The 464,832-nt window shown below is 37.7% G+C and overlaps 23 protein-coding genes and 1 long non-coding RNA gene across 34 annotated transcripts; 9 read left to right on the forward strand and 15 right to left on the reverse strand.

Moving 5' to 3' along the window:
• Positions 1-7,446: 7,446 nt before the first annotated feature.
• LOC115437671 (uncharacterized) lies at positions 7,447-18,219 on the forward strand. Of its 2 annotated transcripts, XR_003937965.1 has the most exons (3): positions 7,447-7,601; positions 8,249-8,430; positions 14,569-18,219. It is a non-coding gene; the product is annotated as an uncharacterized LOC115437671 (long non-coding RNA). The 2 variants fall into 2 exon arrangements; XR_003937966.1 differs by lacking the exon at positions 8,249-8,430.
• Positions 18,220-20,199: 1,980 nt separating this feature from the next.
• On the reverse strand, positions 20,200-22,202 carry ccl20a.3 (chemokine (C-C motif) ligand 20a, duplicate 3). Its single transcript, XM_030159664.1, has 4 exons — positions 21,934-22,202; positions 21,698-21,806; positions 20,819-20,896; positions 20,200-20,722 (listed from the first exon to the last, which is right to left on the reverse strand). The coding sequence occupies exons 1-4, from the start codon at positions 22,007-22,009 to the stop codon at positions 20,680-20,682; spliced, it is 306 nt and encodes a 101-aa protein (XP_030015524.1). The 5' UTR covers positions 22,010-22,202; the 3' UTR covers positions 20,200-20,679.
• Positions 22,203-23,521: 1,319 nt separating this feature from the next.
• LOC115436744 (C-C motif chemokine 20-like) lies at positions 23,522-24,464 on the reverse strand. The gene is made up of 4 exons (XM_030159663.1): positions 24,316-24,464; positions 24,050-24,158; positions 23,862-23,939; positions 23,522-23,755 (listed from the first exon to the last, which is right to left on the reverse strand). The coding sequence occupies exons 1-4, from the start codon at positions 24,446-24,448 to the stop codon at positions 23,713-23,715; spliced, it is 363 nt and encodes a 120-aa protein (XP_030015523.1). The 5' UTR covers positions 24,449-24,464; the 3' UTR covers positions 23,522-23,712.
• A 3,393-nt stretch (positions 24,465-27,857) lies between these two features.
• Positions 27,858-28,713, forward strand: ccl20a.4 (chemokine (C-C motif) ligand 20a, duplicate 4). Its single transcript, XM_030161274.1, has 4 exons — positions 27,858-28,069; positions 28,228-28,339; positions 28,438-28,518; positions 28,609-28,713. Exons 1-4 carry the CDS (start codon positions 28,006-28,008, stop codon positions 28,613-28,615), a joined length of 264 nt encoding a protein of 87 aa, XP_030017134.1. The 5' UTR covers positions 27,858-28,005; the 3' UTR covers positions 28,616-28,713.
• A 704-nt stretch (positions 28,714-29,417) lies between these two features.
• capn10 (calpain 10) lies at positions 29,418-38,711 on the forward strand. Of its 2 annotated transcripts, none has more exons than XM_030160329.1 (13): positions 29,418-29,504; positions 30,756-30,995; positions 31,548-31,679; positions 31,845-32,041; positions 32,601-32,830; positions 32,909-33,050; positions 33,867-34,033; positions 34,131-34,387; positions 34,483-34,685; positions 35,312-35,567; positions 36,602-36,795; positions 36,918-36,963; positions 37,615-38,711. In XM_030160329.1, the coding sequence occupies exons 2-13, from the start codon at positions 30,852-30,854 to the stop codon at positions 37,642-37,644; spliced, it is 1,998 nt and encodes a 665-aa protein (XP_030016189.1). In that variant the 5' UTR covers positions 29,418-29,504; positions 30,756-30,851; the 3' UTR covers positions 37,645-38,711. The 2 variants fall into 2 exon arrangements, with proteins under 2 accessions (XP_030016189.1, XP_030016188.1); XM_030160328.1 differs by having other exon boundaries at positions 29,433-29,721.
• Positions 38,712-38,857: 146 nt separating this feature from the next.
• Positions 38,858-42,553, forward strand: eif4e2 (eukaryotic translation initiation factor 4E family member 2). Of its 3 annotated transcripts, none has more exons than XM_030160335.1 (9): positions 38,911-38,968; positions 40,056-40,093; positions 40,193-40,304; positions 40,383-40,517; positions 40,682-40,786; positions 40,863-41,015; positions 41,111-41,251; positions 41,963-42,036; positions 42,141-42,553. In XM_030160335.1, exons 2-8 carry the CDS (start codon positions 40,071-40,073, stop codon positions 41,996-41,998), a joined length of 705 nt encoding a protein of 234 aa, XP_030016195.1. In that variant the 5' UTR covers positions 38,911-38,968; positions 40,056-40,070; the 3' UTR covers positions 41,999-42,036; positions 42,141-42,553. The 3 variants fall into 3 exon arrangements, with proteins under 3 accessions (XP_030016194.1, XP_030016195.1, XP_030016192.1); XM_030160332.1 differs by having other exon boundaries at positions 38,912-38,968; positions 41,111-41,247; XM_030160334.1 differs by lacking the exon at positions 40,056-40,093 and having other exon boundaries at positions 38,858-38,968; positions 41,111-41,247.
• Positions 42,554-42,592: 39 nt separating this feature from the next.
• LOC115437170 (phospholipid scramblase 2) lies at positions 42,593-50,308 on the reverse strand. Of its 2 annotated transcripts, XM_030160330.1 has the most exons (9): positions 50,279-50,308; positions 48,384-48,409; positions 47,951-48,293; positions 46,966-47,043; positions 46,683-46,875; positions 44,129-44,240; positions 43,863-43,962; positions 43,539-43,597; positions 42,593-43,440 (listed from the first exon to the last, which is right to left on the reverse strand). In XM_030160330.1, the coding sequence occupies exons 3-9, from the start codon at positions 48,282-48,284 to the stop codon at positions 43,414-43,416; spliced, it is 903 nt and encodes a 300-aa protein (XP_030016190.1). In that variant the 5' UTR covers positions 48,285-48,293; positions 48,384-48,409; positions 50,279-50,308; the 3' UTR covers positions 42,593-43,413. The 2 variants fall into 2 exon arrangements, with proteins under 2 accessions (XP_030016190.1, XP_030016191.1); XM_030160331.1 differs by lacking the exons at positions 48,384-48,409; positions 50,279-50,308 and having other exon boundaries at positions 47,951-48,298.
• A 361-nt stretch (positions 50,309-50,669) lies between these two features.
• Positions 50,670-62,206, reverse strand: chrng (cholinergic receptor, nicotinic, gamma). The gene is made up of 12 exons (XM_030160855.1): positions 62,043-62,206; positions 59,561-59,697; positions 59,440-59,484; positions 59,238-59,362; positions 55,968-56,123; positions 54,855-54,952; positions 54,570-54,770; positions 54,359-54,473; positions 54,139-54,253; positions 53,746-54,013; positions 51,669-51,802; positions 50,670-51,569 (listed from the first exon to the last, which is right to left on the reverse strand). Exons 1-12 carry the CDS (start codon positions 62,104-62,106, stop codon positions 51,348-51,350), a joined length of 1,680 nt encoding a protein of 559 aa, XP_030016715.1. The 5' UTR covers positions 62,107-62,206; the 3' UTR covers positions 50,670-51,347.
• A 1,107-nt stretch (positions 62,207-63,313) lies between these two features.
• Positions 63,314-70,095, reverse strand: prss56 (serine protease 56). The gene is made up of 14 exons (XM_030160142.1): positions 69,748-70,095; positions 68,185-68,343; positions 67,844-68,098; positions 67,528-67,717; positions 67,279-67,387; positions 67,012-67,168; positions 66,329-66,471; positions 65,928-66,087; positions 65,628-65,816; positions 65,308-65,499; positions 64,941-65,140; positions 64,275-64,827; positions 64,075-64,181; positions 63,314-63,957 (listed from the first exon to the last, which is right to left on the reverse strand). Exons 1-14 carry the CDS (start codon positions 69,842-69,844, stop codon positions 63,784-63,786), a joined length of 2,685 nt encoding a protein of 894 aa, XP_030016002.1. The 5' UTR covers positions 69,845-70,095; the 3' UTR covers positions 63,314-63,783.
• A 7,018-nt stretch (positions 70,096-77,113) lies between these two features.
• vwa5b2 (von Willebrand factor A domain containing 5B2) lies at positions 77,114-99,457 on the forward strand. 2 transcript variants are annotated; one of them, XM_030160140.1, is made up of 22 exons: positions 77,114-77,200; positions 78,550-78,761; positions 79,722-79,937; positions 81,549-81,774; positions 81,856-82,013; positions 83,139-83,270; positions 83,350-83,474; positions 84,204-84,380; positions 84,967-85,077; positions 85,710-85,912; positions 89,306-89,420; positions 89,674-89,859; positions 89,944-90,160; positions 90,256-90,590; positions 92,278-92,512; positions 93,744-94,073; positions 94,165-94,302; positions 95,568-95,696; positions 95,774-95,824; positions 96,159-96,264; positions 98,085-98,208; positions 98,289-99,457. In XM_030160140.1, the coding sequence occupies exons 2-22, from the start codon at positions 78,623-78,625 to the stop codon at positions 99,048-99,050; spliced, it is 4,215 nt and encodes a 1,404-aa protein (XP_030016000.1). In that variant the 5' UTR covers positions 77,114-77,200; positions 78,550-78,622; the 3' UTR covers positions 99,051-99,457. The 2 variants fall into 2 exon arrangements, with proteins under 2 accessions (XP_030016000.1, XP_030016001.1); XM_030160141.1 differs by having other exon boundaries at positions 77,122-77,200; positions 78,592-78,761.
• A 79-nt stretch (positions 99,458-99,536) lies between these two features.
• Positions 99,537-103,495, reverse strand: alg3 (ALG3 alpha-1,3- mannosyltransferase). The gene is given in 10 exon segments (XM_030160143.1): positions 99,537-100,309; positions 100,311-100,430; positions 100,534-100,678; positions 100,880-100,956; positions 101,527-101,732; positions 101,829-101,949; positions 102,105-102,265; positions 102,393-102,540; positions 102,626-102,725; positions 103,267-103,495. Coding segments are annotated over 10 exon segments (1,602 nt in total). The 5' UTR covers positions 103,481-103,495; the 3' UTR covers positions 99,537-99,999.
• On the forward strand, positions 103,496-108,145 carry mul2 (mitochondrial E3 ubiquitin protein ligase 2). Its single transcript, XM_030160144.1, has 6 exons — positions 103,496-103,584; positions 104,226-104,379; positions 105,450-105,537; positions 105,624-105,744; positions 106,455-106,686; positions 107,170-108,145. The coding sequence occupies exons 2-6, from the start codon at positions 104,263-104,265 to the stop codon at positions 107,683-107,685; spliced, it is 1,074 nt and encodes a 357-aa protein (XP_030016004.1). The 5' UTR covers positions 103,496-103,584; positions 104,226-104,262; the 3' UTR covers positions 107,686-108,145.
• A 16,042-nt stretch (positions 108,146-124,187) lies between these two features.
• On the forward strand, positions 124,188-127,249 carry camk2n2a (calcium/calmodulin-dependent protein kinase II inhibitor 2a). The gene is made up of 2 exons (XM_030160928.1): positions 124,188-124,664; positions 125,370-127,249. Exons 1-2 carry the CDS (start codon positions 124,496-124,498, stop codon positions 125,438-125,440), a joined length of 240 nt encoding a protein of 79 aa, XP_030016788.1. The 5' UTR covers positions 124,188-124,495; the 3' UTR covers positions 125,441-127,249.
• Positions 127,250-145,117: 17,868 nt separating this feature from the next.
• ece2a (endothelin converting enzyme 2a) lies at positions 145,118-242,680 on the reverse strand. The gene is made up of 4 exons (XM_030160929.1): positions 242,636-242,680; positions 237,910-238,072; positions 196,655-196,938; positions 145,118-145,598 (listed from the first exon to the last, which is right to left on the reverse strand). The coding sequence occupies exons 2-4, from the start codon at positions 238,067-238,069 to the stop codon at positions 145,308-145,310; spliced, it is 735 nt and encodes a 244-aa protein (XP_030016789.1). The 5' UTR covers positions 238,070-238,072; positions 242,636-242,680; the 3' UTR covers positions 145,118-145,307.
• A 20,424-nt stretch (positions 242,681-263,104) lies between these two features.
• map6d1 (MAP6 domain containing 1) lies at positions 263,105-285,948 on the forward strand. The gene is made up of 3 exons (XM_030160058.1): positions 263,105-264,011; positions 267,001-267,295; positions 285,274-285,948. Exons 1-3 carry the CDS (start codon positions 263,479-263,481, stop codon positions 285,349-285,351), a joined length of 906 nt encoding a protein of 301 aa, XP_030015918.1. The 5' UTR covers positions 263,105-263,478; the 3' UTR covers positions 285,352-285,948.
• Positions 285,949-286,369: 421 nt separating this feature from the next.
• On the reverse strand, positions 286,370-315,140 carry yeats2 (YEATS domain containing 2). 2 transcript variants are annotated; one of them, XM_030160056.1, is made up of 30 exons: positions 314,988-315,140; positions 314,432-314,537; positions 314,218-314,315; positions 313,958-314,050; positions 313,631-313,864; positions 313,417-313,535; positions 310,268-310,429; positions 308,886-308,997; positions 308,262-308,306; positions 308,004-308,172; positions 307,311-307,553; positions 306,429-306,593; positions 305,299-305,390; positions 302,601-302,786; positions 301,193-301,424; positions 300,786-300,944; positions 299,753-299,880; positions 298,723-298,869; positions 298,159-298,344; positions 296,386-296,752; positions 296,141-296,275; positions 294,930-295,061; positions 294,568-294,709; positions 294,189-294,265; positions 293,973-294,052; positions 292,488-292,692; positions 291,698-291,933; positions 289,507-289,581; positions 289,221-289,294; positions 286,370-288,645 (listed from the first exon to the last, which is right to left on the reverse strand). In XM_030160056.1, exons 2-30 carry the CDS (start codon positions 314,529-314,531, stop codon positions 288,537-288,539), a joined length of 4,302 nt encoding a protein of 1,433 aa, XP_030015916.1. In that variant the 5' UTR covers positions 314,532-314,537; positions 314,988-315,140; the 3' UTR covers positions 286,370-288,536. The 2 variants fall into 2 exon arrangements, with proteins under 2 accessions (XP_030015916.1, XP_030015917.1); XM_030160057.1 differs by lacking the exon at positions 294,930-295,061.
• A 3,245-nt stretch (positions 315,141-318,385) lies between these two features.
• Positions 318,386-338,421, reverse strand: klhl24a (kelch-like family member 24a). Its single transcript, XM_030161099.1, has 8 exons — positions 338,179-338,421; positions 336,495-336,613; positions 335,555-336,399; positions 333,681-333,865; positions 330,064-330,182; positions 323,850-324,038; positions 322,008-322,196; positions 318,386-321,883 (listed from the first exon to the last, which is right to left on the reverse strand). The coding sequence occupies exons 2-8, from the start codon at positions 336,567-336,569 to the stop codon at positions 321,683-321,685; spliced, it is 1,803 nt and encodes a 600-aa protein (XP_030016959.1). The 5' UTR covers positions 336,570-336,613; positions 338,179-338,421; the 3' UTR covers positions 318,386-321,682.
• A 2,114-nt stretch (positions 338,422-340,535) lies between these two features.
• Positions 340,536-342,447, reverse strand: LOC115437914 (probable G-protein coupled receptor 148). The gene is made up of 2 exons (XM_030161303.1): positions 342,216-342,447; positions 340,536-341,567 (listed from the first exon to the last, which is right to left on the reverse strand). Exon 2 carries the CDS (start codon positions 341,493-341,495, stop codon positions 340,536-340,538), a length of 960 nt encoding a protein of 319 aa, XP_030017163.1. The 5' UTR covers positions 341,496-341,567; positions 342,216-342,447.
• Positions 342,448-342,517: 70 nt separating this feature from the next.
• Positions 342,518-345,203, reverse strand: LOC115437916 (transcription termination factor 4, mitochondrial-like). The gene is made up of 2 exons (XM_030161305.1): positions 344,985-345,203; positions 342,518-343,401 (listed from the first exon to the last, which is right to left on the reverse strand). Exon 2 carries the CDS (start codon positions 343,384-343,386, stop codon positions 343,024-343,026), a length of 363 nt encoding a protein of 120 aa, XP_030017165.1. The 5' UTR covers positions 343,387-343,401; positions 344,985-345,203; the 3' UTR covers positions 342,518-343,023.
• Positions 345,204-347,654: 2,451 nt separating this feature from the next.
• On the reverse strand, positions 347,655-349,536 carry LOC115437915 (probable G-protein coupled receptor 148). Its single transcript, XM_030161304.1, has 2 exons — positions 349,410-349,536; positions 347,655-348,761 (listed from the first exon to the last, which is right to left on the reverse strand). Exon 2 carries the CDS (start codon positions 348,685-348,687, stop codon positions 347,728-347,730), a length of 960 nt encoding a protein of 319 aa, XP_030017164.1. The 5' UTR covers positions 348,688-348,761; positions 349,410-349,536; the 3' UTR covers positions 347,655-347,727.
• A 94-nt stretch (positions 349,537-349,630) lies between these two features.
• On the reverse strand, positions 349,631-354,913 carry LOC115437913 (transcription termination factor 4, mitochondrial-like). The gene is made up of 4 exons (XM_030161302.1): positions 354,867-354,913; positions 354,155-354,590; positions 352,328-352,512; positions 349,631-350,540 (listed from the first exon to the last, which is right to left on the reverse strand). The coding sequence occupies exons 1-4, from the start codon at positions 354,891-354,893 to the stop codon at positions 350,163-350,165; spliced, it is 1,026 nt and encodes a 341-aa protein (XP_030017162.1). The 5' UTR covers positions 354,894-354,913; the 3' UTR covers positions 349,631-350,162.
• A 1,001-nt stretch (positions 354,914-355,914) lies between these two features.
• On the reverse strand, positions 355,915-367,602 carry pask (PAS domain containing serine/threonine kinase). Of its 3 annotated transcripts, none has more exons than XM_030160821.1 (21): positions 367,269-367,602; positions 366,870-367,084; positions 365,588-365,805; positions 365,312-365,482; positions 364,300-364,431; positions 363,782-363,916; positions 363,426-363,606; positions 362,708-362,889; positions 362,489-362,618; positions 362,147-362,318; positions 360,396-360,631; positions 360,061-360,193; positions 359,347-359,915; positions 359,110-359,252; positions 358,180-358,347; positions 357,933-358,058; positions 357,718-357,852; positions 357,411-357,610; positions 357,027-357,160; positions 356,754-356,903; positions 356,480-356,652 (listed from the first exon to the last, which is right to left on the reverse strand). In XM_030160821.1, exons 2-21 carry the CDS (start codon positions 367,078-367,080, stop codon positions 356,480-356,482), a joined length of 3,699 nt encoding a protein of 1,232 aa, XP_030016681.1. In that variant the 5' UTR covers positions 367,081-367,084; positions 367,269-367,602. The 3 variants fall into 3 exon arrangements, with proteins under 3 accessions (XP_030016679.1, XP_030016681.1, XP_030016680.1); XM_030160820.1 differs by having other exon boundaries at positions 366,870-367,087; XM_030160819.1 differs by having other exon boundaries at positions 355,915-356,652; positions 366,870-367,602.
• A 322-nt stretch (positions 367,603-367,924) lies between these two features.
• On the reverse strand, positions 367,925-418,254 carry kcnab1b (potassium voltage-gated channel subfamily A regulatory beta subunit 1b). 2 transcript variants are annotated; one of them, XM_030160824.1, is made up of 16 exons: positions 418,139-418,243; positions 417,804-417,879; positions 416,458-417,028; positions 401,196-401,239; positions 394,850-394,887; positions 392,102-392,181; positions 391,574-391,618; positions 386,657-386,701; positions 383,656-383,699; positions 377,374-377,460; positions 371,166-371,251; positions 370,708-370,828; positions 370,492-370,586; positions 370,285-370,405; positions 369,364-369,452; positions 367,925-369,266 (listed from the first exon to the last, which is right to left on the reverse strand). In XM_030160824.1, exons 3-16 carry the CDS (start codon positions 416,670-416,672, stop codon positions 369,177-369,179), a joined length of 1,200 nt encoding a protein of 399 aa, XP_030016684.1. In that variant the 5' UTR covers positions 416,673-417,028; positions 417,804-417,879; positions 418,139-418,243; the 3' UTR covers positions 367,925-369,176. The 2 variants fall into 2 exon arrangements, with proteins under 2 accessions (XP_030016684.1, XP_030016682.1); XM_030160822.1 differs by having other exon boundaries at positions 417,804-418,254.
• Positions 418,255-442,448: 24,194 nt separating this feature from the next.
• Positions 442,449-443,825, forward strand: LOC115437860 (complement C1q tumor necrosis factor-related protein 3-like). The gene is made up of 3 exons (XM_030161227.1): positions 442,449-442,543; positions 443,057-443,179; positions 443,269-443,825. Exons 1-3 carry the CDS (start codon positions 442,525-442,527, stop codon positions 443,556-443,558), a joined length of 432 nt encoding a protein of 143 aa, XP_030017087.1. The 5' UTR covers positions 442,449-442,524; the 3' UTR covers positions 443,559-443,825.
• Positions 443,826-464,832: the final 21,007 nt, after the last annotated feature.

Raw genomic sequence — 464,832 nt, forward strand, 5'->3', positions numbered from 1 at the left:
ATAGGTTGCTAATCTGCTCTAGTCATTTACATATGGCTTTTTATATTAGCGCAGCCATTTTTAATTTCCTGTGTTGTCAATATATTGCAGATGCCAGATTTAAGATTTTGAAATTTTAAATATTTGATATAGTTTGCTTGTATGTTTTCTCCTCCAAACACACAGAATATTTTATAGAGAAAAATTAAACTGATGACACATAGACTAATGTAAAGCAAATTATAAACTCTCGTTAAGTTGGTCTTTTGTTGTCTCCAGTTTTACTTCATGTTAGCATTATTATAAGGACAAGGAAAATGTATATTCTTTGTAATTTTACTCAAATCTACATACATTAACCTGCATCGCAGTCAGTGTGGGATATAAGTACATATATGTTATTTATTAATTTACTACAGTTTTAACATTGTTGTACATAGCTTGAGTATTTTCCATTCCATTTCCATTCCACTTTATACTTCCATTGCACCACATATCCAAAAGAAATACTGTAGTGTACTCTTTACTTCACTACAACACATTACATATTTAACATTAAAAAACCTGTTAAATGATTCATGACGTACAAGGATATGAGTACATCTGCCAATCCTCCAATGGAAAAAAGATTTATGAAGGGCTTAGGTGATGTGTTGACTTTTGTTTTATGGAAAAACTGCATTTTACATCATTTTGAACAGATATTATGATAATATAAATATATACAGGGTGGGGAAGCAAAATTTACAATGAACATTTAGTTGTTTTTTCTCAGCAGGCACTACGTCAATAATAATAATAATAATAATCATACTTAACACTATTATCCATACCTTTTCAGAAACTTTTGCCCATATGAGTAATCAGGAAAGCAAACGTCAAAGAGTGTGTGATTTGCTGAATGCACTCGTCACACCAAAGGAGATTTCAAAAATAGTTGGAGTGTCCATAAAGACTGTTTATAATGTAAAGAAGAGAATGACTATGAGCAAAACTATTACGAGAAAGTCTGGAAGATACTATTAAAGAAGAATGGGAGAAGTTGTCACCCGAATATTTGAGGAACACTTGCACAAGTTTCAGGAAGCGTGTGAAGGCAGTTATTGAGAAAGAAGGAGGACACATAGAATAAAAACATTTTCTGTTATGTAAATTTTCTTGTGGCAAATAAATTCTCATGACTTTCAATAAACTAATTGGTCATACACTGTCTTTCAATCCCTGCCTCAAAATATTGTAAATGTTGCTTCCCCACCCTGTATATACAATAAAGAAGCTCAAAGAACTGTAAAAACAATTTGCTTGGTGATGAAGTTAACAAACATTTCCTACAAATAATAGATGATCACGCTGTTGTCCAAGCCAACTGGTTAAGTCCTATAATGGTAGAGAAAACCCTGTGAAGATTCAATAAATGTGGAATAGCTGATACATTATACAATATGTCACTGCTTTCGTTTGAATACCAATTTAAGCACAACAACAAGCTGTGATTTTCTGCTGATTGTCAGATTATTTCTCTCACATGATAAAAAATCTTATTTCATAAAATATCAAATTATTCTTTCAGTGATCCAATAACATCATATAGTGAAAATCTATTGATGTTTTTCTGTGTGATACTGTATGATAAATATTTTATAACTTACTTTCCTGCATGTGGATCCTCTGTTTGTTGTTCTGTGTTAAACTGTGTGAAACAAATATACTCTTGTAGGATTAATAAATACAATGGATTTGAAATTACTTCATTCAGTATTTGGGTAAGAAAACCGAGAGAGCACAAAGCAGGCGAAAAAGAGAAGAGAGCAGTTAAATGGTTTAACAAATGAACAGAACAAAAAGAATAAATGGACCCAATCTGACTGCACTTGGCATTAAAATGGTTGCCCATCCAAAAACCCCTGCCCAATCTCCATGTCACTTTTGTCCATCTCCAAACCCTGCGGATGCTCTGCTTGTATAGCAGATGCACATAACCAAAGGATGTGAGGCATGAAAGCAATGGGAAATTCATTACATATTCCTACCCCCCTCCGTTCACCATAATCACCACAATTAGCAGACATCTGCAGTGACTCCAAAGCTGGGAGTGTATTCAGGCAATCAGAGCAGCTTCACCGACAGTACTGACTACAGCCCCCTCTGTGATGGGCCTCATCCTGAAGGGAAGGATTCCATTAGAAACTCAGTGATTAATTGAGACAGAGAATGTGCTTCTGGCATCGCACTGGAATGAAACCCAACAGGAGGCATCCATGATGGCAGAGTTGTGTGCAGTGCTGGTGGAGGTGGTCCGGACTTGGCAGGGGCTGTGCCATACTGTGGATGGTGTGAGATAAGGTGCGCACACTGCGGTTTGCAATTAACTGTATGAAAACAGTTAAAAGACAACAGCTATATGAAAGTTCTCTGACCCATCAAGTAAACAAAACCTGTGTGTGTCTAATTATTACACAGATTTTATTGCAGCATTTAGAGACAAAACAAAACAGTCATCGAAGGATTGGTATCGCTGCTTATTAACCCCTAGATTTAGTCTACATGTCTCTGCAGATAACTTTAACGTGAAGAAGAAAACAGATACTGAACCATCCCAGAAATGTTCCTTTATGAAGTGTTCAACTATCCTGTACTGTTAACACAAATGTTCCTGACTAGATAATTGTCAGAAGTGTTGAGTGGCCTACAATATGTACTCCATCTGTGGAAGATGACAGCATGTTGACAGCTCATTACTGAAGCAGTTGGAGATGTCACTCTAACCGAGCACAGTATGGTACAGCTATGGTTTAAGCCTCAGCCTAACACGTCGTCATGGAAATGTAGAGTCTTACATCGGACACTTTCCATTTGTGTTTAGTTTCGGGGCTGATTTGTGCAGCATAAAGTCATTAGAGTAAATCTCCCGTTGCTGATATCAGAGTGAGTTTATAGAGCAGTTATAAAGCTGTTGATGGATTCTCGGCGCCACTCTACACTGAAGCAGAAAGTGTTAAAGTATGTGGTTTTTGTTCATGTTTACAACCCACTAGTGTGTATATAATACATTTCCCCATATATTAGAGATTATATGTCCTTAAATGTAGTTTGTTAACTATTCCGTTACATTAGAACAAGTAGCATATATTAACTTTGGATTACCTCAACATAATCTGATGTTATTATTACATGTAACAGTATGAATGAATGAACGCTGCTATCCAAAGTGAACTGAAGCCAGAAGTCACTTAGTCGCTGAACAGATGTAAGGTATAAATATATGTAAACACAAAAGTATTGTACTGTTTTGTCAGGAAAAATTATGAAAATACAACCTTTATATATATATGTTGACAGAAAAATCAGTTACAATAGGACATTTTACACCAGGGGTCTCAAACATGCGGCCCAGGGGCCAAATGCGGCTCACCAAAGGTTCCAATGTGGCCCGTGGGATTGATTTGCAAAGTGCAAAAATTCCACAGTCAAGGGTGTCGAACTCATTTTAGTTTAAGGTTCCACATACAAACCAATATGATCTCAAGTTAAATAATAGCATAATAACCTACAAAAAAGAATGACTTCTTGGTTTGATGTGAAAAAAATAACATGACACTATGCCTATAAATAATGACAACATCAGATTTGTCTTCGTTTTAGTGCAAAAAATAACATTAAATTATGAAAATATTAATATTTACAAACTATCCCGTAACTATAAAATGTGAATAACCTGAACAAATATGAAGATCCTGAAATGTCTAAAGAAAATTAAGCACAATTTTAACAATTTTCTGCCTGCTACTAAGTGTTTAGTGTCTTTGTAGATCCGATCCATAATGCACATGTATAAATGATAAGTTGAGGCATAATATTGTTAAAATCGCACTTATTTTTGTTAAGAAACTTGAGTTTTTTTCAGGTTATTCACATCCTTTTTGTTTGGATAGTTCATAAAAGTAAGTATTTTCGTAATTTAATGGGTTTTTCTGCGCTAAAACAAAGGCAAAATTTGGAGTTGTCATTATTTAGAGGTTATTATGCTATTATTTTACTGGTCCGGCCCACTGGAGACCAAATCAGACTGAATGTGGCCCCTGAAAGAAAATAAGTTTGAGATCCCTGTTTTACACACTATTTATATAAAACTAAGCTCTGGCAGCAACCACTGGTCAAGTTTAGGGTTCTCAAGTAAAATTACTGACTTTGAGGGAAAATAATGACTCAAAACATCAAAAATACACCTTGAATCATGAAGATTAGTTAGATGATATTCATTTACAGATGCAGTGATTAATTACTTGATTTGTTTATACAGATATTTATTACGTTGAGTCAGATGTTCACGCCAACCGTTTCTAATAAGTCAGAAATACTACATTTCTAATTGTGTCAAATTTGGCAGTGATATTGAATGCACTTTTTTGCTGTTGGAACCTATCAACCTGTATTGGCCTTCATAAATCTACTACTGATGTGCCTCTTTTTATCTTTACTCCCCCCCAGTCAGCATATCCATGTGAGCCCCAGAAGGGTTACATTTGGGCTGCATATAAGGGTCCCATTTGGGTTTGTCCGCAGTTTCCATGGTGGCCCCACGTGTGTTTGCCCATATCAGAATCAGAGATCTGAATATATCATATTATTTATTCTTCACACTATTTATCCCATACTATTTATCTTTCATGTAATTTGCACTACTCCTCATGATTTTTGCACTACTTAAATTCTATGTTTTATAAATATCTTAGTTTGCAGTCCTTTTTATTTTTTAATATAAATAACTGCCTTTTACTGAATTTTGTTGTCTGTCTGTAAATTCTTGCACTGAACCTGAGCTCTACCTCAATTTCATTGTACTCGGTGCAATAATGATAAAGAGATTCTGATTCTGATTTCTGATTCTGATATGGGCAAACACATGTGGGGCCACCATGGTAACTGTGGACAAACCCACATGGGACCCTTACATGCAGCCCAGCTGTAACCCTTCTGGGGCCCACATGGACATGCTGGCTGAGCCATAGCTACAAGGTAGAGTAAAAATATCACTAAATAAAAATGAACATTATGTGAAATTACAGTTCTAAAGTATATATTGTTTTCCTCTTGTTGCCTTGCTAAGCTCTTTCATTTATATGGCATGAGAAAAGGCAGTTTTCAGCCTCTGTTTTTGCAAAAAATTGGTGAAAAATTCCAATCATGTAACTGATTAAATGAGCATTTAATTTTAGTGCACATTACCAACTCCATGCCATGTGTTGTGTGTAGACGGAGGCTACATTTATCACCTACTTATGGGAATTAGTGATAAAAAAAAAAAAAAGTAATCCCTTCAAGTGATTTAAGCACGTAGCTGTGCACTGATTACAACCCAACCTATTAAAGTTTTATGTAAGTACATAAGTAGCATGTGTTAAATTATTAATATGAAACCACTATGCATCCTACTCATCAACACTGTTAACACATAGGTGTGCAATTAAAAAGCTGCTATTCTCAATATCTTTGTATTAAAAATTGATTTAATTTTCTACTATGTGTATGTGAAAGTTGTTGTTTGTCGTGATGAACCTACAATTACCACCTGACTCTGCAGCTCTTCTCATCCCCATAGAGCACCGCAGTGCCTTTCAACTCATTGTTTGGGTTTTATGGCTCACAACTGTACTGTTTTAGTTCAGTCAGCTGAAGGATAAACCGCAGTCAAAAGGATTTTTCACAGTCTGGAAACCCAAAAGTTGGTTTCAACGACTGACGAATCAAGTAAAATTAAGTTAAGTAAGCTAAAACTTATAAGCCGTTTATAGAGGGTGCCATATCAGAGAGTGGGACCAAATTCTTTAAACCCATTGAGGACCATATGCCCCTTCAGTTTAAGAAGAAACATGAATTGCACCAAATATGAAATTACAGGGTTTTCACGATAACAGTCACACACAAAAACACCCACACGGTTAGATTTGTGAAAGAGCTGTGATTGAGGCTGCAGCTAAATTAAGAGGAAAGAGAGATTAGAAGCTTAGGGGAAATCAAGCCAAGGCTGTTGCTCTCATTTGGCTGTTTGAAATTAGACTCAATACTGAATAAATCTAGGTACTACTTCTCAGAGCATCATTCCCACCAGTTATGCAAATTAGCCTTCAGATTCACACAATAATCAGATGATGTGCTGCTTTGTTGAGATTTGCTCCGCCGGGGAGTGTGCTATTTTATCGGTTTACTGGAGAAAAGAGTGGAGCATCTTCCAGAAAGAGCTAATTTGTGGTCGACGGCCTCTTGACTGTCGTAAAATTGTAGAGTCACAATGAAATGGGTGTGATCCTTCACTTGGAGCTTCCTTCCTTCCAGTCCAAGGGTCTGGCCCTAATAAAGGCCTGTGTGGTGCAGAACAGACAGACCGCCTCTCCGCTGTGTGGAGAAATGTGTTCAATCACCATGGCTACCGGTCAGAAGAGCCCCCGCTGTGATTATTAGGATTTCTCTGTCTGCTCACACATCAGCCCTGTATGCAGGTAAACAACTCACACACTGCATCATGCATGTGAATCTGTGTGCACTGATGAGGCCTGTGGGTCAGAGGTGATGTAGTACTGTAATTACGCCTCTACAAAAGACTATTGAGATCTTTAATTCAAAGCATCACCTCTTGACAGTGTCTAAAATGGACTGGCCTGCACTCTTATGGTAGCACACACAGCCTCCCAACAGTAGCACTGATGTGAGAAGGGGAACATGAGAAAGCTTTGAGCATTATTGATTCAGCCGAGTACTCTCAGAGCGAGTACCAGTGGATCTGAAGAGAGAATTATCCATGCACCATTTCCTTCCCTACTCCTGTGTGGAAAATTCTGCAGTTCCAGCTTTCTCATAGCCTACATACAGCAGAAACACACACACAAAAGGGAGCCCATGCACACTGTTATGCAGAAATATACATATGCACGCTGCAAAAAACAGAGTTGTTTCATTATTTATAATAGTCTGGAAAGCATGGTACTTTTAATTTTTGCCTTTAAAATGACAAAAACAAGTAGAAACTGTTTTTTTTTTTTTTTTTTCCCATTTTGCAATAAGTACCTTAATATTACAGGAGTATTACATTAATCCTACAGCCTATATTAAGCGCACAGAAGTCATATATTTATATAATTATTTGTACATTTGACAGTCAGTTTATATAAAGAGATTATCAGACGCCATAAATTGTAGCGGACATCCACCAATGAAATCTGAATTTCTGAGAGACACAGGGCATTGTCTGCATATGCCGCTTTGCCCCGAGTATCCACCCTCCTCCACTCCCCACCCGGTTTCTCCTGAATAATACACGACAAGGCCCCCTCCCCTGCCGCCCCGGTGTCCAATGGCAGAAGCCCATTTTATCAAGCTATCTCCTGTGAGCCAATCCCGGTCCTCCCGGTGATCCCAGTAAACCGGATGCCCTCCCTTCTGCCTCTCAAACAGACGTAATTCCGTGGATCACAGAGACGGGCGCACAGTCGGTGTGGAGTTGGTAACGGATGGCGGTGATGAGAGTTAAAATATTCACTGTGGACAAACTTGCATCGCATCATCAACACGACGTGACTGAGAATCCTACTGTTTTACAAGCAGGGGATGATGGGGAAAAAAAATATGTAAGTATACCATAATGTAAAATTCAGTAACTGTATATAAATATAGAGGCAGTGATGTTTAATCCAATGCGATCCGTGCGTAACGGTCGAAGAAATCAGGAATATGTGATATTTATTGAAAGAAATTCTTTATTTTTGTGTGTGTTTTCTATCCACATGGTTGGTTTTTAATGAATGAATGTGAAACTAAGAGAATATGTGCCGTAAAGGGATTTGCGTTGGCGCTCACTATCATTCGGCTTCACGTCTCCAAAATGAGCGCATGTAAATTTCTCCAACATGCCAGCGGTCCAAAAAAACCCTAGTCATTTCATAAGGACATCCGTGTGACCAGAGTAAAACGGGATTTGCCATGGATCGTGTAGGATGAAGGATTTTTTTTTTTTTTTTTTTTTGCACAATTCAACTTTTATGTCGCTGTACACAACCGCACCGGTGACTGGAACACAGTGTACAGATCCATGCTGTGTCCGTTGCTTTTGAAAGTTTTACCCATATGTTAAAACAGTCGGAGGAGCCTAAGGGGATCCAGGTAGACACCTCCCAAACAATATAACTTTGATTCATTTCAGTCACCAGACAGTCTCCTGTTCCTATTGGGCCTGAAAGTCGGCGAACACTGATAAATGGTGGCTATTATTTTTCAGCTGAACAATGCGCACCGGCTTTGTGTGGACCATCTGTCATTGTATCGACATTACAGCAGCCCTCCTACTCCAAAGAATCCGAGTGAGACACCTGAAGAGCAGAAAACAGGCACCGATCGTTCAGAGCCGCCACCCGTCTAACGTCAAGCCGTGACTCATGATGTGACCGTCTGTGTGGATGGGTGCGTAACGTAGCCACATAATAGGCACTTGAACAATATGGTGCAATTAAAATGTTTTATGTTACGTGAAGATATCCGGTGATCATAAGGCGTGCGTGGCTGTTGTCTGTTTTAAAGGTGAATGATAATAGTGAAAAGGAAACTACAAGCCCGGCTTTTACGCATCCTGAATTCTCGGAAACAGTCTTTGCGCATCTGACTTCCTCCCGCAACTGAGGCCTCCAGCACATGGCAAAAACCGCCAGACTGCCATTTTCAGGGTGGGCACTCTACTCTGAGAGGATACACACTGGCCAAATAAACTAATTTCATCTTGTACAATACAGATGTCGTTTTGGAGCGCAGTGACCTGATGTACGTGGCACTCAGATTTGACCCTCCATGTAGTTAAATGCAGCTGAGACAGGCTTTTTTAAAGGAGACTGGAGAAACTGCCATGCTTAGTTTCCCAGTGTGCAGTGCCAAGCACTAATATGCCTTAAGGTTAATGAGGCAGTCTCCATAAATTCTTCTGCCATCTGGATATAGTAGGTCTAGACGCTTAGTGCAGCATTACATTTTACTGGCTATGGATTGTACACAGGGTGCCTTAATGATAAACGAAATCTATGGCGTTTTATTGAAAAACAAACTTACCTAATGCTGACATGGTGTGTAAAAGTATTTAAGGGCTTGTTCTTTTCCTAAAGCTAGTGGGGAAAATTTTGTCTTAGAGTGATCTCACAGTAGAGATGCATAATGAATAAATAGCACTGATAGATACTGATGTGATCTGTTGTGATAGCTGGACTTGCATCCCTGTCAGGGCTGAGTTGCAGATAATTCACTTTGCATTTGTCCCTCGTGGAAGCAGCTCCCTCACAGGAAAGAGGAGTAAATGTCCGAGTAAAGGGCTTTAATTTGGTTTTGAGTTATCTGGGTAGAATGAGTGAAGCAAAGCCACTGTCTTCCAGACACTATAATGTGGGCAGAGGTGGCTGGATCTTATCTTCTGCTGGAACTATGATCATCATTCCTCTGTAGCTCATTATCATTATCATGTGATGAGTTTCATCAGCTGTAACCAGCAATTATGTAGAGAAGTAACCTGCTATCACGGCAGACAGGCTCTCAACAACAGATCCCTGTTGTTTTTCTTTTTTTTTTTTTTTTTTGTAAATTCACTTATCTGTTTTGTAACAGAGTTTTGCTTGAACAAATTAAATACAAAAAAAAAAACTTTTTTTAGTCTGTGAAAATGTGATGTCATTAGCATCAGGGAGTCTCATCACACTTCTCCCACTATCACAAGCCTCCCAGCAGACACACAGTTCTCTCCCTGCTGCCATCCATCACTGAACAAACAAATGAGAACGAAGAAAAATCCTTCTCCACTCACTTTGCCCTCATTCTTCGCAGTCATTACAATATGTGCAAACTTTTATCTTTAATTCATTATTTCTTAGTCATCTGGAAAACATTAAAGCCTAGATGCCCAGTGGATGCACTGGATAATGACCCACATTTACAGAAGAGGAGTAAGACATGATGTCAGTGTTGTTTTTGTCTTTCTTTACCGCAGACTTCAACTGTATAACTACGAACCCAAAGCAGTAATCTTACAGTATAACAACTGTCTAGCAGATTGACTTGGCCTCTGTTCATGTTTCATTCTATATGTAAATTAAGTTTAGGGTCGAATGAGATCATAATAGCAGCAGAAACCTGTATCCATATGTGTTTGTGCCTCCCTATGTGTGTGATGTTGCAGTGTTGGGTAAATGGAAAAGGTTAGCTAATGGACACCCCTGCACCCCGCCTCAGGCATCACTGCATACTGCCTGTCTCGATGAGTGAATGACCTCTGACCTCTTGTCTAGCCACAGGCTCAGGTCAAACCAGGTGCTTTTCAAAAGCCCATCGGCCCGTTTCGTAGCACATGACATTTAACCTCCTTTACTTTAGGTCTAAACGAGCTTTTTTGGTACGTCAAGAAACCCTTACGCTCTGTTCATGTGTGTAAAACATTCAGATAAATTATTTATGGTTGGTTGTCTTTGTTAGGCTTTAGGGAAACATTGCAGTTATTAGAAAGGCTCGTCAGGTCACTGCGGTTCACGACGAGGGCTCTTAACCACTCAACTACCAGTACTAATTTGATTTTAGCTGCCCTGCTTATTAAAGTCAGGTCTGCCTCGGGAGCTCCTTTTACCTTGAGGTTCACACTGCAATTTAGCAACATCCTAGATATGAGAAATAAATATTCCAGCGGGCTGCTTTTAGTCTTCATTCTCAACTCATTTATAGGACGGTGCAGCCTTTGTGGCCGCTTTAATCAGGAACCTTCATAGTAATGAGACAAAAACACTGCATTAGTCCAGATCTTGTCGCAGCTGAGAGAAACAGCCTGTCTCAATTCTGTCACAACATGCTATCTATTGTATAGCTGTGCAAGAAACTCCCCATGGAAATTTTGGAATCTTTCCCATTGTTCCTAAAGGAAAGGGGGCTTTCATATGGAAGTGGGGAACGCCAGGAAATGACAGGCATTCTTTGTGGACTATTTGAAAATAAACTTGTGGGTCCTCGCTTCCCTCTCAACAGCTAAGCAAAACTAGAAATGAGGAGAGGATTACGGTCTTAACAATCCCTCAATGGCATTTTCACTTTCTTATGTTTCCTACTGCAATTTGTCCCAAAAGTATATTTTCTTATTCAGTGTGCTGGAGACATGCCATCAGAGTTTGAGCTAAAGAGCTTTTGTTGAGGGCTTTTCACTCTTTTTCTACAGTTTCTTGAATGGCTGTATTCTTATTTTCTCCTTATTTGTCCTTATTTTGCCTTATCTTTCCCTCTAGCTTTAAACACAACCCTGCTGCTTGAGCTCTGCTTTATGAGGTGTGACAGTGAGGTCTGGCTGCCGAGGCAGGCCGTGTGGACTGGAATGTAAAGCTTTATATTCAGTCGGCTGCGGTTGGTTTGGGGAGGACTTAAACTCACTTCACCCCTATACAGTACTGCGTATACAGGAACTGCTTTCATTCTGCTGAGCTGGCATGAAAGTGCAAAATTGGAAGGACGAAAAAAAAACACTGGCTTCCTTAACTTCTTTAATTGCACACATGCAGTTGCTACCTTTAATAAGAAGGAAAGGTACTGATAGAAAGCTGAAGGAAAAGAAAAACAGGTGGTCATGCACTAAATATGGAAACTCAAATGTAACATGTCTTTCTATAATTTCACAAGTTATCACCTTACATATACTCTGGTACCAGGTGTTCATGGTATTCCGCAGCTTTGTGCAAATTCCTGCTCCTTCCTTTTGACATCTAATAACTGGTTTTATTTAAGCGGCTCTTCTGTCTCAGCTGGTCAGTCCCACCATACCTCAGATTCAAACTCGCACCTTATCCCCCCTCCTCCTCCTCCTTCTCCTCCTCCTCTTGTTGTTTTTCCCACCAGGCCAGTGGTAGTTCCCAGGTATTTGACCAGTGTAGCGTAGCCAGGAGGCTGGTTGTTCTGTCCTCTGTGAGACAAAGGCAGCGTGCCTCAAGGAGAGGGATGAAAGGAAACTGGGCTGTGCAGCCACTCCTTTTTACAATGGGAAACCTCCTCCATGAGGTTGTAGAGCAAATAACCACCTTCTCTTTTCCTTTTTTAACAAGCGCCGAGATTCAGTGGGTCTCTATCTTTTTGTAGTTGGCGGAGGTGTGCGGTTTATATATGTAGAGATGTGAGTTTGCATGTACATGAAAAGAAATATAAGTGCTCTTCAGTAGAATGTTTTTAGGCTTCTTCTCTTTACACCTGCTGGGTTTGAGCTGACAGATGGTGCGTCTGTTGTTAAATCCCTTTATCAAGGTTTGTTTTGGTTGAATTTGAACTGTAAAGAGAGGTTAGAAATCGAGGGGATAAAGTATAAAAGAAACCTTAGAGTGGAGTAAATGTGCAGTGAAGTTATACTAGTTGGGCTAAAGTAACTTTTTAGAAATGGTACTTTAGGTTTTTTGCCACTACAAATATTTCAGGAAAACGGAAATGTGTCTCTGTAAGTGCTTTTTCATAATCTTCAATGAGCAGGTGGCACATAGATACTCTGGAATATTTACCATAGTTGTTTAGTACATAAAATCTTATAATATAGTGTCTAATTTGTAATGATAGAGACTCAAGTAGTCCTACAAGTTGAAATGTTTACAAGAACCTCAAGGAGCCACTTCTATTTCCATTTTTAATCACACACTTAACGTTCACTGAAATATTTGCACTGAAATGCAGCACAACTAGCACTGACTGAATTATTACATGCAGTTCAGTTCAGTTATGCGCATATACTATTTTTTTCTGGGTCTGTGCCACATATCTGTCTGGTCTTACCCAGTGGCGCTCAGGGTAGTGTTATCATCTCGGGTGGTAGTCAGGGGGAGGGAGCAGAAGCCCCAGGAGTCTTTTATGGCTCCAGCTCCAGAGACAACCTGTTCTCAGGCACTTCTCTTCTGGCACTTTTTTATGACATCATAAATTCCTCCATTTCCTCTGACCAGCCCTAGGTGGGTATAAAGGACATACCTGGCCAGTAATTGTCTGTCTGGCCCTCTCATCTGTCAGTTTCCTTCTACTGCTGGTGACTTCCTCCCAAGCCAGACTCTCAGACTGCCTGAAGATACAGAAACCTCTTAGATCTGGACTGTGGACCAATAAAAACACTGGTTTATTTGATGAACGCAGGGACAAAAAAGGTTTCTGCAGAGTGTAGTTTTCCTAGATGACTTTTACTGCATCTTTGTTTGTCGTTTTGGTCAGACAGGACAGTCCGACTGGCACCCGTATAAGAGTTGTTTTTGTGTACACGTGCACTTCAGGCCAACAACAACAGTCCACTCTCAGACCTGTTGATACCTTTTGTTTGTTGAAGTCTAAGGATGAAGAGCAGAAAAGAAAGGATTAGGGGAAAAGAGAAGAGGTTTTGGGCATAAAGGAGAAACCCTTAGAAACATTCAGTGTTCACATACATCTGATGCTTGGCTGGGGCTCCTTAGGGAGGCTGGAACAATACACGCACCAGCATGACAACATTCCTTGGGGTTAGAAAGGCCAGAGGTCACCCAACGACCCCACCCTGTCAATCAGTCCCAAGGCACAAACTCTGCACCTTTGTTTTTGGTTTATGTCTTCGCACTTGTTGAACAGACTCTGCACCGTGTGTTACAATGTGCCCTTTGCTCTCTAATAGACTAGATTGGCAAGGAACACTATTACTATTTTTAATGTCCATTTAGTGAGCTTTGGTTGAATGTTGAGTAGAGTTATTATATTTTATGTCAGTGTTATAAAAACTGGCTCCAAAAAGAATATAGTGCAATGTTTTACAGCAGGATCTTAAAATAAGGAGGAGAAAAAGTAAATACATTTGCCAGGAGCTTCTAAAATAGTTAGATTTCTCAGACAGGTTTGCCTAGCAATAGTGTATTTTTAAAATAATGTGTGCGGCCTGTGTCACAGATATTATTGCAGCCAGATGTTTGGCAAGCCCAGATCTGAATCTGGTAGGAAAATCACCACAATGCAGCTAATGTGTAACTATTGTATATTTTTTTAGATGGCTTTTTTATATAACTGGCAAACAAAGCATTGAGGATTAACCTGATGTGAGCACTTTTACCCCTCAAAATCCCGTTTTTTTCCATATGAGCAATCTGGTTTAATTTTTTTTCTTTGTGAATACCACAGCACACTTCAAATAGAGTCTGAAGGCTGCCATTAAAGCAGAGCATATGCATGTGTAGGCATGGAGTGGCGTGTGAGGCCCCTACAGGCAGACTGCAGGTCTGTTAGTCATTATGAGTCTATGTACAGTATACACTGGAGTGGACATGAAGCTACATTAAAGACTCGCCCACGGCCACCAGACCACCCCAGAGACACACCACTGGCACTTCCTCCACCACTTCCATCACTCTGCCTCAGGGGAAGTGCATTTTGGGATTTCCGGAGGATGCACTAAACATTAATCTCGTCTTGATTAGGAAACTTTGCAGTGAACCCTTCGTTTATTTCAGATCCGCAGTAGATGTTCATATTCTTTTCTGTTTTTCTACTCTGAGTCTTTTGCCTCTAATCGTGTTGTCTTGTGTTTTTTTTTGTCTCCCTTTACTGTAGGTGCTTGACACTGATGTTTGTGCCTTTATGATGATGAGTCCATCAGGTACGCTGCATTTACATGTTAAATCGCATTCATAAATTACCAAATACGACCAGTCTAGTTCCTCTGTCACTGAACATTCACTGTGTGCCATATTGTTTTGTTGTGTTTCTTGGCGGAGTGGCATCACAGAAAGATGACTGCGAACCTCCTGAATTTTATCATGCACACTAAATCCGCTTACAGTAGAGGAAGGAGACATCGCTCTTTATTGGCCCACAGTTAGAAATGAAAGCCTATCTGCCTGCAGCTGTGGAGGAGCTCCAAAGATGGGGACATTTATTGTCAGGAACAAATAGAGCCTTTTTATTTTGTCTAGCAGCTGACGCCTCTCCCCACCCACTCCTCCAAAACCGCTTTTGTCAGTAATGTAGAGTGGCCTGCTCAGACAAGAGCGAGAGACCATGAGAGTTTCATAGCAGAAAAATAAAGTGTGGGGTTTGCTGTGATAGGCTCGGGGAGGAAAGGCCCGGCTGTTTGCCATATGGTGTAATTATCTGCTATTTCAAAAGATTATCTCCCTCCATCAATATAGTGTTTAAATGTGTATATGTGTAAATGTGTGTGTGCGTGTCTGTGTGATTTGATCTCTGGTTTGTACCCCTGCTGTAATGTTGAGACTCTATGACCTGCAACTTGGCCCCCCATTTAAGCTGGGTTAGCTATGATCCCCCGCCCCAACCTCAGTCCTCCCCCCTCCGTGATCCCTCCCTCAACATACACGCACACATACACATAAACGCAGAGTCTCAACACAAAAGAAATATTCAGCTGTAGAGAGGGGGTCCCTCAGAGGGCGCGACATTGAACTGGGGGGGGGATTAAGAAGAAATGGCTGGCTGACACTGGGGTTGCCATGGCAAAGCCTTCTTTTCTCCTCTCCCTCGACCCTCCGCCTATTTTTCATTTTAGGCCTCATTGTGGGGTGAGGTGTAAGTGTGTATATGTGTGTGTGTGTTGTTTTGGAGGGGGGGGCAGTTTCGTGATAAAGTTTAGCTTATTCACTAAGAGGCTTTAAATATTTTACTTCAACATCAGAGTTTATTTGTCCTCCTACATTAATTTTTCAATCATCATACCAGTTAATTTGTGTATTTCTGCATATCTATAGAGGACTGCATACCATAAGAGGATACAAAGGCAATAAAACAGCTCAAGACAAAACCTCTGCTTGTTTTATGAGTTTGGGAATTGTAGCCGCGTTAATATGACGCATTACTCATCTATTGTGTTATCGTGGTCGCCTGACATCGGCTTCCCACCCCAGCAGGGTAATGGATGCAGGTCTAGCCTCCTCAATGACATCAGCACCCACAGCCGATGAAACACAGCGTGAATGACCATAGATCAGCGTCTACCATCCTGACGTCAGCCGCGGTCTGTGCTGCTGCGTAGTGACACTGTCCGTAGTTGTTCCCCAGCTATGGCCTGTCTATGACAATGGGAGCTCTCAGCCTGTGGCCGGGTGATGGCTGTGTAGAAAAAGCTTAGCTGCACAGTAGGACATCACAGTATTGTTCTCCGGGTTTCAAGCATAAGAGAACTGTGGCAGAATCGACGATAGTCCTGTCGTATTGTTCTGAGCGCTGTCACAACAAAGACAGTTTATCTGCAGACCTTTAAAGCAATATACATTTAATTTAAACAGTGCTTTTAGTTAAAAAAAATATTCATGTATTTTAATATTTACCTTTTGTATTGCAGATTATTTTGTGAACTCTGAAATTTCCACTTCTGTCAATGTGAATGTGATGGTTTTGTTGTGGTACTGCTGTGCTAAGGTGAAGGCAGACTCCTATATAAAAGTAAATGGATAAAAAAAACATCATGGTTACATACCACTAGACTTTTGTTGCAAAAAAAAAAAAAAGTAAATAAAGCCTTTTATTTTCTGAAGCATTGAGTCTCATGATGCTTTACAAAACACTATAAATAACAATGCTAATAACTTCACCTGTTTCGGATGCTGTTATGTGTGTTTTGAAGTGAAGATGAAAAGGCTCTAGTTTCTGCTTTAATCAAGAGGTGGTAATGCAACAAAGCAGCCTCTCTCAATTTCCTCTCTAGCTTAAATACACTTGAAAATATAAAAATAGTTTTTATGTAACACAGGCGTCTTTGCCCTGTGGACAGTGGACTCATTCTGCCACTGTCCTGTGTCATTCTGTTCCTCTGCTGAGTGACCTAACCTCTGAGGTTTGAGCTGCATCTTCAGCTCTGTCCCTGTCCTCTGTGTGTCTGACCATCCGTCCTCCCTCTTTTACACCCTGCCTCGTCTGTCAGTTCAGCTCACAGTTACAGCCGCTGTCTGTCCCGCCCGCCCGCCTGCCCGTCTCCCTGCCTGCCTCGGTGAACATTCAACGCTGTCGGTGAGTTTAGTATGGATCACATAAAAACCATCGACCGTTGACTGTGCCCCGTGGTGGGCTCCGACCACATCAGACATGAACAAAAATGCAGAGTGTGATGGACAAAAGGACAAGTGGGTGCAGAGAAGAAGACGTGCACACATACATACACAAAAGTGACACTCTGTTTCCACTGTACCCAAAGACCAAAGGTCACAATCAACATTCATTGCTGTCGCTGGGTTGGACTGTGTAGAAAAGCTCACTGAACAATGAGTGCAACTGTGGCCCAGATCTGCCTGACTTGCGTCTCAGCCAATCAGCCGACCGGATGTGAAACACTCTGATTTCTTTATTTATATAGTTCTTGTTTTTCACTTCTATTTTCTCCTCTCTTCCTCCCTCCCCGGTGCTGGGAGTCTTCAGGGGAAGAAAGAAAGAGAGATAGAGACACAAATAGACTACTGGCTGCTTGCTTGTCCTCATCCTCCTCTCCTCTCCTCTAATTGGTGGTTATGTGTGCAGCAAGGGGGAAGGAAGTGGAGTGAATGTGTAATCATTTGGAGTCTCTTCTCCTTTAGATGTTTCATCCCTCTCTTTTTTGTTTGTCTAATTATATACTGTGTTCAGTTAACTCTGTGTTAACTGTGTCTGTGTGTTGGCAAGAATGAATGAGTGACAAGAAGAAGGAGAACAAGGGAAACAAAAACAAAAAAGATTGGAAGATTAGAGCACCCATAAAATTATTACCTAGTTATTAGTGTATTTTGTATGATATTCCTGTTGGTGCAGCTGCAAATGTGTCAGGACAAAAGCCAATTGCAAATGCGGGAGTATTGTTTTCACCTTTCTGACTGAGTCTCATTATTTGTGTTTGAGTTTCATGAGCGTCTGTCTTGTTTCCTGCCTGTGTCTAAGTGTGTGTTTGTGTGCACGTATACCATGATAGAGGACCTGTCTGCTGATCTCAAAGTGCAATGTGTTATTGCCTTCTATACTAAAGTCTGCTCCCTCGTGGGAGAACGTGGTCTATAACCTTGTCTTCTTTCAGACAGTCTGGGACCGGCCACGCGGCTGCCATTTCTCATTGCGCCCTTCTGTAACAACTCTCCAACATTGTGTCCTGTAAGAATAATTCATGTAAACACACAGGTCCCACAGCTGATACATTTAGAAGAATGTGTATTGTTTCCTCATGAAGTAAGTACTCATTTGCTGCAGTTGTTTGAAGGATTAATTCAATAAAGTTTCAAATCCACTGCATTAGTGTCAAGTGTAATTATTCGGTGTGTGAAATACCGATCTGTTGGACTGATAGTCAATCATCTGTCTTTGAACTCCATCACCCTGTTTCATCACAGTATGTACTCCCTCTGCCGTTTAGTAACCAAACCTCCTGTCATGTCCCTTTCTCCCCAGTCTCTCTGTATTATTCATAGAAAAGCACTCTGTTCACTGGTGCAGAACAGTGGAGGTGATGTAATAGTGGCTGGGAGCGTGGCTCTGGACTGCCATTTGGGACAGATTCATGTGACGGGAGAAAAGCCTCAGTTTGTTCAGCTCCGTTGGTGTTGACGACAACTAACTGGACATCTAACACATCTGTGATATAATTTGGAAAAACTTACTATAAGAAAGACCCCAAAATGACCTGTGATGCAGCTCAGTGAGCACACATTCAGGGAATAAAAGACAAAGCGTGGAGGTGCATCTTAATTCCATTTGATTAAGCAACATATCCAGCACTGAACATTTCCAAACTGGTAAAAACATTTTTTTTCTTGCCACTAAATTCAGTAAACAGAAGAAATTATGGCAATTTCCACACTTCTTCAAAATGGTACTATCTCCATCTAGTGTTGGGAGAGTTTTTTTTTTTTTTTTTTAATCAAGGTTGAGCTGTGAGTTCTGCGATCAACCTGGGAAAATGAAGGTATAGTTTGAAGAAGACAATTTTCAGAGGAGGCCGTATAACATCTGGAAAGAGATTACAGATCAAATGAACATCTGGTTAACTACTAATTTTTTTTTTTTTTTTTTTTAAATTGAAAAAGGTGACAAAATATCTCCAACATTACCATTCATACAGATGTTATGTATTAAATCCCTTTTCGTATTTCCTATTTTATACATACAAAAGTGCAAAAAAAACCCCAAACATATGACCTAGATGCTTACAATTTTGGTATTTGTCACTTAAAAACAATCAGTGTTACAATACCTCTGGATTTTTATAAACATTATACATGTTTATGCAGAAAAACTTAAAACAAAGAATAAATACAGGGAAAATATTTAAAAGAGGACATTTTTAGAGGAGTGATACAAATTCTGGGTGGCTAGAGGACACAAATTTGATCCATTTGTCCCAAATATGATAAAATTTATCCCTCTGGATTCTAATAGAGTAAGTCAATTTTTCCATTTTGAATATTTGCAAGATAATCTCATACCAATCTTTCATTGTTGGTGGAGTTGGGTTTAACCACCTTCTTGTAATAGATTACTTGCTGGCTGCTAAAAGCACCTGTAATAATTTTGTATCCTCTGTCCGTTCTAGACTACTAAATTTATAGAAATACCAGTATGCATTAATCTAGTCTCTCACTGTAAATAAATAGTGCTTAAAAATGAAACAAATTATTTTACTACTACTTCTATCATTGATGTTAAGTTTTGTTTCTTGTTTTTTTTTTTAATATTTAGTTTTCATTATTTTGTTGCAAAAGCAAACATGTTGTATTTATGAGTATGGATAGTCCCAGTAGTGATAACTCACAAAAATCTAAATAAATATAAGTAAAATATTTATATAGTGTTTTTCTAAGTATTTTAAAACAGTTTTAATTTAATTACATGGCATTTTAGTTCATCATTGTCATGCTACTTCGTTTACACTACACCTTGCAGCAGATTCATTATAATTGTAGAACAGAATAGAATAAGGACTTTCATCTCATTACAGTTCACTACATTCAGAGTTTATGTCAATGTAGAAATGAATGTGACCCACATAAATAATAAGTTCACTTGCTATCTTGGTGTTAAACTATCTGATCGGTTAAGATTAGGAGACGAAACAACCACAGAAGGAAGTTGTATGAATATAAACAGGGAAATATAGAAGTGAATGGTGTCAGAGTGTAAATGAGATCATTGTGTGACTAATTACTGTGTAAAGTACAAAAAGGGAAGAGCTATACTGTTATCATACATTTATTACTCTGAAGTCACAAAATCCAGAACTCACGCAAAATATTTTTATTCAGTTTAATGTTTCCTACTCACAACTTTTCTTATATATAAAGAAAACAATATTCTATGATTTATTGTGTGAACTGCTTCAAATGAGTTCACACCTTCAGTGTTGAAAAGTCAATCACAAATTGTTTCAATAATATCTGATATGGGTGCAGTTTTATGCCTGTGGGGTCTTCAGGAGAACATTTTGTGTGTTACTTCTGCAAAAAGCATGATCTTATTTAATGATTTATTTACACAATAAGACTTTTGGTCAATTATAGAGTAACAATATTTGACTTTAAACGGCTCACATAGTCCATCACCCAGCAAAAAGAAGGACTGGCACATAATAGTTTACCCTTCCTTGTGTAGAATCATTGTTGGTTACTAAATAACAGACAAAACTGAGATAGAAACTGTTTGTTCACTGCAGCTGGTCTCCTCTTCCGCCTCAAAAAACACAAAAAGATGACATCTCTATGCTTTTGAAGTATTCCGGTGAACCCTTTGAGCCATAGTGCTGCAAAAAAGATGGACTTAGTTATTTTTTTTGTCTTGAAATTTTGATAATTGATATCATAACCTGCACATTTAACTGTTTTCGACAATTTCTTACCTCAAACGATTCACAGATTCCATCACCCAGGACAAAGCAGGGTTGACACATACTAGTTTACCCTTCCTTGTGTAGAAACTAAAGAAACAAAAAAGAAAAAGAAGCATTATATCTACACTGTAAAAAAAAAGTCCTGTTGTTTTTACGGAAAAAAACTGGCAGGTGTGGTTTCCAGAACAATACTGTAAAAAACACGTCCAACTGTAAACATATTTACGGAGTAACATGTAGATTTAAAATTTTAAACATGTAGATTTAACTGGTAAATTGACTGCACTTATTTAGCACATTTTCTACACCTTCATGGTGTCCAAAGCCACCAGGTCAATTTAGGGTTCAGTGTCTTCCATGAACACTTTGACATATGGACAGTCAGAGCCAGGATTTGAACCACCAACCCTTTGGTTATTGGACCAGCTGCTCTACCAACTCTACCAACCCATTAATTGACAAATTTAAAAAGATAAATTGTTAAATGTTTACTTTTTTATTAAAAAAAAAAACCAAAAAACAAAAAAAACAAACAAAAAAAAAAGCAAATACGCCGTTATTTCAACATTATGGTCTTGCAATTTAAACGGCACCACATTGTTTTTCAATTTACAGTTTTATTTTCTAAAAGCAATAGAAATACATCATTTCTACAAACAAATCTGATTTTGTTCACATACTCTTCCTGCAAAAACTACAGCTATATTTGATTCAATTGTTAACACAAAAATCTTTTCAAATAAACAACTTTGCATTGTATTGTCACTTACAGTTTTTTTATGTTGCAATTTTACAACTTTTTGGTGTTAATTCTACAGTCATTTTTTACAGTGTAATGTATTATTAAATCTATGGAGCAGGAGAAAAAATATTCACAGTGATACTCACATGATGGCATTTATTCGACATGCGCTTGAAGCAGTCTGAGTTAAATATCCCTTGATTGCATTAAATGGTAATTTGTGTTTTGTGTATCGACGACAACATGCACGGTGGGCTGCAAATAAGAGAAAATATCAGTCGTTAGTATAGAAAAAGACAGGGTCAAATGTCCCTTGGAATGGACCCAAACAAGTTTTATAACAATGAAGAAGAAAGTGATGAAGAGGAGACTCAGGACATACCCTCAGATGTGTTTGGTGTCATCAAACAAATGACAGCGAAAACCAGGACTATCACTGTAACTCTGACTGACACCATGATCCGTCTGTTTGTTGAAGGCAGTGACTCTGAATGGAGCTGAAGTCTCGTCTGTTCACAGGTGGCGATAACGCTGCATGTGAGAAGCTTCTGATCAGGGCAGACATATATATCTCAGCAAAGAAGGAAGTAAAAATACTGTGACTTCTCCTTGTTGTTGTTTAACATATTGTCATGATAAAAAATGTTTAAAGGTCAGTTTCTCACTGGTTCATTACTTGTGTTTTAAAATGACTATCTATGGTCAGAAAGTGACAAGTAATAATGATGATAATAATAATAATTGAGCTAAACAAAGTAAAAAAACAAACTCTGGAGCATGTTATAAGTGTTTTAGATGACAGTTTAAACAAAATTAACCCTAAAAAATAAAATATGAATTGCAAAAAAGAAAAAAGAATCACATTATGCCATGATGTGTATTATTGGCCTTTATTAACAAACATTTAAATTCACTGTGTCCTAATACTTTAATCCAAAATAATGTATCAAGATCTGCCCATTTCACCACTACATCAATTCCATAATAATTATTATTATTATACAGCCACAGATTCCGTCCAACTGAAACTATGACACATGTATGTGATGGTGTCATGGCAAACAGGGGTGTAGTCTTAAATAGAGATCAAATTTAAGAGGAGGAAAAATATGTGGAATAACTGGTGTTATCGTTTGTAAAATATGAAGTCACTATTAACTGTTTCATAATACACTATAACTACTATACATAATGGGTACACAGGGTATAACAGTATTGAACTGAATATAAAACAACGTACAAAACACATGGCCAAGTTAGTTATTACATGTACTTTGATACATCAAAGAGCTATGAGTCCACAAAGCAAAGGTGTGACTGATATCTCCAACTCTGGGGATTTTAACTTTAATTATAGAGCAAACCAGTCTCGATCAAATGATTTTATTAAAAAAGGTTTTCTTTGGCCATGATTCATACACAGTAGCCTTAATAGCACCTTTGAAAAACTATTGCAAGGGGTCAAGATTGTGAGAGGCTATGTCAAAACACATTCAATTGATCATTTATTTCATTGTTTTCTTTTATAAAAGATGCATTCACTTTGCAACACAATAGAATATGTTAAATTAAACTCAGCCTTATGCAGCATTCAACTTCCATGTCAATGTGGAAATACCAGTTGTTCTACTTCCCGCATAATAAAAAAACCAACTGTACTTCCTCCTGGTAATGTCACCAGACTTTGTGTTTACCTTTTAGATTATAAATCGCAGTTTAGAAAATTTCCAGAGCTGGAATTTCTCACCATGAGGACATAAATGAGGAAGTTTTAAATACTGAATGGTGCCAGAGTTACTACTGATCACTGACATCATTGATTTGCTATCGCATTCTTTACTCTTAGGTCACAAATGCAGTACTTGAAAAAAATAGTCTTTTTGAAATCAGTTGAATATGTTTTTATTGCAACCTGTACAAAAAAACCCACAATATTCTGCAAAAAAAATATTTTACAAAGCTCTTACAACGGAGCAGACACCATCACTGTGTAACTACACTTTTTTTTTTTTTTTTTACTACATCAGAAAAGTGTTCACAAACTTACTAAGCTGTGAAACATTATTAGTTATTGAGTAACAGACAAAGCTGAGATAGAAACTGTTTGTTCACTGCAGCCGGTCTCCTCTTCCTCCTCAAAAAGCACAAAATCATGACGTCTCTATGCTTTCGAAGGATTCTGGTGAACCCGTTGAGCTTTAGTCCTGCAATAAAGATGGACTTAGTTATTATTTTGTCTTTTTGATGTCTCGAAATTTTGATAATTGATATCATAATCTGCACATTTAACTGTTTTCGACAATTTCTTACCTCAAACGATTCACATAGTCCATCACCCAGGACAAAGCAGGGTTGGTGCATGGGTGTTTACCCTTTTTTGTGTGGAAACTAAAGAAATAAAAGAGAAATAAAATCAATATTTGTACAGGTGATTGTCGCATCTCATGTACTCATAAATAATTGGAGCAGGAGGCAAATATACTTGCAGTAATACTCACATGATGGCGTCTATTGGGCACCCTTCTGTAACAGTCTGAAGTGAATATCCCTCGATGACTTCAAATGGTAACTTGAAGGACAAGTATCTATGACAGCATCGTCGATATGCTGTGAAAAAGAGAAAATATTTAATGAAGTTGCCATAAACGAAAGGGGAAAAAAGCAAAATGAGGTAAAAATGCCTTATTGGGGATGTTGAATTGTAATTAAATGAAATAAATAACAATAAAAGAAGAAAATGATGGAGACTGGATGCAGAGCATACCTGCAGATGTGTTTGCCGCCAGCAGACAAATGGTAAAGAACACGAACACAATCACTGGAGCTTTGACTGACACCATGATCCCTCTCTGGAGCTGTTGTCTTGTGTGTCCACAGGTGGAGTTAATGCTGTACATGAGACACCTCAGATCAGGGCACCCTTTTATATGATTCAAAGAAGCAGGAAACTTCCAGTTCTGCCCACATCAGCAGCATTTCATCACCACAGAAACTCCCCTCTTTTTCCCCCGTGTGAAGAACGTGGAACACACATGTAAAAAAAATGTCCCACACAGTAGTAACATTGTCAATAACCTGAGGCAATAACCTGTGTTCAGACATAAATATTAACCCTCAAAGATTTAAATAGCAGCGCCTACTGATCTAAAAGGTTTGATAACTTTTTAACCTCTTATCTCATATCAACACATGCAAATAAACCAGGGAAAATGCCATTTCAGTGACATCAGATGTGTCTTTTTTTGGATGTTCGGAGGCTCTGTCGTTACAGTGGAAACACCATTATCTTCTTCAACATTGACTGACCATTAAAACCCATGTAGTTTGACAAATAGCAGTGGTTCTAGATGCTTTTTCTTTTTGTCCAGTTAATGATATCCAGGTATTTTGCTGAAAAGTCACTTTTTTTTTCAGTTTTAACTGTTTTGATATCACACACATTGAATTTAACCCTGACCTTTTATGAACATCTACATGATCAGTAAATCAAATATGGGAAAATATAATCTTTTTCACCAAAGAATGCAAAATGCAGAGGATAATATTATAATAAATGAGAGTGAAACACCGAGGAAAGGTCACCACAAAAATGATCGATCTGTCTGTCTGCCTGTCTGTCTATGTACAGTCGTGGAAAAAAAATTATTAGACCACTGTTGTTTTCTTCAATTTCTTGTTCAGTTTAATGCCTGGTACAACTAAAGGTACATTTGTCTGGACAAATATAATGATAACAACAAAAATAACTCATATGAGTTTCATTTCAGAGCTGATAACTAGCTATTTTCAATGCTTTTCTTGATAATAACCAAAATCACTTAAGTTGTCACATCAATATCTGTGGAATTGTACTGCCAAAAACAGTGCTTTTAGGTATTCCATGTTTTCTTTTCTGTTTTAGTCACATGATACACACAGGAGTTAGTACTTGACTACAAAACCATTGTTTGTGATGAATTTTGATGGTCTAATATTTTTTTCCACGACTAATTAACTAACTAACTAACTAACTAACTAACTAACTGATTGTCTGTCTGTCTGTCTGTCTGTCTATCTATCTATAGTTCTCTGTGACTACACATGCAATACTATTAAAGCAGGCAGAATTAATTTGATGCAAAAACTATTTGACATTTTGAAGCAAGTTGTGAAACAATTCACAGTAGACCTCGACGATGTGGGCTGCTCTACATGGAGGCATTGATGTTCTTTTCTAGGTCAGAGGAACACCATAGCATGTCTTGAAAATACCATGCACTAAAGGAAGATAATGCAAAATGTGCATTAAAATAGGTCATGATACATTTAGCATCTATCTAAATCTTCATCTTGAACTTTCCACCAAAACCACATGATGTTTGAAGTAGATCAAATGTCTTCCAACGTACTTTTTGTAGTATGACAATGTCTATGTATAACATTCCAATCAATTGTTGTCTCTGCTACACAACATTAAAGAGACTGTTATATTAAATGTGTGAAGGCTTTTTTAAATACTATTTTACAGTAAGGGCACCCTTGGAATATAAACATTTTAACTTTAAACATTATTTTTCCCATCTATTACAATCAGAATCAGAAAAACTTTATTATCCATTGCAAGAGCAGTGGAAATTTGTCGTTGCATGTATCCCAAACCTACATGGAATAAAATCAAAATTTAAAAAAGAAAGAAGGAAAAAGGAAAGACCAAGTTAAAAACATAGACCATAGTATCTGGCACACATAGAGGTATTATTTATTAACACTACTGAGTGAATTTTAAATATTTATCAACAATGTTCATGGTAGATGACATGAATTATTCTTTTCACTATATTTGTCCTTGCCTTGTCCTTGAGGAGCTCCATAAGCAACTATAAAGTCTATAAATTAAAATCTATAAATTAACATATTTTCTAACTCAGTTTTTTTCAGTGTGATTTGAAAGATGGATTGCGGTTTTTCTCGTCAATGCTAATAAGATACATTTATACATTAGCAAAGGTACATTTTCGTCTTGCCCACATTAATATTGAAGAAAATCCCTTCCTAGTAGTGCAGCTTCACTACCCAGAGTTAGTCAGACTGAATTGTCCAAATCTGTGATGACTGTATCAGAGCATCTAAACCACAAAGGATCCAATCTGGCCTGTAGGATGACTTTGTGAAATGCAAAAATGACACTGAAGACATTAGCAATCAAGGATGTCAAAATCATTTTAGTTCAGGTTCCACATACCAACCAAGATGATCTAAAGTGGGTCAGACCAGTAAAATACTATCATAATAATCTATCAGTAATGATAATTCCAAATTTTTGTCTTTGTTTTAGTATAAAAAAGTAAAATTACAAGAAAATGTTTACATTTAAAAATAATCCTTTTACAAAAAGTGTGACCTATCTCAACAAGTATGAACAACCTGAAATGTCTCAAGAGAAGTGTATGTAATTTTACCAATGTTCTGCCTCTTTCTAAATGTTTTGTGTATTTGTAGATCTGTAGATAAAGGTTTACATATTTCACATGCCTGATTCAGTGTAGGTTCTCCTTTAGCTGATAAAACACTCTGACTCGAGGCCTGGACTGAAGATGTGGTATCTGTAGAGAAGTCCTGTAAGTAGCAACGCAGAGAATCAATGGACTGGATTTGCTTGTCCAGCAGATTCCACAGATGCTCGATTGGACTCAGACAAGACGATCCTTCCTTCAACCACTTTTGTTTGGAATAAATTATTATAGTGATGAATTATAAACATAGATCTGTCATTTTAGAGATGCTCTCACCCAAATTCGCCCTGATCAGATCCTTATGCTGTCCATTTTGCTGGATCCAACACATCACTTCTGAGGTCTAGATGTTAAATTTGTTGCTTAATATATTCCACCCACTCAAAGGTATGACAATAATATAATGAGGTGGTTAATGTTATGACTGATCGGTGTACAGATAATCATACATTGCATATTTAAGTTTTACTGACAGATCTAATCTGAATGGTTTGTGGTTAGGAATACCAAATGTTTTCTCTATATTGTGTAATAATGTCACGAGTATGCAGCATTGAGGTTAACAGGATGTTATGTTTTCAGATGTTCACTTTTTTTTTTTCATGTTAAGTTCGCTGTGCTGTTTACGCAATAATAGTAGTATTCAATGGGATTTTTTTTTTTTTTATAGCACAAAATTTATATGTGATGCCATTTGCCACTGATATTTACCATAATGCCAAGACAATAAAAAACATGCTCAGATTAGGGGTTTTTATACCACCACTTAAAAGCACACACTTCCCGCTCAACCCACTTTCACTGATGCATGCTTTCCAGCCACTTCCTCGGCCTGCGGTGGGACATTACGTTCCACAGTCCATCACACAGTATTTAAAGAGTCAGACAACCTTCACGAGTCCATCCCATCTAAGAATCCAGATCAGAAAACGCACCCACGGCTGAAGAGAAGCTGAGTCAGGATGGCAAACCTCGCTGTACGTGTGTCCATAGTACTGGTCCTGCTGGTGGCACTGGCTGATAGCAGTGAGTATAACTACATGTACAATATCTGTGTGTGATTTCCACTACATTTACTAAGCATACTGTTTAGGGGGAACTGTATTATTGTTTGTATCATGATGAAATTTCTTAGGTTTGTTTTACTGAACTATATATTTTGGCTCTATTTGATTTCTTTGAAGGTCCGGTGAAACTTTGCTGCACACAATACCATGAAAGTCCAATCCCAGTAAAAGCTCTGAAACTCGGCACAGTCCAGGAGATCACAGGTTTCTGCAACATCAAGGCAGTGATGTAAGAAATGAGGCAATACACTTCTTTAAAGTACATAATAATCATGTGCTCTGATGTTGGATTATTGTCTCAAATTCCAAATTCCTCTCTTATTACAGCTTTAAAACAGTGAAGAACAAACTGGTCTGCACCAACCCTGACAGCGAGTGGGTGAAGGCGGCCATGGAGACTGTACCAATGTAAGATGACTTCTCACTTCAACTCATATTTGTACTGAAACGCTAAAACAGTGGAGGCAGTTTTAAGATTATGTTTTCTTGTCTTCTCAGGGTCTAGATCAGTGGAGGAAATCGACTTGAAGACACAAAGACGCACCAGACTGATTCAATTTATTTTGTTTACAATAATAAATCAAATATTTTTGTACAATTTGCTGTTTCTGTGGTAATTTCTCATTGATTTATGGATCATTTTAGAGAGATATTAGTTCTCTAAATACCTACAAATTTATTTTTAGGGACACTCAGTTTCCTTTTTAACAGAAACATACAGAATAGAATAGAATAGAATAGAATAGAATAGAATAGAATAGAATAGAATAGAATAGAATAGAATAGAATAGAATGCCATTATGTGGTAAGGCACAGTAAAATTTTGGGAGATCCCTGCAGTAGTACAAACCTAAAAGCAGAATGAAAAACTATACTTTAATTGTACCAAATACACGATAGATATTTTTATTTTTTTTAAAAGAGAGAGAAAAAAATAGAAATAAAAATTTAAATTTAAAAAGTAAAACACCCTTTTAAGTTGGAAAAAAAAAACAGTTAAGCAGTGTAGTGATATTTGAAGTTTAAGTTGTAGTATAACTTGTAGTAAATTCATACTAATTAAACCAAGCCTTGATAAGTTTACCTGTATTGCAAAAAGAAAAACTACAACAAATAAAACAAAAATAACCATAAATACTCAAAAAGCCATTTCACACCATGATTGATATGATGAACATACAGTAAACAGTAAGTGCTAAATTTGATGATAAAATAGAATATATGCTTGTGTTTGGTACAGTGTAGGCTACTGATATAAAAATGCAATGTACAAAGAATGTAATTCCTGCTGTGAACTGTAGGGGGCAGCAGTGGTCAACAGCACAGGAAGGATTCACCCAATGAATGAACATGTCCGAGCGGAAGAGCTTTTATGTGTTTTCTTACTCAGCAAGGTGATGCTTCTGCTGCAGCATTAATGCCCAAGAATGCTTCTGTTGTTTTGGATTAAAACGCTAACATATTCCAATGACAACAGCTGTCAAACCATGATAAAGTGAAGCGATATGGAGATACAGAATCTATGCATTACTAGCTAACATAAGCTAACGGTTAGCTAACGTTGTTATGATGAACAGCATCGAGGAGAAAGATGCTTAAAACAGGCGAAAGGTAAGACATAGGAAGACACTAGACAGGTTCCAATATGTCAACCTTTCAGTCTTTATTTTTAAGGTCAATTCATATAGTTTCTATACATAATTTCCTGCTATAACTGTTGTTGTGCTAGTACATTGCTAAATTCATTGTTTTTTTTTTTTGTCCTGGCAAATAAACACAAAATGTGACGTACTTCCGCCTTAAATTCACTTGGTTATGTGTATTTTCATATATATTACCCATATTGTTAATTGAATATATGTAGATTAAAAGACTGTGAACAGTTATGTCAGACTGTATCAACACAAAACTTAAATTAATCTTCCTCCATTGAGATGTAAGATGCCTTCTTAGACATAAATGCCTACTATTGTAGTTAGATTTGTTTTTTTGCATTGTAATGTTATTGGTGAATTCTTGTTTTATGTACACAAACTATATGTTTTGATGATGATGTATGACTACTGTTTGTAAAAGTCATCCTAAATGTATTAGTCAGGGGATCCCCCTTGGTTTTGTTGTTTAGGTTCTGTAATTTTTTATTCATTAGGTGAGGAATTGCTTGATTGGAGAATATGGAAATCCACAACAAGACTACAAATTTTTCTGTTGAAAATTTTAGAATCGTTTTGATCAATTTTAGTATTGTGTTTACAACTACAAAAAAATTACAAAAGCATCCATCGTATCCCAAAAAACTAAAATTGCTTAATGTGCACTGGGGGACCAACTGCAATCTCAAGTTCATAAATTTAGTTTAAGGGGTGTCCAAAACAGCTGCACTTAAACTTCATAATGTTACACCCTGAGTAGACACTCAGGAAGCTTGTCTTTTGATACTAAATAAATGGGTAAATAAAGGCTAAAAAATAAATATAAATGAATTAAGATTAAAATACACAAAATAAAATAGACTTGTCCAGGGTATACTCCACCTTTGCCCATAGGTAACTGGAATAGGGTCCAGCACCGCCTGTGACCCTAGTTATGATAAAGCAGGTTCAGAAGGTGAATGAATGAAATTAAAATATTTGTATTGTCTTTAGGTGCCACTCAGGAGTGTCATGTACATGGAGATGGTCACGGCTGGCTGAAGTTCACTCACTGACCCAGGTGTCATTCAGGTTCAAAGAACAGGAGCCATGAAAGAAGACGGGAGAGCAGTGTGTGGAGGCGAGGCTCTGTTTGTAGACCTGGACTTTCCCACTGACGACAGAGCCCTGTTCGCTGATGGCTCCACCCCCATTGCTAGACTGCGAGGAGAGATTACCTGGCGACGCCCACAGGTGTGGGAAATGCAGCAGAAATTTCCCTTGTTTTTCTTTGTCAGACTTAGAACATTTTTATAATGTTGCTGAGATCATGTAAAATTTTTATACAGGGAATTTCTTGGCCCATTGTATTTAGTCAGATGCTGGTATGTATAATGCATTTCCCATTTTACATTGATAGGTACAAGGTTAATCAGGTAGAATTGCTGGTTCAACCCTCTATAATTAGTTGTCAAATCATTCTTATTATTATTAGTTCTACAATCGTCATTTCATCTTTTTAGTTTCCTCTGTTGTACAATTCCGATTACAGAATTTGTTCAATCACTGGTTTATTTTGTAATTTAATATTTATGTTTTTTGGTACGTCGTTTTATTTGTTTGTGTTTGAAATGTGTTTTTTAGACTAATTCATACTTTACTGGGGATTGCTATGTGCATATAACTTCAATAAAGAGGATATTTAAAAAGGGGAAGAAAAGAATTAGGCTTTGTGCATAATTTTCTGTTCACTGTTATTCTTTCTTTGAGTCTCACCTGTACTGTATTTTAATTTCTCGCCTCCAGGAGATCTGCCAGTCACCAGTTCTGTTCCCTGAAAACATCAGCCTGGGTTATGCTAAACAAGGATTACTAGGAGACTGCTGGTTTCTCTGTGCCTGCACCGTTTTGCTTAAGAACAAACATTTACTAAACAAGGTAGAGCCACAGCTGCATCTTTAACTTCTATTTAAGCTTTGCGTTGAATGTGTGAAGCTTAATTATGGGCAGTAGAAAGGCCCATTGTTCAAACTGACTTGTCAGCGTTTTTTCTGTTTTCTCGTTGCACCTCTCTGACTTGACTTTGTCTTTAATCCTGTGTAGGTGATTCCTCCAGACCAGCCTCAGTGGAGCGACAGCAGGTTCAGGGGTTCCTTTCAGTTTTGCTTTTGGCAGCAGGGACATTGGACTAATGTGACCATTGATGACTGCCTTCCCTGTATTAATTCCACTCTGTGCTTCTCACGCTGTCACTCCCCCACTGCATTTTGGGTAGCTCTGTTGGAGAAAGCCTATGCTAAGTGAGTAGACTGTACTGTTTCTTTCTTATCTGTCACTTTAACTAAGTGATGAAACAGTCTCAGAACAGGATTACAGTGAGCTTTATGTCAACAATGCCATAAGCTCTGGACATTTTAAGGTGATATGGATAGATCTAACAGCCTATAAACACACATAAAAAATGAATGCAACAGCCATAAAGCACCACATTTCCCATTTGGTAAATAAATCTCAGGAGACTGTGCAACACATTGGTACTCCCATAATAATTACACAGAACATGTATACATGAGGCCTAGACATGTATAACAACATGTAACGAATGTAAAAAAAATTTGAAGTTAAGCAAGTGAACCTTTTTTCTTCAGTTTTGAGGCATGATCAGGATACTGACCATTTAACAGGATGAGCAATATCACCTTATATTAGTGTTCACTGCTAAAAAAAAAAATCCTAATCATGTTTTTCCATATTGTCCCACCTTACTATGAGTTTCAGTGTGTGTTTTTCCTTTTCAAAGCCATGCCTTTAGTGCAAATAGATAATTCTGTATATCGCTGTCCGCACCATCTTCTTTAGGCTTCATGGGTCATATGAAAAACTGTGGGCAGGTCAGGTATCCGAGGCCCTTGTCGACTTAACTGGTGGCCTGGCTGAGCGCTGGAGCCTGGGGGTCTTTGGGTCAGAGGAGGAGCAGAAAACAGAGCTGGATAGTGACCAGGTCAGGAGGAGAAGGCTGGACCTGAACCTGCTGAACTCGGTGAAAGACGACTGCACGCTTAGCTGCTCCACTCACAGCAGTCCAGGAGGTCAGGAGGATGTTGGACTTCAAAACATATGATTTTGCTTATGTGTTCAGTCACCTGATGAGGATTTTCCTGTTGCAGGTGCCAGTGAACTCGGTCAGTACCATGCTCTGAATGTCATGGAGTGGCTGGGTGTGAGCACGGTGTCAGGGGGCGAAGTAAGGCTGCTCAGGATCAGAAACCCCTGGGGAAGATGCTTTTGGGGAGGGGACTGGACTGGGAGGTAAGCACCTCAGTCTGTCGGTGCCAAACTGTAAAAAGTGTGATTTCAGTGCAAAGAACTGCATGATTCACCACCATCTTACTCAGAGACGAAGCTGATAAAAAACATCTTGGAGCTGTCAGATTCTTCATTTATGTGACAACTATTTCAATGTGAACTGTTTTGACAGAAATGGACAGAAATGTAGATTGATTTGCAGATTTTTAAAACGTTCCTAATATGTAAATAAATGATAATGATTGATTAAGGTAACTTAATTATCTCTAAATTACAGACTTTCATACAGATGTCTGAAAAACACATTTAACCAAGTAAATACTAATCTAAATCAAAACTGTAAAAATATATTAGAGGATTTTTATAGTCATCTTTATACTCTTTTTTTTTTTTTTTTAGATCTTGAATAGTTTTACATTTAAGGACTGTAATCTACTATTTATTCATACTAATCTGACATATGTAGAATTAATGTCCATGCTAAATTCATGATTAGTCTTTCACAATAGACTCTAATGTTACATATGCTTCAATAGGCCAGGATAATGTTAAATAATGTTGAGACTCTAGGCCATCGTCAAACATGTGCTTATGTGATGTCACACACTAATATTACAATATAGTGATCTACAAGATAATTTCTTTCATGTGGGTGGTAATACCAATCAGTTTTCTGTGGCTTGAAGCAGTTTGAGATCTAGTCCTTAGTGACATGGCGGCATTGATATTGTAACATAAAACAAGATAACATTATGTTTCTCTGTCTATGTGAGAAACTTAAAGGGGTCTACTTTTGCAACTTGTGTCTTATGTTTGCAGTGGAGCAGGTTGGAGTTCTATTGATCCCGTCTGTGCTATGGACTTAAAGGCGAGAATTGCCGAAGGTGAATTTTGGTTTGATGAGACTGAATTCATGTCCCAGTTTGATGATGTCACAATAGGGTACCCAATTAGTGAGGATGGACACCTTAAGAGCATTTATACCGGTAACTGTCATATTCTACTGAAGAGCACTTTAAACCCAGTATTTCAGTGTGACCTGCCCTCTACCTGTTTTTGCCTGACTGTTCTGCTGTTTGACAGGAAATGTGTTGACTCACAGACATCAGCTGTCTGGCCGCTGGATTAAAAGCCACTCTGCTGGCGGTAGCCGAAACAACAGCAGCTACGGCAACAACCCAAAGTTCTGGCTCAAAGTGTTTGAAAAAGGAGAGGTGCTGGTATCGCTGCTGCAGCATAGAAAGTGGAGGAGCACGGAAAAGCACGCACAAATGCCACTTGAAGATAGTAACATCACAAAGCACCAGCATTACCAAGCGATCGCTCTGCACATGTGGAAGGTTTGTACTGTGATTCATACTAAAGCAAGCATCAGTCTACATGGGGTGTCTTTCCTAAAAAATATTTACTCTGCATTTACACACACTGTCACCAGGTGGAGAAGAAGCGTTTTAATCTGAGCCGAATGTTAAACAAACCTCTGTATGCTTCTACTCACTGCCACGCCTATGAGAGAGAGGTGATTCTCCACAAAGAGCTGGAGCCTGGATACTATTTACTGATTCCCAGCACCTACCAGCAAGGAGCTGAGGCCCGCTTTCTCATTAGGGTCTTTTCTTCTTCTCCTACATCCCTCAGGTAATGACAAGAAGAAAGGGAAATGCTAAACTCCATCAGACCAAACTCCATGATTAAAAAGACAACTGTTCTAATTGGTCCTTAAAAATTCTAATATCTGATAAGCTTAATTTTAGTCCTTGAAGTCCCATATGAACTATATTGACTGTAGTTGTGCAATATATTGCTTTGTTGAAGCCTGATGTAAATAGCCAATTTGAATCCTGCTGCTCCTTGTACAAAAACACTCAGATTTAGGGTTAAAAGCCATTGGAGTGAAATGGGAAGTCAAAAAAGCAAAAAGCAGCTCTGAAGCATCACACCCTCACACCTCTGCCCAGTGAGATGTGAAATGGGTCTTAAATTGCATTGGTAATGGTCTTAAAAGGTCCTAAATGTAACTAGCGGAAACCTGCTGAAACTCATGTCTCTTTAATATCATCATTCAACATAAACTTGTAAGGCCACATATAGAAATTTATGAGACCTTATGTCCTATCAGAAGGATCAAGAAATAGTGACACCTGCTGGTCAGCTGTAAAAACAACTCTAAAAGTAAAAACTCTCACAGCTTTACTTCTGTTTTTAACCCAGTCTGATATGTTTTTTACTCAAGATAAATAAAACACTGTTGGTGTCATCCTCAGTGTCCTGAAAAGCCCAGCACCTTCACTGCCATTAACAACAGACGGGGAGTGGGAGACCAGTTACTTCCGGGGAGCCTGGGTGGAGGGAAGCACTGCAGGAGGAAGCAGGAACTTCCTGTCTCACTGGCAGAACCCCTGCTTCCCCTTTTCTGTATGTGATGACCCTGCAGGGACATCAGGCGTTAATGTCAGGATTACCCTACACCAGAACCGCCCTGAAAATGACCTACATCCAATCGGCTTCCACATCTATAAGGTCAGTCAAACACAGAGGGGAAGTGTCATTAATATCAACCAGTGCTAGAGTGTGATGACTCATGTTTGACAGACAGTATGAATTTGATGAGACACTTTATACATGTTTGTCCATCTTGTCTTATTTTAATATGTGTAAGATTTGTTAAATTAATTTGGGGAGCTGACATGAGAATTTATGGTCAGTAAAAAGATAGGGTAAGGGGGCGGGAGCATATAAATTGAACTTCATTCGGCTTCTTTTTATGTATGTTTTCTTTTTTATGTTGATTTTTCTTGTTGTATCGATTTTAAATGTTGATATTTGAAATAAACAATCGATCAATGTAAAGTGTTTACACTCTCATATTGTACAGCATTAGGTGGTCTGAGATTAACAAGTGGTGATGCTTTATGAATATTTGGATCAACCAGGATTTAGTTAATGTGTTAGAACTGGTTTAGCAGCAAAGAAAAACAGATAGAGCTCATTTAGAAACACAGGTATCAAAAACATGTTGCTTTTTTGCAGTGTGGTTTGAGCACAATGAGTGAGCAACTCAATGTTATTAAGTAGTTAACATGCTACTTTATACTTTATGTAGTATAGATCAGTGTTTCTCAATCTTTTTTGAACGAAGCCCCACTAACGGCATCACGAACTTCCTGCCGCCCCCCATGCCTGAAAAAATTTGAGACGGGGATGGGTACGTTATTCTAAAAGTAACACGACGAACCTGTATGTGGACGACGTGGTGGGTTATAGACCTGTGTAGATAAAGCCTCCTCACCTCATGTCCCACCTGCCGCCCCCTGAAAATTTGCGATCTCCTTTGTACTAATAGCCAGTGAGTCCGCGATTTTTCATAATTTTTTTTTCCTCTCATCCTGTTCTCGTGCCCCCTCGGTTGGAAACCACTGGTATAGACGCCTTGAATTATGTTATTTGTGTCGCCACCAAAGAAAATATCCATATTGTAGAATGCTTTTAAAACCTAGCTAATGATCTAGGAGCATTGTAATTTTTAATGATTATTTTTTTAATATTATATCCAGGCCCCAGAGGGAGTATCTGAGCTAACGCCTCACAAAGACGAGGATCTTGTAGCGAGTTGCATCCCTCACTGCTACACACAGGATGTGAGTCTGGAATGCAGTCTCCCTCCTGGATCTTACACCATAGTGCCCTCCACTTACCAGCCTGACTGCACGGGCAACTTCACCCTCAGCCTGGCTCGCAGAGTACACCGGTTAGCACTGGTTCTTTGTTCTTTGTGGTCTATTTATTAATATTTGTAGCACACACAGGTGTTACTGTAACCATAGTTTCATTGTAATAACACTTAAACAATAATGGATGTGTGTCTTTCAGGAAGGTGGTCAAAAGTCAGGAGAGGCTTGGGAGAGCAATTCAAGAGGTCGGTTAATGTCATTTAAGAAGTAAATATGACACATCATTTAGTGTTACATCTAGCAGGCTTTTCCCAATAAATATTTACACTGTGAATTAACCTTGTGTAAGTTTTGTTCCATTTTTTAGACAAATCAATAGAAGTTTTATACATTTCTTCCAGGGTTGTGTAATATGACAAATATAATGTCTGATAATGATACATTCATGATGATCGACGAATAGTAAAATGACAAAATTGGAAAGCTTTTCTCTTATTGATTTTAAATTGTAAACTCAACAAATAAAAGATAACTATTCATATTTGATCATTTCTCTTAGGGCAGTCTGAGTATATTGTGTCAACTGTCTGTGGTATATGTAGAGCCTTGTAGACCCTGACCTGTTAGATCTGTACTATGGAAAAGCACAAAAGTGTCATCCAAATGATGATTTTCCAACGCATAGCATAATCCATATTCAGTCATAATACTACTAAAAACTTATTTACAGATTAGTAAAAGGTTGTATTTAGGATCTGGGCCACAGTGCAGCAGCCTGAGCACAAGTGTCTCCTTAGCGGCAAAAAGAGTAAAGTTAGGTTTACCACTATGTTTGGAGTCAGAAGATGGCAGCATTCAATAATCCCTCTGTCTTGCTTTGTCTCTCTGGGCGGCAGGTCTCTCACATCTCTGTGATGCGGCGCTAGTTCTCTGGGACTGTTGCTGCTCCACTGATGTCGGCTCACCTCCCTGTGCCTCTTGGCCCACGATGAAAGAACCATTTCTGCCATCCACGCTCGCCATGGAGGCTGTGTGTGTGCATGTATGTGTATGAATGTGTACCATGAGTGGTTGAGAAGGCAGGCAGAGACTTAGTGGGAATGTGTGTGTCGGGACTCCTAGAAACCCCTTTATCCTGAACCGCTGAGGCTCAGGGCTGATGGGCAGCCACACACTCATCAGCGATTAGGACATCAGAGGTTGTCGGTGGGCTGGGCTGCTAATGAAGTATGACGGGACTGGCTGGTGTAAACAAACAGCCGCCATTGAAGAAGGCCGCCAGTGCTCTTGCTCATTCACTCACTGGTGCGCCTGCCGGCCCAGAACAAAGAGCCCTCTCATGAAGGTCCTCACAGAGGCACAGGGGGCAAGGGGCGAGGGGATGGTCTCAAACAGCAGAGCCAACCAAACCACACCACACCATAACGTGCCATACCATGCCAGAGCTTTCCTCCCATCCTTCATCCCCCAACACTTCTAATCTAGCTTGCATTGTTTAACTCAATACAGACACTGGTTTCCTCTAACCCACATGTCCAAACCCTCTAACCATTCTTAGTAACCCTGAAGTCAGACTGGACCTATAGACGACCCGGTGTCTGACTCCATTAAGTTCCCTTTTTGTTCCCTCAGACTCGGTCCACAGTTATGCCTGGACCTGACCAGAAGGACACTTTGAAGTTGCCGTGAAAACAGATGACAAGTGGAGGGTTGGATTAGAGGGGATGAAACAAGGGATGCGGCACATCAGAGGATGGCGGTTCATATGAAGAAGCCGCCAGTCCTTTTTGTGGTCAAGCTGTGTATGTGTGGTGGTGTGTGTCTGCCTGTACCATGTCTGTTTGTGCTAAAGTCACAGGGTGGCTGATTATTGCTGCACTGGAGCCAGTGTTAACAGAGACTTTAAATGGCTGTAATTAACAGATTATGATGGTACTGTGTTATGTATTTATTATGTTTGTCTGCAAGAGAAAGAATAAAGGGTTTAAATATAGTGTGGTGATGATGTCTGATATTTATGTGTACTTTTTGTTGTGATGTTTTTGCGTTTGCATCACACTTAAGTTGCTTTAAGTTTGGTAAAAACTGAGGAACTTAAGTTATCAGCCCTGATCTTTCAACACTCATCACCACGACCAGCACACGTGCGCGTACACGACGTGCGCGCTGCCGTTCCTGCGGAATTCAGGAGGCTGTGGTCGGACTCCGAAATTCTCCCACCTAGAAAATAATGAACAACAAATTTGACGCGTGAGTAATCAAACCTTTGTGTGGAATATCTGCTAGAGTATGGGCTTCTTATCGTGACTGTAAAACCACCACGGAGCCTAAAATTAGTGGAAGCTGGCTCGTTGCGTGTACAGAGAGGTGTGTCAGCTTTTAAATGCATGGTCCTGCATGCTATGTGTGTGCTTTTACACACATTTTAGACTGAGGTCAGCACACACGACAATTAAATTAGAATTAATCTAAAATTGCGTGATACGAAGTATTTTTCCATGTGGAGTCTGCAGTGTTATTAGCTGTAGCTTAGCTTAGCGGAAGGCGGCTAGGCCCTGAAGCCTCGGCATGGTCGTTGTTAAAGGGCGGAGAAACGTGCGCACAGCCTCGGCTGGAACTGCACTCCCACGGCCCTAAGATGGAAGCACAGTTAGCAGCGTGCTGTGGGCTGTAAACGGGATACAGTAGTTGACGTGGATAGTGCACAGCATTGCGTATTTGTAGTTTGTTGAATAAAAATAAGCCTGTCCATTATGTACACATGCCAAAATAATGAAATACTACAACGTTTATGCCGGAAACCTTGACTTAAAGAAAGCTATAACGTTGCTAGTGCTTATTGAAACTGTTCAGACATTTGTGAGAAGCATAGCTAAATTATTAAACTTAGATTAAATGTTAGGCACAATCCTCGGTGCGTCGTTGTTCTGTTTGATTGTTTTTTTTAGACAAAAAGAAATCCACGAAACTGAGTAAAGAAAATAATTATTAAAAGGGTGTTATGTTGGATAACACTGTAGAATTGAATAAAATTCATGTATTTAATATAAATGAAGTTATTGACGTTGTAGAGTATAAAAACTGTCATACACAGACTTTTCAACTATTGATAGTTTTCACTTCTTGTCCTAGTTGGATGTTCTCGTATAGTTTAGTACAAACATAATCCAAATGTACAATCAATAAAACAAAAATGAACCTCAAATACAGATGTTCATACATACGTACATACAACATATGTATGTTTTAAAACCCAGGGATGCACTAGTTGCAACTTTATTTGCAGATAAGATACCAATATTTCTGTGTTTTTGTTTTTTTTTTCCACCAATATCAGCAAATATTGGCAGGTATGGCTGTCTGGCTGATATGCTGGTGCGTCCCCAATAAAAACTTATATAGGAAGGTGGTAGCGGAGTATTAAGGTTTTCCTCAAATTAATTTTACCTGTCTTTTGGCTGTTTCCAAATCCAGTCTGAAAGATGATGACAGTGGAGATCACGACCAGGACCAAGGCTCACCGAAAGACAGTGAGAAGGAAAAAATTGAAGAAGATGACAAGGAACAGAACACCTCAAAGAAAAAGGTGCGCTTGCTGTAGAGTGACTCATTTGAGTTTGCAGCTTCAGAACATGTAGTTAACACAATTTTTCTTTAATTGTAGATGGTGGTTCCAGGGGCAGGAGAGCATCCCCTCCAATACAACTACACCTTCTGGTACTCCAGACGCACCCCAGGGAGACCAGCCAGCACCCAGAGCTATGAACAGAACATCAAACAGATTGGCAGCTTTGCCTCGGTCTGTTGGTAACAATTTCTAAAGATAGAGAGCAGAGTTGGGAAGGGCACATACCATGTTTTTGTTAACTTTCAAGCCACACAGAACCCAAATCTATTAATACATACTTAAATAATGCAATCTTGTTTAGAAATTAATGCAAAATATATCTTCTCTTTACAAAGGTGGAGCAGTTTTGGCGTTTTTACAGTCACATGATCCGACCAGGTGACCTTACAGGCCATAGTGACTTCCACCTCTTTAAGGAAGGCATTAAACCTATGTGGGAGGTGAGTACTCTTTTCCTGCAGCATTTGGTTATTTAATGTCCCCATTTGGCTTCTCTGAAATTCTGTTTGTATTTAGGATGATGCCAATAAGATGGGAGGAAAGTGGATCATCCGTCTGAGGAAAGGTCTGGCATCTCGGTGCTGGGAGAACCTGATCCTGGCCATGCTGGGAGAGCAGTTTATGGTCGGAGAGGAGATCTGTGGGGCTGTGGTGTCTGTACGCTTCCAGGTACTCCCACAAACTCACACTTGTTGCATACACCTCTCAATACCTGCTTGAATATAAACTCATTCATGCCTGTTATGTTTTTTACTCTACCCCAGGAGGACATAATTTCAATCTGGAACAAAACAGCTAGTGATCAGGCGACCACTGCCCGCATCAGAGACACCTTGCGCAGAGTCCTGAACCTCCCTCCCAACACCATCATGGAGTACAAGACACATACAGACAGCATTAAGTATGTATGTCTCTTCGTTTTTTATTATTTCTCTCTCACACCTCTCTCTTTCCAGAATGAAAAAGCATGCATTATAAAACATTGAATTTTCTCACCCAGTAGGCATTGTGGATCACAGTTAAACTGTTTGCATTAGTGTTTCTGATGCTGTAAATCGTTTATGATATTTTAAACAAACTGATCAGATGTGGTTAGTTCAGTGAAGTGATGACAGTGTGCAAATATTGCAGCTTGGTACTCTCCCTGTTCAGTGTTTATTAAATGACTGTTAAAAGTTTCAAAAAGTATATTTTTACGTAGCTGTGTGGAGTGCATTGCTGACAAACCTAAGTTTAATTGTGTTTTGAGAAAATGTCAATCTGTGTTAAAATAATTTGATAATGATGAGCTAAAAGCTATTTTTGACAAACAGTTGTGTGATCACATTATGTATCAAGCTTGGTTTAATTTGTTTGCAGGACTGGGAGGCTATAATGGACATTTTTTAGATGATCTACAAGCTAAACAGTTATTTTTATAAATTAATGATGGTGATAATACTATAAGAACTGTCCGAAATGTCATCAGTATTTGCTGTTGTACTGCTATGAATGCAAATGTGCCATGATCTTTTTGATGAAACTGTGTACCTCTCTTTTGAAAATGCATTCATTTTTCAATAAAATGAATGTGAGTGATCTGGTCTTTTACCTTCCACATATGCCTTCATTTGTAGAGCATGGGAAGACTTCCATGGTCTGGTGAATGCTAGCGGCGGACGCTAGCCCCTCACACAGAGCTGCCGCAAGGGTAAGACATTGCTTTTTTTCCAGATAATTTAGGATTATACAAACACATTTTCAGTGCATCTCACGCTAATGATGTTTTGTGTGTTTGTCTCCTTTGGTGTGTAGATGTGTGCTTATGTGATGTGTTGGGGGAAGATGAGTCCAGGGAAGGATGCCTCTGTATGGATTGGCACTGTGTACTATGGAGACAGAGCAAAAGTCAGGAACAGAGGCAAGAAGACCATTCCTTCTTTGTGTCAAATTGGAAATGAACAGAAAACCCTTTCAGCTGAACACTGAATCCAGCTGACGACAGAGGCTTTATTTTTAATCAACTAGAGAACAATGAAGCCTTGTCAACTGTTGTCATCTTATAAAGCAAGTTATAACATATTTTAACTTGCCACCAGAGGGAGGCCATGTGACCTCTGTTTGCTGAGCTGGTCAATATGTGTTGACTAAGTGTACTTGACAAAAAAAAAAAACCCAACAAAACCAATCAGTTAAAATACTACTTTTCATTTTATTGTTTAACATAACATCACATTTCTATGTGAAGTCTGTATTAATTTGTTATATTGGGACTCAAACAGGGTTGCAGGTACAAGTTATTTTATTACAGTGTTGTATTTTAACTACAGTTCCTTTGTTCATTTCATGCCAGAATTATTGCTATCATTGTACAATATACTGTATTCATAAATACAGTCCACTTCAAAGATGGTTTAATTGAATCAGCAATTATTCTCTGTCTTTGACCTGGAAGTTGAATCCCAAAGGATGAGGACCATCCTGTGTCCGGGCAGAAGGTTGTATAAATGGACTGCCAAGCTGCCTCAATCACTGTGCCTGGCCTCGAGCCTGACCCGAACCAGGTTCCCTCTGTCAGTTTTGTCTTTACCATGCCTTTAAAGAATTCAAGGGATGGGGTCCGCTTTAAGGGATGTGTACAGGAGTCCTGACACACTGACCTTCACTCCCTTTCCATTTTGTAGTGAATGGGCCCAGCGTCTGTTACAGTTTTTATCAATCCTCCGGGAGCATTTTTCAGATCCATGTCAAGAACGCGCTTATAGTTTGTTGAAAAACTAATGCGGCCCAGGGTGGGTGGTGTGGCGATGGGAGCAGGTGTGTGTCAAACGTGAACAAAAAACACTGTTGGATGTACACCTGATTGATTATAGCAATAAATGTCAAATATGCATCTGCTGCTAAAAAGGACGTGTGTGTCACTTATTTCATAAATGGCTTTTATAGAATAATAGTCATAATATACAATATCAGGTATTTTTTATGGCATTTTGACATTTTGCTTTCTTAAAGAAATTCAGCTCAGAAGCAGTTTATTGTACTATAAAAAATGGGAGCTTTGTGAAATCACAATTTTGGTTGCTCCTCTTCAGCTCATCTCGAAGAACATGTGAGACTGTAGAGAAATACCAACAAAAGGTGTGTTAATTTATTCATACTCCAAGCTGACAGTGTAATCTGTACATATGATTGATAATAAATATGTTTGATTACTAGTAAGAAGGTGGCTGCCAGAAGCAAGAGTTTAGTGTGTGATTCCATACTGGGAGGCACTGAAAGGTTTTAAAAAATAGACAAATAGCAAAATTGTTAAATTAACATGGAAAGTTAGGGAGAAGAATAAAAGTCTGCACTTTGAAATTTCAGTTAAGACTGTCATGATTTTAAAAAAAAAAGCTATTGAGACTCACTTTGGCAAGGTTTTAAGTCAAAACAACACTTTAGGTACAACCTTTAAAAACCTTTAAAAAGGAAGAAGAAACTAGGTGTGGATATTGGTATGATACATTTGTAATTGCTGTTTCCGGCAGAACTCACCATCCAATCCAAAGTATTCATGGTCCATGTTATGTTCTTCATTGAATCCAGGCCATCTCTTCCATATTGTGCCAATGTTCTCACCAATGTTGGACACAATCTGTTATGCATTTACAACATAAAATATGATATGAACTTATGACTTCATGTTGAAGTCATCCATTCAAGACTGGATCAAAAATCATTTTAAGGTGATGCAGATGTGGGTGGATTGGCCAGGAAAGGTCAAGACATGGCTTGTTGTGAACTGGGTCACTATGATATACCTGAAACTGCTGGTTGGATAAGCAGCGGCAGGGACAGCAGGAACCTTGAATCCTGATGGCAGACACTCCATTAGAGTCGCACACTTCCAGAAGAGGGGTGAACATGCTCCACCTGAAAACAGTCAATACAAAGCAACCTGATACAGTTCCTTACATAAGCCAGCAATAAGCAACTTGGCACACACGGGCAGCCACTTCACACACTGGCACAGTCCAGCCTAGATGCTTGGTTGATCACATTTTCAGCTGTCATGATTCTGCAGCCCCAAAACCATTGTTTGCTTGATGTTAAAAGAGTTCAAACTAGGGCAGCTTTATTCAAGCCCAACTGAGAGTATATTTATACCAAGTAGATCTGTAATTTGTAACCTCTGCCAGGTCATTCTTAATTGGCGATAATCAGTCAACTCTAAATTAAAAACACAGAAGCCCAGCTGACCCTGGAGTCAGATAAAGGCCACTTGAAGATGGAACTGACTACAAGAGGCCGATGCTGCCATTCCTCCCATTAGCCAGCATTCCCAATTGGAAGGATGCCGCATTCCTTCCCTTCCACTCCAGTGCAGCTCTGTCAGTATGGCTGTGTTCAGACAGCTGTTTTTGTGTATTCACCCTCCCAGGTTTAGACTACACCCCATTTGTGTGGAACACTAAAGGCTCTTGGTGCTATTTACAGACAGGCCTGGGCATCTACAGTGGGCTCAGAGTGGCCGGAGGCTGGGAGTGACATGGAAAAAGGCTCACATGACAGGTTGTGCAGACTGAGAATGTAAGGTATTAGAGTCACTGGTATAAAGCTTGAAACTGAGTTAAAAGTATTTATCCACACATCGCAGGGAGGTGTGAGGCTTTCAAAAAAACATGAATGACTGCGCTCTTTGTTTTCTTTGTCTCTCCAAGTAATTTTATTGAAGTAAATTAATTACATCTGGAGTTTTGTCACCTGCGCTCAGAGCTGTCGACCTGCTGATGCACATGCTGTAATTATAATCTGAGCATAGATCATAACATTGTGATTAATTAAAAATAATGGTTCATAGCAAGTGTACACGTGTTCACCATGAACCTGCAAGCCAACAACACGTTGTCTGATATACAGGGGTTGGACAAAATAATGGAAACACCTTCACCTCAAGATGATAATGCCCCAATCCATACAGCTAGAATTGTTAAAGAATGGCATGAGGAACATTCTAATGAAGTTGAGCATCTCGTATGGCCGGCACAGTCCCCAGACCTCAACATTATTGAGCATTTATGGTCAGTTTTAGAGATTCAAGTAAGACGTCGATTTCCACCGCCATTGTCTCTAAAAGAGTTGGAGGGTATTCTAACTGAAGAATGGCTTAAAATTCCTTTGGAAACAATTCACAAGTTGTATGAATCAATACCTCGGAGAATTGAGGCTGTAATTGCCGCAAAAGGCGGACCTACACCATATTAAATTATATTTTGTTGATTTTTTAAGGTGTTTCCATTATTTTGTCCAACCCCTGTACTGTATAACATGACATACTTAAGTTAGTCGTAGTATCAAGAACTAGAAATGAGTGCAAACCTCGAGGTTGATCAATATTATCAAGCAACAAACACATTCCAAACTACGATGTATCCTTTCCTGCTTTTGGTGCAACTGGTTAGTTTTTTTTTTTTTTTTTTCACTGACCTTAAAACCTTTCTAAACCAGATTGAAAAAGAGAACATTTTAAGGGGTTTATTCTTGGCCCACGACCCTTCCAGACTGTTAAACCAATAATATCTAGACTATATGGGTAGAATATATGGGAATATTCAGAACTCATTTGCCATTTTAAAACATGATGGATAAATAATCAAAATAAAATTAAAGCACTAGCAGCAAATGTATTTAAGTATTGAACTAAAAGTCGTAGTTTGGTCCCTCTGATTGATGTACAATCGTGGAAAAAATTATTCGACCACCCTTGTTTTCTTCAATTTCTTGTTCATTTTAATGCTTGGTACAACTAAAGGTACATTTGTTTGGACAAATATAATGATAACAACAAAAATAGTTAATAAGAGTTTAATTTAAAAGCTGATATCTAGCCATTTTCCATGTTTTCTTGATTAAAACCAAAATCACTTAAGTTTTTACATCAATAGCTATGGCATTATACTGACAAAAACAGTGCTTTTAGGCATTCCATGTTTTCTTTTCTGTCTGTTTTAGTCATATGATACACACAGGAATTAGTACTTGATTGCATAACCATTGTTTCTGATGACTTTTGATGGTCTAATAATCTGTATTATTATATATGACACACAGTAAAGTCAGTGTTGGAGTAGCATGTTATTGTTGTAGCTGCAGGAGAAGCTTGTTTGAAGCATTTTCTATCAACTATCCAGTTTTACTCAAGCAAGATTCATGCAAAAATCTCATCATTTCAGCACAGGAGAATAAAACAGGTGTGAGAATGGATCTTAATAGAAGCATGATAGAGCAAGTTTGGAGAAAAATGCAGAGCTGAGCATGCTAACATAGAATACTTCGGTTAGATTTGGCCCCTGTTACTATCAAGACATGGTCTACCTTTGGCAAATAGAGCCAATGAGATGTTTCTGAGGTGTGTAGACCCTCATCTCCATCAGACAGCAGCCGAAACAGCAGGCGTCCATCCTGAGTGGCCTTTCCAAATAAAAAACCTGGCGGCCCTTGCAGTTGAAGCCTTGCAATGAGCAGGCCCGAGCTGGTCCACAACACTGGAGACACACACAGGAACTCTCTAACCAGAGGAACAGATCCAAAATAAAAACTGTTACTGAATATGTTTGAACACAGACAGGTTGGATGCCAATGAAACCATGTTTGGTACCTTCCACAGCTACAAATAATGGCAGGTCGGTGCCTTCAGAGGTGATGTTGTAGATCCTCCTGGGAACACACTGTGGACCTACAATGAGCATATTACAATAAAATGAGGCAAATGTCTGCACCACAGGAGTTTTCTACGTGTAAAATACATAGATGATATACTCTAACTCAGTGTTTCCCAACCAGTGGGCCGTGGCACCTAAGTGTGCCGTGAGAAATCATTAGGTGTGCCGTCGAAGATTATCCAATTTCACCTGATTGGTACTTGGAGCAGCGTGATATAGATACACTACAAACAAAAAGTTAAGGATATTTTTATTTTAGGCTATTTTTTTCAGTTGGGATTCTTGCACAGCGCTTTTTACTTTTTTTGTGTAAATTGAATTAAAACACATTTTTTAAATGACCAGATACAGTTTTATTTACAAATGGCAAAAATGACCAAAAAAAGTGACCAAAAAAAAAGAAATATCCTTAACTTTTTGTTTGAAGTGTACATACGACAGCGCGCACCAATGATCCACTCTGCAACAACAGTTTCCCTTTGCAAAGTGAAAATGAAAGTGAACTGGCCCCGATGCGGTGCGTTCTGTTAATAAAGCCCCCCTCCTCACAAGTGATGTGTGGATCAGCAGGTTACCCGTGGGACCCGTGCTTCAGGTTGGGGCGGGGGGATATGCCTTTATTATACGAATATCAATCCATTAGCTGGGAAATCCATCCCAAGGGGTCGCTGATGCACCCCTCTCAGCTTTCTCATTCCAAATCTCCCGCGTCTTTCTTCAATTCCTGCAAGAATATCAGCTTTGTGAAACCTAAACATGCCCAGGTTTCACACTGAGGAAGTAAATTGAGACTAGATTTGGATTATATTTCAATAAATATACCTTTTGTGACATTTTTATTCAGTGGTGTGCCCTGTGATTTTTCTGATGTAAAATATGTGCCGCGGCTCAAAAAGGTTGGGAAACACTGCTTTAACTGACCCTGTAGCTCTGGTCTGGCAGTTATGTGAATCTGACTGATTGTATCCAACACAGATAAATTGTCGGTTCCTCTGGGCTCCTCCGGTCCTGATGTCTTCAGTCCACCCATCTGCTGTATGTTGCTGTTCAGTGTCTTCCTCCCAGGAGCCAAACCAGAAGGCAGCTCATCAGAGTCCTGGTGAGGAGATGTTTCATGAGGTGTGGGTCTAGATGACTGAGTGTTGCAGTCACATGAAGGTCCACACCTGTTCTGGAAAGCTCTGAAAATCATCTCTATGTGCTTTTCTCGCTCCAGACGACCAAAGGGAAGAGGCTGATTGGTAACAGCAGACATGGTGCAATACTGAAATGTAAATAAAAAAAACAAACAGTTAGATCATAATGACAAATTGAAACAGAGGATCTCATTTTTACTTATAATTTTCAGTCTTACCTGAATAAGCTACACAATGTGAAAATCTAAAGTGCATTAGAAGAAAAAAAAGTGAGAAATCCAGGCACTCAGGAGAGGCAAATATTTAACTCAAGGAAAGAAATACAAAAAGAACTTTATTTATATAGCTAAATCATTCTAAAAAGTCTGAAAAAAACTGACCCTCCTGAAGACCATTTGGATTTTCTGCATTGTTTTGAATATTTCTTCTCTACAATGCCAAGATATCGCCCCTGTTTTTTTTTTCATAAGCTACACATTCTCCAAGAGCAGCCAAAAAACCGATATTCTATGACTTATTAAAAAAAGTAACCATCCTCCTTTGCTTTTTTGTGTAGAAAGAAATGCTGCTCTCAAAGAAGAATTCAGACCTTGTACTTGAGTAAAAGTGCAGGTACAGCAATATTAAAAATACTCCATTACAAATAAAAGTCCTGCATGAAAAATTATAATTAAGTAAATACATATTAGCATCAAATGTAGTTAAAATATTGGGTATGTGTTTCTTCCTTAGATTATTATTACTGACACATCAGTGTGAATGTCCACGTTACTGTTGTATATAGTTTTATTTACAGGGACTACAAGTAAATCTGAAAGATAATCACCTGAATACTGGAGGATAAATAAGAAAAAAACAAAATTCCAATGCACAAATCTATTTTCAGTCTTTTTTTGTAGCATTTTAATTTTAATAAGATACTAGATGATTGAAGCATTTGCTGAAAATGAATCAGATAATAAGTTTACAGGGTGGGGAAGCAAAATTTACAATGAACATTTAGTTGTTTTTTCTCAGCAGGCACTACGTCAGTTGTTTTGAAACCAAACATATATTGATGTCAGAATCATACCTAACACTATTATCCATACCTTTTCAGAAACTTTTGCCCATATGAGTAATCAGGAAAGCAAACGTGAAAGAGTGTGTGATTTGCTGAAAGCACTCGTCACACCAAAGGAGATTTCAAAAATAGTTGGAGTGTCCATAAAGACGGTTTATAATGTAAAGAAGAGAATGACTATGAGCAAAACTATTACGAGAAAGTCTGGAAGTGGAGGAAGCAACAAAAAACGTACCACAACTTTTATTAAAGCTCTCAAATCCAAAATCCTAAAGGATCCAACCAAATCCATGAGAAAAATGGCAACTGAACTTGAGGTCGACAACAAGACCGTTAGAAATGCAGTAAAATATGATTTGAAGTTCAAATCTTACACAAGAACACCAAAACACTTGTTGACAAAAGCAACAAATCCAACTTTAGCAATTTTTGGGAATCATGTTTATGGCCGCCTTCTAGCCCAGATCTAAACCCTCTGGATTCTGCTATTTGGGGCGTTTTAGAACATGCTACCAATAGAACATCACACAGCAATGTCGACTTTCTTAAAGATACTATTAAAGAAGAATGGGAGAAGTTGTCACCCGAATATTTGAGGAACACTTGCGCAAGTTTCAGGAAGCGTGTGAAGGCAGTTATTGAGAAAGAAGGAGGACACATAGAATAAAAACATTTTCTATTATGTAAATTTTCTTGTGGCAAATAAATTCTCATGACTTTCAACAAACTAATTGGTCATACACTGTCTTTCAATCCCTGCCTCAAAATATTGTAAATTTTGCTTCCCCACCCTGTAGAGGGAAAAATCTCAGTCTTAAATGTGATCTGACTACTATACTTTTTATAGTAATGACATCAGACACCAAAAACAGTTGTAATGATGCTTGTATTTTAACAGTTTTTTACCCATTGTGTAAAATCTTCATATTAACAACTGATGAGAAAAGCTGCCTGACATAGTAGTTTTGTAAAAAGTCATATATTTGTCATTTTACTGTAATGATCTGAAACAGGAAAGAAAAAAAAGGTATCGAAGGTTCTCAAACTTACCATCTGTGGTCGACCTCCAGACGTCTATAGTCGAGGAAGAAATAAACGCTAACCTTCTTTATCCACCTGTGTGTGAATATTCACGTAGCAATGTTTGGTTTTGTGAGTTTGTGTCTGAAGATCTCCCTCCCCTCTTGTCCCTGGCTCTGTCTCAGCCCTGACTCTGTTTCCATCCCAACCAGCCGGATCTGCCTTTTGTTGAGGTAGAAAGGCAGCACTCAGCCGTGTAATTGAAATCCTGCTTCCAGAGGTGGGGGGCTGTGTAGCGGATCTATGAAGCCTTGGGGGTTTCAGGGTTTTTTTTTTAAAGTGTTGCAGAGGAGGCATCAAACACAAGAATGAGAAGTTTCTGAGACGATAACAAGATTAAAGAAGTACTTTTATTGATAAACTCATCATTTGGTTGTAAATTCACTGAACTGTATCCATGTGTGTTCAACACCATGTTCCATCTACTGTCTCTTAACTCTTTAAAACCTGACGTGTCATCGCTGACACACCCTGCGCATATGCAGTTTGGATGGCTGTAACTCTTTCACTGTTGGTGCAATTGGAAAAATTCCATCAGTTTCTTAAACCTGAGATGTTGTGCTTTATAGACTTTATTGTGTTGATATTAATTTCAGTCATGGCTCTACTAGAAACTGGAGAAGAAGCTGTTTTGGCCGTAATATAACATGCAGTGAATTGTAAATAACTGCTAGATTTTGACAGATTTAAGTACTCCAGAAAAATGGGCAAAAGGACTCACTCATATCATATTTTCTAACCTTTTTATAGTCAAAATAATAATAATAAAAAAAGTCCAGATGGACCATTTTAGGCTTTGGGTTTAAAGGGTTAATGGCCTTACTCATAAAATCCAAAAAGTGACTAACAAACACAGCCTGGGTAATCATTTACAGCTGAATCCCAGTCATCAGGGTTACTCAGTCCTTGCGTTACATCACAAACCCACAGTGCAGACGATCCATAAATTTGGATCTTCTTCCTCCTGTGTGTCAGTCATTGCTGAAGATCACTGACGGATCCTGTTAGAATTAATCAGATGATGTGAAACGAAACGGTTTCACCCCAGGACGTCCACACCTGACGCTTTCTCTGTTAAATCAGTGACGTTGTTTACTGGAGGGAGGTACATTTTCGGATCCCCAAAAAAAGGCGAGGAGGGAGGTTGATTAAAATGGCCCATCAGAAAAATCCCAATAGTGCCAATAAAAAACACCAGCGCTATGACAATAAAGCAGACTCTGTCGATCACCCGGGCAACAAGGAACCATTCTTCATTCTCCTGGAGTTTAGAAGAGAGGGAGAATTTCATCTTTTTGCTCATTTGTCCACTCAGAGCTACATTACATTACATCACACATTAGACATCATCTCTACTTACATTTTGGAAGTTGCTCTGCTGTTTGGCTGTTTCAGCTATGTGTTTGCAGGAGGCGACACACTGTTTCAGCTCAGGAGAAGCCCTGGCCAGGCTGACACTGAGCTGCTCAGCTGAACCCCCATCCAGACCATCACCTAGACCAGGGGTGTCAAACTCATTTTAGTTCAGGGTCCACATTCAGCCTAATATGATATAAACTGGGCTGGACCAGTAAAATAATATAAATGATAGGATAAGAACTTTTGAGTAAAAAAATTAAATTCCATAATGAAAATGTTTACGTCTATGAATTGTACTTGAACATAACATGAACAAATATGAACAATCTGAAAATTCGTTAGAAAAGTAAGTGCAATGTTAACAGTATTACGGATCAGTTTATCATTTATACATGTGAATCACAACTTAGAGATCACAGTGGATCTACTAATACACAAAACATTAAATAACAGGTAGAATATTATTTATAACATTATAAATTCCACATACTTCTCTTTAGACATTTCAGATATTCACATTTTTTGTAAAAGGCTAGTCTGTAAATGTCAAAATTTTTATGTAATTTTCTAGTTTTTTATTCTAAAACAAAGACAAATTTACAGTTTTCATTATTATAGGTTATTATGATAATCTTTTACTGGTCTGATCCACTTTAGACTGAAATGACCTAAACTGATTTTAACATCCTTGACTGTTAATATCTTCAGTGTAATTTTTGCAATTCACAGATTCATCCCAGGGGCCAGACTGAACCCTTTGGCGGGCTGGATTTGGCCCCCGGGCCGCATGTTTGACACCTGTGACCTAGACAATATAAATCCTCACTGTAAATAATATATACATAAACATGTATTTTTTAATAGACCGGATCTCTGTACACATCCACTCACTGTATAAAAACTCCAATTTGCACTCTGTACATATTACAATATAAATCCACTGTAAATAATATATACATAAACATGTATTTTAATAGACTGGACCTCTGTACACATCTACCCAGTTATTCATGCTTATCATATACTATTCTCAACCCATTGTTGTCCTTGTCTCTAGTCGAATGTTTGTTTAGTTTAGGTCTATGTTTAAGTGTGTTTGGATTTATGTTGAAATTATACATCATGAGCTAAGAAAAACCGAAACCAGATTCCTTGTATGTGTTCACATACTTGGCCAATAAAGCTGATTCTGATTCTGATTCTAGATGCAAATAGGATATTTCTGTGGTCACCAGGTCAGTTTATGATCTGATGTGGACTTTAACACAGTGCAAAAACAGCACCTACTCAAAATACCGAAATATTGACAAATCCAAAATGTCTTGTATTAAGAAAAAATATCTGCTAATTTTTCTCGGCTAGATTAAATCATTTTCAATTGTCATACATTTCATCGCCCATACACTTTCTCTGTTTAGTTGTATGTAAGTATAGAAGTGAATGTATAGGCTAATGCCCCTTGGATCATTCTATGTCTATTTGTTTTTTGTTTATTTGTTTGTTTGTTTTGATGATGCCTATGTCATCATTATTTGTATTTTTATTGTTTTTTTTAATTTATAGTGAATGAGTGATGTACTGATGTTGGCTGTTTTATGTCTTGTTTCTGTCATCTGCCTAGGGATTGCAGATGAAAAGTAGTTGTTTTTACTAAGTCTGGCATATTTACATTGGTGTATTTTTAATACAGCAATGTTCATAAATGTGCATGGTCCCTATTAAATAAACCAATAAAATTAAAAAAATATATATAAAAATAAAAACTATAATAAAAGTCTTATGAAGCCAGATTAAAGCAATTTATTAAAAGCAACAAAAAATGTTTAGAGTAATATTCTTCAGTTGTAATGAGGAGAAAAGTTTGCTTCATTTGCTGGGATACAATTCACATTTCTTATAGCTTGTTGCAGTTTTAATCTGACTTTATATGTTATTAAGCCAAAGTTAGTTTTTTTTCTTATAATGTGATGACTTTGATACTTTTATTTTTCATTTTAGCACAACACAACAAGACTTCTTCTTGTTCCTGAAGTTCTTTTTTCCAGTATATACCTTGAAGTTATCTATTAAATACTCACGTAGTTTCTCTAATACAGACTTCATCAGTCCGTTCCTCTCTTTTAGTCTGGTGAACATGAGTTCAGACCGGGCCGTTCTCAGGGCGTACTCCTCTGCCTTACTGATGAGGGTCATGGAGCTGCGACGCCTGCAGGGGATCAGAAACACTCCATTCCTGTCTGTAAACTTAGTCTCACCGTTTCTGACAGTTTCTGAGGTTTTGCCTTTGTTTGGTGTCCAGGGCCGCATTTGCATCCTCAACAGCCGAGGCAGGATGTTGAGAAGGATCTGAAAAGGACAAAGGGGTAAAAGGGTGGTAAATACAACCATGTGGTGTTCCCGTGGATGTCCACTGAAGAGATAATTAAAGGAAATTCCACTTACAAAATGGCTTGGTTTGACAACAGTCTCACCTTTCGAAGTTTGTCTGTCATTATGTGAGTGTTTGGGGTTCTGAGGGATACATTAAGGACTATCACACAGTTCATCACTACCATGGTGGTCACTGACATCACAAACATCAGATACCTGCAATTAAAGGTATACTGTAGAAATCATACACACCTTTGAATCAATAATCGAAACAATCATGACATAAAGTAGAATAATCTGAAGTCTGATGTGAAATCTTACTTTCCAATAAGAGGCACTGCTTTTGAAGTCTCAGGAACTTTTTTAGCAATGAGAAAGAGGAACACAGTCTGGCCCAGAAGAGTAGCGATAGACATGGTGCACTTCTGACCACCAGCTGCAAAACCAGAACCAAAAATTAATATTCAGTCAGAGAAGTGAGGTTCAGTGTTAATGACGACAGACGAATAGAGGTGGAATAAAAAACACAGACCTTTGGCGGGTAAATAGTACACGAGCAGGCATAGGGAGGAGAAGAGCACACAAGGAGCGATGATGTTGATGATGTAGAAGAGAGGCTTTCTCTGGATGATGAGGAAGAAGACCACCTCCTGGTACTCCAGTTCATCCTTAGTGTACTGAGTGTTGATCACCTTCTTGGCCGGTCTGTGTTTGATGACCCACTCTCCGTTCTCTAAAAACACCAATGTTATTCTCCTTTTATTGAAGAGGAGAGTTGATTCTGCATTTTATAGGGGGTTGTATGTCACTGTTATACCTGTGAAAGCTTCCGGATCGATATCAACCCACTCCAACGTGTGGTTATCCTCCTCCTTGAGAACAAGCTCGATCTCATTGGCGCTGTAGGTCTGAGAACTGTACACAGAAATACAACAAATATATGGTTCCTCACCATCACCATCACCATCACCATCATCATCATCTACCCATTTACACAAGACAGCGAGGTAAAACGATAACAAGACAAAAGGAGACATTGTTCCCAGTTTGGCTTGATGGGAGTTTTTTTATTTTGTTTTTGTTTTTCTTTCTCTTCTTTGGAGTCATGTACTGTAAACAAGCTTATGAAAATCTTTGTTCTTAACTGACAATACAACTCTACACCTTTTGAGGAGTTGTTTAGTTGTGTACAATGGTATTATGTCACTAATCTAATTCTAATTTACAGTTAGTAATGCATAATTTTTTTTTTATCATTGCATTGTATATGTAGAATATACAGGTGCATCTAAAAATATAGATCGTAGAAAGGTTAATTTTTTCCTCATAATTTAATTCATACTATTAAACTTTTGTGTATTTTATACTCATTATCACTTTTTTACTTTAATGCTTATACCTCATAAAAATAAAAAATCCAGTAGTTCAAATTATGCAACATTTCCTAATATTCCTAAAAAGAAAAGTATTAATAACACAAAAATAGTAAGTTTCACTTTCAGAAATAAATAATAAAAAATATTTTTTCTGAGCTGCACCTAAAGTTTTCCTTTTCTGCTGTCAGTTTGCAGTTTTGAACCTACACAGTTATAACATGTTATAACTTCAATCTTAATTAAATCTATACTGAATATTTGTCAAAAGTATTACAATGTTTGCTTTAGGTTGTGGGAATTTTTCACACTTAGTATGTGATGCTTTATTTAAAAATCAATCAAAACTCAATCAATTACTAATATGCAGTAATTACAATAATTATATTACTTTCTACATTTGTAATTTCAGTTGTATTTGTACTTTCCACTGTGCACTTTTGTAAAATAAACTCCCCAGAATGAAAAGGATAAAGACGACCAGCGTTTGGGTAGAAATGTGATTCCATAGGGTGTTTCCATTTCTTGTACCATTATCTGACCATATTTCTACTCACCGAAATACCAAGGTGCAGTTCTGCCAGTCAAAAGGAAAGTAGTTGACAGTGATGCTGCAGGCGCTGCGGTAGATGGCCGGAGGCAGCCAGTACACACAGCCGTTAGGAGACACAAGAGCATTGCAGTAAAGCGCTACCTCAAACCGTCCATCCACACTGCAAAGAAATCACAGCAGAAGGAAAAGGTCGTTGATGCACTGTATTTGTATTATATATATTGTATTTGTGTACATGGTATAATGCACCTGGGAGATGTATTCAGATCCTTAAATAAAACTACAAATGCCTACTGTAAAAATACACCACAACAAGTAAGTTTAGGTTAAAATAGTTGTTATGCATTAAAATAGTCCCCGTCAGTATTTAACTATAATATATGATGATAATGTTTTTGATGCATTCATGTATATCTTACTTATTACTGCTGTAGATGGACTAGTTTATATACTGCTGGAGTGTTTAATCTACAGCAGTGTATCATAGATAAAATCAACATATATTTGTCTTTTCACAGCGTATTTATTTGTTGTGTGTGAGATCCATTTATTTCCAAAAAGCTAACTTCTAACCCTTTATAGGGCACTCATAGAAATACTCTGAAACTCAAAATTTCAACCTTAGTGTGTTATTTGGGGACATAACTAGAATGTATTGCTTTTGTGAAATTTAAAAAAAAATGTTATGTTGAAAATAAAGGTCAGTGAAGTTACCATATTTGGTTCTTTACCCATAAGTGGCAAAACAAACAAACAAACAAAAAAAGCCAGTATATATACAAAATACAAGAAACACACATGTAAGGTAAAAAGAACATCACTTTTTGAGTATTACAACAACATAAATGCTGATCCAGACACCTGCCAACATATACATTATCAGTTTAAACATCATTCTTTACATTAGTACCATTACTTCATAGTACCTATAAGCAGGTACACTCACTGTTCATGCAGAGGTGGACCTTACAGACCCTGTAGACCACATTAGACCTGAGATTATTGTGTCACTGTCCTCACTGTAACTGTTGCATTCACTGTCTTGGAATGTGTGTGTAAATTACCAAAAATAGTCACTTGCCCTAGCCCCAGTTCTGAAATCAGCCTAGTTTCTCTCTGTTATATTTTTTAACCAAACCAGGACAGTTTTGAATAGTTACCATCAAATATGAATTTATCATATATGTAAAAAATCCGCACATTTCGAGATTTGTTGTTTTTATTGATTAGATTAGATTAGATTACATTAGACTTTATTGATCCCACAACGGGGAAATTCAATTGTCAAGGCAGGAAGAGAATAAAGTGCAAGAAAAAGTGTGCACGCATAAAGATAGTGCAAAAAACAAAATAGTGCAAGAAAAACAAACTATAAAATTAAAAAAGAAATAATAGTAATAAAAACTAAAAACTACACAGACTATGCACATATATGGACCTGGCCAAGGAAAGCAACATAGTGAGAAAGCACTGTGCAGCAATACTAATCATTCCATATCTGTTTTTAAAAATTTATTTAGCAGCAACCATAATGACTCAAATTGTAGGTCTAAGCAAGTACTTTAACATGCCATTAAGGAATAATAACCAAATATTTAATAAAAACATGAATTTATCATCACTGACAAAGTAACAGAGTGAGGAAATATATACAGCAGTTATTCAAGGTTTGGAAAAAATAAAAGTGCTGTTCCTCAAGGAAAGTGCAAATATTTAGCAGACCACACTTTCTTCATATATGAGAGTACATTATATCCAAAAATGAAACTGATATCATTTTTATTTTAGTTTTAAAAGACATTAATTCATGGTAACAGAGTGAGAATCCAAAAAAGTAAGAGTGAGGTGTGTGTGATGCGCCACAATAACAATCAAAGCTTTTATTGGAATACTGACAAAATTATCAGTCTTTGGTGACATATGTTTCATTACTATATTCAATACACATCTTTCTACTGTTTTTTTTTTTTTTTAAATAATAATTAACATTCAAAATCATTATAGTATTTGATTATTATGAAATATAAGATTAGACACAGGCATACTGTATATATTGAACATATTTATTTACATTCTGAGTTTGTGCTGTATACATTCATTTACAACCTTTACTGTTCTAAATTTACACCGTATTCTCATATATTTTCTTATTTACCCAGTTGTAATTCAGGCACAAATTAAATAAACACAGTTTTAGAAACAAGAAATATATGTCTTTCATGCTGAGTAATCAAAATATTGTTTTAGAGAAAAAAGAAACTGACCCTGATGTTCACTTTCACTTGTCCAGGCCCGTATACAACAGTGTAATTGTAAAAAGTCAGACAGTACAGATGAGATGGAGTACAGATGAGGTTACACAGGTTACACTGGTGGAGGTTACACTATTGTGTTGCTGATCAGTAAATGAACTGTGATCTGAAAAAACTGTCAGACAAATGTAATGGATTAAAAAGCACAAGGTTTACCTCTGTGTTGTAGTTAGAGGAAGTGTAAAAGTGTATTAAATGGAAATACTTGGCACTGCTTATTTAACATTTGCAGTCCCTGCCACTATCAGTATACTGCAGTGTTTTTCAACCTTGGGGTTAGGACCCTACATGGGGTCACCTGGAATTCAAATGGGGTATCCTGAAATTTCTAGTAGTTGATTAAAACAAAACAAAACAAAACAAAACAAAACTCACTAATAAAAAATATACGGTGAGTTGAGAGAGACAATCCCAATACATAAAAGACATGACAAACTGAAGTTGAAACTGAAGCACTGTGGTACTGTTTATCTGTCAAATGTTCATTGTGTTTAAGATGCTGCAGCTCTTTCATAATTTATAGTTTGAGTTCTTGTTTGTTCAGTATTAATTTGCAGCCTTGTAAATACAAGCTGGACTGACTGTACATATCCTGACCAAGGAAAATAAAATTCTCACTTTGTGCAGTAATCTACACCTGGCTTTTCTGCCTCCATCCAGAATAATATACAATATATAGACTAAATGTTATCTAAAATTCATGTTTATTTGCAACATAACATAGCAAACTATTACAGGATCAAAAACAAATTAATTTTATCAAAAAAAAAAAGTCTCAATTTTGAATGTCAGGGGTTGCCAGAAATTTGTGACGTTAAAATGGGGTTATGAGCCAAAAAAGGTTGGGAACCACTGGTATATTGTTTGTTTATGTTGTTTTAGATTATGTACTTTATGTTCTATTTCTCACCATGAATCAGCTTCATTTGTAAAGATGTGGAGGTGGATGGAAGGACACTCACTTGTTCTCCAGGATTACATCAGGCAGCCAAATGCTTTTGGATGGGACACGTAGCTCAGAGGTGATGTTCCCATACAGAGCTGACCTCGGTGGTTGGTCCCACCTGAGTCTGTAGTCACACCAGTTCTACAAACACAAACAGCTCATATTTGTACCACATCTATCAAATACCATCAAAACACATATGTTATGTGTTAGGTTACCATTTCTATCCAGACACTGGTCGTCAGAGCTTCCTCCTTTTCATTCTATGGAAAGATGGTGATTGATTTTAGAACTTGTTTTTTCATATATCAGTCATAAACTCAGAGGTCAGATACACACCAGAGAGATCAGGTTGGTGAGGGTCATCTTGATGTAGACCTGGGTTATGTCCCCACTCTTCTCCATGGGCCGCACATTCTTGTTGTAGCCTTTCATCAAATCTTTAAAAAGTTCACCTTCGAGGTTGACTGCTGAGGCTGCAAATGAGCCACAAAAAAAGATGAAAAAAAAAAGGCAGCATGATTATTTACTTACAGAATGAGAAAACTGAGAAAAAACATATTTATACATACTACAGGCAAACTTGATTGGAAAAAAAAAAAAAAAAGAAATGAAAAAAGAAATATTTTTTCATGTTTTACTTCTCCATAATGTGTAGCAACAGGGTCTGATAGTGGTTGTAATGAAATTATTTAAATATTAAAAAATTCAAAAAGTTCCTATTGGTCAGGTCCCACTATTACGGAACTTACAGTTTTTCAGGCTCCTGTTTGATTTCCTGATGAAGGCTTGAAGCCGAAACGCGTAGAAGTGTTTTTTAGGTCTAGATTTGACCATGTCATGGTAATAAGGGCATTTTAATGTTTAAAGAGAGTGCCTTAGAGTTTTTCTTCCAGTTTGGTATCTACTTATAATTCAAATATTATAGAAGTTTTGTATTTTAGTCCAACATTTAGAAGAAAACATGATTTCCATCACACCACAAAAAAAAAGTGTTTTTCAGACAAAATTCCCAACATAAGTCATATTTCCCATATCTATAGATACTCACTCTTTTTGTAGGATGGAGTTTGTTTCCATTAAAAATAAATAATTCATTCTTTGCGTTCATTATTTTTTAAGCAATTACTCGTGACAGAAATAACAGACCAAGCTAACAATTTGTTTATTTAGTAATTTACTGTAGAAATGGTGGATATGTTTAACTAGCGTCTAAAATTAGTTATAGCACAGTTTTACTGGAGACAAGATCAAACACATAATAATAAAATGTGAAACAGGAATCAACATTAATTCAGAAGTTTTCAGCCTGATATTTGTGAATAACAGTAGAACAGACACAGCCTAAAAGCAGAAGTCTGGCCTAACGGATCCAATATATTCAAGTTTATTGGGAGTATTAATTCCATGTATAGCTGTAATCAGAAGTTACTTAGATGGTCAAACTGACATAGAGAAGGAGTTGGGCCTGGACATATCTTTATTCTTTATTTAAGGATCCCCATTAGTGTCTACCAAAGTAGAGACTATTCTTCCTGGGGTCCATTCCCAGTATTAAAGTATTGCAATTTATACATTTACAAAACACATAGACAGACAGAACAAACATGGTTACATTGATTTAGCATTGTTTCATTATTGATAAAAGATTTGTTTTACAAACACCATGATTACTTCCCAATATAAAGATATTACAATTGGTCTGAGGATGTTTGAGATTAAATTTATAAATTCAAGATCCTGGTGAGAGTTCTGATTGAGGAGTATAATAAAATACATTGTGACCCTTAAGATAATTCATAGGGTTTTCAGGGACAGAATCAGTGCTGGTGTGGAGGAAGAATGGCTGAGAGTTGTCATATAATCTGGGTTTGTTTTACTACACATTGATGGAAATAAGGAACATTTTTTGACTACAATAATTGGACATGGTATAGACAACCCCCCCCCCCCCCATTAAAAGAGGGCTGGATTATAGTTGTTATACAATACAAGTTTGGAGAAACTGACAAGCCTGTATTTACCATATACTGTCAACTGTACTAGATACTATACTGGAAGAAATGGATTATACACAATATGACTAAACTCCATACATGCTCATGAAATGTAACCTGAAAAACTAGAAATCCTAGTGAGTGGCCTGTACTAACATTTACATTAACTTGTTAATGTATAAAGGAAAAAAAAATCTAATACATGTTACTTCAATTATGTGGATAAAACAGTTACAACATTCTGTAATTATTTAACATGGTCTGCAACTTATGCCATTGAAAGTAAAGTAAAAAAATAAAAATTACAGAATTGTGGAATCAAAATGTTGGTGTACATCCAAATATACTCTTTCTTTCTTTCTTTCTTTCTTTCTTTCTTTCTTTCTTTCTTATAAAAAATGTAATATAATTATATATAATTTTTGACCCCATCATAGTTTGTTGTTTTGTTTTGTTTAAAACCACAACACTCCAGGTGTAATTCAAGTCAAATTCAAGATATGTTTGATAAAAGTTTAACTGTAATCATCTTATCTACTGTTTTTGGGTTTACGATGCCTGGTTGAGTTTAAATTTAGTGTTTTTCAACTTTATAGTCCAGTTTAACACACAAATAATAAATAAAGAAGTTAAAGTTGCATTACTCATTACATTTTTAAATAATTATTTTTACATTACACTTTAATTATCAAAGCTGCCTTCTTCACACAGTCCAAGAGTCACAACTGAAACTGCCACAGTTCAGTCAACTTATTTTACCACTTTAAACCCAACATGCCAACACTGTACCAACATGACAGTGAGTTTTAAGACAGCTATCCTACCTGTTGCAGAAATCATCAACAGCCTGATGAAGACTGACAGAGGGAATGGACGTCCAGAATCCATTGGCGTGCGTTTGAGCTGCAGTCTGAGACAGAGCTATGATCTCTAATCTGACGCACACAGACACTTATTGTCTGGTCACTAGCAGTCAGTCAGTGTGTGTGTCACCATGTGTGTGTTTCCTAGCAGAAGTTAGGGCATGGCCTGATGGGACTGAGGTTTAGGAGAAGGGTTGAGGGGGGGGGGGGTAGATAATTGTTTGGGTTAAATACAAGAGTGTATTTCCAGAACGGCATTGCCAGCTGTCACAACAACACATACACATTCACATATATATACACACACTGGGCAACATGACTCACGACACACATTGTAGCTGCTCACCAGTGTTAAGGTACACCAGCAATCACACACTGTGCCGTAATTCTGTTCAGAGCAGCTGGTATTGTCATTCAAGCCTCAATGTGGACAAAATAAAACAAGTCATGGACGCTTCATGGCGATATTTAGCACAAGCGTGATCTATAAAAAGCTAGTTAAAAGCTTTTTCCATTAGAAGTACCTCACTCTGTGGGTATTGTGTTCTTTACAATGGAAAGACTACAGTGAGATTAATAGGGAGACAGCAGCAGCAAAAATCTGTGTGTGTCTGCAAGCAGGAATAAAAAAAGATGCACAGTAGACAAGGAAACAGGTGATGAGGGTTGTCCATTTACAGCACCCCTCTGTGATGACTGACCGGACCCTGTTAGCAGCAGTTTAAGTGCTACTTCAAACTTGTTACTGCCACAGTTTGGCACACCTCCCGCATAATCCAGGAACAGGAATGTAGTAAATATGTTACATAAGAAATATGTGTGTTTATTCAGCTGTTACACTATACAATATACACCCTATTTAGCATGGATTATAAAAACTACCAATGAGTAAGGGGCTATCAGGAAATGACTTTGTTCACTCATGTTTGGGGTCTTGTTACAATTCCCCATCCTGGAATAAGACAGAAGAAGGCAAGGAGGTAGGACACGGAGCAGCTGCTGTGTTGATGGGAAAGCTTGCACAGAAAGGGTCAGAGGACCCAGGTCAATCTGAGGCCACAGGGGGAATAATCAGCAAGTCTGGAGCATATGCTTGTGTCAGAAAAACTGCTCTGCTGTGAATACTGCAGGATTAACAGCATAGCTGTCAGCTAATTTGGATGTCTCACATCATATGTACAGTATGGAATACATAAGTACAGATTATCACAACAACCAATACCCCATATAATATAGCATTCATAGCAATTTTATTTATATATATTATTTATTTATTTTTTTTACAAAAATACAAATGTTCTCTCTATACAAATAAATATAGTATGAATAAAGATAACATGAATAATATATACAGACTGTGATTCACAAGAGGCTCAACCTTTGCAAAAGGCAATATGACGACATGAATAACTTATCATTTTGTACAGATTTATAAGTTAGACGAGGCTGCATCTCCAACCACATAAAAAGTGTGGGGTGTGAAAGACGGTCAGAAGTTGGACTGATACATTCATAGTTATTATTGATCCAAAGTCAGATGGGGAGAATGCTTCAAACAAATGCCTTTCACAGGAGACGACAGCAGAGTAAAGTTTTTGTGTGTGTGCGTTTAATGTGCGTCTCTCTGTTTTGACATATCCAGTTCTGATGACGGTTTTTCTGATGATCTTCAAACTTATCATCTGTTATTGTACAAAAAGGGCTAAGTCTTAAGGGCCTCCAGTGCCAAAGCAATTATCCTTGGTGCACTGCGGTAGAACGACTCATTCTCCAGGCCCACCAGACTGTAGAAGGTTAAAGGCCGTCCTCCTACTACTGCTCTCACCCGGGCCTGGTAGAGTCCTCGCTCATTCTTGGAACTCAAATCAACCAACACCTGAAGAAAAGACCAAAGAAGATCAGAATATCATCAGAAAGGAAAATTCTAAGAATTGATCATTTTATATAACTGAACATGTGGTTCCATTTTTCTCCACAGTTAAAGTTTATTTACCTCTTGGAAGGTCATGCGTAAATTCCTGTTAGGGATGTTTAAGACCCACTGGTAAGAGTCTCTGACTTGGCTGACCTGCTGTGCAGACTCTCTTACTCCAGGACAAACTAAAAAACAGAAAACACATTTATAAAAATACTTGCAACATTTTAAAATGGCAAAATGTTCATTGAAATCTCTATTATAGGTGTGAGACATACCTTTACCACTGGTCGCAGGTGTCTGCCTCTTGCGTAGAAGGCTTCTGTACTTTCTGTGAAGACTCAACGGCTTGACTGCTTGCACAGTTTGTTTGGCTTCAGTATTCAACTCTGTGTGAGAATCGTCAGAGACAGGCTGGACCACAGTCGTTACTGGAGAAGATGATACTGATGAATCTTCTGTGCTTTCAGCAAAAGTAAAATCCTCTGATGTTTCACTCCACATTACATCAGGTGACTCCTCTTGGCTGGAGTCATTTTGTGAGTCATCTTCTGTGATACTATTGTCTTGTGTTATTTTCTCCATTTCATTCATCAGAGCTGCTACAAGTGACCAAGGCTGTTGGGGCTCCTGGGGGGAGGATGGACTGCTGTCGACATCTGCTCCACTGGAAGACGTTGGAAAAGTGGATGTGTCAGGAGACTCCTCCTTTAGGTAAGACACGTCCAAGTGCATGATGGGAGGGGCAGCTTTGGACTTTAGTTTGGAGCGCAGAGCTACGATAACAGATTCATATTGTCTCTCCAGCTTATGAACCAAGGAATCCTGTACCTGTAGATGTTACGTGAAAGCACAGTAAACATTAGGTTCATATGACAGTACAGAATGAGTATAGAAGGGGATATACTGCAATTCAGTGTTCTCTGTCTTCTCTGTAGACGTACCTGTAAGAACAGAGCTTTCTCTCTCTGTAATGTGGCTGAAGTGTGTGTGGGTGTTTCACTGTGTTGTTCGTCCACGTCCTCAGCCATGCTACGCAGGTATTTCTCCCAGTCCTCCACTGAGGGGCCCACCTCTCTGAAAAAGGAGGGACGAGCTGGTGTAGGATCCTGATCATCTGGCTCCACAGCTCCACCTAGCTGTTCTGAAAGTAATAAATCACCTGTTATAAATACCAACAGAAAAACAGTCTAATCCATTACACATTAACACATTATTTCAAATGATTTCATGGGAATTTTTGTGGATGAGAAATTTACATATCTGCTGCTCTGACAGAAGATTGAATAATACCATGTCCTAGGTGTGTACCTGTAATCTTTGTGAGATCATAGCTTGAACTCAGATCCCTCCTTTCTCTGGTGTGAATGAAAGCTGTATTGTAGATGTGCTCGACCAGCTGAGGCAGAGTTTGGGTAAAGAAGGTCAAGTCAACTTTGTCCCTGATGTAGTCCTCAGCCCTCTGAAGTAAATCCAACAGAGTTTGCAGGAAGGAACGCAGCTCTGTAGGGCAGAAGAAATCCGCATAAGTAGGAAACATGTACTGTATATTTGACTTCTAAAGTTGAATTTAAGGTTTTGCTCTATTTGCATGAGGTTAATAGGGCCAAAATTTGAAAAGCTGTACTTACGACATTTCTTAAAGCGAGTAAGGCACTTGTCCTCAGCTATTCTGCTGCAGGCGCTGGCAGACTGACCAGGAGGACACGTCAGGGTGTAGAAGTGACAAAGTGAGCTGAACTCTGCCTTTTGCTCATCTTCAGTCATTTCTGTTGTCTTCAAAAGCTCTGAACATGTTGGCTCCCGGCTCCCAAATGACTCTTAAAAAAGATCAGCACAAATATTTATAATATATGACTTGTGAATCATTGGAATATTTAACATCAAAGTTGCTCCAAAAAGCTACTGTTTTAATGTTGTTTGAAACTCACTCTGTATCTCTGCCTGAATCCAGTCAGAGAAAGCAGAGACCCGGGTGTAGACTCCGGGTTTGCCTTTCTCTCCACAGCCATCGCCCCAGGAGGTGATGCCGTAGAGCTGAAACCTGCCCGAGATTCTGTCTTGATAGATCAGGGGTCCTCCGGAATCACCCTACAGTAGGCAGAAAGACAAAATATAATCTCATTTAAAAAATACTTCATTGTCATCAGTGTTCCAAAAAGTGTCAGAAACAAAGTAAAGTACCTATTTTTTTTCTTTTTTTTCATATATGTAAAATAAATGAATAAATAAATAAATAGTAAGTAAGGAGGATGCTGATAATGCATGCTGACTCAGTGATAAGTGTTCATCACGTACAACTATCATTTAGTTATTTATGTGTTCTACTCACCTGACAGGAGTCAATGCCTCCAGAGAGATACCCAGCACACAGCATAGTGTTGGTCACCTCTTCTTTGCCGAAGGCACTTTTACAAGTACTCTGAGGCAGTAGTGGCACTTTGGCTTCCATTACTACATCAGCAGATGGGCCATCTGCACAGAAAACACACAGGAATATAAACATTTAAACTCAACGAGGTTTTGGTATCATCGCATTATATAAATATTTAGATAAAAACCAAATTTCAGATTTTTCTCTTTACATTTTTTCATTTTCACTCATGTGGTTTTTCTATCTTTCTTTCTCTCTGTGATTGCTTGTTATATGTTGCTGCAGTTAACTGTGAAATTTCCCCATGGGGGGGGGGATAAATAAAGTCTTATCTTATCTTATCTTATCTTATCTTATCTTATCTTATCTTATCTTATCTTATCTTATCTTATCTTATCTTATCTCATCTTAAAGAACAGAACAGTGATAGAAATCCAGTCAATAATAGGGCAGCAAAATGTCAAGCAAAGATGCATTTTTTTGCCAATTCGAGATCTGTGTGTCAGCTAACCATTTAAGCTTGCTTATGAATTTTATATTACATCTAAACACCTTATATTATACCTTACATATTATACACCTTATAATATACCAACAAACTAAAAACAGGAAACTAAATTGTGTGCATGTCTTCAACTCACTCTCATAGAGGGTGCCCCAGCCTGCAACCAGACATGGGCTGCCAGTGGGGGGTTCCATGCCAGAAGGAAGACACACAGGGGTGACGTGTTCAGAAAGGACCACTGGAGATGTCAGCTCCACCAGAGCTATGTCATTATTAAATGTCTTTGGATTGAACTGTGGGAAAAGAAGTGAGATGGTGACTGACTGAGACATCATGTGACAGGTAAAGTATTGTAAGGCAAGGGTTTGTGAAGCACACTGGACAATAGTTAATAGTAAAATACCTTAGGATGAGGGATGATGCGATTGACTTTGAGAACCTGCTCATCAGGATCAGTCTTGGTGATGTCAAACTCCCCCACTACAGCCGTCCAATAACTTTCACTACGGCTCCTACAAAAACGTAATCAGAGGCAATTTTGTGTGAGAGAAAACTATTAAATGATGACAAATTATGTGCAGTAACCACATAATAGACAACACAAGGACTTAGTTACATTTATTATTAATAGTAGAATACAATGATCATTTACCCAGCAAAACAATGGGCAGCTGTGACCACCCAGGAGCTGTCCACTAAGACCCCTCCACACATCAGGCCACCGTCGAGCTTCAGATTCACCAGCCAGGGCCAGCTGCCTGGAGGGGCAGGTGAGCCACCCACAATCCTGAAGCGAGGCTGCGTGACATTTTCTACTGTAGATGACCTCTGACCACACACTGCTGCTGGGACAAACACTGTATCAGTAATGCAATGCATTGTTTTTCTTTTGTTTTTTTGTCAAAATCATACATTTCTTATGGATTTCCACAAATGTTATTGTCAGTAAACTGTATTTACCAGCTCACCTTGTGCATGTGTTTGTGTAACAGGTTCCAGGTTCTGCATTGTGTTTAGCAGGCTGCACTGAAGGACACGGGCACTGCAGCTCTCACCCATGATCCTGATGCAGCCCTTCTTATCCACATCCAGAGGCTGGCAGCGATGCTGGTAGTACGCACAGGCCTGACTGAGAGCCCAACTGCGCTCTGCTTCATTCTGAAGTTTCTGGGCCTTACTGATCACATCACAGCTAGGCTCTGTTAAAGCACTGCCAGGAGATGCTGTTGAGGAAAAATAGGAGATCTAAGACTTCAGGATGTAGTAAAAAAGCATAGTGTTAAAGTGTTGAGAGTGTTACTGTACTTACAGCAGGACCCTGACTGTTGACCACAGTCCTGAAACAGACAGGGAACACAGCCCCTGCAGCCAGCTTCAGCCCGACTCCTGTCAGAAGATGCACGATCTAGAGCAGAAAGGGCACTAGTCATGGCTGCCTCTAGAACCACAGTGCCACGATCAGACAAAGCTGCAGAGGAGAACAGCAAAAAGAAAGAACAAAACACATTTTAAATTAATGGGAGATGAACTATGGAAAAAGAAGAGGTGCCATGCAGAGGAAGACACAACTTCATAAAGTCAAGTATCTGTACCAGCCAGTGCTGATAGGACTTTGCTGAATATCACAAAAATACACTTTAAACACTATAACACCATATAAATGTGCCCAATAGTAAGGACATGGAAGTCTTTGTACAGTGGTAGGTATGAACTAAAGATGCTTTTTGGTACATGTGTGAGTAGCCCACTTTTTCTCATGCTGTTCTTTCAGCTCATTGGCAGTGTGTTAGGGAGGCTAACTCACGCTCAGGGTGCTGGTGAGGCTTCTACAGACATACTTCAATAGTGCCGCCAGCCCTACAGCCCCCCTCTGTGCCGCACAACATCACAGGATAGGCCACTAACAACAACAATGCTGATTGAAGACTTAATTAGAAGGCCAGGGCTGAGCGGGCAAAGGCTGGGGAGCAGGGACAGGCCCTAGGGGCACGGGCTGGCAGCCCTGGGGCGGCTGGGACCCCGAGTCCCTTGTTCTGAACACTCCAAACACACACCGCCATCACCACTGCTTGTATGAAGGCTCTGCTGTAATAAGTACTTCAACCAGAGAAGGCCGGAGGTCCCTCATCAGTGTGCTCTACAATTGCGGCAGGACTGAATCAATGGACACGTTCTGCCATTCAGAAAAATGCTGTATTCAACTAACCATGAGAAGTAGTCTGGACTAGCACCTCAACACATTTTTGGTACTTACAATGAATCAGCGTCACTGATGTGTGTAAAAAAAAAACTCAAATGGGTCTCAGAGTATTACCAGATATTTTGTTTTCTTAACTCCAAACAAGTTTTTTAGCACATGAAGCACCACAGCATCAACACGTATGTTAGATTGCAAATGTGCAAATTAATAATTATTGTCATTGACTTAATGTCTATAATTCAGGTCACAGTTCAACGTTAATGTTAAGTGCAGCACATTTTCCTTTTGTATTAGAAAGATATCAGAAACATCCATGATTGACAACATGATGTGTCAAGTGCAAAATCATAGTGAAATCATCAAAACAACTGTATAGACTCTTTTATTTACTCAAATCTATTACATATATTTTTATTCTATTATTGTTGTTTTTACCCCATTATAGGGCATTATAGCTTTTTAACTACTGTTATTTTACACCCCTGTTTTTGAACGGAATCTCACTTCTCAAGTAATTCATATAATTTTACTGAGTGAATTCTACCAAGCAAAAATAAACATCTAGAGTCTTGAAAAAAAGATGTTGTGACAAGGTGTCATATATTTCATACTACAGCCTCTGACAGGTGCTGGTCTAAATATGGATTATCAAAATATATGAGCAAGCCTTACCTTTAAGTGCACTCTGGGGCATCTTGTAGACCTCTCTACCAGTTGGTGCTCCCAACAAAAAGTCGAGCCCTGTAAGCAGCAGTGATAGCAGCAGCATGGTGTCAGAACATTAGACCTCCACTCCTCTGTGACAACAGGTGGGCAGGTAGGAGACACACGGGGGGACCAAGGAGGATGCACAGGTGCTAGAGATGAGTCTATCCTCTGTTGCCCTCTCTGTGTCCACGTCCTTGTTGTCTGGTGGTTCTCTGCGATCGGTAACTGTCTCCCTCCTCCTGACTCTCTGGGCTCTCTCCCACACTGTGGTGCAGGGCATCTGTCTGTAAGTTTACTTAGAGGAACAATAGGTCTCTGGAGTGGTCCCTGGTATATATAGAGTCCCCAGGGGAAGACCAGTAGGAGGGGGGAGAACAGGAAAGAGAGAGGGACAGGGAGGGAGGAGGGAGAAATGCTCCCATGGCCAATACACAAACAGATGAATTCATTAAGACTGTGACAGCAAATCGGGCACAACTTGCCAAGGCTGGACATCACAAAGAGGTTTGGTTCTATGAAAGGAGACAGAGGGAGGGAGAGAGAGATGCACAGTGAGGGAGGGGGGGAAAGGGGAGGATGCAGCGATTGGCTAGACGGCAGGGAAAGGGGTGTTGTTTGAATTAATTAATATGAGAGGAAGAGGGAGAAAGTTATGCAGATAAGGATATAGGCTGATGTGACACTGGGGTAGAGGAATGTTGAGCGAGGGAGATGTCGACGGGCGTCTGAACCCAAGAGTCACAGCGTGTGGAGAGAGATCCGAACACGGAGCGAGGATGAGTGACAGAGTGTGAGAGAGCGAGAGAGGGAGAGGGAAGTGTCTGCCGTTTTCCATGCCCTTCAAAGAGGGCATTGTCCCCGGCATCCCTCTGAGGATGCCCACATCAAAGCTGTCCCCCGGGCATCACTTGGCCGCCGCCTCCATTGATCACTTACAGTCTTTTATCCCCCCCATTAAAATATTGTCAGTTCACATCACTTTTGTCTTTCTCTGCTGAACTCTGTTTTTGTTACATAAAGATACAGTAAAAGAGTGCTTAGCAACATATGTAATGACTCACATGACAAACTAAAACTTCTTTTTCTTGTATTTAATGTTTGGATATATCCTCTGATGACACCTATTGAGACTCATTTTTCTTCTTGCAGTTATTCCATTTAATGATTCAGACTCAGACATGACTTTATGAGTCCCAAACCATACAAAACCACATGATCAAGTAATGATATGTCAGATGCAACAGATGATGATCTGCAGTAAATGACTTCATATCTTAAAATATCAGGGCGTCTATAAGGTCGCTTGAAAACATAGTTCTAGCTACATCTCCTACTCAACACTGTATTAAATATGCTCATGTTGTGTATGAAGACTAACTACTGCTGCAAATATGTGCATAAACTAGTGTCATTGTCAAATTTAGAAATGCGTGAAATTGCATCACCAAAAGTAAAAAAAAATACATAATATTTACTGTGTGACCATCATATTCATTCATTATTTTCATGTGTTGAAAATGTACAATTAAATGCATGTTCAAAATGCAGTACAAACTGCAATTATTCAGTAAATTGCCACCAAATTTTCACATCAAGATGTTCTTTTAATTCATGTGCAAAGGAAAGGCATGCAATCCCAATCTATATGAATGTATACAAAGTTGATTTTCACTGGTAACACAAAGTAGGAGCATAAATTGGAATCACCCTTGAACCAACCATCTTAACAATAAAAAAAGCATCAAACAGAACTGTTTACTGCTGCCACAAGTCAGTCCTGAAAGCAGAGTTCACACCAACAACATAAAGTACGTGTGATGAAGTGTGTGATTGTGTCTTCATGTTTCAGTCACAGCTTCTGCAGCCAGATTTGTTAAATTCAAATACTTTGATGCTCAAAAAGTGCAGTAAAGTGACTGGATGGATGTGATTCTGAGAGGCAACAAAGCAACAAACAAAGCAGACTTTAGAGACAGAAGATGAGACAAGCCGGAAAAGTTGTATGTCTTAGTTTTCAAGCCTGTATTCAGACAGTTGTTATTGTATGTTTGTATGTTTTGTTGTGTGCCGTGTGCCCCAGCCCCCTCCATGCACCCGTGCGGCACAATGGCCCAGAGATCTGAGAGCAGGCGCAGGCAGAGCGGAGCGGGAACGGCATGGGACAAACGGGCGGCTCTCTTTCATTTCTTCCCTCCCTCTATCCGTTTGTCTTTGATGTGCTTTGATTAATTTGCCTTCTGCCCACTCTTCCTTCATTTATCCACTAAGCATGGAACACTCTGCATCTCTTTCTTCCTCCGCCAACCTGTCTCTATTTCTATTATGCCTTTACCGTATCTGCACTTTTTCACTGGAGGCTTTGTTGTGCGCACACACAAGTTTGCAGTTTGCACACACCGACGTCTAAAAAAATCCTTATACATGACTTTAACCCCTGAGGCATTAGTGAATAGATAAATATTTGTGCATCTTTTTGTTCAGAAATAGTTCAGAATACTGAAGCGCACAACATATACCAAATAGGTTAGGATGCCATTAACTGATGTTTTCAATGTACCACACTTTAATGAAGAGATTATGCTCGTCATTAACCCATAAAGATCCAGTGCTACTTTTGTGACAGTTCACAAAAGATTTTTTTCTCTATATTTAACCTTTCTGAATTGATTAATCACTATTTATTGGAATATTATCTTCTGTGTTTTGATTTTTTTTTCACTGAAAACCTGGTATTTTTTCGATATTTAACTTGCTGATCATGTAGATGCTCAGATTAAAAGCTCAGATTAAAGTTGAGGGTTGTTAAATCAAAAACAGAGAAAACTGAAGAAAAAGTGACTTTTAAAGCAAAATCTGTCATTAACTGAACATAAACCAAGTGTCTTCATCCACTGTCTTTGATCCAACTCCATGGGTGTTACTGGTGAATCAACGTTGTAGAAGATGACAATATTTTCACGTTCACTACGGAGCCTCTGAATGTCCAAGTGGATCACATCTGATGACCATGAACAGATGGCAAGCTGTATTTTACCTCGTGTATTGATATGATTAGTGGATCAACAGGTATTAAACAGTTTACATCAGTAAATGGTTTTGATCAACTGTGGATGTTTGGGTCTGAGATGACATGATGAGAGGTAATTACTACTCCCTGAAAAGTAAAACATTCTTAGAACCCAACTATACCAACAAAATGCATCTAAAACTCAGGAGAAATAACTTAAAATATCTTAAAAGAGAACATTGATTAAGACACAGGTAATTTCCTGTTTGTCAGTTTTACATAGTTGTCTTGTGTTAAATGGTTATAACTTGGAGAGGGGCTGTATGTACAGTTTGTTGAAAAATTCATATTTCAACTATTGGGGCAGTACTGCAAACTGCAGCTGTGATTTAAGTTTACAATTTGGTTTTCAATAAAAATTCATGGATTAGTGATTATTTAGACTGAATCCAACTAAAAAAACCCAAAAAACTAAACTAAACAGCACATCCAAAAACTATCATTATGTAATTGTGCAAGCTGACATTGTGATTGTGGTATTACTAACAGTGCAGCTCTAAAATGGAGTTGTATTATTTATTCAGAATGAGGTGACACCTGTATAAATTACAATGTGTTTAATGGAAATTTATGGTCAGTTAACATATTTTTTAAAACTGCAGCTGTGAGAACCATGTAATCTACTTTTACTTGAAACAGCATGAACTGATGTGAGTCCATGATCGTCTATGAGGGTTTTACCATGAGCTGAACGTGCTCTTTACTGGATACAGGTTACATAAAGAAAACAGACAATGCTCAGCAAAAATCACACCACAATGAGAATCTTAACAACAATCGTGTTGAATAACACCCAGGTATTGTGTTCAGTTATGAAACCATTTCTCCTATTGTCTCAGCTAGAAAACAATTGAAATCTAGGTCAGTGGGGTACGCAAGGGAGAAGAGGTTCCCAACATTTCAACACAGACAGACACTTGAACCCCTGACAATAGTCAAGCCGAAGCAGCTCGTCTGCACAGGCCTGTATTGGGTCATTGTTAGACATGTTGTTAATTAGATCTATTATGACCTCGACCATCACATTAACTGCCATTAAATGCACATTAACCACCAACTGTTCAATGATGAAACATCCAATTTACCCAAATGAAGTGAAATACATATGATTTGTTGAAATTGAATCAGATTCATGATTTTTTTTTCTTAATGATCCTAAAAGTATATAACAATAAAAATAATATTTGAGCTTAAAAATGTATGGTTTCAAGAGTTATCAAAATTAAAGGGGGAGTTTCTGATTGTGATTCATTGTTAGGGATTAAAAATAAAGGCTGTCAATCACCCTTCTAACTCAGGATTTCATACAACTCCTTATGCTCTTTCAGGTAAAAGTACACATCTTTATTGGACCTATTCTAGATCTGATGCTGGCATTGTCTCTTCCCACCTCTGGGATGTTTTGTTTCCTCTTCCTCCAGTCAAAATGCACTTACTGAACATCCAAGCTGGTCTGTCCGTGGTTACACAAGAGACTCTTTGATGGAAAAAATAGAAATGAACAGGTCATCAATTTATAGTATAACAATTATAATGTATAGTACTATGTGAGAGAGACAGACACACACACACACACACACACACACACACACACACACACACACACACACACACACACACACACAGATAGAAAGTAGTGTATACAGTTGTACCTTTATGGCCTGGCTGTCAATGAAATGTCTCTGAAAACTGTAAAAACAAGCAAACACACTGTATTGTAACACCAGAAGACACAAGAATATGTTTAACATGCTTAGTTGCTTAAGCTGAAACTATCAGTTCAGTTTGGTCCACTGGAGACCAAAAAGACAAATAAGGAAGAAACCATTAATTGTAAGAGTGAAGGAGCGAGTGATTCAATCCACCACTTACTCACTACAAATGACTTTAAAACCCTGACATCTAGTGTCAAAATACTGAAACTACAGACAATATGTATTGGTCATTTGCATCCTCCTGCAGTGTTTTGTCCATTTGCCTTTATATTAAAGCTGATGGACTCATGCTGCAAAATTGTATGATGTGCTATTGCAACCATATGACGCTAACAAAACAGATGCTTCTGTTGTTATTGCTTCCAGCAGATTGAGGGGTTTAATGCCAAGCAATTTGTGGCTAAAGATTGGTTTAAACACTGGCGAGTTTTCTCCTGATTATTTTTGGGTGTGAGGGAAAAAAAAGTAATTGTAAGAATAATATTGTTATTTTATTTTATTTTATTTTATTTTATTAACTCATCTAAGCTTCGTTGTCCACAATTTACGAAAACCACAGCATACACAAATGCTGAGTATTTCCAGTTCATTTTTGTTGCCTTTTCATTGGTATTTGTTATAATGCAACTTAATTCTTACATGTTGAATGATGTGCTTATCCATCTTTTTTTATATTGAAAAAATATTTTTCAAAAACAAGGTATGTAACCATGACCAAATGATAAGAATTAAAAGCATGAACGCATCAACAAGAAATCTGCTTGGCTGCCTTATCATGTGCCTGTACCGGTGATGAGTAAAATTATCACATATTTATTCTGAATGTCTTACTGCCGGTTGAATATTATTAAGAAATGTACATTACATTTTTGAAGAAAGTACATTTTGAAAAGGTCGCCTCGATGCATTATGGGACAGGTTGAGTTGAAGTTTTTTTGTTGTAGACCCACAAAGATCTTGTTCTCAAATAAACCTGAATTTCAAACTGCACAAAATTAACAACATGAATGCCACAACAAACAATAAAGTGCCCTGCATAAAGCATATTTTGCTGCCCCCTTTCTCATCTACCCAGCAGCCTCACATAAATATCTGTCAATTCCGAGTCAGATAATAATTGTAGCATTTGGGAAAACAAATGTGTTCCCCTAACTTTTTATCAATGTTATTGCTTCAACTTAATTTCAAACCAATGTACAATGATGCTAAAAAATAAGGGATGAAACTTACACATTAACATGGGGTGTAAGGAAAACATAAAATACCTTGTACCTATCATTAACTTACTGTATATTTAATTCTAAATATTGTTTGGTTGTACTTCTGCAAACAAACAATCATTTCATCACACAGTAATAATGATGACATTAACCCTTAAAGACTTGGAACTATTTTTGTGGTGTTATTTTTCTCACATCTAACTTTTCCTAAGTGATTTATCATTATTAATTATAATATTATCCTCTATAATTTGCATTTTTCCAATTGAAATCAGATATTTTCCTATATGTAATTTACTGATCATGTAAATGCTCATAAAAGCTCAGAGCTAATTCAAATCTTATTATATCAAAACAGAGAAAACTGAAGAAAAAGTCACTTTTTCAACATGATGTATCATTAACGTAATTTAAAACGAAGCATCTACAGCCATGTGATTTGTCACACTACATGGGTTTTACTAGTGAGTCAATGTTGCAGAAGATGATGGTGTTCTCATGTTCACTAGGAGCCTCTTAACGTCCAAATGGATCATATGAAAAACTGAGAGGTTGCATTTGGCCTGACTTATTCACATGTATAAATAGGATTAGTGGTTCACAAGTTTTTAAACATTTTACATCAGTTGATCCTTTTGGTTTGATTGCATACCAGTTCATGTACACATACTGTGTTCTTTTCTCTCACTGACCCACTCCTGCTGCTGGTGTCTGACTGACCTGTTGGGAGATGCAACACATCTCCCCCTCCTTTCTCTGGCCAAGCCATTAGCCATGAATTATGGTGCTGCTACCATCACAGCCAATTGTCTGGATGAAAAGCAGGCTCAGCCTCACTTACCGTAGGGTTATTAGCTTGTGCCTGAAGAGCAGGTTCAGGATCATAGTTTCTGATCAGCTGCATGGTTTAGGTTAGAGCAGACAAACAGTAATCAGCGGAAAATGTAGGTTAGTGTAGCTCAGCATGTTGTTGATTGACTGCAGCAGTGAGATTTCTGTCTCTTTAAAAGAATACTTTACATTGTACACATGCAGATTCAGACATATTTGAAGTAGTTTACTCTTTAATATTATTTCATGTAGTTGGAGAGGTTTCACAGCAAGCTTTACTGTATGTTTGCATACACAGTAGTCAAGTGGATAAATGCAGAGTCATTTATCTGAATATATGACTCTTTAATTTCCTTATAGGGCAACTGGTGGATTTGGAGAGAGAGAGAGAGAGAGAGAGAAAGAGAGAGAGAGAGAGAGAGAGAGCGAGAGAGAGAGAGAGAGAGAGAGATGCAGAGAGAGGAGAGAGCTGTATCTATCCTCTGTCGATGTTTCACCGGGAAACCCATGAGCAGATGTGATGCTGGAGTGATGCAGAGACTGGACACAGAAGCAGATTATCTGACACTGCCCTGAACAGTACAGTAAGTGTTCCTGGACAGTTATTTTGCTTATTATCTAAGGATTGTAACTGACACAGAGGACTGCAGTGTTACCCAGAGCTAACTCTTAGTCAGCTAAGCTACAGTAAACATTCTGATATTTATGTTAAAATCACAGAGGAAATGCATAATTTTATCATTACCCTATTTTTTGTACTTAAACAGCTGTTTTAACAACTTTGCCATTTGCAAAAATATGTCAGTAAGAGGGATTTTTTTTTTTTAATTTGTAAGTATCTGCATTTAGGATATTGACAAAACTTTCCAAGATCGGTTTGTGCATTTGTACATTTACATCATTTATGCTACACAAACTGTCAGTATATTGTAATTCAAAGAGTGGCTGCAGATATACATGCGCACCCAAGTCATAATGTTTAAGGAGTTATTATCTATGCAGTACACACATCTCCTTTCTCACTGAAAAAGATTATTAGTCAAGCTTGTTCATCAGCTTTGCCAGGAGGTGGAGTCATTGGAGGGGTGTTATGTTGTACTTTTCCTAGTGTGTGTGTTTTGCTTTAGCTTTGTTTTAACAAACCAGGTATTTATTTACCTGTTATGAGCTGAGAGCACGGTAGCCAGATGGAGACTGTTGATCTTGTTAGAAACATAGATGTGAAAAGACCATTACCGGGATCACAGCAAACACACACAGATTCATTGGCACACATTCATGCATGTGTGCATATGCAAACACACATTTGTACATAAATGCACAGTTTTTGTGCAGTCTCCCGGTCAGTAGGTTGCACACAGGTCTCTGCACCTGCTGCAATTTATTTTATGAAGCAGTGAGAGTTATGAAGGATTATTGAATGGAGCTTTATTAAACTTTAATTAGCTCATGGCTTGTTTTGACGTTTCTGTTTTCCTAACTGATAATATGTATGCGTAGTTAGATTGTACACTACACTATTCAGTTAGATAAGGATGAGACACTAGTTGTAAGTCAGTGTTTATTTGCATTGATGAGTTTAACTACTGATGGCATATACAAGGCATAATGCATGGAGTAATAAGTGCTGAACTGCAGTGTTAATGATTGACCAACTCTCCTGGACTCAGACTATCACAACTGGTTGCTAAGAGCCTGAGGAGAGGAGATAGCTTGGTTACCCGACTGATATGTACATATAAATAGGTTACTGGCAGTCATATATACAGTTAAAATGCAAATTCAAGGAATATTTTAGATATAAATAATATACAAGGATCAACTTCGCAGATTTAGCACAATATCTGATGTGTCAAGATCATAGTGATAGAGCACAGAATGGAAAATGAGAGAATTTAAATGCATACTCACATTGTTTTTCCTGTTGGCTCAGACCATTTAACAGGTCTGTCTGCCTTTGACTACATGCAATCAGCAGAGCAGACAGCTCCTGGAACCCAGAAAACATGGTGGGACTGAGAAACCGCTCTACATGGGAACCACTGCTACTCAAGGCGTCCTGTATCAAGTCCTGCGCCAACGGCTGCTCCCTGGGCATCACTGCACATCTTACCTATGCCAACGCTGATGTAGAGTCCGTCGAAGGTGAGTTGTGGGTGCACAGGGGTGACACCGCACGCTCTAAACTTGAGACATTCAAATACACATTGAAATTAACTCAGATGTCTAAAGCAAAATTTGTTGCAAAAGATATGACAGGCAAAAATTCATAGAAATTTCTGAAAGTGTCATAAATTGAAACAAAAAAAGTCTCAAAGACTGATCATGGCTAAAATACACAGTTTTCTTAAATATATGTGTTGAATCTCTTTGGTTTTTTTGGGTTTTTTTTTTGTTTTTTAAGTCAGTTTATATGCAGTTTCTTAGATTTCCATGGGTGCCACATTCAGAGCCTCAGTATTAAAAGTATAGAATTCAGGACAGTTTTCACCATTTATTGCACAATTTGTTTTTTGTGGCTCATGTTTATTGATAACATATTTATTTTTCTACATAAATACCGAACCTCTGGAAATCAGAAAAAAAAATGCACTTAACCTGAGTTGTCTAAAACGTAGAGGTTCAACACTTATATATTTCAGAAAACTGGGTATTTTCCCCATAATCAGTGAAATATAACTGAATATGCCTGTTTTTTTAACCAAAAAAGAGCACTGACAGAAGAGAAAAGGCAGCAAAAAATTTATTTGGAGGTAGAAAAAATCAAACCAGAGCTTTTGTCATTAAAAAATAAATGTATTTGGTTATGTCAGAGTTCACAGTAAAAAACAAACTCCACATTAAATTCCAAAATTAATGTTTTCACAAAAATAGAAACTGACATTTGGACTTTAAATGACCCTGACTGAAACCTCTGGTATTTATGAATCAGACAATTGTCGCACTTGATTCTGACTGATACAAAATTTGCAAAAACTAAATAAATCCAGGGGCAAGATATCAAACTGACATTACTTCTTAGGCAACTCAAGAGAAATATTAGGATGTTTTCTCAGCCCATTTAGACCATTTGAAAAATGTATGTTTTTGCTACCCTCTACCTAGGTGTATTCGTATACCCACTGGGGGAAAAGGAGGTTGTGGTGGGCTTTGAGGCGGTGATTGCAGGGCGGCTGGTGGGGGTCCAGATCCAGAGCCGAGGGAAGCTGAAGGACTGTTGTTTGGATTGCTGTTCAGGATCTGGTCTTGATGGCCACTGTGGGAATGGCAGAGAGTGGGGCTGCTGTGGGAGCTCTAACCTTGACATGCAATGCACCAACGGTCAGCAGTCATTTTTTTTTTTAACCCTCAGTATTATATGCACACAATGATATACACATCCTAGATTTAAAAAAAAAATCCCAGGACTAAGGATTCCCTCAGACTTGGTGAACGATAACTTTGGTGTAGTATAGTGTATATCCTCATGAAATGTTGATAGTACATCTTATTATTTATGCCTGCTTGCCTTAAGGCAGTTACTATAAGGAGCCACAGTTACTTTGCATATTTATAATAATCTGTGTCTCCGTTCACCTGCATTAAAAGAACAGGATGAAACTTGTGTTACATCATCATTATCCCATCCCCACTTTTAACCCAAGACATACGAAAACAATCTGTCTGGAGCTCCAAAAACATATATATCCTTCTCTACATACATTATTTGGTTCCTTAACTTTTTTTTTTTTTTTTATAAAATTCTACAACTATAATATGAATGAATGGATGAATAAATGAATGAATGAATGAATGCATGAGTGAAATCTTTATTTCGAACATTTAGACAGTTAAATTAAAACAAAATATAAGTACTGGTACATAAATGATTGATAAGCAAACAAACAACAACAACAACAACATAAATAAATAAATAAATAAATAAATAAATAAATAAAAAAACAAATGAAATGAAATTATACATGCTCGAAAAGGAGTAGGAAGAAGTAAAAACTTATGTACTCTTACCCCCAATTTCTATTCCTTATGATCACTATATTGCAATTATTATTTTGTATGAATATCAATATATAAGAAAGATAACAATTGAGATTTTTTGTATTTTTATAGGGGCATGATTGCCAAAACACTGTGTAATGGAGAGAAAAATCAATTGATATGTGTAGCCAAATGAAGAAATTCAAAGTGAGTTGTTTAAAATAGGCTGCACATTTGTACAGATGGAAAATGTAAGAATGGCTTTAGCCTGACATCAACAATGACAAAATGTTCAGAACTAATTATTCATTTCCATATGGTCATTATGTTTTTTGGGCCAAACTGCATGGAGCCACAGGAGAGAGGTCAAAAAGCCACATGTGGCCCTGGGGCTGTGGGTTGCAGACCCCTGCTCCGGGTGTTACTGTTTGTGCATAAGGAAGCTCATTAGGGTTATGCACAAGTCATATACTCAAATTAATCACAATTAAAAACTATTATTGTGACAGCCATACAGACAGTTAGTTAGAAAATAATCCCATGTGAGACACTCAGATTTGTTCTGTACAGTAGAGGAAGTGCAAATCATTTCAGTCACTGGGGAATGTTGTGGGCTGTTGAAATGGTCTGGTCTCTGCATGAATACAAATAGAGCTACAGTAAGTCCCGTCTCTGGCCAGTGAATAGAAAGGACAGACCACGAGGCAACTAGACTTGGCTGCCTGCCTAATGGTGAAATGCATTTACTTACACCAAACATATATCATCTTGAAGTCTACAGTATTTTTTTTTTTTTTTCAAGATGAAGCTATCATGAGCATGGATACATTTCTCTTCATTCCAGCAATATTCCAGCTTTTGGTTATTTTCCTTTTATGGCAACTTAGATTTAATTTTATTTTGCTTGTTTCATGAAATACAGAAGGTAACTAACTAGGTAAATTTTGTCTTCAGGACATCTCATCCTGGACGAGGACCTCGAAAGAACCACCTTCATCGTGGGCATAGGTGTAATTGGCCCCATGGATATTGTGTCAGTTATAATAAGCACCACACTAGAACTCCCCACATTAGAAAATGGAGCAATACACATCATCTACCCTACGTTACTTACCCCTGTTGTCACGGGCCAGATGTCTTCAAGCAAGAGTGAAAATGGGGGGAAACCAAATGAAACTGGGTACACCACTCATTTACTATATCTGTTGTATTGAGCCAATGTGTGCATCTCCTCTCAAATCGATTGTTTTCATCCCCCCAGAGCCACCAGCTGTTTTGGTGCCACCTCAGGAAAACAAGACCAGGTCCTAGATTCTGAGCAGCAGTGCGCCCATGCCATCTTCACCAGCCCAGCTGCTAATCTGGCACCGTATGAACTCAACTTCCAGCTGCTGGTCAGAGGAGCCTGCTTACTGGCAGGTATTGAATGTGACTCAAACAAAGTCAAAAACTGGAAATAAATCATACAAGGGGCAATTTAATCAAAAAAAAGGCTAGAAACACTAACATGATAAAGTAAAAATCTCTACTGTAAATGTGTGGTTATTTTTAATTTGTGTAATTCTGATGACTGAAAGATGTACAACGCAATATGTTTTTATGTCTTGGAGCGATTATTACTCTGAAATAATATCTTGGCGCAGTGATGCAGTACATTATTTTACTGATTTAAAATGATTTCATGGTTTTTGTTATAAATACGTAGTCTGATTCTCCAGTCAAACCTGTGCTGTCTCCTATACAGACATTAACCCTTTCATGCATGAATTATGACACCCTCAATCAAGATTTTTTTTCCTGTGCGTTTTTAATTCCTCTTTAGGCATGAATAAAGCATGCCTAAAAAAACTTTTCTTATGAACTTATTTTTCATGGAGCTGCAAAAATGTCCACTCAGCTGGAAACCATGCATTTAATATTTGGAGCAAATAAACATGTATTTACTGATATATTGTGTGAAAACAATGAAATAATTTTTTTTAATGCTTATTATAGGTAATTCATTTCTCAGACAGGAGTAGTTTGTTTACTTGCTTTAATAGTTTGTCTGATAAATGAATTACCTACAATAATTACATATGGAAGACAGTATGAACCTTTATCAGACATGTTTAGTGCTGTTAATCTGATGTTTTCTCACATTTTAACACTCTAATACCAGTTATTACTCACTTCATGACGATAATATGCAAAAAAAACCAAAACAAACTTTTTGCAAAAACTGTTAAATACAGACTAATAACAACAATTGATTTACACTTAAACATGTTACTCTAGATCAGGTTTATCAAGAACAGTAAAGTTACAGTAATGGTATGAATGCCAGTGTATGAGATGATGCATGAGTGTCCACTGTGTTGGCTGATATGGAACTAAAACACAAAATCCATGAAAATACAAGAGAACAGCTGTAGAATAACTGTCCACTGTAGTGACCACTATGCATGAAAAGGTTAAAGACCATAAAATGCCATTTTAACCAATCAGGATCTAAAAGAATATAAAGCATATACACCTTTACACGACTTCTGAACTGGTTCTCAGGACTGGAAAGTCCCACTCACGCTCTGAGAGCAGACGCTGACCCCAGTGCCCAAAGTGCCTCTGCCACCTACATCACATTGGCACAGGAGCATCCATATGACAGACATATCGAGATCATTCTGCACCTCAGTGGTGAGTCCCAAAAATCTTCCTCCATCCTTCTGTTTTCTCATTATAAAGTATACCTTTAATTCACCAACTTCTCCTCCAGAACCTCACAGCCCGTTGGTCATATTAGAGAAAGGCAGGCTGTCCTTCAGCCAGTATGAACAGCACATCAGTTCCCGCCGTGATTTCATTCGTTGCTCTCGGAAAGACTCTGAAATTGAGAGGAAGGTTGGTAGATCTTCACACCACACTTTATTAAACACTATGAAACACTCATACACTACTTACAGAGTAGCTCTATGTAGCATAGAGTCGTTGTATGCAGAGTAAACTGAAACTAACACTATCTTCCACCAAGGTTATTATTGTTAACGAAAACTAACGAAATAACGAAAACTAGAATTGTAAAAACATTTTTGTTGACTGAAATAAATAAAAACTATAATTAAAAGAAAAAAATGATAACTAACTGAAACTGTATTGTGTGTTTACAAAACTAACCAAAACGTATAAAAATTATGGATAAAATTCCCTTTGTTTTCATCTTTGTCAAAATTGGATTGATATGAAATCGATTTATTTCCTTCAAGCCAATTTAGCTGCTGCCACCATATGATATTTAACAGTCCGTCAGTTCTCGTCACTTATTGTTTAGTCGTCTTCTGATCACCACTCTACCTGGAAACACGGAGACTAAAGTTGGGAGAAAGCAGCAGAGTCCTGTTTAAGATTTATGGGAATACGACGGTGAAGAAGATAAAAGATATTAAAAAAAACTAAAACTAAACTAAAACTAAGCATTTAGAAAATAACGAAAACTAATAAAAACTAGCAAACCTGCTCTAAAAATGAATTAAAACTAACTGAATTAGAGAAAAAAAAGTCAAAACTAAACAAAACTAAACTATAATGAAAAATCCAAAACCATTATAACCTTGTCTTCCACTTGTCCTGCAGCTTGAGTTTGTGAGAAAGCGCTATCATAAGGATATTCTGAGCAGCCCTGTCTTGATGCTCAACTTCTGTCCTGACTTGTTGTGTGAGCCACTGGAGCTGCACAAAGCCACCAGAGAGCTGCTGTTCCTTGTTGATCGTAGTGGCAGCATGAGTGGGACCAACATCCACCGTGTAAAGGTGAGCATCAGTTGGGCAAACATATGAAAACACCACCATGCATGTACAGTCGTAGAAAAAATTAGCATCATATCATCATTATCATCAAAAACAATGGTTATGCAATCAAGTACTAACTCCTGTGTGTATCATGTGACTAAAACAGACTGAAAAAATGCCTAAAATGCCTAAAAGCACTGTTTTTCAAAGTGTAATGCCATAGATATTGATGTAAGAACTGCAGTGATTTTGGTTATTATCAAGAAAACATGGAAAATGGCTAGATATCAGCTCTTAAATTAAACTCTTATGAGCTATTTTTGTTGTTATCATTATATTTGTCCAAATAAATGTACCTTTAGTTTTACCAGGCATTAAAATGAACAAGAAATTGAAGAAAACAAGGGTGGTTTAATAATTTTTTCCGCCACTCTACATCAGTTATTATTGGCCTGCAGCTGGCTGATCAGCAAATTCAGCCTTTAGTGTTGTATTATGGGTGGTTTCACATTTTTTCTAAATATGTTAACTGAAGGAAACTGCATGTAATGGTTTTCTGTCATGTGCTGATATGGCTTGATCCAATCTATCCCTTCTATTTCTACAGGAAGGCATGTTGGTGGCCTTGAAGAGTCTCCCCTCTGGCACCATGCTCAACATTGTGGGCTTCGGCACCACTATCAAACCCCTGTTCACCTCCAGCAGACTCTGCACTGATGTTAGTGTTTGCATTATAACCTAAATGAGACAAGGAAATGTATGTTATTTTTGAGATACTGCAAAAAAAAAGTCACGGTAATAGTAACCGTATATTCATTGTAGGATCATGTTTCTTGAAAGCATGTTTTTTAACCACATAAGACTGGGTGTTCTATTTGCTCTGTTTTCTGATCCCCACTAATCAGTCGATAGGTCAGTTCTTTGTGTTGCCTTAGTAGCAGAGTATCAGGTTTTAGGCAGAACAGTGGCCACCAAGGACAAAGAGTCTTTGCACATACTCCTGACCATATGGTGACCTTTCATGCATTTTAACTACAGCAGGACATGTGCTTCCATCTCCTCCTGTCAGGCATGTTTGTTCACGGTGTGATTTGCGGTAGTTTTAAAGCAGGTGCTAATGTGTGTATATTTGCTCTCTCTTTATTAGAGAAGTACTGATTAAATTCTTTTCCGCCCTCACAGGGTAATTAGAGCATCTGATATCAAACAGTGAATTTATCTTGACAACATTGATGATATTTGCGTATGCAGCAGCGTCATGCAGTTAGACAGGTGTTGTTGGATGCTTGTTTCTCCCACTGTGAATCTGATAGCTGCTTTTGTCTTGTTGTCTTTATGTAAACACTGCAGGTCACTCTAATGCAAGCATATGAGTATGTGCAAAGGATGAGAGCGGACATGCGGGGCACCAACCTGCTGGGGGCGCTGTCCTGGGTGTATCAACAGCCTACACAGCGGTCTTATCCTCGCCAGGTCTTTATCGTAACAGATGGAACTATCACCAATGTGGCCAAAGTACTGGAGCTGGTCCGCAGAAACACATGCGCTGGCAGGTACGGAAATCCAACACTAAACTGCCAATTAGGTTATTTATTATTGATCAGGGGTCTCAAACATGCAGCCCGGGGGCCAAATGCGGCCCACCAAAGGTTCCAATCTGGCCCATGGCATGAATTTGCACTCATTTTCGTACAGGTTCCACATACAGACCAATATGACCTACAGTAAAATAAGAACATAATAACCTACAAGAAATAATGACTCCATATTTTCTCCTCGGTTACATTATGTCTATAAATAATGACAACTTCACATTTTTGTCTTTGTTTTAGTGCAAAAAATAACATTAAATTATGAAAATATTTACATTTACAAACTATCCTGTAACAATAAAATGTGAATAACCTGAACAAATATGAACAACCTGAAATGTCAAAAGAAAATTAAGCACAATTTTAACAATTTTCTGCCTGTTACGAAGTATTTATTGTCTTTGTAGTTCAGTTCCATAATACACATGTATAAATGGTAAGTTGAGGAATAATATTGTTAAAATTGCACTTATTTATATTAAGAAATTTCAGTTTTTTCAGGTTATTCACATCTTTTTTGTTTGAATAGTTTATAAAAGTAAGTATTTTCATAATTTAATGCGGGTTTTTTGGCCCTAAAACAAAGGCAAAAATTTGGAGTTGTCCATATTTATAGGTTATTATGCTATTATTTTACTGGTCCGGCCCACTTTAGATCAAATCGGGCTGAATGTGGCCCCTGAAAGAAAATGAGTTTGAGACCTCTGTTATAGATTATTTAACCCAGGGAAACTGCGTCATCTGAAACTAAACTGTCAACTAGATATTTGACCCAGGGTTTGTGAGGAATATGCAGATTAGTAACATGAGGAAAAGCATGAAGAATAAACGTTAACCCTTTACTGGGCAAGTGACTATTTTTGGTCATTTCCACATCACAAGACAGTGATAGCAACAGCTAAAGTGAGAACAATCTCAGGTCAAATGTGGTCTGCAGGGTCTGCAAGGTCCACCTCTGCATGAAAAGTGAGTGTAACTGCTTTGAAGTAATGTAAGTAATAGTAATGTAAGTAATGATGTTCAAAGGTATAATGTGGATGTTGACAGGTGTCTGGATCAGCACTTATTTTGTTGTAATGCCCTAAAATGGATGTTTGTTTTCTTTTCTTTTTTTTTAAACTTTATTTCTATTGTTTATTTTATGTACATTACAAAACAAGACAAACATAAGGGACATATGGGATACACTGACTACAATAAAACCTTGTGACTAACTATTGTTTTTAGTGGTGTGACGCTGAAGTGAAAATTGTCCATTTCTTCCATTTATCATAACACTGTTCTTCTTGAGTCCTCAGTCTATGGGTCAGAATCTCCATCTCATATATTCCATTCACAGTTTGTATCCAGTCGTTAGTTGTAGGTGGTTCTAATCTGCACCATTTTATGTTAATAGCCTTTTTACAGGCTGCTAATAGTATTTTCAAGAAATATCTATCATTATTTCTTACATTATTACCAATAATACATCCAAAATACATCACCAGACATGTTTTAGGAATTGCATAATCCAATATCTTAACAATTGTTGAATAGACATTATCCCAGAATGATGTAAGTTTAGGACATAACCAAAAGACATGTGCATGATTTACATTGACATCTCCACATTCTCTCCAACAAGATTGAACTCTGGACATATATTTAGCTGTAATTTTAGGAGTTATGAAAAATTGAATTATATTTTTCCAGCAGTGTTCCCCCCATGTTCTTGAAGAAGTGGTTGACTGTTGAGTTCTCCAGATATTGATCCATTCCTCCTCTGAGACACATATTCCTAGTTATTTTTCCCATTTCTGCTTCACATCCAAAGTGTTCCAACCTCTCTTTCCTATTAAACGTTTGTAAAGAGATGATATAATTTTTTTTATTTTTTAGAATGATATATTGGATGTTTGTTTTCACCTTACATGTGTTTCAGATTTTTTTTTTTTTTTTTTTTTTTTGCCACCAATGGGTAAGGAACCAAATATGGTAACTTCACTGACCTTGATTTTCTACATAATGATAAAAATTTTTGAAAAATTTCACAAAAGTAATACTTTCTCATTATGTCCTCCAATAACACATCAAGGTTGAAATTTTGAATTTCAGAGTATTTCTATGAGTGTGCTATAAAGGGTTAATCCTAACAATTTATTTATAAACATTTATTCTATGGCTGGCATGTGATAGGACACTTCATCATTGTGGGTGACAAAGAAGCAGAGATGAATGCAGTAGAGTGAGTTCAGGCAGAATGAGGTGATGAATGTGACAGAAACATGGTGTGGGGGAGGAAGAGACAGAGAGGAAGAGAAGGACAAGTTGCTATGAAGAACTGAGGCCAGTGCAGTGTGGAAGAAAAGAAAGAAAGAGCTACGATATTTTACAGCCCCGCCCAGCAATCCCGTTAAGTGCTCTCCTCTGCAGTGAGAGACACGCCCCTCTGGTTTTCCCAAGGCCCTTCAGCAATGCACAATGACTCCATTTATACCTTATTAGTATTCCCCTGTTGGACTGATGTCCTGCAACTGTATTTTGGCTGCCACTGCAAAATGTGTACATGTTCTCTTTTCTACAAACGATCTATATCGTTAAAGGCCAAGTGCCAAATTAGATGTCTTTCAGATCCTCTGTTCTTGTATTCATGTTGTGACAGAACTTGTACTTTAAGAGACAGCATTCAAATCTCAGCCTTTTCAATTATTCTGTCCCCTGCTCTTTACAAAGTCTCAATTAGCCAAATGGCCTGCGATTCCTCTCAGTGTCCAAATAACAGTTCTGTCCATTTGACATATCCCAGTTTTCTATTTTAAGAGAAATGGAAGCCTATGAGGACAGGCTGAAAAGTTCACAGGCTGTCACTTCATAGCTTAAATGATTCTTAAATCAACCCTTTGGGAAAAATGTTTATAATATTTTTCCAGGTAAGATGATCGGTGATTGTAACTGGATGTAGCTTATTTTTGTAAAAATGGGCAAAATCAGTCCTCAAAAATCAGAAAATCAGGTTTATTTCCTATGAAGATTCATGATTATATGGTCTTAACATTAAAATGTGATGATGTAAAGAAATATTTCCAAGTAATAAATAAGTCATGTCAGCCATTATGTGAAAGAGATTCATGCACTACAGCAAAACTGGAAGTGTGTCAATGACCAAAAGCACTTTGATGAAAACTAATCCATATGTTGCCTATGAACTTTTCATCCATCATATCTGTGCCATTGTTTTCCATAAACAGAAGACAGAAATGAGTGAAAAGCACTGGTCAGATGAGACATATTTCCCACACAATAATTGTTTCATCTCATTTTGATTTTGTCACAGGATCTAATTTAAATAAATAAATGAACCTATAACTTCTGCAGATGCTTTGGCCTGGGTCTTGGTCCTCGAGCCTGCAGGAGACTCCTGCAGGGCGTTGCCAAACTGACAGGGGGGACCACAGAGTTCTTAGAAGATGAGGATCGACTCCAGCCAAAGGTTAGCTGCATCACAATACTGCCATCTATTGGACAAAGTATGAACTGCACAACAATTACAGCCCATTAAAGAGATCAAAATCTCAATCACTGGTACTTTTCAGTTGCCTTTCAGCATGTTCCTCTCCACTAGCCATTCATAAAAATATATTTAGAGCCATTAAATGTAAAAAAATAAAATAAAATAAAACAAAATGAAATAAAATATAAATATATGTATATATTGTGACTTATTGGTATGTGGACCTCCTTAGTTAATCAAGTCCTTGAAGAAGGCTTTTGAACCTGTGCTGACCGATGTGCGGATTGACTGGTACCTGCCTGAAAACATGGAGGCTCTTCTTTCACCCAATGAAATCCCTCCTCTCTATCCTGGGAATCGTCTCATTGGATACTGCACTCTTTATGACATGACAAATTTCAGACTAAAAAAACCAGAGGTACAGTACACATCACTGTGATTATGAAGAAAAACTCTCTTCATGTGCACAGTAAAATAGATCTATAACTGTATCATTTTACAGTTTCAAGGACAGGGCTACAAAGGTGCATATCGTAGCTCAACTGGCTCCGTATTCGGCCAATCAAACGATGAGCTTTCACCGCCTCCGGCCTCAGAGCTAATGCCAGTGGTGACATGTGCAGATGGCACAGATCTGGAGGAGGCACTGAGGGAGATCTCAAGAGAAATCTCCTCTGAATTCTCCTGTGCCAGAGATACAGATACCGGCACCAGCCCAGGTCAGATAATCACTTTAAACAACCTGCAGAGATAAAGGAAAAATGCCCACCCTGTATTTACCTACAGGCTGACCTCTGACTTTTGTCTACTCTAGGTGTGGAGCTAGACTGGTCCAGTGATGTCAGAAGGCGGATCCAAGAGAGTTCTTATATCCAGGAGCAGTATGTCCTCACTCGCTGCTCCCTCAGTAGCGAGCAGAGTCTTCAAACACAGTCCCACTCACACATTCAAGCCTCATCCAACTCTCACTCAGTGGGTGGGGACTTCCTGCCTGACCCTCACTCTGGTTCTGTAATGGATACAGGGTCTTTACCCCAAGGCCTGGAAAAGATGCCCCCTCCTGAACAGAGATCATCCTTGTCTCGCTGGGCAGAGTCAGCATGGCAACCAAACCTCTCAGTTGAAACCCCTGATAATGGAGGAGAAAAGGTAACATGACTAGTAACAGACTAACCCCTGAAACACTAGGTTACAAGGATTCATTTTTAAACCACACTGTAAACCCCAATAAGTTAATTTAACTCAAAAAAATAGTTGAAACTGATTACATTGAAATTTTTAAGTAATGTAACTCTAAACCCGTTGCCTTAAAAAAAATTATGTAATGAATAATGAAAACTTGAGTGTATTAAACTTAAATGCTTGATTTGAATTGAATTGCTATTTTAAGTCCAACACACTAAATGTCAAGTTAATTTAACTTAAAATTTGTTCCAATGTCAATTGCTTTGTAGAATCATTAGACTTAATATCATAAGTTCATTGTACTCAATTCCAAGTTGATTTAAAGTAAAGTCTTTTTCAATGTAAATTGCCTTGCATACTTATTAAACTTGATATATTGTAGCTTAGATGGAAATTAGGTAGGGAGATAGTTGAGTATAATGTACAAGTACAGGGGGCGCTTTTACTTTGGCAAGACATAGAGATCTACACAATCCAAACACAATGTAAAATGAACAGGAAATCCATTGTTGGGCCTATGGCTCACACTTGTCGTGCAGCTCCTCAAAAATACAAAAACAAACACAAAAAGGCCAATAAACATAGCCATACACACATTAAGTCAAAATTAACACTAACACCACAACCCCGCTGAACCCCTGCACATAAAAATAACACATTTTCAACAACATGCCCAATACCCACAATGCAATGCAGAGATAAGAAAAAGGTGTGGTCATGACTAAAACTTAGTGATCTAAATCTAGTCAACTTAATTTGTTTTTGTACTTTTGGCTATGTCTACAAATTAGTAGAATATTCTTAACATTTTACAGTAATGTAATAAACCTTAAATCATTTAAGTACGTTGTAATTAAAGCATTTTAGTAAATACAAAGTCCGGGCTTCTGGTGCATGGTTTGATTTAATATGATACTGCACTGAACTCAAAATATAGAAGCAAATTTAACTTTAACCCTCAAAGGTGTCAACAGCCACTGGTGACCAAAAGCATCTACTGATCTAGAATGTCTAATAGTTTTTGAACCACTGATTCTACAAATACATTTTAATAATTTAAGGAAAATCCAGCTTCTTAGCTTTTCAGTGTCATCAGATATGACCCATTTGGATTTTCAGAGGCTCTGTAGTGAATGTGGAAGCACTGTTATTTTCTGAAATATTGATCTGACAGTAAAACCATGTAGTTTTACAATTGATTGGTTATAGAGGCTTGTTTTTACATTCAATTAATGATATATTATGCTGGAAAAAAACCTTTTTCCTCAGTTTCTTCATAATAACTTTGAATTTACTCTGAGCTTTTAGGGTTAGAGTTAAGAGCTGAGAGGCGATTTGGGCCAACTGTCAAACAAGTGTGTGAAGAAAAGGCAGCTGTAACGCCATTGTACTGAACAGAAAATGAACATGTTTCCACCTGTATCTACTTTTGGTTTATTTGCTCTTTATACATGTATTAAAACCCAGTCTTAGTACTTTCCCACTGCTTAGTCATACAGCATGATGGCAGAACTTGGACATTATTTATTGACTTTTTTCAGCTATAATCCTGAATCCATTCCAGATAATGACAGTTGACAGTGAAAGTGTTGTATTTTGAGGATTTAGGAGTGACCTTAAACCGGTTCAATTTTCCATCTGAACAAACCAGGGGCATTTGGACGGAGGGGAGGAGTCTCGAAGGAGACAAAAAGCTCTGGCCCGTTCAACCATGGCGGCACGGAGCTTCTCGTCTCCTCAGGGTGAGCTGGAGATGCATCGCCTGAGGAGAGCTCTGGAGAGGGTTTCCTTTGACCAGACGCTGGGAGGAAGGTTGGATGAAAGTGATGGGGAGACGAAGCCCCCATCAAGAGGAGCCCTGTCCCACAGAAGCCTGACTGACTCCAGTAAGAAGTAGAGTTATTCTAGTTTGGAAATTTTCATTCTTTTTATTCTTACTTAATCTTACAGTTTTTGTAGCGTGGAAATTTTCTTTGTTTTTATGCTTTTTTTCTTCCCATTCTTTTTCACATGTGGAAATGACACCAAAATTGTATTAACCCTTTCATGCATGAATTATGAGAACCTTAGTGAAGATTATTTTCCTGAGTGTTTTTATTCCTCTTTAGGCATTAAAAAAACAAAGCAATCGAATTTTTTTATGAAGCTATTTTTCATGGAGTTGCAAAAATGTTCACCAAGCTGTGCACTATGTGTTTAATTTTTAAAGCAAAGAAACATGTATTTACAGGTATACTGTGTGAAAACTATGAAATAAAAACATTCTAATGCTGCTAATCTGATGTTTTCTCACATTTTAGCATACTCTTATACTGGTCATTATTCACTTCATGGAGATAATGTGCAAAAAAAAAAAAAAAAAAAAACTTTTTGTTGTTAATTACAATCTAATAACAATAACAAGCAATTGATTTATACTTAAACATGTTAGATCAGGTTTATCAAGAACAGCAAAGTTATAGTAATGTTATCAATTGCAGTGTATGGGATGATGCATGAGCGTCCAATGTGTTGGCTGATATGAAACTAAAACAACAAAATCCATGAATATACAAGCGAACAGCTTTCCACTGTAGTAGCCACTATGCATGAAAGGGTTATGTATTACTTTTCCATAATAGGATACATTTATTTTTTTGTTGTCTATTGTTGATAACTTGCTTCTGGCATTCACTATGTTTTTTATATGTCTGAAATAAAACAGTCATTCATTCATTCATTCATTGTTATTTAATCTTTCAGTTTGACTTTTACATTCACTTTAGTTTTACCTAGCTCCATATGTACATAAGTAGTTTTTATTTTACACAAGTTTTACTTAAGTTTTTATTTAGTGTTATTTTTCATTCAAGTATTATGAGAAAAGCCTTGACTTATACAGGCTGAAAGATTGAATAATATTGCATTTTGACATGAAGTTCTATTTAATTTTAAACTGAGTTCATTGTATTTCAATTTTAATGCATTTTTATTCATTTGTTTCTACTTCAGTTAAAATTATACATATTTTTTTGTTTTAGTCTGTTTTCAGGAAGTATAATATCTCTAGTAAGAAGTTGAACTGAATTCATTTTCCAACCCTCCATTTCCCATCCTCTGTCTGACTCTGACTCTCAGATGGACTCCTGTTCCCTGCCTCTCCTCTGGACTGGGATGGCTTCACAGATCCTGAGTGTCTCTTCACTGCTGCTCCGCCCGAGGATCCTCCTCCTGGACAATGCCGCTCCGTCATTCATGGTCTGCTGTGTGGGAAGCCTGTGTCCTGGGAGGTCACCGTGGACCTTGGGCACCTCTGGGCCCCTGAGGACCAGGAAGCAACAGGGCTTGATGGAGGAGCAGAAGAAGGAAGAGGAGAACCATGGGAGGAAATCATTCACCAACTGACTGCTCGGTCAGTGATTAGGGACTTTGAGAAAATGGCTGAAAAGGAGAATGATGCCGGACATGGTGAGGCTTACTATTTGACACACTGAAGGAATTTCACTTATCCTAAACAATACATGTGCTACTGTTGATGTGTTATTTTCATTTGTATCAGGTTCAGGAAAGCGATACCGTATGAAGGCTATTCAGACCAGTAAACACTGTAACATCATCTGCATGTACACAGCCTTCACCACTACGGACAGCAATACCAACAAAGGATTACCTGAAAGCATGGATATCCAAAACACAGGTGTGTCCTGAATTCACATTTGTAAAGAATATTTGTACATCACAGCAACCAAAGAACACACACTCAAAAGATAAGATAAGATAAGATAAGATAAGATAAGATAAGATAAGATAAGATAAGATAACATAACATAACATAACATAACATAACATAACATAACAACATTTATTCTATTCTATTCTATTCATTTATTTGTTTTGAGCAGCAGAAAAAAAAAGAAAAAAAATTGTGCACAAGGAACTAATATCTGAGCAAATACATTAATAAATGAAGATGATCAAAACAAAAATAGCAATTGCCATGTACACTAGTAATAACAAAATAAATTCAATATGTACTGCTCAAAAAGGAGTGGGAAGAAGAAAACTTATGAAATAAGACCCCCCCCCCTCACATTTATATAGCATAACACATTATTTTTGCTTCCTCAGTTATATACTAACATCTGTTTAGAGTCCTGATAATGTAAATAACAGATAGAAAACGGATTTGGAAAACTGATGTATATTACACTTAGTAACTATCTAAATGACAGTCTGCATAACTTATGATAGAATATATTTCAACAATAATCACATACCAACAATGGTAATGGAAGTGGAACACACCAACATGGTAAACAACAACAAGCACTTACCAACAAAGGTAAGAAAGAGCCATAACATAACATAACATAACATAACATAACATAACATAACATAACATAACATAACATAACATTACATTACATTACATTACATTACATTACATTACATTACATATGCTATTCCTTAATTACTTCCATGGTGAGGGATTTACAGTGGTACAGCAGTGAAGATTAAGACATTAATATTAAAGGATAGTTAAAATTGAAAAATACAAAGGCAATAATAATAGACCATTTATAAAATATAGGAATATTCTTCTTGCACAACAATATTGCACATCCAAAGATATGCACTGATGGGTTAATCGGTTAATGTAAATTGCCCATAGGTGTGAATGTGAGAGTGATTGTTTGTCTCCATATGTCAGCCCTGTGGTGAACTGGCAACTCGTACAGGGTATACCCCGCCTTCGCCCATAAGTATCTGGGATAGGCTCCAGCGACCCCCATGACCCAAGTGAAGATAAAGTGGGTTCAGAAAATGAATAAATGAATGAATGAACAATACTGCACTAGTGAATTTTTCACTTTCTATGGGATTTTGCATGGGACCAACCATATACCATACTATTCTATACTATACTTTTTTTTGTCTTTTTTATGTCTGTCCTGTGTGTAGGAAGTCACTTGGGAAACAGACGCAGTTCTCATTCAGGCAGTCGCAAACAGAAGGCATATTCTGTAGGTCTGGGCAGACGACGCACGAGTAGAGACAGCGAAGAGCTTGAAGACAACTGGAACTCTACAGGTAGGTACACAGAACAATCCCAGCACTCGTTTCTGTTGCCAAGACTTTAGGTCATCAACAATCTTTGTATCTCTCAGACAGAGATGACACTCCTGCCTCCCCCTGTAGCCTTACATCCTGGGATTCTAGTAAGTACTGCTGCCCACATCCTCAGTGAAAATACCACAGTGTCAGAGTAGGTCTCAAGTTGACAGTCTTCAGATCAGAAAGCCAGTTCAAACCTTACAGGTGAGTCTTGTTTATGGAAGGAGATGAACCAGAACCTCTTCTCCCAGACTCCACTCCAACAACCCCATGGCTCTCAAAGGGTCTGTTCAACCAAATTACAGAAAAAAGGAAAAAACATTATGAAAACAGGTTTTGGGGTTTCTCTTGTTAAGTTTTTTTTTAAGTGATCCGACCCTTTAAATTCACCACTTGAACCAATCTGAAGAGACAATACTGTGTAATGTTTTGCTGCAGGTGTAGGGCCCAGTTCCTACTCCGCTACAGGAATACCAGGCAGCTCATGCAGTCGTTCACAGCGATCCATAGAGAGCAAGTCAATGGAGAGCTTCTTTGGCAACAGGTGAAACTTCCTCATATTATCAAATGTCAGACACGATGACTGAATATTGTACTTTACTGTGCAAGGAAAAGAAAACATAAAGATTCTACACAGAAAATTACTTTTAAATGTAAGTATTTATATCACACAAAAGTTACAAGGAAAGGACATATAACACTATGGCACATTAAACTGTTAGACCAGTGGTGTCAAACATACACAGGATGAATGTGAAATGCAAAATTTACACTATCAGTAGTCTAAGGAGTCAAACTTATAATAGTTCAGTGGCCACAATGTAACCTAAATTAAAATAATAGCATTATAACCTATAAACTAGAAGCACTTGGAGAGCGCAGACCTCCGCCAAGGCTGATCAGTGGCCCCCCCCCGTGGGCCCCCCCACCCCCGATCACCACCAAAATTTAATCATTTCTTCCTTATCCCATTTCCAACAAACCCTGAAAATTTCATCCAAATCTGTCCATAACTTTTTGAGTTATGTTGCACACTAACGATCAGTGGCCCCCCCGTGGGCCCCCCCACCCCCGATCACCACCAAAATTTAATCATTTCTACCTTATCCCATTTCCAACAAACCCTGAAAATTTCATCCAAATCTGTCCATAACTTTTTGAGTTATGTTGCACACTAACGGACAGACAAACAAACAGACAGACAAACAGACAGACAGACAAACAAACAAACCCTGGCAAAAACATAACCTCCTTGGCGGAGGTAATAATGACAACTGCAAATGGCTCTTGGTTTAATGGTTTTAGTTGAATTATATTATGACACAGGTGTCAAACATGCGGCCTGGGAGCCAAATCCGGCCCACCAAAGTGTCTGATCTGGCTCCTGGGATGAATTAGTGAAATGCAAAACTTACACTAAGATATTAACAAACATTTTAGTTCAGGTTCCACATTCAGACCAATTCAGTCTCATAATAGCCTATAAACACTCACAACTCCAATTTTTCCTCTTTGTAAGTGTGAATGTTTTCATGTATTTAGACTAAAACAAAGTATAATTTTACAAAAACTCTGAATAACCTGAACAAATATGAACAACCTGAAATGTCTTCAGAGAAGTGCAGTTTTAATAATATTCCACCTGTTACTAAATATTTTGTGTATCTGTAGACCCACTGTGATCTGTAAATTATAATGTACATGTGGAAATAATAAACTGAGGCATAGTAGTGTCAAAATTATTTTTTTTTTCTATTTTTATGTTCATGTTATTCACATTGTTTGAAAGGATAATTTGTAGATGTAAACATTTTCATTATGTAGTTTTACTTTTTTCACTGTAAAACATAGAGAAAAGTGTGGAGTTGACATTATTTATATATTATTATGTTATTATTTTACTGGTTCGGTCCACTTCAGATCAAATTTAGCTGAATGTAGCCCCTGAACTAGAATGAGTTTGACACCCCTGTATGATGACAATACTAACATCCTTCCACAATAAAATATGAACAATTTTAAATATTTGTGTATTTGTAAACTCACTCTGAACTGTAATGTTAAATATAAATTGAGACATAATATTGTTAAAATTACACTTATTTTTCTTAACAAACTTCAGGTTGTGCATGGTTGTTTAGCTTATTCACATGTTCATAATGTAATTTTACTTTTTTCATACTAAAACAAAGATAGATTTTGGATTGTCTATTATACCTATTACCGTACTGGTCTGGCCCACTTGAGTTCATACTTAGTTTTATGGCCCCTGAACTAAAATGAGTTGTGTTATACCATGAACAACTTAAATTTTCCAGACTACCCACCATTTGTCTTTGTTTGAGTGATTATAATGTGTTCCAGATTTCCACTGGGCAGGCTCAGGTCTTCTGTTTCATCAGGAAAGCAGGTTCCTCTCAAGTCTCACTGTTTGTCTGCAGAGACTGAGAAACAACCTGAAACTGAAACTCCAGACTACCTGCCCCTGGTGAGTTTTACATAAAGTCACATCCATCATACTGAATTTAAAGATGTTTAGGTATTCACATGCTCATGGTGTTTCCTCAGGTGCGACTGCAGCTGGCATCAGGGGCTTTTCTTCTGACAGAGATCTACTCTGACTGTGTCCAGATCCCACTGGACCGCTTGAAGAGGGCCTCACCCTATAGCCTGCACCGCCGCAGCCTTAGTCCACCCTTCCGCTGTACATCTCCCAGTGCTCCATCTTTATCCTCCTCTGTCAAACCTCCTGGTGCTCCCACTACTCACCACGTTACCTTTTCTCCTTCTGCCTGCTCCCTCACCAAACCAGCTGCTCCTCCTTTCCACCACACTCCAGACGACACTCCGCTGATGCTGGAACCGAGGCTGAGGAGAAGACACTTGTCAGACAGAGACCCTGTGACCTCTCCTCCAGACCTCCCCAGCTCAGAAGAAGGTTCTCTGGAGTTATCTGTTGGGAATTCACAGAGTCACAACCACGGCCAGGTGGACAGTGGTCGCGGATCTGAGACGGATGTATGTGAGGGCTCACTGATGGAAACAGCTGAGCTTCATGGAAGCAGCCAGTTGGCTCTAGAGGACCTGGAGGGCTCAAGCTGGGCCACAGCGGTCGCTCTGGCCTGGCTCGAACACCGCTGCGCTGGTTACTTCATGGAGTGGGAGCTGGTGGCTGCGAAAGCTGACTTCTGGCTTCGCTGTCAGGAGCTGCCTGAGGGCGTGGACCTGGCAGGACTGAAGGGAGCCGCCAGACAGCTGTTCCTTCTGCTGCGCCACTGGGACGAGAACATCAAACTTAACATGCTGTGTTATAACCCTAACAATATGTGAGACAATCTGAGGAAACTGAGCCAAATCTACTGATAGACTTCATACTGACCTGATACTACGGAGGTGACTTTACAAAAACTTGTATTATTTCTTCTATAGGTAAAACTAATGCCATGTAACCCAGTGCCAAATACACTCTGAATATGAAGTAATAATATAATGACTAAGACTTTATATTTGTGACAAGAAAACCCTTTACATGACTTAGTCCAAGTGGCCTTTTATTATGAATATGCTTTATGCAATCACAATAATGCCTTGACCAACTGAATGAGCTTTAAAGTCTAGGTTTTAGTGAGTAGTTTATCTAAAGGGTAACTTTGCTAAATGTGCTGTTTAATCACAGAATGAATGAAAATGATTTTAATTATAATGATTTGATAAATTACTGGATGGTTTCTTTAAATGTTGAAATTCTTAAAAATAAAAAAACCTGGAATTTTACCATTTTGTTTTAATTTCACAATGGACACTCAACAATATTTAATGGCATCATCATGTTTATTATAAAATGTCACATTTTTCATCCTTCAGTCTACTGCAACGTCACATCTACACATCCTGTGAATGAACCGAAATGAGGCATTCACAAAAAGAATTTGAGTCAGTTACATAACAAATCGGACAGACAAACAACCATGATTGTCTACAGCTCTGTTTCACGCTCATGTGGAAAATGAAGTAGCTATGGAAAAAGAGGTTTACCCTTGTACTAGAGAATACTGCCACTACTGTGCCACGTAGAACTTAATCTAAAGTTTTGGAACCTTTTCTCAAATACTGTGATTACTTTTTGCACCAGTCAATTGCAGTGTCAAACACATCCCACAAGTACACATTAAGCTTTTGTAACATTTCTTTCGACAAAACATTCATAATTTCCTCAAACCACTAAACTCTTTCTAGCATGAATATTAAAAATTAAACCTGAGAATCCCTGTGTATCTTTTCACCTCTTCAACCGCAATGGACTACTACATGTTATGTCATCATGTAGGTGTACAGAACGAACCCACACATTAGCTTCCTTCACTTTAAGCAGTGAGCTGAGATGAGAAGCACCAGTTGGCTTCTTCCATTCACTGAAAACACCCCAGTCATCTCCCTCTGCACCGGTGATGTCTGAGTTACAGAGAGGAGGCTGGAGGCCGTTCAGCAGCTGAATAGACCAAATCTGATGTCCGGCCTGCTCAGGCTGTGGCTCACTGGCGTTTGTCCTTAACTGGTGTGTCTTCTTGTGTTTCTGGGTGTGAGGAAAGAGGAGGAGCTAACCACAGACAGAGGAGGATGATGAGATGACAAACATGAAGGGCCGCTGAGCTGCTGTTGGTAGAGGGATAGGTGTTCCACGACAGCTCGATCAGACCCAGGATGAGGACCCTGCACAGAATATAGCATTAACAAGGATGTAACATGTATCGATACACTGGGCTGTTTACTAAATACAAAAAGCTGTAGACTTTGTGAAGCTTTTTTTCAGTACCTGAGCAGGTGGGCCAGCTTCTTGACTCCTCCACTCCAGAGCAGATACGGTAGCGTGTGAAAGTACCACACATAAAACTGATAATGTAATGAACGGCTGAAGCACATACCAATAAAGTTAGATGTGAACAGAATCAGCACTACCTGTGAGGTTCTGTTAAGGCTTAAAATTAACACATCAGGAAAGTATTCAACAGATTTGAAAAAAAGAATAGTGATGCAAAGTAGCAGTAAATGTACAGAGCAGTAAGTGTACATATTGTGCATTGCAATCCGAAAATCAAGTGTCATAACATACAATGTACATAAATAATGTGCTCTAGGAATTGATTGGATGAAAAGGATATGATCCACAGAATTTTTCTGAGCAGGTATTTTCCTCTTGCTTGGGTCCTTCAGTAACTCCAGAACATTTTCTCCTGGCCTAATATAAGGAAAAAAGTTACTTAATTTGTGCAATTGATAGACTGCAACTAATTGCACGTTATTAGTTGAAAATATTATCCGAGGTGACTGCTTTTCATGAAGCACAAGCACTGATGTCATAATGTCTTAATGTAATGCAAAAATAACTATAACATAAAACTGATGTGGAAGTATAGTTCATTTGATAATATGTTTATAAGAATGAAAAGTACTGAAATTAATTTGAACAGAAACATGTACTTTAAAGAGCACACAACAAAATGTTTTATGATATTAAAAGAAAGGTTCTGTTATTTTTCTACACTGTGGAGATCTAACAATATAAGGCCATTTAAGAAGTTCTATCTGACAGTGCAGTTGGATGCACAATTGATACACCTTTAGTCTGTAAAGGATTAATAAATAAAACCATAAGGAAACTCTAGAGTACACCAGAGTCCGTGAAATCAACTAATTCCAGAGCCAACGCCTATGGTGTTGCAGAGCTAAACCTGGCACAAAGTTAACGCATGTTTTATTCCAACAATAATGCCAACACTGACCTTGGCACAGCCAAAGTTTCTCTCACCTTTTCCAACGGCGGAAGGCAAAGAGCAGCAGAATGAGCAGGTGGGAAACCAGCAGGAGCAGGTGGAAGTACCGATTCAAGAAGAGCCATTCTGGCAGAAAGCGCCAGTTGACTGTCCATTTAAACATGAACTGACGGCCAAGATCAAATGCTCGGCTTACATAACCAACAGGATTCTCCAAGAGGAAAGGCAGACCAAGCAGAATCTGCAGTAAAGAAAGAGATGGTGATTGGAAATGATAAACAATTTCTAAACATACTGCAGCAGAATATGTAAACAATAGCTCAAATAGGTCATTTACCTGTATGCCTGCACACAGAGACAATTTTGGGATTGTCCTCATTAGACCAAACTCTAATAAGAGGAGGAAAAGTAATCCAGGGGCAAAAAGAAGCACGTTCATTTTCACAGACACTGCTAAACTGTCAGAAGGAGAGAAAAACTGAGTTTAATTATACCATGTCACAGACAGAAAAACACAGTGATAAAGAAAAGAGGTAAAGTAGAGATCTAGATATTTGTAAGGGTATTCCTTATTAATGAAGCTGCAGTGTGCTGTTTTGGAGTCCACACTTGCCTGTAAATGCCACAGCCCAAAGTCCAATATCCGTCTATGAAAAGGTTGACAGCTGCAAACAGCAGCATCATGGCCACTGGGTCATTAAAGAGTCGCAGCACAAAGATCGAGTGGATTCGATAGGAAGCACAACAAACAAAGAAAAACACATATGGAGGAACCTAGAAGATTTCAGAAAACACCATTCAGAATATTAAGTGTAAGTTTCATCAAAGAGCATTATAACACAGTGCCTGATAGCACCTTTTTATGACTAGGATAATTTTCTTCACACAACCCCAGACTGACCTTTTTTGTGCGATAGTATATTCTGAAGACAAGCAGCAGTGTGATGAGGTAGAAAACAGCAAAAATGTACTGGCCCAGTCGAATATTTACACCATGGCTGGTGATGTAGTACAGAGCCATGAAGATATAGACAAAACCAGCCGGATACCTGCAACAAGGAGGTGTTGGGTTATTGTTCAGGACAAATAATTATAACTATAGGATGTGTATCATTGTATCCCTCTGAAACTCACACCAAGGGGCCCGTGTCTCCTTTCAGCTGGGTATAATCATAGGTACCATTGATGACCCCCTCAACTTCATCCATGTAAGCTTTCCAGTCTATCTCAGTATCTGATGTATAGGAAATATATCAAAGTCCAAGTTTATACATCACTTACAACGTGAAACGAGAATTACATGCAATGAAATGTAGTCTAATTTTTCTAAAATATATATGTATGATTATGTCTTGTTTTTAATGTTTATTTAAATCTCTATATCCATATTTTTAACTAATTACACAAACAAGTTAATCAAAGATGGTGAACATTAATATCGAGGTTTCTTTTTTATTTTTTTCATTTTTTAAGAAACTCTTTATCAGTGTTGTTTGTGAGTTATTAACATTAATAGACACTGCAACGGCGCAGAAGCTTGTTATTACGAATACATCCTTAGCAACACAAAGTCAGCCAATTGTTAAAAAATGTTAGTGTCATCCTACACTAGAGCAGAACAGACAATTCCGGGTGGTCATGTAGGGCTATAATTCACTTTGACAGGTGGCAGTGTTAAGTTAGGGGGTCTGCTAACGCTAGCAACTTAGCGTTGGGATACATTCACAAGAAGGGTAAGTCACCATAGCATGCTAACTAGCTACGCAGCTACTTACATGCCACTTTTCGTATAACCCACACATTGATCCCGATTTCCAGGCACCACAAAACCGAAACGACCAGTAAGGTGTATTCTGTCTTAAATAAGACCAAATGTTTGTCGTGCCATAATGTGTTAAGTTTCCCCCATAAAGGGGACGGGGAACCGGGAGACTTTCTTCGCACACCTCCTGCCATCTCTGCAACGTAGAAGGAGGACGCAATGGACATGCGCACCTCATCACGTGACAAACAAATTTGTGAAAACGTCACATCCGGCGAGTGTCAGTGACCAACCGAAAATGTCAATTTGGGAGACTTCTTTTCCCTGACAGGTAAACAATACAGCTGTAGTATCGATTGTGCGTAACTAATTTAGCCTTTTAAACGCAATTAATTGTAGGTCATAAGTTGACATAGGACATGCAGCTCGTCAGAAGTCACCACTGGTTTTATCGCTGCCCTACAACGTTAGCAGCTCTTGGCTAAGTACGTTAGCTTAATGTGACAGGTGGCTCACACATAACTGAGAATTTACTTTTAGCATATTTTATCTTTATGCACAGTTCTAACAAAGACGGAATTAAGCGGCGACTATTGCTTTATCAGGAGCTCATATTTAAAAGTCAATGTTTGAATGTTAAAATAAAGGTGTTTTCTATCTGTGTGTGGATAGGTTCATGGTCTGTTTGTACATTACTCTTTGGTTTTAACCTCTATGAACAGGCTGTCAAATGAAAAGCTACAAGTGGTAACATGTAAATACACTACATCACATACGTTTCATAGTATGATTTCTTCATTGCCAAGAGAGATGGAGAGGTTTAGTCATCCATTAGCTTATACACACAGGCAAAATAGAGAAGAATAACAAGCTAACACTACAGAAGTATTAATAGGAATAATAACTAATGCTTATAATATAAAATAGAGGTTTTTTGTTCTATGTATCATGTGTTTGCCCTCTATACCACAGGTCTGCTGCTACGGCAGAGACAGGACACCCAGAAAGGATGGATGAATTCCCTGTCAGTCTAAGTGAGGTGGTGTGTCTTGGAGCCAGTTTTGCCCTTTCAGGCATCTGCTACTATTTGTACAGGAAGAGCCGCACAACAGTGGACATGCTTCATGTATGATTAACATTGCCTCATATTCTAATTTTATATTTAATTCTGTTTAATAGGGCTCAGTGATTAAAACTATTCCAGTATTTTGACAGATATTGTGATTTCAATATCAGAAAAAAATGTAGCCTACTTTATCAATTTCATTTATAATATTAATAATATGATTAGAATGGTTTACCAAACACATTCCCTTACATCTGTGTAATATTACTTTGTAGTGTGGTTTAATAGCATATTACAACAAGTTTTACTGTTAAAAATGTCACCTGCTGTGATTTGGATGTACACTTGGCTGTATTCTCAATTGTATAAAACATTTAATGGAATGTAGCTACTGTAGTTGTGAACTCTGAAAACAACCTTCACCTTTACATACTGCTTGAAATCCTCTTACATAAATGCTGCACTAATGCCTCTGAACCATTTTGACAGCAGAGGCCAATAATCTAAGTTAGGCCTATGACTATTTGAGTCTCATGCAGCATGTAGTTTGTCTTTAAGCTGTGGACAGATCAACAAGAGTGATTTTCTCTCATCAGGTCATTTAGCTTGAACGATATTTACCATTCAGCCAACTTCTAGTCGAAGGGGTATTGTAGTCATTTTGTCACCTGTCTGTCTGGTCGGCTGTCTGTCTGTCCATTCAAGGACATTATCACATTATCTGAAGAATGCATTGAGATATCTGCACCAAAGTTATCCTGTGAATGTATCTTGGCATGGAGCAGAAACCTATTGAAAACAGGTCACCATGACCTACTTTTTCAAGGTCAAATGGCCTTGTGTCTTGTGCAGTTATAATATCTGAGTACTTTCAAATATAAATATATACGTAATAAGTTTTACACAAAGACAATCTAATCTAAATTATAGGCCAGTAACTTTCAACAGAATCTTGCACTATATTTGGCCAAAGGGTATTTAAAGTGCACAGCATGTTATGTTTATACCCAAGTGTACCAAAATTTAAAACAGGACGGGTACAAAAAGTCAACAGATTTTTGTGCACTAAAAATTCATTTTGTGCCTTTCTTTCATATTAGACCACATACATCTGTTTCTTGTGTTCTCAGGATGCGCCACACTTCAACATAGATGGGAAACTCAAAGACATTCTGAAAGTTACTCCAGGAGCATGTCTAAAATATGCTGTTATCGAAGGTAACCAGGTTTCACTGTTTGTAACACATATGTGTCCTGTTGTCAGCTCTTATTCTCTTTAATTTTCCACATACTTTTGTGTATAGGTTCTGTGCAACCCCTAGAGGAGCCTCTTATGAGTCACTACCAAAAAGAAAGTGTTGGAGTGTTGCAGAAATTCATGTTGAGAGAACACAGGCGGGTGTGGAATGGCTTGTCACGCACATGGTGAGGCAAAATGCAGTACAGAATTATTATGATGTGAATGTTAAAAAAAGTTGTTGAAAAAAGAATCTAGGCTTGACTGTTTAACATCCAATTCATCTAACAGAGGAGACGGTTTTGTTCTTAATTAAAACCCATCGTAACTGTAAGTGTGTGTGTGTTTGTATTTGGTACTGCTGCTTTCAGTTTCTGTTTTGAGATTTTCAAGGACAGGGGCAGGAGGAACAGATCTGTATTTAGGCCTGTCAAAATCTTACACTATAACCTTATTACAATTATTTGAATAACTGTCTCCACTCATCTGTATACTGGATGAAAGTAATATCATTTTCCACTATTCATTAATGGACACCCTTCAATGATCTCATTGTGGCATTCATTGTGAGACACTTTTTTTTATCAGTGCATGTCATTATCACCAATTTCTTTGTATATTTCAGTGATACCACAGGCTTTGTATATTTACTTATGTCAAATCTGTGCTGAGTGTTTACAAAGTGTGAAAGGTCAACAGAGGTGCAGTTTTAGTCTATGTGTTCAGTACTACCTTTTCATTAAGCATACTTATATATACATTACTGTTGCTAAGCTTATATACGCATGTGGCATTACATTATTCTTATTACAAGTAATCTGTATGTGTGCCTGTGTTTAGAAAACACAACTCAAAGAGATTAAAACCACCCCTTAAATTCATTTGTATCTGTTTGCAGGACTGACAGTGAACGAGTCTTGCATGAGAGAGTCAATATTGTGCCATTTGGGCTGGTGGGACCAGATGAGACCACAGTTGAAGTCCTGTGCCCTCTGCAGGCCTCTGGAGTCCACATGGAAATGACCCACCAGAAGTTCCATCAGGCCACCTCCAGTTTGGGGGACCTCTTAGGACAATACCTGAGTGGAGAGAAGCTCAAAGGGCAATTGGAGACTGAGGACATGCTCAAAGTCAGTCATTAAATAGAATATTTAACAGTACTAAGTATAGGCCTTTCTCTGGTATGACATAATCAGCTAATTGCAGTCATTTAAGATGACTACAGCTACTTCACATGTAAATGGTATATTCGTGTAACAGAGATGACATGTATCCATCAGTATTTTCACATCATTTTTCATTTTTTAAGACTATTGATACTCTTAAATGAGCCCATCGATTTATTGATGCCAGTGTTGAATGTCAGTAAATGGCTTACGTAGGTGGATTTTGTTTCATCTATTAATAAATATCATTAGGCTTGTACTAGATGACATAAAATGAGCAAAATAGCCACTAAATCATTAATTGTAATTATTGATATTACAATTAAGTGTCAATTGACAATTAAAGCTGCAGTAGTAATTCATTTATGTTCTGCTGACAAAGTATCAGTATCTTTTTGATAGCAACTGGGACATGAGCACTTAAAACATTTTTTTTTGTATTTTCAGGTGGGTACTATCCTTACAGGTGTAGGCGAGTTGGTGCTGGACACAGATGGCACCCTGAGTCTTCGACCGCCGTCTAACGGTGCAGATTACATTTTGAGTATCACAGATTTTGACACCTTGCTAGGAGAGCACAAGAGCACAGCATCTTGGTGGAAGACGTTAGCCATTGTTTTTGCTTTGGCGGGGGCAGCGGTCGTCCTCTGGGTCGGTCGGAGCTACTACAACCAACTAAAAGTCCGCTGGGAGCTGGAGCGGGAGAGGAGGCAGTTTGAGAGACTGCGGGATGAAGGACGGAGGGTCGAGGCAGCGGCGACGGGCCCCGACGCCCCTCAAGATGCAGCAGAGGAACGCATCGAGAACACCTGTGTGATCTGCCTCACTCAGCAACGGGACTGCATTCTATTAGACTGTGGACATGTGTGCTGCTGCTACCAGTGTTACCAGGCACTTCCACAACCCCGATGCCCCATATGCAGGCAGATGATCAACAGAGTGGTGCCTCTTTATCACATGTGAAGTGGTCTTTGCATATGGTCTTTACACCTCAAATTGTACTGTACTGGACTATATTGAATATACTGTCGAAATCTAAGTAATCAGGGAATAGTGCAAATACTTCATGACAATTTAAGTGAAATCCCTTAAATTGTCTGTGTAAAATGAAGTGATAAGAAAGTGATGTATTTCCTACATGTTTGTTCTGTGCCTTATTCAGGTCATTTCAATGGCTGCTGCTGTTTCACAATAATAGGATGTAACTAAATAGCTGTCTACTTTGTCAAAAGGGTCTACACATTACTTTCAAGCAGTGTCGACAAACTAATATCACATTTTGAGTTGCTTTAAACAACTAAACAAATACACATTTTTGCCAGCGAGCTTGAAAGAATTTCAGTCACCCTGATGTTAATGTGAAATAAATGCTCTGTGGACAGGTGAGTGTGAGCGAGACAATAAAACATTGTTCTTAGCAATATTTGTGCAGTGCATTTTACTTAACTTCTGGGTCATGTTTGAAGCACTGTGATACAAGTGGCTCCTACTGCAACTACATGAAGGTGGCAGATGCCAAGAGCCAAAAACTGATCAAGAGAGGAGCTCTGCAGGAGAGGAATCTGACACCATGAGAACTGTGACAGAGAGGAGAATATCATCCAGTCTCCTGTGTCTCCTGCTGGTAATGCTAATCACCAACTGCACTGCATTGTGGTCAAGACAGAAATGCATTTTTTCCTTAAATGTTTGATTGAAAGCAGAAAATTGTGTTGTCAAACTCTATACCTCCTCTCTTTATCATGTGCAGCTATACCATTATTACCACTTGTTCAGAATTTTACATGAGTGGGTTTTTTTAGCGGTTTTCTAGTTCTCCTTTTAGACGTAGTTTGACAAATGGAATAAGACATAAAACGACTTAGATCCATATCTGTGGGAGACTCAAATGTTTTACAGTTTTATACTCAGTTATGCACTGATCAGCCATAACATTATGACCATTATGACAGGTGAAGTGGTAATGATGTTAATGTGGTTACAAATGAACCTGTCAGGAGGCGGAATATATTAGGTGGCAAGTGAACATTTATTTCAAAGCTCTCTAAAAGCTGATGTACTGGAAATACACTGAACAAAAATATAAATGCCACACTTTTGGTTTTGCTCTCATTTTTCATGAGCTGAACTCAGCAATCTAAAACTTTTTCTATGAACACAAAAGGCCTATTTGTCTCAAATATTGTTCATAAATTTGTCTAAATCTGTGTTAGTGAGCACTTCTCCTTTGTCCTTTGCTGAGATAATCCATCCACCTCACAGGTGTGGCAAATCAAAATGCTGATTAGACAGCAGGATTGTTGCACAGGTGTGCCTTAGGCTGGCCACAATAAAAGGCCACTCTAAAATGTGCACTTTTACAGTATTGGGTGGTCCAGGGGGGTCAGAAAACCAGTTAGTATTTGGTGTGACTACCATTTTCCTCATGCAGTCTTCTTCATGAATTCTCTGAAACACCTTTGGAGATGGCTTATGGTAGAGAAATGAACATTCAATTCACAGGCAAAAGCTCTGCTGGACATTTCTGGTGTCAGCATGCCGATTGCATATTCCCTCAAAACTTATGACATCTGTGGCATTGTGCTGTGTGATAAAACTGCACATTTTACATCACAGGTGTCAAACATGCGGCCCAGGGGCCAAATCTGGCCCGCCAAAGGGTCCAATTCGGCCCCTGGGATGAATTTGTGAAATGTAAAAATTACACTGAAGAAATTAACAATCAAGGATGTTAAAATAATTTTAGCTCAATTCAATCTAAAGTGGATCAGACCAGTAAACACTATCATAATAACCTATAAATAATGAAAACTGCAAATTTTCCTGTTTGTTTCAGTGTAAAAAAAAAAAAAAGTCAAATTACACAAAAATGTTTACATTTACAGACTAGACTTTTACAAAAAATGTGAATAACCTGAACAAATAAGAACAACCTGGAATCTCTTAAGAGAAGTATGTGAAATTTCACCAATATTCTGTCTGTTATTAAATGTTTTGTGTATTTGTAGATTCACTGTGATCTGTAAGTTACAATGTACATGTATAAATGATAAACTGAGGTGTAATACTGTTAAAATTGCACTTATTTTTCTTAGGAATTTTCAGGTTGTTCATATTTGCTCATGTTGTGTTCAAGTACAGTTTTTAGAGGTAAACATTTTCATTATGGAATTTTACTTTTTTCACTCAAAAACGTAGAGAAAACTTTACAGATGACATTATTTCTATGTTCTTATCCTATTATTTATATTATTTTACTGGTCCGGCCCTCTTCATATCATTAGGCTGTATGTGGCCCCTGAACTAAAATGAGTTTGACACCCCTGTTTTAAGAGTGGCCTTTTATTGTGGCCAGCCCAAGGCACACCTGTGCAATAATCCTGCTGTCTAATCAGCATCTTGATATGCCACACCTGTGAGGTGGATGGATTATCTCAGCAAAGGAGAAGTGTTCACTAACACAAAGTTAGACAGATTTGTGAACAATATTTGAGAGAAATAAACCTTGTGTGTACACAGAAAAAGTTTGAGATCTATGAGTTCAGCTCATGAAAAATGGGAGCAAAAACAAAAGTGTTGCATTTATATTTTTGTTCAGTGTAGTCATTTTGGCAAGAATCAGGATCTGAGCAGCTTTGTCAAAGGCATAATTATGACAGTTATGTGACTGGGTCAGAGCATCTCCCAAAACAGCAAGGCCAGAACTAGAGAGTTATGCATGGGGTGTCAGGAGGGTGGCACGAAGACTTTACTGAGTAATAGAAATGTACACTTGTAATTGCAGAAAAAGAAGAGTTTAGCAACGCTTGCCCAAAAAATTCCCTCACAGATGAGCATACCCTACTTCAAAAACATTAAAATACTAAAGCTCAGTGGGAATAAGTAAAGGCAGCATTAGAAATCCAATGTTTTATTTCCAAATCGAATTGCAGTAATATTATTCATTGTGCATTTCCATTAATGTCCTTTTGCTGTTGTTGCCTATTCAGTCACTCATATTGTAATCTTGGTCCAGGAAAGTTTTGATTTGCTGCAATTTTTCAACTATATTGTCCAAAACTGGGGTGGCAGACATCGAGGCAAGGCATTTTTTGTGTTGCCACCCTATGTCCCGACTGTATATCTGACCCTTTACACTGGCCTGAAGTGGGTAATACCCCCCTAATAATGGTCTAATACAGGACAACCGGATCTCAACACAATCAAGCATCTATGTACACTCACAGTCAGTGAAAACTTTGAGACCATATTTTTCGACATAATTTTTATTTTGAAACCCTAAACTGGAATTTTTTCATATGAATCATTTGTTTAGGATATTGGCATACAGAAACAAAAATCTAAAGTTTCAAGAATCATTTCAAAACAAGAAACTTGCAAAAGAAAATGGCATCTGCCAAACACAAAGTCACAACAGTAGCAGTCCTGGTCAGGAGTTGTCACTCTCTCTTGCCCTGGTCTATGGTCAACAGAGCCTGTGATGTTGTGGCGTTCAACCAGGTTTCTGATTGTGGGTTTGGAACAGCCCATCCATAGGCCTGGCTATATCACTGTAGCTCAAACCGGCCTCCACCATACCCAGTGCCCGGAGACGTTGTTCACGTGATAGACGTGACATGATGCCGTTCACTGGACTAACAATGGTGGCCTTTTTCGGGCCTTTATATAGGCCTTCAAAACCAATGCTCAAATTGTTGAGTATTGCTCAATGTGTATTCGGTCCACTTTTGCAAAGAGACCAACCCATGTGCAATGAACCGTGACAACATGACAGCTCATCATTATCTCAACTACCTGAGCACTCAGTCATCAATAAATCTGCAATGAATAATTACAACCCCCCTACAAGTAGAAATATGCATGCATTTCTACCTCAAAGTTTCTATTGACTGTCAGTATACATGCAGATCTTACATAACGGAAGGTGTGTTTCTGCTTCTGCATCTTTGAGTGATCCCAGGAACAACCGCTTTTACATCAAACAGCTCTTAAACATGAGAAAAGTAGTTAAAGTCTGAATAGAGACATATGTGTCACAGGACTCTCAACATGATATGAATTTTTTTTTCTTTCTTTTTTATTCCAGGCACAAATGCTTGTTGACAGCACCTGGTGTCTGGAAAGACATGGGTGTTGTGAGTCATCAAGCCTTACTATTTCTGTCATTTTTAACAAGCTGTGCGAAGGTGTGGAGAAAGATGAAAAGCCACTTCCAGATTGTTTTTCATTTAATAGACTAGTGTGTGGAGTGGAGGCGCCGGGAAGGTGAAGAGTGGGGCATCAAGCCTGAGTGAGTGGGGGACAAAAAAAAGGAGCAGGTGGGGGACACAGGATGCCATAAATCTTTTTCAGCGGTCATAAAGGGCTCACTTTGACAAATTCTTCACAAGCTCCCTCAGCAGAACAACAGCTGGGGCTCTCGGAGACAACACTATTAATGCAGTACCCACAGACCTTTGTGGGCAAGGAGAAACCAAGTGTGACATTTGATTTGTTCTTCCCATTTAAAATGTATAATTGTGAGGATAAAAAGACATCTCTATGAAAACTCTATTTATATATTTACTGCAACACATAAATAAGCTCTAACATAAACTGTGCTTCTTTTTGTTGCAGTTATTTTTAGAGAAAAAGATCATTGTATGTAAGAAATGTAAGACCGGGTATTTTTCTGTATTTTGATATATCTGTATGACAATAAAGAATCGGACACTTAACCACTAGGTGTCCATCTTTCTACACTTGAGAGAGTGAAAAATATACTGTTGTGGCAGACAAGTGAGGGAGGACACGGTCTAAATGGACGCCTTCCAAGTCATGTGCAGTCAGTGTAGGCTGTGAGATTCTGTCTAATCTGTTCTGAGAGCTGACAAACACTTTGGGTGATATGATTATTCTCTAATTGGTCGCACTTCATGCATGCAGAGCGTGGTTTGTGATAATGAGGGTGTAGATGGTGGCGGTATGTTTAATGAAACCGCATGCATTAGTCGAGCTGTTTTTATTGATGCTATAATGAAGTGTCTTTTCTAAATGCAGTCTTACATTTTTAACTTTAAACCTTTTTCAGACTTTTGTAATTTTACTTACTAATCTCGTTTTTTTAAGTATGTGTTTGTTTTTGTGTGGTCTTCTGTAAACATAATGTTACCATGTACGCAGTTAATTGCTGCATTAGATATGAACTAAATATTACTTTTACTATTATTATTGAGAAAACTGCTAGTTTTCTCCAATACAGATTTACTGAAAATGCATAATATACACTCAGCAATATATGACAGCACATTCACTTTTAAGTGTTTTCCCATTTTAAAGTTTAGGAACCACAAAAATAACGTCAGAAGTATAATATATTGAGTATGGTACACAAGTTACACCATTCAGAATTAAGTAGATGCACAGCAACACATGACTACAGATGTAAATAAACAAAAATAAAAACAATAAAAGTGTATTAACCCTTTCATGCATGAATTATGCATGAAATCATGCATATAATTATTAATTACTATTTTTATTCTTCTTTAGGCATGAAAAAAACAAACAAACAATGTAATTGAAATATTTTTCTGAACCTATTTTTCATGAAATTACAAAAACGTCCACTCAGCTGGACACCATGTGTTTCATTTTTGAAGCGACATACTGTGTGAAAACTATGAAATAAAAACATTTTTAATGCTGCTAGTCTGATCTTTTCTCACATTTTAACATACTATAATACTATCTATTACACACTCAGATAATATGCACAAAAAAAACATTTTTGTTTAAAAAAAAAAAAAAAAAAGTTAATTGCAGTCTATTAACAATTAGCAGTTGATTTATACTCAAATATGTCACTGCAGATCAGGTTTATCAAGAACAGGAAAGTTACAGTAATGGGTTGAATTACAGTGTATGGGATAGTGCATAAGTGTCCACCGTGTTGGCTGATAAGGAAGTAAAACAACAAATACAAGAAAATACAAGAGAACAGCTGTGGTGTAACTGTCCACTGTAGTGACCACTATGCATGAAAGGGTTAATTAAAAATTAAATAGATCAAAATATTCAATAATGCCCAGATAAGTTCAGAGCTTATGAGTTTTCCTCCTACAGAATAGAACATTTTTATCAGGAATTCATCGAGATCCAATGTTCCCGTGCTGGGAAATCCTCAAATTTCCATTTTTACAAATACAAATTGTTGATATTATTTGTTATAGTACAGTCAAGCCACAGAAGATGGAGGCAGCGCTGTATTTAACAAACAATAAGGGTGTAATGAACAAATGGCAGAGTTCCAGTTCTGCAGAAGATGTTTGGATAAATGTGTGAAATCCTGACACTCCATGACCTTATGTGCTTGTGTTTCTGACACGGAGGGAGACAGGGGGTCTTATTTTAACTTTGGTGACCAGCCACGAGCAGACACTCCACAGCAGACAGAGAGGGAAACAATAAAGATGAGGTGTCTCAGGAGAGAGAGAGAGAGAGAGAGCCACCACAGCGGGCGATGGTCCCTGATGCCAATTACCGCTGTCACCCATCTGCTTTGGTCATGCAGTGAAACGTGGGATAAGTGACCTACTTTTTAACTGTAGTGTGACTGCAGCGCTTCTTCCCTCATCAACAAACCAAGCACTTTCTCCCTGAGGAAACAGAGACAGGGATGTATCAAAGGGAAATTCACCTTGGCCAGATATACAGATTTATTTGACATGTCAACTTGACATTTTGTTGAACTGATTAACAAAGTCTGTGTTCTCAGAACAAGGAGGACAAACCACCAACAGATCGAGGAAGAATTTTTGAACTCATCATAAATCAACTCAACAGGTGACCATTAAATAATTAACAGACATTTTCAGTCATCGGCCACAGATATACTTTTGATTCCACCCAGAGATTTCTCAATACACCTATCAGAAATGCTATTTTATTTGTTTAACCCATAAAGACCCAAATACCCACCAGTGACCAAAAGCATCTACTGATCTAAACTGTTTAATACCTGTTGATCCACTAATCATATCAATTCATGTAAATAACTGGTGTAAAATGCAGTTTGTCCTCTTTTCATGATCATCGCATATGACCCATTTGGACGTTCAGAGGCTCTGTAGTGAATGTGGAAACACCATCATCTTCTATAACATTGATTCACCAGTAAAATCCATGGAGTTGGATTAATGAGAGTGGACAGAGACACTTGATTTAAATTCAATTAATGACAGATTTTACTGGAAAAGTCACGTTTTATCTGTTTTTGATACAATAACATGATGGTTAAAGTACATGATCAGTAATTAAATTTAGGAAATTCTCCTGTTGTCACTGAAAAAACACAAAATAAAAAGGATAATATTTTGGTAAATAGTGATAAATCATTTAAGAAAGGTCAAGTATAGAGAAAAATTAATTTGGGAACTGACACAAAAGTAGCACTTGGTCTTTATGGGTTAAATATTAGTTTTAGTTTATTATTTTATTTTGTTGCAGGTATTTCAATGTATTTGACTAATGTCAGCATCAAATATGTCTGTGTTACTGTCTGTGGATAATTTCATCAAATCATTGAGGGTATTTGACTAAAACTGTTCACTGCTCATAGAGTGAAAAATTTTTTCTAATTGTATGTTTTTCATAATCACAAATGAAATTCTTTATTTACAGGACTGGCAGCAATAAAATCAACATTAAAATCTCAACACTGGCAAAAGTCCAGAAAGCTACTTGACCCTTTCATGCATAGTGGTCACTACAGTGGACAGTTATTCTGCAGCTGTTCTCTTGTATATTCATGGATTTTGTTGTTTTAATTCCATATCAGCTTATGCATCATCTCATACACTGCAATTGATACCATTACTGTAACTTTGCTGTTCTTGATAAACCTGATCGGCAGTAACACGTTTGACTGTAAATCATTTTGTAATTGCTATTAGACTGGGGGGGTTTTTTGTTTGTTTTTTGTTTGTTTGTTTGTTTGTTTTTGTTTTTGTTTTTTTAACTTTTTTTTGCATATTATCTCCATGATGTAAGTAGTAACTAGTATTAGAGTATGTTAAGATGTGAGAAAACATCAGATTAGCAGCATTAAACATGGTTTTCACTCAGTATATCAGTAAATACATGTTTCTTTGCTTCAAAAATTAAACACATGATGTCCAGCTAAGTGGACATTTTTGCAAGTCTATGAAAAATAGGTTCATAAAAAATTTCAATCGCATTGTTGTTGTTGTTTTTTTTTTTTTCATGCCTAAAGAGGAATAAAAACCCTCTGGAAAAAAATCTTGATTAAGGTTCTCATAATTCATGCATGAAAGGGTTAATATCCCTACAGCAGTGGGTTCTTAGTTTAGGATCAGTAAATCAGCTGAGATTGTTACTAAAAAAGAACAAAAAGATCCGATTACCAGTGATCAGAAGCCAAAAGTGCTTCGTATTAAGGCAGGGGTGTCAAACTCATTTTGGTTCAGGGGCCATATTTAGTCCAATTTGATCTCAAGCGGGCCAGACCAGTAAAATAATGACTTAATAACCCATAAATAATGACAAATCCAAGTTTTTCTTTTTGTTTTAGTACAAAAATCCCCCAATTAAATTATGAAAATATTTACATTTTACAAAAAAAACAAGTGAATTTCCTGAAAAAATAGAAATTTCATTTGAAAAATTAGTGCAATTTGAACAATATTATGCCTCGACTTATTATTTATACATGTACATTTACACACAGTGTTACATAAACATTTGGTAACGGGCAGAATATTGTTAAAATTGCACATTTCAGGTTGTTCATCTTTGTTTTTATTTATGTATTTATTTGCATTTTATTGTTGAAAAAATAGTTTTGTAAATGTAAATATTTTCACAGCATTATGTTATTTTTTTCACTTACATTTTTTCCACATAATTTTTCACAAAGAAAATTTGTAGTTGTCATTATTTAGGGGTTATTGTGTTGTTATTTTTACTGTAGCTCACATTGGTCTGTATGTGGAACCTGAACCAAAAGGATTTGGACAACCTTGACTGTTCAGGTTAATTTTTGCACTTTCATCCCGCGGGCCGGAATGGAGCCTTTGGCGGGCCAAATTTGGCCCCCGGGCCGCATGTTTGACACCTGTGTATTAAGGTTTCCCTGTCAAAAAAAAAAAAAAAAAAAGACTACAATTTTCCTCCTGCAGGTTAAGTGTTAAATATGTTTTGAGGGTAGTTACCAGTACTCTAACACTCCTCGTACCTGCTCTGCTTCATATACACTGTTGCCCATGAAGTTTGAATAAAGTATTTTTAGTTCTTATGAAATGATTGTGACGATGTGATTTATTCCTGATAAATAAAGTGTAACTGGGACTCAGTATGTCATCATTGTACCAGGTCAAAGGTGATTACTGATGTTTAGAAACTGGAATAAAAAGAGGAATGTGTCAGAACAAAATTATTTCAACTTCATGGGCAACAGTGCAAATACAGTTTTCCTTTGACTGATTGAGAACATATTGAGGACATACATCTGAAATCTTTAATATATCCCCTCTGGACTGAACCAGTCACCTTTCATCACTTTGGCTTTGTCCCCTGTGCATTAGGTGGGGGAGGCGGAGTGTGCAGCTGCCTCAGTTTGCTGTAGACTACAGCTGTGAATAATTCTATCTCAGCTGTGTGCTCACTGATCCAAGGGCAGGATCCCTGCCAATGTTCCCACAATCTATTGGAGGATGTTTATGCAGGAAAACAAACAGCATTAATCTTTATGGCGAGGAGAGGAAGGGGATATACACAGTGCTTTCATTTGGTCCATGGCTGCAGATGATTTGTGTCTTTTCTCTTTTCTCCTTGTCCTTTCTACTATATTTTTAGTTTGTCTGAAATGTACACCTGCTCAAACACACACACAAAACCTAAGAGCTGATTCTCAGGGAATTGATCCTGGCCCTGAGCTTCAGGCCTGTTATTGGTGTTTTTCCTCAGCTAGTGTTCCTCAAGGAGGAACATAGTGTGTGTTCTCAAAGTGTGTGTCTGTGTGTGTAAGTTCAGCAGCGTTTGGTCGACTCAAGGGGAGAGATGGATGGGGGGTGGGGGAGTGGGGGTGGGTGACTCAGCATGGTGATTCATTTGTAATTGGAGGCAGTGCTTCAAGAGCACACGCACATACGCATTTCTTAAGGGTGAGCGCCCTTGTCAGTGATGATGTGATTGACTGAGCGACCCTGATCATTAAGAAGCGTGTACTTGGTGAAGACACAAGGGGAGAAAAAGGGAAAGAAGCAGAAAGAGAGAGATGGGGCTAAAGGACAGAGACACTGAGCAAGATCGACCCAAACCTGGATGGACTAAAACACTGAGGTTTTTTTTCAAACATATAAAGGTTATTTAGGATTCTTTCATTTTCAGACCAAAAAGAAAAAAATGTACAGCGATATGTCAGTTGTTGGTCACATACTTATTGAACAGAAAGTAAAATGAGTTACTATATAGCTATTTTTTTCCTGTTTCTGATTATTGACATTTATGAAATATTGGATTAAGAAAGATTTTATATTAAATGAAAGGTAGAGGATTGAAACATAGAGCATATGCCTTAAGTCAGGGGTGTCAAACCCATTTTGGTTCAGGGGCCATATTTAGCCCAATTTGATCTCAAGCAGGCCAGACCAGTAAAATAATGACTTAATAACCTATAAATAATGAAAAATCCACGTTTTTGTTTTTGTTTTAGTACAAAAAAAAAACACCAATTAAATTATGAAAATATTTACATTTTACAAAACAGATGTGAATAACCTGAAAAAATAGAAATTCCATTTGAAAAATTAGTGCAATTTGAACAATATTATGCCTCGACTTATTATTTATACATGTACATTTACACACAATGTTACATAAACATTTGGTAACAGGCAGAATATTGTTAAAATTTTGGAGTTAGAACTAAAATTTGAACAATTTCTACAATATTACATCTCTTATCATTAACAGAACTACAGATCACAGTGGATCCATAAATGCACAAAACATTTAGTAACAGGAAGAATATTGTTCAAATTGTACATTTCGGGTTGTTCATCTTTGATTTTATTATATATTTATTTGCATTTTATTGTGAAAAAATAGTTTTGTAAATGTAAATATTTTCACAGTGTAATGTTATTTTTTTCACTTAAATTTTTTCCACATAATTTTCACAAAGAAAATTTGTAGTTGTCAGTATTTATGGGTTATTGTGTTGTTATTTTTACTGTAGATCACATTGGTCTGTATGTGGAACCTGAACCAAAATGACTTTGACAACCTTGACTGTTCAGGTTAAGTTTTGCTTTTTCATCCTGAGGGCCGGAATGGAACCTTTGGCGGGCCAGATTTGGCCCCCAGGCCGCATGTTTGACACCTGTGCCTTAAGTGACTGTAAGATTTATCCCTGAAAACCCACCAGGGAAAGAATAGGTTATTTCATTGTTTATTTTTCTTCAATAAATTTTAACATTTAGCTGAATTTAAGGACTCTGACTGCGAGTGTTTTTTTCATTTAGATCATTTGTTAAATCTCCTCCAAAATAGTGCTGGAAAAGTTTGTAAAAAAAAAAAAAAATAATAATAATAATGGAGAAGTGTTATGGTAATATCACTCCATAAATAGACTGAAGGTCATGGATAGAGTCTGCATGATATAGTGCAGTACAATCAGGTGAAATGAGACCCTTAATTATATATTCAGTAAAGGGTCTGCAGATCTTCAAACACTTGTGGTGGGCATCACAAGGACTATACTGAGTTTCTTAAGTTACAGAGAAAAAAATCATTCTACTTCATCAGTTTGAGTTAAACATTTAGTTAGACTGACGAATGATCAAGTCAATAATAGAGGTGCTATGGAAAAGAACGGTCCGGTTGGAATGGCACATGCATATCCAGATTATGTAGCACCTGTACGATCTAGGGCAGGAGGTTGAAGGTTTTCCCACAGTCCATTACTCTGTCGCTGACTGATGACATCATGTGAAGTCCCTGGCCCTTATCTGAACCCTCCTGCATGAATCAACTGCTTGGCTTGTTGACAGCTAGAGGCTGCCGTTTATTGGACAGGAGGAGCTTTGTGAGTCATCCCTGGGGAATTACATCGAGAGGGAGCGACTGATCTGATCTCTGATGCATTGTATAGAACCTTGAGGATGGTGAAAGTCCTTGCTAAAAGTATCTGGATGTCTTTGTTTATACTGGTTTGAAACAGGCTGCATACTAAGAATGGCCTCTGTGACTTTTTTCCAAGTAAACAAACATTTTATAGTTTCCACCTCTAACTATTTCGGCTGTATCTCTTCCCAGTAAAGTCATTAACAAGAACAGGGTTATGTGGGCCAAATTTCTGTGGGCAGCCACGTCTCACAGCCGGCCAGGAGGCAGGAGTTCATTCCGCCTCCACGTCTGATCCCAACAGGAAACCCAAGAGCCTTTCCAACACCGCTGATCTCAAGACTGTCAGCTGGTCATTTCACCGGTCAGCTATGCAGACTGGCATGAGTTGTGAAAACAGGTTTCATCCAATAATAGGCTTTCAATCACATTGTTATTTATGTCTTTTTTATGAGAGGACTTTGAGGACAGAGCTGTAATGAACACACATCTCTAAAGAAAGACGTCATTCAATAAGCACCGAATGTTTAAATGATACTGTCTCTGTCCGTGGTGCTGAAAATGCATTTGGTGCATTTATAGACTTAAAACCTGCCTCAGTTGAACCTAGCATCTACTATGTATTTCAATTATTTTGATCCTTAAATTCTCCTGTATATGGCGAATTGTTGAATACCTTACCTTATATTTATGAAAGACCAGAAACACATCATGAAAAGTGTTTTCAAGAAGTGACTAATACGTCATTTAATAATCATCAATGGATTTCCATGACTCATTTATAAGAGCTACCATACAAAATACCCACCTTTTTTTCTCTGTTTGATTTTAGACATCTTCATTGCTCACCAGGTTACTTATGTGTTCATAATGCACACAATGTGCCGATATCTGCATATAATTATGGATACTTTGTAACCTAAGCATTCATAACTATGTATGACTTTTTGGAATATTGTTTTATTTAACCTTTATTTAACAAGGGGAAAAAATTATTCATTGAGATTAAAAATTTCTTTTTTTTTTTTGTCTTTTTTTTTTTAACCCACCACCACCACCACCCCTCTTTGGGGGACAGCTTTATTTTTTAATTGCAGCTTGTGCTTAACAAGTGACCAGTAACAATTTCAGCTATACTATACTATATATATTATATTATATTATATTATATTATATTATATTATATTATATTATATTATATTATATTATATTATATTATATTATATATTGTCATCCATTCCTTGCTAGTACACATATACATAGAGGGAGGAGTTCATATAAACAAAAGTGCACAGGGACAGGACTTAACAAAGTGACAGACTGACACACGATGAGATTAAAAATTTCTTTTGCAAGAGTGTCCAGGCAAAGACAGCAGCAGCAGCAGCAGCAAAAGTATACAGAAGAATAGAAAATTCACCCTTACATTCACACTAAAATGTACATAAACACAAAATAAAACTCAGTAATAAAAATCAATAAATATTAATATATTTTGATTAACATAATGGGACTAAATAAGTGTTGTCTTCCTCCTACCAAATATGAATAAGAACTATAGTTTTTGTTCTGTATTTGTGTTAAATCTCTGTTTTCATTATTGATTGGTTGATCTATTGATTAAGTTTTTCTTCATACATGTTTTAAATAAATTACTAAATTACAAATGACAAATATGGGGTAGAATTTTGTACTTGTTTATGAGGAAACCATTCACAGAAGAACATATATAGATGTAGAAATACATCACCAGTTCATTTTGAATATTATTCTAATATTCAGTTTATTGGTACTGGTGTTATTAATGTTTAAAAAATGTTTAACCCATAAAGACCCAAAAATCTACCACAGACCAAAGCCATCTACTGATATAAAGTATTTAATAACTGTTGATCCACTAATCATATCAATACATCTAAATAATTGGTGTAAAATGCAGTTTATCATGTTTTCATGGTCATCAGATATGACCTATTTGTACGTTCAGAGGCTCCGTAGTTATCGTGGAAACACCGTCATCTTCTACAACATTGATTCACCAGTAAAACCCATGGAGTTTCATCAATGACAGTGGATGGAGACACGTTTTCATGTTCAGTTAATGATAGATTTTACTGAAAAAGTCACTTTTTCTTCAGTTTTCTCTGTTTATGATAAAATAACGTTTGAATTATGAACATCTACATAACCAGTTAATTAAATATGAAAAAAAAACAACCTGATTTTTACTGAAGAAACACAAAATAAGGAGGATAATGTTACAATAAATGATGATAAATCACTTAAGACAGGGTAAATATAGAGAAAAATTCATTTGCGAACCATCACAAAAGTAGCACTGGGTTTTCATGGGTTAATTTGGGTCCTTTTTTTGTCCAAGTTGTTAATACTGTATGATAACCAAGGAATAAGATGTAACTAAATGCATGACTTCACTTTCTTCAAATTTGGACAAATAACATCTTTTCTAACTCATTTCATCTTACATTGTTGTTCAAATACTGAACATTTAAGTCCATAGAATTATAGTTAAACTTACAAAAGCTATTTGTGTTATATGATTTTTTTTTTTATTTTTTTTTTATCAGTGACTCATAAACCCTCATGTTCACCAGTAATGACTTCAGTGTAAAACCACTCCTACTGCTTTTATAAAAGTGGGGCTGGTGACCCAATAATGCAGAAAAAGTAGAAAACAACAGGAAAAAATATAGATGTTCTAATAATAGTAAGTATCTGTTGGAGGATCTGAAGAAAATCTACGTCTCTAAGGGACTTCACTGTGAGGTCTAAAGCACAGGTGTCAAACATGCGGCCCGGGGGCCAAAACAGGCCCGCCAAAGGGTCCAATCCGGCCCGGGGGATGAATTTGTGAAATGCAAAATTATACTCAAGATATTAACAGTCAATTGTTTTACTTTAGGGACCATAAAAAGCCCTACTTTAGTCCCAAGTGGGTCAGATCAGTAAAATACTACCATAAAGACCTACAAATAATGACAATTCTACATTTTTTCTCTGTTTTAGTGTAAAAAAGTGGAATTACATGATCACAAAAAGTATGAAAAAATAGAAATGTGTTAAGAGAAGTAAGTGCAATTTTACTAATATTCTGCCATTTACTGAAATATTTTGTGTATTTGCAGATCCATTGTGATCTGTAAGTTGTAATGCACATTTACAAATGATAAGCAGTGGCAAAATATAGTTAAAATTGCACTTATTTTTCTTAGTAAATTTCAGTTTTTCCATGGTTTTTCATGTTATTCACATTTTTGAAAGGACAGTTTATAGATGTAAATGTTTCCATAATGTAATTTTACTTTTTTCACGATAAAACACATTGAAATGTTTTGAGTTGGCATTTTTTATATATTATTATGTTATTGATTTACTGGTCCGGCCCACTTCAAATCATATTGGGAGGATGTGTCCCCTGAACTAAAAAGAGTTTGACACCCCTGGTCTAAAGCAGGGGTGTCAAACATGTGGCCCGGGGACAAAATCCGGCCCGCCCAAGGATCTATTGCGGCCCGTGGGATGAATTTGTGAAATGCAAAAATTACATTGAAAATATTAATCATTTTAGTTCAGGTTCCACATTCAGACCAATTCAATCTCAAGTGGGTCAAACCAGTAAAATACGGTTATAATAACTTATAAGTAATGACAACACGAAAATTTTCTCTTTGTAAATGTAAACATTTTTATGTAATTTTACTGTATTTATACTAAAACAAACTATCATTTCTCATAAAAAAGAATAACCTGAACAAGTATGAACCTGAAATGTCTTAAGAAGTGCAATTTTACCAATATTCTGTCTGTTATTAAATGTTTTGTGTATTTGTAGATCCACTTTAATCTGTAAGTTATAATGTACATGTGTAAATGATAAACTGAAGCATAAAACTGTTAAAATTGCAGTTATTTTTCTTAAGCAATTTCAGTTTGTTTCTGTTATTCACATTGTTTAAAGGACAGTTTATAGATGTAAACATTTCCATAATGTAATTTTACTTTTTTCACTATAAAACACATTGAAATGTTTTAAGTTGGATTTTTTAAATATATATTATTATGTATTAATTTACTGGTCCGTTCCACTTCAGATCATACTGGGAGGATGTGGCCCCTGAACTAAAAAGAGTTTGACACCCCTGGTCTAAAGCTTGTCTTCTTCCACTGGAGCATTTCCCACTCAGGCCTGTTGGTGTCAGTGTTGTTCCTCTTCACTATGAGTCCCTGAACACACACACACACACACGAGCACGCGCTTCAAACCCGGATGGATGACTTCACCGTTCTGCCTGGGTTTCCTTTATGATCCCGGGATCTCCCACTTCCCTCACCAGACATCAGCCAGCAACACAGGCGAACACAGCTCAGCCACAGACTCTCATCCTGCAGCTGCACCGCATCCACACAGCACAGAGGGACCACACCAGCAGCCGGAGCGCATACACTGGCCCCTTCTTTACATCCACAAGCCAAGAATTAAAGCCCCTGAAAAGGACCCAACGGGAGAGAGCCCGACCACAGCGACTCCAACCAAAAGAGGATCTAAGGCTGTCTTGTGCGTAAAAGTCGCCGAGGAAGATTTTTGTCTACTTTTTACTCCCAGACCCTTCTTCTTCGTCGTGCCACAATGTCCGAGGTGCTGCCATACAACGAGGGGAAAATGAGCGGCTACGGAGCAGACAGCGAGGTCAGCCAGATGTCCTTTAGCTGCGGACTGCAGGACACAAACGCCTTTTTCGCTGCGTCGCAGGCGAAAAGACCCCCAAAGCTTGGACAGATCGGAAGAGCCAAGCGAGGTAAAGGACGGTCAAACTAAAAACTAACACTTAGTGAGACTGTCACTGTAGCTGACACACGACCATAATCAATTAATATGAAACTCAATCAAAAAAAACTGTAATTTTACATGCGTAAAATGCGCAAAAGGAACTTATTATCATTGATTTTCATTAACGAGTTCAGTTTTGGTCATAATTCATGCACTGCATTTCATTTACTGTCGTCTGTCCTACATCATTTCCATATTTACTGCTTTAAAATGCACCACAGGATGACACTTCTCGTTTGGCAAAGGTCTGTTGTTGTCGACGACTGTCAAAGTGTTTACATGCACTCATGAGAAATTATCTCCACGCAAGGACACACCCCACTATGCACCCATCAAACAATAGGTTTATATCTATTGTCAGACCTGGCGCCATTATCGGGAATGAGTTGTTTTCAGGAAAACAACTGTGCGGGGATTTGCAATGCTGTTTTTATTTATTTATTTTTATTCAGCTGCAATCCCACTACAACCACATTTCTCTCACTTTTTTTTACGTGCGCAACGCTGCCTTCCACTCTAGGCCATAAATAAGAACCAGGTAATAGGCTGCACATTATGGAAACAGACAAGTCGTGACCATAAAACCCAGTCAAGTCCCCGCATCACAAGTCTGGTCTGGTTTCTCAGCTGACATGGCTTTAGTAAACATCCTCCTGTCTTTTTCTGTCCACAGTGGTCATCGAGGACGACCGAATAGACGAGGTCCTGAAGGGGATGACAGACAAGTCTTCACCTGGCGTTTAAACATGAACGATGCCTTGCAGACTTTTTAATTTTGATCACCGATTTGAAGCACTTGTCGGCTGTGCATGTTCGAGGACTGCAGGAGAAAACGACGGCACGAAGCAAGGACGGGATGAGAAAAGAAAATGAAAAAGGCATAGAGGGGGAAACACGGAGAGGGATTAAGGAAGAGTAAGAAAGAAAGGGATGAAGGAAGAAAGAAAGAGAGAGTGAAAGAGAAAGAGAGAGAGAGACTCTGGAAAAGACTAAGATTTATCATGGGATTGCTGGCAATTCTCCAAACGAATCCCGAATTGATGATTTGAAGATGTTGAGATGGCGGACGCGCTCTGTATCTCAACCTCTGCTGACTTTAATGATGGATGAACTTGTCATTACTTCACGACCATCTCTTTTTCCTTTCCAAAAGCGCTGTAAGCAACAAAACCCTGCAACTGGAGGCTGAAGCTAAATCCCAGCCCTATTTCAATAAGTTGTACAGTAGGTAGGCTTAGCTCTCAGACACCCCCTCCATCCACCCCCCTACCCCCCTCATCCTCCTCTTCCTCCTCCTCCTCTTCCTCCCTCCTTTAGGCTTTGCTTTGTTGATTCAGCGACGGTGCATTCATTCAAGGGAGCTGTCCTTTCAGCACTGGTCCGATGCATTCCTGTTGCTGTTAACGCTTTTTAAAGAACAGACCAACCAAACTTTCAAGTCTACTAAATAGAGGAGACCCATTGTATGTAAAAACATATATCCGAGGATGGTGCAATGTTGATATTTCCTGTAGTAGAACCTTCTTTGTTTTGGCCCTACACCTTAAACAGCATTAGGCCACAGTTAACCTGAACTGCAGGCTACATTCTTCTTCTTCTTCTTCTTGCATTACCCATTAGTGGTCAAAGGTGCAGGTTGGCGCCTTCATGTAGCTGATTCACACCTGCACATATCTTTTTTTTTTCCTATTTTTCTTTTTTTGTTTTGCATTTTCAAAAGCGCAAATATCTATAGAGGCCAGCAGAGATGTGGAGATTATAGTAAATGTTAAAAATAAGAGTCATGAAATTGATGGAAAATATGTTTTCTATAATTTGGTTCTTTTAAGTTTTGCAAATATTCGTGTTTCGTCCTCTATGAATTTAAAGTCTACTTTTTTCTCCATCTCTTTGCATGAACTTTCACTCCGGTGCCAACACAGGTGCCACCACTCTTACCCTGGCACGCTTCTTTTTAACAAAATTCATATTTGTATTTTTATATCTAAATATTTGTTATTTAAATGATATGCTAGTCTATCGTCTTACAATTCATCAACAAGAATATTTCTATTTCAGAGAGGATATAAAGAATGAGACTAGGCTTCACACAGGAGAATATAAGATTTTAGTCGACTGGTCTCATTCTATATCAGAGGGTGGACATTTTTTAAAGACTAACTGAATGTGTCTGGGGTTTTTGCACACATCAATGTTAAACTATTATTAAGAAATCGTATACTGTGACTTGAGCTTCGTTGATGAATTTGTTAGAAAATGGCAGTTTTAGAGTATATTGCACTGTTTACGAGTATCCTCAAATAACACGTTGTTATTTGACCGATTTTGGACATTACAGTTTTGTTTTTTAATTTTGTTTATTTTGTACCATTATTTAAAGAAACTGGATATGGTTTGTTGTGCATGAAACCTTAATATTTTCAATAATGAAACATCGTTTTATGAAGCAAAAAAGCAACAAAAATGTCATGACATTCTAAGAATGAGTCATTGTATATTACGATGCCATTTTCACTGTATTTGGTGAATTAATAAATGGTGAAAGAAATGTAATTGTGATTCTCTGGTATGGCTTTTGTCCCTTCACGTCCTCAGTGAGTAGAAAACAACATCAACAGGAACATGACAAACAATGTTTTTGCACCAGTGTAACATTGGGTTTTCTCTGGGTGAACATTGAGAAACAAAACAAAAGACAAGATATACATGATATCTCCCAATAATTATAATGATTAACCTCCAAATCGTAAAGTAAAAGGAACATGTACATAGTTGCAGCTGTGCAAAAGGCCTCACATTTCCTTTGTCTTTAGAACCAGTGAGAAGCTGAACTCAACCTCAGTGACACTAAATACTGACCCTTAATTAAAGAGCAAAGAAGAAAAAGAGATCCATCTGTTAAGCTGTTAAACAGCTCTGTGCTGGTCTACACTAGTGAATCTATTAAACTGCAGAACCCTTGGGGAGCCATGACCAGCCACATGATCATCTATCAATGTCTGGCTCTACACTGTCTCATATCTCTCACACCAAGTCCACAACTAGTGTGTAAACACTCACTGCAGCTGGTGCCACAAAAACTGCATCTGCAACATGTTCTGTGCTTAATTACATCCACACATTTGCCAAATAAGGTGAAACCCAAGTAAAAGAAGATGTGAGGAATACTATACAACACTGTTTGCTAACACTGCCAATCAGACTTTCACCTGCAGCAAAAAAAGAAAAAAAAAAAATTGTTCCTGGAACCCACACAACAGGATTTTATTGGAAATTATACAAAAGACATTTTGGTTCTGATTTGTTTATTGTTTTGGAAAGCATCTGCAGTGTTAGGACACAATGAAATAATAAAATGCAACATGTCCTAACAATAACACATGGAGGGTATATTACTGTGAACTGCACTTCACTCTAAAAACAGAACATCAACAAAGCGTCATCCATGTGGCAGTCCACTTTCCCATCAGTGAGATTATTGACTGCCCTGATACCATCAGCGCTGCACTGAATGAACACATAGTGCTATCGATCATGTTGTTGTTGATGTCCAGGGTGTGTGTGTGTGTGTGTGTGTGTGTGTGTGTGTGTGTGTGTGTGTGTGTGTGTGTGTGTGTGTGTGTGTGTGTGTGTGTGTGTGTGTGTGTGTGTGTCTGAGGGCATGGACAATTACACTTTTCACAGTAATGGGTTCGCCAGAAAGGCCGGAACCGGAGGGCCATATATGGGCCGATCTTTTGTTGTATGTAATCATGTGCCTTTTGGATTCGGACTGACCATAAGTCTGCAACATGTTTTCCTTTATTAGTTATAGTTCTCCTAAATTTTAACTAAAAGATGCAAACACTGAACTGTTGAGAGGCTTTTAGGATAACACCGATGCTATTTAATCTTTTATTATTCAATTATTATCACCAGATCCATCACTAGACCATAACTAACACTAAATCCATTCTTCTAACAAGTGTTCTTTAAGGCACAAATCCACCGTCATCAACATGTGGGAATGGCAGTTGCAACTAAAGTAGAATAATATGTTGAACCTATAAAGTCAGAGATTATTTGACAATATTGCATATAAAAGAAACTTAATTCTCCCAAAATACTTAATTTTGCTGAAAGGATGGTCAGTCCTGCTAAACATGCTGATTTAATATGGTTTTGTGTTAAGATTTTCTATCTTGCTTTGACTATGGGTAATCCTTTTTAGCAGGATTAAATGGTGTTTGCATTTTAGAGGGATTTAATAACACTAAAAGGATCAGCTAAACCCAGGAACATCCAAAACAACAACTAATGAGCTACTGCCCTGATGAGACTTCAGTTCAGTTTATTGTTTCGATGGTCAATGGATCATTGGACTATGATCTGGACCCGGGATGGACCCAGGTCACATGGTAATGTCTGCCCTGAGGGTGTGTTACTGTTAGAATTAGATTTTCAGATGTTAAAGTTGCACAATAGAAGAATATTGCATGGTTATGTGTTTATGTGAAGTTAGTGTTGGTGTCTGTTTAGTGCAGGGAGCTGGTCCATTTGTTTACATCAGCTAATCACATTACTGAGCTAACAACATGATAAGAACCACTGTGGAGGTCATGGGTTGGGTTCTGTTCTTCTATAGCTGCAATGGTGTGCAACACTACATACTGTTTGGGTTAGAAATGCAGTCAGCTAATGTCACCAAATGCTCAGCTCCCAGCACAACATACAACACAACACAACACACAACACATAACAAATAGACTCCAACACAAAAATCATGCACTAGTTCATGAACATAAATCTTACACCTTTAGATAAAATGATGATAAAATATTTAGTGGATAATAAAAAAAGCTATATAAAACACAATTTATAAACCGGCTAAAATTTACTTAGGGGGTCAAATGAGTGGCCATTTTTGTCAAAAAAAAAGTTGTAAGAAATGCATAGAACTGTGTTGAAATAATGCTAATACATTTGTGCACAGACTACTGATATTATTTGACAGTGGAAGCTATATTTTCAGAAATATTGAATTTTGAATAGCACGTGTATGTGAAAACTTTTGCTGGTGGACGGACGTGACATTACCCATGATGATCTGGTCAGTACCAGTACTTTATTAGTAATAAACTTATATACTTACTATTGCTAACTCTCCTCTTATTCATAAATGTTAGTATTGTGGATCTAAAACAATAACAGCTGACACAAAAACACAAAATGTGGCAGTGGATGGATGTGACATGGTTGTTACAGATCCCATCATACTGATGCTCAGCAGCCATGTCACCGTTTCCATAAATGATCCCTGTGCAAAAACTAGTATCATAATTATTTATTGTATAGTTTATCATCATACTAAAGAGTAAATAACAATATAGACTGGTTGTTTCTTTATAAAATGCTTATTATTAGAAAACTGTTGATTTAAAAAGTGACGTGTGACATTCTTAATGTATGTATTGGCGTAACATAAGCAGGATGGATCAGCACCATACTCCATATTGCAACCTGTAAAAATAAAACATGTGATATGTAGGATAGAATCTTGTAAGAAAAATTGGGGAATCTAAAAGAATAGAATATTTGTTTTTCAGGTAAATTCAGTTAAAATATAACTTGGCCATTTGTGACATGAAAATATAGCATTAATTGTGATGAAATTGGACATTTTTGACCTGAAAACATAGTTCATATGACCATCAACACGTTGCAACAGAACTGAAATCCTGTAAATTTGCATAACTTGCATTTACCAACACACAGTTCCTTTGGGGATTCACTTACATTGATTTCTTATGCACAAAGACATAAATAAGACCTCTAAGCAAATTTTAGCCAAAACATAAGTTTTGGGTCAAAAATAGCAGGTCATACCTTTAAATATAATTAGAACAGTGTTAACTATACAAACCAAATATAACAGGAAAAGACTAATTGACATTTATGTTTGCTGAGAAGTGCTTATAATCAGTCTTCTATTGTTGTTTGTGTGTGTGTGTGTGTGTGTGTGTGTGTGTGTGTGTGTGTGTGTGTGTGTGTGTGTGTGTGGGTGTGTGTGTGTGTGTGGGGGGGGGGGTTCAGCTTTTCTTATATTGAGGTAGGGGAGCTCAATGGGAAAAGCTGCTGTTGAGCTGTAAAAATAGAATAGAATAGAATAGAATAGAATAGAATAGAATAGAATAGAATAGAATAGAATAGAATAGAATAGAATAGAATAGAATAGAATAGAATAGACTTTATTTGCCATTTGCACAGATACATAGCAGTATAGGCACATTGGAATTCTTGTGCATTTCCCTGAGTCAGAAAAGGGAGCTTGAAGAAAAAGTAAAGACAGACAGATACAAAACATAAACACAGCTAAAACATACAAAAAAACAGTTATTGCACATACAGCTCACATACACATTTGTAAAAAAAAAAAAAAAAAAGAGTATTATAAAAAAAGAGTAATAGTAATAATAATAAGAGTCCTAAGAGGTAACAAACAAGTTATTGCACATTTGAATTCAAAGTATTGTAATGTAACCTTGGGTTTTGCAGATTGTGACCTGGCAGATGGACTGTGAGTGCAGGCCATGCTCAGGTTAACACTGACATGTGTAGAGTCTGGTCACTGCGTATCACAGACTGGACAGAAATACAGACAAACACGCTGATAATCCAAAGTGTAAAACAAACAAAAGGCCAAAGCAGCAGCACAGACAGGTCACTGTAAACGCTTTACTGTCAGTCTTTATCTTTCACATACATGTAACACACACAGTTATGAGCACCAGAGCTCCAGGTTCATGGGCCAAACTGAGCGCGTGCAATGTGGACAGAGAGCTTTGATCTGATTCTTTTGCCTCATCCTGAGTGGATGTCCATTAATATTCCTCCTCCTGTTACATAAGCCTGCCATACAGTATATTATGCCATTATGCTGCCCCAAGGGAGATGGGCAGATATACAGCGCTGCTGAAAGCAGAGGCAGTGCTTTTCTTTAGTCCACACTGCATCGGATGCAGATTGGTTTTCACTGACAAGAAAAACTGACAGTTCTTCCATTATATCCACACTGGTCCAAAGCAACCGACCTCTCAGAAGAAAGTAAGGGAACATTTGGCTTTATTACAGGCTGGAGCATTTAAAGTTACTGTATACTGCACATACCAAAGCAAATACTGAGATTTAGGTAATCTTGGGGTCTGCATGGATGAAATAATCTAGTATTTAATATGAATGTAATAGAATTTCATTATTCATGTTACTCATGATTCATAATGCCCCGTCTTTGTGCACTATAATGCCCTTGTACCACTCCATGGATCTGGGTTGAAATTGTCCTAATTTCATTATGAGAATGTTGTTATTGTTGCCAGAATGCCCTGTTGTCCCTCTGCACAAACGATTAACAATGAGAACGATTAGGGGTTTCTGTCAGAGTTTATGCCATCTATTAATCTCTAGGGGGAAAATAGGTCACATGATTGCTGTGTGTACAGTTTATTATGCTTAAATCTGTTGATCCATACGGACTTGAGTGCAACTCATTTCTGTATTAATCTGACCCACATTCATATGTTCAGATTAAAGTGACCTGTGAGACAAGACAAATATGGTTTAAATTCAGTCCTATCTGGTTACTTTTCTTTCTGTTTTCTGAATCAGTGATGCAAACCTCTTGAAGCTAAAATGGAAAAATATGAACCTAACACATGATGAGTAATAAAAGGTGCACAGGTTATAACCAAGAGCTTAAATGCAGTGGACAGTTTGAGATTTGCCATACTTTAGGACAGGGGTGTCAAACTCATTTTGGTTCAGGGGCCATATTTAGTCCAATTTGATCTCAAGCGGGCCAGACCAGTAAAATAATGACTTAATAACCCATAAATAATGACAAATCCAAGTTTTTCTTTTTGTTTTAGTACAAAAATCCCCCAATTAAATTATGAAAATATTTACATTTTACAAAAAAAAACAAGTGAATTTCCTGAAAAAATAGAAATTTCATTTGAAAAATTAGTGCAATTTGAACAATATTATGCCTCGACTTATTATTTATACATGTACATTTACATACAGTGTTACATAAACATTTGGTAACAGGCAGAATATTGTTAAAATTGCACATTTCAGGTTGTTCATCTTTGTTTTTATTTATGTATTTATTTGCATTTTATTGTGGAAAAAATAGTTTTGTAAATGTATATATTTTCACAGCGTTATGTTATTTTTTTCACTTACATTTTTTTCCACATAATTTTTCACAAAGAAAATTTGTAGTTGTCATTATTTAGGGGTTATTGTGTTGTTATTTTTACTGGGGATCACATTGGTCTGTATGTGGAACCTGAACCAAAAGGATTTGGACAACCTTGACTGTTCAGGTTAATTTTCGCACTTTCATCCCGTGGGCTGGAATGGAACCTTTGGCGGGCCAAATTTGACCCCCGGGCCGCATGTTTGACACCTTTGCTTTAGGACTTGTCGTATTGTTGTCTGCCTTTGTATTTTTTTAGTAATGCTGTCAATTTCTCAGATTTTTATGAAGCATTTCACTTAGAAACGTTACAAAAAGCCCTACACCACTGCAGCGTAAGTCCCACAGTATAAAAGTGGTGCATTAAGTGTAGTTAAGTGGTGTTCAAATAGGCATTTCTGCTCTATCGCCATTTAGCTGAAACAGAAAAACAGATAATCAGGCAGCTAAAACCCAGAGTTACTTAGTTACAGCATGAAGTAGACCTTTTGATACGTATAGGCCCTCGCTTCACCCACACAACAACAGGATTCTGGGCCAGTCGATTCAGACAGAGTGCAGTGGTTGATGGTGAGAAGAACATTGACAGAGTAAAAGAGAGACAGAGAGGCAGAGAGAGAAGGGAAAGGCATTGAGCATGCAGTAGATTAGTGTTGTTGCTGCCCTTGGGCAACAGAGCATGGAGGACAATTAGCAGTAGGAGAGAAAGTTCTGCTCTACTATCTTGCATAAAAACACAAGCACTTTCCCTGAGACAGCTGGAAAGCACAGGTGATCAGCAGAGGATGCTAAAATCAGCCTAGAAGAAAAACAAAAAGGCTAAACCTCTTCTGCATGGGGTCTGGGCTTTGTTTTCCGCTTACATAACTTAAAAAGTCCAGTCAAGTTAAGTCTCGCTGTAGGGGTCTTAATTACCCCGCCCCCCCAAAGGGGAAGCAAGGGGGATGGTTTTTGGTTCGGTTTGTTTCTTTCTTTCTTTGTTTATTAACACAAGCAGCAAAACTACTGGTTAAATTCATTCAAAGTTTAAATTTTGTATGAATTTTTAAAATCTTTTTTCTTCTCCCATTTACTTATAATGGGCAAAATTTCAAATGTCTGTAGCAGCTAAACTATTAGTTGAATTCATACCAAATTGGGTTTATGGATTACCAGTGACCCAGAATAGATCGGATTACATTTTGGGAACTGTAGGTCAAAGTTGAAATTTTTTATGAATTTTTCAAATCTTTTTTTCCCCCATTTACCTATAATGAGCGAAATTTCAAATGTCTGAAGCAGCAAAACTAATGGTTGAATTAATACCAAATTTGGTTTATAGATTGCCAGTGACCCAAAATAAATGTCAGAACATTTTGGGGAAAATAGATCAAAGTTAAAAAAATTTTATGAATTTTTTATATCTTTTTTTCCCCCCATTGACTTAAAATGGGCGAAATTTCAATTGTCTGTAGCAGCAAAACTATTGGTTGAATTCATATCAGATTGGGTTTATAGATTGCCAGTGACCAAGAATAGATGGCATTGCATTTTGGGAGAAGAAGGTCAAAGTTCAAATTTTTTATGAATTTTTTTACAACTTTTTTTCTTCTACCATTTACTTATAATGGGCGAAATTTCACATGTCTATAAAAACATCAATTTTGTTTCAATTTACTTCAAAGGTGGCACATATATAGAGGTAATTCATATGCTGACATCATCACACGCACAGGACAAGGTTGAAACTTTGAGTATCATTATTGTGAAAAAAATATTGTGGAACTAGAAGCACTCGGAGAGCGCAGACCTCCACCAAGGCTGATCAGTGGCCCCCCCCGTGGGCCCCCCCAACCCTGATCACCACCAAAATTTAATTATTTCTTCCTTATCCCATTTCCAACAAACCCTGAAAATTTCATCCAAATCTGTCCATAACTTTTTGAGTTATGTTGCACACTAACGGACAGACAGACAAACAAACAAACAAACAAACAAACAAATAAACAAATAAACAAACAAACAAACCCTGGCAAAAACATAACCTCCTTGGTGGAGGTAATAAGTGTATACCTTTCATGCAGTGTCTTGTGTTGAATTTATTGGAAAAATTGTGTAGTTTCAGAATATAACATCAAAAAATGTGTATCACTTGTCCTTGTGTGACTTTTTGCATGTTTCCTGAAAAGTGGGCAAAAATTACCCTTTTTCAGTGACAAATAATTTGAAAACCCATGTTAATCCTGTTGCTGCTTGCAAATTTTCATTGAACTTGCTTATTTTGAACCTTAGAAGAAGAGCTTATGGTCTGCCCTTTTGAATGAGTACCAGTTTCAGTGATTTCAGTTCAAAGTCAATGACGTCATATCAGCCAGTTCCTCAGAAGACGTCCTGTGACAATTTTGTTTGGATTTTTTGGCTTCTAGGTAAGAATTTGACTTAGAATTCTTTATGTAGAGTTGACATTATCATAAATCTGTATGTATTATACACCATTCTCTTTCTTTTTCTGTTGTGAATAAAGCATTACCCAACAATTAAGTATATTCTAATATTAGATAAGTCAAATCATTACTTTTACTAACCCTAACCCCATCAGTTTTTAGTTTGTGAAAAAAATACATACCAGTGTAAAAAAAACTTGCATTCACTCAATTTTCAATATCTAGCCTCCAAAATTTAATCAATTATGTCCACCTACATGCACTACAGTTAGATTATATTATTTAAGACCATTTACTTTCCTAAAGTGAAATCAAGTTTTTTTACAACCAAATTTTGAAACTGCCCAAAAATTTGGTAGATTTTGGCTTGCTCTGTCAATGATGAAGCCAATTTAAGCAGCCAGAATCACTTTAGGAAGGCTTCTATAGATCAATTTATAGTTGAACTAATAAAACAACTCTTACACATGTTATGGAGTAATGCCTAATTGATATATATTTTTTTAAATTTCAGGACGAAAGCCATCCAGGGGTGGAGGAAGTACGGTGGCCCAGAGGTGCAACAGCCCAAAAAATTATCCACTAGCCCAAAAAATTATGCACTATAAGAAAAAAAAGACAACAGCCCAAAAAATTATCCACTGGTCCAAAAAATTACCCACTATCAGAAAAAAAGACAACAGCCCAAAAAAATTATCCAATATAAGAAAAAAAAGACAACAGCCCAAAAAATTATCCACTGGTCCAAAAAATTACCCACTAGCAGAAAAAAAGACAACAGCCCAAAAAAACTGTCCACTATAAGAAAAAAAAGACAACAGCCCAAAAAATTATCCACTATAAGAAAAAAAAGACAACAGCCCAAAAAATTATCCACTATATATTTTTAAAATAACTTTATTATTATTAGTGTACCGACCTCCACTTCCGGTGCGTTGCTTCATTAGCATTAGCCACATTAGCTGAAGGCCTTAAAAATTTTTAGCCTATGCTTTTATTTTTTGTGGTGGCCTTAATTTTAAAGCAAGAGACCTTTTGGGTAAACAGCGCCCCCTTAATTGAAAAGGTGGATGATGTTTTTGTTTTGTATTTTCTTATAGTGGATAATTTTTTTGGGCTGTTCTCTTTTTTTGTTACAGCGGATAATTTTTTGGGCTGTTCTCTTTTTTCTTATGGTGAATAATTTTTGGGCTTTTCTCTTGTTTTTTGTTACAGTGGATAATTTTTTTGGGCTGCTCTCTTTTTTTTCTTATAGTGGATAATTTTTTGGGCTGTTCTCTTTTTTTCCTTATAGTGGATAATTTTTTGGGCTGTTCTCTTTTTTTATTATAGTGGATAATTTTTTGGGCTGTTCTCTTTTTTTATTATAGTGGATAATTTTTTGGGCTTTTCTCTTTCTTTTCTTATAGTGGATAATTTTTTGGGCTGTTCTCTTTTTTTCTTATTGTGGATAATTTTTTGGGCTGTTCTCTTTTTTTTTAATAGTGGATAATTTTTTGGGCTGTTCTCTTTTTTTTCTTATAGTGGATAATTTTTTGGGCTGTTCTCTTTTTTTCTTTTAGTGGATAATTTTTGGGGCTGTTCTCTTTTTTTCTTATAGTGGATAATTTTTTGGGCTGTTGCACCTCTGGGCCACCGCAAGGAAGTCCTCCTGGGGAGTATTCAAAGCTCACAGATGAAGAAGAAAAAAGCATGTTATGTTTGATTTTTGACAGAAATTAAATGGTTAAATCAAGTAGTGCATAGGTGAAATTTCATGATTTTTTGTTTCAACCTTGTGTCAATAAAGGCTCAGTGATTTGAAAACCACAAAAGATTTTGCATAAATGATTTCAGATTCAGATTCCTGAGAAAATTTGACCCTAAACTGATATATTTTCAGTCCATAACCAAGAACTTGAATTTTTGCCCTTAACCCTTTCATGCACGAATTATGAGAACCTTAATCAAATATTTTTCCTAAGTGTTTTTATTCCTCTTTAGGCATGAAAAAAACAATGCGATTGAAAAAATTCTTCTTAAAAATAAATTAAAATAAAATAAAATAACATAAAAATTATTTTAAAAAATTAAAAAAAAATACATAAAAAAATAATAATGAAAAAAAAAAATTCTTATGAACCTATTTTTCATTAAGTTGCAAAAATGTCCACTCAGCTGGACGCCACACGTTTCATTTTTGATGCACAGAAACATGAATTTAGTGATAAATTGTATGAAAACTATGGGGAGGGCTTGTGATTCTGGGGGTTTATGCTCAGGAGAGATCTACATAATGTTACCAATTCATGTCAGAAAAGATATGTAGTGTCTTAAAACTTTAATAAAGATATGTGTTAAAAAAAAAAAACAACGAAAAGAACAACAAAATCCATGAATATACAAGAGAACAGCTGTCCACTGTAGTGACCAGTATGCATGAAAGGGTTAAAGTCACTAAAATGCAACTCAAACCTTGAACCTTGTCATAGACATGATGACATCAGCTGGATTGATGCCAAAATAAACTACAATACGTGCGAGGGGCGGGGTTTGTTGTGCCTGGAACCACTTGTTTATCAGCGCAACTGGGAGAGCTGAGAAGTAAATGCAAGGACATCTGAGCATTACTGACAGAAAACATAATAAAACATGTTCAGCAAAAAAGCAAAAAATGGGGAAAAACATTGCATTTTGAGGAGAAATTGAGAAAAGAGAGCGCCTTTTGAGTATTTTTTTCACGGATTCAGAGTTTCTATTGTCAATATCCAACTCACTGCCACTTAAGACTTACGTAAGAACCCTCCTGTAATTCATTGTGCCAAATCAAATAGGTGCAAGAGTATTTTTTATCTTCTTGTTTGGATGGAGAGGGTTTTTCAGGCAACGGTCACCATGGAAACCAGATAACGGCCGCAGAATTCAATTGGGGTTTACCCAGAGATGCTGCAGGAGTGTGAGGTGAGGTGGAGAGTGAGTAATACTGGGAAAAGTCACCGTCTGATAGTGACACATTCTAAAGGATAGGTTGACAAAAGCAACAATCAAAGTCTGACTCATATAGGATTTTATTTACGGTAAATATTGTTCTTGATATGGGATGTGAAAAAGAAAATCACAGTCAAAAAGCAGAGGTTGCAAAAGTAAACAGGTTCTCTACTCCAGCAGGAGAACAAATACTTGAATAAAAAAGACTGATGCACATTTTAACACAAGGAAAAGTATATAAAAAAGTACAAGCTCCTTTTTTTTAAAAAAAATCTTTCTATGGAAGTAAATCTGTGTCATCAGATTTTGAATTATAAAAGCTATTGAATTTCTAGCACTGAATTTTTTTTGCACTGAAACTAAGTATCTGAATTTTGTTTTTATACTGAAATTAAGTATCTGATTTTTTTTTTTTTTTTTTTTTTTTTGCAGTGAAATTAAGTATCTGATTTTTTCTTTTTTTTTTTTTTTTTTGCACTGAAATCAAGTACCTGATTTTTTTTTTTGCACTGAAATTAAGTATCTGAATTTTTTTTGCACTGAAATTAAGTATCTGAATTTTTTTTTTTTGCACTGAAATTAAGTATCTGAATTTTTTTTTTTTTTTTTGCACTGAAATGAAGTATCTGAATATTTTTTTGCACTAAAATTAAGTATCTGAATTTTTGTTTTGCACTGAAATTAAGTATCTGAATATTTTTTTTTTTTTGCACTGAAATTATGTATCTGAATTTTGTTTTGCACTGAAATTAAGTATCTGATTTTTTTTTTTTGCACTGAAATTAAGTATCTGAATTTTTTTTTGCACTGCAATCAAGTATCTGAAGTTTTTTGCACTGAAATTAAGTATCTGAATTTTTTTTTTTTTGCACTGAAATCAAGTATCTGATTTTTTTTTCTGCACTGAAATTAAGTATCTGAATTTTTTTTTGCACTGAAATTAAGTATCTGAATTTTTTTAGCACTGAAATTAAGTATCTGAATTTTTTTAGCACTGAAATTAAGTATCTGAATATTTTTTTGCACTGAAATTAAGTATCTGAATTTTTTTTTTGCACTGAAATTAAGTATCTGTTGTTTTTTTTTTTGCACTGAAATCAAGTATCTGAATATTTTTTTGCACTGAAATTAAGTATCTAAATTTTTTGCACTGAAATTAAGTATCTGATTTTTTTTTTTGGACTGAAATTAAGTATCTGAAGTTTTTTTTTTTTTGCACTGAAATTGAGTATCTGAATATTTTTTTGCACTGAAATTAAGTATCTGAATTGTTTGTCTCTGAATTCAACTGTGTTCATAAATTTAGAATTAAATAAACTCAGATGCAAACATTCAGATGCAAAATATTCAGATACTTAATTTCAGTCCAAAAAAAAAAAAAAATAGTACTACAAATTCAATGGCTTTTATTATTCAGAATCTGATGACACAGATTTACTTCCATACTTTCCTTCTATTTGAGTTCAGAAACAGTACATGAAGGTTGAAATGCATGAAAGTATTAAAGTAAAATAATTAAAAATGAAACAATTGCACATCATATCATATTCACAGAATGCAGAAATCTATTAAAATGATTCCACAAATAATATATTAACTACAATACCATGTGCATATCAGTTTTCAAGTCTTGTATGTGTTGTGTTGTCATGCATGGTATATTGTGTGTAATAACACTCCAATTAGGTTGAAATGGATCTTGATTTTGGCAATAAGTGATGCAAAATACAAATAACCAATAACCCTTTATAAAATCCATTAAAACTGAAGTAATAAACCTAATTTGAAAATGTATAGTGTAGAAAATAGAGATATTTGTTTTAAAATTTAGGAAATAAAAGTAGAAAGTTGTCAGAAAAATAAATACTCAAGTAAAAATCTGGAAACTTTCCTTAAGGGCAGTGATCAAGGATACCCGATGTAAGTTCATTACTGTTCAAGTGAAAAGCTGAGGTAAAATCATTTTCCAAAACTTCAGTTATTTCAATTCAAAGCCCGTCTCAATGTAGTAAAAGAATAGCAACACAAAGTGGAAATGTGGAACGAAAAACACTAAAAAAAATCATAGGATTCAGTAAAAATTAAGGATTTAAGCTTCATTTGTTTGAAGAGTGTTTTTTTTCCAGGTGTATCAGGTATTTGTTTTTTGTTTGTTTGTTTGTTTGTTTTTCTGTTTTTAAGTGTGCCTTTTTAACACCCATCCAAGAATAACTGATGATAATGAGCTTTGTTGTTTAACTCTGGCACAATTACAGTTCTTTACGGTTCTTCTGATTAATGAGCAATGTGAACATGTTCAACAAATCCATGAATGAAATCCCTTTTGTAGCTGTTTTGGAACATTTTGTAATATAACTGCAACTTTGTCAAACAGCTGGGAATCTGAAGTTACTAAATGGTTTGGTGTTTAACCAAATGGAAACAGAAAAATATCACTCCAACTGGTAATTTCCATCTGTTGTGATGCAATCAATGACGAAGCACCACAACAAAGTTAAAGTAAACCATACTACCATATTATGACATCAGAAAATTGTAGAAAGAAAGAGCCATCTGAAAAATCACACACCTTTTTTCATGTCTTAAAAATAGGCAGTAATTAGATCTCAGTGGAGAATTAAAAATAAATGATTTCTACTTTATTAATGTGGTCCCCCTGCAGTCACTAGTCTTCCTGCCTGTCTGCACGGCCGCCTCTCCTCTCCCTTTCTGGTCTATATTTAAGCAGCAGAGAGCACAGGACCCAAGACTCGTCTCATGTTACCTCAACAAATAACACGCTGGGTGAGCTTTTACTTGTTTGTACATGTGTATGCAGCCACAGGCGGGTTGCTGTGCTTGACGTGTGTCAAACACAGCATAACTCCATTAACAGCTTTTGTCTGGCATCTGAAGCAGACATGGGACACATGCAGACAGAGGCGTCGACTCTGACTGACATATTAATAGACTCCAACACTGACTTTACATGCAGGCCCATGCTGCTGTTGTGTCCTGTGTCTAGACATGCAAGTTTGTTTTGCAAATTATAGAACACTGACAGGCTTGAAAAATCACTGTTAAATCTTGCAGTTGCACAGGGAGACCATACATGCGGAGGCACTGGACGTAAAGTTGGTTAAAAGTGAACTAGACCTGAAACTGACTGCAGCACAAAAGGGCCTGGACAAGAAAAAGTCAACATCAGGGTCCATTTCTTTTTTCTTTAAAACAATATTTTGTTTAAATTATAAAATCCCGCAACACGATGGTGCAGTGGTTAGCACTCGTGCCTCACAGCAAGAAGGTCCTGGGTTCGATTCCAACACCAGTCGACTGGGGGGTGGGGCCTTTCTGTGTGGAGTTTACATGTTCTACCCGTGTCTGCGTGGGTTCTCTCCGGGTACTCCGGCTTCCTCCCACCATCCAAACACATGCACTAATAGGTTAATTGGTTAATGAAAATTGCCCATAGGTGTGAATGTGAGAGCGATTGTTTGTCTCTATATGTTCAGCCCTGCGATGAACTGGCGACTTGTCCAGGGTGTACCCCGCCTTCACCCCTATGTAGCTGGGATAGGCTCCAAGCGACCCCCATGACCCTAGTGAGGATAAAGCGGGTTCAGAAAATGAATGAATTATAAAATCCCAATGGACCCCCAGACTATCTACCTGGGTCTAATACCTGATGATGTAATTAAAAGAGAAGACACTTACTTATTTAAAATTTTAATTCTTGCCTGAAAAAAGGTTGTCACAAGGAACTGGTTAAAAAGTGATCCTATTAGACCACAACAATGGCTGGACATTATAGAGGAAATATATATCATGGAAAAATTAACATTTCATCTGAGGATTAAGATGGGAACTTTTAAGCGAAGATGGGAGAAATGGACCATATTCAAGGACACTAATTCTTGATTTCAGATCAGGTATGGAAAAGCAGTCAAATGTATCAGGAACAGCATCCCCCTTGTTGTATTATGTGTTTCCCCTTTTTTTTGTGTTCTTTTTGCACTGTAAAAGTGATTTCAAATATTAAAATAAAAAGTTAAAAAAAAACAAAAAAAACCCAATATTTTTGATTACTCAACATGAAAGACATATATTTCTAGTTTCTAAAATTGTGTTTATTAAATTTTTGCCTGAATTACAACTGGATATATAAGAAAATATATGAGAATACGGTGTAAATTAAGAACAGTAAAGGTTGTAAATGAATTTATACAGCATAAATTCAAAATGTAAATAGCAATGTGTAAATAAATATGATCAAAATACAGTGTATGCCTGTGTCTAATCTTATATTTCATAATAATCAAATATTATTATGATTTTGAACGTTATTTATTATTAAAAAACAGCAGAAAGATGTGTATTAAATATAGTAATGAAACATATGTGGCCAAAGGCTGATAATTTGATCAGTATCTTTGATTATTATTCTGGTGCATTACACTGAACAAACACCTCACTCTGTTACTTTTTTGGATTCTCACTCCATTACCATGAATTAATGTCTTTTAAAACTAAAATAAAAATGATATCAGTTTCATTTTTGGATATAATGTACTCTCACATGTGAAGAAAGTGTGGTCTGCTAAATATTTGCACTTTCCTTTAGGAACAGCAATTTTTGGTATTTTTTCCAAACCTTAAAAAACTGCTGGATATTTTTCCTCACTCTGTTACTTTGTCAATGATGATAAATTCATGTTTTTTATTAAATACTTGGTTATCATTCCTTAATGGCATGTTAAACTACTTGCTTAGATCTACATTTTGAGCTATTATGGTTGCTGCTAAATAAATTTTTAAAAACAGACATGGAATAATTAATATTGCTGCACAGTGCTTTCTCCCTCCGTTACTCGCTTGGCCAGGCCCAAAAGTGATGACACAGAATAGAGAGTATTTAGTCATAGTTTGCATGACTATAAATCACTACACTGCCAATCAGACAGTAAAGAGGCAATAATATAAACATTAAAGCGTTCACATGATAAAACAACATCTATGTAAAATGTCCAAGAAAAGATCAAGCAGAAAACTGATCTCAACATTATGTGGCTGCATTAAAACAAACAAACAAGGATGTTTTATACTAGAGCTGCAAGAATATTGTTACGTGATGTGTATCATGAAACAGGGGATGCTATTTAATATTTTGCAGTATGTTGTGAAACTGTAAGCAAGTCTCACCGTATGAAAAATGCTGAGGGTGGAAGCTTACAAACTATTGATTAAAAATCAATACAGAACTTTTAAGAATACATTTAGTATCACAAAACATCATGTTGTGTTGATATTTCCTTATAGAGGGTATGCACGTGACGTCACCGCTAGCGGAAGTCACCGCGATTCCGCCCACTGAGTGGCAGAAAGAGGGAGATGAGTAGCAGCGTTGACTTCAATACTGTCTAAACTGAAGAACAATATCTAATAAAAAATGGGGAAGACCTGTCATGTGATTGATTGTATGAACAGGTTTGAAAAGTAATCGGAGCTATCGTTTTACAGACACCGAAAGACAAAGAACAAAGAAGTAGATGGATCCAGAAAACCAAACCTAGATTTGTGGTTCCCGTTTCGTGTCAGGTAACTTTAATTTATGCTGTATTTTTGGGTAAAATCATACCTTAAATTACATATTGTTTTGGCTAATGTTACTTCTTAGTAAAGTAGATCTTTCATGGTTTTTGTCTTCATTTTGTGATTCTGAACCTTGTGCTCCTACATGATTAGTAAACTAACTTAAACTGAGGCTAACCTAGTTTTTCAAATACAGGGGAACTGGAGAATACAGCTATGACAGGGCCACATAAGAAAATAAAAACACTTGTCACTACGAGTATAAAGTCATAAAATATCGATATAAGACCTGTAATTTTATGATAAAGTCGAATACAAAAACAGTCACAATGTTACGAGAATAAAGTTGTAGTTATAAAAAAAAAATCATAATTTAACAAAAATGTAATTCGTTTATGAGATTAAAGTCATCATATTCCGACAATAAAACCATAATATTACAAAAATAATGTCATCATTTAAAAACAGGTGGGAAAAATATCATAATTTCCCAGAATCCAGTGGTCCCCTGCTGGTCCACAGCAGTAGTATCTGTGTTGTATAAAGTACTTGGTATTAACTAGACGTAAATCTCCTCAGTACCAGTAGATCATGCATATATTCACTGGGGTCAGTACACGGTCTACTGTAAATGCACTTTGGATCAGCTGGTTCTCTGCCTAGTTTTACCCCTGGTTGTCAGTAATGATGAAACCATGAAACCAGGATACATGATTTCTGTCCACGTCAATATTTGCGGACCACATGTTCTTTGGTAGCTCGTACAGATCCATGTCCAGTCCAATTGTCTTTAATTTGATTTTATATTCAACATTTTCCCGGTCTCGCTGTGTTTACTGCTATACTCCATCATGTTGAGCAGGTTGGTTTTTGCCACTCAGTCTGACTTAGAGGGGCTTGGCCCAGGGGGGAAGTGACATGTGCATACCCTCTATACCCCTACCCCTATAGTAATATTGTTTTTGTTGGATGTATGTATTCATGTGGTGAACTGTGGTTTGTCAGGTGTTCATCAGCTGCAGCAGACATGACCAACACCTGAGGCTGTGAAGGTTCCTGGTTGGTTTAACCAGCAGCTGCAAACTGTACATTCTCATAGAAAAATACTTTAAAAACAGGATCCTCCCTGGCACATGTTAATAAAAAAACAGCATTGTGCATTGTGTCCTGATCATTGAAGATACAGGAGTGATTATGGCTCTGTGAGGGATAAATCAAGTATTGAATGATTGATTCCCGTCTGGATATCCTATGTGATTTCTGCTAAAAAAAAAAAAATAAAATAAAATAACATAAAGAGCTGCTGAATGTTTCCAAAATAAGTATGATCATCAGGTGTCCCCAGACGTCATGTGCACACTTCTTAGCTTCATGCGCAAAGAAGTGTCTGGAGTATCTTCTCGATAAAATCCTATAAATTGATGGTAGACAGGAAGTCCTCCTTGTCATCCCTCTGCGTCGTGGTGATGCTAATAGGCGTGGCTTCATTATCTTCCAGTAGTTTTCTTTCTATGGCTGCGTCTTCTGGACTGAGCTCTTCTCCTTTGGTCAGTACATACACAAAATACTCAAAGCCATCTCCGTAGGTGTAGTGTTTGATCGACCAGTTGTATTCGGTGCAAGCGTAGAGTCGTTTCCTGAAGAAGGGCTGAGCAAAAGTCACCGAGACAAAACGTCCACCAGGCTTCAAGCAGCGGCTAATCTGGGAACAGAACAAACAAAAACAAAAAGAAGACATTTAGATGTGATGACTGAGTGCACAAACATACCCTCTATCAACACAACTTGCAACACCAGGATCATTTACACACATAACATGTAGCTACAGGAAGCTAACAGTGTACTACACATACACATGCACCAGAATAGAAAATGGTCCAACTAGTTATTTTTATGGGGGATGAACTTAAACAAAACTGTGAAAAAAGCAAAGTGTTTAACCCTTTAACCCCTGACATGTTCATGGTGAGCATTCTGAATATATGATTTATTTTAAATATTCATAAAAATTCAACCGTTTGCTCACTATGAAAAAAAAATTGATTATGCTAATAGAATAAACCCTTGTTCTTTCCACAGACATCTGAGCATGCTCAGTACACCCCCTAACACCTGTGGAATGGGGGGTAAAACACAGAGCAGTGAGTGAAACCGACCCACTATAAAAAATAAACGGTTTGGGCTTCTTCTTCTTTTTTTTTTTTTTTGGTTACACAGTTTTCCTTGTCGTTTATTTGTTTTGCCTGTTGTTTACAGTGTTGTGGAGATTTTCTTTCTTTCATTTATTTATTCATTCATTCATTCATTTATTTATTTTTACTGTGTTTTTACTGTTTTGACTATGTTACTGTTTTTTGGAGTTCAACTGGGTGCCAAAAAGCAGCTGGACTGATTTAGAAAAAAAGAGCCCCAAAATAAAAACTACAGGGCCAAAATTCAAATCTTTGTTGTTGTTCAGTGTGTTCCATTTCACAGTTCATGTTCGACATCCTAAATTTCTTGTTGATGTACATTCTGAGTGCCTTATTTTGTAAAAACCTGTCAAACTTCAACTCCTCTCTGTCTTTTTCTGTTATTCCACCCTGTTTTGACCCCAAAACACACAAGTAAAGCAAAATCACTGAAGAAAAGGAACACAAGCACATAGTCACAGCAGCTTTTATGAGACTGAAACAGACGCAAATTCACAGCAGCATGTTTACCTGGAATAATGTTTTAGGGGTTAAACGGTTAAAGAAATTAAGAAAGCTGTTAATAAATTGCAGAGGTAAACTATGGAAGGAAGATAAAGCCCGTCAAAAGTTTAGAAACACCTAGTCTTCCATTATTTTTGACATACACATGCATGGTCCTTTGTTTACAGTAAGAAACTGAACAGCATGAAGATTGATTTAGACCAAACAAATACATAAATGTACACTGTAAATGGTACAAAACCGCTTTCATTGATAAGTCCTCCCACAGCAGAAATAATAGTTTTACATAATCTAACCAGCATCTAGAGAATTAGTTTTTCCCAAACATTTACCTGAAATACTTTAATAAGTCTCTTGTAAAACTTACCAAAGGTGTTCTAGTGTCAAATTTGAGATTCAATTCATCCTGAACCAGTTCAATAGGGTTTAGGTCAGGTGACTGAGCAGGCCACTCCATTCAACTGTTTTCTCTCTAAATAACCCTTACAGAACCTGGAAATTTTTTTAGACCATCAAAAGTCATCAAAAACAATGGTTATGCAATCAAGTACTAAGTCCTGTGTGTATCATGTGACTAAAACAGACAGAAAAGAAAACATGTAATGTCTAAAAGCACTGTTTTTGGCAGTACAATGCCATAGCTATTGATGTAAGAACTGAAGTGATTTTAGTTATAATCAAGAAAACCATGAAAAATAGCTAGATATCAGCTCTGAAATTAAACTCTTATGAGCTATTTTTGTTATCATTATATTTGTCCAAACAAATGTACCTTTAGTTGTAGTTTGTTGTAAAATGAACAAGAAATTGAAGAAAACAAGGGTGGTCGAATAATTTTTTTTCACAACTGTAGGTTTCAGGTCATTGTCTTGTTGATGATGCAGGTTGGAACAGTAACTAAAACCTATACACTGACCTATTCATGCTTCAGTGGTCTCATTCATGGTCTACAGGGAATTTAACCAACATGTACTTGAGTTAGCATGTTTTCTATACCTGCTGTGAAATGGAACATAAGATAGATATATGTGTTTAATCCAAAATCAAAGGGGATGGTACAATGAATATTAATAACTGAGCACCAGTATCTGCACATTTATACATTTGTTTGGTCAAAATTAATTTGATAAATTGGTTGTTACATAGTTTGTTGTTCATAAACAATAGAAACATGCATGTGTCTCTCAAAAATAATACAAGACTAGTTGTTTCCAGGCTATAGTTAATATCTTACAGAATCTCAAGTGATGTCTCCTAAAACACTTACAAAAGGTTGAACTTACAAATTACAAAATTATGATCCATACACTTTTCGTGAGAAAATGGATGCTCTCGGCATCTTGTCTGCAAATGTTTATCATTTATCATAAGCTTGTAAATAGGATTATTGTCAGATGCTTGATTAAACACTACCATTCAGGAAAACATTAAATATGAGAATGCACAATTACTAATAAGACTCCACACCCCAGACTTGAGGTATGAAATAATGACTTTGTCTCACCTCCAATAAAGAAAGAAAAAAAATAAAAATAATAAAAAAAATTAGACATCTGTTGACTGATTCTATTCTTGACGTAATGGGACAACTGGGATAATGAAATGACAAAGCCAACCTTGAAGAAAGAGATCACAGATGTCTCACCTGAGCATAATAATACCATATATCATATTTTTTGTGATGGAAACACACTTAACAAGATGTGTTGTTTTAGAACACATCCAGGTTTACAGAAAGGGCACAAATGAAGGTTGAGCAACCTTAAAAATAGTCAATTCCAAGAGTTATTCCGCCTTAAACAAACTGCTTGTCAGGTCCATTTAGAACATACATGCCTGAAGTAGACTTTAAACACTGAGCTTTCTTGCCCACACCTGCTTAGCCACACAGTGCCATAACATGCAGTGACAGCATGAAAACTGTGAGGGTCCCTTCATATGAATAATTGTTGCTTTGGCTTCATTGTTATCCCTGTGTGCGGCTCCTTCGTGTGAGATACACGTGCTCACTGGGGCCCGGTAAGCTCCACAAGACTCTGCACAGTTAGTGATCAGACAAGCATGACACATACACACACACACACACACACAACATGAGGAACGATCTAAACACAGGCATGCTGAGACAGTCTTAGATAGAGTTTGGCAGGAAAGTTCTCCAGAGACAGAAGTATGTGTGGGAGTGGAGGGACAGGATCTGCAGTACACTGAGCACTAAGCAGCTTCTATTTGTCTTTAATACGACAAACCTGACATTCTATGTGATGCAAGGGAATGATTACAGGCAGGAGTTTGGGAACACAGGTGCCTAAATGTAATTTATTGCAACAAAACTTCCCATTTAGGTGATAGTTGTGCAATTATATCTAATCATGTGTCAACAATCATTTATACAGGTCATTAACTGGAAGGAATATTTACAGTGTCTGTATATATGATTTATTTACAGCCCAGATCCTTTTAACAACAGCAATCTCCCCGGCGCTGCATTTAGCACTTTACTACATTCAAATTACTGTAACTCCTGAACCGTCTGCGCTATCCACAAAATTCAAACGGCATTGGAGAGCTAAGAATCTGAGACACTATCTAACACTTTATGGACTCTATTGCAAGCAGAAAGGAACTGTTTCAGAGACTTCCACACAGGCTAAAAAAAACCCACCTGGAAACAACAAAAAATATGAAGCCATAATATGGATACTGAATGTTTAAGACAATAAAAGCATGTTTGAGCTGATGTAAAATGGTTAAAAGCTTAGCCTATTTCTGCAATCTCAAAAAGTTTCATTATGGACATTTCCGTTTGTTTCTGATAATACATATGCAAAAAACTTCAAGTCATATTTTTCTTTTTTACTAAAACACACTGTTTTAGGCATTTATTATTTATAACTAGAAGCACTCAGAGAGCGCAGACCTCCACCAAAGGAGATCAGTGTGCCCCTCACCCAGATTACCACCAAAATTTCATCATTTGTTCCTTGTGCCAGTATCAACATTTCCTGAAATTTTCATCCAAATCCGTCCATAACTGTTTGAGTTATCTTGCACACAGACAGACAGACAGACAGACAGACAAACCAACGCCAGCAAAAACAAAACCTCCTTGGTGGAGGTAATAATGATAATTAATGGTCAGATATTGAAAGCTGAGTTCTTCCTGAAAATAAAGGTGCAAAAAAATTGGTAAAAAAGACATTTTCTGACACTTCTATTGCAAAGAAAACATGAAGACACCTAGGTGGCATTACCATGGTAACACAGAGGGGGCAGCCGGGTTTAAGAGGCTACAGCTGAAAAAATGTGCGGCATATAAACTAATTTTCCTACAATGGATATACTTTCAATCAGATATATACACTTAATAATTGAACAACAAACTACCACCTTGTTTCTCATGTACTTCACATTATCATCCTCTTGGATTGTTTCTGAAGCCCTACTCATAACACAGTCCATCCAGTATGAGTGTCTAGTGAGAAGCTCTGTGATCGGCTTCTGCCTGGGCTTTGAAGGTGGAGAAGCTGAAGCAGCGCTCATGTGTGACTGTCATGAATGCTGGGATGGTAAAGTCATGCATCCAGGGTAGCTCTGGTCTGTACAGTGAAGCTGTGGCAGAGTTAAGTGTGCACCCAACACAAATAGCAGAGCCTCTGGAGAGAAGAGTTGCTCTGAGATGGGCACGTGTATCCTGCTCTTCTGACATGATTCATCTCCAACAGAAAGCAGCAGAATATGAATTATTCACTCTGTGCTGTGACACTGAGCAAAGTGAGAGGGATGGTGGAAGGGTCGGTGGATGTGGGGTAAAATGAGAAATTTAATGCAGAGGAGGACAAGAGTGGAAGCTAGGGCTTTTAAGTTTGGTTTCACACCTGTACTTTTTTTTAGGCTGCTGAAATCAAACTGGTTTGTTCGCCCTGGGGTGTGATGTGTTTGGGCAGGAATCACACTCAGATTAAAAAAAACAAAACAAACAAAAAACACACTGAGATGTTTGTAAAGAGCTGGTCTTGGTCAGGTCCCGAATTAAATCTAGAATTGTTTATTTGTGGTGGGAACATCATCAGACTTGAATCAGAATTTGAGCAAGAACTACTCCCGAATTTGATGATTTTGCTGCTTTAAAGGTTTTCTTCTTCTTTTCTAATTATTATCTAAGTTATTTATTGTTACCACTGCACATCTACCTGTATTATTTCTCTTTTTGTGTAAGTTCTGTCCTTATCCAAGTGTCTCATTTTGCTTTGTCTATCAAATCACTTGATAAAAACTATTGTTTCTAAAGGTATGTTATTATCATCAACATCAACATCATTTATTTATTTATTATGATCTGTCAGGCTGCAGAAAGTGTAGTAGCTTGCATTTTTGCAGTGTGAGTGTATCAGAGAAACTGGAGTAAACACCAGAACAGCCTTAATACAATTTCCTCCACAAATCTGACATAAAACAGTTCCCTGTCCAAACTGTCACTTTATACTTCATACAAGAACAAAAGAGCAAACAAATTTATATACTCCTTTTTCATAGCTGGTGATGTGTGCTTAAACTTGAATGAATCAGCACTTCTAGTCATCGCACACACAGGCAGAGTTACAAAAAGGTACATTGACTCCCTACAATACCTGATTTCTCAACACCAGGAATTGAAAGATGCGGTATTGATTGGTATGGTTGCACAGCATCCACTTGAACACCTATGGGAGTGTTGTGGTTTTATCATATGTGCTAGAGAGCAATATTTGGCTGGAAAGAACAGTCACCATTTCCTAGCTCAGCATCCTGTTCTAATAATACATCAATGAGGAGTAGTTGCGGCTCATTGTGAAAGTGCATATCAATGTTTTATCCAAAGAAATCCTGTATGCACTTGTTCAGAACTCAAGACCTTTACCTTGTATTTACTTTCTTGTTTCTACTACAGACACATCTGACCAATAAGTGGAGAAAAGGCTCTTAGTTTATAGTGATGCAGCTGATCTGCTTGGATTTTCCAGACACTAGTATGAAAAAAATTCATTTTTATATCATTTGATTTTTATTTTTTATTATTATTTTAATTATGTAGTATTTTTATTCTTTCTTTCTCTTTTGTGTGTTGTTTATTTCCGGGGAGGTATTTATATATAAGCCTTTTTGCCTTCTATCCTCTCCTCCACAATGGTGTTACTTGTATGATAATTTATTTTCATTTTTTTTTTCTTGTTTGTGATGTGCAAATAAATAAATACCAAATACTAATATATATAAAATATATATTATTTTAATTATGTAGTATTTTTATTCTTTCTTTCTCTTTTGTGTGTTGTTTATTTCCGGGGAGGTATTTATATATAAGCCTTTTTGCCTTCCATCCTCTCCTCCACAATGGTGTTACTTGTATGATAATTTATTTTCATTTTTTTTTTCTTGTTTGTGATGTGCAAATAAATAAATACCAAATACTAATACATACTAAATATCAGAGCAAACAAATTACAGATGTGACAATCACTAAGATTCATTATTTTGTTTAAATAGTATGAATTTGGTCCTGTATTTTGATTTTACTAAAGTTTTGGGTCGTGGACTAATGTTGGAAGACTGGTAATGTTGTCATTTTTAGCTCACCGCCCAATAGGAAATGAGCTGCTGTGAAGACGTCATGTCCAGTGTTGTCGTCATCTTCTTCATCATTGTCATTAACACTTTCTTCAAACATCTCATATGAGATTATTGCTCGGATTCATTTCAGATTTTATATGTGGCTTCTTTGGGACGATGTCTACAAAGATTTTTCACAGTTTTGGAAAATTTTGATTTTGAAATTCTTTTTTACAAATTTTTGGAAATATTAAACATTTGCCTCACTCAAGCAACACGTGAAGATCAATGGAAAAAGTAGACAATATACAAGATGAAAAGTGACAATATGCTCTAAATGTTTGTGTGGTAAAATTTTAAAAGTTAAACAATAAAATATTAAAAATTTAAAAAATGTAAAAAAAAAATAAAGCATTATTTGGGCCATATTTTGATGGCTTAAAACATGGAAATGGTTACAAATATCAATATATTTACTATTGAGCACTAATATGAAGTCATATATGGACTTTCATTAAATTTGTTGAGTTATCCTCCAGTGCAAGTACCACCCACTTCCATTGGGAGATAGATCTCCTGCATCAAGACCGCAGAACTCAAACACAGCACCAGAATCTGACAGCCTTGTAAATTCAACTTATTGCTGATTCTTGATAGAACATGTCAGTGAGCTACACAACCATTAGTCCTGTTTTTAAGTACTTTCATCCAGCCTTTTTTTTTCTTTAGCTTTTTTCTTTTTCTGCATAACCTCCTGCAACTGATGTGAAAGGCCAAACTATCCTAAACCTGAATTACATCATGTTTCTGTTAGATCTGGACTGAGACCACTTCTTATGGTCAGAACAAAGACTGAGTGTTTAGTCCGCATCATGGTCCGGGGGAGGCTTCACACAAACTGGACAATCTGCCAGTCCAGACCAAATGATGTAAGTGTGAAGGCACCCTTAGTAAGGTGTTGTTCCACCATGTCCACATTCAGTAGTCCTTGGCATGGATTGTAAAAGTCTGCGTGGAGGAAGGAGCACCATCCAAAAGATATTCCCTCTGTTAGTGTTTTGATTCGGAACTCCCTCCCTGACCACCTCAGAGCTCCTCAGTCACTGGACTCCTTCAAAAAGGGGCTAAAAACATTCCTGTTTAGACAGGCTTTTTATGGCCCACCATGATGCTTTGTTTTATTTGCTTAGTCTTTTATTCCTGATATAGTATTTTATTTTTTTACTGGACTGTCTTCCCTCTGTAGCACTTTGAGATTCCGCTGAATGAAAAGTGCTTTATAAATGCAAATTATTATCATTATTATTCATTATTACTATTTGATGATGCTGAAATAGAGCACTGTCTAACATACTCCAGCATCCCCCATAGGTGTTCAATCCAATTGTCTGGTAACAGTAGGTACAACCACAACAATCAATACTGAACCTCTATAGTCTTAAATTTTGTTTGTGTTAAGAAATCTGGTAATTTAAAGGAATCAATGTACCTTTTGTAACTATGTGTGTGTGTGTGTGTGTGTGTGTGTGCGTGTGTGTGAGAGGCAACAGAAGTGCTGATTCATTCATTTAAGCACACAACACCAGTGCAGAAAAAGGAGCAGACTGTATCGTCCACTGTTGTTGTATAAAGTATGTATAAAGTATATTATGACAGTTTGGACAGGGAGCTGTTTCGTGTCAGATTGCTGGAGTTGAAGGGGTGTCAGAGTGGAGGTGGAGACCTCCGGAGGGAATCAACAAGAAGCACCATGCTGACTTCACCCCCTCAGTCATTATTCATGACGTTGAGATGTATGGGTGCGCTCCTTGTACCACTGCTGTGTAACTCCAGACCCTTATGTCACAGGTGACTGGAGGACTGGCATCACTGCAACCCAAGACGACAACGAGCTATAGCAAGTCATTCAAGCACAAATCATGACGTCTGCTTTAGCTCTGGAGGTCTGCTTAAATGTTTGGTGTGCAATTCCTTTTCAACTCTGTGATGTTTTATCTTGTTTTATAAAATGACACATAGTCTCACATCACACTAATGTGTTTGCAGGATACATTACTGACCCAGATTCTCACACTCAGCATGGCACGTTTGTACACACTGCAAATCTTTGCAAGAAGGAAGAGGATGATGCATTGAGTGTGGTGACTCATGTATACACATTCTGTATGTATGTCAACACACAGCAACAACAACTCTGGCACTACAATATGTAAATCATCCGCCCACACATCAGAGCTGCAGTATTTTAATGATAATGGATCAACAGTGACAGGATAGTGCGAAAGTAATGTGCTCTGAACTGATTGGTACGACAGATGAATCAGATGTTTAACCTGCAGGAAAGAGAAGAGACATTTTTCAGATTCAACCAGTAGCAGCAGTAATTCTACTCCTGTCTAACTCCAATAGGGAGGAAAGAAAACTAATGGAGTCACTGCAACAAGTCTGGACCAAGATCAATATGAAGTATAGCTGCCGACCCTATATGTGTTACACCTAAACACTCAAAAACAGAAAGAGCATCTTCAAAACAGTGAGTCAGTTTCACTCCATCCACCTCGTCAGACATTGGGAAACACATCATACAAGAGCGTCTCCGAGAGGACAGAGGAAACCACTCTGAAAACACTTCACACACTCACACTCTGCTCAAATGACAGAGATGTCATATGCCAACTGAGGTAATTTCATACCCAAGAACAATCATATATCATATCATATATCGTGGCATAGCATATTCAGTGAATTATGTCGTCCAGTCTCTGAAACAAATCAAAGGTACTTGTTGATATTTGATTCTTTTTCACCTGTTTACAATTAACCCGTAAAGAGCCAGTGTTACTTTTGTCGGAGTTCCCAAATACATTTTTCTTTAGATTTCACCTTTCTCAAATGATTTATCACCATTCACCCTCTGTATTTTGTATTTTTTCAATAAAAATCATGTATTTTCCTGTATTTAATTTACTCATCATGCAGATGTTCATAGAACCTTAGATTAAATTTGAGGGTTATTATATCAGAAACAGAGAAAACTGAAGAAAAAGTGATTTTTTTCAGCAAAGATATCAATAACAGAATATAAAAACAAGTGTCTCCATCCACTGTCATTGATTGTCTATGGGTTTTACTGGTGAATCAATGTAATAGAATATGTCAGTGTTTCCATGGTAACTACAGAGCCTCTGAACGTCCAAATGGGTCATATCTGATGACCATGAAAGGATTACAAACTGCATTTTACACCATTTATTTATATGTATTGATAGGATTAATGGATCAACAGGTATTAAATATTTAGATCAGTAGACGGTTTTGGTCGCCAGTTGCTGTTTGGGTCTTTATGGGTTAAGGATGTCATAAACATACAGTAATTATCAATAAAGTACAGAGAGCTAACAAAGAAATAATGAGAGGCACAGGCTTTAACCCTTTCATCCATGAATTATGAGAACGTTAATCAAGATTTTTTTCCTGAGTGTTTTTATTCCTCTTTAGGCATGAAAAAAACAATGCAATTGAAAATTTTCTTATGTATATTTTCTTATATCTTATTCTTATTTTCTTATACCTATTTTTCATGGAGTTCCACTCAGCTGGACACCATGTGTTTAATTTTTGAAGCAAAGAAATATGTATTTACTGATATACTGTGTGAAAACTATGAAATAAAAAACATTTTTAATGCTGCTAAAAACTGATGTTTTCTCACATTTTAACATACTCTAATACTAGTTATTACTCACTTCATGGAGATAATATGCAAAAAAAAAAAAACCTTTTTATTAAAAAAAACCCCTGTTAATTACAGTCTAATAACAACAACAAGCAACTGATTTACACTCAAACATGTTACTGCAGATCAGGTTTATCAAAAACAGCAAAGTTACAGTAATTGTATGAATTGCAGTATATGAGATGGTGCATAACCGTTCACTGTGTTGGCTGATATGGAACTAAAACAACAAAACCCATGAATATACAAGAGAACAGCTGTAGAAAAACTGTCCACTGTAGTGACCACTATGCATGAAAGGGTTAAAAGGGAATATTATCTAATCCTATCCAACTTTATTTGTAAAGCACTTTAAAACAACCACAGTGGACTAAAGTGCTCTACTGAGGAAATAAATAAAAGCCAAAATAATAATAAAAACCAAAATAATATAATAATATACGTGTTTGATTCTGTCGTGGTGACTGTTCTGCAGTATAATTTGTACAGTAGGGTTTCCTGGTCCATGTCAGGCTTTAAACCACACTCAGCCGACATAAGTCTTGGCAGGTCGGCGTCCTCCGCCTGTTCAGAATTACCCCGTGCTGTCAGATTCAGTCACAGTAAACAGGTTTGTTTGCGCTGCCTTTGTGCAAGTTTCCTGCCTGCATCCATGGCACACGGGTGAATGAAAAGCGTCCAAATGACAAAATACGCTGCCATGAAGAGTATGATTTATGACACAAAGAAATAAACAACAAAGTGTCATGTGAAACAATAGACATTTTTCTGTCACCGCACAGCATAAACCAACATATGGCACATCCCGATGAAACAATCCTGCAACATGCACACTGCTTATGGACGTCATGGACACGCACGCACACACACACAAAGCATCACGGTCTCTTCTGAATTATTCAACATGGTGACGGAAACTAGTGTCTAAGTGACCTGACTGCAACAGAGAGGTAATATGATATCCAGGTTAAAAGTCCCCTGAAGGATCCTCCTGGGTAATTCCTCAGACATTTTCAGAACTTTAAAAATATTGTTAAAAAAAAAAAATTATATGAACTAAAATTACACTGCAAATCCCAGAAGGAAAATACCCTTGTTACTTTTCTGTCCTTGGGGCTGGTCAGCATTCAGTGTCCTGTTCCAAGACCCATCAGCTGCATGAATGCATCACTGCAGTGCCAGTAAAAGCTGAACCAAAGTCCTAGACATTAACGTTTTTTTACTGCATATGCACAGGTATCACTGGGAAATACTCTGAAAATAGAATAACTACTGCATCAGTTGTGAATCAAGTATCGGCTTACATTCATGTCTTTCCAGATGGCCTGTTAATAAGAATAAGCTGTATAAAGTCATCACCTTAATGACATATTTGATTTCAATTAAATATTTCCAGCTTCACTGTGTGGTACAGTGACAGTCATCTGAAACTCAGAGTCAGCAAAACCAATGAATGAACCTGTGATGGACTAGCAGAGGAACAGGAGGCACCCTGCCCTGTATGCACCCAAGATTAGTGCCACCAATTCAGTACATGATCAAATGTAAAATATGGTCACAATCTCTCCTTCTGTTCCTGAGATATGGTGAATAATGGCCAGAAAAACACAACTTTTATTTACAAGTAGTTATTATATCGTTCCAATGCAACATCATCAAGCAGCGACAAAATGGCTTTTCCACCATTTTATACTGAGAACAGAAACAAAGCAGCAACATGGTTTTGCCTTTTCCCTCCAGTCTTTTTTTATTAGTCGTTTTTCCATTGGACATATGCGCAAAATTTTACAGATATTTACTAAATGTTGAAAAAACGGAAGTGCATTTCCATTAAATCACAAATGCAATGATTTGTTTATTTATTATCACGAGATGACATGAGAAGTCATTCCATAAACATGGTGACGAACATAAATATTGTGTTGATTTACAGATATATTCATTATTATTATATATTACCCCTTTATCCTGTACTAAATTAAAAAATGATTCAGTTTCCTGGTGTGTTCCCACATATCGCGCCATGTTTCTCTTAAAACTGTTCTTTTTCGCTTGTTGTAATGTCTGTCAACATCCGTTTTTTTTATTCACCCGGACTCTTGTTGCAGAAAAAGGTCTTTCATTGCAGTTTTGCGTGACATACCAACTGTGCTACGCCTGAAAAACCACCTCTTGCCAGCGCAAAAAACTTTTAATTGAAAAACAAGAGTTTTTGCGAAACTGTTGTTTTTTCATTAGGTAAATTTTTATGCGCAAGTTATATTCGCACAATTTGAGGTTCAATGGAAAAGTGACTATTATCTATATTCTCCCTGTTGTAAAAGAACTTAAAAAGTGAAACTCGAGCAGCACAATGTGGCAAAAAAAAAAAAAAAACAACTTTTGTCGACATTGAACAAAAAAAAATTGCAGTGTGAACAATTTACAATTGTAATTGTTTTCTGCCTATAAGAACCAAAGACAAAACTTGATTAACAAATACTAAGTAGTAAAACTGTTTATGATATGTGACTAAAGAAGAACATTCACTGTTAATATGTTGCAAGAGAGGTGTCTAGAAGAATAATCTCATTTTTGCAATTATTTTTCACAATTGCCAGAAATTGAAACCTTAATCAAATTCATTCAACATTTTGCCCAGCTTTAAGTGAAACCTAATTTTCTGTTCCATTGTGTAGCACCACAGCTACAACCCTGGAACGCTGGACTTTCACCTTTGCTTTTATACAATTTTGTTATGAATAAAAATGTCCTTGTGTGGTAACAGTGACTCTGATCATCAACCACTAGTGTTTATTCAGTTCAACATAAGTCATGTGACTCTTTGAGTCAAAATATGACGAAATTCAAAAAAGGGGTTCCTGAGATATTGTGTACATGGGAATGGGTTGGATGGATGGACGACCCAAAAGCAGAATGATTTAGGTCACAGCTGCTACTGCTGCTGAAGCATAAGGACGTATAACATGTATTTCACACATGACAAACCAAAGTGATGATGTAACACCTTGACAAGTTAAAGTGTGATTTTTGCTTTGTAAATGCTGCTACTGCTGTGATCCCTCTGGTAATACTTAGTTTGGTATAAAGGGAAGAAACAGATGAAGTTCTCCAAACCTTTGAAATATTAACTTTGTATATGTCAGAAGTCCCTGCCTGACCTTCCCACATTAATCTGACAGAAGATAAGCTGTCGATCCAAGGAGAATGACATTTCATCTTCCTCTCTTTATACAGGTGTGTATCATCAAATTCTCACATTCACTGCTTTGTCTTCCTGTCCTTGCTGAGCCACAGTATTGCAGCTCATCCATTTTTACCTCCATTGGCTCCTCTGTGAGCTCTGTTTTGCGTACAGATACTGTAAACCTGATAACTGCAGATGAGGACAAGGTTGCGAGTGGTCACATCTTGGGCTCTTATTTCACTCCGAAGGACCTTTATGTGACATAATCTGGGTTCATCTCAGGCAGTAAAGGTAAGGCTGGGGCTTCTGTGGACCTGAGTGCACACGCTGTCATCCCTGCTGTCTTTCTTTTGTCAACAAACTTTCTCAAATCATTTGTGACAGCCGTCATGTCATGACATCTGAAATCTCAGACAAAAAATTTACGCAATAAAATCCTGTAAATGACAAATGTAAAATTGTTCGCACATCACTGATAATAATTAGCACTCTTCTTCATTTAAATCACTGTATCAAAATAATCAACAGCAACAATAAATTCATTTCATTTAGATTATTCTTAAAATAGATTCAATGGACCAGATTGCAGGAAAACATAAATAAGGCGTTTGTTGAATCTCATTCTGTACGAAACCACTGGACACAGTCATGGATCTGTGGTCTCATAGCCGCCATAGCATCATCAGATCGGAATTATGAACATTACAAAGTCCGTTGAGACAGAAAAAAGGTTGGGGCCCATGATTATATAATGAAACTATTATACAAAAAAAATATATATATATTTCATTATCATGTACATTAACTAGTGACCTGGAAAAACAGCACTATGCAATTCAGTCTTTCTTTTTATTTTCTTTGTTGATTTTACTCATAAAATGACAGAATAACAATTAACACTTGTAAAAAGAACCCAAACCACCCTGCCCATGGCACACATATCCTCAGCAAAACATGACATATACACAACACAAACCGAATCAATACACACATCTATGAAGCTTGTTAATTAGAGCGACCACAGGTGACTGTAGTGACAAACTGAGACAGAGTAAACACATTACATGACACCCGATACGCCAGTCTGGAATCACTGGAGAGACAATATTCTTCAAGGGCGATAATGGTAGTTTTGGTTTGGTTGGGGGGGTGGTGGTTCCAACTTACAACAAATTAGTCAAAAGGAAATAAGATGGACAATCTATTGGTTTCTTAGATATATGCACTGTCAACACCTGGATTTCATTCAGATTTGTTTCATCTGTAGCTTCTTATTTATTAAACAACCATCACTTTGATAAAGAACAAAAAACTGGACTGTGTTTCAATGGAAAAAGGTCATGATGGTTCTGATGAGTCCAGACTGCCCTTTTCCAGAGTGACAGGTGCATCAAGGTGAGAAGAAAGGCAAATGAAGTGATTACCCATCATGCCTAGCCAAAAAATGCCAGAATAAGTAGCACAAACTTTGGGGTTTGTTGACACCGGACGGAGACACCTCCTCAAATATTTTTACAAGTCAAGTGTTGGTGTAGTGGGCGCTTTGCAGAATCTGGCATTGAATAAAACATCCCACACATCACCTGGAATAACTTCCTCCAGATCAGCCTCTCAGATAGCTTTTATAGAGTCAAGAGAATCTGGGTAGAGTTTATGAAGTCGTCAGGGGATCTGGAGAGATCTGAGTTTAGTCCAAAATTGCAAGTTTGGAGTTATCTAATGACCCTGAAGATGAAAAAACTTGACCACCATTCACACCATCCACATTTGTAACATAGCCCCTACCAGAAAAAAAAACAGTAAGGTTTATTTATTAAGCCACTCTCAAAGGTTGCAGTACAAAGTAAGTGTTGAAACATTAAGTATAAAACAGAAAGTAATAAAATGATCAAAACTATACACAAGGCAGACAAACATTACAGTATAAAGCACAAAAAAGCTTCTTAAAACTCCCAACTCAAATCATATTTTTAAGGTTAAGAGAAAAGGATGGAGATACAATGAAGATACACTAAATACACTAAAGATATGGAAAAAATATCACTTGCTGTGAGTGGTGCTCAGGTGAGTGACTAAAAGCTAAGCTAAGTAATATCTAAAATGATAGGATGCAACACATTGTTCAATTAAAGATAAGTGGGCTGAGTTTGCCTCCATAGTCAACCAGTTTGGAGCCTCAAGGATGTCAACTTGAGCCACTAGTTCAAGTTTCGATCATTTGCTGAATTAATAAAGCCACGCCACCTGATCTATAGATCTCTGTGAAACTACTGACATAGTTTAGGTTATTTTTTGCCAAATAAATTCAAGAATGGGGGTATTTACTTCATAAATAGAAATATTATCATAGAAATATTCATTTTGATGGCATTAATTCTGGCAGCAATTATGGGTCACGTCATACCTAAATATCACTACTAATGAAGAAATTTCTTTCTGTACACATTATCAAGTATGTCTGCCACATATACACTGAAGTGAAACAAAAAGCAGTCATGTAGTGGGTCATAAGATTCACGTCATATGCAGAAACAAAAATATCTATACTAACCTAGGTCATGCCTCTAGATCACAGGTATCAAACATGTGGCCCGGGGGCCAAATCCAGCCCGCCAAAGGGTCCAGTTTGGCCCTAGGGATGAAGTTGTGAAATGCAAAAATTACACTGAAGATATTAACAATCCTTTTAGTTCAGGTTCCACATTTAGACCAATTCAATCTCAAGTGGGTCAGACCAGTAAAATACAATCATAATAACATATAAATACTCACAACTTCAAATTTCTCTCTTAGTAAATGTAAATATTTTCATGTATTTACACTAAAACAAAGATTAATTTCACAAAAAATGTGAATAACCTGAACAAATATGAACAACCTGAAATATTTTGAGAAGTAAAATTTTAACAATATTCTGCTTGATATTAAATGTTTTGTGTATCTGTAGATCCACTGTGATCTGTAAGTTATAATAAACATGTGGAAATGATAAAGTGAGGCATAATATTGCAAAAATTACACTTATTTTTTTTCAGTTTGTTCATGTTATTCACATTGTTTGAAAGGATAGTTGGTAGATGTAAACATTTTCATTGTTTAATTTTACTTTTTTCACTCTAAAACATAGAGAAAATTTTTAAGTTGACATTATTTCTATATTATGTTATTATTTTACCAGTTCGGCCCACTTTAGATCAAATTTAGCTGAATGTGGCCCATGAACTAAAATGAGTTTGACACCCTTGCCCTAGATGGACCTCAGGACTGATTAGCCTGTGTCTTTTTCTCAACCTGAAGATGGAGGTTGTGCTTCGGAGGTGGACCGGGAAAAGCAGAGGTGGATGCTTTGTATGTGCGTGCATGTTTGTGCGCATCCACATGACTCTGTGGGTGAGGTGGAGCCGATCAGTGGGATGTGAAACAACAGAGTTCTATCTCTGAACGGCAGACCAGTACGGACACCATCTTCCTCCTCCTCCTTTAGAGATACTGTACACCCACACATACACAACAAAATACACAACACCAAAAATGTAGACACATACCTGTGTTGTGTCTGTGTGGCCCTTAAATCTGCACAAACACACATTCTTGAACTGGGACAGAGGAAAAAGCAGGGAGGAGGTGCACTTTTTATTTAGGTCATATTTTCATATCATCTTTTATAAATTCCCTCCCTTCCTCTCCTTGGTTGTTTACTGGTCTCATGTAGCTCTGCAGACCCCCTCACTGCAGCTTCCCCCTCCCTGAAGGAATGTGCATTTCAACCGCCTCTCTTCCTTTCCATTTCACCTCACCCGTAGCCTGCAGCCAGGCATGTGGATGATAAAAACGTGTAAACGTCTTGAGGAGATGAAAAAAAGAAGAGGGAGTGAGTGAGAGGAAGAACAGGGAAGGAGGGGTGAAGAGAGAATAAAGATGCGAAGGAGGGATGAGGGAATGAGGTCTCAACAGCGGTCCTCCTAACAAAGCAGATCTGCTCTCGTACTCTCCCCTCCAGGGGTGCAACAGCCTGCTTTGTTTCGCTCATCCCTCCATCCCTCTCTCTGTCTTTTCCCCTTCCTCTCCCTCCAAGCTCCTGCCTTGAAGGGCCAAATGTGCAAATACTATAAGGCACCATCTGCCCTAAAAAAGCTTGAGTTGTGCTTGTACAAGTGCTAATTGCTGAAGTGGGCTGATGATACACAGACCGCAGTGCTTTTCTAAAAAAAAAAAAAAACTGATATGAATGAAAACACCCTCAGCTCTTGAAATAATAGAAACAAAAACTCATACTGCACATTGGAGGTGAGGGGATTTTTCCATGCAAAGATACATCAAGATGCAGACATCATACATGAACCAAACTGTGAGGTGAGTGACTAGTCCCACCTCTAAATGTAATCCACTGCAGAAGGGATTTAGGTCTTGTTTTTGCAATGATTATCATCACACTGATGCTGCAGCTCTGTATATTGACTGATGTATGTAGTTATTTTTTATATATTCAAGGAAAATCGGGTTTAAGAAATGTAGTGCATCCGTGTTATTAAGAGGTGAATCTTAATCTCATCAAACTGTGAGTAGAGGGAGGATTAACACCCCTAATAAATATGCATCATTTGATCCACACACATTCATTTATACAGAGCCACATTCCATATCGGAAGCCTTACAGTACTTGGCATAATGATGGATAACGGTGAAAACGTGAGGAGCAGTGTTGGGTTCCCTTTTGCCCATCTTCCTTTCTGTCCTCCCACTCCCTGCCTCCTCCATTCTACCCACCCACTTTCCTCCCTCCGAATTTCCTCTCTGCTACGCTCCTCACCCGACTCACACCCCATCTTCTCCGCCCACCCACTGCACTGATAAATTATACATCAGAGACTTTGTCTCCTTTCCTCTCTCACAACATCTATCCACCTTTGCCTTGCTGGATTTGTGTTTGTGTTTGTGTGTATGTTTGTGTGTGTGTGTGTGTCTACATACATATAGATTATGAACATCTTGGCTTTACTGCCTTCACACAGATCTTATCTGATAGAAATCTGAGTGCAACTTGTGTGGGCTTGTCAGTGGAGGCTTGAGCGACCGTAGGACGACAACAACATCCAGTTTTTCAAATAGGCGCATCCCTCTCTCTCTCTCTCTCTCTCTCTCTCTCAGATACTGCACGTTGCCATGGAGACAAAAGTTTAGTGTTGGTCATGGTAACATATTTAGGTCAGGATGGGACACCTCTCTAAACAAAAACACCAGGCAGCCGAGCAGTGCATCTCACGCCATCGTTAGGGGAAGGAAAACGCCAGAAAGTTTGGATAATGAGCAGCAGTGATATGAGAAACAGCTCGAACAACACAAAACTACACTGAATGTTTACATCTGAAATAGGCAACAACATTTCGCAGGGATTTGACTTTTTCCAGAGTGCAGACAAGCACAGTTGTCTTAGGAAAGTCTCTGTCAGCAGCCTAATTACAGGGTTGAGTTCAGGTGAGAGCAGGGATTCGAAATAAAGACGAGGCATTACTATTTTTGACAGTGAACATGACACTGAACTGGGTCAGCGGTGATGCATTTTACAAAGCACATTTTTAACATAGAAGAAATTTTCAAGCTTTGGTGCAGTAGTTGCTCTTAAGATAAGGGAAACTCCTGCCTTCAGGCAAATTTTCCAAAGTGTGCCCATGCTGTGAAATATTATGTTAACGTGTGTGTTACGCGCCTGTGCATGTGTGTGGACGCCTGTCTAACCGATCAACATCTTCATTTTCAGCCACTACATTCACCCCTCACGGCAATCCGGCACGCCAAGCTAAAATTAAAACCTTCTCTCTTTCCTTTTCATCAAAAATAACCATCTCTGGCTTTTATCTCTCCTTTCTTCTTTATCTCACCCTCTCCCTCTCGCTGCCTCCCTCACCCTTCCTGCCTTCTCTTTCCATTGGAGACCAGGGAAAGGTTCGGTTTAATTACTGAACTACTTTTCACACCGGCGGAGAAAGACAGAGACACACTTCAGACACCCACACCCGCCCACTGTCATGCTCCCAGCATCCCTGCACTGCCTTTCATGCCTGTGCTCTCCAACGCCTGTGCATGTGTTCAAGAAACAGAAAAAAAAAATTCCTTGTGTTTACTTCTGTGAAGATTCCTCTAAAATGATTCACAGCCGAATATGACTCTGGTCAAATATGCTACATTAATTAGGCAATGTTTGCTATTCTTGGTGCAGCATGATGAAAAACAGATGCAAACACTGTGAAGAAATTTTGGAGAGGAAGGCACAGAGTCAGCGAATGTGTAATTAATAAACTCATCTGCCTTTCAGAACAGTTCAAAAAAGATTTGCAAAACTCAGAGGAATTGGAGCTGCAGAGAAACTAGAGCAAAACGTGAGCACTGGTACAGTGACACGTTTGGCTTAGAAGCAGGAGGAGTAAAAAGAGGGAGGGAGTTTCCCTCCTTTTGGCTCACTCCCTTTTCTCCTGTGATGAATCTGTTTTCTCAGTCTGTAAATCTAACACTACCTTTTAAAGCCCGGGACACTTATTACTCTTATCAAACCTTCACTTGCACTTATATGTAATTATCCATTAAGTTTGTGTGGGTAGACTAGTATCAGCAGATGCTGGATAATTACTTATTGTCTCTATTTAGTAATACTTGGAGCTCCCTATCTAAACAGTAGCTAATACATGAGAAGTTAAGCACTGGTTTGAAAACAATCATTGTATTTTTTTTCTGTCAAATCCAGAAATCAGGTTAGAGATTAATTTTGTGGACTGTTCAATAAAGTCTTATAATTCAAACTGTCTTTTTTTAATGGCGTGCCAGAGATAAGAGTTTGGCAGCAACTGGAGGAGGGAGCTAGAGCTGAGTGAAGCAGAGGAGGAGGGAGGACGAAAAGGGAGAGGAAATGGGCCAGTGTGTCTGTCTGCTGAAGGGGTCTCCCCCGGGACAGGAAGGGGGACAGGATAGCCCGGTGGTGGTTCCAGCGGCACACACAGTCCATTCATTAGGCTAGTGGGCTACAGGGACTCAAAAAAATGTTGTATATCACAATACTGGCACTGGGGCCATGTTTTACAAAACTAATCTGAACAGCTGTTATCTTGACGGGTTAGGCAATTCAGAGGTTTTGATGCCTTTTAAAGCAATAGTAGGCATCACGTCTATAATAGAATATCAAAAAATTATTAGACCTCTGTTACACATCACATTATTGGTTTAAAAGTCAGAAAAATCCATAATTTCACTGGTGTCATATCCCCTTTAGGCAGAAATACCCAAAAAAACTCATTCAAAGCTGCAGAGTCTGTTAGTATTTTAGTGTCACTGGGCAAAAAAACTCCATGATGACCTTTCAGAATACTGAACCTGTCTCAGAGTACATTAGACTTGTACATCCACTCTTTGCCTGTGTCTTCAGGCTGTAGAAAATCAACACTGTGATGCAGATTTCTGGCTAATCACAGGTATTCTTAGACATGTGTGCTTTGTCTTTCAGTGTGGACTGAAAGAATAAAGCAGCAGAAGGAAGAACTGTACTTTCACATTCTGGCATTGCCCCCCTTCCCTGATGTCAATTCCTGCAGCTTTAACATTTCTAGCAGCTAATGGACCAACGTAACATGAATATACATCACGTCAAAATGTCAATAAAAGTTGAACACATTATCTCAAGTCGAACTGGCTCGATATTCATTGGCAATGGTGGTGAAAACAACATGTCCAGTGACCCTTCCTTAATTCATGGTCATATCGACTATTATGTCTTATGTCTTATTATTGTTTTGATCAACAGATATCTGTACATACTGTGCATTTAAAACATACCGTATCTACATATAAATAAAGCAAATATATTTTTATTTTAAAAGCACAACTTTATTTTTAAAATGCATCCATGTAAATTATGATCTTTGATCCCAATGACTTCCTACTTGAGTATTCCAGCTCTGCGCTACTTGTAAGTCAGTTTAATGTTCAATGAGCAATGTCAAAACTTTGCAGAGATAATCATTAAAATTATAACCCATTGCAGGACTTTTTTTTTTTTTTTTTCGGAAAGTAACCTTCTTCTCAGTTTCTATAATATTTCCTGGGTGCCTGGTAAGGCTCCTGTGGTGGAAACTGGCATTGTAGTTTAAGTGATGCATTAAACTAATGCGTCCCTGTTTTCCGTCTGCATTGGCCACATGAGTGCTGTTTGGTTTAAAAAATGTATCAGCCAACGTTCCTGGCTGAAGCTCAGAAGGACTCTTCCCCCATAGGTCTCAACCCACTGGAGACCTCGCAATGACTCATCCTACAAGAAAGCAGAAATGGGTCTTTGCTTTCCCTGTCTCGCTCGCCTAACAAGAAAATCTTGAGGCTTTTGATCTGGCCTGGCATTAGAGCGAGGCCCATTTACTCGTGAGTGCAGCAAGTAAATTGTGTTCACCTTTCTAAGAGGGAGAGAAGTAAAGCTTTACTCTGACCCAACAGGCCTGTTGAGGGAAACCAATTTATTTAAGACGGTGCTTGACGGAGAAATCACAGTAAAAGGTCAATTTATCATGTATGAAAAAACAATGTAGGCAGGACATTTTTGCAGTAACAGTAATACTGGATACTGCAATCTACAAACTGAATGATTATAGAGCAGTATAGAGGTGGGAAATTCTGCACACAGGACTGCTGCAAATGTAGGCAGGCTAGTTTCCATAACAACCTGAAAAAATATATATAAAAAAAACAACTTTAGCTAATTTATTCCTGAAGTTCTGGGAGTGTGAGAGAGCAAGCTGAGCCTCTCTTTGTGCTATTGATATGCCCCAGAAATATTTGCAAGTAGATGATTGATTCCTAAACCACAAATCTTGATGCTAATTTCTGCTGCCACATCAGTCCTGCTTAGAGTGACAGTTCCTCCATTCAGATGAAATGACACATCAGCTGTTTCGAAGGCGTTGTGCCAGCCTGTGATGGTCTGTTGCCCAACTAGAAACTATTTCACAACTGACATCAACTCTTATTGAGGATCAAATGTAAATATATCATTTGTATATAAGTCTTAAAAATAGGTCCAGGGAGATTAACAGATCATTAACATGCTTATAGCTACTAAATGGGCTGTCTTATCTAAGCCAATAAAGTCATACATTTTGTAATACACAAGCCATATTTTACCCAGCCTTCTCTCTTTCCTGTAATACAACCAGTCTGAATATAGAAGAACTGAGAATAAGACTGTTTTTTCACCTTGTGGCTCTGATAACATTACAGTGGTTGATGCTGTTTGCAGAATATAAACACGTCTGGCAAAGATTTTAGACAGAAAATCCAAAAACAGCCCCTGTACTGCAGAACATCTCTCTCTGGACCTGTTAGAAGACAGCAGCGCTCGTCCTTTTCTGTTAAAACTGGCACCGTTTACACACCTGGCTTATTCCAATGCTGGTAGTTCTTCACACAAACCCAACCAGTGCTAATTAAGTACTAGATCATAAAACTGTTCTTTAACTACGCCTCTGCTGTCTCATTATACACCAGGTATGTGCAAGAGCCTTCACAGCCTGGCGGTCCGAGCTCAGGGGAACAAGTGATGGGTTTGAGATCAGTGTAGTGTGACTGTACTGCATGAGAAAGAGGGAGGAGGCGCAACTGCACATTAAAGCAGTGATGAGAACAGAGACAGAGACAGAAAATGGTGGAAGTGTGGACTACACTGTGAGAAAAGTGAGATTTAACTAAGCACATAATTGAAAAAATCCAGGCTGACATGCATACGGTGCATATTAATTAATTAGTTTGTATTTATTGCTACTGTTTTCATTGTTTGATTTCTGAAAGCTGTTATTTTGACAGCACAAATTGTCACTGAATGCGTCATATTTATCAATCTCCTCATATGGAAGAGCATATACACTGTTTACCAAGCCTGTGTTGTTTATCTCTATGCATTCTAGCTGGCAGTAATCTTCTGGCCAGGCTTTGCTTTGAGTCTTCATCCACACATAATACAAATAATACTAGCAAATCTACACGTATCAAACAAGTGATTCAGTAGCAGATGCTGTCCTCATCACTTTGTTTTAGTTGCTGTAATTCTCACCCAATCTACTAAATGCTAAACTAAATGAATTTTTCATTATTTCAGGGAGATTTAGAGTTTAGTAACCCTATGTGATTTATAATGTGTTGGCACAGGCAGCATACATCATGTTTATACAAATCATTTACACAGTTCTTACGAGCATTTATAAATTTGACATTCCCGTGCAATCGTACTAAAACGAAAAAAATGACCAGTGACCCTGTAGTTCACTGGCATGTTCTTTCAAGAATCAATAACAACTTGAATTTGTGAGGTTGTCAGGTTCTGCCACTGTGTTAGCATCCTATGGTCTTGATGCGGGAGAAGTTAAATGAAACAAATTCAATTAAAGTCCATATATGACTCCCTATCAGTGCTCAATAGTAACTATATTGAGATCTCTAATAATTTCCATGTTATAAGCCATCAAAATATGGGCCATTATAAGTAAACGCAAATTTGTAATACTTCAAAAACTCCAAAATCATAATTTGTCAAAACAGTGAACAAACTTTGTTGACATATCCCAAGGAAGCTACAAATAAAACTTGAAATGAATCCGACCAGTAGTTTTGTAGTGTTTGAGGAAATTGCTAAAAAAATAAACAATGATGAAGACAACAATGAAAATGGCGGACACAGCACCTTTACAATAGCTCATTTGGACAGTGAGCTAAAAAGATAAGATGAAATCAAAACAGAAATTTTAAAATGATGCCCAGTGTATTGTGCATCAGCACTAATGATCTAAAATGTAAAAGCCTTTTAAATATATGGGTTGCACTCATTTGCTGTCGCTGGAGCAAACATGGCTAAGAGGCTATTAAAAGCAATTCACGTAGAAAAGACTATGTTAAGAGTTAAAGTCAGCCAGATTGAAAAAGAAAAAGTAAAGGAGTCACTTTTTGGTATCATGTCATACCTTGCAAACCCCCACTTTGCATCAGTCTCATCAAGATTCTAATAAATCCAGTAATTTAAAGCACATTTATATACAGTCGCGGAAAAAATTATTAGACCACCCTTATTTTCTTTAATTTCTTGTTCATTTTAATGCCTGGTACAACTAAAGGTACATTAGTTTGGACAAATATAATGATAGCAACAAAAAAAGTTCATAAGAGTTTAATTTAAGAGCTGATATCTAGCCATTTTCCATGGTTTTCTTGATAATAACCAAAATCCTTTAAAATCTTGCATCAGTAACTATGGCATTGCACTGACAAAAACAGTGCTTTTGGGCATTTCATTTTTTCTTTTCTGTCTGTTTTAGTCACATGATACACACAGGAGTCAATACTTGATTGCATAACCATTGTTTTTGATGACTTTTGATGGTCTAATAATTTCTTCCTCAACTGTATGTGAAAGGGGTTTAATATGTTGAATTTGTCTCTTGTCTGTTCTTCTGCACACCTCTGTCTGATTTTGGAGGACGTTTTGTTCAGTATTTGTGTGTATGTCCTCAAACATGTACCCATCTACTTTCATGCTAATTCACATGACGTACCGAGCAGCAGTTACATCACAAAAACCCAATAAAACCTTGTACCAAAGAACAGTTAAAAAATACTCTCTGTCAACTATGCTGTCTTAGTGAGATGTACTGCACCACTTGACATTTGGCACTGAGACAAAAACATTTAGTTCAAAATAGAGCTGGCTTCATCCTCATCCTGTTCCTGAGGGAATACCAAACTAACATGTTTTTATACCTCAGGATAGGATTGAGTGTTATGATGGTGTACACTACCCAAAGTAATAAGTCTACCTGTCAAGACTTGGCCGCAGCAGTTACACCATAATTTTGTGTTTTAATATTTGGGGAGAGCTACTGTATGTATTAAATCAGGGATGGATTTTCATGAGATCTTGTGAACCCCGCTGCCTTGCAAAGTGACGTGATCTGAACAGCAGGACTGTTCAGCGTGTTCTCACGTAATGTGACAGTGGCAGTTGGTGCTGGTAATGCTGGTTTGTACATCACTGCAGAAGAACAGAGTGCCTAGAAAAATATGAAGGAGCAGAACGAAAACCTTGAATACTTAAAAATGATTTTTAGCGTCTGAAACTACAGTAGTGGAAAAAAGCTTTTGGACACTTAAAATTTTACACAATCTCAAATATTATTGTGAAATATTTCTAGAAAAATCTTTTTTGTATTTCAAAAAGTGTGGCTGCATCAGACTAACACAAACAAATGCACATCATTTTTTTGTTTGTTTATTGTTAACCCTTTCATGCATGAATTATGAGAACCTTAATCATGATTGTTCTCCCCTGTTTTTATTCATCTTTAGGCATGAAAAAAAAATGCAATTGACAGCTTTTTATGAACCTATTTTTCATGGAGCTGCAAAAATATCCACTCAAATGGATACGATGCATTTAATTTTTGAAGCAAAGAAACATGTATTTACTGATATACAGTGAAAACTATGAAATATAAACACATTTCTACAACCTGTTTTAATTCCTTCTTAATTTGTTATGTTTTACAACTAGTTGCATCACAACATTTGCACATATGATGTCAAGATTCCCGATGAACATTTCTCAGAGTACACCATAATTGTTTGTCAGCAGCAGCGGTTGTAGTCCATACTGAAAATATGTCCAAACTTCGAGCCGTTTACCTAAAATGTTCAGTTGTTGGTTGTATTAACAAACACAAGTGGCTGGATGGGACAGAGCAGCACAGCCAACAATCTGGACGGGGTGGGGTCATTTGTACTTAAAGGGCCAGCGCTCAAAACAACCCTTCTCGTGTCATTACTCAGAAATAGGGTTGAAGATGGACCCATGGAGTTTAATTAATGAAGAATTCAGACCCAAGTATAGCATTTACAGTTTATGTAGACCACAGGGAAATGTTTTAAAATGCATAATTCCATTTAAAAAAGCAAAATATCACTCTTTTAAGAGTGATTCTAAGTGTAATATATCACAAAGGCATGGACTATCCAAAAACTTTTTATGCATAAAGCTGGAAATCATGCACTAGTTTGACTGTTCTGAGTCTTTTTTTCCAAATAAAAGAGAATAAGCATGTAGTGAATTACAGTGGTTACTTCAAACCATTTCTTAATTGAATTTACAGAACATTTGCCTTATTGTGACATAAAATGACATATATGATAGATAGGATAAAAGATTTTGTCCATTTCACCCACTCTAGGCTCTAAGCTCAGGAGACTGTGGGCTGCTTCTGTTTAACCACAAAGTGCTGGTGTCAGTGGCTGAAAGATGAGATCAATGGTAGAAGTAGGCTGAGTACTGAGAATAGAGAGCTCGTATGCCCACACAGATTGAGTGCCGGACTGCTGTGGCTTAAAGGTGTTTTCCCCCCTTCCACCTGGCTGGACTGGACTCCCATGGTGAGTGGAGTAGCACTCACTGTATGAGCTGATGTCAAAGTGAGTGGAGTGAGTCACTGCCGATGACTCTTAAATCCAAATTTAACAGCGGAGGAATTCCCGGACTGATGCACAGCAACATCAGGACTGACGGCCCATGAAGAATAATGACAAAAACACAAAGATGACTATACAAAAACACACACACACAGCCCAGTGCCTCCATGGATGTCCTCTGCAAACTTCAGAGATTTAAGATTTTATTATGATCAGATCTACAAGTACAGATACTGAACTCTGCAAAGACACATAAACTAGCAGTAAATAATAATCCAATGATGCATAATGTTCTTTCTGAACCCTGTGACACAAGTTTGCTATTGTCAAATTCTTCTGTCAAACTCACCAGTGCTATTTTAACTACCAACTTTGGGCCGGGTCCGGAGGTCGCGTTAACCGGAAATATTCCGTCATTGACAGATTTTTTTTTAAATGACGGAAAATTCTGAAGGCCGTCCGTCATTTTGACAGATTAAAATACTGAGGGTAATTGTTGTTTAGCTAACTTTAGCCAAAATTAGATGCTACTTTGCTAGCGCAAACTGTGAAGACAGCCGAGTCTCCTTAGTTCTTTTAAAAGTCCAGTAAATGTGATGGCACTGATAAACACGGTGAAAAAAGAGGGACTGATGTGGTTAAGGATGACAGACAAGCAAGTTATACGCCAGTTCTGATGGCATTTGGTGTGTTATATGTACGCATTTTCTACCTTTCATGCGTTATGGCACGTCAGTTTGTGTCCAGATCTGTGGTTCACAGAACCTGAACCCTGACCCTCAGTGCATGGGATTGACACTGCGTGAACAAACACAAGGAAAGCTTAGAATGTCTACAGATAACACACCAATTAAAAGTGGCGTATAGAATTATGCCAGTGGTCATATCAGGTTGGTTTATCAGCCAGCAGCAACTACAGCTGCTGCATCATTGAGATGTTTTTGAACATCAAATACTACTAAATATATCTCATTATCATTAAAAAATAAAAAATTTGAAATGACGGAAAATAATATGTTATGACGGAATTTTTACGACCCTGTCTGTCAAAATGATGGACTATAAAATGTCTAGTGCAACCTCTGGCCGGGTCTACGAAAGGTTCGCATGTATTAAAACGTGTGCAAACTCACTGCACACGCAAAAAAATGTACAGACTGATTTACTAACAGTGCGCACTAAGGGTTGTGTCTTTCAAAGGTGCAAAATAGCACGTCTGCATCCAGTTAGTACATTTGACACAATGAATATGCAGTATGGGTCATTTACTTATTGTGCGTGTGCTGGGAGGAGAAAATGTAAATATATTAATTTAGCACACACAAAGTGATTTATCAAACCCAAAAGCAATTTTGCTCATAGACACTGCATCTATATTCACTACGTCTCAAAAGGAGGTGCAAACAGTTTGGATGCGTAATTGCGCACACATGGAAGTGGTTAGGAGACATGGAAATGATGAAACAAGATGCAGAGAACGCATTTTTCACCCTTGTGTGAACATTTTTGGAGTGACGGAAGAAAAAAATAATTGAGACATATGCGCGCCACACACACACACACACACACACACACACGCACACATACACACACACACACTTTACCGTACTCTTTTCCACTCCTGATGATTGCAATTAAAAATATGCACCAACATTAGGCTACAGTGTGACAACATTATATGCATCTGACAGTCATTCAGTCCAACAATACCACCCCCCCCACACACACACACACACACACACGCACACACACACACACACACTTTACCGAACTTTTTTCCACTCCTGATGATTGCGATTAAAAATATGCACCAACATTAGGCTACAGTGTGACAACATTATATGCATCTGACAGTCATTCAGTCCAACAATACCACCCCCCCCCCCCCCACACACACACACACACACGCACACACATGCACATACTTTTAAAATGAAAAATGAATGAATGAAGTAGTCATGCAATACCTTCTATAACTCCACTCAACGTTACATTTCCTTACGTCTGGATCATTCAGTCACTGTTCCCATTTGTGCTGGCGGATCCCAGATCAGTTTTAACCGTGTATTCTCTCCAGTAGCGCACGCAAAACCCTCATTAAAATAGGGCAGTCTCCAAGACTTTGCACCTGTTGTAATTTGCGCCAGAAATCTTGGTAAATCACCCACAAACCGTGGTTCAACCCCACACGCAAAATTCTGGATTGCGCAAGCAAATTAGTACACGTAAATTGGGATCTTAGTAGATCCAGCCCTTTTTCTTCTTTTTCCTCATTTCAATCAAAAAATGTTTTTTTCTTTTTTGTGATTTTTGTCTAATGTCTTGGTTCTTGTCTATCGTAATCTTTTTTTTGTTTTTCCTTCGTGGCTATTGTCTTTTTTTTGCCTTGGTTTTGGCCTAATGCTTTTTTATTTCTGGTGCCTCGTAGTTTCTTGTTCTTGTTGTGATTTTGTAAGTAAAAATGAAAATGATTAATAAAAAAAAAAATAAAGTAATAAATAAAAGTATTTATATAGCACCAAATCATAAAAAAATTATCTCATGACACTTTACATATAGACCTGTTCGAAACCAGACTCTCAAGCTAATTTAAAGAACCCAACAGAATCCTCCAGGAGCAAACACTTGGTGACATATCAACTCTTCTTCTGTTTGGTGATGAATATGATCATAACACAAACACTGTCATGACTGTGTGGCACAAGCTAAATTCCAGAAAATAACTTATCTTTCTTGTTCAGGGCTTTCTCTTCTGCTGTAAGTCTTAAGTCAAGCTTTTTTTTTTTTTTTTTTTCGGAAACAGCTAGGTGAAATTAACCCATAAAGACCCATTGCTACTTTTGTGACTGTTTTTTTCTGTAGATTTTTTCTGTAGATTTAACCTTTCTAAAGTGATTTATCACCATTTATTATAGCATTATCCTTTGTATTTTGCATTTTTTTCTGTGAAAATCATATATTTTCCTATATTTAATTTACTGATCATGCAGATGTTCAAAAAAGCTCAGAGTAAATTCAAAGGTTATTAAATCAGAAACAGAGAAAGCTGAAGAAAAAAAGTTACTTTTTCAGCAAATGTGTCTTTAACTGAACATAAACCAAGTGTCTCCATCCACACATTTTTCAAACTCCATGGGTTTTACTGGTGAATCAATGTTATAGAAGATGATGATGTTTCCACGGTCATATCTGATGACCATGAAAAGATGACAAACTGCATTTTAAACCAATTATTTACATGTATTGATAGGATTAGTGGATCAGAAGTTATTAAACAATTTAGATCAGCAGATGCCAGTGGCTGTTTGGGTCTTTATGGGTTAATGTAAAATCAAAGTGGATAGCATCAAAACTAACTTAATAACTTTTTCAAGATTTAATATATAGGTGGTTTTAATATATAGATGGTTATAGTCCATCCTCCTTAAGCTTTTTGGGTTGTTCAATATCTGCCCTAGGTTTTTCCAGATTTATGTTCACAGATATGGTAATAATAACTGTAAATAAAGAACAGTCTTGTGGGATGACTCCTAATTTGTCCACCCTTACACTTTCCTCATGTAAAAATGCTGAAATGAGTATAAATACTTTTGAGTATGAGTATAAGAATCATTAAAACATTAATTTCCTTCACAAATATGGAATGAGTAATGGTTAATAACTTCTAAGCCCTCTGAAACTGGATGTAAAACTGCTGTTCCATGATAAAAAGCTGCATTTTATGATATTCACTGTAATCACCTTTCAATAAAAAGCTTAGTAACGGGTTAAACACATATTAACTACAGGTAACGGGATAAGAATTCTTTATATGAATACTATGTTGTTATATATAGTTTAGATATAGCTGACTACACATTTTCACAGTTGCAAGGTAGTTTAATTTCTATGGACATTAATGACAAACAACATCAAGAGTGCTTTTCCCAGAGCTAATCCCAAAGGGGAGAGAACAAATCCCTTTACATCTTGCCACCAGCATCAAAGCTGAAGAGAGTAACACTGCACATCAAAGCTAGAAACAACTCTAAAAATCATCAACAGCCGACAAGCTTAGTGCCTTGAAAAAATAAAATCCACTTCAATCTTTTTTTTTTTTTTTTTTCTACCATTTCTGAAACATCTACTGAATACCCATAGAAAACAATCAAATGCTCACTGCTGGGAGCTGCTTTGTCCAACCTTAAAATGTCACATCCAATTCAACAGACATTCTGTATTGCTCTGACTTGCGCAAAGTAGTGGTGAACTGTTGCTATTATTTGTGAGCTATTTTTGTGGCAGCAGTCGATCCTGCGGGCAGAATGTGCAGCTTGTAGACTGCTTCAGTGGCTTCTTATCACGTGCTGTAAATAAGGTCTGAAGTGGGCTGGAGATCACACACTGAGGGCCCCTCATCCTCTCTGTGTTATCACAAAAAGTACAGCTTTGTCTGGAGAAAAAGACGACACTGTACAAGCTAAACTGCTGTCCTTGTTGAATATGCAACTTTATAAATCTACAAGATAGTTTACCTAAATACAGCAACATAAAAAACTAGGATTTGGGTAGAAGCAGTCACTCACACCACTTCAGCAGCAGTGTAACAGTTGCTTCATCCCTCTGTCACACCTTCTGTGTATTTGTGAATGCATTGTTTGTTTTTTTCTGTGCTCCTCTCTGTCTCTCCATGCTTCTCTGTCTGATCAAGGACTGGATGAGCGCTTGGTTTCAGGGAGCTGTGATTGTTTTGTGAAAATTCTACGTGTCCCGAGGCTGTTGTTTTTCATAATTAAGTACTGGAGCAACAATCTGACTACACACAAAACCCCCACAGCAGACAGGGACATCCACACTGCCAGGCTGCCCAAAATATTCAGTATATTTATATCTGATATATCTAAATAAATAGGTCAAAAAACATACAAACTGACTGCACACAGTTTAACGGGCTTTAGAAAAATGCACTCGACACCCAGCGGTGTTTAAACTGTCTCAACAAAGCAAATATTCCCCACAGCCTTCCCTTTACATGAGCAGCTTTGTCTACTCAACGTCCTGCCGTTATCTCTTTCTTCTCGTCTATTTCTACATTTGAAACAACATAAAAGACACGTCCATTTTTTTTGTCCATTTCTGTATAATTGCATCATTTGGCAAGTGGTGCGGTTATTTCAAGCCCTTGGATTTCTCTGTGTACACAATGCAGAGGCTCAGAGGGACCTCACACTGAAGATTTTACAGAATGGGAGACAGAGGAGGAGGGAAAGCAGAACATCACAGACTGTGCATGGATGAGTTTCATTAAAATTTTTGGTGTTTTAAACAAAGATTGGAACAAGTACAAAAGTTGTTGTTTTTTTTTCAATAAGTATATGCGTTTTAATGAAAATTTGGGACACTTCAAAAATACAAAGGTAAACTGACTGATTTCAAAATATATTGGAAAAACTGCAGGAGTTTTTAGATTGTATATATGAACTATCACAGTCTATCTGAGTGTGTTGGCTGTGGGCTGTGTTTTTTTATGAACATCTCAGTTTAAAATAAATGTTAATGTTTCATCTTGTTTTTGGTAAATAGAAGATGGACTAAAAAAAAACTTTCCTCTTTTCGAACACCTCTCACTGGCGATGGGAGGACGGGATGCACTGCACTGTCACCTAGTTTCCATGGTAACCTGTTGCTATGGAAACAGGGCCTGGAAGATAGTCAGGAGTTTAGTGGTGGAGATGCCAAAGAGGCAGAGTGAAGTGAGTACAGAGAGGAGAGAAGCAAAACCAAGGGGGGCTAGAAAGAGAAGAAACAGCCCCGTGTTAAGGTTAGGCCTTTATTATTGTATTATTAACACGACTCACCCACAATTCACATGGAACTACATCTACCGGGCACGGCTGGAGGAAGGCGGAATTCTACTGCAGGATTTCAGGGAATTTGAGTGTTTAGTAATGATAGAGAGGAACAGCTTCATTGACATTCATCTTACTGATCTGATATTACATAATCACACTGACGGCTAAAACTACAGCCAGACAGAAGTCATACAGTCAGACTAGGTTTTTTTATTATCCTCCAAGACTTCTTATATCTTAAAATGCTTAGCAAAAAAAAAAAAAAAAAAAAAAAAAGAAGGAAAGAAAATTGACCCATTAGAAAGTCTACAAGTCGAAAAAACAGTTATTTGTTGTGAAAAAACAAACAGGACTGTGAGAGTTTGCATGCTTGTGTGCAAGTTTTTGAGGGATTAAATAAAAATTGAACTCTGAAAAAATGGATGAATGAGAGAGGAAAGTAGAAAACAGATTCATTTGTTTGTTTCTGAGGAAATAACAATGCGGCAGCACCAAGTGGCAGCTTAAAACACTCATTTGCAGATGTTCACACACACAAGAAAAGGCAGTTTCCCAGAAATTACAGAACAAGCGACCTTCTTCGGACTACATTTGATTTCCCATAATGTCTCCTTGTGCACCCCCCCCCCTCATCTCCATCTAAAGCTCTAATCTTTCTCTGGCTGAAGTTGGACTGCAGCCTGCTGGGTTAGTCTATTTAACTGCTGTCACATAGAGAGCCCTGCAGCATGTTGTGTACTACAGTCAGTGACAGACAATATGGGCAGCAACTGGCAGGGAGTACCAGAGGACAGATGGATGCACACATGCACGCGCTCCCACACAGTCTTCAGCTTATTCACTCAATCACTCAGAATAACTGCAACAGAAAGTTCAGCTGGACTTTCTATAATATGGTCATTAGACAAACACTAATCACTGAAATATAAACAAATGTGAACGCAAAGATGTGCAAATAAGAATGGGGCAATAGTTACAACAAATGAAGTGACACTGACCCGTAACTCATATTTTCATTGTCTTTGCAATATGAACATGCATCACAAGAAACTGCCTGAAATGCAACAAATAAGAAAAGCATAGATAGATGAATCAATTGGTGATTTGAGATAGTAACCAATTACTTCATGAGGCTGGTAATCAAAAAAGAAATGTAGACACATCTGCAGTGCAGGCAGCAAAGACTGTGGAAGACAGCCTTATCAGTATGGAGAAATGCTGGTGCCATTTTGAAAATTTTAAACAAAAGCACTGCAGACAAAGCACAGAATAGTGCTAAAGCAAACAGAGGAAACACACACATCACAGTGTTAAATAAATGTTCAAAAAGTTCAAAAGTTCAGCACTTTGTCACCCTGTTCTCTAACACAGAAAAAACAAGCGATTAGAGGAAAAACAGTGAACTGTGGTTCTCACTAAGAACAGCTTTGACTCCCAAATGCTATAAAAGTAGCTCTGTTGGATGGAATAACATATTAGTATTCAGGTCTTGATAATAATCTAATCATCAAATGATAAATTAGCATTAAAAGCCAAATACACAAAGAATAGTCCTGCTAATTGTGTAGGGAACTGCACAGGGTCTGTGCCCATAATCTCAGTTTTGTTCGCTTATTCACCAAAGATTTTAATGTTATGCTGGTGCAAACAGCATGCTTTGCATTGGTGGTTCTAGGGCTTGAGGTGTTTCTCTGCATTTGAATCACCAATTGGTTCAGCATTACAACTACAGAAACTGTAAAAAATTGTTCATCATTAGAAAAAAGGGATGTGCACACACAGAGTTCTACATAATTCCAACACGACTTCCATATTTCTATAGTATTTTACGTGCTTAATGATGCACAACAACCAAATGATGGTTATGTTATTCGTCAGTGAATATATGTGGGATTGTGTAGAAACATTAGTATTGATGTTCTGTTTGGTGTCACTGCAACTTTAAACTCAAACCTTTTGCTCACATTTAACACCAGCTGTCAGTATTTGCATCAGCTGAACTGCGAGTGACAATTTTCACCGGTCTTTGAATTAGACAGTTTTTGCAATAAGGCTTATTTGCTTAGAAAGGAGCTAATGTTGCATCAGATGAAATTATCATCCATTATGGTTAGTAATGATCAACTTAACTAACTAGTGGCACTAACAACAGTCATAGTTTATGGTTACTGTGGGTTTAATCATAATGTAAAGACAGAAGACAGGCTTTCGTAGAGTTCTCCTCTGAGGTACATTATTACCTCCGCCAAGGAGGTTATGTTTTTGCCAGGGTTTGTTTGTCTGTCTGTTTGTTTGTCTGTCCGTTAGTGTGCAACATAACTCAAAAAGTTATGGACAGATTTTGATGAAATTTTCAGGGTTTGTTGGAAATGGGATAAGGAAGAAATGATTAACTTTTGGGGGTGATCGGGGGTGGGGGGGCCCACGGGGGGGCCCACTGATCAGCCTTGGCGGAGGTCTGCACTCTCCGAGTGCTTCTAGTTCATTATAATATTGAATAATGTCAATTTTAGATTTAATGTTCAGGTCAATCATGAAGAAAAAGGATGAAAAACACTCTACCACAAAAAATATTGAGTTGAAATGTAGAAAAGTTTTCTGTGCAAGGACACAATCAAAACACAATCTAAGTTTATGAGTTAATGGAGCTTTAAAATCCAATTAAGTACTTTAAAATGTGCCGTTTATTTGTTTAATACCCAGTTTCATTTAATGGCAAATAAAACTCTACCAATTTTTCTTTCAAACATTTCCTCTAAAGGATTTTTTACAGCTGCAAGATGCCATATATTTGGACATCACTTGGACTTGATTTTATGTACTTCTTCATTATATCACTCTGCTGGCACACGGCAACTATAATGATATTTTTCAGACACAGAACAATAAAGGGCGTATGAAGTGCAGCGTCTGCCAAAAGCTTACCAACAGCCTGTGACAGCTCCTGTGTTGCGGATTCATAAGTCACTGTCACAGCATCATGGCTCCTCCAACACAGTAGGTGTCACTTAAATAAATGTATAATTATCCCGAGGTTGTCATGTGCAGTTTAGTGTGATGCTGCGCTACCTGACTCAAAGAGAACAAAAAACACTAGCTCCGCACATCTCAAAGTCATTTCAGTCCAAAATAAATGGAAAGTAAGGCGAGGATGTACTGCAAACAAGCTTGTCTGCACATCTGGAGTTAATCTGTGTCATCAGCGTGCTTAAACACACTTCTCTCATTCTGTTTCTTTAGTATGTGTCATTGAAAGTATGTGCATGCACGTCTAGGTCTCAGCAGTATAGCGGCCAGCTGTTCAGCAGGCGACCTGCACATCTGGCAGCTTACTGTGGCCCTGAAGTGAAGGGCATTTCTGGTGGGCAAAAAAAAAAAAAAAAGAAGATTAGAAGAGCTAGAACATGAGGAGAAATACAGTGAGTCCTGACATTTTTAATATATTCCTACAAAGAGGAAAAATGTCACTACAGATGTGATGAGATCAACTACTGTAGGTGGTGCCTTTAAGTGATCTGACCCAACATCTTGAATCTTTAAACACTGTTTACAGGGTTGTATTACAAGTTCGTTTTTGTGAGGACAGAAGAGCACCATTAAGTGACCAAAACATAAATAAATAAAATACAGAAAGCAGCTAAAGAGGTCAAAGGTAGACACTACTCTCAAACATGAACATACAGATGTTTCTCTTATTCTTGTTCAAATTGTATGGTCTTGGAGCGCACATTAATGCAGAGGCCATCTGTTGAGATTCATTAGTAGAGACTCTTTATGTGTGTCATAATTCCTGATCCTATAAACGTGTGCTATCCATGTGTAAGTACACCTTAGGGATTTCAGGTGTGTTAAAACACTTTGCACTTTAATTCCATTTCACAAACCAACCCGAACTGCCACTTTTGCCAGAAACTTTCCAACAGAAGAAACTAAATAAAATTATCGCAGCCCACATGTATATATAGTGTAGTTTAAATATCTTTAAAGTTGTTCTATTACACCTACTGAAAGTGATCTTGACGCCCTTGAGCGAAAACTGATCAAAATTAACTCCACCTCCACAGCACAACAAAACCTACAGGAACCATTTTTTAACTCCGTTTAGGAAAACAATGTGCTGTAATTTACAGCCTCTACCAATATGCGATATTTAAAACAGCGCTGACATTATCAGATCTTTACAAGGAAACCAGAGGGACATCTAAGAACTGAAACTGCAAAAAGAAAGATTAAGGAAGTAAAAAAAAAAAAAAAACGCCTTGTGTATGGACAAATGAGTTATTTCTAAATAAAAAAATAATCTTGTCAAGCATTTGAAAAATAATCTAATTTTAAAGAACTTTTATCTTTGTTTTTGTAACCAGCAGAGGCACAATTTTACTTTCCTTATTTTATAGGTGAGGAACTTCTCTATGTAAAAACAATTTAAGAATATTAAGCTGTTTTACATAACCCTATGTTTACTGCTTGTAATAAGAACAAATTATCCCTTTCCTTTTTTTTTTTTACTCAGTTTTTTCAGTGGCTTTGGTTTAATTTGAAATGTAATTAGGCAAAACATGCCTACTACCCTATCGGCAGATATTTATTGCCAAATCTGAAACAGTGTGGCTATATTTAAGGGTATTTGTGATTATTTGTAGGAATATTTGGCTTCTTCCTGGTAGGGCTGTTTTTTGCAGTGTAGACATTAGTTTCTTTCCCTTTCAGCAAAAGCATTTTACAATTAATGACTTATAAGATCTGTTTACACCTGCAGGAAATGGATCTATTTCTGGAGAAAGGATCAAGATGAGTCAAAACCGACATCCTTTAGTTTCATCCACTCATTTAAGCAGAAGATTGGTGTCACCTTAGACATGTGTTCTGTCCGTGCAAAAAAAGAGAAGGTCATTTTGGTCATTTGAGAGGAAACCAGAATCATGTTGTGGGAATCTGTGCCAGCTGAGAGAAAAAAAAAAAAGTTTCTTATGAGTCCTGTATCTGCTGTGGGACTGGAGTGTGGGCAGATCACGAGGCTCAGCCATCGACCCGGACTGGCTTTCAGTGGACAGTGAAAGGTCTGGGCAGAAAGAGAGAGAGAGAGAGAGAGAGAGAGAGAAAATAGAGTGCAGCAGAACGGAGAAAGTGACCCAACTGCAGGCTTGATTGATCTGCTGAGAGGAGAGAGGCAGTTTTCACAGTTTGCTGGGTTCTATCTATCCACAAACACTTCACAAACACACACACGAGTGCTTCTGCAAACACAATACTGACACATGTGCACACTAACAATACACACCAACTACATGTGCATCGCTGCCCTGCCTGTCAGATTCCCCAGATATCACACTCGACAATATAATGCGCAGATAAAAATGCAGGTCTGAGGTCGATCCCGTTATGTCACAGTAATGTTTTTCCTCACGTCAGATGAGTTTTCTCTGACCTCTCCAGCTTGCCGCCTCTACTATCCACTTTGCGGTAATTGCACTCTCATGAACTGAATCCTGCATGTTAGCTAATGTTCTCCATACACCTAGTCCTTGATCTGTTAATATGCAGCACAAGGCAGTAAAGGTTTATCATAACGCGCTACAGAAACAAACAATGTCAGTCATGAAGCAAATTAAACTGTTTGCAGGTTATTTTTAGAGGAGTGTGGACTTCCCTCAACTGCAATGATAAGTTCAATAGAAGGAGGAAACAGTTACAGATAAACAGAAGGCATCTCAGTCTAGCTCCCCCTACCCTCTCCCTGCTCTGACTTTGAAAGCCCTTAATGAGAGAAAAGTGTCTGTATCGATTCTCCCGCATTCTAACACTACGTGATCGAAGAACAAAAGAGAGGAAAGATACAAGCACAGGGAGGAGGGAGAGAAAGCAACCTATTGAAGAAGCATCCCAATACTGCAGGCAACTGAGGAACAAAACCCCCTATATAAATAAAATAACTAAACAAATTAAGAAGTTTACAGCGAAAACTGAGGTAGAAACTTCCATAAAACTGTGTGTTAATATGTTGTTATTATTACCACTGAGTCAGGATCGCTTTACAGACATGGTGGTTAGGCTGCAAATTAACATTAAAGAGGTAGCTTTAATTACCTCCAACATTCCTCTCATCTTTCAAATCATTGTTTCTGGTCTCAAAAAGTACACTTGTGGTTAAATGAACAGTACGACTTGAAAATAGCCTTCCAATTCAATTCTATTGTCTTTTTCACTTTACTGATAGTAAAAATACAGGTCAGGAAAATGGTATAAAAACATACTTGTAGTCACACACACTCCTGGGAGGTTTGTGTAGTCTACTAACCTTCTTCAAGGGCGGTTTTCCACTACACTTCAATGTGGCCTACATTGATTTTCCACACATCCTCTCTAAATATGGATTTCCCCCCCTTTTATTTTTTTACTCACCATCAGGTTGTGTTTATCTTATGTTGCCTGGAAAGCCAAACACATCCACGCATGAATGGGTCTGTGTATGTAGTACATGTATGGATTTTTGAGTTTTGTAACCACACTATAACAGATTGTAAACAATGCCACTTACAGTAACAATAGGAAAAACAAGCTACACAGCTAAATAATGCTGTAAAATATCCCTACGATGCTTTGTTTTTAGAGCCTTGGATTCTCTGACCACACTCCCTCGAGCTATACTCCCTCTTCCTCATTATCCTCTCTGTCCCCTTTCCTGTCCCTTGTCTCTCGTCGTCCTCATCCCTTTCTCATATATTCTCTTATTCCAATTAATGATCTTCCTCCTTTAGGCATCCGTTGTTTCCATAGGAACAGTGCTCTGTAGTCGATACTAGTCGTCTAGGCAACGGTGAGCTGAACAGGAGGCTGTTTGTGTGTTGTGTCTGCACAAATAAGTTTGCGTGCAAATGTCATATTCTTATCTGTCTGGCCTTACCCCTCTTAGTGGTGCAGGTAAAAAAAATATGTTCTGAATTGAGAGTTTTTGTGTTCCTTCTCTGACAGTTTAATTTTACCTAAGTTTTTTTCATATGATGTGATGAAAATATACAACAGGCTGCACAATCCAGTTCTGTTGTGAAGTGATTTCCATGTTCCTGCCGATTCTCCTTTATATTTTATCCCTTAATACAGCTCACATATGCACCATTATATTCTAAGTCTCTTACTCTCACACACAGACACACACTGCTGAAGAGCAGTCCCTTAAGATTTTAATCTCTGTCCTGAGAGCAGATTTGATGTATTGTATGTTTGTGAAAAGAGGCAGAAAATCTGTCTGCACTATTCACTAACAGTAATACAATGATCAGGTACAGCACAGATGACACAGAACTGTAGGATTGAGACTTATGCTGTGTGTATTAATGCATGAGTTGTGCGTATTAAAGCATGCTGTCACATTTGCGAGATTTAGCAGTGAGTCATATCCAAGACAGTTGCATGCGCCGACCAATGTCAGGACATCAGTGGACGCTTTATATCCAACACGAAACAGACCATGTGTCAAAGAGAGAGAGAGAGAGGGAGAGAGAGAGAGAGAGAGAGAGAGAGAGAGAGAGAGAGAGAGAGAGAGAGGGGTTGTGAAGAGCAGGGATAAAGGGGGTGGAGGGGTGTGTAAGAGGGAACAGAGGGATTGTGTCTGGCTCCAGGGGCTTCCCTACTCACAGCTGGGACAAAACCTTAACGCTGGATTAGATTAGAGTAGCCACAGAGGGACAAAGAAGCCATGAGGTGAACAGGGCAGACGGGGATGAAACCAGGCTAAAAGACAAAAGAGAACACGATAATATATATAGACAGAAACTAGAATCCTTTTTTGATTTTTATGACTCACAACATTCAAGATCAGCTGTCTTCACTAAAGGGTCACTAATGCATTCTTCAGCTAGGACACAGAATATCCTGCATGGAGTGTCTAGTTCTCTAAATGCCTCTACAACGTGCTTACCATGGCATACTATAAATCCATCACAAATGCATGTATGTCTTGTTTTGGCGGCGATGGTATGTGTGCGGTAGGCCATCTGTCAATGTGAGTGTTTAATGTATGGAAAACTGAGCACGTGTAGAGAATCATGCCTGAGCTGTGTGAAAATCTCTAGAGAGCTTGGAGGCATTGGTTCAGTGGTCTACCCCATAGCACACACACACACACACATATACAGATACACAACAATTACATGTCGGGATGTACTGTATATTATGTGGATTTATTTATACACTGACGCTTATAGAGGTGTATGCACGAGCACCAAAATAAACGAACACAATTAAAAAGCTAAAAAAGATGCAGTACAAGCATACACAAGAGCACTCAGCAACCTGTCTTTGATCCCATTCCCATCTCCACGCATGCGCAGTGTGAAGTGAAATCACCCACGCTCCCTCTCCGTCACGTGTGCTCCACTGCTCTACTTTCCCTCCACTGGAGCTGGAGAGAAGAGGGCTGATGGGGCACCCTCAAACATATACACACACATACACACACACACACACACACACATACACACAAATATGCCAAATATGCAGTTGGAGAAGCACACACAATTTCATATACATGAATATGCACGCATGCGCATAAAAGTCACAGATGCAAGATGAATAGATCCACAAGGTTTGTAGACACACAAAAACACAAGATGTAGGAAATTTCCTGCAGCTATCCAAATGCTTCAGATTTAACTGTCTTTATTGTTTGAGAATTATAAAACCTTGTAGTATTTTTTGGTACTTAAATTGTCCCGTTTAACATAAAAAAAAAACATTCTTGTGATGTCTTTATGATAGTATAATAAGGATTGTTAGAGAAAACAAAAATAAATATAAAATAAAAATTGCCTCAAAAACCTGTATTACAGATGATTAAGTTCAGCACTTGGCATCCACACATCACATATGCACTTGATGTCAATGAATGGATACTAAATTTAGGCATTAATAGTCTGAACTCTTCAAAATATCAACATTAAGAATGATAGTTGAGGAAAAGAATCATGAGTCATGAATTAGTAGGGTTTTTTTTTTTTTACATATAGAAGATGTCCTGCTTCTTCTATTTAACATCAAAAAAATGAATAGTGGTAAACTTTGAAAAACAAGTAATTTTTAAAATCCCTTTTGAACTATGCTACCATTTACACATATAATGTTGGTGTATTCAAAGTACAAAATTACAAGTCAAGACAGTTGCAGTTTATAGTAAAGATAGTAAAGCATCAGCGGACTGCATCTCTCGTCCCACGTGACAGATATCACATCACCTCGGGATATTTCACCTCGTTGTTCGAGAGGGAGGTGATAAAGTATTAAAGTCTGGTCATGTTGAAGCTACAAAGACATGTTCAGCAACTCTGAACAGATCACGAACAGAGAATCTTACCACAACATCACATCCATGACTTTGGGATATGAAATTGTTCTATTTACATGTGTTCACAATTTTAGAAAAAACTGCAAATTTTTTCAAGTTGTAAAATTATCTTTTATATTAATATATCATATGTATAAATGACAGCATAATTCAAATGATATAAAAAATATTACTTGTTTCTCATCACTGGCTGTAGTACAATTCTTTTTCCAAATAAAGTCCCATGTACAACCAGAAGGAGTATTCGTCTCGCTGTATCTATCTTTTTAGGCATTTAGCTTTAATAGTGACAGTGACAAGGGCGGGAGAAAAAGAGATGGGATGGCATCCAGTGAAGGACCCAGGCCAGAAATTAACCCGAGGATGGCAGTAAAGCCTTAGCCAATGTGGTTTGCACTCTTTAAGGTGAGCCAACAGAACGTCCATTACCCAGTCATTTATACTTGTGCTTTTTATGAGAACGTACTCTACAACGAGAGTGTGTGAATGTGTGAAAGAAGAGGGAGAGGGGAAGAGAGAATAAAGTGGATTGGTATAATCCATTTAACCTGGCACAAAGAGTTCCAAATGCAATAAAAAAATAAATAAATAAATAAAAAACCCACACACCTACATCAAGTCACAGAAAGTACAGTGAGAAACTCACACAAATAACATGTGAGGACACTTATTTATATACCATTAACCCCTGCAACAAAATATATAAAACTAAATCCACCACTAAAACCAAGTCAAACAGCCTTCTAAATGTCCATCTGGATGCAAAGACTGGTCAAAATGTCTTCAATTTGTGGGTCATGTCCTTCCCTCAGCGGTTAAAAATTAAAACTCTCACAACAAAATCACAAACACATACACACTGAGCATTAAGTGTGCACGACGGAACAGTATATCGCAAATTCTGAGAAAGAAGGCTTCAGGTTACTGTGGATGTGGATGACTGAAAACAGACAGCATGACTGTTCTTCCATTTACGTATGTGTTTGCATGTGTCCTAATATGAATGTTCCCCTCAGGCCATCTTCCCGGCAGGCGTCCAGGCTTCCCGGTAATGGAGCAGGGGAGAACTCTCCACAGCGGGAGCCAGGGACAACCAATCAATGTCAATGAATCTGTCTCACTCTCTCTGTGCACTGAAGCAGCTCTGGGTGATGTCATGACACGAGCTTCTTCACGGTGATGGGTGGGTGGGTACACAGTCCCGTGTTTACTGTTACATCAGCGAGGTGGAGGTGGGGATTCCTAATGGGTTGAATTATAATATGTCTCACACATAATGAAAAGGAAAACTCTAGGCATTCAAAATCTCAACTGTTTGGGTGCCTAAAAAATTAAGAGTGCCATAGTGAGAAGCTTGAGAAGAGGTGGTCCTGGTCTAGTCCCAAAAGAACTCTGGAGCAGGTTTGTTTATGGCAAGAATGTGATGTGACCTCCGTCCACCTCTTACAACTACCAGTTTTACTCCAGAAGTTTTAGCTCCTGTATCAAGGCGTGCATTGCATACTAAGGTGCAGCAGAGAACATAAACTGTAGCAGCTTGCACAGTAGAAGAAACAACTCCACGTTAAACTGCACAATAAAGCTTCTCTTTTACAGAATTAGACACTAGTTCAGAATTTATACTGCAAAAATCAAAACCTTACCAAGTATATTTTTCTCATTTATAGCCAAAATATCTCATCACACTTAAAATAAGACATAATCACCTAAAGAGTAACTTTTCAGTGAGATATAAGAACTTATTTTTGGACAATAGATCTTGAAAATCTTGTTTCAAGTAATCTTTCCAAGATAATTTTCACTTGTTCCATTGGCAGATTTTTTTTTTGCTTAACTCAAGCAAAAAAAATCTACCAATGGAACAAGTAACAATTATCTTGGTAAGATTTCTTGAAGTAAGATTTTCAAGATCTATTGTCCAAAAATAAGTTCTTAATGGCTGTGGCTCAGTTGGTAGAGCGGGTCGTCCAATGACCAAAGGGTCGGCGGGTCAAATTCTGACTCCGACTGTCCACATGTCGAAGTTGTCCTTGGGCAAGACACTGAACCCTAAATTGCTCCCAGTAGGGCCAGGCAGCGCCTTGCATGGCAGCAGCCACCCACTGGTGTATGAGTGTGTGTGAATGGGTGTATGTGAGGAATTGTAAAGCACTTTGGGCACCATGAAGATGTAGAAAAATGCACTATATAAGTTCAGTCCATTTACCATTTAAATCTCACTGAAAACGTACTCTTTAGGTGATGATGTCTTATTTTAAGTGTGATGAGATATTTTGACTAGAAATGTGAAAAATACACTTGGTAAGATTTAGATTTTTGTAGTGCAGGACCTTCTTCTTGAATTTACTTTCTTGCTCCCACATCAGACACATATGGCCAGAAAGTTGAGGGAATAACAAACAAGCATTCTCCCATGATTTATAGTAGTGCATCTTGGATCACATGGTTTTGGTTTAGTTTCGATGTGTGAAAACAAACAGAACCATAGGGAAAATGCTCCAAGTTTAGAAATCCATCAAAAAAGTTAGTGTGGAGCAAGTCAACTACAGGTGCGTTTGGTTTGTTTTACAAGTCCTCAACACACAGAATTACGTACACTGGTGGTCAAATCTCAGATTTCCCTCCTGCAAGTTCTTGTTTTTTTATTTGTCCCATCCCCTTGTCTGTTCTAGTAAGAAAGCAACTAGATATTGAAATTTGAGAGTCATGGAGTCCAACCGCTGATTATCTATGACCCTTTCCCTGTACCTGTGCATTTCAGCTGCAGTCCAGGTAACTCATACTGGTAAACACTGGGTCATGCATCATTGCCAACACTGATAAGAATAAGGAGAACCAGAGTGACCTTATCTGCATTTCATCTTTGAGACAGTTACAGTCATGGAAAAAATTATTAAACCATCAAAAGTCATCAAAAACAATGGTTATGTAATCAAGTACTAACTCCTGTGTGTATCATGTGACTAAAACTGAAAGAAAAGAAGACATGGAATGCCTAAAAGCACTGTTTTTGGCAGTACAATGCCATAGCTATTGATGTAAGAACTTAAGTGATTTTGGTTTTTATCAAGAAAACCATGGAAAATGGCTAGATATCAGCTCTTAAATTAAACTCTTATGAGCTATTTTTTTGTTATCATTATATTTGTCCAAATAAATGTGCCTTTAGCTGTACCGGGCATTAAAATGAACAAGAAATTGAAAAAAAAAAACAAGAGTGGTCCAATAATTTTTTTCCATGACTGTACACTAAGAAAGAGACTTGGTTCATGTTTTGGAAGGGATGTCAACCCATTAAAGGTCCAGTAAGTGTGTATTCACATTAAATCTGTGTTGGAGTGTGTGTTGTGCCATTTATGAGTTAATGGGAGCTGACATTGCACACTGTTGCCACTGTAGAGGAGAAGAGGAGAGCCACTGAAACCACCAGGAGAGACTGAGGATTAAAACAGAAAATTCACACGTTCTCTACACAGAAATCAGTGGATATGCTGTTCATGAGGGATAATGGTAACCAAGAGAGTTGATGAAGGTGATCCATTTTTTCCACATATCAGAAGCAGAAAAGTAATGTATGCATGTCAGTTTCTTTACGTCACATATTACTGCCTATTGTTACAGCTTCAAGAAGACGAGTGACTATGGACGCATCTCGTTTGTCTTAATCCTCATTTTTAACTCTCAAGGCAAAGTTATTCTTCCAAAAAAAAAAAAAAAAAAAACAACACACTTTCAATTTAGTTTCCTTCACTAATACACTAAGCAGAATTACCATACTTATCAATCTTGCTAATTTTCCAGACCTTGCATTATCAAGGTTCTCTACTTCAGTGCCCTTGAGCACAGAAACTGCATCCCTACAGCTCCAGGGACGCCGTTCTTCAGCTGACTCTGCACTTTGACCACCTAGCGCACGAGGTGAATTTCTGCATCTAAATACAAAAAGCATCACAATAAACCTCACTCCATAGTCAGCGCTTTCAGCAAGTCTGATAAACAAGCTTAAACATTTCAAGTCGTCTTTACATCTCTGAACGAGCCCAAGAACTAGTCCGTACCTCTTTAAACAGGACTAAAGGTTAGCAATTAAAAGTGTTAGTCTGAGATGATATTCAACGAAAGTGTCTCCATAGCAACAGTAAGAGTGATTCACAGAGCGTGTCAGGCTGTGAAATAAATTTCACAGCTCAGTGCACCACGGCCTCTGCTGTGAGATTTTGTTTGTGTGCATGTGCATGTTTGCATCTAAAATAAAACTGTATTTGTTGTTGCACCTATTGTACCATGATGCTATATTCAGGTTGTGTGTCCTTGATAGAGAACAGCAAGGAATATATGAGAATGTCTGTGGTTTAGTAGGTTTTGAGCAGGTTTACTGTGTACATTATTGTGTTTAAATACTTCAATATAATCTGTGTGGCATTAATTTTAAAAACAACATATATGTGATTTAATTTGGGAACAAAACTTCAATCTTTTCTCCTCACTGTACCTCTCTTATCCTTTTCTCAACTGTTTGATTGAATGTCGTAGGTGCATTCCAGTGTTTTTCTTCCTTTAGAAAATATTTTCAAAGCAGATTTTAGATTAAAGTCTGCTGCACTCGTTCCCTCCCTTCCTCTTTCTCGCTCTCCTTTCCTACCTCCATCCTTCGCTCTCACACTGGCGCACTGCTCATTAGCTTTCTGTCAGTCTCGGTTTCTGTCTCCCACTCCCTCACTTTTTTTCTCCTTCAGCAGCTCCCATGCTCTTATGTAGTTTCCCATTTTCTCACTTTTCATTTGTCTCACTTTTCCATTTTTTTCCTCTGCAATCCCTCTTTTGTTGTCTGTTAGTTTTACAAAAGCATCTTCTTCATCCACCCCTTCTTCAGTCAGGCCATTTTCCTGCTTCTCTGGAGATGCTCTTGCTTTTCTTTCCTTCTCACCTTCTTTCCTCCCTCTTATCTCTATCTGTCTGCCCCATTTTTATTTTGAGAGAGTGTTTCAGTTCGAAATGAAAGTGCTCTCTGAACTCACCTGCCACATTCCTGCCAAAGATACACACATACAGGAATCGTGACTGCTATACCCATGCAAACTACAGCGAAAGAGCAAAAATATAACAGAGGACTATCGACGTCTTCGTGATCACACACACACATACTGTACCAGTGTTTCTACACACACAAAAGAGATACACAACATAAGCATTCACACACAGAGCACGGCAGCACATAGACAACATTAGCACAGTCACACATTACCATTTCAACACAGCCTAGAGCGCAGAGCAGGTGAGAGAAACCAAAGTGGAAACGAGGGGAAAAGGGAGCGAGAAGAAGAGATGCTGCAAAGAGAAGAAGGTGATGACGAGCGGGAAGGCACTCGACTCTCTTGCTGTAATAATATCTGTCTAACAGGCCTGATTCGTGAGTTTAGCTTCGCTTCTTTTGAGAGGAATGCATATCCTCCCATCTGTCCCCCAAAAACACTCACTGATCCTTCGTTAATACTTCCTTCTGTCAGAGGAAAATACACAGGACACACTGCCTACTCTTTTGTATGTGTTTTTGGAGGGGTGTTTGTTACTTCTGTCAGATGCTGTCCTTAAATCTTGGCCCATATAATGCACAGTATACTCCTTTGTTTACTTACGGAATCAAGCTTGTCTCATGTTAAGCTTGCAGCATTAAAACCTGAGTCAATTTGGGGAGATTAAAAGACCCCTTAAATACCGTCAGTCTGATAACATTTTTTTAGAGCTCATCTTATCTCAGGGATGATGCACGCAATCCGATTACCTGCACAAGTTGTTTTTCAAAAAGGGACAGTCAGAAATTCACTCACTATATGGCTACAACCAAACTACTGAGTAATCTATTAATCTTCTGCTCCACAATTAACTTATATTGGCTCTACAATATAGTTAAATAGCAAAAAGAATGATTAGATTTTCTGTAGCCCAAGAATCTGTCTTAATTTGCTCAAACCCACAAACTAAAATGCAAAAAATGATTAAAACTAAAATGATGAAAATAATGATTTAATTGGCTGTTTCACTAATAGTATAAAAGCAGCTGACTTGGTCAGTATGACGTCACTAGCATTATCATTTGGAGGAGAGTGGAGCTGGGAAGTGTGAGGGATGATGGGTAAAAGTTGTCAAGTTAATGTTACCACCATCTTAATATGGCTTATTAGCGCACCAGCTCCATCAAAACTTTTCTTCTTTGCTAACATTTGCTATAAGTGTCTAATTTATCAGTGAAATTGTTATTTTACAATGCTACACTGACCTTCGGCATTAATTTGCTAACACAGGTTGCTTGCTTAGTTCCATCCATTTATAGCCGTACTAAATGGTCTGCCCAAACAAAAGGGTTGGGTTTAGTTCACATTAATTTGCAGAGTTTGTGTAATGGGTTGTTTAGCTGCTGCTGAAGTAATGACAAGGAAGAATCATCAAAAGTCAGTGAACAATGCGCCCTGCCTCTGACCTTTGATATCCAGTGAGTCTGATTTACACAGATACTTTAGTTATGCTAGAGTGAAAATGTTTTTGATTCATTATAAAATTCTGATGGGACAAATTAAGCTGCCACACTGTAGGCAATTAATATAGTCAAGTCTTGTCAATATTGCTGAAATAACATCGAAATGCAGATTTTTGAGACCAATAACAACAAAAAGTCACTATGTACAACTTATGTATCCAGAAACCAGAGAAAACACTGGGAAAACTTGCAGTTTTGTTGCATCTCCCCTACACTTTATAATAAAAGGAGAAAATTGTTATTCAGATTGTCGAACGTGATTCTACCTAGATGACCCACCCCTACCACTATGTTATTGTACCAACCATACTTGTAACTAGGAAATGTTGAGCCAAGTGGGCTTCATTAAGCTGCCTGTGTATAATAACAATAATGTACAACTCACAGAACCTAAAACATACAAATTAGCTTAAAGATGATAATGCAATTCCAAGTTAATGCATATTAGCATTAGTTAATGTCGCTACAGTTATACACCTGTTATCTTAACTAGGTAACAATAAGTTTCATGAAAAATTTGCAGAACAAACTCGTCTTCACTCTTGATAACTAACTACTTCACCACAAATACAATAGAAAAAAAAAAAAAAATCAATAACAGAGGCTCCAAATGATTTACAGATGTATACAATTTGTCAATCACATTTGTAAATCTAATCCCACTTGGAAAATATCAACAATGTCTGTTTGCCCTAAAATCTTATTCACAGAGGAGTAATTCCCACAAGGGCCAATGGCTGATACATTAGAGGATCAATGTAAAGTAAATGAGACCAGATGAAAAACTTTAACTTCAGAAATACCTCTATAGAGAATTTCAATGGAAGTAATTTGGTGTTTTTTTTGGACTGAGCCTCTAGTACCTACCAGTGACACTTCCACAATAATTTCAGTTTCAAGCCACACTTGCTGACCCTTTCAAAACGCCAAAACACCAGTGCAAAAGCTAAATTATAAAACTGTGCCAGTAGTCTACTGTTTGCCACATTTTTATTGTAATATTTATTGTAATATATGTAGAATGTTGAATTTTAATATGTTAAATAAAAGGCCATCATATGCTGTTCAATTCTGCATTAATACAAACACTTAGTCTGCTCGAGCAGCTTCCATTTTTTTCTGCTTCCATTTAAATGAGTCACACTTTCTCACCTTTACCACTGCTGCATTCATAATCATTGAGTATTGAAGTCAGTAAAATACCTAAACTACACCTATAATTACGAGCTTCACTTGGAATTATAACTCATTCATCAGCGCTCGAAATGCTGCAGTGAGTACATCAGGAGTAAGTTAATAGTTCTGTTCTCTTGTCTTAATGTGTCAAGGTCAAGCGTGGCTAATGGCCAAAACATTGTCATTGTCACATTGACACAGTGGTGGTTAGTGCCGCAGTCAGCAGCTGAAGGGCACTTGACGCTGGATAACTGATGGGCTGTGGAAATGCAGTGGAAATACAAAGTGCCTCTATTATGATTTCACCATCAGAAAGAAGTCATTTACAGATAAACTCCTATTCTACCGATGACAGGCAAAGAGAGCCAGTAAGATTGGACCAATTTATAATTCTAGTGTGTCTTGTATTATGGATATTACTGCAAAGTAAAAAAAAAAAAAACATCCCAGTGTTTCAGAGGTATCTTCCAACTCCTTGGTGATAAAAGTGATAAAGGTAATGGACGTTACTTTGGTATTATATGACACAGGTTAAACTTCAAGGTTGTCTCAAATACTGTTTATACACTTCATGTTTGGAGGACAATGATCACAAGACCTCTACAAGAAATTGAAACACACAGGGGGTAAAAATTCAGAAAATGAAATATGTCAAAATACTTATTTCAAATACAGATGTTGGAAATGGAACAAACTTGAGCCAAATTAACGGCAGGAATGGAAAAAGATCTCTTCAAGGTTCACACTGTACTGACAATCCCTCAAAACCACAACAACTAAACATATTCGGCCTGTGTAGTTTAGACGTGATAATTTCAAATGACTTCAAAATGACACCAAACAACTGAAAATTAGTAAGTTTTATATATATTCTAGCTTATATTAGATATCATATTATTGTTTATCTTTGTGGTGGCACAAAACATAATGTCGGTCCTGTTTTGTTTTTTGTTGTTTTTTTTATAATATCGTCAATCCCGCATGCTATGTCAGAGAAGGAAAAGAAGTTTAGAAAGAGGATCAGTTTTCTATAATGTTTTATGCACATTCTGTTGAAAGCTCTTCTGCAGTTGCTGAAGATTAAACATCTACATGACTAAGGCACTTGTTGAACCATTTCTTTTAGCTGATTTTTTTAGTTGCTGAACTGGAATTGTTTCAATAAAAATGGGATCTAAGAGTTTTAAAGTACCTCAGTGAGTGCCTTGTGAATGAAAGCGGTGGTCTGAGGTGACACCTTCCAAGGGGACTTCTCCTCCACCATGATGGCATCGAGTGTGGCCTTTTCCAGGATGACATCGAAGGATGCATCAGGGAAGGAGAGCTGGCGCACATCCATCTGGTGCCACGTCATCCCTGGGCAGTCGCTGTGCCTGGTACGCATGGTATTGATGCACACTGAGGAGTAATCTATATTAGTGATGGAGTGGTAGCCGGCTCTGTACATGTCACCACTCATGCTGCTGTTTCCACATCCTGGAAAAACAAACAAGAAATAAGTGGCAAAGAAAGGTGAAATGATAACAACAATAACCGTAATTTATGGGAGATACTCCGCTAGGATAACCCTGATGTTGGCTGACTATTTCCATTGGCATTCTTCTCTCCCCTTCTATTATCATGTTAGTGTTTTCAAAAGCCTGCTCAATACATCAGACAACAGAAGAAATATACAGTTAACCAATCCTACAAATCACACAACATATGTGTTTTACTGTAAACAAAGACTGTTGCAAAAAGTCAATAATAAATGTTCAAAAAATATAAGCAATGCAAAAAGTAACAGCCAGGAACAAAGTCCAAGGCAACATGACAGCAAAAACACTTACAGGGACAATGACAACACGTTTGGATCGTTTGGATACTTTTTATACAGATCTACATCATTACTTCAGGCCCTTATTTTTTATTTTTGACCCAGTATAGTACACAATACCAAGGTTTTCTCTTCTTCAGTACATGTTTTAGTGTTTCACGTGGCATTTTCCTTAGGATGGATTTGTAGATTGAAATGCCAGGGCTCATACACCCAAAATCAACAAAAGATCTCCCATCCCTGCTTGCTTCCACTTAGACATACTTCTCTAGGTTGCAGAGATAGCAGCATAAACAGGGATGTACTCCCCCTCATCTGCTGGGGGTACACTAGGGCATTCCCAAACCAGTCTATAAATGTTGTCCCTTTGGTATGTTCTATCTTCCCTGGGGCCTCCTTGTGGGGTTATTCCTGAAAACCTCACCAGGGACATGTCCTAACCCGATGATGAACCATCTCAACTGGATCCTCTTGATGAGGAGGAGCGAGTTCTCCCCTCTCCCTCACCTTAGCTTAGTGCCACCCCAGACAATTTCTATTTATTTAAAGAATTAAAACAATCCAGAGTTTGCCCTTACAGTAGAAAGTTAAAGGGTGCTTTGTCCAGCACTGACAAAGTGCTAAAAAGCTGAATCCCATGTTTGTCATGACTCAAACACTCCATATGTTTCCAAGTATGATTAAAAACTGGTGTGATCAATACAGCAACAACATGGGATGAAAGAGCCAGTTTAGCATGACAACAAACAGTAACTGCGAAAACCTCCTGTTATTTTTGAGACATAGACACACACATCCATAGAGTATATCTGACCAAGCTGCTGTTCAGTCATGAGCATCAAGCAAAGATGGAAACCTCCCACTCCAGAGGACCATATGGGCCTCCCATAAAGCGCTTCCAGGAGGCACAGCCTATTTTCTACATGTTAGACAGGCAATAAGGTTTCAACTTGCAGCTCATCACAGGACAACACAGCTGGTAGCCAAGGAGAAAAATAAAAGATGACAAAAGAAATGTGAAGATTGCCTTTCATGTAGCATGACAGGATGAAAATAATGTACTGAATGAAGCTGACTCATTTGACCCAAAAGGTGAAACATCTTTCTGATAAGATGAGTCATAGACTGTAAAGATGGAGGAGGTGTGGGTGGAAGAAAATGAGCCTGACAGGTAAAAGATGAAGAGGAAGAAGACTTGTGAAAGAAGGATACACACTCCACATGTACATATTTTGTTCTAGAGCTCTGAAGTATAACAATGCATAGTGTTGTTTTACTTTATGCTCTATTGTTTATTTTAGTGTGTTGTAAGTCACATTCTTTACAGACATATCAAAAAATACTAAATGAAATAAATAGTTGGACATGTTGGATATGGTTATATTAACTTACACTTTAAAGTCAATTTAAAAATGCACGTTTGTGTTTGAGACTATCCGCCTGGGGTGGGAGAGTGTGTGATGGGCGGGACTGTGACTTCAGGAAACACGTTGGCATTGACACCTCCGCTGCAAACGTGTGGCTGCTGCTGCTTGTTATCACCTTACTGCTTCTACTAATTACCAACCTGCAAAAGCTCTAAACATGTACATGAGTGTGGAAGACTGATTCAGTTAGCAGCCTCACACATAAAACAACACATTTTATCCTATTTTCATATGCTCATGTGTCAGTGTAATTTATGTAAAAACCTTATGTTTTGCAGTTAAAGCAAGCATTAATTTGGGCATGTACACATATGTACAGATAACTGGGATAAAGACAAAGGCAGTGGATGTGAGTTCAGACCAATAAAGAGTAAAAATGAGAAAAGACAGCACTGCAATAAAAACATTTACTGATCATAAAGATGTCAGCTTTAAAACAAGAGGGAAGTATAAGCAATAGATGGTAAGAGTTAAGGACATGGACAATGTTTAAGGACATGGACCATAGTCAAATTGCACAGGCTTAGATAACCTGATACAGTATTTCAAAGATATGTACCGCTACAAGGCTTAGGCACAGCAACCAAGCCATTTTGGGCAACATCTAAGCCAAATCAATGCAAAATCAATGGCAAGCATAAAAAAAGCTACAAATGACTTTTCCTGGATTTAATGGTTGTAATTGATCCTCAGTCGAGCTTTTAGCAAGTTTTGTTTTTTTCAGCTTTTGGATGTTGTTTGTTTTTTTACCTGCCTCAGCATTTCCCAGGTTTGGAAACATTGGTACAAAATGATTTGATACATCATTGAAAACTTTTCTTGCTGGACAACTCCTTAACACTTCACCAATGCACCTAAGGTTTTATGTGGAAATGAGTGCACAGTTTTTGGTCAAATAACATAAAAATGTCTTGGGGGAGGACCATCAAATCCCACAAACACATAACCCTGCACACATACCACGATGACAGCTCCAAAGATAGCCAGAAGCCTTTGGAAAACCCCACACACCCTGCTTGAAATTTTATAAATTACATGGTGTAATGAACTGTTGTTGTTGACAGTTGTCACCTGAAGTCAGCACAACATGCACTGGCAAAAGAACAAAATGTTAAAAGCAGCTGGTATTAGACAAGGGATCAGTTTTCTTGTAAGGATATAAGGGCATTTGCTGACTGCTTGGTCACACTGTTTACTCCAGAAGTGACCAACTTCCTAAATAAGGTATGAGAAGCATTAATGTTAAGGGAAATATGGAGCATCATTTCACAAAGAGGAGTCGGTTAACGGTAAAAGCGAGGTCTGTTGCCTTGATTCATGTCCAGGTTTGGTGCTCTGCAAAAGTGGGCTGTCTCTGCTGCGCTCCCCCCTGAAATCCTCACGCAATCCAGACATTGTTTCCAAAGGGTTCTCCCCGCTGACACAGCTATGTGTGTGTGTGGGTTTTCTTTTTCCATGTACTCCAAGGAAGGGGTGTCATATGACAGCTCATTCCTAGGGGTTGTCACGACAATTATAGTTGCCAGGCTGTCATCAAGGACACTTCTCTTATTTTATCTTTCTGACATCAGTTGGTGGCCCCCACAACCTTTGACCTTCATATACACACGCATGTTCATTAACACACCTGTACAGAGCTGCATTGTAAGCATTCCATGTTATAAACACAGAGGTTTGCCAGTGTCTATTGTCTGTCAGTCTGTGAATGTGCGATGGGGGGATCCTGGTGTATGTATCGTCTGTGTTTACAAGACACAAGCTTATTCGGGACGGCAGGCCAGACCAGCGTAAAGCCTGGAGTCTGTTTTTTGTCAGGAAGCTAAAACCTCCTGATAGCCAGAGAGTGCATCCTAACAGGATTATCCAGAGCAGCAGAGACAGAGACTAAAGTTAGAGGTGTCATATCACCTCTTTCCGCTGGCTGAGTGTGTGTGCATATGTGTGTGATGGAAAATTTGAGTCCTGGTCTTAAAAAGCATCATACCACTTAGAGCAAATGTGCAGAAACAAACTTTGGTTCACATCCTTCATCTATTTGTGACATTTGTAAACAGTTTGTTGATTGCAGTGTGCATGTTTGTCTCTCTGTGTCTGTTTATATTGGAAACTATGCACAAACAAGGTTTTAAAAAAGCAGAGGACCAGCTGTTGGAGCTGGGAGGACTGTTGGCCAAACATGGAGGTGGTTCCTTCCTGCAGTCTTGGAGAGATGCTTGATCTAACAATGGTGTCAGGTTGCTTGACTGACTTGATAAATCCTTTGATATTCCAGAAAAAGCTTAACATGTGACTCTCACAGCAGTGGATTTTTCTTGCACTACAGGAAAGGAAACCTCTGATAATCCACTGGAACATCATAGCGTGCATCTGCTGCTCCTGCTTTCAAAACACTAAGAAAGTTATTTTCCGGAATTATACTTTTGTTAAATATTAGTACAGCAAATGTGCAGATTTCTTAATTGACTATAAAGATTTTCCTAAAACAATTAGAAAGGATGGGATGGAATTGGAGAGTCTGCGTATTAAGTTTTATACCCACTGATGTTTTTGTCATCTCTCCTACCGTGTAGTACATGCAGTCTGACATATAGTATATTCAGAAAGCGCTGTTGTGAGATATTCATTAACACTTTAAAAGAATGAGCCAAGTGATGCAATAACACTATTGATTATTTTAATTGCAACAGTGGTCTGGTCCAGGCCAAAAAAATCATGGTAGGAGTTTGATTTATATTAGTTTCATTAGTTCACAGTCCAATTAATCGAATCTTACCCAACATCAACTGCAGCAGGTTTGACCTTTGAGCTATCAGATGACCTCCTTCCACATAAACAGCAACTCTCTGGAGTCTATCTATGGTCAGGAGGGGTGGTGGGTGGGGAACCCCTGCCAGTGAGCCAGCGGGGTGAAATATCAAAGCTGCTATCTCTGAGCTGAGCCGAGCGCAGCAGTGGAAACTCCATGATGTCAGAGGCATGTGGGATATTCATTCACATCCCAGATTGGTTTAGACACATTAAGAAAGCGGACCGTGGCCAGCTCTGATGAAAGGTGATGTCCACATGTGATCTAGCAACAACACGGAGCCCACCGCCCCCGCTGGTTTTGGGCTAGCCCGGGGTAAACTGATGCCATGGTGACGCTTTGCAAAGTTCAACTGCAACTACTGTAAATGTCAACAAATAAAAATTAGATGTGTGGATTCTGTTTGTGTACGCATGTCCCTGTGTTTTGTTTTGTTTTTTGCTATGGGAAATGCAAACCCATTAACACATCACATCTATTCTGGGTCACTGGCAATCTATAAACCCAATTAGGTATGAATTCAACCAATAGTTTTGCTGCTACAGACATGTGAAATTTCACCCATTATAAGTAAATGGGAAGGGAAAAAAAGATTTTAAAAATTTATAAAAATTTGAACTTTGACCTAATTTTCCCAAAATGTAATTCCATCTATTCTGGGTCACTGGCAATCGATAAACTCAATTTGGTATGAATTCAACCAGTAGTTTTGCTGCTACAGACATTTGAAATTTCGACTATTATAAGTAAATGGGGAAAAAAAAAAGATTTCAAAAATTCATAAAAAAAATTTGAACTTTGACCTACTGTTCCCAAAATGAAATCAGATCTATTCTGGGTCACTGGCAATCTATAAACCCAATTTGGTATGAATTCAACCAATAGTTTTGCAGCTAGATTGTTAACAAACAAGCAAACTGAACCAAAAATAACCCCAGGGTAATTAGTACAGTATAAGTCAATGTAATGTCCCTTAGATCCATGAAAACATGCTTGTGTGTGTACATGTACATTAATCACATATGTTTGTATTGTATTTCTTGTATTGATGAGACTGTGAATGTGGTGTGTTACGTTTCAAAAAGGACATCAGACACCAACACAGTTCAGTGCACAATGAGTGACGAGGATCAACATGAGTGGTCGCATTAGAACACGTGAAGTGCGCACATGCGTCTCAGTATGTGTGCAAACTATGACAATAATGACAGCAGACAGTGTCACACCAGGCCCTCTTTTAACCAATTATATCTTGTTAACTACTCTCTTAGTCTGGGCCCTGTTAGTTATCTGATTAATTAAGCACAATCCTTTATATAACAGGCATTTGTTGACATTTAGACACACACATACACGTGGGGGTACACTAAGATGTTCTGAACTCATATGATTAATTGTATTGCATATGGATCTAGGTTAAAAAATAAAGGAGGGGAAAATGTAGAATATGTTACAACCATCTACCCTCTCTCCTCCATGATGTTCCTTGGCGTACAGTTTTATGACAGTAAGAAAAATTTTAAAATTCCCTCTTCAAATGTTTGATTGTTAAGACCTGTGTTGACTGTAAAATGTTGCTCAGCCTCATCCTTAGATACAGATGGAGACTGACATAAGGATTAAGTAAACCAATTATCAGTAGGAATCTAAGATTTTGCTTAGATTACATCATTTGTTTTATCTGTATTATTGTTTAAAACTGTGCCATCTTGTTATCTTGTTTTGTTTCTGCAACTTTCCTTCTTGTAAATAGAGTAGGCATAAATAAGCTGTTCCTTCAGCCTACACCTTTTCACCCGTGTTTAATATAGAAATCCAAACTGTATGTATGTATATATCATGTTTTGTTAACTGGACGAATAAATTACTAATACTACAACTACTACAGCAGAAGAAGAGAAATCCCATTCTGTACAAGCACCTACTTAAAGTGACGAAGGGATGTTTCAATAAGCAAAAGGCTGTGCAATTCACAGTGCACAGTTCTGATTTGCACTGCATGATCTCACCTCATGCAAACCTCTTTGCCTCTGCACCAGATATAGATATTTTTAATTGTTATGTTTTTCAAGTGGTTTCAGATGCTACAGAGAAGTTGCATCAGCGGTGAGGCCAGATGAAATTCTCTCAAAAGCTTCGCTTTTCCGGCGAGTTCTCCTAACAAGTCTCATCTTCCATCAACTCACAAAGCAACCTCAGTTATGTAACCAGGCATATGAGTTAATTAGTGACTGAATAATTAAGCGTGTGCCTGTGACTGTGACTGTTTGATGGAGCGTACGCCTATGTATGTGTGTGTGTGTGTGTGTGTGCATGAGTGATGGAGGACTTTTGGAAGGACTCCATTGTATGAATCTGCCTCTCTGATGTGGCATCGAGCCGAAAGCTCCACTCGGATCCAAAAAACACCAACAGGCACCAGGAACGGAGCCTTAGTAAATGGCAGTGAGAAAAGAGAGCCATCTATTCTGCCTCTTTAGCCAGAACTAATAGTTAGTGAAAGGCACCCACCTCCATCTTTATATTACTATTTATGCCTTGTTACCCTCCCTGCCAAAATTCATACAATAACACGAGTCAAGCATTTGCTGCGCATGAAAATGTATGTATATGGAAACTAAAGTACTTTACACTTCAACCTCTGCTCAAAGAAAAACAGTAAAATGTGGAAGCTACAGAATTGCCACCTGCATTTAAACCCTCTCTGTCCTTAGCGGGGCCAAACAACAGGATAGAAGGCTGTACTGTTGTGAAAATGTAGTAATCAAGAACGACAGATAGAGCTCTTACATGAAGGGTGGGCAGCTGTCAGACAAAGTTGGTGAGCTGAGAGCAACAGGGGTGATGAAGAGTGGGAGTGAGAGAGAGAGAGAGAGAGAAAAGAGAGTGAGAGAGACAGAGGGGGTATGTGGTGAGGAGTCCAAATGATGCAATTTGATCTGCACTTGCTGCGTAACTAAAGAACTGGAGGGAACACAAACACACAACTACACACACCACAATGCATGAGTCAGGTGTGTCACTGCAGATCACATCCTTGTACGGGATGATGTTGTGACCTGGTACAGTTCCAGCAACAACAACAAGTGACCCTTGCTTAAAATGATGAATGACAAAACAAAAGAGAAAGCAGCTCAGTAGCCATGATGACAATAAACCATTTATACAGGATGTCTAGTAGCTGCTGTGTCCGTCTATTCTCCCTCAGTTCTCATCCCTCTGAAGAGGTGGCACAGAACTTTAATTAGATCCATCAATACCCCACCCATCGTGTCATAGTAAACTCATCATCACGTCACGGCATCTTTTGTCACAAATACTTCAGGATAATAAATTAAAGGAGATAGAATCAATCTTGGTGTCTTATCAAGTGTCCACACTCATGATTCATCTGTCATCATTTATCTCCATTCAGTCATCTGCCTTACCTACTCTGTCTATCTGTCCACCTCTGAACCACTACCCTGCGTCTAAGGTCCCCATTCTAGTTCAATCAGCTCCTCCTTTCTCCACGCAGTACATTCCAGTAGCACTAGATATGATATACTGGATGAACTGGTTTACTAGATTCAATTTTTAGCTGAAAAAAAAAAAAGAAAAGAAGTACAGAGCTCAGTGCAGTTACTGAGAGGTGACCCCCATTAACTGCGCCTGCCCTTCCTACTAAGTTATCGTTTTGTAATGCAAGAATGAATTTGCAGCATTACAAACAGTAACAATACACCTCTGCAAGCGCATAATGCTCTTACAGATTGTTGGCAAAAATATTTATGACTACAACTGTTCATGCATCCTGACAACTTCATTTATGTGGGGCAAGAATATTATATTAATCAAACTCTTAATTAAATGTGATGACATAAAGTCTTTCAACACTCTATGTATTCCCACATACTAAGGTCAAATTATTAAAAAACAGATGTACTGAAGGTAAGTCTTCAACCTTATGATTCTCCCTTATCACATTGTTGTTGAACCCTGTTTGAGTTGACAACTGCAGTAACTGATGATCCTGCTTGTCTTATTTTTTCTTGTATGCTCCCAACCTGGTTAGTTTACCTCACTGTGCACATTCCCTGCTGTCCAGAAATAATCCCCCCCTCCTGCTACTTTTCTGGTGTGCTTGCTGCACTGGCCATATCTTCAACTATTCTTACCTGGCGTATTTACAGCGTCCCAGTCCCTGTCCTGTGTCTGCTTTCTGCTCACTTGCTTGTCCAGCTCTCCAGAGTTCCTGTCTCCATCCCAGTCCGACAGCTCCACATATTTTTAAAGTAGAGCCTATTCTATATCTTACTTTGCCATTAGAGTCACTCACAACATCCATAACATGTATTTTGGTTGCTCTGATGGTGCTGAACAATGCTGTCTAAAATGATTTCAGTCCAGGTTCTCCCATACATGCTTAAGTAAATTGACATCTACAGACTCATTATATGTCATACTAGCTGCTCATTGAGTTAAATAAGCCGAAACAGAGTAAAGTGTGTGCTTTAGTGCTTTTCGTACACGTGTCTAGGCTGCTGTTGCTATGGAGAAGGAGTTAGAAGTGCAAGAGGAGCTGGAGTGAGTGAGTGGCCAAATGAGACCTGAATCAAAAGTGAAATAATTTAAAGGAGTGATATTATGCTTTTTTTAATGGAATTATGCATTTTAAAACATTTCCCTGTGGTCTACATAAACTATAAATGCTATGCTTGGGTCTGAATTCTTCATTAATTCAACTCCACAGGTCCATCTTCAACCCTATTTCTGAGTAATGACACCAGAAAGGTTGTTTTGAGCGCTGGCCCTTTAAATACACATGAGCCACTTCATGCCCCACCCCCTCCAGGCTGTTGGCTGTGCTGTTCTGTCCTGTTCAACCAACAACTGAAGATTTTAGGTAATCGGCTTGCAGTTTGGACATATTTTAACTATGGACTACAACCGCCACTGCTGACAAACACTCATGGCGTACTCAGAGAAATGTTCGTCGGAAGTCTTGATCTTATATGTGCAAATGTTGTGACGTAACTATTTGTAGACGTAACAAATTAAGCAGGAATTAAAACGGGTTGTAGAAATCCACTTGATTTTTGCCAAAATGAATATAAAGACAGCTTTGCAGCACCTGGAGGGTTCAAATTCAAACTTTTTTAACTATTAGGGTCCTCAAATACACAAATAAATGTACCAAAGACTAATAAAAGTGGATTTAGCAAAATATGACCCCTTTAAACTTTTGACTGAGTCAGGAATTATATGGGGAAATCTTTAAGGTTTCTGTTAACCATTACTGTCACATACAAGGAACTGTTAAGCGGAGAAGATCTTTTACGCTGATGTGCACCATTTAAGTTGTACTCATGCTTCACTCATGTTCTGTGCACCCTGGGATTTAAAGGTTGCAGCGTGTGATTGATTATGTTACATTATGTTTATGAGAGTAGATGTGGCTTCATCAGGGTACAGGAGGCAGGGCCATTTCAGTCCTTAGTCCAAAACTCCAAAGTTGCATTTATTTTTAACCAAGATCTTATATTGATGATGGGCCACTACAAAAGCACATGCCAAAGATCCTCAAAGGGGTTCAGGTCTGGACTCTGTGGTGGCCAATCCATGTCTCACACTTCCTGAACCACTCTTTCACAAGCCTGATGAACCTGTTGAATCCTGGTATTGTCCAATCTCAGTGTTTTATAGCAAATGTATGATTGTTATGGTTAAAAAAACTTGTTGCAGCTGAAACTATTGTTCACTGCTGTAATTATTCAATGGAAGGCTCTTCTCTAGCTATGAACTCGCAGTTTTTGTGTGATTATACACTACTGAGTACATAATTATGGATATTGTATTCCATTTCTGTAATTAGACCCTTGTAAATCCCCATAAATCTTACACACTGGACCTTTCAGCAAACAATCTCACATTTTCACAGCTATTCATGTTTGCTACCACTTTTACCAATGATAAAAAAAATACATACAAAAACAATCTGCATTTAACCCAATGAACAAACATTAAAGTAAGTTTCCGAGAATTCTGTCTCATCACAGGAGGTAAAAATTTATATATAATACTATCTACGTGACTTATAGTAGACAAGAGGCGCTTATCCAGGCCTGTTTGCTTACACAGTTGGGTTAACAGCTGTGTCTGTCAACAGCTTTCCCCTCTCACTCCCCTTGATATTCATTATAGCCGCGCTGAGTCATTTGCAGAGGTACCAATATTTATTTTTCCATCAGGCTGTTCTAGCAAGAAAATATGTGCCCGAGTGTGTGTATGTGTGTCTTTGTCGCACACTGCTCCTGCATGGCTTGTTCTGTTTGACTGACAGTGCTTTAATCTGTCAGTCAGTCAGTGGTATAGCAAAGAAGAAGGTCATGATTCAGCAAGAAAGTGTGAATGTGTGTGCAGCTGAGTCCACACAAGTTATTTCTTTCCTCAGTTTAATCTGGAATGAATCTTAACTGTAAGTTTAACCTATGCTACAAACTTCACGTCACATTAAGATATATTGAAAAGCAGATCATGTTTGTTCCATACCTTAAGTGTCATATGAAGCTACAAGCTGCAAGATTCAATAAGACATCACTGTCACTGTCAGGTAGTTTCTGCATCTTACCATAATTACGTGCAGGCTCCCACAGCAGGAAACAAAACACAGTGCAACAGTGATGATGAGGCATTCAGGGAGGAAACATTCACCTTGGTAGATAAACAGATGAACCAACAAACATTCCAAGAGATTCCATAGCTATAACACACCAGGCTGATGGTAAATGACACTGCCCAGATATAAAACATCAGAGAGAAAAACAACACAGGTCTAATTGGTCTTGTTTTCGAAATTTGTGTTGGGTTGGGTTTTAATGAGGCCAAAACTTGATGAATTCTCGGTGCGTATGAGAGTGTAAGGTTGGTAGAAAGCTTGACACATACTGTGAACAAGAACAGCAATACACATATGAAAACACACTAGTAGAAACACACACAAACACACAGGCCATTTTGTGTGAAAGAGAAGATAACAGCAGTATGGGCATTTTCAATTAACCACCTACTAAGACCACGTCTGTGACAAAATGAAATGGCCGAAAAAGCACAGGTATTCTCAAGTCTGAAGGACACGCACACAGTGATGTTTCCATCACCTTAGGGGACATTGAATTTAGTTACATTAAATTCCTTGAGACCTATCCTAACCAAAACTTTACATTAACCACAACTTTAAAATAACTATTAAAAAGAAATGTTGGGTTTTCTGTAACTCTACTAATAAAACTACAAGCCAGTGGAGTCCACATAACGGACTTTGTAAATCAGCTAAAATTTACTTAGGGGGTCAAATGAGTGGCCATTTTTGTCCAAAAAAAAAAAAAAGTTGTAAGAAATGCATAGAACTGTGTTGAAATAATGCTAATACATTTGTGCACAGACTACTGATATTATTTGACAGTGGAAGCTATATTTTCAGAAATATTGGATTTTGAATAGCACGTGCATGTGAAAACTTTTGCTGGTGGACGGACGTGACATTACCCATGATGATCTGGTCAGTACCAGTACTTTATTAGTAATAAACTTATATACTTACTATTGCTAATTATCCTCTTATTCATAAATGTTAGTATTGTGGATCTAAAACAATAACAGCTGACACAAAAACACAAAATGTGGCAGTGGACGGATGTGACATGGTTGTTACAGATCCCATCATACTGATGCTCGGCAGCCATGTCACCATTTCCACAAATGATCCCTGTGCAAAAACTAGTATCAGAATTATTTATTGTATAGTTTATCATCATACTAAAGAGTAAATAACAATACAGAATTGTTATTTCTTTATAAAAATGCTTATTATTAGAAAACTGTTGATTTAAAAAGTGACATGTGACATTCTTAATGTATGTGTTCGCGTAACATAAGCAGGATGGATCAGCACCATACTCCATATTGCAACCCGTAAAAATAAAACATGTCATATGTAGTATATAATCTTGTAAGAAAAATTGGGAAATCTAAAAGAATAGAATATTTGTTTTTCTGTTAAATTCAGTTAAAATGTAATTTGGCCATTTGTGACATGAAAATATAGCATTAATTGTGATGAAATTGGACATTTTTGACCTGAAAACATAGTTCATATGACCATCAACATGTTGAACAGAACTGAAATCCTGTAAATTTGCATAACTTGCATTTACCAACACAAAGTTCCTTTGGGGATTCACTTATATTGATTTCTTATGCACAAAGATGTAAATAAGACCTCTTAGCAAATTTTAGCCAAAATGCATTTATGTCTCAAAGCTCAAGTAATACTGGCCCACACACACATTTCTCAGCCGTCCTATACTCCCATCCCCTACACCTGAAAGCACACACTGTCAACTAACCCATGCACATTTAATGCAGACACACAGTGGCTCAAATCTGACTGGTTAATTTTCTGCCTGGTTGGCAGGTGAGTTTGTCAGTTCAAGGTGCTTGTGTCTGTATGTAAATGTCTCTGCTGACTGACCTTGGTGTGATTATGCAGTATGGATCAGGTTTTACAGATTAGGGCCAGCCCAGCATGCTTTATGGCTGACCAAGCATATTGATCCCAGCAAGAGGAAATAGCATGTCTCTCTGCGGTGTCATTGTGTCATAGTCTGATGAGGGGAGAATGTCCAAGCCCCCCTGGAAGCAGTTACTTTGGGACGCCTAAAATAATAATGATCATCATGGTCCAGATCATAGTCTTATCTGAGTAATTAAGGGTGATTTACGTTTAAAAATAATTTCCAATGCAGTTTTTCACCATTATTGGCATTATGTAGCAAACTTTAACGAATGGGTTCCTGTTTTGTTTGTAAGTCAATCTATGCTACATTTACTACTGACAAAAAAAGATGCAGCATAAGCAGTACACATTCCTCCAGTTCCTTCTTTTCTCTTGACCAATAGCTGACAGCATCGAACAAGTGAAGAAACAGCTCCAACAAAAAGTCAGCCTGCCAAGATTGATGGTCAATTACAATTTTGCTTTGTTTCATGGTTAACCAAAAACATATCTTCCTACCTTATTAGTCAGTAAACATCATTTTATCCTGTCCAGATGCATTATTTATAGCACTTATCCTTGGAAGGTTCGTGGGTTGCTGGAGCTGATCCCAGCTGAGACTGGGTGAGACATTGCAGCACTGACAGACTGAGAGGATAGCCATTCACACTTGGAAGACAATTTAGTCACCAATTATTTTATTAGACTACATGTCTTTGGATTGAGGGAGAGACTCAGGGAACGAGGATGCAATACATGCAGATATGGAGAGAATAAACAGCATCCAAAGGTTCTAGCACCCTGGTGGGTTCTTCTTGTTGTGAGGCAATAGTGTTAACCACCTTACTACTGCCACATTTTAACATGTATTTACACAGAAATATAAAATGATGCATGACGCATATTATAATACGGGAGATGCAAGAGTATAGTAAGCTAATACTTAAACTTTAAAATACCTTCCATCAGACCATACATTGGAAGAGCCAAGATGCTTCCTTCCTGTCATCATGCAAGTCAAAGTCAGCCTTTAATAGACTGACTTATCAGTTTACGTCAGTGAGTCTCAAAAGTGTGTAGTAAAAACATTTTTAGATTAAAATTTAAACTGCCAACTCCATTAAACATACCATTTTGCATTTATATAGGCTGGCTGTACATAAACTATGTCATTAAATGACATTCATTTATTGCCTGTTAACATCTGTGCAACGTCTTAATGGCTAACCCTGCTGCCTGCCTCAGTATTTAAATGGTGCAGGTGGTAATAATTTATGAGACATTAAAACACTTGTAATGCAGTATCATAACAAATGTAGATGTACTCTGGGTGGAACTTGCATCTTAGAGGTGTAGAGGCAAAATTTTGAAGTGGATCTAGTTTTATAACAGGTAGCTCAAAATCAATACAGTCATTCATGAAGTGAAAGCGAGGCTGCGGTCTGGTTTCGGGCCACTAGTGAGCAGCTGACAGCAGTGATGTTGTTAATGAAGAGTGAGTCAGCCACTAAGACAGGCTGGTGGATGAAGATGATGAATAATGCTCCATGCTTCATCCCCTCCTCTGGTCTACTGCTACATGCAATATGCCAAAGCCTGACTGTTACCCTCCGTCTCTCTCTGACACGCACACACTTTGATTCATGCAATGTTGGAGCTGTTAGTCTGATAACCTCAATGGGAAAGTCTGCCTCTGGTCTTTTGCAGTAGAAACAATTGCATATTTAAGATGAACCATAAGAGGCAAAGGTGGTTCATCTCCTGCCTTAATGACTGAAAACCTGTCAGGTCTGAACTATGCAGCAGGATGAACACATTGAGAAACATTCTGTTAGTCTGTTGTCACTGAGTCATGGCTACTTCCTGTTTGGCAGGAACTGTGTGTTCTCCATCTATGAGAAAAGTAAGAAACAAGAGGAGGAGGTGAGAAGGACACGAGGAAAAGTCGTCTGTGTGTACCATTTCGGATACATATTACGCTATGGACACATAAACCTGTTATGTGTTAGGGATGCACCAATCTGATACTGATATGAGATACTGGTCTGATTCTAACTACTGGATCAGGTATCAGTGACAATAGCTGTGTTATATAGGTCAGTCTATTCAACATTAGTGTTGCATAACTACTGGTGCATGATTATTTATTCATTTAAAAATAACCAATTGGCAAAATTTATATATGTATGTATGTGTTTTTGTTATACTTTATTCTACAAAGTACCAACGCCATATATAATAAAATGGAGTCTGATGTTGTTTTACATATAACACAATGGTCCAAGACTCTTCTTTGTTAGCTGTATTAAATTGGTACTTGGTATCAGCCAATACCAAGGTTAGGGAATCAGTGATTTAACTGAAAACGTCAGAGCAGTGCATCATCATTATGTACTGGAAATCATTTAATTTGACATTTGTGTTCATCTTTAGCAGGATGTGGTTTGGGTAAGTATCCAGGAAATTAATATGAGTCAATGTAATACCAAAGATGCTTGAAAAAAAGTTTCACTGGAGATGACTTCCTGTTTCACATGCATTTTTCCACTGTCCCACCCACTAAGGAGATCAGCAACAGATCCTGTTCTAATCATTCCAATGGAAGAAATGTTTGTCTCAAAAAACTGGTGAAGCCTTTGCTGTACCATCCTTGTAAGTCAAGGATCTTTTGTAAAATCCCTTCAACACATAGGGAACCCACTGTATGAGTCTCTGTGCAAGATGCGAATTGTGTTAGTTTCTCCCAACAGGCTTCAACACCATCCAATCTCCACCTTGGATGGTGCTGAGATACATGACCTTTCAGTGGTACTTCCTGCAACAATCAAGTCAGACTTGCTTCGTGATGTCACTCACTCAGCAATGAGGAAGTACTTATATGGTCACGAGAACAGGAACTACAGGAGAAGCGGGTACTGACAGTGTAGTAATACATATAAGTGATGCTCTGAGACTACCTGCAGGGTGAGGAGGGCTACTGAAACTCTCAACAGCTTTTTCCATATTTCAGGCTGCAGGGAATTGAGAGAGGTATGAATGACATTCAATTTGGTTGGAAACGGGAGAGTGAGAGATGTGAATGGCTGCAGCTATGAATGAAGATAAGAGCGAAGAAATTTAGGGAGGGTGGGGTAGAAGAGTGAAAGGGAAGAGATGCAGAAGAAGAGTGGGCTGAGATAGACAAGTATGAAAAGGAGTAATTGGCAAGTGCAATGATAAAAAGAAGAGAGCAGGGCTGGAAGTGAGCGGGTGGTATGACGTATTCAGTCTTTCTCTTGCTCTCTCCTCTCCCTCCTGCTTTCTCTATTAGGCATCTCTGCTGCAGCGTTGACTCCAACCGCATACTTGATGAGAGAGCCAGTACAGGTCCAAAGTCTCTACACATATACACACACACAAACCCTGTTGGATAAGATGGTGCCAGGCTAAGCGCTGAATCTGGCACCAATCCCGAACCTACTGCTGCCACTGCCTGACTTTCTTGCCCCCACATAAACATGCAAACAAACACAAAAACTGGTTTCAGTAGACACACACAAACACATGCCAGAGATGACATGTGGCAAGAGAGGCTCCATTACTTTTAGGTTGGGAAATATCTCTTTAATCAAGAGGTACTGATAAAAAGAGGCACAGTGGAATACAAAAAAAATACCCAAAAAAAGCAGGCCTGATAAGTACTAGTTCACGTCATCACAAAGAAAGAGTGGTGCAACAGAAACACACACACAGAAATCCTGCGGTTTCAGACCTGCAGTTAAAGGCTTAATAATAACAGTTACTGCTGCAGATAGGAAATTGGAAGTATGTTCTCTCAATACTATCATTTGTGTCATTTAAAGATTGTAGTAAAAAAACACCATGAGAGTATGTATTAAATGTGTCCAAATTAGTAAAGCTTATAGGTTAAAAAAAAAAAGCAGTACCAAAATCACTTTCACACTTAAACATAAGGTTAAAATGCAGTGTCAAGAGCTTCATCCATCGTTATGTCTGTTCCTCACAGAGACAGTTGTTACATTAGCAATGAAGTTATGTAATGCCACTAAACAACTGGCTGCCAGCACAAAATAGACTCAGGCACAAACTTCACCTAAGTACACAAGCATGCAGGAATAATCCACCATAAAACCTTTAACTGAGAGTATAACAAACTGCCCTTTAACTTTAAGACTGAATAATGTATTGTGTCATGTGCTGTGTCCCAAGTGTCATGGCTAAGATATTAACTGGCCAGCTACCCAAATGAATTTTTTGTACAAAAATATTGAATAATATAGACAGCAAAATCTGAAATATAAATAATGAACTGTGCACAGTTTTTCATGACTCTTCTTCACTGTGATTTATTACTATGGTTGGCTATAACTGTCAATTCAATTCAACAGCTAACTATGCAGCTCCACAGTATTAAATACCAGTATTTAATACAAGTAGTAGTTTTGACTCCACTATAAATAAGAAAACTGTGATATGTGATTCAAAAATAAAGGAAATAAATTAAATATTTGATGTTTTTTGAAGCACAAAGAGCAGACTCAGTGGATTAAACAGCTTTACTTTACGCTAACCAGTTCTTCAATAATACAAAACCAATAGCCCCTCCCCAGTGCTATCTCACACTACCTGCAATAAACTGTACCTCAGGAAATGCCCATGTGCAACCACATACAAATAAATAATACAAGGTTGGTTAGTGGATCAACAACTGAACAGTCTTGACATACTATTTCATGATTATGTTTGCAAAGACAATCAGATTCACCTCTAAAGGAGAAACCAGACCGGGGAGGTGATGTCATACTCCTGTGTCCCCACGTGGAGGTTAACACACAGCGTCCTCTGATGACATGGGACCTCATTTCCTGGCCCACGAGGCTGATCTATGACAATGCTAACACCTCTCTAGGGACTGTCTCAGGTTCAAGTTTCGACAGCTGGGGAGGTAGAATTTCAACAGCAACAGGGAGTGTGTTCCCCAAGGAATGTAGGTTTATTTGTGGCATGGAAGCAAATGAAAAAGTATGGAAAGTGCACTCCTGCAATATGCATTTCTTATGAAACTTAAATTATTTGTGCAGTATTTGTTCCCTGTGGACTAAATGGTGTCACTATCAAGCGTTATAGTTTGAACACAGAGCAAAAAAAAATGTCTTTAGTGGTCTCTCAATCAAAATAATAACAAAACATATCCTAGTGGATAATGTGAGGTAGTATAGGATCATGACGTGTTGTCACCATTATTGTTGATGAAAATCTATCTTACATCGTTCATACAGAAACCATACGTACGGCTATTTTAGTGGGTGCCATGGTGAGAATTTCACACAATACTATAACCATCTTATCACTGACCCTTGATCCAAAAATACACTGTGTAACTTTGGCAGATGAAAGATGGCAAAACAAAAAAGTCATGGTTCTTCATCAAATAGTGAAAGTTCAAAAGGTTGGAAGACAGGTATTGACCCAGTCTTGCAACATCAGACAGCCTTGGACAAAATCTCTTAGTCTGACTGCTGCTATGACCTACATCCGCTTACCAGACAATAGGGACATATGAAATAACACACTGATGAATTCAACAAGTATATTAAACCAAAACAACCAACTTCAATATATCTTTGCAAAATTGTCACCCCAGATTGGCTTTGTTTCCCAAGTCCTCAATCAGATCCACATTCCCATCCTTCCTCTTGAAACACTAAATAGGAAGTATGTAAGACATGAAAATATATAACAAATTCTTTTCATTTTACATATTTTCTGTGTGTAAACAATTGTATTGCTTTTTACTGAAATTTTATTACAATGTTTTAGGCAATCAATTGTACCTCTGATTTGATTTGTTATATGCCACTACTGCAGGATTCTTTAAATGTACTGTATGTCTTAAATTTGTGTTTACTATAAATATACAATTAAAATATTTTTATAAAACTGTGGTATAACAAATCTAGAATCTGGATCTGACTGTTCACAAACATAGAGCAGTCATTCCAAGCAGCAACAGCTGTGTGTAAATAATACTATTTTGGAGGAGAATGTCTGGAGAGGATCAAGCATTTTTCACCCAGTCTGGCTAATAATGAATTACCCATCATCCTTTTACTCATGCTCAACAGGAGCAGCATTCAGGTTCTATAGAGCTTCCCCGAGATGCTTTTTAAATCGTTACAGCCATAAAACTGGAGCACAAATCATCTGGGAAAAGTCTCTCTCCCCTCAATCTCATTTACCCCACCCCTCACCCCCACTGAGCTATTGCTGGTAAGTGCATTAGGAACAAGATTAAGACCCTAAAAACTGGCCAGAGAGTGAAGGCAGAGACTAAGAGGGGGGGCACAGAGAATAGAGAGCTTGGCGAGGTTAAAGTCTGCTGCCAAAAAGTTGTTACATCATCTCAGGTCAGCGAGGCAAAGTGTAATCATGACACAGATGAGATGATGTGGGGATGAGTGTGGGAGGAGGAAGAAGAGGAAGATGAGGGCAGCTGCACAGGATGGGCAGACCAGATGTCAGCTCCTGAAGATGAACATGAGCTAGACTAGCAGCAATGACTGCATGCTTATACAAACAGAGAGGTTTATGGAACAAATGTTAGTGAGGTCTAGATACCCAGTTATGAATACATATCAACAGATTAGCCAAAACACAAGACTGTGTCATGAGACATGCATTACTCTGACAGATGAAAACATCAGGATTCCTATTAAAAAAGGCAGACAATCTTCTTCCCCTCCTCCAACTCCTCTTCTGTACAGCCGCCTCACTCTGAGATATATATTATGTAACCTGCGCTACAGACACAAAAAGGCGAGGAGGGTGTCGGGGATGAAGAACAAAAACAATGAGTGCCAAAGGTAGCAACGGAGAGACAAAAGAATGGAGGCTTAGAAACGGACCAGGACATGCAGCGTGCACATGCTGAAGAAGGAGAAAGAGATGTAAAAAGTACAATATTCAGGATTGATGACAAAGAGTCATTAAGCTGTTCAAGGAGAAATCATAGTAACTGAACCTGCAAAGACAGTAAACATCCAGTAATGATTTAGGAAGAGAGACGTAAAGAGATATAAATAACAGCAAAAATGAGGTTTAAAAAATTCAACTGAGCTCTTGACAAAATCCGAGGAGACTCTCAGATCTTCTGTTCATCAAATAGTCATGAGCTGAGCACTCATCAGCCTATATGCAGCTTTATGAGCACCGTACTTTGACAGGAACTGCACTTGTCATCCAAGCATAATGCACAACACAGCAGGCAAATGGGACATGGGCTCTTTAAAGTAAGAGCTGTGTCTTGTTCCAGGGACTGTGGAAACCTCATTGGATGGGACAAGCATGGACACCCAGCCACCCGCAAACGACTGTCACAGCAAGCATCGTAACACGGCACAGCACAGCACAGAGCCAGATTCTGGTTTATGTGATGAGTGACATTGTTCAAATATGTGTATTTTTGGTGTGTGTGTTTGTGTCTGTTGGATTTAATCTGCACAAGAACATGAGGCCTGGACATGCTCCCAACAGTGGGATTTGTAAAAATCTCTCGCTCAACTCTCTCTTTTCCCCTAATCCTTCTTCCGCCCTGTATTTCCTTGTTCACTTTTTAACTAACCCAACTAAAGTATAAAGATAAATAGTGTTATGAAATGAACACAGATCTCACACGCCAAATGATATAGTTGCGATATGTGATGGCTCTCCTACTCATTAAGCACATGCTCAGAAAAACGAACACCTTCTTATTACAACAGAGGAATTAATGCATAACAATGTGTTTTTAAATAAATATAGTCTTAGGGAGAAGGTAGCCATGGAAACAAGCAGAGGAATTGACTCTACAATGGTGGCTTGAATTCGTCTCACTGTACGCTGTTACATTGTTTAATACTATAGGGATGAAGGGGATTGTCCTTGTAAAGTGTGTGGACTCAAGCCTCATGGGTCAGTTTCTCTCTGTCTAACTGCACTGAAAAAAAACTGTCTCACTCTTTGGATTTCTTTGTCTCACCTTCATTCGTGTGTTTTAGAGACGGCGGGGGGTTTGAGGGCTCCGGATCTCAAGTTAAGTGAACAGGGCATTACAAACCATGGCAGACCATCTGCTCTCTGACTCCCTGTGCAGGCTAATATAGGCCATGCATACACACAGTTGTTTGTTATGCTCTAATGGTGCTAGTTAATCCAAGCACCGCTGGACAAGATAAGCCTTTAAGTACCTTTTCACTCATCACTACTTTACCACTACAGTATCCTGAGCAAATGGAGCCACGGTGAAATTTAATGTCAGAGAATCAGAGAAATGAAAATAAACTTTAAATGTTAATCAGATATGATACACAGGACAATTTAGGCCGAAATGCTGATAGGTGGACAAAAAACAGCACAGCAATGTAAGTGGATTTTTCCATTTGTCGAGTAAATCTCAGAAGGCTCCCTTACTGGTAGGCACGGAAATATAGAAAAGCATTAAATAAAATTATGTTTTCTTTTTTGGTTTTATTTACAGGCACAATGCTTTTGGTTGTGTTGGAGTTTGACACACCCACAAGGACAGGGACATTAGGGTGCATTCAGTTGTACCTTGGAAACTCTAAAATCTACATTATTTTGCACAGCATCACGGCAATCCTCAAAGAACATTTGCAAAATCAGAATTTCTAGGAGGGATAAAATCTCCGTGAGAAAACCTGAATTCTGAGTTTGAAGTAGCTAGCTATTACGTATAATGCTGTTCAAAGTTATCCTCATCCGTTCTCCACTTCATCAGGTTCATTCCTTGACTATTGAAGAAAGCTGTTTTTCATTCTTTTTTCCCTGTGAATCAACTTTAGTAAGTATTGCTACCAACCAATATTCTAATTTCTGGTACCTGAATCACTATCAGACTATCAGAGTATTAAGTCATGTCTACATTAAACAGACTTTATGGAGTGCTGATGAAGTCATCTACTCCCTTCTTGTTGCACTTTGTACTTTTGGAAAAGGCAATTAATAATCCATGAAGAATAGGACCCAGTGCCATTTGATCATGTCCTGTGGTGGACAGTACAAGCAACATTCCCCGAGCCTTTTGATTATTATGTTACACACCTAATGGAGCTATCAATATTTTGATATCCAGTTACTGACTTTGTTTATGTGCTCTTTGACGTTCTGACATCTGATTAAAGGATCAAAACCTTTACATTTAGGCTGAAATAACCAACAATTTGTTTCTCACTTTTCTTAATAAAGTGTGAGACAATTATCAAAACAGCTGGTCGAGTTTTTTTTCTCACAAATTCATGTTTTTTTCAGCTCTGATTAAGCCATAAAGACCCAGAGCTACTTATGTGGCAGTTCCCAATCCCAAATGTATTGTTCTCTCTATTTTGACCTTTCTTAAGCAATTTATCACCATTTATTCAAATATTATCCTCTGTATTTTACCTTTTTTCCCGTGAAAATTAGTTTTTTTTCTTATATTTAATTCATTGATTATGTAGATGATCATAAAAAGCTCAAACTAAAGTGTGTCCATCCACTGTCATTGATCAAACTCCATGGGTTTTACAGGTGAATCAATGTTGTAGAAGATGACAGAGTATCCACATTCACTACGGAGCCTCTGAATGTCCAAATGGGTCATATCTGAAACTGCATTTTACACCAATTACTTCCATGTATTGACAGGATTAATTGATCAACAGGTATGAAATATTTTAGATCAGTAGATGGTTTTGGTCGTCAGCGGCTGTTTGGGTCTTGATGGTTAAAAACTTGTTTGCGGAAAAAGTATTGTCTACAGATAATGTGTTGCCATTTCTTCAGAAGAAATAAAAGCAGGCAACCAATCACATAGCAAAGCATATGACACCACCCTAACACGGTAAAAGTGAATTTGGTCACTGTGGACATTTTGGCATTTCATTAAGGCTATTATTATAGTTCAACAGTGAGGCAGATCATAACCTCAAAAATTAAATCTCAATTTATTTTCAGTGTTATGGATGATTTACAACTTTATTGTTTTTTTCTTTCAATATGAACTATAAGATGATAAAAAAAATAATTCAAAGCTGAGACTTTTTTTATTAACTCTAATAACGATATACGGTATCAGCAAGTAACAATAGCAACAAAATACACCAATTACAAGGACACCAATGTGTGTTATTTATTAAAAATGAAAGTAGTAAGTATTTTTGAATGAAAAAAGGCACCTCTAGCATAAGTAACTGCAAAATAAATTCTCAGCTCATGTGTTACAACAAATCTGCAGGTTGCATCTATTTTTCCACAATTAAACAAGATGATTAATTAAATTAACTTACTCAATAGCATTTCCAAGACACATTTTGCAGTTTCAGCATCATCAGGAAATTTGAACATTCATATTTTTAGGTTTCACTTGAATTTGTAAGTAAGGACAAGTGTGGTTGCTGCAAAATTAGGAGAAAACTGATTGGGGATAAGTGTAATCTAGAATTGTGCCTCTCTTTTGCATGTGTCTTCTCAAGGAGGTAGAGTACAATAGGAAATGGTGTGTTACGTAAGGACACTCTGACCGAGCTGAGAAAACGCTGTTACACATGAGAGATAGAGAGAAAAGATGTACCTAATTAGGAAATAAAGCAAAGTGGCACAAACTGAACAATGAGATAGACAAAGACTAAGTACATCTGTGAGTGCATAAAAAGAGATATACAATAATGTCCACAGATTCAAAGGAATGATGGTACATGTTTGAGCGTGCAATACAAAGTGGTTAAGTGATGGAAAGACAGACAAGCCCACAGTAACTCAGGCTGAAAGAGAAAGACGGACAGGAAGATGCAGAGGTCAAGGTGTAGTAAGTGTGTTAGTCTGTGCCTGCAGCATTACAAGCAGCATTATGTAATTGTGCTGGGCACTGCCTTACACAAAGCCAGCACTGTCTTACATGTCCCGATGGATACAGAAATACACAAAATATCAGCTTCTTTAATGCCAGCTCAGGTTATACAATATGTTTGTCTGTTATGATTGCTGCTGGGCACTGCAGTACAGTATCGAGCTGGATTAAGATTTGGACTGATTTCTTTCATGATTCTAAAATAGAGTTCTTTATTAAAACTACATGTTTTGATGTGCAAAAATCAATAATAATAAAAGAGCAGCACTTGCAATGGTGCCAATGTACATTATTTGTTACTGCTTTTGTTAAATCTGTTCATAGTGCTTCTTCAGGGTGAGCCGCTTTAATCTTCAGAGGTTTGTGTACATGTTTTTGGTCTGATGTAAATTCATGATAATGAAGTTTACATCTGATAGGAGTTAATAAATAAATGGAGATGTTGTTTGAACTCCTGCAGTAAATCTGGTTTTACACCAATGATTTGTTGATGCAACTGCACAAAACAAAAACTTTGATATTTTATTATTATGACAAATGGAAAGTACTACAGGGTGGGGAAGCAAAATTTACAATATTTTGAGGCAGGGATTGAAAGACAGTGTATGACCAATTAGTTTATTGAAAGTCATGAGAATTTATTTGCCACAAGAAAATTAAAAGAAAATGAAAAATAGAAAATGTTTTTATTCTATGTGTCCTCCTTCTTTCTCAATAACTGCCTTCACACGCTTCCTGAAACTTGTGCAAGTGTTCCTCAAATATTCGGGTGACAACTTCTCCCATTCTTCTTTAATAGTATCTTCCAGACTTTCTCGTAATAGTTTTGCTCATAGTCATTCACTTCTTTACATTATAAACAGTCTTTATGGACACTCCAACTATTTTTGAAATCTCCTTTGGTGTGACAAGTGCATTCAGCAAATCACACACTCTTTGATGTTTGCGTTCCTGATTACTCATATGGGCAAAAGTTTCTGAAAAGGTATGGATAATAGTGTTAGGTATGATTATGACATCAATATATGTTTGGTTTCAAAACAATTGACGTAGTGCCTGCTGAGAAAAAACAACTAAATGTTCATTGTAAATTTTGCTTCCCCACCCTGTAGGTTCTGTATTAATAAGATATAGATGTTAGCTAACCTGTTAACATATCCATTATCTTTATGTGGGATAATGGAAACTGTAAAACCATGCGTAGTCTTAAAGGACTGATATTTTGCTTTTTTTTTTTTTTTTTATGGAAACATGCATTTTAAAACATTTCCCTGTGGTCTACATAAACTGTAAATGCTATGCTTGGGTCTGAATTCTTCATTAATTCAACTCCACAAGCCCATCTTCAACCTTATTTCTGAGTAATAATACGAGAAAGGTCGTTTTGAGCGCTGGCCCTTTAAATGCACATGAGCCACTTCACGCCCTACCCCCTTCAGGTTGTTGGCTGTGCTGCTCTGCCACGTTCAGTCACTTGTGTTCGTTAACACAACCAACAACTCAAGATTTTAGGTAATCAGCTCGTAGTTTGGACATATTTTCAGTATGGACTACAACCGCTGCTGCTGACAAACAATTATGTCGTATTCGGAGAAATGTTCATCAGAAGTCTTGACCTTATATGTGCAAATGTCATGATGTAACTAGTTATAAACGTAACAAATTAAGAAGGAATTAAACTGGGTTGTAAAAATCCACTCTATTTTTGCCAAAATGAATATAAAGATAGCTTTGTAGCACCTGGAGGGTTCAAATTCAAACTCTTTTTGGAACTATTAGGTTCCAAATACACAAACAAATGCACCAAAGACTAATAAAAGTGGGTTTAACAAAATATGACCCCTTTAAACATCACAACAGTGTTGGGCTGATGTTCAAAGTACGGGCACCACATGATGGACATTTGAGCCTGTACCATACTTCTCCATAAGATTCAATTCATTCATTCATTGTTTTATTTTATTGAGCTGATTAAGAAACTGAATTACCCCCTGGGGATCAAGTTTGGGATAAAGTTCATCTGTATCTTTATCTGTAGGTGCCACAGCCTACAGAATTAATAGAAAGCACCGTACAGAGAACTCTTGGTGCTGGCAATGGACTCGATTTACTACCCAGGACTTCTGCCAAGGTAGCTGGAAGAGGCTCCTGCATCCCCGCAACCTTCTCAAGGATTAAGCGGTTCAGAAAATGGATGGATGGAATTTCTATCACATATTGAAACATAACTGGTATTGCTCTGTATCCCATGATAACAGACTTCAGAACTTCAGTAATTCAGTATCAATGGATGCAGGAGATGAACAGATTTTGTGAATTATTACTGATGATCCAAATTTAGTTTTTAATCATTTTTTATGTTGCAAAACATGTAAAACATTCAGTGATTCAAGGTAAAAATAAATATATTCAGGTCTTAAAAATAGAATTTATATTCAAATTCGAAATTCAAATCCAAATTATCCCATAGCCTAATGAGATAATAAGTCAAAGTAGTTTCTGAAGGTCTATACAGAAAGTGTTAATCAAATAAATTAGAATTGTGGTTCAAAATCCAAGTGCATACCCAGGCTTTAAATGCAGAAAATTCCAAATACAAATTCAATATTTGATCTTCAAATATTCAAATCTATATTCCATGAACACATTCCAAATTCAAAATATAAATGTGTAAGTCAAACTCCAATTCTAACATTTTTATAAATTTCAAAATGTAAAAATTCAAATTTAAACCTAATAATAAAATTCCAAATTCCAATTCAAATTTAACAATGACTTTCCAGATTCTGAAGGCATTCAATAACATAATGAAAAAATAATTCAGTTCAACAATTCAATGTGTAAAAGTGAATCAACTGCATTAGTATCGTGGTTCAACATCAAACATCAATTCAATTATTTTGAAACAACTAGAGGGTCTTTCATATCAGAACGACATCAGAACTAAAATGTTCATTATAATGCCTTAAAATTGCTTTCTATTTTAAACGTGCAAAATCCTGTCTCAGTCATATGATTATTATTTGAAAAAAGAAGATGATAAGGGGATTTGAGGACATGTGGAAGATATGACAATGCAAATGTTTGCCTGAGAAAATAGATCATCATTAAGCTACAATGAATGAGGTGGTTTCATGTACACTTGTATATTACACATTTCTATTAAATCAGCTTACAGTCATCTCCTCAGTCCATGTGGATATGTGCGTTAACTCCTGCATCAGAGAAAGTACCCAATACCACACCTACTGTATCTGCAGGTGACTGAAGTGCACAAATCTGCATTACCACAACAGCCTGACGGCAACAGTGCGTCACTGCAGAGAACCAAATGCTTTGGGACATCAGTGACGCACACACACACAGTGCCGTTACCTAGCTGACAGGGTTTTCCCTGCTCAGAGTGAGAAGCTCAATGACACCTTTCATACACAATACACAAACTGCTGAACTCTGATAGTGCTCTGTAGCACCCCCCCAACATATACCCTTCATCCCTGCATGATGAACACTTTACTCAGCCATAGACTCTATCCGACTAAGTGCAATTATCACAGTATTATGTGCAATATAGGCCAGTGACCAATCAGACTTCCTCCCCTCTGCATTGTAATTTGCTTACATAAATGTTTTTTATACATAGGTCTTTTTTTAATTATTATACATCTGTCTTTTTTTAATGTATATATTGTTAACTATATAGATTTTATTGGGCTAAATCTGGGACCTCAGGTACCAAATTGTGTGCCATCTCATGTGTAAATGGGTGCTGGTATGACAATAAAGTTCCTTGAATCCTTGAAATTGAAACAATCAAAGACTCCAGAATTTGACTTCTTGCACATACAAGCACAAAATAAGAGTACTAAGCAGATGCACAAGTGGAGGTTGAATACTACAACCTTACTGAGGCTGATTTTCCAATGTCTGTTTGACGCCTCACACAACTCAAAACCTTGTCTGAATTGAAGAAAACAGTGTTTCAGCCACTCATGCAAGCCTTGCCAACCACTAAAATTCAGTTCAGTTCCTCTGGGAATGCATTGTATCATTTTGATTTTGTCTAAATATAAGACTACAGAGCTATAAAACTTCTTTACATGTGGGCTAATGCTGTCTTGTGTGCTTTGCTGTTTCTACATTGTGCCCATCTGCATTGTTTAAGTTGACATTTGTTAAGCTGCCATAAAACTGGGTCATTGTCCACAGAGTCCTGCTTGGTATTTTACAGTCTCGCGTGCTGATTTGTGAGGACAGAGTCTGTCATTGGTAACACATATCTAACCGTCACTGACATTTTGTTCCGCGCCACACCGCCTTTGTCACAGCAGGGAGGCTTGTCTTTTGGTATTCATGACAAAAGACCAGTGTGACTTTGAATGCACTTCTATGACCCGTCTTTGATTTCAATGTCTTGTCTTTGAGAGAAGTGCACAGTGACTTACAGGATGACACTTCAGCTCTTGAGAGCCAACTTCAGCTGCAGATGCACCTCTCACAGCCACTCTTCCATCCTAACCCTCTGTGACAGGAGGGGGAGGGAGGCAGCTAGGGGACAGGGGGGCTGGAAGAAAAGGTGAGAGAGGAGAGGCAAGGAGCAAGGGTAATGGGATGCAGGAGTGTGTGATGTGGAATGAATGCCAATCACCTACTTATTCCCCAGCTGCATGCATGCAAACTTTTAAGGAACCAAGCCAATTAATTTTCACAAGATCATTTCCTCGTGAAATCCACTTCTCTCTTTCACACACACACTGTTCTGTGTTCTATTGCTGTGCTTTATTTTAAAGTAGCGAGAAGATGGACATGTAGGCACACCAACAGCAACACCTACTGATTATCAATAAACACACCTGCAGGCTCTGCCCAGCTGCAGTGCAAATGCGATGGCAGCGTGTGGACTGTAGTTGAGCAGAAAGGATGCTGTGCATTCACTAGTGAATCAAAGCTTTACTTTAGCCTTACAGCATTACTAGAATAGGTTTCACCCATTAAATGTCTCAGTTCAAAATCTCAAATGCAGTTATGTCAAAATATAAGCACAATAATACCAACCTGCATGAGTATACCCTATCTTTCTTATTTTACACAACCCTAGATTGACATTCATCTCAATTCTGCAGTGCCAGGCATCTCTGAGAAAAAAAAAAAAAAAAATCAGGCTGCCTTTCTCACTGTTACAGTTATCATCTGGCTTCCACCTCACATCAGCTTTAAAATGAAACTGTAGAAGCCATGCTTAGTAGCTTCCATGTTTGCTTCCCTAAGACTGTGTGCTGCATGTGACGTCTTTGTTATCATTGTACTGTGCAGGTGGGTCATTTCAGGACCATGACCAGTTCACACTGGAATCTGATAAAAAAGAGAAGAACTGAACACTAAGGCTGGTCTTCCTGATTATATGACTTGTTATCAAAGCAATGCCTCCATCTCCATCTCTAAATGATCTCTCCTTCTCCCTTACTGCCTTCATTATCAGCACATCTTTTTACATCTTTGTCTCACAATGCTTCTTTATTTCCACAACAAAAGCACTTGTAAAAACGTAATTGTATGCTGCATGCATCTAATCAAATCAAGTGGCCAGTTGTACTCATAGGTTAGATGTATAATTTGCACTCTGCATTGAAGTGAGTAACAGCCACACATATTCTCTCCTTCCAGCAGCTGTATTATTACTGTGAGTGAATGACTCAGGAGAGTGTGTGGTCACCTCCACAGTCTGCCTGCACAAGCCAAGGGCGTTCAGTGTCATTGAGAAGGCAGTCGTTCACTGAGAGAAAAAAAAAAAAAAATCAACCCTCTTAACCAACCCCTCAAGTGCTGTGACACATATGTATATGTGTGTGTGTGTGTGTGTGTGTGTGTGTGTGTGTCCGCCTACCCACAAACATGTAATCACAGGTGGCAAAAGATTTGATATTAAGATATCTTCTAATTGTCACAGAACAAAGGGACTGCAACATCAGAAACCCTGTGACACACAGACACACACAGACACACACACACACACACACATACACACAAGAGCTCTTGGTGTGTGCTCTGTTTATCAGGGCCAGGCCCATCGATCATCCTAGCCTGGTTGCCCGGGTAACCCCGTTATTATTCAAAGCACGGAGCACCAGCTTGCAGAGAAAGCTGTATGTGTGTACGTGTGTTAGTTGAGCAGTGGAGATTCCCATTGGCTCATAGGCAGCCAAGGCATCCTCCTTCCCAGCATCCTCCCTGATCTGCATACCTATGAGGGTGGACATTACTCCCCACACACACATATACAGTACATACACACACACACCAGTGAAGGGACACACTGACTGCAGCACTGCTCTCTCTTCGATAATATTTGAAATTCTCCTCATTTCGATCCCTCATGCCCACCTCCACCACTACCACCACCTACCCACTTCCCCTTCTTTGCTCCCTCCCACTTTGTGGTTTCCATTCAGTACTATTCCTCCATTTTCCTTGCTTGCTGCCTTTCATTCAGACTGCACTCCTATCTGCACTCTCCCTCACTTATTTTTCATTCACATTCTGCAGCATCGAGGCTCATTCATAAACACCACCACTTCTTACAGCAGCAAAAAAAAAAAAAAAGTTTGTAGGAAGGAAGGGAGGGGAGATGAAGGGGAGACGAAAGGGCGGGATGGAGGGAGGGTTGCCCCCACTGACTTACTGACTGCTGCATGGTGAGGGCTCCCTGAAAACTGAAAACAACCAATCAGGGCACTGAGACGAAGGGAGGGGATGGAAAAGAGGGAGTAACACGGAGAGGGGATAGGGGTATGGATCTATCTTCAACTACGCTCCCCTCCACCTTCCCTTTTCTTCAGTCTTTCATTCATTCACCCCTACAGCCATTCATTCATTCAAACCAGACTCCATTCACAGAGCACACCTCGCCTGCAGCAATCCACTGCAGATATTTCAGAAGAACTACGTAAAAGATACACGGTGCAGAGTTTTGTCAGCATGGACAGTATATAAATATATGTGTGCTTGAGCGAGGCCAGAGGACACTGCAGACAGAACAACCTCTACTGCCTTTGTTTAATAAGCAATAACCCTTTGTCACTGCATTACCCTACATCTGAAAAAAAAAATCACTTAAACCAAAGCAATATGAGACATTATTATTGCCTTATTTCTGCTCATTTGGGCTGTGACATGAGAACAATCTGAAACAACTCTGATGTAGGTAAATTTATATCGGTGCAATGGTGCTTTTCATGATACAGCATATTTTCTGCAAATTCACTATTAAATGATATAGTTTAAGTCTCAAAAACAGAATATCCCAGTATTGGTCAAATTAATGAAATACATGTGACAAAGGTCCATAGCCTGGAAGTCACAATGGTAGTATGATCAAAAACTTCTGCTGGTGTTTGCAATTTGTTTTGAGGTTCAAATACACAACAAATAAAAGGTATTAACATTTAAATATTTTAGTCCTCCTGTTATATGTTTAATTATTTGCTAAATTGAGTGAGTCGAGGAGTTTGTTGAACTCTCTCAATGAGCAGATTTGTGTCACACTTCTTTGAGCCATTTTCTATATAGTAAAGATCCAATTAAAGCTGCGGGAGTCAAAATTATGGGAAAGGGGTCCAAATAAAAAGACTAATAAATGAACTGATGTTATTTCATGAAGTTAATGAAAAGCAAAGCCACTTTTGAGCTTCAGAGTGACGTCCAAGATGGATCTGAATGAACTGGAACAGCAATTGGTAATTATAGCTGTCAATCATGTATTTAAACCTGCCCCATCTGTCTGAAAATACCTATCATTAATCAAAATCAAGGTATTCCAGAGTAGATTTTCTGCAGTCTGAAAACACAGACAAATAGCTAATGCTGGAGTCTCATGCCATCTCAGATCACTTACATAACAATATACTTAGCGTAATTATAGAATTTTTGCCCCATGACACTAACAAAAAAAAAAAAAAATCAACCACTGCTACTTTAACAGCAACAGCAAGATAAAGCCATAACAGCAAATAAGCGCTTCACAAACCTGGGGGAACAACAGACCTATAGTTCATGCCTCAGAGGTCATACAATCACAGCTGAATAAGGCCATAAAACCGATGTATTCCTTCAGTACTACTGTAAATAACCGCTATGGCCACTTCTACAACAAACAAATGGTGGTGACAGTGGAGGACAGGGCTGATACAAGCCTATCTGATCAAATGTGCACCGCCTCCAGCGCACCACAGGAAGGAAGGGCTGCAATCAATAAAAGGAAGGACAAGCATGAAGTAGCAGAGGCCTGCATCTCAGTTCTATTATTCCTCTGAACGCCGCCTGTTCCTCACAACCTCAGTGCTGTTGATAATCCAAAGTGCAGAACGGTGACGTGTACAAGCGTGTTCCTGTCTTGCCGGTCTGAAAATTGGACTTTCAAGTGTAAGACAGAGTGTGGGACAGGAAAGACAAAGAGGTAGTAAGTGCAGAGACAAGCCAAGCAGGAGGAGGCAGAAAGGTTATACAGAAAAATGTAGAAATGAGGACTGGGTGAGCTTTGAACGTCTCATGAGCAACACTAGATCTGATATCAGCTGGATGTTCTGACAGCTGCTGAGACATAACTCCTGCCAGTGACTTTCCATCCCATCAGCATTTTAGGCCTTTGCGTGTGTAACATTGCAGAAAAAAAGGATGTGAGAGGTTTGCCACCTCAGATCTCCCTGTTAACAGTGAAATGAAATCCTCCTGCTAGGGCCTATGTTTCCCTAGACAACACAGGCATACACCCAAACACTACACACTTATTTGACCTTACTTATGTAGTGTAAATTCTTTCCAGTGCACGGAGTAATCAGGACAAAACGCTGCATCTGTCCCAGGGCTTTAGTTAAATTCATTTTAAATGCAAATTATGACTAAATGTGTGAATCAAGGTTATAATAGTTTTTGATTTTTCATTATAGTTTAGTTTTATTTAGTTTTGACTTTTTTTTCTCTAATTCAGCTAGTTTTAATTAGTTTTTAGAGCAGGTTTGCTAGTTTTTATTAGTTTCCGTTATTTTCTAAAATGCATAGTTTTAGTTTTTTTATATCTTTTATCCTCTTCGCTGTCGTATTCAAATAAATCCCATACAGGACTCTGCTGCTTTCTCCCAACTTTAGTCTCCTTGTTTCCAGGTAGAGTGGGAATGAGAAGATGACTGTAAACGACAAGTGACGAGAAGTGACAGACTGTTAAATATCATATGGTGCCGGCAGCTAAAATTGCTCGAGGGAAATAAATCAATTTCCTATCAATCCAACATTGACAAAGACGAAAACAAAAGGAATTTTATCCATAATTTTTATAAGTTTTAGTTAGTTTTGTAAGCACACAATACAGTTTCAGTTAGTTATTGTTTTTTGCTTTTAATTATAGTTTTTATTTATTTCAGTTAAGGAAAATGTTTTTACAATTCTAGTTTTCGTAATTTCATTACTTTTTGATAACGATAACCTTGGTGTGAATTAATTCATTTAAAAAAAATTTTAAAAAAATTGCAACACAGTAGCTCTGATGGTTGACTTTAGCTAAATAAAAGTAAATTTAACATCACAATCATATCATATTTAAAATACACAAGCCCTAAAATTCAGACTAGGACCTGCATAAAAAAAAGTCAAGCCTAGAGATCCTTCCTGCATGCAAAAAAACTGTCTAAATCCGTGAAAATAATTCCATACATTATAAGTGAGTTCTAAGAAAGCTAAAACCACAACAGCGTCTATGAGCTAACCTAGAAACACGTATGTCTCCCTTGGGATGCCAGTTTTTGAATGAGACGTGCTCAACATAATAGACCACCAGGAGTTAGTTGAATTTTCCAATGAAAAGTGCAGCTCCCACAGTTCTCAGTTCTGTTGTAAACACCTCTGCTAACGCTATATATAGCAGGACTGGCTGTGTGCACAAAGGTGGACGTCTTTGATACCAAATACTGACAAGAAAGCAAAGGCGAGGGCAGGAGAAGAAAGGCAATGGTCGATGTGGGAAAAAGGAGGTGAATCAAGAGGAGGCAACAATGAAGGAAGGGAGAGAACATGAGGAGGTGATAGAAGAAAGGTGGGTGAGAAGGATGAATGAGAAAGATGGAGCGTGCAGGAGGCAGAAAGGCGATGGTTATAAGAGGTTACACTGTTGCAAGGTTACAATGTCGTAATGTGCTTCATAAAACTCATAATGTAATTGTTGTCAAGACGCTGGACCATACATAGCTATACAACAGCTGACCAACAGCCACACTGGGCCTTGACCCACACATCCTTCACTATTCTCCTGCCAATAAACACGACTTACATCATCCTCAGCAGCCCAGAAGTGACAGGCTGGTGCAGTCATTTACTAAAAAAAGTGGGCATTGTAGGCTATTTAGGGGAGGCAAAATATAAACTACTCATCTATTACATTGCACAGTATGGTCTGAAATGTCACACAAAGTGGAAGATGCAAATTTCACCCTCATCAGCATCCTCAAAATGTTAGTTTTGGATGATATCCAGGATCCCACTGTTTGTTGACAAAACAGTCTTGTCTCAATGTCCACTTCCTAGCTATTTCCAGCGTTGTAAATGTCATCTCAGTGTCTTCATTAGAAAGAGCCTCCAGGCTACCCACGGGACCTGAATTGTTATGTAAAATTGCAATTTCTGAGGTCAGTTAACACGAAACAATGTACAGACTCATCAAAATCAGAAGAATAAGAACAGTTATGTCTCAGTTGAGAAGCAGGAAATACAATATTTATAGCACTTTTGATTGTAAACTTATAAACCTTTAAAGACTTAGAACTATTTTGGTGGATTTCCAAATTAAGTTTTTTTTTTTTTTTTTTTTAAATCTAACCTCTCCTGGGTTCCTTTGCTTTTTCTGTGAAATTCAGGTATTTTCTTTTGTTTGATTTACTAACCATGTTGAGGTTTATAAAAGCTTAGAGTTCATTCATAACACAGAAAACTGAAGCTTTTTTTTTTTTTTCCAAACTGAATGAATGAATATAAGTGGATGTTAATAAAAACAAGTGTATAGAAGTTTTTACTGGTGAATAAATGTTGTAGAATGTGATGGTGTCGCCACAGCAAAGCTTCTGTACGTCCAAATAGGTCATATTTGGTGAAACACTAAGAAACTGCATTTTACCTGAATATTTTAACGTAATGACAGAAATAGTAGGCTAGTTAAAAACTTATTAAATATTTTAAATCAGTAGATGCTTTTGGTTGCCAGTGGCTGTTCAGGTCTTTGAAGTTTAAAGAAAAAATAGCTGCAGTTTACTTTCCTGTTTATAGTTTTAGCGCTAATGCACTACATGGAATACAGGGGTATGCTGTATATTAGAGCTAAATTAAGTTAAATATTGTAAACCGCATGAAATGTAAAAGCTCCAATTTTTTAAATAAAGTATAATATGTGTTGCAATATATCATAAATTGAAAAACACTATAATGCTACAGAGATTACCTCATATTCCAATTAGTGCAGATAAGAAAAACATCACCCTAATTATCAATTTCGAATTTTTTCAGTGAACAATGCAAAACTTGTGACTCAAAATCAGCCAAAATGGACACAAAAAATAACTTCATGATAATTTCACCTCTACTCCTCCTGTGTACTCTTGAAAGTTATTCATTCTTGGTCTGACTGTAGTGATATTATATTGTGCCCTTAAAGCCTGGTTGCCAACAAGGAGAGAACACAGTAGGCTGATAAGATACTCCCAGGACACCTCACACATCAAAACCCCACACACTGCAGGGGAACAAATCCATTACATCATCTCCCAGCGCCTTGGGGATCGAGGCTTGAGCGCTGACCACTGGGAGACGTGGGGTCATTACATCATTGGCAGCCGCCCGAAGGAGGCCATAAAAGAAGGAGCCGCGGCTGTGTGGCAGGAGGGAATTGGACCGTGTGAGAGCTGATCAGTGCTAATACGCGATAATGTTGCTAACACATATACAGGTCAGATGGAGGGTTAGGGACTGCTTGACGCAATGCTGTGACACAGACCACCCCAGGCCTCCAACTTACCATGCAACCAGCCCACTCAGTAATGAGCATAGTTATGTCACATAATGAGGCTGTGAAAAATAATATACCATCATGGTCGAGGCTGCAGTTTATGTTCCCTTTGAGAAGTGAAATGAGTGCCCATGGTATTTTTGTTCCTCACATCCTGTTATGTAACTGATATTTTAGAGTTAATAGCGACAAAAGTAAAGCAACAGTTTAGAAAATATAAATTAATAAGTCATCGGACCTCTATATTTATCTCCAAGTTCATATTTACTTCTCACTATTCTTATTGCTAGTCTTCCAAGAAATGTAACAGCTCCTTGTCTGTACCTGGGCAACATTCTACCTCATTTTAAGGTACACACTGACATATTGTCATCGTATTTGTAGTGGATGTCTGAGTAGTGCAACGTCTATACAGCATATAATGCTATGGAATATTCTGCTACCTTATTTATAACTACAGGCTGCTGGATCAACAGTGTAGGGAATAAATCTTCACAAAACTGCTCTTCCCACCAAGGAGGTTTATGTGTTTGTTACTGTTCGTCTATCACCAGGATTATGCATAAGCTAGTGCATTGATTTTTGAAGTTGAGTGGAATGGTAGGGCATGGACCAAGGATGAACCCAATATTTTCAAGCAGCAGAGGCGGCAGATTGTGGAAAAGTTGTTTCATGTCTTTTGTAACATTGCAAAACAGGGCGTCTGACTGAAGTACAGGATTGATGTGATTTGGTGGAGAACATTTTAGATTGGTATTTGACAGTTAACGCCGATTAATGCAGATTAGAATTCAGGTGGTCTGATGGGAAATAAGACTTCTGAACCGTTTTGAGCTTTCTCTCTCTCTTTCATTTTCTCTCCCTTTACCCTCTCGCTTTAACCCCATCTGGTCAAGGCAGACGGCCATCCTCCAGGAGTCTGGGTCTGTTCGAGGTTTCTGCCTGTTAAAAGGAAGTTTTTCCTCACCACTGTCACCAGTCACAAGTGTCTGCTCCCGGAGGATTCTGTTGGGTTCCGTAAATTGGCTTGATAGTCTGGTTTTGACCAGCTCTATATGTAAAGTGTCATGAGATAACTTTGTTAAGATTTGGCACTATATAAATAAAATTTAATTAATTAACTGATAGAAAATCTAGCCCTTCAAAGAAGATTTTCACCAATCCAAGGTTTGACTGCATAGAGATTACAGAGGTTGCCACTTTCATCAACTCTTAAGCCAGCTCCAGCTCTTAACAAAACCCCGATAGGGCGATTTTCATGGAAAGCTTTATTTTCTAACAAGTGTTGCAGGATTTGTACATTCAGGTCCATCATTACTCTGGGGTGGTTATGGAATGTTATTTGTGGCGTAGAAAGGAGGCTTTGAAATAGAAATGTCATCTACCAAAAGTGTAGACATAAATAAAACAAGCTAATAAGTAAATCTATAATCACTGTAACTGACATGTATTCACTGACTTTGCTCACTTGAAGAAGTATTTATTGGAAAAGTAAAACCACTTATCGTGCCATTTTCTTTGCTTATACAATTAGAACTCCTACAATATCTAGTTAGTACAACTGTTGAGTCAGTTGAAGGCATGCTACATATGATCAGAATATCTCATTTTGCCTCATTTTGAGGCTGGAAAAACCCTGCAATCACATATCAGGGGGACTTGATGGGATGATTGACAGCTGTCATGAACAATAACTGTTCAGACTAAACCAGACACATATCTACTGTGCAGACTCTGTGGCTAAACACAGAAAGAATGTGGCAGCATGAAAGATCATTTTTATTTTTATGTCTATACAGGGAGGACAGAGTTGCAAGAAGAGGATATGTATTTTCTTTTTCTCCCAGTTCCCAGCTTTAATGCAGTTTTCAGCTGATCTAAAATAAAGTCCATGGTAATGTTATCCCTGTGTACTACATCCTATTATTCCGGGGATCACAGTGACAATCATGGAGGTTCACATTACTGCAAATCCACTGTCAAACAATGACACTGAGGAGCTCTATTTTAGATGACAGAATAATGCCAAAAGGTAGAAGTAGGTTAGAGAGAAGGTGTGAAGTAAAAAATATTGACGGGAAGACCAGTCTCCCCAGATATTGTGTAAAAAGAGACAGGTTGAATGAACATAAGGACACTGATGAGATAGTGAGAGTGAGTTGCACATGTGGAACTGTACAGATACATAGTATAGAGACCAAAAAAACAAAGCATGATGCACGTGAAAACATTGAAAGGAGAAGACACAAAGTAAAACTGTCATCAGTATGCAGCAACGCTTCCCTCCCTCCCTCCCATCTTCTCTCTGTGCCGTACAGATTATCTTAATGGAAATGACCTCTATCTGAGACAGTGGAGTGGCCCAAACCTGATTAGTTATTTACCTTCCTTCCATCTCTCTTTCCTTTATCCCTTCATCTCACACACACACACACAGAGCAGTGTGGCACCTCAGCTCTTTCCTTACAAAATCTCCCACGTCTTCCCCGCTCTCCTCTCTCTGCCAAGTTATGCCCCGATCCCCCTATAGTGACGGTAATTTACTGTGTCATATTATACGAGCCAATAGTCTCCCTGGATTTACAGACTTGACAAGTGAAGTTAGCCGAGGAAATGTATGCAACCGTGGCAGGCATTTGTCCAAGCGTGACAATATTTAAGTGCTTTGAAGAGCTCTTCATGTCTATATAACACGTGAGGGGTCCTGCATCTTTACGGTAGGCTTCCCTATATAGCTCCTATGTGTGCATGCGTGTTGTTAAGGGAGACCACAACACGTGCTACTGACAGAAACGTGTATTTTCATGATTTAACAAGTAGACTGAGATGCTCTGTGAGATGAGAGCTCTGAAGCGGCATAATGGGTCTCCTTTGGGTCTGAATCAGTGTGCAGAAAGGGGTCTGCACTGGTGATGTCTGCTGCAGCGTTATGCAGGAGAGAGGAAAGAGAAGATATTTTATATATCAGACTCCAGAGCCCACTGACGCCTCTGCTGTAGGTGTGCTATGACGCACATTGAAAAACTAAAGCTGCATAGTATGTATCTGTTTAGAGCTGTCAGTCATGCATTTCAGATGCAGATGTGATTCAAATACACTTTTCTATCCAAATGCACACAATACATCACCATAAAAAAAATAAATTAAAAAAAAATTATAATAAAGTTGTCTACATAGTAGAACTCACTTGGTCTCACAGGAACAATACACAAGTTTTTTGTTGAGCAATGAAAATCCAACTTCTGACAAGCTTTCCACTTCCCCTCCCCTTCACCCACAGACACACTCGCAGCAGAAAGCCTGTCACCCCCTGACACAAATTTAACAAACCCCCTGACACACACATACGTGCACACGTGAATGCCACGATGCAGGCACCAGAGAATATGCACCACCATAGCCCTCTATGCCTCTGTAGAGGTATAACAGTCGAATAATAAAAGACTTTACAGTTGCTGTTTCTAAACACTAGCTTCTATATATACCACTAATATTAAAAAAAAAAAGCAACTGTTATTAATGTCATTTCTTTACAACCTTTTCATAACCCCAATCAATCTTGCCAGAAGTTATTAATTTATTTTGACAGCAAGGATGCTTCCCAAAGTCATTACCCTCATCAAAGTACAGTTCACTTTTCCATGTATTTTTTTCTACCAGAGGTCAAGTGCTTTAGTAGCATATTTCAGGAGCTGCAGGACCATTAAAATCAGGTACTGCAGGTAATGCTGAGTACGAGAAAGACTATTCTCAAGGAAACACTGACATCTTGTGGACAGTTGCAAATATACAACTACAGAAATGCAACAGGAATCAATTTGAATTCTTCTCAAATGGTTAGTTTCTTTCTATGCATCCAACCCGGAGCTCTTTATATACACACACCTTCTTTTTAGGATAAATTCTTAAATACATTATGTGACTGTATCATTCTACTCTTGCCATTACACATTTTAAACTTTATTTTGCCCCCTGCTCTTTTCTTTTACTTTGAACCACTCTGTAACTGTGTTAAGAAAAGCGCCGCATGAATTAAGCTTATTATTAAGGCCTTTCTGTCACATTGACCCCAAGGATCATTCCACACCAACGTCGTGAAGGATTAAACAACAGGATTAGTGATGATAATGACAGAGCTGACAACCGTGATGACGGCATTTGACAGTCACAGTGACAAATGGTGACAAGCATTTCCGCATTTATTTGACAGCAGATACCAGAGATAACAAGTGATGGAGCAGATGCAGGAGGCTTTGTATGTGACAAAATGTATTTATGTAGTCAAAGTCTCCAGTTCACCCATCACAAATAAACACAAACCTTCATTACAAAGAGTAGTTTAACATCATCTAAATCTTGTTAACAAGGGACAGATTAACTGACCGCCTGGCACTCAATATCCTAAAACTATTTACTCAGTTGCTACGATAATAATGTTCCTGAAATTTTTCAAAGGTTACATTGTGAATAGAAGTTAAAAAAAGTTGGATAAACAAAATATAGCGGCTAAAATTTACTTAGGGGGTCAAATGAGTGGCCATTTTTGTCAAAAAAAAAGTTGTAAGAAATGCATAGAACTGTGTTGAAATAATGCTAATACATTTGCACACAGACTACTGATATTATTTGACAGTGGAAGCTATATTTTCAGAAATATTGGATTTTGAATAGCACGTGTATGTGAAAACTTTTGCTGGAGGACGGACTTGACATTACCCATTATGATCTGGTCAGTACCAGTACTTTATTAGTAATAAACTTATATACTTACTATTACTAATTATCCTCTCAATCCTGTAAATTTGCATAACTTGCATTTACCAACACAAAGTTCCTTTGGGGATTCACTTATATTGATTTCTTATGCACAAAGACATAAATAAGACCTCTAAGCAAATTTTAGCCGATAGGTAAATTCAGAATAACAAAAAACTACGAACCAAGTATCAGAATTGTGTCTTCTTTTTTTACGTGGTCTCCCAAAAGATGCTCAAATTTGGAGAAGTTGCCCAGCCAGTCATAGCACTGCTCCGTCTTGTATCTTTCATCCCAGTAGTCGACATCTTTGTACCTGGAGTTGTCATCTGGTAGGTGGGCCATATTCTGTGTCACATGTAAGCATGAAACAAAACATGGTTTATAAGAAAAAAGAATAAAAAAAATATTTCATTACAGGTTTTACAAATGATAATTAAGAACTGTCATTGTACAAATTCTGTTTCACTGACTCTTCAAAAATTATTAGAACATTTAAGCCCAGCCCCAGTGCCCACCCTAACAGACTTTGAAGCATGTTGTGGGAACTCACTGAGACCTTGAGGCTGTCCCACTGTCAAATCATGAAGTTAACAAGGGTGCAGTTGCAGACATTTTGGGCGTTTTATGGCCGCTTTCCTCAAGTCGACACCCTGTGGTGACTTTAGCTGAAGGATTTACCCACAATTCATAGTGTTATGACATTAAACACAGTCTAACTATGGGATGCCTTGAAAGATTAAAATTTACTGAGCTACACTACATTAACAGGGATTTATGGTGATTCATCAAACCAGAGCAAAACAAGGGTCTGACGTGTCCATTCATCATTTCTTTTTTCCTGTTTTTACAGACGTAAACTGATAATTTCATTATTAAAAACTAACCCATAAAGGTATGAAACACTACAATCACTACTGTTGTTAGCTCAAAAATCTTTTCGTCTCATCAGCATGCTTATGTTTCCTTCTGAGAAATTTGCTATTGTGTTATTTCTGCTTTCTGTGCATCCAGAATGAATTGCAATTTTTAAAAAAATGTTGTATATGCTGTATGCATACCACATACAGTTGTCAGGATTTTATGAGCAGACTGCCTTCACTTATTTTTACACAGGGTAGAATTACATCTTCTGTTCTTAATCCACCTGAAATTTAATTCCAATGACATAAATACTCTAATACATTTATTCAAGCATCAATGACTTATTGTTGCTTGGGTATTTCCATTTTATGCAATTAATACTCGTCCATTTTTTAAGTGATAATATTTGGCCGACAGTTTTAGTTACATGATAGATTATACATTTCTTCTGTCCAATGGAATCCAAACATCCTTAAATATATTGATTTTTAATGTCTGTTTTAAGTCAAGTGTTTCTTTACAGTTTAAGAGAAGTTTCCTTTAACTAAATCAAGCCCTTAATAGCCTTAGCTAGAAATTTATTGTCACAAAGCTGAAAACAGGGCTGATGTTCTGAGCTCAAGACATACTGACTTAACACATTTGATGATCTTATAGGACATGATACACTACTGCAGATTAATGTATCCCAGAGTATACACCAATCAGCCATGATATTATGACAACTAACTGGTGAACTGGTAGTAATGTTGAATATTTTGTAGCAAAGGGGCCTGTCAGTGTGTGAGATATATTAAACAGCAAGTGCATGCTTAGTCCTTGAGGTTCATGGGTTGGATCTATGCATTTCTCACAAGGTCCAATTTTTGATGGCTAGACAACTGGCCAACTCAGAGCAACCCCAAACATGCAGATGGTTAGGACAGTTCCAAAAGTGGTTTAAGGGAGGACTACCCTGGTCTCAGTCCAGTAAAGGGTCTGTGGGATATGGAGGACAAACAAACCCAATGTACTCACCACAGGATTTCTGTTTTGATGAAAAAGAAGGCGTACCTAGACAATATTATGTGGGTGATAATACTGTTATATTCCCTCAGATGCTTGATTAGGTTGAGGTCTGGCTGTCCTTCCTCGGACCGCTTTTTAGACTGGGATCACCCAACAATACCTGTAATTTTAAAGAAGCTCTGACCTGCTCATTTGGCAGTTTGGTCCTTATCAATGTCACTCAGAGCCTTGTACTGCACAATTTGGTGCTTCCAACATATTGGCTAAAATTTGCTTAGAGGTCTTATTTATGGCTATGTGCATAAGAAATCAATATAAGTGAATCCCCAAAGGAACTTTGTGTTGGTAAATGCAAGTTATGCAAATTTACAGGATTTCAGTTCTGTTGCAACATGTTGATAGTCATATGAACTATGTTTTCAGGTCAAAAATGTCCAGTTTCACCACAATTAATGCTATATTTTCATGTCACAAATGGCCAAGTTATATTTTCACTGAATTTACCTGAAAAACAAATATTCTATTCTTTTGGATTCCCCAATTTTTCTTACAAGATTATATACTACATATCACGTTTTATTTTTACAGGTTGCAATATGGAGTATGGTGCTGATCCATCCTGCTTATGTTACGTGAATACATACATTAAGAATGTCACACGTCACTTTTTAAATCAACAGTTTTCTATTAATAAGCATTTTTATAAAGAAATAACAATTCTATATTGTTATTTACTCTTTAGTATGATGATAAACTATACAATAAATAATTATGATACTAGTTTTTGCACAGGATCATTTCTGGAAACGGTGACATTGCTGCCGAGCATCAGTATGATGGGATCCGTAACAACCATGTCACATCCGTCCACTGCCACATTTTGTGTTTTTGTTAAACTGTTATTGTTTTAGATCCACAATACTAACATTGATGAATGAGAGGATAATTAGTAATAGTAAGTATATAAGTTTATTACTAATAAAGTACTGGTACTGACCAGATCATAATGGGTAATGTCACGTCCGTCCACCAGCAAAAGTTTTCACATACACGTGCTTTTCAAAATTCAATATTTCTGAAAATATAGCTTCCACTGTCAAATAATATCAGTAGTCTGTGCACACATGTATTAGCATTATTTCAACACAGTTCTATGCATTTCTTACAACTTTTTTTTTTTTTTTTGACAAAAATGGCCACTCATTTGACCTCCTAAGTAAATTTTAGTCATATTGTATTAACTATTTATAAATTACAACCATTTTAAAGATGACCCCTCCAATTAGCCAAACTAAGATCATTATAAATGTGAAGACTGTTTTAATACTTAAATGAAAATCAATGACTGCCTCTACTGGATTTAGATCAGTATCACTGTAATGAGATGATCAACATTATTACCACTTTCCTATCAGTGGTCATAATATCATGGGTGATCAGTGTAGCTATATTAACATCCTGAAACATAACTGAAACTAAAATACAGATCAATTTTATTGATCTTCAGGGGCAATTCATTTTTTTTAATCAGCTCAATACAATAAAAAGAAAAAAAAAAGAATATACAAAGAAAAATAAAATACAGTATACTCAGGAAAACATCTAGCCTTATAACATCAATCCTAAAATTTCATTCAATAGCACAGCAGGATAGGGGTCATTTTACAGCCCATGTACATTATCCATTCGTATTTTAGGACCATTTTCCTGATAAAATGAATAAAGTTCACTTCCTGTGAACTATGTTAACTGTGTATGACTAGTATTAGCTAGTACACAGGTGTCAGACATGTGGCCCGGGGGCCAAATCCAGCCTGCCAAAGGCTCTAGGATGAATTTGTGAAATGCAAAAATTACACTGAAGATATTAACAATCAGTGGTGTCAAAATCATTTTAATTCAGGTTCCTCCACATACAGACACAGTCCAATTAGATTTCAAGTGGGTCAGACCAGTAAAATATTATCATAATAACATATAAATAATGACAACCCCAAATTCTCTCTTTGTTTTTGTGATGTAAAAAAAGTAAAATGACATGAAAATGTTTACATTACCAAACTATACTTAAAAAAAAAAAAACTATACTTAAAAAAAAAAAAAAAAAAAAAAAAAAAAAAATGAACAAAAGGAAATGTGTTAAGAAAAGTAAATGCAATTTTACCAATATTCTGCCTGTTACTAAATGTTTTGTGCGATTGTAATGCACATGTGTAAATGATAAACTGATAAACCGAGGCAGAATATTGTTAAAATTGCACTTGTTATTCTTAAGACAATTCAAATGTTCATGTTATTCAGATTTTTAAGGAAACTCTGCAGATGTAAACCTGATTATAACATAATTTTACTTTTTTCACTGTTGTTATTTTACTGGTTCGGCCCACTTGAGATCAAATTGGGCTGAATGTGGCCCCTGAACTAAAATGAGTTTGACACCCCTGGGCTAGTATATGACAACATGATCTGAATACTTCTTTATTCAGTGTTTAATTCTCTATTTTATGCAGTTATTTAAGTAAACGGTTAAAGTTTGACTATTTTTGACGGTGGCCGGAAGTTGTCTGTTATATTTGGTTGCCGTTGAAGCTAGCATTTAGCATACTCTTATGGGAAAGGGTGCATTTTGTTAGCTACCTCACAAATACCACACATAGGTTGGTTTGTTTTTAGTCTGAAATTGACATGACATGGACGTGTTCTTCCTCTCCTGAGACGCGTTCCCATTCTTACACACGACCCCTTAAACAGAAAGCCAAACGCCTGGAACGGACTGCTGACCAGAGCATATGCTAATTAGCCATGTAGCTAAAAACCAAAACATCAACAGAACATCAAGACGTAGTATTTAATCATAATGTTTGGTTTCTGACTCGTGTATCTGTGTCAAAAGCTCATACCCGGGTCTGATACATCGTATGGAGGACTGTGGGGGTGATGTGAAGCCCAAATTTCAGCCGTTTCACTCAATAAATATAGTTTTATGTAGCCAATCATATCTTATATAATATTCTCTGTTCATTTCTCTTAATTACTCACCCTTTGCTACTTAATGGTCTGCTCGTTAACGCCAACTCTGTCAGCCCGGTTGTAAACGTGAATAAATCCACGTGTTGTAGTTTTACAGAATTAAAGCTACAGTGACCCGATAATTGTTAATAAACATACATGGATTGAATTAAATCAAAATTTACTTGAATGAGAATGTAATTTATTCAATATTTAAAGTCCATGGTCCCTAAAACAGAATTTGTATGAAGAAATATGTTCACTGCAGAATTAGAACATGTGCTTACCTACTGGCTTTACTGGTTTTTGAACGCAGCACGTGTTGGTGCTTTCAGGAACATCCGTGAATTCAACTTTAAAACGAATAAATTGATAGAGACTGTTTTGTTTGTTTGTTTGTTTGTTTTTAATTTGATTAAATCATAGTCAATTATATCTTCTATTTAAAAAGATGCTGATTGATTTTGAAGAGTTTTGATTAATGTTTCACAATTCACTGTGATTGACTCTTGATGTCTTGATGAATCACAAGATGATTTAAATAAAAATAAATGTAATGTAAGCTACTTCCATCATTTAATTTAACAGCCAAAACAAACTAGAAGCTTTCATATCAAGTTCTTTTGATCAAGGTATAACTTATAACCCTGTATCCTCGTAAACTGAAGCAATGAAAATTAAGTTCAACAATGATCAATGGATTTGTACAAGAAACTGTTATTACCATAAGAGCTGTTGAAAAGCTGATTAACATTTAATACCTAAACAAATCAGCTCTTCTTTTTGCTTAAAAAGATACAAGTGAAACCAAACAAAAGAGTAAGAGATCTGTAGAAATGAAATACTTCAATAATATACCTAAAGAAGCAAAATGTGAATCTTCTAAATGTAAAAGAAAATTAAAGACATTTCTATTATCCAAATCACATCCATCAATTATAAGCATAAAGTTGGTCAATTTGATGAGCAGTTCACAGGCGAATATCCCAGCAGCTAGAACAACTTGAACTGTGAACAGTATGGTCAGGTCACATCACAATACTATGGATGTGAAGGGAATTAAATTTTTTCTTTAATTTTGCATCATTGTCCAGCTTCCGAATATCAACACTGATTTTTTTATGTATTGGATGATAACACATCAAAGGACTTTCCTTTGGTGTTTGCATTAGTGTATATCATGTATGATAAACAGAACAAGATGAAAACAGCATGGAACATGTAACAAGACAAAAGAGACAAAAACAGGAGACAAGACCACAAAGAAAATTTATCGTGTTTTATTTTAACCCATAAAAACCCAAACATCCATCGTTGACCAAAAGCATCTACTGATCTAAACTGTTGATCCACTAATCCTATCAATACATGTAAATAATTGGTGTAAAAATGCAGTTTGTCATCTTTTCATGGTCATCAGTTATGACCCATTTGGATGTTCAGAGGCTCCGTAGTGAACATTAAAACACTGTCATCTTCTACAACATTGATTCACCAGTTAAAACCCCTGAAGTTGGATTAATGACAGTGGATGGAGACACTTGGTTTATGTCCAGTTAATGCTATATTTTACTGAAAAAGTCACATTTTCTTTAGTTTTTTCTGTTTTGATACAATAACCTTTGACTTTACTCTGAGCTTTTATGAACATCCTCATGATCAGTCAATTAAATATAGGAAATAGATAATTTTCACTGGAAAAAATGCAAAATTCAGAGGACAATATTATAATAAATGGTGATAAATCACTTAGGAAAGGTTAAATAGAGAGAAAAAATTATTTGGGAACTGCCACAAAAGTCACACTTGGTCTTTATGGGTTAATGTAAGTATGGTTTAACAATAAGGTCCTCTTTCTACTTTTATACTTTCAGTATACTAGAGAGCCTCCTTCTTCACTTTTACTTGAGGAAAGAAATGAATCAGTTCTTCTGATTCTGCTCAGTCTTTCTTTAGGTAGGTGTTTGTATTTCTGTTTGAGTAAACCATGCATGTACTTTTGCCACCTCTGTTGTTTACTGTACATACAACAAAGAGAAAGAGTAAAAATTGAGAATATCACAGTGAGGTGATGTGACCTCTCAAAAATTAACAAGTTTAAAATTCATTACTGCAGCCGACATGACAAAACAGCCATAGAAACATCAGGAATATGAACTTATAGCCATTTGGCTTTTTATATCAATTCTACTGTTCGGCTGAAGAATACAGTGACTCTTATTCAAAATTGCAGCCTGGGGCTTAAGCTCAATCACTGAACAGATCAAGCAGGATTCTGCTGCTCCAAATGCCTACCTCCATAGACAGACCATAAACTGCTGCGAACCACCATCCTGGTCCATGAATCCCATTCCTCTAGTCTAGGAAAACCCATGATCAGCCTGTGAAGCAGAATGTAAAAGGTTATCCAAGTGTAAAAATACCTTGTGTTGTACTTTTATTGTTCTATTTGTATGTTTTAATTGTGATATTTTTTGTTTCCTGCCTTGGGACGACGGATGCAACTTAGTATTTTTCCTATAATACGACATATTTCCATCTGATGTTGTTCAATACAGATGCTCATGAATGTGCACTGTCCCTAATAAATAAATAAATATATGGTGCCTGCTCAAAAGCTTGGGAGGATGTGTTTTCAGTTCTGTTATGAAGCACAGGTTTCAAAAATAATAACTTTCTAAACAGAGAAAAGTCACCATCCCACATTGTCTTATGTAAGCCCATCCAGTGGATGTAAATATCTAGTGTCCATCCAGAAGTGACTATGAGACAACATGTGCTGCTGCAGATCCACTGTGGTTTAAAATAAATAGGTGTTGAGTGACACTTCTGCTTCACCAGAAACTGCATGTAGATGATACTTTCTCTACTCTTTTAAATGGCTGTGTGAAGCAGGGCTTAATAATGTGTTTTTAAAAAAATATGATACTACTTTATTAAAACTATGACTTATTTTGTAAATGTGGTTACTGAATGTAAATATTTTCATTAATTAAGTTATGTCAGGGGTGTCCAATCCTGGCCCTCGAGAGCTACTATCCTGCATGCTTTAGATGTATCCCTCTTCCAACACACCTGATTCAAATAATAATCCTATCATCAAGTTCTGCAGAAGCCTGATGACGACCATCAGGTGTGTTGGAAATTTAAGAGATTGTTCCGGCTGTAGCTGAATATGACAAAACTGGTGAAGTGAGTAAAGGCCAAAGATTGGGTCACAGCTACTACAGTGTCCTGAGAATGTACCAAAAAATATTGATGTTCCCTTCTCATCTTTACTGATTTAATGATTGTATGAGTGACAAGATAGAACTATTTGGTTGTGAAGGATAGCAGGCGTATTTAAACTGCAATGAATGGTAGCTACTTTATCTCACTGTTGTTGTTGGGTTTGTTTTTTTTTTGTTTTTTTCATTGTTGGGTTATACACATTTTGAAGAATCTGCCTGTGTAATCTTCAAATGTCTCTACAGTATCCTTTCCCCATCATAAAGAGGGCATGGGAGCTCGGTCTGGTCAACAGTCACATTCCAGAGGACTGCGGTGTGTTTCCTACTTCATGGCTATGTTCAGTATTATCTTGGTTCCTCACTAGTCTTGGATTATCTACATTCTGATAAGGCTCTTCTCATGTCCATGTGTAGACATTTGTGTGCCATCACTGAGCATCATTTCTGTTATGTATAATATTTACAAATGAGAGTAGATACATATACATATATACATCTACACATGTGCACACATAACATACACTACTCTACATATATTAGCTCAAAAAGCAGTGGGAAGAAATACAACACATGTATACCCATCCCCACTCCATAGGTATATCTTGCTTCGCATTTTTTGTTCATTTGCTTCTGACTACGTTAATAACGGTGAAATAAACATCAGGAAATGAGATCTAACAGGAAGTTAACATATATGTCCTTCATACACATTAAGAGCTTGAAGACAGTTTTATCACTTTTGCTCATCATGTGACTTTCAGCCAAAAGTCACATGACATTTTCTTTATTTTTATACTTACACACGTTTCTGAAGAATATCTCCCAAAATATTGATCCTATCAACTTACCACACACATAAGGAAGCGTATTCCATTCACATGGAAAAATAAAAATCAGCTCTGTTTTTCTGAATTAATGAGATAATTATCTTGTAAAAAATCTAGTAATTGTGAGATAAATCTCTCGTCAATTCAGAAAAACAGAGCTGATTTTTATATTTTCATAGTCTGTATGATCACATTGTGTTTGTTCTGTGAGGTGTAACACTTTTTAATATGAACATGGAATTTCCTACATTTACTGTCAACAACACTACTCATTTTTGGAAGAGGCCATGGATTATTTTGCTGCTGAATTAATGAGATAATTATCTCATAATTAGGAGAAATGGCTTTATGAAAAAATATAAAATCCGCTCTGTTTTTATGAGATAACAGTCCCTTGCCCTCCACCTCTGGCCCCCAGATGACAACTGTCAGTCAGGAGTGGGGCGACAGCCCACTGTCCTCCACCTTCGGCACCTGGGTACCGCCCCAGGAGTGGGGCGTGGAGTGGGGCGACAGTCCTTTGCCCTCCACCCTCGACACCCAGGTGCCCCTTGACAATCAGAAGAGGAGTGACAGTCCCCTGCCCTCCACCTCCAGCCCCCAGGTGCCCCTTGATGGACAGGAGACAAGTGGCAGACTCCTGCTCTCCAGGAGACAGAAACACAGGCGCGGACGCATGTCCTCCACCTCCGGCCCCCAGCTGCACCCTGACAAGCAGGAGAGGAGCGACTTTCCCCTGCCCTCCACCTCCAGCCCCGAGGTGCCCCCTAACAGTAAGGAGCAGAGTGGCAGCTCCATGCCCACCAGGAGGGAGAGATGCTGGCACAGATTTCGTTCTGTGCTCTACGGTTTGTTGGGGTGGTGATGGTTTGTTTCCCTCGGCCTCACCATCATGGAGACATGGACCCCTGAGTCGTGTTTCCTCATTTTTTTCTTATTTCTGTTCATTGTTCATCTGTTCATTGTTCATTTGTTCATTTTATAGACAATCATTTTAACCCTAATATTTTGTTGAGATCTGTTGTGTTCCAGTATGTTTTCCCAGGACAGACCATCACATGACCCAGGACAGAACATGAGATGACCCAGGACAGACCAGGTAAATGCTTTGCAACACCAACAGTCAGGAGACACATTTAATTGGTTCATTTGGAAATTGTGGTTCATTTTATTGAGTATCTTGCTCATCACTGTGTATTTTTGTTGATAATTTTCTTCATTTTTGGGTCATTTGTTTATTTTGTTCATAATTTTTGTTGCAGACCAGGAGAGAGAGACCAGCAGAGAAGGACCAGTCCAGAGATGGAGACCGGTCCCAGGTGTCATGTCTAGTCAGGACATGGCAGTAGGGCTCGGGACCCACAACAGGTCCAGGTCATGTATTCAATTGGTTTTAATATTTTTTAATATTGTCACAGCCCAAGGGCAAAGGGATTTAATCTACAACTTTCTTGTTCCTTTTCTTTTCAGCAGCAGGACGACGAAATGTTGAGTCAAGTGAGGAGACAAAATGGACTTTGGATCAGCAATAGCAGAAAGACATCATCTCTAAATGTAAGTCAATGTGTTGATCTCAAGATGCATGTTTCTGCTTCTGTGATAATGTCCACCGCAGATATACATTTGTCTTGGTCTTATTTTGACTGTTTCAGGAAGGACAACAGTGTTGCAGATCCACTGTGAAGGAGGACACCTGTCTGATGGAGTCGTACATCCATCGGTGGTCATTTTCCTTCAGAACCAGTAAATCCAGAGGTCAGTACAAATCCACTTCCTGTCTCCTCAGGACCCACATTTACAAAAACACATAGTGAAATCACTCTTCTACATCTACACATGATTCTGTCTTAATGTTTCTAGATGTGGGTGTAGACGACATCAAAGGAGACCCCAGGACGAGATAAGGACCAGACCCCAGACCAGACCATCCCACAAAAAGCCAGAATGACCCATCTGAAACCTGTAACTAACTGCAATAAACTACATGCACTTCATCATTTGTTACTGTTTTTGTATATGTACACTTATTTATTTATTTATTTATTTATAAATAGAACATGCCATTTCAAGAGTGGATTGTACCTCACTTATCTAGTGGTTCGTAATGAAAGATAGTGTTAAGGGTCTGAGCCTGTTTTGGCTCTTTGAATACTTCTGATTTGCCTTTATATAACACATGAAAAAATGTTTACCATTACAGTATTTCCATATTTTTTCAGCACTATTTCATCTATATGATCTGATCACTCTTTTACACTTTGTCTTACTTTATTAACATAATGGACACAAAAATAATAGAATACAATTTGAAAAAAATATACTATTTATTACAATGAAATCCACAATCATGGTCAATGAAATTTGGAAGTTGGAAGTGATGATACTCTAAAATACATTTTCCAGAGCCACCTCTTGTTAGCGTCAAAAGATACTCTACCCTCCAGGATAAACTGGTCCACAGCTACCAACCCCCTGTTTCCAAAAGGACATGGCTTGGATCCAGAGTGATAGGCTCCCATAAGTGCAACAACTGTAACCATTGCAACAATATTTGTCAGACTACAACATTTATGGGTTATCATTCAAACAAAGAGTACACCATAAATTCTTTTAAAAGGTTTACATAACTAAGATATTCACAGTTGCAGTAAATGACAAAAATATCATTTACAGTACTAATTCTTAGTAGTCTACACATTTTTACATGTTAAAGTAGGCCTATAACTGCACTAAAGCATCATTACAGTGCACAATTGCTATTTAACTTAGTTTGTTAAAGAAATAGATTTCGATCATTTTTAAAAGTAAGGTTAACTAATTAGAATTTAGGGCAGTCAGTTGCACTCAGGACCAGTTTCCACCTGATGTTAGGTTATATAATACCCAGCCAGTCCAAACAAGGAGCAGGACTCAGTACTGATTCTAATGAAGCCATTCTGCGTGGATGTGAACAGCAGCTGGTTTTGTAGATAACTGCCTGCAGTTGGCACAAGAAAGCAGCCTGCAGACCAAACAGCAAATACAAGTACATTAAACGGACTAATTAATGCAAAGAGGAACTGGATATGAATAAGACAGTGTTTAATTTTGTTAACGGTGCAGACTGAACTCAGACTCAGAGCAGGCATGAAGTCTGTACACAACATATTAACCCTCAGAGACCTAAACAATCAAAAGCAACCATCAGCATCTACTGACTTTAAATGTTTAATAACTTTTGAATCACTAATAGTATCAATACATGGATAATATGTGTATAATAACAAAAACAATTCAGATAAATTGCAGTTTCTCAGCTTTTCACTGTAATCAGATATAACCCACACTCTAAAAAATTATAACTTGGCTCAACATAAAAAATTGAGGGAACAATTCCCATTAATCTTTGTAAGTTATTTCAACTTGGCAAATTGCTTAAATGCCACAAGACTTCTCTAGTTAGGTAAACTCTATTACTTTAGTACAAACAACATGATTTGCCTTTTACTCTACAAGCTTAATTAAGTTGAACCAACTTAATTTTAATTGTGTAAAAACTACTTCATTTAGTTATACTGACTTATTGTTTTACTTTTATTCGACTCATAAATGTCCATATAAGTGTTCCTTTAATTTTTTGAGTTGGCCTAACTTATTACTGCACATCAGAACAAATTCCGCATAGAAATTAGTGATGTGACATTCACGAACAAATCGAATCTTTTGAACGGCTCATTGAAATGAACGATGGGAACCAAGTCCTTGTAAAGAGCCGTTCATTTTTATGTTTTTTTTAATTAATAACAGTGATTAATCACTGTTGTGTTTTGTGCAATTTTTTCTATATGTTTACCAACATACTGTTCTTGTTCTGAGAATTGCACTATAGTTCAGGTATTTAAGTAACTGCAGTGATTTATCACTGCTGTGCTTTGTGCAGTCTTTCCGTAAGTTTACCCACATTTATTGTTCTTGTTTTGAAGAGAATAAAACGTTATTTCACAAGAAAATGTTTTATTTTCTTCTTCATTTTTAGGCTACAGACCAGTCCACATAATGTACCGTGATGTTTTTTGTCAAATTCCAGCATTTGCCTAATGTCACCTCTCATGTCATGTATTTAGCCCACACATTTTAACTGAATATTCTTTTTTACGGTAAGATAATATTTACTGCCGCGCCAATTAAACACCTTTAAAATGTAATGTCAATCATCACATGTAGCCTATTTAGTCAATAAAACATTGGTGTTTCAAAATAATGCAAAAAACATAAAAGAGCCAGTCTTTTGAACGGCTCTTTTCAGTGAACGGCTCCTGAGTGAACGGCTCCCTTCAAAGAGCCAAAAGTCCCATCACTAGAAGAAATTCCACAAAGAAGTTAATTCTGCTTGCTTCTCTATGCAGAGTAATTACTGGATCTGTCTGCATATTAATGTCTCAGTTATCCGCAATGCTGTAATCCCATGCCTTTCCAAATGGAAAATCACGTATGCCAACTAGTGTGAATTTAAATAATATTACACAGCTTCTTATGAATAAACAGAAAAGGCATGGTTTGGCCTATGGCTCTGTCTCATGGTGCAGTTCTATAAAAATACAATAATAAACACAAAAATGCCAATAAACATTAGCATGCACACATTAACTCCAAATTAACACCAACACCACAACCCTGCTGAACCTCTGCACATAAAATAATAGATTTTCAACAATATACCCAATACCCACAATGCAATGCGGCAAACACGCCACAATATATACTACAATTTTAAATTAGAAAGGAGCAAAATGTGTATTATTCAGTCCTTGAATAATTAAAACTACTGTTGCAGCAACACAGCTAAATTTGATCAAGCCTTAAAGTTTGGTAAAGTTCTGTGTAAAATTGTGTTTCTCCCTTTTCTTTCTGTGCTTCCCTCCATTTCTTGTGGTGGGCGTGGTCTGTCAGTAAAACACGTCCAGGCTCATCAGCTTTGTACTCAGCTTTTAGAGGAAGCTTACAAGATTTTTAATTTGTACTAACTTAATATACTAAGTTACTGAGTTAAGACTATTTCCCTTATTTTTCATTTAGACCAACTTTATAAATTAACTTATCAGCTGATTACAATGTGTACATGTAATGCCAAATGCATAAACATGTAACAAACTTAATTTTTTAAGCACAAAAAGCTCTTGATTTTAAGCATAACTTACTAACCCCATGAATCATTTCTTAGTGTGCAGACACATCAGATTTGTACTCAGCTTTTAAAGGAAGCTTACAAGATTTTTAAGTTGTACTAACTTAATATACTTCTTTGTTAAGTTACAGGAAGAAATGTCTGTTCAAAATCGATATGTTATTAAGTTAAGACCGTTTCCCTCATTCTTCATTTAGACCAACTTAATAAAATAACTTATCAATTGATTTAAATGTGTACATGTAACAAACTTATATTTTTAAGCAGAGAAGGCTCTTGATTTTAAGCATAATAACCCCATGAATTATTTTTTAGAGTGCATTTGGACATTTAGAGGCTCCATAGTGAACATGTAACTACTATTACCATCTGCATTATTTAGTCACCAATAATACCAATGCAGTTTCACAAATGACAGTGGCTGTAGACACTTGTTTTTATGCCCAGTTAATGATTTATTTTGTTGAAAAAGTGACTTTTTCTTCATTTTTTTTTAATATCACTTCTACATGATCAGTGTATTGAAACTGTAGCAAAATAGATGATTTTCACTGATTAAAAAAAATACAGAGGATAATATTAGAATAAATGGTGATGAATCACTTAAGAAAGGTGAAATGTAGAGAAAAATTACTTTGGAGATAGCCACAAAATATGTACGGTAGCATGTCAAATTAAACTGACTGATGTGAAAATATGAAGCTGTAAATACATGTGAATTATTATAGGCCTATTATATATTAGTTATACATTATTATGAACTTGAGAAAGTCTGGTTTTAAGTGACCAAAAGGTACAGAGTTGAAGGTTATGTACTATTATAAAAAGCAATGACAAATAGTCAGAGTTTTCAAACTGTCACTCATAAAAATCCATACTATTCTGTTTCTGCATTCTGAGATCACAATGGTTCAACTTCTTTCAACTTATAGCAATAGCTTCCTTTGTGACTACCCACTCCAGGACTAATAATGCAGAAGCTACTTTTGTCTCTTATCTGAATTATACACTTTTCACCAGCAGAGAATTAACACATCACTCAACTAGAAGCACTTGGAGAGCGCAGACCTCCGCCAAGGCTGATCAGTGGCCCCCCCCGTGGGCCCCCGTGGGCCCCCCCTCCCCCAATCACCACCAAAATTTAATCATTTCTTCCTTATCCCATTTCCAACAAACCCTGAAAATTTCATCAAAATCTGTCCATAACTTTTTGAGTTATGTTGCACACTAACGGACAGACAAACAAACAAACAGACAGACAGACAGACAGACAGACAGACAGACAGACAGACAGACAGACAAACAAACCCTGGCAAAAACATAACCTCCTTGGCGGAGGTAATAAAACTGGTCCATCGCAAGGTCTCAAACTTGATGTTAATATCTTGCTCGCTATACATTTATTACTCATATAGGCCCCTTTTTTTTTTTTTTAAGTAATTTCAGTGTATTCTACAGTGAACATATTACTTCATGAGCCCACAGCTTGTTTATGCCTCCTATTATTCTGCTCATTTCTTGTGGTGTGTATTGTTTTGTATGAGGGTGAATGGATTCTGACGGAGCAACTCTTTAGTGTTGTTTAGTGAGAAGGACAGACACAGTTAATAACAATAGACCAGCAGGGAAAGAAGATACAAACACCAGATTGTAGAATAATTTCCACGTGCTTTAGATTTCCAATCCCACTTTTCTACAGAAGAGACACAGTCACAGTATGCCAAAAGTAAAGTGTGTATGACAGTAGTTCTACGTACAAACAGGAGCCTTGAATGAGACTGAACCTGAGATATCAATGTATCACAGTCAGACACCACTCCACAGAAAAGTGAAACACTAGTAACATTAAAAACCAGAAGAAAAAAAAAAAAAACACAATCCAACTAACAAACTAAAATGAAGTCAATATGGTTGAATATATAATATAAAAAATTACAAAGCCACATAGATTCAGTGTTAAACCAAAGCAAAACAAGTGGTGCCAGGCACTACAAACCCCGCCCCTCGCACGTATTGTAGGTTATTTTGGCATGGATCCAACTGATGTCATCATGTCTATGTGTGCGGTGATGTCAGCATATCAACTACCTCTATATATGTGGCAAGTCTGAAGTAAATTGAAAGAAAACTGATGTTTTTATAGACATTTGAAATTTTGCCCATTATAAGTAAATGGGAGAAGAAACCTTAAACATTCATAAAAAAATTTAAACTTTGACCTACGTTTCCCAAAATGTAATTACATCTATTCTGGGTCACTGGTAGTCTACAAACCCAATTTGGTATGAATTCAACCAATAGTTTTGCTTCTACAGACGTGAAATTTCGCTCATTATAAGTAAATGGAGGGGAGGGGGGATATTAAAAAAAATCATTAAAAATTTAAACTTTGACCTACATTTCCCAAAATGTAACCACGTCTATTCTGGGTCACTGGCAATCTATAAACCAAATTTGGTATGAATTCAACCAATAGTTTTGCTACTACAGACATTTGAGAGTTGCCCATTATAAGTGAATGGGGGAAAAAGATTTTAGAAATTCATAAAAAATTGAACTTTGACCTACTGTTACCAAAATGTAATCAGATCTATATTGGGTCACTGGCAATATATAAACCAAATTTGGTATGAATTCAACCAATAGTTTTGCTGCTAGAGTGTTAACAATGAAACAAACCAAACCAAAACAATACCCCTTGCCTCCTGTTCAGGGGGTAAAAACAAAACACTGCACTGACAAAAGTAGTGAAAATGAAATACAAAGAAATCATTCTATTTTTTTTTACCTTTTTCCCACACTAGCAAATCATAGAACTTTAAATGTTGTAGACTAATAGCAACCACTCCTTGGTGCATTGCAGACACTTTACCAGTAAGTCCATAAATATCACTGTGACATATGGTCTTCTTGTTCATGTCTGTTCATAGGACTGAACACTGGCCAAGTAAAACTTTTCTTTTCATTCTCAGCCTCCAGTTGGACCAAATTATTCTCCCACTCCTTCAGCTGTGCTTTTGCAGCCAATTTAGATGACAGAAGACCAAAGGAAATTTGTATACAGTTACTGGGTGTCTGCATAGTTCATCTGGTAGAACATATACCATGTAGTCCGAGGTCCTGCTGCAGCAACACAGGTCTGATCCTCAGTCCACTTCTTCTACTGAATGTCATTACTACTCTCTCTCTCTTCAACTATTCTTGTTATTCTGTGCTATCTCCAATAAACATAAAAAAAGCTAATTAAAAAAGTTAGTATAAAACTCGGTCTTTCCATGTTAATAATGGAAGTATTCTTTTTTTGATTTTCATGTAACTTAACATAAGTACTTAATATTTTTAGTCAGAGATGTAACTAACAGTTTGGATAAACGATGCTTTGTGTGCAGGTCTAAAGAAGGATTTTCATGCAACAGAGAAAATACTGGAGCAAAAAAATAATAATAAATGCAATTATTTATCAGAGCAATAAATGAGGGCAGAACAGACAAGTCCTCTGCTGTACAAATTAAACCCCAGATTACAATACGCAATTCAGCTTTTTTTAACCCTTTCATGCATGAATTATGAAAACCTTAATCAAGATTTCTTTCTTGAGTGATTTTATTCCACTTTAGGCATTAAAAAACAATGTGATTGAAATTTTTTTAATAGAGGTGCAAAAATGTCCACTAAGCCGGACACCATGCATTTAATTTTTGAAGCAAAGAAACATGTATTTACTGATGTACTGTGCAAAAACTATGAAATAAAAACATTTAATGCTGCTAATCTGATGTTTACCTCCGCCAAGGAGGTTATGTTTTTGCCAGGGTTTGTTTGTTTGTTTGTTTGTTTGTTTGTTTGTTTGTTTGTCCGTTAGTGTGCAACATAACTCAAAAAGTTATGGACAGATTTGGATGACATTTTCAGGGTTTGTTGGAAATGGGATAAGGAAGAAATGATTAAATTTTGGTGGTGATCGGGGGTGGGGGTGGGGCCACGGGGGGGGCCACTGATCAGCCTTGGCGGAGGTCTGCGCTCTCCGAGTGCTTCTAGTTTGTCATGTTTTTACATACTCAACTAGTCATTACTCACTTCATGGAGATAATATGCAAAAAAACAACAATTTTTTGTTATTAATTACAGCCTAATAACAACAACAAGGAACTGATTTATACTCAAACATGTTAGATCAGGTTTATCAAGAACAGCAAAGTTACAATAATGTTGTCAAGTGCATTGTATGGGATGGTGGATAAGCGTCCACTGTGTTGGCTGATATGGAACTAAAACAACAAAATCCAAGCATATACAAAACATGAACAGCTGTAGAATAACTGTCCACTGTGGTGACCACTATGCATGAAAGGGTTAAAATTACATTATAATATATAACTAGAAGCACTCGGAGAGCGCAGACCTCCGCCAAGGCTGATCAGTGGCCCCCCCCGTGGGCCCCCCCACGCCAAGGAGGTCATGTTTTTGCCAGGGTTTGTTTGTCTGTCTGTTTGTTTGTTTGTCTGTCCGTTAGTGTGCAACATAACTCAAAAAGTTATGGACAGATTTTGATGAAATTTTCTGGTCTGCGCCCCCCCCGTGGGCCCCCCCACCCCCGATCACCACCAAAATTTAATCATTTCTTCCTTATCCCATTTCCAACAAACCCTGCAAATTTCATCCAAATCTGTCCATAACTTTTTGAGTTACGTTGCACACTAACGGACAGACAAACAAACAAACAAACCCTGGCAAAAACATAACCTCCTTGGCGGAGGTAATTACACAAGTGCAGAGTTGTATTTTCTCCTGCAGATGGCAGTGTTGCATGGCTATTGTCAACAGTTTTAATTCTTTGCAACTGAATTCCACTGCCTTCCTAACCACAACCATCCCATTTCATAATGTGCTGTTAAAAAGTCATCTGTGGCTTACATTGTCGGTAATTCTACAAAAACCTTTTAATGCATCAGTAAACATGCCATGAAGGGGTGGTTGCCTGATGAACCTGTAGCTGAAACTACATTTACAGTGATTTATGGGCTGCAAGTGGCCGTTCATCTTCATCAGCAATAATTACTTTTTCAGTGTCAAACCAAAGCAACTGGTTCTTAAACTGTTGTGCCTCCACTGGAGAAGCTATGGCTGCTATTTCCTTTATGAACAGCTCGCAGAGGAAGTTCAGAGCATCAAGTACCCCTCTGTCAGCCGAGAATGTATCTGTCCATTTCACACTCACTGAACTGCAATCAACTATAATTCTAAACATAACTCAACCGGGAAGAGCCTTCTAGTCTGCAGCGTTTTATGTCATTGCTTATTTCCAAATTGTTATGAGCAAATAATCATTTATTTCAGGAACGGCAGAGCACTTCAGCATCTCAGCAGTTTAATAAATCCCACTTGACAGACAGACTCCAGCTGTGTAGGAAAGATAATTTAAAGCTGTAGTAGATCAATTAACTCAAAGTGTCATGGCTCACTTTTAACACATCCCAAATTTCCACACCTCTTTATACCTGTTTATTTAGGAAAATAAAGCAGCCAATATATTCAGAGATGTGGACAGCAAAATCAGGGTTACACCCACAACATTATGTTGTTTAAAATGGACCTTAACCTGTTATCTTTGCAGTGCATTTAATAGTCTGAGAACCCTGCACATTGTGTTATTTTGACCAGTTATAATTTTCTGCAAATAAGTCGTCTAATTTGGGATGAGTTTATCTAGTAGAATAAACAAAAATGCTTTTCAGTCCTAACACCAGTCTCTTAATTGCCTCTGTATTTAATTGTGCACTACTAGAAGAAGTTTTAATATATCTGTGTGTGGTGTTAAATTATGGAATAGATTGAGGGAGGGGCGCAAGGAATGTTCAAACATAAAGCAATTCAAGAACACAATGTTTTTCACAAGATATGGGGATGAGGTTATTAATTGTCACCATATGTTCACTGTTTATGTATGTATTTTTTTCTTTGAGTTTTTATTATTTATTTATATTTTTTGCCATAAATATGTATGTGTATATGAATGTATGAGTATGTGTCTGTAGATAGATAGATAGATAGATAGATAGATAGATAGATAGATAGATAGATAGATAGATAGATAGATAGATAGATAGATAGATAGATAGATACAAAAGAGAAATGTAAAAGGAAGAGGGATATATTATTATTTTATGGAGAGGGGGTGGAATTAAATAAGTTGCACCTCTTCCCACCCCTTGTCAGGCATGTAAATGAAACTATTGTACTGTTCTTCTTGATTGTCGATTTTTTGTATTATTTATGGTTTACTTGTTCACATATATGTTAAATTTCATTGCATGTTCAAAATAAATGACTAAAAATCAAATCATATGCCATAGATCCATAAGGATTTTCTGTAGGAAAATATTTTTGGGGCCTCAAGGGAGGTGTGTCATGACAGACAAGAGGAGCAGTAAACCCACAGTGAGACATTAAACACTGCTTTATGTCAGAAAAATTATATATATTATGCCTTATTAAGAAATGTGTAATTACTTCAGGTCAGATGTGATTGAATTCTTATATTGAGCAGACGTGTTTGTAACTCCATGAAAAACAGGTTCATAAAAAAAAAAAAAAAAAAAAATTAAAAAATCAATCGTATTGTTTTTTTCATCCCTAAAGACGAATAAAAACTCTCAGGAAAAAAATCTCGACTCGGGTTCTCATAATTCATGCATGAAAGGGTTAAAATCAACACTATGGTAGTTAATATTTAACTCTTTACTGCTCCTCCTGTTGACCACTGGGACCTCAAAAGGACATTCACGACAGAATGAGTGTTGTCTTGCTCTACTGAAACACTTTCCTACATCATGAAAGGTGGTGCTGCTCACATGGTAAATGTAACTCTGTATCAGAAGAGAGTTACGCTTAATAACTGTAGAGCAGGGGTATTTAAATCCGGTCCTTGAGGGTCAGTATCCTGCATGTTTGAGATATTTCCCTCTTCCAGCACACCTGGAAGCCATTCCATCATTATCAGGCTTCTGCAGAGCATGATAATGAGCTGATCATTAATTGAACCAGGTGTGCAGGAAGAGGAAAATATCTAAAACATGCAGGATACTGACCCTCGAGGACCGGATTTAAATACCCCTGCTCTAGAGCCTACATGAAGGCAGAGCTAAGTTACCAGGGGTAGGGGTTACACCAGTGGTTCCCAACCTTTTTTGGCTCATGACCCCAATTTAACATCAAAGATTTCTGGCGACACCAGACATTCAAAACAGAGACTTTTTTTTTTTTTTTTGCTAAAATCAATTTATTTTTGATCATCATCATCATCAATACAGGGAGGGCGGGGCTTATTGTTAATTGCTGGGCCATTCCATCTTACCCTTGTTGGTATGAGCTTGTTGTTGTTTATCATGTTGGTATGTGGCACTTCCATTACCAGTGTTGGTATGTGATTATTGTTTAGATCACTGGTGTCAAACATGCAGCCCAGGGGCCAAAATTGGCCCGCCAAAGGGTCCAGTCTGGCCCCAATTACACTGAAGATATGAATCATTTTAGTTCAGGTTCCATAAACAGACCAATTTAATCTCCAGTGGGTCAGATCAGTCAAATACTATCATAATAACCTATAAATACTCACAACTCCAAATTTTTTTCCTTATAAATGTAAATATTTTCATGTCATTTTATTGTATTTACACTAAAACAAACTATCATTTAAGAAAAACACGAATAACCTGAAGAAATATGAACATTTTGAAATGTCTGAAGTGTAATTTTGCCAATATTCTGTCTGTTATTACATTTTTTGTGTATTTGTTGATCCACTGTACGTTGTCGTTTACATGTGTAAATGATAAACTGAGACATAATATTGTTAAAATTGCACTCAGTTTTCTTAAGAAATGTCAGTTTGTTCATGTTATTCACATTGTTTTAAAGGATAGCAGGTAGATGTAAACCCTTTCATCGCATAATTTTACTTTTTTCGCTCTAAAACATAAAGGAAAATTTGGAGTTGACATTATTTATATATTATTCCATTATTATTTCACTGGTCCGGCCTGCTGCAGATCGAATTTGGCTTAATGTGGCCCCTGAACTAAAATGAGTTTGACACCCCTGGTTTAGATATATTTGTATTATAAGTTATACAGACTATCATTGAGATAGCTACTATGTGTAATATACATCAGTTTTCCTAATCTATTTACTATTGGTTATTTACATTATTAGGACTCTAAACAGATGTTACTATATCATTAAGGAAGCAAAAATAATGCGTTATGTCATATAAATGTGAGATATGGGTGGGGTTTAATATGTTTTCTTCTTCCCACTCCTTTTTGAGCAGTACATATTGAATTTATTTTGTTATTACTACTGGTGTACATGGCAGTTGCTATTTTGTCTTGATCACTTTTATTTATTAATGTATTTGCTCTGATATTAGTTCTTTGTACACAAAAAATATTTAGTTTTTTCTTCTGCACAAAACAAATAAATTAATGAAATGAGTGAAATCATGTAATAGTTTGCTATACTATGTTGCTATTAAATGTTAATTTGAGACGACATTTGCACTATATAATGTATATTATTATGGATGGAGGCAGAAAAGCCAGGTGTAGATTACTGCACAAACTGAGAATTTTATTTTCCTTGGCCAGGATATGTACAGTCAGTCCAACTTGCTGCAAATTAATACTGAAAACCCCCCAACTATAACTCAAACTATGAATTATGAAAGAGCTGCAGCATCTTAAACCGACCACAATGAACATTTGACAGATAAACAGTACCACAGTGCTTCAGTTTCAGCTTCACAGTTTGTCATGTCTTTTATGTATTGGAATTGTCTCTCAACTTACCATAGATTTTTTATTAGTAAGTTTTCATTTTTTATTTTTATCAATATTAGAAATTTTAAGGTATCCCATTTGAATTCCAGGCGACCCCATGGTTGAAAATCACTGGGTTACACACTATTTATCAAGCATCACACTACATAAATATGAGGACTGTCATCAGCTTTGCAGAGTATTTCACTCATGGTGTCACTGATCTAACATACTGCTGTTACTCCCTGACTTCCACTGTGGTACTGTGGAATAGACTTTTTTTTAACCCATATAGACCTAAATATCCACTTCACACCAAAAGTATCCACTGATATAAAATGTTTAAGATCTATTGAACCGCAAATGTGACAATATATTTATGTAATTTGGGTAAAAATGCAGTTCCTCAGCTTTTTAGCAGCATCAGATATGACCCATTTTTACGTTCAGAGGGTCTGTAGTGAATGGGGAAACACCATCATCTTCTGTAACGTTGATTCACCAGTAAAACCCATGCAATCTGACAAATGACAGCAGTTGTAGACGCTTGTTTTTATGTTCAGTTAATATATTTTGCTGGAAAAGTCACTTTTTTTTTGTCTGATTTGATCTAATAACCTTTGAATTTACTCAGAGCTTTTATGAACATCTGCATCACAGGTGTCAAACATGAGGCCTGAGGGCCAAAACCGGCCCGCCAGAAGTTCCAATCTGGCCGTTGGGATGACTTGGCAAAGTGCAGAAGATATTAACAGTCAAGGACGTCAAACTCAAAAATGATAGCATAATAACCTAGAAATAATGACTCCAAATGTTCTTCTTGGTTTAATGTGAAAAAAATAATATGACGCTATGCCTATAAATAATGGCAACTCCAATTTCTTCTCTTTGATTTATTGCAATGAACATTTAATTGTGATATCCTTTAATAATTAAACGTCAATAACCTGAACAAATATGAACAACCTGAAATGTCCAAAAACAAATATGTGTAATTTTAACAATATTCTGCCTGTTTTGTGTCTTGGTAGATCTGATGATAGCATGCACATGTATAAATCATAAGTTGAGGCATAATACTGATCACATTTTTCTTATTATTTCTTCCTATTTTTCTTCAGAAATTTCAGCTTTTTCTAGGTTATTCACATCTTTTTTGTTTGGATAGTTTGTAAAATGTAAATGATTTCATAATTTAACCCTCCAGTATCCTGTCTAGCAAGGCCCTTACTAAGCACCAAGTGTGCCTTTTTTGCACACTTGTGGAATAATGTCCAAAAAAATTTCATACAGTTTGTTTTTAATTCTTTTACACTTTTTCATATTTCATCAACTTGAGACGTATATAAAAATACCAAATACTCAATAACTGTCACATTTTTTTAACCCTTTAAATGCTGTTTGTAATGTAAACTAACCTTTTTTTTGGATGCAAAAAACAAAAAAATATTTTTTTTTCCCCAACATACTACATAAAGATTGGTTCACATGTTATTAGATTTTTGCAGCCTGGCATATGTCATTGATTAACTCCAACACTGGTTAATTTGCATTATTATTTTTGGCGCTAGGTCAAATGTACAAAAATGCTAGCATCTGTCACCAAGTGTGCGTAAAATGCACACCTATAAATCAAACTCTTAAATATTATATATTGATTCATTTTTCTGCTCTAATTTGATTTTGTTTTTGTAACTCAAGGTCAGCCCTAATCATACATATCAAATGGAAGAAATTGTGCGTTTTAGGCACACTTGGGAGACAGATGCTGGTCTTGTAATTTTCTTTTGTTTACAATGTGCAAATTTTAGTTGGTGGCCAGAATTTTAAAGATCATGCAAAAATGAACAACTTTTGAATCCTAACCTTATTTAAATTGTGAAAAATAATATGAAGTTTTTTAAAACAAAGTGCAAAGTGTGCCTAAAAGGCGCACCCGGATACTGGAGGGTTAATCATATTTTTTGCATATAAAAAAATTGGAGTTGTCATTATTTATAGGCTATTATTGGTATTATTTGACTGGTCCGGTCCAATGGAGGTCAAATTGGGCTGAATGTGGCCCCTGAAAGAAAATGAGTTTGACACCCCTGATCTACATGAATCAGTAACTTAAATAAAGGAAAATAAAGATTTTCAATGAAAAATGCAAAACGCAGATGATATCTTAATAGATGGTGATGAATTATTTGGGGAAGACAAAAGAAGTGACAAAAATAACACCAAAACAACACTCAAATTAACACTCATTAACCCAACTCTGGAAAATGAACACTGCTTAATTGGGTGTGTATACTATATACTGCATCAGAATTATGTAACCTCAGCATAGGCTTGAAGTAGACTACATTAGCAGTGGTTCTAAATGGGGCAGCAGTAAATTGACGCCCAAGATGGTGTTTCTTTTTTTTTTTTTTTTTTTTTTTTTTAAAGTGCGCAGGTGTGCGTAAAAATCCTGAAAACATATGGCATCGCTGCGGACACTATGGGATCTTGTGAAGATGCGGAAAATAATTTGCCACAGATTCCTCTGCATAGTGGAGGCTCTGTCACAGACCACGTGAGTGGAATATTCAATGACGGTCCCCGACAGACCGGTTGAATCTCCGCTGGCACTGTTCCTCTGCTGACATGGACTCCTGGACTCTGGATCTTCTCACATTCCCACGATCGGACGCGAATGGAGGGCGATCCTCTGAGTGAATGTAGCCTCTTCTGTTTCCACCCCTTTTCTCTTCTTTTTCTTTGATTTTCTTTCTTCTCTCTCTCTCTTCTCCATTGTTTTTTTTTTTTTTTTTTTTTTTTTTTATTCCCACCTAGTCCAGTACTTAGGGGGATGGCTTGGCCGTGCATCAGCAGAGTGTGCTGCTTGGCTCGGTTCTGGAACCAGTTCGACAAATCGGATCTCTCTGTTCCACTCACCATCCAAAACTACTCGGACATCGCCGATCAAGAAGTGCGATCCGTTACTAAACAGGTCTCAGCCTCGGAGCGCGCACCCGGGAATAACTACTCCAGCCCGGACCCGCGCACCGGCTCCCCTCCGACGCACGGGGATGGGACCCGTGGATCCTTCAGGGCGCGTAAAGAGCCCAGTTATAAGCCGAGGGAGGACTACCAACCGCCCGGAGTGCCTTTCCCTAGTCTTACCCAATACAAGCAGGATTTCAAGCCGTGGCCCATTCCCAGGAAGGAGAATTTCCCTTGGATTAGTAACGGGGGCAGCAGTGTGTCGGACAGCCCGGTGAACAGTTCCCACAGTGGGGTCCAGCCTCAGCAGGGCCCAGGGGACCACAGGGAGGACAGGGGCAGGGGCCAGAGGCAGGGGGAGCAGCAGGGGATGGATGCCAGCAAAACCAGCTCCTACAGGTACATGACACTTCACTGACCCTGCCTTCACCTGCATCTGTCCTCCTGCACTGCTGGTCCATCAGATGCTGTTTTTTTTTTTTTTTTTTTTTAAATTATTAACCCTTTCATGCACAGGCTACTACAGTGGACAATTCTTCTCCAGCTGTTCTCTTCTATATTCGTGGGTTTTGATGTTTTAGTTCCATATCAGCCAACACAGTGAACACTTACACACCATCCCATACACTGACATTCAGACCATTACTGTAACTCTGCTGTTCTTGATAAACCTGATCTGCACTAACATGTTTAAGTGTAAATCAATTGTTATTTGTTAGACAAGAAGTTTTTTTTTGCATATTATCTCCATGAAGTGAGTAATTACTAGCATTAGAATATGTTAAAATGTGAGAAGACATCAGATTAGCAGTATTAAAAGTGTTTTTATTTCATTGTTTTCATATCACTTTCTAATATTGGGTTTTAAACACGTTTCTTTGCTTCAAAAATTAAATGCATGGATATTTTTGTAACTCAATAGAAAAAAAAAAAAAAAACTCGATCGCATTGTTTTTTTAATACCTAAGGAGGAATAAAAACACTGAAGAAAAAAATCTTGACTAAGGTTCTCACAGTTCATGCATGAAAGGGTTAATAGTTCAGTGATTTCAGGGTCGACCCATAAGCCTGCATGGATATGGGGGTCATCAGTTATTCCCTTTAGCACACAGGTGTCAAACATGTGGCCCGGGGGCCAAATCCGGCCCGCCAAAGGGTCCAGACCGGCCCTTGGGATGAATTTGTGAAATACAAAAATTACACTGAAGATATTAATAATCCGTTTCGTACAGGTTGCACACTCAGACCAATTCAATCTCAAGTGGGTCAGATCAGTAAAATACTATCATAATAACATATAAATAATGACAACTCCATATGTTTCTCTTTGTAAATGTAAATATTTTCATGTATTTACGCTAAAACAAAGTATAATTTTGCAAATAAATAAATAAATAAATGTAAATAACCTGAACAAATATGAACAACCTGAAATGGCTTAAGAGAAGTAAGTACAATTTTAACAATACTCTGCCTGTTACTAAATGTTTTTGTGTATTTGTAGATCCATTGTGATCTGTAAGTTATAATGTGCATGTGTAAATGATAAACTGAGGCAGAATACTGTTAAAATTACACTTATTTTTTTCAGTTTGTTCATGTTATTCACATCTTTTGAAAGGATAGTTTGTAGATGTAAACATTTTCATAATTTAAAAAGAACTTTTTTTGCTCTAAAATACAGAAAAAAGTTTGGAGTTGACATTATTTATATATTATTACGTTATTATTTTACTGGTTCGGCCCACTTCAGATTAAATTTAGCTGAATGTGGCCCCTGAACTAAAATGAGTTTGACACCCCTGCTTTAGCATTTCACATTGTATAGAACAAACATAAAAAGCCAGTGTACAAAAGTGTGAAAAAAAAATATTAGACCATCAAAACTCATCAAAAACAATGGCTGTGCAATCAAGTACTAACTCCTGTGTGTATCATGTGATTAAAACAGACTGAAAAGAAAACATGGCATGCCTAAAAGCACTGTTTTTGGCAGTACAATGCCATAGCTATTGATGTAAGAACTGAAGTGATTTTGGCTGTTATTAAGAAAACCACAGAAAATGTCTAGATATCTGCTCTTAAATTAAATTCTTATGAGCTATTTTTGTTGTTATCATTATATTTGTCCAAACAAATGCACCTTTAGTTGTACCAGGCATTAAAATGAACAAGAAATTGAAGAAAACAAGGGGTGGTCTAATAATTTTTTCCGTGACTGTATCTCTGTTAGAGGGATATATCTGTGGAATAATGTGGATCAAAAATGTCTTCTTCAGTTTGTGCATTTAAAAGGATGTGGAAATCCAGTATAATAACAAAACATAGAACATTATCTGAATAAGTGAATATCTATAGAAGAATGCATAAAAGATATTATTGTGTATGGTCTATTTGTAATTAACAGACTATCATGATTACCTCCGCCAAGGAGGTTATGTTTTTGCCAGGGTTTGTTTGTTTGTTTGTTTGTCTGTTTGTCTGTCCGTTAGTGTGCAACATAACTCAAAAAGTTATGGACAGATTTTGATGAAATTTTCAGGGTTTGTTGGAAATGGGATAAGGAAGAAATGATTACATTTTGGTGGTGATCGGGGGTGGGGGGGCCCACGGGGGGGCCCATTTCCAACAAACCCTGAAAATTTCATCAAAATCTGTCCATAACTTTTTGAGTTATGTTGCACACTAACGGACAGACAAACAGACAGACAGACAGACAAACAAACAAACAAACCCTGGCAAAAACATAACCTCCTTGGCGTGGGGGGGCCCACGGGGGGGGCCACTGATCAGCCTTGGCGGAGGTCTGCGCTCTCCGAGTGCTTCTAGTTACGAGATATTATCACATTTATTAATGATTATATTTAAAGTGCATATAAATTATATAGTTTATATTAAAAAAGGTTGATAACGCAAATCTGATTGTGTGTGAGGTGACTAAAAAGTGTAGGGTGAATGGTTTGTATGGATGTTTTGTGTTATGTAAAAATTAAAAAAACAAAGTGTTAACAAAGCAAAGGAAGTGGAATTTATTTAATTATTAGTTTGTAAAAAGGGGGTGGGAGTCTATAAGTTATACTTCTTCCCACTCCTTTTTCGAGTGCTGAAAATTTTGTTTGACCATGTTGTTATCTGATGATTTTATGTGCTGGAAATAAAACTAAACTAACGAACATTCATATGTGTTTGTAGAGAGCAGTATATATATTTGATTGAAAGCAGCGCCTGCACTCAGGATCAATAAAAGCAAAACCGTGCTTTTGCTGCTTTTCATTCATGTTACACCATGTTAGTATAACCTGGAGGTGAACTGTAAACTTTTGTCTGTAATCCTCAGAGCATTGCAGTATCTCTTCTCTCTCAGTCTGATACATCTGTCTTCATCCAGGCACGAGTACAGGCCATGGACGGGGGTGAAACCAGCCAAAAGTGCAAGGAAAAACCCCCCAGTTCAATATGGCAGGCCAGGAGGGTCAGAGATCACACATATCCCACCTGAGACCAGCTACCAGGCTGCCTACAGCGGGGACCTTCACAGGACCGGTGGTTTGCATCAGGTGGATCAGATCATCCCCTCTGCTGCGTCCCACGTCCAGCCTGTCTCCGTCCCCCAGCCCACATCCCACAGCCCCTCCAGCCTTCAGCAGAGCATCTTGCCCGACAAAGATGGAACGAAAGGAGAGGTGAGCACAGAGAAGCTGAAATATTTCATTTTCGGGGAGTCAACAATGGGAGTAAACACTTTAAAATCAATGCTAACACTCACTAGAGCTCCTGTTGAGCTGCATTAAAAGAAAACACGGTAACACTTTAAAATAAGTACACACTATGAAGCATTAGTTAAGCATTAACAAATACTGAATTAATTATTTATAAAGGATATATCTGACATGAATACTCATTAGTATATGGTTTATGAGCATAGTTATAAATGTTTTACTATTACTCATTCATAATCATAATCATTCATCATTCAGTCATGCAGTTTGTTTGATAATCCAATGTGCTGTGTCTTTCCTTTGTTAGAATAACTGAAACTTTTGTGAGTCTTTAGGCATTGCCAACCTTTAAATCTCATTTGTAAATGCTTTATATGGCATAGATAGTCCACACTTTAGATGAGCTCACACCATATACTTAATTAATGAGTAGTAAGTGCTTTATAACTACCTGAAATAATGAATTCCTGTATTAATAACTGTTTATAGGACATCTACTGGAAAATGAATTTGTGAGTTCATATAATATACACACTAACATATTCACTAACCATTAGTACATGTCTGAATAGCGTATGTGCAAGCATAAATGCACATCATAACTGGTTTGCAAGTGATGCAATACATAATTTTTAAATGCGGAATCCATAATTTATAAAGTATGAAAATACAATCATTAAGCACAATGTAGATGAGCATACTAATGATGAGTAAAACCATTATAACTGTGTGCTTATAAAACATGTATTAATGAGTATTCATGTCAGAAATATGCTTTATAAATGATGAATTCAGTATTTGTTAATGCTTAACTAATGCTTCATAGTGTGTACTTATTATAAAGTGTTACTGAAAACACTATAATGCAACCATTTAGTCAGACGAGCTGTGTTATGTACAGGAATGAAAAGTGAAGGAGCTACAGGTTTGAACTGCAGCTCGTCGCTCCTGAAAGTCATCTTCACTCATCTCCCAAGTGGCCTGTTGCTGTTGGACCATCTTAGAAAAGTGATACAGCATTCTGTCCCGAAGCAGCTCAAAGTGACCCAGCTGTTTAAAACAGGCCATGTACTGTATTAGGTAACTGTGTGCTGGAGCTACACTCATTACTTTGACCTGAATAGAACAGGCTTGATGAGAGTAATTCTGCAACTCTGGTTCATTTTAGGCTGAAACTGTTCAAGAAAAAATAAACCTATGTGTGTATGTATATATATATATATATTTGTCTGCTAAGAAACAACTTATGGAGTTTGCTGCGGTGAAGTACTAATGTTTTACTTATATTGAGAGAGAAATAATATTATCTCAGTGTATGTATTTGAATCGCATACATTTAGAGTGGAAAACTAACAATAATTACTTCAGTTGTCTGTGACGTTGAGACAGTTTTGCAGAAATCCTGATTTGACCATGAATGATTACATTTTAGTCATTCTAGGCACAAGGTCAAGATTAGAAAAAAACCCATTTGTCAATGTGAGGTGAATTCTGATATAAATTAAAGCTTGAAAAACAAAACTAATCTGATTTTATTCTAATTTTACATCTTACATGTGTAGTGTTAGGCTCTAGTGCAACAAAACAAATGTTCAAGGTCATGGTCACAGCGATTGATATTCTACAAACCACTATATGTCAAGATGTTTTTATTTAAACACTTTCACGTGTGCAAATAGAAACTAGAAAAGCACTCGGAGAGCAAAGACCTCCACCAAGGCAGATCTGCCCCCCCACCCAAATCACCACCAAAATTTAATCATATGCTCCTTGTGCCAGTATCAACATTTCCTGAAAATGTCATGAAAATCTGTCCATAACTTTTTGAGTTATCTTGCTAGCTAACCAACCAACAAACAAAAAAACAAACCCTTGCAAAAACATAAGGTAACAAGATATTGTTATAAGCTACGGGTGTATCAAATTGGAGGGTAATTGGAGTCGTTTTGAATTTTTTTTATGAATTTTCGAAAATTGCTCAATGATGAGAGATAGGAAAACTTTAGATTTTTTGACCTTGCTGTGACCTTGAACTTTGGCCTACTTGGCCCAAAATTTAATGGGTTTGTCCCAGGGCCTAGGCCTATCGGTAGGTACAATTTGGTAAAGATGGTTAGAATAGTTTTCCCTCTTTTACTTTTACTTTTTCGCTCTGGTCTACCCGTGCTCAGTCAGTCTTTTTAAGTATGTGTGAGCTTGTGGGTTTACATATGTGTGTGTTTGTGTGTTTGTGTGTGTGTGTGTGTGTGTGTGTGTGTGTGTGGGTGGGTGGGTGTGTGGGTGCATGGGTGGGGGGTGGTACTGATTTTTAAACTGATATGTAAAGCACTTTGTGCTACAGTCTCTATGTATGAAAAGTGCTATATAAATAAAGATTATTATTATTATTATTATTATTATTATTATTATTATTATTATTATTATTATTATTATTATTATTAAAGTTGCTAATAAAAAAAACCACGCAAACAAACAAACACAAAGTGATCACAATACCTCCTGGTGGAGGTAACAAAATGCATTTAAGAAATCGTTGTGAATCACTATCTCTGTGAAGCCAGTGTGCTGTTGAGGATGGGGCTTTCCAGTTTTCAGTATCAATTAATCAGTGGATTTTTATGACAAATCAATTATTTGTTTAGTCTATAAAATCTTAGAATACGGTGAAAAATATCAGTGTTTCTCAAAGCTCAAGATCACACTGTTGTATTTCTCAACAGTAAATGTATCTTCAATCTGATTCCGTTGTATCCTCAAAACTATATCTGCCAAAAAAAAGTACAAGTAGTTATAGTCTTCAATCTCAGCATTTATTTTTTTTGTCTGTTCCAAATGTCTAAAGTGATTTGGGTGAAAATACAATTAAATATGCTGTTCCTGAAATCAACAAAATGACCTGAATCTTAAGTCACATTGGACACTTTTAAAAAGACTTGAAATGACTTAAACCAGAAACGTCTGGCTGCTGGGGTTTTACCTGATTTATACATATTTCAACAACTTCTTCAGATTTGTTGTTTTATATCTTCCTTGTATTTTATATGATTTTTCTTGGTCAGAGGATTTACAATCTCAGTAAGATTTTCCTGATAAGATAAGTTAAGTCTTTAGTCCTGCACTGGGGAAATATACTGTGTTATAGCTGCCAACCCCCCCGCCCCCCCCAAAAAAAAACAATTACAGCCGGACAAGCAAGAACAATATTAACAGTGTTAATAGTATTAGTATTAATAGTATTAAAAATGGTAAGAGACAGTGATAAGAATTGCAAAACAGTAATAAAATCAAAAGCAAGAGCAACATGTGTAACAGAATTTAGACTGTAACATCAAATCCCAGTAGAAGATGTATACAACATATACTGTACAGTAATGTTAAGTCTTTGGCAAAGGTTAAAAATAAAAATAATAACTTATAATGTATTGTAAGGTCCACAAGCCAATGATACTCCATTGGTTGTCCCAGAGTAGTGAAGAAACAAGAAAATGTGTAGATTCAAGAAGCTAGAGAATACTAATAAGTTGGATTCATACAGTGCTTTTCTTAAAGGAGTGATACTTTGCTTTTTTTAAATGGAATTATGCATTTTAAAACATTTCCCTGTGGTCTACATAAACGTTAAATGCTATGCTTGGGTTTGAATTCTTCATTAATTCAACTCCACAGGTCCATCTTCAATCCTATTTCTGAGTAATGACATCAGAAAGTCGTTTTGAGCGTTGGCCCTTTAAATGCAAACGAGCCACCTCACACCCCACCCCCTCCAGGTTGTTGGCTGTGCTGCTCTGTCCCCTTCAACCACTTGAGTTCATTAATACAACCAATAACTGAACATTTTACTTGAAGTTTGGACATATTTTCAGTATGGTCTACAACCGCTGCTGCTGACAAACAATTATGTCATACTTGGAGAAATGTTCGTCGGAAGTCTTGACCTTATATGTGCAAAAGTCGTGACATAACTAGTTATAGATGTAACAAATTAAGCAGGAATTAAAACAGGTTGTAGAAATCCACTCAGTTTTTGCCACAATGAATATAAAGATAGCTTTGCAGCACCTGGAGGGTTCAAATTAAAACTTTTTGAACTATTAGGGTCCAAATACACAAATAAATGAACCAAAGACTAATAAAAGTGGGTTTAGCAAAACATGACCCCTTTAATACTCAAAGATACTTTACATGCATACACAGTACAGAAAATGGCGCAAAAACTAATATAAATAGAACATTAGGAGGTTAATGTGCTTCAGACTCAACAGGAGTCAGGTATTATAGACTTTTCTCCAAAGAAGGGATCAGATGTATCCTCTAAATGAGTGGAGTGAGTCTGACTTGTGGATGTTCTGGAGGGAGTTCCACAGGTTTGGGGCAGCAATAGCAACAGCTTTACCCCCTAGGGCAGTGGTTTCCAACCTTTTTTGGGTCATGACCCCATTTTAACATCTCAAATCTCTGTCGACCCCAGACATTCAAAACAGATACTTTTTTTTTTTTTGTTGCTAAAACTAATTTTTTTTTTATTTGATAGTTTGCTATACTATGTTGCAAATAAACATTAATTTTAGACGACATTTAGTCTATATAATGTATATTATTATGGACGGAGGCAGAAAAGCCAGGTGTAGATTACTGCACAAAGTGAGAATTTGATTTTCCATGGTCAGGATATGTACAGTCAGTCCAGCTGGATTTACAAGGCTGACAATTAATACTGAACAAACAATAACTCGAACTATGAATTATGAAAGAGCTGCAGCATCTGAAACTGACCACAATGAACATTTGACAGATAAAGAGAACCACAGTGCTTCAGCTTCAGAGTTTGTCATGTCTTTTATGTATTGGGATTGTCTGTCAACTCACCATATATTTTTTATTAGTAAGTTTTCATTTTTTATTTCTATCAGTACTAGAAATTTCAGGCAACCCCCTTTGAATTCCCCACATGGGGTCCCGACCCTAAGGTTGAAAAACACTGCCCTAGGGTGTGATGATTGGAGGTGTGAAGGTCGGCATCTGCTGATCTGAGATGGTGAGAAGGGAAGTGAAACTGGACGAGGTCTCTAAGGTATTGGATGTGATGCTATTGAGAGCTTTGGAGGAAATGAAGTGGGTTCAGTGCTGTGTTTTGGTGAGCAGGGAGTGGAACAGAACTGAAAAAAAAATGTTATGGTGGATGTGATGCTTATTATCATACTGACTGTATGCGGCATAATGTTATTTTAAGCCTCAGTAAAACAGACAGAGTACAAGCTGTGACAGATTTTGAAAGGTAGCAGAACAGAATGAAATAAGGTGATGCTTTAATCACACAGCTTGGCTCAGGTCACTCCAGATTACTGTCCCGATCCTGGATTGGTCAGTTCGGCTGTTGCGTGACAAAGCATCAAACAGTTTTTGGGAATCTCCAGAGGTTTAGTGCTATCCCTCTTCCCCTCCCGTACCATTTGTTGCCATCTGCCACCAGTGGAAAAAGCGAGGCCTGCTCTGGCATGGGTCAGCGTGGTTCGTCTGACTGGAAGGTACCAGGGGCTGTTTTTGGGGTAGAAGCTGTGGCTGACCTGCTCTACTGTGACTCGGATGTGAGTGAGAGTTTCGGGAAAAAGCAATTAATGCATCTGTGGGTAAAAAAAGGAACCTCCAGCTCATTTGCATAATGTCCTGAATAACGATTGCTCTATTAAGCCGTTGTGTGCCTCAGTATCCTGTGTGATGGTGATGGAGGTCAAAGTGAGAGGTGTCAGTGGCAGGACACGGACTCTATTAATAACACTGGCCCAGTTGGAGTGAGGGTTCATAGCACATTAAGAAGAGCTGTGCCGCTGGCTGCATGTTAGCCTGCACAGAAACACACACACATCTATACTCTGCACATTCTCTGTGGAGTTGGGCATTTTTTTAGTCATACCACAATCCGCCAGTGTGACACAAACCAGCCTGGCAGCAAATCAAGCTGATCTTAGATAATCCACCCTGGTGACCGTTGACCCACACACTGCCAGCTCATTATTGACTCACCAGCCCCTACAGAAGTGTCTGACCATGCATAACACATCCCACTCCAGTGCACTACACTGGGTCACGGCACTGGTATCAGTCTGTGAGGGCATTCTCCAAAATATATGAACTAGGGCTGCTTGATTTAAAAAAATAATAATAATCACAATTATTTTAGCAATAATTGAAATCATGATTATTTGTTAACCTTAAAGTTGTTTATTTTTTTTCTTGCAAAACAATGTAAAATATACTCTTTAAACATAAGTAAAGCTTTTAAACACTAAAACAAAGTATGTTCACTTTTGTACGAAACAAAAAAATCTTTGAATGCAAATAAGTATACTGTAAATTCAAGTATGTTTCCTTTTGTAAACAAATAGTGCCCTGGAATTAAACTGCAATAGACTTGTCATAGAACTGTAGCAATAAAAAAAAAAACAACTCACGTAAAGTGCAAATTATAAATTCAAGTATGTTCAGTGTAGTAGCAGCTCGTGTAAAATGATATCTTGAAGGCAAAACATAGCGTTTGTCCAGTGTATTCACCATATGTCTGAAGCCCGAGTTGTCAGTGGTGTTAATGGAGCACATACCTTTAACCAGGTAATGGACAATGGAGTCTGTTTTCTTTTGGTGTCTCTCCGATGTTGATGAGTAGGGAGTTGCAGCATAAAGAGATTCAGAGATTGAAGATTGCATTGCAGACGGAGTTGTTTTTTTTGTGTTTTGGTTTTTCATCAGATTATCATAAAGGTGGCGGTGGTTAAACTTTAGATGGTTAAAAAGGTTTGTTGTGTTAGCAGTCGGTGCAGACACAACTACGAAATACTTTTTGCACGTGATGTGTTTTTGCTCTTCATCAAACCCAAAGTGATTCCCTACAATTGAATTTGGCTTGCCTTTTTTGTTTACCAAGCGCTTCTGCTGTGATTCTCTCTCCATTTTTCAAGACTTCTAGGTACAACTTTCCTCGTGAGGTGGACCTGCCGGCTAGCTGACAGCTGTAGCTAAGGGGGGGGCGGGGCCCTGCAGCTCTTGGTAGCTTGCGTGTGCATGAATTAAAACTCAAAATATATAATCGTTTTTTCTCGATTACATAATTTTTGTAATCATTGAGTGTAATAATCGAAATTGTAATTGAATTTCGATTAATTGCACAGCCTTAATATGAACTACTTACCTACAACATTAGCACTGCTACAAACTTGAAGGTTTAGTGTATACTGTCGCGGAAAAAATTATTAGACCATCAAAAGTCATCAAAAACAATTGTTAACGTGTTTTTTTGTTGGAAGCTCCAAGAATAAGTCCGGATTCTTTTAGGTCTCATTTTTATAAATTTATTACTGACTTGATCTGACCACAAACAAAATATAAATCAGTTGAGGATCCACACCCCAAACAGGGAAATGGATCCAGACATTCCAATGCAAATCACTTTTATAATCCTTGTAAACTGATCTTCAAACTATGGGCTGACCCCCTTGTGCTAGGTGGGCTGGGTCACAGAAAATGGACTGGTGTCATCTACGATCGTCTATGAGCATATATATTTAAAAGTGTGCCTAAGGTAAAACCTAAGTCCTGTGATCATAAATCTGTCAGTTTAGTAATTGACCAAGATGTGACCTATCCTAAGAACTTTATTACTGAGGGAATCCTAACTAATACTGACTAATATGTGATTAAACTTAAGAATTCAACTATCTAAATTCAAATAATATTTCACAATGGTTATGCAATCAAGTACTAACTCCTGTGTGTATCATGTGACTAAAACAGACAGAAAAGAAAACATGGAATGTGTAGAAGCAGTTTTTGGCAGTACAGTGCTATTTAAGAACTTAAGTGATTTTGGTTATTATCAAGAAAACATAGAAAATGACTAGATATCAGCTCTGAAATTAAACTCTTATGAGCTATTTTTGTTATCATTATATTCGTCCAAACCAGGGGTCTCAAACTCATTTTCTTTCAGGGGCCACATTCAGCCCAATTTGATCTCAAGTGGGCAGGACCAGTAAAATAATAACATAATAACCTATAAATAATGACAACTCCAAATTTTTGTCTTTGTTTTAGTGCAAAAAACCCCCATGAAATTATGAAAATACTTACTTTTATAATGTATCCAAACAAAAAAGATGTGAATAACCTGAAAAAACTGAAATTTCTTAACAAAAATAAGTGCAATTTTAACAATATTATGCCTCATCTTGTCATTTCTACATGTGCATTATGGATCGAATCTACAAAGACACTAAACACTGAGTAACAGGCAGAAAATTGTTAAAATTGTGCTTAATTTTCTTTAGACATTTCAAGTTGTTCATATTTGTTCAGGTTATTCACATTTTATTGTTACAGGATAGTTTGTAAATGTAAATATTTTCATAATTTAATGTTATTTTTTGCACAAAAACAAAGACAAAGATTTGAAGTTGTCATTATTTATAGGCATAATGTAATATTATTTTTTTCACATCAAACCGAGAAAAAAATATGGAGTCATTTTTTTTGTAGGTTATTATGCTATTATTATTTTACTGTGGATCATATTGGTCTGTATGTGAAACCTGATCTAAAATGAGTTCCACAGTCTTGACTGTGGGATTTTTGCACTTTGCAAATTCATCTCACGGGCCGGATTGGAACCTTTTGTGGGCCGCATTTGGCCCCTGGGCCGCATGTTTGAGACCCCTGGTCCAAACAAATGTACCTTTAGTTGTACCAGACATTAAAATGAACAAGAAATTGAAGAAAACAAGGGGTGATCTAATAATTTTTTCCGCAACTGTTTCTCTGTTAGAGGGGTACATCTGTGGAATAATCTGGATTAAAATTTAAAAATATCTTCTTCAGTTTATGCATTTAAAAGGATGTATAAATCCAGTATATTAACACAATATATAACATTATTTGAGTAAGTGAATATCTAGAAGAACGCAGAAAAGAAGATATTACTGTGTATGGCCAACTTGTATTTAACACAGACTATCATGATTAGGAGATATTATTACATTTATTAATGACTGTATTTGTCGTAAATATTTAAAGCGCATATAAATTATATAGTTTATATTAAAAAAGGTTGATAATGCAAATCTGATTGTGTGTGAGGTGACTAAAAAAGCGTATGGTGAATGGTTTGTATAGATGTTTTGTGTTATTGTAAAAATTAAAAAAAAAAAAAAGTTAAAGCAAAGGAAGCAGAATTAACTTAATTATTAGTTTGTAAAAGGGGGGTGGGAGTCTATAAGTTATACTTCTTCCCACTGTTTTTCAAGTGCAGAAAATTTTGTTTGACCGTGTTATCTGATGACAAACAAATGTACCTTTAGTTGTACCAGATATTAAAATGAACAAGAAATTGAAAAAAACAAGGGGTGGTCTAATAATTTTTTCCGCAACTGTAGGAGAGCATCTGAATCAAAAATACAGACTGGAAGCTGTTCATTCATTAAAAGATTGAATGTTTAAGTCCAAATAAGCCCTGAAATCAAAATAAATCTGCTCTTGATTATAAAGGAGTCAGGCAGCCATGAAAACCTCATTATTCCTCAAATCAATTTGTGAAATTGTGTGCTTCCCCCACCTAGAATGATAAAATCCATCTCGACAGATGAAAGCCGTCTCTAATTTTATGTCACGTAGCAGACAGCTGACCGATTAGAACATGCTGCCGCTTCTTTCTCACAAGCGGTGTTATTGTGAACTCGCTGAACTCGCCTTATTTAAAACATCCCAGTGAGAGCGGGTGCAAGCTGTCAGATGATGAGAGAACAAAACTTCTTCTAAACCTGACGCCCAGCCTGTCCGGTTCGTCTGACGTAAACACAGCCCTGAATGTTCGGCTGTTCGGAGTCAGGCCCGGTAACACCAGGAAAACAGATCTGTGAGGATGGGCTGTATAATCCGCAGTGTGTGTCAGGGATGAGCGAGACAAAAACGCTGGATGGGGTGGAACATATTTAGCATGCAGAGTGTAAACCTCTTGTTCTGCAGGAGACAACCTATGACAAATTTCTGGTTGTTTATAGTCAGCTTAGAGGCAGCCTTCCCCTGACGTTCAGGATTGCACGCTCCTGGGCAACGCAGCTTAACTTTTGAAAGCAATGTCTAACACTGCTGTGTTTTCGTAGATACTCGATGGAGGAATGGAAATGGAATGGAAAGCTTTAAACTGCATAAAGAGGTTTAGATAGGCTGCAGGGACAATGCATCCTAAAATTCACTTTTACAGCCTTTTCTCCAATTTTTCTTAATCCCAGATTTTTCTTTTTTTTTTTTTTTTTTTTACTTTTCTTGTCTCCTTCCCTGGTACATCCCCTGAGCCAGGATTTCTTCCCCGGTTACTCTCCACTGTCTCTCATTGTTTCAGTCTCTTGGACCTCTTCCCTTTTCCCACGCTGCCCTGGACTACTGAGGAGTATCTAGTGCCAAACTGGCAAAGCTAAGAGGAAGAGGAGGAGGAGGAGGAGGAGGAGGAGGAGAGCGGATTGTATTAGCAGCAACATAAAAGGCATCAAATAGTTGAGGTGAAAGACACAGAAAGATGTGGAGAAAGTTCAGTAAAGGATGCAGTGGTGTGTGATAGATAGGTGATGGAGTATAAGAGAAGGAGAGCAGTGGGGGGAAGGGGCAGGAGAGCGCCGTTTGATGGATTATCTGTTAAAGTGTGTTGTTGCACAGGGTTGCAGTCTTCTTTGGCACCAATCTAATTTAGGAGAGAGGCAGACCTGGCTGCTACACAGGGCAGGATAGATGGGATATATGTGTGTGTGTGTGTGTGTGTCAGGGCAGATATAAGCTCATGCACACCAACATGCCTCACTCTTCACCTCCCACAGCGCTGCAGAGATAGCTAACCCACAATCTCCAAAGACTCCTCTGATAAAAGCTGTTGCAATCCACAGTGATACGCAGGTAAATTGAAATAGCCTGGCCCAATTTCACTGACATCAGAAGCCAATTTCCTGCAGTTAAAGAAGAATATAAATTATCCATGAAAACATACCCACAGCGCATCATCAGTTTTATGAGATACAGACTAGGCTGCACCATTTCCAAGCCCAAATCATGCTGTATCTTTAAATAATATTGCACCAATCTTTAAAACTACCTTAAAAAGATTACATTTGTAGTGTTACTTCTTTCTTATCTGACACTAAATTTAGAACTTGGTCCAGTTTTAACTTGGACTTGAGGGGTTTTTCTTTTTGATACGAGTTGAGGAAGTTAAAGCTAATTTATTTTTATGATGCTGCTGAATTTCTCTCAACATCCTGGTTCAGATGGGAAACGGTAATAGAGCTAACAGGACTGGACCAACCATCAAATATGACAGCTGTAGCACCCTGAGGTCTTATGACACTGGATGTTTCCAGAGGGGGGATCAAACCAGGCATTTATTTTAATTTGGATAAGAGAGCATCTCCATGTTGATTAGATGTCATGTAAATTTGGTTTACGTCAATAATCTTTAATAATAATAATAATAATAATAATAATAACTAGAAAAACACTCAGAGTGCAGATCTCCACCAAGGCAGATCAGTGTCCCCCCCCAATCACCACCAAAATGTAATCATTTGTTCCTTGTGGCAGTATAAACATTTCCTGAAAATTTCATCCAAATCTGTCCGTAACTTTTTGAATTATCTTGCGAACAGACAAACAGACAAACCCCAATGAAAACACAAGTGTTCAGAGAACGCAAACCTCCGCCAAGCACCCTGAATGGTGTGCATGTGTGGATCGACTATTTCTTTATAAATTAAACAGTTTCAAGGTTGTTCCATACAGCAGAAAAAGTTGAAGCTTGGTACCAGTCATGTCAAATTATATTAGATTCCAATCAATATTTGTTGAGTTATAATGAAAAATGAGTCATAAATGGGATTTTCAATGTTAAATTGAAATGTCCACAGAGTCCACATTCCACAGTGGATGTGGACAATTTTGTGCCAGATACAAGATATTGTTATAAACTACGGGTGTATCAAATTGGAGGCTAATCGGAGTCGTTTTGAATTTTTTATGAATTTTTGAAAATTGCTCAATGATGAGAGATAGGAAAATTTGAGATTTGGTGACCTTGCTGTGACCTTGAACTTTGGCCTACTTGGCCCAAAATTTAATGGGTTCGTCCCAGGGCCTAGGCCTATCTGTGGGTACAATTTGGTAAAGATGGTTGTAATAGTTTTCCCATAAAGTTGCTAACAAACAAGCAAACACGCAAACAAACAAACATACAAAGCAAAGTGATCTCTGCCATTACACTTGGCGATGGTAATAATAATAATAATAATAATAATAATAATAATAATTCACTAAACAGAGATTAGCTTTTAATTGTGCAGCAGAGCTCTGAATTAGAACTGTCTTTATGCTTATAGTAGTGTAGATGTGTAGCTCACACACACACACACAGTGTAAAATATGGAAAAAATGATTGAAAATAGAAAAATATGCTTCCTCAATGTTAGCTGAGGAGAGAATGGGTAGCAATTATTTTAATGAGAGTGAGCAAACAGTTGCATTTTAATTAAACATTCAACCCTCAAAGGCACCAGTGACCAAAAGCAACTACAGATATAAAATGTTTAATAACTTTTGAACCATTAATTTTATCAATACATATGAATAATTCAGGCAAAATTCAGTTCTCTGCTTTTCAGAAGTATCTGATGTGTCTTTTTTTGATGTACAGAGGCTTTGTAGCAAACATTAAAACACTGTCATTTTGTGAATGACTGATTCCAGGGTTCCTACAGGTTTCTACAAGTTAAATTTAAGACGACTTAGAACAGAATTTAATGCCTATTTCACAGCCAAACTGGCAAAAATTTGTGACTCCTAGAATATAGGAAAATTTACTTATTTACTCCAACGCCTTCATTTCCACCGTTCTGAGTAATTTCTCATTGGGGGCTGCAAAGTTAGCGATAATTAGTTCCTAATTTCAATATAAATTGTTGATTTAGAACAGGTGGAACTGAGTCGACTAACGTTACTTTCTTTGCAGTTTAGACATTAACAGACACATTTAAACACATCACAGTGAACAAGTTTATGGCAACATAATTTCAGACTTACCATATCAAATTTGATACATTTTAAAACCTTTTTTTTTTAAAGGCACTGAATGCAGATTTGTAAATTCAATACTTTTAAGACCCTGCAGGAACCTTGTGATTCACTGGTAAAATTCATGTAGTTTGAGAAATGACAGCAGTCGTAGACACTTGTTTTTATCTTCAGTCAATGAAGTACTTTGATGAAAAAGTACATTTTTTCTTCAGTTGTCTCTGTTTTGATATAATAACCTTTGAATTTACTCTGAGCGGTTATTAACATCTACATGATCAGTCAATTTAATATAGGAAAATACCTGATAGTTATTGAAAAATGCAAACTGCGGAGGATAATAATAACTGAATGGAGAAAAAATGCTAAGAAGTCAGTCTTTAGGGGTCTATTTTGGGTTCGCACACATACTCACTTAACCCTTTCATGCATAGTGGTCACTGCAGTGGACAGTTATTTTGCAAATGTTCTCTTGCATATTCATGGATTTTGTGGTTTTAGTTCCATATCAGCCAACACATTGGACACTCATGCATCATCTCATACACTGCAATTCATACCATTACTGTAACTTTGCTGTTCTTGATAAACCTGATCTGCAGTTACATGTTTGAGTATAAATCAATTGCTAGTTGTTATTACAGGGTGGGGAAGCAAAATTTACAATATTTTGAGGCAGGGATTGAAAGACAGTGTATGACCAATTAGTTTATTGAAAGTAATGAGAATTTATTTGCCACAAGAAAATTGACATAATAGAAAATGTTTTTATTCTATGTGTCCTCCTTCTTTTTCAATAACTGCCTTCACACGCTTCCTGAAACTTGTGCAAGTGTTCCTCAAATATTCGGGTGACAACTTCTCCCATTCTTCTTTAATAGTATCTTTCAGACTTTCTCGTAATAGTTTTGCTCATAGTCATTCTCTTCTTTACATTATAAACAGTCTTTATGGACACTCCAACTATTTTTGAAATCTCCTTTGGTGTGACGAGTGCATTCAGCAAATCACACACTCTTTGACGTTTGCTTTCCTGATTACTCATATGGGCAAAAGTTTCTGAAAAGGTATGGATAATAGTGTTAGGTATGATTATGACATCATATATGTTTGGTTTCAAAACAATTGATGTAGTGCCTGCTGAGAAAAAACAATTAAATGTTCATTGTAAATTTTGCTTCCCCACCCTGTAGACTGTAATAAACAGTTTTCATGAACAAAAAGGTTGTTTTTTTGCATATTATCTCCATGAAGGAGTAATAACTAGTATCAGAGTATGCTCAAATGTGAGAAAACATCAGATTAGCTGCATTAAAAAAATATTCTGTAGTTTTCACACAGTATATCACTTTCTGATATTGCATTTTAAATGCATGTTTCTTTGCTTCAAAAATTAAACACATGGTGTCCAGCTGAGTGGGCATTTATGTACCTACATTAAAAAAAGTTTAATTAAAAAAATTTCAATCACATTGTTTTTTTTCATGCTTAAAGAGTAATAAAAACACTCAGGAAAATAATCTTGACTAAGGTCCTCATAATTCATACATCAAAGAGATAATAGAGATTAGTTTTTAAGAGTGCAACAGAGCTCATCATAAGTAAATCCATATTTACTTATGTTAAACATAGTTTTACTACTTAGGGCTGTCTTTACACTTGTATTAAAGTTAATTTAATGTAATTTGCACTGATTGCATTTTGTTTAAAAGTCCTATGTGTAAGCCCCGGGGGGATTTAGGATAATACAGTATTTGGACAGCGACAGAAATTTTGCCAGTAGAATAATGAGAGAACAGGCCACATCTGGCAATGACGCTGCTTGTAGGTCAGCTACATTAAAATAAATGGTAGTAATTTCTAAATGGTTAATGTGATATTTCTGTTACACCTCTTGAAACAATGGTGAAAGTCCACAAAATTACAGAATTTTTGTCACTGACCAACTATTTATGGACCTGACTATGAAATTCAACACAATATTAGTTCAGTAGTATTCATTCATATGTGGAAAGTCATAAGTATTGCATTTTCCTGACCTTAGAATGAACCTTTTATTATGTCTGCAGATGGAGAGGTTACTGTTCAGTGTCTGCCATGTTAACAGTAGACAGACACAATGGATAACTTCATCTTTTCAGTCCAGTTAGGTTCATACTGTCTACTAGAACTTACACAGATTTCCTTTTCTTATTTGTCAGACAGATGGAAGGTAAAATAATTAACTCTTTTTCCATCTGTCTGACAAATAAGAAAAGGAAATCTGTATTCATCTTTTCATTTCATAGCAGGTGCATCTTCTGTTATAGTGGATAACTGTTACCTACAATGTGAGTGTGGACTGGAGTTAAAGGAGAGATATTTTACTTTTTTTAAATGGAATTATGCATTTTAAAACACTAGCGGCACTGTACCCGTGGTGCCATTGTACGATAGCATGAGTGGCTAAAATCGCCCAGCATACCTCACAACATTTGAATACGGACATAAAATTGTGCCTAGTAGATAGTCAGGTAATGTTTCTATTCATTTGGTGAGTTTGGCGGCAATCGGGCCTGTGAAGGCTGAGGAAAAATCTGTACAAACGCCCTCCTGTGCTGCAACATCGATTGGACGGACAGACATTGAACGTGCATTATATAGTAAGGATTTCCCTGTGGTCTACATAAACTGTAAATGCTATACTTGGGTTTGAATTCTTCATTAATTCAACTCCACAGGTCCATCTTCAACCCCGTTTCTGAGTAAAGACACCAGAAAGGTCGTTTTGAGCGCTGGCCCTTTAAATGCAAATGAGCCACTTCATGCCCCACCCCTTCCAGGTTGTTGGCTGTGCTGTTCTGTCTGGTTCAACCAACAACTACACATTTTACGGCTAAAATTTGCTTAGAGGTCTTATTTATGTCTTTGTGCATAAGAAATCAATATAAGTGAATCCCCAAAGGAACTGTGTGTTGGTAAATGCAAGTTATGCAAATTTACAGGATTTCAGTTCTGTTGCAACATGTTGATGGTCATATGAACTATGTTTTCAGCTCAAAAATGTCCAATTTCATCACAATTAATGCTATATTTTCATGTCACAAATGGCCAAGTTATATTTTAACTGAATGTACCTGAAAAACAAATATTCTATTCTTTTAGATTCCCCAATTTTTCTTACAAGATTATAAACGACATATCACGTTTTATTTTTACAGGTTGCAATATGGAGTATGGTGCTAATCCATCCTGCTTATGTTACACCAATACATACATTAAGAATGTCACACATCACTTTTTAAATCAACAGTTTTCTAATAATAAGCATTTTTATAAAGAAATAACAATTCTATATTGTTATTTACTCTTTAGTATGATGTTAAACTACACAATAAATAATTCTGATACTAGTTTTTGCACAGGGATCATTTGTGGAAACGGTGACATGGCTGCTGAGCATCAGTATGATGGGATCCGTAACAACCATGTCACATCCGTCCACTGCCACATTTTGTGTTTTTGTTAAGCTGTTATTGTTTTAGATCCACAATACTAACATTTATGAATAAGAGGAGAATTAGCAATAGTAAGTATATAAGTTGATTTGATTTGATTTATTTATTTATTTTGAGCATGCAAAAAAAACCAACAAAAAAACAAAATAAAAACAGAATAAAACATTCAAATGGACAGAATCTATCTCCCCCCACATACAAGTCTGAATTTTGCATGGTCGAAAAGGAGTAGGAAGAAGTATGAACTTATTTAATCCTACCCCTCAGTGCTTTAAATAAGTTCATACTTTTTCCTACTAGTGAACTAGTTTATCACTAATAAAGTACTGGTACTGACCAGATCATCATGGGTAATGTCACGTCCGTCCTCCAGCAAAAGTTTTCACATACACGTGCTATTCCAAATCCAGTATTTCTGAAAATAGAGCTTCCACTGTCAAATAATATCAGTAGTCTGTGCACAAATGTATTAGCATTATTTCAACACAGTTCTATGCATTTCTTACAACTTTTTTTTTTTGACAAAAATGGCCACTCATTTGACCCCCTAAGTAAATTTTAGCTGTTTAGGTAATTGGCTTGAAGTTTGGACATATTTTCAGTATGGACTAAAACCGCTGCTGCTGACAAAAAATGATGGCGTATTTGGAGAGATGTTTGTCTGAAGTCTTGACCTTATATGTGTAAATGTCGTGATGTAACTAGTTACAGACGAAAAAATTAAGCAGGAATTAAAACAGGTTGTAGAAATCCACTCGATTTTTGCTAAAATGAATATAAAGATAGGCTTGGAGAACCTGGAGGGTTCAAATTCAACCTTTTTGAACTATTAGGCTCCAAATACACAAATAAATAATAATAGTGGGTTTAGCAAAATATGACCCCTTTAATATCCCCTTAACTAAAAAGCCCAGAACAGACACCAGCTCTAAGGAGAATGTTTCTTTTTTTTTTTGCACCATAAGGGATAGGGTGGAGGATATTCAAGTGGGTGCAGTCAGTGTCCAACTTCATAAGCACTGCAGGATGAAACAAACTAAAACGTTGAAATTGTGGCCGAAGTCAAATAGTAACTCAGCTTTTTTTTTTACGTTCAGCATTCTCGTAAGTCAGGCTTAGAGAAGAGCTGCCATCAGCAGAACAGGGCAGCAGTAAGCAGTAAAAGAGCAACACAGTCCGACTTGTAGCGCCCTGACAGCAGATCTGATGTTTTGTGACGGCTCACCCCACCCAGTCTCCTCTCATTTCATGGGTCCAGTATGAGCCCCTTCTCTGCTGCTCTCCGCGTTTTTCACCTTCAGATCTGCTCTTACGCTCGTCTGACTCTGCTTCTCTTGTCTTTGTTCGACTCAGGAGCATCTGGTGAGGACCAAGCTGCCTCCAAACCCTTCTGCCGTCTTTCAGAGTGGATCCAGAGTCTTCAACATCTGACCGCCGCTCTGATTCACCAAACATCCCACTTTGGCCGGTTCGGTTTAAGGCGACGACAAGGGGGAATGTTTTCAGTCCATTCCACAACACAAGAATCTATGCAAGGAATGTATCATTCTGTCAGAGCATCAGTATCCCAAATGGAGACCATAAAGCGACGCCCCTTTTCCACTCCTTTCTGCCCTACTGCTATGGAAATGAATATGCATGTAAGGAAATAGTTTTGAAACACGCTTTTTTCCCCCCACCCTGTTTAGACAAAGGAAACATGGCCGCTGTGTGTGTTTGTACGAGTGTGTGATTCGGTATTTGTCCTTTTATTCTATATAAAGTTGAATCAGCTGCAATAATGAATGACAAAGTTGTGGTGTGTCATTAAGTGTGTATGCTTAGAGTAATTTGTTGCATTTTGGTGTTGCTAGAAATCTGCCTGACTTTGATCAAAAATCTACATAAGTTATCACTCAATTAGTTTGCTGTTTTGAGAAAAGTAATGTTCAGTCTATTATTTTGTAAATTTATTGTTAAAGAAAATGAGCACATGTATAAATAATGTAAGTGAAAAGACAATAAAAGAGTATTAGGTTCTTAACGCTTCTCTCAGTTGCTTTTTTTCTATCACATAATTTTGGTTTGGCAGGCACTTTATGAGATTGTATGAATAGAGTTTTGATTGCAATAAACTGTTATTATTCCAATGGCCAGGGGAAACTGTGGAGAAATGTAAAGTGTTACGCTTGTTTAACAGCTTGAATGAGAAACGAAGCCAGTGTAATTATGGTGATGACATATTCTTATTCTTTATCTATATTCAGCTCTGCAGCGGTCAGCTCATTAAATGGTTTGTTATTATAATGGCAGGGTGGGGATATCCAACTCATTTCTATTTGGATTTTAACACGATGGATGTAATGTACATTTCATGCCGCAAAGAAAATGTATTTACAAAATGCTAGCAACACAAAAATAATCTCCAGCAGACTTCAAAAACACAAAGAAATCAACAACCGTGAAAAGATGAGCTTAGTAAAGTTCTCTTTGTTTATTACAAGAATATTGATTATATTTTTGGTTTGCACTAAAACATGAAAATACAATGTGGGTACGTTCTACACTAATTTGGTTGAACAGATTTCACAATCTCACAGCTCAAACACACTTCCACTCATTCACTACATACATTAGGGCTTGGTGATCTGATGATTTTCTATGCTGGATAACCTTCATTTATCATATACTTTTCACTTTTCAGAGGAAGTCATGCAGCTCATGTCCTCAAATAAATAAATAACAGCTCTGTCCATACTTTTGTTTAACTGAACAGTACCCATTTTACTGATTCAAAACCAGTATAATTGCGTATTTTACAGAGATATTTTTAGCTAGACTGGCCAGTTCAAGTGTGTTTATAGAGATTCTTTAACGTCTGTCTGCTCTGTTGGGTAGTCTGCATTAAGTTAAGGTTTTGCTGATGATGAAATACAGTGATGATGATTTAAGCCAGCAAAGAATTACAGTAATTCCATAAATGGCTGATGGATGTAAACATTTGACCTTCAGTATGTATGGCTTTACAAAGATGCTTTGCCACAGCAACGACGCAAATCACAACGTTAAAGAACTTTTATGAGAAATTTTTCAGTTCATTATGAACCCGGTGAGACAAATTATTCTATGGCAGACTGCCACAGACTGGATAATGAATGCCAAACACTGAAAGGTGTTGCAGATGTATTGCGCACAAGTAGGAAAAAGTGGACATAACAGTGTTTACATCTTCAGTTAACAGGTTTGTTTCTGGTTTCTTCTCATTGTCTAAATTTGAGAAACAAACCTAAAATGATGCACAAACAGAGCTTTAAGTTGCATAAGAATCGTTGGCTGTAACAAGCCTACATTTTCCAAGCACAAAAGATCGTCATATGATCGACCAGCCCTGCAAAACACCAAGCAAAGCTCCACATTAAGAAGATTAACACAATTGTATAGCTGACAAACACACACGCATTCTCTTTCCATTAAATCAGTTAACTTGTGACGACTACATCCGGTACCCACACGTACTCATACATACAAAACCTCTACCGTCGTGGCCTTACTGTTCCCGGGCAACAGATAATAGATAAAAAAATAAAACAGGATCTGAAAACACCATCTATTTTATATGTCACACACTTGTACAATGCATGATAAGATACATTACGGTTATTGAACGGAACATGTAAACGCACTTTTATCAGGCCGTCGAACTGGGTTCAAATTAAAGACTGAATAAATAACGTCACTGCTGTCTTGACAGTGTGATTCTTTCAGAATCCCTCCTCAACAGTTAGACTTTTTAACGGACAAAAGCTATGAAAGATCTGACTGAGATCATCTGAAAGAAGTTCCGACTGAGGTTTGCATCTAGAACACAGATCAGGTGCCTCCTCTGAACAGCTTACGATTACAGCAGCTACCTGTGTGTTTATATTTCAAGAGCCGTAGCTACCTCTGCAAGGTGACACTAAAATACATAACTGGTTGCCATGGCGATGACATTTTTGGGGAATGTTCCCACTAGACACTATTATTAGCCCAACTAATAGAGTTTTGTAATCCTCAGATGTCCATTAGTGTCTCTCGTTGTGCACTTAGTGTAAATGCGTGAGTCACCTCTGCCGGTACACGGACATACGATCTCGTTCCAGGTCAGAGGATGAGACAGCAAGATGAAAAGTCGGTGCAGGGGACAGCTGTCTGACGCCGTTATGTAGCCATCTAAATCATTCAGGCTTCATTCCCTGCTGACTGGCTGGCGGTCTGGCAGGAAACACTTCATCATCAAAATAATCTTGTTATAAGGTATGCAGGAGCACAACTGCTTCTCAAAAATCAAATAACACAAGTCCCATGATGCCACTTTTCTCAACACATTAGGACTAAAATGTTACAGTATACCCAGAGTATTAGAAACATTTGTCATTCCGCTGCTGCGAAAGCAAGCCGAGCCCTTCTATGATCAAGTTAATGAATACAGTTACATTAGTAATAACTGCACAACCTGAGGTAACAGGGCTACATGCAGCTGTGAATGTTCACACAGTAGGGCTTTAACGTCGAAGAGCAGAGACTCTCCCATCGTCGGCTGACAGGCCTCAAAGCTCTGTGTGTCTGTTACCGGTCAAAGTCAATCTTGTGAAGCCTCAGTTGTCTTTAGCCAGGTAACCCATGTGCATGTTGGAGAGGAAGTCGCAGGTGGGGACGCTGCTGATGGCCTGGTGGATGTTCATGGTTGTGATCTCTCGGGGAGCTCTGAAAACCCCCATGGAACAGCATTAGAGCACAGTTCAGCACACGCTTCTGAATACAGACTCCATGACTATTCATCATCCCGATGCTGATGGAGTATTCAGCTCTCAGCAGCCAATCAGCGCACTCACGTCTGTAATCTCTTACTGTACGCAGCACAAAAAAACCACACAATCCTCTGCAGGCGAGGACAATGAAATTTAATGACGATAGCTCAAGCATCTGGTTCACCAAAAAAGATGCAACTCTTTTGTTTCTGCATATAAACGCTTACATAAGCTGGTCATAATGATGCCACATGTTTCTGGTATTTGCTGATTTATTTGAAAAAGGACAAAAAAAAAAACTGCTGTTGTTGGTAAATCAGCTTTCTGCAGTCATTTTTACTACTGTCAATACTGACAATTTAACCAATTAAAAAAGTCTCATCTGAAACAAATAGCTCAATTTTCTGACTCTAGCCTGTATATTATGTCTGCAGTGTTTTCCCACTAAAATGTTAGACTTAGTCATAGTAAAAAAATGGAGCACAAAGCAGGTTGCATGTTGAGAGAGGAAAAAAAAAAACAGAGGCTGACCTGTTCTGAGGGGATTTGGCATAGGCCCCAGCCAACGCTTCTCTCAGGATGTCACTGGCAAACTGTTCTGTAGCCTGCAGGGTACCCACACACACATACAGAGTCATTATTAGTCACAAAGAAACCCACTCTCTACTACTGGTACAAGGTGAAGCATGCATTACAGTGAGGATGTACATCTAACACGTGCTGGATATTCATCATTCTACTCGAGGGTATGTAGAGGGGGTGATGAGTTACTGTAAACGGGCAGTGTTTTCTGTTCTGGCCTGTACAGTGAACTGACCTTTAGAATCATGGCTTCAACAACTGGAGCGAACACATTCTTCTCCACTTCCACCGGCTGGAAGGTTACCCCAATCTGAGAGAAACACAAGCATCACCATATAATAATAGAAAAAGACTCACAGCTTCTCCTTCCTGCTGCCTTGAAAGCAGATACTGAAACCAGTACACTATTGTAGAAGAGATTGTGTTTCAGTTACATTTATCGGCTTTTCCTGTATCTCAACTGGGGTGTAAGAAAATATCACCTCTGCAATATATCGGAATATTTCATTTCACAATACTGTATCGATACTAAAAAGTACAGTATCGTTATTTTTAGGTATTTATTCAAATGCAGATATTGTGGAGGTTCATTTTTGTTTTTCTTTTTTGTTCATATTTTATTTATTATTATTTAACACTCTTTTATTAAATAATGTTAGTTCCTTTGTTAGGACTGCACAAAAATAATGTTATGTTAGTTTAAAACTAAAAGAATATGAAGATTTGAACAGGATCTTAAACTGTAATGTCTGTACAATATAATTTAAGTTTTAACACAGGACAATTTTGTGATACAGCATTAGATCCTGTTCTGATCAAATAAAAATGTGTTTAGTATTTGTGCATATTTCTGGTGTAATTCAATTCTTCAAGGAAATAATCATTCAAAAAAAAAAATTGCCTTTTTAACAGTATCATGTTATATCGCGATATATCATATCGTGATCCTAGTATTGTGATTTGTATCGTATTGCCAGATTCTTGCCAATACACACCCCTATATCTCCATATGTTTGACCAGCTCAGAAAAGCAAAAGCTAAAATAAAATGTGTAAAAGTTTCAGTTCTAGACATATTAAGACACTATTTCAAGACTGGACATCAGTGATATTCCTGATGTACTGGTGTCTTCATTTATTTATTTATTTTTCTGATTTCTACTACGCCTCTAAAACCTTTAAGCCCAGAGTTACCTGTGAGACTGTTTTTCTGGAAAAGCTTCAGTCAGCTTCAAATTCAATGTTTTCAACAAGTTTTGAATAAAATAATAAATGTACTGCTCTCTAGCTGATTCTCATTGAACTCATTAGACACATTATACAAAAGCAGCAGTACAAGAAACAATTTCAACTTATTATTTCAAGGGATGACTGTTGTATCTTCAATTTCTGCCCTCAGTCCTCTGTAATGGTAAGATGACGTTCACTAACCGGACAATGTTCATCTGTCTTATATTGAAATTGTTCCATAAATGTGTGTGAGCGAAGTGAAGTGTGATGAAGGGCTGGGTGACTTAAAATACCTCACTAGTATTTTCATAATAATGAAGGATTCTAGGTTTTCCAGGCATAAAAGGCTCACGGCCCAGTTGTTATTTTAAACACTGGTTTCAGTATCAGCCCCTGACTGGTGCACAGCATATTTTATGGTGAGAGGAGACTTTAGCCCACACATCACACATTGATACACAAGCTGGATGTGCTGGGCTGAATTCTAAATGTGCTGTTAGTAGTTTCGTTACAGTGTGATCTCTTTATTTATCCTTCTACATACATGCAAACTGAGGCTACGTTTACACAAAGCCAGGTATTTTGAAAAACTGATATTTCCCCCTCTCCGTTTTCCAAAAAGAACTTGTGCACACGTGACTGTTTGCAGAAAAATCTTTGTTTACACAGCCCTGTATATCTACACTGTCAAGAGCATGCCAAGCCTGTAGATGGCAGTGCAGTAAGATGATAGAGTACCATTACAGAGCAAATATACCGACATAATAGTTGTACATGTGACACAAATGTATTTCCGCTGAAAACTGTGACGTCTGTCCGAGATCTCCATTTCCTTCTGTTTACACGCAAATGTGAAAACAGAGATTCGCTGAAATCTCCACTTTGACCAGAGTTTTTAGAAACCATCATTTCCAGTGGGCGTGGCCATCGTTGGTCGTGGAAATGATAGGCACAAACGCACAGAAAAACCTCAGTTTTGCCAGATACTCAGCTATGTGTAAACATAGCCTGATACGATAGCCAACACAACTTCATAAAAGTTATATTAACTTTACAACACCTACAAAATTGTATGTAAGATATTCAGGCCTGAAATTCATATAAAGATTTTAAACATCTTATAACTTAAGGACCTAAACACACACTGAGCCTCTCGGTTGATAAATGATCAGATACTCCACCAGAGAAGCTGCTGACCTGTTGAGCTGTTTCACTGACAAACTGGGCCGATGTGCAGGGTCCCAGATAGAACTTGGGCTCAGAGTCAGTTTCCTGCTCCTCCTCTTTGACCTTCAGCTTCTGGCAGGGTGGAGACACTGCGATGATGTCTACTATTTCATCGTCCGCCTCCTCTGGCTCAGTCTTCAGCAGCGCTTGCATCTGCTCCAGACGAAGCATCAGCTCCTCGCAGCTACTCAGAGTCGATGGGCACTCTGTGGAAAGATTCACATGCACATTTACCACACCATTACACAAGCAGCAGCAGTGTCCCAGTAAAGATGGAAGAGCCACTGCTTCAGCGTTTCGCACCAATTACAGCTGCTTAATGTGTCAGAGAGAGAGCTGTTGTTAAATATTATTTTACCAGTTCAGCAATCTAAAAATTCTAACAGTCAGACTTTTCTTAAAAAAAGGGACAGAAGGGAAAACTGGCAAGTGTGTCTCTCACTGAGCTAAGCAGCCTTGTCTCACACCATTTACAGACAAAAGATAGATTTAATGAGAACCTCCTTGTTACAAAAATAAGGATGAACAAAACAACAGAGGCTGCACAAAGCCTGCCCTCACATACTAATGGACTGCAAATGCATTATTGGATGGACTGGTAAGAGCAGAAACAATACACCCACACTTCACACACCCTGCAACACTGTAGGGGAATATTGATCCACTCGGAGCTTCTGAGAACAGATAAGAATTGACCGTAAAAATTACAAAAGCAAGCAAAGGAAAATGTTCTTGCTGAAGAAGCTATACACAAACTTACCAGGCTCACTATCTATCTGTGTGAGGATATCTTCGATGGATTCGTCATCATTTCTCCGTTGGGGTTCTGGGTCAGGTGGGGTGTAGCCCCTCTGCCGGCACCACTGAACCACCTCTCTGGTTTTCGGGGGAGTGAGGGCCTGCAGGCGGGGAGAATGGTCCAACACGTCCTGGACAACCCGCTTTACTGCTACTGCTCGCTGAAGCTGCAGAGACATTGTAATAAATGGTGTAAACTGCACAACAAGCCTAAAGTCCTAAACGCCTCAGAACAACGTAGCAGGATTTACACAGTTCTGTTAAGAGCTTAGATGAAACACACATTTCTGTGAATAATACCTCAGATTTTAAAACGCTAATTGTAGTATGGCATCTCAACCAAGTTTTTCTGTTGTGAAAAAACGTACAACAACACATTAAGAGTTACGAAAGAATAGAAAATCTCTCCGTGAAGATGCATTTTTGACAGTCAAGCTTTGATGTGCATTAGAGGTGTAACTAGATAACACATTTTGTGAGACTGTACCAACAGACATGCGACAGACAGTGGTTTGTTTTGCGTTGTGTTAAAACCACAACTAGAGAGAAGTAATCACTGACTTTGGTACTCCAACATAATGTAAACTGAGAAGAAAAGTTGTGTTTTTACTCAGTTTTATGCATGTGATGATGTGTTCTTAATACTATGACAGTTTTACCTAAAATATATTGAACTATTAACACCTGTAACATGATATACACATTGGGGTTTCATTGTTCCAGTCCTGTTTAGACCCCCCACAGCTTCTCCACACTATAATTATTTATGCCCCTCCCTTTAATGAATAACTGACCTGCAGATATAAATATCTATGACTGGTGTTCATCTGTGAGCCGTTTACCGTAGCAGTGAAACACAACGGACAGCTAAGACATACACCGGTCTGTGCGAGCTATTGATCCCATTAGGGAGAGATGAGAGGAGACAACCAGGCAGAGATCCACATCTGACCAGATAGATAAGAAGACATGAGGCAAGCAGAAACCTTGCTGAGTCAGGGGCCCAGCACTGAGCATGAAGAAGACAGATTACACACGCAACGAAACTGCAAACAATGCAAATTATGGCTGACATTACTGACGCCCTCACACTGGAACCTGGAGAGTAAGCGGTAGAGAGTAAGGCTGTCACTCACAGATGTTAATGAGCATAAATTAAGTCTTTACTGGAGCAAACTGCCCTACACTTGCACACCCATGCAGAGAAATATGACAAGTAATCCTGGAAAAAGAACTGATGAGACATTCTTATTTTGTAAGCACAGTAAAGCTACACCCACTCATGATTCCAACCAAGGTGGTTAGTGCATGAAAATGTTTTGTGAGAAATGGTAAAGTTTATCTGAACGCTGAATCTGAATGCTGTTTTTCCACACACAACTAGTTCTACAACTCGTCTATATTTCTCTGTTGGTACTTCAACTGGTAAAATACCAAGAGATTTCACCTCTGATGCCCTGCGTTTGCCGATATTCCAGGAATAATACTGCTCGGTAGAAGAGGCACAAAATGGATGCGAGTCTTCGGCTAAGAGAAAAAACACACAAAAAAAAAAAAAAAAGAGTAAATTAAGAAGCCTGACAAAACCATGCCTATTAGTTTATAATCTGATTTAATATTTAGTTTTTTAACGTGGCAGCTGAGGCGAGGAGGGTTCACTTACTCTTATCTGGCACAATGAGGGGGAACTTCTTCACCACAGCTGTCAACAGCTGCATCATGGTCTCTATGTGCTCAGTGCTGAGGAGAAGGTAAACAAAACATTTCATTTAACAACAGCTCAGGTTTATCACAAAGACTGACTGTGATTTAAAAATACACTATATATTTGCTGAATGTGTTCCAGTGCTATCAAGATGTGGTCTGATAACCTTTACAGAACTTGGCATATCAAAAATATAGACATGGTATTAATATTCGCAAAATAAATAGAACTACTTAAGATACAAGTGCAGGTGAAGAATACTATTTTTGTCTACTTTTGCAGCTGTTCAGTGTCTTGTATGTGAAAGCTGTAACATGACTTGACTCCTAATCCTTACTTGATGAGGTCATGTGCGGCATTGTCAGCCCCTTGCTCCTGTTTGACAGTAGTAGTTGAAGATACAACATGAACAGAAGGAGGGACGGGAGCAGTGACTGGAGGTGATGGACCAGCTGTCCCAGCGCCTGGCTCCGTCTTCACTATAGCAGCAGAATAGGACACAGAAAGAGTCATGTTGTTACACTCAAAGTAACGGACTGGGTTAAGAGAGAAAAAGCTTTTGGGAGCAGAAAGTAAAAACAAAAAAAAAAACACTATGCCGAGAGCTGGGTATCAACAACCAAAGGAAAGTGGAGTTTGGGGATAAAAGATGGAGGTCATAAGAGGAGACTTGGTGGAGTGGGGATGAACCCCTCTCACCTTGTGCCAGAGGCAGAGCAAGGGAGGGGGAGGCCTGGCTTGGAGTACTTGGGGAGGCTACAGCTCCAGCTGCTCCAGGAATAGAGGAGGAGGAGGAGGAAGGAGTACTGGAGACTGGGCCTTTAGACACTACTATATACAGAAGAAAACACAGAGGCACAGATGGATCAATGGTCCATCAAGGGAATAGTCTAAACAGCTAGATGAAAAATGAGAGGTAACAAGATGGGCCTTACTCAGAGTGTTTACTGCGCACAAAAAACAGCATACTGTTTATACACCCATCTCAAATGCATCACATTCTAAATACAGTGTACTGGCAAAACAAACTTAGATGAAAAAGACAAATTGAATAAATCTGCTTTTTTCAATGTTGATACTTTTACACACTTCAAATCAGTTGAAAAAATATTTCAATGAAATATTTCAACATTCGTCCTTTGAAGTGTGTGAAAAATGTAGCACACTAACAAAGCAACCGTGCTTTCCAATATTTCACTTGAATAATGTGTCCTTTATCCGAGAGTTTTGTCTGAGAACTGATTCCTCTGTTTGAGGCTGGCTACCGAGTTGCAATGCTCAATTGATGGCTTTATTGTTATGTAAGATACTTCCCTTTTCCCTGTTTTCCACCAACAGGAACCTAGTGCTAGTTTTGCGTTGGTGCAATTTGTGAAACTTCTAAAAAGTGGTCTGCTTTTCCATAAGCTATAGAGCCATCAAAGAGCCACATAATGACACCATTATGTCACTCAACATGTCTATATCTGACATGTAGAGTGACATTTTGGGGTCTTCTACATATATACACAGAAATAAGATGACTACATCATAGCTTTTTGACTGTTGCTCCTGATCCTTTATCAGGATGCATCATCCTTGGAGCTAAGGGTATTTTCTTTGGATTAGGCAGACACCTACAGGCTACAGTAGCTCTGTGTTTTTTTTATTATGATGGAAAAGTTTTAGCTGGTCATGATAATTCTGCCCCCAGCCCCTGATGCAAGTGATTCCTAATTCTAGACCAGCTAAGTGTTGGTGCTTCTCTGAAACACGTATCTAGACTGAGAGCTGGTTCTTGACAGAAAAACAAAGAACTGGCTCAGGTACCAGCTCCAAATCAGCCTTCAAACTGGCTTGGTGTAAATGGGGTACCAAAGTTGAGATGAAGCGCTGCCCAGTAAGGGTTGGGCTCACTCAGTCATACCTACCTTTACCAACAGGCATGAGTATAGTCTGCAGGCCTCCAGAACCTGTGCCTACACCCAGCTGTTTGAGCTGGTTGGCAGGGATGGTCAGTACTGTCTGCTGGGAGCTGGAACCTCCAGAGTGAATCTTTAACATACCTGCGCAAAACACACCATATTCAGACTGAAAGTAGCTGAAATATTTACTTTTCATTCACATTAAAAACCAACAGTCAAATGCTGAGTGAGGTGTTAGGGTTAGGGTGTACCTGAGAGTGTAGGACCTGTCTTCCCTACTCCTGCTGCCACTCCGCTGACCAGTGAGGCTGAAGTCATCAGTGATGTGCTACTGCTTTTGGGAACACCCACCACAGTCCCCACCCCTGCACCCTTGCCGATGACGGGCATGTTACTGATGCCTTTAGCGACGGTTACAACAGAACCAGCTGAACCTGCAGCACTCTTAGTCATTGTGGCAGTGTTTCCACCACCTTTGATCAATGTTGCCACGGCAGTCTTTGACAAGCTGCCGCCAGCAGCAGCACTGGCGCTCTTAGCTGCACTGATTACTGCTGCTTGGTTGGCTGCTACCAGGAGTGAGTGGTGATGAGAGGTTGACTTCCCACCATCAGCTGCCTGCAAGGAGCACACATAAACACAGATGTCAAACAGTAAATGAACTGAAAACATATGTTTCAACTATCTAACTCCAAGTGCATTGATCACGGAAAAGAAGCTACGGACTCAAAAAGTTATGATTTTCTGACATTAAAGCAGTGTATGAAAGATTCTGATTATGTAAATTACAAAGCAATCATTTGGGTGACTTTCATTTGCAAAGCATTTATTTCTAAACAATACTTAAGACAAAGAATCTCATTTTATGTAGCTACAAAACAGCAAGCATGTAAAGCACATAATGAACACGATATAGGGTAAAACTTTAAGGCAGTGTGGGGATTCAGAAAAAAATTAATTCACTGTACTGTCTCAGACTCAGAATTCTCCAAGACAAGTCATTTCTCTCAAAGCAAATATTCATATTTCAATTAGATTAAGAAATGTTTATAGAAAAAAAAAAAAAAAAAGATGGAAAACCAGTGATATCGCCCTCTGATCCCGGTTACTACTATTTCACTACATACACGTTTGTTCTTGTGTTAAATTAATGAGATCCAACCATCACCAGTGTAGCCGGTGTCATCCAAACCCAGACTAACAATGCTGTGGGCTGTTTATCACTGCTGACCTTGCTACTGTACTCAGACTGGACCACAACAGTTTTCCCTGAATTTATTATGTAGAAAGAGATGGTGGATAAAAAAAAAAAAAAACCTCTGCATGCTTGAAATAAAATTAAACATTTGCAAAATTTTTCATATTCAAATGCAGGTAAATATGTGTTGCTTACATGATGTAGAGCCAACATTTCCGTTGACAGAAAATATAAACTCTATAGGAAAACTTAACTGAGTGACTGGACTTCAGTCAATCAGTGCATAGTAACTCAAAAAAAGAGCTTATAGTTATATTCACATCACATTTAGTGACATACTGACCTTGTCATTTAATTTTAATTGACCTTGTCATTTAATTTTAGTCAGACAGCCACAAGTAACACTAACAAAGTAATAACAGGGTTGTGACACCATCAACAAGGCAACCAAATAAAATGGACTGGTACTAAGTTACAGCTCTCAATAAATTTAAAGAGTGTTTAAAACATTGGATATAATGCAAGTAAACAAATAAAGAAACTATGGCCATTTGAAGGCATTTTTATCACCAAACAAATGCAGAAATAAGTTGACAGTGTCAAACTCTGCACAGACATTATTCTGTAAACATCTATGACCAGGAGCAAATAATGAAATACATTTTTGACTTGAGGAGGGCTTTAAACTCATTAGAGCACATGACAACCAGTGAAGGCTTCAAAAATCACTTACAAAACCCTTCTTATGTAACTATTGCTTGGGATGATGTTGAAAACAGCTGCCAAACAGAATAAAAGAGAAGATTACAGGGACTGTGAAACTAGCCTGTTGTTGGCTGACTGCTCCGGTGCTGGCAGAACTGGGGGTGGAGCTTGCAGCAGTGATGACTCCACCTGTCATCCTCAATGTGGTCGTCCCTGGCTTGGACAAATGACCCGCTGCTGCGGCTGTAACAGTCTTAACAGAGCCATCAGATAACTTCACCTGTGCACCCTGGGAGCCACCAACCACCTGTCGATCACAGAAAAGTGATGATGATGAAGTTTTATTGTCAGATAAAGTCTGAAATTTTCCATCACAGCTGCTCCATTTGTAAAAATAACTTGAATGTTTTGCTTGCCCCAAAGAACCAAAGAAAGCAGAGAAAATAAATTCTTTGTTTTGTCTTTTTGCAGACAAATTCCATTCCAATTAAAATTTAACATTATCAACACTCAAACTACTGAGCAGTGATTGTTGCTTTTAACATGATTAAACTTGAAAGCTTGCAAAGTAGCCAAGAAACACAAAGGACATGGCTGTTGACTACAGCAACTTTCAGTAATATCAGATGAGCCATTAACAAGGTTTCACCAAAGCCCTGCCCTTATTCTTGTTCCTCACACTGACCTGAGCCAGAATGGCTGCCTTCTGTCCAGCTGTAACCCGGATGGCCTGCTGGGTAACATTTGGTGGAGATGATGCTGCATGACCTGTCGAACTGGAGCCACTCTGCTTCCCCGAGCCCTGTGCTGGCTGACCAACCAGAAAGGTTCCCTGGGTGAAATGGAAAAGCAGGGTTAAGAGACCTCTAAACAAAGGCACTAAAAGCTTGCTACAATAAGCCAAGAGAAATATCACAGTCTAGATCTAATTAAGTTGTCCACTTAAATTAACAGTTGTGAACCCTGTTTCTGAAACCATGTCCTTATGATAATGTTATCCTAAAGCAATAGAGAACATTCACAACAAGTAGAGACATTCCTAACAACAAAATTCATCTATCGAGTTAAATAAGCTTTCTTTCATATACTTTAATAGCTCACACAAAAGCAATACCTATATATACACACATGCAAAAAATAAATCAGTACATTGATGATTAGTACCATAATCAAAGAAACTCTTGAAGAGCCAAGTAGATCAGAGGTGCACAAGAATCATTTTTAGAAATGACATCTAAAAAAACCTTTTACCTTGAAAGTATATCACTAAAAGGAAAAACAGGCCAAACACTAATTAAATGTAATCTCAAGACAACTTCATTATATCCTGCTGGCTAAATGCACAGACAGCACTGTTCTAAAGCTGACTGCACGATCAATGCTGCTATAATGAATATCTCTAATTAAGAACATAACAGACTCTACCCCCCTACAGATGCACAGCAGGAGATTCACTAAGGACAGAAACCACAGTTGTATGGTGTCCTTACAAACCCTGTCTTACTATAAAGGCCATGAAACCTCAAATCTGATTTTTGTCAACTGCGGCAAAAGTGACTATTAGATACATAAGTTTCAATATACTTTAACTAAACACTGCTTAAAACGTTCACACAAACAATGCTCCAACAAACAGAGGATATAAAAGAGAAAAAATTATACCAGGATATTTATGCTTGTACAACTTGTATTTTCGTGGAAATGTTTCTACACACCTGTGGGGTTTGTTTAAGGATGTAGGACGTGTAGGAGAGGTTGGAAGGCAGACTGCTTGAAGAGGAGGAAGAGGAGGAAGTCTGAGAACCGCCAGTGCCTGCTGACGAGCTGCTCTGAGACTGCTGACCTAAATTACAGACATCCATACACACATTACTCTCAAATCTGTCAAACAATCCTTTATACCAAACTAAGAATCATTCATTTGACTAAATATAAAAAATCCCATTATTTTCAGACTCTAAGAGCATATTTTTAGGCTTCTTACAGGACACGGTTACAGAAGAATGATGTCAAATACAACAGGTTAAGTTACTGTATGAGAAGTTCTTTAATGCCAATAATTTTTGATAAGACATGTACGGTGAGCAGGATTCTCGACCCACTACGGTGATGATGAATGACTCACTGTATGGGCCAAAATATGCAACTGCCAACAGCATGCCTCAAAATGTAGAGTCACTGTAGAAATGTCTCTTCCCAAACTTTGCAGTGAGCCGAGAGCAATGACATATTCAACACAAATGTCTATATTTTAAAACAGAAGAAAATGTGCTGGCCAAATATTCTATGACTGAAACATTAACCCAAGATCATGAGTCACGTACTTAATTAACTATTACAGTTTCTACTAAAGTTTTGCCAAAACTAACACAGTAAGAATTCTAGCAGTGCCAAGTTAACTGTGGGGTCAGTATTTTTGCACTTGGACACCAAATAACAACTGAAATGGAAAGAAATGCCCTTTTCTATGACTTCATTTCAGAAGTGGGGTGATGATACATTAGACGAACATGACCTTCAGGAGTCACAAACTGACTTTGCTGTAAATCACACTGCCCCAGTAATATCATGTTGGAACAATGCAAGCCCAAAAGACCATATCAATTCAGCTAACGCAAGCACAAAGTCCTCTCACTGTTTTCAAATCCAGAATTAATGTTGTGTGACCATTAAGTGAGACCTTGGGTTCTTTGACATACTTTGCAAATGTCCTTTAAAAATAATTCTATAGGAGGGAAAATGGCTGACCTGCACTGGAAGCTCGTAGTATAGCTCCCTGTGGGATAAGAAGCAGCTTTCCCTTTCCTGAGGGGTTCTTACTGTTGGTGGTCAGGTAGAGCTTGGTACCTGGAGGCAAATTGGCCAGATTGGCCAGATTGTTGGCAGGCAGCTGGAGAGTGGCCATTACTGAAACACACAAACAGAATGGAGAAAAAAAAAAATCTTGAATATTTTACGTGTGGTGGATTTTGATACATGGACATTGAGTGAACAATTGAGTGAACTTCAGAATGATTTTACTGAGCTTCACAACAATCTTCAAAATGATGTTTCAACTCCTGCTAAACTTGTAATTAATATTACATACAGGCGGTTCATTACATGTAGCTGTACTTTATGTACAACTGAATATATGTATGCGTGTAAACCCTGACCTCCACTCTTTCCACCTCCTGAAACACCAGATGCTTTGGCAGCAGCCTGCTGACCAGAGATCCCAGATGCTCCACTGACAATGGCTTTAGCAACTCCCTGGGCTAACACCTGTTTTCCGCCCATCACCTTGGAGACAGAGGGGTTGCCCTTGGTGACCAGAATCTGTCCACTGCTGATAGCCACCTGTTTGACAGCAGACTGAAGTGCAGAGCTGACAGGGATGCCTAACATCTAGAGAGAAGAAACACATGACATGAACAGTCATTTATGAATAAAAGTAACAAAACGTTTAAAACCACTACTAAAATTAAACATGCTGATGTGCGCTGAGTTTGTTCTTCAGGCAATGGGAAAGTTGAGCGTTACACAAATAATATTCTGACAATTTTCTTCACATCACTGATAGTATCAGTGTTGATGTGTACAAGCCTGGAGAGATTGGTTTGTCATAAAATCAACAAAAACCAAATGGAACTGTTTAGAATGTTGCAGGTAAAGGCTGCTGTTTTGTTGTTTTGGTACCATTTTGGTAAATCACTATTGGAAGATTTTATTAGAAGATATTTTTGCTTTCCATGAAGTGTGGTATTATTATCAGCTGTTCTCCTGGTGAAATACTGTGTTGGTAGTTTTGTGCTTTTTGCTTGTTAGAGGTGAACCAGGTCCCCTAAACAACAAAATTACTCCTGGAATAGTCGGAAGAAATTTCATTTTTATGTTTTCATAATTTAGACTCAGACTCAGCTTTATTGTCAGTCAACCACATGACACAATCAGAACGAAACACAGTTACCCAGGTGTCGGTGTATGCAGCATTAATAGAATAAAATAATAGATGAAATAATAAGCGCAAAATAAAGCAGAATAAAATAAAATAATTCCATAAATACAGGTATATAAAGTAACTCACTATCCCCGTCCTCATTCATATTTTAGTATAAATTGTATTCATCTACAAAATGCCTGAAAGCTAACTGTTAAAACAATAGCACAGTAGTACAGAAATGATGACCCTGTCTTCTTGTGTAAAATGCCAGGTTTTCAGAATGTTGCAGACATTTGCTTTAAATATAGCTGCAAGGTTTCAGCTTGTATTATTGTGAATATTTGGTTTGAAGTGACCCTTGGGACTGCAGTAAAGAATAGGAAACAATATATTATTTAAGACTGTGTACCTTGTATAACTTTTCAGAAACCTGGCTCATAGCAGTATGTATGTCACAGGTAAATCTAAAAATGTTTCTAGTTATTTCTACTGAGAGTGCAAAGTATACCTCAACCTTTGTGCAGGCTGTATGACCCATATGGATTTATGACAAATGCTTTGTCAAACCACTTTGTGAATCTACATTATTGCTGAAACTACCCAATAACATTTGTGTTACAGGTAGTGTAAAACAGACTGACCTTGCTAGTTGTGGCCCCTGTGGCCCCTCCTGCCTGTTTCTGTGATGACATGGAGATCATGTGACCTCCCTTCACTGCGACAAACTGGTGTGCTGCTGGAGCGGCAGGTTGCTGCTGGCTGGTTACTGTGGAAACCATCTGCTGCTGCTGTGTTGAAACTTCCCCTGGCTCTTGCTTGATAATAACCTGCACAGTGAACATGGAGACCAAGACTGTAAATGGGGCCTTAATCTAACAACAGGTTGTAGATATCTGAGTTTTTATACATTTACTGTGTACCTTACAATCACAATATATAAATTCATGATTAGTCTGACAAATTTTAGTTAATCCCTTTCTTCTTCTTCAACTGGTTGCGGACAGTGATGCAGTGAAAGGATAAATTTTAACCTTAAAACAGATTTCTAAAAGCCAATGCCATCATTTATTAATCACAGATGTTTTTTTATATTCTCATCTACCCCCATCTGCCCTGGCCTTGGTACTAGTACTGCCACAGGGAAAAATCCAGCACCAGTAAGAATATCACAGGGATAAAACAGAAACGTCAAGTGAAATCATGTTTCAGTCTTTATGGAAAGTGATGAGATGATGAGCATGTTGCAGTGGGAGGATTTTACAACAGTGTATTGACACTGTGTGCATGAGAGTGAAACTGAATCATGTATTTCTCTGTGCAAAGCTCCCCTCCCACCTCTCATCACCAGAGTGATGTCCCATTTAAACAGCTTGCCAAGGAACTCACATCTACTGAAGATAGCACCCTGGCCTACTATTAATACCACAGTGCTTTGTTAAAGATACAGATGCTACAGAGAAAGACTGTCTTGGTATTTCTGTAGTGGTTAAAAGGTTGTTAAGCCTTTAAGATTTCCTCTTTTTCTGAATAAATAAAACTTAAAACATGATTAGATTTGAAGATGAGGCAATTCTTAAAAATACATAAAATTCAGTTCCAAAACTATGGTAAACGCATGTGAAGTTTTGCCTTCAGCAACAGCTGTGACCCCCTCTTTTTTTTTTTTTTTTTTTTTTTAACTCTGAGATGATGGTCAGCTTCCTCGCAATAAGTTCCTTGTTCAAGTTCTTACATAGCATCTCTACAAGATTAAGTTTAGAATTTTGACAAATTCAAAAATATCACATTTATTCTGCTTTAACCATTTCTTTTGTACACTTTATGTTGCACTTCAGATCACAGAGGCGTTAAAGCAACAGGTTTAACCGTCAGGATTAGGTTCTTAAGATTGACTGCAGTGTATGGTCTCTGCCAAAAACATAAACATAATACTTCTCACATAATCAAGAAAAGTTTGACTTTGGTCTCCTCTGTCCACAGAACATTCTCCTAGTGTAGCATTCAGTTTATCCACATGGAATTTAGTAAACTGTAGTCAAGGAGCAACACTCATGGTGTAGAGTGGTTGTATACACCTTGCAACTCTGCTATGTACCCTGTTGTTGTTCAGTGTGTGAACTTATGAAGATTAACAGTCACGGCAAAAGAGAACTGTACTTTTGTACATGTTAACCTGCTGTTCATTGTGACTTCCTGGACAAGTACAGGAAGTCACTCACTGGTGTTTAATCTTTTTCATACGTATACTATCTGCCTGACAATGAAATCATCCAACTATTTCTTCTGTTTCTTCAAATTCTTCTGATCCCTCTCTGGCCGGGTGAGCATCAAAATCTCTTTTTCTAAGTCTTCAGTGATCTTGTTTGAGTGATGACACATTTCCATAATCTTGTTGTCTCTTTTGTACATAAGGTAAAGTCTCCAAGACTCACATCTGATCATTTCCCCTCTTACTTAAATGACTAATTCTGATTTCCCCTTTAGTGATCCCACCAGACACAATATATGAGCCAATTTACTTCTCCCAAAACCACAAAAACACGTTAATCAATTATACACCCTCAACACACAACCTGCCAACTTTAGTCTGTACTTACATATCAAAGAAATAGAAGCAGCATAGAAAACTAATCCATATCAATTGTGATTCCATATATCAGCACTTAACTGATAAACTGACTGAGTCTAGCTTGTTTTGCTCTATCACAGATCTGTGAGAGTTGATTGTCTGCTATTTCACAACATGCATAGACAGCCAGTTTATTATCCCCACTGCTACACCACAAACCCATCCACAAGTTTAGACTCCACAGCAAGTGGCACCTTGTTCTACCTGACCACTGACTTCAAGGGCTGATTTGATAGAGCTTGAATGGGCTTGCTAAAGCTGTTGGGCAGAAGGCTCACATAATGCTTTATAGTTTGGTAATGCAGATTATTGACAGTCAGGGCATAAGAGGATCTACACCCTCCAGTTTGGATGTGTGTCAGAAAGGGAAAGAGACTGAAAAAGGAAAAGGAAGGTGGACTAGAAATCACAGCTTAGTCTATTACAGTGTTTCAGTTATCTGTTTACCTGAGCCTATTCATGGGTTAGAACTTGACCCATACACCACTAATGCACTTCTGATGAACTTAGAGATTAATGTGCTTTTGCTACAAACAAATATTGAAGACTAGATAATAAATGAATCAAAGTTTTGTCTTGTTTGTTTTTTTGGGTTTATCTAGGTCTGACTGTTTTAGGTCATATATAAATGCAGACAAAGAATTTAGGATTTATAAGCATGAAAACATGTAGTTCACAAGAATCTATGTTAACAATCAAGACTTTCTCACCTTTACCCCTGAAGAAAGGAATGTGCCAGTGTGAACTTTAGGGGCTGGAGAACGAGTGCCTTGGGCTGCAGACTGTTTGGCTGAGGGACTTCCTGTGAGGTAATTTACACACAAACACACAACAGGTCATGAAGAAGATGACCTCATTAGTGATGGTTCAGAGCAGCATCTCCCATTTATGTCAAAAACATCGAGGTCACTGTAGTGTGAGATATATTAAGCGAAAATGCTGCAACTTTGACTTCCCTGCATTACTCAGAGACGTTGTAGTTTACCTCCCAACCTATTGCATCAAAAAAATTGGTGAATCAGCTATATCACCCACATCAACCTCATCCAGCTTGATAAAACATAGCTTAATAGCACTCCAACCTCACTCCTTGTTCCTGTTGAGCTGTGCACTTGGGGAGGATCTGTAGGAGTAGCTGAGTGGCTGAGTTAGTGAGCAATCTCAGAGAGAAAGCTTCAAAGTGGAAGACAACACTACACAGTATATACAAGAAGCAAACACAACAAACCAGATACCACGAGATGGCTTTGTTCCTTGGAGTGGTTTCTGCCACATAAAAACGCATGCATGCTCGATCCAGAAGTGAAAAATCATCTTTACAGAACATTACATTTATTGCAGACCCTGTTTGTGCATGAACACACATACAGCAACCCACGTAAAACCTGCGAGTGTGGGGTCTTGTTGAGTTTACCATCCTCTTAATCTGGCCATGAAACACAGCAGCTCAGTCACCATGGCAACCTTTCATTCAATGACCATGCTGTTGGCTCACCACACGTCATACTGTTTGCGTGCAAAACAGGGACAAACAAGATGCCAAGGGACATGGGAAAGAGAGAGTGAAATCAAAAACAGAAGAAAAGGGAGGCTGCGCACAAAACTGCTCGATGGAAAGTACAACAGGGCAAAACAGGCCAAACTGAAAAACAACCAGGTGGTCTAAAGAGAAAAAAGAGGGTTTTAGGAAGTATTGTTCATCATCATTTCAGCAGAACAGTATCTCCTTCACAGCCATTTTTATATTCTATGTGGGCAAATCAGATGCTACTTTGCAATTTTTCTGCAGGTCCAATTCCAATTTCAAGCTTCACTTTGACACTGAGTAGGGAATGTGTACCTGTGAAGGCAGCGGATGAAGAAGCCATGCCGATCACTTGGCCTGGCTTGTCCACAATAATATAAGGGTTGTTGATAACTGATGAAGAGCTCTGCTTGCTGACAGGGGTGGAGGTGGTAGGCGTGCGAGGTAGCGGGGAGTGGCTTGGGGTGGAGATCGGAGACCCTGCAAAAGAAATACATTAGAAGAGAATTATCTTTAAATGAAGACGGAGGATCAGGAAGAACAAGGAAATACACTGAAGATTATTGAGCCCAGATACAGCCTTATGGACTGGGCTACTTTTACTTCTGTAAAGGTGTTTTCACATGTGGACTTTGAAGCCCAGTTAAATCAGACTTGGGTTCATTTTGCTCCATGGTGCAATTTGTTTGAATACGGTATTGGTGCTTGTGAAGAACAAAACAACTGTATAGAGACCCTTGAAAGGACGACTCAATATAGCCCTAAATAAAAACTGCAGCAGTTCATTTCTGGTGAGAACAAAATCTGACCCAACTATAAGGTAAACTCCAAAAATTTGAGTACAGTGTGTGCTTTGCATTTTGAAATGCAGCAGAGCAGAGATGTTTCTCTTATGCACTAATCCAGAGCACAGAACATCTTCATACATTTATAGTGTTGCTTCCACACTTTGGTTCACTTGGATTTTTCTTTGTGTGTGTAAAGATATCCAACTGAGGAGAAGCAACCTGTATTCACAAACTACAACAAAGAATCTATAGGTATGAAAATGCTACTAAACACCAAATAAATCAAACATCTCCTACAACCACAGCGCGTTATGAGAAAACCCTTTAGACTTATAGAAGTTGGTTAAAGTTTCTCCAAAGTGCAAAAGTGAAACTGACTTTAAAATGACCACTGGGTGGAGACACTAACCTGATACAATTTTACAGCTCATTGTGATTGGTTGGAATAATTTTCCAGGAGATTCTGCAGGACTAGGTGGCTGCCCTTGGGGGACAATCTTACAGCTTGATGTGATAGGCTGGAAAGCAGAGTTGCCATGGGAACCCAGAGTGATTCTTTCACTGGCTTTGGGTCGGGTTGGAGTGCGTTCCCCAGTGGCGAGGCCTGAGTTATGACCCCCTGCAGACCTCCCTGTCTCTCCTTGGATAAGACCTGGAAATAGATGAGATCATATACTGTATTTCTTGGCTATTCCCCTTCAAAGGTATCTGGAGTTAACATAATACATTCTTTGACATAGCATGATAGTAGTAGAAACCACTGAAAATGGACTCACTCTGGTATGAGAAAAGAAAATAAACAGTTTAGAAGAGTTGAGTCACAGAATTTACATATGCTATAGCTGATACACAAGATACATCAGGTAAAACATAAAAACCAAGAAGTTATTTAATTATTCTCTTAACAAACAGTTTTGTGACATTATGATGCGTGCAATATGCTACGAAGCATCCAATTTATTATCCAATCATTGTTAATATCTGGTGCAGTGTCTACTAGCAGAAAAAGTGTAAAAAACTGGGAAACAGGAGAATAAACTCCTACAAACAGTCAGCATGCTCTAATTCCCAAACATATTTGAGAAGACAAAAATGTGTGTACCTTTGTCGCCAGTTGAATCATGTGAAATGGGGGAAGTGGAGTGTCCGTGAGTGTGGGCCAGTGAGGTGCTTGATGTGGGGCTGGACACTCTGTGGGCCACTTTGGATGAGCATGGCTGAGGGATATAATCATCCCCAAGAGAGTTCCTGTGAAGCTCCACATCGACGACCTGGAACAAACACAGCTCGTTGTCAGAGTAAAGCTCTGAGAATAATCAGAAAATTAAAAAAAAAAATAAAGACATCATTTAAAACATACTGTTTCTGCCCCCAGCGTCTGCAGTCCAGTGTATGTTCTGTCCAGCTGTTGAAAGAAATAATACAGCTTTATATAAAAATTTGTACAAGGCAGACACAATGAACAGACATAGCGAGTTATACTTTGATGGTTGTCCACGTCAACTACTAAATCATAATGATGCTTCAATCAAGTCATTACAACCCCCCCTAAGGATTTCCATTTTATCTGTATTGCATAGTTTAACCCTAACAAAGTAGCTTTTAATGAAGGCGGTGTGCCTCAACTTAAACATGTGGTTTCTTGTCATAAGACACATAATTATTTACTATTGTCCTTTATTATCCTACAATCTTTTACCAGTATTGCTCAACTTAATGATACTGTGATCTCTCTCACTAAAAATTGGTCCAAGTCTTTCTGAGCCCACAGTGCTCAGTCCAACTCAAGCAAACCCTATCTGTCTGCAGCATTACCAGTGGCAGAACCGCAGTCATTACAAAAACAAAACTCCTCAAACACATTAAGATGTTTTTGAGAGGCTTAGTTAAAACTATGTGTGGAAAAATACTGTCTCGGTCTGAAGAGGAAGAGTGCAGTGATGGTGATAGAGGAATGATGGTGTGGTCTGTGACTTCCTCTGACCTTTAACTGATGAATGATGTCAATACGTTTGTTGCGAAGGTCTTTGAAGTGGATCTGGATCCTCACAGGAAATTCACCCCAACCACGACGAGTTAAATGAAAGGGAGGCTCACTGAAAACAGACATTCAAAACGACTCACGTAACCTCATTAAAATACAAATCTCAAAGGAAAAAACTCTACAGAAGACACATCACAATGACTTTGTAAATATACCAGCTAAGCCCTCACCATGGTTTCTGACTCAGTCTGAGTTAATCTGTTAAAATCAATGGCTTTAAGCTTTCTCTCTCATCTTCTCCTTTGAAGCCTGACGTTTGTATCCCACATAACAAACAGTGACCTAACTGCCTACTTTTAGAATACCATGTGTATGTGCAAGTGTTAGGTCTATTCAGTTTTACATTTACATTCTGACCGTGCAGAGTCAGCAGGGCCTGTGTAGGGTTTACTGGGAATGAAGACTTAAGTCGGTCAGACCATGCTCATGTGTAGCTGCTATGCCAAGTGAGCGCCTTGTCAGCTGAAACAGCCAGGGGGCTACAGCTCAGGATATGCATTGCTGACTGTTTAAAGTGATCACTTATTCAAAGCTAGGTCAAAGTCAAATCTTTTGCCACTTTTGGGGTATAAAGTCTAAAGTCAAACTTCTTAACCACAGAGCCTTGAGGCTACAAAAGTTCTGTTCATTCTTTTGACAATTTCCAAATGGACAAGTGCTTTGGGCGAAGGCAAGTCATTGAAGACACATGTAGGTGTGCCCACTATTAGTCATGCTAATGTTGATTTGTACTCTGACTCATTATGCACTGAAATGTCACAGACCCCACCTAATGATTGTGTGTGCATAATGAATATAGACTTCCCTACCTACTTGCCACTGGCAAGTTTAACTGATTAAATATTGATCAAGGACACAAATATGTTTTTCAACTCTTATTGCTTGGGAACTGTATCCTAATATATCCACAAGGTGGCACCACAAGGTTTTTAAAGAAGGATTTTTCGAGCAGTGTGTTTACTGCCAAGAGACTGTATGCATTAGACGATATGAATGCAAGAAGACGGCTTTGTACTAGCCAGCACGTCTGTTTCTCATACATCAAGGTGCTCTTATCCAAAAGAACTTCCCGACCTCCTTTGGTTTGACAAGTCATGCATGGAAAAAGGGTGGGGAAAACTACTGACAGAATAATAATCGGAGGTTAGAAGTAAACATTGTGTCTATGGGCAACACAACACTATGAGATCAAATACTGCTGATGCCAATTTGTTTCTCTGATTTCTGAGGTAACCACATAAAGCAGCACCCAAGTAATATTTTACAAGAAGAGCAGGACTGTGCCTACAAACACTTTATTTTTTAATTTCAGAAAAACATACCTGACTTCTACAAGGTCATTGGGCTTGTAGCTGGGATGCAAAAAGAACCAGACTTTCTTTACAAAGTGGTCAATACTTGGCTCCCTCCTGGATCCTCTGACATAAACCATCCACTTATGGGTTGACTGGTCATTCTCTTCCCGTTTATCTGGGGGAATATACCTGAAACAAGTGAGTCAACACATGAAAAAGAGCTTTTTAAATGCAACACTGGATACCAAAACCAGGTTTGAAAAACAGCAAGATTTGAAGGTACTGGTAGCTTATTTTTATATTTGACTTACGGTTTCATTTAAGTGGAAAGGATGAGAATGTAGGGGGACACTTGAATTTACAAATATGCAGATTAATAAGTACAAGCATTTCAATCAACCTGTGGTGGAAATCAAAAGCCATAATGGGTAGTCTAGGTCAGCTTGGACACATCTAATCCTACTTGTCTTTTATTAACGCTCTACAATGCATTGTATTTCAAGGGAAATAACAACTAAGCCCTCTTAAGCCCCTTTCAAACATGAACTCCAGGGAATTTCTGAAGAACACACTCCAGAGTAAGCCTAGAGTTACCTTTCAAATGTGTCGCAAAGGACAGAACACTATCCATGTGAATCATGTGCACAACACCTAAACATTATCTGGGCAATTCATGCAAGGGATGATAATAAGCAACGAATAGAGACATCATGATACTGACATGAACTGTTTCACAAAACTTGTTTTGGTGATAAATAGTGCCTCAGTTTGACTGACAGATTATGCTTGTGATCTGCTGAATTTTTCTTCCCCTCACAGACAGCAGTTCCCTGATCTTATCATCTCTCCAGTTGCTTATTTTTATAAGACAACATTTATCTAGCTACCCTTGTGATTTTGTTTACTCCCACTTTTGTGAAGTATAATGTATATGTAATTATTGCGCACTTCAATAAGCCTTCAAAGGTATCTGGAGTTGAGCAACAAATTCTTTGACATAGCATGATGGTAGTAGAAACCACAGAAAATGGACTCACTCTGGTATGAGAAAATAAAAATAAACAGTCTAGAAGAGTCAAGTCACAGAATTTACACTGTGCTACAGCTGATACACAAGCTACATCACATAAAACATAGAATAGGAACAATGGCCCTGTAGCTCACCGGCATGTTCTATAACAAATCAAAAACAAGTTGAATTTGTGAGTCCTGTAGTCAATCTCCCAATAAAAGTGGGTGGTATTTTCACTGGAGGATAACTCAACAAATTAAATGAATGTCCATATATGACATCCTATCAGTGCTCAATAGTAACTATATTGACATCTCTAACCATTTCCATGTTATAAGCCATTAAAATACAAGGGATAGTTTGTATTTTGTGTCTGTGTCAACATCTTTGGACAACGTTCACATACGTGTACTCACATATACTATCACCCCCCACATAGCCCTGACAATGTGCAGAGTTTAATCTAAGTGTCAAAGGGGTTTTAGATATTTCAAACTGCACCAAAAACATCATAAATTTAACATGTTTTGTAGTCTCACAGAACTGTCAGCTACCCAAATCAACTGAGGCCTCGGGGATAGTAAATTGGGTAAAAACTGAAGCAATCTGTATCAAGACTGAACTTGTAGCAGCTCTTCACTGTATAGTATTGCAAAAACAAGACAAACTCAACTGAGGGTCTATGTGTGAAAGGCCCTGTTCAGACTAGATATTAAGATGTGTTGTTCAAGATCTTGTCACAACTGGCAGCTTTAATGTCAGGTATAAATGCCCCCAAGATGCACTGAGATCCAATCACTCAAACAACATTCAGAAGTGATCGTTGATTTAGCAAAGGCAAATTTGTCCTAGGCTACATTTGGTCAGTTGATGTTCTCTGTTCTACCATTTTTTCTCTACAAGTGAGGATATGGAATATGCACTTAATCCACTTGAAATGTTGATCCATTTTGTTCAACACATGCAAATCCAAACATCACTGAAGCATATATCATGGAGAGTCAGTAAAAACAAAGCGAGTGCTCAAAACAGGGTTCCTACAGGTTTCTACAAGTTCATTTTAAGACTCTTTAAGATGACTTAGAACAGAATTTAATGCCTATTTCACAGCAATACTGGTAAAAATTCATGCCTCCTAGAATTAAGGAAAATGTATTTATTTACTCCACACCATGATTCCCACCATTCTGAGTAATTTCTTACAGGGGGCTGGAAAGTTAGCGATAATTGGCAAGGCAAGGCAAATTTATTTGTATAGCACCATTCATACACAAGGTAATTCAAAGTGCTTTACAGTGCTTTAACTGGTTCCCGATTTCAATATAAATTGTCGGGTTGGAACTGAATCAACTAACGTTACTGTCTTTGCAGCTTGGACATTTAACAGGCACATTTAAACACATTTAAGTCAGTTTATGGTAACATAACTTAAGACTTTCCATATCAAATTTAATACCTTTTAGATACTTTTTTAAGGTATTAAATGCAGATCTGTAAATTCAAGACTTTTAAGACTTTTAAAGACCCTGCGGGAACCCTGTCAAAAATAGACTGATCAACTCATATGCTGAGTAAGAAAAAAACCAAAACACAAATCTGCCTATAACCTTTTTGCGGAAACACAATAAATCCAATCCATTAAACTTGACAGCCTATACTTCATGCACAATGCCTGCAAGGAAATTAGATTTTTCATTTGAATTGCATTTAAGGTTATTACTCGAACATGTTTATTGCCACACAGATTTGGAAAGTGAGCTCTGAATATGAGTGATTTCTTGAGTTGCATGTGGAGACAAATTCTAACTCCATCTTGTCAGGTCTGAATAAGGCAATAAACACTAAAAAAAAGTGAAAAACTGATAAAAGTATATTAGCTGTGAATTAATCAGAAGGGCAGTAACTAAAAAACAATACATCTAACTACTTAGAAGACTGCTGATTATAGTAGTTGAACTGAATGAACTGATCTAGACTTGTATGAGATGCCCAACACAGAAATACTGTTTAACTGGGTAAATAAGATCAAGAGATCATGAATAACCATCCTGATTTCCTCTGTGAAGATAAACTGAGAATGGAATACTTCAAGAACGTGTATACCTTACTCAAGGCTTGCTTTGAGTGCATTTTTTTTATCCTTCTGTTTTGTGAGCCCACTTACTTTGACACATTCCCCACCACGATTGTCTTCTTTGCATAGAGTCTAGATGCTTCATCTCCCGTGGTATGATAGGTCACCCTCTGTTCTGCTCCAACAGATGACGGTACACCAAATGTATCCTGTCACAAATACAATTCATAACTAATATTAGTACCAACTTTGATTTGTTGCAAATAGTCAATAACCCACCTTCATCTACATCAGCTCCACTCACCTTGCCTGTGTTGCGACCTGGTCTGCGTTCTTGCCTGCTGTTATCATCTCTCCACATTCCCTCTCCATCCCTGTCACCTACATCTCCTTGTTGTGAGAGGGACTCTGACTCTGAGTGGGCCAGAGATGGTGTCTCTGAACCCTGGTTGAGCGGGGAAGAAGACCTGGATGGAGACTCCAGAAACCGCCTGATGGCTGGGTGGTTCAGCACTGCAGGGTCACTCTTTGTGGACACCTAGGACATAGGTGGAGAAAATACTAGATGTTACCATACCATATTTACATAACCATGTCAATAAATGCGTAACACAAGAACGTTCAAATTAACCTCTGGGTGCTTGGTCACCCCAATGTTGGCATAGTAATTGGCCACTATGCACGCCCTCAACTTGTCCATCATTCTCCTTGCTTCATTGAGTCGCTGCAAAACAGAGAAAGTATACATGTAAGTGCTCTGTTTTTCATTGCAAGTTCTGTGTTTTCTGCATTACAAACATAGAGAGCAGTATACAAATTAAATTATAAAAAGGAGACTTGTAAATGCACATTAATTTAATTATATTTCATTATCAAGAGTGATCCAGATACCTGGCTGATCACATCTATTTCGTGCTCTTTGTTCTTCATCTCTAAAGAAAATTGCTCTCTGATGATGGCTTCAATCTTCTGTACTGTTGCTTCTCGGGCTGTTAGAGGGTAAACAAGATAAAGTGAAGAGCTGAATGAATGAGTACAGGCAGTTATTGACTAACAACATGCAAAAGAGGTGGACTGGGTCAGGGTTAAAAACATATGATCTTACCATTATGCTCGGCTGCTTTGTTTCTCTTACTGTTATGGACCAGTGATATATCGTCATAGTCAGGATCATTGCCCTCAATTTTCCGCTTAATTCCTGACATGGCTGCCTGTGGGGAAATATGTATATGAGGAATACTACATATCATTCATATCTATGCCCCTATGGCTAGTTGTCAGGACACTTAGCAGCGAATTAGCCGGCTAACAGAGCAGCAGCTAAAGTCCATAGTATGCTAACGGAGCAGCTGGCTAGTTATGCTAGTACGGACTAGCAGAGCGAACTCTTGCTTACAGCCTTTAACATAGCCTGTTGGCAGTGGGAAATACAAGTGGCACGAAATGAAAGAAATGCAACCGCTCCTTTTAAGGTCAATCACATTACAGTATTTGATATCACCCTGTCGTATTGTAATGTTACGAGCTGTGATAGAGAAATCCGTCGCGCAAGAGGCAGCTCTACAACATTAGCAACCGCTATCATAGTTTGCTAAGCTAGCTCTCGTTAGCCTGTATTTCAGATACCGATTTAATCTATTTTGAGGTGCAAAATTACTTACTGGTGGGCACTATGTTCTAGAGCAATGTTACTTTGTAAGGCGCGTCTTTTAATTCAATGTCAGCATCTCCGCTGCGTTATGATATATTCTTCTTTAAGACGCGTGTTAATTGCTAAATCTGGATCGAGACATGCAAGCTAGCTAAACATCTCAGAGTTAGCCGAGCATTTCAGTGAAGCAACCACCAGGGCCCACTATTGTACAAAACACACAAACCGTTTTGAACCACAGACTGGATCTAAGAACTCTGAACAAAAACTATTATTGTGAAGTTTTGTTCAGTGGAAAGGAACGGGAATGAATATAATATCAGATTACTATCAAATTCCTGTGCAAGTAAACCTAGAATAGTAACATGTCAAGAGTAGCACTGCATCTGTTACACTGTCATCACTGGTGTGTTCATTCCTTGAGAAGTTTTTTATGATTCACTGGAAGTCCTTGCACATGGAAATGGATTTCCTCTTAAGTGATGCCATCAGTAGTGATAGCCTGCTCGTTAAAGATTAGGGCACGTGCCTCATTCATGTTTTTTTTTTTTTTTTAATCCAAAATCACATGAGTGATGATGATGATGAGTATCAGTTGTGCAGCAACATATTTTAACCTGTTCAAATATGTTTTTTTTTTTTTTCTGTTCTCTTCCATTTTTCTTGAGAAGTCCAAATCACAACAGTTACACCACATACACATCGTACACACTCCACCACACACAGAACATTTACACAACCAGGACAGGACTCCAATTTTTCTTACTGACTGACATATGTTTGTTTCTTTTGTATATTACATGCCATATATGTTACCCCCCCCCCCCCACACACACACACACACACATTATGATGATGTATTGTAAATATTGTATAATACTGTACTTAAATCTCTCTGTCACTTGGTGTCGTTTCAATAAAGGTTAAAAAAATTTAAAAAAAAGAACTCTGAACAAAAACTATTATTGTGAAGTTTTGTTCAGAATAGGATAGAATAGAATAGAACAGAATAGAATAGAGGCTTTATTTTCATTGCAAAATAAATACAGCGAAATTGCACATGCCCCCCACATAAAAAACCACAAATAACATTCATACTACATTCTTTCCACTCATAAATACATTCAACAAGCACAACAAACACACCAAACACATCAGTATTAAAATACTTCTATATAAAAGTGCAACTATATAAAAAAGTGCATCTGTATAAAAGTCCCCTGGCTTGGATTTTAGCGTGCTGGTAACTATGGTGTATGTTTGTGGTTCAGAGAGTAGATGGCTTTTGGAGAAAAACTGTTAATGAGTCTGGTGGTACGTGATCTGAGTGATCTGTATCGCCTCCCTGAAGGCAGAAGAGTGAAAAGGTGAAGACCAGGGTGGGAAGTGTCTGTGCTGAAGTTCCTGGCTCTTGTGTAGTAATAGGAGTTTGCAATGTCCTGAAGTGAGGGAAGAGGGCAGCCAATGATTTTTTCTGCAGATCTTACAATCCTCTGTAGTGCTGTTTTGTCTGCGACAGAGCAGCCTGCATACCTTGCCGTGATATAGTATGTTAAAATATTTTCAACAGCAGAGCGGTAAAAGGTCACCAGCAGCCTCTTGCAGAGGTTGTTTCTTTTTAGGATTCAATGGAAAGGAATGGGAATGAAAATGATATCAGATCACTATCAAATTCCTGTTCAAGTGAACCTAGAACAATAGCATGTCAAGAAGAGTACTGCATCTCTTGTTACATTGACATTACTGGTGTGTTCATTCCTTGAGAAGTTTTTATAGATGATTCACTGGAAGTCCTTGCACAAGGAAATGGATGTCCTCTTAAGTGATGCCATCAGTCATGATAACCTGCTTGTTAAAGAGTAGGGCACGTGCCCCGTTCATGATTTTTATCCAAAATCACATCAGTGATGATGATGATGATGATGATGATTGACGATGAGTGTCAGTTGTGCAGCAACACATTTGAACCTGTTCATCAGGATTTTAACTATGCAGTAGGCCTAATTGATGTCCAGGAGTGATTGAATCATAAAGGAACTCCATACACCACCAGTTTCTAAACATACCATTATAATTTAATTTCAGGCTGCTTAACCAATCTCATATTTCACTCATTCTTTAATGGATGCAGAGCATATGGTATTTAATTCTGCAGTCAGACAAGGGCACATTGTCTTTTTCCTTCCTTCACATCTACCCATGATGTAAAAGCCTGTCTTAGACCATTGTGAAGTACATCCGCATTTTCATTCATGCAATGTTTAGTGTAATGTGCTTTGTTTTTACATTTAAGTGAATACAGGCCTATATCATTTTAAAATGAAACTAAAAAGTGCTAGGTCATCCAAACTTTGACAAGCCTTTTCAATTTTTTAAAATGATGAAATTAGGTCTACCACTGTGCCACACTGTTGGCATCCTCATAAGTTAATGGCAGTCTGCGGCATTCATATGGATGAGTGTGGGTGAGGCGTTAAATTAAATTATGTTAAACCGTACATGCTGCTGGTGTCAAATGCCTTATGAGCAAGATTAATATTTATGCTGACTTTAACTGTGCAAAAAAGAGAGATCATGTTTACTTCAACTCTTTCTACATTGTTTACTGTGAGCAAATGAATCTGAGAGAAGAATGTCTGTGGTTTGGGTTAAACCACATAACCATATGTATGGATATAAATTACAACAACCAAAAGGGCTTGTGAAGTTGCTCAACTGTGGCTTGTCATATGTAGAGGTCTAAACTTGATCAACACAGTGGTTCATTAAAACATCTGCTGAAATTCCACTGCAATGATTGATTGTTCTCTTGGTGACATAAAAGATTCAGCTGCCATCTGTAGCAGACTACAGTCATTATAATTAGACCACATGGTGTTTTGTTGTTGGTTGTTAAATTAAAAAACTGTCTGGCAATTGTGCGTATTATATAGAACATGTAAATCACCTATTTTGTATCTTATAGAATTCTAAGGTGTTAAGATCCGGGTCTGAAACTTAATAACCTGCAGTTAATTCTGAATATTCAGTTGTACTGCTGGTATTAATCATACATATATAAAAAGCAACTTCTGAAATAATTTCAGTATGTAATTAAAAATATAATGTAATGTACAAATGTTCTTGGCTCTAAATACCTACAAACTCCAAGAAATGTTTTTTTTTTTTGTTTGCTTTGTGATTTGATGAGACACAACACAGATTTTGGTAAAGAAAACTTTATTTATTTTTCTCATACACAAGTAAACAGTTCAACATCTTGCAATTTACAAAAAAAAGTTTTCTCATAGTTAGACAAAGAGATTCTGAGGAGAAAGATGTATAAAAAAAACATCACATCGTATATGAGATAACAAAAGTTAATTTAAAATGATTTGATTTCATGACCCAGCTGGGTTATTCTTTTAGTAAGGCACACATTTTCAGTTTTATAAAAGGCACCCAAGCACAGTTACCCAGTCATTTTGTTTTCTTAGTGCCATTAGGGATTGAATCAAATCTGCTTTGGCTATGTCTGTATTTGGATTAAAATCAAACGCTTCAGATTGAACACTAAGGCCTTCAGTGTTTAATTTAAGGCGTGTTATTTGTAAGAGGGAGTCCAAATATCTGTTACACACAATCCCACAATTCACCACAACAAGCAAAAGATTTAATACAAAAAAATCAACCAACACAAAACAATGAATAATCTTAATAAAGCAAGCAATGTATGGAAGCCACTACAGAGCTAAAAATGAAAATCAATAAATCAACATAAAAGGACAGCATTTGTGTCCCTATTTGAGTAAATACTCAGTGAAATCACAGACGCACACACACTCGCAAATTCTCTCTCAGCATCTAACAGCCTTTCTGTTGCTTTATCACTTTCTTGCCTTTCAGCCTCCTCTTGTTGGCCTCCTGGGTTAACCCATTTTTACATGCTGCAAAGGATTGTGGGTGGGCCTGAGAGATGTTCACTGAATTTCAATGTTTAAGCCTGTACTACGGCTGAACTCACACTTCTAAGAAAACACCTGGGGGTTTGTTAGAAAATACCCCCGTCTGTTCTTATCCTTATGACAGACAGGCTGAAGCACAACGCCTGTTATTCTTACACCGTGTGATATGAAAATTACACTTTCTTTCACCATAACAATCATACAAGTTACCGATCTATTATTCCGAACTCTAGAGTGACTTTTCTTGACTCTGATTTTACAGTGTTGTCTTTGTTGTTGTGGTCAGAATACTGCAGCGGCCCACGGCCAACAGGAGGAGTCAACAGCCCTCTTTTCATACGTCACATGAAAGCAAAGAACATTTACTGATACAGTAAAACAGAAAGAAATCATTTTCATATTATTCTACATTAATCAGGATTCTGTCAAAGTGCACAATTGGGGCTCTCAGTTACAGAAAAAAAACACAATATGCAACCAAGAAAAAAAAAACATTTAAATACAGGTTAACCAAAGAAAATAAGAACATATTAAAGTTATATTCACAGCAATATTCCTAGTCTATCAACACCACAACAGGTGACTTTTACTGACCATGAGCCACACCATCTACTGTAAAATCTAGTCATTAGTACACTCTTGTGTCACACATGCCACCTTAGCTGACCAGTAAACATACACACGCATACACACCTGGAGGTATCTATGGTTACCCCGAGTTACATCTTTACATGTAAGTGTACAGGTGAGAGGTGCCAGCATCATTGTGGGGAGTTCTGTTAACATTGTAACTGCTTGCAGCAGAGACTGAAGACAGGTCGACTGCTAACGGAGTGCAGTTGTGCAACGTCTATAGCAGAACTCTTTGATAAACCTCCATGGCTCCAACATATCCAGACTAAGTCATAAAAGTCACAGACATACATACAAACTACCATACCATACATGTACATGCACACCACTTAATTCAGAGCAGTCTTCGAGGTTTGATCTACAAAGGCTTCTCACATCTCCAAAACAACCCACAATACCACACACCGATGAACTTACATTGATATGAAACAGGTACACTTACTAAATCTACTGCATGTATAATACAATAAACATCCATTTATAAAAAAAAAAAAACACAAACAGTATAACTTAAAAAAATTAAAAAGAAAATATCAGTATTAAGTGTAATAAACAATGGTAATGTAGAAAAATAAAACTTAAAGGAGATACTCGTGTAGTTTGAAGTGATGACACAGCGAGAAGAGTGAAAAAGGAAACCTACATAGGAAGTGTAACTAGGGGATAACAGCCGGGGAAAAGGAGAGGAGAGCTTATAGTGGCTATATTCCAATATTATGGTACCGCCTCTGGATTTTTATCTCTTCTCTTCGTTCTTTTCTGAGGTTAACTTGTTTTATGACTACTGATAATGTGGGAGAGCAGCTTGCTGACTGCTCAAGAAAAGAGCTAAAAACAGAAGGCATTTTTTTTTATATTCTTTACAGTATTAGGCTATATATGCTTTACTACACTGTATATACTATTACACGAAGTGCAGTGGGTCGAGGGTTAGAAATCTAACCAGACACTCATCTGTCAGTCAAAAATAAATGCATGTCAGTTTTCTTCTGCTGGTAGGTCACTCCTATCTTTGCATGTATATTTCTCAGTATCTTCCTCACAGTTTTTTGTTGTTGTTGTCAGATCGCACTCAGCTCATCAGTGACCCAGAAGACAGGATGATGTTACTTTGTACAGCAATAAAAAAACACAGTGCTGGGAATGTAAATCAGTAACGGATTTCTGGCACATAATTGGGGATATAAAAACATAAAAAACTGTAATATGATCGATATTGATATCAGAGACTAATCATGATTATATACCTGGATTTTTTAAAATTTATGTTAATCACCTTTCTCATCCAAATACCAATGATCTAATTTCTTGTTATTACTTTAAAGTTTCAGTTGCAGTCCTTTTTTGGCATCTTTGGGTAAAAATACCACAATAACATTTCAACATATTGTAATTCAAGCAGTCTGAGAGGGGGGAAAAAATTGTACACCTCTGCTTCCAGGCTATAGAAAACCTACCCCGTGACAGAAGATCACGGGGTAGATGTCTTATAACCTGGGGGTAAATGGCTAAACACACAGGATGTCTTTCAGAGAGGAAGGGGGGGTTCAACATGTGACTGACAACTTTAATTACCATTCATTGTGCAGATTCCATCAGACGCGACTCGACTGCTCTATTCAGTGGCACATCACAGAATCATCATGAAAGCTCACATAACGGCAATATTTTGTCTTCAGTTTTCTATAATGGTATGATACAATGTCATGTGATACATCTTTATATTTAGTCTTTTGATTTGGATAGAAGGGATTGAGTGCAGAACGTAACCAGTTTCTGAAATCAAGTTTTATACAGTGTGATCTATTACTTCCCAGTCTTGTGCAGTTATTACTCTTGCATGATACACGTTGAAGATGCTATTACTATTATCAGCCACTAAGCATTTCTGTAGAAGATCTATAATTATGGTGCACAAAAGGAAAAGATTCACAGCACCACCTTTAGTATTGCTACATGATACTGTGAGAAAATAAATTAGCTCCATAGTCATTATGTACTGTGTCACTGTATATGTGCATGGCCAAACTTGAAGAGTACAGCCATGACTTTGGAAGAGTTTCAGTTTTTTAGTGTGTACTTTCAGGTGAGAGAGTGCATATGTGTGTGGTTCTGTTTTTATTAATGGTTAGAGCCTGTGGTACTTGTCGTTGTAGCGGTGTATGGTAACGCAGCCATGGTAGGAGATGGGCCGCGGCATGGCTGCCACTCCTGTGATGATGCCTGTAGACGGGTCATAACACAGGATGGTGTCTGTCGCATCACCATTTTCCTCTCTGCCACCGAGGATGAAGATCTTGCCGTTACACACTGACATGCCACAGCTCTCCTGCAATGAGAGAAAAAAAAGAGAGAATAGGAGGGAGCTCCTTCAGATTACATGTAGTCTGTGTTATTCAAGCCACATTAACAGCCTCTTACAGCCTGTTCAGTGTTGTTGTTTAGTTTATTACCAGTTTGTTAAAGGTGTGGACAACATGCATCCAGTAATCCTCTTTGGGGTCATAGCAGAATATGGACTTGGTGAGACCACCGCACACGTAGATGAGGTTGTTGAGGGACACTGCTGTGATGCAGCGTTTGGCGATGGGGATGTTGGCCCGTAGTAACCAAGTGTCTGTCTCTGGATCATAGCACTGAACCTGTGACATACCGTCAATCATCAAGTTACAAGCAATCATGAGGTTCAAAAATGAATTATGTGCAGCTCATTCTGTGGTCTCTTTTGCCTGTTTTTTTTTAAAGACAGCATTCCTTCATACAAGTCTGCCTCAACATGTACTCCATATTCACTGTTGCTGTGTAAATGTTTGTTTCTACTATCTAACGGCTACTCCAACAGTGTCTGTGCATCCTGAAAGAGGGATCCCTTCTCTGTAGCTTTTCCTGAGGTTTCTTTTTTTGGGTGAGTAGATGGGGGACTTTGTTCTTGACTTGACTCTGTTGTGTCTAACCACAGCTAATGTGAATAATACAAGTGATCTCTCTCAAACAAACAAGGACTTTTGGGATCATTGTAATGAACTTAAACCTGCATGACCCTTACTCACATAGACTCAAGTATGAATAAACAAACAGCTACAGGAACACTGATGATCCTGTAAACCCATATCAGATTTATGCCTCTGCCTGCCCATGCATTTCTACTTGGCACCACTAACATAAATACCAGACATTCCGTGGAGGCAGAAAAATGCTTTTCAGAAGACTGGGTTCCAATGAAGACTGTTGTCTTCCTATTTAGTTGTAAGACAGCTGACACTGAAAATGTAGTGTAACTGTTCCAGGTTAACCTGTCATGTCCTGTTCACCACACAGTATTATATAATACACTGCTGGCACACATGACAAATACTTATTATTACTTAGTATTGTTCCCTTACAAACCAAATCTGTATTTTCATGCATTTCTGATGCAAGTCTTTTTCTGTCTGTCTAAAAGGCAGTCTTGTTTTACTGGTACCAATCCTTTTTTTTTTGCATCATTAACATGTCACAGCTCATCATCTTAACACACTAGAAGTACACTTCAAGAGTGAACACATCTGACAAGGCCTCACAGTCTTGTGAATGAACTGAATGTCTTATCTTGTACTGTTAGAAAATAGAATAAAACATTCACTGCACTGTTTTTGGGGGGGTGGGGGGTGAGGGGTTAAGCTAAAGGACAAACAAACCTAATCACATAACCTTCTTGGTAGAGGGAGTTATACTTCCATCAGTGAGTCATTTGAAGTAAATCTAAACCTGAAATACTGTGTAATTAAAACAGGGCATGGAAATATTGATCAGGATACAGTTAGTGGAGCAAAACTAGTCTGATCCTGATCAACCAGACAAACCAGAATATAGCTCATAATCACATCCGCTAACCAACTGCCATCAACTGAAAACAAAGCAGTTTCCGTTTTTCTGTTTTCATTTAAAAGTATTTAGTAATGAGACAATAGAAAACCATTGCAAACTGAGTGACTTTTATTGTAGAAGAATTTTTTTTTTTTTTTGACAGAGCCAGTCAATTAGCAATATTAGCTAGAACTGTAAATATAGAGAAAGAAATGGAAACTGAGACACCCTGGTAAAGTTCAGTGGAAACTATCAAATCATATTAGAAAGCACTGCGCCGTGTCACCTAAATCCAGATCTACTGATCTAATTTGACAAAAAAGCTTTTGCACAGTTTATACTTGGGGTATAATAACTAAAATCAGGTAACCTGAAAAAAGACGGCACATAAGTTGTCATCACTTAATGTTAGAGTGTGTGGTTGGCAGGAGAACACATCCGTTTCTCACCTTGTCTGAACAGGTATTGTCATCTGGTCCTCCTCCAATCACAAAGAGCTTCCCAGCACAGCTGGCCACAGCTGGAGAGCTGACTGCCTCTTTCATTGGAGCTACCTCTGTCCAGCGGTTAGAGAAGGAGTCATAACACTCTACACTGGTCAGGCGGTTCTGGCCATCATAGCCACCAACAGCGTAAACCTGAAAGCACACACAAATGCTGATTAGAGGAGGGAGAGCACTGTAATTATCAGGTTATTATGAGGTATAGGCCCTGGAGCATTGAATACACAAACAGAAATGCGTCAGTGCAAACAGCATTACTCACTATAAGCAAGATGTTCAGCTTAGTCGTATGAATAATAGTTTCTACGTCAGTGCATAGAGAACCAGTCTATCAGGCACAGTTGAGGCTCATGTCTGTAAACACTGCCCTGTCACTGCCACCACCTTCACCCTAAATAACTCATCTGAATCTCTTAAACTGTCTGTACCAACAAAGCATGACCCTGAACCACTGTGTGTAATTCCCATTACAATTTACAATTCAAAATAATATTATTGAGGATCATGTACTGCTCATCCCTCTAACATCAGAGGTGATGTTTTGATTTATGTCAGCTTGTTCATTGTTCTTTGATCAAAGATACATACAGCCACTTAATCAAGATGCTTTCTTGTGGTTCCACGTGATAAATTAAAAAAATGGTGAAAGGTAAGTTATTATGGTATACTTTTATTTCCTTATAACATACTGGAATACATAACTGGGAACATACCTAGCTGGAAAAGATAGCATGGCAGAATTATATAGCTTGAAAAACACTCCTCATCAACAGCCTGGCCTTATGCAACTGAAAGCCCTGAGGGTGTTCCTGTCTCTTCATACAAACCATCAGCATAAACAAGTTCAGAAAGAGAAACAGGGAAACAGATACAGAGAAATAGAGACGGAAACAAAAAAACACAAAGGGAGCAGATGGAACAAAAAGAAGGAAGTGATTGGGACATGTGTATATTTGCATTCAGCGCCTCAAAGACCTGATAGCACTACTGCTTTTTTCAACTGACAAACTGACACGTATCATAAAAACAAAAGCCTTCATGAACTCTGATTTTACAGATAAGGTGCTGTGTCTTCTGTAGCGTGTCTACATACATGTGTCCTCAATGATAATGACTCAAACCACCCACCATGCCATGTCACAGACCAACTTAAAACTGTTTGATGTGGATATGGTGCATTGGATTGTTAAATGTGGGTTGTTTGTTGCCATGCATGAAAGATGAATAAGTATAGCCTGTATACACCATAGAAAATTTTTGATGTTATATTTTCCATTTGACCTCATAATGTCAGTTTACTGACATTATAAGACATGTTTTTTACTTATACCATGTATTATAAACCACACACACTATAAGATTTCTTCATTTCTCACAATACAATACACAAAAATGAAATTAAGTAGTGAAATAAGACATTTCAGCAGCATATTATGTTTCTAGACAAAGTATCCTGGTGGTTATTTAAAACATTTGACACTAAAATCATCCCCATTTTATCACTGGCAATGGTGCCTCTGAGTTACCTACAGACATAAACTACATATAACATACAGGGTGGGGAAGCAAAATTTACAATATTTTGAGGCAGGGATTGAAAGACAGTGTATGACCAATTAGTTTATTAAAAGTCATGAGAATTTATTTGCCAGAAGAAAATTTACATAATAGAAAATGTTTTTATTCTATGTGTCCCCCCTCTTTCTCAATAACTGCCTTCACACGCTTCCTGAAACTTGTGCAAGTGTTCCTCAAATATTCGGGTGACAACTTCTCCCATTCTTCTTTAATAGTATCTTCCAGACTTTCTCATAATAGTTTTGCTCATAGTCATTCTCTTCTTTACATTATAAACAGTCTTTATGGACACTCCAACTATTTTTGAAATCTTCTTTGGTGTGACGAGTGCATTCAGCAAATCACACACTCTTTGACGTTTGCTTTCCTGATTACTCATATGGGCAAAAGTTTCTGAAAAGGTATGGGTAATAGTGTTAGGTATGATTATGACATCAATATATGTTTGGTTTCAAAACAATTGACGTAGTGCCTGCTGAGAAAAAAACAACTAAATGTTCATTGTAAATTTTGCTTCCCCACCCTGTACACTTCAGTTAGATGAGAGAATTTGTTTTCTTGTAATTTGACTTTAACCTCAACTAATGGTATTCAGATACTAACTTGTCTGAAGTTGATGGTGCTGAAAAGTGAAGGTTAAGGGGCACTTGATCCCTTTCTTCTTCTCTAACAACACTAGTTTGCACTCACTTGATAAACACCCCACAAAGTTTTGATATAGCGTGTAATAATACGTATATCAATATAGGCACATTCCACATTAGCTTGATGATGGTAGCACATACTCAGTACCAACCGGAGGTATGTGGCTATCATATAAACACTAACCCAAACAAGATTCATGACTCTGCATCGACACACTTGCTAGCCACTGAACAAGCACATTCGCAGGCTATTTTATGACTATGCTTAAACACTGACAATGGCTGAATGATTAACTGTTTCCTTAACATGCAGTGAAAAGAGACGAAGTGACTGCAAGAGAAACAAGACTGACCTGTGAGGGTAACGCTCTTTCTCTCACACACAATACGTGAACAGAGCAAATAGAGACAGAGGAGGAAAGTGAGAAAGAGGGGTAGAGTGAGGGAATGTAGAAAAAGAAGAAAACATTGTGATAGATGAGAACAACTGTCACGAAGTGCAGTCATAACAGTGGGAGGAAAACAAGTGGTGACCTATTTTTGCTTGTACTTTATGGAGAAAAGACCAGTCTGACAGGACATTACAAAATGCAAGACACTGGGAGGTGTGTTCTTGTACCAACATTGTGGAAACCATCATTAGATGTTTACACTTTAGGTTCCCACTTGAAATAAATGACTGTAGTAAATGGTAAAGGCTTTAATTTCCTCACTGATTTCTTTAATAGAGAACTAAAGCGAAACACCAGTGTGGTCTTTGCACGAAAACATGAACATGCACATGTTCATTACTGGCTTGTTGACAACTTGCTTGCAACTGGAGTATCAGTAGTGCACATCAAAAGGGGAAATTACAGACTGAATGAGGAAATGACAAACTCAATAGGAGGGGGAGTTGGATTACGAGGAAAAATGACAACACTGATGCTTTACAGAGATACTGCATGTTTTTTTTTTTCTTTCTTTCTGATGACTGGTTACATATAATCTGGCATTTTAACATTACATAAAGCATTCCTTACAAATACCTTTCCTGAGAAGAGGAAAAAAGATAAGAGGAAATGAAAACACCACTACTGCAAATGACAGAATTCTGAGGAAGACCAGGCCAGAGACCAAAAGTATGCAGATATGATATTGCAAAACAAGATACTTTACAATGAAATAAACAAAAAAAAAAAATTGTAAACACAATCTATTCTTCATACCCAGTACAGTGGAGGTGTCATAAACAGATGTAGAGAAGTGACATTTCATGAATCAGATGGGAATGACAGTATTTAAGAATCACAGGCCACACATTAAATCTTTTGAGCTTGTTAAAACTAAGAGAAAAGCATAGCAAGAGGAAAATAAGAGGAAAACAGAAGAGAAAGCTGAACCACATGTGCGAAACAGATACAGGAAGTGGACGGAGACAAGAAAGTCTACTGGGATTTGCCATCTCTGAGGAATGTGTTTTCCATGCAATGGTATACAGCGTGTGTGTTTTTATATGGCATTTATTGTGAAACCCAGTTTTAACCATTGAACTGAAGACCTGACTTAAGTAGATTAACCAGTCCTCATCTTCAGACAGACCTGAAGACTGAAAAATTGTTTTTTGGGTTTGATTTAGAGTTTATTTTATGGTAATGTATTCAGCTGTGGTGATCAGTGATTGCCTTCATATTATCTGGTGCAAACGTGTGTGTTTGTGTGTGAATATACTGTATACCATTCAAGCACAGTGTCACTGCTGTTTATACCTCCTGATACTCTAATGCTTGGTTGTTACTGACAATCATTTTACACATTATATCAATACAATATAAATAATAAAACTGCAATGACATTTGTGAAAGGCTGTTAGGTTACAGACTAGCAGGTTTATGCTTTGTTTGATTCGATACCTGTGTATTCGAGTCAAGCTGAATGACTCAGTCATACTTGTTTTCACTCTACCTTAGTACATGATTCACTTTGGAGGAAACCGCTGACAAGTACAGCCATAGTGTGACCAATCAGCTGATTACCTCGTTTTTTGTAGAATTCTTCTGTGTGGAGCTGGAATGTGTTAACATATTTTGAGGAGTCTGCGGCATGAAAACAAAGCACTCAAATTGCTGTTTGGAACTCACGTAAAGTACGGACTACGAGCAGACATAAATATGCAAACAATATGACAACAACCCCCACAGTCTTGTCCTTTCTAAAGTAAATTAAGTGTTGATTTAGACTAAAACTTCCCAACACCACTTTATCTTGTGTCTGTGTTATTTACATATGTGCTCAAGTGTATACACTGTGTCTACACAGGATGGCTGAGGCACAGGCATGCGGTTTAAGTTTGAGAGCGGTGTCTTAGTCTGACTCATCTCTTTTTATGCCCTACATGCCTTTGACCAACACAGTGGTGGTTCCATTTTATGCAAATCATGCATAATGAATGTTCAGAAACATTTCATGTAGTACACTGTGTATTTTCAGTGGTCATAAACTGTTTCATATAATGGCATTTTTGCAATTATTTTTACAGTTCAACACTTAAAATTCAAACTCTGCAATGAAGACAAACTTGACAATCTTGTTGAAGAGCATTGCACAGCATGTGATTACAGTCTTTTTATGGATCAAGAACATAACACAATCATTGAACTGGGTTGTTGGGAGACCCATGAGCTATGGACACTTTGGACAATATGCAGCTGAGCAGATACACATGAAACAAGTGACATGAGCCCCCCCTTAACTTGGAATTGTGAGGTATTGGCACACATCCATTAACCTCCCACTGCCCTCAAACAAGAATGTCCACCTGGCCCTGTAGTAGACACTGTAAATAGTAACAGCTTAAGGGTAACAATGACAGATATAAACTTTAATTTAATTTCACAACCAAACTAATGTTAGATTTGTGGCTTTATGAGCACTTAATGAGTGCTTACGTTATATTGATATGACAAGAAAATTTTCCCAAGAAATTTAGGCAATATTTGCAGCTACAACTAAAAGTGGCGCATGTACTCATACATACATTTGCGGGGTTCATAATTGTTGAATCAAAACAGCAGTGCTCTGTTTGTTGAACCACCTTTTCACTATGCTAGTATTGACTTCTCTCTCTGTTGCATTTGCTCATATGCATCCAGGATGTGTGAGACGTGAGTCATGTACACACTCTAGGATAAGAGATATATTTCAACATAGGACTAATAAAATTAATACAATTGTTTGTTAAGATCAAAAAGATTTAGCTTGAGAGTCTGGTTTCGACCGGCTCGATATGTAAAGTGTCATGAGATAACTTTTGTTATGATTTGGCGCTAAATAAATAGAATTTGATTGATTAATTGAAAACAGACAATACTTAACAAGTATGAGCTAAGACATAGTCAAATGTGAATGGGATCCCACAGTGTTAGGTCTTATTTTTTCCTCACAAGAAATAACAAAGCAAAATAAACATGACACTGTACACACATTCAATCATCAGTAAGAATGTGAATACTTGTGTTTAAAAACAAATTCCTTCCTACTGGTAAAGAACAATGTAAGAGTGGAATGTGAGAGGTGATTGTGAAATTAAATGGTAAGTTTCTTGGAACATGCCTTTACCTTTCCAACAAGTAATCGCAGAGAATTTCTTCACTGTCTTCCTTGTCAGGTAGTAATAACAGGTATTAAAGCCAATGATGATGCAACAAGCTGTTAGCCTATACACCTGAAGCTGCTCAGTAACCTGTCTATGCAAAACCAGAGTTTTTTAGAAATGTAAAGTGTGTATGTGCTGGCAAATACAACAATTACTGGAATACAGGTGAACATTATGTTTAAGGTTTTTCACTGTAACTCTGCAGTAGAGCTTAACTGATTAGTCAGTTTGTCTATAAAATGTCAGAAAAGAGAAAAAGGCCTGTTTTTATGTGTTGCTGCCTAGAGCCGTAAATCCATCTTACCTTGCCCAGAAGGACACCCATCTTGTGTCGCCAGCGACCTTTGTTAAGAGAAGCCACTCTGATCCACAGGTTGAGCTGTGAGTTATACATCCACACATCCCTGCTGTTGATACGACCACCTAAAAACAACAAAAGCCAAACATTTGCAAGGCCATTAGTACAATAAACTTTCGAAAGATGATGAACAGTTTAGAATTAACCCAAAGCTCCTCTTGGTGAACAATAAAGAATAATGTATTTATGTCAAAGTAATGTTTTCTCTCCTTACATGGAATGCCTTATCTAACTTTGACCTGAAATTGGACCCCACGGGTTCACCAAGCAAATAAAAGGTTTCCTCGCTACACATTAACAAAAACACACACAAACATACGATCATCACTCATCATGTCTGCACAGATGGTAAACATATATTCATATCAGATTCAATTTCAAACAAACACACACAATCCGACTCTTTTAACAGACATACAGCACACAGTATTTATCAGCTTCTCATATGTGACACCTGGACAAATACAAACTGTAAGAAGATGCAGAGAATAACATCTGGCAATCAGTCAACTGGGTTAAAGCATGATCGAGACACATTTTTAACAAGCCCTGACATGTGCTCCCTCCCCCTTCCACCACTACCGAACCACCTGCCTGTTGATTTCACACAGGCGAGGAAAATATCCAGAATAATCCCTTAAAAAACATAAGATAACAGGAGAATGATGAGGAGTAATGAAATGTAGGTTAACTAATCAAAACGTAACAAAGAAAACACCAGTGTCAGTGAGGTAAAGAAACATTTATCAATTAATTTGGGTCATTTAAAAAAACTAAGGGGATATTGTTGTACATTAAAATTCCACAGGGCTTCTGCTAGAACCTGTACTTAGCAGTTTTAGTGTTTATCCAACAAGGAAATTCAGGAGGCGTATATGTTTGAAAACGGGTGCAGCATAGATTCCAACAAGAGTCAAGATGAATAAACAGAACAGTGACAATCTGTGTTATTTCACACCAGGACTTAAATTGATCACATGTTAGTGATATCAGTTAATAGGACACAGATTATAAAGAATTAATAAGAACCATCTTGTCTTTGAATCCCACATCTCACTTTTGATGTCCTATTGAGAAAAGAGTGTCTTTCTTGCAAAGTTTTTCTTTTTACATTCAACATTAATTCATGTATAATAATCTCCTAAAACAGAAATAACCACATTTCTCAATGAGTTAAAAATTAGTCTGTTACTTTAGGGTGTTTTCTTTATACAAAAGACATGTGGGTGGTTATATGGAGCAATAATAAAGGCATGCCAGTATAAACAAAGACATCTAAGCCTTGTCTGTGTTCATATGCTTAACAGCCCAACAGGTGGGGATAAAGATTGTCAATTTTTAATCCTAACAATAAAAATACTGCTTCCTGCAAATGTCATTTATTTCAATAAACTGACTATAAGTGTCTATGTCTTTTTTGTTTTGTCTGGGGAAAAATAAAAAAGTAATTTATGTTCTGTCACAATTAACCACACTGTCTACCAGACAGTCTGCTACCCTTGAGGCTTCTTCTCATGAAAGAAACATGATGACGGAAGACGTGACACTTCAAAGCAAAGCAATGCAAAACCTAAAAGCCCATTAAATTAACAACTTCCTCTCAAAAAAGGCATCTTTCTTTCCAAAAGCATAACTAATCACACTGCACCAGTACAGGTGATGACAACCAATGCTGATAATCACTATTCTCAAAGAAAAAGAGGTGGTGACTTTGGAAATCCCCAAATGATTTGCATGGCACCTGAATGTTGTAGGAGTCCAGTTGGCTGAACAGGCAACAACAAATGTCAGGCCACTTACAACCACTTGTGTCTATAAGGCAAGCACGTGTTAAATTGCTCACATGCTGATAAGCCTGATACCATATACCACATGTAGTCATTCTGTATGTTTATTTCACAGTGCAGAGTTGAGAAGCATTTATTGGATTGGGAAATAAATGTATATTTGTCACTTTAAATTACTCAGTATGTTGTTGAAGTCAGTTCTCTTGTAACTGTTGAAAATGCTTTGATTTTTGGATCTAACAAAACTAATGATTACAATGTTATATTTGTGAGAAAGTCAGTAATGGTAGATCCCCTCCACTTGGAAAGCAGCTATGAGTGGTTTTATATACCCATCTGAGGCATCTAATCCAGCTAACTGCAGCTGTGCTCGAGGCCCTAGAAGGTATTTATACCAGCAGACAAACAGCAGACAGGCAGGGGGAATGAACATATTTGGGAGCTTCTAAGAGAGTAACCATGATAAAATGGCAAAAGGTTTCGATAAGGAAAGCAGATGGGGAATCAGAAAGTGGAAACAAAAAAATGGGGATCATAAGTTGCTATAGAACTAGTTAGTCAGTGCATACTATGTGTCTAAAATAGAAAAACGTGGGGGGAGGTGTAGTATGTTGATTTTTCCAAGCAGTGCTTGAGGGCAGATTGATAGTGCACATGTGACTACTTGGCAAAGTGAGAACCTAAACACTCTTCAACAGAATAACATTCTTTTTTTCTCTGTATCTCTCTTTCCCCCTCATCTCTATATCTTTCAACGGCTGTTTTTGTCTAGAAGTGTTTTGCAGCTCTTGAAAAGCAGGTTTGAGCATGAGCAGGGCTGGTGGGCACATTTGACGTTCTGTCAATGCATATTCCTAGAAACAACTTCCAAGAAGAAAACCTCTTGAACGTCATGCCCTTACTCCAAAAACACGAAACTGCAACCTGTACACAGCATTTGAAACAGTGTTTTGGCAGCTGCCTTCACAGTGTACTGAGTCAAGGAAAATGATGCAATCCATCTTTAGTAATCTAGTGCTCTCTCTGTCTCTCTCTCTTTTTTTTTTTTTTTAAGAAAATGAGGCTTACGCCATAGTTGGCTCATGCTACATTCCAAAAATGCAGCAGTCTTGCCAGGATACCATGAGAGGAAAAAGTTTCATAGTTAGAGTGATTTTACATTATTCACTTCATCATATGGTGTTATATTCTCTATTCCGAAAGGGACACTAGATAGTAACATAAAGGAGATCCTAGAAAGCTGCCTAACCGATGTAAAAAAGGTGCCGACCTTGACTATTGGCCAATGGGAAGAGAGAAAGACTGAGTTGGTGAATGAAGGTTTCTCTCAGCACAGAGCTTGAAGAGTGCATCCAGATGTTGCGCTCATATTTTCCTTCAACTCTAACAGGCTGAGGCTGTAAAAATAACACAGGGCAAACAGCCACCACGGCCTTTCCTGCCACTCTACCAGGAGATTAGACCGATTCAGGCACAGAGAAACGTTGAAAATGTGTATAGGATATGACATCATCTTATAGAAATAGGGAGAGAAACACAACTTTGTGAAGAAAAAAAATCCCAAAAAACACAAGGATAAAGTCTTAACACTGACTTCAGGTATAATAGTTAGAGAGTAATTAAGAAAGTACTTTATGTTCTTAAGGTGGGTGATATAAATTAAATAATAAGACATAATAATAATTTAATAATATCTAACATGGTCCTTCTCATTAATATACATTTGCTTGGTTTGTATGATGTCAAGCTTTGACTATACTAAATTGCTTGTCTTACCTGACACCAGAATATCATTGCGTAGGGCACAGACAGCATACTCTGACTTGGTGAACTCGGGTAGTTTGGCCAGTGATTTCCACTCTCCTGTGACTGGATCATAACATTCAGTGTAGGGCAGGTTGAAGCCTCCCACTCTCTCACAGCCGCCCACCACAACAATCACCTCGGAGTAGCCGGTCGACCTGTAGAGAGAGAAGAAGGGAAGAGAAGAAATGGAAAATAAAACCACAGCCTCTGTTATTATAAAAACATACAGGAAAACAAGGCCACATACAACATGACTGGTAATTGTACATGTGTAGGTCTGTACAAAGAGAAAGAATACATATAAACATGTCAACACTATGAAAGTTCTTTAATTATTGACAGGACAGGAACAGACTAGTGGTTTCCACAGGAATAGCACCATTTATCTGCCAGGCAAAGTTCAGTTTATAGTCAAGGTATCAATCTAGGAACAACAAAAACACACTTGGGGCTAGACTTAAGCGCAATTTCCATCATCACAAAGATTTCCTATGTGGCTGTTCCAAACACATGCCGTGGATATGATCACATTTCCTAAAGGGAACTAATTACCTGCACCTTCTTTTATTATTGTTACATTCTGAAATACTACTGGATAAAGATTGGACATGGTTAAGCTATACAAACAAATCAAACAAGTTCTGGGGACCTGATTCAGAGCAAATGTGTTTTGTCCTCTGTATCTCCCCTATAGTGTTCATTCTGTTTACTCAGCACATGAAAAAGCTTAGTTCAGACACAGGTAGGAGATAAATGCTGTTGCACAAGCTAGTATCTGTGAGACAGTTAAGCCCAGAAGCAGTTCAGCACGTGTAAGCACTGAATTTTAAAGGCTTATAAAAAAAGAAAAGGCCCAGTGTAGACACAGAAAGGGGAGAACTGAGCATCTGTTCTGAGCAGGATAGGATATAAGGCCTCCGGGCAAACGACACAAACAGTGTGGAAACCAACTGCCTGCCTGGCGTGCTGCTCTGAACAGATCTGCCTGGATACAGGCACAATGCATCTAAATGCACATTACACAGCCTTAATAACTGACAACTGGAGCTGGTCCCACTAAACCCTCACAACAAGCCTAACACACAAGGGCAGCTGCACTTTTGTTTGACAGGCCACAGTCTACCATATGGTGTGTTTTGTATTTCAAGGTTTCAGTCAGCACCACCCTTTGTCATTTATCAGATATTACATATTCATATCCCATTAGATAGTCTTCAAATAAGAAAACACCAAAGATTAAAAACAAGCCACTGAGCAAGTAGGTAAAAAGGCAAGGTGAGCTGTGCTGCTGGTATGATAACAAGACTCAACATTTCACGATTGCTTTTGATTGCATCACAGTATTTTTTTCTGTTTAAGCTAACGTGTCTGTGTATGAACATGCCCTGCCTTCCTCATTATCATTTCCTTTGCAAAACAGGGCCACAAAACAACGTCCGTGACACGCTTGTCTATTTGGTACAATAACACTCCCTGACTCTTAATTTCTTACTCCTCCTGAACAACAACAACAACATCACCAGAAGCACTGAGATTGCTCACAGGGTGCACTCTTTAGCTATACAACTTAATTTATTACGCAAGTGATTTAAATCAACAATAGACATGTTGCCAAAAAAAAAATGATACCAATCATCTTGTCTCCCAGTAGATAAGAACTGGTTCACAACACAGCCAGGAAAACATTTAAGTAATTAATTAAGAGAAGAAAATCAGACAGTCAGATAAACACAAGACAAAAATATTTTTACTTGATGTGCTTGTTGTGTCTGTTGCATTAATGAGGTCATGTGATTGTTTTACTTGCATAATAGGTATAACTAGTCAGTCAACATTTTGATTACCTGCGTGGACGAGTTCTAGGTGACATCATTTCATTTCCCAGCACATGATAGCGCCTGGCCTCATGGAGGAGCTGGTAGCACTCTGGAGCATTTTGAATCAGCTGGTCTCCCTCCACTGTCTGGACAAAGTAGTTTGGGTGCAGCAGGGGCAGGCGCACATGGTGCAGCAGTTCCTTGAGCATGGGCCTCCTGTGCTCCACACTGTAGTACACCCATCGCATCACTGCCTCAAACACCACCTCCTCTTTACCAATGGACACCTCATCACTACCAATGTACTCTTCCAGCTCTTCCTTGTGAAGGTCAAGGAACTCCTCGTGCTGAGCTACATCTGAGAAGTTGGCCAGGGCATAACTGCGGCAGCGACTGGCAAGCTGCTTCAAGGAATGGGCATCCGCAAAGCGCTGAATGCCGAGGCAGTTGCATGGGTCCAGCTGGTCTTCAAGAAATTTTGCGCAAGCATCACGCAGTGTGGTGATCTGAAAGAGACTGGAAGTCTCGAAGAGAAACTGTACATTCTCTGTGGTGATCTTGGCTCGTCCGGTGTAAACATAGGTTAGGAAGGAGTCCATGGCTTCAGCCAGGATGCCATTGATCTCGACCAGCATCTCACGGCTTTCACGGTGATCATTGCAGAACATGGCTCTGAAGTAGGAGGAGCAGGCAGAAAGGACAGCACGATGGCAAGGGAACTCACGGCCTTGTACGCTGATGACCACATCAGTGAACAGGCGGCAGTCACGAAACTCATTGAACACCTGCAGAATGCCCTCTGAGTGAGAGGAGCCAGAGCAGAAGTCCAAAACATCCTGGTTGGCTAATGTTTTGGAGTCAACCTCAAACACCTTCGAAGAAAACATTTATAAACATGATGGTTATAATTTGAGATAAAAGATTTAACCTCAAAAACTTAGAAAACTGCTATGTATTTGGCACACACCTTGCGTTTGACAGCTGGTGAGTCTTTGATCCCAGAGTCCTCCCTGTTCATCCGTCTGCCCAGAATCAACACCATGGCTGCAGCCTTTAATGTAGACTTTCTCTAAACTTTAAAATGACCTGAAAATCAATTAGTGTGACATTGAGCACTATGACAAAGAGATCATTATTGTGAATTATTAGATTCTACAGTGACTAACAGATAATATGGAAATAGCTGTGAAAGATGATGAAATCATAAATAGTATCCTAACTGGATCATTGTTTTACAAATTAAGGACGTCTACCAGAGGCAAACAAAGCACTCACAGTGCAAAACCACAAAGCATGTGTACAGAAATAAAAGAAAACACAAGGCCTAGAAAATATTTTCTTAAGTCCAAAGGGCAACATTTACCATCAGATTATAGAAAACTAGTTTAAAGGAATGACATGTGAGTAGTACATTAGTCTCCGTGAAACTTCCTCTAACTAATCACTACAGTTAAACACTTGCACCTTGCAGCTAAATGAACCGGAGGACACAGAGGATGACAAAGACACACAAGCAGGAACGAGGGAAGACGTTGAGCAATGGTTGAAAGCCAACCTCCATGTCAATCAGGTTTGTTTTGAAAGAGTGGGGGCAGGGATGCTACCAGGCACTACACAGCCACTGTTTGTACAAGTGTAAGTCAGGAATAGTGATAACCTTGAGACATATTTTCTTTGCTCTGTTTCATAAGGATGAAGTTTAACCTCTTTCTCTTTTAAAAAGCTATAGTAACTAATAATAGATGACACCACTGGATTTGTTTACAATCAGTAGGGTTATTAGAGATGTTGATCAAAACATCCTAAAGTCTTATTTATGGGTTTTTAAACTATGAAAAAACTGACAGTAGGTCTGAACTTTGCTCTGGTGAGGTCATTTATGTCGTTTAAGGCTATTTTTAACCCATCAGAGGTATTCTATTCACATGAAATACTTGTGGCGGGAGTAGTACTTTGCTGAAGTCATCCAGACTGAGCCAGAGGACTGGATTAATCGAAATATGTACCTGTGTAAGGATGTTCAGTCTACTTTGGAGGAGGAAAAAAATCTTGTTTATCTATTTATCTAATTTTTTTGTTTGTTTTTCTCATGCCTATAATTTTATTGCTTCTGCTGTAATGCTTTTAATGTTTTATGAAAAGCACTTTGAATTCTCTTGTACATGAAATGTGTTATATAAATATACCTGCTTTGCCTTGCCTAAAATAATGTTAAAGCAAACAAATAGGAGACGTCTTACTGCAATCTATAGTTATGTCTTCCTGGAAAGCAGTAACCTCAGGGGTATTCAAGTAAAATTAATGGACACGTGTTTAGTAAAAAAAAAAAACAATCAGATTTTGTATTATTAAAAACAGAGCTTAACATTCATTAGAAGTAATTACAAATTATTACAATTACATTACTTGAGTATGAACTTAAACAGACAAGTATAATATATTCATTAATAAAGGCTGGACTAAAAATAGAGCCACAGTTGATCAGACAAAGGAGCCTTTTCTCGCGCCGACCGTTAGCCCTTGACAACAGACTGGAAAATGGAGCTGCGTCGTTTCCTTACTTTAACAACTTCATATTAGAAAAAAAGAAGTACAGGAAAACATCCTCACGATATGCTTTAAAATAAAAAATAAAAAACTTGAACTGTTACCTGATGCAGAAGTTTCCAGATGACACTTCCTCTTCGGTTAAAAGCAGAGAAATAAACAAAAAATAGAAGTAAGTTAATCTGTATCCTAGAAAGTTTTGACAAATTATCGGTGTTATCTACTGTCGTGCAGTTATGGAAAACCAAGTAGGCTGTAATACAGCCGGGACATTTTGATTTAACTCGATAGAAGACAAAAACAAAGAGCTCTAACTAGCTAACTGTAAACACAGAGCCAATTTATACTTGTCAACGAAAAAAAAAAATCCAGCCCTCTGCGCCCACTCAGCTGCTTTCAGTGAGGCATGATGGGTGATGAAGTTCATTGGATAGGAATGCACCGTACTGTGCTCACAGTGAGGAACAGCATTTCCCAAGTGTCTCTGATTCTCCACGTGGCTATCCTTTGTTTGCAAACAAACTCAACTTTTAGTCGAGAAAAAGTTGACGACAGGTAATGGGAATTGGGCAATATACGACAGTAGGTCCTAGTCATAGGTCATTGTTTGTGTTTTATATCTTGTATATCTTCAATCAGAGTTTAGGAGAAACTGACACAGTGTTAGCTGTAAATAAAAAAACAAACGTCATTAAATACGCACTGTGTTATTTTTAGATTTTAACAGATGTGTTTTTTACAGAGGTCTTTGAAGAATAAAAGAAACAAAGGGCATGTGTGTGCTAAACAAAAGGCTTAGTTGTAATGTGATCCTGAAGGCACGTGAAAACAGGATGAAACGCAGCATGTGTTGTTGCTTTGCTTTTTTCAGGTGAAGAGGAAGGAGGAGCCTTCATGAAACAAAGGATGTCACAACTTCCTTACGCCGTTGCAGAAATATTTGAGTGTGTCAAAAGGACCGGGGACCGTTGTTTCTTTCAATATTCACAACTGAAAGTTGCAACATCTGTTGTACATGTAACACAATTAATACACTAAATAATTGAAACGTTGAAACTGTAGATGTAGTCAGTGCTAAAGCCTCATATTTCAGTCACATAAAAGCTTCAAATGGATTAGGTCTCTGTCCTTGGAGCCATATAAATATGTACACATTAACAGAGACACCTGTAAGTTAAACCACTAAACGGATATGACAGCATATGAACAGCTTGACTGGTCAGCTCCAGACATCTGCTCTAGAACAGAACCATGCAGCAGAAGGAATACTAAGCCTTACTACTCATACATATATGTGTCCTTACATTGATGCATCATAATTAGTGTGTGTTTCTTCTTCACTTGCAGGTCCATGTGGGTGAAGGGTGAGTAGCAAAATCAGAAGGGTTGGATGGCTTGATGAGAATACAGACATGTATCCAGCAGGTATTAGAGCACAAAGAGGACAAATGTGTCCCCCTGCTGTTCAGCATTTGTATCACTGACAGATGTCACAGCACAGCATCATCAATTCACACCACACCTTAGTCAGGAGGCAATCTCCTTTGTCTTTGGTGTCATAGATATCTACTTTTTGGATAAAGTGGTTTGAAACCATAAGACACTAAGTGCTTTGTTATTTTGGTCATAAAATAAATGAGGCAGAAACTTGGCAGGCATTAGGGTTCAACATATTTTCATCCTGATCTTCACAGCAATAGGCCTCAAGAAGTAGATAATAATAATAATAATAATAATAATAATAATAATAATAATAATAATAATAAAGGGTTATGTTTCCTACTAAGACAGTTCCTTTAGAAAAGAAAAATAAATACATCAGACAGCTGTAAACAGGTATGCTAAATTCTTCATTTACAAACTGTTGAGGATGCTACAGTAATTGAATAGAATAACAATGATGGGATGTGAAAACACAAGAGTAAAATACTGACAGTGCATATTTGCCATTGCAAACACAAATATTTTAGGGTTGTGAAAATAATGAGATGCCTAAATTTACATGTATGTTTGACAGTTAAAAGACAACAACATAAAGAGACTGTCTTTGGCTCAGATCCTTGCAGATAATGGTTTGCCAGTAAACCTGGAGCATATGTAAAATATATGAATCTAAGGAAATCCATAGCAGGAATATAATTACTAAAGAATGAAAAACATAGACTGATAATGAAATAGAGTGCATGTTTAAGTGTAAAAACCATGTCAAGGTCTCTCTGTGGCTCTTCACTTTGGTGATGTGACTAGTTACATGTTTTTGAGGAAATCCGAGGCACTCAGAAGGGTAATCAGTTCAAAACTCTTCACATTTCATGTCTGTTCAGTCATATTGAGAACATGCCATCTGTGTTCTACCAGACACGTTTTTACCGTGATTGAATATGCGAGAATATTAAAGGCCTCCTAACAGGTCATCCATCTGAGTGTCTGAGATTTCTACCTGAAAAATATTGGAGTGTTTTTATGACACTGTGATCTGGTTTAGTCTCCTGTTTTTGAGAAACAGTTCTATTAAAGTATCATAGATCTCCCTGTACCTTAGCCCATACAAAAAGGGAGCAAAAGCCCTGGGGATCAACATAAAAACTGACATGTTGACTGTGCTGATCCAAATCCGAACATCCTGACTTATGTTTTCTTTGTGGAATATGTAGAGCTCCAAGGAGAAAACAAAGCCAGGGGCGAAGTAGAGCAGGAGCAGAACTCCATGGGCAAGAAGTGTGACTCGGGCCCGAGAGAAGCGGCTCTGCCAGATCCCCTGTGTCCTTGTCACCATGTAGAGCCGGATGTAGCAGTAAAAAATGAGCGCAGCACAGACAAGTGCTGCAACGATGAAATACATGTGGATCCAGTCCATGTTTTTGATCTGAATGAAACCAAGGGAGATGAGGACCAGACACATATACACTGATTCATCAGGACGGTCTCCTTTCACCTGCAACACAATCACCAGGCTGAAAGGAAAACAGGCTGCTACCAGCCACACAATGACTAGTATGCGGTAGATACGAGCTGGTGGAAGGAGGTCATGGTATCGGAGAGGCCAGCGAACAGCAGCGTAGGTGTCAACCACCATGAGGGTGACGGTGAGGATGGCACAGCAGTAGGCAGTGACAATAACAGCTGTGAGCAACTCACAAACCAACCAGGGTATCTGGGCTCTTGCTGTGTTAAAGAGCACTGTGACCAGGTTCAGGATGACGAAGAGCATGTCTGCAGTCAGGGTGTTCACCACTAGCAGGTAACGTGTCTCCTTGCGCAAGGCACGTGACAATAGAATACATGTCAGGAGGATAGGGTTGGTGAGCAGGATGGTCAGAGTGACAATGATGGAAGGGATGCAAAAAAACTCTAGATGCCACTTATGTAGACTGTCAGCCCATTGCTGTGTGATGTTGGAAATGTCTGTGGATGAGGCCATTTTATCTTTAAGGGAATACAGATGTCCTCATTGACGTGTTATACAGTGTAAACTACTTTCCCCAGCAGCCTTCTGTGAATGAAAAAAGTCAAATATAAAAAAAAAAACAATAAACAAGAATGGTTCACCTTCAAATGCAAATTTTATTAGTTTTATTTTCTTCTTATTAGTGGTTTTTTCTGCTTTTAGGTACAAGTCTGGCCAAGTATGGTTTCCATCATTATGATAAACAGAATTTACACTGTAGTTTAAGCTCAAAAACAAATGCAAATCTGTCCTGTATAAATTTGTAGCTTTTACTGTCAAACTGTAGTTTAATATGGAACAAGTTTACAGGTGTTTTTGACTGCATGTTCAGAGTAAACAGTTTCATATCCCAACACTCATATATTTAAAAGAGCAACCACCGTCATACCACAGTAACTCATTCATTAAGCAAATCAATGCAAATGAGAGTGCTATACTTAGATAACCTAAAGTAAAAGAACAAACATTGTTTTCAACACATCAACAGCTTTAATGTGAACAGTCTCATTTAAAATGAGTTTATAGAAATCTGCCATTAAAGCACAAATAACAAAAAACTTCCTCAGTCTTCATTACAAATAAATTTATAAAATCTAACATCTTGAGAGAATAGAAAATCGCTCACTTCTGTTGAAACTCTGGATGACACCCATATCGACAAATTATTGATTGACCAAAGGTAAGTTTTCTTACCTCATGTTCAGAACACAAAAAGCTGTCTGTATTATGCATCCATTAGGCTTAATGCTTCTATAAATCAATAGGCGTTTTACACAGCTTGAGTCCTGGACCAGCCTTATCGGACATGCTCTTTGTTGACTCATACAGATAATGCAGATAGGCAGAGAGATGTAGCACTTAACTGTCACGTAGAAACAGGGAGGAGTCTCAGCCTCTTTCCTGTTTCTCATGCTTCTGCTTTTATATATATATATATATATATATATATATATATATATATATATATATATATTTCCCAGAATTCTTTTCAATATAATCTAATTTTAGGAGTGACTTTTTCTTTTTTTTAAACAAATTTGATCAAATGTATTTCACATTTCCTTTTTAATTTCACTCCACAAATCATCATGACTGTCAAACCGATGTAGTAGCTATGACTTACAAATGAAGGGATATCAATAAAGGAATGTCAAAAATGTTTTAATTTGGTTAACACAATACACAGGATTTATTTCTCACTTTAAACCTTACTGATTTTGCAATTCTACACTAACGTCACTGTATGTGACGTTTCAGTGACGATACTTGAATAAACACAGAAACCAACCTCAAACCAGCAGGTGTATCATGGTCTATTTTTTTTATATAAATGAAACAGCCAGGTAATAATAACCAACGTTTTGTTTCCATGTGTGTTTTAGATAACAGTTCTCTCCATCTGAAATAACAAACCTCATAAAATTAAACATTTAATTCATCCAGCAGATATATAATTTACACATATTTCTTTTTCAGTTTTAAATGGTCTCAATCCTCAATCTCATTTCTTCTTTCTCCTCATGTATGCCTTCTTGCCTTCATTCTCTTCATCTTTCTCTTCTTCATCATCATCACTAACAGCTTCAAAATTCTCCTGATGCTCCTCTGCCTGCCATTCTCTTGCCATCAGTCTCTGAAAAACATCATACTCTTCTGCTGATGCCTTGGCAACCTGAGCAAGAAATGTGTCCTGATCCACAGTGAGGATGCTGTTCAGTTTGGGGTTCACGATAAGCGTCTGTCCTTTCTTGTCAGGTGTTTGATACAGTCCCCGGCGCTCCAGAAAACAGTGTCGAGAGCGCACTTCATTCAGAGTGAAGCGAAACAACTTGGACTTAACCATCTCTGCCTGTTTGACACCCATTCGAAAGTAGACGTACTGTAGAGAGATGGAAAAACAAATGCTGTTATGGTTAACAAAAGAAAAATAAGACTGCAATATGGTAGTAAAGGCCAAATTAACATGACAAAATAAATCCTCAGATATTAACTTTTAGGCTCCAGGTAGCACTAAACCTGCAGTGAACAGACCCCACCAAGTCATACACTCATAGCTTTATTTAACAAACAAAGAATGGGTGCTGTTTGTCCAACTCATTTTGAATGTTTTAACAAAAAATTGTAAGTTTTACCATGATGTAAGTGTAAATGGAAGTGCTAAGCATTGTGGGTGTAAAATATTCTACAGACGAAACATGGAAGATGGAGAAGACAACAACGAAAGAGTCTGAGAAACTGTTGGAAAAAGAATATGCACTGTCTGCTAAGAAAATGTAATGGCTTTTGTTATCTTTTGTGTGTTTGTTTCCACTTGAACACAAGATTAAATAATAAACCCAAAATAAGGGGAGATGGACATAAAACAGTAAAAAAAAATAAAAGAAAACTGGTGGGAATTCAGACAGTAGATGACACCATGGCTCTAAGATTCCTAGAATTTGGCAGAAAAGGAGATCTGCGATGACACTACTGTAATCCATTCGCAGCTGCTGTTGAGTTAGAGCGGTCATAACTAAGTGTGGTCACTAGAGGGCTCTGTGTTACTTGTTTGTCATCTTTACTATACGTGTTACTTCTCATTCTGAATATAGGAAGTTTAACTGACCAGATAAACTAGGGGTGTGAAACATACTGCCCACAGGCCAAACCCAGCCCATTAAAGGGTCCAATCTCACCATTTACACTGAAGATAATAACAGTCAAGGGTTTCAAACTCATGTAGGTTCCAAAGACCAAAAAATTTAACAATATTTTACCAGTTACTAAATGTTTTGTGCATTTGTAGATCCACTGCAATCTGTAATGCACATGTATGAATAAAAAGCAGAGGCATAATACTGTTAGAATTGTAATTATTTTTCTTAAGTAATTTCAGGTTGTTTAAGTTATTCAAATTCTTTTGTGTTGAACGACATAACATAAACAGTTTCATAATTTAACCCATAAAGACCCAGTGCGACTTTTGTGTCCATTCCTAAATGAAATTTTCTCTATATCTAACCTTTCTTAAGTGATTTATCACCCTTTATTATATTATCCTCTGAATTTTGCATTTTATAAGAATGAATCAGGCGTTTTCCTATATTTAATACACTGATCATGTAGACGTTCATAAAAGCTCATATTAAAATTGAGGGTTATTATATCAGAAACAGACAAAACTGCAGAAAAACGAACTTTTCAGTAAAATCTATCATTAACTGAACATAAACCCAGTGTGAACTTAAACAGACAACTATAATATATTAATTAATAAAGGCTGGACTAAAAATAGAGCCACAGTTGATCAGACAAAGGAGCCTTTTCTCGCGCCGACCGTTAGCCCTTGACAACAGACTGGAAAATGGAGCTGCGTCGTTTCCTTACTTTAACAACTTCATATTGGAAAAAAAGTACAGGAAAACATCCTCACGATATGCTTTAAAATAAAAAAAAAAACAAAAAAAACACTTGAACTGTTACCTGATGCAGAAGTTTCCAGATGACACTTCCTCTTCGGTTAAAAGCAGAGAAATAAACAAAAAATAGAAGTAAATCTGTGTCCTAGAAAGTTTTGACAAATTATCTGTGTTATCTACTGTCGTGCAGTTATGGAAAACCAAATAGGCTGTAATACAGCCGGGACATTTTGATTTAACTTGATAGAAGACAAAAACAAAGAGCTCTAACTAGCTAACTGTAAACACAGAGCCAATTTATACTTGTCAACGAAAAAAAAAAAAATCCAGCCCTCTGCGCCCACTCAGCTGCTTTCAGTGAGGCATGATGGGTGATGAAGTTCATTGGATAGGAATGCACCGTACTGTGCTCACAGTGAGGAACAGCATTTCCCAAGTGTCTCTGATTCTCCACGTGGCTATCCTTTGTTTGTAAACAAACTCAACTTTTAGTCGAGAAAAAGTTGACGACAAGTAATGGGAATTGGGCAATATACGACAGTAGGTCCTAGTCATAGGTCATTGTTTGTGTTTTATATCTTGTATATCTTCAATCAGAGTTTAGGAGAAACTGACACAGTGTTAGCTGTAAATAAAAAAAAAAAACAAAAACAAAACAAACGTCATTAAATACGCACTGTGTTATTTTTAGATTTTAACAGATGTGTTTTTTACAGAGGTCTTTGAAGAATAAAAGAAACAAAGGGCATGTGTGTGCTAAACAAAAGGGTTAGTTGTAATGTGATCCTGAAGGCACGTGAAAACAGGATGAAACGCAGCATGTGTTGTTGCTTTGCTTTTTTCAGGTGAAGAGGAAGGAGGAGCCTTCATGAAACAAAGGATGTCACAACTTCCTTACGCCGTTGAAGAAATATCTGAGTGTGTCAAAAGTACTGGGGACCGTTGTTTCTTTCAATATTCACAACTGAAAGTTGCAACATCTGTTGTACATGTAACACAATTAATACACTAAATAATTAAAACGTTGAAACTGTAGATGTAGTCAGTGCTAAAGCCTCATATTTCAGTCACATAAAAGCTTCAAATGGATTAGGTCTCTGTCCTTGGAGCCATATAAATATGTACACATTAACAGAGACACCTGTAAGTTAAACCACTAAACGGATATGACAGCATATGAACAGCTTGACTGGTCAGCTCCAGACATCTGCTCTAGAACAGAACCATGCAGCAGAAGGAATACTAAGCCTTACTACTCATACATATATGTGTCCTTACATTGATGCATCATAATTAGTGTGTGTTTCTTCTTCACTTGCAGGTCCATGTGGGTGAAGGGTGAGTAGCAAAATCAGAAGGGTTGGATGGCTTGATGAGAATACAGACATGTATCCAGCAGGTATTAGAGCACAAAGAGGACAAATGTGTCCCCCTGCTGTTCAGCATTTGTATCACTGACAGATGTCACAGCACAGCACCATCAATCCACACCATACCTTACTCAGGAGGCAATCTCCTTTGTCTTTGGTGTCATAGATATCTACTTTTTGGACAAAGTGGTTTGAAACCATAAGACACTAAGTGCTTTGTTATTTTGGTCATAAAATAAATGAGGCAGAAACTTGGCAGGCATTAGGGTTCAACATATTTTCATCCTGATCTTCACAGCAATAGGCCTCAAGAAGTAGATAAAAAATAATAATAATAAAGGGTTATGTTTCCTACTAAGACAGTTCCTTTAGAAAAGAAAAATAAATACACACATCAGACAGCTGTAAACAGGTATGCTAAATTCTTCATTTACAAACTGTTGAGGATGCTACAGTAATTGAATAGAATAACAATGATGGGATGTGAAAACACAAGAGTAAAATACTGACAGTGCATATTTGCCATTGCAAACACAAATATTTTAGGGTTGTGAAAATAATGAGATGCCTAAATTTACATGTATGTTTGACAGTTAAAAGACAACAACATAAAGAGACTGTCTTTGGCTCAGATCCTTGCAGATAATGGTTTGCCAGTAAACCTGGAGCATATGTAAAATATATGAATCTAAGGAAATCCATAGCAGGAATATAATTACTAAAGAATGAAAAACATAGACTGATAATGAAATAGAGTGCATGTTTAAGTGTAAAAACCATGTCAAGGTCTCTCTGTGGCTCTTCACTTTGGTGATGTGACTAGTTACATGTTTTTGAGGAAATCCGAGGCACTCAGAAGGGTAATCAGTTCAAAACTCTTCACATTTCATGTCTGTTCAGTCATATTGAGAACATGCCATCTGTGTTCTACCAGACACGTTTTTACCGTGATTGAATATGCAAGAATATTAAAGGCCTCCTAACTGGTCATCCATCTGAGTGTCTGAGATTTCATTCATTCATTCATTCATTTTCTGAACCCGCATTATCCTCACTAGGGTCACGGGGGTCGCTTGGAGCCTATCCCAGCTACATAGGGGCGAAGGCGGGGTACACCCTGGACAAGTCGCCAGTTCATCGCAGGGCTGACATATAGAGACAAACAATCACTCTCACATTCACACCTATGGGCAATTTAGATTAACCAATTAACCTATCAGTGCATGTCTTTGGATGGTGGGAGGAAGCCGGAGTACCCGGAGAGAACCCACGCAGACACAGGGATAACATGCAAACTCCACACAGAAAGGTCCCACCCCCTGTCAACTGGTGTTGGAATCGAACCCAGGACCTTCTTGCTGTGAGGCACGAGTGCTAACCACTGCACCACCGTGTCGCCCTGTCTGAGATTTCTACCTGAAAAATATTGGAGTGTTTTTATGACACTGTGATCTGGTTTAGTCTCCTGTTTTTGAGAAACAGTTCCATTAAAGTATCATAGATCTCCCTGTACCTTAGCCCATACAAAAAGGGAGCAAAAGCCCTGGGGATCAACATAAAAACTGACATGTTGACCGTGTTGATCCAAATCTGAACATCCTGACTTATGTTTTTATCTTGGAATAGGTGGAGCTCCAAGAAGAAAACAAAGCCAGGGGCAAAGTAGAGCAGGAGCAGAGCTCCATGGGCAAGAAGTGTGACTCGGGCCCGAGAGAAGCGGCTCTGCCAGATCCCCTGTGTCCTTGTCACCATGTAGAGCCGGATGTAGCAGTAAAAAATGAGCGCAGCACAGAAAAGTGCTGCAGCGATTAAATACATGTGGATCCATGCCATGTATTTGATCTGAAAGATAGCAAGGTAGATGAGGACCAGACACATATACACTGATTCATCAGGACGGTCTCCTTTCACCTGCAACACAATCACCAGGCTGAAAGGAAAACAGGCTGCTACCAGCCACACAATGACGAGTATGCGGTAGAGACGAGCTGGTGGAAGGAGGTCATGGTATCGGAGAGGCCAGCGAACAGCAGCGTAGGTGTCAACCACCATGAGGGTGACAGTGAGGATGGCACAGCAGTCGGCAGTGATAGTAAAAGCTGTGAGCAACTCACAAACCAACCAGGGTATCTGGACTCTTGCTGTGTTAAAGAGCATTGTGACCAGGTTCAGGATGACGAAGAGCATGTCTGCAGTCAGGGTGTTCACCACTAGCAGGTAACGTGTCTCCTTGCGCAAGGCACGTGACAATAGAATACATGTCAGGAGGACAGGGTTGGTGAGCAGGATGGTCAGAGTGACAATGATGGAAGGGATGCAAAAAAACTCTAGATGCCACTTATGTACACTGGCAGCCCATTGCTGTGTGATGTTGGAAATGTCTGTGGATGAGGCCATTTTATCTTTAAGGGAATACAGATGTCCTCATTGACATGTGTTATACAGTGTAAACTACTTTCCCCAGCAGCCTTCTGTGAATGAAAAAACAGTCAAATATAAAAAACAATAAACTAGAATGGTTCACCTTCAAATGCAAATTTTATTAGTTTTATTTTATTATTAGTGGTTTGTCTGCTTTTAGGTACAAGTCTGAGCAAGTATGGTTTCCATCATTATGATAAACAGAATTTACACTGTAGTTTAAGCTCAAAAACAAATGCAAATCTGTCCTGCATAAATTTGTAGCTTTTACTGTCAAACTGTAGTTTAATATGGAACAAGTTTACAGGTGTTTTTGACTCCATGTTCAGAGGAAATAGTTTCATATCCCAACAGTCATATATTTGAAAGAGCAACCACCGTCATACCACAGTAGCACATTCTTTAAACAAATCAATGCAAATCAGAGTGCTATACTTAGATAACCTAAAGTAAAAGAACAAACATTGTTTTCAACACATCAACAGCTTTAATGTGAACAGTCTCATTTAAAATGAGTTTGTAGAAATCTGCCATTAAAGCACAAATAACAAAAAACTTCCTCAGTCTTCATTACAAATAAATTTCTATAATCTAACATCTTGAGAGAATAGAAAATCGCTTGCTTCTGTTGAAACCCTGGATAAACCCATAAACCCGTATCGACAAATTATTGATTGACCAAAGGTAAGTTTTCTTACCTCATGTTCAGAACACAAAAAGCTGTCTGTATTATGCATCCATTAGGCTTAATGCTTCTATAAATCAATAGGCGTTTTACACAGCTTGAGTCCTGGACCAGCCTTATCGGACATGCTGTTTGTTGACTCATACAGATAATGCAGATAGGCAGAGAGATGTAGCACTTAACTGTCACGTAGAAACAGGGAGGAGTCTCAGCCTCTTTCCTGTTTCTCATGCTTTTGCTTTTCTATATTTCCCTGAATTCTTTTCAACATAATCTAATTTTAGGAGTGACTTTTTAAAACAAATTAGATCAAACATATTTCACATTTCCTTTTTAATTTCACTCCACAAATCATCATGACTGTCAAACCGATGTAGTAGCTATGACTTACAAATGAAGGGATATCAATAAAGGAATGTCAAAAATGTTTTAATTTGGTTAACACAATACACAGGATTTATTTCTCACTTTAAACCTTATTGATTTTGCAAATCTACACTAACATCACTGCATGTGACGTTTCAGTGACGATACTTGAATAAACACAGAAACCAACCTCAAACCAGCAGGTGTATCATGGTCTATTTTTTTTATATAAATGAAACAGCCAGGTAATAATAACCAACGTTTGGTTTCCATGTGTGTTTTAGATAACAGTTCTCTCCATCTGAAATACACCTCATAAAATTAAACATTTAATTCATCCAGCAGATATATAATTTACACATATTTCTTTTTCAGTTTTAAATGGTCTCAATCCTCAATCTCATTTCTTCTTTCTCCTCATGTATGCCTTCTTGCCTTCATTCTCTTCATCTTTCTCTTCTTCATCATCATCACTAACAGCTTCAAAATTCTCCTGATGCTCCTCTGCCTGCCATTCTCTTGCCATCAGTCTCTGAAAAACATCATACTCTTCTGCTGATGCCTTGGCAACCTGAGCAAGAAATGTGTCCTGATCCACAGTGAGGATGCTGTTCAGTTTGGGGTTCACGATAAGCGTCTGTCCTTTCTTGTCAGGTGTTTGATACAGTCCCCGGCGCTCCAGAAAACAGTGTCGAGAGCGCACTTCATTCAGAGTGAAGCGAAACAACTTGGACTTAACCATCTCTGCCTGTTTGACACCCATTCGAAAGTAGACGTACTGTAGAGAGATGGAAGAACAATGCTGTTATGATTAACAAAAGAAAAATAAGACCGCAATATGGTAGTAAAGGCCAAATTAACATGACAAAATAAATCCTCAGATATTAACTTTTAGGCTCCAGGTAGCACTAAACCTGCAGTGAACAGACCCCACCAAGTCATACACTCATAGCTTTATTTAACAAACAAAGAATGGGTGCTGTTTGTCCAACTCATTTTGAATGTTTTAACAAAAAATTGTAAGTTTTACCATGATGTAAGTGTAAATGGAAGTGCTAAGCATTGTGGGTGTAAAATATTCTACAGATGAAACATGGAAGATGGAGAAGACAACAACGAAAGAGTCTGAGAAACTGTTGGAAAAAGAATATGCACTGTCTGCTAAGAAAATGTAATGGCTTTTGTTATCTTTTGTGTGTTTGTTTCCACTTGAACACAAGATTAAATAATAAACCCAAAATAAGGGGAGATGGACATAAAACAGTAAAAAAAATAAAAGAAAACTGGTGGGAATTCAGACAGTAGATGACACCATGGCTCTAAGATTCCTAGAATTTGGCAGAAAAGGAGATCTGCGATGACACTACTGTAATCCATTCGCAGCTGCTGTTGAGTTAGAGCGGTCATAACTAAGTGTGGTCACTAGAGGGCTCTGTGTTACTTGTTTGTCATCTTTACTATACGTGTTACTTCTCATCCTGAATATACGAAGTTTAACTGACCAGATAAACTAGGGGTGTGAAACATACTGCCCACAGGCCAAACCCAGCCCATTAAAGGGTCCAATCTCACCATTTACACTGAAGATAATAACAGTCAAGGGTTTCAAACTCATGTAGGTTCCAAAGACCAAAAATTTTAGCAATATTTTACCAGTGACTAAATGTTTTGTGCATTTGTAGATCCACTGCAATCTGTAATGCACATGTATGAATAAAAACTTGAGGTATAATACTGTTTGAATTGTAATTATTTTTCTTAAGTAATTTCAGGATGTTTAAGTTATTCGAATTTTTTTGTGTGGAACGACATAACATAAACAGTTTCATAATTTAACCCACAAAGACCCAGCGCGACTTTTGTGTCCATTCCTAAATTAAATTTTCTCCATATGTAACCTTTATTATAATATTATCCTCTGAATTTTGCATTTTATAAGAATGAATCAGGCGTTTTCCTATATTTAATACACTGATCATGTAGACATTCATAAAAGCTCACATTAAAATTGAGGGTTATTATATCAGAAACAGACAAAACTGCAGAAAAAATGACTTTTTCATTAAAATCTATCATTAACTGAACATAAACCCAGTATCTCCATCCACTGCCATTAATCAAACTCCATGGGTTTTACTGGAGAATCAATGTTGTGGAAGATGATGGTGTTTCCATGGTAACTAGAGAGCCTCTGAACATCCAAATGGGTCATATGTGACGACCATGAAAAGATGGCAAACTGTATTTCACAACTATTCTTTACATGGTTTGATAGGATTAGTGGATCAACAGGTATTAAACTGTTTACATCAGTAGATGGTTTTGATTAAATGTGGATGTTTGAGTCTTTATGGGTTAATATAAATTTTTTGCAATAAGAGGAAAAACAGTAATTATTATTTATATGTTATTATGCTGTTATTTGACAAGTCCAACCTTCACTATATCAAATTGAGCTGTATGTGGACGCTGAACTAACATAAGTTTGAAACTGTTTGTGTAAACCATGCTGCTGTGTGATTTAACAAAATATCTCATTCTTCATTTGTTCAGTTTAATGCTGACCTGAAATTTGTACTCCAGTTCACCCAGGTCTTCCTCTATAATGGCTGGACTGTCTCTTAGGATCTCTGTCACTTGCTGGACAGTAAAAAGGCACTTCTCTCTGAGGAACATGCCCACATTGTTTATTTTCTTCATAGGCACCACCAGGATCTGCGGGTAATGGGACACCACTCTCTGAAGGCTTCCTATACAAAAAAAAAAAAAAAAAAAGATCACAGAAAATGCTTAACCCTTTCATGCATGAATTATGAGAACCTTAATCAAGATTTTTTTTCCTGAGTGTTTTTATTCATTTTTAGGCATGAAAAAAAACAAACAATTTGATCTATTTTTTTTATAAACCTGTTTTTCGTGGAGTTACAAAAATGTCCACTCAGCTGGACACCATGCATTTCATTTTAGAAGCAAAGAAACATGCATTTACTGATATACAGTGGGAAAACTATGAAATAAAAACCCTTTTAATGTTGCTAATCTGATGTTTTCTCACATTTTAACATACCTTGTAGAAGCCAATAATGTAATAACAACCGATAATATAATAACAGCCGATAACATAATAAATTTACAATTTTTAAAATGTAATAGGCCAATAATGTAATAAAAGTACTGAACCGATAACAAAATAGCTTTTGGCCAATAACATTATAACTTATTACATTACTGACTCAGTTGTTACATTTGCAAAGATTTTTTTTTTTTTTTACCAGGCCAATAACGTAATGACAAGTCAATAAGTTATGTTATTGGCCAAAAGTTATTACGTTATCGGTTCAGGACTTTTATTACGTTGTTGGCCAGATATTACATTATTGGCTTATTACATTTTAACCCTTTCATGCATAATGGTCACTACAGTGGACAGCTGTTCAAAGGGGTTCTTTTGAATAATCATGGATTTTGTTGTTTGAGTTCCATATCAGCCAACACAGTGGACGTTTATACATCATCCCATACACTGAAATTCATACCATTACTGTAACTGTGCTGTTCTAGATAAACCTGATCTACAGTAACATGTTTGAGTGTAAAAAAAAATTGCTAATTGTTATTAGACTGTAATAGATAGTGTTTTTTTTTTTTAAACAAAAAGTTTTTTTGTTTTTTTTTTTTGCATATTAGCGCCATGCAGGTATGCTAAAATGTGAGAAAAAAAATCAGATTAGCAGCATTTTAATTTCATAGTTTTCACACAGTATATCAGTAAACACGTTTCTCTGCTTCTAAAATTAAACACGGGTCCAGCTGAGTGGACAGTTTTGTAACTCCATGAAAAATATGTTCATAAAAATTCAATCAAACTGTTTATTTTTATGCCTGAAGAGGAATAAAAAAATCTTGATTAAGGTTCTCATAATTCATGCATGAAAGGGTTAAAATGGGCAAATTTATTATGTTATCAGCTGTTATTACATTATTGGCTTCTACATACCTGCATGGGGATAATATGCAAAAAAACCTTTTTGTTAAAAAAAAAAAAAAAAAGAAAGAAAGAAAACAAAACTGTTAATTACAGTCTAATAACAATTGCCTGTTTTTTTTTGTTTGTTTTGTTTTTGTTTTTTACACTCAAACATGTTCCTGCAGATCAGGTTTATCAAGAACAGCAAAGTTACAGTAATGGTATGAATTTCAGTGTATGGGATGATGCATAAGCGTTCACTGTGTTGGCTGATATGGAACTAAAACACCAAAACCCATACACAAGAGAACACCTTTGAACAGCTGTCCACTGTAGTGACCACTATGCATGAAAGGGTTAAATATTAAAAACAGTGCTTCAGCTGTGGAGCAATGGACTCTACTGTTCAATGATCATGATCTCACCTTCACCCAAACCTTGCCTCCGCAAATTGCCAATACGCTGCTGAAACTGTGATTCCTTGATCGTGTAAAGTTGAGGGCATTTCTCCAGCAGCTTCCCCACAGTGGAGGCGTTTAACCCCAAGGCGAACAGAGAGGATAAGGCAGACAGGGCATGTTTTGCAGAACTCGCCCCCTTAGCTTTGGACACAGTCTCATATATCTGTTCTGCCTGGGAGTCCGTAAATCCCATGTTAACTAAAGAGCGTAGAGACAGCTCTGCGGCATGCTTTCCCGACAAATCAGTGACTCCATGGTGATTTGACTGCAGGATGCAATCACTGCCTGAGGAACACAACAATCTGCGACTGATGCACAGTGGCTGGACGTGGCAGCATCCAAACCGAAGAGGACTAAAAAGAGCTGAGGAGGTGGCACTTCTCACACTCCACCGTAGAACCTGTGGAACAAATTTATCGCTATAAACTACAGGATTTTTGTAATGAATGGACCACATAGCAAACGTAACACTGCTGTACAAATACGACAAGGAGCTCCATGTTTGTATGTCTTATTGGTATCGCTAGCTTAAGTTAGCAACAAAGTTTAAGAAGTTGTTTGGCAAATTTTGGCAGTTGTTTGACAGGATTTAAAATATAAAAGGTAAAAGGGTTTACTACAATAAGCAAATTAACTTAAATAAATTACAAGCGTAAAGGTAATTTATTTGATTCACCTGACGTGCAGCTACACAGGCGCCCATGCTTGTCCGTCACATATATACTTCCGCTAAAACATTTTTAGGTGAAGAAAGGTTCCGGTCAACAACATGAGTAGTCTCCAGAAATGCATGTCACTGTCCATTGTTCCCCTAAAAACATTTAGCTCAGATTTGACCGATAGGATACGGAAGAGGATTAGGGCCACTGGGAAAAAAAAGGTCCCCTCTCTCTCTCTAATTATTCTGAGAAAAAAAGTCAGACTTCTAGGATTAAAGTCAGAATTCTGATTTTTTTTCTCAGAATAATAAAAAAATATTTACATGTTTTACCTTTTTTCCACAGTGGCCCTAATCTTCTGTATATAGGATCACTAACCATATTGTAGGAGCTATTTGTCGGTTTAGTTTTTTGTTTGAAGTTAATCTACCTTTTTTGTTTACCTAGTATTTTTTTTGCTAATTGTTTGTTTTTTGTTTGTTTAATATTTAGATTTTTTATTTTTATGGTTATTGTTTTCATTCTTTGGTATTTAGCACCTTTTTGTTTTGTGTTTTCTTACTGGTTTAGACTGTGGGCACCTGGGTATAAATACGGAGCACAAAGTTAGACCAGCATGCACCTGGGTGGGCCTATGGTTTTTTACCAGACGATCAGTCAGACAGGATGAGCAGGAGAGACAGCACAAAAGGCCTCAGTTGTTGTTTGCCTGCAAAAACTTGAAAATAAACCACTTGAACTACATCTGCGATATGGACATTGTGTTTTTGACTGCGTAAACCACAAACCCATGGTGCATCTGGTGACTATTTGAGTTATGTTACAGTCTTAAGTTCAGTCACCTTTAAGTTGATTTAATTTTGATGACAAATAGCCGCCACACATATATAGGAAAAATACAAATTCACTTTTGGCGAGATGTTCCTTTAACAAAGCCAGCATCATGTTATGGTAACAGCAGTGTATAAACTAACAATTTAACAGACACACACATTGATGTCACTGAGTACCTTGGCACTATTGGATGTTTTATTATAATAAAAGAGGCAACACTAGTTATTACAATGAAGAACACAGGTTTCATAAAATATTTATTTACGTGTAAAAATAAATACATAAAATATTGTAAATATACTTATATTTTACATTGAAATCATGCATATAGTAAGAACTAAAAGGGATAAAAAAACAAAACAAAAACAAAAACAAACAGATCTGATAATAAATTTTCCCTTTGAGTTTAAAGGTCTGAGGTATTCAAAGTTGTGGGCACTTATTTCTTCAGGCAACAAAGCTCTATACCCTTGAACCTATGATTCTGACACTTCATATATAAGAAATAAATAAGATGGATTAAAAACAAACTACAGCTATTACAAATGCTGGTACAAGATAATAGTTTTCCTTTTGTGCTGCTTTTAGCGACATTGGATCCAACAGCACATTTTGACCAACCCAGCAGCATGGCAATGATATTCACTACACTTGGTAAGCTCAGTATACCTAAATCCTACACTTTCCTCTATAAGACATAGAGAAACAGCAAAACCAAGCTTCCTTTTCATATTCTACTCTTCATGTCCTTTTTGTTGGACTTATGGACGGCTTCTACTACAATTACATTTAGTCTTTAATCATCATGGAGATACTTCTGGAGCTCAGTTTCCAGAGCCAACCTCTCATCGTAATCCTCCTCTTCATCATCATCATCATCATCATCAGGAAGAGTCTCATCGCCGTAATCTGGAAATAGGCCTTCCCCAAGATACTCTTTAGGACGTGCTTCTGGGTGTTGTGGTGAACCTTTTAGAGAGTGAAGGAAATAAATCAGCAGAAGAATCCTCATTACACCCAATGTTGTTAACTTGACATTGCTAGTTTGAGACTTGTTGAGAAGCACTCACAGTCGTTCTGGGTTGCAGGGACCACCTCTACCCAGCTATACTCTGACAGGGAAATTGGCTGGCTGATCCAGGGCTGAAGCAGAAGCTGGTCCAGAGTCATCCTCTGGGTAGCATCAGGATGCAGCAATCCAGATAACACATCATGCAGCTCTTGAGGGCATAGAAAAGAACCACAATAACAATAAACTGAATTAACATTTTTACATGCGCAAGAATATTTTGGATGTTTGCATTAAAACTAACAGCTCCAAACAGCATCTAAAAGCAATATACCTGGAGAAACAGGGTATGGGGGCTTCAGTTTGGCATTCAAAATCTCCTCCACACCACAGAAAGGGTTTTCACTGAACAGCAGAGTGTAGAGCAAAACCCCAATAGACCACATCTCCAGCTCTGGGCCTTCATACCTACAAAACAATCCCAACAAGGATAGTAAACAGTTTCATTAAAAATAGTGAAAGATAAGGTCACAATGGAACATTTTTTTCCACTGATCATGATTGTTAAACTTAAGGCTGTGACCTAAAACCTGCCATTAGGCTTAATGTTTTGAGTGACTGGTTTAAACACAGTAGGGTATTTGTCTTTTTTTTTTTTTTTTTTTTTAATTAAAAGAAGGAACTAACACTTCTTGCCATTCAGATATTATATACGTACGGATTTCCCTGAAGCACCTCTGGGGAGCAGTACTCGAGGGTGCCACAGAAATTGTAAAAGAGCTTTCCCGGAGCCATCATGGCAGCAGAGCCAAAGTCGATGAGGCGAATGTGGAAACACCTGTCAATGATGATGTTCTCGTCTTTTATGTCCCTGTGAAGGATGTTCTTAGTCCTCAGGTAAAACACAGCTGCCACCAGCTAAGAAAGAAACAGACATTCTCATTTAACAAGGAACAAATCAGCATTTCACGTCACGGTTCAGTGCCCTGTCCTTGTCATACGTAATTTCTCCCTCATGTACACACCTGTCTAAATATATAGCTAGCCAGGGGCTCATCCAGTCTTGGCTGCATGTCTATGAATTCAAACAGGTCCAGACCATCTCCATGTTTCTCCATCACCATCTGAAAATAACTCCCATTCTCAAACACCTCCAGCACCTAGTGGAATACACAAGATACACACTGCTTAGACCGTAGCCCTCTACAACTTCTTTGCTTCAATTGTTCAAGCCACTTACCTTGACAATATTGTGGTGCTGTACTCGAGTCAGTATGGCAATCTCCTGGCTGACTCTTCCCAGCATGGGGTCCTCCACCCAACAGTCACCCACTACTCTGGCCTTGCAAATGAACTTCACCACCACCTGCAGATTTCAACAATATAAAAAAAGGGAGGCATATTATCCAAATCATACTTCAGACTGTAGTTTTATATGATCTTATTTTTACATCACAGTGAAATATAGATTTGAGTTATTGTCTTACTTCTTGCCCATCAGAGCGTCTAATTGCCTTCCAGACAAAGCCAAAGGCTCCTCTACCCACAGCTTTGACAGTCTGGTACTCTTCTTCAAACTGTCCATCACAAGCTCGAGAGTGTTCAAGGTCCATAGTGGATCGTCGTGCATCCCCACGAGTGGCTTCACCAATCCTCTGAAGGAAAACAATATAGAATGAACAAGCTGTAAGCAAATCAATTGCTGTTATATTTGGACAATGACAATATAATACATACAATATATAATAAAATATCACCACATTTACTATATTAAGCTCTGGTAACAGTTATGAGACCACTCTATATTTTCAAATCTCATTGACAATCTCTGATGTGATCAAGAGAATAAGGAAGTCCACCAGCTACCAAACTCTATATTTTTCTTTCTCCTCCTTCCGCTAATGCCAACCAGTCCAGGCAGACGGCCATATACCCGGAGGCTGGTTCTGTTGGAGATTTTTTCCTCAGTTAAATAAGTTTTTCCTCCCCACTGTCCCCTTGGGCTTGCTCTTGGAGGATTTGTTGGCTTTCCTCTCTGTATAGTATGTTCAAGGCCTGAATAAAGCGCCTTAAGATGGCACTATATAAAAAATAACCTCAACCAGAATGGGTGGACGGACAGACAGACAGCAAAACGATTACAAATATCCTTTCTGCCTGGAGTTGGCCGAAGGGTAATAAACCTGAATTGGAACAAAGTCGAACTGCTGTGTTTCTCCAGCAGGAGTGACATAAAGAAAAGTGAAAGACTGGAGAATATAAACAATTTGTCCCCCAGTTGAAACTTGTATAGTATTTTTTATTCTGTCCAGTTCTTTTTTTTTTTTCTAAAGCTATTTATTTTACACATACATATAGATAAAAGTAAAAACGTGGTCTCTTAATTGTTTCAGAGCTGCATCTTTACAGCCACTAACCTCTCCTAAACTGGCTCCTGATTCATTATGCAGAAATTGATCTGTCTGCATCATTGTCCTCAGGTGTCCAGGCCTACTCATCCATACACAAAACATAAAGCGTCCTTCAGGTAGATTAGCCCTACAAACATCACACTGCACATCTGGGGAGAGAAATAAATCTTATTAAAGTCTAGCATCTTTACAATACAAAGTATTTTTTGTTAGCAAAACCAAATAGCCAAGATTAGTACTTACCTACTCTTGTGCCATCTCTGTGGTAGGCACTTCCTTCATATCGGCCTTCCACTATCTGTGTAGTATCTGGAGACGGACTGTGTCCATTCAGCTTTTGTTTCTTAGGTGTTGATGTGATGTGAATGTCTGTCAGAGGCTGAATCCCCCCATTCATTTGCATGCTGAATTCCTGGCTCTTCCCTTTATTAACTGAGGAGACACCTGCCAACTGATCCTGCTGCTCTTCACGTGAGGCATTTCTTGTATCTACAGCTGCATTTTCTGTCTCAACTGGATGCGCTTCCTCCTCAAATCCGAGCACACATGGAGACGGGGTGCGCAGCAGCTCAGCTGTATCGCAGGATATCATGGAGCGTTGGTTATCGTCATTGTGCTCTCTGCCATTCAACAGCTCTACGCTATCATTCAAATCGAGGTCAGCGAGAGCCCGGGTCACCAGTTCACCATTACTGTTCAGGTCCAGGAAACAGCTAGCTGAATCCATGACAACTGCTGAACTCGAGTCCTCTGGCTGGCCTGGATCAGATCCTGCATGACCGGCAAATTTCTCACAAAAACCAGATGAAGACCTGTGAAATTGAATTTTTATGAACAGACAATGAAAAGGACTGTCAATGGCACCATGTCAATCAAACGCTCAGTAGAGAAAAGAACTCATGGTACAGAATCAGTGAAATTTGGCATGAGACAAATAAATATAACCTTTCATCTCACCTGCTCTCCAGAGAAATCACTTCAAAGCTCGAGTCTTGGAGGACAGAGGGACATGAGCTGCTGTCTTTGCCCACTAGAGGGAGGGTGGCACTTTTCTGGCTGGCAGGGGCATGTTTAGCCTTTGCTGGAGATTCTAAACATGGAAAAAGACTCCTCAGGTTGTTTATACAGAATGAAAGCAATGCACTGGATATGCTGAGAAATATGTGGAGAAATATACCTCCATCTATTGCAGTACTCCAATATTTACTGAAATGCTCATTAATTTTGGTTGAGGGGGAAAAGAGAAAGTAAATCTATGTCCAAGAACCAACTACAACATATTGACATCATACCTGGAACAACTTCTATGACAGGATCATTATTTTTCTGAACCACATTGCAGAGCTGCTGCTGTTTTTCATTGTGGTAGGACGTTTTGGTGGAAATGAGGCAGTAGGTGTCCTCATCTGGAGGTTCCACCAGGGCGAATGTCTGGAGAAGTGCCTGAGTGGTGTCTGCACTGGATAAGTGACTGCTGCAAGGAGCAACGTGCGCTGCCTCCTCCATCAACTCTGCGGTGTCATCAGCCCTGTGGACACAATGAGTTGGATTTCAAATGTGCATAACACCAAATAAAGAGTAAAAAATATCACTACCAGAGTAAAAAAAAAATTACAACTCTATGGTGAAATTTTTTTAAAAAAGCTAAAAATGTGATAAATCATGGTGCAAGAAGCATTCAGGTCCATGATGGTAAATCTGAATATCGTCATTCCAAAAATGTGTGCATACATAGAGAGCTGAAATCCTGCCCCTTCAGGTGTTTCCTATAGCTGCTATATGAATGGTGGTCAATGCTGAGACAAATCAACTTCTGAATTGTGCCCCCATTTACACACATGATATTTGTCAGTTAAAAATGATTTATGCAACATACTAAAAAAAATCTCGGTGTGTAACCGTGCAAAACTGTTCCAATTCAAAATTCTGCACCATGTGCAAATCTCTCCTAATGAAAGACACCAGATGAATCATCAGCTTTCACCTCTGTGTTTGAAGTGCAGGACTACTATAGAAACCTAAACACACTGTGACTGGACGTGTCTAAAAATTCCATCCTATTGGGTAGATATTTTACAGGATATGGGTAAGATTCTTCAAGTGTCTTTGAAACTGGACCCTTTATCTCTACTCTTGGGACATCCAAGCCGGGATATCATTATTGACACCATCTTGAAAAGACTTTGATATCCTCGCATATGCTGCAAGGAAAAATATTTTCATGTCACGGATAAATAACAAACCTCCCACTAAAACAACTTGGCATAAAATCCTTATGGAATGCTTTCCTATGGAATATTTGACCTGTTTACTTCATTCCTCAAAAGGACAGTTTATAAGAATTTGGACTCAATACCTTCATTTCACTAACTCATCAGTCCCTTCTATGCTCTCATACCTCATCAGTGACTGAAAATCTTTGGTGCATGTTCACAGTAAGATCACTACTGATGTCACCTGTCACTGCTTGATTGTCTGATCTTTGTTTTATCCTCACAAGTCTATACTGTGGACTATTTGCTTTATCTTGGATTAGTCTATTTTTTTTCTTACTCTGTTTATCTTCCAACAGCTTCATATTTTTTTCCCATATAGACCAGGTGTTGTGCTGAGCCATTTGTTGTTGTAAAAATGTAATAAAAGTAATAAAAACGAATGAAAGAAAAAAAAAAGATTTATGCATTTAATAGTTTAATGGACTGCATTGGCCGCTGCCTTTTTTGGCACAATTTTAAAGAACGAGGTGAAAAAGTATTAAAAGAGGTTTAAAAAAATATGTATCATTGGGGAACAGTCATGAGAGTTACAAAGATTTGGGTGTGTTGTCTTTCTATTAACGTATTTTCAGTATCATTCCAACAGTTTTAACACAAACTGTAATTTTGTTGATGTGTAAAATTATCTTTTAAATAAATAAACATCACATGTAATGCCATTTTTCCCCCAAAAAAGGAAGAATGGGGCACAGCGAGAAGGGGTAGAGTTTCAACTTTCTACAGGAATAGGCGGTGAAAGACAATAGGTCACAACAGTCACTGCTTACATAATCACACGTGTGGACGTAACAGCAGGAGGAGAGAGAGTGGACAGAGCGCTGCCCTGTTGTTCCAGCCTGGTGCTCGTTCCAGTGAAGATCCTGCCTCTTCCTGTTGAGGTTCTCCCCAGGACTGCTTGTTGAACCATGGCCATGTCACCTGCCACCAGTGAAGAAGGGTCTAGGATTATGAGACAGATTATTGATTAGTGTATGACAGGACCGAAAAAAAAAAAAAAAAAAATAGTAGGAAAACATAGATAGACAGATACAGCATGAGACAAATCAGTTTATTTTTCTATTTCAGGCAGCTAACACAGATCACAGCAAGCCGGGTACACATATTCTTACCAGATTTCCTTGATATTTTGGATGATGATGAACTTTTAGCTGCCTCTTCTTCAGAATCAGGGAAGGCACTGGCCTTTTTGTCTGTGTTGGACATCCACCCGTAGAAACCGGGCATCAGAAAAGTGACGCTCTGTTGATGAAAAAGCAGCAGCGACAGAAGTGAGTTCTGGCAAAGACTTAAGTCCAAACAGCCTTGTTTGGCTAGTCATTTTGGCTAACCTTTCCCAACAGCTCATCCTTGCTGTAGCCAAACAGACTGAGAGCCAGGTGGTTGTGGATGTTGAGGACTGAACCATCAGGGTGGAGGAGGAGGAGATCAGTCACAGGAGCAAAGGCCCAAACTGTTCCAGTATACTCCAGTGAAGGGCTGGTGGAGATGGCAGAACTGTCCAATTTGACTTCTGAGTCCAAATATACACGAAAACCACAAATCAGTTATAAAAATCAAATCCTTTAACAATCAGCCAATTGAGAGTAGAGGGCACCAGTTCCCACATGTCTCAATTTTTAAGAGTTCAATCCTATGTAGACTTCTCCACATACAGGATATAGGACAACGGGTTAAAAAAAAAAAAAAAAAAAAAAAAAAAAGAAGACACAAAAATCTAAAACCTAAAACTCATTAAAAACCACCAACAATTAGCACTGAGGTTACCAAACCATTACTAGGATTTTCTCTCCAACTGTAAGGCACAAAATTAAAGCAATTTTTAAAAAACGTTTTATAGCTTTTTGGATGTTATTGATTATCTGGCATTCATATAGCAACAAAAAAGGTGTCTTGATGTTTTTCATGCAAAACTACAAATATCGCAGGTAGTCTTCCATAAACTTAAGGAAAATGTTGGAAATCAGAGAGCATCTGAGTAAAAGAACAGCGTAAAAACCTGACTAATACAAATACTAATAAATAAAATAAGAATAAGAATAACTTTACCAGAGAATGGCTCTTTTCCATTCTGTAACTTGAAGTCAGGACTACCTGCTGAGGAGGTGCAACAAGCTCCATTATCCTGTACTTGAGGTTTTCCACATAACACTGCCCCCTGAAGTTTAATGCACAGTGGGATAGATACACCCCCTCTGCTTTTACCGCACGCTCTTTGAACCCTCAGCATCTGGAGGATAGAAAGAAACCAACAAGTCAGATATAACAGACCTGCAGATATAGTCATTCGTCAAATACGATAGGATGTAATCTGTTTTCTGTTGGAGAATCACAGTGGTAAACAGAATATTTCAAAGACAGCTCCTTTGCTTAGAGGGACAGTTTTAATTCTGAGGTGTGCTTACTTTGGGCAATGCGTGACTGTGGGGATGGATTTGTAAAGAGGGGATTAGATCCTTCACATGAACCCCATTTAACTCATCAGGATGGCTGTATCCAAAGAGATGGGCAAATGCCAAGTCACAGCTTAGGATGCTGCCCTAAGATGACAAAGATACAATAAGACATGTTTCACCTAGTAGCATGTAACATCATTTATAGGTTGAATTACTGTAATACAAAATTAGTGTTTCTACAGGTTTCAACATTGTTAATTTAAGACATCCAATTTCTCACCAAACTGGAGCTGCATTTAATGCATCTTTGCCAAATGAAACCTTCACAATAAAATCAAACTTTCACAATAAAATACCTGCCACAATTGTGTTTAAGACAGTTAGAAAAGGTGCATCAATATTGTATATTAGACATTATAAAGACCAGCAGAAACCTTGAGTAGAGCTCTTAACATGATCAAGGAACGGGATTTCTCATTTTAAATATTGCTTAAAAAGAAACATCGTACTAATCATGAAGTACTTACATCTTGAGAAAATGACAGAAAGGCTGACATCCTTTCGAGATTCTCTATTAGGACATGCAAGGTGTCATTTTGTGACTGACTGTAGGTACACACAGATACAGGCATCTCTCCAGACAGCGTCACAATATCCACCTACAGGAAGAACAGGATATCAAACACACGAAAAACATTGTACAAAGCCACATTCATGCCACTGCTGCTCTGTAAAACAAACATTTGACTGAACGGTACCCAGTTCTGTGGTCTATGCAAGTATTCAAAGTATCTATGGCACAAGTGTCAAACGTGTGACCTGTGGGCCAAATCAGGCCTGCCAAAGGTTCCAATCCAACCCGTGGGATGAAAGTGGAGAAATTACACTGAAGATATTAACAGTCAAGGTTGTCCAAATCCAAGTTCAGGTTCCACACACAGTCCAAAGTGTTCTCAAGTAAAATAATAACCTATAAATAATGTCAACTACAAATTTTCTTCTTGAAAAATTATGTGAAAAAAAAATTAAGTGAAACAAATAACATTCCACTATGAAAATAATTACATTTACAAACTATCCTTTCATGATGAAATGCAAATAAATGCATAAATAAAAACAAAGATGTAACATTGTAGAAACTGTTCTTATTTTAGTTCCAAATTCCACAATTTTAACAATAGTATGCCTGCTACTAAATGTTTGTGTAACATTGTGTGTAATATGCATGTATAAATAATAAGTTGAGGCATAATATTGTTAAAATTGCACACATTTTTGTAATGAAATGTCATTTTTTCAGGTTATTCACATCTTTTTTGTAAAATGTAAATATTTTCATCATTTAATGGGGTTTTTTGGACTGAAACAAAGAGGAAAAACTCAGGGTTGTCATTATTTATAGGTTACTATGTCAGTATTTTACTGGTCTGGTCCACTTGAGATAAAATTAGGCTAAATGTGGCCCCTGAACCAATGAGATTGACATCCCTGATCTATTGTAATTTTCAGAGAAGCTTTTTCAGTCAGCATATTCCATACCACTTTTCCTGACACAGCTGCAACAGTTCCATCCACAAGCAGAAACTCTTCTTCCAAAACTTCTTCCAGAACCTGTCTGGTTTGTTTCAAGATGTGTGACAGTTTCTTTCCAATTAGCTGATCAGAGGTGCAATCAAACAGTTTGCAGGTCTGTTCACTGACTGATAGAATCTGGTAAAAAAAAAAAAAAAAGGGACATTTATAGATCATGCAATGTCAGTTTCACAAACTTCATTTGTAATTCAAATCAAATCAAATAAGCTACATGTACAGTACCTCTCTGGTTTTACTGTCAACAGTAAGAATGACTTTGTTTGGGCTGAGGGAAGCTGGAGACCTTGGCAATCCATAAGTTCCAGAGATGAGTTGATTGAACAGGTATTCCTCTTTCTCTGAAACAGTTGATGGGTGTGGCAGGGAGGAGGTGGAAGGATGCAAACTACAGATTTGATAGTTTCTTGTTGCTACAGAACCACGACCATCCAAATGTTCTCCTGAAAGTAACAATTTTTATAAAGCAAAGAGTTAAAAGAAAAATTTACAGATATCCTGAGATTATTCACAAAAATCAGGCTAAACAAGATGCCTTTTTATTAACTAAAATATAGCGTGACAATAAAAAAAACATATTCACAATGAATACATAAACAACAGGATACATTTACATTTTTTTTTGATGAAGAAAGATCTCCAAATAAAGCTCAAATTTCAGTTTTACTATATGGGCATTTTTATACATTGATTAAAAACAATTACCAAAATGAAATCTATATGTTCTCCAGCCCTAGACCAGGTTACAATCAAAAAGACCCTTTTATGAAACAAGCCAGTAACATGCACATGTTTTATAAATAAAACATTTTGCTTATTTATGTGTCAAATTTCCACCAGATAACTGGCGACTCATTCAAGGGTTAGGGTTATATTTGAGTCATTTTTAAAGTTATGCAGTTTAGGTTGTGTCTCAGTCATATTAATCCTTTAAACCATAAACCTATAATGGTCCCCCTGGACTTTTTTTTTTTTAATTTTGACCAACAGAAAGGTAAGAAAATGTGCTGTGAGTGAGTCTGCAATTTTTTCCCCCAGATCTTTCAAAATTTACCAATCATTTACAATTTGCTGCATGTTCCCAATATGGCTTCTTCTCCAGCTTCAAGTACAGGTGTGAGTGAAATTACAACAATGACCCAATAAAACCTATAAAGTGTAATGTCTCAGATTTCAGAAACTGTTAGAATTTTTCCAAATGCATAAACAGTGAAAGAGTTACAGCCATCCAAACTGCATATGTGCAGATTGTTTCAGCGATGACATGTCAGGTTTATAGAGTTAAAGAGAAAACAAGAGGATATTATCTCTAAAGTGAAAGATAACCCCCACTTATAGACTTTATATTGCTGTTATAAGCCTAATGAAAATGCTGGAAAAGAGTGTATGTTAAAAGGTTACTATATTTTCATGATCACATTCAGTACAATCTGCCCTACTCAAAATCTAAAACCAATATACAGCTCATTCAGTTTGACTAGTGGTCTGTGCCACAACATTAACTCACCTGTCAAGGAACCAGGATAATATCGCTGTTGCAGTGCCAAAAGATTCTTTTTGTGCAGTGGTGTCTGACAACATGGGTAGGATTTATTCAGATCAAACTCATCTTCGTGGAGATCAGATGACATGTCGGGGATGACACAGATTGTGGCTCCCCTAACGTTACTTTTGATGCCCTGGCTCAACCAAAAACGACCCTCACTCGACACCGACATTTTGCTGCTGGAATTCACAAAACCAAGCATAGGATGTAGGGAGATGATCGACTGGAGCATTGTGACTGTATCAGCAGAACTTCACAACACGACCAAGTGTCTCACTTGACAAAGAAAACTTTTAAGGAATAAGACTATACTGCAGTAATAGTATTTGAATTGGAAGTTAGTCAGAACAAAATACTCACCTCAACTCGGAGGAAAGACGTTTGAGGACAAACTATAGCCAGTGCGGTTAGTTGACGCTAGTTGACAAGGTAACGTTAGCTAGCTCCCCTGTCCTCTGCTTGGCTAGTTAGCCATTTGCTACAGCCGCTACAAACACAACGCAGCTGTCTTCTGTTTAGCCGTAGTATAGCCGATGCTTCTGCTGCGTTTCTTAACAACTTTATTTCGACAGGACCTTACCGTAACCTTCAGCACAACATCGACACCAAAACTGCAAGTGAACCTTAATTAATTTATTGTTTTTTTCACTATTATACTTTGCCGTCTATTTGCAAATTTTGTAATCCGCGGGCTTCGAGCGCCAGCCGAGCGAACTTTTCCAGGAAGTCCCTTGACCCAATCAAATGTCAGATCTCCAAACTGGATCTTTTCATTGGATCATACTCCGGAAACTCCCGTCTTTATTTCCACGGTAACACCGTTACCGGAACAAGCCAAAAAAACAAACAAACAAAAAAAAAAACATGTAAATGAAAGACGGTTTAAGCTTAATTATAAAATGAGAAAACGATTGTTCTACACTCTATTTTCTTTTATTTACATTGGTCTAAAAAATTAGAAGGCATCTAATATTCTATTACTACAGAAAATCACTACAGTTCGTTAAAACATTGAATAACATGAGAATAAGCTCTTTATTTTGTATGTACAAATCTGATGGTCACAACCAAAATACATGTTTTAACAGACTGAAGATAGCTTAGATATTCCTAATATGTAAAAGTGGCATCTGGAAAGAAAGAAGTTAAAGTTCAGTTTGTTCCAGGTGCAATGACTGCAGGGTCCATAAGTTATTGTAGATTTTTGTAGTGAGATTCTTCATTAGCTACATGGCTTTGTAAAATCCACATATCTCCCAACTTTGAATACACAAATGTTTTAGTCACAACATATAACCCAGGTAGATGATCCAGACATTATCAGTCCTGACAGAAAGTCTGTCAAAGTTTAAAATAAAAGTGAAATGATGGGCACAAAACAAGGAAATTATTGAACAATACTTTGAGATTTAAAGGTAACAAACAAAAAAAAAAAGACAAAAAATACAAGACAAAAAGCCCATTTTGACATAGCTGCTTATTAGGCTAAGGAAATACAGTATAAAACAGTCAGTACAGATGTTTTGATACATTTCATGGTTAAATGTAGCTCTCTTGCTCTTGGTATTAGCGGCAACAGATTGTTAGTTCATCCAATATTAAAATTATAATGTTGACAGGCCAGCTTCAGCTGCAATGGGAGGTATTAGCTTTTCATCCACTGTCCTAAGACCAGCCCAGTTACATGTCATTTTTTATTTTTTTCAACACATCACAAACATTTAGTAAGCTAGATTTTTGTATATAATTTGATGCGCTTGATCTTTTTGTCATGCATTTACTGCACTGTCCTGAGCAGATGTAATGCTTTTGGGGGAAACAAGTGCTTCTAAAGTACTGTGACACCCCAGTTCACAGAAATCCATTTTTGTTGAGTTATGTAACTTGCCCATGGTACTGGTAGTCATCTTGAGCTCCCTGGCTCAGTGGACAAGATTAATTACTCAATAAATTTAAGGAATTTCTGGTTCAGCTTCTTCTGCATAGTTTGACTGAGCAGAAAAAAAAATCCTCTTATTGGATCTTCATGTCTGACTGAGTCCAATGGCTGTTTGCTATAGCTGTAGCATGCATGCTTTGTCAAGTAGCTCACTTTACAATAATGAGTACTGGGCGATCTTCTTACACACAAGGAGCCAAGCAGAACATTTGTCACAGTCACACATACAGTCATACGCACACACGAGCATAGTTGGGCACAGATTTTTCGTGCCATGGCTGTGAGTAGTGAGCTTTGATAAGCTTTCGAGCATAGTTCATAGATTCATCCTAATGATGGTAGTCCCTTTTACTGTGAGGACGATTGCCCAGTATATGATCCACTTCTGTGGCAATGCCTGCTGTCATCTTTGGAATTACCTGTGGTGCACACAAAATGGAAAGAGCACATAATCATACAATCCTGTCCTGTAGGACCAGCAGCTCAAATGATTGCTCATCATTATTGTGTATTCACCTGAATGGCTCCCAGGTTCTCTGTTAGTTGGGTTGGATTGGATGATCCCAGCAGCACTGAGCTCACTCCCTCATTCCTCAGACACCAGGCTAAAAAAAGGAGGGGGTTATCAACATAATGAATAAAATGTAGGTATCAGAGAGTAAACTTGCAAATAACAACTTAAAATGTTGTTGCTGGAAAAAGAACTGGGAATTGCTGTCTTAGAGGAGGAATGGGTCAATATCTGGAGAATTCAACAGTCAACCAGTTCTTCAAGAATATGGAGGGAACACTGCTGGAAAAATATAATTTGATTTTTCTTAACTCCTAAAATAATGTGTGTCCAAAGTTCCACCTTGTTGGAGAAAATGTGGAGATGTCAGTGTAAACCATGTACATGTATTTTGGTTATGTCCTAAACTTGTATCATTCTGAGATAATGTATATTCAACAATTGTTAAGATATTGGATTATACAATTCCTAAAACATGTTTGGTGATGCATTTCGGATGTATTATTAGTAATAATGTAATTAAAAATGATAGATATTTGTTGAAAATACTATTAGCAGCCTGTAAAAAGGCTATTACCAAAAAAGGTGCAGATTATAACTACCTAATACTAACGACTGGCTACAAATAGTGAATGGAATATTTGAGATGGAGATTCTGACCCATAGATTGAGGACTCAAGAAGAACAGCATCATTACAAATGGAAGAAATGGACAAATTTCATTTCAACGTCACATTACTAAAACTAATTGTTAGTCACAAAGGTTGTTTATGGTCAGTGTATCCCAAATGTCCCTTATATTTGTATTGTACAGAATTCAAACAATAAAAATAAAGTTAAAAAAAAAAAAAAATGTTGTTGCTGAAAATTAATCAACTGAAGACATTTTTTTGTAGAAATGGAAAAGTGAGAAAGTTAGTTCTTACCTATGGCTAGCTGTGGTAAAGTGCATCCAAGCTTTTCTGCAATATGAGCCAGTTCTTTTAGTTTGGCTTGCTGTTTTCTCCCATCTTCACTTGTTATCTTGTCTCTCAACCACTGGTATGGCTGCAGGTACATATGAAAACAAAAAAATGATGCACTCAAAATCATGTTAAAATGACTTTTAACTGATACTTAAAATCAACCGTCACCTTCAATGAGGCCCTGGAGGATTCTGGGACACCGTTCTCATACTTCCCAGTGATAATTCCACAGGCCAAGGGAGACCAAGAGACAACACCCACACCTGAAATTATACGGTGACCAGTTAGAACAAAAGAGAAAATCTATCCAAACATTAACATATAAACTCAATTGCGACTTTACGCCTAAAAAAGAACATTCTGGGGGACGATAGTGGAACATACCTATTTTATGATAGAGCTCTGGTAGCTGAGTCTCCACTTTATCTCTCTGGAAGAAGTGATATTCTGCTTGCTCACAAACTGGTGGAATTAGATTAAACTGCCTGGCCACAGAGTATGCCTCCTAATTGAATGTAAATAGGAGATGAAAAGAAAGGGAAGGCAATGTTAAGGGATGACAAATTCCCACTGTCACTGCATTTGGTAATGAGTGTTTTTCTATGTATTGCTTCATTTAAGACTTAACTGCTGTTTTCAACAGATAAAAACACTGTTATTAGTTACAGTGCTGATAGCTTCAGTATAGTCATCGCAAATTACAATGTCATATATGAACACATTTAGCTAGGTCTCAAAGATGTCAGAAATTGCTCTATACTATAGACAGCAAAACATGCTTCACAGTGACCCCAAAAAGGTTCAAGTTAAGGACTTCATTCCATGTTTTTCCCCCGTCTCACCATAATCTCCATGGCAGACCATCGAGATGTTCCCCAGTACATGGCCATCCCCTGGTTAATAACGTGTGTCATTGCTCGGACAATTTCTGTAAAGAGAAAACATCATAGAAGCAGATATGAACATTGGCAATAACTGAACAGTGGGTGGCGCCACATCTTCAACATTGATATCACCATCAGCAGGAAACATTTTAAACTGTACTTATGTTAGATTTATATTGCATCTATTTCAATTTCATCATTTTTCCCAAGCAAAAATGCAACATAAGCATAATGAAAATAATTAAAGAAGAATTAAAGGCCCTCCAAGACAGCCCTTTGGTAGAACTGGCACCTCGGTAAGTGGCAAAACAAAGCAGACAAGTGAAACGCTGTGTGGAAAATTAAATTTTTAACTCATGGGTAAGCAGAAATTGTTTGCTGGGGTCATAGTACCTAATCTGGACACATGCTGCAGGGGCCCAATGACAAGTCAAGACAAGATAGCTGTGACCAGCCACAAAGGTTTGCAAGTGGTTTGCGAATTTTTGACTGAGGATGCAGCAGGGAACAAGAGGGGAAAGAGTAAATATGCAAAACGGTGTTTATTAGAATATAGCTACTGCATTTTCCCATACAGATATTATCTTAAATGTGTCTCTTGTTTTCTGTGCAAAAGTTCTCTAATTATTAAGACAACAACAGCAAAGGGGAAAAATAATTTATTCTGATCGCTTTAGCCTGTAATTGCTGTAGCCTATAATTGCACCTAAAATGCAATAAAAGATCTGTTACATAAGTGAAAAGCAAATTCTGGATGGAAAATATGAAATGGGAAGACTGTAAATGAGGGTGAAGAGACAAGACCACAGCAGAGTGTGATTAAAAAAAGAGCAATTCCTTTTCATCACTAGTCCTCTCTTTGGACCCAAGTGCAGCTCAGTGAGAGACAGAGAGCAAGTGTGTGTGTGTGTGTGTGTGTGTGTGTGTGTGAGTGAAGCCAGTCGGATGATAGAGGAATAACAGTGCATCTGGTCCAATGGGGAGGGAGGGATTTGGAGGAATATAAGGATTGAGGGAAAAACTGCCAGAAAGTCAGAACCTTGGAGGCACTTCATCTGAGTTTGTAAGTATTATTATGAATAATCCACCTGGCTGCCAGGAGGTCTGGATGACAATTTGATTTATACCGTAGAAATGCTTACACATACCTACTGGCCGGCTTTAATATACAGTTTCTTTCGAAGAAGCTACAATGAGTCATCACCTCCAATAATGGGTCACACTAAAGTAATGAACAGGTGAAATCAGCATACGCTGTTCACTTACACAGGCCCACTGCAGGTTTGAAGAGGTGATATGGGTGAACTTGTGGGAACGTGGACACGCTTATGTGTGTATAAAAACATGTACAACAATGCCCACGAGGGTTATGTGAAATTTGAATGTGTCGTAAATGATCGAGGCACAGCACAGAAGGATAAATGTTGTAAAACGTGAATATGTTTATTTGAATATTATTTACATTTTAGGAAAAAAAAACACTGCGGTGAGAAACTTCAGGTCAAAAGACTGTTGTGCTCTTCTGATAAATATTACACTATGCTGGAAAAAACCCACTTGTGAATAACTTTCAACAAAGGCAAAACACAGCACGAAACATATAATAAATATAAAAAGGGTTATCTGAAATTTGAATGTGTCGTAAATGGTAGAGGCACAGCACAGAAGGAAGAATGTTGTGAAATGTGAATATGTTTCTTTTCAAAAGCTTATTTATTTACATTTTAGAAAAAAAAAATACTGTGATGAGAAACCTCAGGTCAAAAGACTGTTGTGCTCTTCTGATAAATATTACACTATGCTGGAAAAAACCCACTTGTGAATAACTTCCAATAAAGGCAAAACACAGCACGAAACGTATAATAAAAAAGGGTTATCTGAAATTTGAATGTGTCGTAAATGGTAGAGGCACAGCACAGAAGGAAGAATGTTGTGAAATGTGAATATGTTTCCATTCAAAAGCTCATATTATTTACATTTTAGGAAAAAAAAAATACTGCGATGAGAAACCTCAGGTCAATAAACTGTTGTGCTCTTCTGATAAATATTACACTATGCTGGGGAAAAAAAAAAAAAACATCAACATTTGTGGATAACTTTCAATAAAGCACAACATTGCATGAAACATATAAAAAATATAAGATGCATCACTGTTTTATTAGAATGACAAAGGTAACCTTGGGGAGGTTTCCTTCTGTCTCTGCAAATTGTCCATTGTCAGTAAAGTGGTCTGAAAGGAAACAAAACTTCTGTATTTCTAGTGTTCTCAGACATGGAGTGGGGTTAAATACTGTATGTCATTCACAGATGTAATTATTGTTGGTCACTGTTAAGATTCCATTACCTACTCTGTGGTTCAATGCAGAGGGGTGGAAAAAAGGCTGCAGTTTTCCAAAGAGGTTTGAAACAGTGTTAGATCATCCATCTTCACATTTAGTGTGTTGATTTGGACAGAGCCACAGGAGTAATGTGTATGTCTGGTATTTTCCTGGAGGGAAGTTGTGGTTAAATGCCACATTTTGACACATTGCTGTGTAGTCAGCCCTTGGAGACCCTGTGACTGCCTGGGGCCACAGGTAGTGTCATGCCTTGCCTGTTCACAAGCAAATACTCTACAGTCGTGGAAAAAATTGTTAGACCATTTAAAGTCATCAAAAATGCAGTCAAGTAACTAACTCAGTGTTTTTCAACTTTGGAGTCGGGACCCCATGTGGGGTCGCCTGGAATTCAAATGGGTGGCCTGAAATTTCTAATAATTGATAAAAATAAAAAATAAATCTTCCAAATAAAATATATTTGGTGAGTTGACAGAGACAATCCCGATACATAACAGACATGACAAACTAAAGCTGAAACTGAAGCACTGTGGTACTGTTTATCTTTCAAATGTTCATTGCGGTCGGTTTCAGATGCTGCAGCTCTTTCTTAATTCATAGTTTGAGTTCTTGTTTGTTCAGTATTAATTGTCAGCCTTGTAAATCCAAGCTGGACTGACTGTACATATACTGACCAAGGAAAATAAAACCCTCCCTTTGTGCAGTAATCTACACCTGGTTGTTCTGCCTCCGTCCATAATAATATACATTATATTGACTAAATGTTGTCTAAAATTAATGTTTATTTGCAACATAGTATAGCAAACTATTACATGATCAAAAATAAATTAATTTTAGCCCGAAAAAAAGTTTCTATTTTGAATGTCTGGGGTTGCCAGAAATTTATGATGTTAAAATGGGGTCACGAGCCAAAAAAAGGTTGGGAACCACTGAAATAACTCCTGTGTGTATCATGTGACTAAAACAGAGAAAAGAAAACATGGAATGCTTAAAAGTACTGTTTTTGGCAGTACAATGCCATAGATATTGATGTAAGAACTGAAGTGATTTTGGTTATAATGAAGAAAACATGGAAAATGGTTAGATATCAGCTCTTAAATTAAACTCTTATGAGCTATTTTTGTTGTTATCATTGTATTTGTCCAAACAAATGTACCTTTAGTTGTACCAGGCATTAAAATGAGCAACAAATTGAAGAAAACAAGGGTGGTGTAATTATTTTTTCCGCAACTGTATGTGCAAATTTTTCTCTGTGTTGTTAAATATGTATGTTAAATACATTTTTTTTTGCTTGCCTGGGAACATTTGGTCAGCTGTCAGCAGGCTGTGCCCTCCTGCAGACTGCAGCAAGGAATGAAGAAGAAAACATACCCTACAAAAAGCACTGATAAGCATTTCTTTCTGTGCAGGTGTTGAGATTGAGGTCCACATGTCTTTGAGGATGCTGCTTAGAAGCTAATGTTTTCCCTCCTACAAAAGAACACTGATCAATATATCACACCACATGAGATTATCAATGTCTGATAAAGACCTTCCTTAGTCTTCTGTTGTGGGAAAAAGGGATTTGAGTCTGCAGTGGTAGGATGCTACTTGTTGTTCTTTTCTGCTGGAAAGGAGAGAGGTTGATATCCTGCTATTTGAAGGAATGTCACGCTTGCCCTGGATGGTGCTCGTTTGCTGAATGCTCTAGCTGTAAAATTTTATTAGTTGTCCTGTCTAAATTTGTGGCCTGTGGGTTTGATGTAACATCTATTTTTCAATGCCAGCCAGCCATTTTCATTTGCATTTATTTATTCATCCATCTGGAATATCTTCATATTTAGTTGAAAGGCTGAATTCAGTTTGCTGCATATTGTTCTGTCAAATAAAAAATGATGCTGACTGGGTAACATCATTGTGCTGAGACTTGGACATTTACTCTACAGGCTACAGGACGCCTCTTAGAACAATGAATCGATTATGGCACAGATGGCTGGTCTTTACTTCTTTGTCCTCCAGCCACCTTCTTTTCATATTTGTGACAATATGAGATTTTCATGAACTATAACTTTAGGAGACATGGTAGATAGAGTGAAAGCTTTGCCTTTAATCCCTCAAAGCAAAATGACTATACAGTCTCATCTCATCAGTAAAGGTGGCAGCTGCTACAGCAAGGAGCAGAAGAGGAAATGAAAAGGGAGCCAGTTATTGCAAAGAAAAGGGGAAGTTGAGTTTTATTAGTGGCGCTGGTAGAGGGCCTGTCCCTGCTGCTTTCATGAACACGAGCCAAAAGACAAATCAAGGCAAGAACAAGTTGCAGAGAGAAGAGAGAAGCACACAGAAGGATTAGTGGACAGAAGAATAAAGCCAGTGACACTAACTAAAGCAGACTTTATAGCAATGACATCACTTTTTGCTTCCCAAGGGGACACGTGCTGTCTCACACAAAGTCAGATGCAGTTTAAGTTACAAGAAGGAATATGAACACAAATTGTACACACATTCACCGTACACACACCAACATTACTACTTATAGCACTTAATATTCTCACTTAATAAGTGACACTGTTAATCCAGTTTTAAGTTGCAGGAGTATGTGGGTCTGTGAATCGATAACTCAGACTTGCACATAACAAGTCACGTGCACTGCAAATGCCCAAAGACATTTAATGTGCTTCCACTTTTTCTGTGTCAGCAGTTCTGTCTGTAGAAGGAGATATTCATGAACACTGTCAATGCATAAGGGATACAAACTATGGTTTTGTGTACTCACATTCTCTCTCCTTCTCTCCACTTGTAAACGGTGGCTGATCTTTTGCACAGTGATTCATAACAATGGCCTTGATCCACTGTAATGAAGGATGAAGTAAATGTGCACAGTGTTTTACACTGATTAATGGGCATAAACCTGCCACGAGCAGTTCACACTCAGCCTATATGTCTTTATATTTATGTGTCTGTGTGTTTTTAATCCATCATCTGGTGTTTCAAGCTGTGTCAAGCTCTTGATCAATCAGTTTATCGACTAGATTACACTTCCTGACATTACTTGTCAATAGGAAAGTAACTTTATTTAGAGAGACAACTTAGTATGGGGTTTGGCAGAGGGAGTGCACAGTCTGTCTGCCAGTCACCAGTGATACCAGTGACAGCAAGGCCCCAGGAACTCTAAGTATGACAGATTGGTCTCCCACAGTCTGCTGGCTTGAAGGGGAGGAAGCATGGGGGTGCGCAAAGAAGACAGACTGGAAACAGTTTTATAGAACCCAGTGGGACTCTTTAAAGACACCTGTGGATAAGGTGTTTGGGAAGAAGAATAGTTTGGAGTGGTCACTTCCCAAGCAACAACTCACTGAGGAAGACACTGAAAGAAAAGTAAGTGGTGACATAAGATAGATGAGTGGGGGAGGCTGCACTTGAGTGTTGAAGCAAAAGTGCGCACAGTAGGGCTTGTATCTAGTGAGACCAACCCAAAAATACACCAGCTTCCCCTGGGGGGGCCAGATAATCCTGCTTCTGAAGAACAGGGAGGGCCCGGAGCGGGTGCAGCTCAGAAACCCAGTGGAAAGTTGCAATCCCGCAGAGGCATAAAGAAAAAGAGAAGAAGACCGGTAGACGAAAATAGAGTACAACGGATGAGGAAAGATTGAAATATGTGTCTGTTTATGAGAGAGAGAGCGATGCATACACATGACAAGACAAATGCCGTCGGTCTAAGGCAAAGGTCAACAGTCCGGTGAGGACAGTGTTCCTGTCAGTATTCCTCACCTTCTCATGTTACAGAATAACATGCATTGTCCCTGCCCTAACCCTCCACCATCTCTCCCCAGGGCTGGTCCATGATCACTCACCCTCCATGGGAGTGTTGCTGTCTGGTCGGTTGGCAAAAACCACATCAACATACTCAAGCTGCATCCTCTGGAGGGAGCCCTTTAAGCCTAAAGAATGAAGAGACCAGAAGAGGATATAAGAAAAATGGAAATTAAGTCAAAGCAAACAAAAATATGCATGAAGTGTCCAATGAGATCATAAGATTACAGTGCAGGTATAATGAAAAACTTTGGAGTCAAACACAAGGATTTTGTATAATTTAGACATATGGGCAAATAGGAAATGGTCTGTGTGAACACCTTGGGACATGGACTGCCCTCATTTCACAGAGAATGAGTTCTAATCAGTGTGAGTATGAAACTCCCTCAATTCTTGTAGTTTATCCTTCACAGTTGACAAGCTGCGCAAACATTGGATTGTTTACAGCATGCTCAACTGAAATTTAAGAAAGCTGCACAGGACAAGCTTGAATAGAGAGTTGTAGTTTTAATTTTTCTTAAACTACGGCATCAGGTTAGGGGAAAATGGGGTGAGCAGAATCCTGGGGGATTTAAAGTCAACGTACTCATAAGTATGGCAAAGTGACAGTTGACCACATGTGACTCAAAGCCTGCAGCTGCATCTGGCCTGCCACATCTTTTGATTGCGCTCGCAAGCGAATTTGGGTTGTCATATTCAGTCAGGTTTACCTTGCAGAGGCTGTGGTTATTGAAGTACAAAAAATCCAGTGTAGTGTGTGTCACCTTAAATGATAATCAAATGTCTCATAATTAGCTGGTAAACAACGTGCGCTGTATTTGTTATTAAAACATCATTAAGTTTCCAAGAAGAAGAAAAACCTCGGCTACTCTTACCATTTATTGATTTTCAGAGTTAACCGAGTTAATCAAATTCTCATTTCTCTTTTGTTCTCTATAATCATGCCAAGTAAAGGGGGAATTGTAATTAAACTGGGTGACATGGTTTAATAAGGTGAAGCAGGTTAATAGACCTTTCTCACAACACCATGTTCTTGGACTGCTCACTGGAGCAAAAGCGCAGGTGTAAGTAATAACATCAGTTGTGGCATCACATACGTTCATGGGCTTAACTCAATTAAAATGTCACACTAAGTCATCAGAGCATAAAAGCACAAAGTGAACACGTTAATGGAATGAAGCAGTTGTTTATAAAATGAATTACACCTGCGCTACTTCTGCTATGTCCCTAAATACACTTGTTTTCTGTGTTTGACAAGGCAGCATATTTCACTATATTTAAATGGCCATATGGTTATGTCACCGCTTTCCTAATTGCTTGTTTTTACGTGCTTTTATATGTTTTTGTTTTTGCATACCATCAACGTGCCAGGAACAGCAGATGCAATTTAGCCTGTGTGTATGCAACCGGCACATTTACTAAATATATAAGGTTGTCTGTGTTATTTAGTGTGCAATATCACTTTTACATTAAAGGAGTGATATTTGGATTTTTTAAATGGAGTTATGCATTTTAAAACATTTCCCTGTGGTCTACATAAACTGTAAATGCTCTGCTTGGGTCTGAATTCTTCATTAATTCAACTCTACATTAACTCTCAACGTTAGAATTCTGATGTTATGACAAAAGATATCAGTATACTGAATTAGCTACAGGCCGATTATTATATTAATGTAAGTGACCACTAGAGGGAGTAGTGAGTTAATTCAATAGTTTTGAGCAGCCACTAAAATAACTCCGAGGGCAAACTGAGGGTGAGAACAGGTAAATAATAGCTTTAACAGGCAATAAAGTAAAAAAATAAATAAAAAAAATTATATATATATATATATATATATATATATATATATATATATATATATATATATATATATATATATATATATATATGTGTGTGTGTGTATATATATGTGTGTGTATATATATGTGTGTGTATATATATATATATATATATATATATATATATATATATATATATATATATATATATATATATATATATATATATATATATATATATATATATATATATATATAAAATAAATGCATTACTATTGTTTCGCTCTAAAGGAAAAGAATGGAGTTTGATACTGAAACCTCACCATGAGGTGGTGCGATGGCATAGTGCAGGGGTGTCAAACTCATTATAGTTCAGGGGCCACATTAAGCCAAATTTGATCTGAAGTGGGCCGAACCAGTAAAGTAATAATACAATAATATGTAAATAATGTCAACTCCAAACTTTTCTCTGTTTTAGAGCGAAAAAAGTACATTTACATTATGAAAAGGTTACATCTACAAACTATCCTTTCAAAAGATGTGAACAACATGAACAAACTGAAAAAATAAGTGTAATTTTAACAATATTCTGCCTCAGTTTATCATTTACACATGTACATTAGAACTTACAGATCACACTGGATCTACAAATACACAAAACATTTAATAACAGGCAGAATCTTGTTAAAATTGTACTTACTTCTCTTAAGACATCTCAGGTTGTTTATATTGATTCAGGTTATTCACCATTTTTTGTTATACTTTGTTTTAGTGTAAATACATGAAAATATTTACATTTACAAAGAGAAAAAATTGGAGTTGTCATTATTTATATGTTTTTATGATAGTATTTTACTAGTCCTGCCCACTTGAGATTGAATTGGTCTGAATGTGGAACCTGAACTAAAAGGATTTTTAATATCTTCTGTGTAATTTTTACATTTCACAAATTAATCCCATGGGCCGGACTGGACCCTTTGGGGTGCCAAATTTGGCCCCTGGGCCGCATGTTTGACACCTGTGGCATGGCAGTTAGCACTTCAAACTTCACTTGTTACATATTGAACTATTAAGCAATTATTTTATGGAAAGAAAATAATTATTGCCTTCTGTAGAGTACCTAGTAAATGGTTCAACAAGTGACTATAGTGAATTTGAGAGTCTACAAATTGAATTTGTTCTTGAAACATTAGATTAAATAGTACTGTACGCTGCTGATTGAAAAAATCCATGTACAAGTGTCAAAGAGAGTACTTAGACCGATTTCAGCTTTAAGTGTCACACTGAGTTCGTCCCACTATCTTTTAATATGGAGGTGTACGTGGGAAGAACCCTGTACCTGAGCAAACCATAATCCTTATTGCATAAAATGAATGCTTTTTGGCAGAAAGTGGAGAATTAAAAAAAACTGAAAGCAGAGAGAATGATGAAAAAGATGAGAGGATCAGGAAACAGCTGTGCTCTTTTCTTTCTCTCTCTCATTCAGCTTTAAGTATTTGTTGGAAGTCAACCACTGTACATCGAGGATAAAAGATGGCAACAAAGTACCATCAGTGTAGCATTCCCCATTGAAACACACAGAAGACCCGATGAGAGATGAAAAGCGAACACAGGAAGCCGTCGCAAAGGAGGACAGCAGAGTAATAGAGACAAGGAAAGAGACGCTCTTTCTTGTGTGTGTGTGAGTGAGTGTGGCAGATTAACGCCAGAGGCTTCGTCATCTGCGCTAATCCCAGTTGAGAGTTATGCTCTCCCCACCACCATTCAAACCACTTATTCCTTGCTCTGTCATCTACACTCCCACAATCTCAGAAACACCCATTACAGGCATCCTAATCTGAGCCTTCACCGTCACTGCACGCTGTCTCGTGATTAGCTCAAGTTTACTGCTTCGGTGTGAAGACGGGCTATTTTTGGAACTGAGAAAAGATGTTTTCTGTGATGAATAATGCAATTAATTGTGTGTGTTTTCTACAAAAGCCTGTTTTGAAACTGAAAACTGTCAAGGAATTTCTTTTTTGCTGCAGGAACACTGTAAACATGTTTGCTGGTTGCTAGAAAAGCTTTGGCATTTTTCTTCCACTGTCACCCCAGACTTCATCCACGCTTGATCATTAAGTTTTGACACCCCATCACAGCCAGTAAGTGTCACTTAACCAATCAAATGAATCAGTGACAGGCCTGTGGTAAGGAAGAGGGTGTCAACAGATGTTTCACTCAGCCAATTTACTGGCCTGTGGTGACATGTGCCACACCAACAGTGACGGGGACAGTGCACCTATCACTTAGTGACGCTGACAATAATACGCACAGGAAAATAGGGTTCAGCTAATTGCCGTTGCCACCTTTCTTTTCCCATCATCCTCCTCCACTCACCCCTAGTTTGTCCTCACCATTCTCTGGCCTTCCCTTCCTATACACTCATTTAGGGAAAGGTATTGTAGAGGCTGCGGTGAATGTTAATAATGTGGGAGAGAGCTGAGTCACTGCTGGAGGTGCATTGCGCTGTGGACCAGAGGGTGAGCTGGTTACGAGGCGGGATGGATCGGACCAAGGGTATGTGAAAGGTGTTTCATTGTTAGTTTGACTGCAGCTATAAGTCTTCTAAAGGAGGATTTAGAGAAGAGGAGAGGAGAGAGGAAATGAGATGATGGGAAATGAGACAATACGAAATGAGAGGAGGTGAAATGACAGGAGGTGGAACTAAGAGAGAGGAAACAAGAGGAGAGGAGAGAGGAAATGAGAGGAGAGGAAACAAGAGGAGGAGATAAGGAGAGGAAAGAGGAGAGTAGAGGAAACTTGAGGGGAGGAAATTAACCCTTTCATACATAGTGGTCACTACAGTGGACAGTTATTCTACAGCTGTTCTCTTGTATATTCATGGGTTTTATTGTTTTAGTTCCATATCAGCCAACACAGTGGACACTTATGCATCATCCCAAACACTGCAATTCATACCATTACTGTAACTTTGCTGTTCTTGATAAACCTGATCTGCAGTAACATGTTTTAGTGTAAATCAATTAAAAATCAATCTTTTATTTTTTATTATTATTATTATTTTTATTTTTTTGCATATTATCTTCATGAAGTGGATAATTTTTTTGTTCCACTACTGTTAAGAATAAATTGTTCATATCTTTTTGCTCCAGTATTTATCTCTGTCACTTATGGGTTAATTGTAATTGTACTGCTCACTCAGTCAGAGTGGCTTTTAACAATGCATTCCGTATTATACATGGTTTTTATCGTAGCTGTAGTGCTAGTGGTATGTTCTGTTTTAATAATGTTTGCTCTTACTATGAGATGTTACAGAAAGCAATTTTAAATTTTATACTGCGTTTGAGTCACTCTAGAAATGTTGTGATTTTTACAATTGTTAATTCTGACTTTTAGGCAGATTCTACACTTGTTAAATACTGGTACCGGCATCTTTATACTTGTTATTGAAGATAGGGTGTGTGCATGCGTGTTGTTTTTATATATATATATATATATAAAACCATTATTATTATTATTATTATTATTATTATTATTATTATTATTATTTTATTTTTATTTTTTTAAAATGTTTATTATACTCTATGGACTGTAACTATTTACATGTCTGATACAAATAAATAAATAAAATAAATAATAATTAGTATTAGAGTATGTTAAAATGTGAGAAAACATCAGATTAGCGGCATTAAAAATGTTTTTATATCATAGTTTTCACACAGTATAGAACTTTATGATTGTTATTATTGCTATTTTTGTCACTTTAGCCACTTTAACAAACTTGTTTATATTTGTATCTCTTTATTTTTCTATTGTATTGATGCATATTGTCTTGCACCGCTGCGCACACTTCAATTTCCCCCTTGGGGGATCAATAAAGTGTATCTTATGTTATTTTATCTTACTTTCTGATGATGGGTTTTAAATACATGTTCCTTTCCTTCAAAAATTAAACACATGATGTCCAGCTGAGTGTACATTTTTGTAACTCCTTGAAAAAAACGTTCATTAAAAAAAAAAAAAAAAATCAATTGCATTGTTTTTTTCATGCCTAAAGAGGAATAAAATCATTCAAGAAAAAATATTGACTAAGGTTCTCATAATTCATGCATGAAAGAGTTAAAGAAGAGTAAATGAGAAGAAACAAAAGGAAACAAGAGGATTCAAGTGGTGAAGAAATGAGCAGAAGAAAGAGAAGAAAGGGAAGGAATAATCAGGAAAAAAGAGAGAACAGAAGAAACAGGAAGAGAGAAAATGAGAGGAAAGGAACCTGATAAAGCAAAAGTACTTAAAGAAGACGTGTGCACACTATTACAAGTCAAGAGACAAAACATCTGTCAAGGTTTGATGTATCACTGGCTAATACAACCTCTAAATTCAACCGGGTGCACATGCTGAGAATAATCGAAGTCGGGAAAGGGGGCACAGACAGGAAGAAACAGAAGGAGGAAAAGAGATAATAGGAGATTAGAGGAGTGCAACAGGCCTCCGAGTGCAGAGGTGAAAGGAGGGACAGAGCAGAGGAGAGGAAATTGACTTGTTACCTTCAATGATGTGTTTTCTGTTGAGCCCTCTCTCTGTCTCTGCTCTGAAACAGGAGGAAGAGAAATGCATGTCAAGGGTGCCAACACAAACACATACACACAGCTGACGTGAAATGAATCATTAAACATGGCAAACAAGTGGCTACATAACAAACTACCCGCAAATCACTGAAGAGAAATACACCCACTCGACCATCCACAGTGTGCCTGCAGCTATAACGCAGGCTTTGTGTGCACTGGGCAACACTTATTGTCAGTCTCTGTCCTGTTCGCAAGTCATCTGTAGGTGAAATTATATCAAGGGAAAACATCTCTTAGTAGAAGACTTTCCAAAGTTTCCCTGTTAGAGCATAAACAGATGCAGAAAGTATCTGTATGTTACTTTTACACAGCAAAAATAAATGTCCTCAAAAGAAAAACAGCATTCTAATATCAGGAGGATGTAGGCTGTTGACTTTGAAGTTGGATTAATTTTGCTGGATGCAGTTGTTTCATGTCCAAGTGGTATGTTGTTTGTTTTGCATTTGAAAATTGAAAATTGAAATTTAAAAAGACCTTGGATTCATTTTGTTTTCAGACACATTCCTCTTTTTATTCTTATTATTCTATTCTAATCACCTTTGACCAGGTACAATGATTACATACTGAGTCCTAGATACACTTTATCTGTGAAAAATAAATGACACACTGAATGTACAAAAAAAAAGATATTTTGGGAATAGAGAAGTAATTTGCTGGGAAAAAAGCCATAACCTTATGAGAATAAAGTCCACAATTTTACATGTACAATGTGACAATTGAAAAAAATTGTACATTTCAAGAATAAAGTACTAGTATCTCAAGAAAAAGTCCAAATGTGACAAGCATGATGTAATTTTTCAAGAAAAAAGGGGAAATAATGGAGGAACAGTGTGTTACTGGCATTAAAATAATTAACGTAGGGCATCATAGGTTTGATAAATAACAAAACACTGAGTGTTTCAGACATCCACAGATTTAACTTCCTGGGTTCAAGTAATGTTGGCTTCTTTTAAACTTAGAATTCTAAATTCTAATAGCATTATCCTGACTTGATTCTCGAGATGTTATCTTCATGACCCTAATCATCATAAAAAAGTTGGATTAATTTTGTTTTCAGACACATTCCTCGTTTTATTCTTATTTTTACACATCAGTAATCACCTTCAACCAGGTACAATGATTACATACTGAGTCCTAGATACACTTCATCTGTGAAGAATAAATGACACACTGAATGTACAAAAAAATAAGATATTTTGGAAATAAAGAAGTCATTTGCTGGGAAAAAGCCATAACCTTACGAGAATAAAGACACAATTTTATAAGTACAAAGTAATATTATGTGACAATTGAATGACAATTGAAAAAAAAAAAAAAAAAGTACATTTCAAAAATAAAGTACTAATATTTCAAGAAAAAGTCAAAATGTTATAAGAATGATGGGATTTTTCAAGAAAAAAGGGGAAAAAATAAAGGAACAGTGTGTCACTTGCATTAAATTAATGAATGTAGGGCATCATAAATAACAAAATACTGAGTGTTTCAGACATCCACAGATTTAACTTCTTGGGTTCAAGTAATGTTGGTTTTTCTTTTTTCTTTTTTTTTTTTTAATTCAGAATTTTAAATTCTTGTAACATTAAAAAGACTTAATTCTTGAACTATTATCTTCATGACCCTAATCTTTAATTGTAAGATTTAACCTGTAAGGATCTAAACAATAGTTCATCAGAAAAGTAAGACTGTTTTCCTGAGGCCATTTTCTTCTTCTTGATGCAAGAATATAATAAGTAATGATATAATTTGAATAACTTTCTTCTTGTTATTTATATATGCACTTTTAAAATATTTTTTCATAGCTAGATTTTAAGAAACCTACCTAAGCAAAAACTGACTTTCCCCACTAGCAGATGTGTTGCTTATTAAAAGGCAGTTTAGTTATATTTGTGAATAGGGGGCTGTTTTTGTGTGGTGGAAGGAATGCAGATACTTCTCTGCACAAACATTTGTTTCACTTTCACCAATAAATCTCCATCTCTGGTCATTCTGCTCCAGTGCTTTGTCAGTATCCTCACCTGCATTCCCTCTGTCACTCTCTGATTTCCCTTTTCCACCTTAATTCCTTTCTTTTGTTCTGCTCTAGCGTTTTTTCGTTATCTGGCTTTCATCCTCTTCTTGCTTCATTTCACATTCTCTCCTTCTCTCTCTGTCTGTTTTTCTCTGTGCCTCCCTCCTGCAGTGTTTCAGCTTGTTTAGGCTAATGGTATGCTGCACCTTCTCCATATTACCATGTCTTTTGTGTAAAAAAAAAAAAAAAAAAAAGTGCAAGCGTGAGTAAAGTGTGCAAATATCTATGTTTAAATGATGAAATGCTTCATAAGCCTCTCAAGCGCACTCACAGCTTCCTCAGCTAGAGGTTAAGCAGTTGTTCAATTAATCCATTCGATGTGGAGATTTGGTACCTTGACGATAATTTGAGAGGATGAGATCAAATGCACCACTGGTCCTCATTACACGCTTAAGATCCTGTACTGGTAGAATCATACACTGGTGAAGTTTTGACTCTCCTCACTGAGAGTCTCAACAATTTAAGACACAGAGGAAATGTGACTAATGCAGACAGAGTGCAGAATACTCCAGCATGACTGAACAGGCAGATATGACTCTCAGCAGTTTTGGCGAGAAGGGCTGAGGAAGGGCATGAAGTAGAAGGAGAAGAGGGTGAGATCATGACTGTGGTGTTATGTTTGTGTGTGTGTGTGTGTGTGTCCTCTCATGCGTTTGCCCATGGGTTGCTCAAAATGTTCAATCCCATGCCACGGTCTGTAGATAGATGCAAAGGTTTTCATGTGATGCCTTTTGGTGGTGGGCTCAAACATCTAAGGATGAAAATGCATGTGCTGGACACATTCACACACACTCTCACAGCTGTGCTTCTTTTTTTTTTTTTTTTTTTTTTTTAGCAGACTCACACACTTACTTTCCTCCCCAGTAGAGCTTTGTGGTGATCACCAGACTGGATCTCCTGAGGGACAACAGAGACACATCAAAAGATAATAAAAAGTACATCAGAGTCACCCTCAAAATTATGCCGGTATGTTTTTGTATCTCAGTGTATCTCTTTCATTAAATGTGTTCATAATTTAAAACATCACATAAATCCAGTGACCTTGACTAATAGGTATAGAGTACTGCAGAAATAAGCCTTTAAACTGGGAAATGAGCCAGGCGAAAGGACCTCAGCTTACCCAATTTTGAAGTATCGTAAAGTTTTAATACCACTGATGGCCACTATGGGAGCCAGGACTACAAAAGCCCTGCTCACATACATTTACATTGGACTTCTTTCAAAAAATACTGAAGCCTAATTCATATGATGGGACTACTACAGCCCAGGGTGGTGCAACAATCATGGTAAAAAGTGAAAAATAAAGTTTCAGATAACCTCAATTAGAACCCTGCATTAGGTTTTGGTATTCAAAAGATGATTTAGGAAAAAATTTGGAAGAAAAAGGAGATGTTTTAGAGGTTGCACAAAGCCTCTACATCAGAACATGGTTTGAAGGCCCATCACCAGCAAAAGCCCCAGCAAATGATTTGGCATTCCTGAAAAAGCTGTCACCGTATGAAAATTCAGTTGTCAAGAAAGCAGCCTTAACAGCTTTCGGCCGACATCTGTGGTACTTGAGTGAAGAACTGGTTGTCCTGGCATTCTTGGACTCCAGTGTGACACAAGAGCAGAAGCAGCTGATGGTTCACAACATGATGGAAAATGAAGGTTCAGAGGTTCCACTAAAGCGTTGGGATGCCCTTAATCAAGCAGATTATGAAGGGAAGCAGATCAGTGATTTTGTCACCACCAGCACGATGCGTTTCTTTGAAACTTTGGATCTGCCACAAACATTCTTAAGAATTCCTCCAGAAGACTGGGCTGATGATGAAGACTTTCAGAAGGCTGCTCAAATTGTGCATTCCAGAAAAGTTGTCAGTGATGTTGCTGAAAGAGAGGTGAAACTTATTCAAGACTTCAACTGTAACTGAACAAAAAATGAAGATCAGAAACAGTGCTTGCTCCAAGTTGTCAAAGAACACAGGAACATTTTTTGTAATTTCAATAAAGCAACAGTGGTTGCTGGACTTTCTAAGTAACATTTTTATGCGAGTTGCAGTTTGATTTTGAGAATAAAATTACAAATTATTCTAATATGCCTTATTCATTTGGCTAGTTATGTTATAGTATATAGAGCAATCTTCACATGTATTGTGCAACCTCTAAATATTAATTAATTTGCATAAAATTTGGACCAAAGTAATTTGGCCAGATATGAAATCAAATGCAGGGTTCTAATCCAGAGAATCTTAAAAAAAAATTTTTTTGGACCCCCCTACTATAGCCTGTGGTGATTTAGAAATTAACTTTCACATTTGCAAAATATAAGCAACATCTGTTTTTCCATTTTTTTTTTTTTAACTTTATTAGCAGATTATCAAGAGCAGGTTTAACAGGTAACGGATTAGAGCAAGCGGTGCCAGGCAAAACAAACCCCACCCCTTGCACATATTGTTTCATATTTTGGCATCGATCCAGCTGATGTCCTCATGTCTATGCATGTGCTTATGTCAGCATATCAGTTACCTCTATATACAGGGTGGGGAAGCAAAATTTACAATGAACATTTAGTTGTTTTTTCTCAGCAGGCACTACGTCAATTGTTTTGAAACCAAACATATATTGATGTCATAATCATACCTAACACTATTATCCATACCTTTTCAGAAACTTTTGCCCATATGAGTAATCAGGAAAGCAAACATCAAAGAGTGTGTGATTTGCTGAATGCACTCGTCACACCAAAGGAGATTTCAAAAATAGTTGGAGTGTCCATAAAGACTGTTTATAATGTAAAGAAGAGAATGACTATGAGCAAAACTATTATGAGAAAGTCTGGAAGATACTATTAAAGAAGAATGGGAGAAGTTGTCACCCAAATATTTGAGGAACACTTGTGCAAGTTTCAGGAAGCATGTGAAGGCAGTTATTGAGAAAGAAGGAGGACACATAGAATAAAAACATTTTCTATTATGTACATTTTCTTGTGGCAAATAAATTCTCATGACTTTCAATAAACTAATTGGTCATACACTGTCTTTCAATCCCTGCCTCAAAATATTGTAAATTTTGCTTCCCCACCCTGTATGTGCCAAGTTTGAAGTAAATCGAAACAAAATAGATGTTTTTATAGACATTTCAAATCTCGCCCATTGTAAGTAAATAGGAGAAGAAAAAATATTTTGAAAATTCATAAAAAATTTGAACTTTGACCGACTTTTCCTAAAATGTAACCACATCTATTCTGGGTTAATGGCAATCGATAAACTGAATTTGGTATGAATCCATCCAAGAGTTTTGCTGCTACAGACATGTGAAATTTTGCCCATTATAAGTAAATGGGGAAAAAAAAAGATTTAAAAAATTCATAAAAAATTTAAACATTGACCTACTTTTCCTAAAATGGAATGACATCTATTCTGGGTCACTGGCAATCTATACACCAAATCTGGTATGAATTCAACCTATAATTTTGCTGCTACAGAAATTTGAAATTTACCCCATTCTTCACTCTTTCATGTATCTTAACAAAAATATTTTCCAGCAGTGGCCAAAGCAATGCAGAAATAAATGCAGGGATAAAAAATTAAAGAAGGAAAAATATAAATAAGGACAAAATAAATAAATAAATAAATGGTACAGAAAATAAAATGTTAAGGTAAATAAATGCCTTTTAAATTTTATCGTATCATGTGTTCGTACAAGAATTAATTTATCAAGCCACTTTTATATTTCTGTATATATTTTTGAATATGGCAGATTCGGTCCTCTACAAAATAAGACACTGAACACAAAAACTCATCTGTTCACCACTCCATCTTTACAGAATAATTGTGTTGCACAACATTTACTTCAGTGATGGTGATGTTGGCATTACCTGACTATGGTTTAATTTGCCTATATTCTAATATTGGTGATTAACTTTTAATTCATTGTACTGCTTTTACACTACAAAGATTATAGACAAAGTTTTCTTAAATGAACATAATCCAACTGAGCAAAATGTATATCATAAACAATTGCAAATTTTCTGAGCCGATGGAAAAAAACCTTTTAGTCTGGGAAATCTAGGCGACGCTGACTTATGGGTTAACCTTCAGAAAAATGCTGTCCCTGCATTAGTCTATTTCTGTGAAGAGACAGAGACACTGCACTCTTTTTTTTTTCTTAAAAAAAAGTAACTTATCTAGTATGAAACATAACAGAAGGACTTTCCTCTGAACTATAACTGAATAGCTCCTTTTATAAAATCTCCCATGCTTGAATGATCAATAATTTAAAAGGATCTAGAGATGAGGTGAAGCCAGGCAGCAAGTTGGCAGGAGTTTCTAAGAGGAGTGCTACACATAGCTGCGTCTTATCATTGCAATGTGGTGGCAGTGGATACAGTACAGATGTAGACAAATGATACCGTCAGTGGTGCAAATAACATACCTGTTGTAAGCTATAGATAAGTCGGCTTTCTGCTTTTGCATGATTACATTTCTGGATAATGTAGGAGGAGGTTTCCAGTGGATTAGTACTCACTTACACATTTCCAGTAAATATGAGGAGACATGAGAGCACATTCTGTACCTTATAAATATATATCTCAATTTAGAAGACGACGCTTGAAAGGAGGAAAACATTAACATATGTTGAGAACCCAAGGGAACAGAAGATATTTCTAGGTCTTTCCTGTTTTAACATGTTTCTCCTCCTATGCAGAAAGTAAAGACATGCATTTTTTTTATTTGTGTGTGGGCTGCCCAGGAAAGACCTCAACTGCATTTAACACCTTTGGGATGAAACATTTTCTAAAGCACAGGTGTCAAACATGTGGCCCGGGAGCCAAATCTGGCCCGCCAAAGGGTCCATTCCGGCCCACGGGATGAAAGTGCAAAAATTAACCTGAACAGTCAAGGTTGTCAAAATTATTTTGGTTCAGGTTCCACATGTAGACCAGTGTGATCTACAGTAAAAATAACACCACAATAACCCACAAATAATGACAACTACAAATTGTCTTTGTCAAAAATTATGTGGGAAAAATTTAAGTGAAAAAAAAAACAATCTGTGAAAATATTTACATTTACAAAACTATTCTTTCACAATAAAATGCAAATAAATACATGAATAAAAACAAAGATGAACAACCCGAAATGTGCAATTTTAACAATATTCTGCCTGTTGCTAAATGTTTTGTGCATTTATAGATCCGCTGTGATCTGTAGTTGTATTAATAATAAGAGATGTAATATTGTAAAAATTATTCAAATTTTAATTCCAAACTCCAAAATTTTAACAATTTTATGCCTGTTACCAAATGTTTATGTAACATTGTGTGTAATGCACATGGATAAACAATAAGTCGAGTCATAATATTGTTAAAATTGCACTAATTTTTCAAATGACATTTCTGTTTTTTCAGATTATTCACATCTTTTTTTATAAAATGTAAATATTTTCATAATTTAATTGGGGTTTTTTGTACTAAAACAAAATGAAAAACTTGGATTTGTCATTATTTATAGGTTATTAAGTCATTATTTTACTGGTCTGGCCCGCTTGAGATCAAACTGTGCTGAATATGGCCCCTGAACCAAAATGAGTTTAAAAGCCCCTTTTCTAAAGTAATGCCATGTCTTTATGTACCTGAACTGAGGAGTAAAGAGTGAACACTAAGGTAGCAACAAACTGGAGCATGTAAAAGTGTTAAGTGAGGGTGAGCTATTCATAAACACAATCTAAAATGTAATCTTGGAACATAATTAGAATCATCTGACTCCTTAAGAAACTGTATTTTACCTCCAGCACTTTTTCTTGATGATGTTGCCCAGGATTATCTCTGCTCTGTGAAGGAAAAAAAAAAAAAAAAAAAAAAAAACAGAAAATGAGGAGATTAGATCTTAGGCTGCCACAACTGTGAAAGCATAAAAGCGTGACTGTTATCTGTCAAACATCTACAGCATGAATACCTGAATAAAACCCAGGAGCTCAGGATAATAAACCTCTTGTATCGAACTGTACGCATGAATTTCAGCTGCAACCTTGATATTATTATTCATCTCCATACTGCTACAGCGTGTCCTGCATTATTCACAGCGACAATGTCCAGGAGTATAAAGCTAGATTGAGCTATGAACATAATGGGGCCTCAGGGCGATGAATAAGATTATGTAAATCACCTCAGAGTCATGGCTACTTCTCATTTTCAGCATCCTCAGGTGAATATTTTCTGCTCTGGGGATACACCTCGTTAACACCTTGTGACCTACATGAAACGAGCTGACAAGCGTAGGTGAGATGGATTAGAAATCGGAGAACATCACTCACTTCCCTCCGGAGTAGACCTCGGCCGTGTCGAACAGGTTGACCCCGCTCTCGTAGGCGATAGTCATCAGCTGTTCGGCCACCTAATACACACACACACACACACACACACCAGAAAAGTTTGAATGAATGAATGAATTTATTTTTGGTTTTACATCAATCATTGTACTCAGTACATCGGCTACATAGGCTAGAAGCAAAAGCTTATTTTTTTGCCTATCCTTTTCAACTAATACACTGCTTACATTAACTTAAATATGTACAGCATTGAGCATTCACACCATAAAAAAAAAAAAAAAAAAATCAACAACAAAAACACATCTACCATCTCAATTTAATATTTCTGAATAATTTAAACTTAAAGCACTCTTTTTTTTTTTTTTTTTTAACTTCACCAAAGGAGTGGATAACTTAAATGCGTCATAAGGTCCATTCCATAATTTCACACCCACAATCCCAGTTCATCTAGACTTCACATCTGCCCTCACTTTAATCCACTCACATATCAAAATCTCTGAAATTTGAATTACTCTCTCTTATCCAAGAAACCACGACTGGTCTTGGAGACAATACTATTTTTATCCTTCATGTTCCATATACCTATTTACAAACAATTCTTTATACCTCTTTTTAAATACATTTATGTTTGTACTTCCCTTTATCTCCTGTTCTAGATTATTCCACAAAGTTTCTTGTCACAAACCCCAAGGAGTCGTAATAAACGTCTATATCAGTGTTTTTCAACCTTGGGGTCTGGGTCCCACATGGAGTCACCTGGAATTCAATTGGGGTCACCTGAAATTTCTAGTAATTGATTAAAAAAAAAAAAAAAAAGCTTACTAAAGTGGCAAGGTTTCACTTTAAAAGGATCGACAATATTACAATGCAAACTTTGGTGCTGCTGGTGGATATACACCCCAGGTGAGCCTCAAAATAAGACCCTCTTTCCTCCTCCTTTCAGTTTAACCCAGGGGTGTCAAACATGTGGCTCGGGGGCCAAATGTGGCCCGCCAAAGGGTCCAGTTCAGCCCCTGTGATGTTTTTGCCAAGTGCAAAAATTCCACAGTCTTGAATTGAATTAAGCAAAAAAAATTAGCTTGAATAAAGGAAAAAAATCTTGAATTAAGCCAAAAAAAATCTTCAGTTAAGTAAAAAAAATCTTCAATGAAGCCAACAAAAATCTAGAATTAACAACTTAATTTTTTTTCTTTGTTTTAGTACAAAAATAACATTAAATTATGAAAATATTTACATTTACAAACTATCCTGTAACACTAAAATATGAATAACCTGAACACATATGAAGAGCCTGAAATGTCTTAAGAAAATTAACCACAATTTTAATAATTTTTCTGCCTGTTCCTCAGTGTTTAGTGTCTTTGTAGATCTGATCCATGATGCACATGTAGAAATGATAAGTTGAGGAATAATATTGTTAAAATTGCACTGAATTTTCTAATATTTTTTAACTTAAATTTCAGCTTTTTCAGGGTTTCTTTTTTGTTTTGCTTTTTTTTTTTGCTTTTTTTTTTTTTTTTTGCACTAAAACAAAGACAAAAATTTGGAGTTGTCATTATTTATAGGTTATTATGTTATTATTTTTCTGGTCCGCCCCACTTCAGATCAAATTTAGCTGAATATGGCCCCTGAACTAAAATGAGTTTGACACCTGACCCTGGTTTAACCCCTTGAACACTGGTTTCAGATGTTTGTGGTGCAAGATTGTATCAGTTTGAGAAAGAATAGACTGTACCACACAACTTAAAAAGGGGATTGGGAGCAGTTAATGCAGTGTTTGTCAACCTTGGGGTCGGGACCCCACATGGGGTCGCCTGGAATTTCTAGCAAATGATAGAAAATATTTAAAAAACATTAAAATTTGCTAATAAAAAATTTACATTATATAGACTAAATGTTGTCTAAAATTAATGTTTATTTGCAATATATCATAGTAAACTATTACATGATCAAAAATAAATTCATTTTAGCAAAAAAAAAAGTCTAAGTTTTGAATGTGTGGGGTCACCAGAAATTTGTGATGTTAAAATGGGGTCACGAGCCAAAAAAGGTTGGAAACCACTGGTCTATATTTATTACTACAATTACACATCAAAAACAAAGGGGCTGCAAATTCCCAGAAGATCAGAGACGCTGCCGAAATACAGCAGGAATCCATACAGTCGGTTTGTTGATTTGGTTGTAGTTGTTTACGGCTCAATATAGTTCCTAGTTTATTCTGACCTAGTTCTCGTGCTGGCAGTTTATTCAGAGCTGCATGAGGAAAGGCCAATTTCATCATCATGTTTGTCTCTTTCTGTACCCCACTCCTGTGTTGTTCAGTTTGTTTACTTGCTACTGTCGGAGGTTCTGTCATTTAGTCCCAGTGTTCAAGAGACAGGGTTGAGCTGCCCTCAATTCAGTGTTTCCCTCCCTTCAAGGCCAGATCAAGGCACTAATATCTGTCTGAAGGAGGTTTTTCCGCTTAATAACTTGTGACAGTGAGGAATAGGACCTGACCGCTTGGCCTTGATAGAGCCTGCAGGGACCTAACCGCCTGCTGTGACATTGGGTAACTGATACTACGCTATTACCGTGCTCTGCTCACACTCACACAATTTTTCATGCAGTTGAACTAAATGGTACCCATGGGAGCTTCAAATTAGGCGTCACAGCTTGTCGCAAAAGATGTCAGTAATGAAATTCAATCTCTACTCATGAACAGTGACTGCTGTGATGTTTGGGACTCCTTACCTCGTCGGAGATTTGACCTCCAAATGTCACCCATGTTCCTGTTGATGCAAATGTCAAAGTCAACATTTTTGGAATATACCAAAACATAAAAGACTTTCTGCATGTCAAACCAGGCTACCGATAGCTTGGACATTAGTCAGCCATGCATTCATTATTACTCTGACATTTTGGACAACAACACCCCCAACCTAAAACATCACAGGTAAATGTCAAGGTTAACTCCTGATGAGAAAAGACTGACTGACATATTCATTTTCTGTGCTCAAAGCTGCTACATTTAGATCTGCTGTCTCTGTCTCCTGATGTTGCAATACCAGATTGACACTAGGTCCTGGATTTATGTTTGACTTGGCTAATTACCTCCGCCAAGGAGGTTATGTTTTTGCCAGGGTTTGTTTGTTTGTCTCTCTGTCTGTCTGTCTGTCTGTTTGTCTGTCCGTTAGTGTGCAACATAACTCAAAAAGTTATGGACAGATTTTGATGAAATTTTCAGGGTTTGTTGGAAATGGGATAAGGAAGAAATGATTAAATTTTGGTGGTGATTGGGGGTGGGGGGGCCCACGGGGGGGCCCATTTCCAACAAACCCTGAAAATTTCATCAAAATCTGTCCATAACTTTTTGAGTTATGTTGCACACTAACGGACAGACAAACAGACAGACAGACAAACAAATAAACCCTGGCAAAAACATAACCTCCTTGGCGTGGGGGGGCCCATGGGGGGGACCACTGATCAGCCTTGGTGGAGGTCTGCGCTCTCCGAGTGCTTCTAGTTACCTCCGCCAAGGAGGTTATGTTTTTGCCAGGGTTTGTTTGTTTGTCTGTCTGTCTGTCCGTTAGTGTGCAACATAACTCAAAAAGTTATGGACAGATTTTGATGAAATTTTCAGGGTTTGTTGGAAATGGGATAAGGAAGAAATGATTACATTTTGGTGGTGATCGGGGGCGGGGGGGGGGCCAACGGGGGGGGGGGGGGGGCGCAGACCAGAAAATTTCATCAAAATCTGTCCATAACTTTTTGAGTTATGTTGCACACTAACGGACAGACAAACAAACAGACAGACAGACAAACAAACCCTGGCAAAAACATAACCTCCTTGGCGTGGGGGGGCCCATGGGGGGGGCCACTGATCAGCCTTGGCGGAGGTCTGCGCTCTCCGAGTGCTTCTAGTTTTGATTTGTTTGACAACTGAAACAGCTGCAGATACTGTATAGGTGGTGTCATGATGCAACAATTCACATACTGTCTAACATAGTGCGATGGATGGATGGATAGATGGATGCAGAGCACTGGTGGTGTAGAGGTTTTACTATTTTGACCCTTTGTATAAAAAGCAGAAGTATCCAAAAAACATATACATATAAGTAAAAGACAGATGGTCATAAGCTATTAAACCAGGGGTCTCAAACATGTGGCCCGGGGGCCAAATGCGACCCGCCAAAGGTTCCAATCTGGCCTGTAGGATGAATTTGCAAAGTGCAAAAATTCCACAGTCAAGGCTGTCGAAGTCATTTTAGTCTATTCCACAAACAGACCAATATAATCTCCAGTAAAATAACAACATAATAACCTACAAAAAATAATGACTCCATATTTTCGTCTCAGTTTGATGTGAAAAAAAATAGTATTACATTATGCCTATAATAATGACAACTTCAAAGCGCAAAAAATAACATTAAATTATGAAAATATTTACATTTGCAAACTATCCTGTAACAATAAAATGTGAGAAACTTGAGCACATATGAACAACCTGAAATGTATAAAGAAAATTAAGCATTGTGTCTTTGTGGATCTGATCTGTGATGCACATGTAGAAATGATAAGTTGAGGCATAATATTGTTAAAATTGCACTTATCTCAGTTTTTTTTTTTTTTTTTTTTTTTTTTTTTCCGGTTATTCACATCTTTTTTGTTTGGATAGTTTATAAAAGTAAGTATTTTCATAATTGAAAAATTTGGAGTTGACACTATTTATAGGTTAGTTTGTTATTATTTTACTGGTCCGGCCCACTTGAGATCAAATCGGGTTGAATGTGGCCCCTGAAAGAAAATGAGTTTGAGACCCCTGTATTAAACAAAGCTGAGCTGCTGTTCATTTATTTATTTATTTACTTTTTTTCTTGAGCTGCTTTTCCACCAGGACTGACACAAACAAACTGTGAAACACTGATGTAAAAAACCATTTGAGAGCATGTCGGTATTATTCCAGCAAACGTTCATTCCGGACCTCTTCCTTAATTAAAGCATCATTTTTGTGTTGTTGTTAAAAATGAATACGAAGTTGTTTTTATTGCATCATTTGAGGCACTTTTTCTTATTTTCCCAAGGTGTTATTTTCTGCAAATATAATCCTATAAATGACAGTATTTTCCTGGAGATGTTTTATTCTACTCATTGGGTGCCTTTTTGACAGGGGCAGCTCAACAAGGGGGCAAGCGGGGGCAGCTGTAACTGACAGTAAAGTCCTCCCCCAACTGCCCTCTGTCACTTTTATTATTAGTTTTTATACTTTTTTTCATCCGCTGTTTATATAGTAATTACTTACACACAGGATGCAGACATTTCACAGTGATATCAAGTCGATTTTTCTGATCTTTCTCAGAATAAATAAAGGCATAAGTCAATAATTTGTGTGAAATGGAAGTCATTTGACAGCAATAATAATGGACATAGATCTGTTGATTTCCTGCCACATTGTTTTGTACGAAACACTCAAATGATCCAAATATTGAAGTTCAGCACAATGTGAGGTGGGGTATTAGTTAACATCTATACTACAAGGACAGTGAGGAGTTTCTGTATATAAAATTTGCAGCTTGCATCATGTTTTTCTTTTTACCTGGACATAGACCCAAAGGATCCGCCACACATCACTGCTATGTCTATCAAACCTTATGATGATATATATTAATCTTTTACCGAGCAAGTGCTGTAAATGTTTCAAGCTTATATTGCAAGTGGGATGAATAGTTTGAATGTGTTTGGATTTTTTTCACCATCCCTCCAGGGTATAAAAACCTTGCTTGGAAAAACAAACCACCTGTGTGTCCTCAAGCTTCTCAAAGCATTGAAACAAACATTAAATTGACCAAAAGTTATGTAAAAACTGCTTTTACTCTTCCACTTCCGTACAACAGCAGGTCTTGATGCACAATTCGGATTTTTTTTGTGAAATACGATTTTTTTTGTGGTCGTTCATAGTATACATTAAATGCGACTTCTATCAGTTTTAAGCATGAACAGAATGCGACCCTGAAGTGACCCGCATGCGCAAAATAGGTCTGACATAATACATGACCAATACCAAAGTAACACTCCCGGGACGTTTGTCGCATTTCAATGGTGTAAAGGTCGGATAAATGTGACCTTGCCATTCAGACTGAAGTCGCATTGCAGAAAATGGGATACGTATCGGATTTGGACCACATATGAAAGTGGCCTGGGTCGGATTTGAAAAAATCAGATTTATGCAGTTCAAACTGTCTTTAACAGATCAGATACAGGTCACATATGGGCAAAAAAAATCATATTTGGGCCACATTTGCCTGCAGTCTGAACGTTGCCTTAGCACACAGGTGTCAAACATGCGGCCCGGGGGCCAAATCCGGCCCGCCAAAGGCTCCAGTCCAGCCCGCGGGATGAATTAGTGAAAAATTACACTTAAGATATTAACAATCAGTGGAGTCAAAATCATTTTATTTCAGGTTCCACGTACAGACACATACAGTCCAATAAGATTTCAAGTGGGTCAGACCAGTAAAATATTATAATAACCTATAAATAATGACAACCCCAAATTTTGTCTTTGTTTTTTTGGTGTAAAAAAGTAAAATTACATGAAAATGTTTACATTACCAAAATATACTTTTACAAAAAATGTGAATAATCTGAACAAATACGAACAAACAGAAATGTCTTAAGAAAAGTTAATGCAATTTTACCAATATTCTGCCTGTTACTAAATGTTTTTTGTGATTGTAATGCACATGCGAAAATGATAAACTGATAAACCGAGGCAGAATATTGTTGAAATTGCACTTGTTTTTCTTAAGACAATTCAAGTTGTTCATGTTATTCAGATTTTAAAGGAAACTTTGTAGATGTAAACCTGATCATAATATAATTTTACTTTTTTCACTGGTCCGCCCCATTTGAGATCAAAGTTGGGCGAATGTGGTCCCTGAACTAAAATGAGTTTGACACCCCTGCCTTTATTTATTGCATTTATTGTATTTTTTGTAAAGAACATACTTGAATTTGTAGTGGAATTTTTTTTTTTAATTTAATGCTTTCACTTTTTAAGCTGCACAGCTTTATTTTACTTGAACACTGACTTTGACAATACAAGGCGTGATACAACAAGGAGTTTAAAAGTGGTTTTGTGGCTCTTCTGTTGAATCCATTCCCATTTAAATAGGGATTCCCACATACCATCCTCCCCTTTGCGACCCCATGTAAAAATGTTTAGATCTGCCAGTGCTTTTTTGATACACGATTATAGACAACAAGTGAAATGTAGCCGTATAAATCCATTTTCTGGCTTCAAACAGCCTGGACTGAAAAAGAAAAAGTTTTGTTTTTCATCTTTTTCCAAGCTTCTGTTGCCTAGTTCTGCCACATTCAGATCTCTGTTATTTTTCACTGATAAGAAATAATGCAAAAACTGGAGTTAAATCTGCAAAGTAAGCAGCAACCAATATGAGTGATGGCAAAATTTCTCAAAAATGACTGGCAAAAAACAACTCAGTTATAATCGGCTGTGTAATTCAGAACATTTATTGTAAAAAATGAGACTGTGGAAATCAGTAACAAACAGCATCATATACAGATTTTAATCCCTACAATAAATTTCCCCTTGTCTTTGCTCCTGCTCACAGATAACAGGGATCAGTATCTATATGTGTGCTATAGAGCAAAACAAATGAGAGTATTGCCCTCTTTGCCCCTCTTTAGTGACAGTTGGGAAGGATAACAATGTTTTATTCTTTCTTTTTTTTTTTCCTCTGTCACTCCCCCTTCATTCTTTGCCTCATTATTTCCCTCTAGCCTCAAACAATGTATTTCATATACACAGCACCTGTCATGTGTGTCATCTGGATAAAACAGTCCTGATTAGAAATGGCGGTGTTTATTAAAGGCTGTCAATAAACACCCATGCATCGAGGGTTAAATATAGTCTCGGGTCATGTAAGGTCCTCCAACAGTTGCTGCACACACACAAGTGTAAACTGCAACAACAGACTATGCTCTTGCATCTAAAAGATGAGTTGCAGAATCTCAAACAGCATAGGCTGAACACAGTTTTTCTTAAAGGTTTTATGTTTTTCAGCCAATCTTCCAGTGCCTGGTCCTGTCACATGGAGCCTGTTTTCATCTCCCGCTAATAAGAAATAATGCAGAAGCTGGTGTTAAATCTGTTGCCGACTGCAGCAGACGACGCAGCAGATCGGCGTAAGCTCATTCTCATTGTTCAAAGCTGGCGACGATAAAAAAAAACAAAAAACAAAAAAAACCCAAAAAACAAAAAACAAGACTTTCTATTAAATTGTTATTATTTGGTGGGAGAATAACATAGAATCAAACGAGCATTGTGTTTAATCTCTGCATTGAAATTCCTTCCTTACTTCTATTTGCAGAACACTGGCACAGGAAGAAATCAATGTTTTGCTCAAGGGCACCACTCCACATCTAAGACTTGCCAATATCAAAGCTTGAAACAAAGTCTTTAAGTTGAGTGTGGGCTCCTTTGTCATTGTTCTTGGTGATCAATTATGCGTTGTTCTAAAATCACTACAGAGATGATTAGCAAATTCATTCAGCAGGTGTTCTATTGTCAGATATTCTCTGTATCTGGGAGGCACTACATCATTCTTTGCTTTGACATGTTTTTCTTCCCTCTCTTTGGAGACAGATGCGATGCATTGCAGTATATCCCCACAGATTTGCATGTGTAAGAATAAGACCCATAAACACATGCACATGCGAGAGATTTACTAAATGAATTGGACCTATCAAGATGAATGAGAGTGTTTACCCTCTGGTGTGCGTTGCATATCTGTGATAACTGAGCAACTTGTTTGGTGAAACCAGTGCTACTGATTAAATATTAACATGGAAATATTAACACTGTACAAACAGCTTTGTGTAGTCTCATATGACTTTCCATATGTATAAAAGATGCATGAGGTTTAGAATGATATTATGAAAATTACCAGACTATTCATGTCTGTTTGCTTGATAAAATCGCTCTACACACACGCACATACAGCTAAGTAGATTTCACACTTGGATGCTTACGAAATCATTAGACATTTTGCCTCTAATGTTAATTAAATGTACTCACCGAGCCCAAGACAGGAGACACGCAAGCCAGATTTCCCCAGGTTCCTGTGAAGGAAAACAGAGTGTGATTAGCAAAACCAGTGTTATTTAGGCTCAAGATGTCATCAGTCAAAAGTGAATTACCATGCTCCAGTATTTTCCTGTGGGCATGTAGAGATTTTCAGGCTGAACAAAGCTGAAATCTATGTTATTTACACATCTTGGTGAGCCATTACTCAACAAAATGGAATAAAATATCAAGAACAACAAGAAGAAATTTGGCTGCAAAAAGCGATTCTAATTGCAGTATGCAGGTTTTAATGGCAGCGGCTTGTGGAGTCTCATGTTTTGTTTTGTTTTTTTCTTTAAAAACATTCTTTTTATTGAACATTTTCAAAATTATACAATCCAGCGCAGTACATACAGGTTGTATGAAATGTAAAGCAGATCCAAAATATGTCCACAGCAATGATCTCAAAAGTCGGTATTAAGTCTATTTCAGGTAGTTGCAGTCTGAATTCCCAGATATTCCAACACTTTTCCAAACTTTGCTGTAAAAATGTCCTTCTGATTGGTAATATAAAATATTAGTCTTTCCAGAGAAATATAGTCAGATATCAAAGACTTCCACAGATGTATTGAAGGAGGTTCTTCTCCAACCCATTTGGTCATAACAGCCTTTTGGCCCAACATAATCAAAAACTGAACAATATACTTATGTGTTCTCAATGATTCAGGGATATATCCCAATAGACACAATAATGGATTAGGCTGTGCCTGTTGCTTAATGACCACACTAACCTCAACACGTATGGTTTGCCAAAACGGTTAGAGTCTCATGTTTAATCGAATGTGAGGGTCACCTTTTATCACACCTGCAAACATGAATTCCAAATGAGAGATTACAGAGCGTAGGACAGTTGATTTATTCCATTGGCGTAATCCCACCCTGCCTGAAAGAGGAGAGACGCCCCCTGAAGACCATGGAAATATTCCACTCATAACTGACGACACACACATCCAATTACTGTCGGTTTTGCAGCTGCCGTGGGAAGTCTGGTGTACTTCTTCTTGTCAAGCGATGGCCTTTGTTTCCCCCCGTAACTCCTCAGTCAATTACCACTTTTTGCACTCGGAGCCATCAGCTATCCCTTACAGCGGGGAGCACTAAAGTCCACAGGCTTTTTACTGTTATTGTCTCCCCATAAAATGCAAACAAACCCTGCTGCTCTGCTCTCAAGCAATGTGACAGCCATTGTGTCATATCAGCATTCCTCATAATAGCAAGCTCTTGCCAATATATACTCGTTTTTTTGTCTATTCTATACTTTCCTTGTCTTATTACACGTGCATCTCCTGAAAAAACCTGTATGCTTTCCTGATAACTTCATTTACATCCAGCTGATCTGCAGCAATGTCATATGGCACTTCCAAAACTCATTAACACCATGAAAGAGACATCAGAGTTTTTGCTTTTCTCAGCTGAGAGTCGCAGATCTCCTCTTCACATCTAGTTTTACAATCTGTGCTACATCAAGTCCAACTGGGAAGGGAACTCATGTGAAGCGAGCGTTTAATGACTAACACGAAGCAAACAGCAAGAGCAGATTGTTCTCTCTCCAGCCGCCACAGGTGTCTTCCCACATTGTGATGTATGTCGGCTGTAGGTGGAAGAAAACTGTAACGGGGGGATCAACAGCCTTGTACCAGAATTCATTAGACCTCCAAGGAGTTCTGCAAAGACAGTCGCAGTCACCTGATAAAGGGAGCGATTGTAGACACCGGATGCTGTGAAACTGAGAAAGCGCTCGTCTCACAAAACAATCAAGGCCACATGAACACACATAAAGCAGCGTTTACTTCACCCTGAGAGGAAAACATGTCTAAATACTTAACCTTACAAAGAAACAACCTCCAATTACGGTCTGAGTACTGCGCCTCCTGCTTGCTTTTGGAGTCATTTACTCATTACAACAAATGAGGCTGTAAAAAAAAAAAAAAAAAAGAAAATGCCAACAGTCAATTTCTCCAGCCTGACAAATAATAGCCCGTCAAAATGAAGGAAGTCTAATCCAAGCCTGTGCTATCTAAGAGTTCCCCTCGGCCAATTCAATTAGGTGTCCAACATACAAATAGAGCAGTGATTGAATCAGTAGTTCAGCACAACCGCCTATACAAAATGGAACGGCATTTACACGGGTCGTTTGTAGATATTTGAGTGATAGGTTCATTTCTCTGTGCAATTAAGACAAGGAGAGAGTCAACGCAGTCACACAAAGTAGGACGAAGTGGTGGAGGAGTTTGGATATTGTATCCTCCGTCTCTGATGTATTATAGAGTGGGAGCTCTGATCCTTTAAAGTGTGGAGGAGGGGCTGTACTGTAGGTTAGAAGAGTGATACCGACTGAATGTGAGTGCATATGGATTTGGTCAGAGGGTATCAAGGACAAAAAACGCTTGATGTTTGAGAAATTGATTCTGCTACATTTACACAAGAGAGTCTGCATATACAGCCACAGTGAAATTGATATGTAGTTTCAATTCACTGCCTTAGGATGGACTGTTGTGGTGTTTACAATGGCTTATCCATGTGGACAATATCCACAATAAACAAGCTTGTTCTATTTCAAGGTTATTATCATTAACGAAAACTAATGAAATGACAAAAACTAGAATTGAAAAAACATTTTCGTTAACTGAAATAAATAAAAACTAGAATTAAAAGAAAAAACGATAAATAACTGAAACTGTATTGTGTGCTTACAAAACTAACTAAAACAGATAAAAATTACGGATAAAATTCCCTTCGTTTTCGTCTTTTGTCAATGTCAGATTGATACGAAATCGATTTATTTCACTTGAGCAATTTTAGCTGACGGCACCGTACGATACTTCACGGTCCGTCACTTCACATCACCTGTGGTTTCCAGTCGTCTTCTGGTCCCCACTCTACCTGAAAACATGGAGACTAAAGTTGGGAGAAAGCAGCAGAGTCCTGTCTGGGATTTATTTGAATACGCCAGAGAAGAAGAGAAAAGATGTGACAAAACTAAAATTAATACTAAAACTAAACTAAAACTAAGCATTTACAAAAAGAATGACAACTCATAAAAACTAGCAAACCTGCTCTAAAAATGAATTAAAACTAACTGAATTAGAGGGAAAAAAAGACAAAACTAAATAAAACTAAACTATAATGAAAAATCCAAAACTATTATAACCTTGTTCCATTTCCAACCTTTTTTTTTTTTACACATCCACCAGCTCATTGGTGACCCACTTACAGGTTGAAGTTATGGTGACATTTTCAACCACGTTTTAACAGATGTACTTAGGTTGTGTTTTAGCTACATGGACTCCAACAGGAAGTAGGTGACCTGATCTGGAAGCCAGATGCTAGACACAGAAATTAGACGATGTTCTGAAGTCTAATACATGCATCTTGATCTTACAGTTCTTCTGTTATAAGCCTAATCCTAATATTGAGAGAGGATGTAAATTAACCCTTTCATGCATAGTGGTCAGTAGAGTGGACGGCTATTGAAAAGCTGTTCCCCTGTATATTTATGGGTTTTGACGTTTTAGTTGCCAACACAGTGGGATGCTTGTACATGATCCCTGATCCCATACACTGTCACCTATCGGCCAGTCATGGGAGGTGCTTTTTTTTTTTTTTTTTAACTCATAGCCAAGATGGCTGACAGGAAGTCAGAAATGCTGAACATCCCAGAGGTATCTTGTATATCCTGCTATATCAGGACACCCCTGTAGGTAGAAAAAATATGCTAGCATCCAGTAACATCTAAGGATTAATATCAGTGTTAAAAATTCCAGATATTTATTTCGTAATGGAAGATATTTGCAGTTAATCAAGTCCACTAAATTGGACTTCATGCATCATTGGCTGTATTTCAACTTTAATTCATACCATTAGTGTAACTTTACTGTTCTTGTTAAATCGATTGATCTACAGTAACATGTTTTAGTGTAAATCAATTGCTAATTGTTCTTAGAGTGCAATTAACAGTTGTTTTTGTTTTTTTGTTTGCATAATATCTCCATTAAGTGAGTATTAGAGTATGTTAAAATGTGAGAAAACATCAGATTGGAAGCATTACAAGTGTTTAATTGCATAGCCTTCCCACAGTATATCATTTTCTGTTGTTAAATACACATTTCTTTGCTTCAAAAGTCAAAAAGTATGGTGGACATTTTGTAACACCATGACAAAAAGGTACATAAATAAAATATTAAAATAGCAATTGCATTGTTTTTACATGCCTAAAGAGGAATAAAAACACTCCGGAAAAAAGTCTCAACTAAGGTTCTCATAATTCATGTATGAAAGGGTTAAAGCCAGCTGCCAATGAGAAACTGATAACTATTTTGGAGATCCTTTATGAAGCAAATGTATATTGTGCTGTTTTAAGTGCACGCAGGCCATCTTCGTACAATATTAATAGATGTAAAACTATGCCGATGCTCAGCTGCTACTGTAGTTATCTCACCTCTGTATTCTCATCCCTTGTGTTTTCCAGCAAATCAGGAAGCAGCAGCGTTGGCCATACCTGATTATTAACCACACCACCTGCTTTAGCACATTGTTAACCCTGCTCAGGTCGGGAAGTGGGTGTAGATAAAGATATGTTGCTTAAGAAGCTAGGGAGATTCGAGTGTATCATTTGCAAAAGGAGAAAAAGAAAGAGATTATCCTCATGTTTGAAACACAATGGGAGGTTTTGTGAAAAAAAGATGAGAAAATTCAGTTGTGTGTCCTTGCTGTGTGGCAGTGCAAAACAGAAAATCGGTGATATACTGCATAATATTCTAAATGGTAAAATAACTAAGGAAAGGACACTTGTCTGGATAAACTTGCACATAACGTACTTTGTAAGCCAGTCAGTGTGGCTTGGTCCCTCATGCTTGGATGGTGCCCAAAAGAAGCCTTGAAGTAAAATGACAAATGAGTCATTTGAAGACGCCCCCTCACACAAACCTGTCACCGCTTATAAACATCCTGTGAGCTGCTATACTGTATGTAACTTGTGCTATTCTTAGTAGAACCAACAGAAATAAAGAGCATCACATAAACATCTGGCTGATTTATGGAGCAAAAATCTTGAGAGGAATGACCTCTTACTGTGGGAGGAATCTATCTTTTTTTTCTTTGTGGAAAGCAGTTTCATGACTTTAAAGTCACAGTGGGGTGATTCTTTTATATTTTAAATCCTGATATTGTGTTGTTCAAATCAATATTTGTCAGCAAACACCTTAGTCAAGGTTGTAAGTAAACGGATGAAACTCCTCTCGCTGGGGATTAATGTAGACTAAGCAAACCCACACATGCCAACCTTGATGGGCGGACGGATTAGACAACACCCACCTCTTCACTTCCTGCTGCTCTCCTGATGGCAACCTTAATGTTGTTATCAAAATAATTCCGTACAAGAGAGAAAGGCGGGTTATATTCTAAATATATGAAAGCCATGGTCTGTGTGGGTGGGAGAAAGTAGGGATGTGAAATCAAGCACTTTGAGGGAAAATGAGCAGATTAACTCTGAAAGAAAAGCTGCGAAAGAGTTGCTGGGGAGGAAAAAAAAAAAGACAAAGCCTACAGCCCTTATGGTTGAATCTTCACCAATGACAGAGTGGAGAAGAAAAAGAGGGGTATAGAGGCAGAAAGACTTCATGCAGACAGAAACCAAGAGGCAGTGGTAACAGACGGAGGCATGCAGAGTTGCAAGTCCAAGCCCGGAGTCTAAGTAGATCAAACGCCCTCTACAGATAAAGTATTCTATATGACAGAGAATAGGAAATGTGAAATGACAGGCAGTTCCCTACAGGGTTTGCACAATGTGCATGTTTGTATAGTGAATGTGTAATAAAATGCCAGAGTCTGGACTCAACTTTCTGCTTTGTTTTTCATCAGGACTGAAGTAGAGAGTATTCTAACTCTTTTCATTTTCACACACCCTCTATTGCACGTACACACTTATTTTTATCATACTGTGCTTGACCCCCTTTTCAAACTTTGACAATCGTATGAGAAAACATAGGATTCTCTCACACACAGGGTTGTATTTTAGGCAGAGACGCATGAGTGAAGATGCTCATCTGTGGGCTGGTTTTGTATTGAAAAACATGTGGGCAGATCAGAAGTGGTTGATTCAGTACAGAGAAGTTGAAAGAGCTTGGCAGTGCGCAAAAAATCACATAATAACTAGAAAACGCGAATACAGAATTGACAAGACAGTAAGACACAATATATTTTTACTGTATTGTCTGTGTTTTTATGAAACAAAGAGATCAAGCACATTTTTTGAAGTTCAAGCAATATTTTTTTCTGTATTATCACATTCTGCTTGTGTTTACACTTGGTTTACTGTGGCCACTTAGGGAGAAAATACCAAAACTGCATTTGCAAGGCACTGCTATTAACCCTTTCATGCATACTGGTCACTACAGTGGACAGTTATTCTACAGCTGTTCTCTTGTATTTTCATGGATTTTATTGTTTTAGTTTCATATCAGCCAACACAGTGGACACTTATGCATCATCCCACATACACTGCAATTCATACCATTACTGGAACTTTGCTGTTCTTGATAAATCTGATCTGCACTAATATGTTTGAGCGTAAATCAATTGCTCGTTATTGTTAGTATACTGTAGGATTTTTTTTTTTTTTTTTGCAATTATCTCCAAGTGAGTAATAACTAATATTACAGTATGTTAAAATATGACAAAACATCAGATTAGCAGCATTAAAAAAAATATTTCATATATTCACACAGTATATCAGTAAATATATGTTTCTTTGCTTCAAAAATTAAATGCATGATGTCCAGCTGAGTGGATATTTTTTGCAACTCCATGAAAAATAGGTTCATAAAAAAATTCTTCAATCGCATTGTTTTTTTCAGGTCTAAAGAGGAATAAAAACACTGAGGAAAAAAAATCTTGATAAGGGTCAAAACACGGTATTCAAAATCTCTCTGACAGGACATTTTAGAGACAATTTTACCCACATTTTTACTTTTAAATTAATTTTTGCTTTAGTTAGACCATAAGGGATTATCCAAAACAAGGAGCTACTTTATAGTGAAATAAATATTGGAATGGCAATCAATTTAAGTTTGCTCTCTGACTGGATATTACTGTGTTTTGGCCCATAAAGGTTCTCATAATTCATGCATGAAAGGGTTAAAAAACCATTACACAAACAAACAAACAAAAAAAAAATTGCATTAATTGTAACCTGTAATTAAAATACAAAGTGTGGGCTAACTTCCTTGGTGTAGCTGAGAGGTTGGGTGGTTTGCATCCTCAGGAGCTTGTTTGGGCTTTAGGCAGAGCAAAGTTAAATGCTACATGAGTTATATTGCGCAACACCCTGGTTCTTATTATTACAACTGCATATCACAGCTGAACGGCTGAGACGTGAACTAAAGTTAATCTACAGCGCTGACTCTGCGAAAGTTGCGTGATGGGCTCTTGGAGTGCTTACATGCATGAAGTCCCCTGCACACATATAAACACACACACACACACACACACACACAAATAAGTCTCTGTAAATGATTTATCTTCTATGCAAACAAGTGCTATAGCAGGAGAATACCTACTGCCATGTTTTTGCAGACAAGAGAACAACTTGCACTGCAGCTGTTAAAAGCTGCATACACCTTGTTCAAACCCACTGAATGCTCTGTGGTAAAGGAACGTGCTGACTTGCTCTTAAAAAAGTAGAATTGCAATTTATTCTTTTTTTTTTTTTTTTTTTTTTTTTAGAATTGAAATACTCTTCACTGAGATGAAAAGCACATTTAGACGTAAGATATCTCATCAGTAATATTAATTTTCAAGCATCTCACATTTGTAGACTTTGAAGTATTTTGTCTGTTAACAACTGGATGACTCAGGATGAAGAAGTGTTTAGAGAAAACTCACACCAGCATTTTGCTCAAAGGTTTGATAGCCCACTGGTTTATTAAAGAAAGGGATTCAAAACAGAAAAAAAGATTTTTAATTAAAAGAATCAAGCTGGAGGCCCAGTGGAGTCATCCATGAGTGTGAGAATGACATGTTCTTTGAGGCAGTTTCCAACAAACAAATGGGAAAAAGCTGTTTCCTTTTAAATGATCACTGAGCTCACATGAGATTTATAACTCTAAAATACTTTATTATAACTGCTACCATCCACTTACTTAGCCTCTTTTCTTCTAAAATTGTATTTCTACATCACTTACTAAGTCTTAACATGTACTGTATGTGCACCCGCGGCAGACGATGCCTCTCTTTACTGGCCAGTGCTAAGCCTGCGTCCAGACAAAAGCCAACAGAAGGGATTTTTGCATACCCATCTGCAGTGCCGCTCTGAACAAACCAAGCGGAATTTTCCCCGAACCTCATGGACTGTCAAAAGGCCTTCTGCTGCCTAATGACCATTATGGACTTCAATCCAAGCAACCAGGCGTTCCCTCCCTATCACAAACCAAAAATAATCTCCACAACTTCTGAGGCAAACATCCTTTTTTTTTTTGTTACATCATCACATCAATGGGTGCACAGCAGAATGTTTTGGCTGTTTGACGATGTGCGTCTGGGTTTATTGGTGTGTTTAATTATTTTTGATATGAAGAAGAGGTCAAACAGCATTGGAGGGATCCGAGCAGGGGGCAACACAATTACAAATATGCTATTTTTAAATCACTATGACGAATGAAAATGCATCAGTGTGAACTATACATACTATATATCGTTTATGAAGATGGGTGCTGAGAAAGATTATGTTTATTAGTGATGATCTAACAGTTTTGACATGCTTGTTTTGTTTATGAAAAATACAAAATAAATTATTTAAATGCAAGTTTAACCCATAAAGACCCAAACTTTCATTGGCGACCAAAACCATCTACTGATCTAAACCGTTTAATACCTGTTAATCTACTAATCCTATCAAAACATGTAAATAATTAGTGTAAAATACAGTTTGTTATCTTTTCATGGTCATCAGATATGACCCATTTGGATGTTCAGAGGCTCCGTCGTGAATGTGGACATAACGTCATCTTCTACAATTCACCAGTAAAACACATGGAGTTTGATAAATGACAGTACACTGTAAAAAAAAAAAAAAAAAAAAAAAACGAAAAAAAAAAAACGGTAATATTCCGGCAGCAGGGGTGCCGAAAAAATACTGTTAAATAATGGGAAATAACCATCTCATAAAGGTACAGTAATTTTCTATAATTAAAATATAGTTTTTTGCCTTAACTTTACATGAGATTTTGCATATTTTTTGAGTTTTTAATGTTTGATAAAGAATATTTACATGTATTAAAACAATCAAATTACCTATGAATATATATACATAAATAATTTTCAATGAGACTAAGTTGTATTATCCACTGATAAAAACTGTATTTGGACAGTTTATCCGTGCTTATACATGTTATACATTCACAAAAATACATTTATTCAACATTTTTGTTGTGAAACCTCCCGTAATTACACAAAATATTTGTCAATTAACAAACAAGTCTTGTTAAACTTACAGAACAAATACTTCTTTTCTGGTTAATTGTCAGTAATTTTATCTCATTTTATTATTTTTTTACAGTATTAAATTTTAAATGAACAGTTTAATCTCATAAATAGAAAAGAAATTTAGTGAAATTACGATACATTTGCAAATGTATTTTAACTGTATTTTTCTATGAAAAAAGAAAAAAATTCTTTTAAAAAGTGGAAATTTTATGGTTATTCACCGTTACAGTTTTTTCATGTTATTTTGCATTTGACATGTAAAATCACAGTCCGTTTTTGTCATTTCATTGATATTTTCCTGTGTCTTGAAAATACAGGAAAAATCTGTAAAATAAACAGTAAAAATTCTGTTAAATTACAGATTTTTTTTTACAGTCTAGATGGAGACGCTTGGTTAATGTTCAGTTATTGATATCTTTGCTGAAAAATGCATTTTTTCCTCAGTGTTCTATGTTTTGATATAATTTTTTGAATTTACTCTTATTTATTCTTATTTACATGAGTTTTCATGAACATCAAAATCAGATATATAAAACTGAATAGAGGAAAATACATGATTCACTGTGAAAAATACAAAATATAGAGAATAAAATTATAATAAATGTTGATGATATTGCTTAATAAAGGTTAAATAGAGAGAAAAAAATCAATTGGAAACTGCCACAAAAGTAACGCTGGGTCTTTATAGGTTAAACCTAAGGCACAGCCAAAAGTTACGCATCTAAATTAATTGTATATTGTTGTCTTTGGTCTCTGTAGTACACTGGAAATTTTACTGCACACAATTATCACAAAATCATGTAAAATGCCTGCACTGGTGTTCCACACCCAAACTGAACGTATGCAAATTCTTATATATTATTTGTTTATTATTGCGTTCAATATGCACGCTGCATCTCCTGCTTCAGTTAACCCTGTTGACACTGTATGTTACTAAAGTGCTGTTATGAAAAAGGACTTAGACTATAGTAATCTGAGCGTGTGTTCATGTTTTGTTGATAAAAATACAAAATACACAAAATCACAAAATACAAAACTAAATAAATAAATCCCTGTTTCAGAATCCCACAGTCAACAACAATGTATACAAATTCCTAGTTTGATTATTTATTCACTTATTTACGGCTAAGATAAACTTTCCTGATTCCCAGGGGAAAACCATTAAGAAAAGAAAAGAAAAGAAAAGAAAAGAAAAGAAAGAAACATAATAAACAAAAAGTAAACAAATTGGTCCAGTTTCCGGTCTGTTCTATCTTTTTTTTCCAAATCCAGATCTACATATATGACATTTGCTGTTGAGTATGAGAAATCTATCCAATTGTATATTTGCGTATTTCCCAAGTAAAGGTTCGGCATATTTGAAAACAACTGATTATTAGAGCTGTACAATCCCTATTGCAACTGATGCCACAATGTAAGTCTGTGCAATTTTCAATTTTCAATTTTTTTTTTACTTTTTATTTTAATATTTTAAATCACTTTTACAGTGCAGAAACAAACAAACAAACAAAACAAAAAACTCACACAATACAACAAGGGGGGATGCTGTTCCTGATGCATTTGACTACTTTTCCGTACCTGATCTCATATCAAGAATTACTGATCTTGAATATGGTCCATTTCTCCCATCTTCGCTTAAAAGTTCCCATCTTAATCCTCAGTTGAAATGTTAATTTTTCCATGGTATATATTTCCTCTATAATGTCCAGCCTGCAATTTTCAATTTAAAGGCCCAGTGTATATATGGTGCTATTTTGAATTAACTGTATTTTTTTTTGTTTTTATACTATTTCAAATTTTACTTGGAAAAAATACCCATTCCAAACTTCTCAGTAACCTGTGGATTGAACAAGAACAGAGATTCAAAATGCATTATCCACTATAAACACAAAATTACTTTTTCACCAAACTGTGCAAATGTGCTGAATATATAACTGTCAAAAAACACCAAAATAACAATACAGATTACTATAGCTTTTCCTTCAGTTGACTGATTATGTCACCAACTGTTGCAACTATAAACATGTACCACTGAAATATGGCAGTGCTTCCATCCACAAACCAAAGAAGAAAAAAATCGTTTTATATGGCATCACACAGAGAAAAGTTCAAATAGTTTATATAACAGATTTACTGATGTTTGCGGACTTGGCTGTGCTTCAAAAAGAAGAGATTCCCTTTCAGATAGTGTCTAAAACGATATGAATATCTACTATAGACTGCACTGCTTTAAATCAAAGGTTCGCAAAAGGAAGAGACAAGAGCATTAAGTATCAGTTAAACAGGGAGAAGAGAAAGGATGTGACAGGCAAGATCTTTCTTCCAATATATGCTTTGTGGTGAACGTGGGGGGATTTGTTAAGGGCTTCGAGGGGCTTTACTGTTAACATTCTCCACCTGTTTTCAGAAGGAGCTGCGAAAAAGAACAAATCCTTCTGTTAATAAAACCCAATAAACATTCACTGTGTTTTACACCTTTCTTTTTTTTGACTTGTTTGAGTAGCAGATGTGCAAAGTGTGGAAAAATGAAGGCTGTAACAGTTTTGAGAGGTGAACGAGTGAGCGAAAAAGTAAGTTAGAATTTCAGAATGAATTATTATTTGATGGGAAAATCTTTGAATGCTCAACCAGTTAGCACAAAAGGGTTGTTTAGTGCTGGGAACAGGCTGAAGATGGCCATTTCAATGTTGTTATGGAAACGAGATGAGATTGTGTGACAAGCAGACACTTATCACATTTAACTGCTCTGCATCCAATCTGCACTGATTCTGTTAAATACCTATTTTCTGTTAACTGACCCCCGTACCCCATTTTCTATTCAAACAGCCTTTTTCCTTCTTTCTTTTATTCCATTTTTTAACTCCATTCCTCCCCGCCACTCTTCATCTTTCTATCTTTCTCTCTCCCCTGATCCTGATGCGATGATGTCACTTCTCCGGTGAGTTAACAGTGTGAGGTAAAAGATACTATTTTACTCCCGCGATCTGGGTTAAGAGCCCACTCACTGAGATAAGAGAGCATTGTTTACTTGGCCAAAACCTTGTTACAACTCCCACACAGACGCACATGGAGAGGCTCTACTGCACGGTTCTGTCACCCTTTTCCACATTGTACTGTATGGTCCCAGCCAGTTATTGAAAACTGCGTGCGGCTAGGTCAGAGCGCCAAAATGAAAACGGTGGCAGTGAACCAGCATTTAAGAACAAAGTCAGCTCTGATACAGTAAAGAACAGCCACTACACATGCACGCACAAGTTATTTACTCTGGTTATGTTTGTTTTATGCCTTCATATCACACTAGATCAGTGGTTCCCAACCTTTTTTGGCTCATGACCCCATTTTAACATCACAAATTTCTGGCGACCCCAGACATTCAAAATGGAGACCTTTTTTTTTTTTTTTTTTTGCTAAAATGAATTTGTTTATGATCATGTAATAGATTGCTATACTATGTTGCAAATAAATGTTAATTTTAGACAACATTTAGTCTATATAATGTATATTATTAAGGACGGAGGTAGAAAAGCCAGGTGTAGATTACTGCACAAAGTGAGAATTTTATTTTCCTTGGTCAGGATTTGTACAGTCAGTCCAGTTTGGATTTACAAGGCTGTAAATTAATACTGAACAAACAATAACTCAAACTATGAATTATGAAAGAGCTGCAGCATCTGAAACTGACCACAATGAACATTTGAAAGATAAACAGTACTACAGTGCTTCAGTTTCAGACTCAGGGTTTGTCATGTCTGTTATGTATTGGGATTGTCTCTCAACTCACCATATATTTTTATTAGTAAGTTTTTTTTTTGTGTTATTTTTACCAATTACTACAAATTCCAGGCGACCCCATGTGGGGTCCCGAACCCAAGGTTGAAAAACACTGCACTAGATTAATGCAACTACCTAATACTTCCTCTAACAATCACAATGAAATGTCCTTTTTCTGCACCATTATTTCCTGATAACACACACAGTCTTCATAGAAAATACATTTCTCTCATCAAACTCCATTGGCCCATGCAAATAATTTCACATGTGCAAGTTTTGATCTTATGTTAATTGCTTATATTAATTTGGTGATGCATTCCCTAGCCTTAATCACAATATGCCTAACCTTAGCTTACTGTTTACTTAACCTTCAAAATAAGATGCACTTTAAAGTTTCAATGTGGGACATTCATCCACTTGAACATTCCTGCAGGAAAACACTGATGTTTCTTGCCTGAGCCAGTGTCTATGAGGCATAATAAGTCTGGTCCATACTCATAGCAGGTGATGATAATGCACTTTAACACTGGATGCCACCTGCTATAAAATGGAAAAAGCAGATGCAGATGTGTGCTCTGACCTATGGCAGATTCTATGAACAGCAACCAATTCCTCTATAAGTATAAACAGCTGATTTTATAAGTAGCAATAACACTTATTTTCCTGTGATAACACGCAACTAACAAGTGGTGCCAGGTACAACAAACCCCGCCCCTCGCACGTATTGTAGCTTTTTTTGGCATCGATCCAGTTGATGTCATCATGTATATGCATGTGGTGTTGTCAGCACATCAACTGGCAAGTCTGAAGTAAATTGAAACAAAATTTTAGTTTTTATAGACATTTGAAATTTTGCCCATTATAAGTAAATGGGAGAAGAAAAAGATTTTAAAAAATCATAAAAAATCTGAACTTTGACCAACTTTTCCCAAAATGTAACCACCACTATTGCGGGTCACTGGCAATCTATAAACCAAATTTGACATGAATTCAACCAAGAGTTTTGCTGCTACAGACATGTGAATTTTCACCTGTTATAAGTAAATGGGGAAAAAAGATTTTAAAAAATGTATAAAAAATGTAAACTTTAACCTATGTTTCCCAAAATATAATGACATCTATTTTGGATCACTGGCAGTCTATAAACCCAATTTGGTATGAATTCAATTAATAGTTCTGCTGCTACAGACATTTGAAATTTCACCCCTTGCAAGTGAATGGGGAAAAAAAAAAGATTTTAAAAATTCATTAAAAATTTTTACTTTGATCTACTGTTCCCAAAATGTAATGAGATCTATTCTGGATCACTGGCAATCTATAAACTCAATTTGGTATGAATTCAACCAATAATTTTGCTGCTAGAGTGTTAACAAACAAAGAAGCAAACAAACTGAATCAAAAACAATACCCCTTGCCTCCCCTTCGAGGGGCGGGATAATAAATATTATATTCAATTTTAAATCAGTCACTAAATCCTACATATCGGACATTTAAGCCGTTAACCTTAACGATTAACAATGTCACAAACAGCTTCATGCCCTCACAATGTCATTGTGTAAACCCTGTCTTACTTTAATGTCCTCCAGACATGCCTTCAACAGTCCTTCAACAGTCTTAACCCCCCCAGGCCCTGCAGCTTAAGCCCATAAGGCAGCTGAGTCCCTTCAAGTGACTGATATAAACAAAGATACGTCCCCATGATGGATCTAATACATGGACACACACATACACAAGACACACAAACACACCATCCCACTCATCACCTGTCACTGTTCGTCGAGGCTCTTCAACAAATCATCATTTTTATGTGGCTTATTTGTTTGCTCCATATTGCTTTTAGTTCCCACTGATATTAGTTAATGAATTTTCTTTCCCACGTGAAAACCAGGAGGAGGAATTAATATAAGTAAACTAAACTACAAAGCACTAAACACACCTTCTATTTTACACTACATGTACGTACCGGTACTTCATGCCCGTGAGCTTGGCTGTGGACTCCTTGAGGTTGTGGTGGTAGCGGTGGGTGAAGGAGCCCAGACTGCGGGCGATCAGGGCCACGGTGCGGAAGCGGGCCCGGGCCTGGCTGGCTGTGTTGGGGCTGGTGGCGTTCTGTTTGCTGTGCTCGCCATTTCGTGGGGCCTTTAGCCCATGGTCTGTACATGCAAAAGACACCTGCATGGCTGCAGCCAGATTGGAAGGCCACTAGAGCAACGCTAAGACGAACAAGGTTCTGTTTGTGCCCTCAAAGTATTAAACAGTCTTGTTTTCTGTGTTGTTTTCTGACACAGATGTAGCCTTTTCTGTTTTTATGTGAAGTTGAAAGTCTGTAGTCCTGGCCAGCTCTGAACGCTACGGCTGAATTTCATATGGAAGTCACAGGCAGGACTGATGGAGCGTGAGATTGTTCAGTTTTTTTTGAGCTTCGGGTAGAGAATCTCAAGCTGATGTTATGTCAAGATTCACCATAACAGCAGAGCAGCGCTGGTCCGTGTATGCAGAGTTGAAACCGGGATCCTGCGCTGGTTGGACTCCACCTGAAAATATGACAGAGGATGGAGATGGAGGGAGATGGATGAAGGAGAAGAAGCACTGTATGAGTCGCTTGAAGAGTCGCCCAATTCAGAAGAGGGGATGCACTTGAAATGGAGGGTTAGTGCAGAGAGGATTAAAGAGAAAAAAAAGTCTAACTACAGAAGTCTGACTTGGAAAAAAAAAAAAAAAACATGAATCCTTGTATGTTTTTTTTTTCCGTGCTGTTTTCTCCAGTTTAACGCCTTCTCTCAAATCCCTAAGATCCTGCAACGTGGCAATATAAAAAATGAGAGCAATTCTGCCCTAGTTTCCTTCTCATTTTTATCCTTCTCTCTTTCGGTCTGTTCTGTTTTCAGTGTCTTATACTATACTTTACTCACACAAATACTGTCTCTTGCTTATTTCTGATCTGTCTCTTTCCGTTTACAAATCCTCTAATGCATTCCTAAATCTTTTTCTCTTTAGGGTGTGTAAGTGGTTTTGTCAGGCTGCCAGAAGTTGTGGGTAACTGGGGAGTCTTTCTTGCCCTGCAACCGCGGCTAAGCCTTTTAGTCAAACACCTGAGTGAGGGAGACTAATACCGCATCAAAAAACTGCACAGACACATAAAAACAGACACCATTTCACAGCTGTCACACATCTGAATAATAAGGTCAAGCTTTCAGAGATAAGCACACACTTGCGAATAACAAAATATTCTCTCTCAAGCTGCATTTGCATCGACTTGCATGCACACACAAACACAGACCAAATCATTACCGGTACAAGTATTCTTACAAAGCAATTAGTTGTCAGAGCGTTCTCCAAAACAATGGCGAGGAAAGATTCTTGATTGATGCTTGCCCTTCTGCAACTTTGAGAAGAATGAGTGCGGTGTTACACAGCAGCAAGCAGAAGTCCCGGCAAAGATTCACATCCCAAAAGGAAGCAGCAGCTGTTCTGTCCTCAAATCTGGCAACCACCCCTTGTCCCGTCTCCAAAGTCCTCAAGCAAGTAACACAGGGTTTATGGTCCCCGGCTTTGCAGTAAGAATGCTCTGTTTGGCAGAGGACGCCTGGAATAATAATGGACAAGCAGAGAGGAGGAGGATGAGAGAGGAGGATGCATGGTACCTCAGTTCAGGGAGAAGAGGACAGATGCAGTGAGGAGGCGAGGAGCAGCGCGTTTTGAGTGTAGAGAGCGAGCCAGGCGCTGAATGAGGGAGAGAGACAGTGTGTATAGGCTACTGGCTCTGACTGACTGGCTGAAAGAACTGCAGTGTTTTTCATTATGGCGCCACACACTCAGAAAGAGGAAGAGAGAAAGAGATAGATTCTGAATGGAAATCTAGAGCTGACTTATTGTGTGTATGTGTGTGTGCGTTCATTTATTTAAGGAAAATGCCTCCAGCTCAGTGTTAAGGTGGCATATTGTGGCTGATTACAGTAGAGCATTACATGTACGCTTCGCTTATCAGACTTATGAGGATCCCTGCATGTGCTCGCTGTACTGCAGATACCTTGGAAAACATGTAGTAAGTGTTACTTGCTTTTGACCTTCTGATTGTCCATTCAGTGAAGAAATACTGTGAGGAATTACATCATCCCCAGAGTTCATCAGAGTAAAAGTAAGAAAGCCCAACAGTGGCACGGACATCTCCGAGCAGATGTGAAGCACAGACCAGTTCAAGTGGCACAGTGAAATAAAGCATAAACCAGGCAGTGTTGAGGCAATGCAGAGTCTCACTTTCCTCCCCCACTGAGCAGTGATGTGACAATGCAGGATTTCACGCTTCATTGAACCTCTACAAACCTTGAGGCCAAAAGAGTTTTATTTATAACCTTGTGATCGCATCTGATAATGGTAGACAGTTGTAAGAATCATCGGCAGACCTCTATCATCATTTCTTTTTTTCTTTTTTTTTTTTCTTATAGGAGACCTTCCAGGCCATTAGAGGCAGCTGGGAGTGTGGTGCTACTCACCATAGCTGCTATTTTTGTATGTGTTGAGGAGCTATATAATGCTGCGTGGCATCTGCTGAAATGTAAAAGTCAAACATTCTGTTTGGTTCTTATCCATGACAAGGACTCTGTAGTGTATGACCTACAGAGTCGATTCAGAGGCAATTTCTCACAGACTGCAAGGGAAGCTCAGCTTTCCCTAAAATTACGAAAATTAAATGGTTAAATATGTACGGTTGTGTTGACATTGCATTGACTCCAAATGTGTTAGAACACGTTCATCTCACAGACGAGTTTGTTCAGAATCAGCTTTATCACAAATCATCGAACTCGATGTTGTTCACTTCTCATACATTCCCGTGTTGCTGTTTTCTCATACGATCTCTGCTCAGTGCATTTGCCCATAGAAGCTCGGCGTCCATGCACTTCAATGGGACTGAGTGGAACAGTTTTTTTCATTGCCTCAAAACTGGACGGTAATTGGATAAATGCCACGATGGTGTCCCGCCCCCAGATGCCTGGTGTCTCTGGGGGTGAATGGAGCTGTGGGCAGAGCTCGGCTGGGCTGTACACCGGGCTTCCACATGCTGATTGGAGGATCAGTCGAAAGGCTGAATCCTGTTTGATTGACAGCTATTTTGAGATCTACTCCTTCACTTGACAGAGTTCAGTTTAATACCGTCACGCATTCTGCTGTGAAATTGAGAGAGAAACCACTGCGAAATTACTTGTTCATTTCTTGCACTGTAAATAAAACACACTCATTGTACTTCCTTGTTTCAATTTAACATGATTTCAACGTTTTCTTGTTTAGTTGGTACGATAAGGTCACTGAGCATTTTCTTAAAAAGGAACGGAGGGCCGAATTTATGTTTAAATAACTTGACTTTTTTTTTTTTTATGTAAGCCAACAATGAGCTTCCCCTGTCTGAAAGACGAGCAGCCACCACTGCTTCAGATTAAATCCTCCGTCAGACTATAATTTGTGTTTAATTTTCATCCATAATAATTACAAGCGTACCTTTTAATGTCCACAGAGTTGTAGAACTTGACCCTCACCCTAACCCCATCATACGGGTCATGATATATATATATATATATATATATATATATATATATATATATATATATATATATATATATATATATATAAGAAAAATCCCAATGACAAGTTTGCTTGAGTAAAGTTTCTATAACTCCTGCCTCTAGTTAAAGCACTGACATGTCAATTATTAACCCATAAAGACCCAGTTCTACTTTTGTGGCAGTTACCAAATTAATTTCTCTGTAGATTTAACCTTTCTCAAGGAATTTATTCTCATTTATTCTAATCATATCCTCTGCATTTTGCATTCTTTTCAGTGTAAATCATGTATTTTCTTGTATTTAATTCACTTATCATGTAGATGTCTATTAAAGCTCAGAGTAAATTCAAAATTTATGACATTAAAACAGACAAAAGTGAAGAAAAAGTGACTTTTTCAGTCATATCTATTATTAACTGAACATAAACCCAGTGTTTCCATCCACTGTCATTGATCCAACCCCATGGGTTTTACTGGTGAATCAGTGTTGTAGAAGATGACGGTGTTTCCACGTTCACTACGGAGCCCCAAACATCCAAATGGGTCATATCTGATGACCATGAAAAGATGACATGCTGCATTTTACACCAATTATTTACATGTATTGATAGGACCAGTGGATCAACAGTTAATAAACATTTTAGATTGGTAGATGGTTTTGATCGCCAGTGGCTGTTTGGGTCTTTATGGGTTAAGACACTAAGAGCAATAGATAAAATAGTCTGTTGGGGTAACTAACACACCTTGGGAAGACTGCTGTGGAGAGTTTTCACTGCATCAGTTCACTCATAATCAAGAGAGAACCAGTCTGGATGGCTGAAGATCATTAAAATGTCCTTGTGAATCACAATAGCTTTGTGAAAATTAGAGAAACAACAGCCTTGGTTCTGGTGCGCTGCCATATCTACTGCTCCTACTGTCTGTTTTCCTGCCAGCAAATCCTGTTTTGGCTTGATCACGTTGTTGCAAACATCCCTTTAATATCACCACCACCTCTTAGGCTACAACCTCCTCCCTGTCGATTCCATTTGAAAGTGTGTCAGTCAAAAACGTCAACTAGAACATTCTTGGCTAAAATCCCCAATGGGCAATATAGCTGTTACCCTGAAGCAAACCATTCTGCCTTAATTGCTCCAGTAAGAATCTAAAATAAAGTTCTGAAACTTTGCTGCTGTGACCCAAACCTCCATACAGAGAATGTGCACGTGTTCGAAATAGACGAGTGACCATGACGCTGCACTGAGAAGACTGATTAATTCCTCTAACCTAGACCTCGACTTCCCACAGGTTGGAACATCTGTCAGCGTCGCTTGATGCCACTGCCTGTGTTTCACCAAAATACAGCATCCATTTACACACAGAGCAGTCATTTTCTTCACCTGTAGCAACTGCAAACCAGATAAAGCCTTCAGTAACATGAATGTAAAGGGCATATAATTAAAGCCTGCAAACAACGGTGCTGCTCAACTTACAGATTTCTGTGTTCCACGTTTTGCTGTCGTGTTCAAAGCGTTATTCAACAGTATAATAGATTTCTTATCAGCACTAACCTCCTGTTGAGAAAATAACAGATAATGAGAGGGAAAACCTTTCCAAGCTGTCTGTGACGTCACTGCTGCAGCAATCCCACTCTTACTCCTGCTCGTTCCCTCCTGTCCCCCTGTATTTTCCTCTGCATCCCCACTTTGCTAATATTATATCTGTGTGTCTGTTATCTCCTTTCTCCCTTTCTCTTTTTCACTCCAGTCTATAGCCTTTGCTTTACGCTACAGATTAGACTGCAAGCATAAATCATTGTGATGCACTGCACGTACAACACCACAGAAGAAGATTTGGTTGTTTAATCTTCCCTAATAGGGAGGTACTGACTCCATGTAGACATAATTGTCACAGTTATTAGCCACTACAAATTCACTCCAGGCCAGCAAATATGCATTTCATGCAGATGAAGAAACCTACGCCTGAATCTTATAGAGCACAGTATGAGTTTGTTTTGTGAAAATGTCAGCGGGATATTATCACCATCACTACCACCAAAAGCTGCTTCATCAACAGCAACTAGATCATCATTGCACATTTAGTCCTGCTATTGCCTTAATTATCATCATCTCTGCCACTACCATTATAACATTTCCAACATTACATTAGCATCATTATCAGGCTGAGACCTTCCATGCAGTTTCAAATCATTGCATATGGGGACATTGATGAATGCTGACATCTTTATTGTGACAGCCTTTTCAGATGCCTAGTGACCTTACTTGTCTGCCCAGGAGGTATATGGCCTCATAGCAGCGGTATTGAACGACAGAGGGATATGGATCCAGAGTCATTTATTTCTAATGGTAAAGCATTCAGCAACCTAACATAGCCATTGATAAATGTTCGTTTACCTGCAGGACATCATTCTCAGGTTAAATGGCTCCTAGTGAGAGTTTTATCCTTTGGGTTGATGGATATTGTTTTTATGTCCCTTAGACACACAGATGAAATGCTCATATTAATAAGGTTGATTTGTTCAAACATTTATCATCATAAATTATAATTGTAGCCACAATACCATTAAAAACTTCTTAGATTATCCTGCTCAGTATTGTGTGACGCCCCAAAATGCCAAACACTGAAGATATCATATCGGCTAAAATTTGCTTAGAGGTCTTATTTATGTCTTTGTGCATAAGAAATCAATATAAGTAAATTCCCAAAGGAACTTTGTGTTGGTAAATGCAAGTTATGCAAATTTACAGGATTTCAGTTCTGTTGCAACATGCTGATGGTCATATGAACTATGTTTTCAGGTCAAAAATGTCCAATTTCAGCACAATTAATGCTATATTTTCATGTCACAAATGGCCAAGTTATATTTGAACTGAATTTACCTGAAAAACAAATATTCTATTCTTTTAGATTCCCCAATTTTTCTTACAAGATTATATACTACATATCACGTGTTTTATTTTTACAGGTTGCAATATGGAGTATGGTGCTGATCCGTCCTGCTCATGTTACGCCAATACATACATGAAGAATGTCACACGTCACTTTTTAAATCAACAGTTTTCTAATAATAAGCATTTTTATAAAGAAATAACAATTCTGTATTGTTATTTACTCTTTAGTATGATGATAAACTATACAATAAATAATTCTGATACTAGTTTTTGCACAGGGATCATTTGTGGAAACGGTGACATGGCTGTCGAGCGTCAGTATGATGGGATCTGTAACAACCATGTCACATCCGTCCACTGCCACATTTTGTGTTTTTGTGTCAGCTGTTATTGTTTTACATCCACAATACTAACATTTATGAATAAGAGGATAATTAGCAATAGTAAGTATATAAGTTTATTAATAATAAAGTACTGGTACTGACCAGATCATCATGGGTAATGTCACGTCCGTCCACCAGCAAAAGTTTTCACATACACGTGCTATTCAAAATCTAATATTTCTGAAAATATAGCTTCCACTGTCAAATAATATCAGTAGTCTGTGCACAAATGTATTAGCATTATTTCAACACAATTCTATGCATTTCTTACAACTTTTTTTTTTGACAAAAAAGGCCACTCATTTGACCCCCTAAGTAAATTTTAGCTGAAATATTTATCATCATAAATTATTATTGCAGCCACAATACCATTAAAAACTTCTTAGATTATCCTGCTCAGTATTGTGTGATGCCCCAAAATGCCAAACACTGAAGATATCATATAGATATTTCATGCAGTCAAGGTAGAATTAAGCAGTCTCAGACATCTCTATCAGGAGAAAGACTGGAGATTTGGTAATACTATGCTGAACTCTAAGTGGAAGAAAGAAAGATATAGAGTGACAAATTATTCTCTTTCAGATAAGCACCTGTTTTCCATTCAAAACAAACTGGCTGACTTCGGAAAAATGCCCCTCGGTGTTATATCTTATCATTACCGCTGACAGCTTTCTTCCTGTTTTGCAATAACAATTCATTTAAAAATAAAGCCTTCTAATGAGACTAATACTGAAACCTCCAGAAGACGCATGTGTGACAGTGGCCTCATGCGGCTTTCACGTCAAGTCTAATTACAGAGCGGAATTATGCTGGATCTTGTTCTACTGAGGACTTGTCCTTATCAGGAGATGATGAAAGCATTAGGTATGAAACATCACAGGGAATCTGCTGAGAGGAGTTAAACTTTCATCCTCTCTTCCAGTGGTTTATAAATGATATAAATTGTAAACAAATTACCTATAAATTATTAACAGATGCACAACAAATACCCCCAAAATTATGCAGTAGATAGTATTATTTATGTACTCTGCTATCACTGAGCAGCATTAGGTAACATGGCCTGAATTTACAACATTAACCTGAATGTAATAAATGTGTGCATGGATATATCCTACCTGTAGACCATGCTGGCACTAGGTCGGTCAGATCCCTGAAAAAATTGCCTGTGCACATTAAGGAGCTCCTCAAAACTCTGCTGCTCTCTGGTTCTGGTTGCCTCAAAGCTTCCTGGAAGGCAGGTGGTGGGGCTTGAGGGGTGCACCCTGCTTCCTGCCCCCTGCCTCTGCTGGATGACACTGGGGCAGCGATCCAGTCTCGGCCCCCCTCTCTGTCTGGGCACAGGGATCTCTGCGCAGGCTGCCTTGAGATACATGTTTGGATCAACCTTGTCTGCCACGAGCGAACAGGACACTTTCTTTTGTTAGCAAATCTCTTTCAATATATTTAGTCGCCCTGCAAAGAGAATCTGACCTAAAAACACCTCCAAGTAAGTACCATGCAATGCCGGTCATGCGGGTGCACAGAGGATATCCATATTTATTGGCTGAAGAGTTAATGTCATGTCTTGGACCAGCGCTGTGATTTAGAGTAATACCCTGACACATTTTCCATTGATATATCAAACAGAGTACACATGTGCAATTATAAAGCCAAGACAGCCGGATGAACAAACACATCCAAATAAAATGAACACACCATTGTTTACTGTATCACAGGAGGTAAGCGATAGGGGGTCATAAACTTCCCTTTGTGTCATACCTGTGATGTCAACTTTATTCTTAGATGATTGACAAATTAAAAGACAAAGGCGGCTTTTGTTTGAGCTCCTGGTGGCTCCAGAGAGAAAAGCCCATTTGTCTGTGAAGCAAGCCGAACAAAGCCAGAGGGATATTTCTGTCTACTTGTCAGAAATATCCTACATCTGTTGTAGAGTGTTGTCAAGGCAGTTCAGGTTCCAGTCAAGAACAAAATCTGTTCTACTTAGTATTCTACGATAAGATTTCCTTGAGGCCAACGGTTATGGTTGACACAATTAAGTGTGTGAAGAGGAAATGCATTATGAGTACTTGGATGGTTTTTCAAAAGAATTAGCATAAAGACACATAAACGCTTGTCGTATGAAATTTAATAGTTTGATGTAATTGTAGGAATGGAAGATAACATTCACAATTATGTTTTCATTAGTGGGTAAACACCTCAAATAAGACTGTGTTTTCATTACACTAGATTGAGCCATTTATATCTACAGAGGCAGTGGGTCATGTTGCATGTTTCTACAGTAGCTACAACAGCTATAACAGGATACAACAGGATCTGCTGCGGTGAGTTGCATGATCGACTCAATAGCTGCTCCAAAGCCAAATTTTGGGATTTACACCAGCTAAAATTTCCTTAGGGGGTCAAATGAGTGGCCATTTTTGTCAAAAAAAAAAAAAAAGTTGTAAGAAATGCATAGAACTGTGTTGAAATAATGCTAATACATTTGTGCACAGACTACTGATATTATTTGACAGTGGAAGCTATAATTTCAGAAATATTGGATTTTGAATAGCATGTGTATGTGAAAACTTTTGCTGGTGGACGGACGTGACATTACCCATGATGATCTGGTCAGTACCAGTACTTTATTATTAATAAACTTACATACTTATTATTGCTAATTATCCTCTTATTTATAAATGTTAGTACTGTGGATGTAAAACAATAACAGCTGACACAAAAACACAAAATGTGGCAGTGGACGGATGTGACATGGTTGTTACAGATCCCATCATACTGATGCTCGGCAGCCATGTCACCGTTTCCACAAATGATCCCTGTGCAAAAACTAGTATCAGAATTATTTATTGTATAGTTTATCATCATACTAAAGAGTAAATAACAATACAGAATTGTTATTTCTTTATAAAAATGCTTATTATTAGAAAACTGTTGATTTAAAAAGTGAAGTGTGACATTCTTCATGTATGTATTCACGTAACATAAGCAGGATGGATCAGCACCATACTACAAATTAAAACCTGCAAAAATAAAACATGTGATTGGTAGTATATAATCTTGTAAGAAAAATTGGAGAATCTAAAAGAATAGAATATTTGTTTTTCAGGTAAATTCAGTTCAAATATAACTTGGCCATTTGTGACATGAAAATATAGCATTAATTGTGATGAAATTGGACATTTTTGAGCTGAAAACATAGTTCATATGACCATCAACATGTTGCAACAGAACTGAAATCCTGTAAATTTGCATAACTTGTATTTACCAACACAAAGTTCCTTTGGGGATTCACTTCTATTGATTTCTTATGCACAAAGAAATAAATAAGACCTCTAAGCAAATTTTAGCCAACATATAAAAAACGACAAACCATTTTCATAGTGGGTTCTTAGTCATTTTCAACCAACCAAGCTATAAATGTAGTACAGTTAAAACTACAATATTTTCAACTGAAATGTGGAGTAGAAATTGTGATCCGTCCGTCCGTCCATCCATCCATCCATCCATCCATCCATCCATCCATCCATCCATCCATCCATCATTTTCATTGCTCTGCCACTGTGCACCATGTTAGACAGTATGTGAATTGTTGCATCATGACACCACCTACACAGTATCTGCAGCTGTTTCAGTTATCAAACAAATCAAATTAGTCAAGTCAAACATAAATCCAGGACCAGAACCTCTTATTGCTGAAGGTACCGGAGCCTGTCCTGCGGATGACGGTGAGGTACACCTTGGATGTGTCACCAGTTCATCACAGTGCTGACATATAGAAATAACCAACCATTCACTCTCACGTCCACATCTACTAATACTTCTGCCTGACCAACTAACCTATTAAGTACATGTCTTTGGATGATGGGAGGAAGCAGGAGTAGCTAACCAGAGACAACCCACGCAGACATAAGGACCTATTTTGCTGTGAGGGGATAGTGCTACCCACTGCAGCACCATTGTTTTGTGTTTGATAATCAATTCATTTGCAAGTGCTAAGTCAGAAAAACCTTCAACCCTGTCAACAGCTAATGAGTCATAGCTGTTAGCTTTAACTGTGAAGGCTACCAGTCACTGCAGTCAGCACAGCAGCATGTTACTGTATTGTAATATGCTGAAGGTGTTATGCGGCACTGCTACCAAAGCTGTTTAAAGTTCCTTAAGTGTTAGTTTGTTGAAGTGTAGTCTTTATATTGTGCAGATTTCATCACAACACCAGTACTGCCCAGTCCTGTCTGTCTCAAAATATGTCTGTACTTAGTGTAAAGTACTACATGTAATCCACTGACTTGTACACCTATATGACCTATATCAGATGTTTCAGGAGCATGTTCATCAGAGAAACAAAAGATATGCCAGAGACGTGCATAAATTAAAGTGTGATGCCATTGTTTTTGAACCTCTCTATTTTCCCTGTCTCTGCAAGAGCACACGTACTGTTCAAGCTCCGCTATTTAAACCTAAATCGGCCTTTTCATGTGGATGAGAGGCCTGCATTAGTCTGTGTTAGGGGCAGCCATGGCTCAGATGGTACAGTGGGTCGTCCAAAAACCGAAGGGTCGGCAGTTCGACTCCTGCTCTGTCCATGTGCTGTTGGTCGGAGGGGCCATAGACGCAGATTGGCAGCCATGCTTCTGTCCATCTGCCCCAGGGCAGCTGTGGCTACAGATGTAGTCTACCACCACCAGAGGGAGAATGTGAGAGTGAATGAATAATGGATCCTCTGTATGCGTTCACAGAAAAGCGCTATATAAATCTAATCCATTATTATTATTATGTCAGTGTGGACGGGGCATTAGACCTTCCTTCCTGTTAAAGGTGGGGTACGAGATCTTAGAAAAATGGTTAGAGCACGCTACATTTCGATCCTGGCTGAGGCTCCGGCCCTGTATGGCTCCCCCTCGGGCTACAATGCCGGCTACAGTCCCAGCCCCAGCCCCAGCTCCGGCTCCAACCCTGGCTGAGGCTCCAGCTCCGGCTCCGGCCCCATACGGACCCAGCTCGGGCTCCGATGTCAGCTACAGCCCCGACCCCAGCTCCGGCTCCGGCTCTGACCTCAGCTAGGGCTCCGTCCCCGGCTTCAGCCCCATATGGCCCCAGCTCGGGCTCCGACGCCAACTACGGCCCTGGCTCCAGCTCTGACCTCAGCTGAGGTTCCAGCTCCATGCATAGCTCCTTCAGTCTCCTCCATCACCCCCACTCTTACAGAACAGTCCCAGTTCATACCTATCTGGCTAATGTTACATTCCCTAGTGATTTATGTCAGTGCCAAAACAGTTTGCTGGTGAACTTTCCATCTTAATATAACTAATATAACCAAGCTCTGGCTCTGGCTTTGCTTCCTGTACAAGCGCTTCAAGCCTCTGAGCACGCACATTTCATGCTCGAAGAGGGGAACGCATGGGGGGGGGGGGGAATGGCAGTTGAGTTTGATAGACATATGACCGTTCAATCATTTCGAGTGGGTGCTCAAAATGATTGGATGGTGTTTTTTCAGTCCTGTCCTCTCCACAGGTGAGTAAATTTTCTTATTTTTGTGTTAGAGCATTTAATTAATTGGTTGTAATTGGGGTGTGAAGGGGATTTTAAGAAATGCTCCAGGAAAACATCTCGCACCCCACCTTTAACCTTCTTAGTTTGTTTGTTCCCACTATGATTGAATGTGGACTACAGCTATTTATGTACAAAGTGATTAAGAATTGGGTTTGCTTTTGTGCTCATATGAAGTTGGTATTGGAGTCTCACTTCTGCTGGTTGTTTGTTGCTGTTAGTTAACTCCATTACCAAGCTGACAGAAGTGTTTGTTACCTATGTTTATGGAAAAATCCTGAACATTTTTATTGCTGTGTATAAGTTTTGGGTTGAATTTTCTGCATTTTCAGCATTCACTCTGAAGTTCTTTAACGCTTCTCGACAGCTGTGAAAATACAGAACACTAAACACTGTGTACAGGAGCGGAATCCATCCCTTCCATCTGTGACCTATGGGAAAAAAAACAACAACAACCCTGTAGTACAGTCAATAGTGAGAGACAAGTAAAATTTTCATCCTGTTTGAATTGTGTCATTCTTGATATATATGATGTTTGATTGTTTTACAAGTAAAGAAAGTCACAGTTTGTTTGATCAGTCTGTGAAAATAGAAAAAAAGACACATCTAAAAAGTTGCGAAGGGGATGTCATGATAATTTTCTCCCTCCGCAGTCTGCTGAAGATGTCTCTGCAGCGTCAATATGACCAGATTTGTAGTGATTTTCAGTTCTTTTAACCCATAAAGACCCAGCGATAGTTTTATGCCAGTACCCAAATGAAATTTTCACTATATCTAACCTTTCTTAAGTGATTTATCACCATTTATTGATAATAGTATCCTCTTTATTTTGTATTTTATCAGTATAAATAAGGTACTTTCTTGTGTTTAATTCACTGGTCATGTAGATGTTCATAAAAGCTCAGTTTCGAGTTGATGGTTATTATATAAAAAATAGAAAAAAACAGCAGAAAAAGTGACGTTTAGTTAAATCTATTGTTAACTGAACACAAACCCAGTATGTCCATCCACTGTCATTAATCCAACTCCATGGGTTTTACTGGTGATTTAATGTTGTAGAAGATGATGGTGTTTCCACGTTCACTACGAAGCCTCTGAACGTCCAAGTGGATCATATCAGATGACCATGAAAAGATGACAAACTGTATTTTACACCAATTATTTACATGGATAAGATTAGTGGATCAACAGGTATTAAACATTTTAGATCAGTAGATGGTTTTGGTCGATGATGGATGTTTGGGTCTTTATAGGTTAACACTTTCTCAGCTCTTTCTTGAAGAACAAGGTTACACATGTCGAGGTAAGGGACATTTTGATGTTGGCGACTGTTAGTGGTGTGTATCATGTGAGAGATGCAGTCCACTGAGCCGCTTCACACAAAACTAAAAATCTTACTTTATTATCGTACGTATAATTGATGGCACTGTTCAAATAGGATCAGACAATTTTTTTGTCTCTTGCCATTGACCAGCGTTCATATTTTATCCAAAGTTCGATCCTATGAGACACTCTGGAAGGGGCAGGACTTCACCTTTCTATGTTGTAAAGTAATGTCAACACAGACGCCAATACAAACTGCACATAATTATATAAATCTTACACAGAAAACCCAAGACGAACAATTCTAACTCTTTTTAATACTGCCAAAGAAGAATATATGCTAGCTAGTTGTTGCAATCTCCAATATCACAGCTAGATGGCACTAAATAATCCACACTGAACCTTTAATATGAGAAGCCAACAGGGCTACTACAGGGTGAGTCAGAAAAAACGCTCTTTCCATTTAAAGATATTGTACTGCTAAAACGGAAACGCTGATTTTTCTTTTGACCATACAGTCATATTGATGTGGTTATTGAGCATGTCTGGTGATGTAGTCATAGATTTATTGCATTGCATAAGAGAGAGAAGGTCCATTGTTTATTGGGCACTGAAATACCTGCCAACACAATGTATGCCACAGTAAACAAACTTGAAATTGACAACAATTACAGGAGTCGGGGCTTTGCTTTCACACTCAGGACATAGGCCTACATGACAGTGCCCAGGGAGTTTTCATCATGGCAAGACCACAGCGATTGCAGGTATTATTTCCTCATCGAGTTGTCTGTTTGGGTCAGGAGAGAGAGTGGCCACCTAGATCCCCGGACTTGACCCCCCTTGATTTTTTCTTGTGGGGGTATCTTAAAAATCGTGTGTATCAGACTGTTCCACAAACTCTTCAGGAACTCCGAAATCGCATCACGGCTGAAATCCAAGCCCTACGACGAACACGAATGGCGAGAAGAGCTGTGTTAGAGATGCGACAACGAGCACAGATTTGCATCAATCTGACTGGTAGCCAGGTTGAAGGTCGTGCCGGACGACTTCGTTGAGACAAAACATTTTGATGGCGAGTAAACATGCTGTAATGGTTGACAATTTCAATTTCATTCACGGTGGCATAAACTGTGTTGGCAGATATTTCGGTGCACAATAAACAATGGACATTCCCTCTGTTATGCTATGCCATAAATCAATGATTCAATCGCCAGACATGCTCAATAACCATATCAATATGACTGTATAATCAAAAGAAAAATAAGCATTTCCATTTCAGTGGTACAATTTCTTTAAATGAAAAGAGCGTTTTTTCTGACTCACCCTGTAAAAATAATATGACAATTACTGCACTGAGTGGCGGATTTCCAAAAAATCAGAATATTTTCATATTATACTATCACCCTCACTCTGCTTACTAGGCGACACATCTACAATAAACTTACCCACATCAAACAACAAACTTCTTGCAATAGCCATAACCATTGCTAAAAAGACCATCCTCAAAAACTGGAAATCCAAAAACGACACAAGCATCACACATGGAAAAATTTACTCAACAAAATACATCTCCTTGGAAAACCCACCAACTTCCACAGAACAGTCCACAACACAACCCCTATCCATCTGGGTCCCCCTTGTTAATTTTCTATAGTCTTAACTTTTATTTTACTCTCCTTATATACTTTGTACCCCTCAATTTTTCCACACTTCTCTACTTTTTTAAATTGATTTCCTAATACCCCCCCATTTTTAGCTTACCAGCCGACAGGCCGTAAGCTATTGTTGTCATGCAGCGTCCATCGGCATCTGTCGTCCGTTACAAAAATTTCAATTGTCTTCTTCTCCAAAACTACAATTCTGATTGACTTCAAACTTGGTATACAGCTTCTTTATGATGATGTCAACAAAAGTTAGTGAAATTATTTGGATCCGGATCTGATTCTGGATTTGGTGCAACTTTGAAAAATGTCCCCATTATAAGAGATAGGAAGTGGATCGATGCGATAACTCACTGAACATAAATGATATCAAGTGTAAATTTCTACAGTACAGCCCTGATGGGGAGATGACCAAAACGTAATGGCCACATACTGATCAGGATCTTCTTCTGGATCCGGGAGCTTACGGAAAATTTAACATGCGCTCTTATGGGGAAAAAATTTCAATCGCCTTCTTCTCCGAAACTACAGTTCTGATTGACTTCAAACTTGGTATACAGCTTCTTTATGATGACGTCAACACAAGGTATTGAAATTTTTCGATCCGGATCTGATTCTGGATTTGGTGCGACTTCGAAAAATTTCCCCATTATAAGAGATAAGAAGTGGATTGATCCAATCAATCAGTAAATATTAATGATATCAAGTTGGAATTTGAATTTTTTACAGATCTGATTGGAATATGACCAAAACATGGGCTATTTCTGTAATATAATAAATACACATAACTGGGTGATAATGAATGGCATCTGGATACATTTCCCAAAGCTTCTAATTTGGCCAGTAAGCTACAGGGCCATTGGTCCTATTTTTATGTATCTATTTATTCATTTATTTATTTATTTACTCAGCAATTTGCCTGAAAACCAATGACCACTGATATTTGTCTCTGTAAGAGGCTACCTCTGTACAACCACAACATTATCAATTTCTATCAATACCCTTTACCCTGTTATTAATATTTTTATTGGTTGTTTAGTTGTTTTTGTTCATTATGATTTCTGTTAAATTCATCACTATTATTATCATCACTGTTGTTAATGATAATGGGTTTTTTAAATTATCGTTTGTTGTTATTACCAATTCCTTTGTCTTTTCTTTAATTTTTTTGCACATACACACACATATATACACACACACATACGCACACACCTATGTATAATGATGAATATGTAATTGGTATCTGTTTTTGTTTTGTCTTATTTGTTATGTCTTTCATATGTTTTGTTATATACTGTATCACTTAATAAAAACAAGAATTTTTTTTTTGTCTTTGCAGCAAACATGAAAAATTGCATTTTTGAAAGACTGTGAAATTATGCAGTGTATGTCACAAAAGCTGAATTAATAAACCAAAAAAATTCCACCAGGGCCTTTTTATGTTAGAGCCTATAGTCTAATGAGGTGTTGTAGATCCTTGAGCAGCCAGAATAGGTACTCCAGAGGACTATATGTGTCTTGTTTGCCTCCATTCTGATTTAGAAACAAGCATCGAAAACTGTTGTTTGGAGAAGAGGAGGTAGCTGCACTGTGTCTAATATTTTTATTTTTTTTTTACAGTAGAAAAGAGGGAATGACTTATAGAACCACAATTATCAATGCACTAGAAAAAAAACAGCTGTTTCATTAAGCTTCTGTTGCCTCATTAAATTCATGTCAGTGATAAAAAAATATATATATATTTGTCTGGAAACTTGTGCTACTTACATTCAACATGTCACTAATATGATTTCTATGAAAATATAGGCATTAAAAAGCATTTCCTGCATTCACTGATAAGCAGCATTACTACATTAACATATCCCTGCATATACACACTGTAGGTTTTAGATAAAGACTCAGCCAGCACCTTCTCTATCTTTTCCTGCCCTCTTGTGGACAAAAGAATACAGATCTCCAAAAAAAAAAAAAAATCGAAATTAACATCCACACAACAAGTCTGAAAAGTCTTACTCAGCTGCAGTTTTAGGATTTGTGCTTTTTCGTTGGAAAAAAAGAATATCCACAAAAATGTCATGAAGGTATAGGACTGAATGTATGGTAGAACACGTGTACACAATTTCATACTTGACTTATGTGTATATAACTTATTTACATGTGTAACTATATACATATATAGGCAGAAAAAGGAGCTAATATGTTGGCTGAATGTGTGGGAGCTGAGAGCACCTCTGTGTGTCTACAGTGTCCTCCCACTCAGTATGCAGTGTGAGAGGCAGACGCAGAGCATTTAGTCTATTTCAGTCCCTGGATATGTGAAGTCTTTTCTTCCATGTTCCCTCCAAGACCACAGTGACTCATCCACACTTGTACACAATCTGACTCCTGCAGGCGGCAGGACGATGGTGCCTGAAAAATGTGACCATCAAAGTGGAATGCCACTTAAGCACATTAGAATAATACTGATACAAAAGCCTTCACTTACACTCATATCAGCGGCTTTACCATTTGCTCGTGTGCGGTCTTGATTTTCAGTGTAGTTTTGCTTTTTTCTGCACATTAGTCTTTTTGGTACTCCACCTAGTCTACAATATTATAAATAACCATATACTGAAAGCAGTTGCAAGGCCTTAGTCAACTTATAGATTAACCCTGTAAAGCCTGAACCATTAAATCTTTGACGGCCTGATCACAGTCAAGGTGTACAAATATATTTGCATCAGTTATTAATCAGTATTGCAAAAAGATACCCCCCCCCAAACCATTCCCAAAATTTTTCTTTGGCCATCTTATTACTAGATCTTGCAGTCCTCCAAATTTGAAGAAAATCGGATACAAACTGATAAAATGGCGACCCAATGAGCGTGAAAACATGTGCACAATTTCATTGTTATAAGAGAGCAAAATTATTGTTTTGCAACACAATAAATAATTACTACACAACTCCTGTGTCTTTTTTATTACAAAATACACACATCATATTGCTTTTCATTTACTGATCATTTTTGTTGAACAGCTGATTGATTATCAATTCTTATTTTCTGTATTAAGACAATCAACCATTTTGTTCTGAAAACCCTTCTCTTACAGCCCTTTAATTGTAATAATAGTATGGGAGCCTGTTATTTAAGTATTATTATGACTAAATATGCACAACTAGACAGATTTTGGTATGCTCCCTGGCTGCAGAAAATTTGTTAACAATGTGACAAATGGATGTTTACGTCGAACCGCATGTTTTTAATAGCACGTTGTTCACCAAAATTCATGTAGTGTCCATACATCAATATACTTCCATCAATAATACGGCGTATATGCCTTATAGATATATTGTTATAACTTGTTCACAAATGTTTATTTCCTCCTGTACCAGGAAGACTTAGTTACAGATCTAACACAGATGTGACCATGTGGTAAGCCAGATTTCCATTCCAATCTTGTAGAGTCTGTACACCAAGCAGTGTCTGTACACCATATTCAAAATATGTGGGTCTAATTTTATTGTTTCTGTCAATATATGGAATTTTTCAGCACGCATGCTTTGGACACGACATCTATGCAATAAACAATGCATGATTATCCTGAGTGCTGAAACATTTGTATATCTGTGTAGGCATTAAATATGGAGGCTGTTAGGCTGTACTGTCCGTACACCCAATAATTTCTGATTTGACAGGGGCAAGCCTGTGAAATTTTTAGTAGACACCATAATACAAAAATATTTTGGACTTTAAAAGAGAAATATCAGACAAATAGAATGGCCAGCCTGATTTTTTGATAGAGCATTATTATTTTTTTTTATCTGTATGTGCACCCTTTCTGGTACCCTTGATTATGATCAGGCTGTTGACAGAAAATTCCAGTTCTTTTAAACTGGAGCCTTTATTGGTCCTTCTGAACAACCAAAAACATGTTTTTTTCAAATATGAAATTCCATGTATGAGTGTCAGTTTTGTAAAATATTTGATTCATCGACTCTCAATGCTCAAATATTCTTTATGAACAAAGAAAAACTTAATATAACACAAACACATCTAAAAAATTGGTCATTCCTTTTCAAAATTGGCAAAGTTCTGCCTCCTTCCTCATTAATGACAATCTTATAGTGACACTGGAAAGGCCTCTGGTGAACAATTCCTCCCCCCCTGGTGGATTATCTTTGTATTGCGTGTACCTAATTGTATACATCAGGTTTTTCAAGAAAAAAAAAAAATCACACTGATCATGTAGAGGGCTTCAAAACTCATGTATCAGATATGACACATTTGGCGTTATAGGGTTAAAAAAAGAACAAAAAGGCTATACACTTGTGAGAACATGAACGTTTCAAGTGAAAAGATAAAGGTGTTGTTCCACATTCCTGCATGATTCACATGAAGTTTTAGTTTCTGAAGTCTTTCCTCATTCATCTGATCTTTATCTCCTAGTATTTGGTTTGTCTAGTATTTCCTTGTTCTGGTTGTAATGTTAATTTGTTTTCTTTACACAGAATAAAATTAGCTCATGTGATGATCATTTTTGTCCCCTCTTTGCGCTTACACCTTTACTTTTAGGTGGTTAAACTGCCTCCTTCTGTTTTGAATCTGCTGCTATATTGACCATTTTCTTCCTGAGAAATGTGAATGAGATGGTAACTTGGATGGACATGAGATTTTGACATAATATTGAAAATATAACATAGCTCTCAGACATACTCTAGCAATTGGATTTCACAATAGAGGAGCTGGGGATGTTTACTTTCTGTCACGGGTTAGGTTCAGACCCAAGTGCAGTACACCAGGCATAGAACCAGTTCAAAAATGTCTTTATTCAAGACACACAGAATTAGGAAAAGCAGAGGGAGTATAATGGGGAGCAGGTGAAGAGACGTGGCCCAGAACGGAAGGCAGGCAGGTTACCAGGAGATAGACGTGGTCAGACCAGGCAGAGTCAAAACCAGGAAGATCCAGAATTACCGAACTCAGGTTCACAGACAGAAAACAGGTCTGATTACAGGACGGAGGCAAAAAGACTTGGTCTAAATCAAGCAGATGATGATGGGTTATGATGATGGGTTTTAAATATATATTTCTTAGCTTCAAAAATTAAACGTATGCTGTCCAGCTGAGTGGACATTTATGTAACTTAATGAAAAATAGGTTCATAAAAATAATTCTACTGCATTGTTTTTTTTCATGCCTTTAGAGGAATAAAAACACTCAGGAAAAAAAATCTTTATTAAGGTTTTCATAATTCATGCATCAAAGGGTTAAACTGTGACTAAGGTGTGGTTTTCAAACAAGAAGACTGGACTGGAAATTCAAGTCAAGGTGTCAAATGTTGGGATCAGCTTGCATCTTTAGTTTTAAATAATGACAAGAAGAAGAAAAAGGACAAAGAAATCATTGTACAAAATCTTGAGATATAATGATTTTTAGAAAAATGTCTACCATGACCTTCCTTAAACTCTTTGCCGCACTAGATTTTGACACTACTGACATAAAACCTCTATTCCAAAAGTCTCTGGGAGAAGAGTACTGTCCCATTCTTATCTGGTATAAGCTTCTATGTGCTCAACAATCATTTTGAGCAGACATATTTGGTGAAAGGTCTGAACAATAGGTAGGTCAGTTCAGTACCCAGACTCCTCTAATATGAAACAATACTTTTCTAGTTGATACAGTATGAAGAAATGAATGAATGGTTTATTTTTGGTTTGCACAGTAATCATCGGACACAGTACAACAACCACAATAAACACAAGAAAACATAAAAAAGGAATAGGCTAGAAGCAAAAGCTTATTTTTTGCCTATCCTTTTCACCTGACACACCACTTACATTAAATGAAATGTGTACATCATCGAGGATTCACATTATAACAAAAGAATCAATAATAACAATAACACAATCTACCATCGCCACTTAATATTTCTGAATGATCTTATACTTATGACATTTTTAAACTTTTTCAGACAAGTGAACAACTTAAATTCATCATCAAGTCCATTCCATAACTTCACACCCACAACCGAAATACATCTGGATTTCACATTTGTCCTCACTTTAGTATGCAGTTTAGTATTGTATTGCTGAAATATGCAAGTCCTGATCAATATATCATCTGAATGGATATGTTGTTCTGTATGTATTGAGAAACTTTCAGCACCTCTCCAGCTGTCCATAGACTCTAATGCACCCCCATACCATCAGAGATGCAGCCAAGTTAGTTAGTTTAAAAGTTTAAATGAGCTCATGTTCATATATGAGTTTTTCTTTACATGATAGAGGTTCAACCTGCACTTGTGGATGGCAGAGCAAACTTTGTTCACAGTCATTGATTTCTGAATGTGTTCCTGAAGCCATGCAGTAATTTCCATCACACATTCACGCCTGGTTTTAATTCAGTGCCATCGGAAAGTCTTAAGATCATAGTCATCCTATACTGATTTTCAGCCCTGTCCCTTGTGCACAGAGATTTCACTAGATTCTCAGAATCTTTTGAATATATTATGTACTATAGATGATGACATTTTCAAAATCTTTGCAATTGTACATCAGAATCAGAATCAGCTTTATTGGCCAAGTATGTGAACACATACGAGGAATTTGGCTTCGGTTTTTACATTGCTCACGACGTACAGTTCCAGCATGAACCCAGACAACATGTGGACCTAGACACAATATAGACAAACAGTCCACTAGAGACAGAGACAACAACCGATTGAGATACACTGAGGAACATTATGCTGACATTATCACACCAATTTATACACACAGTTTTATGCAGTTTGGTGATCCTTATGACAGATTTGGCTTCCCTAAAAGGTTCTTTCTATACCTATCATGTTGCTGACATAATCATTTCACAGTGTTCCTCCACCTTGTTGAAACTTTCATAAATATTGATTTAACTTGAAGAATTTGTAAAGGCTTAGTATACGTAAAGGCCAATGAAAAATGTTATCAAAATACATAGTCAGGTAAGAGCCAATGAGGAAGAAAAAATAAAAGCTAAGATGACAAAGCATACTCTGAGCCAGCTGGCTCATGTTTAAAAAATGCAAGAGACACAATCCAAAAAGCGTCACTGTAATTAAGCCTTCCATCCATCCATCCATCCATCCATCCATTCTCTTCCGCTTATCCGGGGCCGGGTCGCGGGGGTAACAGTCTAAGCAGGGATGCCCAGACTTCCCTCTCCCCAGACACCTCCTCCAGCTCTTCCGGGGGGACCCCGAGGCGTTCCCAGGCCAGCCGAGAGACATAGTCTCTCCAACGTGTCCTGGGTCTTCCCCGAGGTCTCCTCCCGGTGGGACATGCCTGGAACACCTCCCCAGGGAGGCGTCCAGGAGGCATCCGAAACAGATGCCCGAGCCACCTCAGCTGGCCCCTCTCGACGCGGAGGAGCAGCGGCTCTACTCCGAGCTCCTCCCTGGTGACTGAGCTCCTCACCCTATCCCTAAGGGTGCACCCAGCCACCCGACGGAGGAAACTCATTTCGACCGCTTGTATCCGGGATCTTGTCCTTTCGGTCATGACCCAAAGCTCATGACCATAGGTGAGGGTAGGAACGTAGATTGACCGGTAAATCGAGAGCTTCGCCTCTCGGCTCAGCTCCTTCTTCACCACAACCGACCGGTACAGCGACTGCATCACTGCAGACGCTGCACCGATCCGTCTGTCAATCTCACGCTCCATCCTTCCCTCACTCGTGAACAAGACCCCGAGATACTTAAACTCCTCCACTTGGGGCAAAGACTCCCCACCGACCCGGAGAGGGCAAACCACCTTTTTCCGGTCGAGAACCATGGCCTCGGATTTGGAGGTGCTGATCCTCATCCCGCTCGCTTCACACTCGGCTGCAAACCGTCCCAGTGCACGCTGAAGGTCCAGGTTTGATGAGACCAACAGGACAACATCATCTGCAAAAAGCAGAGATGAAATCCTGTGGTCCCCAAACTGGACCCCCTCCGGCCCCTGGCTGCGCCTAGAAATTCTGTCCATAAAAATTATGAACAGAACCGGTGACAAAGGGCAGCCCTGCCGGAGTCCAACATGCACCTGGAACAGGTCTGACTTACTGCCGGCAATGCGAACCAGGCTCCTGCTTCGGTCATACAAGGACCGGACTGCCCTTAGCAAAGGGCCCCGGACCCCATACTCCCGAAGCACCCCCCACAGGATACCACGAGGGACACGGTCGAACGCCTTCTCCAGATCCACAAAACACAGGTGGACTGGTTGGGCGAACTCCCATGAACCCTCGAGCACCCGATGGAGAGTATAGGGCTGGTCCAGCGTTCCACGACCAGGACGAAAACTGCATTGGTCCTCCTGGATCCGAGGTTCGACTATCGGTCGGATCCTCCTCTCCAGTACCCTGGAATAGACTTTCCCCGGGAGGCTGAGGAGTGTGATCCCCCTATAGTTGGAGCACATCCTCCGGTCCCCTTTCTTAAAAAGGGGAACCACCACCCCGGTCTGCCAATCCAGAGGTACTGTCCCCGACCGCCACGCGATGTTACAGAGACGTGTCAACCAAGACAGTCCCTGCACATCCAGAGACTTAAGGTACTCAGGGCGAATTTCATCCACCCCCGGTGCCCTGCCACCGAGGAGCTTGCCAACCACCTCGGTGACTTCAGCTTGGGTGATGGACGAGTCCACCTCTGAGACCTCAGCCTCTGCTTCTTCTATGGAAGACGTGGCAGTGGGATTGAGGAGATCCTCGAAGTATTCCTTCCACCGCCCGACAACATCCCCAGTCGAGGTCAGCAGCTCCCCACTTCCACTGTAAACAGTGTTGGTGGTGCACTGCTTTCCCCTCCTGAGGCGCCGGATGGTTTGCCAGAATTTCCTCGAGGCCGACCGATAGTCCTCCTCCATGGCCTCCCCAAACTCCATCCAGACCCGAGTTTTTGCCTTTTTTGCGAGCTGCAGCATGCTTGGCCTTCCGGTACCCATCAGCTGCCTCGGGAGTCCCACGGGCCAACAAGGCCCGATAAGACTCCTTCTTCAGCTTGACGGCATCCCTTACTTCCGGGGTCCACCACCGGGTTCGGTGATTGCCGCCACGACAGGCACCGGAGACCTTGCGACCACAGCTCCGAGCAGCCGCTTCGACAATGGAGGTGGAGAACATGGTCCACTCGGACTCAATGTCCCCAGCCTCCCCCGGGATCTGGGAGAAGCTCTCCCGGAGGTGGGAGTTGAAGACCACACTGACATCAGGTTCTGCCAGACGTTCCCAACAGACCCTCACAACACGTTTGGGCCTGCCGAGTCGGTCCGGTTTCCTCCTTTGCCAGCGGATCCAACTCACCACCAGGTGGTGATCGGTTGACAGCTCTGCCCCTCTCTTCACCCGAGTGTCCAAAACATGCGGCCGGAGGTCTGATGATACGACAATGAAGTCGATCATCGACCTCCGCCCTAGGGTGTCCTGGTGCCAAGTGCACTTATGGACATCCCTGTGTTGGAACATGGTGTTTGTTATGGACAAACTGTGACTAGCACAGAAGTCCAGTAACAGAACACCACTCGGGTTCAGATCAGGGAGGCCGTTCCTCCCCATCACCCCCCTCCAGGTCTCACTGTCGTTGCCCACGTGGGCATTGAAGTCACCCAGGAGAACAATGGAGTCCCCAGTTGGAGCACCATCCAGCACCCCTCCCAGAGACTCCAAGAAGGCCGGGTACTCTGCACTGCTGTTCGGCCCGTAGGCCGAAACAACAGTGAGGCACCTGTCCCCGACCCGAAGGCGTAGGGACGCGACCCTCTCGTTCACCGGGGTGAACTCCAACACATGGCGGCTGAGCTGAGGGGCTATGAGTAAACCCACACCAGCCTGCCGCCTCTCACCGCGGGCAACGCCAGAGAAGTGGAGAGTCCAGCCCCTTTCGAGGGGTTGGGTTCCAGAGCCCAAGCTATGTGTGGAGGTGAGCCCAACTATATCTAGACGGTATCTCTCAACCTCCCTCACAAGCTCTGGCTCCTTCCCCCCCAGCGAAGTGACATTCCATGTCCCAAGAGCTAGACTCCGTGTCCAGGGATCGGGTTGTCGGGCTCCCTGCCTTCGACTGTCACCCAATCCACACTGCACCCGGCCCCTATGATTCCCTCGATGGGTGGTGAGTCCATTGGAGGGCGGGCCCACGTCGCTCTTTCGGGCTGGGCCCGGGCGGACCCCGTGGGCATAGGCCCGACCACCAGGCGCTCGCATACGAGCCCCAACCCCAGGCCTGGCTCCAGGGTGGGGCCCCGGCTGCGCCGTACCGGGCGACTTCACTTTCTTTCGATGTTTCTTCTTCATAGGGGCTTCTGAACTGCTCTTAGTCTGGCCCGTCACCCAGGACCTGTTTGCCTTGGGAGACCCTACCAGGGGCATAAAGCCCCTGACAACATAGCTCCTGGGATCATTCGGGCACACAAACTCCCCCACCACGATAAGGTGGCAGTTCAAGGGGGAGTGTAATTAAGCCTGATGAACAAAATGATGCATACCTGTCAAAACTGGAAGGGATCAACTGTACTAATAAAGGAGTAATTTCACATTCCTGAAACCTCCACACCCTCCCAGGTGTGTAATTTAAAGACGGCACAAACACACACAACACATACTAGAGCTGCAGACACTATCTGCGACACTACCTTTATCGGCTTTAGCCCCAGACTCGCTGAATTTCACGATGTCCTGTGGATCACATGGTAATGTGTTTATCATTTATTATATCACATTATTATTAGAGTGCACCAGATTACCACTGTGTGTAAATATACTGCAGAGCATAGAGAAGTGCATGCAAGTGCACTTCAGTATTTAATAACTTAGATTGTGTTGCAAAATGCCACAATTATTTTCACAGTTGTTAGGTTAAATAAAAAAGGTTGAAATCTGCTTTGGCATTCAGTGTTTGCTATACTTAACATTTGGTAACAATATAAATCTTATTTTGTAAGTTAAGTATCTGTTAAAATTACATTTTCACCTTTTCCCTTATTTCAAGATCCATAATCTTGGAATATGCTGTTGATTTTAATGATTTTCACTGAGTGATGGTGTCAGATGTAAGCATTACATTTGTAAAACATCCACTGACTTTACTCACTGTGGAAGACTTAGAATTGCATTTAAAATTATTTTAAAGCAAACCGTCCATGAAGCAATCTATATCTATACGATGACATGATCAGTTGATGTGTGTTTTAATAACTTTCAAGGTAAGCACGTAGCTTTTGGAGCATCTCTTGGAACTGATGGAAACTGTGGACCTTTCAATGTTGACACTACACTGATCTTCAAGAATGTCTACACCAACACTGGTGAATACAACAAGGGAACAGGTAAACAAGGTCTAAAATTACATTCATTTATATGTGTATTGGTTAATTTTATTAACACAAATGAATATGTTTCTCTGAACAAACCCCAGGCATTTTCACAGCTCCAGTGGAAGGAATCTACTACTTCAGCTTCTCTGGTCATAACAACTCATGTAGACCAATGGGGCTGAAACTGATGTTGAATGGAAAACACATCCTGTCTGTGTACAACCATGCCGCTGGAGATCGTTGGGAGACAGCCACCAATGGCATGACCCTAACACTTAAAGCAGGAGACCAAGTGTACATGGATCTGTGGGCCAACACCTGGATTATGGATAACTGTAACCATCACACCACCTTTACTGGTTTCATGATACCCCCTATGTCAGCAGTGTGAAATTCAACCAAGCAGAGAAAGGGAAAAGCATTACTGTTAGATTACATCCACAATTATTCAGGGTATTGGTGGTGGTGTTGCTTTAAAAAGAATCATTACATATGTTATATATGATTTCTGACCTCTTAATTTGTCACCATAATGAAACTTAGTCTTAACTACAGTGGCCCAGAGGTGCAACAGGCCAAAAAATTATCCACTAGATGAAAAAAATTATCTACTGCAAGAAAAAAAAAGAGAACAGCCTAAAAAAATTATCCACTAGATGAAAAAAATTATCTACTACAAGAAAAAAAAGAGAACAGCCTAAAAAAATTATCCACGAGATGAAAAAAATTATCTACCACAAGAAAAAAAAAAGAGAACAGCCTAAAAAAATTATCTACTACAAGAAAAAAAAAAAAAAAAACAAGAGAAAAACAGCCCAAAAAAATTATCCACTATAAGGAAAAAAAAAGAGAGAACAGCCTAAAAAAATTATCCACTAGACAAAAAAATTATCTACTGCAAGAAAAAAAGAGAACAGCCTAAAAAAATTATCCACTATGAGAAAAAAAAAGAGAACAGCCCAAAAAAAAATTATCCACTAGATGAAAAAAAAAATCCCCTATAAGAAAGAAAAGAGACCAGCCAAAAAAATTATCCACTAAAAGAAAAAAAAAAAGAGAACAGGCAAAAAAAAATTATCTACTAGCCAAAAAAATTATTCACTATAAGAAAAAAAAAAAAAAGAACAGGTGAAAAAAAGTATCTACTATGAGAAAAAAAAGAGAGCAGCCCAAAAAATATCCACTATAAGAAAAAAAAACATCATCCACCTTTTCAATTACGGGGGCGCTGTTTACCCGAAAGGTGCCTTGCTTTAAAATTAAGGCCACCACAAAAATAAAAGGATAGGCTGAAAAATTTTAAGGCTTTCGGCTAATGTGGCTAATGCTAAGGAAGTACCCCACCGGAAGTGGAGGTCGTGCGCTAAAAAATAAAGTTATTTTAAAATATAGATATTTCCATTAATATAGTTTGCAAAGCAGTTAAATGATTAAATACGGTTCCAGTCTCTGCTCAAGGTTAGGCATGGGCGTTAAATGGTTAAGGTTAGGGTTAGGGTATGGTTGGGGTTAGTTTTCAGTGGTAAATGGCCCTTGTGTGCACTGTGTGAAGGTTCGTTGCTAAGCTAATGCTAACGCGAAAAGTTGACGGCAACTTTGTGAACTACCAGTGCGAGTAAACAATTGTGTGATTACGGTGTTGAATTGTTCAACTGCCTGACATTCAATATCATTTTTGATGAATATTCGCTACAAGAAGTTCTAAAATAATTTTATTTTGAGAGGAGGAGAAGAGGAGCTTCCTGTGGAGCTCCACTATCATGGCATCGCCCATTTGTTGAGAGACAGCAAGTGCATATTGCGGCACCGACACCTGGTGCCGTGGCACCTCGGCTGGTGCCGCGAGGCACCGTGGCACCTCGGCTGGTGCGGCACCACGGTTGATGCCACGAGGTGCCGTGGCACCTCGGCTGGTGCCGCGACGTACCGCGGTACCACGGCTCGGTGCTAGGTACCGCAGCACGGCACCGCGTACCATGGCTCGGTACCACAGCTCAGCTCGTTGCCAGGTGCCGAGGCACTGCGGTACCACGGCACACATCTTTATCTCCACAAAATGTCCTTCTTGATCTAGTGTTAGTGAAGACACTCCGTTTGAGTTGAGGAGCAGAGGTCTACCTGCAAACAAATGGGCAATGCCATGATAGTGGAGCTCCACAGGAAGCTCCTCTTCTCCTCCTCTCATTCCTCCTCTAATTTTTTTGGGCTGTTCTCTTTTTTTTTCTTGTAGTAGATAATTTTTTTCATCTAGTGGATAATTTTTTTAGGCTGTTCTCTTTTTTTTTTTCTTGTAGTAGATAATTTTTTTCGTCTAGTGGATAATTTTTTGGCCTGTTGCACCTCTGGGCCACCGTACTTAACAGTCATGATCATAACAGTACAAATCTAAAATACTGCTGTTTTTTCATGGATGCTTGTCTTCAGCAAGCTTGTAATTACCTCCGCCAAGGAGGTTATGTTTTTGCCAGGGTTTGTTTGTCTGTCTGTTTGTTTGTCTGTCCATTAGTGTGCAACATAACTCAAAAAGTTATGGACAGATTTTGATGAAATTTTTAGGGTTTGTTGGAAATGGGATAAGGAAGAAATGATTAAATTTTGGTGGTGATCGGGGGTGGGGGGGCCCACGGGGGGGGGGGGCAGACCAGAAAATTTCATCAAAATCTGTCCATAACTTTTTGAGTTATGTTGCACACTAACGGACAGACAAACAAACAAACAGACAGACAAACAAACCCTGGCAAAAACATAACCTCCTTGGCGTGGGGGGGCCCATGGGGGGGGCCACTGATCAGCCTTGGCGGAGGTCTGCGCTCTCCGAGTGCTTCTAGTTTTGGGAGTGAACTAAAAAAAAAGAAAGCAAAGTACTTCTCCAGTTATGTTATTTTTCAGGAGGACAAATAGTTGAATTTAACATCTCATATTAGGTGATTCATTCATACAAATACACAAAAAAGACCCCATCTGATCATGTGACAGCACACAACATCAAGGTGCTCTGTCCTTTAATTTTATGTAAGTTCAGTTTGTTTAAGTTTCATGTCTGAATCCTGTGTTATGCTCTGTGTTAGACTGTCAGTCCTTAATACTGAGTGAAAATTGATAAGCAATATGACATGAGTGTAAAAGGGGTGTAATTTCAATTAGTGTACGGATAGCTTGGTAACTGGGTCATATTCAGTAACTTGTGCTTCATCATTTTCAGTTAAATATATGAACTCTGCTCATTTAGATTAAATATCATGATATCAATAAGGGAAAACAGTGACATGGTTCATGGTTATTACATGTAACTGTACACTGACACACTGGGTTAATAAAGAAAGATTCAATGCATCACAGCTTTCGGGTTGTCATTACTGATGCCACCTAAAATTAGTTGGTATCCCATCCTATATATAATGATAAGCTATTAACAAATGGTGCTGTAGTTTACACTTTGCAAAAAAGCTATCTTTTACAAGTAAGTATCTCATTTGTAAATGGGTTATCATGTTAATTGATAATGGAGAAAGATGATGTAAAAATAAGCAAAAAAGCAAGAATTGAGGTTTCATTCATTCTACAAAATTCACACTGAAGGCAGAATTGACACAAATCTGGTCTTTTCAATGATACACAACTCTAATCTGCTTTTTCATGACAGCATGAACACCACCAATCACATGGAATCTGATGTTTTCAATTATGATTCAGGCCACTTCCATATATGGTCCTGGATCTGATAAGAATCTGATCTTTTTTCAGTCACATCAGAATTCATGTGACTTTTATGTCACTTTAAATGGAGATTTGACACAACTGTGCACTGGATGCAGTCACTCATATGCTATATTCAGCATGTTACTGGCATACATTATTATACAACTTTGAGCACAAAGGCATAGAGTGAGGCCAATCTGTCATTTACTTAGATATGATATCTATAAATCTCAAGGTAGTGGATCATTTACCAGAGCAAAATCTTCAAACACTGGTTGAAAGGGTCAGTGCAGTGGAGTTATTGGACTTACAGTGAACTCACTGAGCAGTGGAAGTTCACAAACTGACTGCCTTCACATAATTTCCTCATTCATGTTTGACAGATTATTAAAGAAGAGGAAAAGGAACAGAAAACAGAAAGCTGGCGAAACAAACATAAACAACAGTGTTGTTATATGACATTCCAACATTAAGAGTTCTTCAGGGCTTCACAGTGTCACAACATGCTCACTCAGTTCATGTGGCATACAATGACACATAGGCAAGAAACGACTTTCAGTCTGCTCACATCTTCAGTAATAACTTCTGAACCTCCTATCCTAGTAATACATTTTAATAATTCAGGTAAAATGCAGTTTCTCAGCTTTTCAGTATCATTAGATATGATTTGTTTGGATGTTCAGAGGCTCTGTAGTGAAGGTGAAAACACTGTCATCATCTGCAATGTTAAATCATCAATGAAACCCATGTAGTTTGATAAATGACAATGGTTTTAGACACGCTGTAGAATATGATATATTTCATTGACAAGGTCACTTTTTCTTCAGTTTTGTCTGTTTCTGTATAGACCTTTGAATTTACTCTGAGCTTTTATGACCAGCTACATGATCAGAAAATAATTTATAGGAAAATACCAGATTTTCACTCAAAAATGCAAAATTCAGAAGATAATATAACAATAAATGGTGATTAATAAAAAAAGAAAGGTTGAAAGTTAAATTTTGAGAAAAAAATCATTTGAAAGTTCCCACAAAACTGATTTTAAATTAGAAGAGACTAAATTTGAAAATGTCTGTAGTGTTCCCAGAGGGGAAATTTGATTTTTAACTGTAATTGGCTCAAAGACATGAGAAAAAAAACACAAGAATAAAATGAAAACACTGAATGAGCCAGTGAAATAAGTAAGAATGCAAAAAATACAATTAAAGATACAATTAACACATAGTTGTCATCATGAGTGTAACTGAAAGCATACATTTAACAGCACAAATGGCACAAATGATCTTAGGTACCTAATTAGATTTTGTCTGTCTAGAAAACATAAACCTCTTCCTGATTGCAATCTGACTCTGTAAAGAGGATGCTGAGGGTCTGCCAGGATGGCCTTAACCCTCCGAATGCACCTAATCTGAGAGATCTAGCTGAAGTCATTAAAATCTAAAATGAAGATCTTTTTGCACTGTTTAATAATGCTTCCTGACTGGTTTTTATTAACCCATAAAGACCCAGCGCTATTTCTATGTCAGTTCCTAAATGAAATTTTCTCCATATCTAACTTTTCTTAAGTCATTTATCACCATCTATTTAAAATATTATCCTCTGTATTTTGTATTTTATCAGTATAAATCAGGTATTTTCCTGTATTTAATTCCCGTATCGGGTAGATGTTGATAAAAACTCAGATTAAAGTTGAAGGCTATTATATCAAAAGCAGAGAAAACTGCAGAGGAACTGACTTTTTCAGTAAAATATATCATTAAGTGAACTTAAACCAAGTGTGTCCATCCACTGTCATTGATCCAACTCCATGGGTTTTACTGGTGAATCAATGTTGTAGAAGATGACGGTGTTTCCACGTTCACTACAAAGCCTCTGGACGTCCAAATGGGTCATTTCTGATGACCATGAAAAGATGATAAACTATAGTTTATACCAATTATTTACATGGATTGATAGGATCAGAGGATCAACAGGTATTAAACAGTTTAGATCAGTAGATGCTTTTGGTCGGTGATGGATGTTTGGGTCTTTATGGGTTAACTTGGTTGAGATTGTCAAACCAACAAGTCAGCTTGTCATCTGGAATAGTTCCCCTGTACTTTTACTGACTGACTGTCTCTATTGGTGAACCCTTAATAATACACGGTGACATGGGAGGTGGATTCCTATCAAGGTCAAACTGCATGTCTTTGGTTCTTGCATCATTAAGTTGTACCAATGATTCCTCACAGCACTTTATAAAACTGATCAATACTGGACCATGGCCTAACTCCTGGTCCTGCAGGAGACTAAGGATGACTGACTGAAGACTCAAATGTACTACGACCGCAGATAGTGTACAGTATGTAGAACAAGGGTAATACCTCCTTCAAATCACAACTTAAACATTGGATGAAGGAAAACCAAGCCTGTGACCACCAGTAGATTGTCCTTACAGTGTTGTTTTGTGTGTTCTTATGATGTTTTGTCTTTCTTGTCACCTGCCTAGGGGCTACAGATGGAAATTAGCACTGTTGCTGCAATCTGGCATATTTACAGCTGCACTTGCTGTAGATGTTCAGTAATATGCACTGTACCTTATAAATACATAAATACATACATACATACGTAAAGTAAAGTAAAGTAAAGTAAAGTAAAGTAAAGTAAAGTAAAGTAAAGTAAAGTAAAGTAAAAGTAAAGTAAAATAAACTTTATCGTCCCTTGGGGGAAATTCATCTTGGGCACAGTGCTACATATCATTGCTTCACAGACAGTATAAAAAATAGGACCAATGGCCCTGTACCTTACCGGCCAAAATAAAAGCTTTGGGAAATGTATCCAGATGCCATTCATTATCACCCAGTTATGTGTATTTATTATGTTATAGAAATAGCCCATGTTTTGGTCATATTCCAATCACATCTGTAAAAAATTCAAATTCCAACTTGATATCATTGATACTTACTGATTTATTGTATCAATCCACTTCCTATCTGTTATAATGGGGAAATTGGTCAAAGTCGCACCAAATCCAGAATCAGACCCGGATCGAAATAATTTCAATACCTTGTGTTGACATCACCATACAGAAGCTGTATACCAAGTTTGAAGTCAATCAGAACTGTAGTTTTGGAGAAGAAGACGATTGAAATTTTTTCCCCGTAAGAGCGCATGTTAAATTTTCCATAAGTTCCCAGATCCAGAAGAAGATCCTGATCAGCATGTGGCCATTATGTTTTGGTCATCTTCCCATCAGGGCTGGACTGCAAAAATTTCAACTTGATATCATTTATATTTAGTGAGTTACTGCATCAATCCACTTCCTCTCTCTTATAATGGGGAAATTATTCAAAGTCGCACCAAATCCAGAATCAGATCCAGATCGAAATAATTTCACTAACTTTTGCTGGCATCATCATAAAGAAGCTGTATACCAAGTTTGAAGTCGATCGGAATTGTAGTTTCAGAGAAGAAGACGATTGAAAGTTTTGTAACAGACGACAACAGACAACGCCGCCGGACGCCACATGACGACAATAGTTTATGGTCTGTCGGCCGCTAAGCTACAAAAAAAAAAAAAAAATCATCACGTGGACACATTATAACAAAGACAGTTAGTCTGCCATATAAAACGGACATGGACTACACATGACAATCACAACACAGAACTTATAAAGACACCTAAAGTGCAGGGAGAAAAAAAAGTGCTAAAGTGCTGTGTGTTTGTTGCACGTTGCTCTACTGCACTAGTTCTTAACATTGTTCAGCAGCTTAATGGATGTTGGGACAAATGATAATTTGAGACGGCTGGTTTTGCACTTTGGCATATGAAATCTTCTTCCTAATGGAAGAAGTTTGTATTCGGAGGACAATGTATGAGTGGGGTCTGAAGAGATTTTTGTTGCTTGTTTCATGACTGACTGGTTCTACAGCTTATCTATGGATTTATAGTCTCGCATACCTATAATCTTCATTGCTGTTTTGTGCATATTGTCCAGCCTGTTCTTTAGTTGTACTGATAGATTGTCATACCAGACTGTGATGCCGTATCTAATGAGGCTCTCTAAGATAGCGCTGTAAAAAATCTGCATAATCTGCTTGCTGACCCCATACAGCCTCAGTCGTCTTAAAAAAATACAGTCTTTGCTGCAGTTTATTGCACAAGTTTTCTATGTGTGGTTTCCAGCAAAGAAAGTTATCAATATGGACCCCTAAGTATCTGTATGTGACCACTTGATCAACAGTCTGGTCTTTGATGACCACTGGCTCGTGTGTGGTCACTTGTCTTGGGTGAAAAACCATCTCTTGTGTTTTTGTCACATTTAAAACCAGATGATTTTTGTCACACCACTTAATAAATGTGTTGATCTTGTCATAGTATACAAAAGTGTCCATGTACTTATGCAGAAGACTCACAATTGCTGTGTCATCTGCAAATTTAAAATAAGACACATCCCCATGGTGCTCCTGTAGATGTATCTTGTCACCCTTGTTATTCATACTGTACACTAACTGCTGTTGTAGTACTTTTGAGTCTTCAGTAAACATCTCCTATAATCTAACAGAATTCTCTCTCCCTCATACCGGATTATTCCGTTTATCTCCTCATTTTAACTTCTGTTTCTGATCTGTACGTTTTATCTAACACTAACTTTGTATATATGGAGTCACTTTAATAAATAAACGATAGGATACAATTATGGGTAAGCATATAAAGAGCTGCATATAAGAAGTCAGAAATGTTCAGTGACTACATTATTCATCAAACACCACAGATTATTACAGGTCCAATGTGTTCTCTATTATATTATACAGTACTACATACAAATTGGTTCAGTTTGTGGTGTACTCAAAAACAGAGAAAAGAAACTGTGCAATACATGGTGTTTTTTACTATCCTATACATCCTTTTTCCTCAAATGGTAATATTTTGTGAACTTGCAGATATTCTCAGCCTCACCCTCATCACACTTTCTTAATTGTACCTGCCGCCCTCTTGTGGACAGAGGGGATTGTAACCAGATCCAAACAAATGTAGCTGCATGTCTTAATATCCTGATGAAAGCGTGGGAGCTGAGAGCACCTCTGTGTGTCTGACATGTCCTCCCACTTCCACCCACAGTGTGCAGTGTGAGAGGCAGACACTGAGCATTTAGTCTATTTCAGTTCTTCACTGTTCCTAGAGTGACTCATCCACTCTTACACACAATCTGACTCCTGCAGACAGCAGGACGTTGTGATTGACTAAATAATAATAGACTATTCTTCTTGTTATTCTTCGTCTTATTATGAAAAAGAAGTAGAAGAAGGAGAAGATCAGCAGCAAACATAAAGAACTCAGAAAGTAAATCTCCATCCATACACCATCCCTATCAAATTTGTGCAAGATTTTAGGGGCACGACACAATGTCTTAAACTTTTGAGGTGGAAACAGGAATCCCCTCCCACACATGATCAGTGGATTGCAGACATTATGAGGTTTTTACATGTGGAGAAGATGAGATGTACGTTAGCAAGATCAACTGCAAAATTCTGCATGGCAGCCTTTTCTAAAATTCACAGAAACTTATGGAATGAGTCATGACTTTAACACCAAAACACCACTCATTACCTGGATAACTGTAGGTATATATATATATATATATATATATATATATATATATATATATATATATATATATATATATATATATATATATGTATATATGTATATATGTATATATTTATGTACTACCGGTCCAAAAGTTTTAGAACACCCCAATTTTTCCAGTTTTGTTTTGAAATTCAAGCAGTTCAAGTCCAATGAACAGCTTGAAATGGCACAAAGATACATGGTGAACTGCCAGAGGTTAAAAAAAAAAAAAAAAAAAAGGTAAGTTTAAACAAAACTGAAAAATAATGTACATTTCAGAATTATACAAAAAGGCAAACAAGAAATGAGTTAACAACTTAAAGGAGTTCTGCAGCAATGGAGGTTGATCAAGCCTCGAAAGTTGGTGCTACCAATTCCTGCAGGTGTCCCAACGTTTGTGAATTCCTTCCAACCCCCTCTGTCTGCATAAAAGTAGTGTTGGAACACACTTTGGTACCATAGTGTTGTGAGCATTATTTGAAAAGTATTGTACTGCAGAAAGTAGTGTGTTACTATAAAAATGGCGAGGAAAAGGCAATTAAGGATAGAAAAGAGATAGACCATAATAACACTTAAAAATGTTGGTCTTTCCTACAAAGAAATTGCCAAGAAAGTCAAGGTGTCAGTGAGTCCAGTTTTCTTCACCATCCAAAGGCACTCAGAAACTGGAGGGAAAGCTGACAGGAAGAGGTCTGGCAGACCCAAAGACACAACAGAATCAGAAGACAAGTTTATGGCAGTCAACAGCTTGTGTGATAGTCGACTCACACATATATGTATGTATAATTGTTATCTATTCAGACTTTTTATTTATTTATTTATTTTTGCTTTTGCTGTGTTTTCACATCTAGACTTTGTATGAATGCTATATGCCTCCTGTTCATAATCCTGATGTCTTTTGGTAGATATATTTACAAGTTTATGTTTATATTTGAGTTGGAGGTGGGGACTTATGTTTAAAAAGACTGTAGAAATGTACACATTGTATGATGCATCCATGTCATGCTGTTGATAATCCACAAAAAAAATTATAAAAAAAAAAAAAAAAAAGATTTTAGGGCAAAGGTCCAAAGAAAAACATCTTATTCGACATACTTGACTATACATGTACATAAATGCATGCCCGGAAGCAAAATCAAATAGGATGTATATTGACTGAGGTTGAGATTTTTTTTTTTTTTTTTAATATCAAAAACATTTAAAATTTTGCTGTTTTTTTTCCCCCTTCCTCGCTCTTTGATCTAAAAAGGTCTGTGTTTGCTGGCATAAGGAAGTCACACAAAAAAGACATGAGTGGATTGTGGCTGGTACACTTTCTGGAATGTACTTATTATATTTCCTTGCAGTGAAGTACATTAAGCACACTGCGGGTGAGAGTGTAGTTAAATCAAAACAAAGTGAGAGAAAGATGAAGTCCTTTGTGACTCTGCTGACTATCCCTCTGTGTATGGTTCAGACCCAAGGTAAGAACATTACTGACTGACTGATTATAGATTTTGCAATACAGGTGTGATACAGGTTTCACAAATGCAGTGTTTACATCTGTTACCAACATTAACTTATGGTAAATATTGTTTATTTAAATGACAAAAGATGAAACATGACAGAAGATGGAAAACTCAATATTAAAGACGTTTCAGAAAATGCATCCATTTTAATAATTAATCTGTGATTCTGTATAATTTCTATTCTTTGTTGATTTCTTTTGCAAACATTAAGTATAGCAAACAAACACTGAATGCCAAAGCAAATTTCAATCTTTTTTATTTAACCTACCGACTGTGAAAATAATTGTGGCATTTTGCAACAAAATCCAAGTAATTTAATATTTAAGTGCACTTGCATGCACTTCTCTAAGCTTTGCAGTATATCTACACACAGTGGTAATCTGGTACACTCTAATAACAATATAGTAACTAATAAACACATTACCACACATTATAGTAACATTATAGTAACTAATAATTATAGTAACATTATAGTAACTAAAAAACACATTACCACACATTATAGTAACATTATAGTAACTAATAATTATAGTAACATTATAGTAACTAATAAACACATTACCACACATTATAGTAACATTATAGTAACTAATAAACACATTACCACACATTATAGTAACATTATAGTAATTAATAATTATAGTAACATTATAGTAACTAAAAACACATTACCACACTGATTTCAGAAATATCAGCCATTTTAGCATTCTATATACACCTATGCTGCATACTATTAATTTCAAGGATTTTCACCAAATGATTTACACATTACAACTGTTAAAGCTGTGTCACAACTACCATCAAAATATTCATGGTATCACCTAATGTTATGATAGGCTAACGTTATGAAAGGCTAACGTTTTTCTGTTTGTCTCATGTTGAATATATTTACATTCATGCTTACTCCTGATCAAGTCATGATAATTTTTTATAATAGTGAGCAAATACTACTGACTAAACAGAGTTGTCTTACATGTCACTGTTTCTAAAACAGTGTTTTTCTGGACTTCAAAAAAAAAAAAAAAAAAAAAGAAGAAGAAGCAAAAAATTTAGAGTGTACCCACTTCTCCAGGGACCACTACACCCCTGAACTAAACTAAACTATGCTAAGCTAAGCTAAGCTAAGCTAAGCTAACTAAATCTTGAAAACCTCTGACAATGACGACAGACTCCTAATTCCTAAAGTAATGCTTCTACGTCTGCTCATACTAAAACCAGTGGTTCAACTGTTGCACTAATGTTAGACCCATACTATTTTGTAGTTTGTTTTGCACAACCCTTTCTTTCATTCATTTTCTGAACCCGCTTTATCCTCACTAGGGTCACGGGGGTCGCTTGGAGCCCATCCCAGCTACATAGGGGCGAAGGCGGGGTACACCCAGGACAAGTCGCCAGTTCATCGCAGGGCTGAACATATAGAGACAAACAATCACTCTCACACCTATGGGCAATTTAGATTAACCAATTAACTTATTAGTGCATGTTTTTGGATTGTGGGAGGAAGCCGGAGTACCCGGAGAGAACCCACGCAGACACAGGGAGAACATGCAAACTCCACACAGAAAGGTCCCACCCCCTGTCGACTGGTGTTGGAATCGAACCCAGGACCTTCTTGCTGTGAGGCACGAGTGCTAACCACTGCACCACCGTGTCGCCCACAATTATAGTAACTAATAACTATAATTATTATTATAGTTACTATACAGATACTATACAGATACCTTAAGCATCTAAGACAGTCTGGAGAAAATATGTAATGCACTATTTAAGCCTGGAAAAAAATAAATATGCACTAAATGAAAGCAATGATTGGTTTATTAAGAAGTGACAACCTTTCATTTAATATTTTAATAGTTTGTGTTACCTCCTGAATGTAATCCAGATGAACTATAATCTTTTTTTCTTTTTTTTTTTTTGTTTGACCTCTCCATCATACATACAACAGACTTCATTTCATAGCTTTGTAATAACACTGCAATAACACTGCACAACCCTTTCTTGTTACGTCATACTCTTTACTGTGTTCACTTTCATTGTTTGCACCTTTTCTCTGGGTGGGTGGTTGGTGAGGTGGCATATGTTTCATATGTTTGGGATTTCCTTTGTTTCTTGGATGTATGTGTATCACTAAGACGTTGCATTTTGTCACTTTTGTTTTTAATCATAGAACTGACTCTTGCGTTTGTTGCTGTGTTTATTGAGAGTGAACTGAACCAACCAGTGAATGGTTTCCAGTTTAGTTAGAATGGCAGACAGGTCGCTAAATACGCTACTATTGTGCATTAAAAATCATGATAACAGTGGGAGTGAAACAGTAGAAAGGTGAAGGTGGTTATTTCATACAAATGTAGGCCTATATATATTTGTAAATGTATGACTCATAGTTATAATAAAGAAAAATTAAAGGATGACTACTTTGTGGCTGTTTTTACTGATTTCACCTGAACTTGGTCAGTATCCTACATGTTAATAAGTCATTTGTACATAGTTGATCATGGTGACAGATACCTTAAGCATCTAAGACAGTCTGGAGAAAATATGTAATGCACTATTTAAGCCTGGAAAAAAATAAATATGCACTAAATGAAAGCAATGATTGGTTTATTAAGAAGTGACAACCTTTCATTTAATATTTTAATAGTTTGTGTTACCTCCTGAATGTAATCCAGATGAACTATAATCTTTTTTTCTTTTTTTTTTTTGTTTGACCTCTCCATCATACATACAACAGACTTCATTTCATAGCTTTGTAATAACACTGCACTACACAGGCCTTTTAATATAGTTGTATGACTCACCTGCCCAGGGAACACAGATGGAAATCTGGTGCAACACATCTTTTCTCTTTGAGATTAAAGTGTTTTTTTGTTTTGTTTTTTTTTGTTAAACTCAAATAGACAAACTAGGGGTGGGTGCGAGGGACTTTATCTCAGAATCAGAATCAGATTTACTGCCAAGTAATTTTTACATTACAAGGAATTTGTCTTGGTTATATTGGTGCAAACAGTTAAAAGAAGCAGATATCAAAAATAAAAATAAGAATAAGAATATGGAAAAACAGAAGTGTTTGCCTTCAGAAGTGAAAAAGAGAAAAAGGTATTATATACATATATACACTAACATATGTGCTGAAAACTGTGGCTTCCTTTAAATGAAAGCAGTGCGTAATAGTGCAAAATAAGCAGCTGTGAAATAATGTTCATGACAATCTTATTTGTATTATTCTATTATTTTTCCTTGTTTTGTCTTATTTTTTTCCATTCTTTTTTTCTTATTGTTTCTGTTTTTCTCAAAATAGACTAGACTAGACTAGACTAGACTAGAATAGAATAGAATAGAAAGTTTTATTTTCATTCTACTTAAAATATGACATTACAGTGCAAACTCCCTTCAGTGCAAAACAGACACAGTAAGACAATAAAAAAAATTATATAAATATACAAATCAACATACAACCATACGACTACTATTTACCATTTACCATACAACTACCATACTTTGTAGATGTAAACATGTTCATCAGGCATTTTACTTTTTTCAGTCCAAAGTATTTATAGGTTATTTTGATAGTATTTTACTGGTCTGACCCACTTGAGATCATATTTGGCTGAATGTGGCCCCTGAACTACAAGGAGTTTGGCACCCCTGCTTTAAAGGCTACATAGTAGCACAAATATTACTATGTCTTTAAAATTTAAATGCAAAAGGCTGCTCGGTTCATTGTGAATGAGAGAAATAGTAAGATTACCATGACAACGGGATCACATCTTCATCTGCAGAATAGCGTCTCAGAACTCTGTGAAGTCTTTTACCACACAGACTCACATCCTCTTCAGTCACAGATGATCATTACACAACTATTTAATGGGTATTCTTGCTATTTTTATTTGATTTACTTGTGTGTTCTTGTTCTTTTTTTTTTTTTTTTACATTTTTGCCCATTGTTTAGCTTAGCTATTTTGGCACTGCTGCTAAACATGTGTATAAATCTACACCTAACTTTCTAACTGTACTGATCGATTATATGTGTGATTGTATGCATGTGTATGTATGTACGTCTGTGAAGTCTTCTTCCACACTGACCCAGATCCTCTTCAGTCACAGATGATCCTTATATTTGATTTGATTTGCTTGTGTGTTCTTGTTATTTTCATTTCTTTTCCTTTAACTTTTTGTTTTGCTTTGCATTTCTTCTAAATACAGTCGCGGAAAAAATTATTAGACCATCAAAAGTCATCAGAAACAATGGTTAGGCAATCAAGTACTAACTCCTGAGTGTATCATGTGACTAAAACAGACAGAAAAGAAAACATGGAATGCCTAAAAGCACTGTTTTTGGCAGTATAATACCATAGCCACTGATGTAAGAGCTAAAGTGATTTTGGTTATTATCAAGAAAACCATGGAAAATGGATAGATATCAGCTCTGAAATTAAACTCTTATGAGCTATTTTTGTTGTTATCATTATATTTGTCCAAACACATGTACCTTTAGTTGTACCAGACATTAAAATGAACAAGAAACTGAAGAAAACAAGGGTTGTCTAATAATTTTTTCCGTGACTGGACATGTATTTACCCACACCTTATTTTATAATTGTGTTAACTGATTATTTAGGTCAGGGGTGTCAAACTCATTTTAGTACATGGGCCACATTCAGCCAAATTTGATCTGAAGTGGGCCGAACCAGTAAAATAATAACATAATAATATATAAATAATTTCAACTCCAAACTTTTCTCTATGTTTTAGAGTGAAAAAAGTTAATTTACATTATGAAAAGGTTTAGATCTACAAACTATCCTTTCAAAAGACGTGAATAAAATGAACAAACTGAAAAAAAAAGTATAATTTTAACAATATTCTGCAGTTTACATTTACACATGTACATTATAACTTAAAGATAAACAGTGGATCTACAAGCACACAAAACATTGAGCAACAGGCAGAATGTTGTTAAAATTGTACTTACTTCTCTTAAGACATTTCAGGTTATTCACAATTTTTGCAAAATTATTCTTTGTTTTAGTGTAAATACATGAAAAATATTTGCCTTTACAAAGAGAAACATTTGGAGTTGTCATTATTTATATGTTATCATGATAGTATTTTACTGGTCCTGCCCACTTGAGATTGAATTGTTCTGATGTTGAACCTGAACTGTTTTACCTGAATTAATATTTTAGTGTCATTTTTACATTTCACAAATTCATCCCAAGGGCTGGACTGGACCCTTTGGCGGGCTGGATTTGGCCCCCGGACCGCATGTTTGACACCTGTGATTTAGATTATTTAATTCTTGAATTCTGAATCTCTAATGTGATTTTGGACAGATCTAAATCTGACATTTTGGTCTAAAACTCAAATCTCTGTGAAGTTGTTCATCTTCCACACAAACCCACATCCTCTTCAGTTACAAATGCTCATTACACAACATTGATTAACCTTTACAAACAAGATGAAAGTTGTCTTTCTTGCCTCCACTGTTTCCCACATGGTAAAACCATTCTCACTGCTGGGGTCAGACTGTGTGTTGTCAGCTGTCACACCACTCTGAGTTCATGTGGTTTACTGCTGCAACAATAATAAGACACAAATGTCTCCCAAACATGTCGAATGAGAGGGTTTTTAGGGAAAGTGATTTGTAAATGCTGGTGCAGTTGTAGATGTGCGCAGGTATATCTGGCTTTGGAACCAAATTGAATGATCTCCTCAGACGTCTATTTAAGGCTGTTTGTCCACACAGCTCATAGATAAACAGCTGTGGCAACTGAGTTAGTGTCATATGATCCTTCTGGCTTCTTTGCTCAAATCAAATCACATGGAGAACACAGATGAAATGTACTCATCCTTTCCCAGCCACAACCTTGCCTTTGTTTTCCATCTAAACCTTTCGTTCCGACATCTGCAATGTAATTTTTAAGTATGTGGGCATTTGCTAAGGTTGAAAAAACTAAAAGGGCGCTTTTTTTTTTCAAGAGTATTACAGTAATGGGGTCATTTCATGGACACTGACGGGTGAGGACGATGACGGGGCAAACCAGTTATTGCCACATGGTTAAGAGGAACTGTGCTTCAGTTTCAACATTTTAAAATTCTGATGAGAACACAGGAAGTGCACTATCATCCACACCCTTTCACCGCAGTACATTACAGCAGCCAAACATTGCGACAAGTTTTCATTCAAAGAAACACTCATTTGTACAGGTTACGAGCAAAGAAGCAGGCGAGATGTTCTACAGCAGGGGTGTCAAACTCATTTTACACTGAACAAAAATATAAACGCACCACTTTTGTTTTTGCTCCCATTTTTCATGAGCTGAACTCAAAGATCTAAAACTTTTTCTGTGTACACACAAGGGTTATTTCTCTCAAATATTGTTCACAAATCTGTCTAAATTTGTGTTAGTGAACACTTCTTCTTTGCTGAGATAATCCATCCACCTCACAGGTGTGGCATATCAAGATGCTGATTAGACAGCATGATTTTTGCACAGATGTGCCTTAGGCTGGCCACAATAAAAGGCCACTCCAAAATGTGCAGTTTTATCACACAGCACAATGCCACAGATGTCACAAGTTTTGAGGGAATATGAAATTGGCATGGTGACTTCAGGAATCTCCAGCAGAGCTTTTGCCTGTGAATTGAATGTTCATTTCTCTACCATAAGCCATCTCCAAAGCTGTTTCAGAGAATTCATGAAGAAGACTGTGCGAGGAAAATAGTGGTCACACCAAATACTGACTGGTTTTCTGACCCCCCTGGACCACCCAATACTGTAAAACTGCACATTTTAGAGTGGCCTTTTATTGTGGCCAGCCTAAGTCACACCTGTGCAATAATCCTGCTGTCTAATCAGCATGTTGATATGCCACACCTGTGAGGTGGATGGATTATCTCAGCAAAGGACAAAGGAGAAGTGCTCACTAACACAGATTTAGACAAATTTATGAACAATATTTGAGAGAAATAGGCCTTTTGTGTACATAGAAAAAGTTTTGGATCTTTGAGTTCAGCTCATGACAAATGGGAGCAAAAACAAAAGTGGTGCGTTTATATTTTTGTTCAGTGTAGTTCAGGGGCCACATTCAGCTAAATTTGATCTCAAGCGGGCCAGACCAGTAAAATAATGACTTAATAACCTATAAATAATGACAAATCCAAGTTTTCTTTTTGTTTTAGTACAAAAAACCCCCCCAATTAAATCATGAAAATATTTACATTTTACAAAAAAGATGTGAATAACCTGAAAAAACAGAAATTTCATTTGAAAAATTAATGCAATTTTAACAATATTATGCCTCGACTTATTATTTATACATGTACATTTACACACAGTGTTTCATAATCATTTGGTAACAGGCAGAATATTGTTAAAATTTTGGATTTTGGAACTAAAATTTGAACAATTTCTACACTATTCCATCTCTTATTATGAACACAACTACAGATCACAGTGGATCCATAAATGCACAAAACATTTAGTAACAGACAGAATATTGTTAAAATTGCACATTTCAGGTTGTTCATCTTTGTTTTTATTTATGTATTTATTTGCATTTTATTGAGAAAGAATAGTTTTGTAAATGTAAATATTTTCACAGTGTAATGTTATTTTTTTCACTTAAATTTTTTCCACATAATTTTTCACAAAGAAAATTTGTAGTTATCATTATTTATGGGTTATTGTGTTGTTATTTTTACTTGAGATCGCATTGGTCTGTATGTGGAACCTGAAGCAAAAGGATTTGGACAACCTGGACTGTTCAGGTTAATTTTTGCACTTTCATCCTGCGGGCCGCAATGGACCCTTTGGCGGGCTGGATTTGGCCCCCGGGCTGCATGTTTGACACCTGTCTTCTACAGGGTCAAACAGAAGCAGAACTGTACTGTGTATGTGAGCTTTACAATGAACTGGTAGTTTTTCATGGCATTATGATGAGCAGATGACTGTGTTTACTGTTGTGTCAGTCAACAGCTAAATGGAAAACTGCAATTAACTACAGTAGAGTGACATTATTATTTTCCTGTGTCACACGGCTCAGCTTTATACTTAACCCATATAGACCCAGAGCTACTTTTGTGTCAGTTCCCACATAAATTTTTCTCTATTTTTAACCTATTAAATTCATTGTTCATGTAAAAGTTCATAAAAGCTCAGATTAAAGTTGATGGTTATTGAATCAGAAACAGAGAAAACTCAAGAAAAAGTGACATTTTGAGCAAAGATATAAATAACTGAACATAAACCCAGTGTCTTCATCCACTGTCATTCATCCAACTCCATGGGTTTTTACTGGTGAATCAATGTTGTAGAAGATGATGGAGCCTCTGAACGTCCAAATGAGTCATATCTGATGACCATGAAAAGACAACAAACTGTATTTTACACCAATTATTTACATGTATTGATAAAATTAGTGGATCAACAGGTATTAAACAGTTTATATTAGTAGATGATTTCAGTTGCCAGTAGCTGTTTGGCTCTTTATGGGTTAACATTTGACATTTCCAACAATGTAACTACACAGAGACAGCCAGTAACTTGATCTTTGTGGACGTAACGAAAGACATACATGGGTTTTTACACCATCGCTTCCCATTGAGCATCTGGAAAAATGTGAGGTTCACTTCATGCATTTGATTCACCAAATGTGCTGATGCAACTTTTAGATCATATGACTGAAGCCCTGCAGGCATGAAACCAGTGTGAGGTTTAAAGCCTCACTGATTTTGCAAATACACCCTAAACCACCGTACGTGTACTTATATAAACCTGTACCGTTGCGAAAAAAATTTAGACCACTCCTTGTTTTCTCCAATTTCTTGTTCATTTTAATGCCTGGTACAACAAAAGGTACACTTGTTTGGACAAATATAATAATAACAACAAAAATAGCTCATAAGAGTTTAATTTCAGAGCTGATATCTAACCATTTTCCATGTTTTCTTGATAATAACCAAAATCACTTCAGTTCTTACATTAATATCTATGGCATTGCATTTCAAAAAACAGTGCTTTTAGGCATTTTAGGCATTCTTTTCAGTCTGTTTTAGTCACATGATACACACAGTAGTTAGTACTTGATTGCATAACCATTGTTTTTGATGACTTTTGATGGTCTAATAATTTTTTCCGCGACTGTATGTATGCAGCTCTGCTAACAGTTGGGACATGACTCCATCAGGATCTTCTTTGGTATCTCGGCCCCGAAACCTTGTACAAGACAATCCAGGCTCTTTTCATGGGTCGTTCCACGTTGGTGGAACAATCTACTGAGCACTACCAGAACAGAGGCGTCCCTGCCTATCTTCAAGAAGCTCCTGAAGACCCAGCTCTTCCGAGAACACCTCCTGTCCTAGCACTTTCAAACATTCCATTTTAAATATATTAACCTTCCGGTATCTGGGTACGCCTCTTAGGCACACTTTGCAATTCATTTTAAAAAACTTCATATTATTTTTCACAATTTAAATATGGTTAGAATTCAAAAGTTGTTCATTTTTGCATGATCTTTAAAATTCTGGCCACCAGTTAAAATTTGCACATTGTAAACAAAAGAAAATTACAAAACTAGCATCTGTCTCCCAAGTGTGCCTAAAATGCACTGTTTCTTCCATTTCATTTGTATGGTTAGGGCTGATCTTGATTTACAAAAATGAAATCAAATTAGAGCAGAAAAATAAATCAATATATAATATTTAATAGTTTGATTTATAGATGTGCCTTTTTTTCCACACTTGGTGACAGATGCTAGTATTTTTTGAACATTTGACCTAGCGCCAAAAATAATAATGCAAATTAACCAGTGTTGGAGTTAATCATTGACATATGCCAGGGTGCAAAAATCAAATAATATGTGATCCACTTTTTATGTAGTATATTGAAAAAAAAAATTTTTTGTGTGTTTTTTGCATCCAAAAAAATGGTTTATTTACAATACAAACATGGCATTTAAAGGGTTAAAATATGTGACAATTACTGAGTATTTGGTATTTTTATTTATGGCTCAAGTTGATGAAATAGACAAAAGTGTAAAAGAATTAAAAACAAACTGTATGAAATTTTTTTTGACATTATTCTACACGTGTGCCAAAATGGCACACTTGGTGCTTAGTAAGGGCCTTGCTGGATGGGATACCGGAGGGTTAATATGGTTATTCTGTTGTTTTACTTGGTATTTTTATTTCACTGTTTTAATTGTACAGCTGTTTTTAGGTCTTCTTAATCTATTCTTGTATTTTTAGTCTATAATTTTTGCTTTTTAATCTTCTGTACGACACTGTTTTTAATTGTACAGCTGCTTTATGTCTTTAATCTATTCTTGTATTTTATTTTATTTTATTTTGTTTTTTATTATTTATTTATTTATTCATTTATTTTTTATGTTGGTTTTCCCCTATAAGTCGCTTTGGAAAAAAGCGTCTGCCAAATGCATAAATGTAAATATAAATCTCCGTGTGAAGCTCTTCTCTTGTTCATGGGTTGATGAAATAATCTGACAAACCGGACAAATACAGGACTAATTGTACTTGCAACAGCAGTTCTCTTCAGGACATTCAGCCCTGCCAGCTCAGTGTTCTTGCCATTAAGTTAGGTAATACTTTACAGTTGCAGAGGAAAGTCGAGAAATGGAACCATCTGCTAAGTAAAAAAAAAAAAAAAAAAAAATCGGTAGGAGATAAGTGAAAGCTCCTTTCTGAAAAATGGTGGAAAATGCACAACATCCTATTAGTCTGTGTTTTATTTTCATGATTTAGTCTGTCATTTCTTCATCTCTTCTCTATGCACTTTTTGGTATTAAGTATCTGAGCACAAAGAGAAAAAAAAAGATGATGGTCACAG

The sequence above is a fragment of the Sphaeramia orbicularis genome, chromosome 17, assembly GCF_902148855.1.
Source record: "Sphaeramia orbicularis chromosome 17, fSphaOr1.1, whole genome shotgun sequence".
Taxonomy (NCBI): Eukaryota; Metazoa; Chordata; class Actinopteri; order Kurtiformes; family Apogonidae; genus Sphaeramia; species Sphaeramia orbicularis.

Bases quoted from the DNA above. Each gene is read 5' to 3' on its own strand.
- kcnab1b (XM_030160822.1), bottom strand. From the start codon at position 416,672: ATGCAGGTGTCTTTTGCATGTACAGACCATGGGCTAAAGGCCCCACGA. The intron at 392,182-394,849 runs GTAAGGAGTCCC...TGTGTGTATTAG, and splicing joins GAGGTCAAATCTCCGACGAG to GTGGCCGAACAGCTGATGAC. The intron at 369,453-370,284 runs GTAAGAACTAAC...TCCTTTTTTTAG, and splicing joins TTTACCACAGCTAGCCATAG to CCTGGTGTCTGAGGAATGAG.
- camk2n2a (XM_030160928.1), top strand. From the start codon at position 124,496: ATGTCCGAGGTGCTGCCATACAACGAGGGGAAAATGAGCGGCTACGGA. The intron at 124,665-125,369 runs GTAAAGGACGGT...TTCTGTCCACAG, and splicing joins GATCGGAAGAGCCAAGCGAG to TGGTCATCGAGGACGACCGA.
- klhl24a (XM_030161099.1), bottom strand. From the start codon at position 336,569: ATGGTGTTGATTCTGGGCAGACGGATGAACAGGGAGGACTCTGGGATC. The intron at 333,866-335,554 runs GTAATCAAAATG...CTCTCTCTACAG, and splicing joins CCTAGAACTCGTCCACGCAG to GTCGACCGGCTACTCCGAGG. The intron at 324,039-330,063 runs GTAAGATGGATT...GTGTGCTTTCAG, and splicing joins TGGGTGTCCTTCTGGGCAAG to GTTTACGCTGTTGGTGGCTA.
- capn10 (XM_030160329.1), top strand. From the start codon at position 30,852: ATGAAAGAAGACGGGAGAGCAGTGTGTGGAGGCGAGGCTCTGTTTGTA. The intron at 32,831-32,908 runs GTCAGGAGGATG...TTCCTGTTGCAG, and splicing joins CACTCACAGCAGTCCAGGAG to GTGCCAGTGAACTCGGTCAG. The intron at 34,686-35,311 runs GTAATGACAAGA...TGTCATCCTCAG, and splicing joins TCTTCTCCTACATCCCTCAG to TGTCCTGAAAAGCCCAGCAC.
- LOC115437913 (XM_030161302.1), bottom strand. From the start codon at position 354,893: ATGGGCGCCTGTGTAGCTGCACGTCAG. The intron at 352,513-354,154 runs GTGAGATCATGA...TTTTTTGTATAG, and splicing joins GAGGCAAGGTTTGGGTGAAG to GAAGCCTTCAGAGAGTGGTG. The intron at 350,541-352,327 runs GTCAGCATTAAA...ATCTCTCTACAG, and splicing joins AACTGGAGTACAAATTTCAG to TACGTCTACTTTCGAATGGG.
- LOC115437914 (XM_030161303.1), bottom strand. From the start codon at position 341,495: ATGGCCTCATCCACAGACATTTCCAACATCACACAGCAATGGGCTGAC.
- ece2a (XM_030160929.1), bottom strand. From the start codon at position 238,069: ATGGCCCACCTACCAGATGACAACTCCAGGTACAAAGATGTCGACTAC. The intron at 196,939-237,909 runs GTTCGTAGTTTT...TTGTTTTTCCAG, and splicing joins AGACACAATTCTGATACTTG to GATGTGGAAACAGCAGCATG. The intron at 145,599-196,654 runs GTACTTTAAAAC...TTCTGTTCCCAG, and splicing joins TTCACAAGGCACTCACTGAG to ATTAGCCGCTGCTTGAAGCC.
- mul2 (XM_030160144.1), top strand. From the start codon at position 104,263: ATGGATGAATTCCCTGTCAGTCTAAGTGAGGTGGTGTGTCTTGGAGCC. The intron at 104,380-105,449 runs GTATGATTAACA...TTGTGTTCTCAG, and splicing joins CAACAGTGGACATGCTTCAT to GATGCGCCACACTTCAACAT. The intron at 106,687-107,169 runs GTCAGTCATTAA...TTGTATTTTCAG, and splicing joins AGACTGAGGACATGCTCAAA to GTGGGTACTATCCTTACAGG.
- LOC115437916 (XM_030161305.1), bottom strand. From the start codon at position 343,386: ATGGGTGTCAAACAGGCAGAGATGGTTAAGTCCAAGTTGTTTCGCTTC.
- ccl20a.3 (XM_030159664.1), bottom strand. From the start codon at position 22,009: ATGGTGTCAGTCAGAGTTACAGTGATAGTCCTGGTTTTCGCTGTCATT. The intron at 21,807-21,933 runs GTATGTCCTGAG...TCTTATTTGCAG, and splicing joins GACACCAAACACATCTGAGG to CCCACCGTGCATGTTGTCGT. The intron at 20,897-21,697 runs GTGAGTATCACT...TTGTTTCTTTAG, and splicing joins TGTCGAATAAATGCCATCAT to TTTCTACACAAGGAAGGGTA.
- vwa5b2 (XM_030160140.1), top strand. From the start codon at position 78,623: ATGGTGGGACTGAGAAACCGCTCTACATGGGAACCACTGCTACTCAAG. The intron at 83,271-83,349 runs GTGAGTCCCAAA...CTTCTCCTCCAG, and splicing joins GATCATTCTGCACCTCAGTG to AACCTCACAGCCCGTTGGTC. The intron at 98,209-98,288 runs GTGAGTTTTACA...GTGTTTCCTCAG, and splicing joins CTCCAGACTACCTGCCCCTG to GTGCGACTGCAGCTGGCATC.
- eif4e2 (XM_030160332.1), top strand. From the start codon at position 40,071: ATGGCTGTCTGGCTGATATGCTG. The intron at 40,305-40,382 runs GTGCGCTTGCTG...CTTTAATTGTAG, and splicing joins AGAACACCTCAAAGAAAAAG to ATGGTGGTTCCAGGGGCAGG. The intron at 41,248-41,962 runs GTATGTATGTCT...CTTCATTTGTAG, and splicing joins ACACATACAGACAGCATTAA to AGCATGGGAAGACTTCCATG.
- ccl20a.4 (XM_030161274.1), top strand. From the start codon at position 28,006: ATGGCAAACCTCGCTGTACGTGTGTCCATAGTACTGGTCCTGCTGGTG. The intron at 28,070-28,227 runs GTGAGTATAACT...ATTTCTTTGAAG, and splicing joins GGTGGCACTGGCTGATAGCA to GTCCGGTGAAACTTTGCTGC. The intron at 28,340-28,437 runs GTAAGAAATGAG...CTCTTATTACAG, and splicing joins TGCAACATCAAGGCAGTGAT to CTTTAAAACAGTGAAGAACA.
- yeats2 (XM_030160056.1), bottom strand. From the start codon at position 314,531: ATGTCAGGAATTAAGCGGAAAATTGAGGGCAATGATCCTGACTATGAC. The intron at 307,554-308,003 runs GTACACACATTT...ATCTATTTCCAG, and splicing joins TGATTCAACTGGCGACAAAG to GTCTTATCCAAGGAGAGACA. The intron at 294,266-294,567 runs GTAAGGATTAGG...CCTTCTCCTCAG, and splicing joins GCCGCACATGACCTCATCAA to CACTGAGCACATAGAGACCA.
- map6d1 (XM_030160058.1), top strand. From the start codon at position 263,479: ATGGCTTGGCCGTGCATCAGCAGAGTGTGCTGCTTGGCTCGGTTCTGG. The intron at 264,012-267,000 runs GTACATGACACT...GTCTTCATCCAG, and splicing joins AGCAAAACCAGCTCCTACAG to GCACGAGTACAGGCCATGGA. The intron at 267,296-285,273 runs GTGAGCACAGAG...TGTTCGACTCAG, and splicing joins AAGATGGAACGAAAGGAGAG to GAGCATCTGGTGAGGACCAA.
- chrng (XM_030160855.1), bottom strand. From the start codon at position 62,106: ATGGATTCTGGACGTCCATTCCCTCTGTCAGTCTTCATCAGGCTGTTG. The intron at 56,124-59,237 runs GTGAGTGTCCTT...ATTTCTTTGCAG, and splicing joins GATGTAATCCTGGAGAACAA to TGTGGATGGACGGTTTGAGG. The intron at 51,570-51,668 runs GTAAGTAGAGAT...TCTAAACTCCAG, and splicing joins AGCAGAGCAACTTCCAAAAT to GAGAATGAAGAATGGTTCCT.
- prss56 (XM_030160142.1), bottom strand. From the start codon at position 69,844: ATGCTGCTGCTATCACTGCTGCTTACAGGGCTCGACTTTTTGTTGGGA. The intron at 67,388-67,527 runs GTAAATGATCAT...ACGTTTTTGTAG, and splicing joins GCTGCCCATTGTTTTGCTGG to GAGCCGTAGTGAAAGTTATT. The intron at 63,958-64,074 runs GTAAATAAACTT...TCTTTTCTTCAG, and splicing joins TACGCATGACCTTCCAAGAG to GTGTTGGTTGATTTGAGTTC.
- LOC115437860 (XM_030161227.1), top strand. The intron at 443,180-443,268 runs GTAAACAAGGTC...AACAAACCCCAG, and splicing joins TGAATACAACAAGGGAACAG to GCATTTTCACAGCTCCAGTG.
- LOC115437915 (XM_030161304.1), bottom strand. From the start codon at position 348,687: ATGGCCTCATCCACAGACATTTCCAACATCACACAGCAATGGGCTGCC.
- LOC115436744 (XM_030159663.1), bottom strand. From the start codon at position 24,448: ATGTACAGCATTAACTCCACCTGTGGACACACAAGACAACAGCTCCAG. The intron at 24,159-24,315 runs GTATGCTCTGCA...TCTTTTTCACAG, and splicing joins GGCGGCAAACACATCTGCAG to CATATCGACGATGCTGTCAT. The intron at 23,940-24,049 runs GTGAGTATTACT...TTATTTCTTTAG, and splicing joins TGCCCAATAGACGCCATCAT to TTTCCACACAAAAAAGGGTA.
- LOC115437170 (XM_030160330.1), bottom strand. From the start codon at position 48,284: ATGTCTGCTGTTACCAATCAGCCTCTTCCCTTTGGTCGTCTGGAGCGA. The intron at 46,876-46,965 runs GTACCAAACATG...TCCTCTGGTTAG, and splicing joins ATTATTTGTAGCTGTGGAAG to AGAGTTCCTGTGTGTGTCTC. The intron at 43,441-43,538 runs GTAATCAAACAT...ATTTCTCTACAG, and splicing joins TGGCAGCCACCTTCTTACTA to TCTCACATGTTCTTCGAGAT.
- pask (XM_030160819.1), bottom strand. From the start codon at position 367,140: ATGCTCCAGTCGATCATCTCCCTACATCCTATGCTTGGTTTTGTGAAT. The intron at 365,483-365,587 runs GTACTGTACATG...TTTTTTTACCAG, and splicing joins TTGACAGTAAAACCAGAGAG to ATTCTATCAGTCAGTGAACA. The intron at 356,653-356,753 runs GTGAGTGCTTCT...ACTCTCTAAAAG, and splicing joins CCCTGCAACCCAGAACGACT to GTTCACCACAACACCCAGAA.